We start from the raw sequence: 576,716 nt of genomic DNA, 5'->3' as shown, positions 1-576,716 counted from the left end.
AAAAGGGCTCTGATTTGCTCTTGTTATTGTTATTATTATTGCTGTTATGAGCTCTATTTCCCTTTCCTTACTATTGCTACCATATTGGTTATTTTCGCTGCTATGAATTCTCTCTAGATGCCAAAAGATATTAGAACTATAACCCACAAATGTTTCTCAAGGGGGTATGTGTGAAAATAATTCTAGATCGAATACCAACCTAATAGATTATGCTAGCTTCTCAGCCCCAGAGAAATAAATAATTTGCTACCAAATACCTCCCAATAATTCAACTGTAAATGCTACCCCTTTCACTTATTCCTATCTTCTATTAATTGCAATGGGAAGCCACAAAGAACCAAAATGTGTCTCAGAGATATTAAATCAACCATTCAACTGTAGCCCTTTTGCAACATTGAAGGCCCTATGTTGGAAGCTTAAAAGTGTTATCTTTTGCCCCTTTTCAAACCAAGAGTGACATTTATTATTATTTTTTTTTGGTATTTTTGATGTTTTGCAAAGCTTTTAGACATAAAACCATTTAAGATGGATGTTGTTGATAGGTTCTGCTAATTCAGTACCATCACAATCTAAAAGTTGGTAGGTATCGCTCCCAAAGGATTCTGTGATGAGATAACGACCAATCCAATTAGGTTCCCATTTCCCTTTCTTTTCTCTTGCTGCTTGGCTCTTGGGGTTTTCTCGAAGAACTAGGTCACCAGTCTGAAAAACATGAAGTTTGACCTTTTTGTTATAATGCCTTGATAATTTGTTTTGATACACTTTCAAGTGGTCATGGGCCATCCACTGATGTTCCTCCAATAACTCTAGCTGTTCTAGATGGGCTACTCTATAATCCTCATCTAATAGGATATCTTGAAGAGTAACTCTCAAAGATGGGATCTCAACTTCTAAAGGGAGAATAGCCTCACAACCATAAACCAGAGAGAAGGGTGTTGTGCCAGTAGGCATCCTAACACTTGTCCTGTAGGCCCAAAGGGTGGGGTTTAACTATAAGTGCCAATCCCTTCTAGTATCATTGATTGTTCTCTTGAGGATGTTGATGATAGTTTTGTTGGTAGCTTCTACTTGGCCATTGCCTTGGGGATAATAAATAGATGAAGAATGGTGTATAATGTGAAATTTTTCACATAATTCATCAACTATTTGATTTTTAAAATATAAGGCATTATCTGCGAGAATTGCATGAGGTATGCCAAACTGACAAATGATATGATTGAGAATGAAAGAGGAGATTTGTTTTCTCGTAGAGTCTACAAGTGGCACCACTTCAACCCACTTGGTGAAGTATTTAGTGGTAGTGATAATCCACTTATGCCCATTGGAGGAGGGTGGATGAATGGCTCCAATCAAATTGAAACCCCACTGATAAAAAGGCCATGGCGTGGCTAAATGATTTAGCTCTTGGGCTGGTACATGAACAAGGTTGCCATGGATTTGGCATTTTTTATAGGTTTTGACAAAATCAATAGAATCCTTTTCCATGGTTGGCCAAAAGTAGCCCATTCTCAGAATCTTCTTGGCTAATGTGAACCCACTAGAGTGTGACCCACAAATCCCTACATGGACTTCTTACAGGGAGACTCTAGACTCATCCTTTTCAAGACACCTAAATAAAGTACCGTCAAGACCTTTCCTATATAGCGTATCAACCACCAAGGTGCAACGAGAGGCTTGGCCAATGAAGTTTCATTTTTGGTTGCATGAGAGGTCAGATGGAAGGGTGTTATCATGAAGGTAAGTGATAATGGGATCATATTAAAGGGAATCGGGGGTGTTTAGATGGTAAACGATAAGGGAATCGGGTTGAATAAACGCAGGTTGAACCACCTCTTCCATTAGGAACTCATACTGCTCGTGTTGTTTTGGGAGCTGAAGTAAGGAGGCCAAGGTGGCCAAGGTGGCCATAACATCTGCTACTCTGTTCATGCCTCTGGGAATTTTTTTGAAAGTAATGTGAACAAAATATGCCTTGAGTGCATCGACTATATGTTTATAAGGCAACAATTTTTCATCCTTTGTTTGATAAGTATCATTAACTTGATTGATGATTAACTGGGAGTCTCCATAAACTTCTAAAGCTATCAATTTCCATTTCGAAGCCATCTTCAGACCCAAGACCAAAGCTTCATATTTGGCCATGTTGTTGGTGCAAGGGAAGAGCAGTTTGTATGATTTGGGGATGGTAACACCGAGTGGCCTGATGAACAAAATACTTGCGCCTGACCCATGGTGTGTGTAGGAACCATCAAATAAAATTTCCATGTGACTGGCTCTGCCTGAAGGATGTGCATATCAACGAATTCAACTAAGATAGGATTGGAGCTTTCTATAGGCGCATCTACCAATTGATCAGCAATTACCTATCCTTTTATTGCCTTCCCATCCACATACTCAATGTCAAACTCGCTTAGGATCATTACCCATTTAGCTAGTCTACTTGTTAATGATGTCTTGTTGAGAAGGTATTTGAGAGGATCGATCTTGGATATGACCTTAACTTTGTGTGTCATGAGGTAATGACGTAATTTTTGGGAGGAAAAAACTATAGCCAAGCAAGCCTTTTCAATGAAAGAATAATTAAGCTCATAGTTGACTAAGGTGCGACTAATGTAGTAAATGGCTCGTTCTTTTCCTTGGTCATTTTCTTGCACCATGAGGGCTCCAATTGACTTATCCATTATAGAAATATACAATAGCAATGGCTTGTGCGATACCGGGGGTACCAATACAAGTGGATTCATCAAATAGGTTTTAAGAATTTCAAAGGCCTTCTAACATTGATCATCCCACTTAAAATTTATGTCTTTATGTAATAGGTGTGTGAACGGTATGCACTTTTCTGCCAATTGAGAAATGAACTGGTGCATTGATTGAAGCCTACCTTGAAGGGAGCATAATTGATTTTGGTTCTTTGGAGGTTGCATACTAACTATGGCTTATACCTTCTCGAGGTCAACTTCTATCCCTTTAGCTGAGACAATATATCCAAGGAGCTTGCCTAATTTGATGCCAAAAGCACATTTCTTGGGATTGAGCCTGACCTTAAATGCTTCTAGGCAAGTGAATATCTTGGCCAATATGGGAAGATGTTCTTCCTGACTATGGGATTTGGCAAGAATGTCACCCACATAATCTTCCATGAAGATATGCATCATATCATGGAAAATAATGGTCATGGCTCGTTGATAGGTTGCCCCCACGTTCTTTAACCCAAAGGGCATTACATTCCAACGAAATGTGCCCCATGCACAAGTAAAAGTTTTTTTCTCTTGATCTTCTGGTGCTATTCTGATTTGATTATATCCTGAAAATCCATCCATAAGGGAAAAAAAGGAATGGCTTGCTGTGAGACTGACTATGGTGTCAATATTAGGGAGAGGAAAGTCATCTTTAGGGCATGCTTTGTTTAAATCCTGGAAGTCGATACAGATGCATATGTTGCCATTCTTCTTTAATATTGGGACAATGTTGGAGATCCATGATGCATATGCTAAGGGCCAGATGAAATTGGTACTGATTAATTTTTCCAATTCTGCTTTCACTAATAGAGCTATATGCGGATGCATCTTTTTGAGTTTTTGTTTGACTGGCTTAACCTCTGGAGAGATGTTAATATGGTGGAGGATTAAGGTTGGGTCTAAGTTGGGCATGTCCACATAAGACCATGCGAATTTGATTGTTCTTTATTTGAAGAATTCAATGAATGTTCTCCTTTCTTCTGGACTCAAAGATTGTGCTAAATAAATGACCTTTGGTTCTTGTTTTGTGCCGATGTTGACTGGTTCTGTAGGCTCAATCAAAATAGAAGATTGCTCCTCAGAATGTTCAACTGAGGTATCAATTACCCTATCCGTAGGTGCCACAATTGGGTTTTCACCTTGAGATACGTCACTTTTGTTTGTTTCCAATTTTTTATCAAGATTAGCCACAACTTGGTGGGGGTCAATAAGATTGTGGGATGTGTTGGCCTAGTTTTTCACTACCCTTATTTTGTTATATTTAGCAGTGAAAAACCCTAAATGTGTGTGCTAAAATTTTGGGAATTAGGTCGAAACCCTAGGCAAGAAATTCACCATAGAAACCCTTACGCTTTGTCTTGTTTTTCCCTAGCCTTTGAGAACCTTATAAAGTAATACTTCAATACATTTTGGTGGGACATTCTTATGCTAAGGTTTATCCACACAAAGATACCTTTATTCATATTTTTAATAAACCTTGTAAAGTTTTCCTTAATTGCATTATTTTATTTGAAAAAAGTCCAAGTTGCAATTTCTTTCGAGCATCGTAGATCCTTTTGAAATCGAGGGTTAAGGCTTGCCCGCAATATGGACCTGCAAGGTCTTTAAATATTGCGAGCAAGCACTTTTTCGACACGTAGCCCCTGCTAACATTCAAACCTCAGTGTGCTGCAAAAGTTCTTAAGTTGTCAGAAGCAGTCATACCTTTTGCAAAGTTGTCAGTGTTCCCTGTGCATGTTTTGAATTTCCTACAATGTCATTGGTTGGCCTTTTAATGATATTAATACTTTGTAGTTTAGATTTTGTGATCATTGATTTAGCAAGCATCAAGGGTTGGTGCTTGCCTGCAATATGAAAATGCACGAGTTTTCAGCAATGCGGGCAAGCCCCTTCGTGATGCGTGGCACAGAGTGACATCATGGGGCTGCCTTTCTCAGAGGGTAATAACACCTTGTCATCCATGGTAAATTGTTAGGTGGGTTGGAATACAAAGGAAGCACCTCATTGGTCCGTCCAGCTGACTAAGTATATAGTCACAGAAGATTTTTTATCGTAGTAGATTTGAATAAGATCTAGGGTTAGCGCTTACCCGCAATATGGACTTGCTCGACATTTAAATAATGCGGGCAAGTGGGCACAGTGGGACCAAGACTTAAAAGGAATGCTGAGTCATGCCATGTTGGAAAAGTTAGATGAAGTAAAGCATGCTCATTGGTGGTAGGTGACAAGTATGCCAAGTTGGAAGCAATGATGTCATGGGCGCTAAAACTGCTACAGTTAGATTAGTCAAAGCACGTTGATTAAAAGATAACATTCTATTGGTCAAGCTAGCTGAGTGGGCCGTCAAATAAAAGGTTTTAGACTCGCCGTCGATCTGAGTAAGATCAATGGAGAGTGCTTGCCCACAATAAGAGGATGCAAGGTTTTTAAATAATGTGGGCAAGCACCCTTTTGACGCGTGGCTGGGGCTCTGAATTTTTTTAAGGCATTTTACTTTTTGAAATAAAGCCATCCGATCTTTGAGAGATCGACAGGTCAAATTCAAATTTGAAATATAACATGAAACTAATGTTGAGATAATGGGTGTTGCACACATTGCATAATATTGTTATTTTATTATTTTATTTTTATTATGTAATGTTTTACCTAGATGGACGTGCAACATGTAAAGATTCCCATGGAATATTCTTGATGAGTTGTATTGTAACATTGTGAAAATATTTCATGTAATTATTTAATATTGGGGAAAAGAATTAAATGCCCAATATTAAATGTGGGGTCAGTGGGTTAGGTAGCACATGGTTTTAGCACATGGTTTATGTAATACCACTTGGTGGTTTTGTGGGACTTGCTACTATATAAGCAGCCACAAGGGTAGTTGTTGTAGATAGAGAGAGAGAGAGATAAGAAGAAGAAAAAAGGCAAGAGTCGAGTGGGACAAGGCTTGACAGGTTAGCCAAGGGAGCATTTGTGAAGGTTGAAAGCATGGCATGGGATGTGTGGATTCATGCTTGTTCACATAGTTTGCTTGGTTGTGGCTATGGCCATGAAGGCTTCCATGGTTGTATGGAAATGGTTATTTTGCTGAATAATACATGGTGATGGATGCTTTTGGAGGCTGGGTTTTTCCCTCAATGAGGGTTTCCCAGGGTATATCTTGTGTCACAATTTTGTGGGTATGTTTTCTATTCTCTTGCATGTGGATTTTAATTTCGTGTTTATTTTAGATTTATTATGGGTTATGTGGAAACGGTTATATTCTTTGTTGCCAAGTTTCCTTACAACTAACAGTTACAGGAATTAATATGACTCAAAGTTTCCTTTGTACGACCTTAATGCACTAGTATAACATGAAAAATTGCCATTATTGAAGTACACAATCATAGATTTTCTCAAAGTGAAGAGATTTCTAGAGCTAGGGCATAGAATTTCTCAAGGGTTTTAGCGAATTTGTAGAGAAAATTGCAGAGAAATAAGGGAAAATTTAGCAGGTAAGTAACCTGTAACCATAAGAAATCCAGAATTTGTTGTTGTAAGAGTGTGAAATTTTAAAAATGCCTCCACAGAAGGAATTTTCTAGGCAAACTGATTATTGAAAGAGGGCTATGCATGACGATTTCCTAGAACAATTTCCCTTATCAATAAATGAAATAACTAAAGGTAGGGAGCTCATTCCTAAGAACCCTAGGGTAGTTATCGATGAGGGTTTCTATGATAGGGCAAACTGGGTAAGAGACGCCCAAGTATCTATGGGAGGTTTGCAATTGTTCAAAAAATGGTTTTCAGAAAGGAATTTAGATACCCCCATGAGCAATGTCTGAGAATTTGACATTGGAAGATTAATAGTCCCTACAGTTTTCTTTGATAGTGATCTATTGATTGACCTTGCTAAGAGATATGATCCAATTACAGGGTGGGTAAAGAATCATGCTGGAATAAACCTTTTTAGGGTTTGCCTTGAATTAATTAGAGAAGTTTTCAATCTCAACCCTAACCATGTTGTGCATGAAACCATTGATATGGATGATTTGCAAGCAAGATATGATGCACAAAGAATATACCTGAGGATAGGGCCATTGCAGGAGCATGTTGCTAAAGTTGGAACCTTATCTATGATTACTGCTAGCACACCCGAGCCATTATTGAAAAGACATTTTAACCCTAGGGCTCAGGCATTATATATTTCTCTTTGTAATATTTTTGGAATGGATGAAGCTGAGAAAATCCTAGGCTCAGTTGTCCTCATAATGGCTCAAACTCTTCAATTTGGAATGAGCACTATTCCAAATTTTCCTACTTTTCTTGTAAAAGAGATTCACAACGGTTTGGTGGGGATATCAAGGGGAAAAGTGGATAAACCTTTATGTTGGTATTCATTGCTTATGTATGTATGTTTGTATAAGGGACTTGCCTTCTTTTCTAAGGGTATGGAGCTGAAAACAACTAGGAATGGAGAGAGGAATCTAGTATAGTTGTGGAGCATGGATATGACCTCAGAAGCTACAGATGCCAGTTATGTGAGGTTTGATAGATATTTTGCATCAAAGCTTAGATTGATTTTGAGAGGAGACAACCCTAGAATTCAACAAGCATTGTTAGAATTGGTCAAACCCAAGGACCATGCAAAAGGGCTATTGGTTAGTCATAATTGGGGGGATATAATTCCCTATAATGTTTCAATAGTAATAAGAGTATGTGGATTTTTGGGAAAGCCTCATGTGCTGCCATTTCATGTGCCTTTGAAGATAGGAATAGTTGAGCTATTATGGCAAATAGGCACTATAAATGAGAGGGAGTTGCCTAAGAAAGGCACATTTTTTTCAATTGTTACTGTGGCACATGATTTTGTCTTTGTTCTTAGATAGATATAACATGGAAGAATCTCATGCCAGGTTTATTGATCCTGAAGGATTCTATGACCTCTTAAGAGAGAGAATAAAAGCTTCCCGCATGGTGCAACAAGTTTACTATCCAAAGGATGTGATTCGAAATGTTTTTACTTTGCAAGAACAAGAATTGAGAAAGGAGAAATGGATAGTATTTAGCAAAACCCTAGAATTCATTAATGCTTTTGACCTCCATTATGATCCATTGAAAGAAAAGAAATACTGGGGAGCCAAGATGCAGGCATTGATGAACAATTTTGCTGTGATAATACAAGCCATGAATGAGAAGAAGGATGCATATGCCAAGGCTTATCCAGACAAGGCTGCAGAGGTGCAGAGGAGAATAAACAGTAGAAATGTGGTGTCTCCAGGTCAGTACACTTTGCAAAAAAGGGTAGGATATGTAATGATCCAGAATGTGCAACAGGTTCCTCCTCAGTAGAGACCAAGGCCAGAATGCCCACCTGTAGTCAGTGCTCCGAAAAGACAAAAGTTAAAGCAAGGGTCTTCTTCTCAAATGGAGCAATATTCCCCAAGCCAGTCTCCAATCATAGTTGATGATGAAGCATCTCTAAGAGAATAGCTAAGACAAATTGGTGGAGAGGGAGATGTAATTGTTACCTCCACAAATTTGGAGATTGGCGAGCCACAAGAACCACCTACACCTTCCATGAATTTAACTGTTGCTGATTTCCAAGGTAAGGAAATTGATCCAATAGTTGCCCAAGCCTCTGAGAGGTTTATTAATGATGCAAATTTTGTGAAGTCTAGGGCATTTGCACAATTTTTATGGAGGCTAAATATAGGAAATTTTGAGAAGACTTGTGAAAAGATAAAGGCAAAGCAACCTGATAAATTGGACTCTGTTATTAAAGAAGAGGTAAAATCTAAGTTTCCAAATGATTTTTCTCAATTTACACTTGAGGTTAGAAGGCAAGTAGTTAGACAGTCAGGAGTCCTTATTTTACTTGAATGGGATATAGTGAATGCCATAGTTTTTAATTCAGTAAGGAAACAAAAGGATGTCTAGCTTAAGACTGAGGAAGAGATATTATAGACTCATAAGGGAGTCAAGTTTAGTGATGACCACCAAGCCCTTGTTATTTGGTCAATTGAAAAAAGAGACAAGACCAGAATGCAATAAATCTCTACTGCACAACATATTGGTGCATTGACAATTTTTAGAGCTAGTGAGGTAGGCAGTAAGCAAATAATTGGAATGGCCTCAGAAATGCTAAAATTTGGTAGTGTGGTGTTTGGATAGGAAGACGATAGATTTTCTCAACTAAATGCTAGGTTTGAAGAAGTATTGAAAGCATATGAGGAGAGGGGTATGCAGATACAATGATTAGAAAACAAAGTATCTCAAATGGAGAAACAACTGGGGAAAAGAAAAGTAGAAGAATCTAGCAGACCCAAGATTGTATACCCCCTACGCAACCTATTGAACCTTTCAAGTCCACTCCAATTGTTGAGGTACCAGATACCCCTGAAAGGCCACATTTCTACACTACAGAGGATTTTGAAGAAGAAAAGAATAAGTTGTATGCATTGCATGTAGAACTAAATAATTAGTTTGAGGAGAAAATAAGGCAGGGTAGAATGTATTTAGTAGATAAGATTGAGTGGCCATCATTTTTTGATTTACTGACAAAGATTGCAGCTATTAATGATGAATTAAAGAGAAATGAGGGTAGTTTCATACCCCTTATGCATAAATGGACAGAAAGGAATAAAGATATCACTACTATGTGTATATCTGTCATTCAACTACCATGTCATCAAATAGAACAGATCTTTGATTTGCTAAATAAATTGCAAGGTTTTGATGACAAACAAGATTCTTTTCAAAAAAGATTAATTATTTGTTTTTCCAAGTATATTGCAAAGAAGTTTGATTTATTTCCTTGTTCTTTAAAGACCATTGATAAAGTGAAGGAAAAGGAAGAATGGAAGAGAGAGTTGGATGAGATCTTTTGTGAAAGAATGAATAAAGTCATTAATGAAACTGGTCATTTGTTATGGGCCCAAACAAATGAGGAGCTAGTAAAAGTACAATTATTTTATAAAGATGTCAGGAAAAACCTTGCTGATATAGAGGCAGTTGCAAATTCTTTAATAACTGTACAAAGGGAGGTTCTAAATTTTGATTGGCTAGATGACACTGCTTATAATGAGTGGAAAGATAAATTCATGTCTATAGAGCAGATGTTAGAAGATGACGAGGCAGAAGATGATGCAAGTGTAACTGTTACTTTAACAGTTGATGATGAAGACAGAGAAAATCCCCAAGTTAAAGTAAACTTGCAGGTAACTGAAGAGGACTCATCACTTTCGAGCCTCATGGTCACTTATTCTGAGGAATCAGATTGATAGAAGCATCAAATCATTGTACTTTTCTAAATCCAAGGGATGTAACAGAAAGGGGCCCACAAAAGGAATGTTTGATGTATAAGTCTTTCTGTTACTCACATTTTGTCATTTTGTGATAGGTGTATGTAAATATCTCTTGTAAAGGACACATGTCAATTTATCTTAGCCTGAAGCTTGTTGCATCTCACACTATATAAGTGAGATTCTAGGGCTAGAGAAGGGTCCAATTTTCTAATGCTTAAGTGATATACTTAGTTTATTTTCGATCCAATGTTTGGAGCAAGTTTTATGATGTATTATCTATGTTAGTTCCTCGAAATGCATTAATATAGAATGATCTCTATGTTTCTTCTTGCAAATGTATTCAATTTTCAAATAAAATGAAAACAAATTATGAGCCGTCCCCATATCAGTTCTTTCTAAATTTTGTCTCCTTTTAGTTACTTAGTTATCTTGATATTGTATGAGTAAAGGCTTGTGCAATTGAATGCAATCCATTTAGGTTGTATATCTGTTCACCACTGCTATTAGTTCAATGGATTAAGTAAAAGCTTTGATGAATTTGATAAGGTTGCTACAGTAGTAGGAAAGATTTTTTGAATGATGAATTCTGATAAGAATTGCTGATAATATTTGTTGTAAGGCAACAAATTAGATCTATGGATTTGTAGTAGACTCTGAACCCTAATGGAATAGGCACTTGTCAAATTGATTCAGCTAGAAGAGAAATATGTCATAAATGGTTTTCAAATGCAAAATTATAATCAATTTTACTTTTATTTCCTAAAGATCTTCAAAGTTAGCCAGTACTTATTTGCATGGAATGTTTTAGCTTCAGTTAGCCACTATTGCTGAGAACATGTGCAAATCTATAGAATAATTTTGGCTAGATCTATTATATGGAATGTGTTTATCAAATTGTCAAGAATTATGCAAGTATTTGAGGATTTGAGATGAGAATCAGAATGAAACAAAAATAATTCTCATATAGTGTTTTCTAGTCTTGAATCATCCTTGGGTATACCCACCCTAGTTTTGCAGAGCCTAAAGAGTAGAAAACCACCCTTGGTTTTGTTGAAGTTGGGTCCAAATGGTTTGCACATATAATTGTTAATAGGAATTGGCTAATCCTTATATTGTGTGAGTGTTATCATTTTGGTATTGAGCATTTTTTTGATTCAATAGTTTTAAAACACCAACAAAATGACGATTCTGCTAGGGAGTTGTCCAACGTTTGTATGAAAAGAACTACAATTTTCTTTGGTCCTGTTGTGTATGTGTGTGTCAAACTATTTAGTATTGCTTGTGGGTTTTAAGAGGGTGCATTAGTGACAAACTTTGAGAATTTAAAAAAAAAGGAAGAAAAACCCAAATGCCATGGAGATGCACTAATGTATCCAACCTATCCAAGTGTCTTATCTAACAAGCAAATAGTTGCAGTCTTATGATCTTAGTAATTGGTCTATCTGTGTCAAATATTTCTATTTCTATTTGTGTGTTTTTTCCTTGGAGTCTAGAATACTTGTCATTGTGTATTTTCCCAAGAATAGGGTGGCAACTCAGTCAAGGTTTTGAAGCTAGTGCTTGTTTTAACAAAAGGTGAATATGGTTGACAAGAGAAAGAACACAAGAGCTTACATGAGAGCCAATCCTGATGTACCAATGTATATTGATTTACCCCAAGGTGGTAGGAAGAACCTAAATAAGAAAAGGACAGACCCAAACCCTACCTAGAAATTGAGGAGTAAATGCATCAGTCAATTCCCAATACCAACCAGTAGTAGGGAGAGAATCTTCTTCACTTAGTTCTGAATTAGAAACTACAAGACTCTTAGGAGGAGTTTTTAGTACCCCATTACCAGATGAGAGAGTTTATTAGGACAAAGATATGTCTCCAATAGGAAATGCTTCACCAATGCTAGATCTCATAGCAGATATGAACCATAGGCTAGGATTTAGGAGTTCACTTGATGATCCTTTTAATCCCAGAGCAGCCCCATACATGGACCCCAATCTTATAGATCTGGATGATTCTGCTGATTTAGAGGCTACTTCTGCAGACCCTAAAGAAGTGCAATATGAGATAGGAGTTCTGAAGAAATGGGTTGCTGAGGAAGAAGCTAAGCGTATTCGTTTGGAAAAAGAAGGGGAGAAAGCCACCTTGAATGCTATAGTAGAAAGAGATACTCTGCTCAGAATGATGGCTACTTTAAAAAGAACAAAATAAGAAATTAGAAGAGAGGACTACAGTCCTTCATGCTGATGTGTTTGGAGATGTAGATACTTTGAGATCTAAGGTTCAAGAACAAGAAAAGATCTTAAGCCAAAGACAAGAGCTTGTTATTACCCAAGTCCAAACCTATAAACCTATTCAAGTAGACCCTGTAGAACCCACTATAAAAGCTACAGATAAAGGGAAAGGAAAAGCTATAGGAATCCAAATAAATGAACCTCAAGCTCTACCAAGCAAATCTGTAAACCCTCCCATGTCAAAATTAGATCTAGATCTGGAAAAAGCTAGAAAGGAGAAGGAAGATCTTGCAAAAGAACTTGAGAAGGTGGAGAATGAAGCTCAAGCTGCGAAAACTAGGAGAAAAATCCAATTCATAAAATCTAATTCTGCATTGGCTTCATGGCCAAATTTGTCTATCCCATATGCAAGTCTTGCATCAGCTAGTGGTCCAATAATCTCAACTTAGGGAATATCTCAATCTGCCCCTACCTCATCATCCACCATTAACACCCTAGTCCCTTCTATCTAGCCTCAACAAGTTCCAAATGTTGTTCCTAACCAAGCCAATGTAGCAAGTACCTCAAATGTTGCTGATTTTTAGAAGAAACCTGTATACATGGAAAAGTATAGACAAATCTCATTTGCAAGTACGCCTGGTGCCCCACATCCCATATCTTTTGATTTGAGAGATAAGGTTGTCAAGTTCTCTAGGAATAATGCTATTACTGGTGAAGAACATTTGAGAATTTTCATAGATATGCTAAATGAATATGAAGTTGAACATGAAGATATGGTAATGAAATTGTTTGTGCATTCACTAACTGAGGATGCAAGGGATTGGTTTAGAAGGTTTCCTGATGATAGTATCACCTCATGGAGTGACTTGTAGAAATTATTTAAAGAGTAGTATGGAGATAATACTAATGCAGGGTTCATGTTGAATGAGTTCAATAACATCAAGAAAAACCCTAGTGAATCTACATTTGATTTCAATGTAAGATTCCAGAAAGGTATGTACAAACTATTTCAGGTCATGAGATTGAATGAGGATGTTTGTCTTACAACATATTTCAATGCATTTGATAGAAAAATGGCTTATCAGTTGAGAGATAAAGATCCTAAAACCTTGAGGGATGCCTATAAGGTTGGAGTAAATATTGAGAATAATAGGAAGACATCAGGAAAGCTTGGGAGAAGGGATGATCCAAAACTATTTAATCCAAAAAATAATAATAGAAAAGAGACTGATAAAACTCCTGCAGGAAAGAAACCTGAAGAACCTACAATAGGTCAAGTGTTAGAGTTGTTAAAAAAGATGAACCCAACTAATTTCAATGCGCATAAGCCTAATGTTGGAGAAAAGGCCCCTATGAGTAACAACAGTTTCAATAGGCAACCTAGAATGCAAAATTACCCTTACACTACCCAATGGAAAGATGGTAAGCTAGTTCTTAATCAAACACAAAATGTGAAGGATAAAGGTACCCCAAACCCCCCGCAAAGGAACACTATAAATATGAATGACAATGTACCATGGTGCATTGTATGTCAATCACCTCATTCTTCTGATTATTGTGCTATTGCTCAATCATTTGCCCCGGATCAAGGTGTGCAACTTGAAGAAGAAAATGAAGAGAAAAGCCATGATGATATAAGTTGCAATATGGTAAGCATGTGTGATGATCTTATAGATTCTAATTCTGAAGAACCTAAAAATGATATTACCAATCAGAGAATTGCTTACCATTTACATCATCAGCAAGTGCTTTTAGATGATGAAGGTTATGATGAAGATAAGATATGTGTTACATCTTTTGATGTAGGTCACATAAGCTTAAGAATTCCCTCCAAAGAGGAGATTGACAGAATCATAGCAGAAATGATTTCCCAAGTTCATAGTAACTACAAATTGAGAAATAGAATAGTAAATAATGATGCAGGAAAGCCATCTAGTGTATTCATCAAAGATATTATCCATAAGATGAATGATGAAGATAAGAAGGTCAATATAGATGTGCCTAAGATCAAAGATAACAAGGCTAAGAAGTGGGAACCAAAAAAGAAGGTTCAATTTCAAACAAATGAAACAACAAAAGCAGTTGTGCAAGCAAAGAAATCAAGACCTGATACTATCAAGCAAACAGTGGTGCTTGCTATTCAAAAGACTTCAACTCCAGGTATTCTTGTAAAACCCACTATTGTTGAACTTGTTGATATGATATCCATGTTGTCTTAGATAACTATAAAAGTACCTTTGTCTGAACTTCTTAGAATTGAAGAGCATAAAAGCAAAGCTTTATCATGGTTGCGAGGGATAGGAAACAACAATATTGTTGTAGAACAAAGTGTTATCCAAAAAACCCCATTAGTAGTAGAGGATAGTGATATCATATCTCAGATTCCCCAAATGTTTTTAGATGATTCCTTAGTGGCATATATAGAAGATATTGACCCATTTTTCCTTAGTTTGATCATAAATGGAAAGACCCTAAAAAATTGCATGATAGATTCAGGAGCCTCTAATACCATCATGCCCTTCAAGATAATGGAAGCATTAGGTCTAAAAGTAGACACTAAGCAAGGAAGATGTAGGGGTATGGATGCTAGGGAAGTTCCAGTCATAGGGACTATCATTGCCTTACCATTTAGATTAGCTACATACCTTGAGATTGAATTGACTATGTCAGTCCTTGTAGTTGATATTCCTCCACATTATGGAATGTTGCTCTCTAGAAAATAGAGTGCTACTATGGGAGGAAGCTTGCAGTGTGATAAAAGCCTTTCCCATTTAGGTGGGAGGAGATTTCAATGTTTTGTTGACTAATGTCTTCCACTAAGATGTCAAATAGGGAGATTGAGTACTCACCTACCCCTTTTTAGTGCAACTTACATTTTCTATCAAATTCCTTCATCAATTTATCCATTTCTCCATAGTGTAGTTGTTTGGGATCTGTTGATGATGATGGTAGTCAAGGGATGGAAGGACCTAAACAAACCACTTTCTCTTTACCCTTAGCTGATGTTGATAAGTGGTTGCTTGTTTGGTTAGTTGAGTGTGAAGTGCTTGTAACTATGGGCTAACTGTTGGCATCTGTCGGTGTATCAACTTCTTCTCTGTTATGAGGGACAAGTGAGTTACAATACTATGCAAAATGCTGATCTTTGGGTATGCTTATCTCTTGACCCATATATGGAAATTTGAGGCAATGGTGGTAGGTGGAGGGAATGGCTTGCATGTCATGGATCCATGGTCTTCCCAGTAGAATGTTGTAATTTAATTACAAATCTAAGACCTAACAAATAGTTTCTTTCACGACTGACCCTACTCTGATTGGTAATATGACCATGCCTAAGTTGGAGGACCTTTCTTCATTATCATAGGCATTGATGGTGATCTTTTTCCTTGGGTCAACAACATCCTCGATGTACCTGAGGGCTTTCACTCAATTGAGTGTGCAGATATTCAGACTAGCCCCGCCATCGACCAATGCCCTTTTAACTCGGTTCCTATGGATGAATACTTCTATGTGCAAAGGAGAGTTTTTTGGCTGTATGACAGACATGTCATCTTGCACTGAAAATGATACGCAATGGGGAGCAACTAAATTGCTGACCATGTTTTGGAATCTACTCACGTCTAGGTCGTTTAGCACTAAGGCTTTATGAGTATCTCTTTATGCTCCAAGGAGATTTGCAATAGTTCAAAAATGGAGATGTGGGCTCTAGTCTTGAGCAATTGGTTAACCAGGTTATATTTGGGCACAGAGGAATTTGGGGTTACTTGGTTGGGGTTTGTCATGGGTCTTGGTAGGGTAATTTTAGAGGCTTGACCTTGGGTGATGGCATTTGAGGATTGTTTTTTATTTTTATCTTTGATTATGATGACATTTACGGTGTCATCAAATCCAAAAATCATGCCGATGGTATTGTCGTAGTGGTGCGCATAATTAACCTTAGTTTGCGGAAGCACGTTTTGATTAACCTTGGAGGACTCCCCCTTTTCTTGACTCATGAAGGGGTTCTTAAAGGTTGTATGATCTTCATTATTATTGAGATTATTTACTTCAATGGTTCCATCATTTATTAATTTTTGAATGATTCCCTTAAGGGTGAGGCAATTTTTTGTTAGATGTCCTTGATTGCGATGATAGGGACAAGTGTGTTTCTCATTCCACCATTTTGACTTGACTTGGGGTTCATATGGTTTAGCCTTGGGTAATATGATGAGGTCATCAGCCAAGAGTGTTTGTAAAGCACTCGCATAGGACACCCCTATGGGTGTATACTCCTTAGGTATATCAGAAGATTGATATCTTCACAATGGAGGAGCTTGATTATAAGTGACTTGCTGGTTGGATGTTGAGGGAGTCTTTGTGCTACGTTGGTAAAATAGGCTGGTATTGTTTTTTTGAGGTGTGACATTAGGGCACGGTTGATTTAAAGGGGGTTGAGTGTGCATTTTGACATGATTATCTTCAACTGCACTTTCATTTGTGATATTTTAGTTATTGTTTCTCCACCACAATTTTTGTTTGTCTGTGGACCAATCAGAGTTGTGTGTGTGTGGAGTGGTTGGAGAAGCCTTTACTGTCTTTAGATAATTTGATTATGTCATTGTTTACCAAGGCTTCTTCCACCTTGGCTGCATTTTCTAAAGTGGTCTTAAAATCTTTAGGCCCTTGAAGTTGGAGCCAATAATTCATCGGTTTGGAGAGACTATTGATAAAAATATCTATCTTTTCCTTATCTGGTATGTCTCTATGGTACTTAGTGAACATGTGCCTCCACCGTTGTAAGGTCTTGAACGATCCTCTTGGGAGTTGTTTTCTGTTGCATAGATCGATCATCATAACCTCTCTTTCAATGTTGTAAGAGTATTGGGTGATGAAAATGGAGGCCAATTGGTCGAAAGTTTTAATATTGGAGGGTAATTTGGAAAACCACTCCATGGCTTGCCCCCCAAGGCTCCTAGGAAATAGACGCATCAACTACATTGTGTCATGGACAAACTCCATACTTAGTGTGTAATATTGCCTCAAGTGATCTTGTGGATCTGACGTGCCAAAATATTTGTCATACTTTGGTATCTGCACGTTTGGAGGAAAAGGTGTGAAGGTAATGTTTTTGTCAAATGGTAGGGGACATACTTTTTCAAGTCTAAACTTCGCGAGTTATGCTTTTACTCTCTTCATTTTTTCCATTTCTAATTGTAGGTCTTGCAATTTTTGTGTGACTACATCTAAAGGTGATTCTTCTTGATCTTGTTTCAAATTGGTCACATCAAAATTGGATGGCAATTTTGCACCTTGTTGTGCTAATGCGAGTATGTATCATTCTTTGTGTTTTTCCATAATCCTGTCCATGATGTCGACAAGTTCAGGATTTTGCTGAAAATCCTCAATCTTAGATTCAATGTTTCTATCATCCCATGTGTGGAATGAGCCCATTGTGGTTAGGGATTTTGAATTTTGATCAAATAAGGGTGACTTGGGAGTAACTTCATTCTGCGTGCAATCCGTTGTTGTAGCAAATTTTGAGAGATTTAAAGGTTCTGTGCATTTGGTAGTTTTACTTGCTATTCTGGCACTTACTCATATAGGCAACCATTTTGGTTTTGTTGGTACACTTGTTTTGCACAGTGGCATGAAAAGTGAGTAGGATCCTTTTAGTGTTTAAGCATTTTTCAAGAAGCGAAAGTTTCTGTTGACCGTGATTTGTTCATAGCAACAAGCTAATTTGCATAAGGTGTTTGCCAATGTTGATAGGATGAGGTCCACTTTTGCGAAGTTAGGTATAGATGTGTGTCTTCGAATATTCTTGGCTTGATGTGCAAAGTGAGGTAATGGTGATTGTTGGGTTGATGATGATGTTACCTTGCTGGTTTTCAAAAGATGTTTTTGGTTAGATACAAAAAAATTTAGTCTTTGTAAAATGCTAGCACAAAAAAGGGTATCCAAATTTATAGTTTGTTTGCAAGTATCATGTTTGTAGATAGCCTCTTTTTCATGTTTTTTGTCAGATGCATTACAGGAATGTTCAGATGTACTATTTTAGTAATCAAATGCGTTGTTTTGTTGCTCATATGCATTATTTCAATGCTCATATGCACTATTTCAATGTTTAGATGCACTATTCTATGAATCAAATGCATGGTTTTAAGTCTCAAATGCTCTATTTCATAGGTATATGCATCATAACAGCAATCAAAAGCATTACAAGAATGTTTAGAAGCACTATTTTATTAATCGAATGCACTGTTTCAAGGATTGTTCAGCAATGTCTTTGTTTTACTCTTGGTTTCTTAATACTGCTTTAAGGTTTGTCTTTCTAGAGAGTTGGTGATTTGCACTGGTGTTCATTATTAAGTTTGAAAGTACTCAAGAACAATAGTAGTGAGATCAAAACAAAATGAAAAATCACACGCACCTAGAAAATGAAAAAGATGGCTTCCTAGCAAGGTTATCTAAGATCGGTGACTAGTAGGTCTTAGTGTTCCAACTGTGTTCAGATTTACCTCTCTTGAAACAAAAGCCTTCCCATCAATGCCAGGGAGGTTTGGCACAATCCCTTGTAGCACTACTAGAGGAAGGCTATGCGCCAAACATAGGTGGCTTGCATTCAATTAAGAATGCAAGATTGGGGGCAATCCCTCTCACTAGCCCTACTAAGGCAACTCGAGAGGTAGCCCTTCTATGGCAAGATTATTCTACCTAGTGAAAAGTGAGAAATGGAAGTCAATAGATAGGTCTAGGAATTTGATCACTTGAGAGAGTGAGAGCATATCCCTATTTTTTTGGCTCCCCAAACACGTCAAATACAAAGGATTTATTTCCAACCCTTATACTATGGAAAATAGGGGGGCTCCTAATTAGACTATGTGTGGGTTCTTTTCCTCGTTCAACCATAACCAATCTTTATAGAAGGTCAGGCATTCTGATCAACTCAAAAGAGTTGAGAGCATAGGCCTACTTCTTTATCAGATCGGCAAGCTTGAATGATCTAATTAAACTATGTTTGAAAGCTTAGAAATGCCACACTTTTAATTGACAAGAGCAGTGGTCCACCTACTTGATTCGAAGCTAGCAAGGGCTAGGTGCAATTATGAGGGTCTTCATTCCTATTGTGCGCTGTCTGTAGCTTGAAGGCTTGTTTTTTGATGCAAAAGAGACCTGTAAGCAAAAATATTCAAATCTGGAAGTTAGACACAAAAAACTGCAACTTTTATCAGATGCACTTCAAAAATGCTCATATGCGTTATAGGAAACCTTATATGCACTATTTTATCATGCAAATGAGCTATTTTATAATGCAAATGCTCTATTTTATTGTGCAAATGCTCTATTTTATTGTGCAAATGTGCTATTTTATCATGCAAATGCGCTATTTTATCATGCAAATGCTCTATTTTATCATGCAAATGCACTATAAGAATATCAAATGCACTATAAGATGCTTTAGATGCTCTACAAAAATGAGTAAATGCATCACAAAACCCTTTGGAAGCACTATAAGAATATGCAGATGCGTTACAAAAAGATGTATAAGCGGTATAGTAAGATTAAATGTGCAAAAATAGAGTTCAGAAGCGTTAGAATATTCCTTGGAAGCATTGAAACGAAGCACAGAAGCATTAGAAGACCCAGATCCAGCTCTTCTATGCTCGAGAAATACTTTGGAATGTTGTTCTTGCTAACATGAGGCCTCTCGGACACAGTAGAACCTGTATTTGACCAGATTTGCACAAAACATAGCAAGCAAAACATAGATCTATACTAAAAAAAGAAGGATTAGATTAAAAAACTTGAAAGTAGAGAGGCTTTTAGTTCAGCCCCATGGTGGGCACCATTTTGTACACGATAAAAGAACACGTATTCATGAGACTTTAACATGGAAAGCAAATGGATTGATGACAAACTATGCTAGACCCAAGATATCACCAGCAACAAGTAATCTCTACAAATTTCTCATGTCCCCCTAACTACAACCGCTAAAATTTCTCTTAGACCAGCCTTTTAGTGATAGTTCTAGAATGGGATATTGCTAAAAATGCAGATCTATGATGAAGAATGCAAGATCTATGACTATAATGTGGATTATGTGTGTGATGCAGCTCTAGAAATGCTCTTGAAATGAATGTGCCATGAACTAAATATGCAATAAATGAAGTTAAATGATACAAAATGGTGCTAAATGACATCAAATGATACTAACAATGCTATAAAATTGCTATAATGACAATGCTAAAACAATGAGTCTAAATATACCTATAGTGTAGATGCATAAAAACTTGGGTCCCTTGTCTCTTAGATTTCCCTCCTATTTATAGGATTTCATAAGGGGTTGGGGTAAGAACCAAGATTTTCACTTTTGACTAGGGGTGAAAGTGAAACTCAAAATATCTCATAAAAGGCCAGGAGGAAGAGTCCAACAAACTTGGTTTTGGGGATAATATGAGGATTTTTCAAATTCTTTTAAATGGTAAAAGAGAGATTTTCATCTTGTGAGGATTAAGTGATTTTATTGATTTAATAAATGATTTATTTTCAACACTTTGTTTTTTTATTTCTCCCTTTTTGCATTTTGTTTTATGAATTTGAATTTTTTTCTTCCTCTTTTAAACTTGATTTAGGTCTTGTTGATTTAAAAGGTGATTAATGACCTGATGCGATTTTTGATTTAAAAGTTTGTCGTGTTTCTTCTAATTTTTTCTTTAATTCGGTCCTGATTGATTAGGATTGCATGATTTAAGTCTTTGCCAAATTTTGGGTGTCTACAATGTCAACATAGCAATTTTCTATGGTATCTAATAGAAGAACAACAGAAAGATCAACTTGGTACAGATGATGAGTTGAGTATTATAACTATATGAGATTATGGGAGATACTTTTGACTATTTTCTTTATGAAGTTAACATCGAAAGAAAAAATGATAAGTCTAGAAGAAGTTATGTAAGTTTTGGTGATGTTTGTTCTAAGATAGAGTTTACAGAGGCATTTGTTGGTAAACTTATTATATCTCTTAATAGATTTGATATTTTGAGGATCAAGGTTGAGGACATGAAGAAGACATGTTGATGATGATGTGGTTAAGATTGTTCATCATAATATTGTATGTACAAAAAGATATTCAAGTTGTAAGGCATAAGATTAATGTTATTGGTAAGTGTAACATGTTCTTAATGTGGTCCTACAATAATTAATTGAGAAGGTATAACAACTGACTTAGGGAATTGTTTTGAGGACTTTGTATAAAGGAAGGACATTTTCCTTTATCATGAGGTATGATATATGATATAAATTATATTGATGCAAAGTGATTGTAAGCATAAAGAGAGCTAAATGCAAATTTGAGCAGAGCAGTGCAGAAGTGAAGGAAACTTCATTGCTGAGGTTTTCTCGAGTGATCCAAGGTTTGATATTTGAATTCAAGGTTCGTAACTTGGTCTAAAAGGTCTAGCAATGATTGATTTTATTAACAAAAGAAAGAAAAGAACATAACAATAAATTACATGTTTGAGTAGTGAGCTCTTGTATTTGAAATTGCATGTTTAGGTAGTGGGCTCATCTTGCATACATTGTACTACAACTCCTAACAAGGTTGGCACAACTCCTAACAAGGTTGAAATCACCTAATAGGGATTCAAAGTCTCCTAACAAGGACTCTATGTACTAAATTTTGTAATAGACTCTTAACAGGGTCCATCCTTTAACAAGGAATATTTATATTAGTACATCATCTTGTGGGCATCATTCCCACTGAGGTTTTCCCACTGATCAAGGGTTTCCCTAGTCAACATATCTAGTGTAATTGTCTATGTGCATTTTATTATGGTTGTTGTTTACTTTGATTGAATGGTGAGTTTTTTTTAACGAATATGAATGTTTTAATTATTAGATAACTGATTCCCCCCCCAAGTTATATTGGTGGACTATTGTTTCTTACAATTGGTATCAAAGCATCAAGTCTTTGAGGATAAAGTTTAACAACTTTGGGAGATCCATGATGAACATGTTCAGGAAAGATAGTTTGAAGTTTGATGGAACAAATTATGATAGCTGGAAGGAAAAGATGAAGACAATTTTTTTGTGTATGGGTTTGAGATATTGGATCTTAACAAAATCAGAAAAGATAATCATTACTGAAAAGGATTTGGAAACTTCTACCAAGGAAAAAAGAAATCTTTTTATATGTGACATGAGAGCTAGAGAAGCACTATTGACTGCACTTCCTGAAATTGAATACAATCAGGTAAAATCACTTGCCACTTCACATTTGATTTGGAAAGTTTTGGAAACTAGTTTTGAAGGTGATGCACATTCTAAGAAGTTGAGGCTACAAAGTTGGATTTGTGCATTTCAAGATGCTAAAATGATGGAAGATGAATCTATAAGAACATATATAGGTAGGATATCAGAAATTATTGTAGGTATCAAATCTCAAGGAGGAACCAAAGAAGATGGCGAGATTATATGGAAGATATTGAAGACTCTAACACCACCATTTAAGTGAGTAGTTTAGATGATATAGTTGTTTGTATCTTGTACCAAAGATTTCATAAAGGAGTCATTGCTTGGAAGATTTGAAGCAATTGAGAATAAGCTTAGACAGTTTGGAGAATTGACTAGAATAGAGACAAATTTCATTGCCTTGAATATTTGACCTAGTCTATCAAGGAGCATAAGTGCTAGAGGAGATTTGGTTAGCATCAGTAGATCTGAGGAGGACAGAAATATTGAAGGAGTGGTCCTTCTAGTAAAAGAGAAAAAGGAGGTAAGAAAATCTTTAAATGTTGGACTTGTGATGAATATGGTCATTACGCATCTAAGTGTCTTAAAAGAGATAAAAATTATAAGGAAAATTACAAATCTAGAAAAGACAGACTATTTGTATGCAAATGAAGACAATGATTCTAATGAACAAGTAGTAAGTGCTAGTGATGATGAAATAGGATTTGTAGAAATTAAAGAAGAAAGTCCAGAGAAAGTTGCTTTGGTGTCATAGGTTGAGAAGATATCTGATTGTATAATTGATAGTGGTTGTTCAAATCATATGACTGGTGATATGAACAAGTTTGTTAACTTCAAAAGTCAAGATGGAGGCATTGTTAGAGTTGGGAACAATGCAGCATGCCAAATTAAAGGTATTGGATCTATAACTCTTGAGGGTAAAACTAATACTGAGGATGTATACTTTGTTGATGGTTTAAAGCACAATATTTTGAGTGTTGAACAACTAGTGAACAAAGGTTGTCAGTTGTAGTTCATAGAGAAGACGTGCATGATCAAAGACAAAGATGGAAATGTAATTAGAACAAGAACCAGATCTAGAGGTAATGTATTTCAGTTCAATCCTACAGAAATGACATGTTTGGTTGCAAAGGTAGATGACAATTGGTTATGGCATAAGAGATTTTGTCATATAAACTTTGATAGTATTGTGAAGACTAGTTGAATGTTTGCAGTTAGAGATTTGCCAAAGATTGTAAAGCCTACTAACTCAATTTGCAAGGAGTGTGTTTTGGCAAAGCACAACAAAACTTCTTTTCCCAACAAGAAGTTTACCACTACAAAAAAGTTGGAGATTGTACACATAGATCTCAATAGTTGTACAAAGACTAAAGGATTCTATGGTGAAAGTTATTTTATGATTCTAGTTGATGACTTTTCTAGAATGATGTGGGTTGCATTTCTTAAAGCGAAATCTGAGGCATTTGATAAGTTTAAGATATTAAAGAATAGAGTTGAGAATGAATATGGTATAAAGATTAAATGTTTAATATCAGATACAGGAGGAGAATTTACTTCAAATGAGTTTAACATGTTTTGTGAAGAAAATGGAATTAAAAGATAGTTATTAGCTCCAAGAACCCCTGAATGGAATGGCATTGCATAGAGAAGGAACAAGTTAGTTATAGAAGCTACAAGAGCTATGTTAGTAGAGAATGATGTATTCAAGATGTTTTGGAGAGAAGCTATGAATATAGTAGTTTACACTATGAATAGAGTGTAAGTCAAGAAAGACACAAATAAGACCCCTTATGAATTGTGGTTTGGTCACTCACCTACAATTAAGTATTTCATAATTTTTGGGAGTAAGTGTTATATCAAAAGAGATGATGATATTGGTAAGTTTGATGCTAGAAGTGATGAAGGTGTGTTTCTTGGTTATTCATTGAAAACCAAGGCTTATAGATGTTATAATTAGAGAACTAAGACTATTATGGAAAGCGCAAATGTAAGAATTGATGAGAAATTTAGGATACAAGAGAGGATAGTTTATTACAATTTAGATGGTGATGTTGTTACTAAGCCAAGGAATGATGAGGTATTTCTTGAGACTAACAATAATTTGTAGAATGAAGGAGAGCCAAGGTAGGAACAAAGTTTATAACCTTCAATAGAGCCAAGAGTTGAGATAGCAACTCCTACTTCAGGAAAGAATATGATAAAGAATCACCCATCTGAGCAGATCATCAGAAGCAAAGACAAAGCTGTGATGACAAGAAGCAGTGTCAATGAAGAACTATGCTTGATATCTTAAATTTAGCCTAAGAATTCAGATGAAGCATGTAAAGATGATTATTGGAAACAAGCCATGAAAGAGGAATTAGATCAGATAATAAAGAATGAAACATGGGAATTGGTCCATAGATTAGCAAACAAGAATGTGATAGGAACTAAATGGGTATTCAAAAATAAGATGAATGAACAAGTTGAAGTTGTAAGGAACAAAGCAAAATTTGTATGTAATAGTTAATCACAACAAGAAGGGATAGATTATGAGGAGACTTATGCTTTAGTGGCTAGAATAGAAGCAGTAAGATTATTCTTAGCCTATGTAGCACACAAAAAATTCAAAGTGTATCACATGGATGTCAAGTCAATATTTTTGAATGGAGAACTTGAAGAAGAAGTGTCCATTGAGCAACCTAAAGGATATCCTTTGATAGATGACAAGGACATAGTATGCAGATTGAGGAAAGCATTGTATGGCTTGAAGCAAGCACCTAGAACTTGGTATGTAAGGTTGGACAAACATTTGACAAAGCTTGGATGTAGCAAAGGTATGGCAGATAGTAATTTGCATTGGAAAGAAATTAATGATGGTTTGATGATTTTGGTAATATTTGTTGATGATATCATATTTGGAAGAAATGATGAAGAAAGTGAGAAGTTTGCTAAGGAGATGAAGAAAGAATTTGAAATCAATATGATAGGAGAGATGAGATATTTTCTAGGATTGTAGACTGTAAAAAATAAAGAAGGAATCTTTATTTCTCAGACTAAGTACTTGAAGGATTTACTGAAAAAGGTTTGGTTTGGAAACATGCAAATCTACTAAAACACCTATGGTAACTAGACATAAGTTATCTACAAAGGATGAGACACCTACTGTTGAGAAGAAAAAGTATAGACCTATGATTGGAGGAATGCAATATCTGGCTCACACAAGGCCTGATATAGCAAATGCAATTAGAATTGTTGCAAGATTCCAAGATGATCCTAGAGAAGCACATTATGTAGTAGTCAAAAGGATATTTAGATATCTAAAGGGAACATCTGAGTTTGGATTGTGGTATGACAGATCTAATGATTTCACTCTAAGTGCTAATACTAATGTAGATTGGGAAAATAATATGGATGATAGAAAGAGTACCAATGGTGGAGCCTTCTTTCTTCGAGGAAGATTGGTTTCTTAGTCAAGCAAGAAGTAGGATTGTACATCACAATGTACAAAAAAAGTAGAGTATGTTGCAGTAGCAAACAATTGCAATCAAGTCATTTGGATGAAGCAGATGTTGAAGGATATAAGGGTAGAAATTAGTGAACCTTTTGTTAGACATTGTTACAACACAAGCATGATAAATATGTCTAAGAATATAGTGTTGCATTCTAAGAACAAGCACATTTCTATTAAGTATCATATGTTGAGAGAGAAAGTTGCAAAAAAGAAAATCATATTGGAGTATGTGAGCACTAAAGAGCAGATTGCAGATATATTCACTAAGCCTCTTCCCAAAGAGACTTTTGAGTATTTGCAAGGTATGCTTAGGGTTATTCCCCTTTCTACATCAAAGTAGAAGATGCAAGAATGCACCATTATTGTTTGGACTGAATGTTAATGCTTCTTATTTGGGGGAGTATCTATGATGGACATGTATATGAGAAATAAGCATGCAAGAAATACTAAATTAAAGAATCAAAAGCATTTACAAACTTAAAAAGCATAACATATATGCTAGACAAATACAAACCCTCAATTAAGAATATGAACCATTAAGAGGTTCTTTCAATGAGGCCTTTCTTGTTTTAGGGATGAATCTATTTGATAGATTTAGTATGTATGCTCACTTGCTTGCTCAATTGCTTCAATGGAGATGGATAATGGAAAATTGGTAGCCTTGTGAGCTCTCAATTTGGCATTATGAGGGTATGGTTGATGGCTTTGTTTCTCAAACTAGCATGATAACTTTACTAAATGGATTATGTTGAAATGTCTTGGGAGGGGATTCAATTTATAGGCTAAGGGCTTGAGGGTTTGAGGGCTAAGATGCAAGGATGGGGAAAAGCTCATGGAGGGCTCAGATTGCATGAGAGGAGAGCACATGGATTGTGCTTCCTTACAGCCAATCAGAGAGTGACACATGTCACAGGGTGAGTGGGTGGAGGAAAGGGTAAGGATGAGTCAACAAAGGAGGCTCAAGGCCTTAAAGACCCTCATAATGGCTTGTAAGAGCAATGAATGGGTTTGTAAGAGTTTTTTATGGTTTTGTAAGAGCATTCATGGTTTGGTGGTTGGGATATTTTGAGGGAAGACTTTGGCTTGGCTTAGGAAAGTCTTAAGCTTGTTTAGGATTGTGCAAATGATTAAGGGTAGGATTAGGGTTGGGTTTAGGATTAGATTAGGGATGTTAGAGATGGGCAAGTGGATGGCATTTATGAGGGTGGGTGAGTTAGTAGCTAAGCTTGGTTAGTATGGGTGGATGGGGTGGATTAGGCTAAATGGAGGATTAGGGATAGGCTTAGGATGAGGATGAAGACTTTCAACAAGAGTCTAGAACTTCCTAGGATGAGGATAAATAAAGTTTATTTATCTCAAAGGTTTGGGTCGAGGAGATATTTATCAAAACATTTTTAATAAGTAGCACTTGCACCAGAAAGAGGTGCAAGGGGTACGCCGATAGGTCTTATTAGAAAAGAAAAATTCAAGAGATGTCAAATTCAAGGAAATTTTTTAAATTGTTAGCATTGAATTAATATTTTATATAAAATAGAGGCATATAAATAGGAGTAACCTCTTTAGAGGTTCAGACATTGTACATTTGTTGAAATATTTTTTCAATTGTATATACAAAAGGATTGAAAATCATAAATGAAGCTTCATAATATATAAGGAAGTGTATAAAAGGAAAGAAATTTTTTAAATTGTTAGCATTGAATTAATATTTTATATAAAATAGAGGCATATATACAGGATTAACCTCTTTAGAGGTTCAGACATTGTACATTTGTTGAAATATTTTTTCAATTGTATATACAAAAGGATTGAAAATCATAAATGAAGCTTCATATTACATAAGGAAGTGTATAAAAGGAAAGGTCTTTAGCAAATTTTGTTCCTTAGGAATCATTCATTAGAAAGCTCGTTGATCTCATCAGCTAATAAGTAGGATATTCTTTCAATTGATAAGTAGGATATTTTTTCCATAGCATTTTTTTGAAGTAGCTTCAAAGATGTGATTCAACTATGTAGGTTTTGAGTTGAGTTGATTGACCCATGTTTCATGAGTAGTGGCTCACAAGGACCCATATATCATCAAAATGAATGGAACACTTAAGCAATTATTGCATGTTTAGGTGATTCTAACAAAGCCAAATCTTCCCATGAGGTCACATATTCAATAATACATAAAGTTGAGTATTTAACATGTAACCATGAACATGAGAATGTCGTAGATAAAAGTCAAATAAGATTTACATGCACATTGAAACATGTTAGTTGTATGATATTGAGATAGCATATATTTGACTAAATTATATAATTAAGATTTTGTTGGAAAAAAATGGTATTTAAAAAATAGTTTATTAATCTTCTCACATTAATACAAGACCTATTAAAAGCTAGGAATATTAATTTTTTGTTATTCTTTTTTACTTGAATAGATTATTGACAAGATTCATCTTGGTTGAGAGTTGTGTAATATCCATGCTATGTTCATTACTAATAACTATTCCCATCGAATATAATATACATCCCACAAACATCACTAAAATGAGATGAGCCTTAGTCTTTGTTGTTGTGGCTATCAAGCATACTTTTATCTATAAAAGGAACATAATCTTATCTCTTTTCAGCTTACATTTAAAATTATAGTTGTTAAATTTGGAGAATGATTGAAATTTTTCTTCTATTTCTAATATTTTTTTTTTCACTTTTTTTAATTTGATAATTTATGTAATATTTATATTTATTTTCCTCCAATCAAGTATTTATATGGTAAAAATAGTTATTCAAACTTTTGTTATCAATTTCCAATAGTAAACTTTTTTATAAGAGATATTTTAGAAATGAATCAAATGAATATTTTTTGAATTAAATTAATGTGAGCATTACTTAAATCTGATGTGTAATAAATGAATCATACTCACAAAGAAAAGAAAAGAAAAGAATTTTACAAACCATTTTATCTATGAATATAAATAAATCAACAATAAGGTTTAATTGGTGTTATTTTAAGGTCATTCATATTAATTCAACAAAAATAATTAAAAAATATTTTATTAATACATTATAAATTAATAATTTATTATTCTTTACTCCAAACTAATTAACAAAAGCATGTAAAATTTTATAATGCATACTGAATCATTCTTAATGTGAACACATTATTGATGTAGATTCTTTAAAGTTCATTTCATATTGGTCAAAAAATTCTCTCATTTGAGCTTAGATTCAAAATTTTAGTTGGAAAATTTGGAGTGATTGGAATCTTTATCCATTTATAATAATTTTTGTAAATTTGCAAAATTTGTTTCATAGTAAATTCTTCAATTTAACCATTATTTTTTAAATTTTCCTTCAATCAAATATTTATAATTAATTAATTGAGCAAATGAATGTATTAAAATATATAAATTTAGGAACATGTCACATAAATTTGCATCAAGTTGGCTTCCACCAATAGAATCAAATGGCATAGAGTTAGGAGTTGAGTTTGAAAGTCTAAGCTTTCTTGGAAATCCCAAGCAGTCTAGGAACATACTCAAGCATCTTGGAATGTGCAAACTTGCAAACTCCTGCACCTACCATTTCAAACCCCCCTTGCTGCCTTGGCACAACTGCAAGAAATCAAGAAATGCCAAAAACCAAAGCAATGATCAACTACAGAACAATGTGCAAGCCTAATCTACAACAGGATCATAATTTTTAAATTTCTCACGTTTTGCTCAATTCTAGGAACCTTCAGAACCTTTTTATTCACCTCCCTCTGGCCGCAAAATATTCAAATAATCCACCATAAATTGCAAGGTCCTTCCAAGGGAATCGTGTTATAATTTCAAAAACTATAAAATCAATTGAAAGTTCTAGCCTTGATCTATATACTCCAAAGTAACCAGAATTAAAAGAACCTGTGATCAAATTCAATTTACTGAGGAAGTTGAATAACACTGATCATGTAAACAAATTAAACAATGTCAGATCATCCATTCATAACTAAATCAAATGAATCCGTTTAAGTGCATGGGCTGCTTGGCAAAATCTTCATCTTCAAGCGCCAATAAAAAGAAATCATTCAAATAATTTAGTAAAGTTTTTAATTTTAACACAATGCTCTAATAATATAGGAGAAAAGTCCTTACATGTCTCTATAAGTCTGATCTTTGAGACTTAGAAAATATTCCAATAGTACATATTAAATTTTATTTATTTTCAATTATCTATAAAGAAAAAAGTTTTTGGCAAAAACATACATATTTTAAATAAATATTTTAAGAATTATTATGTTATTTTAGGGTACATATATAATTTGAGGAGTGATGAGTAATGACTTAACAAATAGTCCAACAAAAGCCTACAATAGAATGGTAATTTGTGAGCATCGTATCTATGAGGTCTTGAGGTCTTGGGGTTTGAGTGTACCCACACTTAATAAATAATAATAATAAATTACAAATAGTGATATTGCTATCACGATTTAACTATGTGATTTTGAGTCAAACTCAATGACCCATGTTTCATGAGTAGTGATTCAACATGAATCCATCTCTCATGAGAATAAATGGAACACTTAGCACTCATTGGATCTAGGTGATGCTCATAGGGGTGAAGCATTGGGACTTCCCAAGAGGTCATCCATCATAGTACTACTCCAGCTTGAGCACGCTTAACTACGGAGTTTCCTCCGTGGTTAAACACAAAGCTTGCAACCCCATTTGAATTCTTGTGGAAATTATCTCCTACTTATAAATTACAAATAGTTAGTGCAAACATTCTTAATTACAAAGATATTGTTTAAATCTGATCTACAAATCACAAGCCAAAAAATCATGTTAATATAATTAGAGATCAACCCAAAGTTATAGTCTAGAACAATATCTTATTCAATATTTCCAACAAGTGGAATAGAGAATAGAGCTTTAATTGATCTCATATATAAATGCATAGAATAAATCATTGAAAGGGATTGAAAGAAAGGAACTTGAGTAGAAGTGGAATCAATCCAATGTATTCCAAAATAATTTGAGAGATGGAAGCCATAATTATAGCTCCTTGTAATCCCTTCATGGTGGCTTTGTGATTTCCCTCTAATTATCATCCAAATATATGTAGAACACAAATTAAGTTTGATTATATTATATCTCCCTAGCCAATGTAAAGGTGAAGTTACAATGGACCTTAATATTCAAGTTGTATATTTGTGCTAAATATAGATTCTTAATAGTCAATTTCCACACTTTATAATTGCTCATTACTATCGTCTATTATTATAGTAAATGAAATTATTATTGTCATTTATTTCAACAAATGAAATTCCAACAAAACTATAAATAGTGAGCAAGATTTACGGATGACATGCTCAATGTTCTTTTTATTCATGCATGCATAACAGTTCGTGTGCATTGCCTATGTTTCCACGTTTGATACCTATTGCATGCTAGTTTTCTAGTTTTCAACAAAATTCCCATTTTCTATTTTTCAACAAATTGCCTGCATTTCAAACAAACTAGAGTTAGAGTTGATGCATTTGTGAGAGCTCTGCACAAGCTACTTCTGTGTTCATCATGATGTTAACATGGAGCATGTGTGTTTGTCATAAATCTAAGTTACTATTCAGTTTTTTTTCCTTTGCATTGAATATTTATTGTAAGTGGGTTTGTTTAGATATGTAGGGTTAAATTTTCATGACAGACTAAGTATTGAGTCTTAAATCTCGGGTGAGATTCTTCAGGGTATTGCAATGTCACATATAAAATCTAGTCACGTTCATATTAAACACAATTTATTTATTTAATTTGAACTTCAAATCTTTATATTTTCACTAAGATATATATTGTAGCCCGAGTAGAAGCAATAGAAAGGACAAGTAGGATCCCCTGTATTCGTTGGCAAAGATGAAGAGCTACAATGATATAACTAAGCTCTTATATGAAACTAATATTTGAAAAGAAATCTCATAGTAAGTTGAAACAAATCTTGTTTGAAATTTACACTCACAGAGTGAGAAAAAATAAGTAATGTTGTTGCACAGGAAGTGGTGTAGTTTCTCCAAACAATGGTTGTAGATAACATAGCTGTAGAAGCATCTACAACCACTTCTGACCTAGGAGAAGATGAGCTCATCTTGTATAATGTGCCTGTTGTGTTCATGTCATCTGCTCGCTCCCAACATCCATTATCTTTGTTTCCATCACCCACCTGCTTGTAAGTATACAAAAAGATAGAAATTAATAAAGTATTGTTAGTGAAAATTGGGTTAAAGATTTGTGTTTATAGTAGGCTAAGAAGAAAAAAAACACTCTAATGAGGGATGTGGTTGGCTTTAGATAGGTACTGAGCACAACAATAATCATTAGGGCCAGAATGTTTCTAGTCTCTAGCATCTCATCTTCCAATACATCTGAATGTACTTACAAGGCCAGTGGATTACCAGGTGGAGCAAGATGTTTCATCAATGCGTTAGAGTTTTAACTATTGGGCTTTAGTGTGAACTAATGCCTTTTTCACAAATTCTCTGTCAGACCCTAACTAAAATGAATAGAATGATCTATCTATGATAACCCTAATGGTAGCCAAATGCATGTTTTTTGAAACCAAAAATTTCAATTGAAAAATAGGTAGTAAGAATTATTAATAACAAGGAACTGGTAAAATAATTTCCTAAAGGTAAAAAATCCAAATAGAGCCCATGTATTCTATTTGGAGAATGCCTGAAAAACATGTTGATTCATACAATTAATAACTGCATGATATGCTCAAAATAAAGTTACCACAGTCCAGAATTATAACTTGCTATTGAATGGAGATGAAGTAGAATTGTGTATAACTTGACTAGTAATCTAGAATAATACTCCATAGCAGCTCTGTGTCTTGAGCTGTTATAAAAACCATGTATTAGATCGGTCCCTTTTATTCCATTGAACCCAACGTGATTTGACTTGGAAGTAGATATTCAAACAAACTTATGCAGAATGAGACTTGAAAGAACTTAGATGTGGAATCACCATTCCTCCATCACTTCACAAAAGGTATAGAGAACTTATTCAGATGAAAAACAACTCACCTTATGAACCAACAATATGTCTCCAAGAAAATGATAAGGAACGGGTCGTTAAAGAGCCAAAGAAACCCATATCATCGTTGTTAATGTTCTTTTAAGTTCTTCTACTGTTTCCATCTTGTACCACCAAGATTCATCCTTTTTATCTGCATGACCAACATTTTGAATTTCATCCCACCATGCCTGAAGCTCTGTGTCACCTCTTACAAGTTCATCATTATTGTTGTAATAGATGGACACATATTTCCCAACCCATTTCTATATTGTAGACCATAAATCGAATCCATCAATAACAAAAGGATAGTCTTGGATCACCAGCCTTAGCCCATGGGGCATCGATTCATCCTCCTCTGCCATTCCCCTATTTTATCCCAAATTCTGGGTGTCAGTATCTTCAAAAGGATTAAATTTCGGAGGAACCCAACTAGACAGTGTTAGTAATTTAGTACCTTTTGAGAAGATCAGCAGGTAAGCCTTCCTCGTCAAATCTCCAATTTTTGTAAAAAATAGCAGTCAATTCCATGAATACTTCTGTAGAAACAGGGTTCTTTCAGTTAATCCCCCAGTATTTATGAGAATATGGCGAGCCAGAGCATTGATTCTCATTGTATCATGAAAATGAGGGCTTAACATCTTATAAAGGGGACACAAGCCGCTCAGGTTTTTGTTTGTGGCGATTACAACTAGTTCCACGATTGCATGTCCTCAGCCTGAAATCCCCAAAAAATAAAACCCCATGTCATGATTTTGAATCTCTTCTTCAATCAGTGTGATTGTCAAACAAAATACTGAAAAAGAATAAGATGTTGAATCAATGTCTCTTGCCGAAGGCCAAGAGACTTCCTAATTTATCCTTCTCTAATATTGATATAGAACTTTTAAATCTCCTTGAGATCTCAAAAACTACCAAAAATTTATTGGAAGTACTTACCGGTGGCTGATCAATTCATGGTGGAGAACTCTTGAATCGCAGCATACATGGATGACTTGAGGTTCCTAAAATCTTACCTTGAGCTGTGAGAAACCGAATTTGATTTATTTCATACTTTTTACTGACCCAAAATCATAATGGAAAAGATTTATGTAAGATTTTCTAATTGCAGATCATAATGGACAAGATTATCTCATTATAGAAGTAGATAGATTGACGAATCTCATTATAGAAGTAGATAGACTGACGACCCAGCTTCCTAATTTGTGTCAGATGTAACATCAAGTAATTATAAAGATCATAGATGGTAAATTGCAATGTAGCCGGTGACTGAAGATGGTTTACAGAAAGGTTCTCAGGCATGAGACAACTTCCAGCTGGAGTGAACTCCAATGGGAAAGCCTATCAGCTAAATATGAGAATTAATATTTAATCTTAATTAAATATTTTGAGTTGGGCTTAGGGGTAGGAAATGATGGGATTAGCCTTTAATCGAAATTAAAGAAAGATTAGAAGATTTTGGAAGAGGTTAGCGGTCTTAAGGAAATTGGCCAAGTTTTGGGCAAAAAATAAATAAATTATTTATTTTGGGATTTTTAGTCAATTTATTAATTAAATAATTAATAAATAAGGAAATAATGTTTAAATAAGATTTAAACATTTTTGGGAGGGATTCCTTAATTAAATATTTTTAATTAAGATAAATAGATTTAATGTCATAAAAATAAATTAATTAATTAATAAATGATGATGTCATCAGGGACTTTTTTCAGAAAATAAAAATACTTTATTTTCTAAGGGATTTTTGATGTCTACAGGACAGAGTCATCTAGGACTCTTGTTGAATGTTGTTTTGAATAGTGTCTTTTGACACTCGAGCTAAGTAAGAATTAGTTGTTGCAAAGTTTGATGCAGTAAAGTTGGTTACTGAAACCTTTGACATTGATGTCAATGGGGGAGAAGTTTGGCATGAAAAATAGTATGCATAGCAGTTGGAGAAATTCGGCATGAGTATAGTATGTTTAGAAGAAGTATAGCATGGAATGAAAATTTGACAAAAAATACATTGAGGTATATCAAGGGGGGAGAATGATTGATGAAGAGGATTTGAAAAGATGAACGATCTTTTGTTGGTATTCTTAGAACTAGATGTTTTTCATCTATGTTGTCATCAATGCCAAATGGGGAGATTGTTGCAAGCACGAATGCTAATGACATTCCCATGGGGGAGTATTGTAGATATGTTACTATGATGATATGTTACATTCATGACTGAGTTTGTCATTGATGTCAACATTGCAGTTTTCTGTGGTATCTGATAGAAGAACAATGGAAAGATCAAGTTGGTACAGACACTAGTTGAGTATTTTAACTATCTGAGGTTATGGGAGATACTTCTGAGTATCTGGTTTATGTACTTAACATTGAAAGAATAAATGATAAGTCTAGAAGAAGTTATGTACATTTTGGTGATGTCTACTCTAAGATAGAGTTTACAGAGGCATGTTCTGGTAAACTTGTTATATCTCTTAGTAGATTTGATATTCTGAGGATCAAGGTTTAGGACATGAAGAAGACATGTTGATGATGATGTGGCTAAGTTTTATAATCATAATATTGTGTGTATGGAAAGATATTCAAGTTGCAAGAAGAAAGATTAATGTTATTGCTAAGTGTAACATGTTCTTAATGTGGTCCTATAATAATTAATTGAGAAGGTATAACAACTGACTCAGAGAATTGTTTTGAAGACTCGATATAAAGGAAGGGCATTTTCATCTATGAAGAGGTGTGATATATGACATAAATTTTATTGATGCAAAGTGATTGTAAGCAGAGAGAGTTGAATGCAAAGTTGAGCAAAGTGGTGTGGAAGTGAAGGGAACTTCATTGCCAAGGTTTTGCTGAGTGGTCTGAGGTTTGATATTTGAATTTGAGGTTTGTGACCTAATCTACAAGGTCTGATAGTGATTGGTTTGGTTAACAGAACAAAGGAAAGAAGAACATAATAGTAAATTACAAGTTTGAGCAATGAGCTCTTCTTGTAGTTGAAATTGCATGTTTGGGCAATGGGCTCATCTTGCATACATTGTACTACAACTCCTAATAGGGTTGGTACAACTCCTAACAAGGTTGGAATCTCCTAATAGGGATTCAAAGTCTCCTAATAGGGAATTGATGTACTAAATGTTGTAATAAACTCTTAACAAGGTCCATCCTCTAACAAGGAATATTTATATTAGTACATCATCTTGTGGGCATCATTCCCACTAGGGTTTTCCCTCTGATCAAGGGTTTCCCTAGTCAACATATATGGTGTAATTGTCTATGTCCATTTTATTATGGTTTTTGTTTAATTTTATTGAATGGTTAAGTTTTTTTAAAGAAGATGAATGTTTTAATTATCAAATAACCGATTCACCCCTCTGCCCCTCATTTATCTTGGTGGACTATTGTTTCTAACATGATCATCATGATCTCTAAACACACCCCTAATGATTGGGATTTCCATTAGCTACATCATCATAGTTTATTTTGATCCACTCTTCCTTTGATGAAGCCAAATGAAATTCTTCTCTTTAATACCCCTTGTAATCTCCTTACACCTCCCACTACCTTCCCTCGACCACACAAACCTCAGAAAATTGTCATCCCACTCTTACTCCTCCTCCAAGACCTCCCAAATGCCATTTTGTTGCAACTACCCAAACTCATAATTTTGTCCCAAATTATATATGTCACCCTTTCCTCATCTTGAAAAATCATTTTTTTATGCTCTAGCCAAATGATGGGGCTAAGAACCAAATGAACTTAATCCCAAGGCTCTTGATCTTGAAAACCCAACTTTCTATTAATCCTGTCACATTCTAGGAGGTGAAAACCATCCTCCATTTGGAATTGATCATACTCCATATAGTACTAGCCACCTTACAATGGACAAATAAATGGTCATTATCTTCATTATTTAACCTTTGTATAATGCACTTGGAAGGACCATCTTTATTGGTCAATTAAAGTTTATCCCACATGAAAACCATATTTCTCTACACAATATAAAGGGAGATATTAGCCTTTGGGAGACCATCATTCTTCTAGATAGTCCTCAAAACAACCAAACTTGTTGGGTTGACATGCCCAAACAACTTCTCGTAGTATAAATACCTTCCATTTCCATTTCCCTTCCACAAAAACCTATCTGAATCCTCACATATAGGCCATGGGTTCAAGAGGCTCTCGATATCTTTCTTAGCCTCACTCGTCCAAGCATTGAAAATAATATGATTGACCCACTAATATTTCCCTCTATTATTAACTACATTTTCTTAACTCTTTGTCCCACTCTAGGATTCAAATACTTTTCTAAGGAAAGAAAATTATGAGAGTTCTTGAGGGTAAATCATCTATATAAGAAACACTCCAAAAAAGAGTTTTATCCATGTTGTCAAATCTCCACATTATATCAAATTTAAACAAAGTGCATTAGCTTCTTAAGAATTTATAAACTATATAACTCTTATATAAATTATCATAAAAAATTAGATTGGCATTATTTTGTAGGTACTTTGATTGTAGGATCTTACTCTATAGTCAGTCCTTCTCCTCATAGATCCATTAACCCAACTTAGCAACTAAGGCTTTATTTATGTGCGCAAGGTTCCTAAAGCTAATGCCACCAAGGCTCTTAGGAGAGCATAAATCCCTCCACTTCACAAGATTATACTCATTCAAATATTCAAATCCATGCCAAAGGAAAATCATCCTCCAAAACTATTGCAACATTTCCAAGAGTCTAAAAGATAGGCATACAAGAGGTAGGGACAAAGGCAATAGAGGATTTAATGAGTGTGACTTTTCCAGTGAGTGAAAGTCACTTCCCTTGCCACAAAGAAAAATTATTGTTGACCCTATCCAAAAACATCCTCCACTTGACCTTGAAATTCCTCTTACCAATTAAGGGAATTCCCATATAATAACTAGGAAGAATCCCCACCTTAAAACCCAAAAATTTGGACATCAAGAGCCTCACTACAAAATTATGTCAAGAAGAAAATGTGAGATTTACTGCTATGAATCTTTTAATTTACAGCCAACTCATACTTATAAAGGCTATCTTGGTACTATGAGCTTCCCTAGAACTTGCCTTCCCAAATAGAAAACTATCATCCACAAATTAGAGATGCATTATGTTGGGATTCCATCCAAGACTTGAAACCCCTTAATCTTTTAACGCTTCTCTCTCTCTCTCTCTCTCTCTCTCTCTCTCTCTCTCTCTCTCTCTCTCTCTCTCTCTCTCTCTCAATTAATATACCTACCAAGTACTTTCATAATAATTCAAAATAATAGTGGGGAAAAGGGGTCCCCTTGCCTCAACACCCTCACGCCGTAAAAGAAATTAGATGCATTATTGTTGACAAAAATAACATATGAAGGTGAAGAAATACATTTGGAAACCCAGTAACATTGATCTTGGTTGAATCCAAACCTTTGCATAACCTTCATAAGGAACTCCCAATATATATGATTTTATTCCTTATTCATGTCAAGCTTCAATAGAATACCCTCCTTTTTTGTAACCTTGATGGAGTGAAATGTTTCATGGGCAATGATAGTCCCATCATTGATTTGTCTCCCTTTAAAAAAAGTTAATTTGCACTTCTAAGATTATGCATGGAAGGCATTTCTTTAAAATCAAAGCCATGACCTTTGTAATAAGATTAGATATGATGTTACATAAAACAACATGATAAAATTCATCAAAATAGTTAGTAGTCTTAATTTTGGGGATAAGAACCAAATATATGTGATTCTAGGCATTCACATTGTCCTTATTTTCCCTTATTTATCATCATTCCCAATTACATTAGCACCCACAATTTCCCAAAACTTTGAAACAAACTTGACTAGAACTCATTAGGACTCGTGACCTATTGAAAATAGATTGATACAAGTATGATAAATGTGTTTCAATGATTGTTTTATCACTTATGTCAAACCTACTATTTTGATGGTAAGAAAACTACTTATATGATTTAAGTACTATCACTTTTTTGATTGACAAAGAGGATTTTGATCAAATGATGTAACAATAGCACCTAGAGGAAAGGTTGAGTTATGATATGAAAAGGAGTACAAGAATTAGCTAAGACAGTGATATCATAGTGCATTGATAATCTATTTAAGGTTGCAAAGATTGGTTACTCTAAGAAAGTTTGGAAGAACAAGTTAAACAAAATTTTTCTACCAAGCTTGACTGAATGGATAGAAGGTGCTGAGAAAAGTTAGTGCAAGCTGAGCAGAAAAATTAGTTAGAGCTGAGTAAAAGTCTATTTTAGTGTATGCTAAGTAAAATAGTTGATGCCGAGCACCAGTAAACTTTAGTTCATGTTGAGTGATTTTACAGAGGATTCCAAGCAACACAATTTGTGTTGAGCATCATAAGTAAGTTAATGTTGAGTGTCAACATTATTAGAAAGATCATGAATTTAATTGAGCTAACAAGTTTATTTTATTGGATTATGTGAACTAGGTGGAAGATAATATTTATGAGTTGGTGGCACATAATTCATGGTAAACTATTTTGAGGCGAATTCAAAGAGGACTGCAGGAGAAGTTTCTAGAAATGAAATAGAATGAGGGGTAGATTCATTGAATCCTACCTAATTTGTCCTAATCCTTAATTGGACGATGGAGAATGAATGGAAAAATATCTCAACTCTCTATTTATAGGGATGGCTAGTCAGAAGCAAGGGTTGTCATGTGTGAGAACCTAAGGAAGACAAAGAGTCTAGGGTGTTCTTTCATTTAGTGACCTAAGTGAAGAGTCTACATTAACAAGTTAAGTAAGAAGGCTTAATGGTATGGATGCTTGAAGGATGAACAAGTTAATAGAGTTGAAGTGTGTGAAATACAAGCATAATGGAGGAATGAAATAGAGATATGTAATCTGTAAATGGAGTTGTAAGTTGTTATCAAATCAAGCCTTACTATTACTCTCTAATAATTATATCAGTCTAGGGTAAATCCTTTGGATTAAGGTTGACCTAATAGTCATTTGTAAATCCTTTACATGGGTGACATTCCAAGTGAATGGTCTAAAGTCCTCTAACAAGGTTTACTCCTAATAGGGTGATTGAAATCCTTTAACTAGGTCACATTTAACAGTGTGCATTATAACCTTTAACAGTGTTGGGTTTTCATAGGGCATCACTTCATAAGAGTGAGAAAGAGTAGCATGTTACTGGTAGTTTTTCCCAAATTGGGTTTCCATGTAAATAATTGTGTTAAATGTGTTATTGAATCTATTATGTTTCATGTTTACATTTTTGCAAATTGATTTTACAGTAACCTACAAGTTTTAAGTGATTGCATAATCTTATGGATGCATGCATGATGATAAATGTTTTATGGGTTCACTAAGCTATGAAAAGTTTTATTTGTACATCTGGACCTTGGATAACTATTTCACCTCCAAGATAAAAGGTCATTCTCTTGATCTCTTCTATAGAGAACAAAGCTATTGAAGACTTATTCATATCCTCGGTTATTAAATGTGGGATAATCCTAAGCAAATCCTTCTAAGCCTGGTCACTCAACTCACACTTTGAGCCAAACATATCCTTGAAGAAGTTTATGCCTTCCAACTCCAAACTCTCATATCCTATACAACATTTCCATTAGGCATTCAAATTTGAGGATTTTATTTAATTGTCTCCTAACATTAGTAGAAAATGGAATAATCTAGCATTGTGGTTGCTAGCTTTCAATCAATTGAATTTGGACATTTTTAACTAGAAAATCTTCTCCATCCTAAGACTTCTAGATAACTTCAAAATGTTTTCTACTTCCATGAATTTGTGAGTTTGAGTAAAGTTGTTCTTAGTCATATCCTTATCAATTAAATGTAAATCAACTCCCACCTTATTAGTTCAAAGTTGGAGAGATCCCTAATAATTCTCTTACTCGAGACCTTAGTTGAGTTCTTATTCTCACCAAGTTTCTTGAAAATGTTAAAGCTTTCATTACTCATCACCTCTATACCTGACCACTTTAACAAGGCCTTCTTAAACTTAGAATTATCATACCAAAAGTACTCTATATTATATGAGACTCTAATAGGATTTAAAATTAGGGATATACATAAGGAGACTGACCAATTGTTGAACACCCCAAAATGAACACCTTAGAGATAAAACTCACATGGATCAACATTTTAGAGTTGAAATTTAACAAGAAATGATCCAAACCATAACAAATTTTCTCCCATCCTTTTATTAGTTAGTAAGCCAACCCTTTTTGGGCATAATGAGAGATAGAGCATGATCATCATTGTACTATCTAAAATTGTAAGCACCCAATTTTTTATATAGTCTAAGGATCATTTTCTGTCTTCTTTAGTGCATTTTCTATGGTATGACCTCATATAACACATAAAGAAAACCTAAATTAAAACATGGGTCATACATTTCTTATAATATTTCTTGAAATTGAGGTTGGATATTATGTTTTGGTGTGTTTATCTCTTTTTCATTTAATCTGATATTTCATTTTCTCACCTAGGCCCTATATTCTTAATTTTGGGCTTTGTCATGTCTTGACCTTAGAATGAGTTTTAATAAATAATCTTACACATACCTTATGTTCATGATCCTAGACCAAATCTAGGCTCATTCTCTTTGGGAAATGTCATCAGATGTCCTAGGAGAGTGGTACTCAAATTTGGCCTTGACACACATCTCATGATTTTAGGGAGAAATCTTGTCCTATGGTTGACCCATTTAATTGTTAACCATAAAAATGATGTGGAATGTAAATAAACCCCTTTATATCTCCTCATTTTAAAAACTAAAATAAAGATTTATAATTATATCCATTACTATCAAATTATTCTAGTGATTAAGTACTCAAGATTATTGGAACTACAATTGGAACAATTATTATGTTGTCATTAATGTCAAACCTTATTGGTGAGATAGTTGCTACTTGAGTAGGGTGTCATATCAAGATGATCGATGAAGAGGATTTGAGAAGAAGAGATAAAAAAAGGACCTAGAAGAAAGGTTGAGTTATGTGAAACTACAATGTGCACTTTATTAGTTAGACCTTGACAAGATAATGTAATTGTTGAATCATAACCTTAGTGGAGAAGACAGTTATATTGAAGCCTACAAGAAGCGATAAATAGAAGACCAAATGAATAGGCTTAACTAAAAATAGAGTAGAAGATTAAGGAGCTAGATGAATATGTTGAGTGATGCTAGTATTGACCAAGTAACAATATATGTCAACTAGAATACAATGTAAACCAAGCATCAGTATCAATCGAGTATAAGAAAGCATGCCAAATTGAATAGATATTATTGACCAAGTAATTCAAAGATGACAAAGTGTTAGAAGACAATGTTGGTCAAGTGACAGCATTTGACAATTTGTGAGGAAATATTGATTTTCGCCCAACACAATTGAATTCTTGGAGTATGTAAAATATGTTGAAGATAAGGATGGATGACTTAGAGTATTTAATACATAACAAACCATGTTTATCATTTCTAAGCATGGATTCAAAGAGAAGTTTTTAGAAGTTTCTAAAAGAGAAGGGAGGAAATGAAAAGATGGAAGGAATCAATGAATCTCATCAAACCCTAAGACCAATGGTGGTGTTTAAGTTGCAAAAGATCACAACTACCTATTTAAGGAGGCATAAGGGTAACCTAAAAAAGAAGTGAACAAGTAGATGATTGTTGATGCTATTTACTAGCAAACTTAAGCATGAGGCTAAAAATAATCATGAAGAAGTGAAGTTTTATCGCTTGAAGGATTGCCAAGCAGATGTAGGTGAGTTAGTGGATCATCATATGAACTACATTATGATATGTATTTGCAAAGTGAGTTATATTTATTAGATTAATTTGTTGTTACTTTCTAACCATTATATTAGTATTGAAATCCTTTAATAATGGTCAACCTAATAGTCATTTGTAAATCCTTTAATCAAGGTGACATTCTAATGGAATGTTCTAAAGCCCTCTAACAAGGCTGCTCCTAACAGGGTGATCAAATCCTTTAACAAGTTCACATTTAACAATGTATTTTGTAACCTTTAACAGGGTTGGCTTTTCACAAAGCTCACTTTAGAAGAGTGAAAATTGGTAGCATGTTACTGGTGGTTTTTTCGAAATTGGATTTCCTCATTAAATCCTGGTGTTATACTTGTGTGGATGTTAATTGAAGATGTTTTACTATTAATGTTTTACATTATGCAATGTTTGTTACTACTAGGATAATGGACATCAAGTTTTATGTTGATAATTATTTTCTATAGAGACTGGGATAATTAATGATTAGATATGAAGTATTTGAAGTGATTAAACGTTGAATTGGTATATCTTTTATGGTTCCACAATGCATTCCCCATTTCTTGGATCCCCTCTTCAATAGGAATAAGATAGGTGATAGGCATATTATGAATGCTGAGGTTGATAGGGAGGAAAATTTAGATATCAATCATAAGGCAAGGTACATTATTAAAATGATGTAGGATTGGATCAAGAAACCATTTGAGCTTGATCCAATACTTGAAATAGTAATCTTTCATGCACAAGCCTACCCATTCAAAGTTAGAGGGAAGAAAGTCACCATCCCAACCTTTGCAGCTCAGTCACCAGTGAGGCCAGAAATGATACATCGACACGATAGGTTGGTTGGCTATTATCGAGTTCAGAAGGGTGGAGACCAAGGTAAGAGGAAAAGAAGTTCCCCCCATATAGTTAAACTAGAAGAGGGTAAAATCTCGATACCTACGCAACAAGTTGAAGTTAATGTACAAGGGTCAAAAGATACTAGAGCTTCACAAATCCAGGTGGACCCTCAAGTGCCACCAATTGCACCTAGCCAAATAGAGACAGAGGTTGACATTCAAGAAGTTTCCCCACCTTGATAGATAGAGAAAGCATCCCCTTCTATGCCTAAAAAGGGGAGAAAGATTAAAACTCTAGTCAAAAAGAGGCAAAGGGTGATCAGGAAAGTAGTTCCCGTCCCATCAATCCTGGAACCTATTCCTGAGGATGATGAAGAAGAGGATGATGAGGACAATTTACGTTTGAATAGGAGGACCCAGCTAGCTAGAGCCATGGAACAAGAAAGAAATAGAAGTTCTATGGTCACACCCCTATCAATCCCAAAATAACCTTTGCAAACTACTACATCAGAGGATGAAATGCAACAATGGATTGATGAGCAGGATGTTGAGGGCACTGATATCTTTAAGATGTTAAATTTTGATTTCATGCCCATAGGAACTGAATTTGTTGGGGATAACATTTGGGTTACTCCAACCAATGAACCGCAACAGGAAGATTGGACTCAAATGCCACTAGAATCACAAGGTCTTGAGGTTACTCCTTTATCCCTAGTACAGGTCATAGTTGTTATAGATAAAAGCTCTGCTACTCCTCTGCCACCAAACACAGAGGGAGAACAAGTTCAAAAGGAGTAGGAGGAAGAGCCATAACAAGTATCAATTGATGAAGTGTCTGAAGGAGGAGAAATGATTAAATATTCTTAGCAAGCTTCCCAGGACACCGAGGTAAGAACTGTGGGTTCCACTAATATAGAAACTCCCATTATAGATCCATCATAGAAGGAAAAGACTCTAGAGAGGAGTGATAAGGGAAAAGGCATAGCTAAAATGAATCCTTTATCCACCAAAGGTAGAACTTTAGTGGAACAAGTTCCATGATAGTTGAAGAAAGAAATGATAAGGAATAAGAAGCAACAATTCAATGTGGATGAGGAGGACATGAAAGAATTAATTGAGGTTCTTTAGAAACATGGGTCCCCATCAAAGGAGGCAATAGCATTGGCTTTCATCAATAGTGACCAGAATCAAGATTTTTTTGCACAAGTGGCTATTCCTCCTTCTGATATAGGAGTAGAAGATTTGACTCCACAAGACTATCAAATCAGAGAGGTTATGCTTGGAAAGACTACATTGGATTCAACAAAGCTAATGGTCACTATTGGAATGAAAGAAGTATTCAGAAGTCTAGAATAGGAAGGGGCAAAATTAATAATGCTTCAAAGACAAAATAAAATCCTAAAATGATATCTAACTAAAGTTTTTGGTCACTTAGATCTTGAACACCTCGAGGAGACCCTGAATGAAACTATTGAAAGAAGAGATAAGGGAGAGGTGCAATTAGATCCATTTTTGAAAGCCTGTCAACAACGGTGGGAAAGTTTTGAGGAGAAAGGTGTTCTTATCATCCAAGGAAATCTTAAGCTACTTGATGTTATGTAGGATAATGTGGATAAAATGGTAGCAATTTTGAATTAGGATTTCAGTTTTATGGATGAAGTACATACCTAGTGAAAGGATTTATAGGTGCTTCAAGCAATAAAAGGCCAAAGATATAGAATGCTCATGCATGTATATACTATGGAAGAGTTAGATTTAATTGATGATTGGATAGAAAAGATAGCAAAAAACAATAAAGTAATGGAATCATTACATGCGAAGATCCATCGGCTCAAGGACCAAGCTCGAGAGCAAATTTTGGAAGTAGAGAAACATTATAGCGATGCATGTCTGGACATTTTTGAAGACAATGAATGGGAGAATTTGATACCTAGAGAGATAGTAGACCAAAGATTTAGAAATATTTTTGAAGTTTCTAATGATGAAGATATTCAACAAGCATTAAGAACAAAAGAAGCCTTACTAGAGCTAGATACTAAACTTGGGGATTTGGCTAAGACCTGTATAGAGGTAGATAATTATAGGTAGAAGGTTAAGGATAAATATAATTCCTTAGATTTACAAAATGTGGGAAAGGTCAGTAATATTATTGATAAATTTAAGGGCAAGCACCCAGACATAGCTCTAGTATGAAGTGGGACAAAACCCAGAAGCCAGAATTTCATTTTTTTTACTCAATGAAATTTTGCAATTTTGAACCCTTGAGGTGTGCTACTACATTGATGCATTTTTTTCATAAAGCATTGGAAGAATTTTGAAAAATTCACAGGTGTGTAGGTGCACTAATACACTTTCTTCCGAGGTGTGCTTTTCTAGAGATGCACTGACAGTTAACTATTAGTTCCCAAAATTAGAGCTTTCTATGCATCGAAAATGCATTTTGACTACAGTTTAACTCTGACAGATGCCTAGTAAAGGATGAACTTCTATTTTTGACACTTTCAAACACTTCTACATGGACTAAAGGATTTCTTCTTATTTTCTCATTATTTCTTTGTTTTATGACATGTAAAGGCTCATGCATCTAGTTAATGATATAAAAATGGATGGAGTACTACTAAGTAGCAATTAGATAGTTAGTTTGTATATAAGTAGTTTGTTTTATTAAATTAGAAGCATATGATTGCATGAAGATATCTCTCACTCTCAACACAAATTGAGGAGAGGATTTCTTATAAATACGAGATTGTAATATGTAATCAGGGCCACCATTATTTTGCAATAATATTATGCTTCTAATGCTCACATTTGGATTGTAGTGATTCTTGCCTAAATGTGTCATATTTTTGTGAATGTATGTTCATGGAACTGTGATTGAGCCAAAATTTTATTGTGTTTTTTCTAGTTGTTCAATCTTTTAATTATGATGTTTGCTATGGTTTGACAAATTCCATTGATGTATCTAGCTCAAGAAGAAATCATCGAATTGTTCCTGCATAACTTTTTGTCTCGCATGAGCGCACTTTTTGTGGTCTTGAGATTTGATGAAAAGTGAAACATATTATGGTTGCTAAGAAAACACCATTGATGATTACATTAGTGGAATCAAGGAAGCACTACTCCTAGTTTCATTGGTTACCCACTGATTTCTTTGAAAGCTTAACTCGCAAACGTGTTATTTTTGTAGCTTATGTTCGTTAGGATTTTACGTTTGTATTGTTTGCCTAAATTTTCTTGTTACCTTATCTTCGTTATTTTCTTTATTAACCCCTTGTTAGATTAGGAATTCATACTAGTTGCATTGTTAGATTGCATTCATAAAAAATTAGAAAATACAAAAACATAGTTCTTTTGCATGTCTTATTTTGTCTCCTCATGAACAAAAACATTTATCTTCAATTGAGTGGATTCCAGCAGGTTGCAAGATCACCCAAAACCTTGGAATTGATCCCATATTAACTTTGCAAGAGAGGAGTTAGGAAGGATTCCTACAGTTAAGCATCATGAAAAATGATAGCTCAACAGAAGTGGCGCTAGAAGGAGGCCATCTTGATTTTTGGAATAGAAGAAAAATCTGCCAAATTTTTGAAATTTTGCACTTTTTTACAAGTTCAAAATTTTTTTCGAGTTTTCAAGAAATTTAGGTACATTGCTATGTTGATGTGCCCGTTGCACTAAATTCTAAGTTGCACCTTATTTGTGAGAAAGTGTGCTTCTATAGAGTTGCACTTTTTCTAGAATTGATGCAAACTAGAGGATCTTGATTGAAAATCTCCATTTTAGTGAGCTTTGAGATCTTCCCCAAGTACACACGAGTTTCTCAAGCTTAGCCTATTCTGCAAGCCTCGCAATGACAAAGGAATACCTTGAATCCAACCATTTCCATTCAACATTTCATCATCTTCTTCACAACAACCACCTGGTGGACCACCCAATATTCCAATAGTTCCACCTCTACAACAAGCACCTTTAGGCCTACTAAATCGTCCAATGGCCTTTTTTGAAAATGTTGTAGACTCATTGATCAACTTGAGAGGTGAACTCCATGACCTCTCTAAGAATCTATAGAAGTTTTGCCCAAGGTTCATTTATGGAGAAACACAAACTATCGAACATCACATCAAAGTATTCAAAAAAATTTGTAACCAAAAACATATTGCCAATGAGGATGTGGTTCTTTGTTTATTCCCCTACTCCTTGGGGGAAGTTTCCTTTAATTGGTATGTTAATTTGCCACCTGGATGAATTGAATATTGGGATACCTTCGAAAAATTGTTCCTAGAAAAATTCAAAAATTTTATCAACCCAGCGATGATACATCAACAATTTATATCAATCAAAAGGGACCTAGTTGAGATGGTTTCATGCTTCAATCATTTCTTTCACATGGCATATCACAAATTGGAAACACCATATACTATACTAGTTGAAGTAGCTATTCAGATTTATCTAAATTCTATGAAACCTCTTACTACTATCTTTCTGAGAAGACTTCCTACAAAAAATATTGATACATTGGAAAAGGTCTTCACAGAAGCAATAGTTTTTACTTAGTTGGCCAATCCTAATGGAGGAGGATTGATGCTTCTAGCACAAGTTGTCACAACAATGCCAACATACCCTGTCAAAGTACCCATGATGCCTAGCCAATTCATACTTATGAATCCAATTCCATTACAATAGGCACCTGCTCCGCAAAATCTCGCTCTAACATATCCAAGTTATGAACCACTGAAAGTTGCTTTTTTTGAAAAAAAGGCAGCAGTTTCCAAAGAAGCAGACAATAGCTTTATTTTTGAATTTGGTCAACTGAAAAAAACTATGTCACAAATGAACAACAAGCTGACTCATCTAAGGTTGTCACGGGGACAAAATAATTTTTTTCAAAGGAACAATGTTGGCCCCTACAACAACAATTATGGAAAAAATTATAACAAGAACTTCTGTGGGAACAATAATAGTGGAAACAACAATACAAGAAACAATAATGGAGGGAACAACTTCAATCCTCCTAACCATAATAATGGCTTCCAAACACAAAATTGACAATGGAACACTCATCCAAATAATGGAAGCATTCTTGCAAACAATAACAATAAAATTGTTCAGTATACAGATATCAATCAATATGATGATGGTTAAAATGCATCTAACAACGTTGGTTCATACGATGATGGAAATCAAGAAATGGCTCAAAATTCACATGTAAATGACAATGCTCCTCCTATGCAATTTAATGCCATGCTATTAAAGTCCTATGATTTTGCATAGAATGCACAGGTAGAATAGCTAGTTAATGAAGAATTCTCATTCCCATTTAGCTAGGAACCTAACTTTTAGCATGAAGAGATGTTTTCCTTTTTCAATGACATTCAGAATATGTACAACTTGAGAAGTAGAAAAGAACCTTTAACAAATGAAATTCCCTCAGCACTACAACCAACTACTCTTGATCTGAGGGTGACTAACAATCTTGTACTAGTTAAATGATCATATGGAGTACAACAAAATCAGAACCAAGGAAATGCACCAATGATATTTAAAAAATCCTTCTTGGTCTACTGAAAAGTATAATGTCGTAGAAGACTTGAAGCAAACAAAAGCCAACATGTCCATGTTTGACATGTTGCAAAATTGTCCACAATAATGAGAAGCATCCATGAAGATTCTAGATCTTACAAAGGTATCCCGCAATACAAATACTACTCCTCAAAAGATAGTATCTCAACAAGTTAATTTTGCGGAGGCAATGCCCACTATGTTTAAAGACAAGGTGGAGGTACCCCCATTTTTGCTCAACATCAAGATATATGGGAAGAATCTTCATAATTTCCTAATTGATTCAAGAGCTTCATGTAATTTCATGGCATTGTCCATAGCACAAAAGCTAGGAGTTAACCCTCAACCTACCAATCGAATAGTGATATAGTTGGACAAAACAGAGGTAAAAGTCATTGGTGTGTTAAAAGATGTTCGGATAGAGTTAACAATCAACCCAAAAATTTAAGATGTCATTGATATACATGTGGTTGATATCCCAAAAACATATGGATTACTTCTAAGTAGAGAATGGACAAATTTCCTAAGGGGATGATTTTCCACGGATTTTACTCAACTTTGGTTACCATGGAAAGGTTTGAACAATCAAATCAAAATAGATGTAGAGCCAAAGTTAAAAAAGATGATTATAGAATATAATGCTCTTAATGAGGTAGCCTTCTTACAAACTAATTTGGGCTCCTACAAGGTAGTGGTTTTTTATACAACTTTGATTAAAATATCAAATGATCAAGATATGAACTCCACAATTTCAACCCCGAAAGACGAGGTCATCACACAATTCATAGACCACATGATGAATAATTTACAGTGCCTAGGAGGAGAAGCTCACCTCAATATCCTCCTCCTTCCAAGATTTTTTTGATTGCATAAAATTAGCCATTCAGAGTTCGAATGTTCATCATGTCAAGAAGTAGTTGCTAAGGTATTAACAAAAATGATGGGAGTAGAGAAAGGAAATGCTCCAAAAAATGAACCCATAGAAAACCAAAGTTCTATAAATACATCTAATATTGTTGAAGAGATTGAAGAGCAAACTGAAGATCTAAATGCATCATATAGCGATACTTCTTTAGATGGTGGAGGTTTGTCTTCTCCTCCACCCGAAATGATCAAAGTTCAAAGAAGAAGATGGTACATAAAAGGCCAAGGATGGACTTTGGTAGTCATCCATCCTAAACCTAAAGTGGATGAAATCAAATATTTGATCGACGAAATTTAGGGCAAACAAGAAAAACATACACTCCTAGTTTCAAGGAATGACAATGGAAAATCAGTAAGCCCACCCCACGAAAGACTACAATGGGTACCCAAGAGACTATCCTTCAAAGCTTAGGTAAAGGAAAAGCTGAGGACAAATAAGCATAAGGTTAGAAAACATAAGGAAAACCCAATTTGGACACTTGGCTTCAATGGTTCCAAATGCAAATCAGGAGCCGGTGCAAGTGTTGAGTTGATTAGTCCAAAAGTTAAGTCTTTCTATGCAACATATCGATTGCAATTTAGATATACTAACAACTTTGCAAAATTTGAAGCATTGATTTGAGGACTTCTTTTTACACTCGAGAAAGGAGTTACAACTCTCGTAGTTGAAGGAGATTCTCAATTGGTGATTCAACAAGTGAAATCATTATATTCCTGTAACGATAAGAGGTTGCTTGCTTATAGGAAAAGGGTATGGGATTTACTGGATGATTTTGAGGCTTTGAACGTAAAGTCTATTCCAAGAAAGAAAAACATGGTAGTAGATGCTCTTGTTATTTCAGCAAGTTCATTACAACTAGTTGAAAGAACAAAATTGAAATAATTTTCAGTTGAGTCAGTTGTTACTCCTTCTATTCTAGACAATATCACAAACTTTCAAGTCTTTCTTGATGATCAACATATACTTGAATTTATTATGTGTAGTGGCCACTTTAAAGGGCAAGAAATTGATGACACTCCAGATGACAAACCTGAGGAAAATGAACTTCAAGATGAAGATGGAATCCTAAATTTAAAAACTAATACTATTCGTAAGGGGATGATCAAGTTGGAGCACATTTTTGATCATGATGAATCAACATTTAATAAAAATACCGTTGAAGAGAATGTCATGCCCTAAATTTAATAGAACAAAATACAACCAATAAATTATTATTTTTAAATTATTTTATTTACTAATAATCTATAATTATCAGATGAAGCTATCCTAATTCTTTCACCGCATGTGTGCATCATTATGGGACCATTGATGATTTACTTTTCATTCATATTCAATTATATTAACTAACCTACAAGTTCATTTCAATTCAAATAACCTTCTACTAATTTGTTAATGGAGGATAGCTTAAATTTTACATTAGGGCTATATTCATATATTCTCCATGTATTCATTTGCAGTTAGAATCAAGAATATATAGATTTAATATGTTTATCTATATTAAGACATATAGTAATATTACTATTAAACATATATATGCATTAATTGACACTTGCAAACATACTGAAGATCAAAGTATAAATATATTTATATCTAATTACTAAATTACACATTTGTTTTAACTTTTATATAGTCACTATATAATGACTACCCATACATTTACTATTAAAGAACTAGCTATTTATCAATCAATGAAATTTCATTATCTCATCCATGAAAAAATTTATAATTTACTAACTCCTTGTACCACCTAACTAAATTGTTTAAACACTTGCCCCAAAACAAAACTACAATCCATGCATTAATGCAAATTTCTTAATAATCCCATTTAACACCCTATATTAACAATCTAATTGGCAATGAACAACCGCTTTTACCTACAAAGTTTAATACCTAACTAGCCCTATATATCTCAATGACCCTACTTAATAAAACAAACATATCCCTTACCTACACATAACATAAAATAACAAAACAATTAAATTAAGATAAGTTACTTTTATGTCCTACTACTACCCCTTTATACTTTGCTAACTATCAACCTAGCTCCCTTAACCCAATTACTAACTTTTTCTAACCATTCAATGACATTTGAATACCCATTCATATTTACTAACATTAACCCAACAATTTTACCTACCTAAAGTTTACTTAAATTTTCTATGCTTTTTAATCACCCCATAATCCTACTAGGAATCTTGTCTTAAAACTTACATATATAATATCTTCCTTAGTTATTAGACAACCTCCTTCCCAAATTTGAATTCCTCTTGCCATGAATCACATGCCCCTTTATCCTCTCTCCAATGTTGTGTAGACATCAATCACATCACCTTCCCCAAATGCACCTAAAAGGAAGTGTTTTATCAACTATAATCTCAAGGTGAAATCTACCATGTACCTTTTTCCCCACACAATTCTACTCCTCCCACTTCCCCAAAAATCTATCTCCTTCCCCCTAGGTGTGGAGTATTGGGTGAGGAATGTGTTTGTTATACCATAATTTTTTTCAAGAAGGATTAGGCGCTGACATATGTCAGACATGGGAAGTTAGTGTAATTCCCATCTTCCCAAGCCAAGGTGGTGACATGGCTGCCTAGTGGGGTCCACTGTCTTCTTTTCCCCAAGGTAAGATTTGTATGCCTAGGTAGCATAGATTTGTATATAATTAGGTTGATATAAATATTTTACCCTTTAGTTTGCTTTGATCAAAATATTATGAGTTTATATTTTCTTTAGCATGTTCAATTTTTAAAGGTGGCTCTTCTACCCACGTGACCTCACTTAGAGATGGAGTGTTTTACCTCCTCCCAAGGTGATTAGACATCGTCTTGTTTCCTAGGTAAGTCCTTGGATTATATTATTGCTATTTGGCTTTCTTGCTCTAAATTAGTCATTTAATTATATATTTATATAAATATTTTGGGTATATGCCCTTGAATAAAATATTAATCTATAATAAGTTTTCAACACTTTTTAACTTCCTCCATACAAATTCTAGAGAGGAAATGTATACCTACAACAAGTTGTCTCAATTGTGTTATATGGTTTTTGCTTCCAATTTCTTTTAGAATTCCACAAATATAGGACATCAATATTGTGATTTTACATTTTCTATCACTCCTATTTACAAGTTGATATCAATTCTTGCATTCACTCAACCTATGAATTTATGGTACTCAAGATTTAACTTCTTGTTTACATTACCCAAAATTAAAACTAAGTGGTCTGATGAAATGAGAAGATTCATATGATTTATTTGAAGCCTATCTAATTATTTCACCCTACATACATAGAAACCATTAGAAAAAAAAACTTGATACTATCCATTCCTTCAAGATGCATAATAGAGAGTCTTTAAATTAAACCTTCCAAACTACATTAAATGATCATTATAATATCCTTCTATCATTGATAATTCCATAGGCTTTAGTTATTGATTAGTCATAAAAAAAAACAAGATCAATGAGATAATCTACATGGCTTCAATATATTACCCCACAAAATTGGGTATGCTTCTACATGAATTGATCTTTTCCCTCCTTCACAACTATGGTAGTGCTACAATAAGTCTCTTACTAAACATCTATATGAAAAAGTTTAAAACTTATGTAATTGCAACAATGGACCATGGGAAATAAATTCCCTCTTTACATTACAACCTCACAATAATGGAACCTTAATAACACATCACACATAGAGGTGGTATGGAAGAGATTAATCTCCTCACAACACTTGATTCTTCTACATTGTCCAAGAGTGAAAACCCTAATATCTTCAAGGAGTCCATCTTCACAAAACCTACAACCACACACAAACTAGGAACCATGAAGGCTCACCTCCCAACCTAGGCTTCCATGAAGCCACCCATTGAGTTGGGGAAAAAAGATCCAAACAGGTTCCACACATACATCACTTGCCATTGCATGAGGACAATACATAACACAAAACAAAACCCTCCCATGGCTTGCACAATGATTCACCATTGGAATCATTTCACATTGGGTGAAGGTGGGCTCTCCAAAGAGGAGACTGCCATATCCATGTACACATATACATTTGCAACTGCATAATGCCTCTTCAAGGCCATCAAATACATCCTCTTCATCACATCAATACACTTATACCTCCCATAATACAAATGCCTCTTCAAGGCTATCAACCAAAGCATATGGCTTCCATGGAGCCCATACTCCATGAACAACAAAACCCTCTCCAAGAGGAAATCTCTCAACTTCAATGTTGAGCCCAACTAACCCCTTCACCCAAGGCTTCTCTTCCCTCCCAAGGGTGAGTGAAGCCTTCACACCCATAATCACATTCAAAATTCAAATCCAACAAAGAAATCAAGAAGGAAAAACCAAGAACTCTTCAAGAACACAATACACATTCACATTACCACAACACAATACCAAAGTCCACAATGCAAGGTTCACAATACAATGCATGCCCCATTGAAAAATTCTCCATACTTGCAGATTTATTTTTCCATACTAAAAGAAAGAAGGAAAAGAAATATGTTTTGATACACCAACCTTGGTCCAAGCTAAAGGCAATGATAGTTTTAGTATAGCTCCCTTAATCTTCCTCCAAAAACCCTAACTATCTCTAAACTTAGAGAGTGGGTGAACAACCCACTAGTTTGTCCAAGACTCTCTAATAAGACCTTCTTACTAACTATTTTAGCAAAAATACTAAGCCATTCCCTCTTACAACCTTGTCTCCTCTAATTTTGCTATATTTGACTTAGCGAGAACATGGAAGAGAACACATATGACAAGTCCATTTTCGAATGTGTGGAAGAATGCATGGATAAAGGGGCCCTCTAGGTTGTCGAGTCACTATCATGGTCAAAATTAGGTCCCTAACATGTTATACTATCACATGGGAGGCTCATTTTCACATAAAAGACACTTTGGGACCACCTAATGACCCCTCAAAACCCTAGCCAAGTCCAAATTCGAATTTCCTTTGATTGTGACCTATGTTACCCTTGTTAAGTGGGTTTACTTACTCATTAACAAGGTAATTAGTTTTAGGGTAAAATGCCACCTTGACCAAGAGCCTACATGACATGTCATTGCACACGAAATTCACAAGTGTCAAGTGACACATAAAAACACATTCCACATCAACATGACATGTCCCTAATGCATCTTTATGATTAACATTTCCACATACAAGAAAACTCACATTTACGAAGAAAAATACTTTCACAATGAGGCTTTTGAATCTTCCAAAGATTTGGTTGAACTGTGTTCACAAAGGTTTGGAACTAGTTTCCCCCAAGAATTTCCATGGTTCTACTTCCTGCACATTAAACTTGAGCATCAGTAGTACAAGGAGGTCATATAAAATATATGTCATAAATGCATAAAATTTCAAATTTTACAAAATCCATATCAACATATTTTAAATTAATTTTCCTTTCCTAATAATTTAAAATAATTCATTCAAAATGTTAAAATATCGAAATCTGCCCATCTCATATAATCATAATCATATAATCAATTTTAAATACTTAATTGTCATAATGAACTTTTATTTCTCAATCATTTTCATATAAAGTTTTTGAAGTGTTAAAATGCCAAAATATGAATATCAAAATTAATTTTAAAATCAAATGATCCAACTAGCATTCTGAACCACATTCTAATCCATTTCCTATCAAATGATGAAGTGTTGGATCTATATTGCTAAATCAGCCAATCATGAAAATTAGTTCTGATTACGTACCTTAGGTTAATACCACAAAAATGAAATCATCACAACTAGTATTCTTTGATTCAATTACATATAGTTTTGATTACTAACACTATCTCATTATCATTATGAGATATACATTATAAGAGCACATGCTAATTCATCTTTTCACAAAGGTCTCCTAAAACAACTATCCTAATAGATCATAACATACTATGAACCCATCAGCATAGTTTTCTAAGTCACAACAACTCGAGTCTTTATTCCATAGGGTCCTAGCTTAACAACCTGATGAAGTTTAGAATATGATATTTATGAAAAATGTCTACAATGTATATCAGCCTTAACAAGATCTCAGGTCCAATATTAATAAGGAAGATGCCAATCATTACATATCTAAATCTTGGAACCTACTTATCATCCTTCTATCATATGGTGTATGATGACAGTCTATAATTCACATAGCATGCATGAGAGACACGAACATGAGACCTCACCTCCTCATGCTTCCTAGTTCTTACCATATCTATGCTATTTAGGGATAAGAATATGGTAGTGGGGTAGGGGCCTTATAGAGAAAGGGATCGAGGAATGCAATTCATACAATTTAGGTATGAATGATGATCCTAGAATGGTAAGGATTTGGAAAGTGTGCAATCCACAAGAAAGGGAAGACATGGTCAAATTTCTTACAAAGTATAAGGATGTCATTGCTTGGAGCTATGAAGAACTAAAGACATATGATCCTTAGATTATTACGCATGATATTCCACTCAAACCCGATGCCAAACCTTTTTGACAAAGGTAGAGACCTCTCAATCCTATCCTCGAACCTCTGATAATGAAGGAAGTTAAGAAGTTATTGGATGCTAAGATTATTTTCCTTGTGTTCCACTCTACATGGGTGGCTAATTTAGTTCCTATATGAAAGAAGACTGGGGAAATTTGACTTTGCATAGATTTTTGTGACTTGAACCTGGCATCTCAAAAGGACAACTACCCATTACCCTCACTAGATGAGTTCTTGCAAATTGTGAATGGTTTGAAGATGATGTCTTTCTTGGATGGATATTCAGGATATAATTAGGTAATGGTAGAAGAAGAAGATAGGTTAAAGATGGCCTTTACAACTAAATGGGGAACATTTTCCTACAGAAGAATGCCTTTTGGACTAATTAATGCAAGGGCTATGTTTCAGCGAGCCATGGATGAAGCTTTTAAGGGATTGATAAATAAGTGTATAGTTATCTACTTGGATAGCTTGATGGTCTTTTCAAAGGATTGAAGTACTCACATCGCTGATCTAAGATAGGTATTCAATAGGTGTCGTAAATATGACATATCTCTCAATCCCAAGAAATGTTTGTTTGGGGTCACTAAAGGAAAGCTCCTAGGTCATATTATTTCTGAAGTTGGCATCTCCATTGATCTTGATAGAGTTGAAGCCATTATGAAGTTATCACTTCACCACAGTCAAAAGGAACTCAAGTCTTTCTTTGGAAAGATAAATTTTGTGCAAAAATTCATAAAAAGATTTGCTGAGATAGTGGGTCCCCTTAATGAGTTACTCAAAAAGGGGGCTAAAATAGAATGGTTTCTAGAGGTAAAGAAATCATTTGAGGATATTAAAGTATCCATTTCCATGGTTCAATTATTGGTAAGTCTTGATTACGGGCTTCCCTTTAAGATATATTCCTTTGCTTCAGAACATTCATGTGTTGGGATCCTAACCCAGAAGAAGGAAAAGGAAGATGGAAGACCTATTGCTTTCATGAGTTTCCCTTTGAGAAATGCTGAGTTGAATTATTTCAACCTTGATAAAAAATCTTTTTCTTTGATTAAAGTAGTAAAGAAGTTCCCCCATTACATACTAAGAAGCAAGGTGTATGCTATTGTTCCTGATCTAGTAGTGAAGACATTACTGATGCAAAATGAACTCAATGAAAGATGAGGGAAATGGATGGAAATACTTTAAAAAATTTGATTTAGAGATCCAACCCATGAGGTTAGTCAGAGGTCAAGGATTATCTAGAATGATAGTTGATAATTAGATTGGGGATGAAAAGAAATTTATATTTGATGGTGAAACAAATATGGAAGATCAAAAGCAGATGGTTGTATCTCAAGTCGATATTGGCCAAGGTATAGTGATAGATGTCTAGTACTAGGATATCATTTACTATCTTCTATAGAATCAGTTCCCTAGCTAGATGAATAGTTCACAATGTAGAGGACTTAAAATGAAGTGTGAATCTTATATGTTGCATGATAGAAAGTTGTGCAAAAGGAACTATGAAGGAATCTACCTAAAGTGCTTAGGATGTCAGGAAGAAAAGAAAGTTTTGGAATAGTTTCATGATAAATATGGTACAAGGCATGGTTTATTAGAAGCAACTAGTCATATGATTTTAAGATCGGGTTATTTTTGGCCCACAATATTCAAAGATACTTTTGAGCATGTACGTTCTTGTCATATTTTTCAAACTAGTGCTAATAGAGATAGACACCTAGAAATTCCTTTGCAACCAGTCTATAAGGTATGCCCTTTTGTAAAGTGGGGGCTGGATTTCATTGGTCTAGTCAATCCACCATCGTCAAATGGACACACTTTTATTCTCATAGCCACTGATTATTGTACATGATAGATTGAAGAAGAAACTTTCAAAAATTGCACTACTAAGGTGATAATGGACTTCTTGGAGGAACACATTGTTACTAGATTTATAATTCCATTTGCCTTGGTATGTGATAGCGAATCAGCTTTTGCATCAATATTCTTGACTCAATGGGCATTTGAAAATCAGTTTATTATCAAGTTCTCTTTGAATTATTACCCATAAGGAAATTGGGTAGCTGAATCAACAAATAAGAACTTGATCATAGTAATAAGACACTTTTTAAAGGAGAATCCTAAAGATTGGCACACGCAACTCAAATATGCTCTATGGATAGATCAACTAAGGGTCAAGAATGCTTTGGGGAAATCTCCATATTTGTTTGTCTATGGGAAAGGGCCAATATTCCCCCTTAGCCTAAAGATTCCTATTTTGAAATTCATGAGTGGGTACGTTGAAGATGCTAATAGAGTACAAATCAGATTGATGAATCTTTTAGAGATGGAAGAGAAATGAATAGTTGCATTGGAACACATGACTAAACATCAAGCAGTCGTTAAGAGGTGGTTCGACAAGAGGGTGATGATAAAATCCTTCAAAATTTCTAACCTTGTTCTACTTTGGGATAAGGAAAAAGAAAAGCCAAGAAACCACTCTAAGTTTCAACATTTGTGGATTGGTCCTTATCAGATTGCAAAGATTCTTAGAGAAAATACTCTTAGGCTCAGTTCCTTACAGAGGGAATTAATTCAATTGTCAGTCAATGGAAAATTTCTAAAACATTATTTTGAAGCCTAGAAAACCTATAAAAAATAAATGAATAAATTTAGTTAGATTTCATTTTTGCAAGTGTGTTTATTTTCTGGAAGAGTGTTTTCTTTCAGTTGCATGTTTGCTTTCAAAGTTGTGTCAGTCCAAGGGGGTAGGTGCACTCAAGTTTTTTTATCTTGACATATCCTAATAACTACTCTTTAGGTTCTAATTTCAAGAAGAGGTATTTCTTTGTTAGAACATTTTGACAATCGTGTGTCTTATACCAATTGAGGAACGAATGTTACTTGTAGTAATAGGGGGACTTTCAATCCTGAATTTAGGATTGTAGACCAACAAGTTCTCAACACTTTGCAAATTTAAAGATCAATTGTTTCAGGTGTTGTCAAATTAAGGTTGAAGACATCAAGAGTCAGTCCAAAACCCATTTAGTTCAAATGGAAGGGTCTTCTCGAAGGGACTGCTAAGATCATTGTTTGGCATGAGAGTTTCCAAATTTTCTAAAAGAGGAATGCAAGGGATGTTCAAAAAAGATTGAATCCAAGAATTGGCACTAATGTCTTGGCCACACAATCTAAGCATGGTCAAGATACAGAAAAAATAATTTTTAAAAAAAGAGAGAAAAGAATGGTGCTAAGACTGAAGGATTCTAAAAGATCTAAAAGGGTAATCTGATAAATAGATACAAAATGAGATATCTAGTACCAAAATATTGCTTCATCAAAGAATTAAATGGAGACATTATGAGCTACACAGAGTAATTATTCAAAGGATTGCCAAGAAATCTAAAAGAAAAGTGATAGCTTGCCAAGAGCCCTCAAACTAATTCTCTCATCTAGTCAAGCAAAGGATTGATAAACAACCTTGATGGAGATTCCCAATGGATGAGCTAAATGAGGTGGAAAATTGTTTCCATGTTGTCAGAAGATTTTGATAGACTACACCCAGAGATGTCGAGGGAAATGAATAAACAGAGCACACACTGAGCTTTCAAGTCTTTGATCTTGAAGTTTTGACTACAAAGTGGCCCAAAATATGCTTGGAATGTTCATAATTTAGTTGGTGTTTGACTCATGATGAAAGGATGTTTGCTGATGAAGAAATGCCTTTGTCATTTCTTCTTTTTGTTGGGGCTATTTTTTGTGGTTCCACAATGCATGCCCCATTTCCTAATGGAAATGGAGACACCCTACTTTGAATTTTGGCTTTTTGGACTCCTAGTCTAGGATCTGAGCCATTTTGAGTTCTCCCTAGTCCCTGAGGTCATGTTTAGGCCCTGTCATGGAAACCTAAAGGTCAAAAATTTAAAAGATTCAAAGAATGAGCTAGTATTAAAGAATGTTTGGCACACTAGGCACACCTGTCAAGGTGCACTAGTGCACCAAGGTTAGAGGAAAAAGTTTTTACGCATTATGTAAGCACAGTTGTGTAGTTGTGCTAAGCTTTCCCAAAATCTATTTAAAGGGGGGGATCCTCCCCTCCTCACCTTGTCTTTTTTTTTTCTTCTTTGTACATTTGGGCCTTCATTTTCTCTACCACATCTCTGGGTCTTCCTTTGCACCTGCATACATAGCTAGGTGCTCCTTCCAAATTCATTTTTGCTCCTCACTCCATTCCTTAAACAAACATGAACCCTTGTAGGGTGTGCTACTCTGCACCCTTTTAGGCTTGAAATTTTTTTAAATCATGTTCAATCACCAAACTAGGTGTGCACAAGCGCACCAAACTTGGTGTGCTAGTGCACACCTATTAAAACCTAAGAGGCACATAAAATCTTAAAACATCAAGTTTTTTAGGTGTGCATCAGTGCACCTGACCAAGTGCACTAGTGTGCATCTTATTATTGATTTTTTTTAAAAGAAAAAGGCACACCAGCTGCACCTATTAGGTGCACCAGGTGTGCCATTTTGTTTTTCCTTGCATTTTTAGGTTGAAATAGGTTTTTTGGTGTTTTTGAGTGTCTAGTTTTTTTTTTTGGGTTTCCTATGTATTAGTATTAGGGTTCAATTAATACATATTTCTAAAACTTTGGATTAATGGAAATCTTTTTGTACGGATACAATGGCATCCTCTTCATCTTCACTTGGTAAGAAAATGGCACTAAAACTTGTTGTCTTTAAATTCCAAGGCATTCCAATGAAGTCATTTTTTAGGATGATAACTTAGAAATCAAAGATATAGAGTTGGGACATATAGACTTAGGATAATTCTTAAAGATTTAGAACAAACCCATTGAGAGGTCACAAATGGTCTCAACACTTATTAGATTAGGGCTTGTCAATGTAGCTTCACACTCAATATCAGTACAATCTTTAGAGCTTGTTATAACACTTGCAGAATACTTGGTCCTTGAGGAGAGGGTGGTGAAGAGTGTAATAGGAGAAATTTTCCTTGATCTATGCCCAAAGAATATCAAGAAATTATTTCATCTCCCATGGGCAGACCATTTCATTAGGCTCACCTATGAACAAGTAGAAAGGTGGTACCAGGAACATATTGAGGAGGCCTCTGATATCATTCAGTCATCCTATCTCATAGAGAAGACTCCTTTGAGGAAGAATATTGGTAAAGTGGACATGACTAGAGGGTATATGTTCGAAGACATCAGGTACTCAATCATACTTTTGAGCAGAGTCATGGGTCTATCGATAGCTGGGCACCTGAACATCTTCATGGTATACTTTATTGAAACAATTAGGAAAGGAGAGATGCCATTAGATTGGGCTTCCACTTTGAGTTAGAATTTGTGTGAGCAGTTGGTAGTAGCAAAGAGAAAAAGGAAGTTTTATATGATATCATACCTAGTATACTTGTTAGCCGTAACAACAACAAACTATCCAGGGCTATACAAGAGAGGTAGCATGCAAGATCCTAATGCATGGCCCTATATTTTTTATCCTCTGTTGGTGAAGAAGAGACTCTCAGAGTAGATAAAAGAATATAGAATTGTGAATGATGCATTTATATTCGCTATAATTAGATTTATAGAAAGGGATTATGCAAAGAGGTTATCTAATGATGCAGTGGCACAGATAATAGTACTCAAAGCATACTACATTCAATTTAGAACATTCACATATATGAGGATAGAAAGTACCACCATAAACCTCAAGAAGCTCCCAATGTACCCTTGTGATAGATTGGTTCTCTTGGAGATTTCTCGACAAATCTTGTCTGCCTATGATAGGGTCAAAAGGCAACATAAATTTTTTTGGACTTGGTTGTTGGTTATAAGACCCTTTCAGGTAGATTGGAGGCAAGACATCCCCTCTATTGAGTTTGAATGGGATTAGTATCCCTTGGAAGAGTACAATTCTCCACGGTCATGTTTTTGACAACATAGGGAGAGTACAATATTTAGCAAGAAAAATATTCACCCATGAAGAAGCTATTGAAGACCATTGGATGAATGCGACAAATGACTATGATATCCAAATAAGGGATTATTATAGAATGACTTTGCATCTAGCAGAAAAGTCCCTAAAGATAAAGATTCCTTTGAAGATATTGCAAAAAGATTCTGAGAAGTTATTGGATCCTCTATTCAACAGGGATAAGATAGGCGATAGGCCTATTGTGAATGTTGAGGTTGATAGGGAGGAAAATTTAGATATCAATCATAGGGTGAAGCAAATCATTAAAATGATGTAGGATTGGATCAAGAAACCATTTGAGCTTGATCCAATACCTAAAATAGTAATCTTTCACACACAAGCCTGCCCAGTCAAAGGTAAAGGGAAGAAAGTCACCATGATAACCTTTGCAACTCAGTCACTAGTGAGGCTAGAAATGGTACATCAACTTGATAGGCCGGTGGGTTATTATTGAGCTTAGAATGGTGGAGGCTGAGGTAAGAGGAAAATAATTTCCCCCTAGAGAGTTGAACCAAAAAAGGGTGAAATCTCGGTGCCTACGCATCAAGAAAAAGTTAATGTATAAGGGTCAAAAGATACTAGAGCTTCACAAGTCTAGGCGGACCCTCAAGTGCCACTAGCAATGCCTAGACAAATGGAGATAGAGTTTGACATTTAGGAAGTTTCCCCACCTTGGAAAATAGAGCAAGCATCCCCTTCTATGCCTAAAAGGGGAGAAATATTAAAACTCTAGTCAAAAAGAGGCAAAGGGTGATCAGGAAAGTAGTTCTTGTCCCATCAATCTTGGAACCTTTTCCTAAGGAATATGAAGAAGAGGATGATGAGGATGATGTACCTTTGAATAGGAGGACTTAGCTAGCTAGAGACACAAAATAGGAAAGAAGGAGAAGTTCTATGGTCACACCCTCATCAATCCCAAAAGAACCTCTGCAGACTACTACATCAAAGGATGAAATGTAACAATGGATTGATGAGCAGGATGTTGAGGGCACTGATGTCATTAAGATGTTAGATTTTTATTTCATTCTCATAGGGACTGAATTAGTTAGGGATAAGATTTAGGATACTCCAACCAGTGAACCCCAATAGCAAGATTGGACTTAGATGCCACCAAAATCATAAGGTCCTAAGGTTACTCCTTCATTCCCAATATAGGTCATAGTTGTTATAGATAAAGGCTCTGCTACTCCTCTACCACCAAACACATAGGGAGAACAAGTTCAAAAGGAGTAGGAGGAAGAGCCACAACAGGTATCAATCGATGAAGTTTCTAAAGGAGGACAAATGGTTGAATATCCTCAGCAAGCTTCCCAAGACACTGAGTTGAGAACTATGGGTTCTACTAATACATAAGCTCCCAATATAGATCCATCATAGAAGGAAAATACTCTGGAGAGGAGTGATAAGGGAAAAGGCACAGCTGAAATGACTCCTTCATCCTCTAAAGGTAGAACTTCGGTGGAATGAGTTCCAAGATGGTTGCAAAAAGAAATGATAAGGAATAAGAAGCAACAATTCAATGCCAATGAGGAGAACATGATAGAATTAATTGAGGTTCTTCAGAAACTTGAGTCCCCATCAAAGGAGGCATGAGCATTGGCTTTCATCATTAGTGACTAGAATCAAGATTTATTTGCACAAGGGGCTATTCCTCCTCCTAATATAGGTGTAGAATATTTGACTCCACAAGACTATCAAATTAGAGAGGTTATGCTTGGAAAGCCTACATTGGATTCAACAAAGCTAATGGTCACTACGAAAATGAAAGAAGTATTCAAAAGTCTAAAATAGGAAGGGGTATAATTAATAATGCTTCAAATACAAAATGAAATCCTAAAATGATATCTAACCAAAGTTTTTGGTCCCTTAGATCCTGAACACCTCCAGGAGACCCTGAATGTAGCTATTGAAAGAAGAGATAAGGGAGGGGTGCAATTAGATCCATTTTTGAATGCCTATCAACAGTGGCAAGAAAGTTTTGAGGAGAAAGGTGTTCTTATCATCTAAGGAAATTTGAAGCTACTTCATGTTATGTAGGATAATGTGGATAAAATGGTAGCAATTTTGAATTAGAATTTCAGTCTTATGGATGAAGTACATACCTATCAAAAGGATTTACAGGTGCTTTAGGCAATAAAAGGCTAGAGATATAGAATGCTCATGGATGTCTATATTGTGGAAGAGTTAGATTTAATTGATTATTGGATGGAAAATATAGTGCACAACAATAAATTAATGGAATCATTACACGTGGAGATCCATTGGCTTAAGGACCAAGCTCGAGAGAAAATTTTGGAAGTAGAGAAACATTATAGCGATGCATGTTTGGACATTTTTTAAGACAATGAATGAGAGAAGTTGACACCTATAGAGATACTCAAAAATATTTTTGAAGAAGTTTCTAATGATGAAGATATTCAGAAAGCATTTAGAATAGAAGAAGTCTTGCTAGAGTTGGATACTAAGCTGAGGGATTTTGCTGAGACCCATATAGAGGTAGATAATTATAGTTAGAAGGTTAAGGATAAATATAATGCCTTAGATTAACTAGATGTGGAAAAGGTCACTGAGATTATTGAGAAATTTAAGGGCAAGCACCCATACATAGTATGAAGTGGGACAAAACCCATAAGCCAGAATTTCATTTTTTTCAATCAGTGAACTTTTGCAATTTTGGACCCTTGAGGTGCACTGCTACACTAGGTGCATTGATGCATTTTTGTCACAAAGTATTGGAATAATTTTGAAGAAGTTAGAGGTGCATAGGTGTGCTGATGCACTTTCTTCTAAGGTGCACTTTTCCAGAGATGCATCGATAGTTAACTAGTAGTTCCCAAAATTAGAGCTTTCCATGCATCAGAAACACATTTTGACTGCAGTTTAACTCCGATAGTCACCCTATAAAGGATGAACTTCTATTTTTGACACTTCTAGACACTTCTACATGGACTAATGGCTTTCTTCTTCTTATTTTCTCATTATTTCTTTGTTTTATGAAATGTAAAGGCTCATGCATCTAATTAATGATATAAAAATGGATGGAGTCCTACTAAGCACCAATTAGATAGTTAGTTTGTATATAATTAGTTTGCTTTATTAAATTAGAAGCATATGATTGCATGAAGATATCTCTCACTCTCAACACAAATTGAGGAGAGAATTTCTTATAAATATGAGATTGTAATATGTAATCAGGGCTGTCGTTATTTTGTAATAATATTATGCTTCTAGTGCTCGCATTTGGAGTGTAGTGTTTCTTGCCTAAATGTGTCATATTTTTATGAATATATATTGATGGAATTGTGATTAAGCCAAAAGTTTATTGTGTTATTTTTGGTTGTGCAATCTTTTAATTCTGGTGTTTGCTATGGTTTGATGAATTTCGCTAACATATCTAGCTCAAGAAGAAATCATTGAATTGTTCTTGCATAACTTTTTGTCTCGCATGAGCACACTTTTTGTAGCCTTGAGATCTGATGAAAAGTGAAACATCTTACTGTTGCTAACAAAATCCCATCAATGATTGCATCAATGGAATCAAGGAAGCGCTACTCCTACTTTCATTGGTTACCCACCGATTTCTTTGAAAGCTTAACTCGCAGATGTGTTGTTTTTGTAGCTTATGTCCGTTAGGATTTTACTTTTTTATTGTTTGCTTAAAGTTTCTTGTTACCTTATCTTTGTTATTTTCTTTATTAAAACCTTATTAGATTAGGAATTCATACTAGTTGCATTATTAGATTGCATTCATTAAAAAATAGAAAATACAAAAACATAGTTCTTTTGCGTGTCTTATTTTGAAGTAGTGAATAGATTTTACATCATATCCAAGATCATCTAAACCAACAAAGGCCTCCTAGTGATCAAAATTTTTTATCTTGAATTGAGCGGATTCCAGTAGGTTATGAGATCACCTAGAACCTTGGAGTTGATCCTAGATTAAATTTTCAAGAGAGGAGTTCGAAAGGATTCCTGTTGTTAAGCATCATGCAAAATGACAACTCAACAATATCTAGACCTGAGGATAACTGATTCACCCCCCTCCCCTTGCAGCCCACCCTCTTAGTTTTTCTAAATATTTCTAAAAAAGATATTAATTATCCCTACAATATAACATGCAATTAGCTCCCTTTTTTTCTTCCACCCACTTTTCCTATGTTTTTTTTTCCAATTATCTAAAAAATTGGCACTATTTTTTAGGATGGTGCTATTTTGGGTGCAGTTTGCACCAGAATAAATAAGTGCTAAATTAGATACAATTTGGCACCTAGATTAGCACCAAATTTAGCTCCTAAATTAGCACCTAGTGTCTAAATTAGTGCCCAATTTAGCATCTAAGTTAGTGCTCAATGTAGCACCTAAATTAGAGTCTAATTTAGCACCTAGATTAGCACCCAATTTAGCTCCTAAAATAGTGCCTAGTGTCTAAATTAGTGCTCAATTTAGCACCTAAGTTAGTGCCAAATATAGTACCTATATTAGTGTCTGATTTAGCACCTAAATTAACACCTAATTTAGCTCTTGAGTGGTTAAATTAGTAATGTCTAATTTAACACCTAACTTTGCACCCAATTTAACACCTAAATTAGTGCCTATTTTAATAGTACCTAACCAAGTGCCTAATTTAGAGCCTACTTTAATGCTTGAGTTCGAGTTTGATTTAGCATCTTAATTGCTACCTAATTTAACACCTAAATTAGCATCTAATTTAGTACCAAAATTAGTACTTGAATTAGTAGTGTATAATTTAGAACCTAAATTAGCACCCAATTTGACAACTAAATCGGTGCATATTTTAGTAGCACTTGACTTAACACCTATTTTAGCACCTAGATTAGTGACTAATCTAAAATCTAAATTAGTTCCAAAAGTACTAGTTCCTAACTTAGTGCCTAATGTAGTACCTAAATTAGTGCCTAATTTAGCACCTAAGTTAGCACCTAAATCATTATAAAGGCCCTAAAAATATTGTTATGCATGCATGCATTGCATAGGATCCAAAATAGATGTAGAACTACACCATAACTATCCATAATTCATGTAAAAAAGAACTTCCCTCATAGAGTGTCCAAAGCTATATTATTTGACTATTTCTATAGTCATTGAAATTTTGTTTAGTAACTATTATAACTCCATTATGTGTATGTTCTTACTTCTCATAACTATCTTGTTCTATCACATATGACATTAATATGAATTTGTGAATTCTATAAACCTTTGTTGAATTTGAAGAGATAACCAAATGTCCATTTTTTTTGGATATGTCAATTCCTATTTTTTTCTCTAAATATGATTGCATTACTCTAGTACTTTCCTCATGACGAACACAAATAGTGATGAGGAAAGAAAATTTAATTATCATCCCCTACTTTTTATCCAACTCTTTTTCCAACCATAAAAAATCTAGAGACTTCTCCCCCCTTTACTATTAATGGACAAAACGCTTTCCTTCAAATAAATTTGATGAGGCCTAGATTAAGTTGTATCACTTGCAAATTTTAATGCAAGACATTTTTAACAATTGAAACTATCACATCCTTACTCTGTATGTTATTATTTTCCTTACTACATGAAATGAAGTGAGCTCTACCTCAAAATAGTCTCAAAGAAAAATAAAGCAAAATTGACAATGGGCACCTAAAATAGCATGAAGTTTTAGTGTATTTTATGCCTAAAATAATGTCTTTACATATTGGGGAAAAAGATAGTAAAAAAGACATGCCATCCTTTGGCATTGAGTCTTACAACATGTTTTGCACCAACATCCCTAATACTTTGTTTTGTATCCTCAAAGATTATGAAAGATTAATACTTGACATTTCAAACCCTCAATATTATCAATAATAATCATTAAATGAACTTCAAGATGATGTTTGAGATGTTTGCAATTTTGTATTACTAGTTTTGTGTTCTATGATCTTTATTAATATGTGTCTAATACATTCCTTATTGATGTTCCTATTGACTAAAAATCCCTTAAACCCAGGGACCCAACTATAAGAGATTGGGTGATCATTGAACCAAGAACTCCTTTAAGTCATGTAGAACTATAACACAACTTAAACTACCCGCTATCTATCCCAAAAATCCTCAAAGAATAAATCCAAAGGAAAGGGTAATGTAAGTATTTGTATTATGTCCAATAATGAGTGAGAAGGTAGCAATTCTAACTCTAGCCCAAGGAATTTTGAGAAGGAAAACACAAATGGTTTAAAGGAAGGAGATATTAGTAAGGATAAAGAGGAGGTCCTCTCTCTTTGTTATGTTTAAGGGTCCTTGATCCCCTTCCATTTAGTTTTTCCCTATAGAAGTCCCACCCTTGTACTATTCTAAGGAAAGTTGAATTGCCTAATACAACATATATTGGCAAGGAAAATAGGTCCTAGAAAGGAGAAATGTCTCAAAAAGAAAGATAGTGAGATTTGAAGAAATCAATGAAGGTATGGAATCAAGGATCATGATAAGGATGTTCTTGGCTTGTTCACTATAGGGAATAGGAAAAATAAAGATGGTAAGTCAAAAGGCTTAAATAAGAAGAGTGGGGGATGAAATGCTTTGCATCAACAAGATCAAAAGTTGGGGAAAAACTATTGTAGTTCCACAACACACACACACATACCATTTTTACTAAAAAATGGGGACCCTCATTCTTTTGCTAGTACAAACCATAGCATCCTGACCTTCAGATTAGGGCCTCTCCTAGGAGGGTCTCGATAGGGAGATACTGAGGAATTATTGGTGGCATTTAGTCTTGTTTTTTCTAGTCTTTCCCCACTAAGTTCTCATTTTGTATAGGTGTACACTTGTGCACAAGCGCAAATGTGTGATGTGCACACACCTGCTATCTCTATATTTTCTATGTACTTCACAAAGGTTCACACACGTGCAGGTCCATAGGTCTGCTGATGTTAGCAAACCTTTGAGCACATATAAATAAGAGGAGGCTCTCCATACTTGGTCATTTGCATTCATTGGGTCTACAATTGTGGAGTCATGCACACCTTCAAGTGCATAAGTTTGCATTATACCTTCACCTCTGCAAATGTAGTGCCTACCCCTAGTTTACTTTTCATGTTATATTGTTGAATTCTTTTAGGCTAGCTTTTATAGTTATGTGTTATGATTTAATGTTACTTAGTTTATATATTTGATGAGCTACTTGATACTAGGTTATTTCATGTGTTCATGTTTATTCTTTCGATGATGATGCTTTGTATGTTCATATAGTGATTTCAGTTGTTTTCATAGTGATAGTTAGATGGATGAGTTATATACAATTTTTATGGTTACTTACCCCATACTTGCATGTGTATGGTGTACATGAATGTTTTACTTTATGTTTGACATTTCTAATGTGATTGAGGGAGGGAGTCGTAGTCATCCGCTGGTCAGGATCTACAAAATGTACCACTCCCTGCCATTCCTTGTTTAGTTTAGATTTATATGCATATGTACATGTTCAACTTTTTATGCAGATTGTAGATATTAAGCATCGACTTCACTAAATTGCCAGGATGAGTGTACTTTATCAGAATATCTCAATGGTAAAGAGGGGAGATAGTTCTCAAGTCCAAATCCTAACCTTGAACCAATTGTCCTAGAATATAGGACAAGTCTGTAAGATATGTACCCTTCTAAATTTGTCAAGTGACGTGAATTCAAGATTTTGACCCTTGAGTTTGAATTCGTACTTTATCTTTTAGATGGGTTTTCTTATTAAGTTTGTGGGTATGTTGTTTCAGTTATAATTAAATCAAATAAAGATATTATTAAATGATTTAATTTAACAAAAAAATTATAATTAAATTTATTTTTTAATTATATTTAATTAATTAAGAAATAAATTTAAAGATTTAATTAAAAGTCCTAATTTGGCATAATTGTATTTATTTAATTTAATAATAATTAATTTAGAAGTTTCATTTTAATAATGAACTCTAAATATTATTATTAGCTAAATTAATAAATATACTATCTAAATACATCTTATTACTTAATAAAAGAATGTGGGAATAATTTAAATAAACTTTATTCTAATTAAAAAGCAAAATGTATGCACAAAGAATTAATTCATTAAAATAATATAAGAGAAGGCTTTTGCATGTTTGTAGAATCGAAAACTATGGGTAGAGTTAAACACTTTTTAAGATATTAGAGCTTATTTCTCCAGACAGGTTTTGGAGAGCAAAATTTGGAATTAGAGCAAAAGAATTGTTGAAAGTTTCGGAGGGTTTTGATTTGCTTGCATTTGTAGGTTCTCTTAGATTTTAGCTATTGTTTTGAGGTAGGGTTTGAAAACCCATTGTAGAATTTGATTGAAAGCTCTCTCTACTTCATGTCCTCTCGGGTACTTGCATAATGCTTATTAATTTATTGTATTAATCTTTGGTTAAAGAATTATGTTGTAGGTTTTGAAAAAGAAAACTTATCAATCAAGAAAATGTGACTGAGGAAAATTGTAGAAAAATTCAAAAAATTATTATGATTTTATTCTTTGAAAACCCTTTTCTAATTCGATTATAGAAAATTGGAAGAAAACAACAAATTGAACAACTTGGAACTCTAAATCTGTAACTCATAAAGATAAATTTCTTCTTATATCTAAGATAATTTAATTGCAAAATTTATTGAAAAAATAAAAGATTAATTGAGAGAAAAACATGTTGTACCTAAACTTGAGAAACAAATATACTAAATATAGAAAACTAAATATATTATGGTTGCATGATTTGAGAGATCAAAGGCATGCAACAATAATAATTGCATGTTAATTTAATTTTTATTTTATAAAAACTATAATTTATTTTTCAATTTATTTATTAAAAAAATTCTTTTTATTTTATGATTAATTATTAATTCAATTTTTTAAAATAAATTTATTAAAAATATATTAATTATAAAAATATATATTATTTATTTATTTTCAAAATTAAATAAATAAATACTATTTATTTTCTTTTTAATAAAACTATGAGTGGGTTATAACTTGCTATATATTTATTAATGCAAGTGGAGTTATAAGTTAATAAATATATATTGTGACTTAGCTATATTTAAAGAAGAGTTATAGTTGAGTTACCTTTATAATCATTCTAGTTATGAATATTTAAATATTATGAGAGAAATTGTTAATAGTTTAATTATAATTATTAATTCAAGTTTGAGTTATCTCGAGTTGCATTATGACTTAAAGGAAAAGTAAATATTAATATTAGACTTAAATAGAAGTCAAATGAATATTTTAGAAATGAATTGACATTAAGATTCAATCTAATAATATACATTTATGTAATTAATTAAGTCATTTGTGATTTAAGATTATTTAAATTAATAACATGATAATGTTGTATGATTGATAACCTTTATCCAACTGTAACACAATTATGAAATGAAAACTTGAATTTGACACAAATCAAATTTTAATAGAATTATATTATTAAAAAAAAAGACTAAATAACTTCACTTTCTTTAAATGCATGTTGAGATGTCATGTTTTATTTTGTGGTGGGTTTGGGGGAAACCTCATAGTTTGGCTAGATAGGCATGTTTACTAGAGGCTTGGGAAGTGGTTGTTTTTGTGATGCTTGTGATGTTATTTTGTCGCGATTATTTTATTCCCAACCAATGTGCTATATCCATGTGTTTGTGTGATGAGATCAAGTTATTTTTTGTAAGCTCATGTATTTTGATTTTCTTAGTGTAACCTATGAGGTTTTTGATCAATTATCTATTGGTGCTTTCTAATTGCTTGTATAGGACTGAGGTGAATATTGTGATTTATCTATTGGTGCTTTCTAGTTGCTTATATAGGAATGAGGTGAATATTGTGATTTATCTATTGGTGTTTTCTAGTTGCTTGTATAGGACTAAGGTGAATATTGTGGTTTTATGATATATATTTTTTATGAGCTTAGGGTTGGTTATCTATGTGTATGTTGGAAAGTGGCTTGCAATGGAGGTTGGAGCCCTAAAGAGGTTGCCTAGATAACCCATTGTAAATTGTATTAATAAGTAATAACATTTCATAATGGGGTTACAATGAATTAACAAGAGTTATTTTATTACCTCGCCCATGCCTCGAGTGCTAGTACAGGCTAGGATGGGAGTAGAGAGGATGCTTAGTTGCAACCTTGCCTCATTAGTATGTCTTGTCTACAAGAAAGGATAATAATGCCACATAGAGTCACTAGGGGGCTGAAGTCTAGAGAGGCTTACAGGGTAACCTTAGAGTTGACTCATGTGATGACACTTGCCCACATGCATATTAGGTTTCCTACATGTCTTTTTTGTCTATAGGATTAGATGTTACTTGTGTACTTGGTACCTTTGAGATAGATTGCTATCAGGATTTATTGACCTAGATTCTTGCTTGCTTGGATGATGAGGCATTCTTAGGATAATTTTCAACTTTAAGGACAACTTTAGATTGCCCCATAGTGACAACATTAAGTGTCTCACCATGCGAGGAGGAAGGTTCTGCATTAGACATAGTGTCCCTATGATGTTGTTGAGCACTATGCATTTTTAGGACTACCTTAGGTCTTTCATCATCCATATCATAATTTGGTTCTTTGTCAAATTTAAGACCCATCATGCAAAGATAGTCAGTAGGTTCTAGCATGTTTATGACATAGTCAATGTCAGTGTAGGTGTAGTTGATCTTTGCATCATGATTCAGAGTTCTATCAGGCTCTCAGTGAATCCAGTTTTCCATGATAGATCCAAGCATATTGAAATTCCTTACCATTATGTAAGAGATATGGTAGACAAGAATTCTGTTAAATTGGAATACATTTGTACTACAAATCAGACAATAGATATACTCACCAAACCTCTATCTAGAGTAAAGATAGAACATTTCAGAAAGAGACTTGGTATGATTGAGTTGTAATTTATTATTTGATTACTAATAAAATGATGAATTTTATTTTTGTTAGGCTATTGAATGTTATGGGCTCCACCATGTGTAATCATTATTTAGAGGTGAGGATCTCTGAAATAATGAATACTTATGTAAAAGACATTATGAGAGGTGATGATCTCTTAGATAATGTCCTAACAATAGATTTTCTGTAAGATCCAAGTGGATTTTAGATCATCTTGTGGCATTGACATGTTCATGGGTCACATATTGGATAAAGGAAGAATTCTAGAAATTCTTCGGGTTTATCCTATATTTTGGTAGATCTTAAATTCAGGATCTAGTTGTGATTTAGAAATACCTGTTTCTATGAGTTACAATGTGTGTCTTATCACTAGTAGCAGTGATTTGTCATATTATAGGTTTATTAATATGACTCAGTATCATGTGTTCTATGATACTATGTATTAAGAAGAGATAGACAAATATAGAGTATTAATTCTTGTCTAATATCTGTATTGATGTTGCTTGATATAATATCTCTCTGTAGGAGTATTAGGTTAAGAGGGAGTGTTAAGAAAGTAACCTGAATAACCTACAGGTCTATGGGTACAGAATCGTACCTCACTCTTCTTGCTAATATTCTCTAAAGAATGGCATTGCATATTATTTGTAGTCTCTATAGAGGTGCCAATGATCAGGTTGGGATTTTTTAGTTTGACTTGTAACTAATTATTAGTTAAGTCTTATTACTATTCCAAAGTCGTTGACTTAGAGACTCTTAATAATGGATGCATTTCAAGGGTCATGTCTCTTAAGAACATACCCTTCAATAAGGATATTTAGATGGGTATTGTATGCAGTTTTAGGATACACAAAAAATATACAGTCTGGACTAAAAGCATATATATCCTATCAGGTTCCTTGTATCAACTTCACACTCCAATTTTAAGATAATCTCAGCAATACAATCTTCTCAGAATTCAGCATACTCAGACCTGCAAATTAGTATTTGGATCAAGGTTGATTTTCACCTAGTTTTGATCTTTAATCTCAGAATTCTTGTCATCTGAGTCTACATATATTTACAGTGATGGCCATCCCTATTGGGGAACAAAAAAATCATGTGGTGGAAGCCATTGCTTCTCTTTATGATCTTAATTATGCTAAGAGTATGAATATAGACAAGATTTGGCTAGAGGGAGACTCCCTCAATATTATTAATTGTCTCAATAAAGTTAACAATTCTTCTTAGACAATTCATAATATTATTTGTAAGGCCATTGCTTAATTTATTTATTTTAGACTTGTGTCATCACTCATAACTATAGAGAAACTAATCATGTCATTGATTGGGCTATGCATGTGGCTTGCAAAAGTGATGAGAAGCTGATTTGGAATCAAGATGATAATATCTTGTTCAAAATATAAGAGGAGTAACTAAGAGGGGAGGGGTGAATTAGTTACCACTAAAATAAATGATCTAAGTGTCAAATGCAGAAAATCTCTAATTTTTATTAATCACATACTTTATTTAATTCCTAAATATTGATTGAAATTAGCTAGATTAACCTCCTAATTGAATTAATTTAATTACAAGTCCCAAGTACTTTAATTAAATTAAATCCACCCTCTTTATGTAATACACATTAAAAAGGAAATTTAAATACATTGATTTAATTAAATATACACATCATAAGTGTTGAAACTAATTATTTAATTAACTAGAATATTATATTATGATGTCACATTTGAATTTCCTATTTCATCTCATATGAAAAAGGAATTAAATACATTGATTTAATCAAATATGCTCATCATAATTGTTGAAACTAGTTATTTAATTAATTAGAAAAATAATTATGAGAACATATTTGAATGGATCAACGTTATCTCCTATTTCATCTTATTAAACTCCATAAAAAATGGAGGACTCAATCTCACATTCAATCTGAACTATACACTCAGTTTAATTGTGTCCATTGATTAGATCCAAGATTATATAAAAGAGACCCCAAACCTCTTATTTAAGGAGGATGCACATAAAGAGTATCGAACCATTGTTCGATTGATCACTCAAGTACTTTGTATTAAAATCTCCTTTGCTTTACATGATTATCATTTAGATTAAAATGCACTCATTTATCTTAACTTGCTTTCCTTTTTTCTTAGATTAATTTAAAAATTCATTTAGATTAATTCATAATATATTCATTCAAAAACATCAAAAACATAGATTAAATTACATTTTCATTCATTCAAATCCTCTGTAATAGTTTGATTTGGTTACTGAGCTCTCAATTCTGAGAGCATATAGTAAAACCATGTCTAGTTAGAAGGCAACATATCACCTTGTGCAGACACAAAGAATGAATAATCTCATATTCATTTTGGGATGTTACTAACAAATAATGATCATGTTGACATGTGTGTGGAAATTGAGGCCCATATTTAACACTATCATTTCTGGTACCTACCATGGGGTAGAAAAATTAGTTTTCTGGCCTCATTTTTATTCATTCTCAACATTCTAATTTTTTTCCACACAAAATACAAAACCTTCACGTGACAAGAAATGTTCTCATGCAAAGAATCTAAAACTTTTCACTGCTCTCTATACTTTCTCATGCGGGAAAGCGTATGCTCATACGGTGAAATCAATTTCTTGCATGACACAAAGTGAATCCTTGCATGGTTAATAGTAGAGTCTTATGTGAGACCTGACATCAAAATAAGGAAATATTACATTTTAAAGTTTGATATTCATGATTCTTTGGTTTAAGCCCTATTTCTGAAGCATCTATTTTATGTTTTTTGATTTTTTGAAGTAGCTTGACAGTGGTTTGTAGGATGATTGTCAAAGATACCCTAAAATAAACATAAAAATAGTACTAATGGTTTGATTGTAGGACATTTGGTCAAAGATCTTCTTGTCAAAGAATAAATTCAAACCTACTCAAACAATGTGTCTATTTTAATGCTTTCCAAATACACATAGTTTAATAGGGCTTGTGAACTTTGTAGGGCTCTAGACAAAGGAATACGAGAGTATGCTCTTTTCTATTTGGAAGTGATACCCAAGAGTAAATCTGAAACCTAGATGCCTTTGGAAGACAGTACCCAAGGGAGGCAAGAAAGGTAGTGGTTCTCCCAAGAAAAAAATTATATGAAGAGATGATACTCTTTTCCTCTTAGGAAATTCAAAATCTTAGAAAAAGACAAGTTGGGATTGATAAGGTAGCTTAGTGATGAATATGTTTTGTGTGTTTGGTAAGGTGATGAGGTAGAGGAGTATGCTCTTTTCCCTTTGGGAAAATTAAAAACTTGGACCCTTGAATCCAAGCTACAGTTTGAGTCAACCTTTAGAGGGCTTGCCAGAGCAATCCAACCTCTGAGAATGACCCAAGTGAGCATGCACCTAATTTCAATGATTCCACCTAACTATAATAAAGAAGCTTTGTAGAGTCAAAAAATCTAAAGCCATGTTAATTTCTTCTTCTTGATCTTGATATCACATATCAAGAAGAGGCTGTGTCTATTGCACTAGGTGGTGCGACCCCTAGTCTTGTTAATCAAGTTTGTGCACTTTTAGGTGCTAGTGTGGGCCACTAGCCTTAACCACATTTGTGAGACCACTAGGAATTAATATGAATAGAAGCTTATTAAAAAAAAACTCGTCAGTTGCTACCCAATTCACCTCAGAAAGGGGGTACATAATCTTTGTGCAAGGAGGGGGAAGAATCTCTCCTATAGATCCTCACCATAGGCATGTACCTAGATGCTCAAAGGTAGTATACACCCTTGACCCCTACTATAAGGGTTCTCATTGAGTTTATATGTTACTGAGTCCCTAGAATACACCAAAAACATGGGCACCTTCTTGTGGGGTGACACAGCTATGTGAAGTGAATGCATGCACATAAGTTGTGAGAAAAAAGTTTTGTTGCCTTTACCATTTTTGGTTATAGGGGTAAAAGAGTGTTCTTTTTGAGTCTACAAATTGTCCAAACTATCCAAACATAAAGGTCAAGATTCCCCCATCCCTCTAAGTTTCTCTATCCTTGGTCTGATTGTATACAACTACTATTTGTATTCCTTATCTAAAAATCAACTGTCTACTTGCAATCCAACATGGTGTCCAAATCTAAAAATAATGTCCATGTCTAACTCAAAAATACAAACACTGTTGGTATTCTATCTAGAAACTATCAAAAATTATTAGAATCTCTTCAAATACAGTCAAAACCTGTCAGTCTATCCTTTACTCGCCTGCATTTTTGCACAATTTTGTGTGAGTTAGGACCTATAGGTTTTTCAATCTATGTTTCCTTGCATGGTATCCTGTACTTCTTTGTATGAGAGGCCAAGTTTCCTCACACAAGAATATACCAAAACACTGTAACTGGTATCAAATTGGTTAAATAATTGTTCAAACAATCAACTTGTCATTTCCTCGCATAGTTCAAAGCATAAATTTGCATGAGAAAACACCTAGGTATTGTTGTTTTGTTTCCTCACACAGGTCTTTGTACTTCCTCATGTAGATCTTCCAAAATCTTTGTACAAGATTTGTTCAATAAATTGTCAAAATTTGTTCAAAATTGGTCTATTAGAGGTTTTTTCTCTATTGGTTCACAATATTTACTCACCTTAGAGTCATTTCCTCGTGTGAGTTTGTCAATAATTTTCCAAAAATAATGAGCTATTCTTAGCTCCCTCATCAAAACTTGATCCAAATTTTGTCTTTGTCCTGAAAACATTAAGTCAGTCCTCTGTCTGCAATAGTCTAAAACTCAGACATCTTGCTTAGTTGATCACTCATGATCTGCACATGAACTAGTCTCCTTACTTTGTTGTCCTATTTTTCTCTCTTGTGTTTGTCATACCTTATGTCATGATAGTCAAAACTCTTGGTTGTTATAGAGATTTCTTTGATTACTCATACTTAGGTAACAAAACACAAGCTATTTACTTTAAGACAATGTTCTAGTGTGATCCTTGTTCAAACTTTGTCATAAGTCATTGTTTATTATTGGTTCAACTAGGAGTGGAAACATGTTTCCTCCCCATAGACCAAGATGAGGTAGAAATCACGATAGAGGTCATTCCCAATTATACATAAATTCTAATTATAGTGAAGGGTCCTCATGATCTCTTTCACCTATTGGTCCACCTAGTGCTTGAAGAGTCTTTTCCCTAAACTTGCAACAATTTAGGAAACCATTACTCCAAGAACATCCAAACATTTACAAGACACCTATGTCTTTAAATAGAATAGTTAAATTTTCTTTAAATCACCTATACAACCTAAACATGATGAAAACTTCTACACTCCTAGAATGGAAGATCAAGATCAAGAAACAAATGAACATAGTAGAAGAACAAATAGAGAGGAATTCCAAAGAAATGAAAGAATGAAGGATCCTTACACATACACAAATGATTATGGGGAAACTAAAGAGATACACCTAGAAGACATAGAGAAATGTTGTAAAGATAAAAACTTTTAGAAAATGATGGAAATCTTTCCCCATGCTGAGAAAGAAAAATATTTCCTCAAACTCTCTCAAGAAGCAATAAGACTACCTCAAAAATTCAATGTTGAAACAACTGTCACACAAGAAGAGGATACTAAAACCTCCAAGTTACAAAAAAACTTCAAGCCATGCAAGAGAAATTGACCCAAATGTTGTGAGACAAGGATAAAGTAGCTAAACAATACATGTTAGACACTATTTGTCCATTTCCCTTTGACAAGGACTTGTACATGCCTCCTTTTCCTAGAGGAGTTGAGTTACCCAAATATGAAAAATACTTAGGAACATCTGATCTCCAAGATCACTTGAGGGAGTTTGGTGCTTTTTCTATGGAATTCATGCACAATCAAACACATGTTATGAATTTGTTCCCACAGAGTCTAGGTGGTCAAGCCATGGAATGGTTTTCAAGATTACCTACTAGAATTAAAATATTTGATTAGATTGCTAATATGTTTATTCAATAGTAATCACATAAATACAACATCTAGCCAACATATGAGATTTGTGTAACCTTAAACAAAGAATTAGAGAACCTTTCCTAATGTTTCTCCAAAGATGGAAAAAATTATATACCAAATACTCACCTAAAATTCCCAAAACTAAAAAACTTTACATCTTCATGGATAATCTTTTACCTAATTTTGGGTACAAAATACAACTTCAAGGTCCACATACCTTCAAAACCATGATTACACAAGCTATTCAAATAGAGGAGTTCATGGTAAAGAAAGGTAAATTAACTCTTCAAAAGGACATCAAGTAAGGGTCTACCTCTGGCAAAGATAAATCCAAGTATGTTATTAAAAACTGAGACGTAGTACACAATGGAGTGGTAGACAATATTACTTCCAACCCTTCTAAGACAACTTTTAATCTCACAGATAATATCAATGTGTCTAAAACCACTAATATATCTACTCTAGATAACAAGACATTTGTAAATAAAGAAAGGAACTAATCTTGGGTTACTCAACCCAAATGTGAATACACACCTCTAGGTGAACCTCTAGATGTGGTCTATAAAAATTTACTTCAAAATTAGATTTATACTCCGCTTAATAATTCTTGTCCTTATGATCCACAACCATGACCCACATGGTGGAATGAGAATGCATATTGTGAATACCATTAGAAAAAAAGGTCACAAAACAAACAACTATATCAATCTACATCATAAAGCTCAAGACCTCATTGGTGATGGTAAAATAGTTGTGGGTGGACATAACAAGAATTCACATTAGAAATCTTTTAAGGAACTATTTCCACATTGTTACAAGGGAAAAAGTTCTAAATAGAAAAATAATAACAAGGTAAACTATAAATATACCAATGATGATAATGTGATCAACATGGTTGAACCTTTGGACTTTGAACATTGTGATGTTATCACAATTAAAGGAAAACATGACAATACGAAACCTAAGACTCTATTTGTCTTAAGAGGTGCTACATCTCTTACATATGATCATGAACACTCACAATCTTGTGTCAATGTTGTTACACACTCTTGTGCCAAGATAGTACTCTAAGGCCATATACCTTCTAATCTTGAGGTAGATCAACATAAAGAAAAACATATTGCTAGTCCATCTAGAAAAAATACAAAAATCATAGCATCCTCCATTGCTGAAAACTATAGTATCCTTGATTAATCACAACAAATGAATGATCAAATAAAAATCTTTGGATTACTTGAAATCTCACCTTCTCATAGGAAGATTCTTGACAAATCCCTCAAAGAGGCAAGTGTACCTCAAGATCTTGATCTTGATAGGTTTCAATCTATGGTAGATCACTTGACATCACCTCATTATTTGTCCTTTTCTAAAGAGGACGATTATTCATTGAGTCATCCTCATAATCAACTATTACATATCGAAGGTATGATACATTAGAAATATGTCCATTGTGTGCTTATAGATGATGGATCTGGTCTTAATATTTGTTTTGGTACTTTTTTCAAACAACTAGGTTATGATGAAGAGTCTATTGATCCTCATTACAAAATAACCATCGAAGCATATCATGAAGTAAAACAAAAATACCTAGGTCCTGTTATGTTGCTTCTTCAAGTTGGTCCTATAGAAAGATATGTTACTTGTCAAGTACTTGATATTCCTTTAGCATACAACATATTGTTAGGAATACCATGGATTCATGAAATGCAAGCAATACCTTCAACATACCATCAATGCATCAAGTTTCCATTCCAAGGATCAGAATTTATTATACCTCCTAATACTAGTTACACATGTAATATGTTCAAGTCTGTGGATATTTTTGTCCCTGCTAATAGAGAGTCTATATACAATCATGTCAACAAGCTCAAAGAAATGGAGAAGACTTTGAACTTAATAGAAACGAGAATGGGTGAATATCACATTGAACTAGTTTTTTCTTTGACATGGCTTCTTGAATCTCCCTATCATTATGGGAGACCATTTGAAGCAAAGAGACCTTTTTTAGTATCACCTAAGACTAAATTCAATGGTGCCTTTTTGAAGGGCATTATACCTCTAGAAGACGAAGATGAAAACAAAGCCAAAGCCTTCTTGACCTACGCACTAATACTTCGCATTCCACTTGATCCTCTCTCTTCAAGTCTCTTTTCAAATAAGGAAAACAACTTTATTTTATACCATATCTTCATAATAATTCCTTGAGTTTGCCTTGAGGCTTTCTCAATTAATTAAAATAAGATAATTAGTTCACAATTACAACAATATTGTTGGCTCACAGTCTATACAAAACTTTACACGTGTGAAACCATGTCTTGCACACACATTAGAATCACCACACAACTATCATCTATCACTATTATATGTGCATCATCTTCTTACATCTCAGATGAAAGATAGTGGTAGATCATTGAAACTCTATTTTCTAATGCTCTATTTATGCACTACTTCTAGTAAAATTGGTGTAACATTTGTACAACATTGAATCAGACTTAGTCCTTTGAACCACATCATCTAGACAACCTTAGGAACATGTCCTCTACTATGCATCATCTGAAACTTCCTTAGATCCTATGCATACTAAGATTACTGACTGCAATTCTTCCAATCTTAATAGAAATACTATTGTGTTAACATCAATGACCAATATAGTCATGAATGAAACATATAAATGTTCCTCAATGCTTAGGATATTTAGCTAATGTGGTATCATTAGAATTCATGCTAATAATCTCCCCCTTTGGAATTAATGGCAACATAGATGAAAAACATCTAAGTTCCAAGAATACCAAACTATACTCTGCTTTTTCTTTTTCTCAAATCATCTTGATCAATCTAAGATCTTTCTGGAACACTATACTATTCTTCTTCTTCTTTTAGGATCAACAATAGTTGTTCATAATAAAAAACTTCTAATACTCTCTGGCTACATCTGTGCACTTACATGCATCTTTCTAAATCTAACTAAAGAGATAACTCTCCCCCATTTCCATCCCAACATGTGCTTCTCTTCTTCTATACATTCACTCAATATTTTTTTCATATACATTCTCTCCCCCATTGACATCCATGTCAAAGGTGTCAATCACAATACCACTTGTTACATACCATTTGTTAATCAACTATTCAAAGCATCAACCAACTTAAGTGTCCAAAGACACTGTTCAATACCAAATACCTAAAGTCATTCATGACTTAGTACATATCAAATACTCCCCCATATAGGAAGCATCAACATTCAATCTAGTTGACCATAGTGCTCTATACCACTGGACTGATACACTCCTTGCATCAACTAGTTTGTAGTAGGTAGAGGCATAACCCCTACCATATCTCTTAGGTACTCAAAAGTATCTTTAGGAAAAGGTTTTGTAAATATATCTACAATCTGATCTTTAGTGCTTATATACTCCAACCTTATTTCTTTCTCTACTGCCTTTTCTCTCAAAACATGATACTTTATGGATATGTGCTTAGTCTTAAAATGCAATATTAGATTCTTAGACATATTTACTGTACTTGTGTTGTTACAGTAAATGATAATAGGTTCTATAAACTTAATTCCAATATCCTTCATCATTTTTTTCATCCACATAACTTGATTATAGTTATTTTCTTCTATAACATACTTTGCCTTAGCTATACTCTAAGATATACAATCATGTTTCTTGCTCAACCAAGAAACCAATCTTCCTCCAAGAAAGAATGCTCCACCATTGGTGCTCTTTTTTTCATCTATACTGCCTACCCAATCTACATCAATAAATGTACACAAAGTGAAATCACTTGATCTATCATATCATATTACATAATTATATGTACCTTTCAAATATTTGAATGTCCTCTTTACTATTGCATAATGATACTCTTTTGGATCAGCTTGGAATCTTGCCACAATCTCAACTACATTTTTTTATATTTGGTCCAGTGTGAGTTAGATATTGCAATCCTCCAATATAGATCTATACTTCTACTTAACTATAGGTGTCTAATCCTTACTAGATAACTAGTGATCAATTATCATGGGTGTACCAAAAATTTTACGATTCTCCAAATCAAATATTTTAGATACTTAGTTTGTGAAATAAATATCCCATCTTTATTTTTCACAATCTACAATCCTAGGAAAAACTTCATTTCTTGTATCATGCTCATTTCAAATTCATTTTTCATCTCTTCAGCAAACTTATCACTTTCTTCATCATTTCCTCCAAATAGTATGTCATCCAAAAATATTACAATGATAAATAGACCATCATCATTTTTCCTCAAATAAGAATTACCATCTGTTGTACCTTTTATAAATCCAAGCTTTGATAAATATCTATCCAACCTTGCATACCAGGTTCTAGGTGCTTGCTTCAGACCGTACAATGCTTTTTTGAATTTGCATAAAAAATCTTTATCTTATATTAGAGGAAATCCATTAGGTTGCTCAATGTAGACTTCTTCTTCAAGTTCTCCATTAAGAAAATTTGACTTGACATCCATTTGGTAAACCTTGGAATTCTTGCTTACTGCATAAGCCAAGAATATTCTTATTGCTTCCATTCTTGCCATAGGTGCATAGGTTTCTTCATAATCTATAAATTCTTGCTATGAGTAACCTTTGCAAACAAGTCTGACCTTTTTTCTCATAACTTCTCCCTACTCATTCATCTTATTTTTGAATACCCATTTGGTTCCTATCACATTCCTGTCTTTAAGTCTAGGAACTAATTCCCATACTCCATTCTTCACAAGCTAATCTAGTTCTTGTTTCATAACTTGCATCTAGTGATCATCCTTATATGCTTCATCTATGCTCTTAGGTTCCACTTGAGAAATAATACACAATTCCTCATTTACTTTGTTTCTTGTCATCACACCTTTATTCTTGCTCCTAATTATCTGCTCTAGAGGGTGATTCTTTGTCATGTTTCTATAGGAAGTAGGAGTTGACATTGCAACTCTAATCTCTTCCCTAGGTTCAGATCTTTGTTCTTCTTTAAGATCAATAGATACTTCATTCTAAAAATCATTTCTAGTCTCAAAAATAACTTCAGCATTCTATCTAACAATTCTAGAATTATCCTCTTCTTCATCAGAATTACAATCTATCATTTTCTCTTTAGTAGAAAACTTTTTATCAATCCTTACATTTGTGAACTCAACTATTGTCTTAGTTATATAGTTGAAACATCTATACACTTTTCTTTTCAATGAGTAACCAAGAAACATACTTTCATCACTTCCAGGATCAAACTTATCAATATCATCATCTCTCTTTATGTAACACTTACTTCCAAAAATTCTGAAATACTTAACTAATGGTGAGTGACCAAACCATAAATCATAAGGTGTCTTTCTCATACCTTTTCTTATCTATACTCTATTTAGAGTATATACTGTAGTATTAACTAATTCTCTCCAAAATGTCTTTGAGACATCGTTCTCAAATAACATCATTCTTGTTACTTTTGCTACATATTTGTTCATTCTTTTAGGAATCCCATTTTGTTCAAGTTTTCTAGGTGAAGATAACTATCTTTTGATTCCATTCTCTTCACAGAACATGTTGAACTCTCTAGAAGTGAACTCTACTCCTCTATCTAATCTTAAAAACTTAGTCTTAACTCCAGATTCATTTTTAGCTCTATTCTTGAATATCTTAAATTTTTTAAAAGCTTCGTACTTCTCTTTAAGAAATGCTACCCACATCATCCTAGTGAAACCATCAACAAAAGACATAAAGTACCTTTCACCATAGAATCCTTTGGTTCTCATAGGACCACTCAGATCTATGTGAACAATCTCTAATTTCTTTGTAGTAGAGAACTTACTGCTAGGAAAAGACACTTTCCTCTACTTAGCCAAAATACATTCCTTGTAGAAAACATTAGTAGGCAATAATCTTAGACAGATCTCTCACTACAAATGTACTGCTAAATTTCACAATATTATCAAAGTTTATATGATAGAACCTTCTATGCCATAACCAACTATTATCAACCTTTGCAACCAAAAATGTTATTTTAGTAGAATTTAACTGAAATACATTACCTCTAGATATGGTTCCAGTACCAATTAGCTTACCATCTTTGTCTTTGATAATGCAAGTCTTCTCTATGAACTGTAACATATATCCCTTGTCTACTAACTATCCAACACTTAACAAATTATGTTTCAAACCATACCCTTTTAGGTTTTACACCTTCCTAGTTCAAAATAAATTTCTTATGGGGTTTAAAATAAATAATTTAAGTATAAGTTGACGTACTTCAATTCCTTATACTTAAGATTTATTTTAATATATGCGACAAGTCTTTTCAGATAGGTTCTAGACCTCTACGGGCTAAGATAAAGATTCTAGATTATATATATATGTCTTGCTTGTATTTCATCCTTGTTTCCAAGGATCTCTTGGTGGGGCATTATAGAGCCACTTAGTGTTAACCAAGTGATTCAGTTTATATTGAGTTCATAGTGTTAGCATTGACCAAGCTATGTAGTATGAATCAAGTGATTCAGTTTATATGTCGAGTGTTGCAGTATTCACCAAGTCACCAGTGCAGACTGAGTTTAGACTACTTGGAAGTGATCAATATGGACCAAGCTTCTACATCTACCAAAAGCATGATGATGTTGAGCATTAACAGTGGATATCAAGTATCAGAACCTCAAGAAGCTAGTATTTAGAACCTGAGTTCTTGTAGTTGGGTTGACTTTGTGTATTTTGTGTAAACTTGTTTTGTAGCCGACTTTATTGATTTGTAATTTGGATTGGTATCTATATAATGTATTTTATCACATATGAAATATGTATGAAAAAGGTAATGTAACAAGTAGAGAAAAGAAGAAGTGCAAAGTACAAAGGTTACAATAGTATAAAGAGCAGAAAAGATTTATATATCACAACAAGGTGACCATTACACTCAAACGAATCTCTTTCAGCAAACCAAGTTGCAGATTAGAGATCATCCACTGTTTCATCCTAATAGGTGGGTCAGTTAAATCCTTTCACAAGGTAGACTTAACAGTCTTTTGTAAATCTCTTTACCAAGTGCATACTTCATTCTATGTTTGTAAATCCTTTTGCAAGGTGGACCTTGCAGTCCTTATTGCTCCTAACAGGGAAGATCATCAAAAGTGATCATTTTAAGCCTTAACTGACCAACTTTATATTACAATACTAAAGCTTGTGGGTATCATCCTCACCCTAATTTTACTTTCTATTTGGAAGGTTTTTGGGTCATTATATTGTGTTTCAATGTGTTTTAAATGTTTTATTGCTTGTAGTTATTCATGCATGCAATTAGATTAGAATACACATGAAGGATTAAGTTCTATAAGTTACTAATTCACCCCTCACCTCTCAGTAAATTAGCCTACCATATATATATTTCCAACAAACACCATTTTTCTTCTTCGAGTTGGCCTTGGTGTGCTTGCTAGGTCATTGGTCATATTTCCCTTCATTGGAGCCTTGACCTTTCCCATATTCAAATTTTTTTAGGAAAGTGTTAATGTTGTCAGCCACTATCTTCAGAAAAGAGCAATTCTGATTCGCCAATCTCTTAATCGTCTTCTCCATATTAACCATTCTATTATCCAAACCATCCAACTTTTTCTGGAAATATTTTATCAGCTAATCTAGAGTTGTATTTTTGGCTTCTAGGGGTGGAACAAATTTCATTAAATTCTTAACCTTTTCAGTGTTATCAATCACCTTAGAAAGTTTATCAATATGTTGTCCCAGAGTTCTCTCCCCTCTAGTAGTTTTTCTAAGCTGGTCAAATTCTCTTACAATGTCCTACATCTACTACTAAAAATAACTAATATCCTTATTCATCAACTTTAGATTTCCAAAAATCCCTTTCACAAACCCTTGGTCATCATTTCCCTTATTAAGAGTAAGGTCATCTTCATCCCCACCAACATTGTCTCTTTCATAATCGGTCTCCTCATGCCCTTTTGCATCCATCTTCCCTTGGCGAAGTGCATTTTTTCCTTTTTGTTCCATCCTCTTAATTAAAGGTTCATCATCAAAAGGTATGCTTGGGGCACTATCCATATTCTTCCCCTTGTTTTTAGAGACCTTACAAGCAATATCACTTTTCCCATTCCCCTCATCCAGCTCCTCTTCAAAATATGTATCCACATCAAAATTAGTCTCCTTAATCTTCCTTTTCTTCCTAGATGGGCTACCAGGCTCAAGCTTTTTCCTCTTCTTAACCTCAATCTCCACAATCTCATCCTCTGTGTTTAATCAAAGCCCTCATCCTGTTTACTCCCCTCTATCTCACATTCTATAGTTTTCTTACTAAAATAGGGTATATCCACTTTTTTTGATTTAAGAAGGTTCATAAATAGCACCATTAAACCCTCATGATAAGCATGGTCACCCTCAGGATCATTCTGAATAGCTAAAACTGTAGTACCCAATGATTGCCTAAGGTAGAAGGGAAGATTATGCCTAACCCTATGCCTAACTAGCATAAAGTAGTACCCAAATATCTTAGTAAAGCAGCCATCCAAAGTTAAATATTCTATAACAATAAACATGAAAAACCTCTAGGGGTGAGATATAGAACTAGAGCTAAAATAAGAATTACCAATTTTAACCAACCTATTTTTCTCCTTTTTTGTTTCTACAAATTCCTCCATAGTCTGATTTGAAAGCTTCCTGTCTCTATCCAAGTTGATCCCCTCTATGTCAAGGCCTGTAGCTTTTGCTATTATGTCCTCAGTAACCTCCATTCCCTGATTACCCACCATAATGTTCCCATCCTTCCAGGTTTAATGAATTGATGAGTAATAGAAGGGTTACTTCCTTTAAGCTTCTCCATAAAACCTATAAAATTTCCCTATTCCAGAATATCCCAAATCTCCTTCTTCTTTTTCCAATCCTTACAACTAGTTGGTTTGACCATCTTTCTTTGTCCTCCCATTTTCTTCAATCTATTACAGATTCTCACAATCTCAGGGTACACATTCAGAAATAAAAGCCTAGTGTTGATATTAGAGCATAGGGAATTGATAAATAAATGTACCCCTAATCTATGTGGTAATGAATAAAAAGTCCCTACCACTCTAATCATAATCTATTGCTCCCAAAATCTACCCAATTAATAATTAATACTTATAGTCTCATTCATCATTAATAAACCTTTTTTGCTTACTTCTCACCTTATTATACAAAATCAAGGATAATCCCTTGAAAGGGATATGTTGGATACAATTGATTGATTGTGTATTGTATTTGATGTTACACAAATATCATATCATTATTAGTTAGTGCATGCCAAGCTCACTCAAGCAGTGAAGATAGTTTTTTGTGTCTACCAAGCATTCCTATATTTTCCTAGTTTAGAAGGCAGTGTCTACCGAGTTATTTCAGGCATCAAAGGAAAGTTTACAGAAGATGAGTGTTAACTTGGGCGTTAAAGGAAAGTTTTTAGAAGATGAGTGTTAATCGAGCTCACTTGATTAATGAAGGAAATATTGGATGGAACCAATGTTAATTGAGCTCACTTAGTTAGTAAAGGATCTTTATGAATATGCACTATTAAACAAGTTTACTTGGTTAACAAAGGAAAATCATTTCTGAGTTAGTTTCTACTGAGCTAGGACGGCTAACAAAGGATTTTCTTATTTAGGCATATTGAGTTTGATTAATTTATCTATTGGTTCTAGTTGACTAAGGTGATGAATATTAGTTATTCTAAGTTGTATATGAGCTGAATTGACAATGTGAATGATATAAGGTAAAGTTGAGAATTTGAAAGTGTGTAAGAGTGTGAATGCATGGAAGATTTTGAAGATCTAATGGTGCAACAAGGAAGCGAATTGGAAGGATAAGCAGAATATCCTTGTGAAGCTGAAAAGAAATATATTTGATCAAGAAGGATCAAGTACAAGCTAGAATAGAGATCTATAATCAGAAAGTTAGTTGCATCAAAAATCAGTTCATCTCATTGTTACTCTCTAACCATTGTAGCAGTGATCTAAATCTCTTAATAGAGTTGGCTTAACAGCTATTTGTAAAACCTCTAACAAGGTGGCAGTTCTATTGAATTGTCTAAAGACCTCTAACAAGGCCACTCCTAAAAGGGTGATTAAATCCTTTAATAGGGTCACACCTAATAGTGTGTTTTGTAACCTTTAACAGGGTTGGCTCCTAATAGGGCTCACTTCAAAAAAGTGAAAATAGTAACTAGTTGCAAGTGGTGGTTTTCCCAAATTGGGTTTCCATGTTAAATCCTATGTCAATTGTGTTCATGCTATTTTCTTTTATGTATTTGCATCTAATTTAAAATAATGGTAATTAAATTTTCATGTTAAGTACTTACCAAGCATATTCAGTATTTACTGAGTAGCAAGATTTTATGTGTGTTTGTCGAGCATCAATAGTATTCAGTTTTAGAGTTTATTTTGTTCTGACATCTAAAGGGATCTAAGGTTTATGTTAGTGGTAATTGATTCACCCCTCCCCTCTTAGTTACTCCTCTTATATTTCTAACAATTGGTATCAAAGCTTTTTGTGCTTACAAAGAATGTTTCAAGGACTTAAGCTAAAGACCAAGATGTCTTATGGAAGAGAAATTCCCAAGTTGAATAGAGTCAATTTTGCAGCATGGCAAGGACTTATGAGGTTACATTTGGCTGCCATTAGTTATTCAAGTTGTAAATATCTTAATTTTGAATACAAGACTCTCACTAGAACATTATCAGTTGATGATATTGCTAAAAAAAAGAATCATATCATGATGATTGATATTACATCTACTCTTAGTTATGCTAAATTTGATGAAGTAAAAGATTGTAAAACAACTCATGAAATGTGGACCAAAGTAAAAGATATTTATGGAGGAGATGAAAATGTAATAAGAGCTAAGTCTAAAAGTCTAAGAGGTCATTTTGATTAGATGAAAATGAGAGAAGATGAGAACATTGCAAAATATGTGGAAAGAATCAAAGCAAGTGTGAGCGCAATTAAAGCATTTGGAGGAGACATTCAAGAAAAAATAGTTGTAAGCAAGGTACTTAGAATTAGAGTGTCTACTATTCAAGATATGAGATGTGATCCAAATAATAAAATATCTTTGGATGCTTTAGTTGGAAGATTGACAGCTTTTGTGTTAGATAAGTTTGATAACTATGTTCCCAACTTAAAAGGTATTGAGTCTATATTTGAAGCTAAACTCACTCAAGAAAAAGAGTAAGAAATAAAATTCTAGTCAATTAGGAAGTGAAGAAGAAGAAATAGAAGAATGCTTAGATAGAAATCTTGAAGTTTTTGGAGCCCTACTTGCAAGAAAGTATTCCAAAGGCAGAGGAAAGTACAAAGGTAAAGTTCCTCTGATCTACTTTTCTTGTGAAGAAGTTGGTCACATTTCTACAAGGTGTCCAAATATAGAAAATAAAGATGAAAAGAAAAGAAATAAGCACAAAGGCAAGAAGGATTCCAAGAACTACAAGGACAAAGGTAAGAAATCTTGTTTTATGGCTAAAGATTCTGATAATAGTGAAGATGAAATGGTATATATTGTAGTAAAAGATGAATCTGATGATGAAGGAGATAAAATGGCACTTATCTCTCATGTTAGCAAAAATGATACATGGATTATTGACAGTGGTTGTTCACATCATATGACTAGAGACAAAAAAAAAATTGAGCACATGGAATATAATGGTGGAGGTAGTGTGAGGTTTGAAAACAATGAACCTTGTAACATAAAAGGAAAAGGATGTATTTCTTTAACAAAGGAACTTGTATGTGACAATGCCTGTTGGGTTGAAGGACTAAAGCATAATCTACTGAGTGTGGCACAGTTGAACAACATTGGATTCAAGGTAGAATTCATGGATGGACAAGCCAAACTACTAGATGGAAAAGGAAATTTAATTGGATTTGGCAAGCAAAAAAAAGCTAATCTATTTTATCTTGGTCTCAGTGAAAGTTCAGAGTTTATTTCTCAAGTAGAAGAAAGCTAGTTATGGAACAAAAGATTATGTCATGTAAACTTTGATAATCTAGTTAAGATAAACAAACATAAAAGAGGAGGCATTCCTAGTTTGAAGAAGCCTTATATGGGTCTATGCAAAATTTGCCAAATTGGTGAGATGGGATAGACTAGTTTTAAAAGCAAAGACTATTAGTTGGAAGACGTCTTGAACTTGTGCCTACAGACTTATGTGGACCTATTGGAATAGAGAGTTGCAGTGGAGAAAAGTTTTTCATTATTTTTCTTGATGATTATTCTAGAATGATGACTGAAATGTATCTAAAATTAAATTCCCAAGCTTTTCAAAAATTCAAGTGGTATCTGGCAAGAGTAGAAAAAGAAACTAGAAAGAGATTGAAATTTTTAAGATTAGATAGAGGTGGTGAATTCATATCCAATGAATTCAGTAATTTATGCATTGAAAGAGGGATCAAAAGACAAGTATCGGCCCCTGGTACTCCACAGCAAAATGGTATAGTTGAAAGAAGAAATAGATCAATCATGGATTGTGCAAGAACACTAATGATTGAAAAGAATGTTGTAATAAAATACTAGAAGGAAGATACCAACACTGCAATTCATACCTTGAATAGAGTACATTTGAAGAAATATTCAAATCAAACTCCTTATCAACTATGGTATGGCTACAAAACAAATGTAAGTTACTTGAAAGTATTTGGTAGAAAATGTTATATCTTGAAGGAATCTAGAAAAGGAAAATTTGATGTCAAGGGTGATGAAGGCATATTTTTAGGATACTCCTACAGAAGCAAAGCATACAAATGTTTGAATTTTCCTACTCATAAAATCATAGGAAGTGCACATGTGAGAATTGATGAGTTTGCAGAAAAGAGTGAAGAAGAAAGCAGCAAAGAGTCAGAGGATTACAGAAGATTTGTTTACTATGAACCTAATACCTTGCCAAATCTATCTGAGAGAAAGGAAGCTTCACCCCTCGAGTCCCCAAAATCTCCAACAGTTGTCAAGTTGTAGATATTGCAACCCAAGTCATAGTTTGAAGGACCCAAGTCATAGTCAGAAGCTACTAAGCTAGTTCAAACTAAGTTTGATGGACTCGAATTGTAGATAATGGAACCTAAGCTAGATACTAAAGTTCGTGAAAAAAATAGTGGAACTCATTCCAAATACAAAGAATCTATGTTAGCAAGATATGTCAGAAGGTATCATGCACCTGATTAGATCATTAGAGACAAATCTGATGGGAAAATGACAAGAAGCAAATTAAAAGGTGTATATTTACTTGTAGAATTTGAACCTAGAAATGTTAAAGATTCTCTAGATAATGAAAGTTGGGTTGAAGCAATGAATGAAGAAATAGAACAAATAGAGAAGAACAAAACCTAGACCCTCATTCCTAGACCCAAGGATAAAAATGTAATTGGCACAAAATGGGTGTTTAGAAACAAGGTGAATTAAGATGGAAAAGTTTCCAGAAATAAAGCAAGCTCCCAAAGCTTGGTATGAAAGACTTCATAATTACTTGATATAGATTGGCTTTCAAAGAACAAATGATAACAATAGTCTATATATCAGAGAAGGACTAGACAAGAATATTGTGTTGGGAGAAATATTTATTAATGATACCTTATTCATAGGAAATGATGGCTTATGCAAAGCATTTTTAGAAGAAATGAATAAAGAATTTGAGATATCTATGTTTGGAGAGATAAAATTCTATTGGATTGTAGATTTAGGAGAACAAAAATGGTATATACATTACTCAATCCAAATACATCAAGGAAATACTAAAGAAATTTTAAATGAAGATTCAAGGCTAGTTGGAACCCCTATGTCTACTAGACATAAGCTTTCCAAAAATGATGATTCAAAGGAAGTAGATCAAACCACATACAGATCAATGATTGGAAAATTGCAGTATGTAGTGCATACAAGACCTAACATTGCATTAGCAGTGGGTATGGTGGCAAGATTCTTAGAAAATCCTAGAGAAAATCATATGATGGCAATCAAGAGAATCATGAGATATCTGAACGGTGCTGAAGACTATGGCTTATGGTACAAACTTGGAGGCAATTTGGACTTAAACGTGTTCACTGATGCTGATTGGGTAGGAAGTATTGATGACCGGAAGAGAACTAGTGGTGGAGCATTCTTTCTTGGTAAAAGACTAGTGTCTTAGACAAGCAAGAAACAAAATTGCATCTCTCAATTCATAGCAGAGGTAGAATATGTGGTAGTAGTAGTTAATTATTCTAATATTGTTTGGCTCAAACAATTATTGGAAGGAATGAAGATAGAGATCAAAGATACAATAGTCATATACTATGATAACACCAGTGCAATCAATATATCAAAGAATCTAGTGATGCATACCAAAACAAAGCACATTGCAATAAAATATCACTTCTTAAGAGAATTAGTGCAAGATAAGGAAGTCAGATTGGAATATGTGAACACAAAAGAATAGATTGCAGACATATTCACCAAGTCATTACCTAAGGATGCATTTGTATATCTAAGAGGTAAGCTAGGGGTTATTCCCCTATTTGAAGCCCACTAAATGAAGTTTAGTGATGCATCAACCAGAACTTGTTAAAGATCAATTAGTTGGTGCAGTATTGACAAGAGCATATTGCAAATGAATCAGTACTTAAGGGACATTGATATTAACAGAGTTGTTGTCTTTGGCATGCGTTGTCAAAGAGGGAGAAGTTTACTGTCATAGCTCATAAGAAATTTTAATTAGGAGAAGCTTTTTGTAAGAGGGAGAAGTATGCTATCATAGAGATGTCTATGAGGGAGAATGAACTTGGTAATAGTTGTTGATAGAAGTTTTCTAACAGAGGGAGAAACTAAAGATAGAAAGAGTTCATACTAACAGAGAAATTTCTCATAGATAAAATTTTCATTATGTTATGACATATTGTGTTGCCATGAATGCCAAAGAGGGAGATTTTTGGATACGATTGATTAATTGTATATTGTCTTTGATGTTACACAAATTTCATATCATTATTAGTTAGTGCATGTCAAGCTCACTCAAGTAGTGAAGATAGTTTTCTTTGTCTATCGAGTGTTCTTGTGTTTGCCTAGTTCAGAAAGCAGTGTCTACCGAGTTAGCTTGGGCATCAAAGGAAAGTTTACTCGATTAATGAAGGAAATGTTGGATGGAACCAGTGTTAACTGAGCTCACTTGATTAGGAAAGGATCTTTGTGAATATGCAGTGTTAACCGAGTTCACTTGGTTAACACAAGAAAATCATTTCTGAGTTAGTGTCTACCAAGCCAAGTCAGCTAACAAAGGATTTCCTTATTTTGGCATATTGAATTTAATTAATTTACCTATTGGTTCTAGCCAACTAAGGTGATGAATATTAGTTATTCTATGTTGTACATGAGCCAACTTGACAATAGGAATGATATAAGTATAGGGTCAAGTTGAAAGTGTGTAAGAGTGTTAATGCATGGAAGATTTTAAAGATCTAATGGTGCAACAAGGAAGCTAATCAGAAGGATAAGTAGAATATCCTTGTGAAGTTGAAAAGAAATATATTCAATTAGGAAGGATCAAGTACAAGCTAGAATAGATATTTATAATCACCAATTTAGTTGCATCAAAAATCAAGTCATCTCATTGTTACTCTCTAACCATTGTAGTAGTGATCTAAATCTCTTAATAGAGTTGGCTTAACAGCTATTTGTAAAACTTCTAACAAGGTGGTAGTTCTATTGATTTTTCTAAAGAATTCTAATAAGACCACTCCTAACAGGGTGATTAAATCCTTTAACAGGGTCACTATAGAAGTTGTGAAAATCAACCTCACAGATCACCAAGAACACCTACATGCAAATAACCTGTACTGAAGAGAAACCAAAAAAGGAAAAAGCAAATCTTGAAAAATCTCAATGGTATGAGAGAAAAATTGAATTCCAAGATATGAAAACAAAAAGTACAAAAGTTCAACCTTAAAAGTGAACGAAACCCTAAAGGGAAAGAAAAGTAGGTTTGCACATTATAATTAATATAAAATATTAATTATATGAACCTAAGAGAAAGCTTAAGTAACTAGAGTAATAAAGAACTTGATTAATTAAATCAACATGATCTAATTAATAACTGTAACAATTAATTACTCTAACACTCCCCCTTAAGTGAAACTCAGGAGGAAGCTAACCTAGCAAAGCTATGAAAGTAGGAAAATGGGTCCCGACAACAAGGCTTGATCAGGTATGCAAAACAAGGAAATCTTTGTAAACCGAAGATAAAGGAGAAAACCCAGTGTGAAAAACCCCTCTCCAAAAAGAGATAGAACAAACATGCTAAAAAAAATGAAGGAAGGCCTCAAGAAGACCCCCCAAGGATAACTTCTATAACCCCTAGCATAGACCACAACTAAAGATAGCGAGGCGATACAAATGACTTGGTGAAGATGTCGACAACCTGGGCATCAGTGGGAATATACTCCAAAGAGAGAACACCATCTTAGATTAGATGATGGATGAAATGCATATGAAGCTTAATGTGTTTAGTGCAGTGATGCTCTACTAGGTTACATGAAATGTGAATAGCACTTTGATTATTGCACCACAGAACAATGGGACAATTGGGAGGAAAACCAAACTCAGTCATCAACTGCCAAAGCCATAAAATCTCCTGACTAGAAAGCACTGATGCTTGATACTTAGCCTCTGTAGATGAAAGTGTGTGAGCATGCTACTTCTTGCATGACCATGTGATAAGACTAGAGCCAAGACAAAAAAAAAAGCTAGAAGTAGACTTATGATCATCAACATCACAGCCCAATCTGAGTTAGTGTAGCCAACAATGGGAGGAGTCCCTGATGTGTAAATAAATTGCTATTACAAAGAGATCAATCCTTATAAAAAGAGATCAAAACCCTAATAGGGTAAAAGCTAGGTTGCATGATAATAATTAATAAAAGAATTAATTATTATATGCCTAAAGTTTAGCTTAAGTAAACTAGAGATAATAAGTGAATTAATAATTAAATCAAAATGATTTAATTAATAAGGCAATATCTTATTATTCTAACACCCCCCCTTAAGATAAACTTAGGGAGTAGCTAAAAACCTAGAAAATACTACTAAAAGGAAATTGGATTCGGGTAACAAGGCCTAATGAGGTACCCAAGCACAACCAAATCTCTATAAATAGGAGAAATAAAGAAAATTACATGGGAAAAACCCTACTCCAAAAAGAGATGAAAAGAATGTTCCAGAAGATAGGAACAAAAGATGGTCATGAAGAACACCACTGAAGCATGAAACTGCAGACACTACCAAATTGTTGATCTAAAGATCCTCCACCGTAGAGAATATGATCAGGTAGAGATGACTAATTCTGAAGAGATGATCAATAAAAGATGGAAGGTATCTTCATGGCCTCCAAAAATAGGAATGTAAGAATGTCTATATGGTAAATGATCCATCTCACTGAAATGCATAGGTATCCAACCATTGCAATCACCTAGTACATAGGATCAAATATTGAATACATAGCTCACTCCATCAAACCAATAAAGCAATAGAACCAACATAATCCCCCTCTAATTCTAAGAGGTAAGACATGAACACTAAAATTGAATGCAATATCTCATGCAGAAAGAAGAACTAGGAACATCGAGAGTGCAAAAGAAGTACAAACACCTATACTGGCACATGTCATGGACACATCATAAGGCTAATATCATGGAAGGAAAACTCACTTGACAAAGGAAGATGGAAAATATGGCCAACATAAAACCCCCCAAGGCACTTTATAATGTAGTGCAAGTACAATAAAACAGAAAGATGTCCAAGATCCCAAAAATGAAATAGAGTGGCACTTTATCTCAGTGCGTTTGCAAAAATACTATAAAAGGATATCAACAAAGATCAAAAGAGACATAAGGCTGATATAGAAAATAGTACAACCCATGAAAAATCATCTAAAGCAACAAAATCGATCCTTGGACCTGAAACATCCTAGATATCCACTGGAATGCAAAAATGCAAAAGATAGAATAGAATGTGCATGGTGAAGAATTTGGAAAAACAACTAGAGTCACTACAAAGACTTCAAAAAGACCTTTTCAAAAATATAAAGAATTCCCAAATTGGAGATTAGATGCTCAAGATATGTCTCTTGGAGTACAAAATAGAACTTCTAGCTTTGATTGCATAAATAGGAGACCAAATAGAATCAAAAGTCCAAATAACCTACACCATCATGATGAGCTTAGAAAAAGCTTTCTGACAATATAAGATTTGTCAAAAAATACCTTTGTATGACAAAGATATGGCCAAAAAACCTCAAACGGCTTTTTAAGACAAAACAAATCATAGAAGTGATGGTTTGAAAGCCGTTAAATTTTGGCCCAAAATAGATGATGTTAGCACTTGCAGTAGGCTTATAATGTTAGTACTTTTCTGAAATCCTTGCTATGTTAGTACTTTGCTAATGCAGCCATCCTTTTTTAGAAGATTTAAAAAGGTTTTATAAAAGCAAAACTCTTTGAAGTAAATTTTTTTTTAAAAAGAAAACGCTTTTTTTAAAAAATCATGAGTTTTTTTTCAATAAATCCTTTTGTTTTTGTGATTAAAAAAATAAATCATCTCATCAAAAAGTGTGCCCAAATTTGGTAGCAATTTTTTTGCCTTACATGTCAACTGTGTCCAAATTGGACAAATTTTATATGGAAACAGGGTCTTTTGGGTGCTACGAATCCAACAGCGAGTCTGTTTGGGCTCAAAATGCACCCAAAAAATGACCCTCCCCTAGATCCAATACAAATTAACTCTAAAAATTGAAACCCTCTAGAATAATAAAAAGCATAGATCTAAAAGTCAAGAAAAATCTCTCATAAACTAAATAGGGGCATGAAGATCCAGAGCTCTGATACCATGTAGAAGTTGTGAAAACCAACTTCACAGATCACCAAGAACACCTGCATGCAAATAACCTATACTGAAGAGAAACCAGAAAAGGAAAAAGCAAAGATTGAAAAATCTCAATGGTATGAGAGTGAAATTGATTCCAAGTTATGAAAACAAAAAGTAAAAAAGTTCAACCTTAAAGGCGAAAAAAACCCTAAAGGGAAAGAAAACTAGGTTTGCGCATTATAATTAATATAAAATATTAATTATATGCACCTAAGAGAAAGCTTAAGTAACTAGAGTAATAAAGAACTTCATTAATTAAATCAACATGATCTAATTAATAAGTGTAACAAATAATTACTGTAACAGTCACACCTAACAGTGTGTTTTGTAACCTTTAATAGGGTTGGCTCCTAATAGGGCTCACTTTAGAAGAGTGAAAACAATAACTAGTTGCAACTGGTGGCTTTCTCAAATTGGGTTTCCACGTTAAATCCTGATGTCAATTATGTTCATGCTATTTTCTTTTATGTGTTTGCATCTAAGTTAAAATAATGGTAATCAAATTTTCATGTTAACTACTTACCGAGAAAAATCAATACTTATTGAGTTACAACATTTTATGTGTGTTTTCCGAGCATCAGCAGTATTTAGTTTTCAAAGTTTATTTTGTTCTGACATCTAAAGGGATCTGGGATTTATTTTAGTGGTAACTGATTCACCCCTCCCCTCTTAGTTACTCCTCTTATATTTCGAACAAGATATTATCATCTTGATTCCAAATCAACTTCATTATTTACTGAGTTACAAAATTTTATGTGTGTTTTCCAAGCATCAGCAATATTCAATTTTTAGAGTTTATTTTTTTCTAACATATAAAGGGATCTAGGATTTATTTTAGTGGTAACTAATTCACCCCTCTCCTCTTAGTTACTCCTCTTATATTTTGAACAAGATATTATCATCTTGATTCCAAATCAGCTTCTCATCACTTTTGCAAGCCACATGTGTAGCCCAATCAATGACATGATTAGTTTCTCTATAGTTATGAGTGATGACAAAAGTCTAAAATAAATTAATTAAACAACGACCTAACAAATAATATTATGAATTGTCTAAGAAGAATTGTTAACTTTATTAAGACAATTAATAATATTGAGGGAGTCTCCCTCTAGCCAAATCTTGTCTATATTCATACTCTTAGCATAATTAAGTCCATAGAAAGAAGCAATGGCTTCCACCACATGATTTATTTTTTCCCCAATAGGGATAGCCATCATTGTAAATATCTGTAGAATCAGCTGACAAGAATTCTGAGATTAAAGATCAAAACTAGGTGAAAATCAACCCTGATCCAAATACTAATTTGTAGGTTTGAGTATGCTGAATTCAGAGAAGACTGTATTGCTGAGATTATCTTAAAACTAGAGTGTGAAGTTGATACAAGGAACCCAATAGGATATATATGCTTTTAGTCTAGACTGTATATTTTTTGTGTGTCCTAAAATTGCATACAATACCCATCTAAATATCCTTATTGAAGGGTATGTTCTTAAGAGACATGACCCTTGAAATGCATCCATTATTAAGAGTATCTAAGTTGGCAACTTTGGAATAGTAATAAGACTTAACTAATAATTAGTTACAAGTCAAACTAACAAATCCCAACCTGATCACTGGCACCTCTATAGAGACTACAAATAATATGCAATGTCATTCTTTAGAGAATATTAGCAAGAAGAGTGAGGTACAATTCTGTACCCATAGACCTATAGGTTATTCAGGTTACTTTCTTAACAATCACACCCAAACTTTCCCCATTCATGTTTCTAATGATGAGACCACAACCTGCCATCCCTATGTTGCCCTTCTTGGTTTTAGATTACTTTCCTTTATACAATTATTTATGTATTATTAATTCAATTAAGTAATTATGGCCTTGGTTTATCCTATCTTATACTCCTTAATATGGATATAGGTGTTTTTTAGTCATACATTCATGTCAACTTAGGTTTTGACTTTCACACCTTTATTTTCTAGCCAAATTTCATAAATCATTATCTATGTGGATCAACATATGTAAAGATTAACATCTCCACATACAAATTAGTGTTTTTAATTCACTAGTCTAAGACCTTTTCATCTTATAAATTATAGCATGTATGAATTAGTGTTTACACAAATGACATCTCCACAACTTGAATCTATTAGAAATAGATAATAGTGAGAGGGGGGTGAATCAGTATTCTACAAACTTTTTCATAGAACTTGATATTGTTAATTACTGTATAACTTGCATGTGAAATTAAACCAACAATGTTGAATAGTAAATAAAACTATACAATAGAACTCATAACACCATTATTTGTTAACTAGGGAAACCCTAAACAAGGGAAAACCCCGGTGGAGACGATGCCCACAAGATGATCCGCTAAACAAAAGAATCTTGTTAAGGATATTGACCCTATTGGAATTTTATCAAATACATATAGTGTATTGAGTCCTTTTTAGAGCACTAGACCCTATTAAAAGCCTCAACCCTATTAGGAGTTGCTTTAACCCTGTTAGGAGTTGGTAGATCAAATACAATGTATGCAAGAAGAGCTCACTACCCTAACATGCAATATACAAATAAGTTTCTTCACAAGAATGGATATACATACAATACATAATATTTTGCATCACATAAGACTCTCATATCACTTAGGCTTCCTCACAATAGTTTGCATCACATATTACAATTTCACATTAGCTATGCAAGATATGATCTTTACTTATACCTCACAAATTATCCAAACTCTAATTAGTTGGCCTTGATGCTTTCACACACATGACTATTTATAAAATAAATTTGGGGTTAACATCTAGGATATTAGCCTATCATGATAAAGTAATTATTTTGTTACCAAAATAATTCCTTAAGAAGTATAATTTAATTTACTGACGTCCTCTACTCTACTCTATTAATTGTTTGTACTCATGATTCTTTTGTAACTTATGTCGTACCATTCATACAGATCTACACATTGGCATACATCATCATGACATTTTCAAATATTGATACTCAACTGTGCATGTGCTAACTCATACCCTCTCATCTATACATATTGAATCTTCCTCTGTAATGTTGCAAACTATCCAATACTTGGACAATTTTCTCTCTGATTACATAATGAAATACCAAAAGTATATGTTGCCATAAATGACAACACTCATACATCTACCTAGACATATTGCCAACAATCTCCCCCTTTGGCATTGATGGCAACATTTGAGAAAATTGGCTAAGTCCCAAAATGTTGTCATACAAAAGAATAATAAATACAAAAAGTAACTACTAAAAAATGCCTTCAAAACTTGAAATTTTTATTATTGTCTTGACGAATCATTACATTCCTTATCACTCCTTTACAATGATTTCTTAAATACATAGCTGAGATCCCCCTTACATGTATATTCATCTTCTATAGAATTTTCCTTACATACTTCTCTCCCTTTGGCATCAATGACAAAGGTATCTACATACAAGAAAAAACTATGTTACCTTCCATTGATCAACTTGTAATTCTTGAAATATGGTCTGCAAAACCATGTTTCATCCTATCAAGATCCTTCTTCCATTTTTATTTAAATGTATCTAAAATACTAATCAGTGCACAAAGTGCATAGGATTCCACTTCAACTGTGCTCAAGTCAATATAGGCAAATTTGTCATAGGATGCCTCAATTGCAAGACACTCCTCCAATTGCCTCTACAAAATGATAAATTTAGGAGATAAATATTCTCTAAGTACAAAGAATCTCTTTATAACCTTCTCCTTTTCAAATTCAATTCCTCTGATAGAATTATAAATTGACTCCATCTCTACTTTAGTATTTGCATCAGGTTGTTGTAATTTGATTATGAGTGTTTGAAGCTCAGTCAATCTGCCTTTGATCAAGATATCAAATTCTGATAAATAATTGTATGACAATGCGCATTGTCCATACAATTTCTTCCCTTCATCTAAGTTCATTCTTTCTCTTTTATGCAAACATTCAATGTCTATAGGTCATTCCTGATAGTAGTGTATACTATGTCAAACATTGATGCATCATGCTTAGTTTGTGTCTATACTTAAGCAATGTTAGATAGGGTGGTGAACTCTGCATCAAATGATCTGACCAATTCCTTTGCCTCTTTCTAGATATTTGGTTTTATAACAGTGGTCTACACTATCTTCTACATTCTTTCTAGAACTTCTACTAACATTCTCTCCAAAGTCTTCATAGACTTATTCTTCTCAAGTAGCTTGGTCAAGGAACTCATTAGACCTTTTTTATCATCATCCTCATCAGATACTATAGGCAATATAGTAAGTATTGTTGTTGTTGCTTGGGTAGCTACTGGAATGAGTGAGACTACTTTTAGTTTAGTACTTTTCTTCTCTTCCACTTTTCTCTTCTTCTCCTTTTCTTCTTCTCTCATTCTTTCTTCCTCATCTTTCTTCCTCTCTTCTTCTCTCATTCTTTCTTCCTTTTCTTTCTTTCTTTCTTTCTTTTTCTATTCTTTTCTCTTCCTCTTTTCTTTTCTCATCTTCAATTCTTTTTATTTCTTGCTCTTCCTTTCTCTTGTCTTCTTTATTTCTTTCCTCTTCCTCTATCTTTTTCTTTTATGCACTTCTCTATTCTTCTTCATCATCCTCTTCATCTGAGCTAGAGTAAGTAGTAATATTTCCAACAATGTTGGTCCCATATTTTGTAAAAGGGTTCTCTTTAGCATCTACAATTATATGTGTATTATCCACTTGCATGGATTCAGTATCAATAACTATATGAGGAGTTGAGTTAATTTTTTGAGTTTCTTCAACCTCTTCTTCTTCATCAGTAGGAGTACTAGCCTCAACATATATAGGACTAGTTGTCCCTGATTGTGTACTTTCCTTAGTGGCCTTAGACATGGAAGTCATATACTTAACAATGGCTTCTTCGTTTCCCTTCTTTACCTCTTCATAATTGCCTCCCATAAGAAGAATTTATCTTCTTTTATTACTCAACAAAGGCTCAATGCCTTTCAAAGTCCTTTCTATATCCTCATCAATGTTGACTTCACACAATTTCTTAATCATATTTTGTCTTAGTTTAGTATCTTCCTCTACTACTCTTCTCTTTCTATTTAATAACCTATTATACAAATCTTCTGGTATCTTATTATGAATATTGTCAAACCTCTTATTTCTCAAAATCATATTCCTCACTATAGAATTTTCTAATTGTCTTCTATCCGTGTTAGTGTACAAACTATAATATTTATTTAATTGAACAAAATTGTCATTATTAATAATCTACATGCTCAGATTCTCAACCTTGGGTTTCTAGGATTTCTTACTTGTTGAAGTTCTTCCTTCTCCAACTATCTATTCCACTACTTTTTTTTCAATCTCTTCATCAAACTCATCAGAATCACTTATCTGTAGTGTCTTCCTTCTCTTTCCAAGACAACAGGTATTTTCTTGATCCTTTTCTTAGGGGGTGGAGTTGGTTCTTTCTTAACCTTTACTAGTCTCTCAAATTTCCTCTGCAAAGATGTTACTGTCACCACATCTTCATTAAGTTTCCTCTTCTATTAAGTTTCACCTTGACTGGTTATACTTGTGCAAATACTACATAAGGTGTAGTAGGTATTTATGCAGTAGATCCTGCTACTATCACTTCTTCATAGGATGTTGCAATAGACATAGGTGTGACCTCCAACACCTCATATTGCCCACTGGCCTTCATTTCCAAGGCTATGCCTTTGATTTCATTAAAATCTTTCCTTTTCATGCATGATTCTTTAAGGATGGATTCTATCTTTTACTCCACATTCTTCTTGGTTTCCTTGCTATGAATTTTAGAATGAACTTCCTTCATCTTCTCTTCAAATGTTCCCCATCTCAGACATTTGATGTCCCTTTTTTATTAAAATATAATCTTTTCATATCGTTCAATGAGTTCTTCACTCATTTCATAGCTCGTTGGTTCAATAAACTTTACTCTAGGTTCAACTACCTCCATATAGGTTGTATCAGTTTCAACCATAAAGCACATTTCATCTTTGTACTTCTATACCATAGAAGGGGGGATTATGTATATTTTCTTCATTTTTTATTGGAAATTCTTCATCATTTTGTCAATGTCTATGTCTCTTTCATCTTCAAGTCTAGCCTTGTAGCATTGGATGACCATCTTCATAGAACATCCATTACTGTCCCAATATATCATTCTTTGAAATTACTTGGTTGCATGAAAAAATATATGTGTCAATGGAGATTCGAATCTAAAAATTGCATTCTTGGATTTCTTCAACTTTGCAATACTAGCCAACAATTGCACTATGATAATCTTGCACATTTTTACCTTTTTTTTCAACTACCATTACATAAGCTACATGTTAAAATCCTACCGGTACAAATTTTACTCTAGAGCTATGATTTAGTTTGTATCCTACAAATTTTCTTAGCACTCTGACTCCAATGTCCTCAAGTAGGTCAACTGTCATGTTTCTTCCATCAAACTTTGTCTTTAAGTTTGTTTCAATAGTCTTCTTGATGTTCCTATCATTTATAGGATTACAACATTACTTGCTTAAACCTATGACCTTATGAATTAGGTCATTATCAATTATAGCAGGTACATCACCTACCCAAAACATTTCTTCATGAACTCTACTCAAGATAATTCTTCTCCACACATAATTTTTGAATTCAGGTTCAGTTCATTTAGGTATTGTACTCAAATTTTAGGGTTAGGTTCCCATTTCACATACCTCATAAATCCTTGTGAATGTCTTCATCACCAATACTCTCAAATTTTTAGTGAATGTAGCTTCTAACATCTTCTACGTGAAGTACATTAGATGGGATTCAAGTAAACACTCCCAAAGGATCATCAATTAACCTTGGTCTCTCACTAACATCACATACTAACTAGCTTGCCATAATGCTAACTATTTATACTAAAAATTCCAACTAAAAGCTTCATAAAATACCTTTAATATCATGTATTATGGAAAATGCAACTTTGCACTTCAAACGCTTCACTTCGCACTTTAATTTGTTGTCAAATTGCTCACAATTTTTTCCAAACTCTTTACACGATCAAATGGTACCGAAAATCTTTTTCACAATCCTTAAATCATTTTAAATTTAACTTTGCAATAAATACACATCTACTTCATCTTCAAAATTTGTCACTAATTAATAGTAAACCTGTTATCATTCATTTGCCTTACAGTGATCATAAAAATGCTTGTGCACTTGACCATGGCTTCCTCACTATATCCTCTACCTTCTGCTGACTGTGTAAGTTCTAATTAGCTTTCTAACATCAGTTCTGATTAACTAGCACTCTTCCTTCTCTAGAAATGCTTAATTCAATTAGTATGAGTCATAAACAATCATTGACTTCATTATTCCATCAAGTGCACCAAAATATTTCTCTTCTAAAACTATATGAGAACTTTTTGGATTACTAGCTTTCACAAATGCTTCTTTGAATTCATCAACATGCTCTTTGATTGCTTCCTTCTGACTACTATCACTTCCTTTACCATTTCTTCTATCATTTATGGTATTATTCCTTCTATAATCAGGATTCATGTTGAAGTTCCTTCTATCCATTCTACAAAATATTGTTGTGTATCCAAAGTTATTGTATAACTGACATATAGGTGCATTCCTTCTCTAATTGGTTCAATTATAAATTTTAGGTTCTGTACAATTCCTTGCAATATGTCCAAGATTGTTACATTTATAACATATAATCTAGTCCCTTCCTCTATTAGGCCTTTGTCCATCATTGGATCTACTTTGAGATCTTCCTCTTTCATTACCTTTAGAGTTAGTATTCCTAAACATTCTACTATTCCCATTATTACTTTCAAACTTAGGTTTTTTAAAATATATTGCTTTATGTCTATAACCATGACAATTGTAATAGTAGAAATTAGTAATAGGTTTAAAGGACTTACCTATACAATCTCTATTCATATGACCAACTTCATTGAATATGAAATATCTACCTTTGAATTCATGTCTAACTTATTTAGATGATTCAACTCGATTAGGTTCATTGTGTTGGGACTCAACATTGAAGCCCTAATTTTGAGTACCATTCTAAAAATTGAGTCAAATTAATCCCCTATAAGCGCTTTTCATGCATGTGTACTTGGTCATCATTTTGAGGCCTATAAAGTGTTTCATGGTTCTAACACCTTGAATTCAATATATGCATGTGTCTCATAGTGATAAGTTTTTATTCTGAATCATTTCCTAAAGCATCATTTTGAGCATTATTTAAAACTACATTTATGCATAAGTGTCAGACAATGACAGGAAACCTAGTTTGTAATTGAATATCTTGCACCTAGTTAAGTTTCATGACTCATCACCTTGGAGTGTTTAGTATGAATATCAGAGAACCTATGTTTTAGATTTCAATTTATTTTGATATGTTTTGACTAGGTTTTGAATCCCACAAAGTTGGTTGTTTATTGTTGTCATGCTAATCCATATTTCTCAAAATTCTTGGAAGCCCTGTTTGACCAATTATAACTTTGACCATGTTGATAAAATTGAGAAATTTCCTTTTGCATTGCATTCTAGGGGTCAGATACATGCTATGTTTCAAATTTGATCCTGTGACAAATCTATTTGACTAGTTTTCAAATGCAATTTATGAAGTTTTACTGATGTCTAAAATTGTATATTGATCAATAGCCCTGTTTGGGATGTCCTAACTCTAAATCTATGATAGATGAGACCAAATGGATTTTACCACTATGTTATACTCTAAAAATACTTTTAAGTGTACTAGTTTTCAAGTCTTGACAAATCCATTTGCACACTTTCCCAAGTCCATTCCATTTGTGAAAATCATTATCCTATTAGTATTCCCAGTTCTGCAATTCTGAGTACCCAACTTTGAGTCTTCCAAATTTGTCCAATTATTTGTCATGAGCCCAAATCATAGATTTATACTTTGCACATGATAGTAAACTAATGCCCCAGTTTTCATGCCTCCAAGTGATCATATGACCTATTTTCAATGCTAAGACTAAACACACTATTGTTTACTGACATGTTTGATTGCATGCAGTTTAAAAAATACATCTTTGACAATCAATAACTTTTGACTGGGTGATTTTCATGAAGTGATATTTTACAGATTGAAAGAATTTTCTTGAGAACATGAATGTGAAGTTTCAAGACTTAGTTAGTTTTCTTCATCATCTTTTAAAGCTAGTTCAAAGACCTCCTAACACAAAGTAGACAATTTGCAGAAAAGGCCAAGGTACTCGGTGACCCAACCTGTCTTATCAACATCTTGTTCAATCATGAATACATTATATCTTGTTATTCAAATTATTTTTATTTAAGTAATAAATGTGGTAGTTGGATCAATTTAGAATGACTTGTTGCAAAATGGTATATGAAAAAGCTAGTTAATTATATCATTATTGTATAAGTGGAAGATGTGAGCTTATCTAAATCAGTGTACTATGGAAGTGGGATTATGTTTGTAGTTTTCATATGGGACTAATATGAGGGATGAGTAAAATAGACATTTGTCACTTTATAATACAAAAGTTATAAGAAGAATTAGCACATGTGGAGAGACAAAATTCTTAGATGAATATGGTTAAGTCTTTTTGTAAATCCAACATGTTATTCCTCAATCCTATATCCACATGTGAAAAGAAGAGTATCTTTGTCAAGAAGAAAAAGCTTACACAAATCATTAGTTATTTCAAAGCCATTGGTGGGAGCTCAGGAAACAAAGGCAGTTAGGCTCAATGTCATCAATTTTCATTGAAAGTACAATTGATTTGTGCAAGCACTAGAGAGATTTATCAATGTTTGAATTTTCTATTACAAAGAAAGTGAAATAGGTATACACATCTTCAAGATAGAAGTCACTAAAGATAGAAGGATGAAGCAGTGATAATTTGGGGATTAGGATAGAGGCAAATAATAATTTCCAAGGGTGCAAATGTGGCCATTATTTTACAAAGAGATTCCTTACTTGTCACTCTCTTCCCCACAAAAAATAATCTCATCTATAACTACTATGGATTCAAAAGGTTATATAAGTTTTATTTGCTAGTCATAAATAGATGTCATCTGAGCCTTGGAAATTTGTGGTGAGAGTCTAAAGCTACAACTTCATATACATAGGAAGATCATGCCATTTTGATGCAGGATTGAGGGATGGAAAGAATCGGTTTCTCTTTTTTGAGAGTGTAGCTTACTGGCTAGAAGGTGCTTGCACGTGGAGGTTAAGAAAAATTTTCCAAGGACTATTGAAATTGAGTGAGTAGTATGATGTTTCTATGCTCAAGAATTTGAGGCCCCTATCTTACCATTCATTACTTGCTAATCTATTATGTTGATGTTGTACTAGAAACCACCCACCCAAGGCCTAATTAGTTTGCAAGAAGAGGGGAGGAACACCTCTGATGGACTACTCCCTATTCAAGCCCCTCTATATATAGAAACACCCTTTTAGCAACCCACCATGATCAAGAAAGCATCCAGACATCTACACAACTGGTCAACTAACAAGTAAATTTATGTGGGAGGATAGGCCCTAGCCATCCTTATTCAGATTGTGAAAAGACAACATTTTATGGGAAAAAGACATTAAAGTGAAATGAGGTGAAATGAAGGCACAACAAGGAATGGAGTAGGTTTGCATGGGTGGCTTACTAATCTTCTCTTTTGATTCCTTCCTAGTCTTCAGATCATTAATCTTATCTTTTAGTTTTCCAATGTAGACTTTTGCATCTTCATACCTATCTTTCAGGTTATCTCTTTCTTCTGTAACAAGATCAATTTTCTCAAGAGCTTCTTCAAGATTTCTCTTTAACTATTTCATATCCATAGGGATCTTACTCAAGCTTCTAAGCCTCTTTTGAGTAACTAGGCTCTAATACCAATTATTAGAAATAGATAATACTGAGAGAGGGGGTGAATCAGTATTCTACAAACTTTTTCCCACAACTAGATATTGTTAATTACTTTATAACTTGCATATGAAAGTAAACCAATAATGTTGAATAGTAAATAAAACCATACATATAGAGAAATCATAACACCATTATTTTTTAACTATGGAAACCTTGGCCAAGGGAAAACCCTAGTGGGGATGATACCCACAAGATGATACACTAAACAAAAGAATCATGTTAAGGATATTGATCTTGTTAGGAGTCTATCAAATGCATATAGTGTCTCGAGTCATTGTTAGAGGACTAGGCCCTATTAAAAGCCTCAACCCTATTAGGAGTTTCTTCAACCATGTTAGGAGTTGCTAATCAAATATGATGTATGCAAGAAGAGCCCACTTCCCTAAAATTCAATATACAAATAATTTTCTTCACAAGAATGGATATACATACAATACTTGTCTCAGTGTTATATCTTGCACTTTCTCTGATCATACATCATATTTCGCATCACATAAGGCTTGCATATCACTTAAGCTTCCTCACAATAATTCACATTGTATATTACAACTTCCCATTAGCTGCACAAGATATGATCTTTACTTATAGCTCACAAATTATCAAAATTGTGATTAGTTGACCTTGATGCTTTCACATGCTTAACAAATTATAAAATAACTTTAGGGTTAATATCTAGGATGTCGGCTCATCATGATTAAGTAATTATTTTGTTACCAAAATAATTCCTTAAGCCTTGCAATTCAATTTACTAACATGCTTTGCACTACTCTATTAATTGGTTGTACTGGTAATTCTTCTGTAACTTACGTCGTACCATCTGTATAGATCTGCACACTAACATACATCATCATGACATTGTCAACTATCGATTCTCAATTGTGCATGTGCCAACTCAGACTCTACATCCGTACATATTGAATCTTCCTCTCTACTGCTACAAACTATCCAATACTTAGACAATTTTCTATCTCTGATTACATAATGAAATACCAAAAGTGTATGTTGCCATAAATGATAGCACTCGTACATCTACCTAGCCATATTGCCAACAAAATCAACACTTGCACTTTATTTTTAGCATTTCTATCCAATTTGGTTTTGCAATTAGTTTTGAGAGAAGAGTATTTTATGTATGTTTTTAGGTTCATTTATTGAGGATTATTATATGTCTATCAAGCCTTGAGGTTTATTTCAAGTTAGGGATCATACATAAAATGTAACATTTAAGTTACATGCTCTTCCTTTCTTATACTTTAAGTTATATTTTATGTAATAATTTAAGGATGTTTGAGAGTGGTTTCATCTTCATAAGAATTAAGATAAAGATTCTAGATGTTGAAGGGTTTAGAAAATTTTATACTTAGCCAAATTTCATAAATTAACAAATTATCTTCAACATGCTTGCCATTGGACTATTAATTGTAATCTAGAGTCTTCATTTCATCCATAGTCATTTAAAAATTGGTGCTAGCCTTATTTTTTATACTTTTAGTTAATTGGTTATTAACATGCAAGTTTAACCATGTTAGAAACATTTACTTTGGGCTTAAAATGAACATCAGTTATATGTGATTGAGGATGGAATTAGCCTCCTCCTAGTGTATCCATGAGTTCTTGATATTTGAGCCCCTTGTGATTTATGATTGTTGTCCAAATATTTGTAGGGAAATATTGTGAATGTATGTTCTCCATTCCAAGAATGTGATTTTATTTTTATGTATCCTTTGAAAGTGCATGTTAGTATTCTGATTTCACAAGATCATGTGATGATTGTGATGTATTTTCTCGCATGTTTATATCTTTCTTATGTTTATGGTTATGAGATGCACAACATTAAATAATGTTTAATCTATAATTCGAGAAAAATATTTAGAACATATTTAATGCTTTGTTCAAATGGTTCCTTGGTGAGGCATTGCATTCTTAGTCTCAAATTTATGCTTTAATTTATGCAACTTTATTTTCTTGATCTTATTTTCTCCTTTATATATTCAATCAAAATATTCCCAAGCTTCGTATGTGTTCTTGCATCTCGTGACTTATATTAGCTTAGAATTACATAAACCATTGATCATATCATTCCTAACCTTTTCCTTGTTCTCATGACCCTTAATCTCACCTAGTGTAGAAGTATTACAAAATGTTGGAATTCTGTAACATTTTCTGATACATCCTAGAACTTCAAGTAGTATAAATATCAAATTTGATTCCATCCTTTCCTTCTATAATGTATAATGTATTCCATAAAACCTTAATAATTTTTCACCATTTTCATTTTTCGTCATGTATCTTCCTCATGTAATTTCATTTCTTCAAGATCAAATCAACTTTTAAATCAATTGTCGGATGCTAAGATGGAAGGGGGTGAATAAATTGTTGGAAATATGATTGAAAAAGATCATTGTTAAAGATCAAAGACAGAGATTGATGTAAAGAAGGAAGTTGGTTGATAGAGAATGTTTTCAATCATTGTTTTTTCATTCATGTCAAACATGCTATTTGTAGGAATGACAACTACTTATAAGATCCAAGTATTATCACTTAGTTGATTGATGAAGAGGATTTAATCAACAAGATGTAACAAGAGCATCTAAGGGAAAGGTTGAGTTATGGTTTTGTAATGAAGTACAATAATTAGTTAAGACAATGGTTAAATGATGTATTTATAACATACTCAAAGATATAAATGTTGGCCACACTTAGAAACATTGGAAGAATAAGTTGGAATAAAGTTGACTACAAAGCTTAACTAAGTTCATCAGTGAGTGCTGAGCAAGCTAGTTCAAACTGAACAAATTTTCAGTTGGACTCGAGCAAATGCAAAAGTTAGTGTGCACTGAGTGAACTTTAGGTGCTGAGTGAAGTTCAAGTGTCGAGTGATATAGAAGGAGCTAAGCAAATAGAGAACTTAGTGGATGCCAAGTGAATCCACAATAGGTGCTGAGCATCAGTAAAATGTAGTTGATGTCAAGTAACACAGTATGTGCCCAGCAACAAAATTTCAATAGTGTTGAGCTACTGCATTATTTTAAAAGTTGAAGATTCACCAGATCTGAGCCGACATAGTTGTTACCTAGAATTTTGTGAACTAGTTGGAGGATAAGGATGATATGAGTTGGTGGCACAAAATTCTATGTAAACTATTTTAAAGTGAATTCAAGAGGATTCTTCAAGATGTTTCTAGAAGATACAAGATGTGGGTTAGATTCAATGAATCCTACCTAATCCATTTAAGCCTAAATTGAAGGAGGGAAGAATTGAGCAGGAGAGAGGACTTCAGACTTCTATTTAAGGAGTCACAAACCAAGAAGCAATAGTTTCTAGCATGCCAAAATTACAAAGTGATTGAAGGGTTTCAAGGAGAATGCATTTAGGAGAAGCAAGAATAGAGCACAAAGACTCTACTTTGATAAGTGGTCATGAAGAGATGATTGCACTGGTACATTGAGCATGAAGACTCAAGGAGACAAAGTTTGAGAGGAGGACAAGTTGTCAGTGCTGTAGAGATTGAAAGCCAAGCAATATTATGAGCTGAATGGTGATCTAAAATCTGCAAGATAAGTTGTATGTTGTAATGAGGTCAAAACCCCTTATTGTTACTCTCTAGCAATTATATCAATTAGGGTAGAAGAAAATCCTATGGACTTAGGTTGGCTTAACAGCCATTTGTAAATCCTTTAACAGGGTGTCATTCCAAGTGAATGTACTAAAGTCTTCTAACTAGGCCCACTTCTAATAGGGTGGATAAATCCTCTAACAAGGTCACATTTAATAGTGTGGTGTAGCCTTTAATAAGGCAGGCCTTTCACAAGGCATCACTTTCAAAAGAGTGAGAATTGAGTAGCATGTTACTAGTGGTTTTTCCCAAATTGGGTTTCCATGTAAATCATTGTGTTATGTGTTGATCTTTTCATGTGTTATTCTTGCATGTTGATTAACAATTACGTGCTTAATAGGAAAGTTAAAGCTTGGATGAATGAACAAGTTTGATGGGCACACTTTACTTGATGAAAAGTTTGAATAGGACATTTGGACCTTGAATAACTGATTCACCCCCCCCCCCACCCCCCCTCTCAATTATTCTAAAGTATTTCTAACAATTGGTATCAAATCCATCTATTGTTTTAGTTTCAAGGTACTAGAAGCAAGAAGATCAAGATGTCCAAGATAGAAGTTCCCAAGCTCAACAAAGAAAACTTTGTTGTATGGTAGAGTCTAATGAAATTGCACCTTGGATCAATAGGTGACTATGCAAAAAGCTCAATTGGAGTAGAACATGTAGAACTAGCTGGAACCCTCTCTGTAGATTATTTGAACAAAAGGAAGGAGCATAATTAGGCAATGTTGGAGATTGCCTCTACACTCAACTATGCTAAATTTGATGAGATCAAAGGATGTGACACTACATTCAAGATGTAGAATGCCCTATCAAATATCTATGGAGGAGATCAAAATGTTCAGAGAGAAAAGAGAGAAAGCCTCAAAGGAAATTTTTATGACATGAAAATGGAGGAAGGGGAAAATGCTTCTCAATATGGCTCAAGAATGAAAGAGGTGGTAAGTGCAATAAGAAGTTTGGGTGGTCAGTTGAAAGAAGAGACTATCAATAGCAAATACTTGAGAACTCTTCTCCCTATCTATGCTATTGGAGTTTCATTTATCCAAGAGCTAAGGTGTGTACAAGGAAACACTCTAACCTTTGAAGGAATAGTAGGAAGACTTACTACATTTGAATTGGCCAACTTTGACAACTATAGCCCTAAGAACCTTGAATCTACTTTCAAGGCCAAGCTAACATTGAAAGACACTGAAAAGGAGAAATCAAAGAAGAAGAATAGAAAAGGAAAACATGCATCCAGTGATAGCAGTATAGATGAGGAAGATGTGGAACAATTGCAAGCATTATTGGCCAAAATATTTCATAGAGGAAAAGGTAAGCTCCCTATCATTTGTTTTAATTGCAATGAAGTAGGACATATTGCTGCAAGATGTACATAGAAGAAGAACTAAAAAGAAGGAAACAAGTACAAGAACAAGAGAGAGGATGATAGTAGAGATTACAAGGACAAAGGCAAAAGATGCTACATTGTTGAAGAAGACTCTGATGAGAATGATGATGAAGTAGTTTATGTGGCTATGAAGGATGAATTAGATGAAGATGAAGCAACAACATTGGTAACCTGTGTGAACAAAAGTGACAAGTGGATCATAGATAGTGGATGCTCACATCACATGATAGGAGATAAAATTAAGTTTATTACCTTTACTCAATATGATGGAAATAATGTTAGATTTGGAAATGATGCTCCATGCCAAATCAAAGAAAAAGGTTCAATTAAACTTACAAAGAAAATTTCATGTGATAATGCACACTATGTTGAAGGATTGAACTACAATTTGTTGAGTGTATCACAGTTAGGTAATGTAGGTTGCAAAGTAGAATTTGGAAATAAAACTACCAAAATATATGACACTGATGGAAACTTGATAGGAAAAGGTGAACAAACTAGGAGTAATCTGTTTTACCTAGATATGGAGGATGCAACTTTTCTTTTTGTTACACTTGATGATGTTTGGTTATGGCATAAAAGGTTGTGTCGTGTTAACTTTGACAATCTGATTAGTATCAGCAAAAAGAAGAAAGTCAGGGGATTTCCAAAACTAAGGAAACATGAAAATACAATGTGCAAACAATGTCAACTAGGGAAGATGACTAAATCTAGTTTCAAAAGCAAAAAATACACTTATAACAAAGTATTAGAGCTAGTCCATATAGACTTATGTGGTCCAATAGAAGTACAAAGCTACAAAGGAGATAGATAAATAATGCTATTTGTGGATGACTACTCTAGAATGATGGCTGCCATGTTTTTGAAGCAAAAGTCTGATGCATTTCAAATGTTCAAGTGGTATTTGGCTAGAGTTGAGAAGGAAATAGGAAAGAATCTGAAGTGCCTGAGGTCAGATAGAGGAGGAGAGTTTACATCCAAAGAATTTGAAACATTTTGAAATGAAAAAGGTATCAAAAGACAAACATCAGCACCAAGAACTCCACCTCGGAATTGAATTGCTGAAAGAAGGAATAAATTAGTGATAGATTGTGCCAGAACCTTGATGATGGAGAAAATGTTGCTCTAAAGTACTAGAGAGAAGTTGTAAGTATTGTTGTTTACACCTTGAATAGAGTCCAAGTCAAGAAGGGTACAAATGAAACACCTTTTGAACTATGGTATGGTCACTCATCTAATGTTAAACATTACAAAGTATTTGGTTGTAAATGCTATATTCTTAAAGATACTAGAAATGGTAAGTTTGATGCAAAAAGTGATGAAGGCATATTTCTTGGATACTCCACTAGAAGTAAGGCATATAAGTGTTTGAACACTAGCACTAACAAGATAGTGGAAAGTGCAAATGTAAATTTTGATGAGCATGCAGAAGTCCAAGTTGATGAATCCAAGCAATCAGAAGATTATAGATCTTTTGTATACTTCTATGAAGGAATAACTATTGAAGATAATGCTACAAATCAAGTTAGGAATCAACAACAAATCTCAATATCAGCCAAGTCACAACCAGTGAATGTCGAGCTGCATTTAGAAGCCGAGTTGCAGAATGAAGGAAATGCACATTCTAACTCTGAAAATGGTACACATGAAAGAGACAATGAAGTACCAAATGGAGAAGAGAAAAATGACTTTAAAGCTGAAGGACCAAACATGGAAAGAAGGATAGAACCAAGATTAGCCAAATATGTGAGAAGACATCACCCTATAGATCAAATCATTGGTGACAAAGATGCCAGACTAATGACAAGGAATAGACTAAGGAATGAATCATGTCTAATGAGCAAGATTGAACCCAAAACAATGAAAGATGTACTACAAGATGATGATTGGTATAAAGCTATGAAAGAAGAGATAGATCAAATTGAGAAGAACAAAACATGGACCCTAGTTCCTATACCAGCTAATAAGAATTTAATTGGTACAAAATGGGTGTTTAGGAACAAACTTGATGAGAATGGTGAAATAACTAGAAACAAAGCCAGACTAGTTTGCAAAGGTTATGCACAAGAAGAAGGATTGGATTATGGGGAAACATTTGCCCCTATTGCAAGAATGGAAGGACTAAGAACACTGCTTGCATATGCTACTTACAAAGCTTTCAAAGTCTACCAAATGGATGTAAATTTTACTTTTCTAAATGGATTACTAGAAGAGGAAGTCTACATAGAACAACTAGAGGGATTTGTTGATAACAATAACAAGGATATGGCCTACGAATTGCATAAGGCACTTTATAGTTTAAAGTAAGCACCTAGAGCATGGTATGAGAGACTGCACAAATATCCTATGAAGATAAGATTTGAGAGAACAGATGACAATAATAACCTATACATCAATGTAGAAAAAGATAAATATATCTTGATATATGAAATCTTTGTTGATAATATAATATTTGGAGGGAAAAATGTCTTATGCGAAGATTTTTCTAATCAAATGAAACATGAGTTTGAAATGTCAATGTTTGGAGAAATCAAATTCTTTGTTGGATTACAAGTACATCAATTGAAGCATGGCATATTTGTGACTCAATCTAAATACATCAAGGAGATACTCAAGACATTTGGATTAGAAGATTCAAAACCAATCAGCACACCAATGGTAACAAGACATAAGTTATCCAAGAATGATGAGTTAGCTGAAGTGAACTAGACAATGTATAGATCAATGATTGGAAAGTTGCAGTATGTTGTACATAGTAGACCAGACATTGCATTAGCAATTGGAATAGTAGCAAGATTTTTTGCAAATCCAAGAGAAAATCATCTGATGGCAATAAAGAGAATACTGAGGCACCTAAAAGGAACTGATGACTTTGGTTTGTACTACAAGAGGAGTGAAAAGTTTGAGCTAAGAGCCTACAATGATGTATATTGGGTAGGTAACATTAATGATAGAAAAAGCACTAGTGGAGGAGCACTTTTCTTAGGAAGAAGGTTGATCACTTGGACCAGCAAAAAGAAAAGTTGTACCTCACAGTCCATAGCAGAATCTGAATATATTGCAACTGCTACCAATTGCACCAATATTGTATGGGTCAAACATCTGTTGCAAGGTATGAAGGAAGAGGTAAATGAGTCTATGATACTTTATTGTGATAATACAAGTTCTTTCAACATATCAAAGAACCCTGTAATGCATGCCAAAACCAAACATATTGCAATTAAGTATCACTATGTAAGAGAATTGGTGGAATATAAGCAAGTGAAGATGGAATATGTAAGCTCAAAGGAACAGATTACTGACATCTTCACAAAAGCATTACCTAAAGATGCATTTGAATATCTTAGAGGTAAGTTAGGGGTGATACCCCTATCCAAGGCTACTTAAGTAACAGCAAGGATTGCCCTGCATCAAATGAGTTGATTGTTGAAATATTGTGAATTGATGCAGAGGATACTTACCTTAGGATTCATGCCTAAAGTAATCAAAGTATAGAAGTTCCAAAATAGTCACAAGTAAGGTGACAAAGGGAGAAATTGGAAGTTCCAAAAAATATTATACTTGCATGATAAGATGTTGAAGTAATGTGTCTTTGGCATTATTTTCAAAGAGGGATATTGTCAATAAACCAATCAAATTCAGAGAAAGAGGGAGATTGTCAATCTAGAGAAAGATGAAGAGATATGCAGAAACTAATCAACAGACAAAGAGGGAGAGAAATCAAAAGTATTTAGTTGGATAGAGTATAAAGAAGTAGAGGGAGAAGTAGTATGAAAAAGAGGAAAGGATATAGTAGCTAAGAGAGAGAGAAGCAGAAGTAAAGTAATCAAGATACAGATTACAAAGGGAGAAGTGAAAACTAATGGTAACACATATTTCTTTTTGACATTTAACTTAATGTTTTAACCTAGTTAGCATACTAAGAACTTGGTTGAATAGTTTGGTCTGATGGTGGATCAGTTTGGTTTACCATCAATGCCAAAGAGACAGATTGTTGGAAATCTAATTGAAAAAGATCATTCTTAAAGATCAAAGAGGTAGATTGCTGTAAAGAAGGAAGTTGGTTGATAGATAATGTTTTCAATCATTATTTTGTCATTCATGTCAAACATGCTATTTGTAGGAATAAAAAGTGCTTATAAGATCCAACTACTATCACTTAGTTAATTGATGAAGAGGATTTAATCAACAAGATGTAACAAGAGAACCTAAAGGAAAGGTTGAGTTATGGTTTTGTAATGAAGTACAAGAATTAGTTAAGACAATGGTTAAATGATGTATTGATAACATACTCAAAGTTAGAAATGTTGGCCACTCTTAGAAAAATTGGAGGAATAAGTTGGAATGAAGTTGACTGCAAAGCTTAACTAAGTTCATTTGTGAGTACCGAGCAAGCTAGTTCAAGCTGAGAAAATTTTTAGTTGGAGCCGAGAAAATGAAAAATTTAGTGTGTGCCGAGTGAACTTCAGGTACCAAGTGAAGTTCAAGTGCCGAGTGATATAAAAGGAGTCAAGCAAATAGAAAACTTAGTGGATGTTGAGTGAATCCATAGTAGGTGTCAAGCATTAGTAAAATGTAGTTGATACCAAGTAATACAGTATGTGTTGAAAACTAGAATTTCAATAGTGTCGAGCTGCTGCATTATTTTAAAAGTTGAAGATTTGCCAGATCTAAGCCAACATAGTTGTTACCTAGAATTTTGTGAACTAGTTGGAGGATAAGGATGATGAGCTGGTGGCAGAGAATTCTATCTAAACCGTTTTTAAGTGAATTCAAGAGGATTCTTCAAGATGTTTCTAGAAGAGACAAGATGTGGGTTAGATTAATTGAATCCTACCTAATCCATTTGAACCTAAATTAAAGGAGGGAAGAATCAAGCAGGAGAGAGGACTCTAGATTTCTATTTAAGGAGTCACAAACCAAGAAGCAAGAGTTGTTGGTGTGCCAAAATTGTGAAGTGATTGAAGGGTTTCAAGGAGAAGGCATCTAGGAGAAGGAAGAATAGAGCACAGAGATTCTACTTTGATAAGTGGTCAGGAAGAGATGACTGCAATGGTACATTGAGCATAAAGATTAAAGGAGACAAAGCTTGAGAGGAGGACAAGTTGTCAGTGCTATAGAGATTGAAAGCCAAGCAATGTTATGAGTTGAATGGTGATCTGAAATTTGCAAGATAAGTTTTATGATGTAATCAGGTCAAAAACCCTTATTGTTACTCTCTAGCAATTGTATCAGTTAGGGTAGAAGAAAATCATATGGACTTAGGTTGGCCTAATAGCCATTTGTAAATCCTTTAACAAGGTGTCATTCCAAGTGAATGTACTAAAGTCCTCTAACCAGGCCCACTTCTAACAAGGTGGATAAATCCTCTAACAAGGTCACATTTAATAGTGTGTTGTAGCCTTTAATAGGGCAGGCCTTTCACAAGGCATCACTTTAGAAGAGTGATAATTGAGTAGAATTTTACTGGTGGTTTTACCCAAATTGGGTTTCCACATAAATCACTATGTTATGTGTTGATCTTTTCATGTGTTGTGCTTGCATGTTGCTTTACAGTAACTTTCTTAATAAGAAAGTTAAAGCTTGGATGAATGAACAAGTTTGATGGGCAAACTTTACTTGATGAAAATTTTGAATAGGACATTTGGACCTTGAATAACTAATTCACTCCACCCCCCCCCCCCTCAGTTATTCTAAAGCATTTCTAACATAAATATGCACAAAAACTAAACATATTTTGACATACACCTTCAGTAATTAACTTTAATACATCTCACCATCATTGAAAGATATTTCAATGAACACATACATATGAACACCATATTTACATGGAAAAATAAATATGATAAACTACTTACTATATGAATAACTATTTATACTATTTTTTTCATTCACACTCCCATGGAAATACACTTCTTTGTGATGAAGTATACTAAGTTGTACTTCATTTGTGTAAGATATAGACCTACATAAACTACCAAAATGGAACACAATATTACACTAGGTAAAAATAAATATTTATAAGAAAGGATCTTTTGATTAGACATTACAATTACTCTTTTAAGTATGCATATGTTTGCCTTGGATCTTTCTCATTTGTGTTACTCTACCTTAACATTTGATCCATACATAATTTTCACTCATTTCACAATTAACTTATCCTTTTGCACTTATATTTATATTATCTTGAATATCCATAGAAAAGACAAATAATATACATGTACAAAGTTGACCACAATAAGAAATATTTAAAGTGGTCCACCTAAGAGATAAAGCAACCACGAATTATCATAACACATGTCAATAAATGAATTCATAAAAGCATAATTGTCAAAACCATCCTTAAGATTGGACCCAAATTATATGTGTATAAAAATATTAAATTACAATAGGATATCATCCCATAAACACTCTCCAATTTACTTGAGACTGTGTGCAGCACAAAACACCTAGTAGGACTTATTCTGGACTCATAACTTGTCCTCCAAAGAATACCCAAACCAATAAGTTACAAATTATTTCATCAAAATTAATTGATCCAACCATAGCTGAAGGTAGATAATAATATGAAACTAAAAACAACATATCTTCACTTGTGTAACAAACCAACATGAGATTTCCAAATTGGAACACTATGCAAATGGAAGAAACATGTCCACTAATCACAAAATATAAGATTTCAATTCAAATAAATATAAATAATTCTCTAAACATATCCTAACTATTACTGAAAACTAGCCTTCCTAGTGGAAAACAACAAAAACTTCTTCATCTTAACTTCTATGGACTTGATAATATAATAGTGAAAAAATCACAAGTTGTACATTACAACATCGATACCACAAACCATAAAATTCTCATGTAGAGAAATAAAAATGATTCTCCCATGAAATTTTTTTAATTCTTTTTCCCACACAACAACCATCAAATACAATTCTCATTCTTATCTTGATTTTCTATACCAAGTTGGCATTGATACACACAACATATTAACATCAATAACAATGTTGGATGCACAATGCTAATAGATTCCCTTACAAGTCATTATGAACTAAGACACATTATAACATGTGTCCAACTTGTTCTATGAATACATCAAAACATATCATACAATAATAACATACATAAGTTTCTAAGATACTAACATATAGAGAAATATCCATAGAAAAGTGGGACACCTAGCTGCCCATGTAAGGACAAAATATATTATCTTTATATTCCATGTCACATCAAAATGTAAATTCAAATCAATGTGTCATATCACACTAATGAAAAATATAATAAGAAATAAATTATACTTAAGGAAAAAATATATATATAACTATAGGAATGGCTAAGGTTGAGACACCTTAATTTTGGGCATTCTCCCATTTGTTAAACACCTTACTATGGCTAGTCTTAACTATATTTAGTTATAAATTCCAAAAAGAGAGAGATGCATCATATCCATCAATGAAACCATATGAATCTGTAGCACTTTCTCATGCTCAATGAGATATTTATAATAAAATATAATGTTTCCATCATATCAATCAATAACACATTTCATGATCCAATATAACATTTATGGAAGAAAAAAACTTGAGTCGAGATAAAAGCATGAATTCAAGGGACACAAGTGTCAAATATTATCGATAGAAAGGACTACAAATTGTTGTCACAACACTATTTTTATTATAATATTTACAAAAGAATTAATATATCCAACTGCAACATAGTAGCTAAATACAATTCTAATGTTCAAAACATTAAACTCCTACAACAAGATCAAACAAAAATTTTCTAAAGTAGTGATAACACTAACCACAAGAGCTTGTCGATATTCTTAGCATTAGAAGGAAAAAATATAACAATTACATGCAAACATAACCAATAATGCAAAGGAATAAAGTACACAAAAGTAGAACATAAGACACAAAGATTTAATGTGGCTTACCTAATCTTGTGCTATTTCCACAAACCAAGAGTCGTATGTTATTATTTGATGAAGCGAAAATTATATGCTAATACATTCTACATCACATTGCCACTTATTTATAGCCCCCCAGGCATATTACCAATGTCAATTAACAAGTAAAAATTAAAAAAATTTGACAAGCTAACCTAGGTAAATACTTGATGAGTCAAACCAAAAATACCTGATGAATTTATAGTACTTGCCTAATTAGTCACCACAAACCAACAAATATCTAACTAAAAAACCCACGTGAATGAATTAGCAATTGTATGTGAAAATGTGGGCTAATAATATGAATCAATGTTATGCCACACAAGATCAAATAAACACTTTATTGTTGTAATTAAATATTATTAATTAGACTTTACTTAAATTTACTTAGGAAAATCCATTTTCATATTATTTTTCATTTAGATACATAGGAGTGCACTATATTTTAGCACATGATGTAGAAGAAAATCCACTTGCACTTAGTTATTGTCTCACATCTCATTGTTTGTGAGGGCCAACTTGTATTCTTATCACATTATCATCCTCTCATTATTGCACATATTTTGTTACACAATGAAAAATGAGCCACCTTTAGTGGACATGTGATTACACCTTGTCTAATTGATAAGTTATTAGTTGCATCACTCCTATCATGCATTGCCTATATTGAGGCACATCTTTATTGCGCATATCCTAATATTGGATATCTTGATCCATTATCTATAATAAATTGATCAATATTGAATCATTCATTTGATCATATTAATTTTTCTCTCTTGTGTTATCAATTGAGCTTCTAGATATTGGCATTTTCAGTCACTGCCTTAAACAAATTCTTACATGGTTTCAGAGCTTGAGGCAGATTCTTAAATGTTATCAAATCTATATGAGTTTCATCTTTTAGCCATTGGAGAGAATTATTGTCTCATATTTTAGAGGGCTACAATTCATATCTATAATATCAATCATTTTTGTGAATGTTAGGAGAAAAATAAGACCTTGCCATTACATTTGGGTGGTTATTCTGGTGAATTTTTGCAATAAATTTTCCTATATTAGAAAAGTCAAACTCAAGGCAAAAAAAATTACAAACTACACCTAGAATTCCATTTTTCAAATTCGGTATGATTTAGTATTGGAATTTCAATTGATTCCACTTTCGAATCTATAAAATTTTCAATTTCATTAGTATTATTATTTACATTAGTTTTTTGTAAAATTTGGCACATAGATCATTCTTTATTAGTTTGTATATGTCAACACATGCTTTCTTAAGATCACCACTCGAATGAGTCCCAATTATTATTGGTTGGGTGGGTCATTATTTTTTAAAATAATAATTCTATGAACTCAGCACTCTCATTAAAGTTTTCATTGGTGCTCACACCAATTTGGAGAAAAATTTCAACATAGCTTGTCGACATCAACCAATTTTCCTGATCTGGGGCACCCCAATTATAGAAAATTGAAACGTATATTTCTATTTTGAATCAACAAATGTCACTTTGTGACTTCTTAGAACCCATAATTTAGACCTAGTTAGTGATTCATTGACACAGTCAACTCCCTAGCATGAGCTTGAGCTCAACCATCATGCATCCTTGTGCCACGTCTTGCATTTTTATATATCTAGTTTCCCTACTTATGTGATGACCTTGACTTGGTCAACTATGTTATGAAAATTGATTATGGAGATAACTAAATTTAATTATCTTAATCAAATTTTAATTAAACTATGTGATGAATAAATTAATATGTTTAAGATATTTAATTAAATGCATAGATGCATGTGTTTATGATGATATTATACAAACATGATGCTAATGAATAGTTGAATTGGTTATAATGTTATAAATTTTGATTATGTGGATACTAACTCATTCCATTTTTTGGTTGTTTGAATGGTTATAGGTTCGACAAGATGAGAGTGTGGTAGACATAGAGGAGGTTAGCTCCTTAGAAGGGGATGGTTGGATTGTTTGTTCAACTTGCACACACCACATAACTAGTTTTTCTTATAGAGTTACATGTGTGTGTTCTTAACTAGTAAACCTTGATTTTAAGTCTATTCCTACCTAACACTTAAGTGTCTACTTTATGAAATGGTAGTTATTAATTACATAATGACTCTAATTAAGTTGTATGGATGTTAAGTGGTTTTTTTTTTTTTTTTTTCCAAATGAAGTGAAAATTTCAATCAAATCATTTTATTTCCTAGTAGCATCAAATGAGGTAAAATAATAATAATATTTTGAAAATTACACATATTATCTTAATTAGCCTTCCTCCACAATCTCATCTTTTTCCTTTAAGAATTAATGTTTTAAAATAAAATTGGGCCAATTACGCACCCAAAGTTTTTTTTTTTCGGGGTGGGAGGGAGAAATAAATACAATAACTAATCTTGGAAAAAGGGGAGATCAAGGGCTTAAGGATTCGAGAGAAGATTCAAAAGACAAGTCAAGCTTAGGAACCACCAATTTATAGGTTCCCATTTGTTTTTTACGCAACACTAAATTCCATGATTTCCATTTTTGAGTTAAATAAGGTGAGCAGTAATTGTTCTATGAAGGGAAGAGTTACCTTACAAAAACTTGGAAATTGTACTTTGTAGTTCTTATCACATTTTTTTTGGAAGTATGTTAATGGTCACTAGAATTAAATTTTTGTTTGTAAAACTAGCTTCCTTGCCTTGTCTAGCTTCTAGGGAGACTTGACAGTGTTCCAATAAGCTAGGAATAATAAAAATATACTTGTAAACTAATTTGGCCTGGGAACTTAAATAGGATGTGTGTGTAGGCTTGTTAATGCAAACCCTGAAATGTAATAATCTTCCTTGCTTTCTTAGCATCTAGAGGTAACCAAGATTAAGCTTAAGGTGTTATTATAGAACCTATTGATCTATAGCACTATTATATAGTTTTATTATAACCCTCTTATAAGTAATAAACACCATGGGGATGTTATAACCTCTCTTTAGCATCTCAACATTGGCAGCAATATGAAGAATATAAACATTCATACTTAGGATGGGGAATAGCAATTGTGTGACTATTACCAAGAAATGTAATTGAGATGTTGTTGGCCATATGATATTTATCATTCATAATTGTGATTATGAACTCATTCCTATTTCCTATCACCTCACATTGTTGGTGTTGTCATTTTTAGAATTATTTGTAATGGTCTGCCCAAAGATCCTTGGAACAAGGATTCAATACAAGCCAAGATATGTTTTCTTACAAGTATGAATGCATGTGACAACATCATACAAGGATCACAAAGATCACAATGGAAGACTTCACCAAAAATTCCAACAACCAACAAATTTCCAAATGCCACATCCTAACTAACACAACCAAATTGAAGAACGAAAACCCAAGATGACATCAAAACACAAAAACATTGATCTATCAAACCATGGAACCACTAGCATTCCTAAAGGGTACTCAAACTTTCAAATTGAATTCTTTGAGAAACATCAAAGAGGCCCCCTATTTCTTGCACAAGAGAATAACAACTGACAATCTTGGGTGAGGAAGCACCTCTTCATGCAAGAAAGTACACTAAGCCAAATGAGGAAACACCATCTTGCACAAGGACATGCTTGACTCAACAGCCAAAACATCCAAGCTAGTGTGGGGTTTCATGCAAGGATTCACCACAAGCCATGTGAGGAAACCTAGCACACCATGTGAACATTTGCATTCTCACATGAGAAAGTATAATTTCGTGTGAGGATACAAATCAATAAGCCAAAAAACATAAAGGTAAAAAGTTAGGAAATAAATTTCCTTCCACACCAGGGAGTACTGGATCCACATTTTAAGGAAAAGAAACTCGAAACAATAGCTACCAGACATATCTACATCTAACTATCTAACATAGCAAAGAAGGGAAATAACAGAAAGAAACATCGTAGTGTATAGAAGCAACATCGCAAAGTACTAAAATAAACTCACAATAATCTTAACAACCAAACTAAGTACACAGTTCCTCCCAACCATAAATGGTGTCATAAGACCATTGTGGGTCCTAGCCATCCCCCATGCATAACATCCCAAACTACTAACCAGATTGTCAGTGTTGTCTTATGAGGATGTCACTACTAAAACATGTTGCAATATAAGAATAAGGAAATCTAACATGCTAGGAGTAATGCATAAGATCATCCAATAAATCAACCACATCATATATCATATGCTAAACATAATACAAATAGGAAATCTAACATGCTAAACCAATAAGAAATAGATACACCAATGAAACAATTCACATCATTTAATAATATGTTAAACAACATAATATAGGAATGCCTCAAATAAACTAGCATCATCTAAACATGATGTCCAAGCATTCTAATGAAAGCATAAAACAGAAGAAAGAATACTCTAGAACTCAAAGTATCAAGTGAAAACATCCAAAAATGGTCATACTAGGACAAAAGATCATCTTTGTACACCTGTCCTCAGTAGTGGTATAGGTAGCTATGTCTCCCAACCACTTAGAACCCATAGGCCCACTCTCATCGTGCTGATGGAGATGATGATCCAACCACAAATACACATAAAGCACAACATCCATGGCTAACACACATGCCAAACAATATGATGATTGAAACCAAGAACATAGACAATGCATAAACTACAAGCCTTGGTTAGACACTCAATGGGCTACTAAGTAGGGGCTAACATCATGGAGAGTCGCTTGGCATCAACAAGCCCAAGCTCATATCTGTGTAGGCTCAATTTCCCAACAGAAGGCTCACACACTGAAGCATTGTTTTATTATCTTAAGTTTTATTACCATTCACACATTATATTTAGTTATCACTTACTTAAAACTTCCTCTGCCCACCCTATGGCATCATGACACCAAGTTGCGAGATAGAAGCTCCCTCCATATACTACCCTACCCTACCTATGTTTATCCAACAAAAAGTGCCTATAGGCATGCATATTCCTAGCCCAACCCCAATGATCATAAAACCTAGAAGTACCATGGAAGATCGGGCCTTGAAAGTCACCCAAAAAATGTATGTGCATGTACTAGTGTGTGGTGCATCACCATCACGAAGATTATAACACAAGGACTGGATGAGAACACAAGTAAAATATCACTCAACTAAAACAAGCTTCGAAGGATAGATTCTACACAAATCTCAAAGAACTATAAAACCATACATCATGAACTCACTCAACCGGCCTCAATCTAGGAGTATGGATTCTACATGAATCCTAGTGTCCATGAAATAACAAGGGTCCAAAAGAACCAATAACATCAAGTATAAAATCACTCAACCGAACACAAACTTGAGAGTATGGATGCAACATGCATCCCAAGGTAACATAAAAAGTGCAACAATGGTCTGATTGACATCCTACAGATAATCTAAGTCCACAACCAACATCATGCCAAGAAAACCTAAGAAAACTAGGCAGCACACAAACCAAGGCAAAAAACCTCAAAACTCAAAAACTTTGTAATTAAAACCCATTTGGTCTTAGGACACAATAGCCACAAATATCAAATAAGATTTGGGTTTGGAGTCCATATGCAAAAGCAGCTAGCATAATGGTGCAAAACCTCAAACCCTCATCCTAGAAAATAGGGAAGTGACCATACCTACCCAACTAGGTAGAGCCAACATACAAAAATGGAGGGGAACGCTAGTTCTCAACTGCCTAACAAATGGCTATAAAAAAAAAAGCTTAAATGGAGTAGAAACAATAAAACGGGAGAGCCCTACCTTAGGAATCTGAACCATAAAATAAAAATCCCACAAAAGTAGCTAAAAATCATGGAAATCCAAGGTCTCCCCAAGCTAGATCAACAAGATCAACCTCACAACGATCCCACACTCATAGCTCCCACAATGAAAAAATAGTAAATTATCATGAAGTGGATTTTGGGTTTTGCTCTCAAACTTTCTAATTAAAAAGTGAGAAGTGAGGAATTATATTCCTTTTTCAATACTTATTCACTTTTTGAGTGAATAATTGATTAGGGAAAATAACTAGCCATCCTAGTTAAACCTTGAATCGACCCAAATTAAAATAGGCTATTCCTAGTAATAGGAATTCATCTATGGAAAAGCTGCCAAAAATTAAATTCAATAAAATTAAAAGCCCGAAAACCCAAAAACATAAAAATTTCCTTTAAAACTTTCATGATGATGCAAACCTCTAGATGTACAAACACGTTCACAAGTCTAATCACATAATGCAAATAAGTTTGGATTTAATAATCAACAAAAGGATTAATTAAACAATTAAAATAAGGATACGTCAACCATACAGGGATGACATTGGTAAAATATGAATGGTTGAATCACTAACTCCATATGCCACTACCAGGGATATAAATCTTGCACACTAAACAACATGATCAAGTGCAATTGCATGTAGCAACATAGCTAAAGCAATAAATGCATTAAATCACCTAATTTAACCATTTATTCAATTATACCAAATTAATTCATTTGCATCACTGATATGCGCATATAGCATAATGAAGCAAGAATGAAGTAAATAACCATAGCATTAAATTCATCACATAACATAATCAGGGATATGCCCAAATACCAGATAATCAAATATCATCACAAAACATACTATCATTCAAAATAATATCATCATGTAAATATGATAAACTGAATAGAATAGTAGTCTATGCATCTATGATACTAAAATCAAAGAATAACAAGGTAAATATCCATAGCACATAACTAATAAACACAACATGGACAATCCATTTCTAATTATATAAGCATTTAATAATGGTTGTTTAAACAACATTAAAAGGCACTTAAAACACATAAGTGAACACGGTCATAAACATGACTAACCACTGCTACAGGAACCTAGTCTAGTGTAGCATGGTAATAGAACACAGTTCAATCTCTACACACATCTTAGGGTAATCACAGAACAACATCATGATACCACATTGATCTTGGTAACCACTGGCACAAACCTTAGTGAACCATGAAACACATCATCATCACATAAATCAGCCATAAGCATAATCAAAGCAATTGATACAGAAACCTAAATCCAATCACCTCAATGGTGTAGACCACTCATGGTCCCAAACACTATCCCATCTCAAGGAGAGATCAACAAGGTTGTATCCATTGGGATGACTTATAGAAGTCAAATGGGAGAGGCACTACATTCTTATTTGGGTTGGTAATTTTAGATTTGTCAAGTTATGGAATAATAAAGGAAGGTTTCAAGTAGAGGTGAGGAAAGGTGTAGAATGGAAACCTCTACCAATCCCTTAATTGAATGTCTTTATGATTTCCATTCCTTTAAAATTTGGTCAAACTTCTGCACAATCTATGTCATCCATGGTATCCCTAGCCACAAAGATGGACTAGCCCTACTTCCTTGCGCAAGTTTTATTTTAATATTATTTTGATCAAGGGAGCAATGTCATTTCTTACTCATATTTTTTTGGGAAAAATTATATAGAAATGGATTTTAAAAGGAATGGTTGTTCGATATAACTAGGAAATTTTTCTATATGAAAAAATTGTGTTTTACAAATAGGCTTCATATTTAATGATAACCTTGAATGCATATTTTAAGAAATGAAATAGTTTTGTTTCCTTATCAAAAATTTCATTGCTAAATTTATTGAAATCATATAGCTTGAAAGATATGAAAGAGGTTAAATATTACTTTGTTCCACACTGACCATTTTAGCATCTCAAGAATACTAGAGTATCTAATAAAAATAAAATTATTTGAACATCAAGATAGTACACCTAGAGTGGTGAACAAGATACGATACAAATCAGACCATAGATTTATTAAACACGTTGATTTTCTTGTGTGTGAATGAGAATAGGTATCTTGAATGAGCTATTTATCTCACTTGTTCTTGCAATAAATTTTTATCTTTATAAAAATGACATAGGAAAGTCTTGGTTTGTGATATGGAGAAAATGCATGCTTGAATGTTTGTTTGATACTTTCTACTTGAATATTTTTGAATTTTGGAGCCAAGTTGTGATATTTTCTTCTTAAATAATAGGTCACGTTAAGTGATCTAATTGATGATCATTATGGAAGATTAGTAGCATGTCATAAATCTCTATTCATTAGGGTTAAATAACTCTCAAACTCAACTATCAAGCCTTGCCGATTAATGTATAAACTCTCCATGTAGATGGGATTAATTTATGATAGTTGTTTCTTTCTCTTAATATACATTTCTAGAAATACTATCTACAAGCCTTTACTAATTTAATTCTCTTATTTTCTTATCTGTGAAGTGGAATTCTATTGTTACTCATTACAAAATGAATGTAGTTTGACATATATTGTGCTTTTTTATAGCAAGCAAGTGAATTAGTTGTATAAAACATTGGAAGTGAAATCTATTATCATGCTTGGAAGTGAAATTTGTTATCATGCATTTGAATTGATGATATAAAAGGGAACATCGCTCATTATAAAGTTATTATTGAACATGGATTCTTTTTTTCCTTGTGAATCAGTGCAACTAATCTACCTTATTGTTGGGTGCAATGTGGAAATTTGGGAGGGATAGAAATGGATATACTATGTTTTGTTTCTTTCTATCCACTATTTTGAATTAGAAATGGATACAGTGTGTTTTTTTCTTTCTATCAACTAAATCTAGCTCTTAAAGTGCATTGGCCAAAGTCATTTCTTTAATGGTACATGCTTGTAGATATGTTTTTTTTTTATTTTTCCCTACCACATTATGTGATTAGGCTACTCAGACATATGTGGAAAGTAGTATATTTCATGGTTGCACCAAATCCATATGATCCTCTTGTTTTGAGTTGTTAGGCTTATTGTGCCAAGGTCGGGGCATTCTTTGTATCAGGAAGGACCCTGGGGGATATACACACTTCGTGGTTGGAGTGGTAAAAGTTCCTAGGCCACACTCTCATCTCATATAGCAGATGGATGGTGTCTAATGGCTATGGAAATTAAGAGTTATAGATGGACACATGTTCGAGGTATCTTTTTTTTAAACTCTTCATATGATGTAATGTATAAATCATCTTATGATAATCATTTCGATGTAATTATATTCAATGGATAATTTATCTTTAATGGTTAATGAATGTATTATTAATTTCTACATTGTGATGGATGAGTGACATGCAGGTCAACATCCTTGGATAATGTTATGTATTTTCATTCTTTAATGGAAATTCCTTTGATAATTTGGAATCAAGTTAATGAATTGTATGGTTGACTATTCAAATAGGGTTTAATCCTTTAATTTTTTAAATTTTAGTATAATTGATGATGTGGCATTGATTAGTAGCACAAGGTTCTTACATATGGTATCAGAGCGATGTTTAAACACTAGGACCTTGGGATACTGTACTAATGTGTGCCAATATGTATGGGTGCAAGTGTTTGATCTATCACCATGAGTACTAGATCTATCAAGAAGGATAGGACAAGAAGTGGTCCACAAACTAATGAATCTAATTAGAGGTTAGATCAAATTCTAACACTTCTAACTCTGTAGGGGGCCTTGTTGCAATAGCAAGGTAAGAGGATGGATGCCTTGGAAAATGATGTAAGAGGTAGTCATGTTGAGGAGGAGGCAAGAAAATGTAATGAGGATCAATGCTTAGAGGTTTTGTGTAGGTAGGAGGAAGTACAAAGGAAGAAACATGATGATGATCAATTAGCTAAGGCACTTAGGAGGTTAAAGGAAGAGTAAAGGATAGAAGATGACTATCAAATTGTTGAGAATGTTAATTATAGGATTCAAATAGCGATTGATTTGAGAAAAGACCTCAAGAAGGTCAACCCACTTACATTTAATGGGAAAATGTCTAGCGAAAATGTTGGAGCATGGATTTCCAAGATGGAGAAATACTTTCTTGTCAAAAATTTCACTCAGAAATCCAAGGCAGTATGGGCCACATTTCAGCTAGTGGATGAAGTAGCTACATGGTGGGAAAACATAACAGAAAAGAAGAAGTTTTAGCATGGTGAGGTAACCTGGGAGGATTTCTTAAAACTTTTCTATAAGAGGTGGTTACCTCATCTATTCTATGACAAGAAGTTAGCAAAATTCTATAAGCTAATACAGGGAGTTATGATAGTGATGTAGTACCATGAATGATTCTCCCATTTGGTTAAGCATGTCCTCAGTATCAGAACAATGAACTATTTAGGACCTGTAAATTTGTTATGGGCTTGCATCCTAAAATTTATAGTGAGTTCAAAATGCATGATCCTAAGACCATGGATTTTTCTCTCTGAAAGGCCCTTAAATAAGAACATAGACTGAAGGATGTAGCCCCATCCAATTCATATAATAATCGAAACTATGAAAGGAATACCATGATGACAAGAAATATTAGGATGACAAGAAGAAAGGGGATGGAAAGAAACAACTAATTAAAAACATGAAAGGAAAGGGGCATAAATATCCTTTAAAAAATAGGAATAATGATAATATGAACAACAACAAGAAGTAAAATAACAAAAATAACAAGAATGGTAACTACAAAAATGGAAACAACATGAGTGACAAGAATAGGAATGATGATCAGAGAGGACCACAAGTGGAATTTTTTGTATGTGGTGTTACCCATTTTTCCTCTAAATGCCCTCAGTGTTCAAATAGAAGAGACTTTCCACCTCAACATCACATTCATACTGCAGTCCACCATAGGTAGGTAGACTATCAGGCCACTTCTATAAAAATGTTGGGTAAACTTTTTGGACATGATTGGTTCAATTTTAATTGATATTGGTTATATAAAATTATTTGTAGACCCTAAGATTGTGGCTAGAATGCATATTAGGATTGGTTTTATGACTAAACTTTGGACTATAGAATATAGTAATAGGGTTGAGTGTAGGGTAGAGAAATGATTACTCTAGAGTGAGTTGGAACTCCCTAGCTTCTTAATAGAGGTCAACTTGTATATGGCTCCTTTGGGCTCATATGATGTCATATTAAGCATCAATTGGATAAGTGAACATAAAGCCATAGTTAACAATTAATACAAGCTAATTGCATGCCTTGATGATACAAGACACTTAATAGTACTAGATGTGGTCAAACGTCCACTTGAACTCAGACAAATTGTTGCTATGTTGTTGAAGAAAGCAAGGAGGAATGGGTGTCAGTTATATGTTTTCCATGTTAAGGACATGGAAGAGAATCCACCTCCTTTAGAGGATTACCCCATCCTATAGGAATTTAGGGATGTGTTTCTAGATGACTTACCTATACTACCTCCTAAGAGAGTTTTTTTCCATCAATCTTATGACAGGAGTTGAACCTCAATCAAAGACTCCTTACCACATGACGTACATAGAGATGTAAGATTTAAAATACATAGTTACAAGAAATTTTAGATAAGTGTATCACCCTAGGGAGCTCCTATATTATTTTTCAAGAAGAAGGATGGTACATTAAGATTGTGCATCGATTATCAAAATGTTGAACAAGGTGACCATTAAGAATCAATATCCCCTCCCACAAATTGATGAATTGTTTGATCAAACGAAGGCATCAACTATATACTCAAAAACTGATTTGAGATCTAGATATCATTAACTTTGGATCAAGGATGAAGGCATACCCAAAATAGCATTCAAAACAAGGTATGGGCATTATGAATTTGTTGTTTTCCCTTTTCAGCTAACTAATGCTCCTACCACTTTCATGAAATTTATGGATAGTATCTTTAGAGACTTTCTTGACAAGTTTGTGGAGATATTTATTGATGGCATTGATGTAGTAGCATCTTGGGTGTAAGAGAAATCTTGCATCACCCAAAAAAAAGTTTGTTCTTGGTTTTTGAATAAGGGATGTCTTGCTTTAGATTTTTAGTTCTGGAGGCTTACTACTTAGTAAGTCAGTCATATGAGCTTGTAATGTCCTAATTTCAGAGGTAGATATTCATCTATAATATATCAACCTACCAAGTGAGGCTCAGTACCATATCATGATTTTAATTGAAGTTATTACAATTTTTTTTTGTGTAATTTTGGTATAAATAGTTTAGGCTTAGTGTTGAAGGCCTTAGAAAGCCTCATATGGGCTCTGAAATGAGGTCAAATAGAGCTTGTGTGACTTGGGCCCCATAGATAAGAAGCTGAAGATTTCAAAAAGGGGTTATAATAGCCAATTGAAGCAATGGTTCAAAAATTATGGCCTTTCGATGTTGGACTGACCAAAATTTCCAAAAGAAGTGTCAAAGGTGTTTTGGCTAACTCTATATGTTATTTTAGGGCTATTTTGTCTCAAGGGTTAGGGTTTGATGTCTAGAAACTTCTTGAGTGGTGTAAAAATGCCTATCTAAGGAACACCCGTACATTGTCTAGGACAGCTCTAGTGGTAGTTCACAACTCTGTGTTGCAAATTATTGTAAGGAAGGCACCCATGTGGGTTTGCATATTGTATTTCAAAATTTTGTAATTTCATATTTGCAGTGATAATAGGAAGTCATTTTGTTCTCACAAATTATTGTTATTTCTTTGTTTCTATTATGTGCTTGTGGTATCAAGGGGAGAACCCTTCATCAAGTGGTATCATAGAAGGAGTTCTTGAGTATGTAAACAAATCACCAAATAAGAGGTAGTTGCACCAAGACCATGGTTTGGGCTGAGCATGTAGACAAATTGTTGATTGTGAGGCAGTTTATGTTAGGGTTTTAGCATAAGCACAAAAATACCTCAACAAAGAGTCATGATGGGAGAGTTGTAGGTGTTGCACTTGAGGATTTTAGAGCCCTCCAATGATAGATGAAAGTATCAGAGGAAAAAATGCATAGAGGAATAAATCTTGGTATAAGAGATGAAAGCGGGGATGAAGGCGAAGAAGAAGAATATGTTGAAAAAGAGGTGATTTTGAACCTAGAAGAAGAAATACTTTTTAAGTCCATCTCCAAGATTAGAAAAAGACCTAAGTTTGAGGTTCCCACATTTTTGGGGAATCTTAACCCAAAAGAGTTTATTGATTGGGTTAATGAATTGGAGGAATACTTTGAGTACAAAGATATTGAGGATCCTGATAGGGTCAAGTTTACTAAGGAAAATCAGAAGGTACATGTAAAGATCTAGTGGCAGGAGATTCAATTAGAGAAAAATAGAAGAGGAAAGGACAAAATCATGAGATGGGATTAGATGATAGCTAAATTGAAGTGATAATTAATTCTCATGGATTATGAGCTTGATCTACTAAAGAAAATGCAAGGGTTGAAGCAAGCAGGAATATCTATTCAGAAGTATACTGAGGATTTCTACTGCATTCTCATCATAACAAACCATACAAAAGCTAATAAAGAGAAAGTCACTCATTATCTTAATGGGTTGAGACCATAATTTAGGAGGAGTTAAGTCTAGTCTAAATGAATAGTATTAAAGAGGTGTACTATCTTTCCCTAAGAGTTGAGAAGAAGTTGAACAAGTTTGATAACAAGAATAGTGGAAGAGGTCGCAGTGGAAGATCTCATGGAAAGTCGTATGGAGGCCAAAATGATGATCAAAATAACAAGGATGAGGTGAGTAGTAGAAAGAAAAACTAGAGGAAAAACAATTCCAATCACTTACATGATCAGAACAATATAGATTATAGAGGAAGAGGAAGAGGGAAAGGATCTGGAGGAGGAGATTTCTATGGAAAATATTTTCACTATGGAGAAGAAGCACATAGAGAATTTAAATGTTCCCAGTGCCAAGGAAGGACATAGTGGAGAATAGAAGACCAGCCCAGAGTTGTGCATGTTGATGAAGATGCCAAATCATCACATTTTGAAGATGTTAAAAGAGGAGAAGTTCTAGTTAATAGAAGAGTCTTGTTGAATGGTGAGAATGAACCTAATCAAAAGAGGAGTTTGTTTCACACAAGGTGAAAATGTGAAGATAAGTGTTGTTATGTGATCATTGATGGTGGAAGAACTAAAAATATAGTGTTAGAAAACATGGTCACAAAGTTAAATCTCAAGAGGCAAAAATACCTACATCCTGGATACAATATTACCTGAGTGCAAGGTGGCCACAAGGTCATGGTCAATGAGCAATGGCTAATGAAGCTCAAGATGAGAAGCTACCAGGAAGATGTTCTTTTTGATATCATATATTTTTGGGTAGGTCATGGTAGTTATATGGGCATGGTGTACATGATGGGCATGCAAATACCTATACTATGAAAAAGGATGGAGTGAAACATAAGTTGAAGACATTGAAGGAAAAGGAAGAAAAGGTGTCTAGTGCTACTAGAATATGTTTTGTTGATGGAAAGGAGTTTCTCAAAGGTATGAAGTGTAATAATATGTGTTTTTATATAATCAAAAAATATGGTAAAGAAGAGGAAGAGGTTATACCTACAAAAGTTACAAATTTGTTGGGAGAGTTTCCTAATATTGTATCACATAAGGTACCTAATGGATTACCCACAGTGAGGAAGATTAGTCACTAGATGGACTTGATTCTAGGAGCTAGTTTTCCAAAAAAGGAAGCACATAGAATGACACCAATAGAAAGTGAATAGTTGAACAAACAAGTGCATGAGTTATTGTAGAAGGGGTTGATTTGAGAGAATCTGGGTCCATGTGTTGTACCAACAATACTACCACCAAAGAAGAATGGAAAATGGAGGATGTGTAAAAATTATTAGGCTATCAATAAGATCACAATAAAGTACATATTTCTATTTCCACATACGGTTCATATTATGGATTTTTTGAGTGCAACTATGTATTTCACAAAGACATATCTAAAGAGTGGGTACCATCAAATTCACATCAAAGAAGGAGACGAGTGGAAGACTTCCTTCAAGATAAGGGAAGGATTGTACAAGTGGTTAGTCACACCTTTTGGGCTAACCAATTTTTCAAGTACTTTCATGAGGGTCACGAATGAGGTATTAAAGGAGTTTTTGGGTAAGTTTGTCATTGTTTACCTAGATGATATTTTGATTTTTAGTAAGACATTGGAGGAGCATTTGATGCACATTCGTAAGGTGTTTGATAAATTTGAAGAAGTGTAGTTATGTGAAGGAGTTGGTGTAGTTAGGATTTTTAGCATCATCAAAAAGTTTGAAAATGGGCCCTTAGAAAGTGAAGGCTATCCTCGAATGGCCTACTCTAAGGAGTGCAATAGAGGTAAGATCTTTTCATGGATAGTGTTATTGTAAATAATTATTATTTACCCTTTACTTAAGTTTACCTAGGACAAATGCATTATTTTATTATTTATTAGGTTAGACACCTAGGAGTGTGTGTACTCATATGAGTTGTCATGTTGACAACACAAGAGTTAGCAACTCTATTTTAGCACATGGTGTCTACAACACTAGAGTTTACATAATCAACTAATTTGTCATGTAGACAACACAATTGTTTGCACTTTTATTATACACATGGTGTTTATAATATAATTTTATGTGACACACCAATGTAGGTTTATCCACTCATCATCGCACTAACTCCTATGCTCAATGGAGGATAATCCACTCTTGGTGGACATGTGTTTAATAGTGAGGCTTATCATTTTGCTAACTCCTAGTCATTCTAGAGGCCTTTATATACAGACACCTCTAGTATACTTGAACATCAATCAATACATCAATTGAATATCATATTATTATTCTGATCATACTTTATTGGTCTATTTTGTGCTAGTTGTTAAACTTCTTGGTCTTGGGTGATTTTTTCCTAAGGCAAATTCTTACATGGTATTAGAGCTATACCAAATTCTTACATGGTATTAGAGCCATAGGAGCATCATTTCATAGCCATTGGAGACCTTTTTGCTTCACCTCTCAAAGAACCACAATTTAGATCTAGAGTATCCACAAATGTTGGGAGCATCTAGAGCCAAAGAAAACCTCACCATTGCATCCAGAGTGTCAATTCGGTGAATTTTGACTATAAATTTTCCTACCCTAGGCCATAGTCAAAATTGAAGCAAATTTTTTTTGCAAACTGACACCCAAAGGCCCGATTTGCGAATTTAGTATGATAATTTTAGATCTTTGAATTTAATTTTCAAGATCTGCATATTTTATTATTTTAGTCTCTGTAATTTCTCTATGTTATTTTTTGGATCTGCATATTTTGTTTGAAAAAAATTTGGCCATCAGGCGTGTAGAGGAGAGATTTTTTGCAGGACAAGATTGGAGCTTGCTGGTGCAAATCAAATATTGGCATCGTATTTAGAAGGTCAAAAAAACCCAAAATTGACTTTTCCTTCATCAAAATTGGACATCTAAGGTGAAATCTAGAGTTAATTGATTTTTGGAGGTGCGACATCGGCGATTTAGGAAAAATAATTGCAGAGGTTATTTTCAAACAGTGATATCTCCCTCATACAAATTCCTTTTTTCAAGCAATTTTTTTTTGTTTTGGGGTAGAATTTCGTGATCTACACATTGGTACAAGATGTTTGAGATCTTTGTTCCTAAATTTTTCTACAACTCATAAATTCCAATTTTTCCAACTTTAAAGGCTTAGTACAAGCTTATTTGGACGCATATTCAGGTTCCATTTTTTTTGAAACTGCATATTTTTTGTCTACTTTCTAGATCTGCAATCAGATTATAGTCTTATGTGGACAAAAATACCACTTTCAAAAATAGGTCCTTTCTTTGCATTGTATTACTTCAAAATTGTTGTATTTCTAAGCTACATTGTAAAGTTCCAGATTTGAACTATAAGAGGAGGTTGTAAACTAAAAAATTAGAAGTCCACTACATCCATTTTGGCAAGTGGCCTATTGTAAATGCACTATGTATAAAGTAACAAATCATACATTTTGGGGGTTGATTAATTATTTTTGCATTTTGGGGGGTAAATACATTGATTGATCTCATGGTGTTTTGTTTCACATGTCAGTTTGGTGTTAGACTGAGGTTTACAAAGAGGAACTATCAGAAATGGAGTGACTTGATAATTGATCATCTAAGAAGAGAGCATAAGGAAGTATTTCCTTATCTATGTTCCAAAGAACTGCCCTCTGATGATCCAATACCTGTCAAAATAATTAAGGACCTCATTTATTTTAGTTTTAATGTTGAGTGCTTTAAAGTCATTAACAAGTTCAATGATACTTATGAAATTTGGATGGCTCTTTGGAAAGCATATGGAGATCCCACAATTCCTCAATTTTTAGAAGACATTCTATCTTTAGTCACTCTAGTTATAGTACCTTCAACTCCAGATGAGATCACACATTCTAATACTCCTGTTGATTCTACTAATCTAGTTCTAGCCACAGATGCTCCTGATCCAATGCAACAAGAAATACTATGTCTTCCTACTTCAACTTCATGGGATGACTTTCTTCTAGACATTGTAGGGCTATTCATGGAGTCTCACATTGAATATGTTGGAGGCATCATTGATGACATCAAGCTTCTCTTTATTGAGGAGACTTCTTCACTCATTGCAAGGGTACACTCTGACCCTCAACCACTTGAGCTTTCTTTCAAGACTAACTTGATTGTGGATACTTCTTTATAGTAGATGGAGAATGACTCTTTCACTTTAGAGGAGACATCTCAGTCTTTGGAGATTGTATTCCAATTTCCTCAAACATCCTATCTTCTGAGGATTCTTCCTCTTAGTTGGGGAAAGTTCTCTACTACACCTATGGCACCACTTCTTGCTACAAGGAGGACTATCACTCAGCTTTCATGGTGCAGCTTCTTCAGTCATCAAGGAGCTTCTTTCATGGGTGAGCATACATCATTAAGGGGAGGCAACATTGCTTCTCTTCTTATATCTTCCTATCAAGATGCTTCATCGTCTTTGGAGGTTGATTCAGTTTCAGACATGGACATGTTACCTTGTTTGCCACCATCTTTTGGGCATCCATCAGATTAGTTTGTGGCATCTACATTTATCAAGGACTTGTCAAAATATGAGAAAACTTCAGAAGTAGCATCATACTACATCTGGATCCCTCTTCTCTCTTCGCTCTTCCCATCCACAATGGGAAGCATATTTTCACCTATACTTGGTGTTTCTTTTTCCTAAACAAAGAAATTTTGTTTGTTGGCATTGGATTCTCTTTTTTCTTAAAGCATTCACCATCAAGAGATCCTTCACTAAGGGTGAGATTTCATGGAGGGATTCTCTATTGTATATACATGATGTATGTCATAATAGGGGGGTCTTGATTACTCCATCTATACATGTGTCTTTCTTTATTATACTTATCTCTCTTTTTGGGGGAGGGATTTTCCCATGAGGTTTTCCCTCTTTCTCTATTTTCAGAGAGATTTCATTACATTGCATTGTATGTACATCATTGCATTTGTACATGGGTACCTAACATGGCCTAGTAGTCAGGACCCATTATGCATTTCATCATAGCTTTTGTGAGCTTAAGTGCATTCCCCTATGTTGCACTTAAGGGGGGGTGTTAGTGTAAATAATTATTATTTACACTTTACTTAAGTTTACTTAGGATAAATGCGTTATTTTATTATTTATTAGGTTAGGCACCTAGGATTATGCATACTCATATGAGTTGTCATGTTGATAACACAAGAGTTAGCAACTCTATTTTAGCACATGGTGTCTACAACACTGGAGTTTGCATAATCAACTGAGTTGTCATGTAGACAACATAGTTGTTCACACTCTCATTAAGTACATGGTGTCTACAACATAATTTTATGTGACACACCTATGTAGGCTTATCCTCTCATCATCACACTAACTCTTGTGCTCAATGGAGGATAATCCACTCTCAGTGGACATGTGCTTAGTTGTGAGGCTTATCATTTTGCTAACTCCTAGTCATTCTAGAGACCTTTATATATAGGCACTTCTAGTGTACTTGAACATCAATTAATACATCAATTGAATATCATATTGTCATTCTGATCATACTCTATTGGTCTATTTTATGCTAGTTGTTAAGCTTCTAGGTCTTGGGTGATTTTTCCCTAAGGAGAATTCTTATAGATAAGCTAGTTTTTGTAGAAAGTTAGAGGTTTTAGCAGAGTTTTTGGACCCTTAATTGAAACAATGAGAGGGGATAGGAAAGGATTTAAGTGGGCTATAGAATAAGTTAAGAGTTTTAATCTATTGAGATAGAAAGTTATAGAGCAGCCTATTTTAGCACTTCCATATTTTAATAAGGTGTTTTAGGTAGATTGTGATACTACAGAAGGAGTTGATTTTAGCCAAGAAGGTAGACCTATTGCTTGTTTTAGTGAGAAATTGAATGATACCAAAAGAAAGTATTTTGTTTATGATCGAGAATTTTATGTTATAGTTCATGCATTGAAGTGGAGACAATATCTTTTTCCTAAGGAGTTTGTTTTGTATATTGATCATCAAGCTTTGCATTATTTGAATAGTCAAGGAAAATTGAACCAAAGGCTTTTGAAGTGAGTTAAGTTTTTGTAGAGTTATACATTTTTTTTGAAACATAGGAGTGGGAAGTCTAACAAAGTTGCAGATGCTCTTAGTAGAAGACAACGTTTGCTGATAGAAATGCAGATTAAGGTTGTTGGGTTCAAGGAACTCAAGAATTTGTATTTGAAGGATCCTAATTTTGGTGAGACTTGGAAAGGTTGTATAGAACATATTAAACTTGACAAGACAAAGTGGTTGGATTTTATAATCCAAGATAATATGTTGTTCAAAGGAAGTCAATTGTGCATTCATAGAAGCTCTATGAGAGAAAGTCTCATCAAGGAGAAGCGTAGTGGAGGTGGATGGACACTTTGGTAGAGATAAGACTACTGCTTTGATTTCTAAGAATTATTTTTGGCCACAATTGTAGCCAGATATGAAGAATTTTTTGAAGAGTTTTAGAGTATTTTGGATGGCAAAAGGAGTGAAGCAAAATATTGGGTTGTATCAGCCATTACCTATACCAAAGAAGTTGTGGGAGGATGTCAATATGGATTTTTTCTTGGTTTACCAAGGACACAGTGAGGGCATGATTCCATATTTTTGGTGGTTGACATATTTTCAAATGGAAAATTTTATTCCCTCCAAGAGGACTAGTGATGTTATCCATGTGGTAGAGTTGTTTTTCCAAAAAGTGGTGAGACTATATCATCTGCCAAAGAGTATAGTTTCTAATAAAGATACCAAGTTTTTTGGGTATTTCTGGTATACATTGTGGAAGAAACTAAAGACATGTTTAAAATTTAGTTCATCACAACATCCACAAACTGATAGACAAACTGAAGTTGTGAATCAAAGTTTGGGGAATTTGTTGAGACTTTAGTTGGATATAAACCAAAGGGCTGGGATCTGATTTTACCATGGGCAGAATTTGCATACAATAATTATGTCAATAAGAGTATTGGTAAATCACCATTCCAACTTATATATGGGAGCAGTCCCAAAAATGCTTATGAATTGAGACAAATGGAAAAAGGAGAAATAAGTAGTACTGAAGCAAAAGATTTTGCTAAACATTTGAAGAACATCCATGAGGGGGTGAGGAAGCACATTATTAAGATGAATACAAAGTACAAGGCTAAGGAAAATGTAAAAAAGAGGTATAACAAATTTTAGATAGGAGATGAAGTCATGGTTCATTTGAGAATGGAATCTTTTCCAATGGGTGCACATAATAAGCTAAAAATGAAGAAGTTTGGACTATATAAGATAGTGAAAATGCATGATTCTGGAAATTCTTATGAGGTAGATTTTCCTACTAAACTAAATATTTCATCAATATTTAACATTTTAGATCTGACAAAATACCATGAAGGAGGAAATGAAGATGGTATTGCAGAAGCATAGTGGAGTATTCCAGCAGCTAGTTAGGCTACAAAGGAGAATGAGGAGATATCAGATAGTCATGTTGATAATATTACAAGGAATATAACTTATAAAGAGTACCTAGTCAAATGGAAAGGAATTCTAGTAGAAGATTAATCATGGCTATTAAGGGAGTAGGTTAACTATCTTAGTTTTACTCTGAACATCTAAGACATGACGAGGTCACTTCTCAAAATTACCCTAGGTGTCTAATGCAGGAGCATCCTAGGTGTAAGATAAATCTTGCATCACCTAAAAATATTTCCTTTTTTTTAATAAGGGTGTCTCAATGTAGATTTTTTGTTTTTGGAAGCTTTCTACTTAATTAGTTAGTCATACAAGCTCGTAATGTGATGATTTCAAAGGTGGGTATTCAACTAGGATATATCAGTCTTCTAGTTGAGGCTCAATGACATATAATGAGTATTTATGAAGTTATTATATATTTTTGGTGTGCAATTTTGAAATAAAAATTTTAGGGTTAGTGTTGAAGGCCTTAGAGTCTCTAGACAAGCTCCAAAATGGTGTTGACTAGAGCTTGTGCAAGTTAGGCCCTATAGAACAAAAGTTGAGGATTCCAAAAATAGGTCATAATATCCAATCAAACAATGGTTCAAATTTTATGGCCTTTCAAAGTTGGGATGACCAAAATTTTCAAAATAAGTTTTGTCATTTTAGGGCTGGTCTCAAGGGTTAGGGTTTGATGTCTAGAAACTTCCTAGGAAGTGTAAAAATGCCTATATAAGGAATGCCCATACAATGTCTAGGATAGCTTTGCGTGATAGTTTGTAGCTTTTTGTTGCAAATTATTGTAAGGAAGGTGTCCATGTGGGTTTGCATGTTGTATTTCAAAATTTTGTAATTCGACATTTGTGTCAATAATAAGAAGCCCATATTTTGTTCTCACAAATTGTTGTTTTTGTTATGTGTTTGTGGTATTGAAGGGAGCACCCTTGATCAAACATCTTGATATACTCCAAGAATTTAGAGGATCCTGAAGAACACTTGTGCATAGTTTTGCACTACCTCACAAAGACGAAATTGTATGGAAAACTCTCCAAGTGTTTTTTCAATCAATAGGAGCTACAATAGATGGGCCATATTTTATTAGTGGATGATATAGTAGTGAACCCTGCAAATATCAAATCCATTCTTGAATGGCCAAATCCTCCAAACATGAGTGAAGTTTAGAGTTTTATGGGTCTTGTTTGTTACTACAAGAAATCCATGGAAGGATTTTCCAAGATTGTAGCTCCCATTACTTTCCTTCAACAAAAGGGAAAGAGGATCAAGTTGATAGAAGTGTGTAAAAGGTCTTTTTAGTTTTTAAACAAAAGGTTTACTTCCACTCCTATCTCTATTATACTATATGAAAATAGAGATTTTGTTGTGACAATAGATACTTTTGGGGATGGACTGGGTGGTGTACTAATGAAAATGGAAAAGTGGTAGACTTTGAGTCCACGAAGCTAAAACAACATGAGGTATATTATGCTCAGCATGTTTTGGATTTGGTTGTGATAGTATATGATTTGTATATGTGGTGGCATTACTTGTTAGGAAAGCCATTTGAACTTAAGATGGATCACATGGCTTTGAGATATATTTTCACTCAACCCAACCTCAATGCTAGATAAGGGAGATGGTTAGATTTCCTCATTGAGTATGATTTCAGCATTGAATATATTAAGGGGAAAGTGGATAGGGTAGTAGTTGATCTTAGTTGTAGAAGACACATCATTTATATCTTTACTTCTAGGACTCACATCATGGAGTACATCTTATAGTATGTTACATCTTACAGTATGTTCTAGGTGATGATCATTATGATGTGTGAGATCATTATTACATATTGACCCTTCTAATCCATGTTTTGATGGATACTCTTTGAATAATGATGGTACATTGAAATACAAGAACATGATTTATGTTCCAGACTATGAAGGGTTGCAGAAAGTGGTTTTTAAGGAGATGCATTGCACTCCATTTTAAGGGCACCCAAGGGTGAACAAAATGATGGTTGATGAGAGGTCTTTGTATTAATGGCCAAAACTCAAGAAAAATGTGATAGAGTATGTTGCCCAATTTTTGGAATGCCAACATGTTAAGGTTGAGGATATCCATTAGAAAGGAATTATTTACCCACATGAGATTCCATATTATAAATGGTAGGTTATCAGTATGATTTTGTACAGGGACTACCCATGACTCGATGCAAAAATGATGTTATTTTGGTCCTAGTTGATAAATTAACTAAGCTATCCCATTTTATTCATGGCAACCTAAAGGATGGGTTGCTATCTCTAGCTAAAAAGTTCGTTTAGGAGGAATTTTGATTCCATGGTATACCAAAAAACATCATATCCAATAGAGATACTTGGATGACTTCAAGGTTTTGGAAAACCTTGAACGCATCATTAGGTACATATCTAAACTTTAGCATCGTCTATCATCCTAAGACTGATGGGCAGATTGAGAGGGTAAATTAGGTGCTTGAGGATTTACTATGCATTTATTGCATGGACCAACAAACTAAATGGAAGGAGTACCTTCCATTGGTTGATTTTTCATATAATAACTCCTACCATTATTCATTGGACATGGCTCATTTTGAGGCTCTATATGGTCATAAATGTTGTACACCTATCAATTGGGATAGGGTTGAGGACAAAATCATTATTAGTCCTAAGATGTTGAAGGAAATGGAGGAATAGATTACTTTGATTTGAGCTCAACTGAAGGAAGTAGTAGACCAATGAAAAATTTATGCTGACAAGAAGTGCACCTTCATACAGTTTATGAAAAATTTATGCTGACAAAAAGGGATAAGATTTTATTGTGTCAAGCCCCAAAAGAGCTCAATCTCATTTGGTAAGGGTTCAAATCTTGCCCCAATATACGTAGTTCCCTTTGAGGTGCTAGAGGTTATCAACCCAATTGTATATCATCTTGCTCTACCACCCACACTATCCCACATACATAATGCTTTTCATGTTTTACCACTTAAACCTTATCACCCAAATATGTCTCATACTATTGATATGCATGCATTGTAGGTGTAGGATATGGGGGTGGTGGTAATTCATCCCACCTATCTCATTGAGTAGTGTACCATTAGGGTATGAGATAAGGATGTCCTCTAGTATAAGGTCCAATGGGACCAATTTGATGTGGACAAAACCACCTAGGAGGATGCAAAAGATTTACAGAGATCCTTCCCTCACCTTTTTGTATAGATTATTATCTATTTCAGTTATCATCAATTTTAGATGTGTCATGGTGCTCATTTTTGTTGTCATCAACATTGGGACAATTCCTCTTGCTAGTGGGGAGGGATTTCATGTCACACATTTTTATATACCTAGTTTCCCTACTTATGTGGCCACCTTGTCAACCTTGACTCGGTCAACTATGTTATGAACATTGATTATGGAGATAAATAAATTTAATTATCTTAATTTGATGTTAATGAAACTACATGATGCATAAATTAATATGGTTAAGATGGTTAATAAAATGCATAAATGTATATGTTCATGATGATGTTATACAAGATGATGCTAATGAATAATTTAATTGGTTAAAATGTTATCAATTTTAATTATGTGGATACTAACTCATTCCATGTTTTGAGTGTTTGAGTGCTTGCAGGTTTGACAAGATGAGAGTGTGGTCAAGGTAGAGGAGGTTAGCTCCTTGGAATGGGATGGTCAGCTTGCACACACCACATAACTAATTTTTCTTATACAATTACATTTGTGTGTTCTTGACTAGTGCACCTTGAATTTTAGTGTATTCTTACCTAACACTTATGTGTTTTCTTTATAAATTGATAGTTATTAATTACATAATGACTCCAATTAAGTTGTATGGATGTCAAATAGTTGTTTTATTTGGTTTTAAGAAAATGAAGTGACAAATTCAATCAAATCCTTTTATTTACTAATAGCATCAAATGAGGTAAAATGATAACTATATTGTGAAAATTACACATATTCTATTTATCATCCTTACTCCATAATCTCATCTTTTTCCTTAAGGAATTAATGTTCTAAAAGGGAATTGCAAAGATCCAATTTGGGTCAGTAATGCATCCAGCGTTTTCCTTCTTTCTTTTTTTGGGGGTGGCGGGGGAATAAAATATAATAACTAATCTTGGAAAAAGGGGAGATCGGGAGCTAAAGGATTGGAAGGACTGGAGAGAAGATTTGGAAGATAAGACAAGATTGGCAAACACCAATTTATAGGTTCCCATTCATGTTTTGTACAGTGTTGATTTCCATGATCTCCATTTCTAAGTTAAACAATGCAAATAGTAATTGTTCTATGAATGGTACAGTTACCTTACTGAACTTGGAAACTATACTCTGTAGTTCTTATTGACATGCTTTATAGAAGTATGTTAATGGTTAGTAGAATTAGATATATACTTTTGTAAAACTAGCTTCCTTGCCTTGTCTAGCTTCTAAGGAGACCTGGCAGCATTCCAGATAGTTGGGAATCATAAAAGTATATCTATAAAATACTTTGGCATGGGAACCTAAATAGGATGTGTGTGTAGGCTCGTTATTGCAAACCATGAACATAATAATCTTCCTTGCTTCCCTAGCATCCAAAGGTAAATAGGATTAAGGTTAAGGCATATTATAATTCCTGTGAATCTATAGCAATTTTATATAGTGTCACTATAACCCTCTTATCATTAATAAACACCCTAGGATTATTTTAACCTCTCTTTTAGCATCTTAGTAGTGACAACAATATGAAGATTATAAACGTCCATGCCTATGATGGGGAAAAGAAATTGTGTGACTATTGCCAAGACATGTAATCAAGGTGTTGTTGATCATCTAATATTTCTCATTCATACCTATGATTATGAATTCATCTTTATTTCCTATCACCTCATGGTGTTGATGTTGTCATTTTTAGCATTCTTGTTTAGATTTGCAGTTTCAAATGTATCAAGTTATGGAATAATAAAGGAGGGTTTTAGGTAAAGGTGAAGAAAGTTGTAGACTAGAAACTTCTACCAATTCCTTAATTTAATGTTGTTGTAATTTCCATTCCTTGCAAAGCTAGGGAAACTCATGTACAATTTGTGTCATCCATGGTATCCCTAGCCACAAAGATGGACTAGCCCTTACTTCCTTGAAGAGGTTTTATTTTTTATAGTTTATTTATCACAAGAGCAGTGTCATTTCTTACTCTCTCTTTTTTAGAAACATTATATAGAAATAAACTTTAAAAGGAATGCTTTTTTGATATAGCTAGGACATTCATTTTGTATGAACAAACTATTTTTTATGAGTAGGTATTGTATTTAATGATAACCTTGAACGCCAATTTTAAGGAATGAAATGGTTTTGTTTTCTTATCAAAACTTTCATTTCCAAATTGATTGAGAATCACATACCTTGAAAGATGTGACAAAGATTAAATACTAATTTGTTCCACACTCTCTAGTTCAACATCTCAAGAATACTACAGTCTGTAATAAAAATAAAAATATTTGAATATCAAGATAGTACACCTAGAGTGGTGATCGGGATGCCATATAAACCAAACCCTGGACTTCTTAAACATGTTAGTTTTCTTGTGTGTGAATGAGAATAGGTATGTTGAATGAGCTATCTATCTCTCTTCTTCTTGAATAAAATTTTGTCTTTATAAAAATGAGATAGGAAAGGATTGGTTTGTGATATGGAGAAAATTATTCTTAAATGTTTTATAGCTACTTTCTACTTGAATATTTTTGAATTCTGAAACCAAATTGTGATCTTTGCTTCTTAAATAATAGGTTGAGTCAAGTGATCTAATTGATGTGTATTTTAGCATATTAGTAGCATGTCATAGATCTTTGTTCATTGGGGTTAAATAACTCTCAAACTCAACTATCAAACCTTGTAGATTAATTTACAAACCCTCCATGTAGATGGGACTAATTAATGATAGTTATTTCTTTCTCTTAATATACATTACTAGAAAGACTGCCTGTAAGCCTTTACTAATTTCATTCTCATATTTTCTTGTCTAAGAAGTGAAAATCCATTGTTACTTATTAGAAAATTAACTTAATTTGATAGATTTTGTGCCTTGTTGTAGCAAGAAAGTGAATTATTTATATAAAGCATTGGAACTAAAATTTGTTATCATGCATATGAATTGATGATGGAAAATGGAACATTACTCATTCTAAAGTTATTACTGAACACATATTATCTTTTTCCTTCTAAATGAGTGCAACTCGTCTACCTTATGGTTGAGTGTAATGTCAAAATTCAAGAGGGATAGAGATGGATACGGTATGTTTTGTTTCTTCCTATCTACTAGTTCTAATTAGAAATGGATATACTATGTTTTGTTTCTTTCTATCACCTAAATCTCACTCTTAAAGTGCTTTGTCCAAATTCATTTCTTTTATAGTGCATATGTGTAGATATGTTGTGTTATTTTCCTTACCACATTCTATGATTAGGATACTTAGACATATGTAGAAAAGAGTATGTTTCATGGTTGTACTGGGTCCATCTGATCCTCTTGTTCCAAGTTTCTAGGCTTCTCGTACCAAGGTCAAGGAATTCTTCATGTCAGAATAGACCCTAAGGGAGCCAAACACTATGTGGTTGGCATGGTAAAAGTTCCTGTGCCACACTCCTATCTAATATAGAGGATGGATGATGCTTAATGGCTATGAAGATTGAGAGGTGCAAATGGATGCAAGTTTGAGGAATCTTGTTTGTAAACTCTTCAAGTGATGTAACATGTAGATCATCTTATGATGATCATTTGGATGTAATTATACTCAATGGATAATGTATCTTTAATGATCATTGAATGTCTTATTAATTCATGCATTGTGATGGATGGATGATGTGTACTTCAACATCCTTGGATAATGTTATGTAATTTCATTATTTAATGGATAATACTTTAATGGTCTAGATTACAGTTAATGAATTGTATTGTTGACTATTCAAATAGGATTTCATCTTTTTAATTTTTAAAATTTTTGTATAATTGATGATCTGGCATTGATTAGTATGATAGGATTCTTACACCTTGCATGTGGACAAACTTGTTCCCACAAAACATATAACTAGTAGGGTGTGATGATTATTGGTATCTCTTGTGCCAAAATTTCATCATCATTAAAAAAATCTTCAATTATTGGTGACACAAAGACAAAGATCATCAACATCTCATATGAACCACCCAAGCACTACAACCTCTCACAGACCAACAACACTAGATATTAGAACCCTCATTGATGGTGCATAATGATTGGTCCTTTGTATGAGAACCAATAGTTTTATGCTCAATATCTAAATTTTGTAGTTTCCTAATCTTGACATCCATTCCAATCAAGAAAGTAGTGACATCAACAATTATTCAATTTTATTTTCACCTACTTACTTGCTAGTCCAGTCGATCTAATCACTAAGCATGACATTGATCACTTGATCTCCTGTAGTTGATCAAACTCTTTTTTAATTTTTTTTCATAATTTCCCAACATGAGCAATAACTCATAAGAAATATTTCTACACACAACACCCTCTTTAAATGTGATAAATGGTAACAATACACTAACTCACCCAACAAGAAAGATTGGTAATTCTTTATTAAGAAATATTGTTTTTGGGCATGTTTTTTATGTTAAATTTTTATGCTTGTCCTAGTGTCATCAAAAGTTTTTTTGTTTTTTTTTTATAGCCAAAAGCACCTTAAATTTAACCTCACACCTACTTCATCTTCTTAATGTATTTAATTTAATGACCATTTGTCCGTCAAAGTTGAGATATTTTCTTTTACTATTATAGTCATTCAACCATCAAATTTAGCATACAAGGTTTTCTAATGTCATCAATTGGAATTTTTTTAGATCTCTCACCATATGCATTTTTTATTTGGCTATTTGACTTTAGGAGACCATAACCTGGTCATCTAGGCTCAAAATTGAGTGCAATTTTCATTTTTATTTTGGCCTAAATTTCCTAAAGAAATTATTTTTGTAGTTAGTTTCTAATTTTGGTGGAAAAAAATTATAGAAATGATAGATTTTAAGGACTATACCTATCTAATTGTAATTTTGAAAACTTTGGAGGCTTTGTTCAAGCTCATACAAACACATTTTCAACAATAATTTTTTTTAAAGTGTATGATTTTTTGTGTACTTTTAATATATGGTATCAGTTTGGAGAAATTGTAAGTGGACATAGTACTTTTAGGATTTGGTCAATTTTGGCCAATTTTGGAACTTATAAATGATTAATTCCTTGAGTAATATTGGGTATTCTTTTGTTGATTCTGTTATGGCTTCATATTTGTTCTTGTAATCATCAAAATTAGAAGTCCACTTTGGTCCATTTTGCAAGTGGCAATTGTATATATACTAGTATAAAGTGCCAAAATCATCTCTCTCTCTTTTCTTTTTTGTTTTTTTTTTTTGAAGGGGAGGGGGGTGGTGGGGGTTCTTTACTTCATTGAATTTTGGGGGGTGAATTGATTTTTTAACCTTTGATTTCATGTGTGAAGTATATCATGGATGTAGATATCCATCTTCTTGTCATACAATTGACTAGGGATAACAATTCATTATAAGGAATCATCACACATTGTAGATGGCTTAATATCTTGCCTAATCTTTATGGACTCATCCTTGAACCAAAGATAAAGTGAAAGAGACTAGTTTGGTTAATTAAAAATTGTCATATTAGAGGTGTGATTGGTATGATTCTCTTTCCCATTAAATAGTATCTACTCTACTCTAACATCAAGGATAGATATTCCCCTCAACCATTTGGGAATATTATTTGGGAACATTTTGGAGATCTATATAGTCCTTTATTAGCATTTGATCCTATTACAGATTGTCTCATTCCACTTGATGATGTAGATTATACCCCTCATAATATTGATACATCAGTGACAATCATACACCTTGCATTATGGGAGAGTCATGGAGATATAAAACCTCCTCCTATAGCTCCTAATTCTTAAATTGACATCACATCTATTATTTCTCATGATGTTTCCTGAACTATTCTATCCATAGTTTCTTGTGATTTTGTGCATCATGATATTTCATGTCTTCCAATTATAGCTCCTTGGGATGACTTCTTGACAAATATTGCATGTTTTTTTTGTGGAGCCCTACAATGATGATTTGTGAGACATCATTAATAGTATTAATCTTTTCTTTGTTGAGGATGATCTTTCTTCAGTTGTTGTGAGGAAAGACTTTGATGCTAATCTTCATTCTCCACTTGATCATTCTTTTGAGGTTTACATGATTATGGATCCTTTGATACAAAAGTTGAAGGAGGTCTCTTTCACTTCAAAGAATATGTTTGAGTCTTTAGAGATTGGAATTCACAAGTCTCAAACTTCAATTTAGATGATTTATTACATGGTTTATACTTTTCATACTCATGTATTGGAGATTCCTATTCAATTTTTGGAGACATCATTTTCATTTTAAGGGTTCTTTCTACTTATTGGGGAGGATTATTTGATACACTTATGGCACCATTTATTTCTAAAGGGAGGATCATCATTCAATTTTCTTGGTTACTTCATCCATCCATTCATATTTCTTTCCATTTTCATCTCTCTTTTTGGGGGAGGGTATTTACCATGAGGTTTTCCCTCTTTCTTTGATTTACAAGAGGTTGCATTTCTTTTGCACTTGCATATTGAACATGGGTAGCTAACATGGCCTAGTATCCAAGACTCATCATACATTTTCATATATCTTTTGTTTCCCTAAGTTACATTTAAGGGGGGGTATGGAAGGGGGGTCTTGATTACTCCATCCATCCATGCATCTTGCTTTCTTTTTTCATTTCTCTTTTTGGGAAAGGGTTTTTCTTTTGAGGTTTTCCTTATTTATCTACTTTATGGGAGGTTGCATTTATTTTATACTTTCATATTGTTTGTGGGTACTTAACATGGCCAAGTAGCCAATACCCATCATGCATTTTCATCTAGCTTTTGTAAGCTTAAGTGCATTCCCCTGAGTTAGACTTAAGGGGGAGTGTTGGTTTAATTAAATATTACTAATTACAATTTACTTAAGTTGACTTAGGATAATTAATTTGTATATTATTTGTCATGTAGACACATAGAAGTTTGCATTTTATTTTAACACAGTGTCAGAGAAATTAACTTACACTTAGTTGTTGTCTTGTGCCTCTTTGTTTGTGATATCTAGCTTGTGCTCTTATCACATTATCATCCTCTCATTGTCGCACATACTTTTTTATACAATGGAGAATGATCCACCTTTACTAGACATGTGAGTACACCTTGTCTAGCTAATAGGTTATCACTTGAATCACTCCTAGTTATAATGCATCACCTATTTATTGAGGAACACCTACATCATATATATTTGAATATTAGATATCTTGATCCATTATCCATAATCATTTGATCAAATATTCAATAATTTATTTTATCATGTCATTTTTTATCTCTTGTGATATCAATTGAGATTCTAAATCTTGTCATTTTCATCATTGTTGTGAAGGGGAAGAAGGAAGTGATCCATCCTAACACATTTTGAAGGGGGGAGACCAAGATTCAGCCCTTTTGATTAGATTAGATTGATATAAAAGGAAGTACCAATCAAAACCTAATGAAAAAAAGGATTAATAACTCAGATTTATTTCCCTCTCACCTCCACCTTAAGAGGGTTTAGGCAAGATGATATATAATACCATACTAAAATATAAAGGTATGATGAAATAATAAAGTACATATGAATGAAACTGATGGAGATGATATACCTTGTGAGATACAAACTTAATTAAAAAAACTATAAAATAATGTCAAAAACTATTGTAATCCAAGGTCTAGGCCAAAAACTGCAAGATAAAGAAAACCCATAAATTGTTTAGAGATCTGTTAGGGGCCAATTAGATGATTAGGGGTGGCTTGGTCATTTTTGACACATTAAGGGTGACCCTATCAGTCCTGATAGAATGTGTTCAATGCTGATTCTAATTTCACAATGAGTCAAAAAGGGTATCTAGATTTGTAACCTATTAACCAATTTGAGATCTGAAACTTACAAAATAAAAGGATTTGTTTTTTTGTTGTTGGGGGGTGCCTCAGTCAAACCTAAATTTAGGAATTAATCTTGAATTAAAATAAACATATAATTCTAGCAAGTAGTAGTGATAGATCTAACATGAAGCAATATGAATATTGCTCTTCAATTTGGAATGTAATAAAGTATGTAGATGTAATAGATTTGAATCAACTTCAAAACCCTAGAAAGGATATCAAAGTAAAACCCAAAACTTTCATGAATTTATTTTTGAAATTTCCCTTATAGATGAATATAGATCTTGAAAGTATGAATATATAAGATTCAACAAAGGATCTTGAATGTAAGAATGGAGATCTTGAATGTTGAAAATGCAATAAGAGATCTAGCATAAACTCCTTCAATAACTTGAATGCATAAATCCTTGATCTTCAATGGAGAGATAACTTGAATGCCTTAAATTCTTGAATAATGCTTGAGGAGTTGAAATATTGAGTGTTTTTTTGTGGATGCATGATGTGAAAATGAGGAAATGGAAAGGTTTATATAGAGCTCAGAATTGACTGGTTCTCACAAGATGACCTGCCTAGAAATTAACACCCTAAAGGTATCCAAACACGAGACCTGAATAGAGGATTAGAAATAGGGCCCAATTAGGGGTGCACTATAGTCATGATTGGCCCATTAAGGGTACATTGCACTCATGAAAACCAAGGGCTAGAACATTTAGGATACCAAAATAGGTCTTGGATACCAAAAATTAGGCATAAAATCTAAGATATAGCTACTTTGGTGTGGAGACTAGATTCCAAGTGGATAGATAAAGAGAAGGAAGGACCTAGAAGGATATATCCTACCTCGAGATTCACACCATGAAAATAGGACCTTTAAAGAGGATCTATTAGGTTTTACCCCAATTCCACCAAGGAGAAAGGTTAAAAAAGGGAAGAAAGAAAGAAAGGTGCAAGGAGATTGATGATCTTGCATAAAATAGGCATTAAACCTTCATTAAATTAGAGTGCTTCTAATTTAATATGGTACATTTATCCCCCACTTTGGTGAGAGTGTGGGTCAACCCACACTTGCGATAAAGTAGATAGTAGAAGAAGAGAAGAATCTAGTGAATCACAATTAGATGGACCATCACTTGGTCAAAGGGAATAAACCCCCAAGACCAAGGGTCCTAGCTCCACATCCATGCATGAGGGTGCAAAGAAAGATAAAATAAAACAAAGCCAAAAAATAGACAAAGACAAAATAAAGGGGTTACCAATACTAGAAACAAACCCAAATCAACTAGTGAATGAGACCTCAGCTGAAGGAATGTCGCATCCACCAATATCATATTTGGGAAACTATTACAAGAGAATAAATAATGACATAATAAATGATAGAGAAACATCATTAGTAAACATATATTTTAGATCTATCTCTACTATCATGAAAGAAAAAGAGAGAGAAGAGAGAGGTAAAAGTGATTACTTTTCCTAGTAGAGTGCATGCCCCGCTTTGAACAACCAAGAGAGATGTTGCAAAAGATGGTGTTGAATGGTCTAACGGGGTAGTAACCTACTAGTCAACCCATTAAAGTTCCATCCATGGATCAACATCCTTCGTATCACCACAGCATGGTCCTTTGATAATGTATTACACCTGTATGGGACTTAGCAAGTTATATTTGAATGTGTTACTTATATTAGGACTTAGAAATTTTTTATATGTTAGTCATATATAAGATTTAGCATATATGTGTCTAGATGCATTACCCATATATGAGACTTAGAAAATTGTTATGTGTTACCCACAAACAATATTTAGAATGTGTGTTTGTGTGTGCAAAAGAGAGATGAAATAACTATGCATATATTTGATAATAACTTAAAAATCATACCAACCGACCCAAGCTAAAGTACTCTAATCCATGTTGAGAATCCATATGTGTTACCCCATGAGAGAAGAATTAATGTACAAGGAGGGTGCATATATGCCCCACTCCTTATCATGTCTAGATGATTAGACATGAGAAGGAAGAGAAAGGGGATACCTACTTTACACAACAAGGAGATATCCTTCGAGAAATAATGTAGACTGCATTCATAGTGAAAAGTCATGAATCTTACAATCTAAGAGAATGGACAAATTGTGAAAAGGATATATAGCTTATGGAAAGAGGATCCTCAAAAGGAGAAATATTAATAAAAAGATGTCCCCCTAAGAGGAGTACTTGATTAAAATAACATCTCTAAGAAAAGGAAGAGGGGAAGAAGAACATGAATGCACCTATCCATCCCCTGATATAGGTGGAATATGGATCCTTAGATGAAGAATAACAATCTCCAAGCAAGGGAAAGTGTATATAATGGACATAGCTTTACTTGATAAAAAAGAGGTGATGACCTAGGACATACACCTCTTGCAAAAGAGAGAAGCCATAGCCAAGACACAATTATTCATAGATAAAAGAACAATGCCACATGATAAACAAGTTCCATGTAAGCTTAAAGAAAGTAGATCCATAGAAAAAGATTTTAAAAATATACAACACTTCTTGCCCCCCAAGCATGAGACAAGAAAATTCAGTTAATGGTGGATTATATTAAAAAAAAATTGAAGAATCCACAAATGAGTCATGATGGAGCCTTGAAATTCTTCCAACAAAAATATATTTTTATGTTCATAGATATCAAGCTTTTGGTTTCACAATTTTGGCTAATTTCACGATCTCACAAAGAGAAAATGAATAAGCCTCTAATTTCTCAATTTTGCAAGGAGATGATAAGCAAGGCTCCAATTTCATAATTTAAGGAATGAAGTTTTTTAAGCACCTCTGATTTTGCAGTTTCACTCAATAAGGATTTGATGGGTTCTGATTTTGTGATTTGGCATTCAAGATGGTTCTCTCTGTCTAATGTCGCTAGTTCATAGGGCTAGATTTCTTGGCACTTTGATTTTGTGCTTGTGCATGCTATGTCTATTCATCAAATTTAATTTGAGAAGATTTTCATTATGAATATATCTTTTCAATTACAATGAAAAGACATGAGCATTTAAGGCTAAGTACATTTGCATTATGTCTTAAATTAGCACAAAATTAGATGTGACAATTTCTTTGCATTTGTGCATGTGACCTATTGGTTGAAGTTTAATGCATTGATTTACCATTTTTTAATAAGGATATTATAAGGCAACATTCTCTTGGAATGTCCTTGTATTGTAGGTTTGTTGTTCTAATCTTGTGCAAGTTTCAATGACTCTTCACTATGGGACTACCCATTCAAGCATACAATGAGCATGATGACCCAGAATAGGTTATGTAGCCAAATCTATCATGAGTGAAGGGGGACCAACATGATGTTCTTAATAGTATGTACATAGCAACCTAGGATTTGCAAAAGAATTATGCTACTATGTTAGTGATGTGTAGGATCGCTAGAGCTTGAGAAAGATAGAGTCGAGGTCAGGGCCATCTTGGTCAAGTTTGAGACCTTTGTGTGAATCAAAATTTTGAAGAAATTCTTGATATGATTTGAGAATTGTGATTTTGTTTTAAAAGCTTCTTAAAAATCTTACTATTGTAAATTTTTTTAAATATTTGCAATTAGTTATTTGTTAGCTTTTCTATAAAGGTTGGAAGCTTTTTTGCACCCTTTCATTTTCTATAAGAAAGGGTACCGAGACCTTAGAGACATAGGGATATAGATATATACAAAGATATGAATAAATGAATATGCAGTATAGATATAGACTTTGCACCCAGTCACTACCCAATTGTACTTATTTTTAGAATTAGTAAAAAAACTACCTTTCTCTTCTAAAGTTTGGGAATAGATCATAATTGTTGAAATTTGATCATCTTCTTGGATTTACATTGTTGTTGATGGGTTGAAATTGAAGAAATAAATCCTCGACAAGATAAAACTATGCATAGGTTTTGTGTAATTGGTCCTCACTACTATTGGAGTTAAATTCAATTAACTATGGTTTTATAATCTTAAATTATCTATCCAGCAATTGATAGAAGTGTGTCTATCTCCAAGTTATTGGATGATTGCACCGAACATTGTTATTGACTCTATTCTCCCACCAGGAAAGGACTAGTCTTTTATTTTTTTGAAGGAAAAGTTCAATTCAGTGCAAGGTGAGATTATTTGTCTTATTCTCTTGTTTGTATATCTTACTTCACATTTTAATCTTCACTTTCAAGAATATTATCACCTAATTTCTCCTTGAGAAAGTACTTTCCTACTCATGAGTATTAATTATAAGTCTGCGTTGTCAATTTTTCTCCTCTATAAGAGTTGAGATAAGAAGGTATAACCACCTAGGTTTCGCAGAGCCTGAATGGTGAAGGTTGAGTAAGTGTGTTTTTAGCCTTCTTCATTGACCAAAATTGTGTTGATTTCCCAACATCAAGCATGCAAGGCTTGTAAGTTTTCAACAAAAATTTTTGATAACCAATAGATTGGTGACTTTACTAGAGAGAGTTTCTCATAATTTTCATTGTGAAGTTACCCAAAAAAAATTAGATTCACAGATCAGAGAAGGAATAATTAATTTGTTCAAATTATACTCTTCTTAAGAAAGAAACCAAGAAGATCTTTCATTATTTCATCTTAAGTGAGGTGGTGACTCTAAAATTCACTAATAGATTCAAGTATAAATGATCAACTGTTAGTAATTAAGAAGCATAAGTTTGATAGGCATTTATCCCTTAAACTTATGTGGAGAAGGAGATCTATCCATTCTAGAACTAAATATCTCAAATACACTCCCAAGAAAAAGAGCACAAAGGGAAAGAAGATTGTTGATATGTCATTCACAAGATACGAGAAGTTTGTTGATAGAGAAAGGGAATTTTATACTAATGATCAGAAGGATAATTACCAAGGAGAGGGAAAAAAATTCACAATGTGGGTTCATTTCTTAATCAAGAACAACATGAAACTCATCATGTAGATGATGAGATAGATGAAGAAGAGGATAAGGAAAATGAAGATTCACAAAAACTCACTGAAGTCCTGGAAAAGCACCTAAAGCCCTAAAGAAGGTTCCCAGTGAATTATTGGAAACAATAGGTATCAAGAAGGATGGCATCATTAGTCCAAAGCCAGTAAGAGAAAAAGGTGAGTCATCTAAGTATACTCCTCACAAAATTAAAATTTCTTCATTTACCACTATAAGGAGGAATCCTTTATATATAAAAAGTGGAGAAACTAGTTGTATTCCCAATCAAAATAAGAATAAAAAAGATAAGACTGAAAAAGATTGGAGAAAGAGTAATTCACAATAATCAAAATAATGTGAAAAATAATCAAAGGCATAAAAACTCCCATTATCACAAGGTAAGAGCCCCAATGATAATTGAGAGAAATAAGCAATTAGATTTCACAGGGATGGATACCCAAATCCTATGTCAAATTATTTGAGGATTGTCATACCTAAATTTTCAAGAAAATAAAGCCAATCTACCAAAACACATGTTATCAATCTAAAAAATGTAGTTGAGGAATTTGAGCAACATAATGAAGATATTTTTATGGAATTGTTTATGTAATCCTTGACTAGTAATGCATTTGAATGGTATAGAAGACTTCCTGATGGGTCTATATCAAGTTGGAAGGAATTTTTAAACTTGTTACTTGAACAGTTTGGAGATCATACAAACACTTATTTTTGCTTCACATGAATTGGCTAGTATAAATAAAAATCCTAATGGACCTATTTTTGAATTTAATAGAAGGTTTAATAAAGTGCTAAATAAAATTCCACAAGATATTAGACTAGTTGATTGTTTCCTAATAAATTTCTATTTAAGTGATTTTGAAAGTCAAACTCATTATAAGATAAGGTCACATAGACCTTTCACTTTGCAAGAGGCTTTCAAGGTGGTGATGAAAATTTAAAATAATAGGAAAGTTGCTAGCAAAATTAGCAAAAGGAATGATCCATAATTGTCTATTTCTAAAAATTCAAAGCCAACTGAACATGAGGATGAGATTGATAATATTTTAGGTATGATCAAAGACCTTCATGTTAGATACAATAAGAATGAAGGAACAAGATTTAGTAGGAATGAAAAATGCTATTATAAGGTAGATAACTACATATTACAAGATATGCCCTATAATACATCCTCAAAGGATGGTAAGTTAGTGAAAAATAACAAAACACTTGATCCATTAAAGAAAAATAGTAACTTTGTGGAAAATATTTCCTAGTGAAGTGTGCAAACTTCCTCATACATCAAAGAAATGCTTGGTATCTATGAGTATGTTAAAGGAAGAAATTCTTCACAAGGACAACCACCAGACTATCAATGCATTATCATGTGAACCTTTCTGGGGAGAAGATTATTCTTATGAGGAAGAATAAATATATGGTGTTTATACAAGAAGAATAAGGTATCAGAACACTCAGTAGATTTTCTTTGATGATGATGAGAAGCCTATATTGAGGATATCCTCAATAGAAGAAAGAAGGGCTTGTACAATTGCAGCAATTGAACAAGCGAGAAGCAGTTATAAACTAAGGAACATGATTTTTAATCATGATGTAGAAAGAAGGGTAGAAATGCCCCCTTTACATTAAAATAATAAAGGAAAGGGAACATATGATGATAAAAAATAAGTGGATACATAGGCAACACAGCCTACGGTAGGTAAGCAATTGGTGAGTAGTAATTCATTTATTTATAATGCTTTATCTCAATAAAAAAATTCTTTACCACTTTTAGAAATAAAAAAAATTCCTCAATATCAAAAAGAGGTATTAAATATTTTGTCTGAGACTACCAAAGAGAGATGTGCTAATCCGAGTGAGACTCCTATTTTTTACTTAGGGACAAAAATTTAATGAGAATGCCTAGAAGTGAATCATTTTTACCTAACTTTATTAATAAATAATAAATTGATAAGAAACTGTATGGTAGAGTCAGGAGTAGCTATGAATATAAGACCTATTGAAGAGATGAGAGAGATAGGATTTAAAATAGACATCCGTTATGGGAAGTTCTATGTTATGGACAATAGATATGTCCTTGTGGTAGGAGTTGTTAAGAATGTTGATTTTAACTTTCCTCTCTCCTGATCTCTCTTATAAGATAGATATTACTATAGTCAAATCTCTTGCCTATTATGGTATGCTTCTTGCAAGACAATGGTCAAATTTAGTCGGGGGTCATATACAATTAGACATATCCTATGCAACCATTCTTATTAATGGCCGTAATATTAAGATTCATAAATAGTTGAGATGTGAATATCTTGTGGAAAATTTTTAACCTAATAACATTATACATCTTTTGTCAAATGGACATGGATAATTTTCAGGTAAGTGTGAATAAACCTAATCATATTATAGAGGATAGGAGAAAAGATCTTATGCAAATAGAAGATGATGGATTATGGCAAATGCATTTTGATGGAGCATGTAGTAAAGAGTGAAATGGTGTTGGTGTGGTTGTTACATCACCATCAGGTAAGATATTTAGACATGCTTTTCTTTTAAATTTTGAATGAACTAACTATATTGTTGATATGAAGCATTGATTCTAGGCCTAAATATTGTCAAGTTTCATAATATAGAGTTTCTTTTAGTTTTTGGTGACTCTAGATCAATAATCTATCGAATTTGAGAGAAATTTATGACAAAAAATCAAGGATGAAAAGATATAGAAATTATGTGTGGAATTTGCAAGAATTTTTTGATGTATTTTCAATTAACTGGATTGATAGGATAGAAAATTTTTTGGCTGACATAATGGCCAATCTAACCATTAAAGAAATTGGTATCCATTGCAAGAGGTTGTTCAAGTTAAAATGAAGAATAGACCATCTATTCCAGACAATATTCATAAATTGCAATTTTTTTGAGAATGATAAAGTTTTTTTACAATTCTTGGCCTATGAAAAGGATTATCAAGATTTTTAGTATTGATTAGAATGGACTTATTAACCACAAACAAGGAAATAATACTATTTTGGGAGAAGAAATTGTGTAACTTAACACAAATAAGATACCAAAAGGGTTGGTAACTTTGACCATATTTTTGATGAACATGAAAAGCCTAAGGTGCATTCAACTATTGTTATGCAAGAACAACTTTAAAAAGTTAACCTTGGAAATGAACATTCTCAAAGGGAGGTTTTCATTGGAAAAAATGTCAGTAAAAATAAGATCTAAGTTTATAACTCTTCTAAGGAAGTAAAAGCATGTGTTTACATGGTCCTATAATGAATTAAAGACGTGTCAAGAAGATTTATTTCAACATGAAATACTTTTGAGACCTAATGCTAAACCTTTCATATGAAAGAAAAGACCAATAAATCCTCTTTTGGTTCCTATAATTAAAGAAGAATTAACTAAAATGAGAGATGATGGCATAATCAAGCCTATTATATATTCATCTTGGGTCTCCAACTTGGTCCCTATTAGGAAAAAGAATGGAGATATAAGACTTTTTGTGGATTTTATAAACTTAAACATTTCATTGTTAAAAGATAATTATGCTTTTCCAAATATGGAGACCCTATTGCAAAAGGTAACAAGGAATGAATTGGTTTCCATGATGGATAGTTTTTTTGGTTATAATCAAGTGAAGGCCAAATAATCAGAACAATACAAGACAACATTCACTACTTTTTGGGGAACATGTGTTTATGCAAGGATGCCCTTTGGATTGACAAATGTTGGGGCAACTTTTCAAAGATCTATGGATGCCTCTTTTGAAGGAATAATTAATAATATTGTGGCACTCTATCAAGATGATATCACTACTTATTCTTGAAGGGTTGAGGAGTGTAGTAAACATCTACAAAAGATCTTTAAAAGGGCTCTTGAATAGGAGATATCTCTTAATCCTAAGAAACACCAATTTGGGGTCATGGAAGGGAAATTATTAAGACATATTATTTAAAAGGATGGAGTAAGAATAGATCTTGGAAGAGTTTCAGCCATTGATAGCATAGAAATTCCCAAAACTATTAAAGTTATTCAAGCATTCTTTGGACAGATTAATTTTGTAAGAAGATTTTGTCAAATTTTGCAGAAATAATTAAGCCCATATGCAAGCTATTTAAAAGGGGAGCTAAATTAATTTGGGATTATAAGGCCTTACAAGCATTTGTTAAAATAAAGAAAACAATTAAAGAGGCCCCTGTTCTTTAAGCTCATATTTTGAGAAGTCATTTTAGATATTTTCCTTTGCATCATACCATACTATTGTTGCAGTTATGCTTCAGAAGAATAGGGAAGGATATGAACAACCTATTGCCTTTTTTAGGAAGAGTCTACAAATCTTAGAACTAAATTATGATATCAATGAGAAAGAAGAATATACCTTTGTGAAACCTATCAAAGCTTTTAGACTGTACTTAGTGGTTGTTGATGTCATAGCATATGTCCCCAACGCAGTAGTTAAGGATATCTTTAGACAAAATGAGACTATAGGAAGAAGATGTAGATGGATCAATCAAATATAGGAGTTCAATACAAATATTCAAATAACTAAATTGGTTATAGATCAAGGGTTAGCAAAACTTGTGCTTGATTCAAATTTGGAGGCATCTCAAACAAATCAAGTTGAAGAAGATTACTCTCAAGTCAGTATTAAAAGGTGTCCTTGGTATTCTGACATCATCTATTATCTGAGATGTATGAAATATCATGAGGGCTTAAGTGAAAAATTAGAAAAGGACTATAAATTTACAAGCAGACAAATATGTAATTATTCAGGGTGATCTTTATTGGAAAAATAGATATGGAGTTTTACATTTGTGTTTGGATATGGGTCAAGCTCTCATAATTTTAAAAGAGATATATTAGGGAGTTTATGGGGTACATTTTTCTGCAAAGACTACTACTCACAAGATCTTACAAGTTGGATATTACTGGCCCTATCTTTTTAAAGATAGTACTGCTTGTGTGAGAAAGTATAAATCATGTCATAAGTTTTCAGGGAAGCTTAACTATAATGAAGCTTTTTCTCTAAGAACTCTACAAACCAAGGCACCATTTAAAATGTGGGGGATGAACTTCATAGGTGAAATGAGAAATAAATTAAATAATGGACACAATTAGATCCTTGTGCCTATCGATTATTTTACTAAAAGGGTGGAAGCAATACTAACAAATGATCCACAAGCACCATTGTTACTGATTTTTTAACGAGCAATATTTTGACCAGATTTGAAGTGCCAAAAAAGATTGTTGTTGATAATGTCATGTGTTTTAGGTTAGAGGAATTTTCAAAATTCTACAGTAAATGTGGCATTCATGTTTCATACTCTTCTCCTTATCATCCTCAAGGGAATGACCAAGTTGAATCCAGTAATAAGAGTATACTAAAAATTATTAGGAGGATGTTGGGTAGAAATAAGAAAGCTTGTGATTCCAAGTTACATCTTGCAGTATGGGCAAACAAGATCACAAAAAAGAAAGCCTATCATGAGCCCTAATTGGTGTGAATAATACAAATACATATTTAAATAAATACATACACTTTATTTAAATACCTTATTTTTAGATTAAGGTAAAAATAGGTTTTGAGGGGACCTGAAACCCCTTTACATCATAGACCCAAAAGATATTCAAAGAAAGCCCAAACATCCCAAAGGGATCCCAACAAAGGTTATATAGGGACCAGATGCCCCAAGTAAGATCTAAGAACTAAAAGCATGCTACAACAGAAAAACATTATATGTCTAGCAGCACCAACAAAAAATCCAGAAAAGAAACCAACAAGAACTCTTAACCAACCGACCGACAAGGGGACTAATAATTCCTTTTCACTCTCTTTTTATGGGAGTGTAAATTCACATTAAATTGAGGAAGGGCCTGTTTAGATCCTTTCCTAGTCACAAGTTTCTACCCCTCCTCAACCATCGCAGCCTTAAACTGCCAAATTTGAGAATCCAAAATAGAGGGAAACTCATCTAGCTTTTCACAAGGACCATTTGTCATCACTTCTTCCATAAGACTAGAACTAATACCAACAATTTGATTGCCAATTCCAATAGCAGAAATAGAACCAAAAGAAGAAATATTACCAAAGCTAGCAGATAAACAATGACCAGATCCAATAATTGTAGCACAAGGTATCTTACCTTGTCCAGAATTAGTGGTTTCAACACCAAAACCACTAGATTTATCTCGACCAGAGTTTACACCAAGTACACCAAATTTAACACCTTGACCAGAAACAATGGTCTCAACCTCCTTCTGAAAGGATCCAAGACTACCAATAGACAAAGGACCAACCCCATAATAAAGAGCATCCATCTTGGAGTCAGAAGCATTCACCATCTCAAAAGGACCAGAAGGAATAACTTCCAATATAGAGGATGGAGCCCCCAACTCTGTAGATCCAAAAACCACATCCACTAGAGTAGATCTTTTGACTTCTATAGATCTAGAAACCTCATCCACTAGAGTAGAACTTTTGACTACTAAATAACATTGCTCCAATGCACCCCTCCACCAAGAGGAGGGTCATTTATTTCTAGAATTTCCAATCTCACACTTAGCAGCCATATGAACAGTATTGAAACATTTTTTACACCTAAAAGGGAGGCCCTCATAATCAAGTGACTCAGTCCAAGAACCATTTGAATAACTTAAAGTAATCTCAACTGGGAGACCCTTTAAAACATCAATATCCACTAGAATCCTAGCATAAGTAGAATGGAAATGCTCCCAAGATTGGGAGTCAAACATACAAAATCCCTTAAAGCCTTGCCAATTTCCAAAAAAAATAGAATTCACCCAAAAATGAAGAGGAAGATTAGGAAGCCTCACCCAAGTTGGGATTTTGAAAGACTCGGTATGAGGGTAAAAATCTGGATGCCAAGATTTAACCATTAAAGGAAAGTGATTCTCCCAAGAAAAAACCTGATCATAGAGAATGGCTTTCCTATCCTTAGAATTGATGAAATTAACAATAAAGAAACCTTTGACCAAAGGAAAGATCTCAATAGTAGCCATAATATATGGATCCCAATGCTTTGAAATCCATGCATGGAGCTCTAAGAGAGTAAGCCAAAAACCCTTAAAGAGACAAATAATAGAATCCTTGGAGAGATCCCTAGTATGTTCCTCAATTTCTAAAAGTGAGTCATCCCCTAGATTAAGTGATATTGGCTTACAGGTGGGGATGGGAAGAGAGATAAAGGGAGTGACCTTTTCCAAACCCCCACCCTTGCACAAGGACTGGGCATATGAAAACCCTTTTTTTAACATATACTACACTGGCATCCACCACATCATTACCATAAACCTTAGCACTAACACCAATACCCTTACCAACAATAACTACCACATCAATGCCAGAAATCCTAGCACCAACACAAGTATTTTTGCCAAATTTTGAACTAGAATTGATAATTGCCACACCAGAACTAGTGTTGGAAGCCACCTCACCATTACCAGAAACCCTGGCACCAACACTAGTGCCCTTGCTAGATACAAAAGCCTCAGTACGAATGCTAGCATCCAATGCACCATTTCCAGAAACCCTAGCACCATCACCAACGCCCTTGCCAGATTCAAAAACCATCACACTAGTCTTGATCACACCACCAGAGCTAGTTACCACCACACCATTGCCATAAATCCTAGCACCATTTTTACTGCTTCCATAACTAGCACTCTTACCAGATTCAGAAGCCATCACACCAGTCTTGATCACACCACCAGATCCAGCAACCCCTGCACCATTGCTAGAAGCCCTAGCACCATTTTAACTACTTCCACAACTAGTGCCCTTGTTAGATTCAAAAGCCATTACACCAGCAAAACCAGTTACCACCACACCATTTCCAGAAACCCCAGCACCATGTTTACTGCTTCCATAACCATTGCCCTTGCTAAATTCAGAAACCATCACACCACCAGAACCAATTATCACCACACCATTTCCAGAAGCCCTAGCACCATTTTTACTACTTCCGCAACTAGTGCCCTTATCAAATTCAAAAGCCATCACACCACTAGAACTAGTTACCACTACACCATTGCCAAAAACCCTAGCACCATATTTATTTCTTCTGCAACTAGCACCCTTGCTAGATTCAAAAGCCATCACATCACCAGAACTAGTTACCATTGCACCATTACTAGAAGCCCTAGCATCATTTTTGTTACTTCTGCAACCAATGCCCTTGCTAGATTCAGAAGCCATCACACCACTGAAACCAGTTATGACCACACTATTGCTAGAAGCCCTAGCACCATTTTTACTACTTCCACAACCAGTGCCCTTATTTAAATATCTTATTACTATATTGATAAGTATGATATTAAACATTAAATAATAATCAATATAATATCAATAATCATATAGTATAATTTATTATCATATTATAATAGTGCATGATATATTAATATGAGAATTAAATGTTATATTAGGCAATAAAATATAAAATTTAGATTAATAATACATAAACTAAATATATTATGCATTATATGTAATGGTATTAATATTAATATAAGAAATATAATTGATATATTATCAATACAATATATTTTATAATATAATTATTAATGTAATTATAATATCAATATAATATGATTATATAATAAATTAAAAACATAACTCTTAGAATAAAAAACTATATATATATATATATATATATAATTCTAACATTGAGACATAATGATGGAAAAATATGAAGAAATATAAAGGAAAATAAAAGGGATCAATGGGCAATCAAATTAGAGAATTGTGGAGAAGTGCAAAAAGAAAAAAATGAGATATTTGATCTGTGAAGGGAAATTGCATTAAAATAATTTAATGTCCTAGTTGGAGAATAGTACAAAGCCACTAGATTTTTGCCATTTGAGCTTGTTTATGGGAAAGAAGCAAGGCTTTCTAAAAATAACTTGGTACCATTTTACAAGTTTATCAGGAATGAATAGATTGAAGTTATAGACTTCATGGATGAATAGTTGAATGCACTGGCATAATTAGATGAAAATAGAAAGATGGCATTGGAACACAACATTGAAAGACAAAGGAAGGTCAAACACCTTCATGATAAGACATCATTAGATAAAACTTTTATTATTGGTGATTGGGCAATGAAATGGAATGCAAAGGATCAAGACAAAGGGAAACATGAGAAATTTGATTCTCTTTGGTTGGACCTTTTGTAATATATGAACAAGCAAGACAGAACTCATTCTTTTTACAAGATAGAGATGGGAACATGCAAGAATTTATCGTTCATGCTCAATACATTAAGCCCTTTTTCTTTTAAGTTAGTTTATTATTTTATATTTGTTTTTAGTTTAGGGTTGTTTTACCTTTGTTGTTTCTTTTTTTACAGAGATATTTGGATTCCCTCCATATTTAAGAAAATATGTGTCCCCAAAAAGAGGCATTGATGGAGCCTGGAAATTCATCTAGCAAAAAATTGTTTTTATGTTCATCTGTCAAGCTTCTTATTTCACAATTTTGGGAATGATGCTTTAAGGCACTTCTAATTTCACTATCTCACAAAGAGGAAATGAATATGTCTCTAATTTCATGATTTCACAAGAATATCATAAGGCTTTGATTCTGTGATTTCAAGAAAGAATGTTTTAAGGCACCTCTAATTTTGCGATTTTGCTCGATAAGGATTCATTGGGTTTTGATTTTGCAATCTCACATTCAAGATGGTTCTCTCTGCCTAATGTCACTCATTTGTAGGCCTAGATTTCTTCACACTCTGATTTCATGCTTATGTGTGCTATGTTTATTCATCAAACCCAATTTGTGAAGTTTTTCATTCTAAAGATATCTTTTCAATGCCAATGAAAAGACATGAGTATTTAAGGCTGAGTGCATTCACATTCTATCTTAAATCAACACAAAATTAGATGTAACAATTTCTTTGCATTTGCATGTGTGATCTGTTGGTTGAAGTTTAATGCATTTATTGACTATTATTGAGTAAAGACATTATAAGACATCATTCTCTCAAAATTTCCTTATATTGCAAATTTTTTGTTTTGTTCTTGTGCAAGTTTTAAATACTCTTCACCATGGGACTACCCATTCAAACATACAGTGAGCATGATGACCCAAAACTGGTTATGCAGTCAGATTTGTCACTAGCAGAGGAGGACCAAATTGATGTTCTTAAAAATATGTACATAGTAGCCTAGGATTTGTAAAAGAATTACACCAACTATGTCAGTGATGTGCATGAGCTAGAGATTGAAAAGGGTAGATCTGAGGTCAGAGCCATCTTGGCTGAGTTTGAAGACCATCATGGGAATCAACATTTTGAAGAAAATCTTGATATTATTTGAGAATTGTGATTTTTTTTTTTAAAGCTTCTAAAAAATATTATCATTATAAAATTTTGTGAATGGTTGCAATTAGTTATTAGTTATTTTTTCTTTAAAGGTCTAAAGCTTTTTTGCACCCTTTCATTTTTTATAAGAAAGGGTACCAAGACCTTATAAACATAGGGATATATATTTATACTAAGATACAAATATATGAATATGAAACATAAATATAGACATTGCAACAAATCATTACCCAATTGCACTTATTTTTAGAAATAATAAAAATAATTTATTTCTCTTCTAAAGTTTGGGAGTAGATCATAATTATTGGCATTTGCAAATCTTCTTCTTGGATTTACATTTTTATTCATGGATTGAAATTGAAGAAACAAATCCTTCATAAGAAAAATCTATGCATGGGTTTTGTGTAATTGGTCTTCACTACTACTGGAGTTAAATTCAATTTACTAGGGTTTTATAATCTCAAGTTCTCTATCTAGCAATTGATAGAAGTGCACTTGTCTTCAAGCAATTGGATGATTGCAACGAACATTGTTATTGACTCTATTCTTCCATCAGGAAAGGACTGACCTTTCATTTTTTCTAAGGAAAAGAGCAATTTAGTGGAAGGTGAGATTCTTTGTCTCATTCTCTTGTTCACATATCTTGCTTCACATTTTAATTTTCACTTTCAAGAATATTATCACTTGATTTCTCCTTGAGAAAGTACTTTCCTACTCAAGAGTATTAGTTTTAAGTCTACATTGGTGATTTTTCTCCTCTATAAGAATTGAGATACGAAGGTACAAGAACCTAGGTTTTGTAGATCTTGAAGGGTGAAGGTTGAGTAAGTGTGTTTTCAGCCTTCATTGACCAAAATTGTGTTGATTTCCCAAAATCAAGCAGGCAAGGCTTGTAGGTTTTCAACCAACAATTTTGAGAACCAACAAGTCATAAGAAAAAACTGATAGTCATGCACAAAATGCAAACACCTAATATCTCATAAGAGATATATAATACTACACTATAGTGACGTGTGAGATAATCAATTCCAAGCAATATAAAAATACTAGAAAAGAATATCATACATGAAAGCAAGAGATAGAATATCATTATATGAGAAGCATTAAAATAGAAGATATGAAGGGAACTTTGCTAGGCAAAAACAAATGGTTATGCATGTAACAAAGGAATACATACCTACAGATAAGAATGTTCCATAAAAAAATACCAATCTATAGGAAAAGAAAGAAAACATGCCATTATAATGTCCAAAGATCATCTTATAAGCAATGTGAGGAAGAAGTAAATCCACACCCATGTAAGGAAAAGAGATGTAATAGATAGAGATAATGTGTCATGGAATTTGGAAACACCAGATTGCAAGAAGTGACAAGGAAAAGAAAATACAAGTTCTAAGTGAGAGAATGAAGGAAGAGGTAACAAACTCTTTTTCCCACATGAGATTTCACAAAATTCCTATGTACATGAAGAAGAAGAGATCTCTACAAAAGAGAAGAAGGAATGAAGAAGGAATCCTTTCACCCCAATGAAAAGGAACAAGAAAAGGAGACCTATTGGATGATTCTAAATACACATTGTACAAGATAATGGGGAATCCAATCCAATAGTTGAAAAAGAAGACTAATTGAAGTTATGAAGAAATTGTAACACGTCACGTGTATAAGGAATAATGCATAGAGAAGCCTTTTCCTTAATGTACAAATTAAAATGAATACAAATGGAAATCATATGAGAATCATCATAGTGAAAAGGACATGAAAACATAAAAAGAGTCTTCAAGAGCCATGCTAAAAAAAATTGATTCAACAACATTGACTTGAATATAAACCTTTAAGGCCAAATCTCTACAAGTATCAAGATAGTCAAGATCAAGAGTAAGTAAGAGAAGATGATAAGGAGGACATCTAGAATATTCTTGAGCTATGTCAAAAGAAGAATATCAAATACCATGTTTTTCCACCTTAGGAGATACCTGAATAGGATTTTTAAGTCCCTTCTCATTAGTACTATGTCCTAACCCATTATAACCCTGTTTAATAATCATGTAGTAACCTTTAGGATAATTATTTGTCAAATTTTAAATAGGAGAATATTTTTAATTAGAATCATGTGCAAAGGTAGTGTAAGGAATGATAATAGGAGGAGGAACAAAAGAATCTTTATGTTTCCCCTTATTACAAGTAGAAGGAGGAGAAGGTTCATCAAGAAATGTGGAAACATCTTCATTATGAACTAAAGTTTAAGCTTGAACATACATTTGAGATGTACTTGGAGATGAAGAAAGAGATGAAGGATTGGGAGGGTTAGGAGGATAATTAGGAGTTTTGTTAACTAGATCCCTCATAAAATCCATAGAAGAAATAAACCAACCACATTAAGATCTAATCATAATTTGAAAAGAAGGAAAAGTTGTACTCATTTACTTCATAATAGTATAAGAAAGAAGAGCATGAAGAGTCATGAACATAATGAAATGCATAAAACTCTCATAAATATCATAACTATTTTAAATAGAAGCAAGAAGGAGACTATTAAAAAAGATAACCAGACACCAAATGATCTTCGTAATGCAAGATGTAAGCTAACCAAGAGAAGTATGAAAATAATCTAACTCCAAAAAGGATAGAAATTGAGTTCACAAAAAGAAAGGTGAACAAGAAAACATAAAGATCTAATGCCAAAATAATAGATCGTGTCAGGTTCATCTAACACAAAGAATCCAAGTCCAATGAAAAGAACACAAGACAGGTTCACCAATAATGTGAAGGGGGGAAGGAAGTGATCCACCCTAATACATTATGAAGGGGGAAGACCAAAATCTACCTCTTTTGATTAGATTGGATCAATATAAGAGGAAGTACCAATCTAAACCTAATGAACAAAAGGATGAATAAGATTTATTTTCCTCTCTCATCCACCTTAGGAGGGCTTAGGCCAGATGATATAGAATATAGTATTGAACTTTGTATAATGAAATGATAGTATGTAGAAATGAAAGAGAGGGAGATGATATACCTTGTGAGATAAAAACTTGGAAATAGGTTGTCAAGTGATGTCATGAACTATTGTAATCTAAGAGCTAGGTTGAAAGTTTTGAGATGAAGAAAACCTACAAATCATTTAGAGATGTGTTGGGCCTAGACTGGATGATCAAGGTCAGCTCAATTACCATTGATGCATAAAAGGTAACCATGTCAATCCTAATAGAATGTGTACGATGCTAATTTTAGTTTCATAGTTCCACAAATATCCAAAAAGGGTATCTACATCTATAACCTATTCTCCAATCCAAAATCTAAAACCTATAAAATAAAAGGATTTTTTTTTTGTTGGGGGGTTTGCCTTAGTCAAACCCTAGTTTAGGAATTAACCTTGAATTAAAATAAAGATAGAATTCTAACTAGTAGAAATAGATCTAACATGAATGAATGAAAATCTATGAATATGCTCTTGAATTTAGAATGTAATAGCTTTGACTAAACTTCAAAACCCTAGAAAGGACATCAAATTAAAACCCAAAACCTTCATGAATGTGTGTGTTTGAAATTTGCCTTGTAGATAAACATAGATCTTGAAAGGATGAATATAGAAGATGCAATAAAGAATCTAGAATGTATGAAGGGAGATTTTTAATGTTGAAAATTCAATAGAAGATCGATCATAAACTCCTTTAATAACTTGAATTCATAAATCCTTGATCTTTAATGGAGAGATAGCTTGAATTCCTTGAATGCTTGAATGCTTGAAGAATGCTTGAGGACTTGAAAGCTTGAGTACTTGTGCTTGAACTTGTGGATGCATGATACAAAAATAAGGAAATAGAAGGGTTTATATAGAGCTCGAAATTGACTGACTTGTGCAAGCCAACCTACGTAAGAATTAAACTCCCAAAGGTATTCAAACATGAGACTCAAATAGAGGACCCAAAATAGGGCCCAGCTAGGGGAGCAACCTTTGGGTTCCCAAAATAGGTCCCAAATCCCATAAATTGGGAACAAAGTAAAAGATATAGTCATTTTGATGTGAAGAACATATTCCAAGTGTTTATATGAAGAGAAGGGGGGATATAGGAGGATAGATCCCAAATAAAGCTTAATGCCATGAAAATAGGAGCTTTAAAGAAGATCTATTAGGTTTTACCCCAATTTCACCTAAAAGAAAGGATAGAAAGGGAAGAAAGAAGGAAAGGTGAAAGGAGATTGACAATATTACATTAAATAGGTGCTACACCTTCATTAAATTGGAGTGCTTCCAATTTAAGATGGTACAATTGCCTTAGGAAAATTCTTACACATTCAATATTTGACATTAAAAAAGACTAAACTAATTAACAAATAAAGTAAGAAATACAAACTCCCAACTCTCCTTTGTTGATGATTTTTCCTTTGATTTAGTAGTTTGGTATGTGTGCTAACTAATTTATCAAATTATATTCCATGATGTATGGGGTGGTAATGAAAGTAATCCACCCTATACACAAGGAAGGATTAAAACCAAGATTTGACACTTTAATTAGATTTGATTGACACAAAAGGGGATGTCAATGTGTAACATAATAGAAAGGGAGTCAATAACTTGGATTTATTTCCCTCTTACATCCATCTTAAGAGAGTTTAAGAAATGTGGATATGCAATATAGATTTGAATTATAAAGATATGATAAAAGTGTATAGAAATGGATAAGGGGAAAATGATATACCTTATGAAATAAAAACCTGAAAATGGGTTTTCAAATGACCTCTGAAAGGGTTGAATCCCATAATCTAGGTCAAAAATTGTGAGATTGACAAATCCCAAAAAATGTTTGGTAATGTCCCAGGGTTGATTTCCTCATGATGATAACCTGTACAATCCTAATATGCATGAGGATGACCTCTATGGCCCAAAGTAATGTACCCAACCCTAATTTGAGACCCAAAACCTGCAATAAAAAATATTTGTGTTTGTTATTTGGGGGAGTAATTTGCCACAATCAAACCCCAATTCAGGAATTAACTTTGAATTAAGATAGAGCATAGGATTATAGCAAGTAGTAATGATAGATTTAATATGAAGTTATTAGAAATTTGTTCAGCACTCCCCTCAGGATTCGTGACATGGGCTTAATTGCCTCATGTGTACTATAAGTTGAGTGGTTGTTGTATATGAGAAATGTTAGTATGCTAATAGAAACCAAATTTAAATAAAGCTTCTACAAACTAAACAAAATTCATAAACTTCAAGATAGACTAAGATGAGCTCTCAATTGAAAATATGATCCATTAATGGGCTCTCTCAATGAGAAGCTCTCTTGTTGAGTGGCTTTATCTAAATGGATAGGATGTATGCTCAATATGCTTCCAAAGGCTTCAATGGATGATTGTGGATTTTTGGTGTGGATAGATGGCTTTAGTATGGATTTGGCTCTCAAAATAGCATTATAACTTTACTTCATGGATTGTGTTATTTTGGAAAGGGGAAGGATCCAATTTATAAGCAAGAGGCTTGAGGGATTGAGGGCTAAGATGCAAGGATGGGAAAAAGCTCATGGAGGGCTCAGATTGCATGAGAGGAGAGCACATGGATTGTGCTTCCTTACAGCCAATCAAGGAGTGACACATGTCACATGGTGAGAGGATGGAGGAAAGGGGAAGGATGAGTCAACAAAGGAGGCTCAAGGGATAAAATCTTCATAAAGACCCTCATAATGGCTTGTAAGAGCAATAAAAGGGCTTGGAAGAGTCATTTATGGCCTAGTGGACTTCATAAAGTTTTATGGTTGAGATATTTTGAGGGAGATGAGAGCAATTTCGACTTGGGCTTGATTAGGAAGGTTTTAAGCTTTCTTAGGCTTGTGCAAATGATTAGAGGATGGATTAGGATGGTTTAGGATTAGCTTAGGGATAGGCAAGTGGATGGCATTTAATGAGGGTGGGTGAAGGAGGAGATATTTGTTAACTTTGGCTTGGGTTAGTAAGTCTTAACCAATTTTTAAGGAATGTGACAAGGTTAGGAGGGGATTAGCATTAGGTTTAAAGACATCTTCTAGAAGAGTCTAGACTTTGGATGAGGATAAAGACTTTCTAGAATAGTCTAAAATTTCCTAGGATGAGGATGAAGACTTTCTAGAAGAGTCTAGAACTTCTTAGGATGAGGATAAATTAGATTTTTAGGAAATAAATAAAGTTTTATTTATTTCAAGGGTTTGGGTTGAGGAGATATTTATTAAAACTTTTTTAATAAACATGAGGATTAATATTTAATCTTAATTAAATATTTTGAGTTGGGATTAGGGGTAGGAAATGATGGGATTAGCCTTTAATCAAAATTAAAGAAGGATTAGAAGATTTTGGAAGAGGTCAGTGGTCTTAAGAAAATTGGCCAAGTTTTGGGCAAAAAATAAAATTTTTATTTATTTTGGGTTTTTAGTCAATTTATTAATTAAATAATTAATAAATAAGGAAATAATGTTTAAATAAGATTTAAACATTTTTGGGAGGGATTTCTTAATTAAATATTTTTAATTAAGATAAAGGGATTTAATGGCATAAAAATAAATTAATTATTTAAATAATTAATTAATTAATAAATGATGATGTCATCAGGAATTGTTTTAGAAAATAAAAAATACTTTATTTTTTAAAAGTGTTTTTAGGTGTCTACATTTTGCCCCTCTTTGATGTGATGTCGCAAGTGGCATGACATCAAAGATAAGAAAATAAGATGCCCAAGGCTAGAGCAGAAGAGGAGAGAATGGACTGTGAGATGCCCCCTCAAGAAGGCGGTGGGGAGAGAAAGCGAGGCTCGACGACTTCTTGAAAAGTACAAGAATATGAGATGAGCAAGAAGACTCAGATTTTCTTAAGAGAAGAGGTTTGGTTAGCTCAAACTCTCACTACGAGAGAATGATAAAGGGAGAATCAGAGGCACAAGAGGAAGCAAGCTTAAGATCTCAGAGATTGCAGAGGATGAAGGAGCAGAGCACTATAAAAGGAATCCAGGATGGGGAGATGGATGAGGGGATTAAAAAAGCTGATGCAACAGGATTTCAAAGAGTCAGATTGGCGAAAGATGGGTTTCGGAGATCCCTAGGACTAGGATTGTGGATCTCGAAAGATGAGGCTTGGTGGATTGATTTGGATTGGTGGATCCCTAAAGCTAAAGGTGAGGAGTGATTCAAAGAGATACTGATGCATAAGCTGGGGTAGGAGAGACGGATGCTGGATATGGATGGGGGATAATGGAGATGAAGGAAAACCATTGAAGCTTTTTGAGCGGGGGGATACTTCAAAGAGAAGTACCACCACGTAGTTGAGCACTAGATTTGCTATAGGACTGTTGGTTAATTGCCAAGGTTACCAAGAACATCAAGGCCTTTTCACCAACTGTCCAGAGGACTGATGGACTGACTCAAAACAAACATGCAAGGATTGCCCCAGCATCACACATGAGTCCAAGAGGAAGCAATGTGGAACCGACACTGGGTAACCCACAAGCAAAAAAGAAAAACAAACAAAAGACATGATCAAAACCTTACGCTCTGATTGCCCCATTCGCAGTATACCATGATATGGAAGATCGTGGCAACCTTGAGGAGGGAACAAGGAGATTGCTTGGAAAAGATATTTCAAGACCCAACAGGGAAGAGTCCAAATCAAAAGAAAGCGAAAATCCAAAAGAGAACTGTTTGCCAACGAGATGGGTAAGACGAGGTACTAACGGACCAAGATCAGACATGAGGAAAGCTATATCCTGCAAGGACCTATCGGAGAGCACCTAAGCTAGTGGATTTGGATGAGTGATGCGTCTGGAAAGCTGAACTAAGAAAGATAACACTTTGGTGACAGGAAATATAGCTAAAGGATGCATTGGAATAGCTAACCAAGATGTGTGATGGGTGCAAGATGTTGATCAAGGACGAACTGACATGAACACTGGATAGATACAATGGTACTAAGCTAAAGAGGATGTACAAGCTGACGGACCAAGATATTTACAAGCAGGCTAATCAAGATATGGTACAAGCTAACGGACCAATGATAGGTATGATACAAATGGATAAAAAGCTCAGGATGAGAGGATAGCGGGATGGTTCGATGTTATGCAAGATGCGAAAGCTAAGGGTGGGGTGATAGTGAAAGATATGGATTTGGCAAGATGCATCCAATGATGATGAGAGATTTTGTGACCAAGGATAGCTAGACGAGCAGGATGAGATGGTTGGATAGGATGGTAGATAGCTAGGATTATGATGGATATAAAGAGATGACATTGGGTTTGCATGAGGATAGCCTAGAGCTAGATACCAATGAAAGGGGAGGATGGACAAGACAAGATCTCCAAGGAATATAGTGCCCCCAATCAGAAGATAACATGTGGAAGGAGGTCTTATGATGGATGTGATAAGATTGAAGCTAGGATGGAAAAAGTTGAAGGGGCTAGGGAGATGGATGATAGCTGGGATGGTTGGCTGAAGCTGCAGGAGATAAGTGGGTGGTGTGAGATGGAAGATGGAGGGTGGAGGATAGGTCAAGAGATGACCAAAAGTATGAGGGTGATAGGCTAAGCTGGGGATGGCGGGATTACGCATGACACTTGTTTGCCAAGTTTTCATCATGGTACTTGTCCAAGGTGCTTGAATTGCCAAGTTTTCACCAGTGGACGCTTTATTTTTCTTTATTATTTTTTGACTTTTTGACTTTCGACTTAGCTGGAATGTTTTTGGCTTTCTTCAGCTATTTGTGGCTCATAGATGTTGGTAGGATGGATGAAAAAGGATTGGATTGAACAAGTGGAATGGTGGGTGGGAGTTTGACAGATAATGGATGAGAAGACATAAGGCTTGTGGGTAAATGGATGATGAAAATGGAAAGATCATCATTGGCACACACCTTGAGAGGTGATAAAGTAGTGGGAAAGATGGTTTTGAGTGAGGTTGAGGAGAAAATGGAGGAAGAGAAAGATAAGGACTAAAAGTAGAGTTGGAAGATGGAGGATGGGAAATTTAGGATAAGAAGCATATGGACTAAAAGTGGATTGGGGGGATGAAGGATGCTTATATGGGGATTTGGATGAAGGATGGATGGATGAGGCTTTTTGAGTAGCATGAATGGATGCCAATTGAGATTTTTCTTTGAGATGCATTTCTTTTATAAGCATCTTGGGTATCCACATGATTTTTGACTTTTTTAGCTTGGGCTTTTGTGGCCTCTGGACTTTTTCTTTGATTGGGATTAAATGTTTCTCATTTTGAACATGTATTTTAGAAGGGACATGTTGAAACTTGGATTTTTGTGGATTTTTGGATTTATGCTTTTGTATTTTGGCATCCAATATGCTTCTATTAGCCATGGGATGGGAACAAGAGCATGGAGGAGATGGAGGGATAATTGATGGAGTGATAGGGTTTAAAGGTTGGAAGGGATTCAAGGGTGAGTGCCTTTGATGATCTAGCTGGTGGATTTGAGGGGATGGAAGGATAGATTGGAACATAGGATATGGATGGATATAATTGCCCAAAATGGATGGAGGGAAGGAAGGATATGGGCCCAAAATAGATGGAAACGGGGAAGGTGTAGGTCCCAAAATAGATGGAGGGGATAAAGGATTCTTATTAGGTATGTAAGGACCCAAAATGGATGGAAAGGGTGTGGGATTTAGATAAGGGATATATGGACCCAAAATGTAGGGTTGGAGATAAGGAGTAGGATGAGGGCCCAAAATAGATGCTGAATAAGATGGATGGGAACTTTGGGGTGGAGATGGAAGGACTTGGGACCATGTAGGAATAGCGGGGATACCAACATCTAGAAATACATTTTCATTTCTTTTTTCAATATGATGTTCATTATTTGGAACACAAGATGTGAGTCCATTACTAGCTGAAGGAGTCGGAGCTTCGGATATGATAATTAGTTCTTTTTTGATGGATCTATGAACATGGATTATGGGAGATGTATGATCATGAAGCAGAGGAGATGGGAGGATAGGATCTTGAGTTGGGTGGGCTGAGGGAAAGGGATCTTGAGATGGAGTAAGTAAGATGGTAGGATTTAGATATTGAGGGGATGGTAAAAGTGGATCATGTAGGGGAATAAGTGGGATGGCAGGATCTGATGTTCTGTCGGAGGATATTTCAACATGCTTTTGGACAAGATCTTGATAGGAATGGATGGGAGTGGATGCATGAGGTTCATTATATGGGATTTGGATAATGCTTGGAGGAGGAGATGTGGATGGGATTTGGAGCAATTTGATGGGTGGTGGGAATTTGATGCTTGCAGGAAGTGGAAGGATTTTAAGCAATTCGATGAATGGTATGGGGATGATAGCTATGGGAGATGGGGGTGATATTATAGATGGGGAAGCTTCATCACTGACTACTTCACATGGTTGGATTAGATGACATGGCTTATCAACTGTTGGAGGTGGATTTTCTTGTATTTCCTCTAGGAAATTCCTTCGAGACTTGTGTGTCGGAGGTGGAGGTGGTGGATTGATAGGAATAGCTAGTGTGATGAGGGTGGAAGATTGGAAGCTTGGTTGATTGGGTGATGGAGGAGAAGCTAGGATATCAGATGGCATGACTAGATAGTTTGGAATAACTCTTGGATTTTGGGGGATGGTTGGTGGAAGGCCTCTAAGGCTTTCAATATACCCGTCATAGTCAACAAGATTTTCATCATCATTGGAATAGGAGGTGGCGGGAGCAAGGATAATATGACCGAACACATCATGATAGGTTTGGGATTTCATGGTTTGATGATGAGTTGGATGGGGATGGGTTCTTGCATATGGATGAACATGGAAGCTCATGGTTGGATTTGGATTAAGCGTAGATTTTGGATTGGCTGATGAAGGATTTTCTAGGGAGAATCAAAGCTGTATGACAAACCTAAGGAGGATTGGCTAGAGATTTTTGGCTTTCCTATGGATGGAAGACTTCAAGGGCATGCTGTCAAAAAGTGAGAGTTTTGCCTTCCTATGTGTTGGATTGGTGGAGATTGTGTCAACTTAAGGAGAGACTAATGATCCTATGGGCATGACATGAGATTGACCACTTGTGGATTCCAACCTTTAGCTCAAGGTGATGAGAGATAATAAGTGACAAAGCTAGATTACCCTAGACAAGGCTCTATCAAAGGGATAACCTTGGTGAGGCCGGTGGATTGGTCAGATTGATTGGATAACAAATTCTAGTAGAATGACAACAACTCTCTAAAGGCTTGGGTGTGATTTTGGATTGGGTTGCTAGCTGGCTAGGGGGGATGATTTGGAGAGACTTTGGATTTGGGATTGTTCTAAAGCAAGGAACTAGATAGATTCGGTTGTAGCGGGGGAGCTTGGATGATTTTCTGATGAGGTAGTGACTACGCTAAGTATGCCTTGAGCTGGGAGATTTCTACTTTTTTGGGATTTTGACCAAAGTTGGCAAACATTCATTCAAAAGCTATGAACAAACAAGCAAACAAAATTTTGGAGCAAGCATGTCAAACACACCAACATCCTAGGAAGCTTTCTACAAGGATGAAATTTGTTATAGCTAGCGAGTCCTCGATATATGCAAGGTACATGAGGCTCAAATCCGTAGATGAAACCAAAAAGATGTCACACAATCGAGAGGAGTGGTAACCCACTTCTCCTCTTTCACTTCTCAAGGGTATAAAGTTCCTTGAGGCTTAGCCCGAGTGACAAAATATTGATTCCAAGAGAGGTGTCTTTGGATTCACCTCTCAATTTTTATACTCCGCCGAAATGCTGGAGTTGAGGTCATCCCAAGGGGTGATGAAATCCCCAAGTAGGCCTCCTAAAAAGTGTAAAACATGACCACATACATGATCTTGGGCTTTAAAAGACACGCATTTATTCCAATTGATGATTTAGATTTTGTAAGCTATGATTGAAGACACTTGTGATTATGGCATATAATGTTCATTCCAATTTGACAGCATCGTCAGCATAATGAAAGTCGAGAGATCGTCAACATAAGAAATGCGAGCGTCATTGAAATTGCGTCCAAACCATGCAATGTTCATTGATTGTTAGGCATTCAAGATTGAGTGTGAGTTTGTTTTAAGCCCAAAACAAAGATGTGTGAAACTTGATTGCCAAGCGTGTGCCCGGAGGCCCTCCACATCAAGATTTGTCCAATTTTTATGCCCAAATGAAGTGTGAGCAAGATTAATGTGCATTCAAAGAATTTTCTAACTTAGAAAAACCACTAAAGACCCAAGTGAGTGGAGTTTGATTTTTGTGAAGCACTTAACACCCTCTAAGGTAGACCCATCCCCATACATGGTGTTGAGATTGCAACCAATGGTTAAATTGATGGGTGATTAAAGAGGGTGAGTCCAACTACAACTTACTCAAAGCGTCTTTATTAGTTTTTATAACTTAGAAGATTTCAAAAATGTGGATTCTTTTTATGCCCCAAAAGATGATTATTTGATCTATGGCATTCAAGATTGGATTTGTTGTTTTAATCATGCATTCATAAAAAAAACAAACTTTATTTTAATCCATGGCACTCAAGAGTGATTTTAGCAACATGCATTCAAAGACAAGTGATTAAACATTCAAGTTTTTTCCTTTGAGCATTCAAGATTGAGATTTTGTTTGTTGTTTTAAGAACTTTGAAGTGCTTTGTTTAAACCTTAGATCATTCAAGATTGTTTTGGACTCAAAAGTGAAAATGACTCTTTGGACTTTGGTTTTCATTCAAGATTTTGTGTTCTAGTTTGCATATTTTAAGCCCAAAAATGATATTCCTAGATTGTTTTGATGCATAAAAAACCTAAGAAACATTCAATATTTTGCAACAAGACATTTGTTTGGAACAAATAACAAAGCTTTTGGGACAATTTTTGGCAACCATTTAGGATTCTTAGTTTTCATGAGATTTTTAAAAGAACTTTAAAATATTTGCAAATGAGGTTCATTTTATCCTTGATTGATGCTTTGAGTTTGACTTAGATTTTAGTGTGCACTTAGTGTTGATTTTGAACCTTTTGAAATGGAAACTTGAAGTTCTTTTTAAATTCCCAAAAATGAAGTGTTCCTAACTTTGCATGAATGCATCTAAAACCTTGATGTTGCAAGGATGCAAATGATTGGATTGGTTTAGTTTCACTTGTTAAAATGCTTTTTTTTTTTTTGCAAATTTTTAGTTTTTAATGGATTTAAGTATGATTTAAGGGTTCATTTTAAGCACTAAAAAGAAGTGTGTATGATTTTGCTTCCTTAAAAAAAAATGGCCAAGATCTCCCACAAGAAGAAGAAGAAGAAGTAGATGGAATAAGAAGAATATAGACAAGAAGAGGAAGAAGAATTCCAAGTGCTTTGTCTACCTATAAGCTTGAAAAATCTGCAAACACTATGAGATTGACTATGAGTTCCTTTGTCTTCTTCATGCTCATGTGGACCTACAAAACCAATTTATACAATCCTACCAATCACAAAAATAAGAAAAATTAGCCAAAATTAGCAAATGACATACAAAACTTGAATAAAAAAGCTAATGAAGATGACCCATGCAAGGTCCCACCGGGCGTGCCAAAATGTATATGAGCAATGTTAGTATGCTAATAGAAACCAAATTTAAATAAAGCTTCTACAAACTAAACAAAATTCATAAACTTCAAGATAGACTAAGATGAACTCTCAATTGAGAATATGAGCCATTAATGGGCTCTCTCAATGAGAAGCTCTCTTGTTGAGTGGCTTTATCTAAATGGATAGGATGTATGCTCAATATGCTTCCAAAGGCTTCAATGGATGATTGTGGATTTTTGGTGTGGATAGATGGCTTTAGTATGGATTTGGCTCTCAAAATAGCATTATAACTTTACTTCATGGATTGTGTTATTTTGCAAAGGGGAAGGATCCAATTTATAGGCAAGAGGCTTGAGGGATTGAGGGCTAAGATGCAAGGATGGGAAAAAGCTCATGGAGGGCTCAGATTGCATGAGAGGAGAGCACATGGATTGTGCTTCCTTACAGCCAATCAAGGAGTGACACATGTCACATGGTGAGAGGATGGAGGAAAGGGGAAGGATGAGTCAACAAAGGAGGCTCAAGGGATAAAATCTTCATAAAAACCCTCATAATGGCTTGTAAGAGCAATAAAAGGGCTTGGAAGAGTCATTTATGGCCTAGTGGACTTCATAAAGTTTTATGGTTGAGATATTTTGAGGGAGATGAGAGCAATTTCGACTTGGGCTTGATTAGGAAGGTTTTAAGCTTGCTTAAGCTTGTGCAAATGATTAGAGGATGGATTAGGATGGTTTAGGATTAGCTTAGGGATAGGCAAGTGGATGGCATTTAATGAGGGTGGGTGAAGGAGGAGATATTTGTTAACTTTGGCTTGGGTTAGTAAGTCTTAACCAATTTTTAAGGAATGTGACAAGGTTAGGAGGGGATTAGGATTAGGTTTAAAGACATCTTCTAGAAGAGTCTAGACTTTGGATGAGGATAAAGACTTTCTAGAATAGTCTAGAATTTCCTAGGATGAGGATGAAGACTTTCTAGAAGAGTCTAGAACTTCTTAGGATGAGGATAAATTAGATTTTTAGGAAATAAATAAAGTTTTATTTATTTCAAGGGTTTGGGTTGAGGAGATATTTATTAAAACTTTTTTAATAAACATGAGGATTAATATTTAATCTTAATTAAATATTTTGAGTTGGGATTAGGGGTAGGAAATGATGGGATTAGCCTTTAATCAAAATTAAAGAAGGATTAGAAGATTTTGGAAGAGGTTAGTGGTCTTAAGGAAATTGGCCAAGTTTTGGGCAAAAAATAAATTTTTTATTTATTTTGGGTTTTTTGGTCAATTTATTAATTAAATAATTAAAAAATAAGGAAATAATGTTTAAATAAGATTTAAACATTTTTGGAAGGGATTTCTTAATTAAATATTTTTAATTAAGATTAACGTATTTAATGGCATAAAAATATATTAATTAATTAAATAATTAATTAATTAATAAATGATGATGTCATCAGGAATTTTTTTAGAAAATAAAAATACTTTATTTTCTAAAGGTTTTTTTAGGTGTCTACAGTTGTATCAATCATTAATAGACCTGTCTTTTGGTGCAATGGCAACCCTACTCTAACAAGTGGTATCAAAGCTTGATCACAGGTTTGAATTCTCAGATCCTTGGGTAACACTGAGGGGGAGATTGTTAGAAATGTGTTCAGCACTCCCCTTGAGATTCATGACATGGGCTTAACTACCTCCTGTATACTATAACTTGAGTGGTCGTATCGTTCATCGATAGATCGGTCTTTTGGTGCAACGACAACCCCACTCTAATAGAAGCAATGTAAATCTAAGATAATGCTCTTAAATTTAGAATATAATCAAGTATGTAGATGCAATAGCCTTGACTCAACTTCAAAATCCCTAGAAAGGAAATCAAAGTGAAACCAAAACCTTCATAAATGAATGCACTTGAAATATGCCTTAGGAATGAACGTAGATGAATGTAGACCTTGAGATGATGAAATATAGAAGATGCAAAAAAGGATCTTGAAGTATATGAAGGGAGATCTTGGATAATGAAAAATGATAGATCTTGCATAAACTCCTTCAATAGCTTGAATGTATGAATCCTTGATCTTCAATGGAGAGATTTCTTGAATGCCTTGAATTCTTGAAGAGTGCTTGAGGACTTGATAACTTGAGTGCAAAATGGATGCTTGTGATGATGGATAAGAAATAGAGCAAATGGATGAGTTTATAAAGGGCTTAGAATTAACTTTCTCCCACAGGTTGACTCACGTAAAAGTTAACACCTTGGAACAATTCAAACACGAGACCCGAGAAGCAAGGCCAAAATAGGGCCCAAGTAGGGACACATTGCATCCCTGATGGGCCCAACATGAGTGCATTGATTCCCTGTCAAGGAGGGCCCAAAACTCTCAAGATTTCTTCAAGGTCTAGAAATAGGTCCTGAATCCTAGAATTTAGGTGCAAAACTCAAGATATAGTTGTTATAGTGCAGAAAATAAATTCTGAGTGGTTGAATAAAGGAAAGGGAAGACCTACGTGGTTAGATCCTTCCTCAATCTTTATGTTGTGACATTGTTTTAAAGAGGACATATAAGGTATTACCTTAATTTCACCTAGGAGAAAGGAGAAGAAAGGGGGAAAATGCAAATGAATGATGAAATCACATTAAATGGGTGCTAAACCATCATTAGATTAGGGTGCTTCCAATTTAAGATGATATGCATGATAATACAATAAAATGAATATGGTGATTATTTGAAAATGAAAATGCAATTATGGTGATGCAAAGATGATAGCAACAAAGATAATATGATGTTAAATTATGGAAAATAATTTTTGAAATGATCAATAAGGATGATGAGTTCTAGAAACAATTTGGCATTATGGTCTTGTTATGCATGAAAATGGATGATTTTTTGTGGAAAACAAGGGAATTAAATAGGAATTCAAGTAAATATGGAGGGTCCTCAAAATGAATTACTTGTCATCCAAGATGACAAGTGGCATGACAAAGTGTGACATGTAGAAGGGAGGTCAAGTGTCAATTTTTGAAAGTTTCCACCCAAAATTAATTTTTTTTCGTATTTAATGAAAATAGGAATGTGCAGATATATGGAGGGATTTGGGTAGGCTTGGTTAATGGGGAGGATTGAAAGGATAAGGTTGGTTTGAACCACATTTTAGTTGGAGTGTGGGTTAGTGTGTTGGGGCCTAGAGGGACATTAAATGGGATAAGGTTGGTTGGGATCAATGATTAGTTATTAGATTAGAGGAAGGGTTAAGAGGTGGTTAAGAGGAAACATGTGCCAAATTACAATTAAATAATTGATTTAATTCAAAATTGGAGCAAAGAGAGAAAGGAAAAAAAGGTGAATTAAATACAAATATATTTATTTGGTTTATTCAATAGAGGAAAGTGCTTAAATTAATTAATCAAATGGGTATGGGTTTCCATTAACTAATAAATAGTACTATATTTAATTAATTAAATTATTCTAGCTTGTAAGAAATAAATTTAATTAAAATAGCACAAATTTTTGTTCCTTTTCCCCATTCTAATTAAAATTAGGTAAACATTACAGGGTTTAATTATCACCCTATTTAGATCTAAATGGAAATTATTGGGTTCATTGATCTGACTAATTAAACTAAGTGTAATTTCTAGTCCATTGATCCCTAATTAGGATAGATACAAGTTGTTTCTCTTTTAAACCCCGTTAATCTATTGATTGAAAGAAAATTTAGAAATTATGGATTATTACATGTTTAAATAAGAAACCCTGCATAAATCACTTATTAGACTCTTAATCACTGCATCCAATAAGAAAACAAAGATGAAAACCTACATGCAAACATGGATTACAAATTTATCATATTTGAATAGTTCATATTAGGTTCACAAGAATGTTGACTAGGAAATTAAGAATCATAAAAACATATGATAAAGGGAAACATGAAAGCTTAAAATATTATCTAGATATATTTCTAATCAAACCATTAAAACCATCACGACAAAGTGCATAAAACCATCTTGAAACTAATAAAAATAGCACTCCCTTGATCAAGATTCAATGATCTTTCTTTCTTCTCAAATTTGATGTTGCTCTCATGTGGACAAAATGTACCTTTAAAATGAAAGAAATTATTGAAAAAAATGATAATGAGAGTACTTGAAATGTGAAGTTACAATGTAATGAGAAACTAAAGTCCAATTAATAGATTTTTAAAACTTGAAACAATGGTTAAGATCAAAGGTAATTAATGATCACAATCACACTTGAGACTTCAAAAATGAAAAAGGACAAGCTTATGACTACTTTGTGTTGGGAATTTGAAATTTGACAATTATTTTAGCAAATAGTCTATTGTTCATTGAAAACAACCAAAATTTTGTCATTTTCATATGCCTAGAAAATATTTTACTGGTTGCTAGAAATGTCAAAAAACCCTCATTAATAAATTTATTTTTTGTGTACTTTTCCAGCGTAATTTAATACAAAATCATTCCGCTCTCATAAATTTATCTCAAAATGAAATTGAAAAGACATGGTTAGAGTATGATAGGTGGAGTGATGAGATGTATCAGCCTACTTACTCAAAGCATGTTTATGACATTCCTTCCTCAAGATATGAAAATATACAAGATTGTATTCGGGAAAAAGCACAAACCTGTGTCACCTTTTATAAAGAAACGGGGTATCAGAATGCGACAATTCAACATTAATGACAAAAAAAATGGTATTTGTGTTTAGAATATGAAGATCATGTAAACTGATGAAATGTGTAGAATTGGATGAATTTTATGCCTATAATTTTTTTAATTTTTTTGAGTAAGAATTTATTCATTTTATTTTCTTTTGAAGTCCCTTTTTTAACTGTAAACAATATAGGGTGTAGTTCCCATCAAACAAGTATATGCAAATCATCTTTTTTTGTTTTGATTTGAAAATATCCTATAGATGACATGTATAGCTAGGGAACAAAAAAAGAAATAATTATTTTTTATGTATATTTTCTTTGTTATAAATACTCAAGTTCGACCTTATCAGAATCCAACAATTTTTTACTCCCATCAAAACTTTCCTATCAAATCTATACCTTCTTGAAAAAAAATTACATAATTGTGAAGAGGATTCTCTCCTCTAGAGATAAATATGATTTTTTAATTTTTTTGAGATGATTTACTCTTTTTTTTCCTTTTTTGAGGGAGCATCTTTTGAAATGTTGAAATATTGACTTATAGTATTTTGAGATTATAACATATTATAACTAATCAAAACACTCAAAAAGTTATATAATGATGATATTGAATCTAAGATCTATAAAACGGTATTTTTAGTTTTTGAAAAAAATTGAGTTTTGATAGAGAAATGAGATTTGATCAAAATAGGTTTTGGTATCCTAAATAGTGACACAAATATGTGCTTTTACGCATTCATACTATGAAATATGTTGTTAGTCATTACCCCTAATTATAGCAATGAAGATATGTTTGTTCACTAGACTTTGATTCATTATGGTAGATTTAGATATCTTGCAAAAAGGAAATTGGTTTATGTATCTATTGATTATGAGAAAGGTAGAAGGATTAAGGCTCTCAATGTGATTAGGTTGAATGGAGATATTTTGCAAGGGGGGAGTAGTGATCGAGGAGGAAAAATGTTTTACAGTGGTAGTGGTGGGGGAAGATGAGGTCACAGTGGTGGTGGGGGTTATGGTGGAGAAGCAAGGAACTACGGTGACAATGGATATGGCGGTGAAAGCTATGGTAGAGGTGGTGGCTAAGGTGTTAGTTGTTATAATTGTAGTGATTCTAGTCATTTTCCCTATGACTTCCCTAAAGGTAGTGGTCGTGTTAGGATAAACCATGGACATAAATAATAATTACATGCAAATATAAACAATGTCAAAAAATAATAAATTGCATATAATAGAACACAAGACACCAAGATTTAACGTAGTTCACCCAATCCCTAGGCTATGTCCACTAAATAGCAAGACCAATATTATTATAATCCAATGATTACAACTAGATTACAATCTATAATCCCTTACAGCTCAATATCACCACAAGAAGTAATTATTGCAACACACATTATGAAATACCTAACCCTAAGCCTTTTTATATAAGATTTTTTCCACTTTAGGTTTATAATTAATTACAACATGTCGACCCAAAATTCTTGATAAAATAGGGCCCAAATTTATTTATTTTAGAATTATGAAGTATGTATAGTACTTATGTAATCTGTCACCACAAACTAACAATCTCCCACTTGGGGATTAATCAAGCTCCACACTAAACAACAATCTCCCACTTGGAGACTGATCCTGTAGCAATATCGCTACCACATGGGGCACCCATTAGATCAAACCACCCTGGACTCTATTGTTCTTTTATTATGTTCAGTATAGAAGACCAAACAAAGTTGAAGAGAAGTTCAACTTCTCCCTTGTCACTACCTTGGAAAACATATATGTTGGATTGTTATTTGTATATATCTTGTCCAGCTTTAACTATCCATCATCGAAAACTAACTGAATGGAATGGTACCACAACTAAATGTATTTGTCTTTGAATGCAGAGTAGAATTTTTTGCAAGATGAATGACACTTTAACTATCTATAAATAAATAATTATCCCTCTAAGGGTGTCACAATTCTTCCAAGAAGAACTGAATCCATATCATCTCCTTGGTTGCTTCTGTAGTAGTAACATACTTTTCCTTTGTAGTGGATAAAGCATTAGCCTTCTGTAATCAAGAAACCCAATTCACTGTTGCCCCACCAACAATAAATACATAACCTGTAGTACTCTACCTAGTATCAATATTTCGTGCCAAAATTGAGTCAATGTATCCCTATAAATCAGAAGTAGAGCCCCCAAAGTGTAAACACTTACTAGATGTTCCTCTCAAATATCTTAGAATCCATTTTACTGCATTCCAATGCTCAATTAATGGATATCTCATATACCTACTAACAACTCCCATTACATGTGCAATATCTAGCCTTGTACATACCATAGCATACATCAAGCTTCCTACATCTGAAGCATAAGGTACCTTGGACATTTTATCCTCCTCTTCTTGTTTCTTTGGACACATCTCCTTAGTTAACTTTAAATGACTAGGTAAAGGAGTACTGATAGTTGTAGCATTCTCCATAGAGAAATGTTGCAACACCTTCTCAATATAATCAACCTGGGATGATGTCAATTTTCTATTTTTCTTATCTCTGGAAATCTTCATACCAAGGATTTGTTTTTTCTCCCCCAAATCCTTCATAGAAAATGAATTTGCTAACTGTTCTTTTAACCCCTTAATGTGATCCTTTTTAGACCCAGCTACAAGCATATCATCAACATATAAGCATAAAATAATGTAGTTGTCATCATCCAACCTCTTAAAATAAACATAATGATCTGAATGACAACTACTATATCCATGCTCATGCATAAAACTATTAAATTTTTAGATACCATTACCAAGGTGCCTGCTTCAAGCCATATAAACTTTTCTTCAATCTACACACTAAGTTATCCTTACCTTTGACCTCAAATCCCTATGGATGTGCCATATATATATATATATATATATATATATATATCTTCAACCAAATCACCATGAAAGAAGGTTATTTTAACATCAAGATGCTCCAAATGCAAATCTTCAATAGCCACAATACTTAAAATAGTATGAATAGAAGTCATTTTAACAACATGAGAGAATATCTCATCAAAATCAATGCCCTTTTTCTGTGCAAATCCTTTTACAACTAACCTAGCTTTAAATATTTTCTTACCTCCATTCTCTTCTTTCAACCTATGTTGCCCAATTTTCAGTTTGTCTCATTTTTCTTTAGGTTGAAGTCAAGTCAATGTGTCAATATTTTGAGTCTATGTCTAGAATGCCCCTAGGATGACCTCTCTTCTCATCACCCCCTTTCAAGATAACCTATGTGGAAAATCATGTGAACTTTACACTGCTCAAGGGCTAGGTTATTTAGGGTTTGGTGGGTTAGTTATAAGCATTTCCTTAATGAGAAGAAGATCTACAAATTCCAATGATTTGTCATCTAAATATTTAGAAGGATTTTGAGTACCAAGATCTACAACACTTTTCAATGGAACATATCATAGGTGATTGAGCTTAGAATATAGGAAAACTAGATATTTCAAGAGAAAACCAAGTTAAAATCCTCAGATATACTAAAATATAAGGGTGAGAAAACATGCCTCATTGATTTGTCACATGAATGGTCTAGATGTGATCTTAATAGATACGTAGGTGGTTGGAAAAGTCAATCAATAAAAGGAACACATGCCATTGGCCAATAGAAAAGTCATACCTTTAAGTATTTTAAGTTGTGATGATGTGGGGAATAACCACTATAGTTAGATCAAAATTTTTTGCACCAACGCAAGCAATTAAGGTTAACCATGAGTTAAGGCAATGAGAAAGTAAAAAGTTGAAGATTGCATCATCCCAAGTGGTTTAAGTTGACCTGAGGTTAGTGTTGTGACAAAGAAAAAGCATGAATTTGAGGTTTCATAGGGTTGAATGATGAGTTAGAGTTTTAAGTTATGAGCTTTTGAATGAGGTAACAGTTAAACTCAAAATGGTCATTGCAGTGTCTCAAATGTTAAGGATGACTTTCATATTTAATTTGTAATGGAGCGAAGAGCATAAAATGGTAGTCAAAGGTGGCGAAGCAATATTCCATGCGGTCATGACAATGTCACAAGGTTTTAATGTTAACTCTCAAAGAAGGTTGTAAGGGTGCAAAAAGGGTGCTACATGTTGAGAACCATAAGGTAGACCCACAAACATCGATATGAAGGATAAATCTCAGCCATTGATCAAGCATAAGATCAATGGCACTTCTTCATTTCAAGAAGTTTTCTTACAAGTACAAACTCATTTCAAAAAATCTCCCCAAAAGGCACCACGTGTTGTTGAATGTTAGGGAATGAAGGTGGGTCCCTTTTTAGTTTCCAAGCTATGTCAAACAATGCATCCTCATAGTTGTCAGATCTTAAAAGATCTATGCCTCTCGCTTTCTCACTTTATAAAGTTACACGATAAATAACCAAAGTGAGAATGCAAGCATTGGACATGTGTGCACAGATGGAACCACAAAGGAAGTAATAAAGGGAAAAATTAGGAAGATTACTAGGTTTTAATCATGATCGTTAATTCAAGATCAATGGCCAAAATTAAAACTTGTTGTGACCGTTGAGATACGAATTACATGGATTTGGTGCCAACAATAGAATATGAAGGAAATGAAGATTTTTACAGGGTTTTTGAAGCTGTATGAAGATAAATGGTCTCCAGGTATTCTCAAAGGTGTTGTGGGATTAGGATCATCACTTGAAAAGATGCCACGCATCCATATCATGTTGCAGATTAGATATTTTCATGTTTTGTTCATATTTTCTTTTGTATGACTATTGTACTACCAAAACTAAGGAATGACAAAAAACTATAAATATAATTTCTGATAATAATGAAAAGGTCAACAAACTTGATAGTGGAGAGTTGGTAATTCCATTTACCTTGATTTGATTTTCATGTTTGTTGTTCCAATTATAGGTTAGATTAAATTTGTATTGAGGGATAAAGACAATTACATCTGGTACTATGATTTTCTCTTTGATTCCATTACATTATGGTAGTTGCAGCATAGATAATTCCATTTATCTTCCATGTGTAGTTCTTTTTTTGCACCTCCCTATTATATCTACATCATTAGAATCAATAGTCATGATCATAGAAGTTAAAATAGTTGCTAATTAGAAGTTAGATACTAGACCTTTAAGATAACTTATAACAAACATTCCATTGGGGGTTGTGAGTTATGTTTGTGTCTACAAGAAATTTGGTTAGTAGCCTTTTCTACTCTTAGGTCAAGAGCTTATCTTTCAAAATCATGATCAAATAAAGACATCAATTCATTGTGTATCATTTCAAACCAAAGGGAGTTGTACCTTGTAATTCAAAGGGCAGTGATATAACACATACCCTAACCCATTTATTTGTGGCATCCTTCTATTTCTTCAAAAAATTAGGTATTAAAAAGAGTCAGGTTATAAACCCTAATAGGAGAAAAAAAATTTAACCAACAACCTATAAACCCATTTATTCTATAAAGCTCATTTACCTGCATGCAACTTACATAAATCTCAAGCCTTATTTTCTAGCAAGGAGTCCATTTCATCTGCCATTGTAGACTCCCACTAAATCTTAGTATCCACCTATACAACTTCATAATAACATTCAGGTTCACTAACATCTGCTAGTAAAATAGAGTACAAAGAAGGAGAAAATCTTTCTAGAGGTCTCGTTAGCCTTGTTGACCATCTAGCATTCATTAGGGTGTGTGGTATTTATTGTTGTGGTTGTTGCAGATCATGAGAAATTGATGGAACATCATCTTTTGGAGTATCATCCAGCACTACATAATCATCTTATATCTTCTCATGTTGTTGTAATAGATCTTTGTACAACACTTGCTCATTGAATATGACATCCTTGCTTCTTACAATTTTATGATTTTCAAAATGCCAAAGCCTATAACCAAATTAATCAATTCTATATCCAACAAATATACATTTCTTTGACTTAGCTTCTAGCTTGGTTCTATTTTCATAATCTATATGTGTAAATGCTTCACAACCAATTTTTTTGAGAACAAAATAACTCACCTTCTTACCAGTCCATGCTTCCTCTAGAATATCATAGCCCAAAGGAGTAGAGGGATGTCTATTAATCAAATTTACAACAGTTTTGATGGGCAAAAGCACAAATTTGTGTCACCCTTTTGTAAAGGAAAAGGCTAACAAAAGTATAATTGTTCACCTTCATTGACATAAAATTTGTATTATTATTTTGAATTTAAAAATGAAGTAAACTAATTAAATGAGTAGAAATGGATGAAGTTTAGGATTATAATTTTTAATAATCATTTGGAATAAGAATTGATATATTTTCTTAATTTTTATAAATAATATTTTAGCTGTTGAAAAATGCTGAAAATTAGGGGTCTAGTTCCCACCACAAAACTATATGAAAATAAATTTATTTCCCTTTGATCTCAAACTATGTTATAGATAACATATATCTAGAACAATCAAAAATAAAAATTGGCTTTAGACCTATATTTTCTCTTTTATAATGATTCATATGTCAACTCACCTAAAATCGATAGTTTTCATCTCCCACCACATTTTTCAAAAAAATCTCTTCTAACTAGGAGAAAAATTATACATTCTAGAAGAGGACTCTCTCCTCTAGAATGTCATATAATTTTTAAATTTTTTTGATATGATTTAATATTTTTTCTTTCTCAAAACTAATAGCTTTTTGAGTGTTAAAATACATGCTTATAGATTTTTTTATTACGATATACTATATCTAATTAAAATAGTATAAAATCTATATGAGAATATTCTTGACTTCTAGCTCTACAAAATGGTGTTTATATGTTATCAAAAAAATATCATAAAAAATAGTAAGAGTTATTGAAATGTCACTTTTCTGAAATAATTTTATTTCTTTAGTAATTGGATACAAACTAGTATAAAACATGCATTTAATAGATATTCTCAATTGGAAAAGTGTGAGACTATATATAACTTAGATTCAATAAATTTATCTAGATCATATGTTTGAAAAAAAATGATTTTTAGATAGAAATACTCAAATTCAGTCATTCTAATAAATCAACTTGAAAGGTGACACAACTTTGTACTTTTACCCTGATAGCCTCCTCCCACATGGTTAAGAACAACCTTGCATGTAACCTCATGCTCCTTGCATGCTCCATTATAGTCCTATTCATGCGTTCAACCACTCCATTTTTCTGTGTCTGTTTACAAATACCATTAGTGGAGCAATAATGTTCAAATTGATGATTGTAATACTCACCACCATTATCATATATGAGACATTTTAATTTCTTATCGGTCTCATTTTCAACCAAGCATTTCCATTTCATAAAAGTTTGAAATACATCAGATTTTTGTCTAAGAAAATAAACCCATACTTTTCTAGTTGCATCATCAATAAATGTAACATAATAATGAGAGCCACCAAGGGAAGATACCTGAGTTGGTCCCCATACATTTGTATGCACAAGCTCTAATTTCTCACTTTTGTTTTCCTTCCCAGTCTTCACAGAATTCACTCTCTTTTGTTTTCCATACACATAACTTTCATAGAAATCCATATTAACACATTTTAGACCTCGTAAGTCTTTCTTTGAATGAAGTATTTTTATACCTTTTTTATTCATGTGCCTAAGTCTATTGTGCCATAGCGTTGTATTAGAATATACAACAACTATTTGTTCACCTTGCTCAACTGCAGCAATTATTCCTGAACATTCATTTTTCTCTGAAACAATTAAAGTAGAAGGAATAGTATGACCTGTACAAAGATATAAGGTGCCTACTTTCACACATTTTTCTACTACAAGGGAACCTTTTGAAACCTTCTAATTTTTATGATTAAAATTAACTACACAACCCTCATCACCGAGTTGTCCTACTAAAATGAAATTCCTACTTGACCTTGTAACATGTCTTACCTCATGTAGTAGTCAATGGTTCTCATTTTGCAACTTAATCTTAACTTTTCCCTTTCCAAAAATTTGACAGGGTTCATTATCCCCAAAATAAAGAAGCCAAAAATCCCCTTGGACATATTCAATAATCTAACCTCTATGTGGTGTAGCATGAAATGAAGCCCCGAAATCTAAAACCCAAGAATCATCAACACTTTCTAAAGAAAGAAGAAAAGCATCCTCTTAAAATTTATTACTTACCACATTTGCCTCCTTGTTACCATATTGTTTGTCCCTTCATTATTCTTCGAGCCCAACAATATTTCTTCTTATGCCTCAGTTTACTATAGTACCAACAATCTCTTGGTCCTCTGGATTTAGACCTCTTTCCCTTTGACTTTCCTCTTGATTTCCCATGATTTCCAAAATTACTTCCTCTCTCAGTCGTTCTATCCCCGCTTTGTGCATTCAAAGCACTTCCTGATGCATATCCACAAGAGGTTTTCTTATGAGTTTCCTCACTCAAACTAATACCAATCACATCATCATATTTAGGGTATTAGATCTAGAAATAGAATTACTCATAGTCATTACCAAGTCATTCCAACTTTTAAGCAAACAACCCAAAATCAAGAGAGCCCTAATTTCTTCATCAAAACTAATACCCACAAAAGATAACTGACTAGTAATAGTATTAAACCTATTTAAATGATCCACAATAGATCCACCTTCTATCATCTTCATATTAAATAAATGCTTCATGAGAAATACCTTGTTTGAAGCAGAGGGTTTTTCATATAGTGTCACTAGGGTTTGCATCAACTCTTCTGTCATCTTTGATTTTGTAATGGTAAATGTCACTAATGGTGCCAAGCATTATCAAATTCTTCCAAGTTCCTTCCTATCTAAAATCTCCCAGTCCTCATCTGTCATAGTTCCCTATTTCTTTGTTTTCTCTTTCAATGGCTTCCATAAGTCCTTCTGATAAAGATAGTTCTCTATTTGCATTTTCCATAACTAAAAGTTCTTCCCATTAAACTTCTCCACCTTGTACTTACCCTCATCTTTCGTTACTCCCATTTAGTCGTGAGACTCCCACTCAACCGTGAGACTTTCCTATAGAGGATAACTAAAAAAACAACCTCACTCTGATACCACTTGTTAGGATAAACCACAGATAGAAATAACAATTACATGCAAATATAAATAATATTATAAAATAATAAATTGCACAGAAGAGAACACGAGACACCAAGATTTAACATGGTTCACCCAGTCCCTGGGCTATGTCCACCAAACAGCAAGTCCAATATTATTACGATCCAGTTATTACAACCTTATTGCAATCTGTAATCCCTTATAGCTCAATGCCACCGCAAGTAGCAATTATTGCATCACACATTATGAAATCCCTAACCCTAAGCCTTTTTTATACAAGATTGTTGCCGCTTAAGGATTATAATTAATTACATGTCAGCCCAAAATTCCCAATAAAATAGGGCCCAAAATTATTACTTTTAGAATTATGAAGCATGTGCAATACTTTCCTGATCAATCACCCCAAACTAATAGGTCAAACATAGTTACATCTGGAAAGGGGTTTAGCTATTATATGGAATAAGGGTTTTATTTTTGTATTTAGCGAAGGACTTTGGTTAGCTTTTCTTGAGTTGAGGGTTTTCCTTGATTAGCTTTGGTTGGTTATATTATGGTTTCTATTTTAAAATTATGTAATGTATTTTGGTTTTTTTCCAATGGAAGGAAAGTTTAAGGGATTAAAAGTTTTCATTGATGATTTTTTTGGTAGTCATTAGTAACGATAGTAACCTATTTTTTGAATTGGAAACATTTTTTTTGCCACTTTGTATGATTTGGCCTTCCCTTTGTTAAATAATTTTAAAATTGCTCTTGTGATGTTTCAATGTTTTTTGTACTTTGTTTATGTTTTTGTCTTTGAGATGGTTAGAAATTATGATAGTATATCAATGTTAAAAGAGGTTGTTAATTCTTGATTTGTATTGATGAGATGGTACACAAAATGTGCTTTGCCTTCATATTAATTTGGCAATCAAACTATTTTTCTCCCTTGTGTATTCGGACTCTAAACTGATTTCAATGTATAAGAATTGATCAAACTTATGCATCGAGATGGTTCATTAATGCACTCCTAATAGTGTCAACATATAGGGCTTTGGATTGGTTAAGGTTTTGAATGATCGTGTTTATTTTTAAGAAAAAGCATTATCAATATAACTTAGAAATAATGAATGGATAAGATTTTTTTTTTACTTCAAGAATTAAATTCAACTTAAATAGCTTTTGATTGTAGAATTTTTAAGTGGTAGTGGATTATATTGTGTTATATCAATACGTGTGACTGGTTTTAGTTGAAGATGAGAGGATTTAAAAAGTGTCACTTGTAGTGCCTATGAGTGAATCAATTACTTCTAGTTAATGTAGTTAATATTTTTAAAGTTGAATGGTGTCGTAGTTGTCTCTTACCAAAAGAAAATTTCTTGTGGCTCGTAGTATTGCTAAATAATAAAGTCATTGTAATTAGCATGTTTTTTTTTTCCAAAAAGTTGCTTATCATTTTCTTGGTTCTCAAAGTCATTTTCTTTATTTTTCAATTTATTCTAAATTTTAAAAAAAAAGACTTTTATCTAGAAAGTTATCCATAGCTTTGGACTATTTAATTTTGAATTTAATAAGGTGTGTATTAAAGGTTGAGTTGAATAGTGCAACTAATTTTTCCATATAATGTATTGTAATTTAGAGAGTTTTTTAGTGTAGTTGGTTATGGGATTGGTAGTGATTTATTTTTGAAATATTTTTAATGTGACATTACATATAATATTAGTTTTTCTTGATTTCACAAATGAAGAATTAGGGTAGAGATAAAATCTAATTGCTCATTGATCATTTTATTTATGTAATAGTTTTATGGTCAATTTATTTATGTAAAATTTTATTTTTTTGATTGGTAAACAGTCAAAGCCTTATATACTATAAAAATAAAGATAAAATTACAAATGTCTCCATTCAAATGGGCACTAGTAGGAAAGAACGGAGAAGAAAACCTCCAGTCTTGCTTGATACCTTAGTCCTTTACAAAGTACATAAATAAAAGGGGCATTCCCTAGTTTTAGAGTTTGATTATCATGTTAGAACCCTTTTATGCTAAATTACTCCTTTATCTATGATTCACTAACTAATTCTCTGATACAATTATATTTTGGAGGAGCATTCTTCCTTTTCATCTTTTGTGGAATTATTTTTTAAAAATCCGCTAGTGTATCTGATCAAGCTCATTATCATCCTCTTAAATCTCTATTATACTTTATGCTCTTTTGATGAAGTATTTCTTACTGATTCTCTACACGCACAAACCACTCAACACTTTTTTTTATATGTTAATACTTTCTGTCAATTAATAATTTGTTTCTTAAAAAAAAAATTGAAAATTGAAATCTAGATCTAATGCAGGACTACTTTTCAACTTGATGTTTAAGAGCCTAGCTCATATTAAGTTAATTTAAGATTCCACTACTTAAAGGTTGATCTTTATAAACTAAGCTCTGACTTGTCTTCTACATTTTCTAAAATCAAAGGGTCTAATTGACTTGAATTAATTATTTTATCCTTAAATTAGTTCTATACTTCTTACTAAATTATATTATATGATCTTAGATATTATTCCTCACCACTTATAATCTAAAGACCTTCTACTGAATTCAAGAAGAAAGTATACTTAAATTTCCACTTTAAAATTAATCACTAAATGTTTTAAAGGTCTACTTATTGATTTTTAAAGTTTATATTATGATTCATTATCATTATACTTTCAAGTTCTTAACTATTTTAAAACACAGTCGTTGATGAAGATGACCTTTATTCCCAGTGGACAGCTGAGATGTTGCAAGGAGACTCCTCCCAATGAAGGAATCAGATAGCATGAAAGGTGGGGACCACTATCACATGGTGCAATTTTGGGTCTCAGACCCTCACAAAAGAACTGTGGAGTGAGTAAATGTCAGAAAGGCAACATGTGGTAGCATGATGCAATTCCAAGCTTTGGAGCTGTTGGCGTCTAATTTAATAGTTTTGAAAATAACCAAGAAACCAAACCAATACATCTAAGGTTAGAAAATTCTTATCATGGATGCACTTGACTACATTCTTGGGCCAACTAAAAGGATAATTCCTTCTTCTTCTTTAGGCTCTATAAGACCTAGGTGGGTGGACCTCAAATTCTTTATATGGTACCAGTATAAAGGCATACAACTGAATCTAAATAATAGATAAAATCCCTTAATCTTCTATGCTTATGCAAGCATTCATGGATGAAATAACTAATAACAAAGCACATGAACCTGATAAACCAAGTGAAGGAAACTCTTTTAATTCTTTAAACATAAAGGGAAAGATATTCAATTAAAGTTTTGATCTTAGCATAACCCAGGTATGCAACAATAGAGAACATGTAACCTCTAAGTTGACCAGTCCCTTATCCATTGGGCATCAACTAAACCTTCACATATAGATGGATATCCTAATATACTCATATATTTGGATATATGGTCTATCTATTTGACTTGCAAATAGACATCAATCTTCATAAAAACTCTCATACTTATTGTAATATCCTCCTAGTATAACCCACAATCTTGTCAGTATAAACAAGCACTTACTTGGATCTTTGTTCCAATAGCAAATTTATCCAGACATACAACCTTAAGGGATTGCAATTGAGTTCAAGCTCTTAGTTCTTAAACACAAAAGATTACAAATAACAAAGGAAGGAGATGAGAATCAGAATGAAACTAAAAGAAATGAAGCTCTTGCATTAATTTCCTTGAAATCAATACATCATCTGTATATCAAAACTTAGAAAGTACACAAAGAATGATTGTGTAATAAAATGCTTCAAAAGAAATACAATATTGTTGTTCACAATAGAAGAACACTGAGAAAATTGGTATCACAGTAATGGGAAAGGATTTCAACCAAACTGGAACCACAAAGTAATTAACCTGTAATGAAAAATATCCAAAAATTGGAACAAGGAAGAATATATAGAAGAGAAGATATTTCAAGAATTGCCCTCCAAAACTGACATGTGTCCCACTGAAATGTCTTTAATTGAAGTTGTTGAAACTGATCTTCTTCATATGCCTGTAACCAAAACCATAAATGATACAACAAAAATATTTGATATATCTCCCTAAAGCAATTAACAAAATATCTCATCGAGAAAATATCAGGTACAAATCAAATCTAAGCTTTTGTCATGAAATCAATTTGTACTGTTGACAAAAACACATCATTTGTAAACAACTATATTTAAAACCATTAGATCATCCTTTAATTTGCTGAGAGATCAAAATTGATGAAAATCTAATTATATCTAATTATAATTTCATCTACAGCAATAAATATGCACTTTTCACTAAGAAGCACCCAGAAACACAAATCCACTTGTAGTTGCTTCTGGTTAACACCTACACAAAATTTGATCCTGGAAATGAAAATTTTGTTTCTTCCTAATTCCAACGGTATATTACACTACATATTTTGGATTGGAAACATGCCCCTAAGACCATTTCAAAAATTTGGCTCCCTGACTATGAACAGAGCTAAAATAAAAATTTAAATGATTATATAGTCAAAACTATATAGAAGCATTAAAACCATTTAAATTTTTTAATCATTTGAAATTTTGAGTGTTGAAAAATTCTCTAAACTTTATTTTTATATCATTTTAAAATCTCCATTCCACACCCCCTACCAAGTGTCGAGTTTCTATTGGCCATAGTACCCAACAGGCAAGTCCCACATACTCATCATCATCTAAAACATTTTAAATTCCCCTTAATTATATTATGATTACCACCAAATTTTTAGCATCGTGCACCTTCAAATGAAGTCTCTCGATCTCCCAACTAAGGGTCTCATCGTAGCATCGGAGGCCATCAAAATTTATGCCCCAATCCCACGACAATCATAGTATCGGGACCCAATATTTTTCCATCTACGACCACATGACAAGGGGCCCATCATAGCATCATATCACTTCCTAATGCATCTCCCGACCACATGACAAGAGGCTTGTCGTGATATCATAGCTCATGATTTTGACTTTCCCAATGTCCCGACCATCTCGATCTTACAATGAAATCATAACAAAACCTTAAAAATTTTGCCACAATCCCACAACAATCATAGCATCACATCCCTTTGAACTCCACCTTGTGATCTCATGACAATGGGTTGGTTGTAGCATCTCCCTGTTGTAGGATCGTAGCATCATTTTTTATCTCTCTCAATCTCATGATGTGATCGTAAGATCGGGCCTCTTCACAATGAGCCTTCTGATCTCTTGACCTCGACGTAATATCACAACTCTCCAAATTTTGCTTGGCAATCCTAAAACTAGTCGTAAGATCACAAATCTTGCTCATTGGTTTTACGACCTCACAACGAGGAGCCTAGAGATGCCACGTGGCATATACTTTGACCTACATCTTCCTTCAAAATATGTTGACTTCTATGCTCGTTGGCCACACACACGGACCCCTCCATGTACTTGTTGTACCTACCACAAAGAAATGTGTCTTTTGAAGACAACTTACTATTGTGTGTTTGGGCATTTAAAAAGGTGACAACTCTCTCTCATCCCCAATGTGGGATATAAGACCTACATCCCCTGCACATCGTCTTTGCCATGGAACTCTGCACCTATGAATTCTTCCAATCATGCCCCTTCTCTGGTATACCTGAAAACTTGATGGAGCACTCTCCTCTTGTTGCATGGATGTGGCATGAAGTTTGAAGTGGATGTGTTGTTCTACTAGCATGAAATGCCTTCTCTCATAATGCCTCCCTCCATCACTTTTTGACACATAGGCATAATTGTAAAAAATGACACCAACTCAAAATGGGACATTTGCAAAATAGCTCAAAATGTCAATTTATCAATATAGAACACATATGCAAGCTAAAAGTAAGGTGTTAAAACATGAGACACCACTTAGACCTTAATTCAACAATCAGGTATATAAGCAAGAAAAGCATTCATAAGGGTTCAAAGCTAGAATGGACACTCAAAATGGGAATGTAATTTTGAGCACCATCAGGAGCATTAAAGAAACAATACATCATGAGGCATCAAAATGGAGATGCGTGGTAGTATCTTGCACAATTTTGGGCCTTGGAGTCTTGTAGAGACACTAGCATATGAAGAATTATTAGAATGGCAATGCATGGAAACATCTCATACAATTGGGAAGATGAGTAGATAACTCACAAAAAAAACAAGAGTTGTTGATCACCACATTATAAATCAACATGACCAAGAAATACTATAGAGTGAGGAATTGTTTAAAAGAAAATGCATGGTATCATGATGTGATTCTAGGTTTTGGAGCATTGAAGAAACAATGCATCATGAGGAGGCATTGTAATGGAGACATGTGGTAGCATCTCATGCAATTATAGGCTTCAGAGTCTTGTAGAGACATAGACGTATGAAGAAACATCAGAATGGAAATGTGTGGCACCATCTTGCACAATTGGGAAGATGAACAGATAGCTCACGAAAACACAAGTGTCGTTGATCATTGCAACATGAGTCAACCTGACTAAGAACAAACTAAGCCAACTTGGTCAATGAATAAACTAGGCCAACAAAAAATGTTAGCCGCCAATTTTACCAATGTTTACCCTCTGTAAAGAACCTAGCCCATTAAAGGTCTCTCATATCAAATATCAATACTGGTCTGAAAGGAGGGCAAAAATGACCAACACAAACCTCCATTGCATGATACAAGCATATGGTAGAATCCATTCTCCCCCTTAGACACAAAACACTTAACAAGATCTAACAAAAATGATAGAAATAAACCCAAAGTTGTATATAAAATCTTTAACTTGAAGACCCTAGAAAGGTTTAGAAGAACATAATACCATACATCACCTGGTGATCATAATTGAAAGTTGTGACTTTTGCTAAGTGTCTAGTTCATAAGTCCAAATCTATATTGTGATCTTACTTATCAATGTGATTTGTTATTTTATATTACTATGTTTTGTTAGAGTTTAAAATGATCCTGAAATGCTTATACTTATGAAAGGGGAAACAAAATCACATTAATCTTATAGGCTATGAATAAATCGGATGATGCATTATATATATAACCCAAATAGTTTTATAAAATGACGATCATTGTCTAACATTTTAAATATAATTAAAATGTAGATTCAGGGAATTGTCAAAGATGATTATCCAAATCTTCAGTGATGAAGTCCTCTCCTTCTACACCTTTTTTTCTAGAAGATCTGCTTCTGTGTTTCCTTCCCTATAAATATGTTGTATTCTAGTTTCTTCAAATTTATCGATGATACTAAGAACATTCTCTAGCATTCAATTCATAATCCAATTAGGAGGTTTTTATTTCTTAGAGCATTTAGAATAATCTATGAATCCCCTTCTATGATTAGTCTCCTTATTCCAGATTGAAGGCTCAGCTTTAGTCTTTCCTGTAAAGCTTCTCGTTCTACCATATTATTGGTTGCAATTCCTAATGGTTTGGCTCTCTTAATGATCCAATTTCCTAAACCAAAATGTATGATACATCCTATGCCTACCATACCTAAGTTACCTCTAGATGCTCCATCAAAGTTTAATTTCATCCACCCAATTGGTGGTGGTTCCCATCTACATACTTCTCTTTCTTTCTAGTTTTTTTATGATAGACTAATAGGGGATTGCTAAGGCTGACCCAATTCTTTCTAATTAAGGAATCTCATTCATAAAAGGTTCCTTATTCTTTTGATGATCTTCTTAGATGATTATTCATGACTTCTATTATGCTTGCTTCTACTTTATTAAGGAGTGAGGTAGTACTAAGCTCAGTGTCACTAAATATATGTCTATTATGTTCTTTCTAAATCTATCACACCAAAATAGATGGAGATATGCTCCATAATTTATTCAAAATCTTGGAGTTATTACTATCTGGCCATCCATTTAGATTATTGTCCGAGTCCCCAACTATAGGAGAGGTCCAACTTAGCTTTTGATGAAGCCAATACTAGCATTCTTTCACATAAGGGCATTGAAAAAGAAGGTGAACAGTTGTTTCCTCATTTTATTTGCATAAGTTGCATCTCAAAGGGTCTTCAAAACCTATCTTTCAAAATCTATCAGCTAATAGGATACTTTTTTGTGAAGCTTCCCATAAAATGATACCTGCCTTTGGCAAGCAAGCTTGATCCTAACATAGTTTAATAGGCATATAGATGTTTTCCTATCTGTAAGAGTTTATTATAATGTTATATCCTTTCTTTACCATGTACTGCCCATCTTTTGAAGCTCCTTGTATGAGTCTATCTTCTCTATCTTTATGATTGACCTTTCTATGTTTAAGAATTTGATCTAAGGCCTCTTTTTCTTCACAAGTCAGGCTTGTGCATTCTAGATATTTCCATGAGCATATATCCTCCCCATTCACACTTGTTAGTTGTTTATAATTAGCTACCTATTTACCCCATAAATTTACTAAAGTGTTTTTTATATTAGGAAAAATCTTGAAACTGTCTATAGTTGGAAACCCATCCCAGGAGTCTTCCCAAAATAGGGCTTCTTCCCCTTTCCCTATGTCCCAAGATACATATTTACTGATCAAGGCTTGACACTTTATCATAAAGCTTCATGCCTCTAATTCTTTGAGTGGATTCATGGTTCTTAATAATGAGGATGAATCTTTAGTATTCAAGTATTTATTATATAATATCTTTGCCCATTCACTATCTCTCTTCATACATTTTCTAGACTAGTTTTTCTCCAAAGGTTACATTCTTCTAATTAAAATTCTTAATTCTTAAGCCACCTAATTCTTTTGGTCTATAAATATTTTCCCATTTAATTAAAGTAGATTTCTTTTTATCCTCAATTCTTCTCCAAAAGAAATTTTTGAGTTTACCTCCTAATTTTTTATTGATGTTTTTGGGTAATTGGAGACATGACAATTGATATGTTGGAATAGCTGAAAGGATAGCTTTGATTTTTGTTGCTTATCCAGCCTTAGTTAATAATTTTCCTTTCCAACTTTATGTTTTTTTGTCGACTCTATCCAAAATTTTGCTCCAGGTTTTAGTTTTCCTTGTCCCTTTTTCCAAGTATATTCCTAAGTATTTGTATGGAAAGGATCCCTTCCTATATCCCATGCAATTACAAATGCAATCTTCCATTTCAGGTGCTGTGTTGGGGGAAAAATTTTGGATTTCTTAGCATTTGCATTTTGCCCTAATGCTTTTGTGTAATTTTATAGAATTTGTTTAAAGTTTAGATCTTCTTCTATTGTACTCTCTCCTGGTAAGATTGTGTCATTGGAAAATTGTTGATGAGTAACATTTGTGGTGTTTTCTACTACAATGATACCTTTAATCTTACCTTCATATTGTTCTTTCTTTATTTCTCTACTAAGGCTTTAGCCATGATGATGAATAAAAAAGGGGAGATCATATCACCCTGGTGAATTCCTCTTGAAATGTTGAAAAAGCCTTCTGGAGTACCATTTATCAAAAGTAATTTTTTTGGAGTTGATATACGTTTGAATATCATATTAACCCATTTATGAGAGAATCCAAAAGCTTCTAAGATTTTACATAAAAATCTCCAATCTACCATGCCATAAACTTTTTGTATATCTAGTTTCATGAGCATACATGCTTCCTTGTTCCTTATTGTTGAGTGAATAGTTTTACGAATGATCAAAATTTTGTCTAGGATAGATCTACCTGGGACAAAACCAATTTGTACTTCTCAAATGAGGGTAGGAAGAATGTTTTTAAGATGGTATGCTAGCACTTTGCATATGATTTTATAAATGGTATTACATAGCACAATAGGTGTAAAGTCTCCAGCTTCTTGAGAGATCTTTTTCTTGGGCATCAAAGTTAAAAAGGTATGATCAATCTCTGATAATAATGATCTTGTGTTTCTTGAAGATTCAATTTCCTTCCAAAGGTCCATTCCTATGATTTCCCAATATTTTTGAAAAAAGAAGGCTTGGAAGCTATGTTTTCCTAGTGATTTTTCTGGGTTAAGTTTGAAAAGAGCATTTCTAATTTCTTCTAGAGTGAAGAGTTTATTCAAAAAAAGATTATCTTGTAGCATTGCCAGTTTAGGCATTACTTTCAACATCTTTTCTTGTCTTGTTCAGTTAGAATAGTCAAAATTATTCAAAATATTTTTATAATAATCCATTAAAACTTATGTTGTTTTGGAGGGGTCTTCTTCTATATTCCCTTGTTTTTTATTTTTAGTATTATGTTTATTGATATATGATTAAGAGTTTTGTTATGAAAGAATTGGGTGTTTTGATCCCCTTCTGCTAACCATTTCTCCCTTGACTTTTGTCTCCAGAACACCTATTCTTTCACTAATATATCTTCTTTTTTAGCTAGTAATTCTTTTTCTTTTATATATTTTTTGTTATCCATACCTTTCTGGATGACTTTTCGTTTAATTTCTTAAGATCTTCTTTTTTGTTTAGTTTTTCTTTAAATATGTTGTTAAAGTGTGTTTTATTCCATTTTTAAAAAACTTTAAGCATTTTTAGTTCGAAGACAAAGCAATACATTTTAGAACCTTTAAAGTTCCTTCCTGCCACCATTGTTTTATATTATTCATGAATATGCAGGCTAAAAACCTCTTTTTTTATATTTGAATGGATTCCTAGACGGTTTCATGGGTTCAAATAAATTTATTCTAACTAGATAATGATTAGATCTGCTTGTGGCATGATCCATGACTAAAACACCAAATCTATATTTTAAAAAACTCCGTTGAAGAAGAACCTATCTAATTTTTCTACTATTTAACTAAATCCTTTTCTTTTTTTGTTCTATGTGTGGATATCATTTTTGTTTGATCTATCCATAAACTATTTTTTCCACCCAATATCTAAAATCTATAACTGCTTGCAATACCACTTGTGAACCCCTATACTTTTCCTCCAAATTTAGGATTGCATTAAAATCACCTCCAATAATAAAGTTGTACATTGGGTTTTCTTCCATGAAAGTGTTAATCTCATCCCATACTCTATTCTTGTCTGATATTTGAGTACGGTCACAAACATTAATCAGAGTAATTTGATTATTATATCTAAAGCTTTTTATTATGCTTCTCATCCAATTATTGTTCATGACCATTATATTGAGTACTAGTTTCCTAGGATTCCAAATGAAACCTATACCTCCTGATGCCCCATTAGATTCTACAAATGTTGTTTTCCAATTACCCAATTTCCCTTATAATATATCACCTTCTTCTTTATTCAACTTAGTTTCTTGAATTGATATACTATCTAATTTGAATAAATTAAGATTGCATTTTAATAATCGTGTTTTGCTAGGGTGATTGAGTCCCCTAGCATTCCAAGTTATAATCCTCATTCTTCTATGGGAAGGCTCATTCCCTTCCCTACTTTTAAATTTTCATTAATCTTTTTCTATTCCTTTTCTTTCCCATCCATAGTTCTTAATTCCTTAAGTGATTTCCTTCCACACTTTTTTCTTTGTTTACCACACTTCAGGGTTTGGAAGCCTTCATGGTTGATAGATATACCTAGATTCCCCATATAGTGTTGTGCATTATTGATACTATATGAGCTTAAATCTTCTTTCACCTCTTCCTCCTCTTCTACTACTTCCTTAAATATTTGTTCTTCTATTTCCATTGCCTAAATGTCTTGCTCATTTTTTTATTTAAACTGTTGTGTTGTCTCTTTTTCTTTATTATTTTTTTTTTGTTTCATTTAGAACCCCAAATTCTTCCCATATCTGACAGTTTCTGTAATGTCTATCCTCTTTATTCCTTGTTTCTCAACAGTTGTTTCGATCTTCTAGATTTAATGTCTTAATATTGGTGCTAACCTCCATCAGTATTGAATATTCCTTCAATCCATTCCTTTCTTAGATATATGTTGTTTCTCTTTGTCACTATTTTCAAAGAGGTTTTTCCCATTGTTAGGAGTCTGTCAAAATCTATATGTTCTTTTCTTAGTCTTTTTTTGGATAGTAACATTACTCCAATGTTCTAATTCTATTGGAGGTATACTATCTTCCTTATCATGTTCTTTAGATTGTATATCTGTTGCTCTATCTTTTTGAAATTTCTTATTTTCTTCTATCTCCTCATGTTCTCTAATCTCATCTTTCATTATCCTTAATGTAATTTCTTTATCCTCCTTTTCTTGGATCTATCTCTCCTTAAATATACTTTCCAAATTCTATCTTTTTATGCACTAATTTTCTATCCCTGAGTTTTCTATTTGAATTGAGACTTCAAAATGTCCTAGCCTTTCATTTTCCTATCTTAGTTGATTATTTGTTCCTGCTTTCATTTTGCTATTTGGAGATCTTTTATCTTCTCTTTTATTTGTTGAGTTGTTGAATTTCTTTTCTTTCTTTTCAAGATAATCTATCTTCTCATGTTCTCTATGTTGTCGATCTCCTAATATTATTTGATCTTCAATATCATTCTTCATGATTTGATCATGATGCAATGCAATGAACGAGTATCCCTAAAGGAGATGTCCTAGCCCCCAACTATATAACCACACAATGGAAACACAACAACAAGAAATAATAATGCAAGATCTGATACCAAATCACTATCTTTTATTCATAAAATATAAATAATTACATGCAATATGCCCTATTGTAAGGCCTTCTAGGTTAGGGCCAAATACAAAAAGCAATTACAAAATACAATCAGTTCTGCAAGATCCAATAAGATCTAACTTACAAAACCCAATCTTAGGTAGTCTAGATACATAATTGGATAAAACACTAGGAAGAATCTGCACTTATACCCTCAAATCCACCAAGCAATCCTCTAGTTCCCAAGTTGCAGCCCTAGCTTTCCAAAATTCACATCTCTCTTCCTTCCCCAAAATTGAACTGCCAAAGACTCAACAAGACCCTTATTTATACTTGCCAAAACGGCTTACAGAACATTCTTGAACATACAAAATAGGAAGGCTGACCCAAAACTGGTCAAGACACATCCCAAGGCAAGATCTCATCATAAACATCATGATCAAAATAAATCTCACAAGTTGGCTCACACTAAAAATGCAAAAATCACATCCAAAATGCTGACACTTAGCATAAACAGGAAAACTTGGCACCCACTAGAGCTACGGTAACTCAGCACCCACTAAGTGCTACAGTAACATGGCACCAAGTGCTACAATAACTTGACACCAACTAGAGCTACAATAACTCAGCACCCACTAGATGTTATAGTAACTCGACACCAACTAGAGCTATAGTAACTTGACACCACTAGACAGCTTGGCAACAACATAAGATCCAAAACCACTGGCACTCGGCTCCAACATGTAGGATTGCAAGAAATCCTAGGATACTCCTACATCAGACACCCTAGGTTCAAAAAGGTGTTCTAATAACTGGAAGAACATCTTTTGGGATTCAACATATAAATCCCAAACTGGTTCTTTACATAGATATTCTCCAAATCTTCAACTTGTACGATCTTCCTCGTGTTCTTCCTCTGCTTCTTCACATCCATCTGAGGTGTGCTATGGGTCTTCTTTCCATATTGATCTCCAACCTTCTTAAGATCTGCCAACTCAACTTGGCTACCAATACTGAAGTCCCTCCTACTAAGCTCTTCATTCTACAAAGGAATCAAGGAAAACTTCTTGCCACCTTTCTCAACAATAAACACATTCTTGACACAATCATGCATAACCCTACAATCATACTACCAAGGTCTACCAAGCAACACATGACAACTATTCATGTCCACAATATCACACAATACTTGATCCTTATACTACCCAATCTAGAAATCAACAAGGCATTGTGCCCTCACTTTCAAAGCATGCTCACCTTGCAACCAGCCAATCCTACAAGGATAAGGATCTCTCATTCTCTTCAAACCAAGTTTCTAAACCATCTCCTCAGCGATAAGGTTATCAATGGTGCCACCATCCACAATCACCTTGCAGATTTTACCTCCAAACTTACAAAAAACCCTGAACAAACTAGTCCACTGACAAGAATCCAATGTCCTCTCATCAACTAGTACTCACTAAGCTAGCAAACTCTCTCCTTGCTTAGGCTAACTCTCATGGACTGCAACTTCATTCACAATAGTAGTTGTCCAATCAATCAGACATTCAAAATATATATACCATTCTTTCCCACATCTAAAATAATTACCTCTGAATCCACCTCCACCTATCCTTCATTTATGTTCAACGGGTTTTGGTTCATCTTCTACTTTTGATTTAGTTTGTGCCAAACTACCCTGCTTCTCCTTCCCTAGGGAGCTACCTTGATTCTTCCTCTTTAGCTTCTCCTCTACTCTCAAAGTATACTAATAAGTATCCTCAACTAAAGAAATGTTTCGCATACCAACCTCATCCTAAATATTGAATCTCAAACCATTAATATATCAAGCTACCTTCTCTTTTGACAATTCTCTATCCCTAAACTGAATAGTCAACTTGTAGAACTCCTCTGTATAATCTTTCATAGTCATATCCTTTTGTTTCAGATTTTGCAACCTCTTAAACAACTTAAGTTCATAATCAGCAAGAATGAACTTAGCCTTCAACTTAGTCACCATCAATCTCCATCTAGTGATCTTAATTTCACCTTCCTCTTCTCTGTCTCTTTGCAGTTCCTTCCACCAAAGAGCAACATGTCCCTTCAACTTTGTTTATGCCAACCTCACTCTAAGTGGGTCCTCAGTATCCTCAAGCTCAAAGTAGTCTTCCAATTCACCAATCCAATCAATCAAGTCTTCAGGATTCAAAGTACTCGAGAAATTAGAAACCTCCATCTTATGCTTCAACTTCAACTGAGATCTAGGTCTAGAAAATTGACTAGCCCTAGTTCCCATAAGTCTCTCCACATGATCAGTTATGTCCTCACCACTAGATCTAGTAGCTTCAAAGTCTTCAGCAACTTCCTCATAACTTCCTTTAGTACCCACATGCCTAGGTACACCACCTAAAACACTTACAATTTTAGCAATCATGTCATTCTTCATCAATGCAATCTGAAATCTGAACTCTGCTCTCATCTTCTTTGAGATCCTTTCTTCCATAGAATCACTAAGATCATTAATTTCCTTAGGGTCCAATCTTCTTAGAGGCATCTTCCAAAATTTTAGCAAACCCTAAGCAACAAATCCACCAATCTAGAAGATCAATTAACCACAAGATCAATGTTCTTTGCAAATCCTGGTGTAAACTGCCTCAGCTTCAGTGATCTATCAACACACTCAGGAACAACCTTCACTCTGATATGACCTAAGGTAGTGCAAGATAGGAGTATCCCCAAAGGAGATGTCCTAGCCCCTAGCTATATAACCACATAGTGGCAACACAACAACAAGAAATAATAATGCAAGATCTGATACCAAATCACTATCCTTTATTCATAAAATATAACTGATTACATACAATATGCCCAACTATAAGGCCTTCCAAGTTACGACTAAATACAAACAACAATTACAAAATACAATCAGTTCTATAAGATCAAACAAGATCTGACTTACAAAACCCAATCTCAGTTACTCTAGATACACAACTGGATAAGAACACCAAGAAGAACCAGCACTTATACCCTTAGGTCCACCAAGCAATCCTCTGGTTCCCAAGTCGTAGCCCTAGCTTTCTAAAATTTGCATCTTTCTTCCTTCCCCAAAACTGAACTGCCAAAGACTCAATAAGACCCTTATTTATACTTGCCAAAACAACTTATAGAACATTCTTGAACATACAAAATAGGAAGGCTAACCCAACAATGTTCAAGACACATCCCAAGGAAAGATCTCATCATAAACATCGCAATCAAAATAAATCCTGCAAGTTAGCTTGCACCAACAATGCAAAAATCACGTCCAAAATGCTGACACTCAGCATAAACAAGAAAACTTGGCACCCACTAGAGTTGCAGTAACTTAGCACCCACTAAGTGCTATAGTAACTCGACACCAAGTGCTACAATAACTCAACACCAACTAGAGCTATAGTAACTTGGCACCCACTAGATGCTACAGTAACTTGGTATCAACTAGAGCTACAATAACTTGGCACCACTAGATAGCTCGGCAGCAACATAAGATTCAAAACCTCTGGCACTCAGCTCCAACATGTAGGATTACAAGAAAGCCTAAGATGCTCCTACATCATTTCAATATCCTGGAAAATTTTGGTAAGATTCTTTGGATTATCTACAAGCTCTTCTACAAATCCACTTTTTCCTTAACATAATTCACACTATTTAAATGATGAAATTTTATTTTGAATGGCCTTATTTTCCATTTCTTCTGATTTCTTCATTCCTATCCATATTGCCTCTTGTTGTTCAAAAATATCTCTTCCTATTGCTGTCATTTCTTCTTCTTTTGATACCTCTTTCTGAATTCCTTTTTGTATTTTCTATGTGAATATTTTAGTTTCTCTCTCTTTTTTTGTCCCATATTTTGTTTTTTCTTTCCTGATGTTGATGCTACTTAGTTCATCCTTAATATTTGTGATTTTATGTTCTAGCTTGAGATTGGGTTTAATGTATCCGTGATTACTCCTTCAACTTTTGTGAAAACTAATTCATATACAGATCTATTTGTTATGGTCTTTTTTTTTGTTAAATACCTTTTGACCTAATTCTATTTCCACTAAAAACTTGATGTTGATGGATTTGTGAAAATCTGCTTCAATGCCAATCAAATTTCCTAGAGATTTACCTATTTTTATAAGGGTTTGTATATGTTTTAGTTTATGTAGATTTTTTTTACATTCAATCCAATTAGGAGCAAAATATTTCTTAATATTGTTTTCACTCCAATTTGGTTCCCAAGCTAAGATTTTAACTAAATAAAATTTATACAAGCAGTATGCATTTGGGATCAATTTATTCCTAATATCTTTGCTTACACAATGTAAATACAATAAATTGTTAGAATAAGTTATGATACATGATATTGACAAATCCTTTCTAATCTTTTTACTTGATTTGATATTAGTTTTTTTGGTCCACTCCAGTATGCATATATACCTAGATCTAAACACTCCAACCACTTATCCTCTATATGTCTATCACTAATGATCTGGATATCTAGGTAGTGCTCCTATTTTTCTATGTTAGGTTGTCTAAATATGTCTAATTATTTTTCTTTATCCTTGTTTTCTAGAGGTCTTTTATGGGGAGGGATATAATCTTGCAGGTCTTTGTTGAGGATTTTGAGAAACCTAAGTAATGGTGCAAATGAACTATAATGCCTTTAAATACCTAAGGGGATACTATTAGCTATTGAAACAATTTTTGATCAAGGAAGGTTGGGCTCTTCATTCTTCTGCTTAGGCACTATTAGATCCCTCTTTAATATTAGATTCCTTGCATATTTAGTTTTGTTGAAGAAAACCCTCTACCTTTTAAGATGCTCATCTTCCTCTGTATTTGCAAATCGGAGCACAACTTCTTCTGATCCACTGTCCTTCTATTCTTTCTTTTTATCACTTGTTGCCAATCGTCCCCCTCTTTTTTTGAATTAGGAGGAATTTTAATCGGATTATTCTGCTATTTACGCATTTCCTTAGCCTTAGCATTGTGCAGTTTTACTAAGGATTTGAATGAAGTATTTCTTTGTCCATGGCTATCTTCCCGAATTGAAGATAAAATTGCAAATCTATTGTTGATATTTATAGGGTGAGATTCTGGGCATCGGTAGTTCCAAACTATGGAATTATTTGTAGAATTAAATATATTTGCCTTAGTAGGGCAAATGCTTCAGTTTTTTGCATTTGATTGATAATTTCCAACCTTTTTTCGTTAAGCCTATCATTTTTTATAATGAACTCTAAATATTATTATTAGTTAAATTACAATTAAAGACTATTTATGTAATATTTTTACTATGTTATGATTTTCTTAATTCTTTTGCATTGTCATATTACATAAAAATTAAGACAAAATCACTTGATAAGTAGGAGATAATTTCCACAGCAAGTCAAATTGTGATATGAATATCAGGATTTAATTGTGTGATTTTGAGTCAAACTCGATGACCCATGTTTCATGAGTAGTGATTCAACATGAATCCATCTCTCATGAGAATAAATGGAACACTTAGCACTCATTGGATCTAGGTGATGCTCACAGGGGTGAAGCACCAGGACTTCTCGGGAGGTCACCCATCCCAATACTACTCCAGCCTGAGCGCACTTAACTACAGAGTTTCCTCCATAGTTAAACCCAAAGCTTGCAAATGGGGGTTGCAAGCTTTGGGTTTAACTATGGAGGAAACTCTGTAGTTAAGCGCGCTCAAGCTGGAGTAGTACTGGGATGGGTGACCTCCCGGGAAGTCCCGATCCTTCACCCCTGTGAGCATCACCTAGATCCAATGAGTGCTAAGTGTTCCATTTATTCTCATGAGAGATGGATTCATGTTGAATCACTACTCATGAAACATGGGTCATCGAGTTTGACTCAAAATCACACAGTTAAATCCTGATATTCATATCACAACAAAATCACTTGCCAAATTTTAGTGAATTTTATTTTTATCATAATTTTTAAAATGATTAATCAAATATAAATATAAACTCATAAAATTTTATTTTAATTCTTATTAAATTTATTGTAATCATTTAACTTTGTTCTATTAAATTTTTTACTACAATTGATTTTAAAAATTAATGCCTTAAAAAAATTTAAATCATTATCTAAAATTTATAATCCAATAGTCCAACTTAATAGATCATACTAAATCTTACATTTGTAACACAGGATATTTAATAATTTCTTTGAATTATTTATTTTATAACTTTTGTTTAGATTTTTTATTTTATAACTTCATTTATTTTTTTTTGTATTATATTCTATTAATATATTATCTATATATCAAATTCTTTTTATTATTTTGTATGGCGTGTATTAATCTTTATTTTATAACTTTATTTAAATTTTTTCACATTACATTCTTTTAATATATTATATGAATCAAAGTCTTGTTTTCATTATTTTGTATCGTGTGTGTTAATCTTTATTTTATAATAATAATAAAACCTATTCCTGAGCATATCCTAATTGAAACCTCACTTAAAAAATGAAAACTTAATTTAATTGAATAAAGTAATCACCAAACATATGCAAAGAGGAGTTAAATTGAAAGTTTTGATGTGAGAGTTGGTAAATTATTTTTAGATAGAAAGGAGATAACTTTGCTCCATTTGATATGTTGGATTTGAAATTAAAAGTGTAGAGGCAAAGAGACCTCCTCCAATCTATTTTAAATTTTGAAATTTGAACTTCCAAATTATTTATGTTTGTGAAAATGAATTGTTCGAATTCTACAACAATATTCCTTTTCCTCTTTTATGTCATCATTTTCAAGGTTATATCTTTCTTTCGACTCAACCATTGCTCCTTGTTGAGGTGCAATTGCTAGTAGCCATTAAATTATATATAGAAATGATAAATCAATGCACAAATCAAGGAAAGAAATTCAGGGAAACACATAAAGTAAGGTGTAAGGAGTGAAATGAGAGATAAAGCCTAAATTAGTGGGTAGAAGCCTAGATTAAGGGATGGAAGCAAATTACTAGAAATCGAAAATGGACGGATTTCAACAATTCCAAATAATTTATTCCCTGCATTTGGAAAATAAATTAGATAATAAACCAAAAATTATGGGAAAATGGGAAAAGAAATAAATAAATATAGTTCACTTAATGTGACATAGGATTTTTAAATTGAGCGAAAATTTTAATTATATGATTAAGGGTGAAATTGATAGTATTAAAGGATGAATACTAATGATTAATTAATTATTTTTTGTTTTGTAATTAATGAAGAATGATGTAATGCCACTAAATAATCAAAATCAAATGTATGGCGTAGAGGAATAGTTAGGGCAATGGTGAAACGATTATTTGAAAGTAATGCTAGTTTGTTAAAATAATTGCATTGCATGTGTTAACTAATTATAGTGTCTATGTTATCTAGTTTAGAACAGTGTACTCCTCTATTTTCCCATTTATTTTAATGATTATCATCATCATTTATTTGGTCTATTCAACTACTATGGAGGTGAAAATACTAATAGAGGGTTCTATTAGGGTAGGTCTCCAAACAATCACCTAACATTTTCTATCATAAATATGTGCATAGGTTTGTTGAAAGAAGAAAGGGTGTCTCGTCCTTGGGATGCTTCTTTGACTTTCTTCATTCATAAGTTCTCTTATATCTTTGACTTTGTGTTCCATTATATAAATATATCATTTTTTTTAAAGGGATAAATATTCATTCAATAAAGGAAGCATTAATATGTTCAATTTTGATGAAAAAACTTGGATTGCATCTGAGGGTCTTCATTTCACATGCTAGGGTTGTTGTGTCCTAGTTCAGTTCTCTCTATTTCTCTATCATTCTTTTCCTACATAGTTGGTTTGTGATCTCATTTTAAGGAGGGGCATTTTATGTTTTCTGGAGAGGCATCCTTTATTGTGTCTACAAAAGATTAATGAGGGTGGTTTTATCTTCATTGGGAATTCATTTTCTCATGTTTGGTGTTGCCTTCTTGGCTGGTGGCCTAAGGAGCATGAGTTTGTAGTACATGGGGGTTTGTGGCTACTATTAGGAGCGGCAAGTGTTTCCCTTGGACACTGTGTTCGGATTTAGGGGTATAGTGTTTCTATCTTTCCCTTTCCTTGGTTTTTTTTATGCTTGGGATTCTCATTGAATAGGGACCCAAGGAATGGCATCATCCCAAATTAGCTTAGGGGATTTGGACATAGAAGATACAAATGTGTTGATGCATGAGAAAGGGAAGGAGGTTTTGGTCCAATCCTAGTTAGGGGCAAATGGTTATAAATCTATAGATAAGTTTTGAATGAAAAAGGTGAATGGATGTCTAGAGAGAGCCAGTGTGCACCTTGTCTTAGTTATTCAACAGGAGCAGATTTCCAAAGATGTCAAATATTGGAATTAACATGCCTTAATTTGCAAACTCATGGGTCTTTCTCCCTCGTCAAGTCTTGGAATCATGGGCATATCAGGTTTGGAACCCTAAAGGGGATATGGAGTTACTTTTGGCTACAAAATAACTATTTTTTGGTTATTTTCTTCAACATGTCCAACAGGAATAGGGCCTTTGAAGGAGGACTTGCTTCTTCAATCTCGTGAAACTTTTCATCAAACCTTAGCACAATGGATTCAACTCTATTGAAGAACTTCCTTCTCAAGTGTCAATGTGGATTTGACTATCGTACCTCCCACTAGAGTCCTAGAGAGAGGATATTATTCATTTGATTTCACTACTTCTAAGGAAACTAGTTAACTCTACCATGCAAACTCAAGATTTTAAGGTAATTACTTATGCTCAAATTTGTGTTGAATTTGATCTAAATAATCCTCTACTAGATTCTATAAAAAATTGCTTGGGTACTACCTCTTAGATCCAACAACTAGACTATGAGAGTGTACCTTTTAGATGCAAACATTGTCATGAATATAGCCATTTATAGAGGAGGTGTCCCAAGAATAAGCCCCCATCCCCACTCTTTGTGACTCCTTCACAAATATATATTCGAGAAGACAAGGGGAAATGCCCCATGATTGAGAACCCCAAAAATAAAGAGGGGGTCACTCTAGTCAAGTCTTGAAACAGAAATAAAGGAAAGAAGAAGATGTGGCTGGAGAGGTAGAACGATGTTACCTTAAATAGGTTTGAAATTTTGGATGATCTAATCTAGGAGGAGATTTTAGTGGACCTCCCCACTTGTATCCCAAGTCCACCAGTGATCCAAGGAGAGGCCCTAGAGAATGGGGACTTACCTCATCAGTTGGGGGTTCAATAGGAGATACAAACATCCACGAACATACTTGTGTAGGGTCTGTCAAATGCAGTAATTAGTGAGCCACCCTCTCTAGAGGATATTACTATGGGAGGTTCATCTTCTGCACCTAGTAAAGGAATATCTAACCATGGGGAGTACATTAAAGCCCCTTTCGTTCTTAGTCTACAATAGAAGTTCCTTGAGAAGAGAAACCCTTAAGAAGAGAAACTTAGATAAACCTCTATAAAGTGGACGAAAGACAAATCAGGAAAAAGTGAAGGTGATGGGGGATGCCTTAGTTGAGTTGGGATCAATCAAGCCCATTGATTCTTACATATCCCTAAATCTTAAATGATTTTTCTATCATGGAATATAAAGGGTTTGAACAACATCCATAGACAAAATTTATTTGCAAATTAATTGAATCTCAATTTTTGAATTTGGTCTTTCTTCAAGAAAATATTCTCTCTTTGGAGGGTTTGGTTAATTTCATGAATTGAATTTTGGCCTTGGGGACTTTGGTAAGGGTGGGTGCTAATGGTAGTTCTTAGGGAATGGCCTTCCTATGGAACCTGCAGAAAATCTCCCCTTTATGGTGGAGCTCAAGTATATTTTCTCTTTTTATGTCTACCTCTAGCTATAGATCTGAGGAGACTCGTCTTTTTACAAGTATTTATGCTCCTATGATCTTTTGTAGAATATGCGTCTTTGGACACATATTCATTATGTTCACTCCCTAGGATCCTTCTTTCCTTGGATTTTAGCTAGAGACTTTAATGTTACTGTTTGTTTAGAGGAAAAATGGGGACACACTCATTGGTTGGACCCATCCTCACACTTTCTTAGATGTAATATTGATTCTTTGAATCTCATTGATGTGAATCTCAACAATGATGTCTTTGCATGGAATAATATAAGTGGGGATGAAGCTATCTTTGAGATGCTCAACAAATTTTTAATCTCTTTCATTTGGGTTTGTGATGGGTGGTCCATTAACTCTTATATTCTTGACTAGAGGGGTTTAGATCATTAGCCTATCAATTTTTCTATATCCTCTTTAAAAACTTGAAAGAACCCTTATTTTAAGTTTCAATTGATGTGGTTGCATGATTAATCTTTGAAGGATCTTATGGCAGGTTAGTGGTCTGAGGTTAAGCTATCACATGGATGAGCCATGGTCAACTTACCAAAAAAACTCTAGCATGTGAAATACATGCCAAAGAAGTGGAATAAAGAATTTTTTGGGAATATTCAAGTCTAGAGGTTGGTTGCTCAATCTAATTTGGATGAGGTTACTCATCAAATTAGGGATCAAGGGATGTCTTTCAACATTTGAAAGACAAAAACATTCTCTCTCAAGCATTTGAAAGAATGGGAGCTTCGAGAGGAGATTTTTTGGAAACAAAAATCATGGATCAATTGGCTTCTAGAAGGGGATTGGAATACTTCTTTCTTCCATAATTTTGTTAAGCCCCAAAGATACATGAACTTTATCTCTTCTCTTATTGCATCATATGGTTATATTATCTCTTCTCATGAAGGAATTTCCAAAGCAACAATCAAATAATTTTCTGATATGTTTGCTAAAGAAGACATAAGGGCTTGTGAGGAGGAGAAAATTATTTTGAATTTCATCCCACCCTTGCTTTCTATGGAGATGAATGAGGCTTTACTTCATTCCATTTTGATGTCTAAATTGGAGGTTTTTTTTCACATGAATAAAGGTAAAGCAACTAGTCCAGATGGTTTCCCTATGGATTTCTATCAAGAGTTCTAATAAATTGATAAACATGATCTTTTGGAGGTGGTTTAGGAGTTATACCAGAATAAGCAAATACTTAGGTTCATGGGCTCTACCTTTTTGGCACTTATTCCTAAGAAGGAGTGGGCCAATATGCTAGACTAATTCAAACCTATTGCTCTATGTAATATGGCCAATATTATCACCAAAGTGATTGTTCAATGATTGAAACCTTTTCTAAGCACTCTAGTATCCAAGGAACAAGGCAGTTTTGTCAATGGTTGTTAGATCCTTGATGGTATTTTTATAGCTATAGAAGCAATAAATTCAATGGAAAACTCTAAAGAGAAGGCTATGTTCATCAAAAATGACATGGAAAAAGTATATGATGGGGTGAGTTAGGATTCCTTACAAAAAATCCTTTTGACCTTGGTCTTTGCTGAAGAGTTGGTGAATTGGGTTTTTAGTTGTGTGACCTCTTCTTCCTTATATGTGCTCATTAATGGTTAGCCCTCATATTTAATTGGTGCTTCTTATGGCCTGAGGCAAGAGGATCCTTATCCCCCTACTTGTTTATTATCATGGATGAGGGGTGAGGTAGATTTCTCACCTCTCAACTGAATTAAGGGATAATTCAAGGATAGACTTGGGTAGATGACTTGCCCTCTTCGGATCTTCATTTTGTAGATGACACTAGTTTAATGGGAAGGGCTAGGATCAACACAACTAAAATTTTTAGGAAGGATTTGGATATCTACTTGAGGGCTTTAGGCTAGTAGATTAATGAGGATAAGTCTTCTATATATTTCTTTAATACTCATCATCTTATACATAATTAGATTTCCAAATTTCTTTGGTTCTAGGTTGGTTCTCTTCCCTTGAAATACCTTGAAGTACCATTGTACTTGGGCTCCCAACATAAAGACTTTTGGCAAGATATTTTGGATAAGCTAAGGAGTAGGATAATCATTAGTCCAATAGATAGTTATCTACTACTAGTAGGGTGATGCTCTTAAAGATTGTGGTACAATCCTTAGCTATTTACATATGTAATGTGGAGGTTCCTCCCTCAAGTTTTGGTTATAAATTTGATGTTGTTTCTTGATAGTTTCTTTGGTCTAGTAGCATTCACACATCCTAGTAGAATTTAGTCAAATGGGATTTTGTTTATAGACTACATAGTGCGAGAGGGCTTAGGCTTCATGCCTTCTCCCTGATTTATTAGACCTTGGCTACTAAGTTGTACTGGAGATGATGTATTTTCCAAAAGCATGGTTAGGCCAAGGTTATTTCTCTTGAGTACCTTCTTGTTATTACTCGCTCTAAGGTTTCCCTCTATGGTTTGGTTGGTAAAGGCTCTTGTATTTGGGATACATTGAAAAAAGGTTCTTACCTCATTAAAGATGACCTATTTTGGATCTATAATAGGGGGTCTAAAGCATTGTTTTAAGTTGACTATTGGGATGGTCATCATCCTATTATCTCTAGTTATCCACAACTCCAATATCTTTGCAACACCTTCATAGAGGTTGGTTGGAGAAGAGTGGAAGATTTTAACACTGCTAGGCATATAGGCCAGTTCAAGGTATCATGTTGGAAGGACCCTCTATAGTGTCCCATCAGTGGATCAATGGAGGATCGACACATGCTAAAATTTATCTTAAGGAATAGGTTGTGTAGCTCCATTAATAGGCAGGATTAAGGTCATAACCCAAAAGGAAAATTCATTTTTGTTGATGGTTATGCTAATTTGGATAGACAAGTGAATGTGAGATTATTTTCCCCTAGTGGAAGAAGGTATGGAATAGTTTCTCATATCCCAAGTGTAGTTTATTCTTGTGGTTGGTGGTTTTGAGAAAGTGTCTCACTTGGGATAATCTTTATAAAAGGGCATTTCATGGCCCTTCTATTCTCTATTTGTGTTGGAAGAGTGAGGAATGTGTCTCCCACTTGTTCTCTTTATACCCCTTTTATAGGGAGATCTAGCATAGATAGTGGGAAGCATGGAAGTACTCATGCCTCCTCCCTTGCTAAGTTTTGAGAGAGTTAGGGGTGACCCCTAGTGAGGACTTATTTTCTTTAGGTGGCTTGGTCTATTAGACCTTTCCTTATTATTTGGAACCCTTGGCTAGAGAGGAACAAGCATAGTTATGAGTTTCCCATCTTGGCAACCTTCAAATATGGTAGAGGGTCATTCACAATATTCAAGAAACTATCACTATGAAATGTGATTTGTCCAAAAGCATGTCTCTCAGTGAAATAATCTTTGTCTGGAACCTACAACTTTCTTATTTGGATATGGGGATGACTAGGAATTATAGATTTTGACAAGAAAAGTAGTGCATTAATAGAATGGGAAGATGGATGCCTCCCCATACAAGGGTTTTGAAAGTTAATACCGATGGTTCTTCTCAGGGCAATCCTAGTCATGCTAGCATTGGTGGGATAGGGAGAGATGAGAGTGGTCATTCTATTCTCTTATTCTCTACTTATAATGGGCACCATTCCAATTGCTGGAAATAATTGATTAATTGTGTATTTTCTTTGATGTTACCAAAATGTCATATCATTGTTAGTCAATGTATGCCGAGCACACTCGGGCATGAAGACAGTTTCTTGTGTCTATCGAGCATTCCAAAATTTGCCAAGTTCAGAAGACAATATCTACCAAGTCCACTTAGTTGTCAAAGGAAAGTTTGTAGAAGTTGAATGTTAACTAAGCTTACTTGGTTAATAAAGGAAATGTTGGATGGAACTAGTGTTAACTGAGCTCACTTGGTTACCAAAGAAACTTTGTGAATATGCAGTGTTAACCGAGTTCACTCAATTAACATAGAAAAAATTTTTATGAGTTAGTGTCTACCAAGCAGGGTCGGCTAACGAAGAATTTTCTTATTTTGGCATATTATGTTCAATTGATTCAGTTGTTGGTTCTAGTCAACCTAGGAGAGGAATATTAAGTATTCTGAGTTGTATTCAAGATGACTTGACAATGTGTAAGATATAAATATAAGGTCAAGTTGAGGGTTGAATGTGTGGAACATAATAGAAGATTTGATGATGCTTAGAGGAAGCAAATTAGAAGGATAAGTATAATATCCTTGTTGAGATGCAAATATACATTCAATCAAGAAGGATCAAGTACACAAGCTAGAATTAAGATCTCTAATTAGCAATTCAATTGCATCAGAGATTAGGTCATCTCATTGTTACTTTCTAATCATTGTAGCGGTGATCTAAATCTCTTAGCAGAGTTGACTTAACAACTATTTGTAAATCCTCTAACAAGGTGGCATTTCCAGATTAAAGTGCCTAAAGACCTCTAATAAGGCCACTCCTAACATGGTGATTAAATCCTCTAACAAGGTCACACCTAATAGTTTTCTTTGTAACCTCTAATAGCGTTGGCTCCTAACAGGGCTCACTTCAGAAGAGTGAAAATTAGTAACTAGTTGCAATTGGTGGTGTTTCCCAAATTGAGTTTCCATGTTAAATCTTAGTGTCACATGTATTCATGTTATTTATTTTATGTGTTTGCAACTAAGTTAAATAAGGATGATCACAGATAATATGTTAAGATTTTTATGTTAAGCAGTTGCTGAGTTATTTCAATATATACAGTTACTGCCGAGTTATAGCATTTGCTAGAGTAAACTCAGTGCATGTGTGTTTGTTGAGTTATAGCAAAATATAGTTTAATTAGAGTTTTGATTTGTATTGACATCTAAGGGATTTGGGATTTATTTTTGTGGTAACTGATTCAACCCTCCCCTCTTAGTTACTCCTCTCATATTTCCAACAATTGGTATTATAACTTTTGGTGCTTATAGAAAAGGTTTCAAGGACCTAAGCTAAAGACCAAGATGTCTTACAAAAGAGAGATTCCCCAGTTGAATAGATACAACTTTGTAGCATGGAAGGAACTTATGAAGTTGCATTGGGAAACCATAAATGATTTAGGTTTGAAATACTTAAACACTACTTATAAAGCTCCTAAAGGTACAATGTTTGTAGAAGAAATTGTTGAAAAGAAAAATCATAATATCACGATGATTGACATAGCATCAGCTCTTAACTATGTTGAATTTGATGAAGTCAAAAAATGTGCTACTACTCATGAAATGTGGACCAAACTAAAGGATATCTATGGAGGTGATTATAATGTTAAAAGAGCCAAGGCAGAAAGCTTGAGAGGCCAGTTTGATCAAATGAAAATAAGAGAGGATGAAAACATTGCAAAATGTGTTGAAACAATAAAAGCCAGTGTTAGTGCTATAAAAGCCTCTGGAGGAACAATTGAAGATGTAACAGTGATAAGAAAGTTACTCATAACCCTTCTTCTTATCTATGCAATTAGAGTGTCTACTATTCAAGAGATGAGATGTGATCCAAATAACAAGATAACTTTGGATGCTCTAGTTGTAAGATTGACTGCATTTGAACTAGATAACTATGATAATTACACTCCTAGTTCTAGCAATCTTGAGTTTTCATTTGAAGCCAATGTATCACCAGAAAGCTAAAAATTCTAAAAGAAAACAATCTGAAAGTGAAGAGGAAGATAGTTCTGATAGTGATCTTGAAGCCATTGAAGCATTATTTGCAAGAAGGTATCCCAAAGGCAAAGGAAAATACAAAGGTAAAATTCCTTTAATCTATTTCTCTTGTGAAGAAGTTGGACACATAGTTGCAAGATGTCCAAACAAAGAAGACAAAGATGAAAAGAAGCACATCAAGTACAAAGGCAACAAGGATTTCAAGAAACAAAGCAAGGTTAGTTTCTTGAAATCCTTGTTCACAAGGTAAATCCTATATCTTAGTTTACACTAATTATGTAACTTGTTGTAAATATAATAGGAGTAACTAAGAGGGGAGGGGTGAATCAATTACTACAAAAAAATAACCTAGATCCCTTAGATTTCAATACAAATCAAAACTCTATTGTAACTCAACAAATACACAGGCACTCAGTTAAAACTAACAGATGTTGTAACTCGATAAACACTGAAATAACTTGGCAAATGCTTATAATGAAAATCTTAAGATATTAACTGTAATTGATCTTACTTTAATTTATTTGCATACACATAAAAGAAATAAATTAACACAATTAACATTGGGATTTAATGCGAAAACCCAATTTGGGAAAACCCACCAATTGCAACTAGTTACTGATTTTCACTCTTCTAAAGTGAGCCATGTAGAAGCTAACCCTATTAAAGGTTACAAAACACACTGTTAGCTGTGACCTTATTAAAGGATTTAATCACCCTGCTAGGAGTGGCCTTGTTAGAGGTCATTAGACAATTCAATAGAAATGTCACCTTGTTACAGAATTTACAAATAGTTGTAAGCCAACTTTGTTAAGAGATTTAGATCATTGCTACTGTGGTTAGAGAGTAACAATGAGATGACCTGATTTCTAATGCAACTGAATTGCTGATTACAAGTCTCAATTTTGTCTTGTATACTTGATCCTTCCTGATTGAATGTATCTTTTCATCTCAACAAGGATATTTTTCTTATCCTTCTAATTTGCTTCCTCTAAGCATCATCAAATCTTCAATTATGCGCCTCTTCTTTAGTCCTCAACTTGACCTTATATAAATATCTTACACATTATCAAGTTAGCTTGAATATAACTTAGAATAATTTATATTCATCTCCTTAGTCGGCTTGAACCAACAAACAATTCAATTGAACTCTCTATGCCAAAACAAGAAAATCTTTCGTTAGCTGACCCTGCTCAGTAGATACTAACTCAAAGTGATTTTCCTCTGTTAACCAAGTGAACTCAATTAACACTACATATTCACAAATTTCCTTTGGTAACTAAGTGAGATGGGTTAACACTTGTTCCATCCAACATTTCCTTCATTAACCGAGTGAGCTCAGTTAACACTCAACTTCTACAAACTTTCCTTTGTCACTTGAGTGAACTCGGTAGATACTATCTTCTAAACTAGGCAAACTTTGGAATGCTCGATAGACACTGGAAACTGTCTTCAATGCCCAAGTGAGCTTGGCATATACTGACTAGTAATGATATGATATTTTTTGTAACATCAAAGATAATACACAATTAATCAATTATTTCCAACAATCTCGCTCTTTGGCATTGATGGCAACACAACATGTCATAATACAATGAAACTTTAGAATAAGACTAAAATAAGGAACATATCCTTAGTTTCATTCTAATTCTCATCCAAGAGAATTCCCTCTGTCAGTGTGAACTCTTTCTGCCTTCAATTTCTGCCTCTATTTTCAACATCTTCTTTTGATAGAAAACTTTATCTTTGATATCAGACCAAGTTCATTCTCCCTTTTTGACATTTCTTCCTCTTTATCTTTACAAAATTTCTATGAGATATGACAGTAAACTTCTCCCTCTTTGACATCTCATGCCAAAGACAATATTTAGTGAATATCAATGTACCTTGTGTACTAATTCATTTGCAATATGCCCTTGTCAATACTGCATCAATTGATTGATCTTCAACATGCTTTGGTTGATGCATCACTAAACTTCATTTAGTGAGCTTTAGATAGGGGAATGACCCCTAACTTACCTCTTAGATACAAGAATGCATCCCTAAGTAATGTCTTCGTAAATATATCTACAATTTGTTGTTTAGTATTCACATATTCCAATCTTACTTCTTTATCTTGTACCAATTCTCTCAAAAAATGATATTTTATAGCAATGTGTTTTGTTTTGGTATGCATCACAAGATTCTTTGATATATTAATTGCACTAGTGTTATCATAGTATATAACCACTAGATCTTTGATCTCCATCTTCCTACTTGTCAATAGTTTCTTGAACCAAACAATATTAGAATAATTAACTGTTGTTGCCACATATTCTGCCTCTTTTGTGGACTGAGAAATACAATTTTGTTTCTTGCTTGTCCAAGACACTAGTCTTTTACCAAGAAAGAATGATCCACCACATGTGCTCTTTCTATCATCAACATTTCCTACCCAATCAACATCTATGAATACTTTCAAATCCAAATTGCCTCCTTTTTTATACCATAAACCATAGTCTTCAGTATCTTTTAAATATCTCATGATTCTTTTGATTTCCATCATGTGATTTTCTTTGGGATTTGTTGAGAATCTTTCCACCATACAAACTGCTAATGCAATATCAAGCCCTGTATGCACTACATACTACAATTTTCCAATCATTGATTTGTATGTGGTTTGATCTACCTCCTTGGAATCATCATTTTTGGAAAGCTTATGTCTAGTAGACATAGGAGTTCCAACTAGTCTTGAATCTTCCATTCCAAACTTCTTTAGTATCTCCTTGATATATTTAGATTGATTCATGTAGATACCATCTTTCTTCTACTAGATCTGCAGTCCAACAAATAATTTTATCTCTCCAAACATAAAAATCTCAAATTCTGTACTCATTTCTTCTAAAAATGCCTTGCACAAGTCAGAATTTATTGTAAATAAAGTGTCATCCACAAATATTTATGCCAACACAATCTCCTTCTCTAGTCCTTCTTTAATATATAGACTATTGTTATCATTTATTTTTTGAAAACCAATCTTTATCAAGTAGTTATGAAGTCTTTCATACCAAGCTCTAGGAGCTTGCTTGAGACCATACAATGCTTTGTGTAATTTGTAGACCATATCTCTTTTGTTGGGATCTACAAAACCTTCAGGTTGTTCTATGTAGACTTCCTCATCAAGAATTCCATTCAAGAATGTAGATTTTACATCCATTTGATAAGTTTTAAATCCTCTGTGAGCTACATATGCTAGTAAAATTCTAACACCTTCTAATCTTGCAACAGGAGAAAAAGTTTCACCATAATCAATACCTTCTTCTTGAGAATAACCTTTACATACTAACCTTGCTTTATTTTTGGAAACTTCTCCATCTTCATCTAGCTTGTTTATAAATACCAACTTTGTGCTAATTACATTTTTATCATTGATTCTAGGAACAAGAGTCCAAGTCTTATTCTTCTCTATTTGCTCTATTTCTTTATTCATAGCTTCGATCCAACTTTCATTATCCAAAGCATCTTTAACATTTATAGGTTCAAATTCAGCAAGCAAACATGTACCTTTCAATTTGTTTCTTGTTAATATTCCATCTGACTTGTCTCCAATGATCTCATCAGGTGCATGATGCCTTTTGACATATCTTTCTAATGAAGGTACTTTGGATTTGGAGTTTCTTCCACTGACCTCTTCATGATCTTCTATATAAAGCTCAGGTCCCACTATCTATGACTCAGGTCCATCAGACTCGGTTTGCTCTAGTAATAACTTGGTAGCTTTTGACTATGACTCAGGTCCTTCAAACTATGACTCGGGTTGCACTAGTTGCAACTTGGTAGCTTTTGGAGATTTTGGGGACTTGTGAGGCGAGATCTCCTGACTTCCAAATAGATTTGGCATTGTATCAGGTTCAAAGTAAACAAATCTTCTGTAATCCTCAAGTTCTTTGTTGCTTTCTTCTTCACTCTTTTTTGCAAACTCATCACTTCTTACATGTGCATTTTCTATGATTTTATGAGGAGACAAATTCAAACATTTGTATGCTTTACTTCTACAAGAGTATCCTAGGAATATGCCTTCATCACCTTTGACATCAAATTTACCTTTACTGGATTCTTTCAAGATATAACATTTGCTATCAAATACTTTTAAGTAACTTACATTAGGTTTGTAGCCATACCATAGTTCATAAGGAGTTTGATTTGAGACTTTCTTCAGTTGTACTCTCTCCAAGGTATGCACTACAGTATTGATTGCTTCCTTCCAGTATTTGATTGCAATATTCTTTTCTATGATCAATGTTCTTGCATAATCCATGATGGATCTATTCCTTCTTTCAGCTATACCATTCTATTGAGGTGTACCAGGGGTTGATACCTATCTCTTAATTCTTTTTTCAATGTAGAATTCATTGAACTCGTTGAAATGAATTCACCACCTCTGTCTAATCTCAAACATTTTAGCTTCTTTCCAAAAAAAATTTCTCTACCCTTGCCAGATACCACTTAAATTTTTGAAAAGCTTTAGATTTTTCTTTTAGATACATTATAGTCATTATTCTAGAATAATCAACAACAAAAAGAATGAAAAACTTATCTCCACTATAGCTCTATACTCCAATAGGTCCACATAAGTTTGTATGTACAAGCTCTAAGACTTCTTCAGAATGATAGTTCTTGCTTTTGAAACTAGTTTTTTCCATCTTACTAATTTGACAATTTTTTCATAGACCCATATCAGGTTTCCTTAGACTAGGAATACCTCTTACTCTTATGTTTTTGTTTATCTTGACTAGATTATCAAAGTTCACATGACATAATCTTTTGTGCCATAACCATCTTTCATCTACTTGAGCAATAAAACATGAAGTTTCATTGAGATCTAGATAGAATATATTACCTTTTGTTTGTTTTCTAGACCCAACCATATTTCCTTTTCCATCCAAGAGTTTGGCCTTCCCATTCATAAATTCTACCTTGATTCTAATGTTACTCAACTGTGCCACACTTAGTTGATTATGCTTTAGTCCTTCAACCCAATAAGCATTGTCACATTTAAGTTCATTAGTTAATAAGATACAACATTTTCCCTTTGTGCAACAAGGTTCGTTGTTTCCAAATCTCACACTACCACAATCATAATGTTCCACATGTTCAAATTTTGTTTTGTCACCAGTCATATGATGCGAGTAGCCACTATCAATAATCCATGTATCATTTTTGCTAACATGAGAGATAAGTGCCATTTTGTCTCCTTCATCATCAGATTCATCTTTTACAACAATAAATACCATTTCATCTTCACTGTTATCAGAATCTTCAGCCATAAAATAAAATTTCTTACTTTTTTCCTTGTGGTCCTTGTAGTTCTTGAATTCCTTCTTGCTTTTGAACTTATTGCTTTCATTTTCATCTTTGTCTTCTTTGTTTAGACACCTTGCAGTAATGTGACCAACTTCTTCACAAGAAAAACAAATTAGAGGAATCTTACCTTTGTACTTTCCTCTTCCTTTGGAATATTTCCTTTCAAGTAGGGCTTCAACAACTTCAAAATCATTGTTTGAACTTTCTTCCTCTTCTTCACTTTCTGATTGATTGGCTTTTGATTTCTTACCCTTTTTCTTGAGTGAAAGCTTGGCTTCAATTATAGACTCAATACCTTTGGAACTAGGGACATAGTTATCATAGTTACCCAACTCAAAAGTTGTAAATCTTCCAACTAGAGCATCCAAAGTTATATTGTTATTTGGATCACATCTAATTTCTTGAATAGTAAACACTCTAATTGCATAGATAGGAAGAAGGGTTCTGAGTACCTTGCTTACAACTATTTCATCATCAATGTCTCCTCCAAATGCTTTGATTGCGCTCACACTTGCTTTAGTTCACTCAACATATTTTGCAATGTTTTCTACTTCTCTCTTCTTCATCTAATCAAATTGTCCTCTGAGACTTTTGTCTTTAGCTCTTCTTGCATTATCATATCCTCCATAGATGGCTTTCAATTTGATCCATGTATCATAAGCTGTAGTGCAACTTTTGACTTCATCAAATTCAACATAATTAAGAGCAGACACAATGTCAATCATCATGATGTTATGATTTTTCTTTTCAACAATTTCTTCAATTGATAATGTTCCAGTGGGAGTCTTGTATTCACTATCAAGATATTTACAACCCGAATCACTAATAGTTTTCAAATGTAACCTTGTAAGTCCTTTCCATGCTATAAAGTTTTCTTAGTTCAACTTGGGAATCTCTCTTCTTAAAGACATCCTGGTCTTTAGCTTAGGTCCTTGAAACCTTCTCAGCAAGCACCAAAAGCTCTAATACCAATTTTTGGAAATATAATAGGACTAACTAAGAGGGGAGGGGTGAATCAATTACTATAAAAATATAACCTAGATCCCTTAGATGTCAATACAAATCAAAACTCTATATAAATAGAGCTCTATTGTAACTTGACAAATACACAGGCACTCGATTAACACTATCAAATGTTTTAAATCAGTAAACATTGAAATAACTCAACAAATGCTTATAATGAAAATCTTAAGATATTAACTATGATTGATCTTACTCTAACTTACTTGCATACACATAAAATAAATAGCATGAACACAATTGACACCTAGATTTAACGTGGAAACCCAATTTGGGAAAAACCACCAATTGCAACTAGTTACTAATTTTCACTCTTCTGAAGTGAGCCCTGCTAGGAGCCAACCTTGTTAAAGGTTACAAAACACGTTGTTAGGTGTGACCCTATTAGAGGATTTATTCATCCAGTCAGGAGTGGCCTTATTAGAGGTCTTTAGACAATTCAATAGAAATGTCACCTTGTTAAAGGATTTACAAATAGTTGTTAAGCCAACTCTATTAAGAGATTTAGATCACTACTACAGTGGTTAGAGAGTAACAATGAGATGACCCAATTTTTGGTGCAATTGAATTGCTGATTACATATCTCAATTCTGGCTTGTATACTTGATCCTTCCTGATCAAATGTATCTTTTCATCTCAACAAGGATATTCTACTTATCCTTCTAATTTGCTTCCTTTAAGCATCATCAAATCTTCAATTATGTTCCTCTTCTTCAATCCTCAACTTGGCCTTATATAAATATCTTACAAATTGTCAAGTTAGCTTGAATACAACTTAGAATAATTAATATTCATCTCCTCATTCGACTAGAACCAACAAACAATTCAATTGAACTCAATATGCCAAAACAAGAAAATCCTTTGTTAGCCGACTCTGCTCAGTAGATAGTAACTCAAAGCAATTTTGGTATGTTAACCAAGTGAACTTGGTTAACACTGCATATTCAAAAAGTTCATTTGGTAATCGAGTGAGCTCAGTTAACATTGGTTCCATCCAACATTTCCTTCATTAACTAAGTGAGCTCGGTTAACACTCAACTTTTGCAAACTTTCCTTTGTCGCCCGAGTGAACTTGGTAGACACTATCTTCTAAACTAGGCAAACTCTGGAATGCTCGGTAGACACAGGAAACTATCTTCAATGCCCGAGTGAGCTCAGCATACACTAACTAACAATGATATGACATTTTGTGTAACATCAAAGACAATACACAATCAATCAATTATTTCCAATAGTAACTAAGTGGGCAAAGACCAAACCCATCACTACTACATGTGACCTCATTTTTCTACCAAAATTTTTGACTATCAACTAAAAATTTTAGGTTGGTCAGAATGTAGAAGGCAAAAAAAATAATTCACATTTTAGCCTCGTGTTGGTAAAAATTTCAACCAACACATGTAGGTCGGAATGTGTTGGTCAAAATTTTGACCAACACGAAGCTAAAATGTGAAAAACAAAAATATTTCCTATTTGTTGTTTTTTGCACGCGCAAGATCATTTGCATTTTGTTGGAGTTGGAAACTTGATGTGCTTGCCCTGGTTCTGCCCTAGCTTGCTCACAGTTGGAGTTGGAAACTTGATATTCTAAAGAGGATGTTGCTTGGTGCAAAAAGGTTTGAACCATGGAGGGTCACCATGTCAAAGTAGGGGCATTAGCTTGGAGTTCCAACATATTATCTTCAGGAAGCAGGGATTGAAACATCCTTCAACATGATATTCGTGCTCAAGATGACTTTGTCAGCAAGCTTGTAGGCCACAAGTCAGAGGTAAACCTATAATATTGACAAAGTGACTGGAGATTTGCTTGTATATATAAATCTCCATTTATTATGGCATTTAAGTCCCAATCACATTTTTTACAAATGAAAATTTAGTCATGGCCTACTTTTATATTGGTTCATAGGTATGTGGGTTGAAATGGTCGTATGATAATCAAGAGCTTGCATCAGGTGGAAACGATGATCAAGTTATATGTTTTTTCCTTGCAACAAAATATTACTGATGTGGTTGACACATTGTTTAGGTTATTAATGATAACCATTGCAAAGACAGCTTGTTTCTAAAATCTAAACTTTTAACTCATACCATATCAGCAAAATAGATTCAGGGCTACCATCTTCAAAAGCACATGTTTACAAAAAGGAATCATAGGCTTTTGTGTTTATAGTTATACCACCTAAATGTGAATCCTCATGGGTTAAATCTACCACTATGGGAAGCCCATTAACCCCACCCTCCACATACACCCATCCTCTGATGTAAGTTATTTGGATGTTTGTGCACTCTATGATCTAGAATCAAGATTATTCGAAGAGATGGTTGTGCTAAGTGTATACCTTTTGTATCAAAGCTAAACCATATTTTTCTTGTGTTGATTGAGAGTTGAATTGTCATTACCAGAAACTATTACCCATAAAATGAAATATGCCAAAGACATTGTCAAATATTATGGAAGTTAAAAGTCATTTTCTAGCTATGTAGTTCAAAACAGCACAATAAAATTAGTTTAAGAAATGAAAACTCAAATTCTTATACAAGAAAATTTTGAAAAATATGGAGGATTGTATTTTTCTTGGGCTTGTGAGTGACTATATCAAAAAATAGAATATAAAATTGCAAGTTAGTATCTAAATTCTGCAAAAATAGCATGAACATTATGGCTGATAAAAGAGGGCAAAGTTTGCTAGAAAATATTAAGTTTGTAGATGTTATTTTCATAGTCAAAGAGAATTCTAGATCTTGGGATAGTAATTAAAAATTTGGATGTTTTTATCTACCCTCTGTATTGAAAAAGTACCTTTATGATGATCCGATGGGATGATTCTATGTTTTAGCAGTATACCAAGAGTTGAGCAACATTCTCTCTACTTTTGAGGATAGTCTACTTGTAATGTATATCCTCTATTTCATTAAAAGAATAAAAAAAATGGGTTATAAGGTTTTTTTTCTTTGCCATTCCTTATTCTTATCTGTGATGTTAAGTACTGGGCCATTGAGGTACTATCAAAACAACTTGATATGGGAGCTCCTATTTGTTTTGAGACTGAACTTAAAATCTTTTTAAGTAATGAAAGTTAACCATATTTTATTTCTTACCATTTTCTTTACCAATGTTCTAAGGCCTAATGCTTACATGAATCGATTGTGGTTGAATAATTGGTATGGTAATAGTTTTTGTTATTGTGGGTGTAAGATGACAATTATTACTATAATTGTACATTTAATTCTATCTAGAGACTAAAAATCATCTATGGTGGAAGGCTACTGTTCTTAAGAGTATGTTGGTGGAAGGCTACATAATTAGAAAAGACTTCACTAAACCATTATGTAGATAATAGTCATATTATATTCCATGTATTAAAATACACTATTCATTAAAGACTTTACTTCAGTTTTTTTTTTCATCTTGATTGGTCACTTCATCACACTCAAGTTGATCTTCGCGGAGGTGTTCTACCAAATGGTTAGCATGATTGGCTCATATCTTGTCTGATATCTTACATTATAAAAATTTCATTCCATTCCAAACAAAAAGGCATGGATGAGTACTGGTCAACAATAACCGTGAGTTTGTTATCTTTCAATTTGGGTAGACGCTCAAGAGTAATGGACAGTAACATTGGGTTTGAGAAGTATGCAATATTAAAATCTTAAGGATTTCCACATATTCTCATTTTGAAACATAATATCTGGGATCAATTGTGTGTTCTTTTTTGTTTACATAACAAGTATTATGAATTTGAGTTATAATTGAGGAAGTCCAGCTCGGGGTGATGGGTTTTTTCAGTGCTATTTTGAGTCTTATTAGTTTTGGATTTGGCATTCCAATTGGGTTGTTCATTGGATATTTCATGTTCATATATTTTCAAGCAAATGATGTGAAGGTGAGTGTCTGATTGATTTTTTTTCGAATGTATTCATTTTAGATATTTATACAAATTTCCATGGATGTTGTGTTAATTTGGGTATTCACAAGCATTGCTTATTATCCATTTATAGCTGAAGATGGATGTAGTGTTGATTTGGGTATATGTAATGATTGTTTCTTATTCACTGATATCTAGAATTTTGGCACAGTTAATTGCCCTCTTTATTTTGGCTGTTGGATCTTCAGTTTGTGTGTACAAGCATATATGTCAATTGCTCTATTCATTTCCCGTGTTTGAATTTTTAGTTAAGTGTGGCAAGATTATTGTGTATATGCATGGGTACATGTATATGTGCATCAATTTTGGTTTTTAAAAGGATTACTCCTTGTATATACAAGTCATCTGCAATATTAATTTGAGTGTTTGAATTTTTAGCATGTATGTCTATGTTTTGATTTTTGGTTTTTATGTGTGTGCAAATGGGTCCAATTATTGTGTGTATATGTATATGGATGTATCCATAGACTTGGGGTTTTTGTAAGGATTTTTCCTTGTATCGTTTGATGTTCTGGCAGTCGGTTGGCTTGTTTCTTTAGGTATTTAAATTCTTAGACTTCATGAAATTATCTTCACTCTATTGATTTGATTAATTGATTGGTTTTTGATATATACATGTGTGTGGGAAATATAGGTATTTGAAATTCTAGTTTCAATGTATATATATTCATGTTGCATTTATTTTATTGGAAATCGTAACATACTGGTTGCTAATATATGTATCAATGGAATGATTATTATCTCAATAGGTTGCTAATATATGTATCAATGGAATGATTATTATCTCAATAGGTTGCTAATAGGTTGATTGTGTTGATTTGGATTCCTTTAGGATTGTCTTTATCCCTTGATATTTGACATTGTGGTAGACCATGCAATCTATTGTTTGATAAGTATGATATATTTTCCACAATAAGTCAAATTTGTGATTTTGCTAGTTTTTGAGTCAAACTCGTTGACCCATGTTTCATGAGTAGTGATTCACATGATTCCATCTCTCATGAGAATAAATGGAACACTTAACACTCATTGGATCTAGGTGATGCTCATAGTGGTGAAGCACTAGGACTTATGGGAGGTCACCCATTGTAGTACTACTCTAGCTCGAGCGTGCTTAACTACAGAGGTTCCTCAATGAGTTTGACTCAAAAACTATACAGTTAAGTCTTGATAGCAATATCACAATCTATTATTTGTTAACTTTGGTCTTTAAATTCTTAATGTGCACATAAATCCATATAAAGATGTGTGCATTATGCATGCATCAATGAGGATTGTGTCTCTTCTCTTGATATCAAAATTATAGCCAAGTGAATGTATAATTTGGTACTTGTATTCTAGTCTTGGTGTACTTATCTTATTGGACATTTTAGTTTTTCTGTTGTTGATATATAGATGTGTGGTGGTTATTTTATTTGAAGGTTGATGACTGGGAGCATGTTTTGATTTTGGGTTTCCTTTGGGATTTGTCCTCATCCCTTGATTTTTGATGTTCTACCAAAACTGATAGGCTTGTCAATTTGGGAAATGTTATCCTTAATGTGCTTATATATGTAGAGAAATATGTGTGCATGCATCAATACATAGATAGATCATGAATTTAGGTTTTTGTATGAATTCTTCCTCCTTCCCAAATATTTTAATTCCTGGCAATATCAAGTGGCTCTTAGTTTGGCTATTAGCTTTCTTAGTTGTGGTTTGTTTATTATAGCTATGTTGGTCATTATCAGTATGTGTACATACATAATGATTTTTTTTTTTATTCAATACATGTACATGCACATAACTTTGGGTTCCTTTAAGGATTGTACCTCATCCCCCGATATTTGTTCTAGCAAAGACAACTGGCTTGTTGATTTGACAATTTTCTCTCTTAGTCCCAATAAACCTTGTTGCTGTAAAAATTTGATTGAGTTGACTATTAGATTGACATGTTTTTTTATTAATCTCTATATATATACAATAATGAGTTATATGTGGTGTGGCTATTTCACACATATATGAATTATTTGACATGTATTGATTTCCCATCCATAAAGATAGTTTCTCATACAGTGAGAAGTAGAACCAAAATTCTGCCATAATCAATTGAATTTATAATTTGTGATTAGAAAATACTCTTTGCAATTAGACCTTGGTCTTAGATATTGTGACAAATGGGCATCCCTTCCATCCAATCACCATGGACTTCCACCCAACCTTGCCTATTGAGGTATACCACACACAACAAATTGGATGTGACTTTTTACCCCATTTGAACACTTTATCATGTTTCTTCCATTGGGATATGCCACATGCAACAAGTTGGATGTGGTTTCTTACCTAGTTTCAACATTTAGTCAATTATTTTGGAAGTTTTAACCTGGGGCTCTTCCTTGAATATCCGATATTTCTGCATACAATTTGACACTATTTATGTTCTTCTTTTTGTTCTATTGATTTGATGGTAATTAATTGGCATCCTTGTATATTCACAAGTTTTGAGTTTATGACTGACTTTTTAAATTAGTTTGTTTATCATTGAGAAAGACACTCTTAGTATTGATTCTTGATTAGTTTGTTGGAAAGTGTTATTGAATGCAATGGTCTAAGCTGAAATTCACTGTGAATGCCTCATGGATATGGCTTCCAAGATTTAGGGTTTTTCCTGCAGCATCTCATGGTTGCCATGTTGTTATAATTAAATTTCTTTATGGTCATTGGGTAATCAGTTTAGATGCTACACACTCATTTTATCTTGTCAAAATATCATCCACCTTGCATGTTCTTTTAAATATGAGGTGTATCAGTTCCTTGTGTTATGCTCATGATCCGTGATGACCTAATTATTGTTAGGTTTTCTTGATAAATCATAGAAGTCTAACAAACGGTATTAAAAAATGTTGTAAAACTTTTAAATTATAATATGAAAATCCAAACATCAAGCCCAATGATGTCTAGATATTAGTCTAAGGGGTGGAATAAAGCAGAGTTCAACTTATAAGTTTGACTGTATTCACAAGAAAATAATGAACTAAATTGTGTCAATGTAGTTTATGGATTTGATTGTGTAAGTTTTTTTTTACATCAATATTTCAGATCACCCACTGTGATCCATTAGCAGGATGAAAGAGTGAAAGTGGAGGAGAAAGTGATGATGGATCATAGTGTGTGCTCCATAAGGTTGATGTAAAAAATTTACACAATCAAATCCAAAAACTAAATTGATAGATCTTATGGATTGTGGAAATCCACTAGCTCTCATGAACTAAATTATTAAGGCTTAATTAAGCCAGATCTCAATGTGGCAGAAGCCTATGGTGTGTGTTGATCTTTTACTCAACAATAAATGTAACCATTCCTGAACTATTGATTGGTTCGCTTACGAAGTATTTGCACTTTTGGTTAATGTGATTTTTGTTCTCCATTTAGTGGCCTAATTTAAATTTAGTTGCCCTCTTTGCTCATAAGAGTATGGGGGAGTTAGTGTATGGAAGAGCTCTAGAGCTTGTCGTTTCCTTGCAGGTCTTTTTATTGGAAAAATGTGGCACTATGCTGCAAATGTCAGCACTTTGTCTCCTATTTTCTAGATACCTAGATGAAGGTTACTTGGGAAAGACTATCTCACCAATGTCAAAGTTGTAAGTACTTGGGCCTTGGTGCATGTTCAGTGCAAAATCCTATGTTTTGAAGAAAAAGGCAAACTATTTGGACAGGAAAGTCTATTAAACACCACAAGGGAAGTGAGACTCATTACCTTCAAAACAATAAGCTGAATAAAATATAAAAGCTAGATGTCATAGATCATAAGTCATGTATAATGTTTTAGACATTGATCACCTCCAAAGCCCTGATTTGTAAATAGTAAAGAGTGAATGAAATGAAATGACATTTGCAAAACTGTATCCCAAATTAGCGAGGTTGCTTGTATATTTGCAGTGATGTTTTCCCAATGGGATTCATAATGGGCACACATTATTGGGTATTACCTATTGAAATAACATTGTGGATGGTATTTCTAAATAAAATTTGGGTAACAAAGGTCGTAGTAGGGGAGTAGTGCCTTGCATAGTATGGTATGGCTGGTGTGATGAAATGTCTATCTGCATTTCAAAACTCTTTTTATTTTCCTCAGAGATTATGAGTAGAGGAGAATTTAATTCCTATGTATCGTGAACAATATTCATGTCATCAACAATTGTTGGAGACTTCTATTTATTCTAGAATATTGCAATGACCCAATGTTGTGTATGAACCTCACACAAAAAGGAGTAACCATCGAGCTGTGAGGAATGAGCTAGCAAGTGATTTTGTTTGGTGAAAGAGGTGTGTTCTTTATATCATGAAGAAAAAGTAGGAAAGGTAGGCTACATATTGTTGGTGTGAGTTTTATTCCAAATAATCATCTCTTAAATAAGGTCACTTCTTATACTATTCTTGCAAAGTAAGATCAATAAATGTCTCCAAGGTTCCTTCAATTGTGGATTTTCACTCAGTTTAATTATCTCATATGTTGGTTATTTGGTGTCCTTTATATTTCTCCTCATAATGTTGACAATTTAATGTGGAGTGACATTAGTTCCCGAGGTTGCTATTTTGTCAGGGCTGGCACTCTTTCCCTGCAGGTTGGAGAATCTTTTGATTGCTACTTATATAGCATATGGAATTTGAGTATTAATCCCAATTTTAAAATATTTTAATGGTTTGTTTGATGGACTAAGATATATGGGTGGTTCTGTAAAAGCTGGAATGAAATGCAAACCATATATGGGTGGTTCTGTAAAAGCTTTACCAATTCTTTGTTCTTCCATGTGATGTCCCCTTTCTGAAACTGTCCTACTTCATGCCTTTTAGTCTGCTAGTGTGATATAGATAGATCTGATTTGATATTATTGTATTCTTTAATGCTATTGCCACCCCTTTGAATGAATACTTATTGTTGTATGGTTCAATCTATCAATTGGTTTGTTCAATATCGTCTACTTTTTTATGATGTTCAATGCCCCTCTGAGAATAATTTCATAATAATATTTCTAGAGATGACTTCTTCAAGTCTGATCCTTTGTGTTGTATTTTCTATTCACATTGATCTTTTCTTGATTTGGATGAGTGCCGAGATGTTCAAACCTATGGATGTTCTTCTCCCCAATGTTGTCTTGATATAACAAATGTGGATCTACATCTTTTAATTGATTGCTATATGTATAAATCTCTAGTTATGATCTTCCATGCCCTTTTTCTCTCCTATCTCGTCCTAGATTTATATCTTCTAATTCTCCTCAAGATGTGCGACCTTTGGGATGGTTGCCCTTTTGTGAGGGGTTGGGTCTCCTCCTTGATGCACCTTTATTAATTATCATAATGTATTAACACATCTTTATGGATTGTTGTTTTAAAAGAATTTAGTTCCTTTTAAGTTTTCTTTGATTAAGATTGCTTCATTATTTAATATTCTAATTGATGTTTATCATTAAGCCCATCACTGTTTGTTGTTCATTCATAATGCTTTCTGATCACTCTAGTTGGGAAAATTGTGAAGTCTTGAATTTTTCTAAGGCATTGATATCCTTCATGGCAGGGCATGATATTCCATGAGCTAAATTATTATGTCTTAGGAATGACCATTTTTATTATCTATGTTTTAGTTTAGAAATGATAATGTGGGAGTTAAGATTAAGCATGTTGATAGCTTCCGCTATCTCATCGCTCTTCCTTCTATTAGTATGCTCACATAAATATAGTATCAAATGTCAATCTTATCAGTTTATTTGGCAGGAAAGTATGTGCAGGAAAACATGGACTCAATAATCTATTTTTTATTTTTCAACCCAGGCTTCTTCCATGGAGAATATAGTTAAAACTATGCGACATTCTTTGGAAGCGTCAAGGTACGTGTTTTGACAACAAAGGCATCTCATAATGGTGAACATCTTTGCAAAATCATAAAATGTATTCTTACTAACTAATTTTATGCTTGCTTTGTTTTTATATATATTTGTGTAGCTTGTGAAATTGAAGCTAAGCAATATGTTTCACACTTGAACTATTTTCTTTATTGGAGTAAGGCATCTTACACATTCTTGAAGTTATATATCATTCTTTAGTTGCTAAACATTTCACTTCAATTTCATTTTACTGTCATATTTCAAAGAAGAAGTTGACCATTTAAGAGAACTTTCAGCAAGCCAAGCTCAAGATCTGGCAAAAAATAAGTTACGTGTTAAAGAACTTGAAGAGAGGGAAATTGCACTAACAAGAAATGTAATAAAACTTTTGGATATTCTGTGTATTCATATGCTAGTTTTAATAGAAATGAAAAAATATCAATGTTTTCATTTTAATCTTCAATTTATATGGTGGTAATTGGTAGATGTTTATTTATGAAGTTTGTAGGGATAGGTTTCATTAGGAACAAATGATTAATTGATTCACTCTGTCATCTTGAAAGGTTGAAGGTCTCATGAAGGATATTACAATGGCAGAACAAGACATAACTAGATGGAGGAAGGCTTGTGAGCTAGAAGCAGAAGCTAGAAAAGCTGTCATGGAGGAGTGCCAAGAAGAGGTGTTCAATTTTTCTTATATTTTTGTGCTTGTTAGAGTTCATAGTGGACATATGTTGTCTTTCCTTACATTTCACCTTGTAGATCCCTAGGTAATTGTTTGGATTGTCAATATGGGCAAACATATATATGGGCAAACATGCATTCATGAAAATGGGATGAACACCGAATGTTTTAAAATGACACTTGTAGACCACCTCGCACTCTATGAGTTCTATGAGTGATAAAGTTTATTGTTAATTAGTATTGTATCAATGTTTCGAACTAATTACGTATTGAATTAAGCTTGATAAACAATAGGCTGATGTGAAAACAAAAAATTGAAACAAAATCAAAAATCTTAATCAAGGTCCTTAGATATGATACTCTCCTATGAGTACTTGGTACTTGGGGTACTTGTACCTAGTACTTGTGTATGGATACTTGGGTACTTGCACTCTACAAGTTCTACGAGTGGTAGACTTTTTTGTTAATCAGTATTGTATCAAAGTTTCAAACTAATTATGTATTGAATTAAGCTTGATAAACAATAGGTTGATGCGAAAACAAGAAACTAAAACAAAATTAGAAATCTTAATTAAGGTCTTTAGATACGATGCTCTCCAATGAGTACTTGGTACTTGGGGTACATGTACCCAGTACTTGGGTATGCGTACCCATGCAACCGAGTTAGATTTATATTGGAGAAAATGAGTTGGGAGGTCTAAATATTTCACAACATTTGGCAACATCCTCGCTATTTGTGCCAAAAATGTGAGCTTTAGTTTGAGTATGGATGTCCCTCAAAGCATAAATAATAAAGATTTTGTTGCATGTTGCAGCTGCCACTAGCCTAGTGGACATGTATGCAAGTTGTGGAAGAATACACGTGGCATGTATGTGTGCATGTCTGTATGCATGTTTTTTTATGTATGTACATATATAATATCTATATGTATGTATATAGTTGTGTGTGTACATGGATGTATACCATTTTTAAAGGAATGCCTCAAAGAAATGTGGTTTTATAGCCTTCCATAATTGTACGATATGCACAAATTGGGATATATATATGTGGATACATGCATGCACTACAATCACATGTATGTATGTAGATTTATATGGGCATGTGTGTTGCATCTATGTATACATATGTGCATACATACACACATAAATATATACGTATATGTATGCACACATATATATAGAATTTTTGTGTTTATAATTATATTCAAGCAAATGCAATTGGTAGATGTGAAGCTTAATTCCACAATCTTTGCTAGCATTCTTCCAGTTTATGCGAAGCTAAATTCCACAATCTCTGCCAGCAATATCAACACTGCAAGCCCACATATGATCTACACTACCTAGGTAAGGATGTGTACTGCTTCAAGTTTATATGATTTGAAAATGTAATTGCTTGAAACCTGGTTTATGTGATTTGAAAATTAAATTGTTTGAAACTTGATTCTATTTGAAAATGAAATTGCTTGAAACTGTAAAAAATATGTGCAAAAACACCATCAATTACACCCTAAGAACATTGTAATCCTTGTCGCATTTGAGCAACACAATTTGTGGCACCAATCTTTTTGGTATTGACTTCCTGTCAACACTAAGTTGCAGCACAATTGCAACCCCTTGCCCCAACTGTACAACATTCCCATGGCATTCATATATTCATTTAGTATATCTACTGACATTGATTATGGTTTTTTTTTTTCTTGGTTTGTGAGGTTTTGATGTATAAAGCTAGGTGGGATTTGATGAGAAATAGCTAGGATTTTTCCAAGTTGGGTAAGAATATAAAGTCATGAATGACCAGACACTAAACAGTACAATTCATTATTGTACATGGATTTGATGTGTCGTTCTAACCGTTGGCTCTTCTATCTCTCCTTTTTGCATACACACAAATCAATGATAAAGAGAAACCGGGGGGCTACACAATGGAAGCTTTTGTTGAGTTGGGGGAATGGAACATAAATGAAAAGTCATAAAAATTTTATTGATTGTGTTATAACTTATGCCACCACCTAGTTTTTCCCTTCATTCATTCATTTATGATTCAAGAGTGGATATATATTTTGTCTTTTGTTGTGCCCTTGTGATCTATGTTTTTGCAGTGATCTTTTTTAGTGGAGAAGGAAGAAAGGGAAAATGAAAAGGAAGGGTCTTGTATATACTATGTAGTAGAAGTGCCTTACATACAATAATTTAGTTGCCAGCAGGAGCAACAAGAGGCTAGGTTAGTCAGTAGTAGTGGTAGTAGTAGTAACAGTACTAACTATACCATGCTATAATGTGTAGAGGCAGACTATGATTCCACATTTTGCATGCATGTCTACCAAGCTAATGGCAACAACATCCAACAATAGTTCTCTATCATTTATGCTTTGAGAGATTTCTATAACCCATTTCAAAGGTTCCATTTTGGCACAGATGAGAGATGTTGGCAAAGCACATATATTTAACTCATTTTCTATAATATATATGTGGATACATGTGTGTGTGTGTGTGTGTGTGTAGATATATTCAACAAATCAATATGCATATCCTACAATATTGGCTTGCCTTTAGACAACATTTCATGGAGGCAATCAATAAAATAGTTAAAACGCCTTAACCATGATTCCACATTTTGCATGCATGTCTACTAGCAGTTGTAACTTTAACAAATATATTCTCTCAATATATCTATTTTGTGCATATCCAACAACCATGGCTTTTCATGACCACATTACGTTCAGGCATCCTGTCAAACAGTTCACATGACTTATCTATGCTTCCATTTTGCAAGCATATACACTCACATATACACTAAATAGAGACACACAATTAGACTGAGGCCAAAATGGAGATGCAAAAGTATTTAATTTTCATCCTTACAATTACACACACACACACACACATTCATTTCGACATGTATGTGAATTTCTTTGTAAGGGAAAATAAAACACTTGCATAAAATAGAATATCTAGGCTAATGAAATACATAAAGCATACAAGAAAAATATCTATGGTAATAAAAACAAATGAAGCATTTAATAAACAACTAACTTACATATATTAGAAGTTTTTTAATGTGATAATTTTTTTGTTGTAGCTTATGTCATTTGGATTAGATTTGAAGTGCATATTAGCTTTTAATTACATCATGCTATGTGGTATTAGTTAGGCATGGCACTACTAGCTTATTGAGATCTGTTGAGACTCATGTTCTTGTATCATTGTTTTCTCAATTTTGTTGAAATGTCAAAACAAAATAGACGTCTATTGTTCTATTATCTATAAGACTACAACATATATATCTCTTCTTCTCTTGAGTTAGTTTCTCTACAAGAAGGGACTGCCTCATTTGAATTTTGCATTCAATGGTTTCTCTAGGAAGAAGATTTGTTTGGACATGGTTTTAGCAATAATAGATTAATGAATGGTGGTCTGGCATATGATCTTGGTGTTTATCTTGCTCCTGAAGATTGCTCCTACTTGAGGTATGAAAGATTATGTTCAAAGATGATGTCTTTGGTGGGGATTTCTTTTAAATGTATAAATTCCAGAATATTCTTTCCTTTAATACACATATTCTTCATTTAAGAAGGAATGTTTGACTGACTATTATTGCTTATTCTTTACAGTGTTCCATTTTTAGACTTGGACATTAATGGGGAACAGTATGCTATGTTGTGCCAAGTTATTTTGGGGAATGTTGAGGAAGTTTCTCTTGGGTCTCTTCAGTTTCATCCGAGTTGTGAAAAGTTTGATTCTGGCATTAACGATATCGCCAATCCAAAACATTACATTATTTGGAGCACTCACATGAATACACACATTCTGTAATAATATGTTGTTAGTTTTAAGCCTCCTCACCAATCTCCCAGTATTGTTGAATTGTGCTTTTTAATACCATCTCAATTATGCTAAGTGATCTACAATTTGGACAGTTGTATGTTTTGTTTACCCAAAGTAATAATGTGTTTTTAATGTTACAGCTTGTTCAGATGGATTGGGAGCAAGTGAATCTGCTTCTAATGTTTGTAGAAATGTGAGGAGTGATGCTCATGTAGCTAATGGATTTTTTTTTTATGAGATGGTAATCTAAAATAGTCTAATTTCATAATTATGTTGATTAATATGTGTCACATACTTTTTTTTTGTAAGAGTTTTCCCATAGGTGGCTTATTGAGCACGTACTTTCTTAATTGGTTTCCAAGAGCCATGCACAAACACAAACAAAGAAAACCAATATAAGGTAGAGGCACCGAGAAGAGAACCTGTGTGAGATCCCAACATGGGGAACATGCCATTTATGGAGTTATTGTCTATCATCATAAAGTTTCTTCCCACAACTAAAATAAAATTATTGGAACATCAATACAATGTGTACAAGGTAGATCATTGTTTATCAGAGTTTTTGTTGTCATTGAGGTAGTGTTATAGTTTCAAGAGCAAATGTGCATAAGACTAGATCTATACACTGCCTATAATTGTCAAGCAAGAAGAATTAGCAAAGATACATTCATAAGAAGGGTGAGGATAGTTGCCACTGATAAGTTGCTGGTTGAATTTATTTGAAACTTAAAAGAGCAGGTATTTTAGTTTTAAGCATAATTTGATATGGGTTTATTGGTTGCATTGAGTTATTATCCTTGAAATATTATGGAAGTTGTTTTATTTGACAATTTATTGCTGCTTTCCGACAATACTTCAGAAGTGATGTGCATGAGATTGAAACATAAGAAAGCTTTTCATCATTTGACAAATTTCACTATTTTCCAACATGCTTTTCTCAAGTGTTAAAATCAGATGTAGAATCCACTCTCAAAGTCCTCAATTTTGCAATATACCATATAGAACTAATAGATATGGAGCAAAGGGAGCAAGGAAGACAACGAGAAATCGATAGGAAACATCATGCTGATGGTGATTCTACCAGTGGTAGACATGATGATAATAATGATGATGATAATGATGAAGGTGATCATCCAAATGGGTTAGGAAATAAAGGAAGTTAGAATTTTTTGTCACTTTTGCTATCTTTCATTGTAAAATCTAATGAAGTAGAGAAGCAACAGAAGATGTGGATATTGACTCAACAATTGTGCCAACTACGATGGACATTTCATCTGAAAGGTCTCTTGCTTTCACCTATTCTACCAACATTTTTCAATTTTTTTTCGATGTCTGCAATTGCAAACTAAGATTGTTGGATTGCATAAAAAAGCATGCTGATTTAATATGCTCTTAGACACAACTTGACAATTCCTATTTCTAAAATAGTTTTCCTTTTATATAAGGATTTTTTAGTTTTGTACAGCTGAAAGTAAAATAGAACTAGTATGCATTATGGATTTTCTTGGATTTTTGAATGTGATATTGTTGTTGGTTCTTACTGGGACAATATGCACATCCTACAATATTGGCTTGCCATTAAACGACATTTCATGGAGGTAGTCAATAAAACAGTTAAAATGCCTTACTTATGATTCCACATTTTGCATGCATGTTTATCGAGGCAGTAGCAACTTAAACAAATATATCCTCTCAATATATCAATTTTGTGCATATCTAGCAGCCATGGCTTTTGATGACCACATTACGTTCAGGCATCTTGTCAAACAATTCACATGACTTATCTATGCTTCCATTTTGCAAGCATGTCTCCCAAGGAAAATGCTACTACTTCATCTACACTATCTAACAAAATCCTTTATGCTTTGATGGATGCCTATAGCTTATCTCAAAGCTCTCATTTAGCAGTTATGAGATGATCAATCAAGAGGAAACAATTGAGAGCTTAGAGTAACACAATTTTTAGATGATCATATGAAATGAAATGGGTATGCGAGTAGAAAGAAACTAGAAAGACATTTTGTATAGATGAAGGCATGAAATGGATGGTTTTGGAGCACTCAACACAGACACTCAGCATTCAATACATATCATCATTCAAGATCAGATAGTGAATAATAAAGGAGGGAATTGAACCCTCCATGAGACTCACACTTGTTGAGGTCCACTTCAAAAATGGCCCTTCCTATGGAATTGTTTTCTAAAACCTTTCTAATGAGATAATGTGTTATGAGATCTTCATCAGTGGGATGGAATGTGAATCCAGGAGGCAGTTGTGCATCACCCATATCATGACTGTAACTAAAGTTAAGAGCCTCTATTATTGAATTCTCTACAACAGGTTTTACTCCTTTTGAGCTTGTCTATGGTAGGTCAGTTGTAATGCTTGTAGATTTTGAATATAAAACATTGAGGACCACTTTGGAACTTGGTATGGAACTCACTATTGCACAACAAGACCAAAATTTGAGTTTAAATGGTCTTTATGAATGGTGCAAATCTGCATTAAACAACACTAAACTCATCCAACATCAATGGAAACAATGGCATGATAAATTTATCAAAGATAAAATGTTTGTTGTAGGAGATTTGGCCCTTCTTTATGATTCCAAGTATTAGCATAATCTAGGAAAGTTTCAAACTTGTTGGTTAGGAACGTATGAAATTGTTGTTGTCTTTCCAAATGGAGTGGTCTAGCTATCTACTATTGATCTTGTTCAATTCAAGTTACTTGTCAATGGGCATTGCCTCAAGCTCTACAATAAAACAGTAAGTCACAAGGAGTTCCTGCAGTAGTTTTAGCACAACAAAGATATACTTGTTCCTGTAGCTGAGTAGTCTGGGCCTTTTACCTTGACTATTGTCAACTCTTGATTCCATTTAGGATTTTCATAATAAACACTTTCTTCTTGAAATTACTTTCTCTGCCTTACATTTCATCTCACCCTCTCTCTTTTCCATCCTTCCACCCCATCCCATCACTCCATCATTTCTGATGATCTTTTTCAGTACACTTTCCTATAGCGCCTACCAGGTACGTGCCACATACTCTTGCCTATATTTTATTTTATTTGCTCTTATTAGAAATTTGTTTTGTTTAACTTTATTACTCTTGCATATATCTTAGCCTAGTGGGACCCATGCCTATACTTAGTTGGGGGGGAGAGAATATTCTTTTTTCAAAATTTCAAATCGCATGTAAATTTTAAAAGCTATTGTCTTATGAGATGACTGTCATCACATATTGATGACCTATCCTTCTGTGATTGTGTCATTAATAGAGTTAAGGACATTAAAGTTAAGCTTAACTTTTAATAATAATTGCCAATGTATTCGGGGTGATAGACCTCTACATGAGTGAAAAATTATGAGACTAGATGTAAGGAAGGATATCAAGAGATTGTGTGCATTAAAAATCTTTATGAAGCACAAAGTGACAATACGTCATTTTCTTTGTCTGGTACCATAATATTGCAAATTCTATTAACTTGTCATTGTTGAACTCTAGAAAATGCCATGATTTTATCAAAATTCTATTGAGAGTAACACTGGGTGGAGGTCTCCAGAGGTATGAACCAATTGATCATAGATTTTGTTGGGTGAGGCAGCTAGTTGTGAGATGTTCTAGAGAAGAGGATGGTTAGATTACTACCTCAGTCTTAAGGGATTTGATGAGGAGGTTGCTCTTCAATTTCTGAGCACCTTGAAGGATGGCTTCGCAAAGGTGGGCCTCAAAATTGAATTCATAGAAGATGTGGTAGCTGAAGTCACTATGTTACCCTAGGAAGGAGAAAATTGGGCAAAAGGTTTTGACCTACAAATGAACAGGGCACAGTTCAATGTGTATCTTGACTCTCCGTTGGACATTGACAAGAAGCAGGGTACCTCTAGATTATCATTGCCTTTAGATTTTATCCAACCAACAACATTTATCATTCAATACTTCATGTGTGAAGGTCGTTACAAATACTTGCATGCCCTACATTTCAATATTTTGGCTCATCTGTGACATGATTATCGATAGGTAAATATTCACAATTTCTTGTTTACCATTATTAAGAAGCAAGCTTCTTTAGTACAATCAAGAAAGGATCAATCCCTCTCCCATCATTGCTTGATAAAATTAGTTGCAGAAAGAGAATTAAACAAACAATCAATTGGGACATGGGAAGAGTCTTTGTAGTTAAAAGAGCTAGAGTCTTGCTTGGTCAGCCCTAGAGGCCAAGGGGTTGGACGAAGGGAAAGAATGTCTACTAGTTTTTGTTAGGTTATCTCGAGGACTGAAAATGTTCCTAAAGCCTCTCCCTCCAACTCTACACCAACTAAGAAGATAATCTATAAAGCTGATGCCTCCATCTCTAGCAAAAAGAAAAGCAAAAATAGAGAAGCTACTAGTGCCCCCAAGACCCAATCGTCTGTTAAGACTAGGTCTACTATTAGGGAAGGCAAAGGTAAAGTTGTGGGACCTGAAGAAGAGAAATTAGAAAAACAACCTGATTTTGATAGTAATGCTAATGAAAACTTGCACTCGCAAGAAGAGGAAGCTTCAAAAAAACCTCCTAAAGCACCTTCTAAAGAAATGTCTACAAGTAAGAGGAAATGAAAGAATCCTCCATGCCTATCTACACCTCCTATGAGGTGAAGTGTGAGGTTTTCAATTGCTGAAGCCTTTGTTCCAATGGTTAACCTAGAACAATCTGAGGTTGAGGAGTCCTCTTTGGAGGAAAAATTGCAAAAAAACATAGCCACTAATAATGAGTGCAGTAACTAGAGTTCATGATCTGAAGTTGACCTTAGTGTTAACTATGTGCTTTTTGATAGTGACAAGGAGTCTAATGAGCTTGAAGCATCTAAGGAATTTGAAGAAAGCCCTGTTATCTAGGATATTGGTGAGAACCCAGAAGACCTTCCTTCTAAGGACTATCCAAAATTCAAGCAAGAAATTGTTGAGGAAGTAATGGAAAAGCTCAATCAGGATGGATTAGATACATTGGCCACAACAACAGTTGAATCCAGTAAGAATGTGGTGACAAAAATTGTCATAAGTGAAGGAGAATGGTCCACACTAAAAAGTGTCAAAAAAATTCCTCATTTGACCTCTGAATGGATAAACATTTTTAACCAAGAACCATTGCCACCACCCAATCTATCTACACCTTTGTCCACATGAATCAATTTGTTTCAACAGTTGTTATGCGAAAGAGCTTAATGGAAGTTGGAAAAAGAAAAATTGAAATATGTTATTAATGAACAGAGTTATCAATTGAAATAGAGTTCAGACCAGAATGAATTTTTAAAAAGGAGGATTGAACCAGTTATAGGATTAATTCTCGAATTGATGGAATGCAGATCACCATCACCGGTGTATGCATTGTTCCTTAAAGAGCAACTTGTGAATTTTAAATTGACTAGAATTGTTGAAGGGCTTAATCCCTCCATTTCAACTCCACATGAGTTTTATGATGCATTCCAATATGTTCCAATACCTTTGAAGAATTTATTGTTTGAATTATATCTCCATAATTTGGTAGTGCCTAATGACACAGAGTGGAACTCACTTAGGGGATGTGCAGCTGAGAGCAGTGATGTCTTAGATGCAGGATAAGATAAGTAGGGAACATCAAACTGGGCCTTATAGGAATAATGAAATGACATTTTCTCTGCTCATGAGACCAAAAGTTCAACACTCTAGATGAAAATTTCTGGATTAGATTTCTATTTTAGGCAACCCTGCTAGAGCTAGGAAAGTATGCTCATTCAGAGAACAAGCCTTTGCGAATTGGGAACAACACTCCTCTCGAGATGTTGAGACAACTATTATTGCTTCAAGAGAAAGATGGACATAGATGCCATGTGACTTAAAGATAAGAGAACCCCACTCTCCTCAAAATTAACTCTTGCTACTATTAGAATTCCATTGTATATTGATTTGGGAAGGAACTGGTGCAAATATTGGCTTCCATTAAAGTATCAATCCTCTATTCTAATGTAACCACTACTAGCAGTAAATGACAATGCAGAGGATCATGATATGACATCAGAAGTCTAGTGATGGAGAAGGCTCAAGGAAAATTATAGGTACTTTGACTATGTTAAGAATGAGCCAAGGGAGAGGACAACCAGTGATTGGAGAGTTCGAGCCAGAATAAAAAAAAACTTCATGGTTGTTGGGGACTGGCAATAGCTCAGTTGAGGGGAATGATGGGTTTCTAAAAGGCCATTGTTTTAAGATCTTTTTATCTTGTTTTTAAGCAGTTATCTTGTAGAAACAATCATGACTTTATGGTTTTTAAGCAAATGAACTTATGTTTTTATGTATATGTTATATATATGTTGACATTAAGTAGAAGTATGGATAGTTCAAATATGCTATAATTGCTTGAATCTATGGACAAAAATGGTATAATGAAGTAATATCACATGTTGATAAATATTTCCCATTTATGCTATGTCTTGGGTAGTTTTCCTTCTTGTAGCCATAGGATTTGCAAGAATGGTAATTTGAACTTTACACCTTTTCTAATATTGATGGTGAAATAAATATATTTATGTGGGAGTTGTGTGTGCATTAAATGTTTTTCAAGTACTTGTCGTAGATATTCAAGGGTCAACACGTCAGCGTTAAAGTCAGAGCCAACTAGATTGCTAAACCATCATGAGTGGAGCAAGTCATTATATGCTTTCTGTTGGAACAACACACAAATGTAGCTTCCACAACTTGCTACATTCATGGAGGATTTAATCTTGATTAATGTTGATTCTATGTCAAACTTAATGAGTCTAGAATTGATCCTCGTTAATGGAGTGATCATAGAGTTAGGAAGTAGTTGTAGTTTCCTTTAAATAACACATGTTGTAGCTTTAAGCAAGGAGAGTTTTTGAGAGGAATAGGACAAGTTGATTTTCATAATAGCAAAGTGTGATACAATTTTTAGTCAAGTGTAATTCTTTCACCATGAATGAATAGAATGAGTAATTCAAGTTTATTTCCTTTATCTTGATTGTCTTTTCTATTCACTCATCCAAGGGGGCCCACTTGGTGAGCGAACTATTCTGCTATAATAGATTTCGTTTCCTTGTTTATTTCCTTGCAAGGTAGAATTATGTTTCTACTGTAGCCATTGATAAAAGAATCAATGAATTGTTCGTGCAGCATAGGAGAATATATAGGTTTATCATTACAACATTATTTTAAAGCTTTGAGTTAAGTAGTTGTTTCAGTTGCTAGCATAGAGTTCCTTTAGCATTTCCTTCACTTTAGTTGTAATGACTTGAAAGAGAATTAGAGCATACACTTTGTAGTCATCCTCTCAAGTTTACGCTCCTAGGTTGACAAATTAAATGGAGTTAGTGTATTATTTTAAGTAAACTACATGTTGTTGTCTGACCATGGAATCATTGTGAGTGATTTCCTATCCTTTGTTATTAAGGTATTAAGCTAACCGATTACATCCAATAGTAAGAAACCAAAAACCTATCTAGCCATTCCAAAATGGCCTCAACTCCACTCCTATTATTCCATGTATAGGTCCCATTAATTGGCCTCACATCAATTAAATTTAAGAGATCAATATAATCTCTAAGTAAATTTGAGGAAAGATCCAACCTAGCTATCCCATCCTGTTTCTCATCAAGACTAGTAACCACATTGAAGTCACCAACTATAATCCAAGGAAGAAAAGATTCCAAGGATGTCACATGATTAATATGATCCCAAAGATATAATTACAAAAATGATTAGTAGGAGCGTAAATATTTAAAAAGAGGCACCTCTCTTTCATTTGAAAGTAAAACCATACCATAAAAATAGAAGATTTGTTGGAGATCTAATATATTGATGAGAGTTTCCTTGGGTCCTAGAAACAAGACACACTACCTGAATTACCCTAAGCTCTCACCCCTTTCCAATGACTAAGGGACTAGACACAAGAAGCACGATTATCCAAACCCTCATTTCAGAGCTTAGTTTCTCTAATTAAAGCTATAGCTAAAGACTAAGAATAAATTAATATTTGAACAATCTTTTGTTTGTGGATGTTGTTTGATTCCATTACATTCCATGAAACAAAAAATCATTTGTGTGGTTGAGACAAGTGGGTATTAATGGGCTTGACGTACCCCAACTCAACCAAAGTTTCTCTAATGAGCTTGACCTTCTCTTGATCTTTCTACCATCCACTCTGGGAAGGTTTCTTTTTGAGAGATTTCTACTACATTCTTAGAAGAAAATAAGTCTTGGAGTTCTTCACTGAATCTAAGGTATTAAGAGAAGAAGAGGGATTAGGATCTGCCACTAGAGTATCCACCAAAGTCTAAATCTTTTTAAGATCCCCACTATCTCAAGTCTAAGAGGCCAACCACATATCCATTTGCCCGATCTGAAGGGCCCCAAAAGATACATCCTGACTCTCTAGCTTTGGGTTCTCTATCTTTATATCACCACGAGCCTGAGCTCCAATGACTAGAGCCATTGGAGTTTCCTCCTCTTGGACTAGCTCATCTAGAGCATCAACCTATTTAAAGTACCATCATTCTATCTATACATCCAAGTTCTCTTCTTTCCTTTCCTCTTATTCCAAAACTGGACAAAGATGAAACCTTCCTTGTCTACATGACCCTCCACTAAAGGGACTTTCCACTTGTCCTCCTTACCAGTAAATTGAGGAGGACTATAACCCCCCATTTGAGAAGATTTATTTTAGGGAGAGTTGCACTAGAAATGACCATATTCATGTTAAATTCTACACCTAAATGTTAGGGTTTCATAATCCAATTACTGAAATCAAGAAGATGTTTGTAATGTCCCCATCTTTCTAGCAACTCAATGGAGTTCTTAACTTTTTCGTTCTCCAAAGGCTAAGTGGAGAAATAAGGAGAAATTGATTAAATTAATTTCTTATAAAGTCATTAAATAAATTAAAATTAAAAGATGAATTCATATTTAATTAATTTAATTTTATAGAAGCATAATTGATTGTTGTATTGCAAGGGAGAAACCTCTGGAGAATGCATTAATTATTGGAAAGGGGGAAGCTTCTAGAGAATGAAATTAATTAATATTTTATTTCCTCCTAGAAGGGTGAAGGAAAATAATAAATAGGGGTGAGAGCCTCATTTTTTAGCATCGAATTATTGTGGATGACATTTGATAAGAACTTGGATGTGTGGGTTATAGGTTTGTTCTTGGCATTAGAGGACGTCTATTCTCTCTTGTGATGTTCTATATGTCATTCCCTTGGGGTTTGGCCTTTGGAATTCATTGCTATAAACTCCATTAATAGGCAACTTGAGCACATTTCCAACTACAGGTAGATTGGGTGTAATTAGCGAGTTGAAGAGTTTGTTATGTATTTGATGCTAGAGTAATTAGTGAGTTTGCTATGTATTTAATTTTATTAGTTTGAAAACTAATATTATTTCAGCAGTAGTTCAATCTTCAATTTGCATAAATTCCTTCTTGCTCATGTTATGTGGTTTCAAAATCTATACAAAAACATTAAAATCTTTATCAGTAGTTGGTTCAGTTCTTGGGCATTTCTAGGGTGCCCAATACAGTGGTATCAGAGAACTTTCTTGCCATCCTGTGGGGTAGGAAAATATTAATTATTGTTAGATTTTCTATTGCATTTGGAGTGGCTAGTACTCTACTATTTTCTAGCCATGGATAGACATAGGAGGATTGACAGTTCTAGAAGTCGATGGAGTAATGAGGAAGTTAGCGTGAAGATGAATGCTTTGTAGAAGAGTATGGAGAAACTTGAGCTTCATCAATAGAAATTGAGGGAGTGCTTTTTGGATCCAAAGACAATTGAAAGTGCAGTGAGGTACATGGTTTCTGCTTTTAGAAGGCAAAGATTGAGGTTGTAGGGAAGAAAGTTTGAGTTTTCTACAACAGGAGTCCCTGATGCAAATGTATCTATATTTAGTGTGACACCTGCTAGTCCTATCTACAATGTTGATGATGGACTTACTTCATAGGGACATGTGGTTGTGTTAGTCACATTAGAGGATAACAACACCAAGATTCAACAGGTTGAGGTTCCTAGAGCTCTTGTAGAGATAGTTGATGCAGTTGTTACCACTAATACTTTTGGCTCTCTTGAGGACAAGATTATTATTGAAGATTTGTATGTGAGATCTCATGGTGTTGCTACAGTGAAAGAGGCAGTTGCTTCCTCAAGTGGGATCGAGACAAGTATAGAGCCACCCAACTATGATGTTGGTGATGTGGGCATTTCAGTAGAGTCAGTAGATGCAAGTTTACACTCTAGTATTAATGATTCACAACCTGGCGTTGAGTCATGTGTGCAGAGTCCAGAGTCCACATATGAGGCTTTGTTAGGGGATGGCGATGCAGTAATAGTGGGATTAGGAGATGCAAGGATATTGTGTTAGTTGAACCATCCAATGAGGAGTTTAGTAGCATGCATGTAGTTGTTGATCTGTGTTCTAATGATGGTGCACATGTTGATGATTACGAGTTTTCATCAACCACAGATTCAATTTAGTTTTCTATTGCAACAGTTAGTGTTGTTCCTATGTCCATATATTTTGATGCGGTTACACCTATTGTTGATGCAGTTAGCATGAGTGCATATGTAGCTACATCTTTTTTAACGCATGTTGGTGATGATTAGGATTCTAGCCCAATATATAATGTGGGTGGATACAGGGAAGAAGAGGTTTCATAGATCTTCTACGAAGTTTCCTTCTGGTGATATTTTCACTTCTACATCATTAGCACAAGTTTTGGATGCTAGGCTGTAGGACATGTGGTTTGTCCTGATGATGCTAGTTTGCAGCTGGTTTAATGTCCACAGGGATATCACATACTACTTCATTTGGGATCATGTGGAGATTGGAGTTCATTGTGTTGCTGGATTGCTTGAGGACAAGCAATTTCAAGGAGGGTGGACTGTAATGTCCCCATCTTTTTAGCAACTCAGTGGAGTTCTTAACTTTTACGTTCTCCAAAGGCTAAGTGGAGAAATAAGGAGAAATTGATTAAATTAATTTCTTATAAAGTCATTAAATAAATTAAAATTAAAAGGTGACTTTATATTTAATTAATTTAATTTTCTAGAAGCACAATTAAGTATTGTATTGCAAGGGAGAAGCCTCTAGAGAATGCATTAATTATTGGAAAGGGAAAAACTTCTAGGGAATGGAATTAATTAATATTTTATTTCCTTCTAGAAGGGTGAAGGAAAAGAATAAATAGGGTTGAGAGCCTCATTGTTTAGCATTGGATTATTGTGGATGGCATTTGATAAGAACTTGGATGTGTGAGTTATAGGTCTATTCTTGGCATTAGAGGATGTCTATCCTCTCTTGTGACATTCTAGACGTCATTCCCTTGGGGTTTGGCCTTTGGAATTCATTGCTATCAACTCCATTAACATGCAACTTGAGCGCATTTCCAGTTACAGATAGATTGGGTGTAATTAGTGAGTTGAAGAGTTTGTTATGCATTTGATTTCATGATGCTGGAGTAATTAGTGAGTTTTCTATGTATTTAATTTTATTAGTTTGAAAACTAATATTATTTCAGCAGTAGTTCAATCTTCAATTTGCATAAATTCCTTCTTGTTTATGTTATGTGGTTTCACAATCTATGCAAAAACATTAAAAGCTTTATCAGTGGTTGGTTTAGTTCTTGGGCATTTCCAGGGTGCCCATTACAATGTTCCCAAACAAATTTCCATATAATTTAGCAAAGAATTAGTCAAATTAAATTTAATACAAATATGTGCATAAGAGATTACCTTTTGATCTTGAGTTTGCATGTTTGAACCTACAAGTTTACCCAGGAGAAAATGTATTGAGTGGAGAATATCCTCTCACCAAAATTCCAATGGAAGCCACGATAAATGAACCCATACAAGAACTTGAGAAGGGATCTCCTCAATAGAATTGAAACCAACATGTTAGGGGTTAATAAAAAACCCCACTTGGTTGTAGAAATAAGGGTCATCCTTAAAAGCCCTATTCTTGTATGCCATGTCAGAGCAAATAACCACAAAGTAATAATTGGCCTCCAAAAAGAATATCCATGTCTCCATCAAGATTCTAAACTTGACAGGCCCAAGATTTTGACAAAGGAAAGGAAAGCATAAGCCTTGAGAATTTACATATAAGAGCATGATTGCTCCACTATTCAACATCATTCAAGACCTACTTAGGTTGAATACCTAAAGCTCGGTATTCTTGGGATATCTCTAAGCAAGCCCTATTGTTTTTTTTTTTTCATTTTAGTAGAATCTTTTGTAGAAGAAGCCATAGAACCAAATTGGGGTTCACCTATTGTCTCCATACTACTTGCATGCACTAAGAAAGACTGATCCACCATCTCAAAGTCTACAAAAATTAATTTTAAGGATGATCTCAATCCACTCTTGATAAATCCAACATACCAAAATCAAAATCAAGAAAAATAGGGTAGGACGACAGTCCTACACCCCCCAAGCTCCACCGCTTCCACACTAACTTTGCAGATGAGTTACCAACTCCACCAATGCCCCTAATTGAAACCTTCTATAGGTTTGTAAGCACCCAACATCACCCATGCCCTTGAACAATCCTACCAAACTTTGATTGATGCACACACCACTCCCCAATCACTACACACACAACTTGCACAAATCAAGAAATGAGAAAACAACTGCTAGAGATATAGAAGAAACTTGTGAGCTTGGGCATGCATATCGTAGCTCGTTGTTGACTACCATTGTAGATCTATCTTCTTACCTCATTCCTTTGAAACACACACACACACACACACACACACACACATCGTAGTTATATTCTATTAGTCCCTCTCTCTCTCCCTCTCTCTCTCTCTACACACACACACACACACACATTTTGTTATTCCACTTGCTTTATGTTAGCTTCTTAGATTTTTGCATCAAATTCCATACTTCATCTATACTAGACACTACATGTAGTGTTGGTGTCCTATTCATGTTGTTGTCCTTGATCTACAATTATCTTGGGCAATGAGCTCACAAACTTACACAATTGTTTGTGATTATTAGCTCTTTTATTTCTGATAGTTAAAATGCTTTTATTTGTTTAGTTATACTATATTTATTCCAATTTCTTTCATTTCATATTTCAGTTTTCTTTAAGCCTTTTATCATTTAGTTGTCCTGGCTCATTAGAGTGGTAGTTAAGTGAGGTGACACGTGAGAAAATTTATCCTTTAAGACTTTAATTGGTTTTCAAGTTAGTGAACATTTCCTTCTCTACTATTATGTGAATTTAGAATTGACTAATTAATATTGGATCTGAATGGTCCTTGTGATTGGATATAATGGATTGTCTCTTGTGACACTAACTCAATTTTTGTGTTGTACATAATAAAAACTAAGTGACTAAGGCTCATGTATGAGGACACTTTAAGTGATTTTTTTTTCTTACGTGGGTTCAATCTTCAATGTTGTAGTCATTTCATACCACCATAGATGCAATATGGGTTGTGACATTTATCTATTGAATTTACTATGATTTGTAAAATTGTCCTTGCTCAATTTTATTTCGGACATGTATATGACTATTGTAAAACAACTTTGATGTGTAATGTGCGGTCCATCTAATCACCACAATTGGTCATATTTACGACATGTGTTGATGACTTGATTGGTAGACCTTCTCCTTTATTCACTCATCCAAAAATGGGTATCTTCTTTACATAAAAGACCACCCCAATCAAAAGAAGAACAAATCTTAACATCCACGAGTCTCAACATTAAACAACTTATGAGACACTTAGCCCTACAATATTTATTTAAATTTGTTCATCTACACAAGACAAGCTCCCCCATTTCTAAACAACCTTATTGTTAAAAAGACTCTACTAGATATTGTATGCCTAAAATGTGGGCACACTTCTATGAGTCATTATATTCAAGATTTCTCAAAAATGAGGTCTTGAATGGTGACTCATAGCTCCCTATTCATGGGGTGCAGGGATTTGTAATGGAGGCCCTCAGTCTGACCTAGTTTGTGCCCATGCAAGTACACCACGAAACAAGAGATTCAATGATCTAATATGTATTCAAATGGAAATGAAAAGCTAATCTAAATGATAACAATGCAAAAAAATGCAAGAAATGAAATCTAATCTATGAAAAGAAATAACAATGCAGATCTAATCTATGAAAGCAAGATCTAAGCTAACATGAAAATCAAAGTATGGATCATGATGATGGAAGCCATGCATGCAAGAGAGAATGAGACAAGAACATAGAAGTTCTCCACAAAAGCTTTAATATTAAAAACTCCTTCTTCAAAAATCATTCTCCAAACCTGCAACATAACAATAGCATAATAATGGGTGTCTCCAAAATGAGGAGAGGACTCTCCCTTATAAAGAAGATTGGACGATCTAGATTGAGAGGAAAAAGATTTAATCAAGGGTGGAGAAATAATGATCCATGTGAACTAAAGATCCACCAATGAGAAAAGTGGAGCGGTTGAGAAGAAAGTGGAGAAAGGATGAAGATAAGTCCCATATTAAGTGTAGATAAAAGATTTATTTAATTTTTTATTTGTTTTAACTCTTTTTTCATCAAAAAGAGATTTAAGTGGGATATTTTATTTAATTAAAAGGGAGCAAATTCTTTTAATTAAATAGGAAATATTTAATCAAATTAAAAGAGGGGTTTTTCTCTTAATTAATTAAATGTAGATGAATTATTTAATTAAAAGAGAGGTTTTCTTTTAATTAAATGGAGACTTATTTTATTTAATTAAAAGAAAGCAAGTTCTTTTAATTAAATAGGAATTATTTAATTAAATTAAAAGAGAGGTTTTTCTCTTAATTAATTAAATGTGGATGAATTATTTAATTAAAAGAGAGGTTTTTCTTTTAATTAAATGGGGACTTATTTTATTTAATTAAAAGAGAGCAAGTTCTTTTAATTAAATAGGAAATATTTAATTAAATTAAAAGAGAGGGTTTTCTCTTAATTAATTAAATGTGAATGAACTATTTAATTAAAAGAGAGGTTTTCTTTTGATTAAACGGGGACTTATTTTATTTAATTAAAAGAGAGCAAGTTCTTCTAATTAAATAAAACTTAGGATAAAATGATCAACCTTAGAAATAAAACAAATTGAATTTGATCAAGGAAATTGATTTGAATTGATTTAATAAAATATTACACACCATTGATTTAGGAAATTTGATAAATTGATAAATTGAATAATGGGGGCCCATAGTCTAGGCGACCATTTTAGGGTGCATACATTTGCCCCTCTTTGACTAATGTGTGATCGATTTGGGAACACATGTAGTCAAAGAAAGAAATTGAAGTGTGAGGTCGATTTGGGATCACAAAACAACCCAGATGTGTGGTCGAATTGGGAACACAACAGGACAAAGAATACAAATAAATTTTGACTTGAAAAAGTCAAGGATAAAATTGATAAAACTGAATCAAAGATTGAATTTGATAATTACTGCCCCCTCGTGATCGAAATCGAAATGAGATAAAGGAGAAACGACAAATTGCTAAATTTGATCAAATCAAACAAAAGATAAGGTTCTTGATGTAAGATTAAATATATAAGAATCATAGAACCAAGGTAGATCATCAAGCATGAAATATAATGCCCCAAAGGTGATTTAGAAAAAAAGAAGTGGGGAAAAAGAAAATGGAAGATAGAAGTTTGGAAGATATGGAAAGAAACAGAAAGAAGAAAAGAAAATGCCTCAAAATCAATCAACTATTTAAGATAGAAATTTTGATTGAGATCACAAAAGAAGATAAGGAAATGAAGATCAAAGCATAACCATAGTTAATTAAAAGTCCACAATAAAGATGAAGGGAGAACCCTCTCAAACTCATAATGCAGCCTCAAAATGCAAATTAACATGAAGTCTAATAATGCAAGCTACATGAAAATGCAAAGGTGTACTTGCAAAAGAGCAACTGTAACATAGGATTTTTGTGTTCATCATTCATTAAAGAATGTAAAAGAACTTATTTTCATCATTGGGCCATTATTAACAGACATCAAAAATCACACAATCATCACTAGTCACAAGTGCAACTATGAAGATATGAATGTAATTTATATCGGATTGGAATGTGGAAAGATTCTAACATAAGCATCAAAGACATAAAGGTCAAGATGACTTCGATGTTAGCTTACCCAATTTAATGTAGCAAAACCATGCTCGCATCAAGGCATAGATGCCAAGATGACCATAAGAATGGTTGTGCAAAAACAATCAAGGATGATGCCTCAAATCTCCTAAGTGTTTCAAGGGGACAACAAGAGACACTCTAGAGTTTCAAGACCACACCCGCAAGCAAAAAACAAATAAAAACATGTCTCATGCCCCAAGTCCTTTAGCGATGCATCATGGAGAGACTTATCAGACAAGGACACTCAACAAAAATCAATAATAGTCAGCACACAAAGAAAATATCATGACATAAGTCAAGCATTGAGTTTTGCGTTTAAAATTTTAAGTGTGTTAACTGATACTGAGTTCTGAGGATAAGGATCAAATGCTTGCAGGAAGGGAAGATCACATGATGATACTGGGTAAGACCAAACCAATAAGTGTTGAAAAACACTCGATGTCAAAGGTTGTATTGAAAAATACAATTGGGGTGGTGTTGAAAAACATCGTTTGCGAGGTGTCCTAAAGACTAACACATCCAAGAGACCAAAGCTAACATAGTTATGCCCCCTAGACAAAGACCAATTCCAAACTGAGGTAACAAGGACAAGGCGTGATGAAGAAAGGCTAAGTGTCGAGGACATGCGCTAAGAAATAGGGGTGCAAAGGCCTCAAGTAGCGCCCATTTCCAAGTTTTCACCACTTGGGTTCTTTTTTTTTTTTCTTTTTTTTTCAGGACTTTTTATAATTTTTTTGTATTTTTGCTACCAAGGTGCCTGTTTCCAGGTTTTCACCAAGGCACTTTTTCTTTTTTTCTTTTTTTGTTTGTGAATTTTTTGATTTTTTTTTTTGTATTTTTGGAATATATGATTTTTTTTTGGTGATACATCAAAGTGCCTATTGCTAGGTTGTCACTAAGAAGATAATTTTTTTCAGGACATTTTTCAATTTTTAGACTTTTTTACAATATATCATTTTTTTGGATTTTTGAAATATATCAATTTTTTTATTTTTTTTAAAATTTTTTTTAAAATTTTTTTTAGGATCAATAAATATACACAAAGATGCCCCTGGACAGAATGGGCATTATGGATAGAACTTCTTCAAGTGCAAGACATTTATAGGATCAGGGAGCTGCTCTCCCTCTGCTGTAGATAGTAAATAAGCACCAGAACCAAAAGCTATTGTGATAATGTAAGGTCCAAGCCAATTAGGTTTAAACTTACCCTTTTGATCTCTATTCTGTTGATTCTTATGATTCACACATAGGACAAGATCTCCCACTTGGAACTCTCTAGGGTGAACCTTTTTATTAAATGTTTTTGACATACGCTTTTGATAGACCCTCATATGGTCAAATGATGCTTGTCGTTTCTCATCTAGAAGTTCTAACTCTTGAAGTCTCATGGCACAGTAGTCTTCATCTGAAACTAGACCTTTGAGAGAAACTCTAAGTGAAGGAATCTCAACCTCTAAAGGTAACACTGCTTCAGCACCATATAGTAGGAGTGTGAATACTCGTTCTATAGGCCCACAAAGCTGGATTTATTTGTAAATGCCAATCTCTACCATTCTTATGAACTGTTCTATGCAAGATTTTAAGAATGGTTTTGTTTGATGCTTCTGCTTGACCATTTCCTTGCGGGAAATAAATAGAGGACCAGTGTTGTTTTATCTTGAACTTCTTACAGAGTTGCTTAAGGTCCTTATTTTTAAACTGACCTCCATTATCAGTGATAATCTCAGAAGGCACTCCATATCTACAGATAATATGATTCAAAATAAATAGAGAAACTGTCTTACCCGAGGCAATAGAAAGTGGGACAGCTTCTACCCATTTAGTGAAATAATCAGTGGCAGTGATAATAAACTTGTGTCCAGATGATGACTTGGGATGAATTTGCCCAACAAGATCAAAGGCCCAACGCTGAAACGACCAATGAGAAATAGAAGGAATGACCTCCCTACTTGGAGTATGTATCAGGTTACCATATTTTTGACATTTTTCACATGACTTTGCAAAAGCTACTGCATCAATCTGCATTGTGGGCCAATAGTATCCCACCCTAAGCAATCTTTGAGCCATGGAAAGACCATTAGAATGTCCCCCACAAATACCCTCATGGATGTCAACTAACGCTTGATTAGATTCATCCTTTTCTAAGCATCTAAGAAGTGTTCCATCTAGACCTTTCCTATACAAATCACTAGAGATAAGGGAATGACGAGAGGCATTTCGAATAAGGTTTCTACGTTTAGATCAATTAAAGGTTTTAGGTATAATTCCATCACAAATGTATGAGTAAATGGCACCATAACGAGATGACTCATGACCAACAAGGGTACAAATACACATGACTTTCTTGGGAATCATAGATAGGGTGATGTAGCTCTTCCACCAGGAATTCAAATCTTGATTCATGTTGCTCTAATTGAAGAAGTGAAGCAAGTGTAGCCATAGCATCAGCTGCCTTATTTTTTGTTCGAGGGATTTGTTGAAATGAGATGAATGTGAAGTAGAGTCTCAAGGAATCAACCATTTTCTTGTAAGGTACCAATTTATCATTTTTTGTTAGACAATCGTCATTGACTTGGTTGATTATCAGTTGTGAATCTCCATAGATGTGTAACTCTGTAATTCTCCATTCTATGGCCATTTTAAGTCCATTTGTTAAAGCTTCATATTCAACAATATTGTTTGTACATGGAAATAATAGCTTGTAAGATTTAGGAATTGTGTACCCATGAGGAGAAACAAACAACACACCAGCTCCTGAACCACTTTGCATAAAGGACCCATCAAAGAACATCTTCCATGTTCTTTCAGTCATATACATGAGGTGCTCATCTGGGAAATCAACTTGAATAGGTGCATCATCTTGTAGTGGGAAATCAACCAATTGATCTGCTATGGCTTGTCCTTTGATTGATTTACGCTCAATGTACTCTGTGTCAAACTCTAAAAGGATCATCATCCATTTAGCAAGTCTACCTATGAGGGCAACCTTACATAGTAAGTACTTGAGTGGATCTATTTTTGCTATGAGGTGTATAGTGTGTGCAAGCATATAATGTTGCAACTTTTGGGAAGCAAACACAACTACGAGGCAAGCTTTCTCAATACTGGTGTAATTAACCTCATATGAAACAAGAGTACGGCTAATGTAATATATTGCTCTTTCTTTCCCATGTTCATCAAGTTGACCTAATAATGCCCCCAAGGAAGATTCTGTTACTGAAACATATAGGATAAGTGGTTTTCCTGGGATAGGAGGCATTAAAATAGGAGGATTTTCCAAGTATTTCTTGATCTAGTCCATGCTTTGTTGACATTCATCATTCCATACACATTTGACTCCTTTATGTAAGTTCTTTTTGAAATGTTGAGCTTTATCTGTCAATTGTGAAATAAACCTCCTTCTAGATTGAAGACGTCCTTGAAGACTTCTCATTTGACTAATGTTTTTAGGAGGTGGCATATCCACAATTGCCTAAACTTTTTCAGGGTCCACCTCTATCCCTTTTGCTGAAATAATGAATCCTAGTAATTTGCCCTGGAGGTGACTCCAAATGCACACTTTTTAGGATTTAACCTTAGTTGAAATTGTTTCATACGATCTAGAATGACTTCTAAATCATCTAAGTGTGTATCTCTTTTCTTAGACTTGGCCAAGGTGTCATCCACATAATCTTCCATGTTTTTATGCATCATATCATGAAAAATAGTTGTCATAGCTCGTTGATAGGTAGCTCCTGCATTTTTTTATCCAAAAGGCATAACGTTACAACAATAGGTACCCCATGCACAAGTAAATGCAATCTTTTCTTAGTCTTCAGGAGCTATCTTAATCTGATTATATCCAGAAAAACCATCCATTGAATAAATCTCATAACCTACAGTCATATCCATTATCATGTCTATATTAGGAAGTGGAAAATCATCGTTTGGGCATGCTTTATTAACGTCTCTAAAATTTGTGCAAACTCGAATGGTTTTGTCATGTTTTGAAACTAGTACAATGTTTGATATCCATTCGACATAGTCAATAGCTCTTATGAATTTTGCACCAAGGAGTTTCTCTAATTCTGCCTTGACTAAGAGAGCTATATGAGGATGCATTTTTCTCAATTTTTGCTTAACTAGTTTAGCACCTGGAGCTATGGATAAGTGATGCATAATAAGATTAGTGTCCAACCTTGGCATATCTGAATAAGTCCATGCAAAATTAATCTTCTTTTCTTGTAAGAACTTAGTATAGGCTTCCTTTTCTTGTGATGACAAAGACTCAGCCAAATGTACCCTTTGCGGAGATTCATCTGTACCCAAATTGACTGCTTGTGTTGGTTCAATAAGTACTGAAGATCTATCTTGAAAATAACTAGGAAGAGAATCAAGTACCTCATCCTTAAGTGCCTTAGAGAGGTTTTCACCCTTGGATACATCATTTCTTTTTACTTTTTTTGGTTCTGACACCGTCACATAGTGGTTTTCGCCATCAGAACTCCTTTTCTTTTTCTTTTCTTTTCTCTTTATTTTGTGACTAAGGTACTTGATATCTGGCTCTGTCATACTAGTAGCTGGTTCACTGGTGGAAGAGACTACAGGTTCAATGGCATTCAAATAACAGGCTATTTCATAGTCATTTTGAAATGTTAAGATTCTAGGTTCTTGGTTGCATTGGGACCAATCAATTAGATCAAGATGGACAAGGGATAAATCAATGACAAGTTCAAGATTGTGAATATGGATGATATCTCTAGTGATTGAAGATTCAAGGTCTGTCAAGTAACTTCCTAAACTACCCAAATCAAGATTCATCCTCAAAAGTGAAGAATCGTCCACTAAGACAACATGTGAGTTCAAATCCTCTAGTCCTACACGTGACTCATTAAATAACTCAGGTTGAGAACTATATGTATGAACAACATCAACATCCATATCAACTATGGAAGATTCTGAGAAAGAATCCCATTCATACTCGTTGGAATCTGTTTCAAAATCTCGACTAGGATGCTTACACCATGAATGCTTGGGATGTCTGGATGTGGAAGCTTCAATACTATCAAGAGTCACACTTTCTTGTTCTAAATTGGCAACTGTCTCATGAGATACTAGATTATCTAAATCTCCCCAAAGAAGATTAGTACAAGGGACCCAATCTTCACACATATCTTGTTGGTTTTATGAATTAGGTATGTATTCTTGTTCTTCTTCACTATCTGACTTATCAAGGATAGAAGCAACATTCTTACTGTGATCCACATACCCTAGGCCGATTGACTTCTTAGACTTGTATCCAAAAAGTTGATGATCAAGGGGTTCAACTCTAGCATCCAATCTATTACTAAGAGGACCATGTCCAGGATAACCCATTTTCTTAACAAAAGAATACCCTCTTCCATAAGCATTAGGTGAAGGAGTGAAATCTTCATTGTGCATATACTTCTCTTCTCTATAAATCCAATCTTTAACAACCACATCTTCTTTCCCATCTTGAATAGGCACTGATGACTGTACAAATGTGTCAAATAATGTCATAGCTGAAGAGGAAGGTTTCATCTCTTGTGAAGGTTTACCATAAGACCTAGGTGAAATTGGTAATGCAGTGAGGGAGTTAAGTTGATATCCCCCCATGCCAAGGTCTATGGACTTAAACTTTTTCTTGCAATCAGCTAAAACTCCATTAAAATCATCTGCTTGTCTATTAAGGGGAACACGAGCACTTGCTGAAATTGAGTTGATAGACAAAATGTTATCCCCAGGAATACATATCTCTGTTCCATTGTAAGGAAACTTAACACATTGATGATAAGTAGATGGTACTACTTGCATATCATGAATCCATGGTCTACCAAGAAAAATGTTGTATGCAAGGGGTCCAACATCAACTATTTGGAATAAAACATCTTTTTCAATAGGGCCAATCCTAACAGGAAGGACAACCAACCCCTTTGAACTTCTCTCTGCCTCATCATAAGCTTTGATAGTAATCTTTCTTTTGCTATCAATAACCTGTTCAGAATAACCCAATGTCTTTAAAAGACTAAAAGAACAAATATTAAGCCCAACACCCCCATCTATCAACACACGCCTAACACGGGTCCTATGTATCATAACCTCAATATGAAGGGCAAGATTGTGTGGATGGCTCAAAGATTTATCATCTTCCTCTGAAAAGGAAAGATAATGAGGGCTTGCAATATGATTAACCATGTTCTGGAATTGATCAATGTCTAAATTATTGGGGACGTTCGACATGCACAAAGCATCCTCAAGGACCTGCTTGTGTCTCGGAGACAACTCTAAAGGCTCAAAGATTGAAATCTGAGCAGAAGTTCTTTGCAATTGATCAACAAGATTAAAATTTGACTTGGGATTAACCACTGGTTTTGAAGGAACATTCTTGTATTGCACTCGTTTTGGCTTACTTGGTTGGTTTGAACTAGGTCCTTTGATAACAAGGGGACCTTGACTTTGCGTAACAACATTGAGACTTTGGGAAGACACTTGCTTAGGTTTACTTGATTAGTTTGAATTGGGTCCTCTAATGACAAGGGGACCTTGAGATGACTCTCTAGAGTGAGCACCCCTTAGTACCAAAATAGGTTTTTCGCCAAAGGTAGGAGAGTTAAAATTTTAATTATAACCATTGGGATCTTTATCTTCCATCATGTTGACACTTTCTTCTACAACCTCAAGCATATTGACAACATTTTTTGCATTTGTATAAGTATAATTAATTGCAGCCCTGCCATTCTTAGGTTGGGAAGCTTCCCCTTTCTTATACTTGGGCAAAGGCTCTTTGAATGTTGTGTGATCAAAATTGGTATTTAGTCCATCTATTTTAAGCTTTCCATTCTCAATAATATCTTGAACAATATGCTTGAATCTCCCAGATTTTTCAATATTGTGTCCAATGCCATTGTGAAGCTTGCAATAAGCCTTCTCATCCCACCACCATGGCTTAACTTCAGGTATGTAGAACTTTGCAGCATCATAAGGGTGCACAAGATCACGTGCAAGGAGCTTTGTGAATATCTCTTCATATGTCTCACCTAATTGCTTAAAGTTACGTTTCTCTCCTTTAGACCTTTCTTGATATCTTGGTTTGTTACTCTGTTACTTAGCACTAGCCAAATGGAGAACAGCTTGGTCTTTAGGGTTTGAGGAATCCACAACTCCATCATTGACCACTTGTTTATTCTTATTCCAATTTATGTTCTTTCCTTTATCCTTGTTGTTGTTGTTATTATGACCATTATTGCTATTGTTCCCATTTTTTGTCAAAATACCTTGCTCTCTCAAAACATCCTCAATTCTAAATGCAGCTTCAATCATGGTATCAAAGGATTCAAAAACCATCTTCTTAATTTCATACTTCATCTTAGGAACCATATTACTAATGAGGATTTCAATCTTTTCTTTCTCAGGAATAGTCCTAGAATAATGAGAGCATTGTCGTCTCCATCTTTGCAAGAAAGTAACAAAGGGTTCTCCTTGATTTTGCTTTGTGTGACATAAGTCCAATAGTGAGACAGATCATGAAAGATTGTATGAAAGTGTTGAACAAATCTTTGAATTAACTCAGGGAATGTCTTAATAGGAGTAGTTATATTGGTAAACCATTCCATGGCTTGAGCCTTAAGACTCCTTGGAAATAATCTCATAAGATATGAGTCCTCATGATGAAACTCAAAACTCATAGTATAGAACTGACACACATGATCATTTGGATCCCCATTTCCATCATATTTATCATATTGGGGGATCTCAACTTTTCTAGGAAAATCTTTCATGTCAACACTCTTATCAAAAGGATTTGGACAAATTGAATCAACTGAAAAAGAACTCTTGGGTGCTAATATTTGCTTCATTTGTTTCTTCAATTCATAAATTTCTTCTTTCATGGAAGGATCATGCTTTTGAATCTTTTTATCCACATCAAAGTTGTAAGGGACCTTAGCACCCTTGTTGATCGAACGTTGAAAGCATGCATCTCTATTTTGGTCCATATATGCTTCCATACATTGCTGAAAATGTGGATCTTGTGGTATAGCCATGAAATCATAAGAATTATATTCAAATTTGGAGCTACCACCTCCATATTGTGAACCATGATGAGCTTGTTGTGAAGGTTTTCTTGAAACTCTAGGAGATGTTGGTCTCCTATAATAATCATGTCTTGAAGCTTGCCTTCCTCTAGGAGCAGGAGATTGTGAAGATGTTCTTGAATATCTCCCACTTTGTGGAGTCTTGGGAGGGGTAGATGGGGGAGAGTTGTTTCCACCACCAATGTGCACATTTTTGAATTGATTGTCAAGTTGTGAAGTCTTGAAAAAGTCTTGTTCTTCTTGACGAGATTTTCTTTCCATCTCAATAATAACTTTGCTTTCTTCCTCTAGGTGTTGAAATTGTTCTTCTTTCTTATCTTTTTCTTCTAGAAGGGCTTTTCTTTCACGATCAATTGCTTTGAGCCTTCCACTTGCATAACCTAGAGGTGTCATGAGCAGTGTACATGGTCTTGATTGTTTAAACCGATTACCAGTAAATGTTGCATTCACGTGAGCACTAGAAGGCTCACCAATTTGATCATCATATTGGGCTTCCTCTTCTTGATAGGCATAATGTCTTCCTTTCTCATCCCTTTGATGTGCATCCAAATACCTATCCTCAATAAGAGGTGAAGTTGGTCTACTTCCACGAGTGAGATCACCACTTAAAAGGTCAACATTATATTCACTACTTTGATTCTTCTTGTATGGCGCTCTTGTAAAACTCATATCCATAGCTGAATGAGGTGATGCTAAGGGTGTACTCAACTCAATAAGATCACCACTAGGGTCACACAAAACTTCTGGAATACTCTCAGGTGATTGAATAAACACAGGTTCCTTTCCCTTACGTCTTCTACGAGTTTGAACTAAGGGTAATTGTTTAAAGACAACTTGAGGTTGCTTTCCTTGATCTACTTGATATCTTGTTGTAACCAGCATGAAAGAAAAGGTACTAATTGATAGGATAACCCTAAGAAACATTGGTACCAAACTAGGATAGTAAAAGCACTAACTTGTCCAAAAGAGATGTGATAAGATAGAATGTTGCAATAGGCATAAACCAACACTGCCACAGAGGTGCTCACAACTTTGGGTGAATACCCTAGTACATATGGATTAGGAGGATGATTTACCCAAATTATAAATAATTAAAATTGATTTTTTTTTTTTAATGAAACTGAATGGACAAGAGATTACTAAGACTCTCCAAGTGTAATATCAAAGGATCCAAGTGTATATCTTTCTCAACAAGGACGGTTTCTAACTCACCAACTCCAAACAAGGTCTCTTGTGAAATCAATGACTACTAATTCAAGAGGTCAAAGCATAATAACCTAAGGTGCAAAAAGGCTTCTAACAATGGGGTAAGTAGCCTAATCCAAATAGGATCAACCTAGGGAGACTATAAATAATGGGATAACAAAGTTATTCGATCGTAAAGTCTCAGCTCAAGAACTCAGATTTTGTTCATTTTAAATATCCAACTAGATGTATCAATAAATTCTCTATCATGAACAAAGCACGCAAGATAGAAATTAGGGATTTCAAGCAAACAGTCTTCAAACAATGAGCAAGGGGCAAAGCAACCTTGCGCATGAACAAGTATAGTGACTTAGTATTTCTACTCCTTAAAGGTTCTACTTGTGTATGTTCTTGACAATGTTTTAGCAGGCACTTAGAACACAACAACACCTTATCAAGTTGTCTACAAGGATATACGTGGCTTTCTAAAAGGAGTCCTCGATATACACAAGGTATGTGAGGCCCAAATCTGTAGATGAGAAGAATCCAAAATCACACAGCCGAGGGGAGACGGTAACCCAAATCTCCTCCTTCACTTCTCAAAGGTATAAAGTTCTTTGAGGCTTAACCAAGAGTGATATCAAACTCAATTCCCAAGAGAGGTGTCTTTGGATTCACCTCTCGATATTTATACTTCACCGGAACACAGAGTTGAGGTCGTCCCAAGGGGTGATGAAATCCCCAAGCAGGCCTCCTAGAAATAAAAACTAAGTAATTCACTATCAAAAGTATTCAGAGCACTAATGATGGAACACTTAACTCTTCAAGTAAATGTGAAGTGAGTCCAAAAGTGGAACATTTAACCCTTTAAGATAATGTGAAGCGATTCCAAAAGTGGAACATTTAACCCTTCAAGAGAATGTGAAGTGAGTCCAAAAGTGGAACATTTAACCCTTTAAGATAATGTGAAGCGAGTCCAAAAGTGAAACATTTAAGCCTTCAAGAGAATGTGAAGCGAGTCCAAAAGTGGAACATTTAACCCTTCACACCAACTCAAAGTGAGTCCACACCTTAGAAAACAAGTGAGTTCCAAAAAGCACAAAAGGGTTGCCTAATGGAGCAATTAACGCTTCTTTCCTGTAGACCCCTCCCCCTTAATGTGGCACTGATCTTGCAACCACGGGTTGGAAATGAGGGGCCAACAGATTAGCGAGTCCAATAATCCAAGATAGCAATCTAGATCAATCACAAGTAATCTAAGACTGCTAGTCAATACTACTCACAAATGAAAAGGGGTTGAACAATGGAATATTTAACTTTCCAAGTAAACATAGAGTGAGTCCACAAAGTGGTGCATTCAACTCCCTATGTAAACAAGGAATGAATCCATGCCCTCAATCACTTAATGAGATATTTGATATTCGAACCAAGAATTACTTAAGGTTTAAACACAAGCATTCACTTACACAAACTTGTATGAAAGCAAATCTATGTTCATTCATTTCTCATTAAGAGCATCAATTGAAATGTTTTTTATGAATGTATGTAAAACACTCAAGCCAAAAACATGAGAGGTTTAATTTTAATTCCAAATCTAAAGATTTTAGAGATCAAACAAAATACCTGGTAATCCTTGCAATGCATCTTTTCTTTGTTGTACCTTTTGTTTATGCTTGAACGCTCGCTCGCAACGAACAAAGCAACAAACAAAACAAGCAAAACTAGAGTTAGATCTAAAAATCTAGAGTTAGATCTAAAAATTTGATTTTTAAGAGTGATAATAATCAACAAGTAACCCAAATGAAAGCTCACATCATGCATTGATTCATTGTAAAAATTAAATGCAAGCTATTCATTAAATGCCATTTTTTTCAATTGATTTTTGACCTAGTCATAAAGATCGGATCTATATGATATGAACTCGGATCCAAAACTCAAAATATAGAAAAGTGACCCCTATCAAAAATCAGAGAGCTTTCAAAAAATGTTAGAATTTTGAAAAGATCTTTTAATTTGTGCCATAGGGAGTCATTTTGTTAAAATAGACCAGTTTTTGCAAATTGAATTATTGACCCCTAATATGACCTCTAAAATCAAAGCACAAAGAACCAACTTTGTATAAAATTCTAAGATCTTTTCAAAATTGTAAATTTTTTTGAAAAATATGTTAATTTACTCTCGAAAATAAATTTTCATGAAAAATCAATGAAAAATCATAAAATATCGAAAATATTTTAGAAAAATCTAAAAATTGGATCTAAGCTTCTCTGATGCATCAAAACCTTACAAATTTTTTTTTAGATCAAAATACGTGGCCGGTTGAAAGATATGATCAAATCTTTCAAATCTAGGGTTTCTTTGAGTCTCGAATTATTGACCCCTGATATGACCCCTAAAATTGAAACACAAAGAACCAACTTTGTTTAAAATTTAGAGAGCTTTCCAAAACTGTAAATTTTTTCAAAAAATATGCTAATTTACTCTCGAAAATGATTTTTTATGAAAAATTAAGAAAAAATCATAAAAAATCAAAAATATTTCAGAAAAATCTAAAAATTAGACCGAAGCTTCCCTGATATATTAAAACCCTGGAAAAAATTTTAGATTAAAATACCCAGCCGTTTGAAAGATATGATCAAATCTTTCAAATCTAGAGTTTTTTTTCCTTTTTTCTTGAGTTTGCAAATAGATCTACATAAAATCCAGTAAGCAAAGGTGGGTTGCCCCACGGTGGGCACCAAAAATGTATGCCTAAAATGTGGGCACACTTCTATGAGTCATTATATTCAAGATTTCTCAAAAATGAGGTCTCAAATGACGACTCATAGCTCCCTATTCATGGCGTGTAGGGGTTTGCAATAGAGGTCCTCAGTTTGACTTAGTTTGTGCCCATGCAAGTACACCACAAAACAAGAGATTCAATGATCTAATATGTATGCAAATGGAAATGAAAAACTAATCTAAATGATAACAATGCAAAACAATGCAAGAAATGAAATCTAATCTATGAAAAGAAATAACAATGCAGATCTAATCTGTGAAAGCAAGATCTAATCTATCAATGCAAGATCTAAGCTAACATGAAAATCAAAGTATGGATCATGATGATGGAAGCCATGCATGCAAGAGAGAATGAGACAAAAACATAGAAGTTCTCCACAAAAGCTTTAATATTCAAAACTCCTTCTTCAAAAATCATTCTCCAAACCTGCAACATAACAATAGCATAATAATGGGTGTCTCCAAAATGAGGAGAGAACTCTCCCTTATAAAGAATATTGGATGATCTAGATTGAGAGGAAAAAAAATTTAATCAAGGGTGAAGAAATAATGATCCATGTGAACTAAAGATCCACTAAGGAGAAAAGTGGAGTGGTTGAGAAGAAAGTGGAGAAATGATGAAGATAAGTCCCATATTAAGTGTAGATAAAAGATTTATTTAATTTTTTATTTGTTTTAACTCCTTTTTCATCAAAAAGAGATTTAAGTGGGATATTTTATTTAATTAAAAGAGAGCAAGTTCTTTTAATTAAATAGGAAATATTTAATCAAATTAAAAGAGGAGTTTTTCTCTTAATTAATTAAATGTAGATGAATTATTTAATTAAAAGAGAGGTTTTCTTTTAATTAAATGGAGACTTATTTTATTTAATTAAAAGAGAGCAAGTTCTTTTTAATTAAATAGAAATTATTTAATTAAATTAAAAGAGAGGTTTTTCTCTTAATTAATTAAATGTGGATGAACTATTTAATTAAAAGAGAGGTTTTTCTTTTAATTAAATGGGGACTTATTTAATTTAATTAAAATAGAGCAAGTTCTTTTAATTAAATAGGAAATATTTAATTAAATTAAAAGAGAGATTTTTCTCTTAATTAATTAAATGTGGATGAACTATTTAATTAAAAGAGAGGTTTTCTTTTGATTAAACGGGGACTTATTTTATTTAATTAAAAGAGAGCAAGTTCTTTTAATTAAATAAGACTTAGGATAAAATGATCAACCTTAGAAATAAAACAAATTGAATTTGATCAAAGAAATTGATTTGAATTGATTTAATAAAATATTACACACCATTGATTTAGAAAATTTGGGGCCCATAGTCTAGGCGACCATTTTATGGTGCATACAGATACTATTATTATAAACATCACATTCTAAAATGAAGTGTTCACACACCACTAATTCTTAATAAAAAAGATAGATTTTTGACGCTCTGATAAGCTTTATATGTATAATTTTCTTTCAAGAGCTAATTCTTAATATTTTTTTTTTTGAATTTTGACTCTAAAAGATAGATTAGCTTTGTATGTATAATTTTCTTTAGATTCTTAAGTATATTTGTTTCTTGTAGATTTAATTTTCTTCCTCTAATTAAAAAATTTAAAAAGGGAAGGCGAGGCGTGTTTTTTTTTTGAAAGACAAAGTGGGGTTACCAAGATACAACGTGTTATTTTCACTATTGTTTAAAGAAGGATAGTTAAACGAAGTTTTCGTTGTAATTAGTTTTACCCCTAGTAAACCTACATATGGGGGATTTATTAAGAAATCGCGAGCAAAAATGGCAGCTGTTACAGGGTGAAGGGTTTTAGTTCGCAATTGCTGAAATTTTGAAGGTTTAGAAATGGCTGGCGTACCTCCTCCTCAGCAGCCGATTGGTCATGTTTCTTGGATCAGAGGTCTCTTGCCGATGAAAAGTCTATTTTTTTTCAGTTTTAGTCCATGATTTTTTCTACAGTAGAAAGAACACTAGCTTTACCTTTAGCACAGAAAACCGTTCAAAGATAGTTTTTATCTTTGCGAAAACGTCTACAATTGCGAGTCACCAATCGCGGCCTCGAATATCAAAGTTACGTCTTTCAAAACCCTGAATTATGGGGGTTGTAGGTCTTATGACCATTAGATTGTAGAACGTGTACATTTCGCATCAATGGTCCTAACGGCATGTTAATATTTTTTTAAGAAAGGATATTCTCTGCCCTAAACGTGAGCGTAAAAAAATGCAGAATATATCTGAACGTTTATGACTGAATTTGAAATCTGAACAAGTAAAGGGAGGGTCTGCCTTCTCGATTGAAGCTCAACGATCAGTCAACTTTTTTGGGTGCCTTGGATTTAATTTTTTTGAAGGGGGTTTAAGAGTTTTGGCTTGGTGCAGAAATAAGCACTATTAAATGTAGATTCCGTTGAAGCGATTAAATTTAACTATAATTTTGTTCCGGTATATGAAACTATCGGATTTTTCTTATAGGACAGATATGAATCAAATCGTGGCGCAAACTTAGCATATAGCTGATTTGTATACCGTGGGTGCAGGGGTTTTCTTAATCAAAGAAGTTAATAATTTTTACTCTTTTGAAATTTTGGGGTGACCTTTGATGTAATTCGAGGTACATTCTTGAAACTTGTCACCACGAGTTGACTAAAGTATGGATCGTACTTGTTACTCCACAAATTTATAACACTATAAATTCAGCACATGTTAAATATGATTCAGTATATGTTGAGTAGAATCATTATCTTTCTACTGCCTCATTACCATTACAACCTGATCCTGGGTTGAAAGAGCTTTAATCATGTAGTTTTAAAGGCAGTTCAATCCATGCTTGCCAGGTTTTGGACCCGAGTCCTCTCTGCCATAAGTGTTTGTTGTATACTTTAAAAGGGAAGGGCGTGCTGCAAGCGCACACATTGCAATAAGTTTGACACCTTAGTCCACTTTAGTCGCCTTGTCATGTTTCATCCTTAATTATGGTTGCCGCTGCTATAAGTTTGTTAAATTTCCCCAAGTTCAATAAGTTCTACCTCTAACTCTCGTTGGCCCAGGTACTTTGAAGTCTGGGAAACAATGGTTCACTAGAGTTTTATTTTGCAAGCTGAATTAATGTTGCTTTCAATAGGTCTGCGCACATATGCCTTGCCCTTGGCAGTTTGACCGTCAACACATTTTCTGTTCTTGTCATTTTTAATGTTTCTCAAAAAAAGACTATGATAACAACATTTATAATTGTTCGGAATTGCAACCTGAACAATTTGTATTTATGCAGTTCTTCTGCGGTGTAGCTGCCACTAATATAAGATACATGCATGAGATGAAGGATTCAAGATGTTCGGAGTTTCATCCAATTCTAGGATTCTTGAACTGCTAAATGTTAGGTGCATTTATAACAGTTGCATGCTCTAGGTGAAAATTCTTACTGGGAATTATTGAAAAACCCTTTTGTTTTCCAAACCAATCTCTACATATCCTTTTCGTATAGTGTGGCAAATCATAAATCAGCCAGGTCCACAGTTTTCACTTAACAAGGAGATTTTATTCTCCCGTCTGTTGATTATTCTTTTAATTTTATCCAAAAATTATGTTTTCCACCACCTTGCACTGCCAGTTTTGTGAGGAGGGTTTCAAATTAGTTGAGTTTTCAGCCATTTTTGGGTCACTCAGCTGGTTGGTAGGGTCTATTTCAAATTTCAATCTGTTCTTTTATTAGCCTTCATAACGACTTAAGCAAGATAATGTTAGCTAGTGATTGATGTCATTGAACTGGATGACAACACCAGACTTATGATCAACAGTTATTTTAACTTGAATAAACATTATTTATATTATCTATCTTGCAATAGTCATAAGGGAAGGTGATCAGAATAATAGGTCAAATGTCTTTTTTGTCTGTCTCTGTGTATCTGGTCCTAGCCTATGTTTGCTAAACCTGATCAGGTTGGCTGCCTTTATTAAAATTATAAAGAAAACATGGAATTATTCAGTACCATTGTATCCTTACCCTTACTCTTTGCTTGATTTTGTCTGTGGTGGTAAGTAGTTAATTTAATTATTCTAATGGAAATTTATTGGAATACTTGAGATGGGCTTATTTGTGTCAAGATGGCCCATGCCTCGTCTTCAATTATATTTAATTTTAGCTACTATTTAAACAAATTTTAAGCTTTGTTTACTTGACAAGTTTTGATGATAAAAGCAAAATAGAAATGTTAAATAGGAGTGAAGAAAAATATCATGTGACAAGTTTGAGATTAGCCAGTGACTGCAAAACATTTAGCCCTCTCTCCTTGTCGACAGCTGAAGTTTTAAGTCCCTAAGTACAGACGCTCCATTTTAGGACAAGATTACAAATTATTCAATGTTCTAATTGAATGTATGATCACCTGCACCTGAGGAAAACAACAGTCAGCTGTTCCATGGGACCATGCTAAGCTGATTTCTCCAGCTTTTTCTGAAATGAATCTACAGGAGATGTAAATCGGTACTGTTGTTCACAGTAACTACCATGGAACTGGATTAATCATGGTTTGCATCAGCATGTAGGGAATTAAGGAATTGCAGTTGATTACATGTCAATGCAATAGAGGGAGTGTTTGACTGAGGGAGTCAATGGGATTGCATTGTATAACAACTTATAGGAAACACCCAATAAAAGTGGGTAGCTACAGAGAGGAGCATATCAAATTTGTCAAAAAATTGATTATCATTCTCATTATTAGAAGCAAGAACTGTGAGTTTGAAACCAAGTGTGTGTTGGAAGGTAAATCTTGGAGAATTGCCTGACCAACTAGTCCTTGGAGAATAAGTCATAGTTGCAGAAGAACAATTATACAAAGATGCTGACGAGGCACTCATAGCATCCAAGGCTGAAGAATCCAGTGAAACACGGGGATGTGTTTACTCATCTGAAGCCCGTGTTTCTGAGACAGAGGCATCCTGGGGAAGGGCTGTCCCATGGCCACCACTGCTACTGCTACCAGGATGAAGGGGAATGGCTGAGACTCCCTTGAGCTCAGGACGAACAGGGATGGCCAAGAGTCCCTTGAGCATCTTTAGTTCTTCTGGAAGTCTTCTGTCCCTAGATGTCTCAAAAGTGTTTTTTTTAAGAACATTTTCAAGCAAATCAGATATAGACATATTTTCGGCTGATTGAAGGATATTTACAGATCATTCGCAAAACTACTATGAGCAATTGATGAGGGTTTGTAGCTGGTATTGCATCCAGTATTGCTGATTATACTGGCTATACTAAATGAATATCAGAACAGGGGTTTCTGTGGTGGTGTTTCCATGTTTGTAATTCACGTCGTGCAACTGTCATATGTATCTAACAATTCATTATCCAATTCCATTTTCAAATATGGTATATTTCAATGTGTAAGGGTTTCATATAATCAGTGGCGAATGACAGTATCACTGTCCATAAAATCAGTCATAATCATCTGTCATATTTGACCTATTTGACTTACACATCTTAGTATTTACTATTTGCAATTTCGCCATTTTAGTACTTTCCAATCTTCTCTTGTAGATTCCCATGTCCCCAATGCATGGTTTCTAAACTACATGCAACCATTTAGAATTTTTATGCATGTATGCCTTCTTCTAAATGCTAAAGGATTAATATAAACACATGACTAATTCCATCAGCACAAAATATAGGGCATATGATATACCATAACATATAAATGCAACATGTTAATATTTTCCTATAATATCATGGTTATTGGTAGCATTTATTCATGAGCTCTTCACCTTGCTACACAATGCTTGTGTCTTCTATGAGCATTATGGTTGCCTGATGATGCACGTTATAGTGTGCATTTGGATTGTGTTTGTCTATCCCAATATTGCTTTGACATTGCTCTTTGATGTGCTTGATTGTGTTGTTGGCAAGGACCTTGGTGGGGACATTGTGATTACCAACTTCTTTGGTGTAACCTTTGTCAATGTTATGATTAATTAGATGTCTCTTGCACAACCATGGAATTATGCTACAAGCCAGGCATTCACGGGTTTTTTTTTTGGTTTTCTTTCTTGTTGAGCATCTTTTTTTCCATTATTTGCCAAGGTCTTTGCTTCCTTTTTATTCTTGATCAGTGCATCTTCTCTGTGAGTACCTTATCTTTGTTGGGTCTCTGAGGTGGAGTCGTTGGCTTTACTAGCCAGCACCACCAAAAAATTTCAAGAATATCATCTATCATCTGTCTCATTTAGATAGTCACTCGTTCCAAATTATTAACTTGCAACCAATATGTTGACCTTTCCTTTTTCATGTTCATGCTTGAACTCTTTGCCATCCTAATCTTATGCCGTATACTTCATTCGCTACAATGTTACATTTGATTTTATCTGTATGTTCCCTTGTGATCACCATGCCAAATAGCTATCTTGTGTCACTGCCTTGTTTGAAACTTCAAACACTCAACTTTAAGCCAATATTGCTCATGGTTTGTTGTTATTGCTACTTGTTGTCTCTCCATAATATCTACAATCTACTAATTGTTGTTTACTTTGAGATCCCTAAACAAATTTTTTCAATTTCATGATTCGTGCTTGTTGCCAATTACTGCCCTTCAACAATAAAGGATTGTTGTTACCAAGCTCTGTTTCACACAAAGAGATCCTTAAACAAATTTTAATGCATCTGTTGGCTTTCTATTTTGCACATTTCTAGTGTCAACTGCAAGTGTGCATCAATTGGGGGTGAATATGTATTGAATTCAGGTTCTGTTTGGACATAAATTGCCACTGTGACTTCTTTCCTAATTTTTTTTTTGTCCAGATGGCATATGTTTTCTCTTTTTGGCCTTTTTAGTGGTCTATTTTGGGGTTGGAGGATTGGATTGACTAAGATAGACCCAAAAAAACTTGAACAAAGTTAATAAAGAACTTATTTTGGCAAATATTCAGCCTGGGTACTGCAGCAGATTTGGAAATTTGCCATAAAAACAGCAAAATTTGTCTTGGGTTCGTCTGACAGAATTTAGGCAGAGTTTTGCAAGAATATGATAAGGACCAGACTTTGGGCTTTCCAGGGAAGAATTTGATGACTTAGTTTCTAACTGAAGGGCCCATGCAAATACAACTGAGGACACATCCACATTCACTCTATATGTATGATCAGTTGGCATAAACTGTTTACCCAACAATATATGCAGAATCTGTATAAATTTAGGTTCCTTGTAGAGGAAAATCCCTTTCAGCCTTCAACAAGAGATCTTACCACAAAAAGGCCTCTGCTGGTGTAAGCTTTTCAAAGTGAAATTCGCCTCCATTATCTCCATTGATTGCCAAGATCACCCTGTTCTCCTCTACTCAGAAATGGGAAGGCAAATGCTACGTGATTCTAGAACAATCTACATTTATCACAACTCACCTATTCCAGAGGCTTCTAATCCCTAATCATTCCCTTTTCTTCCTTCTCCAGTCTCGATGTAGTTGCACACGTGACCTTAATGCCACATTTATCCTTCATTATCACATCATTACTTCTACCATCATTTATGAATGTGAAGTAAGTACCACCAATCAATTGATTATAAGTTGAAATATAAATGTCAAGCCTTGAGTTAAATTTCAATTTGAAATTGTGCAACTGTCCATTACCAAACGTTCGCCTTCATGCCTTTTTCAATAATAAAATGAGAGTATTTATTAAAATAATCCCTTCTTCTCAGTCCAATCATGCCCCCTCCAATTCTCTAAAATCTTCCGTAATCTCTTCCTTCCCTAAATCTGATAATCTGATTCCCATTTTCGACATCACATCCACCTCACAGTAGCCCTCTTCCTGCTTTACATGAGAGACTATAGTTTTCAAACTCATCTAGCATTGCTTTAATGATCTCTACATACTTATTCAGAAACCAAACCAGGGAGGTGCCATTTAAAATTGTCATTACCGTGACTAAAATATCCCCCTTTAGTTGTAGCTTACCTATTGTTTGGCCTTTTGAAATGCTAAGAAAGCAACCTGGACTTCAGCCTCATTATTAGTTCCTTCTAGCAATATCTTGGCCACATTTGCCAAGGTATTTAAAGCGCAATCCTTGATTATATAGCCCTTAGAGGCCCCATCAAAATTTATTTTCAACCAGCCTTGCTCCAGTTGAAATCATTTCATAGAATTGAGAAAGATCCTTCTCAGATGAGGGATTAATCCCCAACATTTGAATAGGTCATGCAATATTTTAATTAATTTAATACTAAAGTAATTATGTAAGTTCACTTTAAAATAATTTTATTGAATCCAACTTAGAAAATATTTTAATATTTCCCATTTTATTCATAAAGTGCTCATCCAGACTCGGAGCTGAATTTTGACTGAAGCCGCTTATCCATGGATTAGGCTTGAATGCTGCAGGCCAACTACTAGTCTCCCCTAAAAGATAGAGATCCTCCCTAAAAATAGGAACTACAACGGAAATCTCCAAAATGATCCTTGAGGCTCCCCAATGCATCCCATCAACTCCCAGACAATCCTTAAAGAGTATGAATCCTTAGGAGATTGTTCCAAACTACTCAAGACAGCTCGCAAAGCCCTTATGTGACTCCATAAGCCTCAGTTTGGGTTCACTTTCCACCACTGGCCTTTGGGAACCCGGCGATAGCCCAATCCCTGCTCAATTTACCTATCACCTAAGAAGGGAACATTATAGTCCTCCCTTTCTAGGATTGCTTTCCCTCAAACAAACACCAACAGCTTGCTGCTCCACTCTAATAAGAGTGCTCCAATCCACGTGAAATAATGTACCAAGCAAATCAACACCCATATCTGAAATCAAAATATAGACCCTGTTGTAATAGATGTATAAGAATTATATGGACCCAACACTATAAAGTAACCAACCCTGTATGCTTAGTTACTGATCTGGGCACAAATACAGATGTGGTTATGAGAATTTGGTATACGGATGTGTGAATTTTGTTGGATTTCCGGTGCATTTATATATATACAAAAAATGCAAGAAATATATAGAATTAAATCATTTGATAGTATGATACTTCATCATTGATCAAGATAAATATTAAATGCCATTAATTGTACATGTTGCATGCTGGGAGTAAGAAATCATATGTTAAATCTTGAGGAAATCACACCTTCGAACCTTAGTTTCTTAAGTTACTGTGAAGGTTGAGGGATTGCTAGCTTAGTTATCTTCAAAGGCTTTTGATACACTAAAAGAATTATATGTAAAATTAAAACAAGTTGCACATCACAATCTAGGTCAGTATATTCTGGCACTTTTAAATGTTATTTGCTACATATCTCTACGACCATGTGTTCAATGAAATCAATTTTCATTCTGGATTTTTATCAAATACCAGGCTATCATTCCTACATCACCCTAATTTCTTTTATCTTTGTAGCTACCACATTGTCAAATAACTCGTGTGCTTGAATAAGACATACTAAGTATGGTTGTTCATTTAAAGGTCAAGATGAAATTTCTCAAAATATCTTCCTACACTTCTTGAAAGTCCTGCAGTTTGGACATAACAGTATGTAACGTAAGTCTGATACTCTTAAACCAATATTGATTTAAGGTACATTTAATATGAAATGATACTTTTAGTCTAAGTTATGTCACAGGGACCATTACAACTCCCTGTGGATGCGCTGGATGCGCATCGACGTACATCCACAGGGAACTGTAACACTTCCTAAGAGCTTCCCTATGCAGCAGACTCTGCTTCTGCCTCTGCATGCTTCCGGTTCTGAATCCAGGCAGTCAACAAGAGCATCCAGTAATTAAGCCTGTATGCCTAACATCAAATCAATGTGGAAATGAACTTTGACATGCCCAAAAGCCAACACAAATAGCCACTACGCCTCACTGTCATAGCTCTGATTAGAAACAAAATTGATATCAAACATGTCATCAAATCAATGCCAATCAAAGAAAATCACCCCACAGTCCATTTCTATTCAAAAGATACCTTTCTCAACATTCCCATACTGCTGAAATGCTGATGTAGTCAATGCAAAGTTAGGGAATGCTATGTGTCAACAAGGATATCACTGCCATATCAATTGAAATAGTTGATGTACTCCAAGTTGAAGTATGTATGCCATCACTGCTCAACAGAGGCATCTCTAGAGTCACTGATGTTAGAGTAAATAATTATTATTTATGCTTTTACTTAAGTTTACTTAGGTTAATGCATTTAGTTATTAGTTGTAGCTTAGGAGTTGTTGACAACACGGAAGTTTGTTCCTATTTAAAGTCATACTTATCCTCACCTTGATCGAGGACATTCCACCTTTTGTGGATGTATGCTTAGTGGTCAACCTTATGTTCTAGCACTTTCCAGCTTGTTCTACAAGCTTCCTTGAGGCCTTTATATTCGGGCTCTCATTGTAACTCATAACTCATATTCAAGGCATATTGTATAGCAATACCTAAAGGGACGGATTTTGGTTCGGGGTTTGGGTTCGTGGGTTCAGGCAATTTTTTTTTCCCCATTTGGGTTCGTGGGTGGGTTCGTGAGTATATATATATGCCAAAAAAAAAAACTCACATAGTTGTAAAAATAAAACTAAGTCATTCCATAGTATGAATATATCAATGTTACTTGATTATTGATCAATGCCAAATGTCAAAGATAAACATTAAATACTCACTCATTAATCTATGCTAATGTTGTAAATAAAATCATACATTGAATTACTAAAATGCAAAATGGAATTTCAAAACATAGACTACTTCATTAGATTGATAGATAATAAATTATGACTTTATAAAATTTGAAACTGTGAAACATGGTGATAAATCATAAATGACTCAATGAGTCAATGACCAATGTTTAAACATAGTTTATCAAAGATGCAAATGCCTTTCAAGGGTCAAATGGGTCATCAAAATATGAGGGATCAATGGCTTCATCCTCATCAATATCATTGACATTTTCCTCATCATTGGAATCCAAACCGGTTCCACTAGCCCCAGATGCAACCACGTCCTCCTCAACATTTAGCAAGGCAATCCTAGATATATCTTGGACAGTCATATTCAAGTCAGAAGTCTCAGGTAGTAAATCCCACAACTTCTCTGGTCCCTTCTTATATCTTGGATCCTTGCGTGATAGGAGGTGCTAGTTGTTGTGAATAAATACCAAGTCCTCTGCTTTCTTCGAACCCAACCGGTTACGCTTCACTGAGTGGATAAAGGAGTATGTACTCCAATTCCGCTTAGTAGCAGAAGAGCTCGCAACCTAGAGAGACAACCAACAAATTTAAAAAAATTAGCTAAGTAATTTTACAATACAATAGGAATTTAAGAGTGCTAATTCGACAAGCTAAGTGGCCATAAGAAAAGGAAAAAAACTTAAATACATACTTGTGACAAGATCTTAATGGCAAGAGGTTGGAGGTACATGTAACTTTCCCCATGTAAGTACTACCATCCAATGGCATCCAATCTACTTTGGTCATTGATTGCATCAGGTTTTGCATTTTTGCCTGAGACAAAATCAACAAACTCTCTCCTAACATTTGATGCCACATGAAGATCACTAAAGAGCCTGTTAAGTGTCCTCTTATACCCAACAGCAACTTCAGGATCTATATGGTGCCACTCTACCAGGAATAGCAAGTATCTCATTGCTATAAAATCTAGGAGAAAGTGCATATGCCAAGAGGTGTAAAGGTGTAGTCATCTTGTTCCAACGATGTAGAACAATTTTCTCCACCTTAGTGTACAAGGTATTAGGTTCCTGCTCTCTCTGCTGAATGACCTGGGATGTCAAATGATGTACATGTAAGTTATCTTGATGTAGTGTTAATAACTTAATTAAAATAAAAAATCAAAATCTCTCAATAAACAAGGATAAAGTATTGTATAAAAATTTAAACTTACTGATTTCATTCTTTCTAGTATGGAGTCCATGGCATCATATATGTTCCTCAAACAAGGCTCATCCGTGTCGGCATACCGAAGCATAGACATGATGGGCTCGATGAGTTCTAATGCATATTCCACCCTATTCCAAAAATCATCACTCAAGATCAAATCCTTTACAGTTTTGGCCTTTTCTGTATCAGCTTGCTTCCATCCACCCCATTTGTTGCTAATAACCATTTGACCCAATGCCTCTTTCACCCTCACAAGTCGTCTAAGGACGATTGTGTGTGAAACAAACCTTGTTTCAGCAACCTATTACCATGTTAATTCAAATTGTAAGTTAATATGATAAGTTGATAACACAAAAATTTAAGAATATGTATTAAATTTTGTAAAGTATGACACAAAAATTAAAATGATAAATGAAGCTAAATAAAGTTTAAAATTTACCTTCAATAATTCCAAGCGGGAGAAAGTTCTGAAAATTGCTTGTGACATATGGTGGTTTGTCACAAACATTTGGATCTGCTCATACACATTTTTCATCCATTCAATTTGGATGCCCATTGTTTTCATCACCAAGATCAAGGTGTGGACAGTGCATGGTGTCCAAAAGATATGCTCATATTGTGCTTCTACCAAAGCACTTGCAGCCTTACAAACTTTAGCATTGTCCGTTATTACTTGGACAACATTGTCAGCTCCCACAGACTCTATGGATTTAATGAGAAGTTGGGCAATAAAATTTGCATCCTTTACTTGCCCTTTACAATCAACCGCCTTAAAAAACATTGCCCCCTTGGGGCAAACAGCTATCACATTTATTAAAGGACGGTTTTTGCAATCTTTCCATCCATCAGAGACAATGCTCACCCCCATTTGGATCCAAGAATCTCTTATTGGTTTGAGGAGGTTTTCTACATTCTTTCTCTCCTTACGCAATATGGTGGTTCTCATTTTTTCATATCCAGGGGATCGGTAACCATGAGGTGCATCATTTATTGCTTCACCATCTCTCTCCAATAAGGGGATCTCATTAGATTGAATGAAACACCATTTGTAATGAGGCAACGCCCAATCTTTATGTCAGCAATTTCTCTCTTGTCATTTTCAAATGCCGTATCTAATGGGCCTCTCTTGCGGGATGCGGGTGTTTCTATTTCATCTTCATCCACATATGGGGTAGGTAGGAAGGGATGTGGTCTACTGATTGTTTGAGAGGGTGGTGTTGGTGGTTTTTGCTTTGACTTATCTTTTTTTGCCTTTGACACTAACCTATCAGCCTCTTCTTGTTCTTTTAACATGCTTGCTATTTGAGGAGCCGGCAACCCTTTTTTACCTCCCTTTGGGGGCCCCTCACACATGGAAATCTCTTGACCTGGTGGACCTATCAAATAATGTTTAACCCGGTAATAGGAGCTTCTATATTGGTTTTGGCAAAAATTGCATTTCCATATATACCCTCCCCCACCAGCACATTGCTCAATTCTTGTTGTATACTTCCACAAAGGAGAGCCTTTATCAATTTAAAATCTTTGGGATCCCACCCCTCCCACTGAACCCCGACTACTCATTCTTGGATTCTTGCAATCTATAAAAACAAATTAAAAAAAAATTTCAAAACTTATACAAAACTTGATAAAAATTTAGAACAAAAAAAAAAAAAAAAAAACTAAAAACAAACTATGAAAGAAGCAAAAGGAAGGATCAAATGCATACCTGGAACACTCAACACTGATTATTTGAAGGATCTGAGACTCCACAAACAATCTCTACAACCTTTTCTTCAAACTTGCAAAATGGCCACACCAAAATGAGAGAGCAAAATGACAAAGCAAATGAGAGATTAGATGAATGAAATGCATCTAATAGGCCTTACTTTAGGGTTTGGGAAAAAAAACAATAAAAAAAAACATATTTTTAATGCTTTTTTGGGCCACTTTTTGGCCCCACCTGCCGTGGGTCCACCCGGATTCACCCGGGTCTGCGACGGGTCCGAGCAGGGTTCATGTTTTGGCTTGCGGGTCCGCCACGGACCCTACCCGGATGCGTCATGGCCCTGAGCTCGAATCTGGACCCGGACCCGAACTCCAGGGTCCAAATCCGGCAACTTAGAGCAATACATTTTTCTTTGTTTGCAGTATCTTCTCTCTCAGTCTGTTTAGTTTTTTCCAAGCTCCACCTTTTCCTTCTTTGGTGTCTCTTCAACAGGTTATTTGCATGCAAGTGATCTTGGCAAGCGGTGAAGTTGGTTTTCATCAACTTCTACATGGTATCAGAGCCTCCCTACTGCTTCTTGATTGAAGGTTTTTTGAAGCTATGATTTAGAGACACAAAACCTAGTTTGTTTGTGATTTTTTTTCAGTTCGGGGGAAGAGCGTTTTTTTGGAGTACTTTGGGCCTAAATGGACGCTGCCATTGAGTTCAGAAGGCCCATTACAATTAGAATCCATATAAAATTTGCTAATTTTGGAGAAAGTCACTTCGGGAGGCAAATTCTTTTTTGTTCGGGTAGCCATATGGACAAAAAAAATAATAAAATAATTTTTTGCAGGAATGCCTGGCGGCCATCGCTGCACCATCGCGACCCTGTTCGCGCACCGCCTAGGCACCACCTCCATCAGCGGCAGCACTGCGGAGCCGCCACAGCGCCACCCGCCTGCAGTTGCCACTCTGCGTTGTCGACCCTCCACCCTCTAGGCGGCGCCACCAGCGACAGCCGCCGCTAGTGCCGCCGCTGCGGCCACCGTCGCTAGCGGCGACCACCCCGCCATTGCTCACTTGTGGCTCACCAACTCAGCCCACACGGATTTGCATAGTCAACAATAGTTGGACCAACTTGCGGGTGCCACGTGGCGCGGGTGCCATGTTGGCACTTGCCACGTGGCCCTTGCCACGTTACCTGTGACACGTCAGCTTCTTGCTGCTATGTGTCATGCCACGAGGCCTCTTTTTTTGCTGCGACAACTGACAGGCTGTCAATTTTAAGCACATGATTTGCTGATGTCAGTATGATGTCAACATTGCATCAGCCCCTTCCAGCGACTCTCCAAGGTCCTTTTTGACCTACTTGTGGTTTTTTGGCCATAACTTGAGCATACAGAGGTATTTTCCCGATTTGAAAGAAGCGCTAGAAATTTGGTTTCGAGACGGAGACATTGGTGCAGGTATTTTTAGATTTTGATGTAGTTTTGTGGTTTGTTTTTGCAGTCAAAGTTTGAAGTTCTGTTTTTCACTTCGACAAGCTTATCTTTTGCGTCCTATATCCGTTTTTTGAAAACGTTATATTTTTGGAAAGCTGGTTCTGTCTACTTTTTAGAAATGTTGTCATTTCCTTTAGATTTTGCCCCATGCTCTTTCTATCATGTTTTTGGCGTTTTTTTCTCTATAGTGGATATCTTGGGTGTTCCAGGTCCGAGTATCTTTTTCATGGCATTAGATCTTTTGTTTTAGACTGTACTATCTTTTCTATCAACTTTTTTCGCTTTCTGGTCATTGTTGATATCATTTGTAAGCATCTTTATGCAAACGAACTGAGATAAAGTGCCACTCTTGCATTTTGGGTTTATGAACATTGTTTTGAGACAGTTGTACGCACACTATTTTATAAAGCACCATGGGGGGATAGTTGTTGCCGATTTTGTGCCCTCTTCCTTTGTTAAGTGAGTGTCCCTTCCACGACATTAGCCTTATGCAGAGTTGGTGACCGTGTCTTTATAAGTGTTTGTACCTCTTCAACTCTCTTGTCGTTCTTGGTTCTTTCTACAGGAGGATTTTGACCCACTTTCTCAGTTGCCTATCATTTCACCCCATCTGCATTAAGGGGGGGTTATTCTGTTGTTCTAATGCTTCCTTGGTTCAATGGTTCAATAGTGTGAGTTATGTATTCAGTATTTGATCCTATATACTAGGCGATTGTAGTGGCTGGCTACCTATGCATTTCGGTGAGATGAATCATCTACGATATAGACACTCTTGGTTTGTGCCTTCTATTTTTCGTGGAGGTTCTTCAGATCAGCAATTTCTTTCTGATAGAGTTTGCGGCTTCTTCATGCTTCAGTGATGCTCTTCATGATCTTCTCTGTTCCTATTTCTAGGACATTCTTACCTCTTTTTGGGGGAGGGTTTTTCCCATGTGGTTTTCTCTCTTTCCCTGTTTTTAGAGGTTGCATCTCTTTGCATTGTACATGGGTACCTAACATGGCCTAGTTGCCGAGACCCATTCTGCATTTCATCTTAGCTATTGCGAGCTTAAGTGCATTCCCCTAAGTTGCACTTAAGGGGGGGTGTTAGAGTAAATAATTATTATTTACGCTTTTACTTAAGTTTACTTAGGTTAATGCATTTAGTTATTAGTTGTAGTTTAGGAGTTGTTCACAACACGGGAGTTTGTTCCTATTTAAAATCATACTTATCCTCTCACCTTGATCGAGGACATTCTACCTTTTGTGGACGTATGCTTAGTTGTCAACCTTATCTTCTAGCACTTTCTAGCTTGTTCTACAAGCTTCCTTAAGGCTTTTATATTCGGGCTCTCTCATTGTAACTCATAACTCATTTTCAAGGCATGTTGTATAGCAATACATTTTTTCTTTGTTTGCAATATCTTCTCTCTCAGTCCGTTTAGTTTTTTCCAAGCTCCACCTCTTTCTTCTTTGGTTTCTCTTTAGCAGGTTATTTGCATGCAGGTGATCTTGGCAAGCTGTGAAGTTGGCTTTCATCAACTTCTACAACTGACCTAACACGAGAGACATCCATCAAATCACTACCATCGTCATGAGTATGATCAACTAATCTAGGTGGAAACTCTGCATTAGGCAAATTATGTCCACCACCAACAGCTGTATCAAAATGCATCAACTCAGCCCTCATACAAGAGACGTCATCAAAATTATCATGCACCATACTTGCCTCACGAAGACCATCCATACTAGGAATAGTTCTGTTACTTTCCTTATAACTATTAGTGATGAACTTATGAAAAAAATGGAGTATATCACTGCTGTTCTCATACTGAAAATTACGACTAATTTCAGCCTTTGCCTCATTGCCTACAATATCTGTTGAAGATTGTAGCTGTGATAGAGATCTTTACCTCTGATTTTGCTATATGTTGAAAATGAGATAATACCTATATATTGTGTTTACAGCTGGAGAAGATATTTAAGATAGTTATTTGAGATAATATTATAGTCATGCATCATGCAAAGAGGCATGCGTTTGGAAATATGAGAATATATATTTTTAGAAATTGAAGAGACCTCCAGTTGTGAGATGAAGAGTCTCAATCTCTCAATCCTTGCTATATAATTGAATCAAGAAAAAGCATTGTACTTGAACATTTTATTATAAATAAAAGAATATTTTTCTGATTTGGCTGGGTTTTTTCCTCTAGTTGGAGGGTTTTCCCAAGATAAATGTCTTGTGCCTTTTGTGCATTGTTTATTCTCTTTCTTATTTGCTTCTTATCCAATATTTTCTAGGCAAAACATTAACATCGTATCAAAGCCTAGTTGGATAACAACAATAAGGTTGTTTCTCTTGAACACTAGTTTGTTGAAGTTTGTAATGAGTATTTTATAGGCAATCTGTATGTGTTGATTGTTTGTAGCAACAAGAGCTATCATTCATACCTGTTCTGGTAGCTGCTTGACGTGCTTAAGCTGGTTGTGTGTCTTCTTCAGCTACTGAGATAGATTTTGGTTGCTGTATCAGATTACTATGCCATGTCTCTGGTGCCATGTGTCTTGTGAAACCCTGTTCTCATTTGGATTGATTCTTTAATAGTCAGCAATTTTGTTATCAAAGGGATGGATTATAATTGCCACATAGTCTAGGGTATTATACATGGATAGAGAGAAAGATATGAGCTGAGGCTTTGTTCATAGAATCATCTTTAATGATTGTCTATGCACTTTTTATTTTTTATTTGAGCTACTATAAGTCACATGAAGAGATTTCTTATAATAGCTGATTGGTATCATATTTCATTGAGTCGAGCATAATATAGTAAACGATATTTTTCTTTTGACGTGAGAATGAATGTAGTTGATTTTTGGACTTCAATAAACTATAGCAAAGACTAAAGTTGTGCCGTTATTAATGCTGTGATTGGAGCAATTGTTGTGAGCGAACTAGGACATCTTGGACAGCAAAATGGAAGTCGACTAGGCGATTTTAGAAGTATTCTTGATGATTGTAGATTTGAGGAAATTGCAAAAGGACATAGGAGACATCATAGGTTGTTATTTGCAGCATCTGGGCTTGGAGAACAACTTCAAGCCAGATCATTTGGGACGTAGCCCCCAAAACTAGTGAAGAATTATCAAATAGATTTAGGAAGAAGACTGAGCACCCACACACTTCCTTTGGAGGATTGACGGTTGGGAAATAGAAGGAAAAGGTTGAATGAAAAACTTATTTTGTTTCCAGCTTACAATCATTTTCTACTTGATTACACCTAGAATTAGTATCCAACACTGAAATAGGGACGAGTAGTTCATTTCAGACTGAGATTTCAACAACATTTTTGAATAGAGGGAGAATAATAGTGAGCTTTTTTAAAAGTCACGCCCTTTGAGATCACATAGCAGCGAGTTTGTGTTTTAATGCCTCTGGAGAAATATAGATCAGATTTTAATAAATTTGCTTAACGCCATATATTATTTTCTATTTACTGTGCATCTAATTTCTGACAGATAGAATGGGTCTTAATTCTGTGACATCGATGCCTTTTTGCATCACATGTTGAAGGATTGATGTCTTTTGCTGTATTTGTGTGTTGAGAAAAATACATAGAAATATATCGTGTGAGCATATTTTCTGAGGAAGTGAATAGAAGATTCGAAGATTTCACACACAAAAGTTTGAAGAATATGTAGAAGTTCGATCTCTCACAACTGCAGTGTCACTAGTTGCAAGGATTCTTCTTCCCTTCTTCATTGGTGAGATTATCTGTCAAATTTAGTGGTGTGTGCAAGTTTCAGTTAAATTGCATCAAGTCATTGTTGTTCAGGGTGTAGTAGCATCTTTCTTCATATTGTTGGTTGTAGTTGGAAGGCGTTCTGAGGCAAGAAGATGTTACATCTCAATCGATGTTCTGTGGCAAGAAGGTATTGCATTTCAGACCTTTGTCAGACCACCCAAGGACAGTGAATCTGTGTATGTGAATGTATCTCTAGTGCCTTATGTTAGCCTACAAAACCTGGGCTTTTCAACCCATCTCTATTTTTCACCTTCTCTTCTTTTGCTATCTATGGAAGAGTGACTTTGTAGGCACATAAATTTTAACTAGCTCATTGAGGAAATTTGTGCAAATTGTAATCATTTAAGGGTGGATCAAATTGGTCTGTAGCATCTTAGATTTATGCCAACTCCTTTCAAGTGTACCTTTCCATCAATAGCTTGTGCTTAGTCACTAGTGCTGGTTTTTGTTCTTCCTTCTTGAGATGGTCATTTAGGCTCTTGCTCAAGCAGTGTTTGTCTATCTTCATGCAAATGTTAAATTTACGTGGATAGTTTTCTGGCTTTCGAAAATTCATGTGTATTCTGTATCTATTTGAAAGATAAGAATTCTATGATTATTTGTTTTTTTTAAATATAAAGATAAATTTTTGGAAATAGTATGCTTTTAGCATTAATATCAATGATAGGTTGACCTCACTCTTGGTTGCAAGATGCAAGTAATGAGATGATGAAAAATTATATGATCATGGGAATAATTGTGTTTAGTCATGGGACTCATTTGACGATATAGAAAATGATATTCAGAGGAAGTATTTTTAGCCTCAGAGGGAGATCATGTGTCAAAGGGAGATGTATAACTCTTTGTAAGCTTATGTGGCAATGCAACTGCTAAATCCACTATTTGGTCAAATTGAAATCAGCCATCTTTTTGTGGCAATCTACCGAGAAGGAATCACTATTGAGAGAGAATCTCAACGATTCTTATTCATGTTAATGCATTTTTCTTCAGGAGAAGTTTGAGGTGAAAGCCCTTGTTCCACCCTTCATGAGTAGGTATGTGGACTATCCTTTGTGAGTAGGCATGGTGGAAATGCATTCTTCTCTGGGAGAAGTTTGAGGTGAAAATCCTTGGACGACCCTTTGGGAGTAGGCATGGTGGAAATGCATTCTTCCTTGGGAGAAGTCTGGGTGAAAGCCCTCGTTCCACCCTTTGCGAGTAGGCATGGTGGAAGTCATGTGTGTGACTCCATGAATTTATTTTTATGGTGGAAGTCATGTGTTTGACTTCAACCTCTTCGTCATCCTTCATATCCTCTTCCTCTTCGTCCATCTCACTCAAATGATGTCTCTTGTCGGTCGCTATCTGTATTCCCATGTTCCGAGCCTACTTCCAACTCCTGCCTAGGTCGCTTCTGCCTAATTGTGGCCATTTGCCCACCTAGTGTGTCTAAATGTTTCCACTACATGATGGGTGGCTCACTTGGGGTGAGTGGGCTAGGCTTGACCTCCAACCTGTCAAGGAGAATCATCCGTGTTGTTGCATCAAGGAATAATCCAATAGTGTAATGAGCCATGTAAACTGTCTTGTGCTATAGCGTCATGAACTCATACATGCGTTTCGCCAGTAATGTGGCCCAGTCATACACCCTCCCGGTCATGATCCCATTCATCATTGCTACCTGCGGGAAGAAGATACCAGACACGTGACTCAATCTCGTAACCCTATTCTTAACCAGGTCCATGAGGCAACACCATTGTCCTTCTTGAATATTAGATTTTTTCAATCCTTTGTCTTTATAAGTGTCCACCAATGCTTCCTTTTCTGGTTGAGATAGTTCACCGCACACAAGCTTTATCAAGCATGCTTTTGTCTCTCGACTAAATTTCTTTGATTTGTTATCAATTTTCTTGCCTCTTTGCGCATGGTCGGGTATGCCAAATACCCTAGTGAAGTTTGGTGCCTTGAAGGAGATGACCAAGTCTTGCCCTAGGTAGGAAAACAAGCTGGTATTGGAGAACCAATCATAGGTGTCTAACATCGTGCCCAAAAAGCCCTCGTAATCACAAATGAAAAAAATTGGCATTTGGAATTGCCCACTCTACCTATGCCTTTTTGATGCTATTCTTCACCGGATGGTCCTTAGGAGTATCTTGCCACCATTTTCAACACTTGAATCCATTTAGGCCTTCGAAAGAATGTTTTATGGTGTGAGCTGCACTATTGCAACCGTTGCCTGTGTTGGCTGTTTGCCCTTCTTTTTGCTCATGCTTGTGCCTCCTGCAACTCGGACACTTGAAGGCAGTGTCTTCACATTTTGATTCATTCTCTTACTGGTAGTTGAATCTTCTTCTAACTTTTTCTTCCAAGCTCTCCTCCTAGCCGACTGCATAACAGTCTTCTCTTTTGTGCCTTTGTTTGCAGGAAAGGGGTTAGGTTTTTGCTTCAACTTGGGGCTAACTCCTCACAATTCCTCCATACAACTCATTTGGAAAGCTCTTGGCTACCATTTGTACAATGTTAGTACGGCTCCTGAAAAGCTAACCCCACTAGGTTTTTCACTACTGCACAGTGCCTACTGCTCCTTTAAGTCTGCGCTTTTTCCCTTCAATGCACTTGTACGACTACGACTAGGCGTGTACCTGCTTTATTTATTTGTATGGTGTTTTGGTGTCTTGCCTCTGGAATGGGTTGGCTCTGTACAAGGTTCTTTAGCTCCTTCCTCTCAATTAGATGGCTTGGCTAATCCCTCACAATATATCTAGTCTAATTTTTGAGGGCAAGTCATAGACTCGTATGTCCCTCCAGGTTAACCAGCTACCATATGGTTAATGAATGCAACCATCCCTACTTTGCTCGTCATGTACGATGATCATATGTTGAAATTAAATTGCTAGCGGTTATTCTTGATAGGCTGTATGGTCGTACAGTACTTTGTTGCTTGTGTGCTTTACAACCTAGTCTTGGCTATACGATTTTGTTACTCCTACTTGGCTGTATGGTATTCGTGAGTATCTTAGCTCTCATGTACCCGTACAATCCATATGGTGTCTATTTCACTGGTCTTGCATCTGTGTTTCTTTCCTCCTTTGAAGGCCATACAGTTGCTATATATCTTTTCTCCTGTCAAGGTCAAGGTCGTATGGTTGCTGTATTTCTTTCTTTCTGTCAAGGTCGTATGGTTGTATGACTTTCCTTTGCCTAGATTGTACGGTGCCTTGTTTTCCTTGCTTGCTTATAAAAATTGGAAATTCGAAGACTATTCCTGTTTTTATCAAGGGAGATGTCTTAACACTTCATTTGAACCCTTATTGCTTCAATACGTCTATACCTTCCTCTTTCTTATGATGACTTTCATATTTTTTTTTGGTTAGTAATAATTTTTTTTTATATATTATTGAAATAACAACATTATAGGATTACATATAGGCTTCAAAAAAGCCAGCCTTTTCACATACATGCCACTTTACTAGAAACCTTTAAAATTTACAAGTCACCTATCCTCTTTCCCTCAACCCCTTGTCATGATAAACCCATCCCAAAAACATTTTAGCCATTAGTAATTTGGCTTTATTAGATACATCAAAAAGAAACTACATGTTCATCATCTGAAATTTCCAACCTTTCGCTTTTTCCCTGCTGCCGCTTGGCCCTTGCCTCGTTACGACCATTTTCCTACATTGCACTTCTCTGCTTCATTTCCTCGGTCGTCCACATCTTGCCTTCAAAACTATCATTTTAATCTTTTAGTTGATCTGCTTCACTGCTTGGTTCCTTTGCCATCCTCAAAAACTCTCTTCCATAGTCAATTAAAACTCGTCTGTCAATTTTACCCGCAAGAATGTTAAACAAAATTGCTAATCTTCCACTTCTACTTCATCATTCTTCCACCCGCACCAAGAATTTTACCCTGTCCATCCTCCTTTTCCTTCTTGCACCAGCACTTCTCCTCTTCCTTGGGTGGTTTATGAAACATCCTCTAACCCTCTGCCCACTCTCCTCCAGGAAGCATTCAATTTCCGACACCAATTTTGCCCATGCCTGCTTTGTTTTTTCTTTATAAACTTCCTTATCAACTCTTGTCGGCTACCACAAGAAACCCACTCTACCTCTTTTCATTCCTTCATAATTTTCATAGCACTCGTGGTAGTCAAAGCCTTTCCGTGACCATGCCCATTCTGAAAGGGATTCCATTCCTACAATTAGATCAGCAGGGACCAAGTTTTTCATCACCCACTCCACCTCATCCACCGGGTTTTCAATTTCCAATCCCCACGCCATTATGATTGCTGCAATATCCGCATTGATCTTCCAATGATGTGTGGAATTTTGAAAAAGCTCACCATCTCTTTCACAGCTTCCACCACTCTCGGTGTTGGGCATTTTTACAACATTTTCAGCCTTTTGTCCTACACCCGTCCAAAAAGTGCTTTCTGCTGTCGACTAGTTCGAAATGTAAAGGTCGCCTCCATCTGCTATCAAATCTGTCACTTTCACTTCTTTCAGATTACTATGTTAGGTGATTAGATTTACTTTCCTATCATTAATTTATAATGCTTTCCGATTGCCTTCCCCTTGAAGCAAATGTCCCATCATTCCTCCGCGCATATCAAACAGGCCGGTTGCCATCTTTTGTCATAACGAAAATTATAATTGCCGATTTCCCAAATCTCTCCCTCCCTTTTACTGGCAGTCCTTTATGATGTCAGTCATCATTCCTTGCTATCTCTAAAGCCTTTGCCTTGCCTTCAAAAGGTCATCACTTAATCAATGCTAAATTCTACTACCTCCAAAATTTCCCAACGACTACAATATTCAAAGATTGGCATTCCTTCATCTGCTAAACCTACTGCCCACTTTGACAGAGCATTCGCTTCTCTGTTTGCTTCTCTAAAAACATGACATATTTTAAACTCCTCAAAACCATTTAACTCCTCCATAATAGATTCTAAAAAATTTCCTAGGTGCCATGCATGGATTGAATTTTTACTCACCGCCTACACCACGACCATTGAGTCTCCTAAAATATTTTTTTTCCCTCCACATCTTTTTATACATTTTAAAGCTAACAATGCCACTTGGAACTCCGCTTCACTATTTGTCGGCTTTAATGCTTCATAAGCCACTATACCATCCTATTTCAGGAGGTTCCCACTTCGCCTCCTCCCTTTTCTTGGCTTTAGAATTTGCTATTCCTATATCTCCAGCCTTTCCAATTTTGATCCCTAGCCACCTATTCTGAATTGCCCTATCAGAATTCATGAACACATAGTTTGATAAATTTTTCCTAAAGACTGCTGCATTCACCACTTCTTTAATAGAATGATCTATTCTTTTTAAGAGTTGATCAATTGTCTCTAATCTATCCTGAAATATCCTCCTATTTCGTTCCTTCCAAACCTCCCATATCACAATTGAGGGACAAATTCTTCAAATGATTCTAAACAATTTCTTCTTCCTCCCCTCGGCCATGAAATGAAAAAGGCCTTGAGAGAGGTGTACCATGGTCCTACCCAACCCAGTTTCCTTGGAGGTGACTCCAACATTTTGCTGTTATGTTACAGTTTAACAATAAGTGATCCACATTCTCCTCATCCTTTCCACACATAACACATTTTGTAGGGCCATGGAAACCAAATTTTCGTCTTCTCTCCCTTGTTAAGATTCTTCTTTGAATTGCTAGCCATGCAAATGTGCCAGCCTTTGGGAGAATTTCTTTACTCCAACATAAATCCCCTGCATCAAAACATTCATCCATACTAGAATCTAAAATTTCATATCCCAACTTAATTGAATATTTACCTGAGGCTGCTGCACACCAACTAATTTTGTCTTCCTTATTTAAAATGCAAACCTTTCTACTCTTGAAGATCTCCCTGAGGGAGTGTTGCTGTCCATCCGAAAGACCCTCCACTCGCCAATCTTTCCATTTCCATATTTTCCCAAAAACCCCATCACTCTCCTCCATATAATTTCTGACATAACTACCCCACATATCACATGAAATCTGTTTCAAGTCTTCATCACCACATTCCTGATCTAAAGATTTGTTTCCGTTCCAAGAATCCTCCCAAAACTTTGCCGTATTGCCATCTCTAATGACCCAAGAGATATGGTTAGTAATGACATGTCTGCAGAACCTCTTATCGGATTTTGAATAGTTAAAATCCATAAATTCTCATTAGAATCCAAATATTTTGCCTTCAGAATCCTCATCCACAAATGCTCAACATCATTTGCCAACTGCCACACCAACCTAACCCCTAAAGCTATATTCATTGTATTCCAGTCTCCAATACCTGCCCCTCCAAACTTCTTAGGCTTGCAAATTTTCTTCCATTTTAGTAAAGGCCACTTTTTTTCCTCTCCTATCCCACTACAAAAGAATTTCTTCATCTGCCTTTCCACTAAATTTATCACCTTCTTTGAAATTTTTAAACACATCATTGAGAAAATCGGAACTGCTGAAACCACAGATTTTAACATCAAAATCCTACCTGCTGAAGTTAGCCATTTACCTTTCCAGTCTTCCATTTTACTCAAACATTTCTCAGCTAACCCTCTCCAAACTTCACCTTTATTATGTCCTTGGAATAAAAGGATTCCCAAATATTTACTCGGAAGAGATCCCTGCCTTATTTTCAGAATTTTTCCTATAGCTCTTCTTCTAGAAAGAGGGGTGTTAAAAAAGAAAATTTCGGACTTTGCCCAATTTATTTTTTGTCCTAAAACTTTCCCATAAATTTCCAAAGTTTTCTTCATAACTCTAGCTTCCTACTCCGAGGCTTCTCCCGTAAGGAAGTGTCATCCACAAACTGTAAATGTGAAATTGGATCCACTCCTCTTGCAACCTTAACCCCTTTCCACTGGCCCTTAACCCTTCTTTCTGTAATTAGCCTCCCCAAAACTTCAGCCAAAATTATAAATAGGAAAGGAGATAGAGGATCTCCCTGTCTTATCCCTTTTTCTAATTCGAAAATACCTTAGGGACTGCCATTAACCAGCATTGAGAACCTTACTGAATTTAGACAGCCTTTTACCCAACTAATCCATTCCTCATTAAAACCAAATTTTTTCAAAACTTTAAATAAAAACAACTCTATTTACCTCACCATAAGCTCTTTTTATATCTAGCTTAACCATCATTTTGCAAAGTTTGTTTGTTCTGACTGAGTGGATCATTTCATGAGCTATAAATCACCCCTTCAAAAATTGATCTTGCTGGAGCAAATCCACTTTGTTCCTTTGAAATTACATCATTTAGCACCTTTTTTAGCCTATTAGCCACAACCTTTGATATGATTTTATACACAATGTTACATAAAGAGATAGGTCTAAAATCCTCAAAAGAGTTACATTCCTCCTTTTTAGGAACAAGGGCAATAAAAGTGTTATTTAAATCTTTTAGAACAAACCCTCCTCTTCTTGATTCCTCCACCATCTCCCAAATTTCATCTTCTATACATTCTTAGATGAGTCTAAAGAAACTTCTTGTGAATCCATCAGGCCCTGGACTCTTATCTTTCCCCAAACCCCATAGTGCTTTTTTCACTTCCGCTTTAGAGACTACAACATTTAACCTTGCATTTTGCTCATCAATAATGAATTTTTGAATACATTCTAGAACCTCCTCATCAAAATCCTTCCCCCAATCTCTGTTCTACCTCTATCCATGAAGAACTTAACTGCAACCTTTTTTTTGTCAAGATTGGGTCATTTATTACCTCACTTTCTCCATTCTCAATTGAGAAGATTTTATTTTGAGCTCTTCTGATTTTTACTGAATTGTGGAAAAACTTTGTGTTCCTATCTACTTCTTTCAGCCAAGTTTCCCTTAACTTTTGCCTCCAAAACATTTCTTCTCTTATTAGGGTCTCATCATACTCTTTTTTTAGCCTCTTCTCATTCTTAAAATCATCCTCATTCATTCCTCGAATTATTTTATCATTCAAGATTTTAAATTCTGCTTCCAAGTCATCTTTTCTTTTAAAGATGTTTTGGAAAGATTCTCTGTTCCACACCTTCAATTTTCTTTTTATATACTGAAGCTTCTTAAATATCTTAAAAGCCATGTTACCTTCCCTCTTCGGAGCTTCTCGCCACCAACTTTCTACCATTTCTTTGAAACCATCTGCCCTCAATCACATAGCTTCAAATTTGAAAGGGCATCGATCAGGGGTAAGTTCCTTCTGTAATCTTTAGAGTAATGGGGAAGTGGTCAGACCCATGAATAGGCAGAATCTCAGCTTCCACAGACCAATCAACTTTAGTCCAATCCCCCTAAAAGGAACCTATCCAATTTTCAGCAATATTTACAAATCCTTGCCTCCTATTGTTCCATGTAAAGTCCCCCTGTTTGAAGGGAATATTGATAAGTCTATTATCCATAACAAAAGATGGGGAGTCCTCCTGTGAGGTTGACCTCCAACCCTTACCTCCCCTTTTTTCTTCTGGGTATAAGATAGCATTGAAATCCCCTCCTATTTTGGTAATTTCATCTTGTAAGATTTTCAGCACATCTGTTATTGTTTTCCAAAGTTCTCTCTTCTCTCTACTTTGAGTTGGGCCATATACATTAATGACATTGAAGTCATATCCCAATTGTTTTGAGGAGACCTTTAACCACTGCTAATTCCTTTCAGACTGCATTATAATTCCCTTTATTGTGTCCTTGTTCCAAAAGACACATAAACTCCCAGAGGCTCCCTCAGTAGCTACCCAAACGCTTTCCCATCTACACAACTTTCTTCTCATTCCTTCCACATCACCTGTCTTTACCTTAGTTTCTTGCATGAACATTATATCTGGTTTTGCTTGATCCCGACCTTTCTTGACAAAGTGGATTGTGTCAAGGGCATTGCATCCCCTGACATTCCACAAGAGGATCTTCATCCCTTTTGGGAGGGGTTCTTACCCCTACCCGATTTCAGTTTACTTTGACCTCTGGCACTTCCTGCTATCTGAATCAATGCATTGATTATTCTTCCCCTTTTTTGACTCTCCCCAACCGTTACTTTATGTTTTTTGCTTTCAGATTTCTCAATGGTTCTATTTCTTTAAGGATCATATTTTCCTCCATCCCAAAAAAATCGTCATCCTCTTTTGCATCTCCATCTACTTCCTCCCCATTTAGACTCTCCTCCGAGCTTGATTCCCCTGTTCTTCCTTTCAGGTTTCTGATTGGGGAAATTTCAATATCCTTAAAAACATCCTCAGCCCCCCCCCCCCTCCATATCACCTTCTTGCCCAGTTGTATAACCTTCATTTTCCTCCCATTCTCTATGTGCTTCTGCTGGTTTTTCAGACACCAATTCTAACTAGCAATCACACTTTTGAGGTTCTTGAGTTCCTTCAACTTCCCTGTTAACCCTTCTTTCAGTTTCTTCTACATTTCTGTCTGTCAACCTTTCCTCTCCCATTACCCTAGTCCTCGCATCCTTCCCTATTTCACCAGTCTCCGCTCCTTTCCTCCATTGCTTATTTGCATCTCCCTTTTGTTTTTCCTACTGTAAGTTTTTGAATCCTACACCATTTTCCATATCCTCACCTAAAGCTTGACCCTTATTTGAAAACTCACATTCCCTCCAACCTTTTTCCTAATAGTCGTTTGCTCTCGTTTTTACCATCATAACGTTTTCTATTTCTGCATTATCCCTCTTCCACCGGTTTTCATCACATCCTTATGCACTTCTAAAATCCTTGCTATCTCTGTCGCCCTTCGGAGTAGCCTTTCCTCTTCCTTTTCTTTATAATGTCCATCTTGTTTGCACTCTTCAGAGTCATGTTCCTCACAAAGATAGAACTCACAAACCTTTAACCCTTCCTCCATAGACACCGGTTGTCTCCACACAACCCCATCAATAAAGATCTCAATCATTTCCTGGACTGGATGGTAGTCCTTCCACATTATGCATATTCTTGGGAACATTTGCAAAGTTTCTCTGTCCACCATTTCTATTGCTTTTATAAATGTTCCTAGTTTGTTTCCTATCACTCTGTAACAGTGCTCTTGAGAATATTCCTAAGGCAAATTTCTCAACCCTATCCATATAGGGAGTTCCTTTATTACCTCCTTTGTTGGATCAAAATTTATGGTCCATTTCTTTAAATAGAACCCATATCCATCCATAAAATAAGGGCCACTGTTCAAAATCCAATCCCTATCTTGTGCTATATCAACGGTCACCATGCAAAAACTGTTTTCAAGAGGTTTAAAATCTTTCACTTCTCCCCATTTCTCATCACACCACTTTTTGACCTTCTCTATTGCAAACTTTGGCCCTCCCCACTTTAGAAATAAAGCGTTTTTCTCCAGAAAGTCACTTCTCTCCTTTATCAAACACCTATCTAGCACTATTTTCTCCACTGTGCAACGCGTCCACTGCTGATCCTCAACCATTCATTTCTCTTGATTTTCTACTGCTTGTGGTTTTCTCAGTTTTTTTTGCTATATTTTCAAAAACTACCTTCCCGCCCAAATTCACGGATGTAAATCTTTGCACCGGGTGTGTTCTCTTTCCATTTTCATTGTCTTGCTCTCCCATTTTGCCATTTGTTTTCAATGCTCTGGCCCACTTTCTTCGATTGAAAGCTTTCCCTAAAAGTTATATTCCCATTCTGTCATCTCTCATTCCTATTCCCCCAATAAAACCTTCCTTCATGTTTCCTAAACGGTTCCCAGCCATCTCCTGACCTTCCAAACCACCTAGAATTCTTGCTGTTTGCTAGAAACCCTCTTTGGGTTCCTCTCCTCTAGTGGTTTGCCATGAAATTTTAATTCGAATGTTTTTAATGTTGATGAATTTCATATTCAACCCGCTTTCCTTATGTATATATCTCATGAATAATCAATCTAAATATAAAATGTTTTCTACTCCCCATTTCCTTCTATGTACATTTTTTTTCTTCACATTCAACTCGAATTGTTCGTTCGGGTCTCCTTATTTCCGCGGGCTTCATGCCTCTCATGGTAGATTTTTAGCTTCGAACTATTTACTAGATTGGTCACTTCCATTCCGTCCAACGTCCATAGTTTGATTGCTTTGTAATTGCACCCACTTCACGAATCTTGTATGGTCCAACCCACTTTACTTTGAATTTGCCAGGTTTGATCTCATTCTGCCTGTTATATTTCAATATTAATTGGCCTGGTTGGAATTTGTTTAGTTTCAAGTGCTTGTCGTGCCAAACCTTGCACCTAAGCTGTGAAACTTCCGTGGCCCATTGTGCTCGTAGTCTTCGTTCATCGAGCTTATTCAAGTTATATAACCCCTCCTTGAGACTCTCCATGTCTCCCAACTTGTTTTCAATTGCTATTCGTAAGCTCGGTACCATAAACTCTGTTCGTACAAAGGCCTCTTGACCATACATCAACTAAAATGGTGTGTTCCGTGGTGACATTCTAGGAGGTACGGTAAGCCCATAATGCTGATGACAACTTCTATTCCCAATCCTCACCTTCAATGCTGCACGATTTATAGATCATTGAAATCAAGATTTTGTTCATTGATTCTACTTGTCTATTTGCTCTCAGGTAGTATGGGCTTTAGAGTAAATGGTAGATTTTAAATTTTGTCGTAAGTAATATAATGACATGGTTGACAAAATGTCCTTCTTGGTCGCTTGTTAACTGAAGTGGAATACCGTACCTTGTAATGATTTGCTGGTAGATAAATCTCGTTGTGCTCAGTGCAGAGTTGTTTGGTAGGGCCCGTGCCTCTACCCACTTTGTGAGGTACTCCATTGCTATGACAATGTATCGACATATGTGGGCTTTGCTTACCTTTAGGGGTCCAACAAAGTCTAGTACCCATTGTTCGAATAGTTGTGCATGTGAGGGGTTTAAGGGCATGAAATCTCTTTTCAATGGTTTTTCGACTCTTTGACATGTGTTACATCCAACGACCCACTCCTTGGCATCATCGTGCACGATAGGCCATCATAATCCTGCAAGAAGTATCTTGCGTGCAATTGTGTCCGGCCCCATATGTCCGTGTGCAGGCCCTTAATGTGCTTCTTTTAATACTCTCGGTATTGCCTCCTCAATAACACATCGCCGACGGATTTGGTTAGGTCCCACCTTGTATAGTAGCTCGTTGATCAATTGGATTTTTTGGCTTCTTAGTATGAGTTGCTGTCTTTCGTTTGGTTGCATTTCCCTAGGGAACTAACCCATTGAAAGATACTCTCCAATACTTGCGTACCATGATTTGAAACAATTGTGCATCTAGAAAGTCATCATTAATCCCCTCAGGTGGTTCTCTTGACTTGATTTTGGAGAGGTGGTTTGCGCTCACATGGCTTTTCCTGGGCTGTAGTACAATTTTAAATGTGAATTCCTATAGAAGAAGTAACCATCTACTTATCTGTCCTTGAATGATTGGTTTATTCACCAAATATAGCAAAGCTTGATGGTCTACAAAAAACATGAACAAGGTTGCTAATGCCTAAACTTTTGCACAACATAAACCATTCTGAGAGCTTCCCTCTCAGTTGTGCTGTAGTCTTTTTTTGCTTTCGACAAGAGTCTAATTGCAAAGTACATCGAGTGGTCTAATCCATGATCACCTATCTGTGCTAGTGTTGCTCCAATTGCAAAATTTGACGCATCAACATGCATGTGGAACTCCTTATCCCAGTTGGGGTAAGATAAAATAAGTGCTATGGCTAGTCATGTTTTCAAGAACCCTTGAAAAACTTCATCCTGTTCTGTTTCCCATTTGTAGGGTTCTCCTTTGTAAGTTAGTTTGTCGAGAGGGTAAAATATTTTGGCGAAGTCTTTAATATCTCCTTTGTAAGTTAGTTTGTCGAGAGGGTAAGATATTTTGGTAAAGTTTTTAATAAACCTCCAGTAGTACCCTATGTGTCCTAGGAATGATTTTACTTCGGTCACATTTGTCAATAGTGACATTTCTAGAATCACTAGGACCTTATCCGGGTCTATCTTCAAGCCGGCCTTGCACACGATGTGTCCCAATAGTTTTCCCCAAGGCACTATGAATCTGCACTTCTTAGGGTTTAGTGCTAGTCGTGCCCGTCTGCATCTTTCCATACACTCCTTGAGTGCAGTTAGGTGCTTGTCCTTTGCGCTGAAAAATGACCAATCGTCTAAGAAAGCTTTGAAGTTCCCTACTGACATCTTGTCGAAGATGTGTAGGATGATTCCTTGAAACATTGTCGAGGTGTTATAGACCGAATGACATCCAGTTGTAGGTGTAGACTTCATCTTCCACCACAAAGGTTGTTTTCAGCTTATCTTCCTTAGCGATGGATATCTGGTTGTAGCCAGAAAATCCATCCATGACTGAATATATTTTGTGCCTGGCAACTTCCTCCAAAATTCTCTCAGTAAATGATATTGGGAATGGATCCTTAATTATTATTGCATTTAGACAGCGAAAATCCATGCATATTCTTATTTGAGTGGTATCCTTTTTTAGTGATATCACAATTGGAGACACCCACTCACTTGTCTGTACTTGAAAAATAATGCTTGCATCAAGCATTCGGTTAATCTTGCTTGTGATCTATGCGGCATAGTTTTAAAACTTTTTATTCATGTGGTACGGTCGCTTCTGTACGGGTACTACTTGTATTAGTGCAATGCGGTGGACACACAATTCTGGCGGTACCTCCTTTAGGTCTTTGTATGTCCACAGGAAAATATCCTTATACTCCATGAAATCTTGAATGCTGCTGCTTTTAGTACTGGATTGCAATCATCTCTCTCAAAAATGTTCTTGGGGTTGGCCTAATCTCCTAAGTTCACAGTCTTCACCGTGGGTTCTTCATATTTAATAGGTTTTTTATTGTTGAATGTATGTGTAGGTGTTTCATCTATTGGTGCCTACCCTTCTTTGACTTCTTTGTATTCTGTTGGAAATTTGTTCTTTCCATCTCCCTTACTTCCTTCTTCCACCCCTAACATGTGACAACTCGGAAAGAGTTCATAGTCCTCCATTTGCCAATGGAGTAGGCCATTCACTGAGTCCAAGTCGTCATCATTGAATCATCCTTCTAGTTTCAGGATTCCTTCTTCATTGGGTTCCATCCTTTTCTTTCCTTCGTAGTCTCCTCCTTCAGCTTTGGAGTTTGAAGACGCCACATCTCCCACCATCTGGGTGTGTAGGTCAATTACGAACCTATGACCTCTTTCCATGGAAAGAGTGTTCCTTTTCCAGACATGTTTCACCTTTGCCTATAACAACTAGCCCCTTTCGAGGATGGCATCATAACCTTTCCTTTTCAATGGAATGATCACAAAGTCGATTGAGAAGGGTTGTGCCCTGATCGTTACAGCTTGCATCATTAGAGTTCCCAAGGGTTTGATTTCGTGTTGATCGGTGCTAAGCAATCGGAATGTAGGTGACCATAGAATTGGTTGTCCCAACTTCTTCCATGTTTCCTCAAGCAGTACATTTACACTTGATCCTCCATCTATGAAGGCGTTTGTTAGGATGGTTCCAAGAATACCCATCTCAACTATTGCAAGGTGCCTTCCTGTCTTCAGCGTGAGTAGCATTGGGTCTACCGTAGTAGTTCTACTTCCATTGCAGGTGTTCTTCCCTAGCTCGTTCACCACCTTTGGGGATGGTGTCATGTTTAAGATTGCTGTCTGTAACTGAGGCATTGCAATGTTGTTTAGTTTCATAGGTCAGCTTGCATTACCTGTCGTATTATGTTATGTTCTGACTGGTTCCTCCTTGAGGTACTGGTAGTGTCCTTTATTTGCATTCTTTCGGCCTCAACCCCTTATCTATTTTTGTTTTTGCCTATTGCATCCTTTTCTTTTCCTCTACCTAATCTGGTTATGCTACCTTTTTCGCTTGTGCGCGAGTTATTGCTTATGTTTCTTCTTCACATCTTTCTATAATCAACAGGTTCACCTTGGGCTTAGGGCATTTCGAGTCATTGTGGTCTCCAGGACCACACCATCTACATAATAGTTGTGGTGTTCCCTTCGCAGTACAATCCCTGACAAAGTGGCCCCATAGGTTGCACATGCGGCATTGTATCATTGGCTGTCCGGTTGGATTGTATTGTACCCGACTACAACCCCCGTTATTGTTGTTATTGCTGTTGCCTCCTCTTCCGTGTCAGTTGTTGTTTCAATACCCTCCTGAAGTTATCGCGCCATTGTTTGTATTTGTTCCCATAGCTCTTGAGGTGGACACTTATTTCGTCAATAGCACTTGTTGGTGACCTTTTGTTTTCACATTGAACGGGCATTCTTTGGTAGAATGTCTCGCAATCTGGCAGATATCACAAAACTGGTTCATGGGGCATGAGCCCCTTGTGTGGCTCTCCTCCTTGCAGTCCGTACACTATAGTTCTTCTTCTCTGTTTTGGCCAGGGTTCTTTTTCATATTTTTAAATTCTTTCATCATACAGAGCATATATTTTTGTAATGCCCAAATCTTTTTATTCGATTCCTTATCGCTACTTTCAGAGGACGTGTCTTTAGAATCCGAAGATCTTTCTTCTTTTTCCTGATTTTGTGTTCACTCTGTAAGTCCATTGCGCGGTTATATGCATCAATGTATGATGTTGGAGGTACTATTTTCATCTTTTTTCGCAATGTTGTTTGAAGCCCTTTGACAAGCCATCTTTTCTTCAACCCATCTGCTGGTGGGTATTCCATCTTTCCTGCCAGCTCCTTCAATCTCCTCTCATATACGCAAACTGTTTTCATTCTTCCCATGCTTTGTACTATAAATTTCCGCTACAATCTCATTGTCATCTCTGAGTATTCAAAATTCTGCTATAAATTCTTTCTTGACACCCACCCATGTAGCTAGCTTCTTCTTGTCAATGTCTAAAAACCAATTGATTGCTACACCTTATAGGGTAGTTGGAAATTGCCGGATCCAGTCATCTTCATCTGTTATGCCATTCATAGTCCATATTGTTTCACACGTTTAACAATGTCGAACTGGATCAACCATCCTGTTACCATTAAATTTAGGTAGTTTCTCCTTTAGCCCTGCCATTGTTAATTTCTGCATTGTTTGTTGCATTGATATAAAAATCGCCTGAGGAGATTAATCGCCTAGGCCTGAAAAAGTTTGATCGGGAAAAATCGAGAGAAATCGGGAAAAAATCGGGGAAAAAATCGGGAACTTAAAAACCACTAAATTTTAATAAAAAAATGCGATTTTTTTACAGAATTCAATGTTTTTTTGCATCTAATGACTTAATTACTAACAATACATAAGAAACAATCATGTTTAGATATATATCAATGCAAAAAGAGTTATTAATTGGTAAATTACTAACAAGTAAGTAGTGACAAGTTGTAAATTACTAACAACTAACAAGTTCACAACACATGAGAAGTATTCTCATAAATAAAGTGTCAAATGTAAAGAGTTCGAATAAGCACATCAACATGACTACAAATAAGTACAAATGTCAAATACAGGACTACATCTTCCTCTTCCCAGTCACTTTACTAGCGAGTGCGGGAGAGGGTAAAGCTCTAGAACTAGAACCCCGCAGGGTTTGTGCCCGTGTCTGTGTCTGTGCCAATGCAGGAGATGGTGTAGCTATAGAACTAGATGTCGGTATCTCCACATTCGCTGCGCGCAAGATGTCAAGGTCCTTTGCAGTAAGCTCAATGTCATCATCCTCATCATCGCCCTCCTCGATGTCATCCAAATCGATGTCATATCCAGTTCCACCCCCTTCCTCCTCCGCAGCCTCCTCCGCGGCCTCCCTCTCCAAATTGGAGATGTCCTCCTGTGTAAATAAGGGAGCCTGCTCCTGTGCCGTCCAATCATAATAAGGATCTATCTCATCCAAATCGATTGGCCCAGGAGGATCTTGTTGCGCCTTTTTCATGCGCAATTTAAGATTATATTGCACATAGACCATGTCATTCATCCTCTTTTGGGACAACCTGTTTCTCTTTTTTGTGTGGATGGCCTCAAACAAACTCCAGTTGCGCTCACAATGTGATGCGCTACAAGGCTGTGATAGGATTCTGAGAGCAAATTTTGCAAGATTTGGAGTGCTTGCACCCCAAGTGGTCCACCAAGACACTGCATCACAAAAATTGTACAAGTTAGAAAATACTAATAGACAACAAAAAATGAAACATAAATATTAATTTAGCATTTGAGATTTAGAAGTTTGCAAATGTATTACCTGGGGTTTGTGTAAGCCTTGCTCTCTTGTAGAGAGAAGTGGAGAACACCTTGCCTCTTGCTGAAGTGAAGATCTCCTGCTCAACGATGATTTTATCTCTTGTTTCCTCGCTGGTTACCATCTTTTCGACGCACTCACTTAGGCCTCTGATGACCTCTCCATCAGGATCTGCATATGTACCATCAGCCCTAAAACCAAAAACCAAAAACAAATAAGTCTTCCAATTTTAGTACACACCCAACACCCTACGAAAGCAAAATGAACTCAAGTCTTCGTTAACTTAAATTTGAGTAAGAATGAGCTTACAGTATACCTAAAACGTGGGTTGAGGAAATATCCTGCTGCACGAATGGGTTGGTGAAGCTGATTATTCCACCTTCTATCAATGATCTGCCAAATGGGTTCATATTTGATGCTTTCCCCCTTGTAGTAATTTTTGACAGATTCTTTGGCCTTGTCCATGGCCTCATATAGTTCATCCATTGGCGTTTGGTCTCCATCAACCAAACGCAAAACTCCGACTAAAGGCTCAGACACCTGCAATATAAATTTGAAATTAGTTGACAAGTTACAAAATTATTATTTACTTGAGTTACAAACTTAGTATGTTATAAAGTTGTAAAGTGTAAACTAAAACTTAAAGTTTTGTAGTTACCTTTACTATTTCATCAGCCTTATCTTCAAAATATTTATCAAACACAATCCGCACAACATTCTCTCCTTCACTCTTCTTTGAAAATGTGGAAGCAAGCCATTTTTTGGAAACAAACATTTGCTTCAAAGAAGCCAAATTATCGAGAATGCTTTGCAATGTCAAAAAAATCGTTGCAAACCTTGTGACGGCAGGCCTGACAATTTCTTTGCCATCAGTGTGCTCTCTCATCAGGCTAAGGACCCATGGGTGATTGTATATGTATTTTGTCACTCGCCTTGCATCCTCCACAATTGGAGTGACCCACTCAAGTTTGCCCATGTCCTCCAAAAGAAGGTCAAGGACATGTGCTGCACACGGGGTCCAAGAGAGAGTGGGGTGCCTCTGCTGTAGGAGTTTTCTTGCCAATTGTAAAAGCAAATACTAATTAGTTTCCAACTTTTCAAATATATCAAACTATTAAAAATTCTTGTTGTGAAATTCACAATGCACATGCAACATAAAATTACGGTTTACCTGCTGATACATATGCAGCAGCATTGTCTGTGATGATTTGCACCACATTTTCAATGCCAATCTCTAAGACCATGTTCTCCAACATCAATGCTAATGTCTGAGCATTTTTTACCTTGTTGGAGGCATCGATTGATTTCAGGAACACCACATTATCATTACAGCAGGCCAAAAAATTAATTATGGTCCTGCTCTTCCCATCCGTCCACTCGTCAGAAATAATGGTGCAACCAAATTTTGTCCATTCTTGTTTCTGTTCCTCAACAAATGCTTTGGCCCTCTCAACAGCATTTCCAATAAGCCTACAAAAACAAAATTTAGTTATGTCTTAGATTCTTAGTAATTTAAAATTGATTTAGACTTTACTAATCAACATTCTAATTTCTAGATAAATTAATTAAAATTTAGAACTAAGTAAAAAGTTAAAAATTAAAAGGAAATCGAGTGTAATAAAATTATTCGCTTACCTGCCACCCAACACAAAACGAGAAGGGGACTTGTACCCCTTTCCTGCAACTGTCAACCCTGTGGCCAAAGCCTCCCAATAGGGACTGTCAACAACACTAATAGGAAGGTTGTTGAAAACCCAGAAATCTGTTAGTGCATTGTCCAACTGGTCATGGACCTCCTTATTCCATCTAGTGGCCTCTAATGAAGGTTGTGCACCAGGTGTGTGCCTCGGCACAAAATAGCTCCCTATCCCAGAAGCACCTGCTGATCCTGATGGTGCGGAAGTGCTAGGAGGTGTAGGAGTGGGAGTGGGAGTGGAACTCGTGAAAGAAAAAAACACCCTGTTTGCGGACACGCGGCCCACGATAAGAGCCAGCCATGCTCTCAATGGCTGCCTCCTCCTCCTGAACATCAATGAAACTGCCCTGGGTCTCTGCTATGGCTGCCCTGACATGCAATTTATTCCGCTCTCTTTGCAATTTCTTTTGCTCTCCAACTGTGAGCAAGGCATTTGCAAACCTTTTTATTTCTTCTGTTGTATTCTCACAAGGATTCGTATCATGTTTTGAGATCCCTGCGATGTGATATTTGAGCCGGTAAATGCCCCCGGATATTACTTTTTCACATCGAATGCAAATCACTTTGGTTGGTTCATCGGGTGCTTCATAGGCATATTTCCATGCTTGATCTCTCGCATTCTTTGGCCTGGTGCCAATGTAGCCTGAGGGGCATGGAGTCAATGGCCATTTGTTTGCCATTTAAAACTGCTGCGGGCTGCCTACACATACAAATTTAAAAAAAAAACTATAAATAAATTATAACAAGATCAAAGTTAACAGTTAAACAAAGAATTCAAGCAACATTCCAATAACAACACCAATAAATTGAAATCCAAATAACATTCAAACAAACTAGCTGCTAGGGTTTCAAATTTTTTTTAAAAGGGCAAATTTTTATCATAAATTCGATCTAGAATGGAAAAAAATGCAAATGAATGCATTTAATCTTGCTTACATTCATCAAATGCATTCCTAACTAATTAGGAATGTATTTTTATCCATTTACATGCAAGAAAAAAAAATACAATCTCTTGCAAAAGCAAAAAACAAAGATTCAAATCACTTACCTAGTAACGAAGAAATCGAATCAAAAGGCCTCCAAATGCACTTGATTCTGCCTATTTCTTGCCAAGAACTCCTTCTCTATCCTCTCCTCTCCAAAACACCCTAAGCAATGTAAAAACATAATGAAAAAAACGTGTTTTTTCCTCACTTTATGTGACTGCCGGGCGCGGGCGATTTTTTTGCAAAAAATTGCGATTTTTAGGCGATTAATTTGCGATTTTTTGGAAAAAATCTGCAAAAAAAAATCGCGATTTTTGGGGTGACTAAATCGCCGGCCCCAAAAAATCGCGATTTTATCTCATATCGTTGATTAATCGGCGATACTCACATCTATGGTTTGTTGTGTCTGTGCTTGTTGTGCATCCGTGTTGTTTTGCACACCCGCGTTGTACTATGTACCTGCACTATTCAGTGTACTCGCATTGTTCTACACAACTGCGCTACTCTGGACAACTGCGTTAGTTTGTGGTGTGAAGAGGTCTTCTAGAAGCAAGGTTGTTCAATTCTCAGCTTGTATCCTTTTGTCTGGTGTATCGGGGATGAAGAGTTCACCCCACGCTCGTGCTCCTTCGGCACCTCGAGCCATGCAGATTCTCTACCCTTGGCATATACAAGTTTAGGTACTCCTCCCTCGTCTCTTCAACCAAATTTAACCTTTGCCCTGTCTCTTCGAGAAAGTCCTTGGTACTTCTCGGTCGGTTAGGTGAATGCACTCCATCGGTCAATGCTCCTTCACTAATACCACCTAGGTGCCCATTGGCGAGTTGTTGAAATTTCTGCCTTCGTTCTGCATGTTGCATGAGGATTAATGCTTCCCGTGCTGTGCACACATCATTATTTTATTTTATTTTATTTTGATCTTTATTGAGCAAGTTTGTAGAGTGGAAATATCACATAATTCTAGAGGTACACCGAATAGTCGAATTGATACATATGAAGTAAAACCTAAAACATACCATTCATACTACAAAACTAGTAGGCGAGGAAATGATTTCTTTGTTAATACCAAAAACCAACATGAGTACAATGACAATCATCCAAGTACTTATAGAAGGGTCGGTCGGTTGGAAACCAACTGACGCATTCCCTCGCCTCCTAACTACCCAGCCCAACTAGCTTAAACAAGTACTAAACATGATAGTTATTTTATTCCGACTACATCTATCCCCCCCTCAAAAAAACTTGTCTTCTAGACGGCCGCTAAACAAGAAAACAACAAAAAGAACTTTGACTTCAAGAAGGATGGGAGGACATCCTTGTGCTCAGAGCTCTCCGTAGTCGTTGTAGGTCTGGATCAGCTGTCTTGTATGGCAATGTGGTATGGCCTAGGTGTATATATGAACTACCACCGTACAGCCCTAAGCTGCTTTCTGCCTTGAGTATGGCTGTCTTTCTTCTTATTACCTCCTGCTGTACGGGCGCCCTCTACCAGATGGACACTTCCTATCATACAAACTCTTCCTGCCGTATGAACACTTCCCGCCTTACCTCTCGTATGGATGGCCTTCCTCGTATGGATGTCTTTGCCGCCTCCTTCCGTACGGATGCCTCCTCCCATACAGATGCTTCTTCGTTTCGTACGGATGATGGCTCAGGCATTTCTTCCCTTGCCTTATGGTACGGATGCCTCTCGTACTCCCTCTATTACCTACTGTATGGATGCCTCATGTACTGATAATGCCTGTCTAAAAATGTCCTACTGTACTTCTTTTGCCTTTGGTATGGATGCCTGGTGTACTTCCTCTATTGCCTACCATACAAAAATGCCATGTACTAGCCTCTACCGTACGGATGCCTGATGTACTATTGTTTGCTGTACGGATGCCTGTTGTACGAGTGTCTTTCGTATGGTGCCCTTCTGAAAAGTTCCCACGCTTTCCCCTTGTTGTACGATTGTTCCGTCTTCTTCAAGATTTACAGCTGGTGCCTCCTCTGGTATGACCACTTGTACGACTGTCTCCTTCCACACGACCTCTACTTCCTTGTCTCGTACAACCTTTAGTATCCTCCTCTTGCTGGCTCCATCCATACTTATTCCCCTCGTACGATTGTTGGTCTCCCTTCGTATGATTGTGATTCCAGTGTGTGTTGATATGGCTTTATAAGACTTAGGGTGGAGATTTATTTCTTCTCCGTTACTTTTTGCTTCTGTACTTATGAAATAACTAGGGACCCGTTCTTTCCTTTCTTCGTATGTCTTTAATTTAGGCCTACTGTTGAGGTCTTTTACTAGTTTATTATCTAGAGTAGATAACTTTATTGCCCCATTCTCTTTATACTTCGTGTACTCCTCCAAGTACCTTCCTTCCGACTGAGATTCTTGTATTTGCAACATATTACATTCTGCGTGGAAAACTTCATAGTCTCCCATTTGCCGGTGGAATAATCCATTAAGGGAACTTGTGTTGTCATTTGCATTCCCCTAGTCTGAGCACCCCTTCCTTGTTTGGTTCCATCCCTTCATTGTTTTCTCCTTCGGAGTCTGATGTCAAGTCCTGACTTACTGACTGGTTCTTGAGATCTATAATGTACTTTCTTCCTTCAGTCTCAATAGATAGCGTGTTCCATTTCTAGTTACGGGTAGCTTTTGCTGCGGCCAACCATCTCCTGCCTAATAAAGCATCGTACCCTTTGTTCTCTAAAGTGATAACCACAAAATCAATAAAAAGTTGTTGCGTACCAACTATGACTTTTTGTCCCATTAGCGTTCCTATCCTCTTGATTCCATGTTGGTCCTCTCCCACTAGTTGAAGTATTGGGGGCCAGAGTGTAGGTTTCCCTATTTCCTTCCATGTTTCTTTTGATAAGACATTTACATTGGAACCTCCATCCACAATAGTATTTGAGAGTTTGCACCCTAGTATCTCCATCTCTACTACCGCTGGTGTTCTCCCCATCCCTATGGTGAACAGTGTATTGTCTTCTGTCCGTACTTCTCCCTCCTCTTTCTTTGAGGTTATCCCTCTCGGGTTTGCCCCCTGTGTTAGTGCTACCTACAGTTGGGGTACTGTTTCTAATAAATCACCTATTTTCACTGGGATAGCAGTTTCCAGCACTTACCGCACAATATTCGTGACACCCCTATTTGAAGTAGGCTTTTTTGGTTTTGTCTTTCCTGCCTCTCTCATTCTATCTTGAATGTGTTTCTTTGTTTCCTGAAATCTTTCGGTTTCTATAGTAGCATCCAGATATGTTAATTTTCTAGCTTGCATCTTGGTGATTACAAGAATTTCATCTTCTTGATCTTCAATGTCTAGCATATTTACCCCCTTCTGTCTTGGGCAATTTGCATCCTCATGATTGCATGGCCCACACCATTTATAGAGCATTTCTCCAGTTGTCGCTTTGACAGTCTCGTGCAAAATGTCCCCATTCATTGCATCTCCTACATTGGTTCACTGGGCTCCCCTTGGAATTATACTGGAGTGGACGTTGGGGTGTGTTGTTATTGCTATTATTATTACTTCCTCTCCTGTTATTTCTGTACCCTCCTAGTGATGCTTCTATATTTGTGTTCTTTGGCAGAGTGGAGGGGGTGTGGATTGCCCCCCTTGGGTCAAGAATACTTTAGCGCTCCTTGTTTTTAAATTGTTGCGGCAATCTTTAATTGCATGCGCCAGTACTTGACAAATCTCACAAAATGCTTCCTTTGGGCATGCTCCTTTTGTATGATCTTTTTCACACTCAGTACACCAAAGTTCTCTCCTTTCTTTCTTTTTTTCTTTACCCCCTGCCACTTCCTTCATCATTCACCTTAGGTCTTTTCTCAGGGCTTGAATGGTTTTGGATTCTTCTTTGCTCTCCTCGGAACTTTCACTCGCGCTTCCATGCCTTCTTGCCTTGGAAGTTTTACTCTCGCTTTCTATGTCCATGACACGGGTACATGCATCCCCAAAGGTCAATGGTGGGACTATCTTCATCTTTTTACTGAGGGATAGTGTTAATCCTTCGATGAACCATTGTTTCTTTAGTCCATCTATCGGCTTGTTGTCTAATTTCCCTATCAACTCTTTCATTCTTCTATTGTAGGCTTCGACGAGTTCACTCTTCCCTTGCCGTGTGTTATAAATCTTTGTTACTATTTCATCATCATCCTTAAGGAGTTTGAATTCTTCCTCGAAGGCTGTGCGGATATTATCCCATGTGTTTTTCTTTGTTGCCTCTAAACCGGTATACCAATCAATGGCAATACCCCTTAGTGTGGCCAAGAAAGCTTTCAGCCATTCTACATTGTCATTTTCTCCATTCGCTTGCCATATTGTTATACATGTTTTACAGTGGCGAGCGGGGTCCTCTGAACCATCCCTTGTGAATCTTGGTAATTTTTGTTTGTCTATTGCCATTATGTGAGGTTTTTTCCCTCTTGTGGGAACACTTGTTCCAACACCTCCTCCCGATGGGACACCTCCTCCAGATGGAACACTTACTCCTAATGGAACTCTTCCTCCTGATGGAACACTTTCTCTCGATGGAACTCTTCCTCCCGACATAACACTTCCTCTTGACGGAACACTTCCTCCTGACAGAACACTTCCTCTTGATGGAACACCTCTTCTAAACTGGAAGTTCTCTCTTGAGGAGGAACTACTGAAAGTATCCTCTTCTTGACTTTGCTCCTGTCGGAGATCTCTCCCTATAGGTGTCTCTGGATTTTTATATCCCAACTTCCTTGCTGGTGTCTTTGAGATGACCAAATTTGCTATACCTTCGATTGTATGCTTGATCAACTCTTCTTGGATTCTCGTGGAATCTCCTTATCCTCCCCTCAAGTTATGACATCTCTCCTACTGCTATTGGAGACATAGTGTCCTCAAGGCAACTTCTTCCTTAGTTTCTTCTCCTTGTACCTGCCTGGGATATATGTTTGGAATCGGGGACATGAATCAATTTTATTGTCTTTCTCTTTTACTCGTAACAAATTGCTTGCTAACAGGCAAGGAATCTCTCCCAGGAGATCGTACACCGCTAGTGGCACTAGAAGTTCGTTGCCTACTGTACCTTCAGGGACCGTTCTCTCACTGGCTTCCCTTCGTACTTATTGATTGACGACAACTTCCCACTTTGTCACTAAATCATGAGTCAACTGATCTTCCTTGGTTATTTTCTCCTCTTCTTGTCACTATTTATTACTTGGATGAGCGGTACAAAGGCCCTTCCCATTACTCCATCCTGCCGACCTCCAGGTTTGGATTTAGGCAGCGACGCCAAAAATGTAGTGGAAATATCGCACAATTCCAGAGGTACACAGAATAGTCCAATTGATACATATGAAGTAAAACCTAAAACATACCATTCATACCACAATACCAGTAGGCGAGGAAATGATTTTTTTGTTAATACCAAAAACCAACATGAGTACAATGACAAACATCCAAGTACTTATTCCCTCACCTCCTAACTACCTAGTCCGACTAACTTAAAGAAGTACTAAACATAATAGTTACTTTATTCCGACTACAAAGCTCGACATTAATCTTCGGAACACATCTTTGATACCAGTTTTGACAAGCAACGGCACCAAATGTTTATTGCACAGGGTAAACAAATAGTTATTGCCTTAAGAGACTAGAATGTGACATGAAACAAGATAGTACTTTATTCATATAAGCAGAACATACAATCACGAGTACAATGATGATTCATAGTTCAATTCGGATGATGTACATATATCTCCCAAAGGGGTGACTCAACCGTCACGTAACCTTTCGGACACTAATTAATCCCATTGGCTGTGTTTAGACTTTTGCTGACAACAAAGCTTATGAAGTAACTATAGTGAATTATGTTATGCTGAGCTGATATGTTTTTTATGTGATATGAATTTAGTATTGACATCTTTGGTTGGAGCTATGTATACTTGCCATACTAAAGATCTCTCTCTTACTAAGAGGGAGTGTTGAAGATTATAGCTGCAATAGAGATCTTTACCTCCGATTTTGCTATATGTTGAAAATGAGTTAATACTTATATATTGTGTTTACAGCTGGAGAAGATATTTATGATAGTTATTTGAGATAATATTAAATGAAGCGACATGTGTCATGTGTCATGTGAAGAGGAAAAGACTTGTTTTTAGAAATTGAAGAGACCTTCAGTTGTGAGATGAAGAGTCTCTCAATTCTTTATATTTAATTTTATCAAGTGAAAGCATTATATTGGAACATTTTATTATAAATAAAAGATTATTTTTCTGGTGTGACTGGGATTTTCCCTTTAGTTGGAGGGTTTTCCCAAGATAAATGTCTTGCGTCTTTTGTGCATTGTTTATTCTCTTTCTTATTTGCTGCTTATCCAATATTTTGTATGCAAAACATTAACAATATCTTCCTTTGCTGGCTCAATCTGTATACACTCTTTCCTAGGAAGAAACAATGATCTAAGGTAAATTTTCCTCTGTTTTTTGTTTATTTCGTATAATTTCAGTGATCTTTGCTTGGGTAGGTCTACACAATCAATCTTCATTCAGCCATTGAAAAAACTCTATATTTGCTGCCCTGAAGTACACAAAATCTGATTTTTGATGCAGAGTATCACTAACAACATGATGACCCATGCTTGTCCCATGTGTGCTCACAATGGTAGAATGCAACTACATTCCCTCCTTTTGATTAAATACTACCATATCTTCTGCTGCCCCAAAGTACACGAAATCTGTTTTTGATGAAGCGTATCACGAACAACAACATGACCCATGCTTGCCCCATGTTTAACCTCAATGGTAGAATGCAACTCACCACCCTCCTTTTAATAAAATGCTACTCTATCAATTGGAAGACAAGTTATGTCACCACAGTTAGGAACTTCAGAATTACCTTATTTTCCTTGATGATAAATTTTCAGTTGATACAAGCACCCTTTTCTTGTATGCTACATGCTCAACCTTTATATTGTGAATGCCAAAGAGTGAGGTCTCAAACAAGCTGTCAGCATGATGAGTGAAGGAAGATTCCAATCTATGTGCCAAAATGACTCTAGACCCGCCATCAGAAAGGGCTTCAAGTACAAACTTCTTACCATTAACCATAAATTCTAACTCCATCCTCTTGAAATCTTGCACATACCTGCCAATAGACTGTAACCACTAGATAGCCAAAACTACATCAATCTCACCAAGACCTACAACATAGAAATCATTTGTCAAGGTGTAATATTCCATTTGTATGCTAAGCTGTGCTGTCTTCTTGGTGCATCTCATCCAAAACCCATCTCAACTATCTTGCTGAACTCAGGAAAATTCTGTGTCTACAATCTATGCCTAGCAACCAGTCCCCCATTAATAAATTTATGAGTGACACGATTGTTAACAAGGGAAGTCATATGTTGTTCCTCCAATTACCCAACGGGTGAAAAGGACGAATCCAAGGTACTTCCAAGAGTGAGACAAGGATTACATTTGACTTGGTCCATGTATCTCTCTCCTAGCCCAACTTGCCAAGTTTCCCACTCACCCTGATTCATGCTGTCCTCTAAACCGATATCCAGTTATGTTAATCTTCCACCTATGAATGCACCTTAACGAGATGTGCCTTGCCTTTCCCAAGACATTAATGTCTGGTTAGCAAGGATCCTTTCACATAAAGCAAAGTTTCCTCCTCAACTTGTTATCTGCCTCTTGATCTCTTTTGGTAGTAGGTAGTGCACTCTTGGCTGATGCAGGGGGCCTCTAAGATGACTTTGCGCTCTTGGAAGGCTTCTTATTTCGCTGATAAGTAGTAGGTGGTGATGTGTCAAGCTCAAGAGTGATTTGAATAACCTCCTTTAGGGTTTGTTGGACTAACCGCCAATGTTTCCCTTCGAGATTCATGACATGGCTTAACTGCCTCTTGTGTTCTATAAGTCTAGTGGTTGAATCGGGCATTTCTAGGTCAATCTTTTGGTGCAACGATAAGCCTAGCTTGTAACAAGTGGTATTAGAGCTCGGTCACATGTTTGAATCTCCTTAGGTTCATTAAAGCAACTTATATCAAGGATGCACAGATAAGTATCCATTAGCTTTGAGTATTCCATTTATCTACTCACCGTATTTTCTCTCTTAATTGTATACGTATTATAAGAGTTATTTGCCTTGATCTTTTCCTTATGTGTAAGGATGTTCTTGCAAGAAAAGAAGGTTGATACTTTACTCATTCTACCAAATATTGTGCAGACTAAATATTATGACAGAAGCTTCAAATAAGCTTTGATCTAGAATTCATTAGTCATCTAATGATCAGTCTGGATAAAGTAAGGCTCTTGAAGTGAATATCTTTGATGATTGAGATTATGAGTATCCTTCCATATGAAGAGGGAGTCTGATACTTCATCAGAGGCAACCTTGTATGAGGTGGTCAGAAGGTTGATATCAGTTTTAGAGGGAGTTTGACATGTATTAAATATCATAAAGATGAACGTTCTAAGGAATAGTTCTTGTGGTGCAACAACCACCCTAGCTTGTAAAGGGTCTTGGGCTTAAAAGCCTTAACCAAACTTCTTAATCTCTCCTATAACCCCTCAATAAAAAGCATCATTACACGCCTAGAAGACATCTCTGAAACCATGACAACCATGCATTGAAACTCATTACTGTATGTCTCAATGTGACCAGTCTATCTCATCAACACTTGGTCCCTGTAATATAACTCCACATCCTTACAATCAAATCTAACAATAAGCTATTTTGTGAATTCATTGTAAGAATGTATAGGTCAATGGTTTTGGGTGACCAAACCATGGTGCCACCAAAGATATGCCATACCCTCTAAGTGTAATACAACAAGTTGGATTGCCTTGCGCTCAAGCATGGGCTTAAGTGACAGTAATATATCAAGTTTGTGCACCCAGGACTGTGCACTAATCTTCCCGTTACCATCAAAAGGAGATAAGGCAAGCTTGCCGATCTCTGGCTTAAGATCTCCATTTTGCTGCTATTTGAGCAATCTATCTCCTCAAGTCCCCAAGCAGTCCTTGCGCTGTTCACAATACGGGGGTAGTGGGAAAACATCTTTGACATGCTGTGGAACAACTCGCCACTCATCAGTAGCTACCATTACTGTGTCGTGAAAATTAACACCCTCCAATGGGTCTTATTCATATCTGCTCCTCTCTAGGAGAGAAATGTAGGAACTATCTGCTATATGCATACATGTCATATCCCGTTTGTGAGAGCCAAATGCACCTTCATGTGAAGGAGGAGACCAGCAAACCTAATTCCATTGTTTTGTCTACCACACCTATCTCTATGCTGACCCAAATCCAACTGATCAAGGTATGCAGTAACCTATGTAATACCTGTACAATCCATGGCTGTGTATTCACGAGTCCTAAACATCTTTTGGTCAAAACCCTCCAGTTGTTTCTGCCTTCCCCTTTGCTAGGGACTCCTACAACCATCATGTAAGTCACCCATATCTGCTGAATCATCTGTATTATGATCTATTTATTCCTGTGTGCTCTTCCGCGGAGGAAAACCTGTATGCCTTATTTTCATTGCTTAGAAGTGAACTCAAATCCCTTAGGCTGGTAGGATTATGCTCTGATATCACTGAAAGATCCCCAATAGGAATTTTAAGGCAAATAGTTGATTTTGTTTGACTCTTTTTTGACTTTGACCAGCATATGATGAGGTCTAATTTTTTGGTTTTTGCCAAATAAGTTTTAAATTTTTTTTTTCGTTGAAGTTTTTTAGGATTTTTTGACAATATGAAATATGCATAGTGTGAACATCAAGATAACTATTTTTAACAACTCACATCAAAAAATGAATAAATTCTGATTTTGACTTCTCTAGCCAAGGTTTACGTACTCATACTACACCTGTACGGATCTGGGGAATTTCTGAATTTGTTTATTTGCTGCCAAATTGCTGATGATGTCTAGAGTCTTCCTGATTTTAATGCTACTTGATGAATATTAAGTTATAAACTGTGGCCTCCAAGCTGAAAGGCCTGATCCAAAAAGTGATTCTGATTTGCTTGAAAATGGTTTCTTTCAGCATTATGTACAGCCCGGGAGATTATTGGATGAATAAATGTGCTATTAGCTTCCCTGATCTGCAATTATTCAACTGATCCTACCCCAATCAAACTGTTGCAATGGCCTGTGCTTCCAAGGATGGCATTAATTCTTGCCTGGGAGATGGTATGGTTAGGATAGGAGGATGAATAATGACATACATCTGCAGCAACAATTCTGATTGGCAAATGTGGTTAACAATAATTATCTTCTTCGGTCTGTTTTGTAAATACACCTTGGAAAATGCTTCAGTAATTCCCAATTGAATACTTTGTATAGATCTCCCTCAACTGTAAACTGGGGTTTTGTCCGCTTTGCTCCTTCAAGGGTTTTCGTCTTCAAAGAGTCTGATTTGCTGCTGCAATTGGTTCCCGCTCTCAAATCAAAATTGCTGACAAAAATATTAACCCAAATGAATGAGAAATGACTCCCAAATCTCTTTTTATTTTCTTTCCCCTCTCTCCAGTAGGTTCTAACTGCATTAGGGTTTCTATGAATTATTCAAATTTCAAAAGACATTTTTAAATATATTTTTATTCCTCTAGGTTTAAATTTCAAGGCCTTTATAGCATCAATTTCTGGAGAAGATTGTGTAAGAGTTTTTGAGTCAACGTTTCGGATCACACTCTGTGATCCATCATCAGGAGATAAGAGAGCAAAAGGATCTTTGAAACTCTGTGATCCGAAACGTTGACTCAAAAACTCTTACACAATCTTCTCCAGAAATTGATGCTATAGATGATGGATTGTGGAAAACTGATCTGTTTAATTTCAAGGCCTTATTATACATTAATAAAACTGCCTTGAAAAGCACCAAGGCATTTTTATCTTTATTATAATAAAAAAGTGACTACAAATCCCCTTTAAAATTGTTCTATTTAATCCAACTTAGGAAATATTTTAATATTTCCCAATTTATTCATAAAATGCTCTTCCGACTTAGGACTGAACTATGACTGAAGCCATATGTGTTGTTGGATGAGACTCGAATGCTACAAGCCAACTAACAGTTTCCCCTAAAAAATAGGAGCTGTAACTGAAGTCTCGAGAATGATTGTGGAGGTAAGCATCTACTCGATTCATGTTCTTAGTCCTATATGTAAGCATCTATCTAGATTCATGTGACAAGTTGTGAGATTATTTTGGAATCTGAACTTCTGATTGGGGCTGGTTCAATTTTAATTCAGACATTTGCTGTTCCTGTGATGCTGTGTACTGCTCTTTTTTAATGACAACCATCATGAGTGATTATTATGTATCAAAGTAATTTTTTTATTGATTGTTTGATTGAGCTCTTACATTCTTAAGTATATATATATTTTTAGTGTCACACAGATGTTAAATAGTCAATTATTGTAATTCCATTTTTTGACTGGTCCCATTTGATATCGGCGTGGTGTGGTACAATTTGTTACATTTTGCGCATGAGTTCAATGTTCATGCTCTCTTGTTACAGTTGCTTGCGGCTGGCTTTCTTCCAGATCTTGAAAGTTAATTGCTTTATGTCATAATTCTTTCCAGGTCCAAATATGCCAGCAGGTCCAGTAGTGTCTGGTCAGCCTCTTACTCTGCAGGCTCACTTGGGAGACAACTCTTCATCTTCAGGGCCACTGGTAGTCAGGGTTTTGAACTTTTACCCATCTAATCAACTTCTTGATACTTTATTAGTATGTGACATTCATCATTTAGTACCTATGTATGCTATCAGTTAACACTTATTTAATAAATGTGCAGCTACCTCATCCTCCTGGCTTGGCTTCTTCTGATGGAGCTCAAACTTTTGGGGCTCCACAAACAATGCAGGTTTGATCTGGATACTTCGTTCATCATATTTTGCTTTCTTGCAGCTGCCTTCACATGCAATTTATGAAAGGTCTCAAATTAATATCTCATGATCTAACCTGGACCTTTTACAGTTTCAACCTGCCATTCCACTGCAGCCAGGGCAGATATTTGTGTCTTCAACAAGTATGCAGTTTCGCCCACCAACATTTTCCATGGGACAAGGCACGCCACAGGCAAGCATGGGGGGTCATTCACAAGTTCCTCAACATTCCGTGCAGTACTCTTCACAAATTCAGCAATTTCCTGTTCGTCAAGGGCAGCAACCACAACCTCCACCGTCTTCACAAGTGGGATCTGCACAGTTTCCACAGCTCCCTTCACTTGCACCTTTCTCACAAGCATTTTCTACTGCATCCTATCTTCAGCAGACTCCACCGTCATCTTCATCACTGGTGCTTCCTTTATCATATTCCCAGCAGCCTCAACCAACACAGCCGTCACAAGCTAAATCATATATATCGCAACCAAGGCCCATGATCAATGGAAAGATCCCTCCTCCCCAACCTCTCAACACGCCTGCTCCACCAGGTTTATGGGGTTTGAGAATGCCACCCTCCTCATCCTTTACGGTATGGTTGAGCATTAGCTTGTTCAAATATTGTAGTTGACATGTGAATTTCTGGGAAGATTTTGTCAGCCTTTTGTTAAAAGATGGTAAATAGGATATAATTCTTTCTAAAAATAATTAACCAACTCATAATTTTCCTTTTAATTTTCCAGTTTGCAACCTCTTTGCCTCGTACCCAGTCACAGAACATGCCCAGTGTAACTCCACCTTCAAATAAAGTTTCTATCGAACCTCAACAGGTACCAGCACTATCTGTGTCTCAACCGTCTACACTTGCGAGTCAAAATAATGCTTCTACTCTAACTCAGCAAGTTAGTAAGGATCAACGAACTGAGGTTGGTGCTTTTGTTACTGCTGTGGTTGTAAGTTTCTTTAACTTATATGTCACTGTACTTGTTTCATGGTACAATTCAGTGAATTTAAATCATATGAATAACAAAAATACATCAATAAGATGCTGTTTAGATAGATTATTTTCCATGAGCATAATCTCTAGCTGCACTGAATTTGTTTGAGAAGATTCTAGTGTGCCCAATATTAATCTTTAATGGTACAGGGAGTAGAATAAGCTTCTGGGCATTGTAAAAAATTCAATCACTCTTTGATGTGGAACGGAATATATATTTATTTTTAGGAAAGGTGCAATTTTCAGAGCATATATGGGGATTCCTTGTCCTTGGTTCTACTGACAAAGTTGTTGCCATATTAATACCAGAAGTAGGATAATACCTCCTATATCTTGAGTGCCAATAGCAAGCCTAGAGTGCTACAGACACATGTTTACAAGCATGAGTTGACTTTTAGATTGACTAGCTGACTTGGCATGGAAAATACATGCTATTAATTTATCTTGTCTTCACCTATGAGAGTTATATTTTCCTTTTAGGCATTGCCCACCAGAAATTATCTTCCTTGAGTATTTGATTTTTCTTCCCAGACAACATAGCTTTAACAAGGAGATGCTATTGGGACTCGGTTCAAAAGCACTGCCATTTACTATTGTTTGCAGACTGAAAATTTAAAATCAATGTATATATGCTTATTTCCCTCCTATCTTTGAATTTGATTCAACTTTATACAGATGAATGAATTTGATACACCTTAGAGAGCAGTTAGGTATATATTCATTTCTCATGCATGAATGCTTGATAGCCTTTTTCTATTTATGTGCAGTTCAATCCCTCTTTCCCTAAATTCAGAGGGATTTCTGAGGTAGTCAGGCTCATTTCAATCTTGAGTGACAGTAAATGGCTGGAGGCAAACATTATAAAAAAGAGGTTATTACATTTTGCATTTCTAGAGATGAGTATTTAGGCTTCTTGTTTCTAATATATGTTTCTGTTGGAATTGTCTTTTTGTGCTTGTATCTGATGGTGTAACTACTGAGCCGTCTTCTCCAAGGCCTTGAAAGTGAGCCATAGATGTTCTAGTACACAGATTTTTGTTTCATTTTATATCATACTTGTAAGAAGTCCTATTCAATATCACAGTTCAATATTGGATTATCAATTTTTTAGATGGAGCACATTGTTACATAAATTGGAAGGATTCAGAATTAGAAGGTAATATATTTTCTTTTTGCTAATATGCTACAAATAGGCAATGGTCTGAGTATTCCTTTGACCTGAGTTGATGCCTATTTAAATTGAAGATTGCTTTTTTGGGTGGAATCCTAATACATGGTCCAAGCTGTGCTCAACTGTCCAATGCAGGCTTAGTTCAGTCTGCTACTATTCCTAATAACAGACTTCTGCTTTGCTTAGGTTTCAGGCAAGTATATGTTGTGCCTGTATGTTGATATCTCATTATTGTGTTTGGTTCTCTATCTAATATTCACCGTCTCAAAAAGTGGGAGAGTTTATGAAGCCGACATTCATCAATTCCATTTTTTGTTCTGCTCAGAATCTGCAGGGCTTTATTTGCTGTTTTGTCCTTTATTTTACCATTCACACTACTTTGACCACTTCTCTTTGTCAGTCTGGTTACATTAATGGTCTTCTCAAGGTATTGCTTTCACATCTGATGTAGTTCTAGCATGCCTGAGCTTTGCATTATTAAATCTAAGTGTGCACACTGTGCATGTTGGGTCTGTGGAAGGACACTTTTAACATTTTTTCTGTCAAGTCTATATGAGATCAGGCTTATCTTTGCTTGTCTATATTTTATGGAAGCAGTTTATGCATTTGTTTATTGTGATGATTTTGTGCGAGTATCTTTCCTTCTAGGAAAATCTTATCCATTCAAGTGTTGTATAAAGGATTGATAAAATCTAGTGTAGCATGCTTTACTCAAAAGTTGATCTGGCATTGTAAACTGATGCATTACTTGTATTGCTTTTCTTTAAAAGGAACCCTTAGAAAGTAACCATTTTCATTAAAACAAGACTAAGAGCTTTTGCCTGTTGCTCATAATTTTAACGATTTTTCTTTGTTTCTAGAGATGATGTGTTTAGTTTGGATTGCATATGGATTAATATGACAGAATCAGATCATGGTTAAATGAAGAAGGATCAGACAAGAGATTAAATATTATAGTAAATATATTTATAATCCTTGAAGATATACATATGTGCATGAATGCTTAAAAACATATTATTCGTGATGCTGTTCCCTGCCCCACGAATGGGTGATTGGGTCTTTCTTCTTATAGAAGTGTTACAAGTGATACGTTACTAGGTAAGGGGCATGTCCTATGTCTCTTACTAGACTTTTTTTTGTCGTTTTTCTTTATTAGTTTATTATTAATGATAACTATTGCTGACTTTATTGCCATTGTGCCTCTACATAATGTTAACATGTTGGTGCATTACCAATGAAAATTAATTTGTTTGAAAATTCTTTTTTCTCTTCAATACTCTCTAGTTGTAGTTGCTGTTAACCGTATACAAATCCTCTGCACATCAAGGGTTGTATGATTAGTCAAATGTTGTTATTGCTGACTTAGTCTTATTTAGTCAATGCCTTTAAAATCATATATTTATTAGGGGATGTTGATGTGAGCTATTTTCTTCTTGCATTATCCACGTGCTTATTCTCTTGACCAATTCATGACATCCCGGGTTCACTGTCCCTTAATTAGTAATGGATAATGATCAAGACTATCTGTTTATCTCTTAACCACTATCACAACTATCACTGATAATTTGATTTATATAGTCAGTCGCTTGTATACTTAGACTATTTTGTCTTCTATATAGCATTGCTTCCCTTACGAATTGTAGTTGCTATTTAGATAATCTCCTTGATGATATAGAGTATGTTCTCTACTCTTAATTGATACCAGCTCTGTATCCTTCATTGTATTGACTGAAGGAACTAGTTTCTAGTATTGCTCATTGTTTGACGTTCTCTAGTATTGTCCTACCTATCAACGAAGATTGAGCCTCATTAACTTTTTGATATAAGGACAAATATTCTTCAATTGATATATATCCTAGTGTCTTTATTTCCTCCACTGTATTGGGAGACATCCCTATTAATTTATTTCTTTATTTTAATACTTTTATTTATGTTATTATTCTTTTCTATCAATTACTATCTTACAATCCACCCTTCTTCAAAATTGCTTGCACTCAAGCACTGCCAATTTCTATAAAAGTCTTTCAATGTTGGTTACCTCTTTGAAGATAACCAATGTATTCATAATTCACAAGATGTGCAAACTTTAAGATGAGTTTTCTCTCTTCACTTTGAGAGAAGTACTATGTCATAGTCTCAAATTGATCAACATCTACATTATATCTTGTTTAGGATCTCTAATATAAATTTATGCCTTTTGATTCATTCCGAGTTACTCTCTTACTTTAGATCAACTAAAGTAGAACCACATCTAGAGCATACACTTGAAAATATGAATTAAATACATGAATATGTAAAGACATGAAGCACACATAGAGTATACACATTAATGCACGTGGACACAAAGAATACACAGAGTATACACAATAATGCATGAAGACATGGAGCATACACAAAGAATACACAAAGTTTGGTGGGAAATCCTCAAGTGAGCGCTTGTAAACTACTCAACCCAACTAAGGCCAACGACGTGCAACATCTTGCAATGATAACTCTCCTCTTGGCCCATAAGAGGTAGGAATGTCTCAGTATGACAATTCCATCCATTGAGGGGGCCTACTTAGGTTGGGGGTGCTAGTAGACTGCAATTCCCTTACTTCCTCTATTCTTTCCGATTGATTACAAGGTAAGAAATAAATGCATTTAAACAATGTAATTATGGTGACTTATAATCTATCCCTAATTTTTATAATTTGTGTCTTATATAATCTTATTGCTATTATCTCAAGTATATGTGTATTTATGTTTAGATTCCTTTTCATCGACCAAAATAATTCCTTGCTTGATCGTTTACTCTACAAGATGGCAGGACCACATTTTGATTGTTGTTGGTAAAATGTATAGTGTAGGTGATGGGTAGAGTAGTATCCGAACGGGCGCGTGACGCTTGAGTCACCCCTTTGGAAAGGTATATGTACATGTCCGAGATGGACTTTGGAATCATTAGTTATAATTGATTGATCATTGTAGTAATTATAATCGGATTGTAATCTGCAAGTGCATACATGAATAAAGTACCTGTTCTGAATTGAATCGCGTTATACATGTGTTGAACTTCTTACCCTATTCGATAAACATTTGGCACCATTGCCAGACGTACCTGGAATGAACGAATGATATGAAGATTAATGCCAAATTTGCCAAACAAAGATTGGAATAAGGTGAAAGATAAGAATGAACTAACTACAACAAAAGAAATTTTAATTTTAACACAGCAAGCAGAGCGCCGACAGAGACTTCAACAGATTGCCGAGGGGCACCGAAGGGGTGAAGAGGCACAGACGGAGGGAGTGCACTCACCTAGTACGCTGAGGAGAGCCGAGGAATTGCTAGAAGAAACTCGACAACGCTTGAATTTGGTGGAGGAAACAAGGGAAGAATTCTTTAACCTGTATACGCTGAGGGGAGAGTGTCCGAATGGAAGGGAATCAACTCCCACGGCTCGGAGTGCCGAGGGAGCATGAGCGTGGAGTGATCTCTTCGTTCTTGATACACTGAACGAACGGATACAGGCGGAGAATAGAACGTCACTTGAAGACTTTTCACCAAACAATGCAGTTGTTAGAAACAAGACTATTATCTAGAACAACGCGGAGGACCAGAATAGCGCGGGAGCACAGAACAGCGCGAGAGTCCAGAACAGTGCGGGAACACAAAACAGCATGGGAGTTCAGAACAGCGCAGGAACACAGAATAGCGCGGGAGTTCAGAACAGCGCGGGAACACAGAACAGCGCGAGAGCACAGAACAACGCGGGAGTTCAGAACAGCGTGGGTACACAAGTACCTCAGAATCAAAGGCAAGTAATGATGGCTAGCCCTAAAGAAAAGTTACCCAAGTTTCACGGTGATGGTTCAGCAGACCCTATCAGACATTGTAAAACGTGTGAAACCATATGGACGGCAAATGGTGTGACGGATGAGGATGATTGGGTAAGACAATTTGCAGTGACCCTACGGGGTGTGGCGATAGATTGGTTTTCTGACACTAGTCCTCAGAAACTTAATACATGGGAGAATGTTAAAAAAGAATTTATAGTAGAATTCAGATTACTCCGAGATGATAATGAAATCGTGGCAGAAACCTACAGCACCAAACAAGGAAAAAATGAGAAGTCCGAACCTATGCCAGGTGACTGAAAGAATTGATCGGAAAGATGGAGAGTCAACCGGCGGATGGGTTGAAAAAACGGTGGTTTGTGGAGGGGCTACGACCGACTCTTAAAAAGAAAATGAAGATTGTACCACCGACATTGTACATCGATGCGTATACTTTTGCCATGGATTTAGAAAGCGAACAAAAGACGAGTAAGAAGAAGAAACATAAGTCCTTTGATTCGGATGATTCATCCTCGGAGAGTAGTAGTAGTGATGAGGAATTGAACAAGAAGGTGAAAGCGCTACAGAAAGACATGCTGCGGATGATGAAAGAATTCAAAATTTTGAAAAAGAATCCGGATACAGTAAAAGGAGAACTGTGGTGCACAGATTGCAAGGAGGATGGACATACAAAGGGTTCATGCCCGAAGAAGCAGTTTTGCGACATCTGCCAAGTGGCGAGGCATTCCTTGAAAGAGTGCCCGTTTAACTTAAAAACAAAAGGACACCAGTAGGTGTTACTAACGCAGGAAGCGTCGAACAATAGCAACAACGCGGGAAATGATGCAACTTCAGGTGGCTATCGAAATAATAATAGATGCGGAAGGGGTGGAAACAATAACAATAACAATGGAGGCTGGAGTAGAATACAATATGATGCGAGTGGACGACTGATGATACAGTGCCGATCATGGAATCTTTGGGGTCACTTCGCGAGGGACTGTACTACAAAGGAGACGCCACAACTACTGTGCAGATGGTGTGGTCCAGGGGACCATGAAGATTCAAAATGTCCAAAGTGTTGGTTCCCAAAACCACAGATTGGAAATCCAAGAGCCTGCCACTTCTCCGATAGGACTTCTCAATCAGTTCTGGCCAACGAACGGGAATACTTCTTGATTCCCTTGCACTTCGGACTCCGCTACACCCAGGCGGGTAAACCTTCACCTTGAACACTGACTACTCAATTCAAGGGTTTTCTATAGCAAATTTCAACTTTGCGAGTTCCTCGGCTGGCAAGGTCCTTGAACTCGATCAAAATGAAACTGAAATCCTAAATAATGGTTAAATGTTTTGAACAATTGAATAATAATAAATTTGATGCTTGCAGGAGGAATGTATAAATTTTTTGACTTCAATAAAAAGACCAGTGCCTTTGCTCATTCGGGTGATAGAGTCAACTTCAGAGAATTTTTACATACAACTTCATAATGTTCAATGTATTTATACTGCCAATAATTTTGATAATCCAGATGCGACAGACCAATTATAATGCAATCTTAAATTAGTCCAGATTGAATTTTAACTCCACTGAGACAAACTAGACACACCTGTGGAAACAGTTAAGTATTTCACAACACCTATGATGATCAAATTTAAAATGCTAATTGACCTTGTCCACTTATCTGATAACAAAATCATATACAAAACTCTAAAATATAATTATGAAAGACGATTCTCCTCAGTTTAAATCTCTATGCCATTAATAATAAACAAAGAACATTTTTATTTTATTATTAAAATAAAATAATTTTATAATAATAAAATAATGGAATTTTATTATAAAATCATATTGAACCCTTATTCCTTCTTACAATAAAATATAAATATAAAATGCCTCTTCTCAATATGAATGTTCGGATCTATTGAATCTTGCCCTCTTGTTTTACATTTCTCCTATATTTATATTTGAAAATGCAAAAATAAGTGACTTTAAATATTCAAGTCATGCCTCTTCACATATAATTGACATTAATCATATATTTCTAAACTAACCAACCGTCCTCCTTTGTATTGCGCTTGTCTAATTGTGTCGCTGTCAACAAATACTTTTCCTCAACATTGTTAACCGAACCATAAAAATAAATTAATAATATTTGTAATCTTTAAATTTAAAAGGTTTCAATTCTTAGCATTAAACTAAATTCCCGATGACTTCTAATTTCCTTTTGTCTTTTGAATAACACGGGGGCCTTATTTCATTGTTATTGCCGCAGATGAATCCCTACGCAATCATAACTCATTAGTGATTTTTTCTATTCCCGTGTGAATGAGATGTCAGGAGGTGTTCAATGTTTCCTTCTTGCTGTTTGGGTCTGCGAATATTTGGGGATGTCGCTGCTACAGTTCTTCTGCATCGACCTCAAGAAATAAATTCATCTATTCTTCCAGTCGCCCCATTTGCTTGTTTTCTAAGAGCCACGTAAATTTTGTATTATTCCTGCTCGTGGCCAACTGATGGCATTGACGTTCGGGAACTATTGTATAGAGAAAATTTGTATGAATTATCTCTCACCATTTGCTTATATCAGTATGGAATTAAATTGGACTTTTAGAGAGTATCGCATCTATTCAAACTCTTTCCTCAACATCATCGCAGATAGTAAGACAACTGATAACACCATCCGTCTATCTCCCATTCGATGGGTGTAGTCAAATATATGTTTGATTAAGTTGTATAATAATCTGCAGATAGACCATTACCGTCTTCAGTGGCTCCTTTGCCATTTTCATCGTTTTTCAAATGCCTCAATTCTACATTTAGAAATATTAAGATTTTGCAAAAAGCTCGCCAATAAGATGTCATGATTTCTACATGCAACCCTGAACTCCTCTAACTGGCCTTTAGAATTGCTCAAATCTTCCTCCAGACATGAAATGCGTACATTCTGGTTTCCAACAGGTTTTTTTAAAGCAGCTTCATAATCCTGTGTGATGTTGTCACTGTGTTAAGGTTTGATTGGGATTTTTCATTTCCTTCATTATAAATGGGGCTTAATTTTTGCAAAAAATTAAGGTTCCATCAGTGGCTCTCATTGGGGACATATGCCCCTTGTGGGCATAGTGAGATTCCAGCTATCTCTGGGGAAGCAGACCAAGCATCCATGCTTAACATGATGCGTAGATGAAATTTTGGTGGCCCTTGGACCCCCAAAATGAACATAAATTCTTTCCTCTATCAAACACAAAGTTCTGATCACGTAACACTCTGAAGCTGCTGATCATGATGCCATCATTTGTATAAACAAGACATATTGCTTTTACTTCACCAATGCATTCTTTGATATCCATCTCATATTTAGCCTTCACAAAATCATTAGGTGCCCTATGATTTTTGCTGAATGGATGATCCTTATAGTCCGAGTGTGCTTTGTTTCCATACTCCAGAGATCGCCTATCCTCACAACAAGACATTGAAAATGGTTTATATTCAGAAAATGCTGCCTCTCCCTCATCAGGAACTCCACTAGATATGATACTTGGAAAATTTTTAGAACTATTCTCCAACATATCTTCCCTATTATGCATGGCTGATTCCACTTCACCTTCACATGTTTGCTGCAACTCCCACTCATAGGATGGATTGAAAAAAGTCTCATCTTCTGAATATATTTCATGAGTTTCATCAATTTCAAAATCAGACCTGTTACCTTCATCATGATGCTGATGTGCTTGATCGCCCAAGAGATCTTCAAACAATGGATTTGAGAATGTGGTGAACTTAGGCATATCTCCTTCTGCTTGCTCCTCAAACAAAGGGTTTACGAATATAGAGAATTCAGGCATGGCTTCAGAAGAGCTTTCACCCAGTTCATCAAGTGTTTCATCAAATAATGTACTAACTTCATCACTTTGAGAATCATAATTTGCTTGACCAGCAAGGGGGATATCTTCATCATCAATACACTCTAAAACTTCTTCTTGTTCATAAATTGTGTACAATTCTATTTCATCTCCATAATATGATTCTTTAGAATGATCACATCTTTCATCCAACACCTCCTTGGAATGCACTGATTCATCAATTTGCTCACCATGGTGATTTGAAAAAAAATTTGAGCCATTTTTCTCAACATGCTTTTGATATTCCTGATCTAACAAGGCTGAAATCTCTTCCACACTTAGGGAGTCCTCTTCCTCATTTTCACATTCATCATCATCTATAGGCATATACGCATCATCACGAGGTGATACTCCTTCAATTCAAAAATTTCATCTCTACTTGAATCTGAAACTTCACTTGACCCATTTGTTATTTCAGTCCTGCATTCATTATCATCTACAACCAGCTCTTTATCCATAAGTTCAAGAAAGTTAAGAAACTGACGATCATATAAGAGGCCTAATTCCCCCATCTTGTAGAGAAGATTAGATGATGGAGGTTTGTATTCTGAAGGTATTTCTTGATAAGCATAAAACATTCTCAAGAAGAATTCTGTTGCAGATTCATCTTCTTGCATTTCTACATTCAAATATGCATCCAAAAGAGATATGTAACTTGAACTTTCATCAATTATTTGGAAGAGAAGCATCAAATCAGGATCTTTTGGTGAAATTCCCAATTCACAAAACTTTCTTATCAAATCCTTGTGTGAAGGCATGATGTCTGAAGGTACTTCCCGAAAAATATCCACCATCCTTACGAACAAATGTGCTGATGTCTCACCTTCATATCTTTTCAGATTGAAAAATGCATCTAAAGGGTGTATGTATTCTTCCTCCATAGTGTAACATATATTTGCCTCCTGATCATAGTACATATTCTCCATGTTGGGTGATCAAATCATCTCCTTTTAAGTCCTTTCCCTCAACAAAGTTACTAACTGAAATTTTATTGAATAGAGTCGCCACCTCTTTCAAGGAATGTATTTATCTTCCGGGTTCTTACTTCCAGCAGAGTACACTTCTAAACAAACTAATACAACTTCTAGTACTGACCTACGAACTTAGAAATCCTGGGTAACTTCGCAATATGTATTGCGAGCAACTCTCCCCAGCAGAGTTGCCAATCTGTTGGTTCCCAAAACCGCAGATTGGAAATCCAAGAGCCTGCCACTTCTCCAATAGGACTTCTCAATTAGTTCTGGCCAACGAATGGGAATACTTCTTTATTCCCCTGCACTTCGGACTCTGCTACACCCAGACGGGTAAACCTTCACCTTGAACACTGACTACTCAATTCAAGGGTTTTCTATAGCGAATTTAAACTTTGCGAGTTCCTCAGCTAGCAAGGTCCTTGAACTCGATCAAAATGAAATTGAAATGCTAATAATGGTAAATGTTTTGAACAACTGAATAATAATAAATTTGATGCTTGCAAGAGGAATGTATAAATTTTCTGACTTCAATAAAAAGACCAGTGCCTTTGCTCATCCGGGCGATAGATTCAACTTCAGAGAATTTTTACATACAACTTCATAATGTTCAATGCATTTATACTGCCAATAATTTTGATAATCCAGATGCGACAGACCAATTATAATGCAATCTTAAATTAGTCCAGATTGAATTTTAACTCCACTGAGACAAACTGGACACAGCTGTGGAAACAGTTAAATATTTCACAACACCTATGATGATCAAATTCAAAATGCTAATTGACCTTGTCCACTTATCTGATAATAAAATCATATACAAAACTCTAAAATATAATTATGAAAGACGATTCTCCTTAGTTTAAATCTCTATGCCATTAATAATAAACAAAGAACATTTTTATTTTATTATTAAAATAAAATAATTTTATAATAATAAAATAATGGAATTTTATTATAAAATCATATTGAACCCTTATTCCTTCTTACAATAAAATATAAATATAAAATGCCTCTTCTCAATATGAATGTTCGGATCTATTGAATCTTACCCTCTTGTTTTACATTTCTCCTATATTTATATTTGAAAATGCAAAAATAAGTGACTTTAAATATTCAAGTCACGCCACTTCACATATAATTGACATTAATCATATATTTCTAAACTGACCAACCATCCTCCTTTGTATTGCGCTTGTCTAATTGTGTCGCCGTTAACAAATACTTTTCCTCAACATTGTTAACCGAACCATAAAAATAAATTAATAATATTTGTAATCTTTAAATTTAAAAGGTTTCAATTCTAAGCATTAAACTAAACTCCCAATGACTTCTAATTTCCTTGTCTTTTGAATAACACGGGGGCCTTATTTCATTGTTATTGCCGCAGATGAATCCCTACGCAATCATAACTCAGTAGTGATTTTTTCTATTCCCGCGTGAATGAGATGTCAGGAGGTGTTCAACGTTTCCTTCTTGCCGTTTGGTTCTGTGAATATTTGGGGATGTCGCTGCTACAGTTCTTCTGCATCGACCTCAAGAAATAAATTCATCTATTCTTCCAGTCGCCCCATTTGATTGTTTTCTAAGAGCCACGTAAATTTTGTATTATTCCTGCTCGTGGCCAACTGATGGCATTGACGTTCGGGAACTATTGTATAGAGAAAATTTGTGTGAATGATCTCTCACCATTTGCCTATATCAGTATGGAATTAAACTGGACTTTTAGAGAGTATCGCATCTATTCAAACTCTTTCCTGAACATCATCGCAGATAGTAAGACAACCTATAACACCATTCGTCTATCTCTCCATTCGATGGGTGTAGTCAAATATATGTTTGATTAAGTTGTATAATAATCTGCAAATAGACCATTACCGTCTTCAGTGGCTCCTTTGCCATTTTCATTGTTTTTCAAATGCCTCAATTCTACATTTAGAAATATTAGGATTTTGCAAAAAGCTTGCCAATAAGATGTCATGATTTCCACATGCAACCCTGAACTCCTCTAACTGGCCCTTAGAATTCCTCAAATCTTCCTCCAGACATGAAATGCGTACATTCTGGTTTCCAACAGGTTTTTTTAAAGCAGCTTCATAATCCTGTGTGATGTTGTCATTGTGTTAAGGTTTGATTGGGATTTTTCATTTCCTTCATTATAAATGGGGCTTAATTTTTTCAAAAAATTAAGGTTCCATCACAAAGCAAGGTGTAAATTTATTAAGTGTTGAAACATGTGATGAGAACGTGTTGGCAATCATGCGGGAGCAGGCGAGGAAAGCAAAATATCCGAATGCGGAAGAGGAAAAGAAGAGGATACAAAAAGCCTGAACAAAGATAGAAAAGCAGATGAGAGCGGAGAAGTCACAAGTAAAAGACACTGCTGAAATTCCGAAAAGAAATTTGGCAGAACAAAACATGGTGAAATAGATAATGCAAATGGAAGTGCCAATTAAATTAAATGATCTTCTTCTCACCATGCCACAGTTGCGTATGGCTATCATAAATATGACACCGTCCTCGAGAGTGACAGAGGAAGCAAAGGATAGTAACGAAACAATCACAGCAGCAGCAACAGACTCGATGTTATTAGCACTTACGACAGGTAGACACCCAGCAGTGGTGGAGATGGGCATTTTGGGTACGGTGCTAATGGATACAATAGTAGATGGAGGATCGAGAGTGAATGTGATGTCGGAAGATATCTGGAAAAAACTTGGACAACCAACACTGTGGCCACCCACCTTTCAGTTACTTACAGCAGATCAATATGGGATAAAACCCTTGGGCACTCCGATGGCGCAGTCGGTAACAATTGGGACACAACCATTTTTACCGGATTTTGTAGTCATTCGATTAAAGAGAAGAGGGTACGACGCCATCTTGGGACGGGGGTGGCTGGTGCAAGCTAAGGTAAAGCATGATTGGAAAAGGAATACCCTGTCAATGGAGAAGGGAGGTAGGAGATTTATAATCGATTTGCATACACAGATGGTAGGAGAAGAAGCCGCGTCATCGGACTTAGAAGGCAATGGCAAGAGTGATGACGAAGGGAAAAAGAGGATGGAACCAGAGGATGAAGGGGTGCTGAGAATAGGAGGAGGGTCAACTGATGACGACCTAGATTTAGTAAACGGATTGCTACATTGGCAAATGGAAGATTATGAGGTCTTTCCGAGTTGCAATATTTTGAGTATCGAGGAAGGAAAAGAAGGCCATGAGTTTCCGAATGAGTACAGTGAACTGAAGGAGGGAGAAGCATAGGTGGATGAAATACCTGCCCATACGTTTAGTAAAGATAAACCAATAAAGTATGAAGCGCCGATAGTGAAAGCAATGAACTTGGGTGATGAGGAAAATCTAAAGAACATTTTTGTAGGAGACGATTGGAACCCAATATTAAAGGCAGCAGCATTCAGAATATTTATGGAGTACAAGGATGTTTTTGCTTGGACGTATAAGGACTTAAAAGGAGTACCACCAGAGCTATGTGTCCATTGGATACCATTAATTGAGGGTGCGGTACCCGTACGGAAGCGGCCGTACCGAAGGAATAAGAACTATGCAGCATGGGCCGTGGAAGTTGCACAAAACAGGTGGAAGGTATGGCGTCAGAAACGTTTAAAATTAAACAGATTTCAACCTGGTTAGTTAGTACTAAAGTGTAATGGACGAAATGAAATAAGGCTTGGAAAATTTAAAGTTAAATGGGTGGGAAGTTGGGTGTAACGAAGCAATTAAATTGTGGACACTGGACGGAAAAGAAATACCAGATGCCGTAAATGGATCAAGGTTGAAAATATATAGAGAAAGAAAGGATCCTCTGCCGACAAACAGCTGAATGAAGAAAAGATGTTTGTAAATAATGTATATTTGTAGGAAGTGTATATTTTGAAACGAAGTTAGGATAGTTTAATTTATTAAAAAATAATAATAATAATAATAAACATGATAAAAAGCTAAGCAAGCAAAGTGAGGAAATAAGAACAAAGTAAGAGTTTTGATGATTGTACGACCCCCCTAGATGATCGTATGACCTTATTGAACGACCGTACGGCCTCAAACAGAGTTATGTTGGAGATAATAATAAAGCAAGCGTAAAATTTAATAGGACCGTACAGACCCAAGACTTATGTGATGGGAAAAAATGATAATGAAGTAGAAGAAAGGACCGGTAAGGTCATATCCTGTACGGACTGATAACGAAGTAGAAGAAAGGACCATACGGCCCTATCCCGTATGGACGTGGAGAGCAGTGGAAACAAGTCGTACGACCTTAAGAAGAGTCGAGAAGAAGTTTACATGACCGTACGGTCTCAAACAAGTAGAAGTAGATTTCGCCATACGGATTGTGGCTAGGAAGTAGGAGGAGCAAGCCGTACATAAGAGCTAAACAGGAAGTCGTACCAAGCAGGGAAAGTTGCAGCGAAAGCCATACCATCACTTGGGAGGCTGAATCCAATAAAGCCGTACCATAGAAATTGCTCATAGGAGTTGTAGAAGCCGTACAGTACGGAAGCCGGCAAAATTTGTGAACAGTAATTGCCATAACGGTGTGACATTTATTCACAAAACGACAAAAGGGTAACAGCTATGCAGTTTGCAGGAAAGAGGAAGTGGAAGAGCAAAAAAACAAAAAAAAAAAAAAAACGAAGACAAATTGAAACAGTTCGGAATGAGTAATGCATGATGCCAAAGGGAAGGGTAGACATAAGCAGTTGCCAGAAAGAGTGTGGAATCGGAAGAAAATGATAGAAATAGTGTGTTCGATGCAATTTTGTGTGGGTTTTGGAGTGCCAATTTGGTCTTGGCGGTGTTGCCCCAGGACCCTGGGGGGGTGCTGCCCCTCGACCCTGCTGGGGGCGTTGCCCCCTAGACCCCCAATCATTGTGGATATTATTCATGGGAAGTGTGACCAGTTGATGAGACCTAGAGCTGCTGCTGTAGGCATGAGTGTTTGTGTGTCAGAGGAGGCACTTGGAGTAGGTGTTGGGCATGAGGCTATCTTGGTAGATGTGTAGAGAGCTCGGGAGGAGCTGATCATCCAGTTGAAGGCAGTATGGCGACACTTGGCTCAGTGTAACCAGGAGTTGGAAACAGAGAAAGCAGCACGGGTGGCTATCAAGGTTAGCTAAGGAGATAGTATTGTGTTAGTAGAGGCTACAGATGCAACGTGGTTTGGAGACCAGTTTGGTGCAGGCATGGGATGAATGTGAAAGTGATGCGATAGAAATATATCTATCTTGTTGTAGTTAGTCAATTAATGTATTTTGTTGTTAATTTGTCTCAGATATTTTGTAATTGTCGTCCGGAGACGACCTTTCTTTTGGGGGGGGAATGATGATGTCGGTAAAATGTATAGTGTAGCCGACAAGTAGAGTAGTATCCGAACGGGCGCATGACGCTTGAGTCACCCCTTTGGAAAGGTATATGTACACGTCCGAGATGGACTTTGGAATCATTAGTTATAATCGATTGATCATTGTAGTAATTATAATCAGATTGTAATCTGCAAGTGCATACATGAATAAAGTACCTGTTCTGAATTGAATCGCGTTATACATGTGTTGAACTTCTTACCCTATGTGGTAAACATTGATACCACTTGTGATGTCCTTTGTTGGGACCTTACTTGTTTGACCTTACCTACTATCTAAATTGCAATTGAGAATGACAACTTGTAATTTTCCTTGCCAGGAGAATGCCGATTCCCAATGATTCATATTATACTACGAAAAATCACTATTGTCCAATACATACTTAAGCCCATATTCCTTAGCCTCCCAATCACTAACCCTAAGACAAGGGTGTATAAACAATCTACAAGTAGCTTCCCTCAAGGTTTTTACTAATTTTGAGACCCTCTCAACATGTGATTGAATTACCCAGCCACTCCCTTTACAAAATCCCTATCCTCATAGTTGCATTAGCTAGTGATTAAGGAATTGACGTAGTATATATTAATATCTTTTATATCACAAACATAAGTAGATGTAATGTCCTCAACTAGGAGGCTGTAAATTTCCAATGTTGAATGTGTTTAGCCCAAAAATGAAGATAAACGACAATCAGAAGAACAAAATAGATGCAAGATAGATAAAAGAGACACAAATTATCTTGGGAAAACCCTCAAGTTGAAGGGGAAAACCCAACCACACAACCAAAATATCACTTTATTGATAATAAAATGTTCTAGTGTACAATGCCTTTTGTTTGATGTGATATGTATAATACATAGAGAGACTCTTCACATTACAACGGAAGGTCTCCTGAGTTACTCAAAATATGACTCTTTATTTTTAGATACAACTCTTCGTATTTCCATGCTTCAACACATGTTGTATGACACACGTCCTAATATTTTATATTACAATTTATCATAAATGTCCTTTTCAGCAGAAGGTGAAAATAAAGGTATTAACGCCCAGAGATAAAGATCTCTATTGCAGCTATAATCTCCAACACTCCCTCTTAGCGAGAGAGATCTTTAGTTGAACAATCACACAAGATTGCAACCAAAATGTTAATGAAAAAATCTGATCTCATAGATCCAATAAAATTCATGGAATCACTTAACATGAAAACCCTGTAGGAAACACAATCAGTTTTCATCATAGACTCTCTCAACCAGCTTTAATCATAGAATCACTCAACATGATAGACTTGTAACAATTACTGATAATCATGGAATCATTTAACATGATAGATGGAAATATTTATTCATAATAATAATCATGGAATCACTCAACATGAAAAAAAAAAATCACAATCAATTTTCATCATAGACTCGCCCAACGTGATGTTGTCATGGATCTCTCAACATGACAAACCGGCAAACATCACAATCATTATTCATCATGGACTCACTCAACGTGATGCTGTCATGATATCTCTCAACATGACAAGTTAGTAAGGTTCACAACCAACATTTTATCACGGATTCTCTCAACGTGATACAATCATGGACTCTCTTAACATGGCTTCCAACTCCCATTACGAAATCTCCCAACGTGATGAAATCACAGACTCTCTACATCATGCTCACTATGAACCTCTCATAAGTTAAAGAGTTATCAAGTTTTCCTTACAACTCATTAATTTCACATGAATAATAACTCATAAAATCATAGTTGAAACTCTTTTTCAACAAGTCTCAAAATTTGACAAGAAAGGAAATCACAGTTAATACTCTTTTCCTATAGGAGTCTCAAATTCTACAACACCAAAATATTATCAATATCAATAAAAATGATAGGGATTCCATAAACACTCCCTCCCAACACGAACAACCAAAATGACCACAATAAGATAGCAGATTCTAATAAGTTTGCAAAGGCTTAAACAACTTTCTCTGAAGTTGACTAGTCTCCCTTTGAATATCAACATTCACATGTCCATTCTCATAGTTTGCATGACTTTTGCATCTAACTATCCATTACTTCCAATCATACAGAGAAATATAGAGATCAAAGCTATAACCGTACATTATTACCAGTAATATAAAAAAACATGACCTATACTCATAGAATAATGTATAGAAAGGACAAAAAAACTGATCAGATGTTTGCTTTAGCGCTGTCAACATAAATAATTTTGATCCTTCGCTAAATAAGAGTAAAACCTGATAATCTTTTTCTCAAGCAAATAAAGAATATTAATAATAACAGTAAAAGAATGATGACATGTATCTCCTAAGGACTTGCTTGTTGGTGACCATTGCTCCAATAGTAAGGCCACCAAAAGTCACGAGACAAACATGAATTGAAAGTTGCTACTGTTGCCAAAAGTATTGCCGCGCTCATCATGCAGAGACGCCTTGTCCTCTCTTGTTCCCATCTTTTGAAGCATCTATCTAACTCTTCCAAAATGATGACTCCAATAGCCAACGTTGCCAGGTCATTAAATATAGATGATCAATCATCGTCTTTCAACAATGTATAAAAGTAACCGATGCACTTTCCTCTTCACAAGATGACAACAAAAATGCAGTATCAAGGGGTATCAGAAGGCCGAGAACTTCTGAGAGGGTTCTACGATCTCTATGTGAGCACATATCTTTTCTTTTTCCGTGAGACGAATATGAAACTTTCAAGAAAGCCGTCTAACGGCAGCCAATCTTGATTATGCCCATAAATAGGTTGTGAATGTCATTGCATTGATATCATTTATCATATCAAATAACATAATTAACTAGGCTGAAAATTGTGAGTTACGATTGCTTTAACTTCCTCCCTCAGTGACAATTAACTGTACACACACATTCCAATGTAAGACCATTTCTTGTGATGCCGTTTTCTTTGAATAAGCTCATAATGTTCCATTATAGAAAGGAAAAAAATGAGACAAAAGGAATTGGATTCAGTTTTCTAAAGCCATAAACCACTAAAATATAACTATTGACAGAATCCTGCCCTCTTTCTAGTATCATTTCATCTGTTGTATTAATGACCAACAAAGACACTTAACTGCCAAATGCTTGGATGTCCACGGTGGACATAAAATGAAACATCCACCGCATTTATTTACTTTATTCGCCAAGTCACGTTGGGAAGGAGGTAAATAACAACAGAGTTATAATCATTCTTCATTTACCAAAAATGAACAATAGGAAGACACAAACACCCAATGCTCACCTTTTCATTAAAAATATAATAAACCAACACTCGAAGAATTCAAGCCTTAATGAGGAGCTTAATTACTTTTAAATTTTAAAACATTAAAAAAGGCAATGTATATAATTTCATATGAAGTTATAATTTTAACGCAAATCCAAATTCCATCGACTATTTAAGAAAAAAGATTTCCTTCATTGCCGTAATCAAACCTGGCTCTGATACCATGTTGAGTTTAGTCCAGAAATGAAGACTAACAATAATCAGGAAGAGCAAAATAGATGCAAGATAGATACAAGAGACACACAAATTATCCTTGGCAAACCCTTCAAGTTGAAGGGAAAAACCCAGCCACACAACCAAGAAATATCACTTTATTGACAATAAATGTTCCAGTGTACAATGCCTTTTGTTTGATGCGATATATCTAACACATAGAGAGACTTTTCACATTACAACCAAAGGTCTATTGAGTATCCCAAAATATGACTTTATTTTCAAATACAACTCTTCGTATTTCCATGCCTCAATGCATGTTGTATGATGCATGTCTTAATATATAATATTACAATTCATCATAAATGTACTTTTCAGCTGAATGTGACTATAATGGTATTAACGCCCGAAGATAAAGATCTCTATCACAGTAATAATCTCCAACAAAACAAACACTACTATGCACCCAAATAAATTCCATTTGAGAAGACAATGAATTATTCATAATATATTTGGTAGTTACGATATTTAAGCCTTGATTCCTTACTGCATCCCGAAACTCAACCCTAAGAAGATTTGGCGTACTACCTGCCATATGGTGCTTGACATCAATCTATAATAGGTTCTTTCAAGGATTTGAATCCTGTCCCTATACCGTTTTGGGATTCACCGACTTTCTGTGGATATGCTCCACCTTTCCTTGAAAACACCAAATTATCCAAATGTTAAGGAATAGGCTGTCTATATATTAACATCTCATGTATTACTACCATATATAAAACATAATATACATCTATATAATTTGGAAATCGGCTACAATCTTGCAACTGATCAAAGTACTGTAAGTTACTGCAAAGTGCAAACTCTATGCCATGTCATTGATTACATATACGCTTCCAGCTCAAAGTTACGGCAAAATTACTATTCCCTGGGTAGATCACTGAGAAAATATACAAAAAATTATACATTAGAAACAGAGGCACTACAAGCAAGATCTCAAAATATTAGATCATTATATTTGTTTATTAGACTTCCTGTCAACCCAGGTAGTCCATTTTAGTAAGCTTTCCATTCAATAGAAAATCTTGTCATCACGAATGCCCTGACTGTAGGGGTGGCTCACGGCTTCAGCAATTGGTACAGCAAGCATGACAGCTAGTGGGACAGTAGCTGTAGGGCCTCTCAGTCATATGCTTCCATGCTTCATCCTTCATTGATTTTTGACATGAAATTTTATAATGCAATTTCAAATGTTGCATGCTTGGAAGAGAACTGGGTACACGTATAGCCAAGAGAAATCTCCTCTCTAAGCACTCTCATCGCCCCATCATGTAGTAGGTCCAATTTTTTTCTCATTCAGCCTCATCACCACGGAGACCTGCACAACAATGTTATAAAAAATGAGTCTCCGCAGACACTTAATAAATGGTAATAGAAATAATATTGGTGATCTCAAAGCTTTTTTTCATAACAAGGCCAAAAAGTCTCCAGACTTCACTAGCAAGCAGACACCCAAAAAACACATGAAAAATAGATTCTGGAAGTGTACAGGAGTACATATTTGGTTTCTCATTAAGCATTTTGACTGGTACTCTGTTTAAGAGGGGCCTCCATTTAAAGCATTTCCTTTTGGGTTCAACCAGGCTGGCCCAAAGGTTAAAAGTTATTTTGCCTCCCCATGAGGTCTAGGTCTGTAGTTCAGCAAGAGTTAACATGGAGAAGAATGCCATGGTTACCGGTGTGGATGCTATAAGCATACTTTGCTTTCGAATTGGGAAGCAAGGTTCCATCCAGCCACTTATAGCAGGCCATTCTATTATCAACACAACTATAGCCTCTGGAAAGGGACAGAGGAGCACATGCTTTTCTTACTACTATGTCCTTCACCGAGTATGGGGAATGTTGAACTTCTGCCCCAACTTGTTCCAGTTGAATAGTTTGCCATCCTTAATGATAATTTAGAATAGTTTATACCTTTGGCTGCCCAACATTTGGCAGAGCACCGTTGAAGCAGTGCCAAGGGTTTTTATCCACGTTTGAGATTCCATCATATTGATCTCTTCCTGCAAATCAGTCTGTCTGGCAGCTACACTAGTGTTCAACTGAAGCGTACAACAGCAATGGACCAGCATGGTTTGAACCTTGGTGGCACAACAGCACCACCACTTAATCAACACACTAAGTGGTGAACCCACACCCTTATTAGAAACAAATGGTAGTATTGTTTGATAAATGAAGTCTTTCCATTGTCTCAGGAGCTATAACAAATTGTTTGAAACATTGAACCTATTGTTGATTTGGTTACATTGGACAGACACTTATTCTTATAGTTTTCCCAATTTTATTGTTTATGATACAGGACTTTTACTTACATTTAAAAGTCAATCTAATTTGTTTTTGATTTTCCAGGGTGTAGCTGTGCAAGTTCAATTGTCCAATTTGCAAGTTCCCAGTGACTGGCAAGAACATACAACCTCTGAGGGTAAAAGGTATAAAGAATATATCTTTTGGAGTTTTCAGTGAAATGTTTGCTTTTGCAGGAATTTTGGTTTTTGACATTGTTTATTTTTTCTTTTAGTGAGCATACAATGAATTTAAGCATTTCAACTAAAAGGAAAACTTTGACTTCTTTGTAGATACTACTATAACAAAAGGACAAGACAATCAAGCTGGGAGAAGCCTTATGAGTTGTTGACTCCAACTGAGGTTAGATATTATCAGCATTTTCTCATCTTATGATTTATATATGTTATGTACTGATATTTTTTAGTAGAGACCAAGATCTGGAGAAACAGAAAAGCTAAACATCCCCTCAGTGTTTTGCCGATGTTGTATGCCACTGTCAATGCCATAGCAGCAAAAATCTTTTGGGGAAAATACTGGCAATTTAATATTGGAAAGATCAGGATTTCACCCAGTAAAAAATGGATTAAAAAAATGTTTTGATAAAGAGACAAAAAATACTCGTGTTTGAAATTTAAAGGCTTTTCCATGGCATAGAGATATAGAGAGCAAATAAGATGGAGAGTTTATCTTATTAATTGTTTAATTGGAAAGTTTGACTAAAGTAGAAGAATGCAGTATAGCATGTTAGCTTTGCTGCTAAATGATTATTTGGCTAGTTCTGTATGAAGTTGATTATTTTATTGCTGGGTTAACAATAATGTAGTTGAATGATATTCGAGTAGACCTTTAGTCTTGTTGTATGATGTGAGTGGATGGTAAAATCTTACTAACAGCATTACATTCAAAACTGATATTAAATTTAAAAGAATGTTTAATGAAAAGAGACTGCTGTATCATAAAAATAAACATGTTTGCATTCCAATAGGATAACAGTAAAAAAAACATTTTCACTTTGTAATTTTGAAGTGTGAAGTTTCAAAGAATATATCATTAAAATAGAAATTTGATCAATCCATAGATGATAAACCATTTCTTGTAAAAGTGATTCAAATGGGAAATAATTATGCATTTGTGAAGATCCAAGGTGTGAAATCAAGTCACATTTAAAATCTTTTCTACCAAATCAGGCGTTCAATTCTAGTCAAAGGTACTGACTCATATAAAGTAGACATAAAAGATAAGCACAAAACACATTTTAGGATAGATATTCATGATATCAAAATAAGCAAACAAAATCCTAATAACCAAGATATTGATGTCATAAGAAATTTTCTTTGTGCACTTCTGAGTTACATATAAATATCAGGTTTATGTTTTTATGTTGCCAAGGGTTTTTTGAACTATTACTTGAGAGAAAAATAAAATGCCATGAAGACAAGAGATGATAGTCACAGAACATTACCACTTCGCTATTAGTAACAAGACTGTAAAAAAGTGAAACAATCGCAATGTTAATCAAGTGAAGCAATAATGTGATAGAGAGCACAAATAAGCATTAAGTTAGAGCTATTTAGCCAAGAAGATGAATAATTTAGTTTTGAAGAAATAATTTACAAGGCTATCATGGATAATGAAAGAATTTATTTAATAAGATGTTTTGCTTATAAAAGAAGTGAGAGAAACAGTGGCATGGCTTCGCTTGGACAGATCGATTAATCCATATTGTTATCTATTATTGCAAATCAATAACTACTTATTTTCTTGGATGATTGAGTAATTTTTATTTTTATATCTTCTATTTCCTAATATATGTAGCAAGAACAACCACGCTATGGATTTACTCAGACAATTATTTATCTACATTGTTATCTATTATTGCTACAGCGGGCAGATGCATCTACAGACTGGAAAGAATTTTCAACGCCAGATGGACGAAAGTGAGTAGTTTCTTAGTTTTCATCATTAAGTTTGGAGCGGTGAAGTTTTGCTACCATATTCTTTGCACAAAGTCCATGATGATTTGTGCATTCAATGAAGTACAATATTTCTTGTTTAGGTTGAATTTTAATTCTATTGTTCATTTTTATTGGAATTTACAGGTATTATTTCAACAAGGTTACAAAACTGTCAAAGTGGACCATGCCAGAGGAAATGGAGGTTTGTCTTATTTGTTTGTCCTAAGCTATTTTAGTTTGTGGTTAGAATTTTATTAGTTTTTGTGGAGAATGATTTATATGCACAACACTGTATGCAGTAATTATGAACACACTTCATTTTGTCTTTATCAGGCAGCTCGGAGGCAGGCAGTTCAAGCAGCAATGTCTATCTCTGGAGTTACTTCTCCAACATCTAGAGATGTTACAGGTTCCTCTTTGAGAAAGTGTTCAAATATATCTAATGGAAACTCCAATATCACAAATGCAATCCCAGGGTCTGCAATGGTGGCAGCTATGCCACCGACATGCTCAAGTTTACCTTCTTCTTTTGGAGTCTTGTCAGCAGGAATGCTTGCACCAGTTGCCAATTTTTACACAGCTGCTCCATCTGTAGCTGTAAGTGCTAATTTACCTGGTCTTGTGTCTGCCCCTCTGTTGGTTGCATCAACATCTGCAGAAACCACATCTGCTGTGACATCAACTAATATCTCAGCATCTATATCTACTGGCACATTTACATCTGTAGTAGCATCCAAAACAGACGTGGAAGCTGTAGTTGCTAATGAACCTTCCAATTCCAAAGCAGAATCACCTGCAGCAGTTACGTAAGTATTTATTTTTTGAGCTTTTTATGTGTTCTCTTATGAAAATGTTGATCATTTATTGGAACACATTTTCTATCACGATACCAGATTTCTGAATCAGCATGAATCTTTTTACCATTCGAAAGAAATGCCTCCATTAAGTACATATTCTGGAGATATTTTCCTGCTTTGTAGCTTCTAAAATCTAAATTAAAACTTTCTGCAATAGAATGGTTTCTGATCAGATATATTTCACAGCATTTCCCAGTCTCCATGTGAGTGCGACCTTAAAATATCATTGATTGAGAGGATCACCAGGACCAACTTTTTTCATCCAATCCATCTTGGTGGGGCGGGGCAGGGGTGGGTGCAGGGACGGGAGAGGTAAGAGGGGTGCTAAGAGCAGTGTTCTAAATTTTTAAGATAGGTTCAGATGTTTTTTAGCCCTCTATAGGGTGACATCTTCTCCATCGCACAGAGATTTCAGCTCTGAAAGTGGGTCTCTATCACCATGCGTTTGATTGCTTTGAGTAGACTAGACCTGATAAATAGAAGAACCTAAAGAACTCTCATAGATCTAAGAATGGCCACTCAGTCACTCTGTCTAGGTTAGTCCTGAGAGGATGTCCTCTGAAATGTACAGATTTGAATTGCTCACAACAGAGATGTGAATTGCAAAACCAAAACCTAACTGATGAGCTCTGATATCCACTGAAATGAATCTGATTGGGGTCTGACATCCCAGAAACAGGAGTTTTATGGAAATAAGGTTTTTTTGAGACAGAAATCTCAATCTCCAAACTACAATCTAATTGAGCAGCTCTGGTTCATTGAAATTCCTGGAAACAGAAGTCTATTTGATAAATGAACTTACCACCATAAAAACAATAAAAGGTCACTGTAATACAAACAGCCAAAGATCTCAGTTTGGTGCCATTATCATTAAATGAATGAAATTGCTGAACCAGCTCACTCACACAATTTTGCACAAATATTAAATTGGTAGAATATATAATCTACCTTCAGTAATAGCTGCATAAACCCAAACATCCCCTTAGATGGGCTAGGGTTCTTGGTTTTGTCCAGTCTCTGATCTAATATCTCTTCTGACCCAAATTCACATTTTGAGGCTTTAGTGTATACTAATTCTTGTTCAAGAATTCCTAAGACATCATTAATATGCTTGCAGTGCTCTTCCCATGTTTTTTCTGTAAATCAAAACGTCATCCAAGAACACTAATAGGAACTTCCTTGGACGTTTCGTAAATAGGTTATTCATGCTTGATTTAAAGATGTGGCAGTGTTGGTTAATCTGATTCAGGGTAGCACTAAAAATGCAAGTGCCCATAATGACATTGAAAGGTGATCTTATGGATGTCTTCTTCTCTCATTCTAATTATGTGGTAAACGGATCATAAGTCAATCTTAGAAAAGTTTTCTGCTTCACGAAGTTCATCAATTGGTTCATACTCTAGGAATAGGATAACAGTTTTTAATATTCTTTTTATTCGAGGCCTATAATCTATGCACATCCTCCTAATACAATCTTTGTTCTTTACTAATAGCATTGAGGAGGCAAGAGGACTTGAACTAGGTTGTATGTGGCCCATTTCAGGAAGCTCCTTTATGGTTTTTTCTCTTTCTTCTTTAAATTTTTGAGGGTACCCATGAGTTGTACACATTATGGGATCAGCCCCTTCTTCAAGTTCTATGGTATGTTCAAAACCTCTCTTGGGAGGAAGATGCAATGTGGACAAATTTCCTTTTGTGTTTCTTTAAGATGGTTTGACTTCAATGTGTATGGCTTTGTAAGGAATCATGTATTGAGTAGTACATTCCACCTATCTGTGCTTAAAGGTTCTTTCAATCCTTTTTAGTGTAACACAGGAACGCGTCCCCCCCCCCCAAAACTAGGCTGTCTTGGAGACGGGGACGTCCTTGGGACGGGGTGACGACGTCTCGGCGTTTCGGGCGGCGCCACTTAGAGCGCCACCGCCGTCAGAGACGGTGAGACATCTCCGAGAGAGCTAGAGGTCTTCGAGATGGGGGAGACGTCTCCGAGTGTGGGGGGACGCCAAGGAGTCTCCATTGATTTGACATTTTGATTTGGACTCTTGGAGACTTGTAGTTTTTGTTTGCATTATATAGTTATTTTGATATCATGATTCATGGCACATGATACTTATTGTAATCATCTTTATGTCACGACTCATATGATCATTGATTACTACTAGATAGTAGAATCTAGATACTCATACTATTGATCTGAAGGCTGATATATAGAGTCTAGACTAATATTTATTATTTGCTGATGTTCAATGTTCAATGTTCATTTTTTGTTTGTCATTTGATCATGAATCATGATGTTCCAATTGAAAACTTCAATGCAATGTTCAATGTTTAAGTTTTTTACATCTTTGTATCTTATATTGTATAATTGTAGTACATCTTTTCATAACTAGCATTTTAAGTATCATATGTATAGTATATATACCCCTGCTTCTTCCGCCACCACCCCCCTACCCCGCCATCCCCAAATCAAAGCCCCTCTGTCCCCTTGTCTCGAAAACTTGTCCCCCCATCTCCTCGTCTCCCAGGGCAGTGTAACCATTCCTTTTGGACACAACCACCCTCAGGATCCATTGGATAGTCCCTTTAGGGCCTCTTGTTTGTTATGTTGAAAGCCAATAAACATTTTTGTTGGGAAGTCTAGGTAGAAACGTCCTAGGGACAACACCCCCAAGATCACATTGACATCCCCCATATTTACAATTTAGATGCCTTCTTGGACTGGATGCTTTCCCAAGGTGATGCTTATTAGTGGACCCATTAATATAAGCAGGTCATCCATACAAGCAAAATACAAGCAAGTCATCCGTAAATACTAGTTTGTCTGATTATTGACATTATACCTATAAAAATGGTTGATGAGTCCATGAACTAGAAACGTTTGATAAAGCCAACGTCCAATATGTGGAATCATACAGCACTTGAATTTCTTTACAAAATGTCAAACAGTTTAGAGATCATGTTTGCAAATGTTATTGGTGGTTATAATCCTAAATATGCAAGTATGAACAAGGCATTCAAATTATTAGAGAAGAATGCCTTGAAGAAACTTATAGGAATCCCTTGTTACTGAGTTCTTCTCCATGAGAGAGAAGTTCGAGGTGCAATCCCTTGTTAATGCATTCTTCTTTGCAAAAAAAGTTTGATGTGAAAGCTCTCGTTCCACTATCTGAGAGTAACTATGGTGGATCCACCCTTTGGGGGTAGCCATGATGGATGTCATGTGAGAGAATCCATTACTTAGTTTTCTGTTCTTTTATGCTCTGGGTTTGGCCATGGTGAATGTCATGTTGAGATGACAATATTATGTTATATCTGTGATGAGATGTTTGTTATTGACACTTTTTGGTTGCCGCTCCAATGTGCTTGTCAGGTTAAGAGTCTCCATGACATATGAATGATCTTTCTCTTGCAAAGAGGTTGAGTTAATGATTTTAGTAGCTGCAAGTGAAATCATTAGTACTTGTTATTGTTGTTCTCCTTATCATTGTCGTTACTACATGCTAATTTCGTAACTTTTAATCATGTTGTTCTGATAACAGATCGGTCTGATCTGATCTTGCTATATACATATATTGATCTAAAGTCTTTGTATTATTCTCTTAAGGTTATTGACGCCTATCTTTGAGTATAAGTTTAGTTCTAATACTAATCACCTTTTGTTAGTTTAGTATTAAACTTGCTTTGCATAGAAAGTCGCCTTCTTTAAGGGACTAGACAAAGTAGACTTTGGAAGGGACATGTCCTCTGTAAGGACATGCCCCTTGATCTCTATATTTAATAAGTGTATGATTGAAGTCTAAGGACACAAGAAACATAAGTGTATGAATGAAGTCTAAGGACACACAAGAAACATAAGTCTGCTCCTTAAATCAATATTGCCTTAAGACGACTTGTAGAAGTGAAAAACATTTTCAGAACTATATCTCTCAATTCATTCAAGACTGAACATTGAAGGTTATTTATAGCAAGTATAAAGAAGGTATTATCTAAGTTTGATCAAATACCAAAATTTGTAGAAACTTTACATGGTATCAGAGCTCTGGTAGTCGAACCTAGGCTCTGCAAATTAAGTAATCAAACCTTATATATATCTAGCATCATTCTCCTATCTTCAATAGCATACACAATTAGATCTGAGGACAAGTTTGATGGGAAAGAACACTTTGATGCCTAGAAATTCAGAATCATGATGATTCTTGAAGAAAATGATGTAAAACAATTTGTTGAATCAGCATCTAGACAACCTACAATTGAACTTCATAAATCCTTCTAGATTAAAAGAAATAGGAAAGCCATTCAAATCATATTAGATGGAGTGAAAAATGATATCGTACCTATGCTAACAAAACATCAAACAACATTTGCTATGATAAATGCACTACTATATGAGGTTAACAATGCAACTAGAGTTCTCGCACTAAATCACATACAAATAAAGGAGAATCGATGAATTCTTTATTTCTAAGGGTTGCCAATCTAAGAGATGAACTTGCAAGTATAGGAACCATCATTAGTGACAAAGAACTGACACTGATGGCTATAGATGGATTGCCAGATTCATGGGAAACTTTCGTACAAGGAGTAAGTGCCAGAGATAAACTTCCTGACTTCAATAGACTCAAGGGAAATTCTCTTCAGTAAGAATCCAAAAAACTAAAGAAAGGAGGGAATTTGAAAATGGAAGATGAAGAACTTCATGTTATTAATACAAACTCCTATAAAGGCAAGAAGAAACATTTCAAGAAGAAAAGGGGTAATCAAAAGAATGACAAATCTAAGAAAGATCTATCCAAAATAAAGATCTATCCAAAATAAAGTGCTTTAGATGTGAAAAGCTTGGACACTACAGATCTAATTGCCTTGAGAATTCTAAACAACAAGTGAATTGTACAAATGTTACTAGGGAAGAAGATAACTATGATCTTGAGAATCGTGTATTGTATTCGTCACTATCAAATGAAGTCTCAAATAAAGCATGGGTGATTGATAGTGGATCATCTAGACATATTACATGATACAAAGAAGCACTAGACTCATATATCAGAAAAAGTTAGTGGCAAAGTCACCATCGGTGATAATTCAACACATTCGGTCAAAGGAATTGGAAATTGCACCTTGAAACTAAAATAAGGAAATTCTCTTCTTCTCAAAGGAGTACTCTATGTACCAGGAATAAACAAAAAATCTAATCTCAGTTACAGCACTTGAAGATGATGGACATAATGCTGCATTCATGGACGGTAAATTAGTAACTTGGGCTAAGAACTCCTCAATTAAGAAAGCAAAATTGATTGATTAGAGAAAAGGGTATTTGTATGAATTAAATTCAGGGCCTAGTCGACCTATTCAAGCCTTAATTCTTGAAGCTGCGGACATAAATGAAATATGGCATAGAAGGTTAGGACATATAAATTTCAAAACCTTATCAACTATGGAGAAGATGGTTACTGGTTTACCTAAACTAAATAAAGACCACTCCAATATATGCAAACGGTGCGCTCTGGGTAAGAACGCCAAAAGTCCATTTCATGATAGCACTAGGAAAACTAATTTTTTGGAATTAATCCACTTGGATTTATGTGTACCTATGTTTGTTCCTTCTCTCGGAGGATTCTGGTACTATATTCTGTTCATAGATGACTTCTCTAGGAAAACTTGGATTTACTTCCCAAAATGCAAAGAATCGGTAGAAATCGTAGAGAGATTCAAAGAATTTAAAACCTTAACTGAAAACTTATTAGGACATAAAATTAAAACTCTTAGAATTGATAATGGAGGGGAATACTCCTCAGATTTGTTTAAAAGATTTTGTAAAAAAACAGGAATTAAGAGGGAGCATACTGTTCCTTATAACCCACAACAAAACGGGGTAGCAAAAAGGAAGAATAGAACAATTATGGAAACTACTAGAGCTATGATATTTGATCAAAATCTAGAATATTATCTTTGGGCAGAAGCATCTTGTACTGCTGTCTATATTCAAAACAGAAGCCCTCACTCCTACCTTAGATATAGAACTCTCGAAGAAGTCTTTACTAAGGTTAAACCCAATATAAGTCATCTTAGGATTTTTAGGTGCCCTGTATATATCCATGTTCCAAAAGAAAAGATAACTAAGTTAGGACCCTCTGGGAGGAAAGGTATTTTTGTAGGGAATAGTGAAACGTCTAAATCATATAGAATTTTTCATAACTGGACAGAAAAATATTGAACTTAGTAGCGATGTAATTTTTGAAGAAGACTTAGCATTAAAAAATGCCCTGAGTTCTGAAGAACCCTCTCGTTTACCTAGTTCTGAAAGAAATATTGAATCTAAGTCTTAGAAGGAGAACAATGAAGAAATTGAAGATGAAACTCAAAATCTTAATCTTGAAGAAACTCAAAATTCTAAGAAAAAACCACTTTGGGCCTTTAAGATAGTAGAGGACGCACAAGACTTTGCTGCACCTCTGGAACTATCAGAGAAAGCAAAAGACCCAAAAGATTTTCTAGTTATACAACAAACATGAATGATTTGTCTAAATCAGAACCAACCAATGTTTCAAATGCTATTAAACATACAACTTGGAAAGATGCTATGATAGAAGAATACCAATCTATTATGAAAAATGATGTTTGGAAAATTGTTCCAAGACCTGAAAGAAAATTTGTTGTTTCTTCCAAGTGGATTTTTAAGCTAAAGCATGCTGCAGACGATAGCATTTAAAAATATAAAGCCATATTTGTAGCTAGACAATTCTCTCAAAAAGAGGGGATTAATTATGAAGAAACTTTTGATCCTGTTGCCAGATACACCTCTGTAAGAGTAGTCCTAGCCATTGCAACATTGAATGGATGGAAAGTACATCAGATGGATGTAAAAACAACATTCTCAAATGGAATGGTTACAGAAGAGGTATATTTGGTGCAACTTGAAGGATTTGAAACTCATGATCCTAACGTTTTTGTTTGCAGGCTCAAGAAAGCTCTCTATGGGCTTAAGCAGGCTCCAAGGGCTTAGTATGAAAGAATTGATAAGTATCTCACCAGCTTAGGATTCTCCAAAAATGAAGCCGATCCAAATCTATATTATAAAAAGGATGAAAATGATATGGTAATTCTGATAATGTATGTTGATGATTTACTAATAACAGGTGATGATCATCTCATAGATCAATGCAAGAAAGATCTAATTAGAGAATTTGAGATGAAAGACTTGGGACTCCTTCATTACTTCCTAGGACTGGAAGTAAGGCAGAATTCTAACAGCATTATACTTAATCAAGGGAAGTATACATTGGATATTTTGAAGAGATTTGGAACGTGGAATTGCAAGTCTATATCTTCTCCAATGGAGACTAATCTACATAAACTTAAAGAAACAACAAAAGAATCACCTTCCATAGATTCTACATTTTACAGACAGATGATTGGATCCCTTATGTACTTGGTAAATACAAGACCTAATATTTGCTATGCTGTTAATGCCTTAAGTCAGTTTATGTGTGAGCCAAAGGAGGTTCATCTTGTTGCAGTCAGACACATTATGAGATACTTACAAGGCACTCTTAATCTTGGGCTCAAATATGAGAAAGTTGACTTAGATTTACATGGATTTATAGACTCAGATTGGGGTGGAAGTATTAAGGATAGAAAAGTACTTTAGGATGCTGTTTCAGTTTAGGATCAGTAATGATATCTTGGATATTCAAAAAACAGTCTTCAGAAGCATAAAGTTCTACAGAAGCCAAATACATTGGAGTAGTGATGGCCTTTCGGGGAGCAGTTTGGCTTAGAAATTTACTTGTGGGATTATTTGATCAAGCCTTGAATCCTACGATTATTCATTGTGATAATCAGAGTTCGATCAAGCTTTTGGTGAATCCAGTTTTCCATGATAGGTCCAAGCATATCGAAATTCCTTACTATTTTGTAAGAGATATGGTAGACTGGAATACTGTATATTAGAATACATTTGCACTGTAGATCAAACAACAAGTATTCTCACCAAAACTCTCTCTGTAGTGAAGATAGATTACTTCAAGAAAAGATTTGGTATGGTTGAATTGTAATTTATTTGCATTCTTTAAATCATTAATAAAATAATTTTATTGTCAGGCTATTGACTGTTATGGGCTCCACCATTTGTATTCATTACTCTAGAGGTGACGATCTCTGAGATAATGAACACTTGTATGAACGACATTATGAGAGATGACGATCTTTTAGATAATGTGCTAAACAATTGAGTTCTACTGTAAGCTCTAGATGAGTTCACGATCACATTGTGATGTAGACATTGCTATGCCTATGAGTCACAATTTGGATAAAGGAAGAATTTTATTCTCTAGAGTTTATCTTGTGTTCCGGTAGATCTTAGTTCAGGATCATGTTGTGATATAAGTATACTAGTACCTATGAGTCACAACTTGGATAAATGAAGAATTTAATTATTCTCCGGATTTAGTTATCACTAGTAGCAGTGATTTGTCATATCATAGGTTTAGTAATATGACATTGTATCATGTGTTCAATGATACAACATGCTAAGAAGATTTTGATAGATATAGAGTATCAATCCTTGCTTGTTCATCTTTATTGATGTTGCTAGATATGATATCTTTCAGTATGATTATAAAGTTAAGAGGGAGTGTTAATTCCGTAACTTTTAAACGTGCTGTTTTGATAACAGATCGGTCTGATCTGATCTTGCTATATACATATATTGATCTAAAGTCTTTTTATTATCCTCTTAAGGATATTGGCGCCTATCTTTGAGTATTACTTTAGTTCTAATACTAATCACCTTTTGTTAGTTTAGTATTAAACTTGCTTTCAATAGAAAGTCGTCGACTTCAAGGGAGTAGACAAAGTAGACTTTGGAACTTGATCTCTATATTTAATAGGGGTATGATTGAAGTCTAAGGACACACAAGAAACATAAGTATGCTCCTTAAATCAATACTGCCTTAAGACGACTTGCAGAAGTGAAAAACATTTTCAGAACTATATCTCTCAATTCATCAAGACTGAACATTGAAGGTTAGTTATAGCAAGCATAAAGAAGGTATTATCCAAGTCTGATTAAATACCAAAATTTGCAGAAACTTTACACTACATAGCACCATAGGTAATATGACTTGGCAAAGTCAATTTATCATGTGCTGGGCTTTGACAATTCATGATTATGAAGGATGTTGGTTTATGTTATAACCATCCTAAATGCTATGGGAGTGTAGTCGGTTCTCATATTGAGATTATCAGTTCACTTAATGGAGCTGTCAATTCATTTATTAAGTTGTCGCATATTCTTCTTCCTGTTGTCAATTGTTATTCAACAAGTCTCTTCGTTTTTGTAGCAAAGATTCTGTTGTACGCAAATAATATCATATGCTCGGGTTGTTCTGGTTTTGGGGTTGCAGTGTTAGTGTGACTGGTTTTGTGTCTTCCGAGAATACATGAGCCTTGTGTTATCTTTTGTTATCATATCATTACAATGATTTGGAGTTATGCAGTTCATTGCATTATTAGTTTAAGTATTGAGTTATTTATATACTGTATGGTCTTATTGCATATGATATTTGTGTGATTGTTAAGTTGTTTCTGTGATCAATTGTGGTTTATTAGAAGTCTGTGAGACATTTTTGATAAGAGAAAAGTTAGGCTTATTGGTTGACTGGTTGGAGACTTCAATAATAAGTGAGAATACTTCTATTTGTTTTGAGATCTAAACAAAGGATCTATCTTTTAGGTGTGGTTGGGTTTTTCCCTCAAGTAGGAGGGTTTTCCCTGGGTAAATCTGTCTGTTTTTCTTGTTTTTTCTTGTTAAAGGTTCAGATTATTGCATTGATTATATTCTGGTTCAAAAACTTTGTTAATGTCTAGTAGCTTTAGTTGGATATACTATAGTGCAAATATATATCCTATATATATAACTATGAGATTTGATATATATTTTTATTTATTAAATATATGAGATAAATATTTGTCATTATATTAATTAAATACTAATGAATAGATATGTCCCGTGAAGGGACATGTCTATCCATACTTCATCCTATATTAGAGAGATGGTTGTCATTTGAAAAGTATATACCAATATCAGAGCAGGACTGCAAATAGAACAAAATCTACAAGAGAACACAAACATTTTGGAAGATCAATAATAGTACATTATCACCAAAACCTAGATAAAATGGAATGGCCATAGCCAGTCATTGAAATGATTCAACAGTAATCTAAATCAATGCAGTGCACTCATCAGAAGTTCACCTTTTGTCAAAGGATCTTTAATGAAAGTATGTTGCCAAGGACAGAATGTGTATACACGATCTCTGTCAAGGATCAAATATGCATACATGATCAAATATGCAATCAAAAAGTAACATTGTGAGTAATATTGCAGAGTGTCTTTAATAATATGTGCGACCAAGTGATGTCATTTTCTTCAAGTTGGTGTGGTGAAGCCTTTGATAGACATGGGAAGTGCAAGAAGTGATGTAAAGTTCATTCTCAAAATTCCCAATGGCACTGGAGGACATGAAAATGATTAGAGACTATCATTTTTATCCACAAGCACAGTGGCAATTTGGTTCCAAAATTATTTGGAGTCCCTGAGAATACTTTGTTCTTTACGTGACATTGGAATTCGAGGCTTGCTCCAAAACTCGACGTCGAAATCTGAAATTTAATTCAGAATTGTCCCCTGAAAAAACCAAAAATGATAGAATTACAAAACTTATTGGGGATAGGAAGCTGCAGAACATTGGCGTTGTGTGTAAAATTGTAGATCTGGAGAGTGATTGATGAGCCTGCCTAATGTTTGAGTTTGAAACATTGGCTACTTAGGCATAAATCTGTCTGGTAAGATAAGGGTAGTGCCTTGCAAGAAATAGATCGTAGGATTGTGTTTTCCCAGTGGCATCACCATTTAGAGGGGTCGATAGGCTTGTCGACACCATTTGAGCCGATAGGTATGACCTGCGATGAAAAGGAAGGAATGAACCAACCATCATCTTTGGACGAGCATTTAGGAATCTTCAGGAAAGTTGGTCCAGGCACGGTAATTGATGTAACAAAGAAAATTGATTAATATCAGATTTAGAGGGAGATTGAGATTCAGAGGGAGTTTGACATTTCATTAGATGCAACTTTGAAAGAGAGCGAGCAGATAGAGGATATAGTTTCATCGAACATCATTGATCTCAAATGTATTGACTCAGAGGAAGTAGATCATGTTGAGAAAGATTCTCAAATGAACAATAACATTATAAACAGTTAAGAGGGCTACGATTTATGAATATTGTTCATAACAATATGGGCCTATCCCCTATGTACATCATGAGGAAGTGATGACTTCCAAATGATTATCATTTGTACTGGCAGAAGTTATTGTAAAGTGACGATCTTAGAATAACTTCTTTCAAATGTCAAATGAGTTAACATTCAAATATCAAATGAGTTGATATTCGAGAAACTAGAAAGTCAAATGAGTTGACTTTCAAATGTCAAATGAGCTGGCATTCAATAAACCGAGAAGTCAAATGAGTTGACATTCTGAAACCATATTTTATGTTGAGGTAATATGTTGTTCATATTATGTATGAATCTTGTTTATCCTTCCTAACTAAGAGGGAGAGTAAATGTTTGGTAACTTTAGTTGGATAAACTATAGGGCAAATATATATCCTATATATATAATTATGAGATTTGATATATATATTTATATATTAAATATATGAGATATTTATTTGTCATTATATTAATTAAATATTTATGAATAGACATGTCGCATGAAGGGACATGTCTATCCATACTTTGTCCTATATTAGAGAGATGGTTGTCATTTGAAAAATATATACCAATATGGAAATGCAACTACATTTGCAGACCATTGTTTTGTATTTTGAGAATATATGTTTTTTTTCGTAATATTCAGATTGCAATGACAATGCACATGGAATTGAAAAAACGAACACAAACTTGCACACCAACTTTATTTGCCACAATGGACTTGCAAAGATTTACGAATACTAAAGCAATATGCAATAACTTTATTAATTGAAAGAACCTGGCATTGAAAAGGTTCAACGTTGGATCTTTATTGCTGATGAAGGAATAGGAAATTGTCTTTTAGTACTGATCGCAGCCTTTTTAATGTGAAACATTGCTCCAATTTAGTGATCACAGCTTGTAATAACTCAATGCTGCCCCTGTTATTTTGATGCCACCGCCATTTTTCATTTAATAACATGAAACACTACTTCTGATAGCATAATTATAACCTCATGTGATAGCTGTTTAATTCCCAAACACCCAGCAGCTATATTGCATCAATTCTTTGCAAAGAAACATCCAAACAGCCCTTGTAAAAATGCAGATTAATACCCAGCAATCATGGCACGATTCATTGGCATGAATTGTTTAACTCAAAGTGCATCAGACTGAAAAGAATTTACAATTCTTTCAGTACACTGATCAAACCCTCGTACACTCTTCAGCTCACAACTCACAAATTTCAGAAAACATAAAAGCATAATGAGATAAAATGATCCTTTGCAAGGCATTGTATGTATAATTTTTTAAATGCAAAAACTTTTTTCATTACTGTCAATGCCAGGAGTCTTCTTGTGTACACTTTTCTCACTAAAGAGGCTTCTTGGTCACACCATTCAATTAAAACATTAAACTCATTAAGTTATTTAATTAAAGTAAAACTTAATCAATAACCTCCATTATGCTCTTATTATCAAAGTTCCATGAAGAATACTGACATTTTCCTAACCCAAGGTGTCACCATTGTGCACTGCTAAAAATAGAAACCAACTCTCCTAACTTACTAAATTGGGGACATCACAGTCCTCCCTCCCCAAGATTGCTTGTCGTCTTGGGTGCTAAAGAATATCCTTCAACTCCCAAGTGGCATCCTCACTTGGTAAACCTCGCCATTTCACCAAAAACTCTTTAAAAACTCGCATGCGCAGATGCCTCTCTTTGGTGTTCAATATCAGCATAGGAATCAAATCTAACTTCCCCTCATCATATAGTGGAGGTAAAGTCGAAGATGGGACTACATGTCTAGCTAATGCCTTCTCGAGGCGGGATACATGAAATTCTTTATGCATTGTTCTGTCCTTTCGAATACCAAGCTCATAAGCTACCTCACCCACATGCCTAACAACACAAAAGGAACCATAGTAGTAAGGCTTGAGCTTCTTAGCTCTACTCACCATATCACGCACTTAAAAAGAGTGAGCAATCCTCCCCTAATTAGCATACTGTTTTTGCTGATTTTGGGACTTCTTAATGTTGTCTTTCAAAGTTCTAATAACATCCTTACTATCTTGCAGTAAATCTCTTGCACTGGGCACCCTATTGTGATTGAATAACAAATCCATGAAACTCGGAGGATCATACCCATATAAGGCTTTGAAAGGGGACATCTAAATAGACATATGGCGAGTGGAATTATAACAATACTCACACAAATATATCCACTTCACCCAAGCTCGCTGTTGTATTGACACAATTGTGTAGATAGCCCTCCACTCACTTTTGGTCATTATTCTGAGTGCGGTAATTAGTACTCGGAGTCAACTCTGTCCCACACAACCTGAATAACTCCTGCCAGAAGTGACTCATGAATCGGTGGTCTCAATCACTAGCAATGCTCTGGGCTAAACCATGCAACCTAAAAATCTCTTTGAAAAACAACTTAGCTACTTGTGTTGCTGAAAATCTAGCGGTGATAGGAAAGAAGTTCCTATATTTGGTGAGATGATCTACCCCTACAAATATACAATTTTTGCCTTGGGCTTTTTGCAAACCCACTATGAAATCCATAGATAAGCATTCCCACTTCCTCTTAGGAATGGGAAGTAGTTGTAATAGACCAACTGTATAAGTATGCTCTTATTTGTTCCGCTGAGAAACATAGCATTGTTAAACATGCTACTTCACATCTGGCTTAAGACCCTTTCCCGTAAATCTCTCTTGTATCAATCTGTATGTCTTAAAGAACCTGGGATGTCCAACTAATGGGGAATCATGAATGGTCCACAACACAATCTGCTTGACACTCCATCTTGGTACCAATATTATCCTTGTAAATGATCATTTCATTTACAAGGGTATACCTATTGTCCTGTATAGGACCATCAACAACACCAGATGCTCTTGGCAATTTTTAAAAAGTAAATTTCATCATGGCAAAGTTAATTTCGTGCTAAGCATTTAATTGGGAGCCAATTTTGGTGTTCTAATTAATATTTTCTTGCTCCTAGGGTCAGAGTAGGAGAGTTGGGTATAAGAGAAAACTCTTTCCTCTTTTCTCCTCACCTCTTATCTTCCTCCTCTTTGGTGTTTGGTGATTTTGACTTGGAGCAGCTCTTCCTTGGGCAATTTTTTCTTGCAAGTGCAGATTTCTCCTTCCTTTGGTGATTTTCTTCTTTGGGCAGAATTTCCATGCTTGGACGATTTTGAAAAGGGCAGATTTCTTCTTCATGTTGGGTAATTTTTGCTTGGGTAGTCTGATTTTTCTCATATGTGGCAATTTTTATTGAGAAAGAACATCTTCCATACGTGGGCAAATTTGTTTGAGGGCAGAATTTTCCATCCTTGGCATGCTTTTGAGAGGGCAGATCTGATTTTTTTATGCCCTGAGCAATTTATGGTTAGGGTCTGATTTCTTCTAGAGGGACTGCATTTTTTTTACTTCAGACCTGGGCAATTTTATTTGGAGAAGAAATACATAATGAAGGTCTGATTTGTTTTGTGCAAAAGGTGGACAATTCCAAAAGATTAAAATTTTGATTTGCAAGGGATTTGAAATTCTCAAGTCTGATCCTAAATTCCAAAAGAAAGATTTGGCTATTGGTCGAGGTAACTTTAAATCATTTAGAGTTGAAAGGGGTCCTTAAGCTGATTTCTTTCTTTCGTTCTTGTCTAGATATTGTCTCCCTTGGTTCTTCTTGCATTCATTGTCCACCACTTTACCATCCCGTAATAGGGCAACGAGATGGAGGATGGTAGTGCAAGCAAGAATCCTAAGGGAACAAACACTAAGAGAGACAAAGAGGATATGATGCCCAAAACAACTTTCTTTTCGAAAATGAGGCGAATAACTGATACCAATGTTGGTACAGTAAACATGATACAGGTAAAAATCCAAAAAGAGACCCGGCTATTGGTAAAGGGTAGCTTCAAATCATTTACAGTTGAAAGGGGTCCTTAAGCGGATTTCTCTCTTTCGTTCTTATCTAGATATTGTCTCCCTTGGTTCTTCTTGCATTCATTATCCACCACTGAACCATCTTATCATAGGTTGACGAGATGGTAGATGTTAGTGCAAGCAAGAATCCTAAGGGAACAAACACTAAGAAAGACAAAGAGGATATGATGCCCAAAACAACTTTCTTCTCGAAAATGAGGCGAATAATCGATACCAATGTCGGTACAGTAAATATGCTATAGATAAAGGATAGACTAAAGGAAGGACAATCCCCCTTGGCAATGAAGAGATACAGAAGGCAGTTGCACATCACAACCCAAGCGTCGAGACTTACATTTCAACAATGATGAGCGACATTGGGGTGACACTCGATTTTGGAGACATTAGAGAAGAGGATATCAATGAGACAAGACTTGGATCAAGATTGGATGAGTTAGGAAATGTTGCTATCAAGAAGAAACATTTGAACACCCTTTCCTCTCTCAATGCCTTTATCAGATTTGGAAAAGAATATGAGAAGGATCATGAGAAGACACTAAAGGTAGCAAGCAGCATGATGAAATCAGCTGAGCTCAAGATAAAGCATACACCTTGTCTTCCCATGGCAGAAGTCAACGAAAGGCTAGCTAGGTTCATTGCCTTAGCTAGAAGAATGAAATAAAAAGGGAGAGTTATATTAGAAGATCATTTGATGTAAGCCCAAGTGGCAATTTCTCTTTCTTTTAGAATACGACAAGTGTCAAATTCTGATTGGCCACCATTTTGGTGCCTTCTCATTAGATGCCAATTTTCCACTTTTTTCATTGGTCCATCGACGAGGTGGTGTCTTCTCATTGGTTGATGGGGTGGCAACCCTAATTAGGGTTTCTAGGATCCAATATGAATCGCTGATTTTGCTTTTGATCTCCACTGTCGGTTGTAATTTTGGCCTATATATAAGGCCATTTTGATCTCATTTGAGAGGGATTTATGTTGGAGAATTGTTGCCAAAATACTATCAAAATTGTTCTCTATTCATTATTGTGGCTTGCATGGTGGATATACATGATCATTTTGGTGTATTGCATGGTTCTTCTCATTTCTCAAATTAAAGTAGGATTTCATTTCATGTTGTTAGAGTAGAAGTAGATGGCTAATTGTATGGTGATGTTAGTGAATGTTTGATAGAGATCTATAACTAGGCCACTAGCATCTTAGCCGCTGGTTAGGGAGCCTTGTGTGGTAAACTAGTTCTCTTTTCCTTTGAATCATTGCATCTATGGAGGTGGAGCCGTTGGTAAGCTTTCATTAGATTCAATCCCCGCCCATTTGCTAATCTTTCCATTCATAGGAGTAGGAGTAGAATAGCGAGTAGTTGAGTAGTCGAATTTCACTTTAAGAAAGTTAGGAAGGTAGAAGTCATTAGAAGCATCATTGCCTCCTCCTCGCTCAGTCAACATTATCTGGCGCTACATCCTCACCATCACTATCACCATAAACATCACTTGGCACTCATACAAAAACATCACCATCTCACCAAAAACCTAGGTCATCCTAAAATGAATAGCATAAGGCCGCCTACGTGATTACCAACAAATCACATCAATAAAACTGAGCGAGTATTCGCAAGTGTAATGAACATTGGAGTTATTCTCATATCACATGAGCGTTAATTTTTCAAGAGAGGAATTGTGTGTTTGATACTCCAGTTATTCTCATATCACATGAGCATTAACTTTTCAAGAGAGGAATTGTGTGTTTGATACTCCGTATCAGATATTCAATTGCTAATATGTTATGCAGTGGTACAAAAACTGACATCAACATTATCTGGCGCTAGAAGGAGGGTTGAATGATTTTCATTCTTGGATCAATTTGGAAATTCAGAGCAGAGATTGACGAGGAATGAGCTTTCAAAGCTAGATTTGAGATGAGAGATCTCTATTAAAAGTGAAAATCAAAAAATTAAAAAACAGAAAATTCAAAAAAAAAAATTTCAAAAAAGGGAAAGGTTTCTCAATGGACAGACAGGTGGACATTCTTCCTATTTGGTTTGATTTGAACAAAAGGTTGCTTCGATTGGATTTGTCTCAACTTGCTGTATCAGGTAAGTGTAGGATACATAGTACTACAGATCATGAGGAGCTGGATTGTTTGGTGTTTCTCTTAAGAGTGGACTTGGCATTAAGAGGAAAATTTTCTTTTACGCAAATACATGAGTCTGCGGTCCTTCTCAATTCAGAGAAAGATTTTCTTGTTTTCAAAGAAGATATCAATAGGGAACCAAAAAACATATGTGGAAGAAGTTCTTGGTGCCGTGTACGTGGTCTCTCACATTTAGAGTCTACTTACCCATCTTGCCAAGACACCATTGACTTGGTCAAGTTTCAATTGGGTTGGTATGAGGAAATATTAGTGGGGGGTGGTAAACATTTCTTTCAGCTTTTAAGTTGGACACCAAAGAATGAAGAAGGTAAGATTTATCAAGATGATATGGTTGATTCTAACGTTCAAGATAAACTTGCGGATGAACCTTCACACAATATATCACGAGGTGGAGGGGTTGACAAGAAAATCAAGGAAACAATTGAATTTATGCAATAGAAGAAAAGATGGTAGGCAAAGATCAACAGGTGAAGACACAAGAAGAATTACAAATGGAACATCAAAAGGTGGATGAAATGGACATTTTTGGTGAGCCTTCATGCATAATTCAAGGGTTGACTCTTGAGGATGGGTTGCAAGAAGTTTCAAATATCCTTAAAGAGGAAGATAATCAAGTGGGTGAGTTGAACAAGGAATTACAAGATATCACAAGAGAGTTCAAATATGAGAAAAATATTGATAAACCAATACAAGGCGCTATTTCCACTACATTTTTTGGGGGGATGCTTGAAGATCCTATAGAAGAAATACAAAAGGAGTCATTGCCCAAAGCCTTTCAAGGTGATCAAGTTGTTGCAAGTGGCATGATTCACCATCAACTTCAACCTCCAGAAGTTTTGCCACTTGAAATGAAAGTTGATGGGCAATTCACAAAGACGTACTATGGTTCTCCTGCCAGTCTTGAAGGTGCTATGTTTGGTGAGAGCCTATATAAAGAATTGCAAGACGTTCCTAAAGAGAATTCGAATGGAAATTACATGCTAGATGATGAAGCTTCTATTGACAAGGATATGCAAGGATTGTTGAGTGGTGATCAAGTTGCTCCCATGGAAAAGGAAAATAAAGAACAGATTGGGTTGATGCTACAGTTGGATATTGTGTTTGAGCAACTTGGAGAGATGTTTGATGGGGAGAATATCAAACAATCCTTGATTTTTGAGGATACACTTGAAGAGATTCACAAGGATTCATCGTTCACTGTTCACAGGGACAAGCCCCCAAAGATGATATTTCATGAGCTTGATTCCAAGATTGATCCTGCCTGGACTACCAATGAATTCGATGTAGATGTTAGGGGGATGGTTCACCACCAACTTCAACCTCCTGAAGCTATGGATGATCAATTGAGGTTTAAACAAGAGTTACCACCTGAAGCACACTAGGTTGTTTCTTTCCCTGCTCTTAAAGATGAAAGGTTTGAAAGTTTTTATTTTGATAATGGAAATTTTGGAGAAGCAACTTGAATTTGGATTAATCATGGACCCTATGAGTTGCCTCAATTGTTGGTTTTGCATGATAATTTTCTAGAGTTTGAGTTTGAGGTGACCAAATTTTTTTCGGAGTACAAGGATGAGTTTGCAAAATTGAGAACTATCATCCAAACCTTGTTACTTTTAAACATCTTGAGAAACTATGTTAGATCCAGTGTATATATTAGATCAATTAGTGTTGTCCCTTTAGAGTCTTGTACATGGTTAGGGTAGGTTTGTTTTGGACCATTTGGTTCAGGAGAGTAGTTTAGTTTCCTTTCAGTTGGGTAGATTAAGTTTCCTTTCAATTGGGTAGATTAAAGTTTCCTTTTCAGTTGGTTAGAGTAGATTTCTTTTAGTTGTTTAGTTTAGGTGTTGTGAGGGATCTTGAGCTTGATTTGCATCAAGTCATTTGACTTGAATTTTTTTTTTCCCTTAGTCAGAAAGCAATTTTGGTTTTGGGCCTTTGCAAGAGCAAAGGGGGGTCCATGTTATCACTCATGGGCGAGGTGTGTAGATTTTACATTTTGGGTGACAAAACGGAGTCCGTATTGTTCATTTCTTGAATATATTTAACGAGGTTCAGAGGTTAAAGGATGTGTTTAATTGTTGGTCTATGGTAGGACTTATACTAAATTTGGGTCAAACTCGATGGAGGTTCTTAAGTTATCTTTGACATGGTTACGACATTCCACTCACACTTAATTGCTCTGAGTTCTTGATATCTTGAAGAGAAGTTGGACTTAGTGAAAATCTTACACCTACTTTAGCACGACTGTGGTCTTCCAAACCCTCCGCAAGCTTCATTGCCTGCAAACCAAACAGAAGGTTGAAAACAAAAGAAAAAGGAGAAAATATCATGAGAAAAGAGAAAAAGCAGTATCAAAGTGAAAATAAAGATGAAATTTGGTTCAAGGGTGTGCAATCATATCTACCGTTTGCTATCATCTCTACCGGTGCTATAAAAATAATCACTAAAGGTAGAACCATGATTGTGGTGCCATAGCGATAACTCCATTGGGGCTATGGACGCCTGACTGGCAGCGGGGCTCTATCTAGGTTGCTTTTGAAGTAAGGATATTATAATAAGCTAAGTTTAATGGATCTGAGAAATTATCAAGTTCTTGTCGAGCAGGGAAAAAATCATTTGCACACACGTGAGTAACTTATGGTCAGGGTGCTTAGGATCTACTTGAGAGTTCTTTCCTTTGTTGAGTGCTCGTCCTTAAGTAGATTTGCGGATAGGCCATCCTAAGATTTTTGTTCTAAGTTACTTATTTCTTGAAATGTTCAGGAACATTTCTTTGGGTTGATGCTAGATGTTGTGAGGTTCTCACAGCATCACCCCAAAACTTTGGGGACCCCCTTCTTTTTCCTTAATTGCCTTGGCAAATTTTTGAAATTGTCCACAAAATTTTAATTTGATTTTTTGATAAAATTTTAAGTCTTGGACACCTTTAGGGCCAGAGGGGAGAGGGCTAGGTTTATTTTCACCCTCTTTCAACTTGATTTTCCAGAACAACCAATTTCATCCTTAGGCCGGACAAATTTTTAAAAAAAGCAACACTTGGTAGGATAAAATTGTAAATTTGGTTATAATTGTATAAATTTGGATAATTTTCAAAAAGTGAAAATTTGTTAGATTTGAGTTTTGGAAAATCTTGAATTTTTTCGATGAGAAAATTAATTTTTGTGATGATGAGATCAAATTGCAAAATTGATTCTAGACTCTAGAAATGATTTTATTTTTGCCAAAAACTAAAATTGCTTAGCAAAATCGATTTGAATTGAATTGCAAAAAAATAAGCTTTTAGTGAATTAAAATTGCCTTGAAATTTTTTAAGCGTTTAATGAAATTGGTAATTTAATATTGAGAAATGGCTTTTGGCTAGCCAAAATCTGATTTTAATGACATATTAATTGCTAAATCATCATTAAATGGAAACATTTAGCATCGCCAAGGCATTATTTATTTTATTTTTGCAATCTTGGTCTAATTGGCAATTTTTAAAAAGTAAAATTCATCATGGCAAAGTTAATTTCATGCTAAGCATTTAATTGGGGGCCAATTTTGGTGTTCTAATTAATATTTTCTTGCTCCCAGGGTCAGAGTAGGAGAGCTGGGTATAAGAGGAAACTCTTTCCTCTTTTCTCTTAACCTCTCATCTTCCTCCTCTTTGGTGTTTGGCGATTATGACTTGGAGCAGCTCTTCCTTGGGCGATTTTTTCTTGCAAGTGCAGATTTCTCCTTCCTTTGGCGATTTTCTTCTTTGGTTAGAATTTCCATGCTTGGACGATTTTGAAAAGGGCAGATTTCTTCTTCATGTTGGGCGATTTTTGCTAGGGCAGTCTGATTTTTCTCATGTGTGGCAATTTTTATTGAGAAAGAACATCTTCCATACTTGGGCGAATTTGTTTGTGGGCAGAATTTTCCATCCTTGGCATGCTTTTGAGAGGGCAGATCTGATTTTTTTATGCACCAAGCAATTTATGGTTAGCATCTGATTTCTTCGAGAGGGACTGCATTTTTTTTACTTCAGACTTGGGCGATTTTATTGGGAGAAGAAATACATAATGAAGGTTTGATTTTTTTGGGCAAAAGGTGGACAATTCCAAAAGATTAAAATTCTGATTTGCAAAGAATTTGAAATTCTCAAGTCTGATCCTAAATTCCAAAAGAAAGATTCTGCTATTGGTAGAGGTAACTTTAAATCATTTGGAGTTGAAAGGGGTCCTTAAGTTGATTTCCTTCTTTCATTCTTGTCTAGATATTGTCTCTCTTGGTTTTTCTTGCATTCATTGTCCACCACTTTACCATCCTGTAATAGGGCGACAAGATGGAGGATGGTAGTGCAAGCAAGAATCCTAAGGGAACAAACACTAAGAGAGATAAAGAGGATATGATGCCCAAAACAACTTTCTTCTCGAAAATGAGGCGAATAACTGATACCAATGTCGGTACAGTAAACATGATATAGGTAAAAATCCAAAAAGAGACCCGGCTATTGGTAAATGGTAACTTCAAATCATTTAAAGTTGAAAGGGGTCCTTAAGTGGATTTCTCTCTTTCGTTCTTGTCTATATATTGTCTCCCTTGGTTCTTCTTGCATTCATTATCCACCACTCAACCATCCTATCATAGGTTGACTAGATGGTAGATGTTAGTGCAAGCAAGAATCCTAAGGGAACAAACACTAAGAAAGACAAAATGGATATGATGCCCAAAACAACTTTCTTCTCGAAAATGAGGCAAATAACTGATACCAATGTCGGTACAGTAAATATGCTATAGATAAAGGATAGACTAAAGGAAGGATAGTCCCCCTTGGCAATGAAGAGATACAGAAAGCAGTTGCACATCACATCCCAGGCGTCGACACTTCCATTTTAATAATGATGAGCGACGTTGGGGTGACACTCGATTTTGGGGACATCAAAGAAGAGGATATCAATGAGACAAGACTTGGATCAAGATTGGATGAGTTAGGAAAGGTTGCTATCAAGAAAACACATTTGAACACCCTTTTTTCCCTCAATGCCTTTATCGGATTTGCAAAAGAATATGAGAAGGATCATGAGAAGACACTACAGGTAGCAAGCAGCATGATGAAATTGGCTGAGCTTAAGATAAAGCATACACCTTGTCCTCCCATGGAAGAAGTCAACAAAAGGCTAGCTAGGTTCATTGCCTTAGCTAAAAGAATGAAAGAAAAATGGAGAGTTATATTAGAAGATCATTTGATGTAAGCCCAAGTGGCAATTTCTCTTTCTTCTAGAATAGGACAAGTGTCTAATTTTGATTGGCCACCATTTAGGTGCCTTCTCATTGGTTGCCACTTTTCCACTTTTTTCATTGGTCCATCGATGAGGTGGCGTCTTCTCATTGGCCTATGGGGTGGCAACCCTAATTAGGGTTTCTAGGATCCAATCTGGATCGTTGATTTTGTTTTTGATCTCCACCGTTGGTTGTTATTTTGGCCTCTATATAAGGCCATTTTGCTCTCATTTGAGAGGGAGTTATGTTTGAGAATTATTGCCAAAATACTATCAAAATTGTTCTCTATTCATTGTTGTGGCTTGTATGGTGGATATACATGATCATTTTGATGTATTGCATGATTCTTCTCATCTCTCAAATTAAAGCAGGATTCATTTCATGTTGTTGGAGTAGAAGTAGATGGCTAATTGTATGGTGATGTTAGTGAATGTTTGATAGGGATCTATAACTAGGCCACTAGCATCTTAGCTGCTGGTTAGGAAGCCTTGTGTGGTAAACTAGTTCTCTTTTCCTTTGAATCATTGCATCTATGGAGGTGGAGCCGCTGGTAAGCTTTCACTAGATTCGATCCCCGTCTATTTGCTAATCTTTCCATTCATAGGAATAGGAGTAGATTAACGAGTAGTTGAGTAGTCGAATTTCACTCTAAGAAAGTTAGGAAGGTAGAAGTCATTAGAAGCATTATTGCCTCCTCCTCGCACAATCAACATTCTCTGGCGCTACATCCTCCACCATCATTGTCACCATCAACATCACCTGGCACTCATACAAAAACATCAATATCTCACCAAAAATCCAAGTCATCCTCGAATGAATAGTGTAAGGCCGCTTACGTGATTACCAACAAATCACATTGTTAAAACTGAGCGAGTATCCACAAGTGTAACGAACGTTGGAGTTATTCTCATATCACATGAGCATTAACTTTTGAAGAGAGGAATTTTGTGTTTGATACTTTGTATTAGATATTCATTTGCTAATATGTTATGTTGTGGTACAAAAACTGACATCAACAATAATCTGTTTGGACTTCTCAAAGCGCTCCTGTGCTTAAGAGAGGTCCACTCAAAAATATCCTTACGGGTCAAATCAGTAAGTTGTGTCAAGTTCTCTAGAGTAGGCCAATCAAATATAGCTTGCATCTTATCAAGATCCATGTGAACCACCTTTGCAGTGATTGTAAGATAAGTGGCTTTGTCATACCCAAGGTGCACTTGGACTCCTTGGCATACAAGGAAGCCCTAACCAAGATATCCAGCATTGTATCTCAATGAGGTAAATGATCATCCCATGCCTTGTGTTATACAAGACTATCATAAAAAAGACCAGAACAAATCTCCTCAACTAATTGTGGAAGACTTTGTTCATAGTAGACTGAAATGTAGAAAGGGCATTAGTCATGCGAAAGGGCATGACTAAAAACTCAAGGTGTCCACAGTGATCTAAATTTCTTCTTCTTCACATCCTGATCTAGTGATAATTGAACCTCAAATCAATCTTGGAGAAGTAGCATGACCCATGGAACTCATTGATTAGCTCCTCAATGCATGGGATAGGATACCGGTTTTTAATAATTCCCTTCTTCAACATCTGGTAGTCAATGCATATCCAGAGTGTACTATGATGTTCTTCACCAAAACAACTAATGAAACATAAGAGGATTTAATTAGTCTAATGTGACCCATAGCAAGTAGCTCCTAAATAGTCTTCTCTATGTCATCTTTCTAGTGCTTAGGGTGCTGGTAAGGAGTAATCATAATTAGCAGCCTCCTCTAACTTAATGATGTGCTCTATGCCTCTATTAGGTGGCCTGCTAGGTGGAAGATCACTAAACACTTTATATTGTTTAGGTCTGAGCTGCTGAATATCAAGATGATAAGATGGTTCATTTGTCTCATCAAGCATAGGTAACATCCTACACACTGCTGCCCGCTCAATTGCATCATGATCAATGAGACGCTGCATATGTCTAAATGAAATCACCTTCAAGTTACTGCCCTTGATAGCCTTAGAGATATGAGTTTTACCATCAATTACAACCTCCTTTCCATCTTCTTAAGTCTGTGACAAATATCCTCGGTAGTGTGCAACCAACTCATCCCAAGAACTACATCAGTACCTCCCATGTCAACAACATAAAAATCCACTTTAAACTCTTAATTATTCAGCTTCATAGGAAGCTCAAATATCATCTTGTTACACATAAGAATGTAACCATCGGCCACCTTAACTCTAATGCTGTCAAATTCCTCAGTCTGAATCCCCCTCCTTGATATCAACCAAGATTCAATGAAATTATGAGTGGCACCTGTGTTTAGTAAAGCAATAACTCGCTGCCCTGCCCAGAGACCTCGTAACCTCAAAGATCTTTCCTTTCTCATGCTAGATAGGTACACAACCTTAAGGTTGGAATCATCAACAATCTCTTCACTATTAATAGCTCCTTCATGAACCTCTAGTTCATTTTGAGCTGTCTGTTTAGAAAAATCAAAACTCTGTTCATCATCGTAAAATCACTCCATAATCCTATTTTTACCCCGTGGCTTTGAAGGGCAATCATGTTTTTCATCATAAGGTCACCTGTAATAAAAACAAAGCTTTTTACTCCTTAGATCATTAAGTGTTTCTTGATGTAAAGGGGTTGTCATAGGTCTTTTAGAGTAAGAGTTTTCAACCTTTGTTGGTGCTGTCTTGCTGTCATAAGAAGTAGATGGTTTAGAAGCAAACTTGCTTCGTGGAGTAGACATTTCCAAATTTTTTGCCTTCTTCATGGCTTCCTGTAAGGTAGGTGGATCAAGAGATTTAACCCAACTAATCCTTCTATAAAAAGCATCGGTCTCCTCTTTGAAATGTCATAAGCCATCACTGAAAAGCGCTGAAACTCATGGATAGAATCATAGATGTCTCAAGACCTATTGTCTACCTCAATCGTGCTAACTCATGGAAATAGGTCCAAGGGTCCTTCCTGTGAAATCTTTCTACTAGTCTATCCACAAACTCCTGGTAGGATGTAATCTGATCATGATGTAATGAAACTAACCCTTGGTACCACTAGTCATGGGCTATACCATCCAGATGCAACACAACAAACCATATAGCGTTCTCCTCAGTCATAAGTCATAACAAAAGATATGTATTGAGCTTGTCAACCCAACCTTTAGCTGTAACCTTCCCACTTCCGTTAAAGTGGGTCAAAGTTATCTTGCTGGTTGCCTGCTTTAGATCATTCAAGTCTAGGACTACCTCTACAGTGCTCTCTCTTTTGAGTAAAAAGTCTGTCAAAGTTTTGATTTTGTTCAACTGCCTGCGGTAATGCATCCCGCTTTGCAGAATGAGCTACCACATCATCAACAAATGTTGTTGCATCAGTCTCAGTACTAACCATATTTGACTCAGGCCTCGGGAAAGTAGGACATAAGACTTGTCATGTGTACCTTTATGAACCTCTTTGTTATTCACTCTAGAATTGTGGGAGCTGACTAATACACACCTCGTATCCCTGTCTCTGTTGGGATCTCTAGGTAAGGAGATGAGCTGTAATGTGTCAGTAAGCTGCTGTAGAACATCAACCACTAGCTGCTAGCCTGCTGCCAACTTATGCTGTTCCTTTGAACTCTCCCTAACCTCTCTATCTATGTCACTAACTGAACTACCAACATCTCTGTCACCCATAGTGCCAAACTTTATCTCTTGTTCGCCTTCACCTGGTGACGAAGTTCTACTCTACGAGTATAATGTACTCCTGTTATAAATTTCTGTACCATAAATGAACCCAGTTCCCTGTAGGTTGGCAAGAAACCACTCAGATACCACTGTAATGAGCCATGTTGGCTCACACTCTATCTATGTTGAAGAACTGATTGTTTTTGTATTTTGGAATTTTTGTATATTTTTCTTTTGTATTTTGAGAATATATGCTTTTTTTGTGATTTTCAGTTTGCAAGATAACAATTGCACATCAAATTAAAAAAACTAGCACAAATTTGTATACCAACTTTATTTGCTATAATGGACTTGCAAATATTTACAAATGCCAAAGCAATATGCAATAAATTTATTAATTGAAAGAACCTAGCAATGAGAAGGTTCAATGTTGGATCTTTATTGCTGATGAAGGAATAAGAAATTGTCCTAGAGCATAAACTACATTCCCTGTAAGCTAGATGGTGCCTTCCAAGCTTGGCAGCCTTTTTAATGTGAAAAGCGGCTCCAATTTATTGATCGCAGCTTGTAACAACTCATTGCTACCCCTGTTATTTTGATGCCATGGCCTTAATTTGCATTTAATAACATGAAACACTGCTTGTGATAACATAATTATAACCTCATGTGATAGCCGTTAAATTCCCAAATGCCCAGCAGCTAATTGCATCAATTATTTGCAAAGAAACGTCCAAACAGCCCTTGTCAAAATGCAGATTAATACCCAGCAATCATGGCACAATTCATTCGCATGAATTCTCCAACTCATCGTGCATCAGACTGAAAAGAATTTACAATTCTTTCAGTATACAACCGATCAAAGCCTCGTATACTCTTCAGTTCACAACTCACAAATTCCACAAAACATAAAAGCACAATGAGATAAATTGATCCTTTGCAAGGCATTGTATGTGTAATTTCTTTAAATGCAAAAACTTTTTTTATTACGGTCAACGCCAAGAGTCTTCTTGTGCACAGCATTCTCCAAAGAGGCTTCTTGATCACACCATTCAATTAGCACAACAAACTTATTAAGTTATTTGATTAAGTCAAACATAATTAATAACCTCCACTGTTCTCTTATTATCAAAGCTCTGAAAATACCGAGATATCCTGACCCAAGTTGTCACCATTGTGCATTGCTAAAAATAGAAATAAACTCTGCTGACTTACTATAAAAGTAAGCCGTCCAAACAAAGATCCTCAAATCCAAGTCTTAGCTCATGAGGGTCGCGATGATGAGCTAAAATACCCATACTCCTGAAACTTGCTGATTTGGGGACATCACATATTGTAACTTTGAAATATCCCTAACTGGATATTTACTAAATTTCTCTTTCAAAATATATTCAGAACTAAAACTTTGCAGATGTATTCCAGCACAATCGAATCCAGTACAAAAACTCACAAATGTTTGACCAACTTCTTCTTAATTATAATATTCAAACTTAGATATAGGTAAATGGAAGAAAATACGACGATTAAACCAAAAGATTCTCCACAAGTTGATAATTAGTTCCTTTCAGAATAATATTCAGGATTTCAGGCATATAGAAATGCATTACAGACCCACAATGATAAAACCAAAAAACTTTCATAGAACTCCGTAAACACGTTATTGCATTATACAATAGCAACACAATAACCAATACAAAAACCCAATCTTAAATACAGATTAACAATCAGATTGGAATACTAGACTAAGAATCTGTAAGCACGAATGAAACGCCTGAACTGATGTCTCCTAGGACAATGGGTTTGCATCCACTGTCTGCCAGCACGAAGGGCTACCTCCTCAAACTAACTGAAAGCTGAAGCTTTTTGAAAACTCTCACAAGAGAGAAAACTGAACTGAATCATAAATCAAGCATGCCCAAGAATGAGCCTCTTTCCCTTTTTAATATACAAACTAAGACTCTTTCACTCCTGGTGCCAGAGCACCTCACACAACAAAGGAGACTATGTAGACCCTCAAAGCAAATAAGAGGGATGGCATACATAAACGGAGTCAACAGGTCAATTGGAGGATCTTGGCACCTTTAATGTTAACACAATAATGCAATATTTCAATGAATTGGTAAAGTCCTCCAAGGACTAAAACTTTGTGTTTGTAATGTCTTAATTATAATGGACTGAGAATTGTCCAGGCTTTAAGTCTAAGTTTAGTAATAGACTAGGCTATGGGAAGTTTAAGTCTGTTTATTCAAATAAAGCCTTTTATTATTTTAAAATCTAAATAGTAACGGCTACCTAGATTTGGAGGGAATTAGTTTAGGATTTTGTTAAACTCAAACTAAGCTCCAACGATGACAGTTGGATGGAATTGGTTATTGGAGGAGTTATATATTGTTATGTAAAGTCTCTTTTGAGAGAGTGGAATCGGGATTATAGACTGGTGAAAACAGTGAGTAATAAAACATCAAATTTTCTGCAATCATTTATCTTAGAGTTTTAAATTCGATTATTTTGGTGTCTTAAGGAAATTGCTAGGGTCTCTTTATCAGTTTAAACCATTTCCTAATGTGTTTCACATTGCATTGAATTAGTTATTATACCAATTTGTAGACTAGCAGATTTCTCTTTACTGTTCCTGTCGCTTTAGTAGGGTTTCGGGAATTATGGAAGTTATTCCATGAACATAATGGCCAAATATTCATGGAATGAAAAATTTATAACATGTATTATAAACTTCTAACATTGCATGTGCAAAATCGGGTGGAATAGTTGCAGTCACAGTAGTAGAACGGTGTGATCACAGAGCAGATTTGTGGGTGAGAGTTGGGTTTTTATGTTTCACTTATTATGAAAGAACATAATAATCATACATGTATCGGGTTTATTGGAGGAAGTTCATAATATTTATTGGAACCGAGTTTAGATGTTGACTGTTCCGGAATATATATATGTCTATTTTGCTGAGTATTGGTTTTCATGGTGATGCATGGGATCGGGTTTTTATTGAATTTGTAATATTTGCTCTTAACAAGTAAATTTGAAGATCTGCAACAGTACTGAACAGGGGGTGTTTGTCCAAAACAATAAGATAAAAGCTTTTGATATATTATTGAACACTATAAAAGGTGTCTGGAAAAGTTATCAACTGGTCATTGGCTTTGAGAGGGTTATGTATTTGTAGTTACAAGTTTGCTGGGGGAATGGTAGACTGGTTTTTAGACCTTTGTAACAATTTGAGATAACTTTGTGAGTTTGGGAAGTTGGATTGAAATCTTAAGACCTCTGAATCTAAGCCATTGAAAGCCCACATAGCCTAGTACATCATTGTGTAGTGTTCTGGAATCTTTAACGAGTCAAGCCCTTTAAACATTTGAGGTTGGTAGGTCGGCTACAGTGCCTAAACCTCTCAAGTTTCTAAATCCTCTTGTGCATTTGAAGTCCACCACCCTGCTCTTTGCATCAACTCCCCTTTGGCTTTCGTCCTATTCCCTTGAGACTCTTCAACTTCCCTTTGGGATTTCGTCTTATTCCTTGCCCTCTTTATAACATTTAATTGACCTTTAAATAATTTGAGTCTACGTCTCAGAGTCAATTTTAACATTATATAAAATAAGGCTTCAATATTTCTAATGTCCCAAAAAGGGGACATTACAAATCCCCCCTCCTTAAAATTGCTTGTCCTTAAGCAATCAGTACTAGGATCCCATACGAGTCGGCAGGTAGCCCTGTAGTCCAACTGAAAACAATTCTGATCACACTGCAAAACACAATGTCACTCTGCAATCTAACTCTCAACCGGATCCTTGGATCCCATATAAGTCTTTGAACAAACTTTGCACCTGTAAACTGAATAACTCTAATGATCATTGATACCATTGAATCCAACCTCAAATTGAATAGAATCGCAAGGTCCTCAACAAGCCAAAAATACATATGATCAACACTTGGGTCCCACACCCTATTGTCATAACCAGCCATTATGACAAGATAAAAATGTATTAGTAAACTATGCATAACCTAGTAGATGGTGACAACCCGACCAAAATAGATGATGAAATACACAAGCCGCTCAAAAACTGAAAGTAACACTCTGGGCACATCAAATACCATACTGTCATCATCAATCTAGATAACCTTTGGGTACATAGGTACTATGAATAACAATGAAGCTGAAAGAGCATTCCCTATGATCAACACATAACTCTCTTCAATACTAAACAAAAAACTATCCAAAGGCTGATGTATATAATTCAACCAACTCTTGTATGGTGTGAAATCGGGAACCCTATGTGGACTGATCCAATGATGCACAACCATGGTCAAAACATCACTTCTATCTTGTGACCCATATTCATTGCTAGGAATCATACCAAGATTCCACATCCTGAAATCAGAATCATCTTCCTCATGATAATCAAAACAAGAGTCCTCATTAATCTCAAGAAGGGGATTGTTGGAAATCCAATCAGCATCTACTTCAAACACGGGGTTATCGATAAGCTCAATGTGATCCGAAACTTTGGTACTTGATCTTTTAGGACAACCATCCAAGTCATAAGTTTGCTGGATGTTATCAAGTTCAACAATGACTTCTTTGAAAAACTCTTGCTTCATCTTGCCTTCATGTTCCCGAGAGTGATTCGTGATCCTAATCTGATTTTTTGCTTCCTCACAGAAAATCCGAGCATCATTTAGTGCCTCCTGTTTTTCCTTAATCTCTCTATTGAGCTCCTTAATCTCATTCCTTTCTTTATTCAGCTGATGAACATGTGTTTCAGCAATCCTAAGAATGTTATCCCTATTGGAAAGTAAATACAAATATTCTGATTTCATAGTTTCAAGAGCTGTTTTGATCACTTGCAAATCAGAAACAAGCCATATGATACAGCTCAACGTCTTGTAGTGTCATTTTGGATTGATCTTCTGAATTCCTGTCATGGGCGTAGGAAATATATGGTTCATCACAGAAAAATTCTAATCTGCTATTACCTCGTGTGCAACCATGCTCATTAGCTTGTTTGTCAATACTAACCTCCAATTCACCAACATAAAAGTTTGCACCCTGTGTAACATTTTCTACATGGTCGCTGGAAGGCTGTAAAACAATGGTAGTTGACTGCTCTTCTTTTTCATGAAGCTCTATTCGCTGATCATGATTTTCTAGAAATTCCTCGTACATATTTTTGCCCTGGACCCTTGCAAGAAGATCCTGAACCAATTCTGAATACTTCCTCTTTTCCATCTCAGTCTTACTTCGCTGCTCTAGTTGAAAATCCAAGTAATCATTGAATGATAAATCATTTTGAATTCGGGTAAGAAGTTCTTTATACTCTCCATAAATGTCGAGTATTTCTGCTCTTATAATGGAGTTTGAATTCTGGGTTAAGTGTTCTTGTAGTTTCATATTACCTTTCAAGATTTTGTTCAAATCTTCTCCCATTGCTGATTGTTGTTATCCTGTTACTGTGAGTTTGACAAACAAGTATATTTTGTCCCAGAATTGCCTTGATGTTCTTGAACCTCTAAGTTTTGTAGATTGGCATTGGCTATTTGTTTTTGCAACGATTTTTGAATAATGATGAACTTATCAATACACAGTTGCCAATAGATTGTTGGTCTCCAAACTTAGAGTATTTGCACACAACTGCTTTGTCACTGCTGGTGTATTTGTACTCTCCTATTACCTTGTACTAGCATTCCTTTGTTGGTTAGTTGTATCCTTCTTCCCAATGTTATCTGTTGCAGAACATCATCAAGTGTAATGGTGTAAGAATTTGGCTTAGGCCAGAATTCACCCAAGAACTAAAGAACTCAACACAAGCACACAGTAGACCAAAATAGACAGAGTATGATCAGAATGACGATATTAATTCAATAACTGGTTGAGAGTATACTAGGAGTGCCTGAATATAAAGGCCTCAGGAGAGCTTCTAGAATGCATAGAAGTTAGCATCATGATATGTCATACAACCAGGCACATGTCCTCTAGATATGGGTTATCCTCCATTAAGCATGGGATTAAGTGCGATGATGTGAGGATAAGCCTACAATGGTGTAGCACGCAAATCAATGGTGTAGACAACATGTGCTAAATGAGGAGTGCGGATAACTGTGTTGTCAACATGACAACTCAGTGAATGATGCATACTCCTGTGTTGTAGACACCATGTGCATAGTTAGAGTTGCGTAACTCAATGAGAGTTCACAAACTCCTAAGTGTCTCACGTAAAATAATAATAAAATAATGCATTAACCTAAGTAAAACTTAAGTAAGTGTAATAATTAAATACTTATTTACACCAACACCCCCCCTTAAGTGCAACTTAGGGGAATGCCCTTAAGCTTACGAAATCTAGGATGAAATGCAATATGGGTCTCGGCTACTAGGCCATATAAGGTACCCATGTACATAATGATATGCAATCTCCCATAAAGCGGGGAAAGAGGGAAAACCTCATGGGAAAAACCCTCCCCCAAAAAGAGAGATAGATAAGGATGCATGGAGTAATTAGGACCCCCCCATTATGACATACATCCAATATATACATAAGAGAATGATGAGAAGAGGAAGAGAGACAGGATGGCCCTCCCCCCCCCCCCCCCCAAAAAGAAGAATGCCGAACAGTGAATGCTCCGATGAAGACGCTGATCCAAGACTGCAGAATGGTGTTCCTCCCCTTAGGAAGAAACAATGCCAAGGGTACAAATGAGACGCTTCCGCTGTGTGTGGAAAGAATCCCATGGATAAGTGATGTCCTTGAAACCTGCTCAACTGGTTGAAGAATCTGTCTCAAAGAATTGTTTGTCTCTGCAACTGATGAAGAACCTTGCTGCAACTGCTGATCATAAGTATCCACAATCACTTCAACCTAGGAGGATTGATCATGTAGAGAATGAACAAGAGAATCTGAAACCCTCGTGACAATTGAAGAAAGTATTTCTGCATCAAGAAGAAGAGGCAGATCATCAATACTGTTCCCCAAAGCTGTCATTGAACTTGTATCTGGAAGACTAGATGTACCCTGCTGTTCTGGACCTATCACTGTGGTGATGTATGCATGTGGACTGAACTGATGAAGTGACCTCTCACTGTAACTGTCGATAGAACTCCACATGTCTGAATCTGTTGAAGCACTATCGCTGGAATCACTATCAATATCCACACTGTATGATGTGCGATGAGGAGTAGAGGACAAGCTAGGAGAACTTTCCTCAAAATGTACATCCTTCTCCACAAATATCTGATGTGTCTCAGGATCTAGAAGTCTATATGCCTTCACCCTGTCTTCATAACCAATGAAAGTACAAGGCCGAGATGACTGTGCCTTGCATCCCCTAGAAGATCTCTTTGCCCATGCAGGACAACCGAAGACTCTGAAGTGTGTTACAATAGGTTTTCTACCGCACCATGCCTCAAAAGGAGTTTTTCCATCTAAGGCTGTATGAGGAGAATGATTAAGAATGTGAGTGGCACTGGAGATTGCTTTGACTTCTAATGATGGATCTAGAGACTTGGCATGAATCATGCAACTTGCCATAGATTTGAGAGTTCGGATCCTCAAAGCTGCAACATCTGTCTTATGCGGACTGAATGCTGGCGGAGTCTGAAGATCAATGCCCTCATGTCTGCAAAAGTCTTTAAGTCTTATGTTAATATCCATGTTTCCATTATCCATTCAGAGTACTTTGATGGCTTTCCTGGATTTCCGTTCTACATGAGTCTTGAAGTCTAGAAATGTGTCCAACACTTCATTCTTACTATGCAGAAAGTAGACCCAAGTGAACCTTGAAAAGTCATCAACGAAGGTGAGTATGTAGCGACCTTGGCTGAATGCAAAAGGACCTACTAATACCATGTGAACCATCTGTAGAACACTAGTTGCTCTAGAAGACTTCCCTCTTTGTAACTTCCCCTCTGGATGCATATCCACTGAATCTGTTGAACATTCACCCTTAGAAAAGTTGATTTGAGGTAGACCTTTCACCATTCGGTATGTGCAAAGTTGCTGAAGATAGCGGTAGTGAAGATGACCATACCGCTCATGCCATAATTGCATGTTTGAATGTGATTGTGATAACAAGGCCTTTGAAGAAGACTTGGGTACAAAATGCGAGAAAGAGTACAACCTCTTGTGATCATTCACTTTCCCCACTGCAACCAAGGAGTCATTTTTAAGACTGTGCACTTGAACTGAGTTTGGAAGGAACTCAAGTCTATGCCCATCTCCAAGGTGAGTGATTTGGTAGATTAAAAGGAGATTTGAACTTAGGTTTGGAACATAGAGAACCTCTTGAAACTCTCCATTTTCCATCTCCACGTTTCCTTTTCCTTCAACTTCCATTTTGCTATCATTCCCCATGAAGATGTTGGGTACCTTTGAGTGATTCAATGAAGAAAAATCCTCCTTTGAAGAACCCATGTGATATGAGGCACTTGAGTCAAATATCCATTCCTTTGAAGAGTTTGCATTTGCCATGAATGCTTGCCCTTTGCCCTTTGAATCTGAAGAAGATCCTTTGTCCTTGTAAGCATTAGGCAATGGAACATTATGTTTCTTCATGATGTTGGTCAATTCATCAATCTTTTTAAGATAACACTCATGCTCTTCATGACCCGATTTCTTGCAATAAGCACACTTCTTCTTCTCCTTATTATTGTCCCCTTTCTTGTTGGAATTCGAGGACTTGCCTTGTTGATTAGATTGTGGTGTTGTCTTTTCTGCATCCTCTGATTTGTCTTTCTTCCATTTTTTCTTACCCTTAACTTTATTTGAAGATTGACCGGCTGAATGTTGAGAACCCTCATTGGCCACCAATGCTTTGGACTGAGGTGTTTTGAGAATCCCCATTGATTTCAACTTCTTTTCTTCATCATCCAACAGTTTTGCATATTCATCAAAAGTGACTTTCTTGTAGGCAGACCCTAAGGTAGTCTTTGAGGTGTTAAAAGAAGATACAAATGTGGAATATTCTGATGGCAACTTGTTATGTATGAGATAGATCAGTCTGTCATCTTTTATAGAACTCCCACAATTAGTAAGCTTTGTCCTTAATTCATTCACCTTGATGATGAAATCCTGGATTGAGTCATACGACTTAGGATCTAAGGAAACAAGCTCATCTTCAATTTTGAACACATCCTCTTCAGACACTTTACCATAAAGGCTTTCGAGGGTATCCCAAGCTTCCTTGGATGTAATACATTTCTTGATTTGATACATGATTTTATCATCTACCCCCAAACATATATCACCTAGGGCTTTCCTATCCATTGCTACCCAATTTGAAATATCACTTGTTGATACATTATCACCTGTTGGTTTAGGAAGAGTACCATCTACATATTGTGAAACTCCATTATGCATTAAGTGATACAACATTTTGATTGACCACGAAGCATAGTTATGAGGAGTTAATTTAGGAAACTTAAAGTTGCCCATAATGCAAAAAATGAAATAAATGTGCAGAAAAGAGAGAACACAACACCAAGAACACCTCCCCTTTTCACCAAATTAAGAACCCCCCCCAAAATAGATGCTTTGGGCACTTTATCAGTAGTGCGATTACAATGGGCCACTTGCCAATTTTGGCCTTCGTGGACTTCTGATTTTGCTTGTTACAACTTCTTAATAGAGTACAAATCTGAAACTTTACAATGTGCTACAATACTGAAGCATTACAAAGCAAGGAAAGGCCCTATTGCTGAAAGTGACAATTTTGTCCACAAAACACTATAATCTGATGCCAAATCTGGAAAGTAGACGAAAAATACGCACTTTCAAAAAAAACAGAACCTTTTTTCAACTCCAGATGTGCCTGTATGGAGCATTTGAAGTTGCAAAATGCAGGATTATCCAGGTAGAGTTGCCAAAAAATGCAATTTCTGAACAATCCGTGCACCAAAACCAGAAAATAGCTGCACCACTGAAAAATTTAGAAAATTTTACCCAATTTCAAAAAAAATTGCACTTGATTTGGAGTCCGGATGTGCGAGTTATGGCCTCTTGAAGTCGGACTACAAAAACCAAAATGAATTTGGAGAGGGGTTGCATCAACGAAATATGGGGTTAAATTTGACGGTCATACGGCCGTCTCAGCAGTGCAAATTTGGCCTGTTTTGACGTCCAAACAGGCATCAATTTTAAGGTCACAAAATTGACGACATTAGCAAAATGCAGGCCTGAGATGACGGTAGCGCCTGTGGCAGTACGGAATCGTACGGAATTTGCGACATGGCTGTCGATGTGGGTGTACGGATTGCTGACTGTGTGTATGGTTAGGACACGTATTGATGATTGTATGTCCACCGTGGCAGTGATATGGCTTCCATCGTGTAGGGACCACGGCGAGTTAAATCTCGCCGCGTGGCGCGATGTGGACAGACTCGTGTCCCTTATGCAAAGATTCACGGGCGCATTAAACTGCGCCGCGTGTCATAGGCGGAACTGCGGGTTGGTCTGTATCAGTGTTGCCGGATTTCTGCTTTCGTAGCCGAAAAAACTTCTGGGTTTACCTTTCTCGATGCCGGGATCTCTGTGAGTGGCACAGACTGTACTCACGCTGGAGCTATTGCGGATTAATCCCACATTCGTGGGTTTGGGGTGCCTGCGGTGTTTAAAGTATACATGTCGTGATTCTCATGTAAACAAAGCCTGCCGTAATGTGAGGCTCGCGCCGGTTGTGTATTGTGGGCACTGATTATGAATTAAACCCTGCAAATAAATAATATTCCGCCACACTAAAAAATATATAGAGCCGAGCCGGGGTGTCATTGCCCGGTTCGGCCAAAAATTTTTCTCTACTGTACAATCCGAAAATTACAGAGATAAAAATAAATGTAGATCTGAAAAAAAAATTAATCAGATCAATTAATTGACCATACCCGAATTGCAAATCAGGGCCTCCGGGTTTCGATTTGCAAATTTTTTTTGCCTCATGATCAACTTTCACCTAATATAGGTAAATTTATAGTCGATCTTCACTGAATCGACGCTCCGAACGCAATGGTGAGGTCAGATCTGGCTCTAGACGCTCCCAATTTCTGCGGATCCTCCGGATTCGTGTCGAGGTGCTGAAGCATGAACGGTCTTGAACGGCTACATGATGAGAATCTTCCTTGGCTCTGATACCATGTAAGAATTTGGCTTAGGCCAGAATTCACCCAAGAACTAAAGAACTCAACACAAGCACACAGTAGACCAAAATAGACAGAGTATGATCCGAATGACAATATTCATTCAATAACTGGTTGAGAGTACACTAGGAGCGCCTGAATATAAAGGCCTCAGGAGAGCTTCTAGAATGCATAGAAGTTAGCATCATGATATGTCATACAACCAGGCACATGTCCACTAGATATGGGTTATCCTCCATTAAGCACGGGATTAAGTGCGATGATGTGAGGATAAGCCTACAATGGTGTAGCATGCAAATCAATGGTGTAGACAACATGTGCTAAATGAGGAGTGCGGATAACTGTGTTGTCAACATGACAACTCAGTGAATGATGCATACTCCTGTGTTGTAGACACCATGTGCATAATTAGAGTTGCGTAACTCAATGAGAGTTCACAAACTCCTAAGTGTCTCACCTAAAATAATAATAAAATAATGCATTAACCTAAGTAAAACTTAAGTAAGTGTAATAAGTAAATACTTATTTACACCAACAAATGGTGTTTATCTCTTACTCAAAATCCAGACCCACATTGTGGTAATACCCAATCACAACGTCTTTTGATTACATAGTATGTCGCCCAAGATAATAGCCAAATCTTCCTTGTATGGAGGGAGCTTAATAAGCTTTGAGATATTTGTCACACATAGATGCTATGCCTAAGATGATTGTGATGATCTTTTACCAATCTTAAGTTTGTGCAAGATTACAACACCTCTGACCTATGGGCTGTGCGAGAATTGTGTTTAGTTTGGTGGAAGAGCATATGTTTCTAGCTGCCTGTGATTTTACATTGATGACAATTAATAATGTTCAATATTTCTCCTTAGTCGATTACACGTTGTTGGTATCCCAACCGTAAGATTTTCACTGCTCACTGTCTCCTTAAGAGACTCCTGCCCTTTGTGGAAAGATGACTTCAAACTCCAACTTCTGTCAGTGCAGCTTGAACTCGCAACTGTTTGGAAAGATATCACAAAGCACAGATACAATTTGTTATAAATGACTACTGAGAAGTGTACAGACTTGATTTTCACCAACTGTAGGGTCTTTGTTGAGGATCGAATGTTCTTACTGTGGCCGTAGGAAGACCTCTGTCGCACCACCTTCGAATGCTCTCAGCCTCTGTCCTTGACGTTGTACAAAGATAACACCTGAACCACTACCTGTATAGACTTTGGCCCTTGGATGTTCTTGTGATTGAAGATTGTGAGTTTCATGTTCTGCAAGGACACCCGCTGTGATTTTCAAATTGCACGATAATGTTGCAATGTACTCTGACTCGAGTCAGTCTTGCCTTACGATTTCTTGGAGTGTGATGACAGGGAACATCATTCACCAAAATATCCTATCCACATTGCGCTCATCTAATCAATCCTGACACTCAGCCGTTACCTCTAGATTTGTAAAAGCTGTGGATGGGTATCGATGATGCCATGTTGCCCAAGTTCTTTTAAATTACCCCCGATAGTTATTAATCTGTTGTTATTACTCCACCTATTAACTATTCCACTCCGACATTGTAGGTGCGGAGTAGCCTGACTTCATTTCTTCGACAACTTCATAGTGATGCAAACTAACTGGAACTCCACAAATAATAAACTGTTTCTTGACCACCACCAAATATATACCGTGAATATTGGAATTTAGAGAATCATCCATCAATTGTTTGGCCAAGTTGCAATTTATATTGGGGTATGTAACGGCTTCTTTTTCGCACTACTGACGATCAATTATACACCCAATAATAACCCACATGAAGCACACAAAAATGAGACTGTTACAATTTTGCGGCTACCCGTCTTAGTTACTCGACCACCGTTCGATGTGGCTACTTGTGTTTTGGATATTAGCAATAACGAATCTCTTTTTTCCTGGTTTTTTGACATATACTTTCACTCACGTTTTACTCTCCTTTACGAAAACCAAAAAGAGTTTTGATTTCACCTAACAGTAGGAGCCAACTTCCTCCAGTCATTTTAAATGCTGATAACCACTGTTATTGATGTTGTCGTCTCAATATTGTTCTGTAGAAACTCCCGAAATCATTGATCACTCATTCAATTCTAGTTTTGGTGTCCGTTTGCTTGCTTGGGCATGGAAACTTGCAGACTTGTTCGCAAATGTAATGGCATCCAACAGGCTCTCTGCGATAAAGGAAGAAAGAATGCTTGCTTTAGACTATTTTACGTTTATATAAAGCGGACCAAATTTCTTGTCTCGGAACCACCTCCATTTGCTAGGCAAAATATCCTTTTGTCATCTATTAACTTTTCATGAGATATCAATTTTCGCAGAACATTGAATGGTATGGCTTAACTTGTACCAACATTCCTATAACCAATGCCCGATCATGATGCGTGGCTGATTGAACTACTAGTGTTTGCTCTTTCTGTAAGTGCCTTGTACGTGTTTCACTTCCTATGAGTTTGGAGAGTTGCGGGTAGTTTCCCACAAAATTATTCATCTATAGTATTCAGACTTCCCCAAACAGTAAACAGTTTGTCCATCCACGGGAATGAAGGAAGGTCACCGAGGTAAAGTTTACTCTAGGAAAATGTCGAATTCAAGTATGAAGCCCGTTTAACAATATTAAAAAGAAAGCCCAAAACTCAGATGGAGTTTTATAAAACAAAATTTGATATGGTCCGCCAAGCTTTCCTCAATGAATCAAGGCTCTTAAAGTTCAGAGAGCAATATTCAATTTAAAATCTCAGACAAGGAATATATTAATACTTAACTTAGTAAGATTCTGTATTTGTTTAAGAACCTTGTATTTGTTTAAGAACTTTTAAGAACCTTCGAGGATTTGTTTTGATAAACTTTTTTGAAGATTTACCTCTGCTAAAACTTTGGTATGCAAATTTGACCTTTCATAAATTTGTCTCTGTTATAACTTCACAGGTTGGTAGGAAAACCAGCTGTGATACCACTGAAATATCCCTAACCGGATACTTACTAAATTTCTCTTTCAACAATATATTTAGAACTAAAACTTTGCAGATGTATTCCAACACAATCGAATCTAGTACAAAATCCCACAGATGTTTAACCAACTTCTTCTTAATTATAATATTCAAACTTAGATATAGGCAAATGGAATACAATACGATGATTAAACCAGAAGATTCTCCACAAGTTAATAATCAATTCCTTTCAGAATAATATCCAGGATTTCAGGCATATAGAAATGCATTACAGACCCACAATGATAAAACCAGAAGACTTCCATACAACTCTGTAAACACATTATTGCATTATACAATAGCAACACAATAACCAATACAAAAACCCAATCTTAAATACAAATTAATAGTCAGATTGGAATACTAGACTAAGAACCTATAAGCGTGAATGAAACACCTGAACTGATGTCTCCCGAGACAATGGGTTTGCATCCACTGTTTGCCAGCACGAGGGGCTACGTCCTCAAACTAGCTAAAAGCTGAAGCTTTTTGAAAACTCTCACAAGAGAGAAAAATAAACTGAATCATAAATCAAGCATGCCCAAGAATGAGCCTCTTTCCCTTTTTAATATATAAGCTAAGACTCTTTGACTCCCCTCTAGCTTTGGTCCTATTCCCTCGAGACTCTTCAACTTCCCTTTGGCATTTCGTCTTATTCTTCCTTGACCTTTTGCCCTCTTTATAACATTAAATTGACCTTTTAATAATTTGAGTCTACGTCTTAGAGTCAATTTTAACATTATATAAAATAAGGCTTCAATATTTCTAAAGTCTCAAAAAGGGGACATTACAAACTTGTGGTTCTTTTGAGTCCCTTTCGCCTACATAATGCATTTGTATGTTAATAGACTTTCTTCTTGTAACAAGAAAAAAGTGTGCTCCCTTGGCCTTTCTAGCTACTTAATTGTTCTGCTGCTTGTGAAGTGGGAAGCAAAATGTTCATTGTTTTTCTAAACTATATGCTTACATTTATACAATATTTGCTTTACAGGGTAGACAAAGCTGATTTGGGCGATACAAAGGGAGGAGGAGGAGATGGTGCTTCTGCACAAGATCTTGAGGTAGATTTAGCATTTATCCTTACTTATGAACCCAAATCAATAGAATGTCCTTGGTGTTGCCATAATTATAGTTTTAATTGCAATGTCTTCGAAAACTTCTTCTTTATTGATGTTGGGACAGTTTCGTGAAAGCAGATATCAGATAGATGGATTTAGATTTAGCTGTCCATTTCAGTCAGCATAAATCACAATTCCATGTGCTTTTGTATGTACTTGTATAGAATACTAAATTTTTCAACAAGAGACGCTTAAATCTACAACCACTCAGATATAGCTCAAACTCTTGTTTTGCAATTTACTTTTTAAGTGTGTTTCAACTTTCAAATTTAAAATTAGATTGTGGCCCTTATATTGTAGTAATTGCAGCTATCGTTTCTTTCTAGTGATAATGGGGTGCTTGTGTTTGGGGGCTGGTGATAGTGTATGTGCTCGTGGTGGCTTTCTGTAACAGTTGATACTGTGAGTTGTTCTGAATGACTACAACTCGGACTGATTTACGTGACCCAAATTCATTTCCATGTTATGGAATGAAGATGAGGGAAATGCTGGCAGTTGGGCAGCGGTGAAATGCTATTCGAGACTGGGAAGAGTAATTATGTTAGAGGTGGACAATTTCATTCTGTCTGAAACCATTGGTACTGCTTTATAATGTTAATTTTCTTGACTACAAACATAGGAGGGACCCTAGCTTGGGCACAGCTTTTTTTGGGTATCAATTTTCAATTTGTCGCTTTGTTTTAATTATGGTAAAAAACCTGTTGGGGACAGCCTGATGTTCTTGGAATCATCAAGGGAGCTGTAGAATGGTAGGCTCTCCTTGATACTTCAATAAAAAGGAGGACTTTTTCAATTTTTACTTTTGGCAATTTGTGGGATGGGCTGGAATCACCTTTGTTTGCAAGGACTGGAATTCTTGCTAAATTGGTGTATAGTGATCACAAAGATGTCTTTTTTTGGCCCAAGATGGTGCTGTCATATAAGAATACTGAACTAAGCTTGGTAATTTCATAGCTTGAACAAGTCACAACCTATACTCTAAATGGCTATAGATCCATTTAACTTCAACCTTTTGCCATCAAAGTTTTATGGTAAATAAAAAAAACGTTGTTTAACTTTTATTTTGTAGATCTATCATCTAACCATCTGTAACTTTATAATTATAATTTCATTTCCATAAATTAATTAAGGTTCCTTTTTTCTTCAATAGATAGCAACTGAAAGGTACTTGAGTAGTGTTGATTTTTCAACTTTGTAAGTACAACCTGCTGACTTTCATAAAGGAAAAGGGGTTGGTCTATGTGCAATCTGATTTGTGCCTCATATCACTCAAGTATGTTAAATACAAGGGGTGATGAGGCATTAGGATGTTGCTTCATAGCATTTTTAATTCATTTAGATGCTATCATTGCACAACATTTTGTGGTCAAGATTGAAGAAGAGGACATGGGGTTGTTATGTAGGGCCACCATAAATTAGCTAGTTGATGTGTTGCTCTTGTGGTTTTGACGAAACGACTGATTATGTGGATGCATTGATGAATATAATGAGGCTCTGGCATATTGCACCTGAGCACCTGACTTGGATGCTTTTATTGCACAGCTTTCTTTGGTTAGGATTGGAGAGGGGCAAATGGTGCACATATTTTCCTAATGAACCAACTTGTGATATTGGTGTTTTCAATGAATGCAAAATGATGATCCACGTTTAGTTTCCATGTTCACCATGTACATTGACCACTGGTGATCAAATGATTTTGAATATATCTTTTTGTCACAAACTTATGCATGCATTGGAGAAAAACCTTAGATACTGGTTCTGATATAGGCCTGGGTATGGGTGTGACAATTTTTTCCTTGGATATCGTAGGTTTGGGTACACCTGCATGTGATATATACATATACACATACAAAAAAATAAAAAATAAACGAAATTGTAACTACACTTGATAGTGTGATACTTATACTATCATCTGAATTTAGTGGGAGGACACAATCACAAGTGCAATAGGTTGAAAAGATGGAACTAGTGGTTGTTTGTTATCTTGGGAATTGATACAACATGCTTGTCATTTACAAGTTCAACATAAGTTGGAGTTGAGATGCATTTTTTTTATTGTTGGTTGTGGATTGCTTGGGTGAGCTACTAGACCAAATTAGTGTTCTGGGGAAGCTGAAAAGACTTGTCAATTCATCTGTCACAAAGGAGAGATCAGATCTACAAAAAATGAACAACATAAATTTGACTGCATATTACGGAAGAGAAATTTTATGACAAATAAATTGACAGCATAATGACGACTAAAATATGCACTCTGAGTTTCGACAGTAGAACTGAGAGTCAGAAATCTGAATGGCAAGAGATCCAGGACACCAAATACACAATTTGTGTATTAAAAGTTGAATGGCATGCAGGATGATTTCACATTCTGTCACAATTACAACCCATTAAGTATTCATGATATTCAAATAAAAATATATAAAGGCTACATGCCAGTCCATAACATTTACAATAGTGATCCAAATATAATGTACAATCACCATGGAACAATTCTAGGAAACTCTTACATTGTCCAAATATGAACACTTCCTCCAAGCTCTTGTTGCATATGGGAAAGTATATGGAATTCACATCCTGAACGAAGCCTTTTCCTCCCAACGATTGGTTTGGCTTGAAGCAAACAAATGGATAATCTAAGTACTATGAAGTAATAATTTTAAGTATAATGCTTATTTTATTAAGTTATTTGTATTGTATTACACGTAAACATACATCTATAATCATTTACAAAACAAGCTAACCACTCTATCAAATTCACATCTTCTTTTTATTCTAACAAGTGTCCAAATTTAGTTTTACCTTAATCATGAACCCAAGGCGTTACAATTCTTTGTAATGCACAGACATTCTTTTCACTTTCACAAGGAACAAGCATGTAATGTTACCATCTTTTTATCACCCAAATCTCAATGTGGGCAAGGTGAGAGCATACGGTGAAAGGGTTAGAATGGTATTATATTCTGGTGCATGTTGGTGGCAAGTCTTGCAACCAAATCTGTTAATATTCTATAATTTTGTAATGTCTTTTTCCTAACCAGTCGGCAGGGTGAACCATTTTCCATGTCATCTGAGTTCCCGTAGGCTAATGGATATGTGAATAAGGAGCTCTGGATGTGTTCCATTTGGATTTGGGCATTATCGTATATCTCATGTGGTCCAGGACTTTATTGTTAAATAAGTTCTTAAGTAAAAATTAATATATTTCATTTATGTTAATTAGGTAGTATAAAGCTGAGTGACTTGAGGGTCCCATCATATAAGCTGTTTTTAAAAAGGGGAGACCTAGGGATGAGTTCCCAATCTAGGGAGTCACAAGGTGATTTAATTAATAATCTAAAAGGAGAAAGCATAAGGTGGCGTCTAACCTGGGAGACATAGGGGTGCCAAATTTTTTTTACAATAAAATGACGTACGCTCCATTTGGGGTGTGAGAATTAGGGAGGCATAACAAGTCTTAATAAATAAAAAATAAAATAATTTCCTTCATTATTGGGCTTGGGAAATTAGTAGGGTTCGAAGGTGGTCCCCTAATTGAAGCATATTTTGGAAGCTTTATGGATTTGATAGAGGTCATTTTAGAGTTTGGAGTTTTTCCCTGCAACTTTTCTGGAGGCTTTCTTCTGGGTTACTGAGGATTAAACTCTTTACTGACGACATTTTCTATTCTGTTAAAAGATACAAGCTGGATGATGTAAGGTGTTTATAATACTACCTAACACATGCATTTTTCAGATCCTTTGCATCTATGATTAACAGAGATTTTGCAAAGTTGTTGAAGCTGTTTGGAAAGATCAAAAAGGATTTGATCAGACCTATTTGTGGCAGTCAGGTTGAAGACATCCTTCCATAATTCCATCAGCATTTGACACTCATAGTTATAGATGTGTAGCCCAGATCTGGGAAATTTGCATGTCTAATCTCATTACAGAAGTGGGTAAAGATCATCGAACTTTTCTGGGTATGTTGTATTGGAGAAAATGCTATTTTTTTGATAAGCATCTAAATCTGGAATTTTTAGTTGTAATATTGCATGATATGTACGTTGTTTCAGAAAATGTATCTGCTATTGATCATTGTTCCACCTGAAAAAAAACAAACAAAAAACAAACAACTTCTGCATCTTCTGTCTATTTGGAAAGAGCACAAATATATTTTATTTAAGAACAACAGGGTAGCACATTACAAATTTTTGGAAGTACTGAATATGATTAATTTGGTGTCAAGCGTTAATGTTTTTGTACGCTGCAAGAAATATCATTCAGCAGCCTATGCATATTGTGTGATGTTGTATTGTTTGATCACGCTTGGTGCTAAGTGTTTGCTGATTTGGCACTATGTGCGTGTCCTCATTTATTGTGGCAGTTTATTTGGTGGTGTCTGCTCATTTACGGAAGGCAACATTCTTACTTGATATTGCCGATTCAACTTACTAGGGACGTCCATTTTCTTTCCATCTGTTGTTGCGTATGCCTCATAATTGTTAAAAGACAGTTGTTTCAGTCGAAGTGAGTCATTCTGACATCTTCTCTGTATATGCACTTAGCATATATATATATGTATGTATGTATATATATATGTATGTATATATTGCACTATAATAACATTTCTTTATAGTGCAATATTTTTCATATATATATATATAGTATAAATCATACACAAAAATATAATCTGATTGGGCTTCCTTGTTATACCCGATAAAGTCAAAACAGTATTATTGAAATTGTTAACAATATGCACCCTTTTCAAATGGTTGTTAGATCTTGTTTAGTTTAGTTAAGGTAAGTCATGCCACGTAGGGACATGGCCCTACGTGGCAGTAGCCATGTAGAGTCATGTCTCTACATGACATGACTATTGCCCACTATATATATTGGTTGCTGCCGATGGGAAACGAATCAATCACCATGGCAATTCATATTACCTTCAGCAGTGATCAGTATTTATCAAGCAGTCATAATTTATATTCAGAATTCACCGTTATATAGGAACTATTGCATATCACAGATTTGGTTGATAATTAAGTTGTTCACTGCAACAACTTATTCATATATATATATATATATACACACATATTATTCAGTTCAGTCCTATTCTATATCAGACCTACTGTGCATTATTATCAGAAATCTGAGAATTTACTCTATCAGAGATCTTGTGAACATTTACATGGTATCGGAGCCTAACTGATAGAGCATTACAATCAGCCTTATTCAGATTTAATCCATTAAATTATCCCCATTCTGAAACTATGGTGAATCATGTAAGATCAGAAGACAGACTTGAAGGGCCTCCAATTTTGCATCATGGAAAATTCGAGTAATGATCATTCTTTGAGAAATGCAATTAGAAGGATACATAGAAGAAAATAAGTCTATACCTGAAAATGATCCAGACAAGACAACATGGAAAAGACATAATAATAAAGCCATGAAAATTATCATAGACTCTGTCAAAGATCATATACTTCTGTTGATATCATGTCTTCAAACTGCATATGAGATGTTCTTCACTATTAAGAATAGATTCAAAATTAATAATACCAACAGACTGCTAACCTTGAAGCAACAACTACTATACATCAAAATGATCAATGGACAGTCAATCACATCATATTTATTAAGATTTGCAGAATTAAAAGATCAACCTGCTATCATCAGAAATCAAGTAGACAACAAAGAGCTATGTTTAATTGCCCTAAAAGGTTTACCTTTATCTTGGGAAACCTTTATCCGTGGATTAAACTCTCGACTTGAACTGCCAAATTTTGAGCAACTCAAAAATGAATGCACTTAAGAGGAGTCGAGACTAATCTCAAGAGGAATCAATCCACATCAAGAGGGAGAAATTCTAGCATTACGAACTAATACAAACAATAAAGGAAAGAAGGATCAATTCAAATGAAAAAGAGGAAGAGGAATTCAACAAAACAACAAAGAATTCAATAAAACATACAAGAAAAGAGATTGGTTCAAAGTGCAATGCTTCAAATGTGACAAATTTGGTTACAATCATAAAATTTGTCCAGAGCAGAAGAAAATTCAAGCAACCCTAGCAGAAATTAAGGATGAAAAAGGATGAAAATTTAGCATTCTATTTAGCCCTCTCAAGTGAAATCAACTCCAGCAAAAATACATGGTATGTAGACAGTGGAGCATCTCATCATATAATAGGTTTTAAAGACAAAATTCAAAACTTTTTGATGAATACTCCTCTAAAGAAGTAACTATTGGGGATAATTCTACATATCCGATAAAAGGCATTGGGTCATGTTCAATTCAACTAAAAACAAGAATCACTCTCCAACTAAAGAATGTATTGTTTGTACTTGGCATAAAAAAGAAACTAGGTCTCAATCTCTAGCCTTGCAGATCAAGGGTATTGAATCACATTCCAAGAGGATAAAGTACTTTCCTAGCCCAAGAACTCCAACATTAAGAATGCAATAACCATTGGCTTCAGAGACAAAAGTTCGTACAAACTCTGTAACCTTCAAAATCTAGCCCTAAATCATGAAATATTAAAAACTAATGAAATCTAGCATAGAAGACTTGGACATCTTCATTTTTCGTGCCTTACCATCCATAGAAATATAGTAACCGGGTTACATTAAAACTTGATCATTCTGGAACTTGCAAAGGATGTGCATTAGGTAAAAATACAAAAGGGTCCTTTCCCAAACTATACTTGAACTTATTCACACAGACTTGTATGGTCCAATGTCAATACCTTCTCTAAATGGATGTCTATACTATGTATTTTTAATAGATGACTTCTCTAGGAAAACTTGGATTTGCTTCCTTAAATTTAAGGAATGAAATGAAGTTCTATCCAAATTCAAAGAGTTTAATGCTCTAGTTGAAAACCAAATTGGAAAGCAAATAAAAACTCTAAGTTCCGACAATGGGGGTGAATTCATTTCGGAAAACTTTAAAGAGTTCTGCATCTCTGTTGGGATCAAGAGGGAGTTTTCTGTACCATATAATCCTCAACAGAATGGAGTTGTAGAAAGGAAAAATAGATCTATCATAGAATCTACCAAAACCATGATGCATGACCAAAATCTCCACATCTCATTTTGGGCTGAAGCTTCTAACGCTGCAATTTATGTTCAAAATAGATGCCCTCATTCAATATTGGAGAACATAACCCTTGAAGAAGTATTCATAGGAAACAATCCAGACTGAAGTCATCTAAGAATCTTTGGATGTCTTGTATACATTCATATACCCAAGGAGAAGAGAACTAAACTCGAACCATCAAGGAAGAAAGACATATTTATAGGATACAGTAAATCATCTAAAGGTTACACGATTTACATCACTGGACAAAGAACCATTGAATTCAACAGAGATGTAAAATTTGAAGAAGGCATTGCTTTTAATCTCTCAAAGAACATTAATGAATCATACACAAAAGTCACTACCGAGTTAGATGAGAATCCCACTATAGAGAATCAAAGGGAGAGTGATTCTGGAAGTCTTGCACCTCCAAGTTCTGATACAGAAAATACTGAAAACCCTAACAATAAAAAGAGGCCACTTTGGGCAAGAAAAATGATTGAAGAAAATCAAGTAGAACTTGATGAAGTATTTGTAAAGTTTCTACAAATTTTGTACTAAATTGAAACTTCTATAATATCCTTCAATTGCTTTGAGGTGATCTTCTTAATGTTCTGAAGTTAGGAGGAGTTATTACCTTTAACTCTTATCTGAATTTTATTTAACTCTGCAATATATTCGTTTAGGTATTATTTCTTGAGGGAGCAAACTTGTGTTTATTGTGTGTCCTCAAACTACAATAAAACCTACCCTTTATATCAAAGATCGAAGGGCATGTCCCTTAAAGGGATGTGACCCTCTCTAGGTCGGCCCAAGCACTACTTGAAGAAATCGGCGCATAAAGGAAATTATCAAATGTTCAACTAACATAACAAATTGTTATAGTTAGTACAAAATATAATTATGTGAAGGATTGCCGCCCATCTTATTGCCAAGTCTAGTGTATATATAGGCTATCATATGATATAATGGGAGAAGACTAAGGTGCGGTCTACACTTCTTAGACCAGTATGATTATCAGGTTAATATTTAACACTTCCTCTTAACTTGATAATCATATTGAGAGAACATATCTAGCATCATCAATTGCGATGAATAAGCATAGATTGATACTTTATATCAATTTGAATCTTTTGAGAAAAATGGTATTATGTAACATATGATACTAAGTCATATAACCATCTTGTGATATGACTTATCACTTTATACTAGTGATGTCAGTATTACATGTAATGCAATACATAGGATAAAATCTGAAGAATGATTAAGTTGTTCATTTATCTAGGTTGTGATTCATAGGAACTGGCAATTCTATATCACAACTTGATCTTGAGTTAAGATCTACTAGAACACAGGATAAAATCTGAAGAATAAATTCTTCCTTTATCCAGGTTGTGATTTATAGACATGGAAATGCTTATGTCATAAATGATCTTGAACTCAGCTAGATCTAACAGTAGTTTTATATTGTTCAATACATTATCTGAGGGATCGTCATTTCTCATAATGTCTTTAATACAAGTATTCATTACCTTAGAGATCGCCACCTCTTAAATAATGAATACAGATGGTGGAGCTCATAATAGTCAATAGCCTGACAAAAAATTATTTTATTACTAATTTAACGAATACAAATGAATTACAATTCCACCATACCAAGTCTTTTCCTGAAGTGATCTTATCTTCACTCTAGAGAGAGGTTTGGTGATAATGTTTGCTGTCTGATTTGCAGTGCAAATGTATTCTAATTTTTACAGTACTCTTGTCTACCATATCTCTTACATAATGGTAAGGAATTTTGATATGCTTGGACTTGTCATGGAAAACTGGATTCACCGAAAGCTTGATTCAACTCTAATTATCACAATGAATAATCATAGGATTCATGGCTTGCCCAAATAATCCCACAAGTAACTTCCTCAGCTAAGCTACTTCTCAAGAGGCCATCGTTGCTGTTCGACTTCTGTAGAGCTTTGTGCTACTGAAGACTGTTTTCTACATATCCAAGATATCATTGCTGATCCTAAACTGAAACAACATTCAGAAGTACTTTTTCTGTCTTTAACACTTCCACCCTAATCCAAGTTAGTGAATCAATGTAAATCTAAGTCGACTTTCTCATATTTTAGCCCAAGATTAAGAGTGCCTTGTAAGTATCTCATAATGTGTTTTACTGCAGGTAGGTGAATCTCCTTTGGCTCACACATAAACTGACTTAAAGAATTAACAAATAGCAAATATCAAGTCTTGTATTTACCAAGTACATCAGGGACCCAATCATCTATCTGTATGGACTAGAATCTATGGAAGGTGATTCTGTTGTTGCTTCTTTAAGTTTATGTAGATTAGTCTCCATTGGAGAAGACATAGACTTGCAATTCCACATCCAAATCTCTTCAAAATATCTGATGTATACTTCCCTTGATTAAGTATAATGCTATCATAATTCTGCTATACTTCCAGTCCTAGGAAGTAATGAAGGAGTCCCAAGTCTTTCATCTCGAATTTTCTAATTAGACCTTTCTTGCATTGATCTATGAGATGATCATCACCTGTTATTAGTAATTCAACAACATACAGTATCAGAATTACCATATCATCTTTATCCTTTTTATAATATAAATTTGGATCGGCTTCATTTTTGGAGAATCCTAAGCCAGTGAGATATTTATCAATTCTTTCATACCAAGCCCTTGGAGCTTGCTTAAGCCCATAGAGAGCTTTCTTGAGCCTGCAAACAAAAATGATAGGATCATGAGTTTCAAATCCTTCAAGTTGCTCCAGATATACTTCTTCTATAATCTTTCCATTTAGGAATGCTGTTTTTACATCCATCGGATGTACTTTCCATCTCTTTGATGCTACAATGGCTAGGACTGCTCTTATAGAGGTGTATCTGGCAATAGGAGCAAAAGTTTCTTCATAAGCAATCCCTTCTTTCTGAAAGAATCCTTTGGCTACAAATCTGGCTTTATATTTTTCAATGCTACCATTAGCAACATGCTTTATTTTAAATATCCATTTGGAAGAAACAACAGATTTTCCTTTAGGTCTAGGAACAATTTCTCAAACATCATTCTTCATAATAGATTGATATTCTTTTGTCATAGCTTCTTTCCAAGATGTGTGTTTAATAGCATTTGAAATATTGGTTGGTTCTGATTTAGACACATCATTCATGTTTACTGTGTAACTAGAAAATCTTTTGTGTCTTTTGCTTTCTTTGATTGTTCTAGAAGGTGCAACAAAGTCTTGTGCTTCCTCGACTGTTTTAATGGCCCAAAGTGGTCTTTTCTTTGAATTTTGATTTTCTCCAAGATTAAGGTTTTGAATTTCATCTTCAATTTATTCCATGTTCTTCCTCGCAGACTCAGTTTTTTTTTCAAAACTAGGTAAAGGAGAGGGTTCTTCAGAACTTAGGGCTCTTTTGAATGCTAGAGCTTCAAAAATTACATCCCTACTAAGTTCAATATTTTTTTGTTCAGGTATGAAAATCCTATATGCTTTAGATGTTTCACTATATGCTACAAAAATGCATTTCCTCCCAGAGGGTTCTAACTTAGTTCTCTTTTCTTTTGGAACGTGGATATATACAGGGCACCCAAAAATCCTAAGATGACTTATATTGGGTTTAACCTTAGTAAAGACTTCTTTGAGAGTTATATCTCTAAGGTAGGAGTGAGGGCTTCTGTTTTGAATATAGACAACAGTGCAAGATGCTTTTGCCCAAAGATAATATTCTAGATTTTGATCAAATATCATAGCGCTAGTAGTTTCCATAATTGTTCTATTCTTCCTTTCTACTACTCCGTTTTGTTGTTGGTTATAAGGAACGATATACTCCCTCTTAATTCCTGTTTCTTTACAAAATCTTTTAAACAAATCTGAGGTGTATTCCCCTCCATTATTAGTTCTAAGAGTTTTAATTTTATGTCTTGATAAGTTCTCAATTAATGTTTTAAATTCTTTAAATCTCTTTAGTATTTGTTTTGATTCTTTGCATTTTAGGAAGTAAATCCAAGTTTTCCTAGAGAAGTCATCTATGAACGGAATATAGTACCAGAATTCTCTAAGAGAAGGAATAGACATAGGCCCATATAAATCTGAGTGGATTAATTCCAAAACATTGTTAGTTTTCCTAGTGCTATCATGAAATGGACTTTTGGAGTTGTTACCTAGAGCGCACCTTTTGCATATGCTTGAGTGGTCTTTATTTAGTTTAGATAAATCAGTAACCGTCTTCTCCATTGTTGATAAGGTTTTGAAATTTAGATGTCCTAACCTTCTGTGCTATATTTTATTTATGTATACAGCTTCATGAATTAAGACTCGAATAGGTCGACTAGGTTCTGAGTTTAATTCATACAAATACCCTTCTTTGACCAATCAATTTTGCTTTCTTAATTGAGGAGTTCTTTGCCTAGGTTAATACTTTACTGTCCATGAATGCAACATTATGTCCATCATCTTCAAGTGCTATAACTGAGATTAGATTTCTTTTTATTCTTGGTACATAGAGTACTCCTTTGAGAAGAAGAGAATTTTCTGAGTTTAGTTTCAAGGTGCAATTTCCAATTCCTTTAATGGAATGTGTTAAATTATCACGGATGGTGACTTTGTCATTTACTTTTTCTGATATAGAGTCTACTGCTTCTTTGTATCCTGTAATATGTCTAGATTATCTAGTATCAATCACCCATGCTTTATTTGAGACTTCATTTGATAGTGACAAATACAATACACGATTCTCAGGATCATAGTTATCTTCTTCCCTAGTAACATTTGTATAGTTCACTACTTGTTTAGAATTATCAGGACAATTAGATCTGATAGTGTCCAAACTTTTCACATTTGAAGCACTTTATTTTGGATAGATCTTTCTTAAATTTGCTGTTCTTTTGATTACCTATTTTCTTGTTGAAATGCTTCTTCTTGCCTTTATAGGAGTTTGTATTAAGAACATTAAGTTCTTTATCTTCCGTTTTCAATTTCCCTGCTTTTTTTAGTTTTCTCGATTCTTCCTGAAGACAATCTCCCTTAAGTCTATTGAAGTCAAGAAGTTTATCTCTGGCACTTACTCCTTGTGTGAAAGTTTCCCATGAATTTGTTAATCCATCTATAGATATTAATTTTATTTCTGTGTCACTAATGATGGTACCTATACATGAAAATTCATCTATTAGGTTGGCAACCCTTAGGAAGTAAGAATTCATTGATTCTCCCTTCTTTATTTGAATGTGATTTAGTTGCCTTTTTAGTGTGAAAACTCTAGTTGCATTGTTAACCTCATATGCAATTAGTAGTGCATGCATCATAGCAAATGTTGTTTGATGTTTTGTTAGCATAGTTACGATATCATTTTTCACTCTATCTAATGTGATCTAAATAGTTTTCCTATTTCCTTTAATCCAAAAGGATTTATGATGTTCAACTGTAGGTTGTCTGGATGCTTATTCAACAAATTGTTTTACATCATTTTTTTCAAGAATCATCATGATTATGAATTTCTAGGCATCAAAGTGTTCTTTCCCATCAAACCTGTCCTCAGGTTTGATTGTGTATGCCATTGAAGATAGGACAATGATGCTATATATATATATATATATATGTATATATATATATATATGTATATATATAAAGGGTTTGATTTCTTAATTTGTAGAGCCTAGGTTTGACTACCAGAGCTCTGATACCATGTAAAGTTTCTGCAAATTCTGTACTAAATTCAGACTTCTATAATATCCTTAAATTGCTTGAGGTGATCTTCCTAATGTTCTGAAGTTAGGAGTTATTACTTTTAACTCTCTGATCTGAATTTTATTTAACTTTGCTATATATTCATTTAGGTATTATTGCTTGAGGGAGCAGACTTGTGTTTATTGTGTGTCCTCAAACTGCAATAAAACCTACCCTTTGTATCAAGACCAAAGGGCATGTCCCTTAAAGGGACATGACCCTCTCTAGGTCGGCCCAAGCACTACTTGAAGAAATCGGCACCTAAAGGAAATTCTCAAATGTTTAACTAACATAACAAATTGTTATAGTTAGTACAAGATATAATTTATGTTAAGGATCGCCGCCCATCTTACTACCAAGTCTAGTGTATATATAGGCTATCATATGATATAATGGGAGAAGACTAAGGTGCGGTCTGCACTTCTTAGACCAGTATGATTATCAGGTTAATATTTAATAGTATTCAAAGAAAGCAAGAGAACAATGAGTCATTCATGCTATGTTGCACAAATATCTGAACTTGTCAAAACATAATTTCCCAGTGTTAAAGAAGCATTATCATGCCAACCTTGGAAAGATGAGATGGTTGAAGAATATTAATCCATACTATAAAATGATGTATGGGATGTTGTATCTAGACTTAAAGATAAATTAGTTGTCTCCTCCAAATGGCTATTCAAAATCAATCATGCACCAGATGGTAGTATTGACAAATGCAAATCCAGATTTGTAGCTCTAAGACTTTTAGAGAAGGAAGGAATAGATTATGAAGAAACCGTTGCTCCAGTCGCTCGTTACACTTCTGTCAAAACCATCATAGCCTTTGCAGCTTCCAAAGGGTGGAAGATACGTCAAATGGATGTTAAAACTGAATTTCTAAACAATGTAATGAAGAAGTATACATCGAACAACTAGAAGGATTTGTCACCCATGACAAAAATTCCTATGTAAACTAAAGAAAGCACTATATGGTCTTAAACAAGCCCCCAAGCCATGGTACAAAAGAATAGACAGTCATCTTTCAAAATTACGATACTCCAAAAATGAAGCTGATCCTAACATATATTTCAAAATAGTTAATGGTGATAGGATTATTCTTGTATCATATGTTGACGACTTACTAATAATAGGTGAAGGACATCTTATAACAAAATGCAAACAGGATCTGGCGGCTGAATTCGACATGAAATATCTAGGACTTCTTCACTACTCCCTAGGCCTAGAAGTATGGCAAAAGAACTACATATTTTCTAAATCAAGGAAAATACATTGTTGACATTCTGAGACATTTTGGGATGATGAATTGCAAACACTTAACCACTCCTATGGAAACAAATCTACACAAACTAAAGAATGATGGATTTGAATCAGAACCCAATGATCCCACTTACTACCGGCAAATTATCAGATTATTGATATACTTGGTAAACACTCCTCCTGATATCTGATATGCAACCAATGCCTTAAGCTAATTCATGTGTGAGCCAAAGAAGATCCATCTCATGGCAGCCAAGCACATCCTACGATACTTACGTGATACAATAGAATTGGGTCTCAAGTATGATCAAGTCGAGATTAATCTTAATGGATATTCTGATTTTGATTGGGGCGGTAGCTCTACTGATTTTAAGAGCACTACAGGGTGTTGTTTCAGTCTTGGTTCAACAATGATATCTTGGTTCAGCAGAAAACAATCGTTAGTTGCTTTATGTTCCATTGAGGTAGAATACATAGCTTCTTCCAGGGGAGCCAAAGAAGCGGCGTGGTTAAGAAAATTGGTAGTTGAATTGTTCGGGAAACCTTTGAAGCCAACAATCCTCCACTGCGACAATCAAAGCTGCATCAAACTCTTGTGAATCCAGTTTTCCACAACCGATCTAAACATATTGAAACCCCTTATCATTATGTTAGGGATATGGTAGATCGAGATATTCTCAAGCCCAAATTCATCAACACAAATGAATAGACAGCTGATCTACTCACCAAATCTCTATCCAAGCCCAAATTGGAGTATTTTAGAGGTAAACTTAAAATGGTTCAACTATGATTTTAACTACTGAAATCAAATCTCAGTTTTGAAATGTATATGTATATTCATATAAATTCTTGAATAAAATGTTACTATTATATAGTTGCATGTGATATGTCATGAAAGGCGACGATCTCTCATTGACATGTATAAACTGAAGGTAACCATTGAAGGGTGACGATCTTATAAATGGTAGACCTGTTATCATGAGGAACTTCATTAAAATATTGTCTTGGAGTGCCAGAAGTCATGATAACGAACGTATTTTGATCAGACTTCATTAAGTTGTTGTTCTAGAGTGTCGGAGATCATAATACTTGTCATGATAGAGTTCATAACATTGTGATTTTTTTTTATCTGATAGACTATTTTAAATTGGTGTCCTGGAGTGCCGGAAATCAGATAACCTATTTTGCTGGTAGGTATCAATGAATTTGATACCAATGCACATATTAAGAGAATACTAGAAAGTTGGATGTCTCTCTTCTCCCTCACTAAGAGGGAGTGTTAAAAGACAATAGTTTCAATCAAAGTGAGTCATTCTGAGTTCCTCTCTGTATATGCACTTTGCATATATTTAATTCATAAGGATAGACACACGTGCACACACACGTGCACACACACATACACATAATATAAATCATACACAAAATATAATCTGATCCGGCTTCCTTGTTATACCCGATAAAGTCAAAACAGTATGATTGAAATTGTTAACAATATGCACCCTTTCGAATGGTTGTTAGATCTTGTTTAATTAAGGTAAGTCATGCCACATAGGGACATGACTATTGCCCACTATATATATTGGTTACTGCTGATGGGAAATGAATCAACTACCACGGCAATTCATATTACCTTCAGCAGCAATCAGTATTTGTCAAGTAGTCTTAATTTATATTCAGAATTCACTGTTGCATAGGGACTATTGCATATCACAGATTTGGATGATAATTAAGTTGTTCACTGCAACAACTTATTCATATATATATATATATATATATATATATATATATATATATATATAAAATTCAGTTCAGTCCTATTCTATATCAGACCTACTGTGAATTATTATCAGAAATCTGAGAATTTACTCTATCAGAGATCTTGTGAACATTTACAAGGATGGCGATTGTTTGGAATTCTGTAGACGTTAGCTGTGTGGCATTTTTCATTATTATCGACATCAGTGATAAAGTATGGTGCGGTTTTTTTGGGGCAGTGTTGTTGTGCTTAGCATTCACACGCGAGCTATCCTCAGTGTGTGCAACTTCTCTTTTCTCTGCGATTTGGAGATTACTCAGCAGGGATACAGCATTATTTTTGTGATTCTGTGCATACAGCAGTGACTTGACATTGTTTTGTGTGATTCTGTATGTGAGCAGTGATTGAAGTATTCACTCTTCCTGCTCTGTGTATAGTATATCTCGATCCGTAAATGATCAGTTATTTTGTATGAGATTTTGCAGTCTGATTAGTTAGTATATCTGAGATTTTGCAGCAAGTCTTATCAATGGATTGGGAGTAGATGTCAAACATAAAGAGCGAAATCTTATGTATTTGATTTATATCTGAATAAAGGCATCATCTTTTGGCAGTCAGGGTTGTTTTCCTCAAGTGGGAAGGTTTTTCATAGGATAAATATTTGTGTTATCTGTTATTTGTATTTTATATTTTCAGTTATCTCCAGTTATATATATTCTTTGGTTGAAAAGACGACAAAAAAACCATAATATTTTTATATAAGAAGAACAACAGGGCTCAAATATTTGGAAGTAAATGTATTATTCCTCCTTGGAACTATTGGAAGAAGATGAATTTCTAACCAAAGAATTTTATCAAACAGTTGGCATACGTAATACTGCTGTTATTTAATGACTCACTGTAGCTCGGGTTAATGATCATAATCCAATCTAACCATCAACTGTCTAGCATATTTGACTTAACATTTGCAAGGGCTCACAGTATTGATATGTTAGTTACATAAAAATTCAATGCAGAGTTACAGCAATGCAATAATTCAACAAATTCTATAATGACTGATATCCAGTCAGTTTCCTATATGCTATGGAAACATTATATAGAATCATCTCAGATGTCAAGATATAACATCAGGCTGAGTTTACGATGAGTAAGCCGCATGAATAATTTGGAAAGGAAAATACCCATTTGGTTGGGAGAAGTAAACCTGTGCAATGCTGGTGAAGTATCTATGCCGCTGGCCTGTGAATGACCCTGTGAACTAACTGGTAGCATCCACTAATGATCTCAGGTTCCCGCCCTGTGTTAGCTGTCAACCCCAACTCTACTACCTTGCTCAGTATGCATTGCGGCTACGTGATCCTGCAATGAACCTTAACTGGGTGCCGTCCTTCAGATATACAACCCAACTGATTGCCCGATGCCTGATATCTCCTGCCTTAGATGTGAGTTATCTGCTGGTCCCTAAACTCACGTGAAGTTCTGTTATTTCCTCCTTGGCTGTGGCCACTGCTATTACTGTGTGCTGTCCATACATGGCCGACCCCTGATGTAATGCTCGATAACCGACTCACTTCTACTATTCTCTTTTGTGAATCCTCTTTGCTGACGTTTTGATACCAGACTGGGTGCTGAACTTGGTGAGCCACTCAACACTTGAAGATGGATTTCCGCCAGGTATTTTGGCTACTTTCTTAGCTGTAGATTTTTTTTATCTGCTATCTCTACCATCCAGACACCAAAATACACATACTGGACTGTACGTACCAGTTCCTTGAAAAGACTTCAAATGCCTGTGCTTACTGTATCACAGAACTTTTAACTTCTTGAAAAATCTTCAATGCACCAATCTGGACTTACAATTCTGAAAGCAATTGTGAGATACTAGGTTGGCGTCTAGTCTCACTGTTCTTTTCCTTAAGGGGTTTCGTCCTTAGAAAATATCTAGTCACATTTAAGCAATCATTCATAATTCTTATAATATCATATATTCGTTGTTTCTTTCCCAAGACTGAGCCTCTTATTTATAACCTTGAAGTGAGGGAAGAGTGTTGGAATAAGAGATGTGGGATAAAACACCAATTTCGTCTTCTAGTCACTTAAGTCACTTTATAAAGTGAATGTCTTAATAAAACATAAAGTAACTTTATTAAAGTACTTTAAGACATTAAATGACAAACTTAAGACAAATCTTCCCTTGTGATTGATAGGCATCCTTATTGTTAATTGTCATGTCCCCACTCTAGCTCAGTGTAGCAGAGACATGTGAGTCAGCTTATTATGGGGTCTTGTAGGCTGATAGGGTGGATAGAGACCCGGTATGGTTATTCGGTGTTGGAGACTTGGTGTTCTGGTGGTTATTGATCAGTTGGAAGATGTTCCTTGTTTTTATGAGGTAGTGCCTACTTTTTAGGAGGTATGATCTTGCCCACGGTTGGGTCTCCATGAGATTACTCTTTGGGTTCAGTTTCTGAGAGATAGGGCTTGTTTCCTAAATTTTAGGAGCATCCCTAGAGTTTAGGGATGAGACTGCCAGTGGATCATTGATTTCTGACTTCAGTCATAGACAGGTGACAGGATGATTTTATGGTTTGTGATGTCAGTTGGGCATTTTGTGGCTATTTGGGTTATATTTTTAATATTTTCTAAGTTAGCATTTAATAATTAAATAAGGCTAAGTTATTAGCCATTTTGGAGTAATAAGGAGTTTTTGCCCTCATTTGGATGCGCATCCTATGGTGTGATAGCTCGTTGGAAAGGTCTCAAAATTCTCTAAATCTTTCTCTTTGGTCTCAGAGCAATTCTATGAACAGATTTCTGTCTATGAGGAAAAAGGTCATTTTCTAGTAACATGAACACTTTAAAATAAGAAATTATAACACTTTCACTACCCAACGCCACTTGGAGACACTTAGGGTTTGATTTGCAATTGAGAGGGGTTATAAGGAGATAAAAGCTTCATTCTATGATCACCTTTTGCATATTTAACAACTTGTTTATGAATTTTCTCTGAATGGGCGATTTCTAGTCTAGGACGCAAACCCTAGGTTAGTGATTGGCTGGGACGTAACCCTCAACAATCTTTGGCACCGAATCTCTTAGGCATTGTGCGTGGTGATTAAGGACAGAGGCATCAATTCTCATTGGGGTTTCAGCGTGGTATATCAGCTTTCCAGTTGGGATGTGGTTCATTGCAGCCTGTGGGATGCCATTTGCAGCAGATACACCACGTGGTGTATAGAGTATTGCTTGTATTTCCCTCCAAATGTATGCTGGATTCGAGAACAATCTTCACCTTCCAGTTTGATATCAAATTTGTATGTGAGCTTTGGGAAATGCATTGGATTTATTGCTTGGCTCTATAATTCAGACAAATCTACCTGGTACGGTTTGCAATAATTCTGATTTTTGCTGTATACCTTATTTATTCCAGTCTTGTTTCATGTTTGCTGTTGCCTATTCCTTTCTATGTTATAAAACCATCAAAACACAAAAACAAACAAGCCTTTCTGCACTTCTGTCTAGCTCTGCAAGAAAACATAAATAAACAGGAAAACAAAAAAAAAAAATAAAAAATTACAGCTGTTTATCAGAAGAGATCCATCAAGGATTTTTCATTAATGCCGTTAATCTATTCGAATGTGGAGATAGATTAACTAGGTGCCAAAAGTACCAGCGCGAAAGAGGGGACATGACAGTAAAGATTATGATTATTTTGGAGTTAAGCCTTCTAGGTTAATTACTTATTGTGATTGAAAATGAATGAACTAGTATATTGCAAACTTAATATTGAATATGGCAATAAATGGCATGGATAAACATAGTATAAATCTGCAGCTATTGCTGTTGTCGGTAAAATGTATAGTGTAGCCGACGGGTAGAGTAGTATCCAAACGGGCGTGTGACGCTTGAGTCACCCCTTCGGAAAGGTATATGTACACGTTCGAGATGGACTTTGGAAGCATCATTGTGATCATTGTATTCGGATTGTAATCATTGAGTGCATATATGAATAAAGTATTTGTTCTGCGTTGAATCGTGCTATACTACATGTGTTAAGCTTCTTTACCCTATACGGTAAACATTTGGCGCCGTTGCCAGATGTACCTGGAATGAAGGAATGATATGAAGATTAATGACGAATTTTCTTAACAAGGATAGAAACAAGCTGAAAGATAAGGATGAACTACGTACAACACAAGAAATTTTAATTTTAGCACAGTAGGCAAAGCGCAGGCAGAGACTTCAGTAGATTGCTGAGGGGCACCGAAGGGGTGAAGAGGTACAGATGGAGGAAGTGCACTCACCTAGTAGGTTGAGGAGTGTTGAGGAATTGCTGGAGGAGACTCGACAACGGTTAAATTTGGTGGGGGAAACAAGGGAAGAGTTCCTTAACCTGTATACGTCGAGGGGAGAGTGTTCGAATGGAAGGGAAGCAACTCGCACGGCTCAGAGTGCTGAGGGAGCACGAGCATGGAGTGATCTCTTTGTTCCTGATACCCTAGACGAATGGATACCGGCAGAGAATAGAACAACATCACTTGAAGACCTTTCACTAGACAATGTGGTTGTTGGAAACAAGACTGTTATACAGAACAACATGGGAGTTCAGAACAGTGCGGGAGTTCAGAACAACGTAGGAGCTAGGTAATCATCGTTCGGTCAAGTTTCATGCTCTGTGGACGCTGTATGGCTTGATTTTCAGGAGAATTAGGAAAATATCCGAGGCCTTCCATACGCTCAAGAAGAATGGAAGTTTGATTGTTCAGAATTGCAGAAGATCACCGTGCGGCTACAACCCTTTGTGTAATAAAGATTGTTTTCTTTCATTTTGCGAACTTTTAGAAGACATTATTTGATTTTGGCTGAGGGTTTTGCAGGCATCTTTTGTTTGGTCAAAGAAGAGAAGGCAGAAGGAAGTAGTCAGAAGAGGAGGAAAAAAAAAAAAAAAAGAGAAAAAAAATGACGACAGATCGACACAGTTTAGAATGAGTAACATATGATGCCGAAGGGAAGGGAAAGACATAAATAGGTGGAAAATGCAAGTTGTTGGTTGAAAGAGTGTGGAATCAGAAGAAAATCACAAAAATGGTGTGTTCCATGGAGTTTTGTGTGAGTTTGAGTGTGCTGATTTGGTCTTGGCGGCGGGGGCGCTGCCCCTCAACTCTGCCCTATATTGCAGCGCCACCAGGACCCTGCGGGGGGTGATGCCCCTCGATCTCGCTGGGGGTGATGCCCCCTATACTCCCAGTCGGTTCGGTTATCAGTCATGGGAAGTGTGATCGGTTGATGAGACCTGGAGCTGTTGTAGGCATGAGTATCTGTGTGTCAGAGGTGGCACTCAGAGTAGGTGTTTGGACGTGAGGCTGTCTTGGTGGATGCGTAGAGAGCTCGAGAGAAGCTGATCATCCAGTTGAAGGCAATACGGCAACACTTGGCTCAGTGTACCTAGGAGTTGGAAGCAGAGACACGGGTGGCTATCAAGGTTAGCTAAGGAAACAATATTGTGTTAGCAGAGGCTACAGAGGCAACGTATTTTGGAGACCAGTTGGTGGAGGCATGAGACGAATGTGAAAGTGGTGTGACAGAAACAAATTTATCTTGTTGCAGTTAGTCAGTTAATGTATTCTGTTTTGTTAATCTCTCTTGGATATTTTGTAATTGTCCTCCAGAGACGACTCTTTCTTTTGGGGGGGATGATGTAGTTGGAAAAATGTATAGTGTAGCCAACGGGTAGAGTAGTATCCGAACGGGCACGTGATGCTTGAGTCACCCCTTCGGAAAGGTATATGTACACGTCCAAGATGGATTTTGAAATCATCATTGTGATCATTGTAGTCATTGTATTCGGATTGTAATCATTAAGTGCAGATATGAATAAAGTATCTGTTCTGTGTTGAATCGTGTTATACTAAATGTGTTAAGTTTCTTTACCCTGTATGGTAAACAATTGCAATATTAGTTTTAGTGGCAAGACTTCTATAACAATACAAGATTATACTATTCGGAGAATTGCATAGATTCTAGTTAAGAACCTTTACATCAATGAGTACAGCTACAAACTCTTCAATAATCAGATGAAACAATATAAATTTTGGCTATAATCAAAGATTACAAATCAAATTCTGACTTCGAGTAATACTTTTGATGCATGGGTACTCGTACCCATACCCTTGGGATGTGTATTGGTGTAATGTACTTGCTATTAGGGCCAGCTTGGGACAAGTAATACCTGCAAAATAAATGTCAGAATTTAAGCAATATCAAGTTTAACTATAAAACTCTACCCTCTATCCTATCCCCAAACCTTAAAAATGTCTCCAAATTGGGATCACTAAACCTTCTGAGGATTTCCAAGGTTTTGAACAATATAATATCGATTTGAGAACCATCCTTGGATATTTGGAGTGTACCCCTTAAGGTTCTTCTTGGAAGGGACATTCCCTATCCAAGGCCTTATCACATATGCATATGTTGACTCATTAGAATATTTTGGAACATCAATTTTGGTCATGTCCTTCATACGGAGATCAATCTTACATACTGACATTGTTATATCAATCTCAAGCATGTCGGTTAGATGGAGATTATATCAATCTCACATGTCGGCATTATAGAGATGATATCAATCTTAGGCATGCTAGTCAGATGGAGATTATTAATTTCACATACCAGCATTATAGAGATTCAATAGTCTCACGCATTTCAGTTAGATGAAGACTATATCAATCTCACATATCGGCATTATAGAGATTCATTAGTCTTAGGCATGTCGTCAGATGAAGATTATATCAATCTCACATACCGACATTATAGAGATTATAACAATCATAGTTGTGTCAATCAGATGGAGGTTATCAATCTCTCATACTGATAGTATTAGAGTTTAGATAAAAATGTTATGAAATACAAAATATCTCTCTATATGTATATAATCACATTCATAATCTTGATTGTCTAGAATGATTTCATTTTTGATAAACATGACATCAAATTATTTATACTCATAAATAATTGTTTTATCTCATTTATTATTGATTCCATAAACAAGTATATGTACCTTGTAAATGGCAATATATTTAATTTACTTCATATTTCATTATATAATAGAAGTTTATTGTTAACTAAAATAAAATATTACATAAATTATTGTGACCAAATTTATATATATATTATTTTTTTCTAATCTTCAACATATAAATTAATGGCATCTTAAACATATATTGTTTCTATAAAGTAAAAGGAAATATGCTTTCACATACCTTTAATGAGGATGTCAATTCTTTGTTCTAGTTTCTACGTGAAATTTCCCTTAGCTTATCTTATTCAAAAACAATGTATTTTTTTTCTGCTTTATTACTGCTTACTTTCTTGTTTTCCTCTCTCTTATGGGTACTCTGTGTCTTATGACAAAGATGATCTTTTTTCCGTTTATAATTTACGGTTCCCTTAATAATCTGCTGTTCTCTTTATGTAGACGGTGATGTTGTTTTTTCCCTTTTTTTAATCTTTTTGTTTGTTTTTCTTATATACTCCTCTCCTCTTATTTGATGCCCCCTTTTAATATAAGTCAAGGGTTGTGGCTTTTCCAAAGGCCGATTACTTGGCTTATGCCTCTTCATATTTGGTTACTTATTAGTAATCATGATTTACTATTATGATTTACTTGGTGATCCCCTTGTCTAATATGACTTACTTGATTAAATTAAATGTGTATTGGTCCAGGGTAATATTATATATATATTGATAAATTAACGAAAATGGTTGATAGCTAGTTTTGTCAAATGCTTTATTATCATTGGTTAGTTAGTGTTTGTATTAGTCATGAATGTTTTAGATCCCAATTGTTTTGATACTTGATGCTGATAATTGATATTCTTGAATATATGAAATATCCATTTTTATTCATTGATATCTAAATGAAATATTCGTCTTTATATTTTAATATCATTATATTATTTATTATCCAATTTTATTATATTGATTAATAATATTATTTAATATATTTAAATAAGGAATTAAATTTATATTTGTATTTAGAACAATTTATATTTGAATACATTTATATAAATCACATGTCACCACAGGGTTATGACAATTGGGTACTGGTACAAGTACCCAGGTACTGGATACTCAGTGGGTAATCAATGGAGAGCGTCATAGACTCATAGCTAAGGTCCTTGATTAAGATTTCTGTTTTCTTCATTTGCATTTTAGTTTTGTGTTGATCAGGCTTAATTCAATACATAATCAGTTTCAAACTAGATAGAAGCCTGATTAACAGTAAACTTTATCAATGTTTGAGTCAGAGGTTTATAATTTGCAGAATGTCATTGTTATATGATATACGATCTTCTTGTTCATGTTTAAAATTTGCCTTCTTTGTTATGCATATAAACATTAGCATATATTGTTATTACAAACATATTGCATATATGAAACTGAAAACGATACATTACATCTGTAAACTTTATCAGTGCTCTTGCTTTGAAAACTCATTGTCAGTACTCATATTTTCAGATTTTCAATAAAAATATTACACTATACTAAAAGAAAATTGATGTACCCAAGTACCCTTGTCCCCTATTTTGAAAAATAACCATATGCATATCCAAAGTACCCAAGTGTTAATATTGTGATCAGAAATGAGACAAAATAGAGATAACAGATACAATAATGAACACACAAAATTATCCAGGGAAAACCCTCCTACTTGAGGGAGAAAAACCAAGAAAATATATCTCTTTTGTATATATAATCAGATGAATGAATCCAGATTACAATTAAGGAGTTACTACTTCTTAACAAATGATAGTGGCACCTAGGTTGCATGGGGACAGGGGTACATGGTTACTTGGGCATTATTTAAGATAATTTTATATTTGTAGGAAATCTGAAAATATGATCCATGGCAATGATTTTTCTGAACAAGAACAGTGATAAAGTTTGCAGATGTAATGTATTGTTTTCATTTTCAGATTTGCAATATGTTTGTCACAATAATATATGATAAATGTTTAGATACATAACAGAGAAGGAAGACTTTAAACATGAGAAGATTATAAATGTTATAACAATGACATACTGCAAATGATAAACCTCTGACTGGAATAGTGATAAAGTTTACTATTAATCAATATTGTGTCAAAGTTTCAAACTGATTGCATATGGATTTAAGCTTGACAAACAACAAGCTGATATACAAACAGAAAACTGAAACAAAAATGAATTTTTTTCATCAAAGTCCTTAGCTATGATGCTCTCCACTGATTACCTGGTACTTGGGTACATGTACCCATGCAACATAGGGTAATGCTAATACAGAAAGACCAACTACTGCTTATGATTAAACAGTAAACTACTTCTCTGCTTTTGTACAATATATTTTATTGAATTGTATGAGTTTCTGAATGAGCGAATTGCATCCTATATATATACGCTGGCAGAGACTTCTGAACAAGGTTGGCCAACATGGTGCAGGTGGCTGACAGTAGAAATATCTCTAGGAGCTACCAAAAATAACACTTCCTCTTAGCTAAGGAGATATTTCTCAGATTCCATAGTCATGGAGTCTCCCAACATAATTTCCATAATGACTTCTCCCATGTATGGAGAACACATCTTAGTCCCAGAGATGTAAAAGAGTTCATTATGGAGTTACTTGATGTGATGTACACAATGGTTGCACCCATTTGCGCAAGGGAACATGTTGTCATAGAGTCTCTCAATTTGACACCCATAATGATAAACTCCCATGTATGGAGAAAACATCTTAGTCTTGAGATGTCAAAGAGTTCATCATGAAGTCACTCACCATGATGTCCACAATGGCTGCATTCATTTGTGGAAGGAAACACATTTTCACGAAGTCTCTCAACATGACATACAAAAGTATACAAGTCCACATCTCTGTCTCATAGATGTACAGGCATATTTCTCTTTCTCAGAGAAATGCCAAGTCTCAGTGATGCTGAATTTCCCAAGCTTGTCTTGGAAATATGCAAATGTTCTAGAGAGAGGCTTGGTGAGAATATTGGCTGTTTCTCATCAGTGCATATGTACTCAAGTTGAATTTCTTTCCTTCGCATCGTGTCTCAGATGTAATGATAATTGATCTCCACATGTTTTGATCTATCATGAAAGATATGATTTTTTGAGAGCTTTATACAACTTTGATTGTTATAATGAATTATAGTCGGCTCTAGTGTATGACTAAACACTCTTGCAAGGAGCTTATGTAACCACATATCTTCTTGGGCTGTGACACATGCTGCAATTTACTCTTCTTTTGTGGTGCTTTCAGCTACAAAAGACTGTTTCATGCCACACCAAGAAACCATGGCTGACCCCAGACTGAAACAACAACCAGAGGTATTCTTCTTGCCAATTGCACTTCTGGCCCAATCAGAATCAGTATAGCCCTGTAATATCAGATCTTCACAAGACTTGTCTAAACCATATCCCATTGTACCAGGCAAATATCTTAGAATATGTTTTCCAGCAACTAGATGTACTTGGTTTGGTCCACACATGAACTGATGAAGGTTATTTACTGTATAACAAATATCTGTAGTGTTGACTAGATACATCAATGATGCAATTAACTAATTATACATGATGGAGTCTACTAAATTTGAAAGAGTTGCAGAGTTGCTCAACTCCTTCAAATTTGTTTTCATTAGTGTAGAAATAGACTTGCAGTCCATTATACCAAATATCTTCAAGATGTCTATGGTGTATTTTCTTTGACTTAGAATAATCTTATTTCATCTTTGCCATACTTCCAGCCCTAGGAAGTAATGCATAAAACCAAGATCTTTCATTTCAAATTCAAAAGCTAATTCTTTCTTGCATTGGACAATGAAAAATTCTTCTCTAGTGAGGAATAAATCATTAACATAAAGTACTCATATAAGTTGGAATCTAAATCTTTCTTTGAGAATCTTAAGCTCATAAAATATCTATCAATTGTTTCATACCATGCACGAGGTGCTTGTTTAAATCCATACAGAGCCTTCTTTAATCTCCATACACAAGACTCCTTTCCATGAATCACAAATCCATCTGGCTGTTTGATGTAGACTTCTTCTTCAACGACAGCGTTAAAAAATGCAGTCTTTATGTCCATTTGATGCAACTTCCAGCTTTTTGCAGATGCAATAACATTGATTGATCTAATAGAAGTGTACCATGCAACGGGAGCAAATGTTTCCTCATAGTCTATGCTTGAATAAAGAGATAAAGATGACGTTGTGCCTCTTTGCTAGTATATTGCCTGTAGGAAAATAACTTATTGCATTGTTAGTCATTTATTGTACCACATTTCCTTCACCAATTTGCAGAAAAAACTATGTGCAAAATTTCACAATTTTTGTGGTAGTTTTAATTTGTTGCATTGTTGCTAATTGTTAAAGTTTTGCCTAGAAAATAAAGATAAACAACAATAAAAGGAATAACAAAATAGGTACAAATGACACTAGAGATTATCCTAGGAAAACCCTTCCAATTGAAACGAAAAAAAAACCCAACCACACCATGAAAATATCACTTTTATTGATAATAAAATGTTGAAGTATAATGCTTTCCACTGAATATATATATATATATATATATATATATATATATATATATATATATATATATATATATATATATAAAATAAGAGACTCTTCATCTCACATTTGAAGGTATCTTCAATTTCTTAAAACAATTCTTTTCATAATTCCAAACGCATGCCTCTTCACATGACACATGACACAAATTTCTTCATATGATATTATTATTATGATAATAAATAGTTTCTATTATCTTTGTTCAGAATTTAATGGTTATCTATTGTAATCTTCTATAAATATTAGAATGTTTTAATATTTAGTTTTATGTTTCCAAGATAGAATGTTTCTATTATTTACGATTGTTTCTTAAAGAAACATTGTTCAACCTATTGTATAAATTAACCTCTCGGTCTTTGTTAATAACAAGCAAATATTTTCCAATTACTTCTTAATATGGTACCAGAGTCAATACTCTAATTTTTTTCGAAAATAATTATAATTTCTTGGTTGAAATTATCTACATTTTATTTTTGAAATTATTTACATGCATATTTGCTTCCAACTCTCTTTATAATCCGACTAGGGTTTCCGTTCTGAGAGATTTGAATCCGCCGACTTCTAGTTCGGTTCTGCAACCCATTTTTGTCCAGATCCATCTATTTTTTTTGCACATTTCTGTTATTTTTTGTGATTTTTTTACAACAGGGCCATTTTTGTTCAAAACCCTAATTTTTGGAACCGGATCAAAAAAAAGTTCAAATTCTTGGTGGGTTGTTTTTTGAGATCTCAACTAGGTTGTCGTCTATTTTTTTGGGTGCCTCAGTTTTTGTGCCTCGATTTTTGAGCCAGCCAATCCAAAAATTGACAACATATTCTTTCTGGGTTTTTCAAGCTCTCTTTTGGTCACCCTTCAAATTTTTTGGGTCTCTACTTTTTGAGGGTTGCATGTATTTGCATATTTGTTGCATGTTGTTTGCATGTGTTGCTTTATCATGCAAAGTCTCGTGTTTTGCCTCCATTTAAAATTCTGGTGGGTTTTCATAATTTTTTTCCTCAAAAAAACATTTTTGATGGGTTTTCATTTTTTTTTCCCTAAAAAAAATTTCTCATGGGTTTTTATAAATTTTCCATCAGAAATTTCTGATTTTGTAGTTCGCAAAGTTGTGTGAGATTCCTTTGTGGGTTTGTAATTTTTTCTAAAAATTATTTGTTGGGTTTTACCGTTTTTCGTAAAAAAATAAAACTTTGTAATGTCAGGTTTTGATTGATTTTTCACTTGATTGATTTTTCATCTCAAAAATCATGTTGGGTTTTGATTGTAATAACCTCAACCAGTTATAACTTCAGCAAACACCAAATTCTTTTATAATTCAATTGTTTGACATTTTGTCAAACACTTTGCAAGCAAGCTCTGATACCACTGGAAAAACCTCTTCTGGCATAATACTGATTTGCTGTTTGAAAATGAGAAATGTTCCGATTTTGTGTTTCTTTTTCTAATTTTGAAAATTATATTTTTAAAACTCTTTTCAGAAATATATGAATTGACAAGGAATGATATTGCAAAATGACACACTCATAATTCTCCAGAATTTATTTGCTAAAGGGAAATAACAAAAATGACAATTATTACACAAACTAAATCAGATTTCCGACAATGTAGGAACTTGGTTGTAATTTTGGATGCCTCTAGTATAGCCAAGATGTAAACGTAGGCTCCAGGCTGGAAGTTGCAAGCTAGAGATAAATCGTAGTCTTTTCCAAATTGCAGATTGCTGCCCAGCCAACATTTAATCACCACCTGTGTTCAATCTGTTTGTCTATCATGGACGTGGCCCCACATGTAAAGGCAATTGTAGACCTGGGATCAAATCATGAGCTTTGGGTGAAATTGCAGACCAAGGATGGAGTGATGCTTAGCTCCTAGTCCAAACATAGCTGTGATAGTGGATTGTAGATGCCTCAAATGCAGACTTCAGAATAGAATTCCCTCACGCAGGCCCTTGATATCATATTGTAGACCCATCCTATATGAAATATTGTCCTCCAATAACCAGCCGTTGGCCCTAGTTGAAATGCTAGACTTTGGCAATTCGGTTTGCACTCCCAATTAAAATCGCAAGAGCTAGAAAATGTGACATCCAACCTCTTCGACACTGAATTCACTCCTGAGACCCCCACACAAATTACCAAGAATCCTTTGAACATTAATTGGCAGAAAATTGTACCTCCCAGAGTTGTTTTCAGAATTTGCAAAAATGATCACAATTAATTGCTTTCACCAATTTCGGGTGTTCTAACCAATCACCACTTTTTCGTAGACATAGAATTTACAGAATGAAAGAAATGCAAATTATATACCTCAGCATAATTTGCAGATTAGAACCAAATCTCAGATTTGAATCTACAATACTTCAGCTGTAGATCCAATGCACATCTCAGAATTCAGACCCTTATAGTTCAGGAAGGGCACACTACTCAGATAACTCAGAAAAAACCACAAAGACATCAAAAGCAAATAAAATATCCAAGCATGCTTTTCCCAATGAAGTGAGCTCTTATTTATAATCTTTTATTGGCCGAAGTTTCCTAAAAAACTCCACTTCAGAAATTGTAGAAGTTCCCAAAAGAACTCAACACTTAAAACTTTCCAACACACTTTTTAGAAATATCTCTTAATGTCATTATTATAATAACATAAATATCATTATAATAATGCAACTTAATAATTAATGAATAAATAAGAGCTCATGCAATTATTAACCTTATTTACTGCAGGTCACGACCAACTGCCAAAGCCACTCACTGCACTGCCAAAAATAACAATTGCCAAAAATAGACTTACTAAAAATAGTAAGTCCACAACTGGGACCCCCAAAACACCCTGTTAGATCACGAGGGTCGCTATGATGAGCTAACTCCATCAACTGCATAGACTTACATTACATTGATTGATTTTTCACCTCAAAAATCATGTTGGGTTTTGATTGATTTTTCACCCCAAAAATCGTGTTTGGTTTTTTCGATTTTCCCTTAAAAATCATGGCTTTTTATAGTTTGTTTTGGAGCATTATGCTCATCTGCAAAGTTTTGGAGCATTATCCAAAGTACCATCAACAGTCTTCTCAACAAACATCCTCTACTTCGGATTTAGAAGGCTCTTGGAAGAAAAACATTCAATGCAACTATTGCCACAAGTTTGGGCACTTGAAGGTTGAATGTTAGAAGCGCTTAGCTGCCCTATCTAAGCAATCTGGTTTGCAACCCACAACAAATAGTTCGCAGCCCCTTGAGCAGACAGAATTTGCCTTTTACGCATTTTGACAACTTCGTGCTCTGGATAGATTAACCATGAAGGGAGGGAATTACGATGATAGATAGTTTCTATTATCTTTGTTTAGTATCTAATGGTTATCTATTGTAATCCTCTGTAAATATTAGAATGTTCTAATATTTCGTTTTTTGTTTCTAGAATGGAATGTTTCTATTCGTTACGATTGTTTCTTAAGGAAACATCATTCAACCTCTTGTATAAATTAACCTCTCGGTCTCTGTTAATAACAAACAAATATTTTCCAATTACTTCGTAATAATTATCTCAAGTAAACATGTTAAATATCTTCGTCAGCTGTAAACACAATCTATAGGTATTATCTCATTTTCAGCATGAAACAAAATAAGATATAAAGATGTCTATTGCGGCTACAATCTTCAACTCTCCTTTCTAACAAGAGAAATATCTTTAGTATGGTAGGCACACATAGCTGCTACTAAAGAAGTCAATGATAAATTCACAACACGGAAAACATGTTATCTTAGTATAACATAATTTACCATAGGTAATCATAAGCACATAGAATTAAAGTGGTCCATCATACCTTCTCGCAAAGGGGTGGAACAAGGGTGTTTACCTCAAACTTCTCCTAGAGAAGAGTGCATTTCCACCATGCCTACTTGCAAAGGGTAGTCCACCATACTTACTTGCAAAGTGTGGGACGAGAGCTTTCACTTCAAGCTTCTCTCAAAGAATAATGCATTTCCACCATGCCTAATTGTAGAGGGTGGTCCACCATACTTACAGAGGGTAGAGCGAGGGCTTTTACCTCAAACTTCTCCGAGAGAAGAATGCATTAACAAGGGAATTCACCTCGAACTTCTCTCACAGAGAAGAACTAATTAACAACATGTAAGCATTGCCAAGGTTCTTTCTCAATAGAGACTCCCTTTCAATAGGGACAGATTTGATTGATCACCACAATAGGATAGCTGATTCTAGAGAGCTTTAGCAACTACATTGCCACAAAGAATTATATGTAACCTCCCTCTGAATTCAAGTAGCATTCTGCATTATATATATATATATATATATATATATATATTTGTGTGTAGTTAAAAAATTAATTATATATATGAGATATTATATATATAATTATGTTATCATTTTAATGAATAGACATGTCCCATGAAGGGAAATGTTTCCTCTTGATTTATTATCAATGTAAAAAATAAGAGATTGCTGCAAATTGGAAAACACATACCATACATTATGGCAATACAAATACATTTGCAGAGATCATTAGAAAACCAACATGGTATCAAAGCCTATTGTAGATGTATGAAAGCCAAAAATGAATAATGAGATTATTCGTAGAGGGATTCTAGAATAAAAATTAGAAGTAGTAGATCTATTTTCTTGTGATAGTAACTTCTCATGTGTTCTCTGTTACCATCATTGCTAGACTGGAAAGCTCAAAAAAAAAACCCCCCTCCAATCACCACATATGCAATCTGCGTCATTCCAAGAGCATTTAATAAAAGATGAATTCAATTTTATACTGGTTTGCAAGCTATAGGGCACAAAGACTTAGCTTTATAAGTAAATGTTTGAACACTTAATCAAATGTATCTATGTAATGCAATATTGCGTTTGCTTAACTTAATCAAATGTATCTTTGTAATGCAATATTGTGTTTGCTTAAACAATGTCAATGATTTCTTAATTTGTGATCGGTTGATCAACTCTCGGCTCAGGTGCATGTTACCTTTTTCATTTTTTGAACTATAGTGCAGAGATAAGGACCATGGAGAGTCACGGTGTTCAATCTCTGTGACAATAAACATAGACCCAAGTCGATCGACCTTGCTCATTTGTGATGCATCATAATATATTTGGCATGCAACGTGGGTAACAAGGTAGAATTAGAGAAGGATGATAGGTACTTGGTGAGGGGCAAGGAGCGTAGACGGAATTGGAAACAATGGAACCACAAGTAATGGAGTCAAAATGAAAAAATTAAAAATAGACTATGAATTATTCTACCCTTTTGGGCATTTGAATAGAACTATTCAGAATGAAGGAAAGCGGTAAAAAGGATAGATTCGACCTTAATATCTTTCTTGACAATCCAAATCTTACTTAGTGATAGCAATATAGGAGAAGAAGATATACCAACGGAAGAATGTACAAAACTAGGGATAGAGGAGATACTCTCAATGGATATAAGAATCAAATAACAAAGCAACAATTTTAAGGCATGGGTATTGATGAAGGTAATTGGCTGTCAGTTTATATAACCAGTTTTCCTAAAGATCAAACAACATAAAGGGATTGTTTTGGATATAGAAGAATCTACTAAGAGTTATCGTGGCAGCAATAAATACTCATGAAGAGCAGAGGTAACATGCTTCCAATAGAAGGAAGAGGCGAACAAGAATGTGGCAACAATAAACACTCATGAAGAGCAGAGGTAACATACTTCCAACAAAAGGAAGAGGCAAACAAGAACAATTAAGAAAAATATTGGACCGGAAATGGCAAGAGAAAATGCAGATACTGGAAAGGCAGCCTGGTTATACCTTTATGGAATATTGAGTAACATTCCTCAATCAAACAATCAATTATTGCAAAAGGAACAATCAAATAGGTCACAAGATATCGATAAGCATAGGTAGTGGAGGCAAGACAAGAAAGGACATAAACGACGTCGCAAATCAAAAGACATCAAAGTCAGCATCCATAACTATATCGTTGTGGAAGTGTCGAGCAAGCTCTCACTAGATATCCTGGTACATTTCATATGCAGAGACAATACAACATGTGGCTTTGAACTTAGAAATGTCACTGGCTCCTACAAAATATGCTATTGATCCATGGTCCATAAATTATAGTTCAGAGTTGTATATCGTTGGAACTAGCATCCATGAGGGCAATAAGTCGAAATGAATAAGTATTGAGAATAGCCAACAACCCGCAACTATAGCGCATCAATATCAGGGATTGAAATGGAAATATATCTAAGAGAGATTATTAGAGTTGTATGGCTATGGGAATTTCTAAGGCAGATTTTATGAGGAAAGTATTAGTAAATAAGTACAAGAGGGGGTGAGTGAAATACTAAACAAAGAGAATTTAAAGAGAGGAAAATAATAAGGAAGCCATGTGAAGGGCATTTTCTTTTGACTACATAAGATAAATTCTCTTTTGAGTAAAATTTCTAACTATTGAATTATATAGTAAACCTATCTTTATTTAGTTCAATAATTACTATACGAGTTATGTGCCGCGATCTTTTCCTCCAAGAAAGTTATTGCAGGAAGAGGGAGATTGAGATTCAGGGGGAGCCCCACATTTAATTAAAAGCAACCTTGAAAGAGAGGGAACATATAGAGGATATGATCGAGTCAAGCTTCGGTGATCTCGGTCATATTGATTTAGAGGGAGTAAACCATGTTGAGTTGGATTCTCAAGTAATCAATAAATTGTAGTAGTCAAGAGGACTGTGATTCATGAATATACCTTGTGAGCATGTGATTTTAATGGGCCTATCCCCAATGTACATCATGAGGAAGTAATGACTTCCAAATGATGTCGCTTGTATCTGCAGAAGTTATTGAAAGGTGACGATCTTACAATAACTTAATTCTCTATTATGATGGATATCTTACGATGTCTGTGCAGATCATGATAGATTATACTTTGCATGGTGGATGTTTATAAGGTAACCATTATGAGAATGCATGTGCACATACCTTATAAACATTTTTCGAGTACATGGTGAATCCTATGCAAATTGATGTTCTAGAGGGCCATTACACAGAGTACTTGGTGAATATCACACAACTTGATGTTTTGGAAGGCCATTACTCACAGGACTTGGTGAATATCTTGCATCTCAACATTCTGGAAGGCCATTACTCAAAGAGTACTTGATGAATATCAAATGTCGATATTTTGGGAGACCAATACTCATGATATTAGATCTGATATCAAAACTTTTTGAGTACTTGGTGAATATCGAATGTCGATATTCTGGGAGACCAATACTCATGATATCAGATGTGATATCAAAACCTTATTTGAGTACTTGGTGAATATCATACGCTGATATTCTGGAAGATCAATACTCATGATATCAAAATGTTACTTAGAGTATTTGGTGAATATCATGTGTTGATATTTTGGAAGACCAATAATCTTGATATCAAAATGGTGGATACCTTTTGATAAAAGATATCCTTAAAACTTGTCATTCCTAATATTACCAATGGTGTAATATATGCCATGTGTTTATCCTCCCTAGCTAAGAGGGAGTTTTGATGTTTGGTAGCTTTAGTTGGATAAACTGAAGTTACATATATATATGTATGTATGTATGTATGTATGTATGTATGTATATATATGTGATATATATGTATATATATGTGATATATATGTATATATATGTCTATATATATTGGTGTGTAGTTAATTAAATAATAAATTATATGTATGAGATATTATATATATAGTTATGTTATCATTTTAATGAATAAACATGTCCCATGAAGGGACATTTCTCCTCTTGATTTATTATCAATATAAATAAGAGATTGCTGCAAATTAGAAAACACATATCAAACATCATGGCAGTGCAAATACTTTTGCAGCGATCCTCAGAAAACCAACAATATACCCTTGCTTGCTAGTCGTTTTTCTTTGGTCGTGGTGGTTTAGGAGTCCTGCTTATTTGTTCAATGGTAGGTGGTGCCCCCGTGCCCGATTCCTTTCTGACAATGTTTCCCTCCCTTCAACGTGCTCTTGCAAGGAAATAAATACTGCATGATAATATCATTCTCCTCAGTATAAAGAAGTTATTTTCCATAAATCATTGTAATGGCTAATCACCATTTCACTTCCCATGAATTTATGATGAATAATCAACTTTCCAAGGTAACAATTTAATAACATCATATCGATTAACTAACATGTGACCTTCATATGAGATTATAATGATCAACCATCTTACCATTTCACATGATCATAGCTAATTTTACCTGTCAACTGACTTCACAAGAAACCTCAATGTTATATGAACATTTTAAAATTGAGCCAAAAATTGGGATGTAATAATAACAATGACTAAGACTTAAAAACAACTGCCGATGGAGAGACAACCTGCCAGCATCGACAAACTACAAAAACTTTCATACAAGGGCGTCAAGTAGAATGCACCAAGACACCAAAAGAATAAGAACTGCGATACATAACATGACGATGGTGGAAGCAAATAAAATCACAGGAATAAACACATACAACAAAAGTATATGACAATTCTAGGATATATGAACACCATAGGTAATAAGAATACCAAAGAAAAATGATGACACAACCAGAATAATCTCGACCGCAGACAGACAGGTTTTGATTACATTTGTGAATATTCATCATGAGGATAATACTGCCAAGTCAAACCCATGCAACAAAAGGGAGGCATGCGAAGAGAATGAACAGATGAATAATTAGAACTCATGCAAGCAGCATAGATGCAAAACTACTCCAGACATAATCAAAACGCTTGAACGTTTTTATATAGTTTTTGATTACTCTATGGCAATTACAAAACATTGAGATGGAAAGTGCAGCCTGGAGCATTGAAGCAAGATAAAGGACTTAATCAAAAATGCTGCCTTACGAAAAGGAAAGACCATTGGAACAAAAAAACAAAACTGAAGTTTTATCGAAATAAGGCATAACACATTGAAGCCAAAACATAACAAGAAAAAGTATAAAAAGAAACTCTCTTATTGCGGTTATCTAACTTGGCTTTAATACAATGTTAATATTTTGCCCATAAAATAAAGATAACAACAATAAAAGGGATGACAAAATTGATACAAATGACACAAGAGATTATCCTGGGAAAACCCTTCCACTTGAAAGGAAAAAACCTAGCCACACCATGAAAATATCACTTTTATTGATAATAAAATGTTCAAATATTTTCCATTGAATACAATCAATATAAAGACTTAAGAGACTTCATCTCACAACTGAAGGTCTCTTCAATTTCTAAAAACAAATCTTTTCATATTTCCAAATGCATGCCTCGTTGCATGATGCATGACACATGACACATGTCTCCTCATATAATATTATCTCAAGTAAATGTCTTAAATATCTTCTCCAGCTGTAAACACAATAGATAGGTATTATCTTATTTCCAACACATAGCAAAATCAGAGATAAAGATCTCTATCCAGCTACAATCTTCAACACTAATTAATTACACCATATTTCCTTTGCCCACAGTCAACAAAAATTCTCTGAAAATTCCACACAAATGTTTGACATTTTTTGATTTGTTGGTCTGCCAATGATCAACTACACCACCTCTCCTTTGCCCATTACTTACAGTTCCCTTAATGCACACAAGTATTTGGGATTTTTAATTTTCCTTGATTCATCAAGTGAATTAAATAAATTATAACAGCTAAAGAAGAAAACCCAACAAATTTAGCAGTGTGTATCCTATTAGTCTCTTCATTAGGCATGATAGTGCCATCGTCCTTAATCTAAGTACCATGCTGCTTATCAATGATTCAACGTACTTTCTGCCACATTTTGTCAAAATTGCCTGACATTGGGTTGTCAATAGAAGAATATAAAACTTTGGAGTATTCACGACAATTCAATCCACTAATGTTTACCATTAAGGGGATCTAAAATACCAAACATAAATTCTTATATTTAGACATTATTACAATAACAATGAGGTTTCTTGTTGAAAGTAAAATTTTAATTGGAAATAGAACTTTAATAAAATCCTTTTAGAAAATAGAATTTAGAGTATGAATGAGACTAAAATGAGTCAAATGTTACCTCATTCAATTGACAGGAATGCCTCAAAAGTACCAAAAATCACTTATCATTTTCCTCAACATCATGTGTTTGTCTTTGTCCAACACATGTTTCCCAACAATAGTTTGATACATGGAGCACAATGCAACTTAAACCAACTCACTGGATTACAAGCTCTAGGTCCTACTAGACTTCATTATGTGCATTGGAGTGGAAGAGGCAGGTATCTGTTGGTTTTGGCTTATTTTTTGCTTCTTATTTACTGTTACATCCCTCTGTCCAATATTTTATAATGACACATAATGTCTGGTTTTTGACAAGGTGAAATTTTAGTCAATTAATGCCCACTCAGAGAAATTCTATGCTACAATACTTGCATAAAATTCACCCATTCTTAGATCGCTCAAATTAGAGGGCTAAAGTACGGTTAATAATTTAGATCCTTAGAGGGCTAAGAGAAGGATTCAGCTAAAGGAATTAGAGGTCAAAAGGAAGATATACTTTTGGGTTTTTATCCTCTTTTTCTTATATTTTGGATTTAGAATGTACAAGTATAAATAGATAGAAAGAAGAAGAATGAAGGAGCACGAGAATGAGAGAATGGAAGCACAGATTTTTCCATTTAGCCTTTAACTTAATTTGATACTAGAAGTTGAAAGCTGAAAATATGTTCAACACAAACTGACCTCTTAATATAAGTTTATCCTTTGCACAAAACAATCATGAATATACCTATGTCCAGATCCTGCACAACAAATATCGTCTCCTTTGAAGAGAGTGGATAAACAAAGAGTATTCCTTCAAGTTTGAAGGATGGTGGGGATAGGGGAATGAAGGGATGAGCATTCTCTGACATCAAGATTTTTCCCAAATTTGGGGTTGACAAAGAATGGTGGCTATTAAAATAACTTCTAAAAAGTTTAAAACTAAAAGCAGTGAAATTTTTCATTGTTTTGCATTAGCTCTTCTAAGATCCTTATGCAGTACCAAAATGAAATCAATGAGGATTTCCAAGCTAAACTTGGGTGAATTGCTGAATTGGCACAAGTTCAATATGCTCAATTGTTTGTTGAAACTCTTGAGCAACTGTCTTCAGAGTGAACTGAGAGTTTCAACACAGAGGCTGCTTTTGATGCTGTTATTGATTCAGTGATTGGTGACAAGATCATTTGTTTAGATTTTACCAGCGGGTGGAACATTTAGAAAGGTCATGTTTCTGGTATGATCTCCAAGGTTCAGACAGATCTCTCCGTGCAACTTACTATTGAGAGAGGCTAATCAAACACAACAATTATATTTCATGGTTGGTAACATATTATTTTTCTTGTGGCATTTTCAATATTATCTGTTAAATGGTTAATGAAATGATTCTCGGTTACCCATATTTGTAAATGTAAGGCACTGATTTCTTATTCTGTACCAAAACTTTAGATGTAAGTAGATCCACATTTCTATTGAAAATGCTATATGCTTAGAGAAAAATGTAAAATTATCTATCTATCGATGCATTCATCCACATCTATGTATGTAAGGGTTGTTTACATTTTTCTATTAATAAGGATTTTCTAAAAACTATGAACTTGCATTGCTTAGTATGCCCTTCCATAAGGTTTTGGTAAAACTTGATGTTTGGGAATCTGTAATTTGAGTACTGATGTTGGGTTCTCTTTATTACAGGAAGCCAAGAAAGCAATGCCTGTAACTGGAAAGATTAATGTAACTCCTGTGCTCGATAACAAACCTTTGCCTGTGGTAGAGGAGCCAGTGACATATGCGAACAAGATGGTATAAATTAAATTGGGATCACATAGACTTCATTGGATGTTAGACTGGTTTGTATATTTGTTAGTTTTAATCTGAGCGTTTGTGGTTGTTTTCAGGAGGCAAAACTTGCTTTTAAACAATTGTTAGAATCTGCACATGTAGAATCTGATTGGACATGGGAACAGGTAGTATTTTTATTTTTGTTTGCATCTTTATGTGGTATGGACATGTACTCATGTTTACTTCTTCACTTTTTTGAAAAATTTATTAGTATTGTTTCCAACAAGTAATAGCTTGATCCTTTCCCAGGCAATGCGAGTAATCATCAATGATAAGCGATATGGTGCCCTTAAAAGCCTCACAGAGAGAAGGCAGACATTTTTTGAAGTATCAACCTACTTCTTTCATCACTTTTTAAGTGATTTACCTATTTCATGGATATTTCATACCTTTTTTATGTACACTACTGATAATTGGTTTTTGACCAATGTTTTCAAACAGTATACAGTGCAGCGAAAGAAACATGAAGCTGAAGAGAAGCGCCTTAATTTAAAGAGAGCACGTGTGGAGTTTATGAAGATGTTGGAGGTAATCTGAGGCCTATGCAAGGGATGACATAAATGGGAGCCAACTGAGTTCTAACAATATCATTGTTGGCATTTTTATTAAGACAATAAAACATAAATGTTAAAAGAGGCATAAGTTTATCCATGAAATATGTAGTAATACGTTTAAGTTTTTTGTTTGATTCAGGAGTGTAAGGAGCTTACATCAACAACACGTTGGAGGTTTGTTTATTCCATCTAAGTAGCATGTCTAGCAGTGCATATGAAAAATGGGCACATAGCAAATGATAATCTATTGATTTTGTAGCCCTGGTATCTTAGATTATTTGCTACCTAAATGGTTGCTGTCACTTTTTATTAATAGCTAAACTAATTGATGAAAAACTGTCTACAGCAAAGTTATCTCTTTATTTGAGAATGATCCAAGATTTCATGCCATTGAGCGTGGAAGAGAGAGAGAAGATCTCTTTGAGAATTATTTGCTTGACCTACAGCACAAGGTTTGGGTCTTTTTTTCAAGATATTTTCCTTTTGTTTAAAGTTTATATATTTTTGAAGTTCAAATCCAACTACATATGTTTGGTCCTCTTATGTGTGAAACCAAAAATGTTGACATCATTGAGTTTGATGCATCATAAGTAAGTGCAGATACAGATCTTTTACAATGAGAACCTCATATTGCTTCATCTTCATGTGCTTGAGCTTTGCAAATTACCCTTTGTTTAGAGTTATTTCTTTGCCGACACTGGCCATCTTGAATGTATATATGTATATGTATGTTTGCATCTATTATATATTTTAATGAGCTTGAGTTCATAGGTTGCAATCTCAATGAATGTGAGATTAGAACTTCATCAGTGAAGTACTTTGTTTAGATTTACATCTACATCTTTTCTATTCAACCGATGCATGGATGCATAGGTTGCCTGACCTATTGTTTGGTTGGAATTTGTACAAAACAGACATTTTGTTCCAACTCTTGCCATTGTGATAGTCTCTGACTCTCTAGTATCTTAAAGTTTCTTAGACACAGGATAAATTTGGTATACTTGTTATCATTTCACAAGAGAATCTTGTACCCAAATTTACCCAGTTTTATTTGGATTCAATTCAGTTTCTATGTTATTTTAAGGATACATTATATATATATATCTGTGTGTGTGTGTGTGCGCGCACGCACGCGCGCGTGTTTTTCTGACAATATTTTAGTTCAAATGATCAATTAGGACTTAAGTGTTTCACTATTTCTGTAATCGAGAAAGGAAAGACATGTCTTTTGTGTATATTAATAATTTAGACACATGTAACTAATAAAATAGATTGGCAAGGATCCAAATTACTGAAAGAAAGTGAAATATTTCTTAAATTCTTGGCAAATTTGACAAAAAAACATTTTTAGGAGCTTTTTGACAAATGTTTGATAAAATTCCACTGACTAATCACTGAAGTATTTCAATTATTTTGTGTTTTTCCCTATTTTTGAAGCAAAAGGACAATAGAGATAACAATGCACTGACTGATATTGCACTTAACAGCTCAGTACGGAAAGTCCGTATCTATTCTATATAAATAAATCAGATGTTATAAGATAAATTTATTAATGTCTAACGAATGACTACAAAATGGGTCAAAGGGATTGACAAACAAAACACAAGGGCCCGGCCTTCTTCAAGGTCACCAAATGTTAGCTAAAGAAAGACAAAGCCGAAAAAACAAGAAACAAAAAGAACCACAAAGATGGAACAGAGGAGGAAGAAGGGGTTTGCGGATGCTCCAAGAGGGAAAACCCCCAACCCCTAAAAAACCTGGGCCGTCAAGAAGAATCTCCAAACAAAAGAATAAGCTGTGTAACCAGCTGAGACACCTGGCTGCCTTTGAGAGGTCCTGCAAGAAGGCTGAAGCTGAGAAGAGTCTCTCTGAGGCCTCACAGATCGAGTGACCAGAAGTGGGGATGGGGGGCAAACTGCCTCTTGGTACCACATGTCAAAGAGAGCCCAGTGAAGGAGGAGGTGATAAGCTGAGATGTTTGTAGGTGTGCATGAGGCTGATGCTGGGAAATACTGTCACAAAACCTTGTGGCTTCCTAGAGATAGAGACCAAGGCACTTCAGATGCGTGAATTTGAAGAAGGTGAAAAGGTCCCGAGTGTCCCTGAAAAGGCAGTCAAATCTTCCATGGATCTCTTTAATAAATAGGGCAATGGAAAATGAAGTGCTCCTCCGACTTGGATACAGTCTACTAAATTCGGAATTTATAATAATCTGAAATTCTGATATTGTCTAGGAAAATTAGCATTTGGAAATGATTATTCAACAAAAACTTAAAACCATAAATGTGTATATTCTGGCATTTAAATTGGGGTTGAAGAGTATCATACAAATCTGAAATTATAATGTCTACTCGCTTACAGATCTATACAATCTGTTGCAACTGCAGAAAGGGCCATGATTCATCTAATGGAGGCTACAATTCATTTTCAAACTTTCCAAAGTTTCCTTGGATGCAGCTAGGATCTAAGCTTGTAGAAATTACCCTTAAAAGCATGTGGTCACCCTCAGAAATTTCTTTCTTAAATACCATGTCTTTTCCAATAGACTTCAAAGTTCAATCATGCTAATTTTGTATGGCTTGTCTTGGCAATGAATATATACAGAACACAAAAAATGCCTCACAACCTTTTCAACATTATACAATATTTGCGCTCACAGACAGAACACTGCATAATCAGCAATAATAATTCTCAGTTAATCTTGTAATTTCAGATATCTGTAAAAAAAAATATTATTTCTGAATATGTAGAAATAGTATGTAATTCTCCTCACCAACTTCTTGCTATAAGCACAAATTTGATCTTATGTGAAGTTAATAGTGAGAACCAGAGTGTTTTCATCTTCCAGTTCTTGAATAAATGAAGAGGGTTTCTGCCTTCAAAGTACAAGTTAAACAGTATGCTCAAGCTCCACAAATAGGGTTTAATAATATCAAGTCCCTTTTCCCAACTAATTAAATGTAATTTCTTATAATTTTGCACCTTTCAACAACTTAAGTATTTAGTTAATTTAATAATTTAATTATTTTCCATGCAACCACCAAAGTAAAAAGCCTACACTTGAATGCTGATCACACCACCACCAACTGAATTCCATAAGAAAACAGTGAATATGAAAATTGACACCCACCCGTGATGATGGACTTCTCCAAGAAGTGTTGAGCGTTCCTACAATGTTGGATTTGCACATGGACAATAGCATTGCACTCATCTTAGCTCAAAGAACTCTACCACTATCATAATACGATTATGATAAAGTTGGCACTCTGAAGTTGGAGTTTACAAAATTGTTGAAGTTGGTGTTAAAAGGGACATAACAGAACTTTAAATATAGAATGTCATTTCAGATGTTATGATCTTCAGGCCCAATTTTCAAAGGTCAACTTTTGCAACTATACTGACTAATGAAAGTGTTAATATCAAATTGTTGCAACAGAAGTGACAATTTTTAGGGTATACAGAAACTTGACAAGTCCTTGGCAGAATAGGGTTTGTAAACAGATCCCAAGTACCACTGAAACCAAGACTTTTGGTGAAGATCATGCCTGTCCTTTCACAAAAGAATTCATCAAGAGTGGGTGTACTATGTAACACTGTCAGTTTTCTGATCTCCAACGGGATTGGAAAACTGCTTACCTGTAACAAACTTATTACCAAGCTAGAAATGTTGCACAGAAGATGCCATTGTGTTTATTTATTTCAATTGCATCATGATTTTTTGGGCAGATAAGTGAATCGCATCAAAGCAGCCATTAAAGTATACATCTTGTTCTCTTAGACCTATTCTACGCGGTTCAAACTTTAAATATTCCATTTGTGTTCTGGCACATAAACACCTGTGCTCTAATGAAGAGGTAGTTGATACATGAAATGCATTGTGTCTTGAGTTTGTGGTTGGAATGCATTTTAACGAATCAATTTTATTTTTTGGAAGTCTTTAGTAAGCTTTGTAGACAAAGTTCCTTTCTGATCTATAAATGTTAAGTTTTTGCCTAGAAATAATGATAAACAGCAATAAGGAAGAACAAAATAAATACAAGAAACACACTAGATTATCTTGGGAAAACCACTCCACTTGAAGGGAAAAACCCAGCCACACAACAAAAATATTACTTTTATTGGTCAAGAAAATGTTTGAGTACAATGTTTTCACTTAATGCAATACTCCATACACGAAGTAATCATACAATTATATAGAGTTTGAGAGATTCTTCACATCACAATCGAAGGTCTCTTCAATTTCCTAAAACAAGTCTTCATATTTCCATCTGCATGCCTCTACGCATGACGTATGACACGTCTCTATATTTAATATTATCCCAAATATTATCACAAATGTCTTCTTCAGTAGAAGATGACCATAACGGTTATAATGATAAAAAAATAGAGATAAAGATCTTTATTGCAGCTACCATCTTCAACACTCCCTCTTAGCAAGAGAGAGATCTTTAGTATATCAGTCACACTTAGCTGCAATGAAAAAAAATATCTATGACAAATTGTCGTTACATGATAAAAAAAATATGTTATCTCAGCATAACATAATTTTACCATGCCTCAACGTAGAGGGTGGGTCCAAGGGCTTTCACCTCAGACTTCTCCCAGAGAAGAATGTATTAATAACTGAGATTCTCCTTAAAAGAGACTTTCATTAATAAATTTATCAGTCATTGACTCTCCTAACACGATAGTAAAGGAACAAGTAACTTCGTAATATTCAAGGAATCACTCAACATGAAAGGCTTGCAAGGATCACAATCAGCTTTCATTATGGCCTCTTTGAATGTGTTGTTATCATGGAATCTCTCAACATGATAGGCTTGGAAGGATCACAGCCATTTTACATCACACTCTCTCAATGTGATGCCATCATGGAATCTCTCAACATGACATCCAGCTCCCATCGTAGAATCTCTCAACATGATGACATCATGGACTCTCTCTACATGATGTTCACTATGGTTTCCCTCATAGGTGAAGGAGTTTTCATAGCTATCGTTACAAATTTATTGTTTTCAAATGAATAAGAACTCATAATCAACAAGAAGAAAAATCACAGCCGAGACAACTTTGTTCACTACAATAGGATATCCGATCTAACCTCTCTTTGAAGCTGAAACATCTCCCTCTAAATATGTTTCATTGAAGCAATATCCTCATCTCAATGCTTCTTGTTGCATCTTGCAACCAAGAGAAATTAATAAAATCAATATATCATAAAATATATATAGAGATGAAAACTGAAAAGAAATCACGATTACCAATTACATAGAATACTTATCTCTTGTAGTTTGATAACCAGTTGTTCTTTCCTGATCTTTGAACAATTCGACTTCAATTTGCTTCCTATATATGGATGGCCTATGACATTCTTGATGACACCTTGCTTTCCCATTGAGATGGAAGACTTGTTGTATTGCAGCTCAGACCCAAAACACCATCTGTAGTTTGTGGCTGTTTTAAAGGCCTGACTTGGTCATATCCACACCCAGATATAAAAGTAGGCTTTACAACACTGGTATTGGTGAGCTTTACAAAGAAACTGTCAGCAATAAGAAATTTTATCAAAGACCCCCCATTGGCATATTTAATCTCATAATCACATTGCTGATTAGAACTTCGACAGTCATGTCTTTGTAATGGCCCCAACTCTGATGTTGTCAGTACCCAAATTCTAACATCCATTAAATTTAACTAAATATTATTTATCTTATAATGTATTTAGTAATTAACGTGTTTACACCTTGATTCCTTACTACCCTCCTATAGTTTTCCTTAGGAGAACATGGATTTAGTTGTTGTAGGGTGTGTGACACTAGTATAATCTTTGGTTTCCGCCTCTCCCTACACAACACCATATATCAACTCCCAGGAATATAGTGAGAGAATAAAGAACTTGGCTAAACCATTCTAATTCCTTGACATCACAAGTTATATGTACTTATAAAAGAAATATAATTCTATTCAATTACATTGATATATATATTTGTCCATATTCCTATTTATATCATACATACAACCCCAATGTATATGTATCCGTAAAATATTCTATAACTTATATCATATATTTAAATTCTTCAATATGGACTCCTATAACTTTATTTATTACCATAGGATATACCTATTAATATGATATAAGTTAACAAAATTATTATAATAACATATACTACCCTGTGATCGAAATTCCTGACATACACAAAAGGGCATTTCTTATGTTTGTTTGACCAAGAAGAGTGGGGTTCACATTCCACATGGCACCCTTATTTCCTCTCAACTTTTCCAAGCTGACATCTTCTGCCGATCGTGTATTGAACTCCCCAGGTGGCAATTCTTTTCTCCAATCCATCCAACTCTGCACTTAGCTTTATAATCACTTCCACATTAACGATTTTGTTAGAACTTATCTCATGTGTTGCGTGTCCTCTAGATTACTTGAACTTATAAATGGGAATAGAGGGCGTCCCCACCAATCATCACGGTATTTATAAGTAGGCATCCGACGTGCCCTTTGCCATGTGCAATGGTACTTGGCATTAATGATATGTTTGTTTTAATTAACCTTCATTTTTCGTCTTATATTAAAGTCAATACATTTTCTAATATTTAATCATTTCCGATTTGATTAAAATTTATTAATCAATGATTATTATTCTTTCTTGATTTATATATTTTGAATATTATTTGATTTAATTATTTAATAATGGGCCTATATTTCAATTGATTATTAGATATATGTATTTTTAATCTTTGACAATCTTCCACAGTTTGCTGCCTGCACAGCAGCATGGTACCAATGAGCCTTGATTTGGTTTGTATAATTGATGGAATGTCTTGGCACAACTTGTTTTCATAATAGAAAATCTAATGGCTGCGTATCCATTTCTATTTTTTTTGTCAATATCTAGAACAAAAGGTCTATCGTGAATGCTACAACTTTGTACATCCTGTTGGGTGGATATTTTGCAATTGACAGTTTTGGGTAAAATCTAGTCGCAAAATAGGATGACCAGCCACAATGTGTGAGACAGAGTCTTTCCTACGTTAAAGGGAAGGCTCCCTCTTCTCACCGTTCCTTGGATCAAGTCAAGGTAAGCAAGAAGTTGATATATTTTGTAAGGGGTGTTACCAATATTCTTTCTTCTTTGTAAAAAATGGATTTTCATAACAAAATAAAGACGATCTATAAAGAGTTTTTCTGAACAAATTATTGAACAAATAATTGAATTCCTTTTCATAGGACACTAACTGTTTTAAATACCAACGATTTACTGAAATAACCATGTTCATCTGGAAATAACTATATCAATGATCAACTGAAATAGCTAGAACAATGATCAACTGAAATAACTGCAACAATGATCAACTATAATAACGATTAATTATAATTCCTACATACTAGTAAAGAAAATGCTTAACATGAAAAGAAGAAAAGAAAACATAAAAGTAATATTCGGTGAATCTTTAGTTGGTTTTGCAAGCCTCGGCTTTCGGTAAGAGGAGAAGCATTGACATAGGCTTAACCTCCCAACCTTGGACCATACTTATTCTTACTCAATCTATTGAATTAGAAAGGCCCTCCCTACCCCGGGATCGGGCTTGGGATACTTTTAGTCTAGCCATTTGAGCATTCTAGTGTTTAGAATGTCCACACAGTTATGGACGGACATATCTAAATAACTGGCACCATTGACCTCAAGTGATCTTAGATGGCAAACATGCCTTTAAACGACCTTGGCCAAGGTTTTTCTAATGGGTTCAATGACCCGATCACCACCGCTTGACTTGATAACAAGGGAACAACAATATGGACAAGCATGAGCTATTAAGTAAAATTATTTAGATTTATTGTATCATATCTGATTTCACTTCCATGTCATTGGAGATTCCATCTCACCTCTTCACCATTTCCATGGCTATACAATCGGTGAGTCCTAGGTGCTCAGAATCTCAGAGGAATTGGCTCTGTTTGTTGATTCATGAAAATTATATAGTTCCAACTCCTCACAGTCTGTGATTTGAGAGTTTATATTCTTTAAGACTTGCAAAAATAAATATCATTCGATTCTGATTTCCAGTGGGAAATATAATTCATGATTCCATGTCATGGATACTTTAGTATGATTTATGGTAAACAACTCCCTAATGTTATTTAAGTGTGATGAATATAATCTGCAACTTACTTTTATGGAAATCGAAATGCAATAACATTTGTTAATGGAATTATAGCAATATTTGGAATTGATTAACCACATGACCTGGTATAATCTGGGAATGTCTGGAGTCTTGCTAGACGCTTATGTATCAAATCTTTTTCGAATTGCTTTCTAGGTGTAAATACAATCACGACTTCAGCAAGGAAGAAATATATTAAGGCAGATTGTAACAAGAATGACACTGTTATAAAAATGCAGAAGTATCGATTGATAGAAGAAGGAAGTGGGGAATGAGAGGAAGTCGAAAATGAGAGGAAAGTCGGGTGCTTGAAACAAAATAATGAAGTCGGGTGCTTGGGAAAATATAATTCGGATGCTTGGAAAAATATAAGTTGGATGCTTGGAAAAATCTTTGTCTTCCGCCTCTCTCTTGACTTCTTAAATAAAAGGGAAAATGTGTCTCCTTGGCTTCCAAGAAGCTATAACATAAAAGGAATATCTTGGCTCTTGAACTCCAAATCAAAATGCCCAGTGTTACAATCAATTTCAAATAAGGAAAAGGAATAGAAGATGGAAAAAGATGTGAGGGTTATAAATTGAAAAATAATTATGGTTTATATCTATCTACATGCACATAGATATAATTATGGGGTGACATCATACTATTATAAAAGAAATAATAATATTATGGTGTCATTTTATTCTTATATGTATGTGTATGTAGATAGCTATAATTATAATTATGTGATGGAAAACATCAATTGAAATCCTTTGAGGTACGTATCATATTTTAATTAAAGTATTTTTATGTTTTAAAATGTTTTCTTAATAGCTCATGTGGGTCCTTCAATTGTATCTTGAAGTTCAAGTCGCTAGGTCCTTACCATGGCAATTTAAGGTCATACTTGTCATCCCAATGATTGGATTAAGCTACTATCCCATTCCGTTGATCCCGTTTAGCAATGCTTCCCCCTTTCATTTTCTCTTGCAATCACCCATGCAACATTTTCATGATAATAACAAGTTTCATAATAATTTTCATATTAACATTTAAAAGAATTTAACCATAATTCCAAATTCAAGCAATTGCTAAACATCACATGACAATTAATGGATAACGACCATCTTCATTAAACAATTAATACAACAGGTATAACTAACTACTTGACATGATTATGAAAGAAAAATCCATTCAGTCTAATGACTATGAGCAATTTTAAAATTAGGTCAAAATTTTGGATGTAACATGCCCTCCCCCTTAAATTTTTTTCATCGTCCTCGATGAATATCACAATAAAACTTAAACAATATCTATTCAAATTATTTCAAGAAAGCAAAAGTTCAGGCTCTAGCCCTAGAGAAAAGATGAGGATATTTTTGAAAGATTTTGTGATAATCTTCCCAGGTGGCATTATCTTCTGCATATTGGTCCCACAGGACCTTGCATTGAGTCACCTCTCGATTTCGTAAGCATAGCTTATGCACCTCAAGTATTTTGAGTGGTTCTATTTCCACCACCTCTGGTTTTCGCACCTGTAATAGGTTCCAATCAATTATATGATCATGATGAGTAATGTATTTCTTAAGGTATGACACATGGAAGACATCATGCATCCTTGTAAGGGCTGGTGGTAAAGCAATTCTATAGGCTACTGGGTTCATAACTTCCAATATTTCAAAGGGTCCCACATACCTTGGGGCTAACTTGGCATTCTTACCAAACTTGATAGTACTTTTATGAGGTTTTACTCTTAATAGTACCTTTTCTCCCACTGAAAATTCCCTAGGTGTTCTTTTTGCATCTGCATAACTTTTCTGTCTGTCATTGGCTTCCTTCAATCTCTAACGAACTTGTGTTATTTGAACTTCCATTTCCTTAAGCATTTTAGGTCCAACAATAATTCTATCTTCCAATCGATTCCAGCTCCCAGGAGTTCTACATTTGCAGCCATATAGAGCTTTAAAGGGGGCCATTTTAATGGTGGATTGGTAAGAATTGTTATAAGCAAATTCTACCAAAGGTAAATATGTTTCCCACTGGTATTGCCAATCGATACAGTAAACTCTCAAAAGATCTTCTAATACCTGGTTTACTCTTTTTGTTTGACCATCTGTCTTAGGATGATAAGCTGCACTGATGTTTAATTTAGTCCCTAATGCTGAAAATAATGTTTGCCAAAATCTGGAAGTTATTCTAGCATCCCTATTTGAGATAATTTTCTCTGGAACTCCATGCAATCTGAAAATTTCTTTTATGAATTTATGGGTGATTTCTGGTGCTCCATCGTTTAGATTTCCTAGTATAAAGTTAGCAACTTTTGTCAATTTATTTACTACTACCAAAATGGTATTATGTCTATTCCGTGTCATAGGTAATCCTTGTACAAAATCCATGACGATTATCTGCCATTTCCATTCTGGTACCTTATTTGGGTGCAAAAGACCGGCTGGGTATCGATGTTCCACTTTTACTCTTTGGCATTCCAGGCATCCTACCACAAATTTTGTTATCTCCCTTTTCATTCCTTTCCAAAAATATAAAGGTTTTATATCTAACAACATTTTAGTTACTCCAAGGTGTCCTGAATATGGAACTGATTGAGATTCTTCCAGAACCATTCTCCCAAGTTCAGGTTTGTTGGGTACATAAAATCCTGACATGATATCTTAACAGTCCCTCCTCTTCTATCCTAAATTCTGAATACTTGGGATCTTGTGGGTCTCTGATTAGAGCTAAGTTGATTTCTGCATAAAATTCATCATGCTCTAGATGCTGTAAAATCTGGTCTTTTAATCTGAAATTTATAGTAGCCATTGTAGAAATGTGCCTCCTCCTACTTAAGGCATCTGCCACTTTGTTTTCCTTGCCCTTGATGTAACTTATGTCAAACTCATAGTCTGCTAAAAATTCCAGCCATCTCCTTTGTCTAGCATTAAGATTTGGTTGAGTAAAAATATATTTTAGGCCGTGGTGGTTGGATCGTAGATCAAAAGGTTTTCCAAACAAGTAATGTCTTCACATTTGAAGAGGATGAACTGTAGCTACTAATTTCAGATCATGAGGGGCATAATTTTGCTTATAATTCTTCAATTTCCTAGATTCATATGCAATTACCTGCTCATCCTGCATTAGCACACCTCCTACTCCTCTTGATGCATCAATTATAACAATGAATTTCTTTTGTGGGTCAGGTACTCTTGATATGGGTGTTGTAGTTAACTTTTCTTTCAAGCATTCAAAAGCTGATTGACATTTTTCCATCCATACAAACTTCCTTCCCTTTCTCTGAAGTGATGTAATCGGGTAGGCTATCTTTGAGAAATTTATGACAAACTTCCTATAGAACTCTGCCAAAACCATGGAACTTCTGACTTCTGTCACATTTTTAGGCATAGGCCATTCCTTAATTGCTTTGATTTTCAACGGATGTACAACTATTCCCTGAGCTGATATAATGTGTCCTAAATACTGAATTTCCTTTTGATAGAAAGCACACTTATACAATTTTCCATATAATTTATGTTTTATTAAACTTTGTAAGACTTTTTCCAGATGTTCTTGATGTTCTTCCTCGTTGTTTGAATATATTAGAATATCATCTATAAAGACTAGTAAAAACTTATCTAGGCAATTTTGGAATATGCTATTCATTAAGTTCATAAAAGCAGCTAGAGCATTGGTTAACCCGAAAGGTAACATTGTGAATTTATAATGCCCATACCTGGTATTGAATACAATTTTGTGAATATCTTCATCTTTAATATGAAGTTGGTGATATCCTGACCTCAAATCAATCTTTGAAAATATTGTTGCGCCTTTCATTTGATCAAAGAGATTATCAATTCTAGGAAGTGGGTATTGGTTCTTGATAGTAACCTTATTGAGCATTTTGTAATCTATGCATAATCTCATAGTGTTGTCCTTCTTCCTAACAAACAATACTGGGGCTCCCCATGGTGATACACTGGGCCGAATCAGTTTCTTGTTTAACATATCTTGTAATTGTATTTGTAACTCCATTAATTTTGTGGTGGTTATTCGATATGGTGCCCGTGAAATGAGTTCTGCTCCTAGTAGCAAATCTATGATAAAATCAAAGACTTGGGATGGAGGTAGACTAGGGAGTTCTTCGGGAAACACATCCTAATCTTTAGGTAGGGATATTTTTCTTCAAAAGATTCTTTTAATTTTTCTCTGATTTCCCCATCTTCAAGAATGTAATCATCTCCATATGTGGTGTTTACAGGATTTCTCATATCTTCAACTCTTATTGCAAAAATCTTGTAGCCTTTTCTTCCACATTTATTAAGTTGCATGGCAGATATCTGTTTTGATTTAATTTCATGTTTAATCCCTATAATGCTTGCAGGTTTGCCTTGGTCAACCAAACACTCTATAGTTTTAGCAAGACAATCCACTTTGGCCTTATGCTCATTGAGCTAATTAATGCCTATAATAATATTGTAAGATTCAATAGGTGCTACTTACAGATTCAATACAGTGGAGAAATTTTGAAAATCAACTCGAGCCTCAAACAGACACTGCTCTACTTTAGCCCTTGACTGGTTTGCATACTTGACTTTCCATGGTTTTGCCATAAAACTAGATCTTTTGGGAGTCTACTTAATAGTTTAGGTGATATAAAACATTTAGAAACTCCAGTATCAATTAAAATAGAGACAGGGTTCCTGTAGATCTTACCTGGAGTTTCAATCGGGCCTATCTGTTGTTCTGCTTGTCTATTGTCAAGGGCTACATGGGTCCTTTTTTGATAAACATGCTGCTGTTGTTGAAGAGGTGGTCGGTGTGGCTAATTGGTGTTGGGCTTGACGAAACATTTGTTAGCATAGTGATCTCCCCCATAATTGTAACATCCTAAAAGTGGCCTTTTCTTTTCATTGTTCTTATTATTCTTACCTTTATTAAAATTACTTTTAAAATTCTTGACTCCATTCCCTTTTGATTCTGGCTTGCTAAACTTATAATCCTTAAACTGTTTCTTTTGAAATCCAGTATCTGTACTTTCTATATTCTAATTTGTTTTTCTCTTATTATCCCGAATAGAGTCATCTCTCTTGATTTTATATTCCTGACGGATAGCTTTCTCTGAAGCTTCTTCCATGGTTCGAGGAGTGAGAACATCAACTACTCCTATTCTATTATTTAGACCCATAATGAATTTCCTCGCTTTTAGATTTCTATCTTCTTGGTATGGTGGTACATACTTTAGTAATCGGGTAAATTTCTCCTAGTACTTGTGTATAGTCATATCTCCTTGCTTTAGGTTTTGGAAATCCAACAATTTTTGGTCATAAAAGGTTTGGGGTAACCAACGATTCCTAAAAATGGTTACAAATTTTTCCTAGGCAATTTCAGTAGTTTTAATGTTTTGCTCAACCTTGGTGTTTCCCCACCATGTAGTAGCTTCTCCAATAAAGTGGTATATTCCCCATACCGCCTTTGAGGTTTTTGAAAAGTTCCTAATTTCGAAACATTGTTTCATTTTTATTAACCAAGCCTCTGCATCCTCTCCAGATTCAGAACCAACAAATTTGGTGGTTTGATCTTCTTAATATTTGCAGACAGATCACTCACTATTATTATTATTATTATTATTTTTTCAGTTTGAGTGGGTGAAGCTTGTGAGGTTTTCTTCTTGTGTTCGGAGACTTCTATCTCTTTTCTGGGAGGAGGCGATGATTGCATTTCATGTTTTCTCTCTTTTCATGTTTTCTTTTTTTCCATATTATTTAACTTCAGTTGCGTTTCTTGCAAAATCTGAAGTAATAAATCAGTGTTCTCATGGGCCATGTCATGACCTGCAATGTTTTCATCGTTGCTCATTTTGTTTGTTTATTGGTTTAACCTAGAAATTTACAAAATTTGTGTCAATTTATTGTATACATATTTTTAAATGTGCCTACAACAAATTAAGAGTTTGGGAGTGAATATAACACACGAATAAACCAATTTATTTAATTAACTTTAATACATTTGTTGCTGCATTCATGGCAGCCTTATTTACAAAAAATTCCTCCACTGAAGATGTTTACATTATGGAATCTAAATTTTGCTTCTCAATATTTAGTTTTTATTCAGAATTGTACATATCCCGCACCATCCAGGATCTGTGAAAATGCAGAAGAGAGTTGCCTTGACGAGCGTACTAGTTTTGAATTAGTTTGTTCCTATATGTTGCTTTACTAGCAGGAGTCCACCCGACTCTTTCCTTCTTCATTCATTGCAAGGCCTAGTTCAGAGTTTCATTGTCTTGGGGCATAGAGCAGCAAGTTTAATCGAACTTTGGCATGTTTTTAATTAAGTACAAGTAGATGGGATGTCGTGCCTTCTTGCGGGGTGTTTTACGTACTTGCATCCTCTAGAATTGTATTAAGAATTTTCAGGTTTACATGGAAGGTAGTGTGCCCTAGGTTCAATGTTGAACCCAGCGCTCTGATACCATATGTAACAAACGGATTTTCATAACAAAACAAAGTGGATCTATAAAGAGTTTTTCCCAACAAATTATTGAACAAATAATTGAATTCCTTTTCATAAGACATTAACTATTTTAATACCAACAATTTACTGAAATAACCATGTTCAGCTAGAAATAACTGTATCAATGATCAATTGAAATAACTAGAATAACGATCAATTGAAATAACTGCGACAATGATCAACTATAATAACGATTAATTATAACTATCTTTTCCTACATACGAGTAAAGTAAATGCTTAACATGAAAAGAAGAAAAGAAAACATACAAGTAATATCTGATGAGTCTTTATTTGGTGGTGCAAGCTTCGGCTTTTGGTAAGAGGAGAAGCATTGACTTAGGCTTAACCTCCCAACCTCGGACCATACTTATCCCCACACAATCTATTGAATTAGAAAGGCCCTCCCTACCGCTGGATCGGGCTTGGGATACTTTTAGTTCAGCCACTTGAGCATTCCAGTGTTTAGAATGTCTGTACAGTTATGGACGGACGTGTTTGAATAACTGACACCACTGACGTCAAGTGATCTTAGATGGAAAACATGCCTTTAAACGACCTTGGCCAAGGTTTTTCTAACAGAAGTAGAGAATTCTAACTATTTTTTCGTAAATTTGAGACGGTAATACAAGCTACAGTCAAAGCTCCTAGTCTATGTATTGCCACAACTGCTCCCAGTCAAAGCTTCGGCTTTGATTGCTTCTTAAATCATTATGCTCTATTATTGAACACAAAATAATAACATGAATCAAAGACAATAGGCACAAATTATAGCGAAAGCTTCTAATTTGCTCTATCACAATTGCTTCTTTTATTCACTTTTCTCCCAAATTCTTACTACACAATCAAAGTTATGCTTGCACAAATGTGGCAGCGCTTTCTTGCATACAAAAAAAGATGATTTTTACAATGAGGGGGCACTCCTTTATATAGGCACATGAGCTGAGAAAAAGATGGAGGGAAAAGTCGGAGCAACTCAACCAACTTTGACCCGGTTTAACTAAGAGAGAAATTATTGGGTTACATGCAATTGCACATGTAACTCGCATTACATGTAATTACATCCTTTCATGCAATGCATTCTCTCTGAAGAAAGAAGATGGAGGATTGTTTTGAAGGGCCTTGTAATTGGCGATGCAATCTTAGATGATCACAAGATCGAGAGTTCCTGTCTTTCGTGCCACTGCATTCACCTTGATAACCATGGTGTTATGTCTTTTGATAGCCTTTGACTCTCTTTGATGAATTGTCCGTTGTCATTTGAAATCTTGATGTGATCAAGCTTTTTCTTGTTCAAGTTATTGTGAATTGTCCTTTGTAGATTGACACATTTTGGAATCTCTAACACTTTGAAAACCTTCTTGATGGTGTCCAAATGTAAACTTAGAATAACTTTCCACCAACACCTTTAACTTTTTTTTTTGGAAGCAAAGTGCTTGGCACATTCCATCACGAACTCGGGTTCTCAAACAACTATTGGAAAAAATAAAGACTAGAAGAATTCTCACTTCTTTGATTTGAAGCATGCCTTTTTTACTGGATGTCTTAATTCTTTACAGAAATTTTGGCATATTTTGACTTGCTGCAACATGAAAGTTTCAATGGGATTGAATCCATGAAAGTTTTGAGATTTGAGTTGCAATGACGAATCCATAAGGAGTGGGTATTCAAAGTATGGATTAGATACTTATGAAACACATGTGATGGCTGTAAATGAACCGGAAAGCATATGTAGAGGATGGAAAATGGTAGGTGGAAAGAGAGAAAACATGAAGTGGGTGATGAATATGCTTTGGGACATGAAAGTGGAATGCATGAGAATGCGTGTAAATGAAAACTCTTGATTTTTAAAAAGTGATTTTTAGTCAAAATGGGGTTTTAGAGATGCAATTACATGTAAAAGACTTTTCATGTAATCGTTGTCGTGCGATTGGATGCAGAAAGAGAGATGAGTGGAAATGGAAATGGAAAATGAGATTACATGTACGTGCGAATGATTGATGGGATGAAATACATGTAATCACATTTGATGAATGAAATGTGAAGTGTAGTAGCATGGAAAGATGGAAATGGAATGTGATGATGCTCTCCCATGAAATAGAAGATGGAGTGAAGTAAAACATGAGCAAGTTCTTGGTAAAAAACTTGCAACTTCTTCAAAATGAAGAAAAAACGAAAAGTGAAAGACTCAAACATGTCAACAAGCAAGCCACTTCAACATGCAAGTTTGAATTTGGAGTTTGAGGAAAATTAAAAAGTATGAAAATGAGAATTTTCATCATATTTAAAGGAAAAATGCACTATTCATGACATATATTTGGACAAATGTGCAATAACAAGCCATAATATGCAATAGAATAACAAGATAAGCACAAATTAATTAACAAGGTTGAAGATGTCCACTTACTTGAAGATCAATGAGCCAAAATAACAAGAATTATAGACTTGAAGACTAATTCTCCTCCAAATCTGGATTTACAAACAAATATTTGACTTCTTCTGTACTTGCATGTAATGGACATTCAGTGGTCGAATTTGACATGAGAATGCCAAAATCATAGTCTTCAAAGACGATAGCATGCATTTAAAACTCAAAAACGACCCCTCTTGATCAAAAGTGTTTTTTTGAGTTTTTGAACAAAAATGTGACTTTTTAATGCAAAAATCTAGACCGTTTTTGCAAAAATGTGGCAAAAAAATGCATATTTTTGAGTCATTTTTGACTTGTGAATGCAATAACAAGTTCCCCAAATGCTAATACATGGATCCAAATTCAAAAAAGTGACTTCAAAATGCATAAAAGTGGATAAAAACCCCAAATTTCCGGGCGTTTTTAGCAAAAACGTGATTCATAAAAGGCATAATATGAGTTGTTTTTGGCCATAGAATGCAAAAACATACCTTCCAATATCATCTAGAATGATTAAAACTTCAAAATGACTCCCTGTTGGACAAAAACATGCATTTTGGAGGCCCAAATTTGGGCATTCTTCCTCAAAAAGTAATTTCTAATGGAGCTGAAAACACACATTTTTGACCAAAAGAACCAACGTTTTTTGTATGGAGAGGATTAGATTTGCAAAAACGTCCCTAAAGGAGAAGATTTGAAGAAATTTTATGGAAGAATCCAAGCAAAATCACAAAAAACGTGTTCTTGAGGGCCAAATGCATGAAATTTTTTTCAAAAATGGGTTTTAGAAGATCAAAAGCATGTGTTTCAATGCAAAATGCATCTTTTGGAGGTGTATGCATGTTTTAAAAATGCAATATGAAGCAAAGTGCACCTTTCAGAAGCCATAACATGTTCTAAAAACATGTAATTGGCTCTTCCAAGGCAAAAGTGCACCTTTTTGATGCATACACATGTTTTAAAAATATGTTTTTTGCCCAAAAACGGGTTTTAAAAGTGCAAATGCATGTCTTTGGTGCAAAAGCTCACCTTTTTGGTGTAAAGACATGTTTAAGTTACATGCATATGCAACTCAAGGCAAAAGCTCACCTTTTTGGTTCATATGCATATAACACATGTAGTTCAACTTTTTGATGTCATTGCACATATTAAGTGAGTTTACATGCAATGGCATAAAAAGGTGCACTTTAAATGATTTTACACTTGAAGTTGAGTTTTACATGCAATGGCATGAAAATTGTCCACTTTAAGTGATTTTACATGTAATGACATGAAAAAGGTCCACTTTAAGTGATTTTTACATGTTTAACTTTTAAGTGATTTTAATAAGCACATGTCAATTTATTTTTAATAAAATATTACTTAAGTGGGACATAAATATTTACATCATCATATTAACAATATAACATATAAATATCATTTCATAAGTAATATTTACTAGAGCTTTTGATTTAAACATCAAAAATAAAATTGAACAATATAGTCAATATAGTCACTTAAGTGAAAAATAAAAAACTAAACTCAACTTAAAAGTATAACATAAAGTGCACTATAGTTACTTTAAGTGAAAATTTAAATGATAAAGTAACTTAAAAACATTACATAAATTAAATACATAACATAAAGTGAATTTAAGTTATATTTTTCAAAAAGTGAATTTCAAAATAAAAAATATAATATGATATTTTTAATTTGTGCAATTGCATCAAAAAGGTCCAATTTTTGGGCACTAAAATGGTCATGTCTTTTGACTGACAACTCCGATTAAGCCAAGTTAGATCAAATCGAAGGGAAAATTGAAAGTAGTGACTTGAGCAAAACCAAAGGACTAAAAACCAACAAACACACATTCGAAAATGAAGAAAAGGACGTTGAATGTGTAAAAAATCAAGCATAGGCTTGACAATCAGAAAAACAAAAAAGACTTGATGAAAGCCTTCAGTAAAATGATTCATTATATCAATTGGTGTCGTTTGATTGATCAATACAAACCAATTAAATAATGAAATAAGCTTAGAGAAATACAAAACTAGCTTGAAAAAGTTTCGTACTATTACCTACATTTTGTGGCGACAAAATGCAGGACAATACACCCTAGGAAAACACCCATTGTGACATTGCATGAATTAACTAAGGGAATATAACTGTGTCTCTTGTTCAATAGTGATGACCCTGTAGCAAGTTAGCTCTGTGATCAACAATGACCTAGTGCCATTCAATCGGTGCTCCACTTGCCGTCTGAGAAAAATAGCATACAACAATATGCTCCAAAACTATCTCACGTCAACCATTACATATCACATATAATCTCCGATCATTAGATAGAAAAATATGATGTGCATTATAAAAAGTGACGAATGGATATGGAAAGAATGATGTTACAAAATAAGGTGATCGCCCAACCCATAAAACAAGATATAGATGCCAAAAAATATATGAGACAATATGCCAAAAAGAATGCACATGATAGATGCTGAAAAATATGCTCGAAAGAAGAAAACAAATCTTGCTCAGGAAAATTCTGTTATATTTCACCATCGCACGATAAAACTTTCACTGCTATCTCAAAAACAAAGATCCTATTTTAACCATTGCTAATTGACCAATGAGATAATACTAAAAGATTGCTTAATAACTTGTCCTGACTCCTACCATTATCAAAGTGGTAGCCACGACATCTTGAATCGAAGATGGAAATAATATATGCAAACATTCTGCCACGATATCATGATGTTAAGCTGAAAGAAACATCACCAACAAAATGGGTATAATATGAACCATAAAATGCAAACATACATGTCATGATACCATGTAGTTGGGCTGGGAGAGCCATCACCATCAGTATAGGATAAAGACATAGAAGGGCTGCCACATAGGCTCAAACACAGAGCAAACTCAGCAGAAAAGCATTTGAGCAAAACAAAGACCTTGGGGATAAGTTCGAACAGCAGAAGAAGTAATAAGAATGTTAAGAAACTTATACCCATATGAACATGAGAGCATACATTTGATAACTAACAAATGGGACTAAAGAATGACCAGATCTTTCGTACAACTATATGCCAAAGTTCAGTATTCCTACATGGCTGTTATCTAACCTGGCTCTAATGAGGTTTTGGCCAGAAATATTGATAAATGGCAATAAGGAAGAACAAAATAATTACAAGAGACACTAGATTATCCTGGGACAACGCTTCCATTTAAAGGGAAAAACCCAACCACACAACAAAAATATCAGTTTTATTGATCAAGAAAATGTGAGAGTGCAATGTTTTTGCTTTATGTGATACCCAATACACAAAGTAATCATACAAATATATAGAGTTTGAGAGACTTCACATCACAATCGATGGTCTCTTCAATTTCCCAAAACAAGTGTCTTTATATTTCCATATGCATGCCTCTATGCATGACGTATGACACATGTCTCTATTTTTAATACTATCTCAAATATTATCATAAATGTCTTCTTTAGCTGAAGATGAGCATAATGGTTATAACAATAACAAAGTGGAGATAAAAATCTCTATCGCAGCTACCATCTTCAACAATAAACTTTTGTGCAAGTCAGTGGTATTTTTGATTGTCTATTGTTTACCTAGCATGAATCTTTTGGTTTGACTTATAATAGTTGGAAACTCCTTGTCCCTCCTCGGGCACTTGTATCCCTATATCTGATACAACTCAGATACATATCGAATACTTTTCCTATATAGGCTCAAAAAACCTTGATTTTCTAATCATGCCAAATACTATGTGATTTTCCAATAGTGCCAAATTTAATTTTATAAACTTAATTAATGCAAATCTGCTATTTTTTAATATTGTTAAGTGTTAAATCAACCTATAATTGTTTATGTATCATTTATGTGTCTATATTGCTTTTGAAGTGATGAAAATCTAGTCTAATAACTTAGAAAGTTGACTTAAAAATATGCGTGTGTGAATTTTGTTAATGTCGTCTCCAGCCGCATCCATATTGGTGGTCTTAAAAAGGCCTGTATCCATATCTGACGCCATATTTGTATCAATGTCCATGCAACTTTGGTTTGACATAATTCTAAGTTTCTGAATTAGAATTGTGTATGGATATTTGGGTATGTTTGTTGGTTTGACAATTTTTTGGAGGGGGCTTGGGTACATTCATACGAAAAAACATAATATATATAAATATATATATACAGGAAAAAAATTAAATTGAAAATCTCGCATATCTTACATATGCTAAACAACATGACCATGAATATAACAAATTTAAAATACAAAATACTTTTTCGATATCAATTTGTCAAAATTTGAATGACATAATAAATAATATTAATGTGATCAGATTTCCACAATCCATGATAGTCATAATAGTAAGTTTTTGGATTAGATTGTGTAAAGATTTTTTCGTCAACGTTTCGAATCACACTACGTGATCCATCATTAGGATGAGAGAGCAAGAGGTGTAAAACACTGTGTTTTACACCTCTTGACTGTGTTTAACACCTTTTGCTCTCTCATCTTGATGATGGATCACGTAGTGTGATTCGAAACGTTGATGAAAAAATCTTTACACAATCTAATCCAAAAACTTAGTATTATGATAATAAATAATATCTAATTATTTACTTAAAAATAGGTATCTTTTATTTATTTATTTAAAGAAATCAATTATTTGAAATCCTAAAAGTAAAAAGACCAAACAAATAATACATCAAACAAAGTGAAATAAAAGAGACAATGAAAAAAAGAAAAGCAAGGAATTTAAAAAACTAAGCATAGAAGGCAGTGAAACATGGGGACTTGCACCCCTCGCTCCAAAAAACCTCGAAGTACCTGTCCCCGAGACGTCCCTGCACTGGGTACTTGGGATACTAGAGTACCCCCATCTCCACCATTTTGCAACCATGCCGTAGTCGAGATGGGTACTTGAATTTCTATTTGAATTTTGATTTTTTAATGTTACTATTAGGTATGTACTATGTTAAATGTCCAATGGTTTTGGTTAGTGTTGCAATTTTGCTATGTTCAAGTATTTCAATTTGCTATGCCATTCTGAAACATCATTTCATAATTGGCATTTCAAGTTCTACATGTATTGTTTACAACATAGTTTGCAAACTTAGATTCAGAGAGTACTCGACAAGCCCAAAATTTTCAACTTAGAAAGAACTCGACATATTCTTAACAAAAATTTGGGGAAAACTCGACAACTCAGAAAGTACTAAAATTTAAAATCTCGTAAAGAAACATTTTTTTTGTAGAATACAATTATAAAATGTATTAAATTATATTTTTATAGCACTAAAATGATGTGAAAAATGCATCTAATCCAATGTTTTCCCTGCATCAAGATGTTTACCTACGTTTTTTAACATCTATAAATACGCAAGAGTTAAACTTGAGAGTACTCGCCCAGCAAAAAAACTTGAGAGTACTCGACAACTCTGAGAGTACTCGGAGAGTTTGTAAACTATGGTTTACAACACCCCTCTACCCTGTGCCGCCGTCCCTTCACCGTCCCCCGTTGTTCCAAAATCGAGGCCCCGTGTCCCCCCGTCTTAGAAACTCATCTTGGCATCCCGATGTACCCTAGTACTGATTACATTGATGGAAGGTAAAAGAAATAAACAATTGGCTGATTAAACTGAAATAAAATACTTGTATAGCTGGACTAAGACAAAGACACACAAAAAGTGGGATTAAGGCAAAGGTTTAAATGAGTCTCTTTTTAGTGAAGGGAGCAGCTGTTAACCGGTCCATGATGAAACCAACCAAAGGAATGCGCCCAATCCTCAAATCATGTCCTCATTTGTTGCTGTTTCTTCCTTTTGGTGGATAAAAGTTGTAACATATACAAAATGATAAGGTTCAAAGCTTTTATTGGTAAAAAATTTGAATAAAAACCCTTAGAAGACATGTCTGCAGTTTTAAATACTACAAATATGCTTTGCTATCACCATGTCATTGCTAGAGTCAGCCAGTTTTCGTAGACAAAAGTCATGAACATTGTGGGTGGGAAAAATTCGAACCTTCTAGACCCATAGGTGATTCAGACCAGGATCCTATTCCAGGATGTTTTGTACCCATAACAGGCTTGTATATGTGCTGATTCAGCAAATTAGATTTAATGTTCATAGGAGCTGGATAATGTATGAGATCTTCTTGAAGGAAATATTTGACACAAGTTAACCTCTGGTAATACTACAAGACCAAACATTGAAATGATTTTTTCATCTGGTGCCAAATGCAGTAATCCTTGTAGCAATGATGAACAATATGATAGATTTGTGATTTTTATTCAAATGAGTTGGATAATGTAGTAAGTCTACTTTGGGAATTTTGCAATGAGCTAACAGCTGACAATTTTAGAAAATCAAACATTGCTGACAATTTTTCTTTCTATGCCAAGTGTTGTAGTTCATCTCACAATAAGAGAAACAATAGATTATATTGCTTCAGCCTTCAATTATCACCTCAGCAGCATAGTAAATCTTAACTTTCTGTTTGACCATAGGAAAGAGACAAGGCACGTGAGCAATGGAAGCGAAATCTCAGTGAATATAGAGAATTTTTGGCATCTTGTGATTTTATCAAGGTGCGTAATAAATAGCTTGATTTTGCAGCACAATTTCTTGTTCTAAGATTGTTTCTTTTACAGCAGAAGGATTATTAATGTCCTCAATTCATGATTACATCACAGGCCCATTGCCAATGGAGGAAAGTGCACGACAGGCTTGAAAAGGATCAGAGGTGTTATCAGATAGACCCAATAGATCGGATAGAAGTTTTTGAGGTGATGTTACTGGTCATATTTCATTGTATATCTTCTAGTCCAATAGGTCTTCATATATGGAATCCGAATGCTTTCAGGACTATGTGCGTGAGCTAGAAACCAAAGAGAAAGAAGAGAAGAGGATTAAGAGGGTAGGTACAGAGCTTGACATTTGTTTTTAGCATTATATGATAGTTACAAGACAATGATTAATTTAGTCTATGAAACATTATGCTTATTATGCAGGAGCAATTGCGCCTCCAGGAACGTAAGAACCGTGATGAATTCATAAAGCTGATGGAAGAGCATAAATCTTCTGGCTTATTAACTGCCAAAACAATTTGGCCAAACTATTTTTCAATGGTATAAAAATGATAAATAAATTGGTATTCATTTATTTTTCCCTTTAAGCTTCCAATTAACATTCATTTATGAGGGCTGTCTTTGGTATTTCAAGCTATTTATTTGGTTGTGTGGGTGTAGGTTAAAGACTATTCTGCATACCAGGATGTGGCATCAAATGAATCTGGGTTGACTCCAAAAGACTTGTTTGAAGATGCCATGGCAGAACTGGGAAAGCAGGTATGAAACAACTTACATTTGAAGATACTAGTTTGGATCTGGTTGCTGATGTGTTCTTTACCTGGAGATATTTGTTTTGGGCATACAATCTCAAAATTTTATCTCTTATTCGAGCACAGGCTTTGTCATTTGCTTTTGGTTGGTGATTTGTTTCATTTATTGCAGTATGAAGTAGATAGGACAAGGATAAAGGACAATTTGAAGATGATGAAGGTACCTTTTCTGTCAGTTGCAGTCTTCTTTTCATGCATACAATTTCCTTAGCATGTTTACAAAATTTGTAGGATTGTTTGCAGATTGTAATAACATCAGCTATAACATTTGACCACTTCAAGGCTGACATGGCTGAAGCAGGTGACTTGGCCATGATATCTGAATCAAATCTCAAGGTTGGTGACATATCCATATTTCTGTAGTCTTGTAGGATATATTGACTACTTACTAGAAGATGATATTACTTTTAAGGTTATGTTTCTTCTAAACCAAACAATTACAGTATTACCGATCACTTGGGGATATACATGGTGGTTTTGTCAGCAATATTTAGTATTTCAAATGTTGTTGCAGGTATGCAGGGTGTGGTAGTTAGTTTCATTCTTTCACTTTTGGTATCTTTTTTTTCTCTCAACACTTTAAACAAAGGCTTTCTCATGGAAACATATAATATAATATCATTTCTCATGAATTTATGCATAATTTATTAATTTCTTTGGTAATATTTTATCGTTGTTTGCAATGATTGAGAGGTCTAGGATATTGTTTGCTTGTATTTAAAAGCTATGTTACCGGGTTCATGGGCTCTGCGGGCAGATACAGGTCTGGTTTGTACTGGATATATGGGTATGGTTTTGGTAAGAGTTGCGGTATGCTGGTTTAGGCATTCTTTAATCAGGGTACAGGAATTTATTAAATATAATTTATTTGGTAAATGTGTTTAATGTTTTGCTTTACGAGTACAATTACTGGATACAAGTACCATTTGGTGCTGTTTTACCACAGGAACGATAACCACTGTTTTGGTAGTCTTTGAGAAATAAGTAATATTGTTTCATTTCTAATAATTTTTGTTTAATTGGTTGAAAATAAATATATTAATTATAATATATTACTGAATAAATTAAATATTATATTATTTAATTTTATATCCCCGGTAACTAGTAATAACTGGATGGGGGGAAATCAGAAGTTTCAAAATTGAAATTTAGGTAATACCTATAAATGTCTATGGACCAATATCAATAGCAGAAAAGAAAACATGGAATGAAATTAGTATCTTTATGGAGGCTAATTCAACAGAAAATATCTTCATAGGAGGAGATTTCAAAGCCTTTTTAAACTTTAGACAAAAAGCATGGTGGTGTTCAATCAGTAACACAGGTTATGAATTTTTCTAGAGAATGGTTTTCAAAAGGTAATTTTATTGACATCCCTGCCTCCAATGGGATATATAGATGGAACAATAGAAGAATAGGTCTCTTCCATATAGCAGAAAGACTGGAGAGGTAAATTTATAAAGGAGATTTAAGCACATTCAACTTCTCTTTCAACACAACTATACTCCCTAACACAGGATTTGACCATTTCCCGGTTAGGTTAGAACTAATAGAACAACATAAATCGGCTAGGAATCCCTTTAAATGCGAGAAAATGTGGTTCTTAGATGATAGTTTCCTAAAAAATATAGAACAATGGTTGTTGGAGGATAAGTTTGAAGGTTCTTTTGCAAAATTGAAGTTAATAAAAGAAAAAATAATAAAATAGAATAAAGAACATTTTAACAATATTTTCAAAGAAAAGTTAGATAACAACGAAGAACTAAAAAAGCTTAATGAAGAAGTAATAAAAGATGGAATGGATAACAGTAAATATATAAAAGAAAAAGAACTATTAGCAAAACGGGAAAGCATTTTAGCTAAAGAAGAAATATAGTGAAAATAGAATCCACGTGAAACATTGTTAATAGAAGGGGACATAAACACAATTTTTTTTCCTAATAGGACTCTTAATAGAAGGAATATTAATAGAATAGTGAAAATTAAGGACTATGCTAGAAATGAAATAGATAACCCAAGTCAAATAGTAGATTTTTTTTGTTGAATATTATACTAACATTTTAAATAATTATGATTCCTCTAATCTAATAGCTTAGAATAAGATGAAAAGTACTATTCCCAAAGTACTAACCATAGAAGATAACAAATATTTAAATAAAAATTTCTCCTTAGGGGCCTGTGGTTGATGGAATATGATTAAGGAATTGGAATTTAGAATTTTGGAACTTGAAATCCAAATTACAACTTTTTGAATTTAGTTTGGGACCGTTTGTTGATGTTGTAGCTTTACTCGGATAAATTACATCAAGATATATATATACATACACACATAATATTTCTATTATAAGAGATATTTCATATTTATATTGTAACATCCACTTTTTCCGGGTCTTAACTAACAACTAGCATATTTTAGAAATATAGTCACTAATTCATATTTATGAGAAGGCAGTTATAACAATTATGTTCGGGTGAAAAAGATTTATGGTTATTACCAATTTAAATGTATATCGTAACTAACTATTGAAGAAATTATCAATGAATTTAACAAGGAATTTAAAATCTACATATCGTAGATTCAAAAACCGAAATTTGTCTAGGGCTGCTTCTACAAAACCTAGGTTAGTCCATACATACCGCTTAGGGAACAAATAGCTATACCACTTTATTGTAATGACAAATACCATCAAATGCCACTATATCATTTAGGGCATCAAATAGCACTGTATCATTTAGGGCATCAAATACCACTATATCATCCCTTTTTCTACTATTGCTAACTATGGCAATAACAAATAGTTAAAAGATACGCTCATATTCATTATTTTACATAAATCAAAGACATAAATAACAATCCATCAAATAAACCTATCTCTTGCATATAGATATATTTCATGTTTGTTTGGAAGATCAACCGATCTAACTGGTTATCAATTAGATTGACGAGAAAGGTTGCTTCCATTAAAGGAAATAACTGGTTCAACGATATAAATCAATCCATCATATCCTCTACTTGTAAAAACATCATAAAAGTAAAATACTTGTTACCAACAAATGTTTGAATGCATAACTTATCTTTGTCTGGTGCATGTCTTGGCATCTTGTGGAGAGGAGAAATATTGTTAGGGGCTTAACCTCCCAACCACAGACCTTAACTTATCCCCACACAATCTCTAATGTGAAGGGCCCTCCCTACTTGGAAATAGACGGTGAACACCATGTTCTACAACTGAGCATCTTGGTATTTAGAATATTAATTCACCACTTGACAACTGAGTATAACATTGGACATTCAAGAGCTGACTCCTTAAGTAATTTGTGATTTAAATATACTTATCATTTATGGAATGTCTAATCATATAGTTTTCTTTCTTCCAGGAAGCCACTCCTCATCCATTATCTAAGGCTTTTCTGCATTGAGGAGTCCTTGGCGTTTTACCAGATTTCTTGAGACCCTCACACACAATCTCATTAAATGTATTCACATATTAGAAGTATAGCGTACACCCGCTTGTACTTTAATTTACCGCTCTTAGAAAATCAAAGTTTTCTTTAAGGATAAAGCTCACTGAATATAATAACAAGAGATGGATCGAACACAAATAGAGATCCTTTTCTAGCCTAGAGTTTGGCCCTTTGATATATATATATATATATATATATAAAACCCGACCTGGCATTGACACACCTTGTAAGCCGCTCATGCAGAGGTATAACAAACATGAACTATTGTATCAAAGGTAACATCACCTGAGCAAGGAGTTGTATATTTGAGTTCTTCCCAACTCCTTTCGTGTGAGCCAAGGACTAGGCCGCGGGATTGTAAGATGTAGGAGAAAGTAAGATAGAAAGAAGTGAAAATGTGTTGTTGGCTCTACGGAAATATCAAGAGTTGCTCTGTGGACTTAGCAAAAGAAAAAGGAGATCCCTTCAAATTGCATCCATGGTGATATTTAATAGGAACTCTTGATCAGTTTTAGACAAGAACATCAGTTGGCACAAATTCTTGATTTACGTATCTTGAAAAGGCTCTGCGATTATGAGTACATGAGCGTCAACTTGCTTGGGTTGCCATGTTGATGTGAAGGGGAAATATAATGAAGTAATTTGATAAAATGTAAAACATAACTATATATATATATATATATATATATATATATATATATATATATATATATATATATATATATATATATATATATATATATATTCACATATATATAAATACATCTTTATAAAATATATAGAATCATCATGGTACACGATTATCCTTATAATTGTACCTATATATATGATTATAGGCATCATCCATGTATCAAGGTGATCACAAATATATGTGTGTGTGTGTGTGTGTGTGTGTGTGTGTGTGTGTGTGTGTGTGTATCTGTATATATATATAATAACTGATAATGATAACACCGCTAGGGTCTTAGATCAATAGAGAGGTAATTGCTCCTAACAGTATATTTAGATGTTTACTGATTCTAAATGTTTGACCAAGTAGCTCGTGGTACTGTCCAACATACACTCTTGTTTGCCTAGTTGCTTACCTTTAGCCATAGTGGTTATTACAACTCACACCTATTTGCCCAGTGATGGTGATGCTCCCTATGCCTAATCATTTATGGCAATGCTTTCCCCCCTTTAGCATGCTTTTGTAGAGAGAAATTCACACGAAAATATCAGATTTCTTAGTATAATCACAATAACTATAACACGTTCTATTCACAAGCCATCATAATGGCTAACCACTATTTCAATGCCCATGATGAATAACCAACTTCCTAATATTTCAAGATAACAATATAATAGTATCATAACAACTAACAAACATGTCATCTTTGTATGAAACTATAACGATTAACCATCTTACCATTTCGCATGATCATAGCTTGTTTTACCTGTCAACCAACTTCACATGAAACCTCAATGGCTATATGAAAATTTTAAATTGAGCCAAAAATTGGGATGTAATATATTTATAATATATAATATATAACTAATAGATTTTAATTATGTTAATAAATAGACATGCCCCATGAAGGGACATGTCCATTCTCTTACTCTCATATAAATATAAGAGGTGGCTGCAATTGGAGAACATGTTCCTATCCCAACAGTGCTTAGTACATTTGCAGCGATCCTCCATGAAAACTAACATTTTATCAGAGCTAGATTGCAAATATATGTGTTTGAAGTCAGTAGAGGAGTAGAGCAATTACAGAGAGTCGAAAGGCATCAAATGTGATATATTTAAGTGACAACTACATTTAATCTTTTATTTTGAACGTTTCATAACCTTAATGCAAATTCATGCAATGGAAAAAAAGGAGTAGTGCAAAAATATGAAAGAGTTTGAAATGGGCACATGAGATGTGGATGGAAAATGTTTTTGTAGGTTGCACTACCAATTTGATACTACAAATTCTCTGTCTACGTGACTGTTCACTAGATCAACATTAGATTAGCGTGGGACTACGGATTGTGGCTTGATGAGGGGATCAATATCCAATTTCAAGTTAATGGAGTGAGTTGGGAGGCAATGGGCCTTTAATGCCTAATACATGGTCACTGTGATCTTGGCGGGATCTTTCCGATTGGATCTCAGACCACTATTTGATATGAATCTACGTTAGAAAAGTCGATAATCTTGCATATCAACGTGCCATGGTTAACTCTTTCATTCCATGCAACAAGAGTTTTTTACTATTACAAAGACATAGTTAACAACTCTATATGTGATGTTTCCAGAGTTGAATGCCAGATGAGATTTATGCAATCCTTTGTAAAGGGTCAATCATATTTTTGCTAAGCTAGTTAGTTTGCTGAATGGTCATTACACTTCATACGATTGAGAAAGGAGGTATAAAGCACATTACTGTTGATAGAAAATAGTGACAAAGATGCCACCTAAGTAGGGAATTAATGATATTCTCTATACAAACAAGTGCCACCATTTACGTGGGATGAGGGCAGTACCGCACAATGAAGACCAAGGTTTATTTGGGTGACGAGACCCCTTGTAGAGTATTATCAATTGGATGCAGATTTCGATGTTCAGATTAACCTTTGAGGCCTTTGACATGCATTCCTTTAGACTCTAATGTTTTCTTGTGTTCCTTATATCTGTAACTATTTCTTGAACAGATTGGATATGTCATTTCTAATAATTCTCAGCATCATATCTATTTTAATGGAAAAGCCAAGCCTTTTACTCCATGATTCAAATAGACTTATGGAATGTCCACGTATGTTGAGATTTTGTCTTGAACATAAAAGGATAGTGTCTAAACAGGACATTAATATGGGTCTCGAACAAGAAATGTGACTATGACAAGACTATCATTTTGCATAGGAAACACAACTACGAAGGATGATGTCATTTGCTTCCATGACCCGGGTCAAATTGGAAATGGGAAGAAGACATCGATCAATACATAGCCAAGGTAATGTATAAGTGGTAGACACAAAAGTACATGGAGACAAGCAGTCCCAATGAATGTATAAATGGAAATAGGCCTCAAAAGGGTGTTATGAGAAAATATGGTATTGAGAAGGAAACGATACCCTATTCTTAAATGTCAGCATACAAAACACCTGACATGTGGAGGTAGGATCCACTCACCCGCATTATTTTGTGATATCAACAAGACAAGTATGTAAGGAAACTTACACATGAATATAATTAAGCTTTCAAAAGCCCAATATTGAATTCAAAATGATATATATATATATATATATATATATATATATATATATATATATATATATATATATATATATATATATATATATATATATATATATATATATACATATACATACATACATATATATATGTATGTATAGTTATATTTGAATTATATACATTTATTCAAAATGATATTTGATATAATGTTTGTCAATCATAAAGAGATCTATTATTCTCTTTTCAATACAATTTCTAAGTATTGTATTTCTTTTGTAGTAAAGGTTTTATTTATTTCTGTATGTGCTATAAGAATTATTTTCCTTGATCATTTCTGAGGATGTATCTTGGAGGAAAAGGAAGATTGATAGGGGATATGTTTTAGTTGATTCTTGAATATCTTGATCATATCAAGAACCAGAGGGAGTTTCGACTTTATGTAAACATTTGGTATCATGTGTATGATTGCATGAATATATGGGCCAATCCCTTGTGTACATCATGAGGAAGTGACGACTTCCAAATGATCATCACTGTATTTGTAGAAGTTATTGAAAGATGACAATCTCACAATTACATAATTTTCTATTATGATGGATATCTCACAATGTCTATGCAGATCATGATAGATTATAGTTTGCATGCATAGTGGATGTCTATATGGTAAGCATGATGAAAATGTGTGTGCATATACCTTATAAACAATTTTTTGAGTACATGGTGAATGTTATGCATATTGATATTCTGGAAGGCCATTATACAGAGTACTTGGTGAATATCTCACATCTTGATGTTCTGGAAGGCCATTACTCGTAGATTACTACTCACAGATTATTGGTGAATATCACGCGACTTGATGTTATGGAAGACCATTACTCACAGTATTTGGTGAATATCTTGCATCTCAACATTCGAGAAGGCCATTAGTCAAAGAGTATTTGGTGAATCTCATTGATATTCTAGGAGGTCAATACTCATGATATCATATGTGATATCAAACATTTTTGGGTAATTGATGAATATCATGTATTTTGAAAGACCAATACTCATAATATCAAATGTGATATCAAAACTTTTTGAGTACTTGGTGGATATCGAATGTTGATATTCTGGGAGACCAAGACTCATGATATCAAATGTCATATCAAACCTTATTTGAGTATTTGGAGAATATCATGTGTTGATATTCTAGAAGACTAATACACTTGATATCAAATGTGATATCAAAATGTTGAATATCTTTTGATCAAAGATACTTGTATATTACATTGAGTTAATATATGGTCATGTGTTTACCTTCCCTAGCTAAGAGGGAGTGTTGATGTTTTGTAGCTTTACTCGGATAAATTACATCAAGATATGTATATATATATATATAAACTTATATATATAAATATATAATATTTAAATTAAGAGAGATTATATATATATTTATAATATATTATATATAACTAAGAGATTTTAATTATGTTAATGAACAAACATGTCCCATTAAGGGACATGTTCATTATCTCTCTCTCTTATAAATATAAGAGGTGGCTGCAATTGAAAAACACATACCAATCCGATAGTGCTTAGTACATTTGCAGCTATCCTCCATGAAAACTAACACCATTTGGTTCGAACCCAAAAGTATTTGATATTTTGAGTTTGCTATTCTGGAACAGTTTGGTTCAAACCCAAAAGTCTGACATTACCATCAGATTGGTATCTCTACCAGCAATATCATCAAATTGGATTAGGCATTCAGCATGTGGAGTCTGCTTCCAGAAGAAGTGATAGAGATTCCTGAAGCAAGATTGTTACCACAACAAGTCAATAAAGCTCTGTATGATGTGGGCTTTAACCTTTAATAATGGCACAAACAACATTTTTCCAACAATCAGTTTGGGGAAAGTGCTGATAACACTTTTCTCTTCCATACGTAGAATAATACCATCCTGACACTCTCGTATCGGATTCATTTTGCTACTATCGAATCTGTTTGGTATAACTAGCAAACTTCTCCCATCTATGTTGCTGTTCAACTTACCTAATGCATTGTCAACAACTGCAGCAAATTTCTAGGGTTGGGTTGCATTGTCCAACCACATGTAGGCATTTCCTGCATTGCCACACATTTGTAGGATTTTGTCCGAAATGGTCAAGATATAGGAAAAGCAAGTAGATCCAAACAAACCATGTCATTGAATAAACCCATAAATTCTGTTGCTTTTTCCTTGCTTGCTGATAGTGGAGCTGAAGTTGATCTCAGCTGTAATATTTACGGAGTTGGGTGAAGCAAAGGAGAAAATGCGTTCTCTGACAATCGATCGAACAAGTCTAGGGAACCTCAATTTTTTAATATTTCAATTCATATGTAATCCTCATTTTTAGCAAATTGGAATTAAAATGGGAATTGGAGCAATTCCACCTATTTAGATGGAAGACCAAATCCTAGATCTGAGGGTAAATGGGGATACCAAATTCTAATTTTCTCCAACTCCAATTCCGATTTTGCTCACCCAAACTACGGACTAGAAATTTTCAGGAATTACAAATGTCTATTCCTGTTAAAATCCAAGAAACAAATGGGCCCTAGAAGAAATTAAAGAAGCATTCTTTAGTCTCAATTCAGACAAGTCTCCAGGATTGGATGGCTTCGAAGCCTTTTTCTTTAAGGAATGCTGGAATATTCTAGGATACGACTTATAGGAGGCCATTTGAGGCAACCAAAAATTCGGGAACTCTCTTATTTGAAACCAATAGCACGCTTCTAGCATTAATACCTAAAAATGTAGAACATGAGGAACAAGGGGATTTGAGGCATGTAGCATTAAGCAAAAAAATTTATAATTTTTTTTCTAAAGCATTAGCTAATAGGATCAAAAGAGTCCTATAAAAATTGATCTCAGAAGAACACACTGGCTTCGTTCCAAATAGGTCAATCTTTTATGGTATCATAATAATCCATGAACTAATACATTCGGCTCAAACTAATAAGGAACCTTGTATGTTAATGAAGTTAAACATTCAAAAAGCTTATGATAAGTTTGTCTTGCATTTTTTATGCAGATTATGGAAGCCTTCTATTTTTCTCATCAATGGATCAACTTGATATATAGTTGTATTTCAACTCCCAAAATATCCCCTCTTATTAATGGTACTCTGAAGGTTTCTTCAGCATATCTAGAGGTATTAGGCGGGGAGACCCAATCTCCCCTTTCCTATTTATCATAATGGCAGAAGCATTTGGCTTAATAAAAAAGGCTCAGCCGGATGGGAAAATTAAAGGTATCATAGCAATAGAGGAAGTTCTGAAAATGACTCACCAACAATTTGCAAATGATACAATCCTTTTGGGAGAAAGCACAATGGAGGAGGCTCGAAACTTTAAACAAATTATTTATACCTACATAGAGCGTTAGGTCAAAAAGTAAATCAAAATAAGTCAAAGATCTTTTTTCTTAACACCTCTCTTGAATTAGAAAGAAATATCTGTAATACAATAGGGTATAGGAAAGGAAATTTCCCTTGTAAATATCTTGGTATCTAGTTGGAAAACGGTGTAAGAGAAAGTGAAACATGGAAACTCATAAAAAAAGATAGATAAAAAATTGGAAAGTTAGAAAGGTAAATGGCTAACTAAAGCTGGAAGAACAACTGTGATTAAATAAGTCTTATCAGCCATCCCTACTTATCAGATATCGTGTCTACCACTCCCAAAAGGAGTAAAAAGACACCTAGATAGTAGATTAAGGAGTTTGTTTTGGCAAGGAACAAAAGGAAAAAGGAAACAAGCCTTAATAAAATGGAATAGAATATGCTGACATAAAGAATATGGAGGTCTTGGAGTTGGCAAGAACATCCAACAACTGTCAATCCGAAGGGGGCCCAAATGGTAAGAAGTCACTACCTCCTGACTGCGTGGTCACTTAGTTAGGCTTCCACTCCCACCGTGTAGGGAAGATAATGAATGATCCGTATACAACCAATCAGTCATAAAACAATCCTAGGCAAGGATTCTAATAGCAAAAACTACCTCAAGGGTACACAACTATTGAAAAAGAAAAGATAATCAAAATTGAAAAGACACTCATTCTAATACCAACACCACGTACCAAATTCAACATATAGATACCATGTACAAATCAAATATCATAAATCAAGAGATAAAGTCAATGAAAAATATTTGCGTCAAGTCAAAAGCCACTTGTCAAAGTATAATAACTATCAATGCGCCAACTATCATCAATCAAAGTAAATAATCAACGATAAATACATTCGACAATAAATACACCACTAATAATTACACCACTAGAGGCAAATACAAAATATATAGAGGAGACTCAAGCTACATATTAGGGAGTGTCATCACATGGTCCAACTACTTGTGTTACCCTGGACTAGTCTCTTATTAAACCTCAAACCCTCAACTGTTGAGTTACCTTGGACTGGTCACTCTAGATCCCAGACCCTCAACATGATACATGGAGAACCAAAATATCTCATGAAGACGAGGAAAACCAGTCATACCTCTCACTAGGTATCATTTCATTCCCATCCTTAGCTTGTACGAGCGCTCAAGGCATGGGGTGAGGCAAACGTCTCTAACTTATCTTTTTAATATGTGTCAAATCATTTTAAATTACCATGTTATCACTTATTACATAACTTACAAAAGGTTGTTTTGAAGTTTTCACATCATCGGCCCAAAATTTTTGGGGACCCCCATTTTCTTGATCGCCTTGGTAAATTTTTTTGAAGTTATCCAAAAAAATTTATTTTGAAAATTCTACGCCTTGGACGCCTTTGGGCTAAGGAAGAAATGGTTAGTTTTGTTTTTTACCCGATTTTAACTTGATTTTTTGGAACTTGTAATTTTATCCTTAGGCCAAACAAATTTCAAGGACAACATTTTCTCAATAGTTAGAACAATATTTGGCGTGGTAAAGTTACAAATTTTTGGGACTTAGACAATTTATTTTGAAAAATTGGATGTAATTGTATAATCTCGACCATTTTCAAAATAAAGTTTTTTTTAGGTTTAATTGTTTCAGATTTTTTTTTGGTGAAAAATTAATTTTGTGATGGTGAAATTTGAAAATTGATTTTGGATGCTAGAGAAAATGATTTATTTTGGGAAAAATTTAAAAAATTTGCATTGTAAAATTGAAAATGGATTAAATTGCAAAATTTTGCATTAAATTAGAAAAATTGCCTTTGAAGATTTTAAAGATACCAAAAATGATTGGTAAATTAAAGTTGAAAATCGATTTTAGCTTGCTAATACCAGTTTTAAATGATATTTTAATTACCAAAATGTTATTAAATGACAATGTTTAACATCTCCAAGGCTTTCTTAATTTTATTTTGCAATTTTGGTTCTAACCGGCAATTAAAAGTGCAAATTTCACTATTGGCAAAATTAATTTTGGCTTGACATTTAATCTGGGACCATTAATGGTGGTCTAATTTAATTTTTTGTCTTCTCCAGGGCTAGTCGGCTAGCTTGGAGGAGGTATGGGAGTGTGATAAGAGGGCTTTCCCCCTCTTTCATTTCTCATTCCACCACAAGCTTTCTTCTCTACTTGGCGATTTTTGGAGCTGATTTGTGTACTTTGCAATTTTCTTAGCAAGGGGGCAGATTTCACATATGATTGTTGATTTTTTCCCTTGGAAGAGCTCTCTCACTTGGTGATTTCTTTTCCTTGGAGCAGATTTGTCATTATTTTGGCATCGATTTTCTTGCATAGGAAGCTACGATTTCTGCCCTAGGCAATTCAAGGCAGATCTGAAACTGCTGCTTACTTGGCGATTTTTTTAAGGGTCTGATTTTCTTGAAACGGACTGCGATTTTATACCAGATCTGGGCATTATTCTTTGGTAGAGGATGCATTATTGAAGATCTGATTCTTGGCAACGTGTGGACAATTTCAAAGGGATTAAAATTCTGATTTCACAAAGAAGCTTGAATTTTTTTAAAGAATTTCATCTGAACTTCAAAGAAGACCCAACTATTGGTAAAGGTACATTCAATTCATTTTTAGAGTTGAAGGTGGTTCTTAAGCAGATTTCACACCTTGTTCTTGTTTGGTTTTTGTTTCCCTTATGTTCTTCTTGCATTCATCATCCACCACTTCATCATCCCATCTATATGTTGAAGTTTGGAGAGATAAGTGTAGATTTCATGATAGGACACTTGGTGAGGCAGGAATAAGCTAGAACACCCTAGGTTGAAGTTGGGAAATATAAGTGTAGTCCATCCTAAGATAACTGCGAGGCAGAACCCCTAGGTTGAAGATTAGAGATTGATAAGTGTAGTGATAGGAATTGGCGAGGCAGAAATAAGTTAGAATTCATCGATAGAAAGGAAGTTGGAGATCGATAAGGGTAGTCCATATCACTTAGAACGAAGGGGCAGAAATAAGTGTTTAGGATGGTAGATGTTAGTGCAAGAAATAACCCTAAGGGAACAAATACTAAGATATGATGCCCAAGACCACCTTCTTCTCAAAAGTGAGGCGAATAACCTATATCAATATCGGTACAACGAACATGATACAGCTAAAGGACAGACTAAAAGAAGGAGAATCCCCCATGGCAAAGAAGATTTACAAAAGTGGAATCGTACAAGTAGTGGCCTTCTCTCCTACCTTGCCTTGTCCAGAATTGGTCATGGAATGTGCATCCAGGTTTGATTTGGTTAGTAAATCCATCATTTTTGATGAAGGGAAGAGAGTGTTGGCCAACATTGGCAGACAAGTGATCGAAGAAGCATTTAACATCCCTCAGTACAAAAGCATGACAGTAGTAATGATGGATCAGGCGGCTAAGTTATTCTAGGATAACTAGGAGGCTTATTTCATTCATCTAAAGTAGGATTGGCTACCGGAAGGCAAGAAAGGAGTTACCAGATCATCAAGGCTCACTGTGTCAGACTTAAATCAGAGTATGATGATCTCATTGTGCTTCTCAGCCGAATCATGGGCCTAGCTCAAGGTACACAATTCAAAAACTGGATGTACTTGTTTATTGATGAAATTGAAAAAGGAAAAAGAAAATTTGATTGGGCTAGAATCATAAGCGAGAATCTAGAATTGCAACTTAGGACCGTGCAAAATCAAAAGCAATTCTATATGGTGTCCTATTTGTTCTATTTGATTGCGAGGTTGTATGAAAATCCGGGACTTAAGGCTTTAGGAGTAATTGTTAATGCGCTGGGGCAATGTTTGGTGCATGAGTGCTATCCACAGCTTCATTTGCACAACAACAAAGACTATAAGATATTTTGTGATGCCTTTGCCATGAACACAGTAAGTTCATTACTTTGGCTAGCTAGCTGAGTTCATTACTTTGGCTAAAAAGATGAAAGGTAAGGGTAGAACCATAGTTTAAAAACTCGGTATCGGCAATATCTCGGCCAGCCCAAAATTTTTGAAAAATTTGGAATTGGCAAAAACTCGGCAAAAAAAACGGCAATAAATTGGCTCTTTTATTGAACATTTGAAAATATAAAATTTCTTAAAATATTCTAAAATCTGTTATAAATCTACTACTATATTTTCTGGCCCCGAAATGGAAGAATCCTTTGTGAATCACAAATAATTTTATAATTTGACCCCCGACTGAAATCACAAACCGTTCAAATTTTTTGGCCCCCAACTGAAATCACAAATAATTTGTGAATCTGAAGATTGCGGAATGGAAGAGTGTTGTTTTAACGCATTGAAATGGCGGAATCTGACTCGTAATAAGGAAGTCGTCGGCGACAGGTAGAAAGAAGGTGGTTTTAATAAAGTTAAAAAAAACCCTAAACGATGGACAACTTTTCAACGATTTTTTGGGCGACTTTTTCATTTCAACGCGTTTTTTTTCTGTTTTTATTGCCACGGTTTTTTGCATTATTTGGTGCCAAAATTTATTGCGTTTTATTTGGTTGCAGGAGGGTTTTGCGTGATATCGTGATATTTACATTTTTTGGCGATATTTTGAACAATGGGTAGAACTATATTAGAAGATCATTTGATGTAAGCCCAAGTGGCAATTTCTCTTTCTTCTAGGATGGGGTAGGTGTCTGATTTTGATTGGCCACCATTAAGGTGCCTTCTCATTGGTTGCCACTTTTTCCTTTTTTCATTGGTCCATTGATGAGGTGGCATCTTCTCATTGGCCAATGGGGTGGCAACCCTAATTAGGGTTTTTAGGATCCATTCTGGATTGTTGATTTTGCCTCTTTATTTCTACTGTTAGTTGTAAATTTTGGCCTCTATATAAGGCCATTTGCTCTTATTTGTAAAGGGTTGGAGAAAATTGTTGCTAAGATAATACCAAAATTGTCTCTCTTTATCATTGTTGTGACTTGCATGGTGATTAAGAACATTTGGTGTTATTGCATGATTTCTAATTCCAATAGTTAGAATTAGATTTCCTTTGAAATTGTTAAAGTAGATTTCATTTTAAGAAAGTTGCTAAGTAAGAGTAAGAGTAGATGGATAGTTGCATGGTAATATTAGTGGATGTTTGATAGGGATCTATAAACTAGGCCACTAGCATCCTAGCGTCTGGTTAGGAAGCATTGCCTGGTAATCTAGTCATTTTCCCTTGAATCATTGCATCTATGGAGGTAGAGCCTCTGGTTAGCTTTCATCAAATTCGATCCTTGTCCATTTGCTAATCTTTCTATTCATAGGAGTAGGAGTAGAATAGCAAGTAGTATAGTATTTGGAGTTTTGAAGAAGGTTAGGAAGGCGTAAGTCATTAAAACTTTTACCCTCCATTGCCATCACCATTTTCATCAGCATCATTTGGATCTCATACAAAACCATTGTCACCATCATCCCACCAAAAGTCCAAGTTGTCCTCAAACAAATAGTGTACAGTTGCCTACGTGATTACCAAAAAATCACATCGATATACTGAATTAGTATCCACAGGTTTAAGGAACATTGGAGTTTTTCTTATGTCTTCATGAGTATTAACTTTTCAAGAGAGGAATTGAAGATTTGATATTCTATATCAAGTGTTCAATTGCTATATGTTTTGTAGTGGTACAAAACTAACATCAACAAAGGCTACCCCGATACTGACCACTTTGGGTCCTGGAGCCCTATTGCAAGCCACTCCCAAAGACATGTACCTAGTCAACCTCTCCTAAGCATACAAATCACAGTTGTGTCCTATACCACAACACCCATAATGATTAGACTCGATTTCTTAACAGGCAACCCGAAAATAAGTTGGCTCCCAAACCCCAAATAAACATAAATGCTCCACAAAGTAAATCTCATAAATGCAACTTTCCATTTCATTATAGAAGAAAACACAGAAGCCTTTGGGGTACATCCAAGTTGGCCAGTTAAACATCTCATAGGAAAACCAACCCGAAAAGAACAACATATAACTCCAAGTAAAAACACAGGGAAAAAAACATAGATACCTAAATCACATGGTTAAAATCACTTATTTTAAGAAGTTTGGTTTGGCCAATAGAACATATTTTTAATCATAAATTTATACATGATTTCAAAATTATGATATCCCTATGACTAAATATTTAAATCCATACAAATGCTTATCCATAGACAAAATCAATTGTTATAAGCCAATAAGGTCATTATGTTTAAATCAATGTATAATAATATCAAGCTTCATTAGAATAATAATATTTAAATATAATAATCCTAAGTATAGAGTTTAAAATTTAACAACCATGATTAAATTTAGTATAAACTTATTTTAGTATTTAACAATCCAAATTTTAAATAAATAAAATACAATTTAAACATATTTTAAATAAAATGTAATTTATTTTAAAATGACAAAGTAAGTAACAATTAATAATTTAATAAAATTTGGTTAATTAAAATAAGTATATTGTATGCTTTATACTGAGTTTTACTATTGATCTGAAAAATACCCGACCAATTCTGATATCTCTACGGTCTTATATGAATCCAGGGAAGTATAGTTATTGTAGCAATGTGCAATACAAATATCAATGTTTTGATCTACTTGTGCATGCGATGGTTTTTCTGCTTCAGGTGTTGACTTTACAGAATAGCTAGTCTGAAGTTCTATATCTTTGTCATTGCTATGATGCTTATTGCTTGTGCTGTGTTTTGTTGTTCCACCAAATGATCCAGATGTATATGGAAAGAAGAAAAGAATGTCCAATGCTGGGATTTGGTGATGAATAACTAATTATGTTATTTTATTCGATGATCCCCATTGGAAATGAGTACTGACACGTCTTTTAAGTACGAGGATGTAAGAAGGGAAGAGCTTGTCTCTTCACCACAACCCTAATACTAGGGTTTCCATCACAGTTTTACAGATTGAACCTTTGTTAGTTTCGTAATTAGTTTGATATTCTTAAAAACCTGCATTGTGTAAACATGCAGATGGATTGTTTGTTAATATGTGCCCAGAAGTCTGTTTGTTGTCTGAACTATACATTATATCTCCTATCATGTTATCTCTATCTCAGCCATTAATTTTAGACTTGATATCCACCTTCCTACTGATTATGAATTTGCTTCTATGCAGATTTAATACCTTTTCAAAGGATATCTATTAGATGCTAGTTTGGAATGGTGAATGTTATTGCTGTGATTGCTGCTAGGAGAGGTTGCTACAAATGTTTCCCTGACAAATATCTGATCCATCATGATCCAATTACCTCTCTGCATATGATCATCCAATGCATGTTTGCTGACTGGCTCTTCAATTATTACTTTGCTCCCACTTTTGTTTTGTCTGCTCATGACTATAGGAATTTAGAATGATTGTTGTGCAGTTGTAAATATGATGGAGAACATCTGCAATACTATTGGTAGCTATTAAATTGGTGGAATCTTCCATAGAATTCATCTTTTTCCTTATTCTTTTCTGCTCTAGACTGCAGTGATATTATGCTTTATCTGTCCATGTCCGAGCGGAAGAGAAGTAATTGCTATTAGTAATGGTAACCATTTGTTCTTGCGCAGTCACTCCTGTTCGATGATATTGTAGTTTCCCGTCCATGTTTTCTTGTGTTTTAAACCATATTCCATAATTAGGATTTAGGTTATCCCTTGTTAGCAACATTGTTTTTACTTTCCTTATGATCATCTGTTTATTCTCCTCTCTTGTTCCTATACATTTGCAGCCTTGCCTCTGATACCTTGTTAAGGGATCACTGCAAACGTACTAAGCACTGCCAATATTTCTGTGTGTTCCAATTGCAGATCCAAATGCATATATGTTGGAGTAGAAGATACATGTCTGAAGAAGAGACATGCCTCTATGATAATCATTATTGGTTATGGCTAGTTAATAATCATTAGACTTAATTAACAGCAATATACACACACGCGCGCACACACACACACACACATATGTATGTATGTATATCTATAGATACATATATGTATGTATACATATACATACATATATGTATGTATGTATATATATATATATATATAAAATTAATGATTAGTTAAATGCAATAATGTTTAACCGATAACCATTAAAGATTAGATCAATTCAATCTGACTGAACTTACAACTTTAACAATAGTCATGGTTAGCTGTAGGGGAATGTAAGGACAAAACTGTACAAATTAATTGGTGGAATGGTAATGAGACATTTTGGTCTATGGCACATTTACTTCATGGTGCTTTGGTCTCCACGTTACAAAGACTTATGAGAGCCCTTCTTGCCATCTTTTGGGTGTCACTGGCTGTAATAACCCTTACTAGAACTGAGCCAATATTAAACCACAAATTTCAAGTTCATAGCATAGGCATTCTGTAAAACATTTGTATGAGTATAGCATTCTGAAATATTCACTTATCTTTGAAATTTATTTTACCAAACAATTTGCATCCCATCTTCAGGCAACAAGAAAATCTCTGTTCTAAACTTGAAATTGAACATTTGTTTGTTACAGAACAGCAGAAGAAACAATAGCAACAAGTGCTACAAGTCTACAAAATACCTCCTCACTCAGCAAACTTCTGTTTCTGAATTCTTATGGTTTATATGTTTAGATTTTCTTTCATAACACATCACAGTATATAGTGCACAATTGTAGTATCCCATCCCTTATATTTGCAAAAGAATTCAGAATTTGTCTATGGCATTTTTACGAATAGTTGGTGTGCATTCCCAAAGATAAAAGTACTGATATTACTGTGATATTCTTGCTGTGACTGTTATTAGCATTTATGGTGTGTGTTCAAAACAAATGATATATGGATGTCCAAAAGTAGTTTGTACCAGTGGCAGCTCAAGAAGAACAGTACTATTGCATTAATACATATAACCTCTATTACAACTGCTGATAGAAATTACTAACTGGAATGCAAGATTAAATGAAGTAACTCCTAGCTCACGTAGGATGACATCTTAATATGCAGAAGAAAACATGATGGAAGAAACCTGGGAAAGTGCAGATCACGATTTCTATATTGGGCATGTGCTGTGGTTGGAGAACAACCCACGCTACCTGTTATTTGCCCACACCTGTCGTCTATCAAGTTGATATCTTCAAGCTGCTATCCAACCTATTGCCTCATGAGCTCTGTACCAGTGATCTGATATTTAAAGCCTTCCCTTCAACTGACTGTACATTTCTCTCTACTTGCTGCAGTCTCAGGAAGAATGCATATAATCTTCAGCGTACTGCCTCTAATTCTGACCTGAACCAATAATGGTGAGATTCCGGGTTTGCGTCCAGCCTCGGTATTTTCCTTAAGGGGTTTCGTCCTTAGGAAATATCTGGTCACATTAAGCAACCTTTAGGATTTGAGAAATTAATATATTTCATATTTTTCATGGTAACAATCCCAATGCAAATGCTTTCCTTTATAACTTCGAAATGAGGAGAGGTACGAATAACTTAGCAATATGGGATAAAAGACTATTTCGTCTTTTAGTCACTTAAGTTACTTTTGTCAGAAAGTGACTTTAAATCATAAAATAACTTTATATTTGCACTTTATAATATTAGAGTGACTTTATTATTATAAGTTACTTTATAACTTTATTATAACATTAAAATATTTAAATAAATCACTTAAGTCACTGGAACTTTAATATCTCTTGAAATACTTGTTTGATTGCCATGCCGTCTGATATAGGAATCTCTTCTCATAATTCTCCAAGTGACCAAATGCACTTTCTAAAAATAGAAAGAGTCCATCTCTATTACTCCTAACTTACTATACATAGTAAGTATGGCAAATGAAATCTAAATGATATCGAACAAAGGCCAAATCCATAAATCCCTGAATGTTGGAGATGAATCAATCCTTAGAAGACCCTCTAACCATCCTCATTAGCCTACAAGGATCCAATATTAGGCTAATCCTTGAAATTCTGATGATCGCAACAAATGGGTACATTACAGTCCTCCCTTCTCGAGATTGCTTGCCGTCAAGCAATCTAGCAATCACAGTGAACTCCAACCTCCGCCTGGATCCCAAATGGAGTAGTATGTGACACCCCCTATTAATATTGAATCAACTGCATACCACTAGCATCATCAGGACCAACAACATAACCTGCAATATAGCACCCAAAACTTGTGCTAATGATGTAGGAGTTAGAATATCACCAGAAGAATTCCTCACAAGAAATATCTTCATCCTAGTCCCCACCCATATAATATAAATTGGATTGGAATCCTGATCATCAATCCCTTGAAGAGACACAGTTGCAGGAGAATCATATGCACTCATGCCAACTGTATCAACTATAGGTGTAGCCACATCAAAATCTGTGGATATAGGAACATTACTAACTGCCGCAACACAAAATTGAATCTTTATAGATGGTGAAAATTGAGTCCGACTCCACTCAGGTGAGTGATCAACATCAACCTCAAACAACGGATTGTCATAAGACAATGTTGCATCCATGTGAAACGTAGGGCTATCCATGAAGTGAACATCAACAGTTTGTTGATCGATAGTATAACATGACTCTATCACTACATTGCTTACCTTATCAACAATAACAAGTGTACTATCATCAGAGCACACAAATACAACCGCTTGCATACTACTAAGCTCCTCATTGGATGGCTCAACCGACACAGAAGTGGCTGCTGATATGATAGTATCCTTGCATGCTCCTACTCCCACTATCGCTACATTGCCATCAAATACATGATTTGGAGAACTCATGCCAACAACTGCATCATCTGACTTAACTTGACATAAATCCTCATCACATTCCACCTCAATTGTGCCCACCACTAGCTTTCACTAGCTGTCATCTTATAGTGATGTGGTCAGAGGCTCAGGTGGGGTTGCTTGCCTTGTCTACAATCCTCTTTGGGATCAAACTTCTACTATTTTCTTTTCTAAAATTTCGCTAGATTAATGTGGGTCCATGTTTGCTCTTTTGCCTAGTGCCTTAGAGACCCTTTCATTGTAGTATGTTACTTTCTTTTGGCATCTTCTTTGTATAAATTTGACAATGGCCTTGACGGGGATCCCTACATTGATTTATTCAACAACATTAGTGATTTTTTATGGTTGAGGATATTACCATTCTTGGGGATTTCAGTGCACGAACCAGGGTTGTTTAGATCCCTATCCACAAATGGGATGTGAACACTACGTGCATTGAGTATACAAAACTTGTTGCTATGGGGCTTTAGAGATATTCTGACAATGCCTTGCAACCCCTTATAAAGTTTGGCCACCTTCTTTTCCAGCTTTGCGAGTGGTTAGATTTGGTGATTCTAAATTGTCTTTCCAACTTCTTTGGTTCTCGTTTACTCATTTGCAGGCCTTACGGTCTCATTTGCAGGTGCAGGCCTCATGGTGGTGATGCAAGTTTGGTGGACTATGTTCTTTCCTACTGATTCTTCATTTCCTCCATCACTCACTTCTTTGTCATCCCTATTCCCCTTGCCCACCATGCTCTCCTTAGTTGTACTATCCTGTTTTCCCCTCACCAACCCACTTCCCTTCCTACCTTCCCGGTTCTTCCCTCGATACCTCATTTTTCTCTAATGACGATGGCCGAGACCTTTTTAGCCACCATCTCAAACAATTCTTCATCCAAACTCCCTCCCCCCTTAGAGTTTTTGGCACCGTATTTGCCTTCCTTTCCTCTTCTATCTAGGAGGCTTCCCTTCTTTCTTTCCCTTAGCACACCACCCCCTTTCCTCTCAAAATTGAGAATACCTATCTATGAGCAAGTGGTACGATAGTGACTAAAAGTCCTTCCATCACATCTTGCACTCGTCTTTCATGCATTACCTCCCCTCCTATGCCTCGCTAAAAAACTTGTACCACCATGTTCTCCCTCATAGTATGCATCTCTTCACTTCCCAATCTAGTAGAGCCCTTCGTGTCTCACTCATCCAGTCCCCCAACTCCTGGCACATCATTTTTCCTTGCCGCACCCCTTCCCCTTGAGTTGAACTACAACCTCCTTGTCTCTCATATTTCTACTTTCTATGATATCCTTTTCTAGTCTCCTATGCAGTTCACCCCCTCTCAATGTTATCTTTTCACCTATACAAACACCAAGGAAGTTGTTAGATCTGTAAATAGTATTGGGGTGACAAATGAGGAAGGATTCCAAGTAAAACTCTTCAAACATGTGATCATAGTGTGGGGTTCCTTCCTCATCGATCTCTTCAATCGTGTGGGTTTAACAAGGTTCGCCCCCCCCCCCCCCCCCCCACATAGTTGATCTGATTCATAAGGTAGGCCTTGCTTCATATCTAACAACTACAAAACCATCATGGTTGGCCATACTTTTTCCAAACTTTGGCACAATTCAGCACACTCTTCCCTCTTGGGTGTTGGATTAGCATCACATTTGGACTAGCTAACAAGCTGGTTTAAGCAAGGATTATCAAATCATGGACCACATTTTGACTCTTTGAGCAATTATTGAGGGGGCTTGTCATTTCTTGACAAAAGTTTAGTTCTGCTTTGTGGATTTTCACAAAGCATTTGGTTTTGTTCCTAGGTTGGCTTGTTTCTATAGAGTTTGTAACATTGGCATCTTTTAGTCTTTTGTTTGATATCATGAGACAATATGATAAGATAATTAGTCACATCAAGACATCTTGTGGGGTTTTTAACTTCATTAAGAGCACTGTTGGTATTGGTGCTAAGCAAGGTTGCCCTCTATTCCTCACTTTTTTTGGGATTTACATTGGCGAGTTGGAGGCATTTCTTCGAGATAACTCTTTGCCAAGGAACAACCATGTTCTACACCAATTTTTGATTCCTATCTTTCTTTTTGCTCCTCCTAGCCTTCTCCTTGGAAGGCTTACAAAGACTTCTTAATGGTCTAGCTCCTTTTTGCAATTTGCAGTTGTTGACCTTTGATTTGAGGAAGACTGAGGCGATGGTCTTCAATAGTCTCAAGATCTCTCACCTCTACCTCTTCAAATGGGTGGAGATTGAGATTTCTTCTTCTTGTGCATACCTCAAGGTTAAGTTCTTCGGTCCCTGTTTTAGCATGAGATGTGCCCTCTAATTATGCATCAACAAAGGGTATGACTCATTGGCCCCTCTTAATAGACGATGTCTACGACATCACTTATAGGACACCACATCCAAGTTCACTCTTATGGACACTTTGATTAGATCAACTATTCTCTATGGCTCTGTTGTGCGGGGGACCTTGTTGGAGTCAGATTGGACCTCGATTGAGTGGGTCCAAAATCTTCTTCTTCGATGCATCATCAAGTGCAAGTAGTCCAGTTCACATAATATTATTCTTGCTGGGTTTGGGGCTCGCCCCTTCAGGCTTGTGGTCGTCTTCGATCTAGTTTTGTTTTTGCAATGTATGTGAGGTTTCATTGATTCTTTTTAAAGAGCTACTCCTACCTTTCCTATTGCTCTTCTAAGTCTATTCTCGCTTCCATTTCTAAGGGCCGAGTTCGTGGTTGGTTATGGTATGCTCAAGCTCTGGCCCTTCTTGGCTCCACTGCAGTTGAGATAAATAGTTTGCCCACTTCCGATAATTAATTGATGGTCCTCCTTATCTCTTGCCTCCTACACAAGAGCTGAATTTGTGCATCAAAACAACATAGATGAGCATTTTATTCACACCACTTGGGTTAATCCTCACGTGAGGCTTAGCCCTAAGATTGTGTTCAATGCTGAGTACTTTCTTGAGATGAAGGATGAGCTCATTGTTTGTCCTTCTTACTTATCTAATTGCTGGTTGGATTCATTCCAGATCCGTCTCGTCTCTTTCAAAGTAGGTTTGTTGGCTTCGCATTGAGACCAATCATCGCCTTGATAGAGAGAACAAGATTTTCCAACTTTGTAGCATTGGGAAGGTTGAGTCACAGGCACATTTCATCTTTTGCGGCCCTATGTACTATGAAATTTGTGGGAAATTCTATTGCCTTTCTAGTGAGGCATAGTTTATCTCTACTCTCTTCAAGTTCACAGATCAAAGGTGGCTACCACTTTATCTTTGAGAGGTTGTAAGGCTTCGAGACCACTCTCTCTAGCAGTAGTACTGGGCCATTTGTTATCTTATTACCTCCTTCCTTGGGCTCCTTTCAGCGTGTAGTACTAAGTGCTAGCTTGGTCCTTCTTCAAGCCATACCAAATCTATGAAGCCTCGAAATAATTTTTTTGCAACAACCATCTTCCTCTTCTAGGAGTCCACAGAAGAAACCTAGGGCCCTTTTTAATTTTGTGGCTCACCTTTTTGTTTTGGGCTTCTTCAGTTCTGCTCCAAGCTAGTAGGGGAGTTAGGGGTTTCTCTATTGGTTCCCCCACACTATCTTTCTTTGTTGTTGTTTTCTTTTATTATTGGTGTTGACTTTTCTTGAGCACCATTTGGGGTCCTCACTATGGGCTTGCCCTCTTGTTTGTTATTCGACAGTCCCTTGGACCCTCTTTGTGGCCATTTGTTGGACATTTATTAATTTATCTTATCCTATGCACAAAGAGAAAAATAAAGAGATCTATTTTGGTTAATTGGAAAATGCTCGGCAAGATTGACTACATATCAAAACATTATTTCTATTTGTTTATTACTACTTAAGAACCATTTTGTTCGCTAAAGTTTTTGTAAGTCATTAAGACTACAACCTACAAAATGGAAACTTTAGGAAACACTGTAGTAAGATGCATCTCTCCTCCTAGCAATAGGGTAGGCCCCCTTCTTACCGTAAACAACAACTACTTTGCGAATTAACAAAAGGAATCTATTGATATGGTAATACCAATGGCTTGGTCATTGACATAAGAACAACTCTTAAGACAACAAGTGTAACTTAATTTGTTTGTTTGATAATAAGAACCCAAAGTCTCTTATGATTGATACTTTTTGAAGAATAAAGTGAATAGCTAACAAGGCACAAAGGCTCTTACGAACAATCCAAATTGAAATAATATACTAGAAATTAAAGAACAAAGTATTTAATCCCTAGTATTTGCAGCCACTATTATCTATCTCAATTTGTCCTATGGCAACACAGAGTCTTCAAAAGTTCAAATTGGATCTAAATGCAATAGGCAACTCAAATTTTGCACAATTGAACTCAAATTCCTCTTGAACAAAGCATTACAATTTATAATCAATGTTTAGAAAATGTCATTACATAACACTTTGAATCAACACAAAGTTTGAAAGAAAGTTGCCCTTTTTATCGAAAGCAATCTGATTTACATCCAAGCACAAAGTCTTAGAGTGCACATACAAACTTGTAGAAGTTCCTTGCCTCACCAAAGGATGATTATTTATAATGAGCTCCCTCCTTTATATTGGAAAAGAAGAGAGAGAAAGGTGGAGAGAAAAGGGGAAGCCCTTAACCACCTTGACTTATTCAAAAACAAACTCCTAACTAATTTTGAATTATTCTAAATTGCATGCAATTGCAACTTGATTACATGTTACAACTTTGCATGTGATACTATCACGTGCAATTATATTTTGTTTTTCATTACATGTAATATGTCACTTACAAATTACAAATACATGATGAAAAAATTCTATGTGCCTAACAAAACACGTCGTCTATTACATCATGCTTCATTGATCTTCATGGTGCTATGAGACGCCCGATATTTTATGATAATTTTGCTCAAGTTTGGTGGAAGCATCTCAAACCAGAATATGAATATGTATCGTTGATTGTTTTGTTGAGTGGTCATTAATCATTTGTCTTGAAATCACTCTATGCTTCGAGTCACTCTTTCACCGCCCTTTATGCTCCATTACGTGATCGTGCTCGCTTCATGTTCTCCTTTCTTTCCATGTATAAAACCATCTCTTTAAATGGTGGAAAAACTTAAAAACGGGTTTTTTTCGGAGCATTGCATCTGGAATATAGTTGGAAACTTTTGGGATATATGCATTTAAGCTTAAAATATGTGCTTATATGGTTGAAAAAAAACCCAAAAAAGGTTTTTGAAGTTCAGAAGCGTGTGCGGACACCAAGCGTTATACGAGGAAAATGCATGGAAATGGATGGAAAGATGTAAGGTTATAATGAGATTTTGTGTCTTCATCACAAGTAAACGTGCACACACATGCAAGCAACCACCATTACGAGTATTTAAGTCATGTGTAGTAGTATGCAAGGTATGAATGGAGTGTATGAAACCATAAAAGTGGGGTTTTTTGAAGCAAAATCACGTGATAAATGGGCTCTCTTTCTTTGGTAGTTTCTTTTAAGAATGGGACTTTTAATCCTTGATTGCAAGTAAAAGCAAGATGAAGTACTTACACATGCAACTTAAAGAATTTAGATGGAAAATAAGAGCACATAATTTACAGAACAAATGCAAATCTGAAATGAAATGAAGAGATCTGCAAACAAAAAAAAAAGAACATATATACAACTTCGCCCGATGAAATTGACAAGAAATTTAACCTCTTTCCACAAAAAACAAGAGAAGTCTCTTCACATCTTTGTGCAAAATTTGATGCAAATCCATGAGATTTTCAGATTTAGAAAAGATTACAACAAAGAAACATATATAGAGTTCAAATCTTGACTTGATCCTCGCCAAATGAATGCATCCTTGAGTCAAAATCCATTCCTTGGAAAGTGTAGGAAGTTAGAGGTTAAAATTGCACCATTTTAGCAATTGTTTTGACCAAGCAATGTGCACAAAGAAAAGAATTTGGGAAAAGGCATCCAAAGCATAATAAGTGATTTGAAAGAGTAGAATTCCCACTAAGGAGAGGAAATGCTTTGGAACTTACCTTGAATCAAACATTTGCTGATTTGATGGTGCAAAATGTCGTCGGTAGATATTGTGTAGCCGATGGGATGATGTCGTCGGTAGATATTGTGTAGCCAACGGGTAGATTAGCATGTAGTCGTTAATTGTTATGTAGCCGACGGACCCCTTTGGGAAGGTTCTTCGGGAAGTATATGTCCACCATCCGAGATCATTGTAATCATCATTGTAAGCATTATGTAATCTCTTCGGCATATATGCGAATAATAAAAGGAGTACTGCTGTTACATGTTCTTGTCTATTGTCTGTATGCATTAATCTATTTACCCCATACAGTAAACACAAAATACTCAAAACTAAGGCATTTTTGGGGAAAAATGTGCCCTAGGTTGTGAAATGTGCAAAAAGCTTAGTAAACCCTATTTTTGTGTAGCTAGATGTGATCCTTGGATGATTTGTCGTAAAAATGACTTAAAGATCTTCAAAATCCATCAAGTATTGACCAAGAAATGAGTGATTCTTTGCTGCAAAATCCCGTTTTTGAAGAAAAATGCCCAAAAAAGTAGAGTTTTCAAAGCCAAAAAACATGTGTTTTTGGGCTATAAGTCACCACTTTTGGGTATTTAACCAAAACACTATATATATTTAAGTGAAGACACTTTTTGGTTGCAAAAACATGTGCTTTTGGACCAAATTGCCACCTTACTCAAACTCATGTATTTGTGAGTGAAGACACACTTTTGAATTACAAAAGCATGTGCTTTTGGGCCAAAACTCGCCACGCATATGCCTTGTAGTAATAAAATCATTAAAGACACTTTTAGGTTATGAAAGCACATGCTTTTGGGTTGAAAATCCCCACCTTAAGTGATTTTAGCTTAAAATACATGTTATAAATGTAAAGACGTTCTAAATGTAAAGACGTTCTTTTGAATGGCAAAAGCATGTGCTTTTGACATATAAATCGCCACCCCTATGCATATTAACACTAGATGAGCAATGATGTGCCTCTAGATTATAAAAGCACGTGTTTTGGAGTCAAAAGAGCCCACTATATGCATAAACATGTTCAAAACCCCCTTATAAAAACGTAATATCATGTTTTTTAGGAACAAAAACACTTGATTTGGCAATTGCATGTGCTTTTGGGTTAAAATTCCCACCTATACGCATTTTATTACTAACTCAAGTTAATAAGGACATTAATAAACTTAAAAAACACAATAACACATGCTTTTGGGTTCAAATTCCCCACTTTTAATCACTTAACTGGTTAAATAAGATGTTATTGCATTCAAATAGTCCACTTATATGCTTTTAAGACTTAAATTTTTTGGTAGTGGGGTTTTAGTAGGTGTTTAGCATGTTGATATATGCTTTGAGTAATAAAAACCCCACCTTTATGTGCTTGTAGTGTCTCATGTAATTAAATTTAATAAAATAACTATAGTTTTCAATAAAGTTACATGAAAATAGACTTAAAAGGCTAATTTTTGTAAAACATTAAAAAGTATGGTCAAACCAAGTCAGAATTAGCTAAAATTTGAAATGGATGCCAAAATCCACTTTAAATATTAAATATAATTTTATTTTGTGCTTTTGCGTATAGAAAGCCCAATTTTAATCACGCCGTGCTTTCAACCTGAAAACCCCCACCTTTTCCTTCTTAACTTGAGCTAGGCAACTCCATTTGAGGCCTAAGCAGGATTGCAAGGGCTATTATCAGAAGGCAAAAACAAGACTCAAAACTATTTACAGCAAGAAGAGAACAAACAAAAGATGCAACCAACAATCAAGCGTCTACAATCATAGAAGAAAAACTCTTTTTTGTAAACATTGGGGGTTAAACTTGATGGTAACTTCCAAAAGAAATGCACTAACAAAGTCGCATAGAGTGCAATTCAGTGATAATGAATTGCCTTAATGACGCTTTATCAATAAGAGGCTATATCAACAGATTCATGAGAAAATTGTGTAGGTTTGGCTCAATTTTATGATGTCAAAACTGAGGACAACACACTTTCATTCTTTCATTGATAATATTATGCAGAATTCTGTAGCTAGCTTGGTACATGATTTTTAAATGCTCAAAGGCATTTCCATGATGTTAAAAATGTTGAGTTCGATGTACTTTCTATTTTCTTTTCTGATATTAAATCTTCCTTTTGCAGCTTGTCTTTGAAGAGCTGATTGAAAAGGCAAGAGAGAAAGAAGAGAGAGAAGAAAGAAAGAGGCGAAGGCTTACAGAGGATTTCAAAACTCTGCTGCTTAGTACAAAGGTCTTTCACCACCTCTTATAAATTGTTGCTTCTAATGATGCTCTATCATTAATAGTAGGTATAAATATTGGATAGCATTGTTTAATATTGTTTTTTCTTTGCCAAATAGGCAATATCTTCTTCCTCGAGATGGGAGGACTGCAAATTATTGCTAGAAGATACCCAAGAGTACAGGTATGCTGGAGCTGCAATAAAACCTTTGCCAGTTTTATTGAATATACTTGTGGTTTAATACCGAATTAAATATGCTGGCTATCATTTTCAGGGCAATTAAAGAGGTCACCTTTCGTAGGAGTCTTTTTGATGAGTACATTGCTAGTCTTCGATTTAAAGAAATGGAAAGGGAAAAAGAACTTGAAGAAGAAAAGGTTTGTTACATTGTTACTTAAGTTACTAAATCTGCCCTGCCACAAAAACCTAATCTACTTACGGATGCATCATTTCTAGCTTACAGTCTGTTCATAGCTTAAGTGACTAATTGTCAAAATTTTGTATCAGATCTTGCTTCGACTATTTTTCTGTTTTAAATACCTTCTAACGTGTACTAAATGATTACTTGCTAGTAGCTTATTTATATTCTTCTTTTATTTTTCTTGAGTACAAGGCTTTGGGAACAACTCCGTGGATTTTCTTTTACATTTTAGATAGCATTAGGCGGTCTGTAGTTAAATTTTATCATGTTAAAAGAAAAAGAGATGATTGCAGTACTCTCTCAATACATGATAGTATGATACTAACAATGCAATAAGGAAGCCCAAGAAAGGAAGAAAACCAAAATACTAAATGACCTAACTAAAGGCGTCACTGAATTCAAAATTTCTTCCATTAGCTATGTTAAGACCACAGTTACCTTTTCCAATTCAATAAAAATGTCAGTAATTATTGCTATAATTACTAATTTTGTGCATGCATGTATGTATACAGTTTCAATATTTGGTTTGTTTCTTTTTAATTTTGGATTATTTTTAATATAAAGAGCCTAAATTATACCAATTATCAGAGATCTTAGTTTATATTATATAAAGGAAATGCCAAGAGGAAAACCTTGGGGAAGTGTTTAAAAAATATATTTTTCCCAACCAAATATGACAATGTTTGGAATAGTTATGGATTTTTTTTTGTCATGTCAACAATTGGATGCTATGAGTTGATAATTTCAGAGGGCTTACATAATTTCAATCAGTGAAGAAAATATCTGCAATAACTGGCAAGTAATCGGCCTTGGATGGTTGGGCATATTGATAATCTGATCTGAATCAGATTTCTGATAATTTTTTGTATACTAGGGTAGAATTTCAAATCAGGAAACTGTTAGGAATAATTGGTATTTAGTTCTCACATACAAATTTACCTTCTTGGCAATGGAAACAGCTTAGCAGGAGATTTTATGATGCTTAGGAAAATCATATAATCTCAAGATGACTTCTTTATTGGGGATGAGATGCTTCTTCACACTGTAATTAAGAGACTACTAGGAAATATGTATTTCATCAAGGCTAACCCGAGTTTCCTGGATGGGTAGTGCATTTCTGTGTCAGCGATTTTCCGAGCCAATTTTGGGAATGACTATATAACTTATGGGGAGAATCTAAAATATATAGGGAAGTTTCAAATGTTAATATGAAAACATGGACAAAGCATGCATATACATTATAAAACCTTAGCATATAACATATCTGTTCAGAATTCATTTTCAAAACTCAATATTCATTCAGAATTTTGTGATTCAAAATTCACATGTGATATTAAAATACTAACATACAAAATGCCCAAAGACTAAATTGCTGCCATATTTACAATTACGATACGAAAATACCAAAAACAAAGAACACAACTGCCCCTAATCTGCATCTCCCAATGTGTACCAACATTAGAGTCCTTTGAGTCATTGTCATTGTCACAGTCCACCTCATCCAATAGTATCCCAACCAATCCCCCGAATGTCAACTTCTCATCAACCTTGGGGATGTCTTCAAGATGAATATTCTATCATAAATCTAGAGTCTTCTGATACTTTGGAGTTTGACAATCCTAAAGTTGAAGAGCACTATACACGAGTACTAGCTTCCTTTCTCGTCTAGATATAAGTCTATTCCTTTTGATATTGTGGTTAAGCCATATATAGACCAATTCCTCTTTGCAATAGAGGAATCAAGAACCTGTACAAGGAGACGATCGACATTTACCTTCAATTGTGGTGTATCCTTCCCATGCTATGCTTGCCATCCAATAGTGTTAGGTTGTGTATATAGCTCAATCCGACCTTGCTTGTGGCTTACTCAACCTTAACATATAAACATGTTTTCAGAATTCATTTTCAATACTCAATATGCATTCACAATTTTGTAATTCAGAATTTGTTGTCAATGTGCACGTGATATTAAAAAACTAACAGGCAAAATTCCCAAAGGCTTAATTGCTGTCGTAGTTTCATTTTCAATTACAATATGAAAATACAAAAAAACAAAGAACACAATTGTCCCTAGTCCAAATCTCCAAACATTGCACCAACATTAGAGTCCTTTCTGTCATTGCCATTGTCATGGTCAACCTCATCCAATAGAATCCCAACCAATCCCTCTAGTGTCAAATTCTCATCAACATGGGGGATGTCTTTGCGATGAGCATTCTATCCTAAAGATGGAGTCTCTCGATACTTTTGGCAATCCCAAAGTTGAAGAGCACTATGCACAAGTACCATTTTCCTTGCTTGTCTAGATATAAGTCTATTCCTTTTGATGGTGTGGATAAAGCCATATATGGACTGATTCCTCTTTGCAATAGAGGAACTAACCTCCACAAAGAGATGAGAACCAAGCACCTTTAACTATGGTTTATCCTTCCATGTCACACCCACCATCCACTAGGGTTAGCTTGAGCTAATATAGCTCCATCCAACCTCTCTTGTGGTTTACTCAATGTTGGAAAATAGATTTGCAATGTTAAGGAGTTTTATGCATGAAGTTTCTAAGTCTTCTCCTGTAGATACATTATATCAATGACTTGTGTGAACCTATCTAAAACTTTGCATTCATCACTTAGACGTGCCCTTCCATACCTTGGCACATATAATTAGGGATTTACAAAAAGACTGCAATATAAAGTGGGGTGTTCATTGTGTTTTACCTTCACTTTTGTGTACAACCCTCAACACCTTTCCCAAATTGATGAAGAAAATGAGCCCTCACCTTTGTGTAAGTACCTTGCCATAGCAAGAGTGAGCTTACATTTGATGATGGTTGTTCCACGTAAACCCTTCGGCCTTTGGACACAATCTTCATACTTCAATAGTGGATGCAATCCTTTCTTTCTCACCCAACATTCTACATGGAAAAAAAAATATTAGCTTTGAGTTTGCAACTTCATATAGTTTATTGACTATTACTGTCATAGTCAAACTCAATATAGGGCATAATTTATTTTAATTATGCAACAAATCACAATAGCTTTGTATTGTATAAAGTAGATGTACAAAAAATGACATTGCTCTGCAACCCTTACTTTCCTCGCCTGATATTCTATGTGGAATAATTAAGAAATTAACTTTGAGTTTGTAACTTTGCATAATTAATTTTCTATTAGTGTCACAATCAAACTCAATCCAATTCATATATTATATTTTTTAATTATGCAAAAACTTAAAATAGATTTGTATTATACTTAGTAGATGTATAAAAAATGACACTACTTTGCAACCCTTGCTTTCTGAAAATAGAAAATTATTAGCTTTTAGTTTGCAACTTTGTATAGAGACTACTAGTGTCACAATCAAACTCAATAGAGAGCATATTTTATTTTTTAATTATGCAAAAAAAGTAAAATAGCTTTATAATATTATATGTATAAAAAATGACATTGCTATTTATAACAGTGTTTGAATTTTATATGTTTATATGCAATTTATATCTAAATTAAACAAATGTTTTGTAAACATTGTTAGTGGTATTTGAATTTTAAATTTCTATTTGCTCTTTCAAGGTGGTGGTAGGCTCTGATTTTGTTGGCAGAGCTTGTTGCTGGTTCTCTCAAGCTAATGCTCTTCTTGGTTCGATTGGGATTGTGATGGACTATGTTCCTCCCTTCTAGTTCTCTCAGGATGCACCTGCTCACCTCCCTCTGTCTCACCAAGAGTTGAATAAACACATCAGACTCGAAATCTACAAGCAGTATATTATCACGACATGTAGTAACTCTTTGAGGGGGCTCTGCTCAAGGATGCCTTCCTATGCTGAGCGCTCCTTGGATATCCAGTATGGGGTTATTGTATGTCCTTGGTACCTCAGTCTTCTTTGGATTCATGCCCTCCACATCTCCTTGGGATCCTTTAGAGTGGGTTCCTATTGGTTGCATATTCAAACTACCCACTAGATATTTAGAGAGGACAGGATTTGCTACCTTTGTCCTCTTGGGGTGGCAGAGATAGAGATTTATTATGTGTTCCATTGCCCCATTTACTATGAGATTAGGGGAAGGTTCTACTACTTGTTTAGAGAGTGCAGGTTATTTTCTTCATTTCTTTAGGTACACCGGTTAGTGGTTTCTTGCCCTCTATCTCCAAGAGATCATGCAGCTCCGTGATCACACTCTACAACTTTTGTTCCCATCGACACAACATTCTAACCAGCTCATCACCTCCTCCTTCACCCTTGAGTCTCCTTCCTAGGGGAAGAAGCGTCACTTGGTCATTCTTCAGACCTTGTAGTGAACACACTTGTCCGTATTATCATCCTCTCTCCAACAGCTCCTTGAGACGGTCCAGGGCACAACCTCACCCTAAACCACATCCTTTGATTCTGGGCTGCTACATTCCTATGAGGAGTATTTAGTCTTTTATGGTTTAGTTCTTTTGCTTTCTTGCTCTTTCTTTCCGCGAACATTGTTTGGTTCTCCCATTGCTTGTGTTTTCCTTGTACGTTTTCAGCCCCTTAGACCCTTGTTGGTCTATCGTTGGAAATAATAAATTTATCTTATCTTTATCTTATGCTTTTAGTAGCTAAATTACACAAAAGTTTTGTAATTTTATTTATTTATATTATTTTTTATATTGTGTTTCAATGCTATGTATCAAGATTGTAGAGGTACAATGTATCTCTAGTATCTGGATATATACTATTTGATAAGGGCATCGAAACACGAAAGTCTGAAACACAGTTTAATTTTATAAGGGCATCAAAACACTTCATTAAGCATCAATACTTTAACAACAAACATTAAAACCTACCTTCCTGCTTTCTGTACTGTCCCTAAGTTATTCTTGATCCTTTGTGCTATTCTTTTATTCTTTTATCGTGTGCTATCTCCCTGTTGTTTTTCTTCTTTTATCGTTCTGTTGTTATCTTTTCCACTATTTTTCCTAACTTTTTGTTGTGTGTTTTGTCTTTATATATCCCGTACAGGTGTTTAATATTATTTTGGTTTGTCTTTTGCGAAGATGTGCTGAGATGCCCAAAGACCACAGTAGGCTGTCTTGTGGACGTCAACCTTGTCCCCCGTGCAGTAGCAATGTCCTATTGTCCAAGACACCTCCTAGTGCGTAGGAGACGCGCCTCCCTATAACCTTCATATATGTATTTATGTATATGTACACACATACAACCATTTATGTGCGCGCACACACACACACAAACCTACACCTACTCAAACACATATATAAAAGGAAAAATAATGAAAGAGAGCTTTATCAACAATCCTCATATTTTGGTTTACACCCTAAAGATGTATTACAGAGGATGATCTGAGATGTTGGTGAACAGTATACATATGTTTTTGCCAAAACCTTTCTACTTGATTTCTTTATGATTTTACCTTTTACTCACACACATACATATAAATGCACATACACACACACACACACACACATACACATACATGTCTCTCTCTCTCTCTCACACACACACACACACACACACACACACAATGGGAAAAATTAAGAAAGAGAGCTTTATCAGCAATCTTTATATATAGTTTTACACCCTAAAGATGTATCACAGAGGATGATCTGAGATGTTGGTGAACAATGTACATATGTTTTTGCCAAAACCATTTTACTCAATTTCTTCAAATATGAAAACTTAACGGTTTGAAATTTTACTCAAGTTTTCATTTAAGAGTTTACCTATTCTATTGAGAAATTTCACCAAACATCTTTTAGGATTTATTTGGCATTCATGCTGATATATAATTAATGAGATATGGGATACGGAATCCCCTGACAAGTAGGTTTAGAAAAGAATTTCCTTTGAGATTGCATGATATAAGGCATATAATGTTTTCTGGGAATTTTTAACCACTTATTATCTGTAAGTCAATTTTTTTTAGTCATACTCAGGTAAGAATGAAATGAAATTTTTGAGTGCCATGTTTTAAACCTTCAACGATGCTTTATGGGCATGGCAGTCCAATTGAATATAGTCAATTTTCAGCTTGTCATTTGAAATATTACATGTCCGGTGAAATTCAATAGTGGATAAATATAGTTATGATGCAATTGTTTAGCAGTGGTATATGGCATATTTTAATGTAGATATAGAAATAATGTGCAGTTGGAAGATTCATTTTGATGAAAATGCCTATATCGTTAGAACAATTATTCGTTCACTGTATTTTGAATTTTCTATGCACAATGTCAATGTTCCAAATATTGAAGTCATCAACCATAATTGTGCTTATTATTTAGAGGATTTTCTCACCCTCTCTTTGCACTATTCCTCCTCGTCCATCCTTCTCTCTGTTTCTGCCTCTATTTTTTCTCAGATATGATCAATATGTGTCATTCATGGTCCACCCAGAAATGGAAAATAAAGCATAAGATACTTGAGGCCCAAAATTGTTTCTCACACCATATACATGGTAAATTTGATTAAACCAACCTTCAACCATCAATGGCACCTACATCCTATCCTACTTATATTGGCAGGACAATCACTTTATTGCCTTAAGTATAATGTTGAAGAAAGCATCAAAATCCTGGGCTACAAACATCTGAAGCCATAGTCTGAGTACTGCTGTGACTAGGCAGTTAAATTGAAAACAGATGCTCCTCAACAACTCTTCTTTTCATATTGTTCAAATTTTAAATGTTAGTAATAATTTAATCATGTTTCTTAAATTAAATCTCAACATTATACGTAGGCCATGGGGAAATGTGAAAATTCTGAGCTAAGGCTTTCCTGAAAAACATTTTATAGGTTGCCCAGAAAATCATAAGCAATAAGCTTTCTAGAGGCAGTTGATAATTTCATAGCCTGATAACTGAGTTGTGGGTTTTCTTAACATTTTTACTTTATTGCTATCAGTGTCGTATGTGGCATATTTCTTGAACTTCAAATCCTCTTCTTGTCCCAGAGAAAAAAGGATAAAGAAAGAAAGAAAAGGAAGAGCAAGAAAGATAGAGATAAAGAACGTGGTCGAGAGAAGAAAGAATGTTCCAGAAGGGGTCAAGATTCTCTTTATGATAATGCTGCTGGTAGGGACAGCTTTGAACAGTATGGTGATCAATTGAAGGCCCTGGAAAATGAAAAAGACAAAAAACATAAAAAGCATCACGATAGGAATAATGATGTTTCAAATTCTGATAAAGATGACAGGGAGAATTCAAAAAAATCACACAAGCATCGGAAAAGAAATTCTCGGAAGGTAGTCACTTACTTTCATGGACACAGGATCATTGAATTGGTGAAAGCCACCCTTTAGCGTGGTATGATCTACTCATTCCATTTCTCTCTTGTTTATATGTTAAACAGCATGAATATGAATCTGGATCTCATGGTGGGCACAAGCATAAACGACACAGGCATGATCGAGAAGAATCACGAGGGAATGGAACAATGGAACAGGAGGATGGAGAAGTCAAAGATGACGGTGAATTTCATTAGGTTTCTATCTTGAACTCATTATTTGTCATTAATCATCCCTGGTTCGGCCTTCTGCATCGTCTTTGGCATGTTCAGTAATGAAAATAGAAGTGTTATTTTACACTTCAGTAGATAAAATTCAAATATTGAGGGTCAATTTTTAAATTTGTACATTTTAGTGGATGTGCATATTTTTGCACACATTGTATCTTGAGTATCAACCTTTCTTTGTCATATCATAAAAAATCGGTATTACTGTAGGTTTTATCATTTGTTTAGACAGAGTTCTACATGGTCACACATTTCATCGGTCTTTTTTCATCTGATAAAATTTTGAGCTAATGTTTTCAGTCTTTCTGCATTTTAATATTATTGCCTGCTTTTAGTGCTCAAATATACCAAACACCAATTGTTCGTAATCATGTCATATATTTGTATTGTGGGCTGCTAGTAATTCATTTGCCTATTAACCTGCACGGATACATGTCAACGAGTATGTTTCAACCCTAAGACTTTGTAAATGGATTCTTGTTTCTCATACGATTTTTTTCACATTGACATCTGTTTTTAGATTTTCTAGATAAATTATAATCATTCATGTATAAGCTTTTAATCCTGCAGTGTTCCTGTTGACCTACCTTATCTGTAGTTTATAAGATTTGTAAATGAACTGTGAATCCTTACAACTTGTTGGGAAAAGGGCATTGGTTTTATTAAAAAATGATAAATATTTTTTTAAAACAGTATGAAGGAGGTGGTGTCTAAAAACTTGTTCATAGCTAGCCTGTCCTGATTTGTGGATGGACAAGTATACCTCATTTCCAACCAGGCACAAATGATGAAAGTGAAACACAAATTATCATTATGCATAAGCGTTGGAATCAATGCCACTGGACATAGATGTATACTGATGATAAAAAACATAATATGGTCAGTGCCACTGTACATATAAAAAACTTATCTTTGTCAGTGTGACTGTACATATGAACAATTGTGATTTCTTCTTACAGGGGAATCGATATTTTCTTGGGGGAACACTTGTTAACTTTATATGATCACTGTAGACAATATTATGGTTTAGTTGATTATTTCAGCTGTATGAGACACATGGTGATGGTCATTGCTGAACTTGGTTTGAATTCCAGTAGCCATGATAGCCTTGATCCCTCAGCCAGTTTCTCAGGTTATATGGAGAGAGAAGCAACTCCTGAGCATATTCATGGACTTTAAACAAAAAGGAAACAAAATGAAAATTGTGATAAGAAGTTACTATTGTTCAAAAGTTATTTTCATAAAGAATTAATTTACTTTGAGAATGATTGAGACCTTAGTTCGGAACTACAAATTATAAATGAATAGAAAATCTTTTAGTTCCATTGAATAACCCTGTAGTTATATCCTCGGCACTTAAATGTAGCAAAATTTTACTTTCTGGAAATCAGTGAAAACCTTGATTCGAAACAAGAAAAATTGGAAAAACTATATTACACAAAGAAATTTTCACTTATATGGAGTTCTTTTAGAATTCAGAGTCTAGAACTAATGCTAATTTTCTAAGTAGCTGATCTTGGTTCTGGTTCATATTTGTGTTTGGATTCTGGGATTTGGCAAAACTTTTTTTGGCTGGGTTCCAGTAGCGTAGGTATAAATACATACATACATATATTCAACATATATATATTATATATGTATTTAGGTATGCATGTATGTATATTCATATATGTAACATATCAATGTTCATTCATCTTTGTTTCAAAACTAGTTTGCACGGGGACAGGGGTACTTGGGCACGCCTTTTTTTCAAAGACTATTATTTATAGAAAATCTGAAATTTGAGTCATGACAATGGTTTTTCGAAACAAGAAAAGTGATAAAGTTTGCAGATGCAATGTATTGTTTTCAGTTTCAGATTTGCAATATGTTTGTAACAATAATATATGCTAAATGTTTAGATGCATAACAGAGCAGGCAGACTTTAAACATGACCAAGAAGATCATAAATCGTATAACAATGACATTGCAAATGATAAACTTCTAACTTGAACAGTGAAAGTTTACTGTTAATCAGTATTATATCAAAATTTCAAACTGATTATGTATTGATTTAAGCTTGATAAACAAGTTGATATGCAAACAAAAAACCAAAACCAAAATGAAAAGTCTTAATCAAGGTCCTTAGCCTATGATGCTCTCCACAGAGTACCCAGTACTTGGGTATGCGTCCCAGGGGTGTAGGTACCCGTGCAATTTTCTCTGATGCTGAATCCATATTAGCGTATATTAGCGTAAACACAATCGGGAATCTTCAGTTTTCGAAGGTTGTGAATCAAGTTTAACAAATCAAATGAAAGAATGTCATTACATGACAACAATAAGCATTTGGCATCCTTTACAAAGCTTCGATGGTGAGTATTTAGCATAAATTCACATCATCACGTACTAGAGTATGATTTTTATCAAGGTAGAAGAGGGCTATGGTGGTATTAGAAGTGTTGAAGACAGATTGCTGCAAACAGAGAGCTTGCAACCATATGTATCCTTAGCCATCTGCCATGTCATCCAAGACCTTGATAAGTGACTCACACAACTCAAAATCATGTCCTCCATTAGTGGGAAAAACTTTGTCGATGTGCGCACTTGGAGGTTAAAGGAACCTACACGATGATTATGATTCAAGGATCGGGGGTAGATATAATATGAATTGTGTTATTGTCTAATATAAATAGAAAGCATGACATTTATAAAAACCATTGACCATATTGAATACATATTATATTAGTGACGTATATTAAGGTGGCCACTTGTTAGTCCCTGCCTTATCTATAAGGCAGGGAACTAATGTTTTTGTTTGAACCCCCTCTATTTATTTATTCTGAATAAAAAGTATCATATTTCTAAAGTTTTGAAACTGTTTATTTTTTAATTCATTTATCAGAATGGAAAACAAATTTTCTGATTGGTCAAAGACCATTTTCCTGGGTATAAAGTCTATTTTTCAGAATTGAAATATGTCAATAATAAAAATCTAAAAGATAACACTGTAATAAATGCTCCTAATTAATGTTCCTGTCAGAAAAGTGTGACGGATACATACAAATTGCTGTAGCATATATCTCGCCACCACATACAACGAACAACAACTAATAAATTTGTCGTATGATATATACCATTGAGCTCTCTTTTCACTGTACAATTGTTTGAATCAATAATTTTTTTGTGGCTTCAAATCTGCCATTGTTGACAAGACTGAGGGAGAAGAATATAGACTGTTATGGTGACGGGAATTCTGGAAGTTTCAATATGCCCTTCAATTTTGCTAATAAATAAAAGAAAAAATAAAGATTACTTGATATTCTATAAATTATGAACCATAAGTTAACAATGGGGAGGTAGATAGTATAGATATATAGTGTTTAAAATTATTACCATCTTTTATCTATATTATTATAATAATAAAATTGAAGTTTTTGAATGTGTATAAAACCTGGTTTCTTAATAGAGATCTTTTTATTTTTTAATGCTGAAATTTGTAAACATGTGTATAATATAATTAATATATTGAAGATTTATAGGTCACATATTAACACTATTATGACTTAAATGTATCTAATTCCTTTTACAATTATATATAAATTAGAAATACAAATAGTTTTAGATGTTTATCTACAACTTTTTTATTTAGTGAAAACATAATGCATATCAGGTGAGAGTTAAGAGACATTTCAAGAATATAAGCAACTAGAATATAGACACAAGATGAACATAAATGGATTTTTCTATATTTAGCTTAATCATATAGAATAATTAAATTATTTTATTTTAAGAGGAAAAAATTGAATTAAAAACTTTTCAAATATTTATAAGCTCTTTAATTATAAAGTAAAATCTAAGAGTTTCAAAAAGCTAATAGTTCTCATAATTTGTTATATTATTTACAAATATTGAAATTATATATTTAGTTTACATAGCTATATTTAATAGTATATTTTATTATATTGTTTTTTACACTTACAAATTATTCAATATAAATATTATATATTATTATTTAAACTAGTTCTCCACCTAAAAATACAAAACACTACATACGTGTGTCCAAAACTAATCCATTCACAGTTTTATCTCACACATAAACATTGCAAGACAATTTCCTTTCTAAACACACAATAATAACTATAACCTCCACTATGATCCAAAAAGGTAGGGACTCCAGCTCTCAAAGAGCTCTTGTTAATTCTGAAGAGGTGCGATTATAGTTGAAGGGGATTAAATAAATTTAAAGGGTGTGATTATTAAAAGATAAGATATGTCTTTGGAAAGACAAAAACTATATATATACTGGAGTATATTTGAAAAGAAGTCACATTCCAAAAAGAAACGTATTCAACATTCATATAACATTTTGTACGGAGGGAGAACGTGCTTATAATATTGCTTTGTAATATAAATTCAAATATTTTGTTTTAATAATAAAATAAAATGTCCTTTATTTATTTTTATTGAAGGCATAGAGATTTAAAGTGTAGTTGATTCATCCTTTATAATCATCTTAAAATTTTTGTAAACAATTTATGCCATTAAAGTGGATGAGGTCCTCTATGTCATTTTGAACTCGATCATCACAGATATTGTGAAATATTTAATTGTTTATGAATTTGTGTCCAATCTATCTCCTCGACCTAAGGAGTTAAAGCTCAATTTGGACTAGTTTAGAATTGTGTATATATATTTGATCTGTCACATCTAGATTATTAAATTGTTGATAGTTTTTGTGCATAGAACATTATAAAGTTGTATGTTATAATCTTCATTGTAGTTGACTTTGTTGTCCAAATAAGCTAAAACTTTGGTCTTTTTATCATTGAAGTATTGGATTTATATTTAAAGTTAGAAAATTTGTAACTTCCTTCTTACAAACCTCAAATCCATTGTTAAAAACATTATACAAAACATTCAACTGAAACAGTCAACATTTAGTTTCATTTTGATCGAGTTTGAGGACCTTGCCAACTGAAGAACTCGCAAAGCTTAAATTCACTATAGAAAAGCCTTGAACCGGGCAGTCAATGTTCAAGGGGAAGGTCTACCCGCCTAGGTGTAGCAAAGCCTAAAGTGCAAGGGAATCAAGGTGATTCTCGTTCATTAGCTAGAATTGATTGCAAAATCCTGTGGGAGAGTTGGCAAGCTCTTGGATTTCTAATCTACAGTTTTAGGAACCAACAACTTCCAAGAACAACCACCCCCCCCCCCCCCCCCCTCTCTTGGAGGACACTAGTCATATAACAATGATCAAACGCCTATTCTGCAATCTCTCCATCCATCAGAAATGATGGATAGATCTGTTTCGACCCATGTATCCTTGATCACTCTGAATTGATTTTCTATCGAGGCTTTCTCCTTTGAGGATAAGGTCATTTGCACCTTTTCATACCCAAGATTGATGTAATTAGGTGTCTTGCGAAAGATAGTCACTATCTCCCACCAATAAGGTGATCTAACAAGGTTGAATGGAATCCCATCGCATGTAAGCAACAAGAAATACTTTGATCAGCAACATCCCTCATTTGAATGCCACATCCAATAGGCATCTATTTTGTGGTTCTGAGGGTGGTGGTGTTGGAAAGAAGGAATGTGGGCCAACAAATTGTACGAAACCACTAGGAGGTCTCCTCAAGCCTATTTGGGCAGGGGATGGTGTAGGCACTTTCTTTCCTTTGGTGGTTCTCCTATTAGGTTTGTCTTGTTCTCTAGCATGTTGCAGGATTAAATGAGTTGGCAGCTCATTCCCATATTTCCCCTTACAAGGTTTGATTCCTTTCTAGTGTTAGGAAAGTGAGGGGTCACTCAATAATATGAGCTCAAATACTCTATTTTGCAATGGTTACACTGCCAAATATAATTCCCAACATTAGGCACTACCCTAATCATTGTTGTGTTATGCCTAAGTGATGAATCTACATCAATGTTAACTAGGTTCTCCTCGACAACTAAACTAAAGCTTCCGCTTACACTTCTAGCCATTTTATTTGAATCTGAATAATGAACCTAAAATGGTAAAGAAAACTCGACACATTATTGCAAAATGATAATTGAAAAGAAAATCGGCATAATAATCCTTTACTATGCATACAAGTATTTTAAACTTCTAATAAAATTGTAAAAACAAAATTGATTTTTTTATAAGATCTTGAAAAAATCATTAAAATTGTTAATAAAAATGAGGATTCACTTACCTTCGACTATTATATCTACCTTCCCTAATGATTCCTAAGTCTCTCATGTGGGGTCTAGTCCTTCGTAGTATTCGCCTTAGAAGAAAAATGCTACAACTATAGAATAAAGCAAAAATGTTGAGAAATGCTTGAGAGATGAATTAACAATCATCCAATGATCAAATGTATGCTTTATTGGATGAAATTAGGGCTTTGATGCTTGTTAGGTTTAAAAAATTAAAAAATAGGCATGTGGGGCTTGTTTTTGAGCACCCACAACCTTGGATTAGTGATGAGGGCACAACTTGAGAAAAAATGAACACAACAGGAAAGGAGACTTATATTATCTGAAATAAGAAGCTATTACATCCATTACAGAAAAAGAAGACCCAACTACATGCCCAATGGGCTACAATATTATCAGATTCTAGAGAAAAGCTCTTCTCACAGTACCTTCTCCCAAAATCCACTAGAAAACTGCCTTTACACCTCAAGAATGGGCCTTGAGTAGGCCGACTTTGGTTTAGGGTTAGGAAAATAATTTACATTTTCCATTTGGCGGCCGACGCCAAAATAGTAGGTTCTAGAATTCAATTAGAAGATAGTGCAAAAATAGAAGCTTCCAAAAAAAAGTAGTCTATAGCATGGGTTGTGTACGATTGTCCTCCATTTTTCGGGGTTGTACGAGGCCGTTTAGTTCCTCAAACTAGACTCCAAAGCATTTCTAGGAGGTCTCTGAGCAACTTAAAACTGCAATAACTTTCAAACCGTGAAATCTTATGACCTGATTCTTTTTTTGGAGCGCTTGAAATTTTAATTACATAGTTGCCTCCAACTCACACCCTCTAACTCTTCCTAATTATGATTCTATAACAAAGTAACCCATTTTCTAGATTTGCATGTATCCTGAGGTGCACAAAACCACTAACCCAAAAAAGTAATAGTGGAAATCTTGACAGTTGGGGTCTCTATTTGGCCCAAATGGGTATCCAAAAATGTAAACACATTAAACTAGAAACTATTTTAAAACATTTTTTTGGGTGATACAGGATTGCCCTTACACGGCTTGATGCTCCATCAATTCCCATGAATTCTTCTAGATTCCACTCAGATTCCTATAGGATTCTAGACAAGAATCTGGATTCTTGTCCCAAATCCTGTTGTATTCCAAATAGAATCAGAATCAAACTTGCAAGAGAACCATGATCCAAGGTTAAATAGGGGGATACAGTAACTTAGTTATTTTTAGCAATATAAGGTAGGTAGAAAAGGAAGAAATTTTTATTATTAGGCTTATATTTTTTTTTCTTCCTTATATTCTATTATAGACAAGCTAGGCAATGACATTTTCCATTTTATTATTTGTATATTGATTCAAGTGAATCAGTCTAACCTAGCAAGGTTTAGTAGTCAAAGTTCGATGGTGGATGTTGCCAGAATGTGTAATGTCCCCTGCCAAGTCATTAATTGGAAATAGAAGCTTTGTATTAAATGCAAACCCCACTAGCATTTAACAACTATATTAAATATATTTCTTGGTGTTCATATTTATAAAAATAAAGACAAAAAAGAAATATATTTTGAAAGAAGAAAACATGAAATATTGTCTTACGTGGGGGAATCAAGGAAGACAAGAAGACAAGGGAGTTACGTGTGGGATAGAGGATTCAGAGGCTGGTGTCTTTGGAGAAGGTAAACTGGGGAGAAGACAAAGTAATAGGAATAATCTATAGGTATGTAGTAACAACTTCTGAAGAAATGCAAGATTCCTAAAAGAACATTATCTTTGATATAGTTAGATATGCCTAAGATATTTGATGTCGAATTTTTGACGGAAAAAATGTTGTGATTTTTGTATGTGGAAATAGGAAAGAAAGATTCACAAGTTCTTGAGGAAGCTGACTAGGAACCTAATATAGTTGGATAATGTAGTTACTGAGAATTTTCTAAAGGGAGTGATTTAATAAGTATAACAGATCATTATTTAGATGAAAAGGACTCAGGAAGGAAATTGTCATTCACATTTGAAGTGGTCTCGACTGGGAAAATGGTATACAATCTTGAATATGGTGTGGACCACTATTAAGCAGAGCAAATATCTAAATAATGCCAAAAAGGTATTGCATGTGATGTCAAAAATTGAGTCACCTTGACAAAACATAGTTGTGGGTGGAAGAAAACTTGGAAATAGAGTTATCCTTAAAAAACCTATCTTAGATCAATGATTTATATTTAGTAGTCCATATAATGCCATTTTATGTGGAAAATAGGAGAGAATATGACAATAACTGAAGAGTAGGTGTGAGCGTTTTGGAGTGTAACACGGGAGGAGGAAGACAGGATTTGGTGACAGTAGTGAGTTGTTAGCAAACAAGTGGACAAACATATTTATCAGGACCAGTATTCATCGCAGCCAGCTTGCAACTTGGAAATGGTGGATATAGAATGGTAGAATGAAGGGAACTGGAGAAGGTCAAAGGAGATTACGGAGCCATCTTTTCCATACTGGTCATAGCAGTGCTGAATTACCAGATAATTCATTAATCAGCACTTATGTTAAAAAGGTTAGAGTAGATTATGATATATTTTCTCTTAAAAGAAATATTCTTAAAACATTGTGAATACAATACAGTCTGCCTTGATACTTAATGCTTATATCTAGGTCGAATTGAAAATGTTTTGTTTGTCTACAATGAACAAACTTAATTTGTTTCTGTTCAAATAACTTGGCTACTGTAATCTTTCAGTGCAACTCCCTATTAGCATGCTTTCTTAAATAAAGGAACAATCTTTTGATAATTCTGAGAATAAAGTATAAATGACTAATAACAGCAAACTGTCCAAAAACGGAGTTGACTGAACCATGGAAAGGAATTTTTTGTCCAAATTGGGGTTAGCTTCTTTCAATTGTATCAGAGCTCAGATTGGTTTCTTGCAGCCTGTTGGCTTGAGGATGTGTCTATCTACTCATCACTACTACCTTTCAAAGGAATAGATCAAAATCCTGATTTAGACTGGCAATTGAAGGTTGGACCAACTAAAAATCCTAAATGAAAAATGCGAGACAAAGATGCACATAACACTAGTGGCATTGAGAATACATTAGGGGAGTTGGTCAGGGCACAAAGAGAAATGTTACACATGATGACACTGTCCCACCAGAAAATGGCTCAAATGATTACTTATTTGGTGCAACAAAATGACAGTCAGATTAATGCTGGACATAATGTTTAAAATGGAAATCATGGACAAGGATCAACCATTAATGGGAATGAGCTGCCTAGAGCTTTGGGTTTTGGGTTTTATAGTGAATTCTAGACTCTTAATCCCACATTTACTCAAGCAAACAATTTACTAACTGAAGATGAACCAACTGAAACAAGAGTTTCGTAGACAAGTTTAGACTGATTGGCAAGGTTTAGGTGATGAATTTTAGCAGGAAATGCCTTTTGTAGATTCTTTAGCATTTAGAGATAAGATTCCATGTAGAGGAGGTGGTGGGAGAATTCAGAACCAAGAATTGCAAAGGAAAGTTGGCAAAGTCACTATACTATATTTTGATGGTTCAGGGAAGGTTGCAACAATGTCTTGGCTTTAAAAACTAGATAACTCTTTTTTGTTCAAGCCTATGTCTGAAGATGAAGCTATAAAATACACAACCTTGCATTTGGAAGGTAGCGCTCATGAGTGGTGGTGTCATGGGCTGATTACTTTGAGCAATGATCAAATGTTTTCCTATGCAGAGTTTACCAAGAAGCTATAGACTGTTTTTATAAGGACTCAAAGTTGGATTTCAAGGAGTTGGTTCAGTGGAATCTTTCATTGCAGATTTTGAGAAACTTTGAGTGTCTGCAACTGACATATCAAAGAGAGATGAGTAGTTCTCTTTGTGGATGGCTTGATGGAACCTTTAAGGTGGTGGGTTAAAGTTTTCAGCCCATCAAATTTGTAGGAGGCAATAGAAAGGGAAATGGAAGCTTCTACTTCAAGGAGCAAATTTCAGTCAAGGATCTTTCACCACAAATTAGAAAAGGACAAAAAAATCCACATATAGATTCAGATTAGAATAAGAATTTGTAGCCCAAGCTTGATGATAATCAACTTAATTATCTCGGAAAGAAGAAATAATGCTTCCAGTTTATAGAACCTTGGGACCCAACTCATAAGTGTGCTATCAAGGCTAAAGCTAAACAAGTCGAGTACTTTATGACCTGTGAATAAAGTTCTGAAAATTCTGGATAGAAAACTATATCAAGCACTAGTGAGGAGGATACTCCATCAGAAGAGTCGGAAAGGGAACAAGGAAAATGTGTCATGACACAATTAACCAGCTTGTAGAAACAAGATCGTTCAAAGTTAGAGGTGTCTTATGTGGGTAGCGCATAGTCATTCTTATTAAGATAGGTGCAACATATGATTTTATTGATGAAGGTGTTGTGGCAAAAAGGGGATTGAGGATGAAAGAATGTGACGGTTTTAGAGTTATGGTTGCTGATGGTTTTACTCTTACTTGTACCAGGAAGATACCAGATTTATGCATTCAGTTGGATGAGAGATGACTTCTATGTGGTTAGCATTGGTGACATAGATGCAATACTTGGGGATTCATTGGTTATGCTCACTAGGCGAGTTCAAGACGAACTCACAAATTATGGAAATGAAATATGAGGTTGATGGGAGAAAATTCTCCTTAGAGGCATGACCAATGGTGGTCCAAAGATGGTATCCAAGTTCCCAGACTCGAACCCGACTTTGACTCAGCAAGGGTAACTCAACTCACGAACCGGCTTGAACTTGGTCATGATTCGGCAAATTAACAAAACCCTTGAAATTTTTATGAAGATTTACCCTTGGCTTTACCCTTTTGCTATCATATATTGAAACTAGCAGGGCTGACCCGTCTCGCCGACCTTGGATACCTGTTTGACTCGCAGAGAGTCATGAAACTATCGATGGGATGCTTTAAAAGAATGGAAAGCTTGATATGGCATGATGAAGTGGAGTGGACAGCTGAATGCATTATCATTCCTACTAATTTAGGACAAAAAAGGAGAAGTTATCATCTTGACATTGAGGTGTTATTGAACAAGTAGACAAAGGTGTTTAATGATATTCCACATGGAGCTCCACCCGGTAGAAGTATTGAGAACATAATAGAATTTAAGGAGGCTGCTAAACCAATCATAATTGCTCCTTATAGGTACTCCAAAAAAGAAAAAGATGAAATTGAAAAGACAATTGAAGTGTTGTTATAAATGGGACATATAATGCCAAGTAAGATTCCTTTTGCCTTTTCAGTAGTCTTGGTAATTAAAAAAGATGGGAAAATGTGGATGTGCATTGATATCAGTGCATTAAATAGGAAAACAATTAAAAACAAGTATCCAATACCTTGCATTGATGAATTGATCGATGAGCTGCATAGTGTTTGCTACTTAGTGAAGATTGATTTGATATTGGGCTACCATCGTATTAGAGTTTGAGAGAAGGATGTTGAGAAGACTGCTTTTAGATGCCATTTTGGTCATTATGTGTTTTTCTAATGCCATTTGGGTTGACTAATGCTTCAGCTACTTTCCAGTCATGTATGAAGAGGGTATTTGATAAGTGACTACATAAGTTTGTTCTAATATGTTTTGGTGACATTTTGATATATAGTAGGGATGAGTATTTGAAACATTTGGAGGAAATGCTTAGTATTCTTGAGAGGGAGTCTTTGTATGCTAAAGAATCAAAATGTGAATTTGTGCTGACAGAATTGTTATATCTCGGCCATATAATCAGTTCTAAAGGAGTAAGTGTTGACCCCGAAGAAATTAAGGCAATCATTGATTGGCCTCCTACAAACTTGTCACAACTTAAGGTTGTGTTCTGGACTATGTGGATTCTATAGGAGGTTTGAAAAAGATTCTCAGAGGTTTCTGCCCCATTGACTGATTTGACCAAAAAGGAGGCCTTTGCATGGCTTGAAATAGCACAATGTTTTGATCGGTTTAAGTAGTTAATGAGCACATGTCCTATATTGGCAATTCCTGATTTTTGTAAATCTTTCGAGCCTGAGTGTAATGCATCTGGCAAAGGAATGGGTGCTGTCCTAATGTTGAATAAACATCCTTTTGCCTATGAAAGTAGGAAGTTGAGAGGAGCAGAAAGGAGTTACTTAGTTTATGATAAAGAAATGTTGGCAATAATGCATGCATTAGTTAAGTTCAGACCTTATCTTGTGGGAGGAAAATACACAATAAAAACTAATCATAATAGGCTCCAATATTTTCAAAATCAGAAGGATTTGAGTGAAAGACAACAAAAATGGGTGAGCAAGTTGCAAGCTTATGATTTTGACAATCTATGTCAAGGGGAAATGGAATTTAGTCAATGATTTACGGTCAGTAGTCTATATAACGTCATCACAGGTGGAAAACAGGAGAGAATATGACAACTGAAGAATGGATGCTAGTATATTTGAAGTGTAACACAGGAGGAAGACATGATTTGGTGATGCTAGTAAGCAGTAAACAAGTAAATAGACATATTCATCAGGATCAGTAAACATTGCACCTGGGTTGCAACTTGGAGTTGGAAGCAGTGTAGAATAGTAGAATGAAGAAAACTGGAGAAGATTGAAGGAGATTATGGAGCCATCTTTTCCGTACTGGTCATAGCAGTGCTAAAGACACATCACTGTGACAGTGGTCTTTACCAGAGGATTCGTTTATCAGCACTCATGTTAATAAATGTTAGAGCGGATTATGGCATAGTTTCTCTGAACAAATTATTCTTTAACATTGTGAAAACAATACAGTTTGCCTTGATAATTAATGCGCATATCTGGGTTGAATTGAAATTGTTTAGTTGTTGTCTACAGTGAACAGACTTTATTTTGTTTCTGTTTGAATAGCTTGGCTGCTTCAATCTTTCAATCCATCTCCCTGTTAACATGCTTCCTTAAACAAAGAAACAATCTATTGATAATTCTGAGTATAAACTAAAAGGACTAAAGGCAATTCTTTGTCCAAATCAGCGTAGCTTTTTTCAGAATGGCAAAAGGGAAGTGACAATATTGCTAATCCATAAACAGGGAGGATATTCCCCACGTTTGTTTGCTAACATTATATTAAAGTCATAGTGTAGGATTGCAAAAAAAAGAATTCCGGTGGGCCTTGAATGAACAAGGAAATGCAACATATAAGAGAGGAAACACCATAAAAGAAGACAAGTTACCCTGGAGAACCCTCTTTTATGTAAACTGTAGAAACTCCAGCTGAAACTGTGGGCTCTTCCACTCGGTACTTCCAAATGGCATTAAATTGAGGTCCTAGCTCTTAAGCTTTCTGAACGGTAAATGAAGACCTCTGTAAGCCCTAAAAAGCCTCTAACAACTCTCAGATCACTTCCTTAGCCTCTGCTGTAAAGACAGTTACAAAAGCTCAAGATTTTACTTAAAATCTTCCAAGTAGACCTCCATACAATGCATATAAGCCACTAAGAATTGACGACACATCCATACGAAAAGGAAGCTGAGGGGATAATTAAAACTTGTCAAAGGAGATAAAAATTGAGAAGTGGAACATCAGTTGTTGCGGACAACTTGTCATTTTTTCACTGCTTCCACCAGAAAGACAATTTACATTCACCACAGTTATGGAAAGATTGCCATTGTAGATTACAAGTTTTCTGTGGCATTTGTGCTTTCCTTGCTTGCTGCAATATTTCCAAAATAGGCAAAACATGAGTTTTTTGGTTTTCTCAGATACATAATCTTGTACATGGAAGTCCCGTACCACCCAGTAGATTCTTCAGAGTCCAAGAAGTTGTGCACTGTCTGGAAACATGCAAAGAGTACATAAACTGGTTAGTTTACTGATAATTGCCAAATGATTTAGTCAAGTCAGTTTTCGTATGAAACATTGAGTTGTTCATTTGCACCTGCAATACTGAACTAGAATTCAGGACTAAATGTTTTGAGTCCTTTATACCAAACAGAATATTGATATCTATTTATTTTATATCTAGATAAGTTACCCATATAGCAGACTTCCATCTATACTTAAAACATGAAGTTTCAGTATATGACTATATTTTTGTTGAAGTAATCAAGTAGAAACTTGAGAATAACCTCCCAATAGTTATTAAGATGTTTGTACAAAATTATAGAGTGCTTACCTGTGATTAAATTGATGAAAAAGTGCACCGCATGGATTATATCACTTTAGGCCATAACATTTACATTTTGAGGTAAAAGGACTGGTATCTGAGTCTAAGCAGAAAATGGAAGTTTTGTAGTAATTTGTATACTCTCTATGCAAATGTAGCTTTAATCAGCCTGTAATGAGATATCAGAGTTATCTTGTGTGCATAGTTCTAGCCCTAAATTACATAGTTCGAGCCCTAAATTGTCTTTCCCATTACCCTGTACCTGGCAAATGAGAATTGAGGAGGAAACTGGAACATTTGAAAATAATTCTCAGAAAACAGCATTGAGTAGCCTCATTAGCCGTAGAGGTAGAAGAAGCAACATCATACCTCAGAAGGTACTTTGGTTGAGTCTCTGTTAAATTGGTTGCCTTCCATTGCTTTTCTTGCACAGTGTGAATATAAGCTGCAAAATATTTCACAGTACCTCTGTGAATGAATTGATCCTACAGAAAATAAAATCATTGGTATAGTCCTTTGTGCTTTCTACCAGTAATTATTTTGAATCTTCTAATCTAGATAACTCTAAGTTGCCGATTCGGGTTCGGGGACGGGTTCGGGTTCGGGGTTCGGTTCGTGGGTTCGGGCAATTTTTTTTTCCCCATTTGGGTTCGTGGGTGGGTTCGTTAGTGTATATATATATATATATATATATGCAAAAAAAATATAAACTCATATAGTTGTAAAAGTAAAACTAAGTCATTCCATAGTATGAATATATCAATGTTACTTGATTATTGATCAATGCCAAATGTCAAAGATAAACATTAAATACTCACTCATTAATCTATGCTAATGTTGTAAATAAAATCATACATTGAATTACTAAAATGCAAAATGGAATTTCAAAACATAGACTACTTCATCAGATTGATAGATAATAAATTATGACTTAATAAAGTTTGAAACTGTGAAACATAGTGATAAATCATAAATGACTCAATGAGTCAATGACAAATGTTTAAACATAGTTTATCAAAGATGCAAATGCCCTTCAAGGGTCAAATGGGTCATCAAAATATGAGGGATCAATGGCTTCATCCTCATCTATATCATTGACATTTTCCACATCATTGGAACCCAAACCGGTTCCACTAGCCCCAGATGCAGCCACATCCTCCTCCTCGTCCTCCTCAACATCTAGCAAGGCAATTCTAGATATATCTTGGACAGTCATATCCAAGTTAGAAGTCTCAGGTAGTACATCCCACAACTTCTCTGGTCCCTTCTTATATCCTGGATCCTTGCGTGATAAGAGGCGCCAGTTGTTGTGAATAAATACCAAGTCCTCTGCTTTCTTTGAACCCAACCGGTTACGCTTCACTGAGTGGATAAAGGAGTATGTACTCCAATTCCGCTCAGCAGCAGAAGAGCTTGCAACCTAGAGAGACAACCAACAAATTTTAAAAAATTAGCTAAGTAATTTTACAATACAATAGGAATTTAAGAGTGCTAATTCGACAAGCTAAGTAGCCATAAGAAAAGGAAAAAAAACTTAAATACATACTTGTGACAAGATCTTAATGGCAAGAGGTTGGAGGTACAGGTAACTTTCCCCATGTAAGTACCACCATCCAATGGCATCCAATTTACTTTGGTCATTGATTGCATCAGGCTCTGCATTTTTGCTTGAGACAAAATCAACAAACTCTCTCCTAACATTTGATGCCACATCAGGATCACTAAAGAGCCTGTTAAGTGCCCTCTTATACCCAGCAGCAACTTCAGGATCTCTATATGGTGCCACTCTACCAGGAATCGCAAGTATCTCACTGCTATAATATCTAGGAGAAAGTGCATATGCCAAGAGGTGCAAAGGTGTAGTCATCTTGTTCCAACGATGTAGAACAATTTTCTCCACCTTAGTGTACAAGGTATCAGGATCCTGCTCTCTCCTCTGAATGACCTGGGATGTCAAATGATGTACATGTAAGTTATCTTGATGTAGTGTTAATAACTTAATTAAAATCAAAAATCAAAATCTCTCAATAAACAAGGATAAAGTATTGTATAAAAATTTAAACTTACTAATTTCATTCTTTCTAGCATAGAGTCCATGGCATCATATATGTTTCCCAAACAAGGCTCATCCGTGTCGGCATACCGAAGCATAGACATGATGGGCTCGGTGAGTTCTAATGCATATTCCACCCTATTCCAAAAATTATCACTCAAGATCAAATCCTTTACAGTTTTGGCCTTTTCTGTATCAGCTTGCTTCCATCCACCCCATTTGTTGCTAATAACCATTTGACCCAATGCCTCTTTCACCCTCACAAGTCGTCTAAGGACGATTGTGTGTGAAGCAAACCTTGTTTCAGCAACCTATTACCATGTTAATTCAAATTGTAAGTTAATATGATAAGTTGATAACACAAAAATTTAAGAATATGTATTAAATTTTGTAAAGTATGACACAAAAATTAAAATGATAAATGAAGCTAAATAAAGTTTAAAATTTACCTTCAATAATTCCAAGCGGGAGAAAGTTCTGAAAATTGCTTGTGACATATGGTGGTTTGTCACAAACATTTGGATCTGCTCACCCTCCTCATACACATTTTTCATCCATTCAATTTGGCTGCCCATTGTTTTCATCACCAAGTTCAAGGTGTGGACAGTGCATGGTGTCCAAAAGATATGCTCATATCGTGCTTCTACCAAAGCACCTGCAGCCTTACAAACTTTAGCATTGTCCGTTATTACTTGGACAACATTGTCAACTCCCACGGACTCTATGGATTCAATGAGAAGTTGGGCAATAAAATTTGCATCCTTTACTTGCCCTTCACAATCAACCGCCTTCAAAAACATTGCCCCCTTGGGGCAAACAGCAATCACATTTATTAAAGGACGGTTTTTGCAATCTTTCCATCCATCAGAGACAATGCTCACCCCCGTTTGGATCCAAGAATCTCTTATTGGTTTGAGGAGGTTTTCTACATTCTTTCTCTCCTTATGCAATATGGTGGTTCTCAACTTTTCATATCCAGGGGATTGGTAACCATGAGGTGCATCATTTATTGCTTTCACCATCTCTCTCCAATAAGGGGATCTCACTAGATTGAATGAAACACCATTTGTAATGAGGCAACGCCCAACCTTTATGTCAGCAATTTCTCTCTTGTCATTTTCAAATGCCGTATCTAATGGGCCTCTCTTGCGGGATGCGGGTGTTTCTATTTCATCTTCATCCATAGATGGGGTAGGTAGGAAGGGATGTGGTTTACTAATTGTTTGAGAGGGTGGTGTTGGTGGTATTTGCTTTGACTTATCTTTTTTTTACCTTTGACACTAACCTATCAGCCTCTTCTTGTTATTTTAACATGCCTGCTATTTGAGGAGCTGACAACCCTTTTTTACCTCCCTCTGGGGGCACCTCACACATGGAAATCCCTTGACCTGGTGGACCTATCAAATGATGTTTAACCCGGAAATAGGAGCTTCTATATTGGTTTTGGCAAAAATTGCATTTCCATATATACCCTCCCCCACCAGCACATTGCTCAATTCTTGTTGTATACTTCCACAAAGGAGAGCCTTTATCAATTTTAAATCTTTGGGATCCCACCCCACCCACTGAACCCTGACTACTCATTCTTGGATTCTTGCAATCTATAAAAACAAATTTAAAAAAATATTTCAAAACTTATACAAAACTTGATAAAAATTTAGAACAATAAATATAAAAAATTTAAAAAACTAAAAACAAACTATGAAAGAAGCAAAAGGAAGGATCAAATGCATACCTAGAACACTCAACACTGATTATTTGAAGGATTTGAAACTCCACAAATAATCTCTACAACCTTCTCTTCAAACTTGCAAAATGGCCACACCAAAATGAGAGAGCAAAATGACAAAGCAAATGAGAGATTAGATGAATGAAATGCATCTAATAGGCCTTACTTTAGGGTTTGGCAAAAAAAATAATGAAAAAAACATTATTTTATTGCTTTTTTGGGCCACTTTTTGGCCCCACCTGCCGCGGGTCCGCCCGGATTCGCCCGGGTCCGCAACCGGTCCGGGCAGGGTCCGCATTTTGGCCTGCGGGTCCTCCCGGGTCCGTGCAAGCACGGACCCGGGAGGACCCGCAGGCCAAAATGCGAACCCTGCCCGGACCGGTCGCGGACCCGGGCTCGGATCCGGACCCGAATGAATCCGGACCCGGACCCGAGCTCCAGGGTGCGAATCCGGTAACTTAGAGATAACTTGATGGTAGTAGCAAGATTCTGTTGAATATGGAAAGATGATTGAAAAGGAGTCAGCCAGCTTGTCCCTCCACTAGGCTTCGATGGACCGGGGTTGTTTGCTTTGTTGAGATATTCCTGCACATAAATTTTCAGTTGCAATCAGGTAAGTTTATTTTCCACTAGATCTGTATTGAATATGCATCTGAATGTGACCATTGGATTAATTTCATTTGCAATGTTCTTTGTTTCGATATTAGTAAAACAATTTCAATGATGGGAGGGTACATAACCCATTACAACACACTGCGCTTCATTCTGTATCTGCAAGGAGAAATGAAACTGGGTCAGACATGAATGCAAGGTGACTAAGCTGCTAGACTATATCCCTTGTGCTTGTTGATTTATCCCCTTATCTTATATTATTTTATGAGGCTTTTAACACTTTTATATCGATCCTTTTTACATCAAATGAAATGAATCTTTAGTATTTGCCATGGGCAATTTAATCATCTTTTATAGTTGAATGCAATAATTGAATCATATTTTTACCATGGATTCTTTATGATCTTCATGAAATGTTTAACAGATGATATCTGTAGCATTTGAGAACCTGGTAGTAGTTAAAAACATTTTATATAGTACTATAAAGAAGCACAAATTTAAAGTTTGTGACAAAGGCTCATTAGAGGCAAGAGTAATGTAAGTTCATTCCCAGGTTATAGCTATGTACTCAGATTGTACATTTTCATTACGGGATACAATCTGTAGTCTGAAACATCCCTCATCGAAAATGCTGTTGTTGGTGCTATCCAGAAATTATCTTGTTAACAATCAATAGTTTTTCCATGATCAGCAATCTTAAATCGTTAAGCATTATGTAAGCAACCGTTCAACATTTTGTTGAAGCTTTTTATTAATTACAAACAACACCCAAGTCTTTAAGAGCATGGGGCGGTTGTTTTCCAATAAAATTTATAAGGGTGTTTTCATGCTTGTTTCTTATTGTACCCAGAGTGTCTATGGTTTTGGTGGAAGCTAACGTCAATGATTTGTGAGCACAATTCCAAACATAGATTTAACTGTTTATTTTTCTTCTACTTCGACACTATCACTGTTTCAAGGACTAAGTAATAAAGTTTACCTTTCAAACCTTTCATCATGACCTAATCTTAGCCTTCCTAGAAAACAGTTTGTGATATTGACTATGATTATATGTGAAAAGTACGGGTTGGTCTGGTATGGTTATATTAAATCAAGAAAAATTATATTCATTTTCATGCTCGTTTTTATAAAGAACTTTTGCTTTAGTGATATAAAACTTTATGATCCGATTGTCTCTTATTTTGTAAATTACACTTCCACTCAAACATTGATGTTTTCTATGTGAGTTGGAGATATTTCATGTTTCTACCAAAGGATCCGCATCCTCTGAAATTGCATTTCTTTCTTGGCCTTCTAACTAGGTGCTTTATTTCTCCTTTATACCTTGGTAATGTGGTATTCTCCCATTTGCTACAATCCTGTATATTTGCATGAGAGAATCAAGTTATCACATTACACATGTAGACATGATCTGTAATCCATCCAGTATATGGCTTTTGAAAAGAATAAAAGTAGATGTTTTTCAGGTCTTCAACAGAAAAAAGCGTTTTGGATAATAATTGCACTTATTGGATATCTAATGAAATAAAAGATCAGTGAACTATTTCTTGCTTGCCATATATTTTTCTTTGTGATAATAACATTATTATATATGTTTTGTCTAGTCTGGCGATATAAATTGAAGATATAAATCTTTTTGTTTGCTGAAGTTGCAAGTCAAACTCAAGATGGGGGACAATTCACAACAGAGGAGTTTTCGGATGCACTGAAAATGAGAAACTACATGGAAAAAGAAAGCATGCTCTTTCAGAGGCAGGTAAATTGTCTAGCGAATAGCCAGGTTAGAGTGGAGAATGTCCTATACCTTGTATGTTTTACTGTTTTACATGATTAATTGCCATGGAGAAGATTTCAAATGATTGTGTATCACATGCTTTTTGGGAACTACAATTCTGAATTATTTATCTCATCAATTTGTCTACTGTAGTGAACAGTTACCAGACAGAATTTAACATATGCATTGTTTGATCTAAACCTTAGATGGTTTATTGTTTCTGCACCATGTATTTCCTTAAGAGGTTAGAACTTGTGATATGGTCGACTCCAAAATATAACATTTCCATCGGCAACTCTAGAATATCACTTCCCTATAACTCGTGTGCTTCAAAATTTGACTAGACTAATCCAACAGTTCAGCTACCCAACTAGGAGCAAGTGGTACTAGCAATAGGTTGACTCGGTTCTAATTATCCTGTAAGCATTAGTTTTCACTATCTTCAATATTAATATATTTGAAGTAACAAGAATGATTATCTTGAACCACAAATATTTTTATGTATATCAGAAAGCAGACTACAATGCATATGAAATAAACCTAAAACCTAAAACGTACAAGACAGCTGCAGAAACAAACACTTACCCCTTGTAGATCCTGTCTAATGTATTTTACGCCTTCATGAAAATATACGTTGGCCTTTTAGATTTTTTATGCCAATGCTGGAAATATCAGAAGAGGTTCAGGCTGACTTCAAATTTTGTTTTAATTGCTGGACTTGATTTGTTTGTCTTTCCAACCTACACAAACTGTGCAAAGAAATTTGTCTCTTTGTTTTTGCGTTTGAGGTAAAGATGAGACTTAGGCTGTTAATTTCGGAGCACCCTGTACTTGACTTTTTTGTCCTTTTTGAACTACAATAATCCAACTGCGGCAAGAAGGCAATCTATATCCATCAGATTAAAGGATTTATTGAGAATGACATCCTATTGAGACCGCTTAACATGGTGATTGACTACATAATTTTTGCAAGAGTATCCCAACTTAATTGAGATCACAGTTCAACATATATAAAAGAAAAATTGTATGCTACATTAAATTTATTTAATATTCAAGGTGTAGGGGGGAGAACCCTTCATTTCTCTCTGTTGTATATGCATTTATGCCTGTTCAGTGTAGATTAGATGCGATGGGATCGATCACAACTCAGCATATATTATAAGTGAACTGACTCTACATATGAAACCATTTTATAAATAATGGATCGGAGGGAAGACGGTTCAATTCCCTCTACTCTACATTTGTATATGTGTTTATGTTTGTTGCATGTGGGGAATATATTTGTCTTAATGCTAGAAGAGTAAATATTGTCTCAATGACCCAATAATTCATGAACACATGTTTCACTTGAAAATGCTTCTTTGCTATACGTTTCGGGTACTTTTTAAATGTACACAATTGCTTAATCTTTGGTAGAGGCGTAAGGAAATTTTCAGGACATTCCACAATCAGTTTTATAATCCATTGATTAAGCCAATAAAACCAACAATTAATATTATAATCCATTTAATAAGTGTTTCGCTTAGAAAATGAATCTTGGCTATATTGATGTGGCATAATGTAGAGGTATTGATAACTATTGCACAATTTCAAATAATCTTTTGTAGAGGTGTAAGGGATTTACTAGTAAATCTCATAAGGAGTAGATACAACTACACATTAATAGGAGGAAAACTATAAGTACATTCCTAAGAATTTAATGTGGTTGTATTAAAACCTCCTCCTTGAGCTACTTCTTAAATCAAAGAGAAGATATGGGCTTGAATTTAATTCAATGTTAAACTTGCATAATGGAGCTTGTGTTATACTTCAAACATCGATAGAAGATGGAAAAATAATAAAGCTATTAAAAACCCACCTAGCCTATTTGTATGAAGGCATATTTACTTTTGGAAAGTTCTTCCATGTAGCTTGGCAATGATTTGTAAGGTTTGTGTTATGAACTTCCTTGTTGGATCTAGAATGGAATATTCAAGCTAATAAGCAACATCAAATTCACTACTTATGACAAAAGCGAGGCAATAAATGACTTGACTCTATACAATAAATGTAGACTATGCAAAGCCAAGTCATCACATATGTTTTATTTGTTACCTTGTACTTGCCTTTATTAAATGATAAAGTTTTGACTTTGCCTATGATAATATTTCCAACCCAAAATCTAAGTCATCCAAATATAGGTTTCTCTTCAATCAACGTGCATTGTGCATGTGAATTTGTTTAAGTATATACTAAACATATCATATTGTTCATCTTCACAGAGTTCAAATTACCTTTTCTCATCTAAGCACCCTCTCTTACTTACTTTGTAATAAGTCGACATTGTTGAGTTGGTATTTTATAAGTTCATTCCAAAGAATTAATCCAGTATAGCTATATAATAAGAGAGAGATTTGATCAAGAGGAGCTTTATATGCGATCACTCATAATCTATTAAAAATAAAAATAAAAATAAATTAGTAGGAAAATAAGGGTGTTGTCTCTTATGCAACCATAGGCCAAAGGTGTTAAAAGAGATCAATAGCATACTAATAGTAAAAGGTTGTTAAACTTACAAAAACAATACACTAGCAGAGAGGCAATAGCCCACCTTAGGAGTGGGTATACAACTCACCCACAACATAGGGAGAAGAATGATTAAAATCAACAAAAAAACAAAGGTGTTGACCCTTATACAACCATAGGCCAAAGACATCAAAAGAGATTAATAACACACTAATTGTAAAGTTGGTGGCAAGTACAAAGATAAACAACACACTAACAAAAAATGCAATTAGCCCACGTCAAGAGTTGGTCATCAGGGGGAACAACTTGTGAAACTCTATTTGAAACATTTTCAATACGAAGGGTAGTGTTGGAAAAGATGGACACCATTAGTTGAAGATTGGAGCGAGTATAGGCCAAATACATCAAAAGAGAGTAATATCACACTAATAGTAAAGGTGGTAGCATGTACAAATATAAACAACACACTAGTAGAAAGGCTAGTAGCCCACCTCAAGAATGGGCCAGCAAGGGAAACGAGTTGCGAAATTCTATTTGAAACATTGTCAACATAAGGGGCCAAGTGTTAAGAAACATGGACAATGTTAGTCGAAGATTGGAGTAGGGTTGTCTTAGTAGGTGGTGAAGGGTCTATATGGACAAAGGGGGTCACATGAGTAGGAACTGGAGATGCACAATTTGTAGCAGGGACATCACACAAATTTGTTGTCGGAGATTCATCCAAAAGGAAGACATTGCTAGCCTATAATTCATCATCAAAGGATGATTCAAAATCTAAGGCAATCATGTATTTGTCATTGTCATCCTTTTACCAATTGGCAACACCTTTACACCATAGGACAGAACAATCTATTGTTGGATGACCACTAGAGAAGAACCAATTACATCAAAATGGGAGGGTCTCAAAATCCATTTCTTGAGTCCAAGGGCTATCTCTCACCATGAGAACCAAACCTCTATGGAGAGGTATGGAGGTTTTAAACTTGGCCAATATGCATGCCAAGGTAGAGGGAGCCATAACAAGCATAGTTCTGTCCACCTTTAAGAAATGACCTATAGAGTTTCCAATGACCTCAAAGCAAGAGAGATCCAAAAAATGAAGGGGAAGAATTGGGAGATGAACCCACATTAGATGCACATTGAGTGGTTTCATAAGAGGGTTGAATGAGATTCAAGGTTTGGCCTAGAGAGTCCCCCAAACCCTCAATGTAGTACCAAATCACATCCTTCAAAAGAAGTAAACAAAACAATAAAAACATATTGCACAAGGGAAAAGCTCAATGCTACTAGAGATGGTTTCCAAGAACATGTGACCAAGTGATGAAGATATAGAGAAGGCCAAAAACCCATGAATCTATAGACTGGCCACCATCTCTGGTATAAATCCACATTTTCCACCACATCCTAGCCACACACCACCTTAGAAATTGGCTTGGCATAAACAAGAGATCAACATTTCTCCTTTGAAGGATTAACAATTGCAGATTTGACAACATGGGCAAAGCTTGGTCAACTAACAACAGAGAGAGGATTTGGATGGTGGTTCCCCCCGTAACAACTTTAACATATTCAACATTTGGTCTTTGAAAAGAGTGCCTAATGAGCACTAGTGCCATATGAACTTGTCTAATGGCTATGTCAGGAACAATAAGACCCCCCCACATCACCCTCAACTAGATGTGGAACACATAACACACCTGAGAGGGAGTAGATCAAGAGTAGGCCTCCAACCCAAACAAGGTTGAAGAAATAACCACCTACTTATAAGTAGGCATAGAACCAAGCAAAGTAGAGGTGACAAGGGTGGCAAAGGAGACATGGGCAGCAAATGAAATGATATAGGCAACAAAGGTGGCGTCTAGACCCATGACAATATGAGAGGGAGCTAGAGCCATTATAAGGAGAGCACACTTAATAATCTTTTTTGTTCACATGGTTTTAGGTATGATATTAACTTGTCATTTGCACAAAATCACAATGTGTAGATTCCATTTGTTTTATGTAAACACATTCTAATATTCTAATTGATCATTATAACCAAAATCATGTAATTGATGAAGGTGTAATGAAGCTCAAATCTAGTCCATAGGGGAAGATAACTTAACACATTAGTTGTATAGTTCTCCATTAATCACTTTGATTTGTTATTCCTTTTTCTCCATCAAAGAATACATATTTCATTTTGATCTCGTGTGTTCATCATTCGAATTGTGTTGATTACAAGAAATAATGACTAGGATCTTTGTAGTTGATATAAATATCTTTATGTATCCATTTTCTATTGCTTGTGCTATGCATTTATTTATCATATGTTTAACATTATACTTCATGTGAAAAATTTGCATGATGCCTCCTTATTGTTTCCCATGTTTTTTCTTTAAGAGCTTCATCTTCATTACATGACCATTATGTCTTTTGTTGTGTCCTTCGAATGAATTCAAGACTAGAAGAACTTGACAACATGAATAAAGACCTTGTCACATCAGGTCTTCTCTTTAAATGTTAAACAACACTTATCAATGGAGTCATTTGATTTAGGGTCTTTAAGATAACATATAATGCACTCAATCTTCTTTAATGTTACTACTTTTTATGATAAATTTATGCATTTTCCTTTTTGGTGACAATACTCATTACATAATGGTTGATTGTAATTTTCTAATTTGTGAGTTATTATAATCTAATGCCTTTGAAATTCATGCTTTCAAAGTAAATATTTAATTTTTTGTTTAATCATTGAGCCTATAATAATACTTTTTTAAATGTACTTTGATTGAATTTTTTAATAGAAATCTCTAATACATGTGCCTTAACAATACCTTATCAATCACCTTTCTTATTGTTGTTATCACTAATTTGTTAATGGATACACAATAGTGCTACACGACATACCTAATGTTCCATATAGAGCATTATAATATACTATGCACACCAACACAATGTATTGGCTTTGTTGTTGTTTTTGGTAGCATCATTTTATTTCTTCTTGATTTCTTAGTATTCTATTTAAAAAAGTATTTGGACCCTTTTCCCCTTTGCTCTTGGACTATCACCTTAGACTGCTTGAAGCTAAAAAAAATTAACTTGTATTGTTCATAAGCACTTAAAATGAAAAAACATCTTGAGCATCCTACCAATTCATGCTGAATTGTTCCATATGTTCACGTGCATGACTTCTATCACCAATTCTGCATGCCTTGGTTTTTGGAAACATTTCATGATTTTTTTTTCAATTCACACATGTTTAATTTCCTTAATTTTCTTGTGTTGTTACTATAATTACATCATCTATATTATGTTCAACAATTTATTCTATTTAATGATGTGGTCAATTAGATTTTGTTTACTTACACTCTTATTTTTATAATCAACAACATAATTGTCAAAATTAGGATGGCATTATCTTTTAGTTAAGTTGGGTGAGATTTTTTGTCAATCTTCTGAGGTTAAATAATTTTATCGGCATATATCAATTTGGCTTTAGTTGTTATTATTTTTGACATGAAATATATACAATGGGTGATGTTTTATTTTGCCTTCTCATATAACTCTATTGCACTCATTGTGAGCTATTAGTAGCTCTACAAAGAAGAATCCTAAGTAGCATTGGTAGTTTGTTTAAAAAAAATCAAAGCATCCTAACAAGGGGGCTAGCCCTAAAACAATCACAACTCAAAGGCATCAAAGAACAACAATTATAGGCTTTGAAGGACTCTTAAACAACAAAATAGATGATGGCTAAGAAAGAAAGACAAAACACTTTGCACAAAGGCTAGAAGTCCTCTAGTGGAAAGGCCACTCACCACTTCTAAAGAAAAAGAGCAAGAACAAAACACATTTGATGATTATTTAGTGAACAATGAAGAGATGCAATACATAATGATAAGGGTTACTAATGAGGCTGAGAAGAGATGAATTTGAATAGGATAAGGAGAAGGAAAAGGAGAAAGATGAGGTAATCACAAAGGTAGAAGTTAGATCCATGATCAATAAAGGTAAAACCTTCATTTATCATGATTGATTCTAGTGCACAAGGTGACATTCAATTAGTCACACCTTTTGAACGATTCATATTGACACAATAAAGCATTGCAAGGACATTAGAGGTAAAGGAAAAGGTAATTGAGCCTACATCGGTCACTCCTATTTCATCTATACAATCATTGTTGGCAAGCAATATGAGTCATGATAGTTCAAGTGTGGATAAGATTTGGATGAAGATGCATTAGAGAAGATATCATCGATGACATTCATTAAAGCTTAGGAAATATTAGAGAAACATGCAAGAGTATTGGGTGAAATATAAGATTGATTGCAAAAGGCCTTTTCCACTTAGAAAACTTTTGAAGGTCATGATATAGTTGAGAATCTAACGAGTGTAAGTGAAGGTTTTGATGCACATTACACTTCGCTTGTGGACTTTGCTAAGGCTAAAGTAGAACATGATTATATTGCAGAACAATATCACAAGGTATCTGTCGATATTGAGAATGATGTAAAATTTATTAATGAATGTATTAAAGACATTAGAGAATGTGTTAAAGAAGGAAAAGAGTTGTATATTGTTTGTACAAATTTTGTGAAGTGTGTTGAAGACGTTAGCCATAACATTAAGGATGAAGACAAAGATAAGATTAAGATAAAGAGAAATCTATTAATGCCCAATAAAAGACCAACACGGGTCTATGGGACTGAAAACTTACAACCAAGAAAGAAACCAACAGAAGGACAGTAAACAACGTCTGTGTAAGAACACAAACAAAAACAAAAGAAGAAGAAGAAGAGAGCGAGAAATACCCCGACAAGGAGTAGGGATCCTTACTCAAAGAAAAGAGAGAGAAGGAAAGAGAAAGAAAGAACATGTCCAACAACGAAACAGACATGGGGCAACCAAGGGCACTGTGATGTCTACAAGTGCTACAAGAGGAGTGTCGCTGGCCAAGAGGTACATTGTGGGGCTGCTAACCTCGATTCCTAACCTGCATAATTGTTTCCACCTAGGATATGTCCTAGAATGTAGCCTTTAGGACTTGCTTCAACCTCGATTCCCAACTAGTAGGAGAAGTGTCTTGAATCACAGCCTTGAGGTTTTTTGATCATTGCCCATTTACCCTCCTGTCGGGAAGCCACATCAAGAACCTGAGCCTACTTAAGTTTTGTCACCTGTGATCTAGTAAGATCCTCATCAAGATGAATATTGAAGGGGAGAGAGAAGAGCTTCCTCTTTGCCTTAAGAGCCTGAAGGCTCTCAACGAGTGAGAGGAACCAGATAAAGAGGGTATTGTCATTGTCTAATCCAGGCACAATCAAGTGAGATGTCAGTGATATCTAGTTGGTCTTTAAGGAAGGAGTAGCCTGCTGCAAGAGGCTCAGGATAAGGAAGAGGGAGACCATAGACCCTCAAGTTTAACTCACGAGCACACCTGATCCTTTCCTCTGCCATCTTTGTCTAGACCAATTTCTCCACTCTGAAGAGAGAAGTATAAATGGGGTTGTTGCAAATAGATGCTCATGAATTCAATAGTTGTTCTATTTCGGTCTTTAGGGAGTAATTTTTGTTATCGAGTTCAAATTGTTTCTCCTTCAACTCATGGAAATCCATAGAAAAACTTGCGCACAATGTTACACACATGGACAAATCAGTGAGTAAAGTTCTTGATACAATAAGTGTTCTTTAGAAAGAAACTGATAGGGTTTTGAGCAAATTTTCCTTACTATGAATTTTGTTATCACCTAAGTTGGATTTAATGCAAAAGTTGTTGGAATTATTGAAGTCTTCAAGTTTTCAAACCCATTGACCTTAATGGAGCAGAGATTAAAGTCTATACAATCTGTGGTATGGGATACTGAATTTTATGCTTTGAAAGGATTGTTTGTAGATATCTTGGGGTTTTTGTAAATGTTTTTGGGAGAGCACAATTTTCCTTTTATATAGTAATGACACATTTGTCATTGTTATTTGTCATATATCACTAAAATTAGAAGTACAATAGGAGTATGTAAATAGAAGAAAGGGGGAGTACAAAATGTCATAGTACATAGAGGATTTTTTGATAAAGCATTGATAAGGAAGTTTTGATGAGACATTTTGGCACTTAATCAAATTTTCACTAAGTGTTGACATCAATGCCTAAGGGGGAGATTGTTGGAAAGTAATTAGTTATGAAGACATGAATGTTGTCATTTATGACAATGCAATCAAATGTTAAGGTTGCTTGGAATTATGTTCAATTTTGGTTCAATGAGAAGATTGCATAACTACAATTCAGGAAAATGTTAGTAGACGCATTATTTTGATCAAGGAGCTTCACAGGTTAATTATTATTGGCCATGATTTTGTATATTGATATATCATAGTCTATATAGGATATCAATATGTTTGCTAGAGTTAACATGTTAGTTATCGCATGTTTTGATTGATAAATGTGAAGGCAAGCTCGTATTGCAGGGTATAGGACAAGAGGCAAAGATTGTGCATTTTGGCCTAAGGAATTGAATTGCCTTATCATTCAATTACTTGGAAATGTAGGGACAACAACCTAGATGTTAACCCATGGTTATCAAGTTTTTGCAATTTTTTTTGTGCAACTGCTACATGTTTCTTCATCAAGGATAACTCAAAAAGTTAATTGAAAGGGCATCAAAAAAGTTAATTGAAAGGGCATATAATGAGGACAACTCAATTATGTGCAAAGTACGCTATTGTGATGTACATGATATGCAAATTTTATGTATGATCACATGATGTTGTTTTGATGGTTAGATGTGAATTGCAATTGTATGGACATAATCAAATGTTAGATATACAAAAGACTAACCAGATATTGCAAATATTAGTATAGTTATTTTGGTATTATATCCATAACTTGTTGTATAGATATAATATCTTTGTAGACCAATGAGCTCATTTGTAATATAACTCCTACTAGGTTTGAGACCTCTAAAAAGTTATAGTCCTCTCACAAGATAAGATAATTTATTAATGTCCAAAAGGAGACCACAAGCGGGTCTAAGGGAATGAAAATACAAACAGTGGCCATAAAGCAGCCAGACCACCAAACGATGTCCAAGTACAACAAAACAAAACGAAAACAAGCAGAACAAGAAGAAAAGAAAGAGGGGGGTTATAAGACCACAAAACTAGTGGTTCGTAACTGTGGAAGAGTAGCTCAAAATAGAAGGATAGCTAGCTGTGTATAGAGAAATCTAAGACCTACATTGGGTAGAGGAGGTATGTTGCTACTAGTGGTGCAAGTGGTCTGTGTGTGGTCTCCTCAATTTGGTGTGAGTATCCGTGGACGGGCATCGAGGTTGCTAGGTTCCCTTAGGAGAGGTAACTGGGGTGAAGAAGGAAGTGATAAGCGGGTTAAGAACTAATGTACTAAATGTATGTGGGTAAGTGTACAAGGTTGTACCAAAAAGGTGCCACTTTCTTTTTCTTTCCCATCTAAAGCAAGTGCAATCATGCTATCGTACTATCACACTATGCTTTGGATGCGATGAGCCTTAGCCTCGTCAAATTCAAAACACAGTGTGATCATGCTAGTGCAATCACGTTGTGGAAAGAATGTTAGATTGTATAACCCTCGGCCATTTTCTCATTTTCACTTTGTCAAAGTTGCTTTCTCCCCTATTTCTTGCTTCCTATAGTGAAAACGCACAACATGGTGCCATTTTCTTGGTCAAATCACTCCAGAAATGCCTCCACATCAGCGCTTATCGAAATTTGGTGGAAGAAATAAGTTTTTTAACAATCATTTATTTTACGTGTTTGGTCAATTTTACTTTGTTCAATTAGTTTTTTAAAATAATATTGTTTAATTGACAGGAATTGTGCAAAACCCTTCGCCTAATCCTTGAGAAAATCTTCCACCCAATCCACCACAAAATCCTCCACCAATTCAATCAAATCCACTGCAAGACCCTCAACCAATATAACCAAATCAACCACAAAGCCCTCCAAATGAAGAAAACAATTCTCAATGACCACCAATTGAAAGACTTCCTTTTGGGACCCAAGAAAATCTATTACATGAAATTGAAAGAGGGGTGACCAAATTAGAAACTTTGGATTGGAGGCTTAAAAATTTGATTGAAACAAATCCTAGAAGGATACAATTTGCACAACTCGTTGAGTCGATTTTGACCTATGTAGCCTTAGTTAGTGGGTGGCTGAATATATAGCATAATAAGAGAGGAGGAAAAATAATAATGCACTTATAAATGACCTGTGATGATGTAAAGAAGATGACATATGTTCCTTGTTTAAAAGGCTAGAATAAGAGAACACCCTCAAAACTACAATGAAGAGGTTCCCTATTCATTGGCACATTAATGATGATATAAAAAATAACTTTTGGGGTAGATGGTGGATGGTATTTGATGCTTCTCCTTGTAATAATCATGAGGTTCCTATTTATTTCTTAAGGAAATTGTATTGTGAGTTAATCCCTCGAGAGATCCCCAATTATTTGATATGTTAGATTCTCATAGTAGAGGTGACAGGTCATCATTTGAGAGACATGGGACACATTGTGACCCTAATGCACCTAGGGCACCTGTAGGCCAACACCATGTTAATCATGTTATCATTCCTTTTGTTGTGAAGGAATGTGCAGAGCTCAACATGCTAGGCACCATTAGTCCTTTGACTCAAAGCCCGATTCATTGTGCCACTCCTTTACTTGACGATCAACCTCACTAATCTAGACGAGGTCGTATTTTCCAGTCATGTTTATCTCTGTGCTCATTTGGCATCATCGATAGAGACAAGGAGGAGGAGAATGGATTGATGATAGATGACTACCTCAATGTGACATTTTGCATTGATACATATGTAAATATTCACAATTATAGTAAACTAATTTGATCACATCTCATGTGTACATGATGACTAATAAATTAATATATATTGATTGTATTCAAAATTTAGGCCGAGACTATTGGTGGCATTGGTAATGATCCCCCAACCTAATCTAACTATACTTTGATGACCACATGTATGTATCAATTTAATCATTTGAATTAATACATTTGGTTATTATGTAATCATATGAATGGTTGGCTCAATTTTTATCTATGTGCGTTAGTTCTTTGTTGGACCATCAAAATTCACATTGGATAGTGAGTGTGGTTGTTATACCCACTTATGTAGAGGTATATTTCTTTGCATATTAATTTGACTTAACTGATTTTTTTTAATTTTAAGAAATGAATGAATTGTTAAATGAGTTGGCATATTATGATCAATATGCAGAGTCAAAGTAGTCATGACGATGTTGAGTTTGGGTCACCCAACTTTTTGATCACATCATTTTCCCCACAAGTATAGACATGTAGTAATGAACTATAGTTATGTCTATAGTACATTTTAATACAAGAATGGTTGGCTAATAGATTTGCATACATTTGCAATAGGTAAATGTTGCAACTTCAACATCAACACCACACAATGAAGGACGTGATGGTACATTCACATAGGTACCCAAATTTATTAATTGACGATGTTACATAATAAATACATGCATTCTTCATAACTACACATACTACTTATGTTGTATCATTTTCAGCTATTGACATCAAAGACTTCCGAATATTTTGTGAGTCTATTGATCATGGAGTTGCTATTAGTAGTGGCTAGTTCTGAAGCATGGATTGAGGTATGTAACGGTTTGCAAAATTTTATTTGTTATTTATAATAGTTAGTATTGAAATTTGAAATGATATTCATAAGTAGGATCAAGTGATTTTTGATCGTTGTTGTAGGGCCTTCGTACTCCCAATTGTCTGCGTGCCATGAGGTTGATGTACAAATTGACTATTTTTCTAGCGGTAAGCAAATATTTTATTTAATGTATATTTATATTTCATTTTTTCATTTGTAATAGTTTTTGATTCACATATATTTTTGATTTTATTAACTCGGGTTGCAAAAGATTCTAGATTGGTGGACTAGTGAGTGTATTCTAAAGGCCCTCTCATCTACAACATCTCCCTCTATGCGATGATCAAATATAGCTAGGGATTTTTTTTCTTCTGCTTGCAAGGAGTAAATTAAGGATGCACATTGCATGCCTATACGACGTCAGTGGACACATCTTTTGTATATTGTATTCAATGTATGACATATTCAACTTATATTCGACATACAATTGATGTATATTTCATCTATTTTTTTAATATTGTATTTGATGTATGATATTATTAGACATATAGTTGGCACAGATTCTTGACGTATGACATTGTTGAATATCAAAGTATATATCTTGTTTATGTTAAAAAAAGTGTTAGCACTTTACTGCAATTTATGACGAGAATATACCTCTTTATGATTTAAGTATTTGATGTATGTCATTTGAATGCAATTTGTGTCTAAAATATGTTAGCATGTTAAAAAATGCCAATACAAGCAATATGTTCACAGTTTGATAATGTTCGTTGATCAACATTTATTGCTCTCTATGATTGCTTGCAACTTCATTTTTGGTGCAAGAGCACACCCTATCGTCATGGTTGATCAAAGATCAACCCATTTTGTCTTTCTTGCATTGTAATAAGGTTTTTTCCATCACTATGTAACATGGTTTTGGTCACAAGCATTGTCATGGCCTCATTAGGCATAATTGGGAATTCCTAAGTCAACTATGGTCAAATCATGCCTAGGAGTGTTCTAGGGTCTTAGAATAATGTTTCATTTCATATCTTGATGTTTTGAGTGATTTTAAAGGCAAAGTTGCATGGTTGGGTCCAAAAATGTAAATGTTGTGAAAATGTTGCACTTTGACAACTTTTGCACAATTAGTCAGTTGTTAAGGTCCAACGATCGGTTCAAAAGACTATTGAAATAGTTGGTATAAAGCATATTTGAAGCCTTCTTGTCAATTGGAGATGTAACTTGGAGTTTGGCAATGAAATCTAAAGTTTTGGGTGTTGATCAATACTAGTCACATTTAGTGAGGGTTTTATAAACAAATGAATGGTTCCTGACATTCCACTATTGAAGTCATTTGATATTTGGGGAATTTTAGGTAATTCAATTTACTTTAAAATGGTTTGTGTTTGGGATTAGTACCTTGAAATCTTGATTTTTGCCACGATGCTTAAGGCTTGGCATTCATATGTGAGAAGCCAGATTTTAGGGAAAAATGAACATACAGAGTTGGAGAGGGTACATGAGTGATAAGTAAAAGTTATTTTGGTGTTCTTGGGAAAGGTAGGGACTGGATCAATTACCATTTTGTTGGGATCAATTTAGTTTCTTGGTGTTCCTTGAAACCCTCACTTACTAAGGGCTTGTAAGCCAATTAGGCCAATTTGGGGTTGCCTTGTAGATGGTGGAACCCATATGAAAAATTGTGAAGTCTTTAAGCCTTTCCAAATGACTATCTTAAAACTCAAATTTGTTTGAGGGGTTGTTCAATTGGATTTTGAACAAGATTCAATTTACCCGACTTGGAGGCCTAATTGTATTAGGATTGTTTAGGCCTATTTACAAGGATCCATCATATGCAACCTTGTGCATATTGCCAAGTGAGACAGAATGGGTAGAATAGCTCATTAAGGGCATGAGGGACACCTACACACACTATATGCCTATTGAAATAATCTTGGATTGCAAGTGGGGTACTTTGCTTAAGGTCTTGAGGGTTGAAAGAGTTTGTGTGTGGTTTGAAGTTCAAGTAAGAATTCAGATTGCTCTAGTGGAGAGAGGACTCTAGAGGGTTTCCTAGGAGCAAGGCTAAGGGAGAAACCAACTCTATAGGAGTTGGATTGGATAGGACCTAGTTTGGTGCCTAAGAATTGGAAAAAGAACAAATAACCTCATGGTTTCTATAAGGATACCCTCACACTTTGCATCAATTTCACTTACATTGATCAATTGACCCAATCACAACTACATAAAAACTCGACTATCACAACTTCATGAAACTATGATACCTATCTTGAGGTTTGAGATATCGCTATAAAAAATTTGATGCATCATTCCACTTAGTGCACCTTGCGAACACTTAGGTCTGGCATGCGTTGAGGTGTTCTCAAGTCTAAATGAATGAAATTAGGGCTCCACTAGAGTTTACCCAACCAACTAAAACTAATGAAGCTAATAGATTGGTCCTTCAACAAAGGGTTTGGAAGATGCATCGTTTAGAAACTTTTAATTGATCAAGAATGACACTTTTAGACTAATTAAAACATGCTCACCAAGACAAGACCAGGTGTAGTCTCCCAAAATTGAGCTGCATGAACTTAGGCCTTCTCAACATTATCCTTGTGCATTTCATGAACCTCCAATAATTGTTATGAGGTTCGAGATACTGCCATCCACACTACTACATTTGGGCCTGAATTATGATAGTAGGTCATCACAATTACGATGGTAACCCATTTCCCAACCAACATTAGTCGGAATTGTCTCCCATTTGATGAGCTTCAAAATTTTGTTGTTGCAAGTTGCGACAACAAGGGTTACTGTCGCAATTGTGACGGCCATAGGTGTCGTAAATTAGGCTATGGTTTTGGCAAACTGTTCATTTTCACTGCAACAATTGTGATGAAAATCTGTCATGTCGCAATTACGACGTTTGTGCGACAAAAATGCTATGGGCCCCATGGCAAGCCACCAGAAACATTTGTCGCAATTGCGGGATTGATGGCCAGTTGTCGCAATTGCGACACCGTGCTGTATTAATAAAACTAAAATTGGTAGCAAACATTGAATAGTTATGATGCAATCATAGGTTAATATTGAGCTTCACTTGGTTTTGAGAACAATTTAATATTCTCTACTAATCAAGGCCAACCATGTGAAGGTGGAAGCTCATTTAAATTCCTTGTTAACATCTAAAATCTTTAAGAAAGGATCAATCTTTAAAGTACCTGGAATGTCCTCATTATGATGTCTGTGCGACAGAAATGCTATAGGCCACATGACAAGCCACCAGAAATATCTGTTGCAATTGCAGGATCGACAGCCAGCTGTCGCAATTGCGACGCCATGCTGTATTAATAAAAATAAAATTGGCAACAAACGTTGAATAGTTATGATGCAATCATAGGTTAATATTGAGCTTCACTTGGTTTTGAGAATAGTTTAATATTCTATACTAATCAAGGCCAACCATGTGAAGGTGGAAGCTCATTTAAATTCCTTGTTAACATCTAATTTTTTTAAGAAAGGATCAATCTTCAAAAGTACCTGGAATGTCCTCATCGCCTCTTGCTACTCTCAGGGGAAGTCCATCTTCATTGCTGATGAGAAATTCATCACACGGGTACATCCAGGAATGTTCTCATTGCCTCCTACATAAAATGAATCCAATATTAGAAAATGCCCCCTAAGAAACAATAGTTCAAGTGAAATAAACACATGAAAAATGATAGAGAAAAAGAGGAATCTACTTACCAGTAGGTGTTGCCATCACATCTTTGGCCATGCTACATGTTGAGTGAGTTTTATTATTTTTTTGTTGTGCCAAGATCTCTCTGTTTATATACATACATATATACATACATACATATACAAGGATCACAAGGTCACGTCAACAAGATGCAAAAATCACAAGGGCACGACAACAAAATGCAATGATCACAAGGGCACATACATACATAAATACATACATACATATATAGAGATCATTTTTAAGGTACTAAGTGACTTACCTCAAGATCCTCCACAAAATAATGCAGATTAGGAAAAATGGGTAGAGTTCACAAGAAATTTTACAAAAACATATCATAGCAAATATTTTTAGAAAGAATCAAGCCATAACCCAGTTAAATGGGTCTAGTTGCTGATTAGTTGGGTTGATATATACATATATTTATTTGGGTTATGGCTTCTGCAAGGGAATGAGCCTCATGATTATGACATTTATATAGAAGAAGAACTCGCTTCTTCAACTCCTTACACTCAACTCTTCATTGAAGTTATTCTTCCAGTAGTGAGAATAGCTGCTACAAATTTTTGGGAGCCAAGGGACCCTGAACCTATGCTACGTTTTTTGGAGACATGGGAGAACTTACTATAGGCTTCAGTACTTCATAACATTCTAGATTATATAGTGATGCCCAAATTAACAACAGTAAATACTTGGGATGTAGAGATCACAAGGGCACAACAACAAAATTCTAGATATCCACATGATACATATACATATACATATACATATGCATATGCATATGCATATACATGTATGTATGTATGTATGTATATAGAGAAATCTTGTTTAGGGTGTTTATTACATATTAGCACAACAGAAAAATTGATCCAATTGCATATATATTCCAAAATCCAAATAATTAAACAATAAAACTAACTCAACCCGTGCTAAGTGACTTAGCTCAAGATCTCACACAAAAATAATGTTGATTGTTCCTTTTATTGTACCTAATCTGCTGACAATTCTACAAGAATTTCTAATCAACCTAGGTAATCATAAACTAGACCCATTTAACTAGGTTATGGCTTGTATATATACTTATATTTAACTGGGTTATGGCTTCTGTAAGGGAATGAGCCTCGTGATTATGACATTTACACATAGGCAGAACTTGCTTCTTCAACTCCTTACGCTCAACTCTTAACTGAAGTTATTCTTCTAGCAGTGAGAATAGTTGCTGCAAATTCTTGGGAGTTAAGGGACCCTAAACTTATGCTACGTTTTCTAGAGATATGGGAGAAGCTACTATTAGCCTTAGTACTTCATTACATTTTGGATCATATAGTGATGCCCAAATTTACAACGATAGTAGATACTTGGGATCCTTGCAGGGAGAGCATGCCAATACATGCATGGTTACATCCTTGGCTTCTATTGTTGGGCCAGCGTATGGAGCCTTTGTATCCAACCATTCGTTATAAATTGGGGAATGCTCTTCATGCCTAGCATTCAAGTGATGCATCTGCATATGCAGTTTATCACCTTGGAACATTGTATTTGATCATGCTAGTTGGGAACAACTGATTGTTTGTTTTATTGTACCTAATTTGATGACAGTTCTACAGAAATTTGTAATCAACCCAGCTAATCAACAACCAGACTAGATACTTATGATCCTGGTAGGGAGAGCGTGCCAATACATGCATGGTTACATCCTTGGCTTCCATTGTTGAGCCAACTTATGGAGCAATTAGGGAATGGGCTTCATGCCTGGCATTCAAGTGATGCATCTGGATATGCAATTTGATCACCTTGAAAACTGTATTCGATCATACTAGCTAGCAACAATTGATTGTTCATTTTATTGTACCTAATTTGATGACAGTTCTACAGAAATTTGTAATCAACTCAGCTAATCAATGACTAGACCAAATTAACAACAATAGTAGATACTTGGGATCCTCGCAGGGAGAGCATGCCAATACATGCATGGTTACATCCTTGGCTTCCATTGTTGGGCCAGTGTATGGAGCCTTTATATCCAAGCATTCACTATAAATTGGGGAATGCGCTTCATGCATGACATTCAAGTGATGCATCTGCATATGCAATTTATCACTTTGGAAAACTGTATTTGATCTTGCTAGCTGGGAACAACAGATTATTTGTTGTATTGTACCTAATCCGATGATAGTTCTACAAGAATTTGTATTCAACCCAGCTAATTAGCAGCTATACCAATTTAACTAGGTCATGGCTCGAGCATGTGCTATTCCCATTTATCATATGGTTGCAATGCTGGAGGCATCATTTTTTATTTGTGTGCAGGATATGGAGGAAGAGTAGTGGTGTTGGAAAACATGAAAAATTAATAATGTAAAGCCACCTCGAGGAACTTGTGTACGCTCTTGGCAAACATGTCATCGAAAATGTTCATCATGACCTTTTTTACTTGTATGTGTATGTGTTTTTGCATGGAGCCTTCACACACCTAATGCTCACAAATGTCTACTTAAGAATGTATGTGAATCTACAATGCACTGCAATGTGGTGAAATATGTAGAAAATCATATAATCCTTCATCACAGAAGGTCTTTCACTTGGTGTGCTCATTCATTAATTTTAGCACACAAGTTTGCATTTCAAATCACGATTTATCTATTTTGGGCTTAAGAACTAGTAGAACAACCTAGACAGATTACCTAAGAAGAGATGGATCTCACATTCATTCATTATCACATGAAGTAAAAGACAATTATGAGCATCCATAAAATAATCTCATAATGTCTAAAGCTAACATCTAACATTAATTCATCCTTTAACATTCATTAACAATAGCACATAAACACATAACCTTCAATAACATGTGAAATAAGGTATTTATACATGCCTCAACCAATTATGATTTAATTTTGGATCACCTACCTTATTAGTTTGGAATTTTGTTCTCACCAAACGTCATAGAATGTAAGAACAACTATGCCAAAAAGAGTGTAAAAAGATGATTATCGTGCACAAATCATATTTTTTAGTTCTTTTGGCACAATCGTTCTTACAATTTTTTGGCTCAATCTCCAACTAGTTAGTATGTGTTTTGAAAAATTATCGTTGGACTGTGAGTCAGGGAAAAGAGATATATCAAACTTGAAAAAGATGTACATAAATGCAATTAATTTTTAAACTTCAATTCTATAAACTTACAAAGAGAACCATAGAACCATAGAAACTATTGTGGTTTGTACTATTTGAAAGTTATAGTTACAACTAGTGATAACGTTATATACCTTTGATTCAAAGAGTGTAAATAATTGAAATGAAGCATTGTAGAAGGTGCAAGCTTGCCCCCCTCCCATGTGGATGACACTGTTAAGTAGAGAATAGTTACATCCATTCATCCATCCATACATACATACATAAAGTGCTACCTAACTATGTCCAAGGTGTCTGCACACTGGAGGCATACCCCTCCTACCAGGCTGCCTACATACCCGTATCCACGAGATCAAAACCCTTGAACTACTCATTCTAACGAATATGTAGTTCTCATTTCTAATTGTTTTGATGTAGCTATATTTCTATAACCATTCGCTAGCTTAACTCACCTAATACAAATCTTTGCCATCATAAAACCACTCGGGTGAATTAGGTAGTTTTTGATAATTACAATATGTAATACCCTAGTGCAACCTTTGTGTTGTAGTTTACAGTTAATGTAAGGTTAACCTATATACGTCCTAACTTACTCCTTATATAGCTATGTTTAAAAGATTGTGACAATACCTGTGGCCATGCTACTTGTCAAGTGAGTTTTATTATTTTTTTGTTGTGCCAAAATCTCTCTATTTATATGCATACATACATACATACACACATACATATGCACGTAGATATAGACATATATAGAGACCATAAGGGCACATAAATGAGATGTAGAGATCACAAGGGCACAACAACAAAATGTAGTGATCACAAGGGCACGACAAAAAAATCCTAGATCTCTACTGATTTCCCCAATCCACAAGCTCTCTCTCTCTCTCTCTCTCTCTCTCCACACACACACACACACACATATACATATACATACATCCATAAATACATACTTACTTATACATACATACATACATACATATACACATACATACATACATCTTCATATGCAATTTTATTATTTTGGAAAATTGTATTTGATCCTACTAGCTAGGAACAACTAAATGTTTGTTTTATTGTACCTAATCTAATAACAATTATACAGGAATTTGTAATCAACCCAACTAATCAACAACTAGACCAATTTAACTAGGTTATGGCTTGTTTCTTTCTAAAATATCTACTATGATATTTTTTTCTAAAATTTCTTGCCCATTTTTCCTAGTCTCCATTATTTTTGTGTAGGATCTTGAGCTAAGTCAAGTAGCACGGGTTGAGTGAGTTTTATGGTTTTATTATTTGGATTCTGGAATATGGGCTTTGTTTTATCATTGACTTTTTTCAAACTTTGATTTTAATGAAGTAACAAAGTGGTTTTTAGGGTGGAAAGGACTATATAATGAAGAGGAAACTTGAAAACTTGAATGTTGGAATGTTGAAATGAAAGCTATCAAGGAGAAAACACCTATGGCAGAGTTACAACACAATGTGAAGTTGATTTTAGATATTAAGAAAAATGAAGAAAACACAACATAAATCATTCTCCATTTGTTTTGATTGTGGAGAGTTGCATGTGAAAGAGGGTGGAGAGCTCTGAACATTGGTGGAGATTTCATTACCATTCCCTTTTGATTGTTGCATTTCGTTGTTATGCCCTTATGATCTCCGCATTTCATTGTCATGCCCTTGGTGGAGATTAGTGGAGATCTAGAATTTCGTTGTCGTGCCCTTGTGATCTCTGTGTCCTTGCTTCGCGATTTTGTTTCTGTGTTGTGCCCTTTGTAGTACTACAAAATTTGGGTTCAAATTGCGACAACAATTTGTGACAGCGATGTAATTTGTGGTGTTTGGGCTCAAATGTAGTAGTGCTTTCTCTACAATTTTCTTCAAAGGGAGAAGAGGCACCTATGTAAACGTTCTCTTCTTTTCCTTCTAAACATGTATCTCTTTATATTTCCTAGTAGGTGATTAGAGAAGCTTCTCTTTATGTATATATATGTGTTTACACACACACATACACACACACATATATATATACACACACACACACATACATACATACATACATACATACATACATACATACATACATACATACATACATACATACATACATACATATATATATATATATATATATATATATATATATATATATATGCATGCATACATACATTCATACATATGTACATTTGCATATGCAATTTTATCACCTTGGAAAACTGTATTTGATCTTTACTCAATCACCAAGAGATAATATAATTTGTAAGTACAAATTTCTATATACTTAGTTTGGTATGAATAGTTTTGATTGAATTCGTCTAAGGAGAGTGAGTTTACTCACGATGATAATGACTCCATGTATTGGGTCTTTAGAGGAGAGAGACTTACAAAAGATCAGATGTTGTTTATGGATATGTGATAATTTTTTTGTGTGAATGCTTAATCAGGCAAGTTGTAGAAAATTGGGGTGTCAGATGCAAGTAGTTTTATTAATTTGATAAGGGAATCAACTTTGAAAGTGGGATGATCAAAATTGGCATGTCCATCCTTATGATAGATGTCTCTATCTCATAATAGAAAATTACCTCAAACGACAAGTGACAAATTATTAAATAAATAGAAAATCAGAGAACATTCACCTATAATATTTTTCGAGGACAAAAATATTTTAAAAATGTAATTTGGTGGAAAAAGCCATGAGCTATGTGGTTCCACATTGTGGCTGTTCCACTATCCAATAGTGGAAACTCTTTACATTAAATATGAAGATCTTGAAATTAAAAAAGATAACTATTAGAGATCTATATTTTTGTTTTAGTGATAACAAATATATAGTCTAATTTTAAGAAAAATAATAGTCTTAAATGTATATGATTAAATAAAATAAACAAGAGTACTAGCCATAGCTGTATAATTCTAGTATTGTTGATTATGTTAAACAAAATGTTCAATAAAACAAGTATGAAGTAACATAAATAGATCATTTGCTCAATCCTATTATGACTTAATGTGAATGCATCTGATAATTACCTAGACAATATTATGCACAAGATCTTTACTTAGTGACCAAGAGATAATATAATATGTAAGTACAAATTTTTTCATACTTAATTTGGTATGAATAAATTTGATTGAAGCAAGGATAATTTCTTGTGTGAATTCAAGACATGAATGATTAATTTGATTTAGCACAAGTACTATGCAAGTGTTTATGTATGCATGTAAAGCAGTTCAGATAGTGAACTGATTTACATACATACATGCACATATGCATACAATCATCATAATTAGTTATCCTTGAATCTGACCAAAACTATTATATCTGAACAAGAGATACATGTTTAGAAGGAAAAGAATAGAACATTCACATAGGTACCTCTTCTCCTCTTGAAGAAAATCGTAGAGCAAGGGCATGGAGATCACAAGGGAACAACAAAAAAATCTTAGATCTTCACTGATCTCCACCAACATTCAAAGCTCTACACCCTCGTTCGGAGCTTTCAACCCTCTTTTGCACAACCAAAACAAATGAAAAATGATTAATATCATATTTTTTTTTTGGTTTATGATCTATAATCCACAATCCACAAGATCTCTCAGTACACACACACACACACACACACACACACACACACACACACACACACACACACACACACACACACACGCACGTGTGTGTGTGTGTGTGTGTGTGTGTGTGTGTGTGTATATATACACACACACATATATACATACATATCTATATATATATATATATATATATATATATATATATATATATATATATGTATGTATGTATGTATATATATATATATATACATACATATGTATGTATATATATACACATACATATATACATATATATGTGTATATATATATGTATATATGTATGTATATATATACATACATATATACATATACACACACACACATATACGTGAAAACAACAGTGCACTTTCTAAGAGTTCACAATTTTTCAACAAAATTAATGTTTTACAAGAAAATGCATTTGAAGAACTGTTCTCTCAGAAGCAAGAACATGGTGTTGAAATAGTACAAAAAGTGCTTGACATGAGAGGTCCACAAGTGAGGGTGTTGACCAAACTTGAAAACTTGAATGCTGAAATGAAAGCTATCAATGATCAAACACCTATGCTAGAGTTACAACACACTATGAAGTTGATTTTAGATAAGGTAGAGGCAGATATTCAGAAGTTTAATAATCAAAATTTAAGGCACAAGAGTGAAGGAGAAGGACCGGCTTTAAAAAGAGAACAAGAAGGAGCGGCTTTAGAAAGAGACTGCACAACAGAAATAACTAGACAACATAGAGGATATTATGAGAGCCACTGGATATAATCCAGGAAAGTGTTGTGGTAGGTACTATGACATTGGAATCACTTGCAAATGCCTTTGAGAATTTATAGTCCAAATATCAAATGCTTATAAGAGTGTTTTAAGTATTGGCACAGTCTCCCTGCGATGATCCCAAGTATCAAATGTTTATAAGAGTGTTTCAAGGTTGGGAACCACTTCAACATCCTTTGCATGGTTTAGAGGTAATGTCATTATTGCAAAGGCCTCTATAAGGGAATGAGCCTTGCGATTATGGCATTTACATAGAAGCAAAACTTGCTTCTTCAACTCCTTACACTTAACTCTTCACTAAAGTTATTCTTCAATCCCTTGCATATGTCGTTTTATCACCTTGGAAATTGTATTTGATCCTACTAGCTAGGAACAACTGATTGTTCATTTTATTGTACCTAATCTGATGACAGTTCTTCAAGAATTTGTAATCAACCTAGCTAATCAGCGGCTAGATCCATTTAACTAGTTATGACTAGTTTCTTTCTAAAAATATCTTCAATGATATGTTTTTGTAAAATTTATTGTGAACTCTGCCCATTTTTCTTGGTCTGCATTATTTTTGTGGAGGATCTTGAGGTAAGTCATTTAGCACGAGTTGTGTGAGTTTTATTTTATTATTATTTGGATTCTAGAATATGTATCCAACTAGATCAATTTTTCTGTTGTGTAGCTAAGATGTAATAAGCACCTTTAAAAAGATCTCTAAATATACATGTTCAAAAGGAGATATAAAGAGATACTTGTTTAGAAGGAAAAGAAACCAACATTTACATACCCTTAAAGAAAATTGCAAAGCTAGGGCATAGCAATGAAATCACAGAGCAAGGGTACAATATGACAATAGAATCATAGAGTAAGGGCACGGCAATGAAATCACAACACAAGGGCATGATAATGAAACACATAGATCACAAGGGCATGGAAACCAAATTGCAGAGAAAAATCACAAGCAAGGGAACGACGACAAAATGCAGAGATATATCACAGGAACAAAATGCACCAAGCACATATGCATAATCACAAGGCTCATTCCCTTGCAGAAGCCATAACCCAGTTAAATATATGTATATATCAACCCAACTAATTGACAACTAGACCCATTTAATTGGTTATGGCTTGTTTCTTTCTAAAAATAACTTCTATGATATGTTTTTGTAAAATTTCTTGCAAACTCAGCCCATTTTTTGTGGTCTACATTATTTTTGAGCAGGATCTTGAGGTATGTCACTTAGCACAGGTTGAGTGAGTTTTATTGTTTTATTATTTGGATTCTAGAATATGTATGTAGTTGGATTATATATGTAATAAGCACCTTGATAAAGATCTCTTTGAATATATAAAGAGATACATGTTTAGAAGGAAATATAAAGACATACATGTCTACAAGGAAAAGAAAACATAAATTTGCATATGTACCTCTTCTTGCCCTTGAAGAAAATCACAGAGCTAGGGCATGGCAATGAAATTGCAGAGCGAGGGCACAACACGACAACAAAATCGTAGAGCAAAGACATGAAAATGAAACACAAAGATGACAAGGGTATGACAACAAAATCGTAGAGCAAGGACATGACAATGAAACACAGAGATCATAAGGGCACGATAACCAAATCGCAGAGCAAAGGCATGACAATGAAATACATAGATCACAAGAACAAAATCACAGAGCAAGGGCACGAAAACAAAATGCAAAGATACATCTCAAGAACAAAATGCACCAAGCACAAGGGCACAATGACATTCAGAGCTCTCCACCCTCGTTTGGAGCTCTCCACCTTCTTTCACCCACAACTCTCCACAATCAAAACAAATGGGGAATGCTTTATGTCATGTTTTCTTTTTTTTGTTTATACTTACACAGGCATCGCAATTATGATGCTTACATCGATATTGCGATGATGTTGGGGAAAATTGTAAAAAAAAAAAAATCACCACAAATTAGAATGTCGTCGTGAATTGTCGTCACAATTTGACCCCAAATATTGTAGTGCCAAAAAGTGTTTCTTGGTTCCACTTAGTGCACCTTGGGAACATTTAGATTTGATGTGCACTGAAGCATTCTTGACACTAAATAAATGAAACAAGGTCTCCACTAGTGTTTACCCAACCAATTGGAGCTAATATAACTTACACATTGGTCCATGATGAACGATTCGTAAGATACACCACTTAGGAACTTTCAATTGAGACCAAATGTAGTATTCCAAAACTGAGCTACATGGGCTTGGGGTTTCCCAACACCGTCCTCATGCACTTCACAGATCTCCGATACCTATCAAAAGGTGTGAAATATTGTCGTTCAAAAATTGTTGCTCAATTCCACTTAGTGCAACTTAGGAACACTTAGGTCCGACATGCATTGGAGTGTTCTCATTGCTAACTGAATGAAACAAGGTCTCCACCAGTGTTTATCTTACCAATTGGAGCTAACAGATTTGTCCCATGATAAACATGGTGAAAAGGGTTCATGAATGATGATTTGGTGAATGGATGGAAAATTAACTTTCTTTTAAACCTAGAAGTATATTTAGAATCTATTAAATTTGAATCAACTTTGAATCTATAAGTATACAGTTAATCTTGAATTTAATTTAAGATAAATCAACAAATCACTAAATTCGATAGTAATATTCGTCTTTGTATATTAATGTCTATTTACAACTTAGCTTTGAAAGACATTGGTAGGAAAGAGCTAAGAAGAGAAAACCCTTGGTCTTGCCCCCCAAAAAATAAAAGAATATAAACATTACATCAAATCCTTTTGTAAATTTATTCAATCCAATGAACCATTTGGATCTTCTCTACCCTTTATTGTCTCAAGTATTGCCTCGTGGTTCAACTTGTAAACCTTACAAAGAGTCTTAGTACGTGGGTTTCCTCCATATTTCATCAAATGGATATTTGCTAAACAACCTTCAAGTTTTTTTTTCCAATCCTTGAATAAACACAAATTAGGATTCATCATACCATATCAGCTAAGCCATATACTGATTACAACCATTGCACCTATAGGTTATTGTAAACCTTCACCATCTGTAACCAAGTGACCCAATTTCTTTTTTCCCTTGGCATAATGTCATAAATAATGATTTATCCCTTCTTCATTATCTTTAGGTGCACAATAACTATGAAAACATGGCTTATAGTGATAGAAACATAATGTGCCCATTAATTTATCAAGTAGTTAGCTCAAAGTGAAAAATTACATATTAATTTGACTTTGACACATTACTTAGTTGCACCAGATCATACAAGTAGTCAAAATCAATGGATGATTCCATCTCTACCATTTCTAGTGCTTATGGGAGATGATAGGTTTCAATTGGTATCAAAACCCATAAATTCCATTTGTCCACCCATTTAGTCAACTCACACTTGTCCCAATATTCTTCTGCACATGATGGCCAAAATTATGCCATTTGTCGTGTGTAGATACTCCATGAACCTACATCAGAGCTTGTAAAAGAGTGTAGCTCACTTGATACCAATGTACACAAATGTGCATATTGTGCAATGTTAGTATTATCTATCAACCAAAAAAATCTACCAACCATAGACTCACATTCCTTACTTGCACACAATGTAGTGTTACACCACTAGAAGATATTTTTTACATCTCGCAATGTTTCTCCATCATTGTACTTTAATTCGTTATGAGCTAAGACTCTTTTGAACCATATACAAATGCTATAGAATGTGAGCAATCATTACTAATGTAAAAATGATACTCCCTCAAAATCTTCTTATCTTCCTCTATACTAGCAAGTGAATGCATGAATCTTATTTTTTAAAAATATGGAAACCTGTTGAGAAGTACAATACTTTACTAGCACCTCATTGTAGCTCTCTATAAAGTCCACAACTGAGACAATGATATCTAGTGGAAACATGTCCTTGTGAAACTTGAATTGCAAATCCAATCATCGAGCCTTATGTGTATGCCTTGCACACTCATAAATACTTTTTCACGAAAAGAATCATCATGAAGTTATACACTAGAATCTTTTCAATCACTAAATCACATCTTTTATCCTCTTTTTCAAATTTTAGAGCATATGTCACAATCTTATATTTTTTAAAATATATTATTTCCTTTCCAATTACACACACACTGTCCATATGTTGACAAGTTGATAAACGTTGTAAACCACCACAAATTATGCATGTAACAAAAATTAAAAATTCATAAACAATTAATTAAAGAAACTATATGCTAAACAAATAAGATAACCTATAATCAAGTTCAATAAATAAATAAACCATAAAATAAATATCACTAGATCCCATACCCGGTGATGTATCCAATGGGCACAACCTATTTCTAATTATAAATCAAATTAGATCACCACAAACAAATTGATCAAAAAGGAGAAAACATATTAAGGGAACTCATATAAAGGAGGTAAGGTGGAGTATGAAAGAAGGGACAACATAAGTAAATGACATCACATACATTGAATGTTGATGGAAGTAAATATAGACCAACCATGGATGGGTAAAAAGATCAGAAACCCCTAAAAGACATGTAAAAGATGGACTTTTATTAGCTCCACCCGTTTGAGAATCTCATGTATATTATACACCATATAAAGGTGAACAGATTCAATTTACCCACTTTACATTGATACTGCTGATTCAGGATAGATGGTCAAACCTAAACCTACATAAGTTGAAAATTCTCAAAATAATAGACACTTAATATATGTATTCTAAGTGTCATCGGCCCAATGGTATGAAGGAAATTCATGTAAGTGAGAATATAATAGGTCATAATGAATTCCTTATAAATCACTACTCATGTGGATAAATAATAACAAGTATTTTCTAATATCATTCCTAATAATTGCCTCTTAAGAGATTATTTTATAACATACATATAATGAAATTAATATTGGAATTTGAAATACTTTTGACACTAACTATATATTTGATAGTTTCCTAATACTATTATCATTGAGTACTGAAATAACCAATATAAACATTTTGATTGATCAAATAATCATCTTTAATAATGGACTCTAAAAGGGGACATTACAGAACATGTTTTGTTATTCTTTCAAAAATCTTCAATCAACAATTTTAAAGGTTCACTAATTCCTTTGTTCTTTTGTGATACTCTACTAGGAAATGTTCATACTCATTTTCGGTTGGGGCTTCCACTCTCACACCTTTACATGACTCTCATTAGAGTACCTCTACCTATTTTCAATGTTTTTCTATTGAGTCAAGATCTCTTCATTTGGGTGCTTACTATTATTGATGTAAGTACGTGCCTTGTGACATTACTATCTTTGGTGCGTGACATAGAGCCCACTTTCTCATATGGAATCATTAAATTCTTCACATTTTTATTTTCATTTCACTCATCCATGATTCTTAACCCAAGAATCTTCATAATGGGCCTAAATCTCAATTTTCTCATCATTTTAAGAAATAGTTGATATCTTCCTGTCATATTTAATTGTTCTAAAAAAACTCCATATATGGTTAACTTTTCTTTGACAAGTATGCTTTGGAATCTTGTTAGGAATTGGTTGCAAAATATTAGTATCAATCTCAATAAAATATTTGTCTTTCTAAAAGGAATTGTAGGAGTTCTAATCTCTTGAGTAAGCTCAACATTAGGAACATCAACAACCTTTTGGGTGAATTGCACACTTAAAACCAAAGATGACGTGCCTTGACAATAAGATTTGAAAGATGGATTATCACCAACTTGATATGTTGGTGGTGTTCCTTTAACATGACATGAGGGAGTGTGTATATTGTTGGGAATAGAACATGATGCACCTTCAATATGATATGACAATGTGACTAATATTGGATGATGGTGTACCTTGAACATGATATGATGGTGTGACTTCAACTTGAAAAATTATAGACCACTACAACATTTGGGGTCAAATTGCAATGACAGGGTAATTTTTGGTGATTTTCATGTTTTTATTTTGCAATTTTCCCCAACGTCGTTACAATACTAATGTTGGCATCACAATTGCAATGCTCGTGTGATTGCAAATGAAAAGAAAGAAAACACAACATAAATCATTATGCATTTGATCAATTGTGATATTGGAGAGCTGTGAATCATAAACGCCAGTGGAGAGCTATGAAGAGTGGAGATAAGTTGGATTGATGCCCGTTTTCCATGCTCATGTCGTTGAAGTTCTTGTCGTGCCCTTGCTCTGCCATTACCTTGTTGTGTCCATGCCCTTGCCTACTGCATTAGGTATTTTTTGTGTTTATTAGGTATTCAACTCATTTTGGTTTTGGTTTTGGTATTAGATAGGTTTTGGTTTATTTAGGGTATTCAGTTCATTTTGCAAGGGATGTTGTGTTTATGTTTGGAATCTCAACAAAGCAATGTGATAAACACACTATTTACAACATTATCATTTCTTCTATTTGCTGACCTTGTTTGTATATTCTTATGGATCAATATGCATACATTTTAGATTCAACTGTAACATTCATTGACATGATTGTTCTTGTTTTAACAAATCTACATTGTTTTAACAAATCTACAAAATATGTTTAAGCATATTGATCTCTGAGTTAAGAATTTGTACTGTGTGGAGAATGGAGAGCTTGGATACTAATAGTGATATGGTCAAATAAAAAAATTTAAATGACAAACATTGATATTAAAAGTGAGGATTACATTTATAAAATATATTTATATTGGTCTTATTTAGTTTGTGGAGAATTTGATCATTAGGTTTAATCTCATTGGAGAGATCATAGATACTTGAATTTTTTTTTTTTTTTGAAAATCTAAAATTGATGCAATTAATAAGTAGAGCTTGAATTTATGAGGATGACACCTATTATATATTTGCAATGGCTGCTAGTGTAGAATCTTGCCACCAAACATCCAACTCATGTCTACTTTTTTAGAATCTTGCCGCCAAACATCAAACAAAGCTTTCATACATAGAAGCTCCCATCAAATATATATAAAGAACAACAACAATTCCTTTGCATGATTCATTTAAATTATATGATTATAAAAGATCAAAGATCCAAGGTAAAATGTCAAATCCAAGGTAAAATGTCAAAGTCTAGGTTAACTAAAATGATGTGTTGATATTAATTGTTATTTTATATGTCAAGATTGAGTAGACTCAAACCTAAGACCTCTTGAAAGGCTCAGAAGTTACCATTGTGCTATAGGTTCTTTCCTAATAATATTGTTTTTAGTTAATGTGATTTTATTTTATTTGTATTTTTAACTACTTTGATTTTATCTTATTGATTTGATCCCTTTCAAGTTAACTTGTTTTCCTCAATACAACTATTGAAGTTATATTGTAAATTTAGGAGGATTTAGTATTCTTATTCATTTTTAAAAGCCTCTTCACTACATACTTTGTGTTCCTAAACTCAAGTTCCTTTCATATTCCTATAAACATAGTTTAAGACTATCAAGGTATAGGAGGAAGTAACCATGAGTGCCCTAAAATTTTTATAAAACTTGAGCAATTGGCCATTTAGGGAAACCTTATCTTGTTTATCTTGTATATTAGTAATGGAGGTATAAATTATTAGCTCTGACCTGAAAACACCCAAGGATGCTTTGAATATTCTAGGAAAAATGTTGGGGTCAAAGCCAATTGTATATACAACTCTGGATTAGTTGTGGGAGAAACCTCATCTCCAATCATTGAGACAAGGAGAAGAGATACAACTTCCATTGTGCCCACTGTTATATCCTTGGATGTTCCCAACATTACATATACTAGAGGAGGAACAAAACTAGAATCTGTACAAACATTAAATTCCGTAACTAAAAAATTGGACAATAAAACTAAAATTGAAAATTTGGAAAATTGGACAATAAAACTAAAAAAAAGGTGATACAACTAAACAAATATAAACGTCTATAATAAAGCTAATTGTTAGAGCCACTTTTCAAGTATGACTATTTATCTATCTAGCTTTATATTGAGAGATGATATAGGAAGCAACTTCACAATTTGAACTAGAGTAATATAGAGTCTTAGATCATGAGACAACAATATTAATGTCGATACTTGAGATATAAAATTGCACCTTCCTTTAATAGGGAAAAGTAGACTTCCAAAAGTCAAACGAAAAAGTTACTCAATTATTGGATCATGGTAGTTTATTAACTAAATTTTAAAATGGTCTCCTTTGATAGTAGCTCAGGATCCTCATTAATTAGAACCAATTGCATGTGACCATGTCTATTTCTTTTTACTTACAGATTGCATCTCAGATAGGAGTGAATTCCTCTAACAACTAGGGTAGTCACTGTTGGTCAAAAGAATAGTCTTGACAATTGAGTGTCAACACACTTAACCATTTTCACTATATCAGCCAAGTACAAAATGTATGCTGAGCTAGAATTTCAATAGGTGTCGAGCCAGAGTTGGTGCCGAGCTAGTCAGAACGTAGTATGTGCCGAGTGATCCAGGAAATGTTCATGTGCCTAGTAATCCAGAAATGTTTAGATGCCAAGCAATACAGTGTTTAACAGGTGCCAAGCATACCAAGAAAGTAATAGATGTCGAGCAATCCAGGAATCAGTTCATGCCGAGCATCAGTAATGTAATGAGTGTCGAGTAACTTAGGATCAAACTAAGAGTTTGTGCCATCACAGACTAAGATGTAAAACAATTTTTGCATGAATCACGAAAGGATAAGAAGATAAGATCGAATCCTTTCAATTACCTATGAAATTAGCATGCAACCAATCAGAAAATTGGAGATAGCATGCAACCAATAAGTGAAAACAAAGGATTTGAGAAGGAATTTGAGATTTAATATGGATCGTAGATCCATACCTAACCCTATGTCTTTACAATCTTTAAAAGGAGGTCGAAAACCCATTGCATGTTTGGATGAGAGCAGTGAATGGGGAGATTATAGAAAAATTTCAGTGTGAAGAAGGAAAGACTTAGAGGAACAGAGCAACAATTTCATGCCAAGTTGATCAGAACAGTATAAGGGACAAGGAGCACATACAAAGATCAGATCAAGCAAGGATTAGAACGAGAAGAGTAGATCTAGTACTTGAACACAACAATTTTAGGTTGCATTCAACCAGGTCAAATGTTCTAATACTTTCTCACAATTGTATTAGATGCTGAAATCCTATATTGATAGGTTAGCTTAACAGCTAGGTAGGAGAACCTTTGGAGAAGGTGATTGAAAATCCTATGTATTAGGTGAGTTTAACAACCTATTGTAAATCCTTTAACAGGGTGACACTTCATGCAAGTGTTTGTAAATCCTCTAACTAGATCACTATTGACATAGTGTAAAGCCTTTAATAGGGTAGGCCTTTCACAGGGCAGACCATCAGAAGTGGTTGAACATTGATTGTTGTAGTAATTTTTGTGGGTGTCATCCCCACCCCAGTTTTACCTTCTTATTCATGGAGGGTTTCTGGGTTATCAATTCTGGTGTTATATGTTGATGCATGCTTTCATTTTATGTTTTCTTATAAGTTTACATGCTTTTTCATTGCTTTCACTTATGTGTTAATAAGGGTTTAAAAGGATAAAAACTGGTTACTTCTTATTCAACACACCCCCCCTCTCTCAGAAGTACTCTTCCCATTTGAACATTACAACAATTGGTATCAGAGCATTGGCTCTCACAAGGAGAAGCCTAATAGCTTGGAGAAAAAGGTTAGAAGATGGAAGTGTTCAAACTTGGGAAGAGCATTAACAATCAGGTGATTGATGTGCAACTAGCTCTACACAAAGTAGAGGAAGCTAGGGAGGAATTGAGAAAATCTTTGAAAAGAAGGAAGGAGATAGTCATAGCTGAAAATGACATACACCTCAAGGAGATTGACACCACACAAGTGTTTTCCAATGGAGATTCCAAGGAATTTGATGCAACAATAGCAAAATTAATTGAGAAAAATAGAGCACAAGCTGAAGAAATTAGATTACTCAAGCTTGAACAAGAATCACAAGCCATAATGCTTTGTGAAGTGACTGAACAAAAGAAAAGAGCTATTGAAGACAAGGCCACGATAGAAGATGACAAGAGAAATCTCACTAGTAGGCTGGAAGAGAAGACAATTGAATTTGAAAAGATTTCAAACATGCAGTTGGACACCTTAAGCCAGATGATGAATGCTCATCATGAGCTAAACATGAAGGACATTGAGATCTCCACCTTGAAGATGCAGAATGAACAATCACAGAATGAATTGAAGAGAGAAAAGGAAATAGTAGAAAGTTACAACAAATCCAATGAGGCCATTAAGTACTTTAAGCAATTGCTGAAATCACCAAGGGCTAGTAATGCTACTTCAGGACTTGGCTACATCAGTACTGAACAAGGAGAATCATCCAAGATTGCAGCAGAAAGAATCAACAAAGGTAAGAACACTAAACCAACTTGTCATTTTTGTGGTAAAAAGGGACATACCTCTAATGTGTGCAGAAGCAAGAATAGTCATCAGCATGATAAGCCTACAAATGCAAATTTTTGTCACAAGTGCAAAAAGCAAGGACATTCAACACAAGATTGCAGAACCAAGACCATGAAGACACCAAGATTTGAGGGTCACTGCTACAACTGCAAAAAGTATGGACATAGAGAATTTCAATGTAGATCAAAGCCTATGTGGACACCTAATCAGCCTGTAAGAGGAATCAATTATGCGCATCACTACAATTGAGATTACAATACCAGGTATAGCTGTCACTATTGTCAAGAGTATGGACACATTCTTGAGAATTGCATAAGGACACATTTCAAGGGAAGTTATCGCAGTTGGCTAAACCCAAACTACATGTTTTAGTTGCTTGAAGACTGGTCATATCAACAAAAACTGTCTTACAAAGTCAAAAGCACCAAAGACTGAAGTCAACAAAGGAAAAGAGAAGATTGATGTTGAAAAAATAAGAGGACAAATGAACAAGACATGGAAAAAGAAAGGTGAATGCAACACATCAAATGGAGAGATCACTTCACCCAAGAGGTCAAGTGATCACACCTCATCCAATTAAGCACAAGACAGATAGATGGGGCTGATACATATAAAGATGTATCATACATCAGCCCAAGAAAACATAGAAGTACTACAAAAAGAAATATGCATGAGAAAAGATGTCAAGTTAAAAGTTAGAAGATGATGTTGAGTTACCTTTGGTTGCCAAGTGAAACTCCAGTATATGTCGAGTTGAACAGTCTAGTGGCTGTCAAGTAGATGAACTTCAATGGAAGTCAAGTTGATAAAATCTTTGGAAGCCGAGTGTATAGCTGTAATTACAAATGCAATAAATGCTAGGTTTTTGAACCTAATAAAGTTGAAAATCATTCATTTTTTAATCATTCGAACACAAAGCAAAGTTGAGCAGAGCAAAGAGGTGATTCTACAGCTATCAAACAACGATTTGTAGCAATTCCAACAGTGATTCAACTCGATTTCATCGATTCATAGGTATTTCATTCAAGTGTCGAGCTATGCAGAACTTGAAAGTTTATTTAATTTTAAACCCTAGTTTGGTAAACAATGGCATCTGGGTCAAAAATCACTAAGGAGAAGGAAATTCATGAAATTCAACTTGTCAGTAATGAAATCAAATAGCCTGACTTTAGGCCCATTCCTGAAGTCACCTATAAGAATGATCCCGCTGGTGCCCTATCCGTAATACCTAATAAAGTTGTTATGGTCCAAGACGTTCGAAAGTTTTATAATTGCAAATTTGGAGCCATAGGAGATTTGGATATTTTTAATGCATTTGATAAACTGTGTGATAATGGGAAACTTAAAGGTGAATTCTCCATAGTTGAGAAGAAGGGTCTAACCAATACCCTAGTTTTCCCTACTATTTTCAAAATGGAATGGATACACATAGTGTTGAGCATAATCGATGATGGAGCTTTTTGGTTAGAGATAGGGCCAGTGAAGTTTACAAAGAAAATTCTCCATAGGGTTACTGGTATTCCAACCCTAGATAGGCCAAAGACCTTGAGAAGTGACAAAAGGGAAGCCATAGAGAAGAATACAAGTGCAAAATGGAATAATAGGGGAATGACAATAGATACCATTACAAAACCCCTACTAGATTTTGCTATGATAGTCATATCTACCAGTCAAGCAGACCAAACAGTGTACCATGTATAGCAGTGGATGTTGCCTATAAATTGGTAAAGAAAGATCATACATATGATCTTGCAGAGGTCATGTTACAATAGATAAATGAGAATTTGGGAGCTATAAGGAAGTCTAAGGGAGCTCAATGCAAATTTGGCTCAGTTTTGGTTTGTATGTTTTTCTATATTATGAAATAATTCCTTTCAGTAGGCAAGGTGAAATGGGATCAAAATAAGACCATTTTTGAGAAAATAAATGGATTCATTGAGCAGATTGGTGAGAATTTTGATGCCCAAATGACTAGCTATTTTTAGAACTTTAAGAAGTCCATGAAACAGAGGATGAGGATACCAGTCTCACTAGTTGAGTAGCATGTAAAGGATATTTGCTATCTAGTGGATATTGATTACACTTATATACAACCAGTCATACCTAGAGTGAGATGGCTTAGGCCATTGGGCTATGAACTTGATGTTGATCAAGCCTCAGTAGCAATAACAACTCTACTTGTAGAGGAAATTGACAAGGATAAAAAACATTTTGGAACTTATGACATTGTCAAATGTAGGGTGGTGGCAGATCTTAAGACAACCACAACAGTGAAAAAGAAGGACAAATTGATCAAGAAGATCAAGAAAAGATTTGGAGTTGAAGAAGCAGGCACAACAGAGGAAGAGGAAGTAGATGAAGAAGAGGATGACAATGAAAATGAAGAAGATGAGCCTCTACAACTGACACAAGTTCTAGGTGAGGATAAAGAGGAAGGTACTGAGGAAAAAGAAGTCGAGGAAGCACCTATCAGAACTAAAGTCACCAAGAGGAAGGCTAAAACTTGACCTACTCCTCAACCCAAAGAAAAGAAAGTGGAAAAACCTACACCAAAGAAGCCTACCACTAGAGCCACCACCAGAGCTACAACACAAAAGGCCAAAGAAGAGGTAGAGAAGAGGAAGAAAAATATCAAGAAGACTGATGGGGAGCCAAGGTAGAGAAGAAAATATGTAGCTCAAATTGACTCAAATGAAGAAAAGACAGAGTCAGAAGATAATAGTCAGTTCAAAGTGGTAAGTCGTCCACCCAAGTCTTCAATTGATAAATTGTGTACAAAAATTAGAAATGATAACTTGAAAGATTTAAAGAATTTAGATTTTAATAAGCTCACTAAGGAAGAGAAAAATAAAATAGAGGAATCTATGTATGCTATGATGGCTGAGTACAAGCACACACCTCTAGAGCTAGATGGCTCAATGCCCAAAGAATTGTATAAAATGGTAGAAGACAAATGACATTTTTGCTTGCAAATGGAAAAGGAAATAAGGGAATCAATTTTAGCTAGATTGTTGCCTGATTTGACTAAGGGTCAAATAACTAATGTAGTAAAGAGGCACAATAGTAGATTTACTCCAAAGCATAGGGCATTTAGTATTTTGCAGAATAAAATTGAAAATGTTGTGAACAAATCCACATAGTTGTGGAAAATAATTTATAAGAAAATTGATGATGTTTTTGATGAGGAATACAAGGCAGAAGCAAGTGCCAAGAAAAAGAAAATCAAAGAAACAGGGAAGAAGGTTGAGGAAGAGAATAAAGTGGAAGAGGAAAATAAAAATAAAGAGGAGAATAAAGAGGAGAAAGATGAAGAAAAGGATACAGATGAGTGGCAAGAACAAAGTGTACCAGACACACAACTATCACCTCCTAGCCTTCCTCATGCCACCATCACACCTGCAAAGATTATCAAAATAAAGGATGTTATTGACACCTCTTGTCAAAACATCAATCCATTGACTATAGAGGATCTCACAAAGATCCTTAACCAATCAACACAAGCAGCTAGATTATGTTCAAGCATAATACTGGTTAGTGTTGATGAGTTGCAAAAAGTAGTAAAATCAAAGGAAGTCAAGGTGAAAACACAAGAACCACCTTTGACCACTCAAACTACTGGACTCTTATTGCTTCCATCTCCATCTCCACCAAGAACAATAATAGATGCACTTCAAGTGTCGAGTACAACAACAGGGGTAGACACAAGAAAAATAGAACAACTAACAAGGACACCCCCAGCCATTGATAGTGAAAAGGAGAAACAAGCTAAAGAGAAGGAAGAGACAAGGGATGAGGTGCAGACTGTCATACAAACTTTGGTTCAACTACCTAAAACAGGTACTCCCACTCAAACTCTTTAGAAGTCGAGCACTAAAATGCTAGCATTACAAGTTAGAACACCAGGCTCAAGGTCAACAAAATAGCCAGGAAACTTCAGTATGGAATTCCTAAGCTTGATGAAGAAATCACAATACCTTACTATGAATCCAACACTCTCACTGAGGAGAAGATTAATGAAATACAGAGTGCACTGGATAGAAGAAGAAGACAAGAGGTATTTAGAAAATAATATAAATATAGGCAAGCACTGAATGAGATAAAAGACATCTTTATGGATGCCTTTAGCTTGTAGACACCTGATGAGTCAAGGCCAATAGTAGAGCAACTATCTGACATAGTTGACCAAGTGACAAATGAAGACCAAGATACAAATGCAAAATTAATGGAATGGTCCGAAAGGAAGTTCCAAGGAAAGGTAAATGAGAAAATATCTGGTGATATAGCACTATCTCAAGTTAAGATGGCTAAGAAATTGAATAGAGTGAAGATTGTACTTGGGAATATATTCTCCCTGTACAACAAGTTGTGTGATTTTTCCAACTTTACACAGGAGACTAGCCAGAGGATACTAAACTTGGAGAGAAATCTAAAGATTTCTAGCATGCAAGTCTCAACTAATCCAGCTCAGAGTGAGAAGCATTTTGCTCAAATGCTTCACACACAAAGAGAATTAGCTGTATTAACAACAGAGGAGGCAAATACAAAAGCTAAGTTGATGCAAATCCAATACTCTATACCCCTCACTTGGAGGTACTCCATAAGGAGAAAATGTACGTAGAAATAGTCCTCAAGAAAGATTCAAATCTTTCTACCTCCGATGGACTTGTACATCTAGCAACAAAGCTTGCCATCCAACATAAGTCATTGGACATTGCACTAGCAAATTGGGATGCAGCTCTGAAAATACTTTTGGAGGTAAATAACACATTTTTGGCTAAGCATGGTATTACTCCATAGAACCCTTTGACATTAGTGTCAAAAAATGGGGAGATAAAGTAAGGGGAGATATGTATATATGCAGATACTATGGGAGAATACCAAATTTTGAACCATTTTTTATTACATTCTTTCATTCATTTTGAGAATAAAGTGGAAAGTTTGTAAATAGCCAAAAAGGGGGAGACTAGTAATAAAGGAGCAAGGGGGAGATGCAAAATTTTGAACTTCACACAGATCAGATACAACACATAGGCTCAAAATGTTGAAACATGACAAAGGATAAGAGAGAATCAGGCACATTAGCACATAATTTTAGTCTTAAGAATGGACAAGGCATAATTAACTCAAGGGGAGTCATAAGGTATATTGTTACTCACAATATTTTTAAATTTTTGCATGTACGCTGAGCAAATAAAGAATGTGCTCAATAAGGTTAAGTTCATAAATGCTTAGTTAAGTGTTTTTGACACTCATGTCAAAGGGGGAGATTGTTGGTCAAAAGAATAGTCTTGACAATTGAGTGTCAACACACTTAACCATTTTCACTATATAAGCCAAGTACACAATGTATGCCAAGCCAAAATTTTGATAGGTGTCGAGCCATAGTTGGTGTCGAGCTTGTTAGAATGTAGTATGTGCCGAGTGATCCAAAAAGTGTTCATGTGCCAAGTAATCCAAAAATGTTTAGATGCCGAGCAATATAGTGTTTAACAGGTGCTGAGCAAACCAGGAAAGTAATAGATGCCAAGCAATCTAGGAATTGGTTCATGCTGAGCATCAGTAATGTAATGAGTGCTGAGTAACTCAGGATCAACATAAGAGTTTGTGCCATCACAAACTAAGATGTAAAATAGTTTTTGCATGACTCACAAAAGAATAAGAAGATAAGATTGAATTCTTTCAATTACCTATGAAATCGACATGCAGCCAATCAAAAAATTGGAGACAATAAGCAATCAATAAGTGAAAACAAAGGATTTGAGCAGGAATTTGAGATTTAATATGGATCATAGATCCATACCTAACCCTAAGTCTTTAAAATCTTTAAAAGGAGGTTGAAAACCCATTGCATGTGTGGATGAGAATAGTGAATGGGGAGATTATAGTGAAATTTTAGTGTGAAGAAGGAAAGACTTAGAGGAACAGAGCAACAATTTCATACCAAGTTGATCAGAATAGTATAAGGGACAAGGAGCACATATAGAGATCAGATCAAGCAAGGATCAGAATGAGAAGAGTAGATCTAGTACCTGAACATAGCAATTTTAGGTTGCATTCAACCAGGTCAAATGTTCTAATACTTTCTCACTATTGTATTAGATGTTGAAATCCTATATTGATAAGTTAGCTTGATAGCTAGGTAGGAGAACCTTTAGAGAAGGTGATTGAAAATCCTATGTATTAGTTGGGTTTAACAAACTTTTGTAAATCCTTTAACAGGGTGACATTTCATGTAGGTGTTTGTAAATCCTTTAACTAGGTCACTATTAACATAGTGTAAAGCCTTTAACAGGGCAGGCCTTTCACAGGGCAGACCATCAGAAGTGGTTGAACATTGATCGTTGTAGTAATTTTTTGTGGGTGTCATCCCCACCCCAGTTTTACCTTCTTATTCATGGAGGGTTTTTGGGTTATCAATTATGGTGTTATATGTTGATGCATGCTTTCATTTCATGTTTGCTTATAAGTTTACATGCATGTACATTACTTTTAGTTATGTGTTAATAAGGGTTTAAAAGGATAAAAAATGGTTGCTTCTGATTCATCCCCCCTCTCAGAAGTACTCTTCCCATTTGAACATTCCAACAGTCACTGGGAGTGATGTAATAACGTGGGTTTGTAGATTGCAGTTAGGAAAGAATAAGCATCTCTAGTAGTTAGTTTAATTTAAGGACTAGTGTTTAATTTAGTTTAAGGACCACTATGAGAATGTCAGTTGAGCTGGTGTTAATGATGGGCCAATGCACCCCAAGACCCACGTGGTGGTGGGGTCCCCGACCTATTCTCGATTGGGCTCGCAAACATGCTAATCAAATAAGCTGTAGGTCCATCACCAACTCTAGCCTCTAGATTTTTGGTGTTTGGATACATACTTGCTAACTTGAGGTATTATGTTCAAGCACTTTAGTTGAGTTCATTTAGAATATATATCTACCCTCTAAGAGAAATCTAGAGTAATATAATGTCTAATAATTTGTTTGAGGCCCTAGCCACAGTCTTCCTACAACCTATTTTAATTGCAAATCTTTCTAGTCTTGAAACTGAAAGCCAAAATATTCCATAGAATTTAAATTGAGTTCACAATGATCCAAAGTTAGACAAGAGTATACCTACTTGCATAACTTGATTTGGTAAGAGGGAAATGTGGATATTAATGTGGGGTTAGTGATTAAATTATAGAGAAAAAGAACTAAATAGAATAGTACTCATATTCCCATCAAGGGAGGCAAATTCACAAGCTTTGCATAGCTTATGCTCAGCATCAATCATGGCAGATAAATACATTTAGCATATAGAAATTGAGAAATACAAGCATACTAAGACACCCACACAAAGAACTTTGAAAACAAAAATCTTTGATGATTCTATGAATGATCTGTACATTGAAAATCCCCACACAGAGTTCATCCAACAATAAAATTGAATAAATATGAAAACTTTGATGGATCAAGCTATTGACCTGATAAATACTTCTTACTTGGTCAGTTGATGTTCCTTTGATGTACTTTTGCTATTTTTTCTAGCTCTATCTTTTGTGACCTCCTGGATGTTTTTGTTGGAGGTCTATTTCATGTTACTGTTGGATACTTTTCACTATTGCTCTATTATTATGTTTATCTCTAGACTTTTGTTGTTGTAAATGTTTCAGGTCCTTTAAAACCTATTTTTACTTAATCAAAACAATAAAATCGAATAAGACCTTCCTTAGGAATATAAGAAGGAATCAAATAGTTCATTTTTTCAAATGATCAAATGTGTGAGGGGATATGAATGGGAGAAAGAAAGTCCAAATAAGTAATCAATATGAAATGGGAGTTGTGTTGATGCGATAGATAGAGATATAAATTGAACATATTTATAGGGGTGAGATGAGATCATAGTGATAAAATACATAATGCTATGTGTTTGATCACACTCTGTGATTAGGAAGAAAGAGTGCTTAGGAAGAAGAAAAATGAAAAATGATAGTTTTTTTAGTTATCATTTGTTTATTGCAAACAATGGATATAGTGTTTACACAAATTATATTTCATCATTATATCAAGTTTTCCAACTTATTTATTGGGATTCAAAAAAAAAAATGTATATTTACAAGAATTACTCAAATGACACCGTATGGTCAAATTGTATTTATATGTCAAGTGTCCTGTAGCCTGTAGGCACATTTTAACATAGTTCACTGAAGAAATACATGGTGATTTTAATGCAGTTCACTGAAGAAATACGTGATGATTTTAATGCAGTTCAATGAAGAAATATGCTGTTCAATAATTCTACCATCTTCAAAACCATATGTGCAGATATAAACATTAAGTACAACAAGTCCAATATTTTTGTAGATATACACATTAATTACACCATTTTTTTCTTTCAAAACCATATGTGCAAATATAAACATTAAGTACAACATATCCAATATTTTTGCAGATATACACATTAATTACACCAATTTTATTTTTTTGAAAACCATATGTGCAAATATAAATATTAGGTACAACATGTCCAATATTTTTGCAGATATACTTCATTGCACTAGTTTTTTCTTTCAAAACCATATGTGCATATATAAGTGTTAAGTACAATATGTCCAATTTTTTTTTAGATATATGCAATAAGTACACCAATTTTTTTCTTTCAAAACCAACTCAATAAGGGTACAAGAATAAGTTTTTCTTGTGAAGAAGGATCATGTCAGCTAATACAAGGAAATTTTATCAAAATAGGGAGACAATCGCTAGATTGTTTTCTAACTTTCAAAGAGAAAGTGATAATAAATGTTATTATCCTTGCAAGAGTTATAATGACTTAAAGACAAGAAGAATCAAAATCAAAATAACTAAGAGACATTGTAGGGAGAATGGTCACATTGAAGGGGGGTTTGATTATCATCCATTGGTAAGATGTTTTTAATATTTTTTTCATAATTAATATACATATGAACCATAAAATGGGGGTTTGTTTATCACATTGAAGGGGGGTTTGATTATCATCATTTTTATATACATCGATCTCCCCAAGGTAGTACATGATATGGACCACTACATATCGGAGGAACATAGAGGTGTCAATATGGAGGAACATGAAAGTGTCAATATGGAGGAACATGGAGGTGTAAGTATTGAAGGAGAAGATCATGATCCCATGGAAGATGACAATCGCGCGCTAGAAAACACATTTGAAGATGATGGTACAAATGCATTGATCCATTACACATCTGGTACTAGTGATGGTGGTGGTGCTAATGATGATGATGATTATAATGAGGATGACATTGAGGTCATCCATGATATACCTCTACTTGAGAAGAAAAACACAACCCTTTACAAAGGATCCCAATCAACTCTTCTCTTTGTTGTATTGTTGGAGAATTTGAAGGTTATCAATGGTTTATCCAACATAAAAATGTTATGTATGCTAAGGTTTTTCATATACATCATTATAATTATAAAAGGTGTAACATGTACCATTAAGATTGTTTATACTAAAGACTTATATTTTTTGTTGTAGATTGATAGGTGACTATTTGTTACCACCATCAAATGTTCTCCCTTACTCGTACCGAGAATTATGTACCACTATGAAACATATTGGAATGAAGTATCAAGCAATAAATGCTTTTCCTAAAGATCATGTTATTTATCATAAAGAACACGAAAATGCAACAGAATGCCCTGAATTCCATACGAGAAGATATCAAGATGATCAAGTGAAAAAAAAGGTGCCTCACAAGGTTCTTCGTTACAACCCCATCATTCCACTTCTTAAATGATTATTCAATTGTAGTAGGTTGACACAATTTATGGATTACCATGTACATAACAGAAGTTGAGGTGACATTATTTGAATGCTTGCAGATGGTTCAACATTTATGGACATAAAGGAAAAATGACCACACTTTAAAGAACCTCGATATCTCAAGCTTTCTTTGGCAACTGATAGTGTCCATCCATTTGGATAGATGATATCTGTTTACTTGGTGTGGTCTGCTTTTGTTATCAAGAATAACCTTCCTCCATGGATGTCAATAAAAAGGGAAAACATTCTGTTGGCAATGATTGCTCCAGGTATTTTATTATTTTATTGTTATCTACATGTAATTATAAGTCTTGGAGTGGGGCCAAATGAGCTTCCACCTTCATGTGGTTGGCCCTGATTAGTAGAGAGTATTAAACTATTCTTGAAGCAAAATGAAGCTCAATATTAATCTATGATTGCATGACAACTAACTGTGTGAATCTCTTGGTTTCAGGCAATGCAGAAGGAGGCCATAGTTCAATATGCAATCTCAATTCATATGCATATGACATTAGGTGGAGCTGAAAAGCACAATAGGTTTGTATTTTTGTTAGAGGTCTTTAATTAGGTATTTAAAGTTATAGACCATCATGAACATTGTAACTTTGACTCTTATAGGCAAGGTTAATGTCATTAACATGCAAGAAAATCAAGACTTTCTATGTCAGCTAGCTTGCTGAGGACATTCTCTCATCCATAGAAGCTAGAGTTCTAAAATTCATGATGGCCTATAATATAAAAAAAATTAATAGACCTATTAAATAAATGTAAACATGGTGCATTTTTTTAGCTCCACCAATTGTCCATGCATATAGAATGTAGTTGCACATGCATTCTTGATTCAAAGTGGCATTCACAAATTTATCAAATCAATGGTATGATGTCATTCACATCTACAATTTTGCATTAGGAAGTTTAGTTAATTGCTATACTATTGTTGGAAACTATACATATGCTTAAACTTACTTTTGGGTTTTGATTTTTTTTGAAAGTGAATGAATGCTTTTTCATGTTATCAAAGACTAAAGGCTACCAAATTGATTCAAGGTGATTGCATAGACTGCATTCCCTACATGCTTTTAAATATATATAATGTAATGTACAGGGGCATATGTTTTGGCAGTTACTTCTCATGAATGTGCTGGATCTTATAGGGGCCATCCCATTTTTAGGATTCAAGATATGTTATTATTGCCTTGCAATTTTGCTTTGCAAAAGTCAACAACACAAGAGGTAAACATTAATTCTATGCAATTTTTAAATTTTGATATGTCAATGTAGGTTCTCAACTATATGTGTTATGAACTAACGGTTAAATAATAGAAAAAAATATGAAGAAGATTTTACCAAGCTATTGACAACTGAAGAGAAAACACATGGCTTGTACTTTTCATATGATGCAGATTTAACTCTAAACTAAGGTCACAGTTTGCTCACATTAATTGTTGGATAATATTTTGGGTGTATGCAAATTACTTGAGTACTATGTCAATATTTTTTTGTTACTAAAAAGTATCACTACTTATTTTCTTGTATGTGCAATGCTAGTTCTGAAGTGCACAAAGATTTGACAATTTGAAAATTGAGTCCAAGTTGTTGCCACTTTGACAAAGAGCTAGTTAATGCAAACTATTCAATTTAACATTGAAGAGGATAAGCTATGGAATGTGAATTTATTTTTAGCCAACTCCAACATTCACATTGTGGTAAACCATCTGTGGAAAGAAAACTTCAATATCCAATATAACTATTGCTTTTTCTTTCTTTTTTCTTATTTGAAGATTAGTGAGTAAGTTCAAGTATAGAAGAGTTAACTCTAAATTATAAGAGCACTCAGAAATTGTATCACAATCTTTGAACTTGAAGACCATGAATGAAATGTCTTTTCTAATTATTAAGATCAGTTACATGCCAAACCTTCCAATAGCTACCACAAAATGCATTTGAAAGTTCTTCTTCTTTTAAAGGATAGAGACCTCACCAGCTTTGGCAACTACTCGGTCTGCTCCAAAATTGGCTATGTAGACATTAGTTGAAGAATGACAGTTTTTAGTCATTTTATGCATCTGACTTGGTTGCAAATTCAACTAGGATGGAGAACTTAGATATTTAATTTTACTTTCCATATCTTTTTCAAGAATGCATTGTCAATGTAGTCATCAATGCCAGGTACAACTTTAGTCTTGCAATCATCCATAGCTTTCTCTTTGTCTAACAAAAATGATAAATGTTTGTTTTCATATAATAACCAAGACATTTCTAAACCATGTAGGCATCATTTATGGAGACCTATTATGCATATTTTTATTTTTATAAAAAAAAGGGAAAATATTGGTATTATTTTTATTAGAAAAAACTTTGTTGAACTTAAAAATCTACCCACACATGTTCAATTATTTTATTTTTCTATTCATTTTAAAACTTTGCTTTTCAATTTATGTGGCACTAGGCTGCAAAATTTATTATTGCATAGAAAGTAAGATCATGGCAACAATACATTATTATAACAACTAGTATGGATAATCAAAATGAAAACCTAATATTTGAAAATCAGTGAGAATTAGTAGAAGTGACATTTAATAAACTTGCAGATCAAAATGCTTTGAATATTTATATAACGAATAAGTAAACGGCTCAATGTTGAATTTATTGAGACTTGATTACAAGGAGTAAAGGTATTGTAAACTAGAGCAAATTAGGAAAAAAATGAGATCTCATCTTCCTAGGTTTCATCCATTGAAGATAGTGAAGTTCTATTCACATTGAAAGAGACAAAAGTTTGTATGTTCTTTACAATTTCACAAGGAGTATATGCAACATTTTATAAGAGCTTGGTGTAAGATTTCAAATCTTATTAAGAAAATTACACAATCCCTAATTTTCTCTCACATAAATTGCTAGAGGGATCTTCTTAAAAATATAGGAAATGGAAAAGGAAGAAGATGAAAAGAGAAATCTAATTTGAATAAGTGAAGAATCATCTACACTGAAGAGTCTTTTAAAGATACAAAGCAAAATGAAAATAGTCTCAAGAATAATAATATGTGTGATTCTTAGATAATTCTTTTTTTGATTAAGTAAAAACAAATTTTAAAGGACCTGAAACCTTTATATCAACAGAGTTCTAGAGATAAACATGAGAGAAGAACAACAGAGAAAAGTATCCGAAAACAACATGAAACAGACCTCAAAAAATAAACAAGAGGTCATACAAGATAGAGCTGGAAAAGATAGCAAAAGAACAACAACCAACCAACTAAGAAGTATTTATCAAGTTGACAGCCTGATCCACCAGAGTGTGCATGGTTTCAGCAATAGCCTTCACCTCATCTTTCTTATTGATTTCCTCAATCTTCTTCCAGTGGGCTCAGGTACATTTACTTGGTCCTTGAGTATCAACCCCTAGAGGGGAATGCGAGCCCTTATTAGCCTCATTCTTCTTCAATAAATTACTCACATTGTCCACCAATTTTTTAACCTGTTTATCCATATTACCCATCCTAGTTTCAAGTTTGGACACCTTCCCCTGAATGTTGTTGATATCCTTATCCATGACCCTTTGTTTAGCTTCCATCACTGGAATCTTATGCATAAGATTTTTCACTTCTTCAGCATTCCCTATGACTTCCAAAAGCTTATCAATGTGTTGTCTTAAAGTTCTTTCCCCTCTAGACATTTTACTAAGTTGTTCCATTTCCTTACTCAGCAGCAACATTTTATTCTTGAGGATACCCATCTCCTTCTGAATAGAACCAGGGTTGCTGAATATGCCCTTAGAAGACCCTTTCCCACCTTCGACTTTATCACCCAAATCTGACATGGACCCCTATTCTTTGTCATCTCCATAGTCAAATTCCCCACTCTTCTTAGTATCATACTTATCCTTTTGTCACTGCAATGAATTTGTTTTCATCTCCAACCATTGAGCTAAAGCCTCATCATTAGAAGGAGGAGAGATCTGCTCATCTTGACATCCTATACCATTTCCTTTGCTTCCACTCCTCTTTTTGTAATGATCTCTGACAATTTCCTCCATAAAGTCACTTTCCCAATTCTGATCAGAATCTTCCTCCTCAACATTCTTTTTCTTCTTTTTAGAGCTGCCACCCAAATCTTTTTCGAGCTAACCAGACCCCCTTCAACTTCATCTTGCATCTCAAAGTCATAGCCCTTATCTTGAATACTCCCTTCTGTATCCTGATCAACCCCTTTCAAGGTTTTGGGTTTCAGAACTTTTTTGGATTTCAGCAAGTTCATAATCAAAACCATGAGACCCTCATGGCAGACATGCTCGCCAGTCAGGTCTTTCTGGATAGCCTGGGTAGATATGGTAAGAGATTGCAAAAGATAAAAATGAAAATTTACCTTAACATCATGTTGGAAATGGTTTGCCAACATAAAGTGGTATCCATACAATTTTGTAAATCTTCCATCCAAAGTCAAGTATTCCATAATCACAAAGAGCAGAAAACACCAAGGATGAGAAACAAAGGTCGGGTTATAATACGAGTTACCTATTTTAACTAGATGATTTCTCTCCTGTTCTATCTCCACAAAGTCATCAATTGCCTTATCTAAGAGCTTCCTCTCCCTATAAAAATGTATCCTGTCCATATCCAGCCCTGTAGCCTCCGCAATAACCTCTTCCGTGACATCCATTTGCTAGTTCCTGACCAACACCAAGCCATCCTTCCATGATTTAACAAACTAGTGTGTAATTGCAAGGTTATTTCCTTTGAGTCTCTCCATATAACTAGTGAAATTTCCATGCCTAAGAATGTCCCACACCTCCAACTTATTCTTCCACTCCACACAGTTAGGCGATTCCACCCATTTCCTCTTTCCCCCCCTAATCTCTGTGTCTAATTCACTAGTTTGCTTACTTTGAAAACCCCAGAGCACTCTGCAAACACCACTACTGAAACAAGGAGAGGAAGAAACAACCCAGTATCTGTGCGAACTGCCCACATTCCTAAAAATTATAACCCACCTCACTCCAAAGGATTTAATCTCATAATTCACTGATAGCATCATAATTAAAGGATTTTTGTTGAGATCTCTATTTATCATGCTTAACATGATCACGACTATCTAGAGGTAATGTATCATAAGACTCCCATATGAATTTATGATCATTACAACATGCCACCTTCGAAGCCCAATCGATTAAACCATTGGCTTCCTTATAGTTATGGGATAGTATGCAATTTTGGAATGAATTAATAATGCTAAAAGCCTTAGATATAATATTGCTAATAGTCCATGAAGGTGGATTGATTTTATTTAAATAATTAATGATGTTAAGGGAATCACCTTCAATCCATATATTCTTCAAATTCAAACCTTTGGCATAAATAAGACAATGAAGAGCAGCAGAGGCTTCATCAACGTGATTAGTTTGGCTCCCTAATGGTATGGCCAGACCACCAACAAAGTCAACATTAGAATTTCTAATCACAACTCCACATCCAGTAGTACCTGGGTTCCCTTTCAAGGCCCCATCAAAGGTAATCTTAAACCAATTTACTGAAGGACAATCCCATATTGCATTATCCCTTGGGTTAGGATCCTTTGTATTCATATTCAAACTCCTTATATTCCAATTATTAAGCACCCCAACTTCCCACTCATTACAAGGATATTGTCCAGTACCACAAATTTTAATGTTTTCAATCAAAAGGACCTTGATTTTATGGAAAATTTGAGTACGATTGGAATCTACCCCTCTAAAAATCCTATCATTACGTTCCTTCCATATGCCCCAGCATAGATAAGGAAGAATAAAATCTCACAATTTCATGATCAAAGAATTCTTGAAAGGAACCTTCCAACTAGAAAAGAATAGCTGGATGGTAGCATGGGAAACCTAATCCACATTCATTAAACCCAAAATTTTATCGCAAACCTTCTTTGTAACAACGATGAAACCTCTCTTCTTAAGATTATCAAGAGTTAATATTTTATTTTGCAAAAGAATCCAAAAGAAGATATTAACTTTGGGAGTCATACCTTTGACCCAAGCCTTAGCCCAACAAGGTTCATCATGATCCTTAAAAGAATTAGCAAAGGTTGAAGCAATAGAGTACATACCACTGGGATCAACTTTCCAAATTAGAGCATCCTCTTCATGGTTCAGATAGCAAGCATTCAAGTATTTAACAAGCTCCACCAAATTTAGATCCACCCTAAGAAGATTCACCCACAAATCATCCTTCCAATAATCTTTGACCAAAGTACCAAACTAATTCTTGCACTGCTCCATATACCCATTCCACCTTGGGTCATCACAAAGGGGGTAATCCAAGATCCATATATCTTCCCAAAAAAGGACTCTCATTCCATTTCCCACCTTCCATTTTACCCCTCTCCTTAAGATATGTTTAAATTTCTGAGCATTCTTCCAGATCAGAGAATCCCCTTGATCAACATCAAAAAAAAGAAAATGTTGAAAATCAAAGCGATCCCTATTATATTTATTAGCCTAAATATTCCTCCATACCCCCTCTTCCTTGTGCCATCTCCAAAGTAGTTTAGCTAGTAAGAGTTCATTCATAGTAGAAATCCTTCACAGACCAAGCCCACCCTTCCCCCTTGGAATACATGCATTCTCCCAAGCAATAAGAGGAAGTCTCTTTTTAGTCTCCATACCAGTCCACAAGAAAGTCTTTTGTATTTTCTCAATAGCAAGTGTAAAATTTCTCAAAATTTTAAAAATACTCAAATCATAAAGTGTGACACTTTGAAGGATAGATTTTAAAACAATAACCTTCCCAGCCTAACTGAGGAGAGATCCCTTCCAACTAGCAAGTTTCAAGTGTATTTTATCAATCAAAGAATTGCAAAAGTTGTAAGGATGGGTTAATCCCAATGGTAACCCCAAACAGGTTCCTAGCAAAGAGCCACTCTCACAACCAATAATCCTTTTAATCTTTAAGTGTCTTGCCTCACTAACATTGATAAAGTAAATCACACTTTTACTCCAATTATTGGATTGACCAGTGCCTTCACCATAATCAATCAACGCCTTCTTAATGTTCCTAGAATTTCTAACTGAAGCCTCCCCAATGACAATCAAGTCATCCAAAAATTGTTGGTGTGAGCACACGAGCATAGGAAGAAGGGTTGAGACCCACAAAATCTCCTTTCATCACCATATTATTCACAAATCTTCCCAAGTATTCAGCCAAGATAATAAAAAGAATAGGAGAAATCGGGTCTCCCTATCTTAGGCCCCTTGAAGCCTTAAAGAAGGAGGTTGGGGAACCAAACAAGCACCGAGAAAGAAGCTGAAGAAAGTAACATAAATATAAGATCCCTAAATCTTTTATTAAAGCCAAATGCTTCCAATCCCCTAAGAAGGAAGTTCCAATCTACTCTATCATAGGCTTTAGAAAGATCAAGCTTGAGAAGAAATGCTTCTTTCTTAGACACCACAAGAGAATGAATATTTTCATGAATAGATATGATGAAGGCCAAGATCTGTCTACCTGGAAAAAAATTATTTTTCTGCCTAGAAATGATAGTCAAAAGAAGGGAAAGAATTCTAAGAGTAAGAACTTTAGAAATGATCTTATAAAAAGAATTACACAAACTGATAGGCCTAAACTAATCCATGATATCAGTGCCCAGCTTCTTAGGAATAAGGGCAATAAAGGTCCCATTTAATTCTTTGAGAAGGTTTCTAGTACCAAAAAATTCTTTCACACCGTTACAAACATTGGCCCCAATGGTATTCCAATATTTATGAAAGAATAGAAGAGGAAACCCATTAGGGCCAGGGGCTTTATCACCCTCAAAAGAGAAAACAGCCTTAGAAATCTCATCCATAGAAGGAATGGAGGCAAGGGATAAATTTTGGGCCTCAGAGATGCAAGAAGGGATGCTCTCTAGGAATATTTTTTGCTTGTCTAAATTCAAATCTGGGTCACATTGTAGCAAGCTACCAAAGAACTCCACAGCCTCCCTTTTAAAAATCTCTTCATTATTAGTCAAACCTTCCTTCGTGTTGAGTTTGGAAATTCTGTTAGCCACCCTATGTTTCATGGTAGTTAGATGAAAGAACTTGGTGTTCTTGTCTCCTTCCTTTAGAAAGACCTTCTGGGAGAGCTGTCTCCAAAAAATTTCCTCCTTAGTGATAAGATCGTGAAGTTCAACCAGTTTGTTACTCTCCTCTTCCCTAGAGACCATCTCATAACCATCAACTTGAATCTTGTCTTGAATGTCTTTAAGCTCCTCCATAATCTTTTTTTTGTTCTAAAAAATGTTGCCAAAGGTATTTTTATTCCAAATTTTTATATTCTTCTTGACATTTTTTAGTTTAGTAGCCACTCTGAACATAGCTGTACCCTCAACTCTAATGTTCCACCACTCCTTTATGAGGCTTTTCAAATTTGGATGAAGAGTCCACATTTTTTCAAATCTAAAAGGAAAATTCTTATAAAAGTTAATTTTGTCAGCAGCAAAGAAAATAGGGTAGTGATCAGATCCTACCTGGACTTGAGCATTGAGTGAGCATTTATAATTCAAAATCCACTCATTACTAGTAAGAGTATGGTCCAACCTAACTTGAATAAGATCCTTACCAGCTCTTCTGTTTGTCCAAGTATACTCAATCCGATGTAAATCAAGATCATGGAGAAGATGAAGATCAATAAAGTTCATAAGATCTAATCTATCATCCAGGTTGGTCTGATTGCCTCCCCATTTTTTAGATTCCTTCAAAAGGGTATTGAAGTCCCTTATAACCAACCAATTATCCTCAGCAAAAAGTTTCCTCTAATTTGAAATTTCCTCCCACAAAGCCTTCCTCCCCCATTTGGTATTGGGGGCATAAACATTAGTAATGACCAAACTAAAATTGTCTTTTGTATTAACAAAATCAACATTCATCATATTTCTACTCTGATACAAAAGTTTCTCCTAAATCCATTTGTTAGTCCAAAAAATTGCCATACCACTTGAAGTTCCTTCAAGATCAATACCAATAATCTTTCCTCCCTTAAAAATAGAAAGACATTCCACCTTATCCTTTAGCATCTTAGTTTCTTGAATAACAAAAATGTCTGGCCTATTATCCCTAATCATATTTTTAAAAATATTATGTTTATGAGGGTTATTTAACCCTCGAATATTCCATGAAGTAATGTTCATAATTTAATGAAATGTTTAGATTTAAGGATGGTTCTCTGACTACCATCAACAATGCTCCTGTTAGCCTCAACTATTCTTTTGTGCATATTAGAGGGTCTTCCAGCTAAAGATGGAGGAGATCCTACATCACCATTCTTAAAAGAAGCTCCACCATTCTTAGACGAAGAACCATGATTACCCTTAATAGGTTTAGAAACCCCATTTTTGGAATCAGCTTTGGATCCTTTCTTGTTATTTTTCACAGGAACATAGTCCTCATCTTTTTTATTACCTTTCCTCCTACCTTTAGAGATTTTCCCAACTACATTCTAGTTAGCCTTAGAACTTTCCTCTACCCAAATTGTTTCCTCAACATGAGATACAGTGAGAATGTCCTCAACCACACCACTCACAAAGTTACCTTCCTTTAACATGGGATCCATGGATTTTGGAACCAAAGGCAAAGGCAAATCCATCACCTTTTGAGGTTCAACTTCACCAGAAGCCCTTCGCTCCTTTGATATGGTTACTGAATCTTCTTGATTTCTCTACACACTGTCAATGATAGGATTCTCTAAAAGGACCTGGGTAGGGGTGGGTTCACCAGACTCCCTCACCAAAGGTGAAACTACAGAGGTGGGAACACCAGTTTCCTTCTCCAAAGGTGAAACTACACCAAGATCAAGAGCACTAGAATCTGCCACCAAGATGCTATTGACCATATTACCTTCAGAGCACTTATAATGGTCCTTTGGGGGAGCACACTCAATTGCATCTGCCCCCACCCCCTTAGAGGGATCTTTCTTCACCCACACTTTCTTAGTCTTCTTAGCCTTTCCTTTCAAAGAAGGACATTTCTTAGCACAATGACTAGCTTTCTTACAATGAAAGCATGTGAAAGGGATAGATTCAAACTCAATCCTTTGGTCCCAAACACCAAGTTTAGATTTCAAAGAGATAGATTTAGGAAGATTCACACCATGGGAAAACCCAACACATAATTTGGCATAGTTCAGTCTCCTCCTAGAAATAGTCACAAGATCTAAAGAGAGAAGTTCCCCAAAAGTATTAGCAATGCCTTTGAACACATCTTCTGCCCAAAACTCAAGAAGGAGGCCATGTAGTTTCACCCAAACAGGGGCTTGAATAGCAGTGTCATCTAGAGAGTAAAGGTTGGGTGTCCATTTCTATAGCAACAGGGTATGCCTCCCCATAACCCAAGGGTTGCTATAGAGGATATCTCGCTTATCTTCCACACAAGAGAAATAGAAGGAAAGACAACCCTTTGCCATAGCTGAAATGTCAACTTGTCCCTTCAAACACCATTTTTTCGAACAAAAGCTCGCACATCTTCAATATTGGGTTTGGCTCCAATAAAAATGCCCAACCAAAGTAGAGTCAATACATGAAATATTTCTATCAATGATTTGATCAGGGATTTTTATTGAGAACTTACCTTTATCATTCATCGAGATATCTTTAACTAGTGGGAAAGCAAACTTTCCACTTGTTCGTACCCCAAATAGATTGGACCATTTTTTAATCTTCTTGGGCCCCCCTCCCAAGTCCTCCAAAAACCTACCATCATCAGCATCCCTAGATTTGACATGGGAATCCCTAGAGCTCTCGCTAGGTACATAGGAATTCAAATTCTAAATCTTGCTCAAACTCTCCCCACTCCTGCTCTCGCTTGCCATTCCCTACATATCTAGAAGGAGATTATGACTTTTCATTTTTCTTATAAGTACATTTAAAAGAGTTGTTTACTTAACTAGTAGATGATAAAATGAAGTGTTAAAATTAATAGTGACAATGTTCTTATCACACTCATGAGTCATGGAATATTGTGAGAAGAAGTGAAGAAGGATAGCCAAATAATGAGAAAAATAATGATTTTCCTAGTTTCAAAATGACGTGACAATGTAAACAAAACTAAAAACAGTGATAAGTCCATTTTGTAGGACAATAGTATCAAATGAAGATCAAAGCTAAATGAGAAAATGATTTCAAATAAGGGCATGTAAGTGATTCAAAGGAATCCTTGTTACACTGAGAGAAGTCAAAAAAAAAGTGGAAAAGATGCTTTGTTCAATACATTAAAAATAGTGAATGCATATGATAAAACAAAAACTATTTTCTCAGAATCTGAGAAGAATTTACCTATCATAACTGATGTCGCTGCCTATTTTTGCTAAACTAATGGAATAAATGATTTCACATTACATAATATGTTGCTTTGTTTTTGACTTATCCTTGGTGAAATCTGGCTTGCAAAGCTTCTACCAATTCTTACATTGAGTGTTTTTGAATCCTTATTTCTAATTGATGAACCATATTTGTTTTGCAACTCACTTAGATTTTCCTTTAAAAAAGCCTACCCTCCAAGATTTGTAGAATTGAATTTGGGGCTCACCAATTTTTTTTTTAATAGTTCTGGTCTTTTTTTTGTGGAGTTAGTGATGATCATTTTATAGAAACTTCCAGTTGGAGGAATAGCTATGGGTGAATTATGTTTTGTCGAGTTTGTCAGGATATTCTTGGTACTGAGAACATTTTTCTTAGTCAATGAGCTAAATCCTTTTCAATTTGTATTCATTGCACTATGATAATCCATATTCTCCTCCTCAATAGGAAGACATCCAGTATGCTCTTGAACTTGCTTTGCAAACAAGTTTGTGTCTAGGGAATTTGTGGGAGTTTTGTCAAATAATATTCCACCTCTAGGGTTCAATGAATCTAAATAATCAATCTCTAATGAATATCTCTTCCCCCAACATTTGATGGAGTTTTTTGAGTGATCACTAGAGTCTAAGGAAAGATAAGCCCATCACACATATGATGGTGTGTAGTTTCTACACTTCAACATTTGATTTACTTGAGTGAATGAGTGAAGAGCATTGTGAAAATTTGTAGCTTCCTTATCAATATTCACAAAGTTATCCATTTCTCAACACTCTATAGGCTTTCCTTCTATTGTGTAAGTCTTCTAAATTTTGAATCCCTGTGATATTTTTATTTCATGTAGGGACCTTATTCTTGTGCTTGGAAAATGATTGTCATGACTAGTTGAATCAACAATATTTCTTGTTGAGGAAAATCTATGGTAATAATCGATCATGCCTTGCATACTTGGAATGTCTCCCAAATCTTGTGCAAGTCTATCACTTGCAACTTCACATGGAGAATCTGCTCCCAAACTAGATCGTAGTCCAAATTGATTGGAACGCTACTTATTAACTGCAACTGACTCACTTAAACCACATTGACCCAGTTTTGTAACCACATTTATTTTCATCTTATTTACTTCTATTTACATATGACAACTAGAGTTTGAGACCTCTTTGACAGGAGAAGTAGCCTAAGCATTAAAACCAACATTTAAAAAAAAAAAATTTACTTGCCATTGCAATTGTGATTTCCTGTCTCGACGGCTAGTCATCACTTGCAAAGCATAGTTGTCACAACATTGTCGCAATTATAATAGACAATCTTGATGAATGAACATTGCTTCCAAAACATAGTTGTCACACAAAGGTCAGAATTGTGACAACAGAGTGGAATTTTAAGATATCGTACTTATTATGATAGACTGTCACAATTGCAACATTGTGAGCATGAACTCTTATCCCTTTCTTCTACCAAGTTGTGATAGTGTCATCTATCACTATTAAGACGGATACCCTGACCATCACAATTTGCGACAACAAAAGTCTGAGGGTCATCCGAGAGGAGCCAATTCATGGTTCTGTCACAATTGCAATAGTCTATCATCGCAATTCAGGTCCAAATGCAGTAGTGGATGAATCTCCACAGTTCAATTATCTTGTTGACTGTAAGAGTCTCATTCATTCTCTTTGTCTTTCTAATTATAATTCTCTCTTAATTTCAACTAATGGTTCATATTGTGTACCAAAAATGTTGGACACTTCTATAAACCCTTATGTTTTAGAAATTCAATCAATTCGAATCTCCAAATGATAGCTTATAGATTTCTAACCATGAAGTACAAGAATCCAATAGATAATGAGGATGCCACTCAAATGAAGCAAGAAAGACCCCTCCAATTTTAACTATGAAATGGAAGATTCAAAGAGATGCCAAGAAATGATTTTGCAAGCATCCAAAGACTTCAATTGATGCATGCATGCTAAGAAAATAGTAAGCTAAGACAAAATGCAAGTAAAACATAGGCTAACATGGATGCAAGATTACTAATCCATACTTATTAAGCTAGATTACGTAAGCTAGATGCAAGAAATAAAAAAAAATTCAATGCTAAATGATAGTGAATGAAAAATCAAGATGGCATGAAATGGGGAGAAGACCTTCCTTAAAGAGTTGAAATGAGTGAACAATCCAAATTAAGAGGAAAAAGAATGAGAAAAGGTGAAGATCAAGTCTTCATTAATCCATGTGCTCATGTCTTAAGAGGAAAAATAAAATCCTAAGATTAAGGGGAAAACCAATGAATGGTTGAGATAAAGAGGCCATTTTCTTTTGAAAAACTCAAAGATTCCATTCACATGGGAAATTGCACTCAAGTGTTGGGATTTTTCTTTTATTGAAATTTAAAAAAAGTGTTTTTCATTTGTACTTAGGAAAAATGTTTCTTCTTTATTTACTTAAAAGGGACATGTTCTTTTAATTAAATACACTTAGGATGGAGTGGTCCAACTTTAGGTTATAATCAAGTAAACGATTATGTGATGATTTGATTAAGGATTATTGATTATGAACTATGAAAAACTGATTTAATGCGTAATAATGGTCTATTATTTGATTTAAATTACTCATAAAGGGGGTTCATAGTTCACTAGACCAAAAATGGGTGATTATATTTTCCCCTCTCTAAGTCATGCTATGGGAAACACGTTGAGTCAAAGAATTTGATGATGTCTAACAGTTATTTAGAAGTGATGAACTATCTTGAACTAACTTTGAACCTGATCAAATGAAGAGTAGTGAGCTTGACACAACTCTAGACTTGATTGAACAAGAGTTAAAAAAACTAATTCTAAACTTGATTGAACATGAATTAGGAAGTTTTGATAACACTATTTTTGAATTTGATTGAACCAAATAATTTTTACACCAAATTTGAATTTGATTAAAGAAGAATCAATGGGAAAATCTTGAATGCATAGTTTGATGTGAAGTGATAAAATTGAACATTAGGACTAATTTGATTAATTTTAGGAACTATCTGACTAATGTAGTGCAATGAGAATTGATATGTCGCTATTTGGTTTGAGTGTCTTGCCCAAGAAATTTGATGTGAAGTGATAAAATCACTAATGTAGAAGATTGAAGAATCTCAACTTCACGTGAAATGATGAAGCTAAGATGTCCCTAGTGGTGATACCATAATCATTTTACATATTTGCGGGATATTCTTTCCCCCTTGGGACCGATACCAAAATGATATTGAGGAGATGGAAGAAACAAGATAGATTTGATCAAATCAAAATTAGATAAGGTTCATGATTATTTATATCAATCCAATGAGATTTGAAGAGCATTTGGACAAATTTTTACCACTGAGCAATACAAATTTTCCCTAGTTTGATTAGTTTGACCAGAACCATCTAGTATTTATATTAGGTCAAATTAGGTGATTTAAAATAAATTCCAATGATTTTGCCTCATCTTGATGAAAAGATGTGCCTCAAAAGAGAAATCAATTGCATTCGACCAGAAGAACTTAAAATCACAATTTTGACAAGTAGATGAATTCAAATTTCAATTCTAATCCTGAAAATGGATCCAAGACATTTAAATTAAGTAAGAGTGCATTTTTTTTAATATTAATTGGAGATAGTTGAAAATTAGATCAAAATCTATATAAAGGTCATTTTCAAATCATTAATTCATTTGTCCTTTAGTGAGTGCAAAACCTTTAAGAGAATAGATGTAGCTTTCCATGTGAGATCATAGATTTGAGTAGAGTAGGAGGCATAATTGGCCTTAGGACTACAATAGACAAGTATGTGATTGAAAAAAAACTTGAATTTCATTACTTTTCATTAGAGTTTTCATGTTTTCGGGTAGAAAAGCCCATTTTTTCATGTGATGGAGAGTTTTATCCAACATAGTCCAAAGTTTAATTAAACAATAAAATACCTAACCTTCTTTTATTGCACATTAAGTTTCTATAGTATCACATGATAGGTACCCATGTATTGCACTATTTTATGTAATTTATCACATGAAAATCTTCTATCATATAAATTAAAGTGAAATGTTGTACAATAATCTTCACTCAATATGTTATGTCATATGAATTTTATAGTTAATTAGTTATATTCATGATTAGTCCAATATATTTCTTTACCTTCCTTTTGCTATTTTTTGATACACTTAGATGCATTTGATAGATTACTTGATGGATTCTGGCATATTTCCACTCTGTTTAATGTAGAAGTAGTTTCTAAATCTTCACATTTGGTGTCCCTATCCTGTGAGACTACACTTTGTGAGTAATCTCGATGATCAGGAATGAGACACATTTGATAGATTGGGGCTGAAGTTCCCACTACATTTTCCCTACATCTATGAAAATCACATATTATTAACAACCACAGCTATGGGACTTCATTCTAAGCATAACACATTCCACCTATTGATTAGAGAGGTCATTATCACGCCGAAGGATGTGTATTAGATTATTTGTGTGCCATATGTCGATGAGCCCATAAGTGTTCATTTGATATTGTGTTCATACTTATTTACTTGATGTGATATACTAAACTTGTTCTGATGTAAACCTTGTATGCGTGTAGGTATATTTTTATTAGAGCCTCAGAGAGGGAATTACAACCATGAGATAGGTGTTCAAAAATGACAACATTTTGGAATGCCACATTACTTGGGAGTACATGATGGTGACATATGGATATGAGTTTCTAGTGGTTTGAACTATGTGCTCTTTGATAGGTTTCATGCTCAAAGAAGATTAGAGTGAGAAGCCAAGGCTTCTAATGTGGATGGGGTCACTTTTTTGTGGACATGTTAGCTTGTCCCTAACACCTTACATGGTATCAAAGCATTTTATGTTCTATACCAGGAAGGTAAAAGCTAGTATGCTAGAGTTTTGATTGCACAAATATAGGCTTGGGAGAACATCCTAGTGATGTGACGATTAGTGAGTTCTAGACTGATAGGTCAACCATATATTTATCAATATATAGGATATATCCACTAGCCCCACTTGGGGAAGACATTCTACTAGAGGAGGAGATTGGATGACTAGAGATCCATTGTGTGGTGACTTTATCTATAGTATGAACATTAGGGTTGATGGTTCTACAAGTATTCTTTCTTTTATTGTAGCAAACCTTTATTGGGGATACATTCAGGGTTGTTTAAGAGGTTTTCTATCAAATGGGTATGGTAATAGATTATATAGGAAAAAATATAAGTATGGAGTTTACATACTACATTTGCTACATTATAGAGGAGGACCTTGGCTAGGATCCAATGCTTAGTTATGAGGAGTTCCTATAAGATATGCATGAACTTTAGGGTGTTGAGTGGCCTCCCAATGGTTATATATATAGAGGTACAATTGAGTATAGATAGTGGTTTTAGGAGAACCCATTCCTGAGGCGGACTAACTCTACAGAGAACATCCCACATATTTAGGATGTGGTTGAGGATAAGGTGGGAAGAGATAATGGGGGTGATGATAGTGGAGTTGGAGGTGATAGAGGTGGGATGAGAGACAACTATCAAGGTAGCAATGAGAGATTTTGAGGATGCCAGAGAGGATAGACAGAGCCCCAAGTAGCAATAGATCAGGGCCTTAGACTAGGTGTAAGGTCCCTCCTTGCATGTACTTATTAAATATGTATCTCTCTATTAAAACTGTTGTAGGAGATTAGAATGGATATGAAATAATATTTTTATGGTTTAGATGTCCTAATACGAACTAAAATTTGAAATACATTCATGTTTTGACTCATGTAACTATCCAGATAAGTTTTGAATATATGTATGTGATTTTCTTGAGCTACTGATGTGTGCAATGAGTGTGTAGGATATTTTAGTCAAGAAATCTAATGGAGAAAAGAAACTGAACCCTAAGTACCATTTATGGAAACCTCATTGTATGTATTTTATTTGTATTGTGAGATGTATGAATGTATCTTTTCCTGATCAATAAATGTTAATATTTTGTAACTGTGTTCTTATAGTGTCACTTGACACTTGTGAATTGTATGTGCATTCCAGCATGCTAGTTAGGGTTAACTGTGTAACCTATGGACCTAAGTCAGACTAAGTTAGTGACCTTTTTCACTAATTTATTTTTAATCAAGTTTAGTTACCCCTAAACCGGATTAGTGCTTAATCTTCTTTTTGGAGTTGTTAAATGGTCATAAATATTCATAGCATTTGTTTGGTCCCAAATCAACTCCTAAGGCCTAAAAATCATGAAATCTTAATACCCAAGGGGTATGGGTATGGGTTGGGGGAATTTTCCACCCCCCTAGCCCCTTTTGTTGACTTTTGAGGTCACTCAAAAAGTCTATTTTTGCCTTAGTGCGAAAATTGAAATTTGTTACCATGGGTTGAATAACCTCAACTCCACTTACAGGTTAACCTTAGGTTTGGTTGAGTTAGAAACCTCTAGATTTTTAGGCAAGTGGGGGAAGTTATTTCCCTTTTTGGTGGTTGAGTTTTGATCTAATTTAGAGGCCCTTTTTGAGTAGTTTTGGGTTGTTACCCAATCTCTACTTTTAGAGAGGAGTCTTGGAAGATTGAAGGAAAATAAGGAAAAGCTCTTCTCAATTTGATCATTTTACCATAACCTCTTTGTGAAGGTAGGAGTTCTTCATCTCCTTTTTCATGTTGTTCATGTTTCTCATGATGTTTCATGCTTGGTTCATGCTTATGCTATTGTGTTGTTTATTGGTATGCTTGTATGGATGTTGGGTATGCTTGGGAAGGATTGAAACCATGTTTTCTTGAATTCTTTTCTTTCATGTTTTTGTTTGAATTTTGAAGTTTTCTTGAATGTGTGTTTTGGCATTACTCACCTTTGGATAGGGAAAAAGTGGCCAATTTTGGGAAAGATTTTTTTAGTTGGATTCCAACAGTGTAGAGTCTCTTCTCAGGACGAGAAGAGGGATAGAGGGTAGGGTGTTATGGGCCCCTACCTATCAGCACAAACCACGTATGAGTTTTGGCATATAAGAATGAAAGAATAGAAGTTCTTGAGTTATAGCCCTGATTGGGCATCTATTTTGGTGTTGTGTCTGACATCTCCTATTGGAAAAATCCACCTTTCCCTAGTTTTGATTCAATGTTGAATCCTATTGTGAAAACCTAGTATGGATATGAATGTTTGATTTTGTCTCCTTGTTATGTTTGTTTGTCACCTGGTCAGTTTACGTTCCCTCCATGACCTCAATGATGTATTACAGAAAATGAAATAGGTCTCTTGTTAAGGGCCATGAAGGAAATTTAATTTGATTGATTGAAATTTCGGGATTGAAATCCTATGTAAATTGTATTTAAAAACTTTGTTGTAATGGCAACGATGCTAGGTTTTCTTCTTGGTTCTTTCCCGGTGAAGCCTTTGAATCAGGTTGATTAATAGAAAAGAAAAGATTGATTAATGTCTCTCGCATATGAGATTTTCATATTTTCAATTTTTGCATTGTGTACTTGACACTAGGTGTGATACCATTTTTAACTTACTGCTGCATTCCCACATTTGGTAATCATACTTATTTAATTTAGATTAATTTGATAGAATGATGATATCTCGTATACAATTTAAGATTCAAGGAATGTTAAAGAAAATTCGATTCTTAATTAGGGCTTCATTGCATTTCTATAATACTTAGGAAGCCAAGTTATCCTATGTTTTTGATTAAAACATAACTTTTGAACTCAATGAATAAAATCAACATTAGAAAGAAAATCAATAATATTGCCTTGGGTTTATTAGACATAGTGGCTTAAATCTATGAGAAAAGAAAAAGTATATATATGTTGACTTGTCAAAGATGAAATTACTTTAGAAATTTAACACTTAGAGAAAATATGGACAAAAAATAATAAGACACTCCAAGAGCTAAAATAGTTATGGATTTTGTATGGGAAAGTATTTAAATCTTCTCTTGGAATAGATAATATTAAAAGATTCTTTAAAATATCTCAAATACATTATATATGTTTCTATTTAAATTAAAGAAGAATAATGAACAAAATATAAAAATAAAACAATATCTATTTTCAAAAAAAAAATCCTATCGTATTCTATTCTATTTATCTCAACTACAAAACTTTATAGCACTAAATCTTCACTCACTTATTGCTCCATCCTAGGCGAATTTCTTTGGGCTAACATGTTTGACATATATTCTTGCAAGTCAAATTGGAAGTGGGACAAAGTATTTATTGGTGGCAGGATTTCAATCTCCTTTCCACTTACCTTTTTGCTTTCCCATGTGATTTCCTTCCTACACCTTTGGAACACGTGAGATGCCAAACCAAGGAAGGAGCAAATTTTTATGTGTGCAGATTTAATTGTTTTAAAAAAAAGTTCCAAACTCTTTCCTTAGCCTGCAAATTTCATCCCCTTTTGGGACCACGTGCTGAGCTAAGGGGAGGATGTTATCGTCATTGGTCAAGCCCGTGGCTAAATAGCAGAATATATGCACCTGATGTGACTGTTTCTATAATTTATTAATTAATTTATAAATCACAGAACTACTGGTATGTGATTTATAAATTAATTAATAAAATGCAAAAACAATCACATCAGGTGCATATTTTTTGCTAGATAGACATCTCCATTGGTCAACGTATGAAAAGGGAACCTTGGGCTGCGAGTTGTCAGTTGTTGGTAGCATGAGGAGGTGGAAAGTTATTGTGTGAGGGAGATAGTTGGATGGTAGGATGTGTAGGGTTGGGGTTAGTGGGGATTTGTTAAATGTTTATTTAGTTAGTATTGTAGTTTTAGATTAGTAGTGTTAGGAAATTTTGTTAGTATAGTTTCATATTGTAAAATTTTTTATGTGTTAGTAGATGTAATTCGAAATTACTAGTTTAGTTATTTATTTTTAATTATTTTATATTGTAAAAAGTTAGTATAGTAAAGTTAGATACATTGTTAAATATTTTATTTATAGAAATTAGTTAGTTATTTAATTATGTAGTAAATATTATATTAAGTTATTAATATTTGTTAGTTTAGGAATTGATCACATGGATATAATTAGAGATGGTTAGTTTTATTTTTAATATAGCTTAATTAATATGTTTTTTTAAAGATTAGTTAATTAGTAAATGTAGTAATGTAATAATTAGATTTATTCAGTGTCAGCTAAAAATTCATTTAGCACATTTTTAGATTTAGCTTAAGTATGTTTTAGTTAGATTAAACTTTTAAATATGTATTAAGATTTAGTTTAGTTTAGTTTTATTTTTAAATATTCTAATAGTCAAAGTTTGTGGGACATAGTTCCGTCTTGATGTTCTAAACTTGATTGGGTATAATTTAGATAATTTTAAAGTATTAGTTAATTTTTTTATCTAAATTATCATTTTGCCTTAGAGTAATGATATCAGTATTATGTTTGTTAAAATTGAGTTGTGGATGTGATGCTTTATTAATTTGTGAGTTCGTTCATTTCAAATGTCTCAAATAATTGGATCTATCTTTTTTTTATTGTGTTATTTGAATAATCTTAAATCTATTGTTTTAAAATATATGTAAAATGAAATAAATGTCGAAATTGACTTGGCAACAAAATTCTAAACTTAACAATCTTGTCCTACACATTTAATTGTAAACCTTCTTGGAATGTCAAGGTATT

At 34.9% G+C, this 576,716-nt stretch overlaps 4 protein-coding genes across 17 annotated transcripts; 1 reads left to right on the top strand and 3 right to left on the bottom strand.

The window, feature by feature from the left end:
* The first annotated feature begins 275,183 nt into the window (after positions 1-275,183).
* LOC149539149 (pre-mRNA-processing protein 40A-like) lies at positions 275,184-524,863 on the top strand. Of its 13 annotated transcripts, none has more exons than XM_089800486.1 (34): positions 275,199-275,367; positions 323,673-323,764; positions 323,886-323,954; positions 324,068-324,565; positions 324,717-324,926; positions 346,071-346,150; positions 346,298-346,367; positions 347,892-347,944; positions 348,107-348,164; positions 348,296-348,768; positions 390,210-390,279; positions 429,490-429,597; positions 429,693-429,761; positions 429,886-429,963; positions 430,078-430,164; positions 430,330-430,364; positions 430,537-430,642; positions 453,755-453,835; positions 453,941-454,033; positions 454,111-454,164; positions 454,259-454,375; positions 454,496-454,594; positions 454,760-454,807; positions 454,891-454,983; positions 483,657-483,764; positions 483,874-483,938; positions 484,030-484,132; positions 491,109-491,399; positions 491,507-491,638; positions 512,024-512,130; positions 524,071-524,133; positions 524,223-524,312; positions 524,419-524,484; positions 524,596-524,863. In XM_089800486.1, exons 1-29 carry the CDS (start codon positions 275,313-275,315, stop codon positions 491,636-491,638), a joined length of 3,495 nt encoding a protein of 1,164 aa, XP_089656612.1. In that variant the 5' UTR covers positions 275,199-275,312; the 3' UTR covers positions 512,024-512,130; positions 524,071-524,133; positions 524,223-524,312; positions 524,419-524,484; positions 524,596-524,863. The 13 variants fall into 13 exon arrangements, with proteins under 13 accessions (XP_089656605.1, XP_089656612.1, XP_089656603.1 ...); XM_089800477.1 differs by having other exon boundaries at positions 323,673-323,773; positions 491,507-491,624; XM_089800476.1 differs by having other exon boundaries at positions 323,673-323,773; positions 491,507-491,624; positions 524,589-524,863.
* LOC149539152 (uncharacterized) lies at positions 309,487-311,947 on the bottom strand. 2 transcript variants are annotated; one of them, XR_016356167.1, is made up of 3 exons: positions 311,055-311,947; positions 310,078-310,889; positions 309,487-309,959 (listed from the first exon to the last, which is right to left on the bottom strand). XR_016356167.1 is itself a non-coding variant. In XM_089800473.1 (2 exons), exons 1-2 carry the CDS (start codon positions 311,447-311,449, stop codon positions 310,580-310,582), a joined length of 705 nt encoding a protein of 234 aa, XP_089656599.1. In that variant the 5' UTR covers positions 311,450-311,947; the 3' UTR covers positions 309,966-310,579. The 2 variants fall into 2 exon arrangements, 1 of the variants encoding a protein (XP_089656599.1); XM_089800473.1 differs by lacking the exon at positions 309,487-309,959 and having other exon boundaries at positions 309,966-310,889.
* Positions 506,890-507,859, bottom strand: LOC149539151 (uncharacterized). Its single transcript, XM_089800472.1, has 2 exons — positions 507,527-507,859; positions 506,890-507,400 (listed from the first exon to the last, which is right to left on the bottom strand). Exons 1-2 carry the CDS (start codon positions 507,845-507,847, stop codon positions 507,014-507,016), a joined length of 708 nt encoding a protein of 235 aa, XP_089656598.1. The 5' UTR covers positions 507,848-507,859; the 3' UTR covers positions 506,890-507,013.
* Positions 507,976-510,025, bottom strand: LOC149539150 (uncharacterized). Its single transcript, XM_089800471.1, has 2 exons — positions 508,483-510,025; positions 507,976-508,344 (listed from the first exon to the last, which is right to left on the bottom strand). Exons 1-2 carry the CDS (start codon positions 509,215-509,217, stop codon positions 507,988-507,990), a joined length of 1,092 nt encoding a protein of 363 aa, XP_089656597.1. The 5' UTR covers positions 509,218-510,025; the 3' UTR covers positions 507,976-507,987.
* Positions 524,864-576,716: the final 51,853 nt, after the last annotated feature.

This window comes from Cupressus sempervirens, chromosome 9 (genome assembly GCF_028749045.1).
Source record: "Cupressus sempervirens isolate cs-2001-9-10 chromosome 9, ASM2874904v1, whole genome shotgun sequence".
Taxonomy (NCBI): domain Eukaryota; kingdom Viridiplantae; phylum Streptophyta; class Pinopsida; order Cupressales; family Cupressaceae; genus Cupressus; species Cupressus sempervirens.
The sequence above is the reverse complement of the archived record's forward strand: the minus strand, read 5'-3'. Positions and strand labels throughout refer to the sequence as shown.

Excerpts from the sequence above, each read along its gene's own strand:
- LOC149539149 (XM_089800474.1), top strand. The coding sequence starts at position 275,313 with ATGGCTGGCGTACCTCCTCCTCAGCAGCCGATTGGTCATGTTTCTTGG. Across the intron at positions 323,955-324,067 it reads GGGCTCCACAAACAATGCAG|TTTCAACCTGCCATTCCACT; the intron begins GTTTGATCTGGA and ends GACCTTTTACAG. Across the intron at positions 429,598-429,692 it reads TGACATATGCGAACAAGATG|GAGGCAAAACTTGCTTTTAA; the intron begins GTATAAATTAAA and ends GGTTGTTTTCAG.
- LOC149539152 (XM_089800473.1), bottom strand. The coding sequence starts at position 311,449 with ATGTTCAGGAGGAGGAGGCAGCCATTGAGAGCATGGCTGGCTCTTATC. Across the intron at positions 310,890-311,054 it reads CGTTTTGTGTTGGGTGGCAG|GCTTATTGGAAATGCTGTTG; the intron begins GTAAGCGAATAA and ends TTGTTTTTGTAG.
- LOC149539151 (XM_089800472.1), bottom strand. The coding sequence starts at position 507,847 with ATGACTACACCTTTGCACCTCTTGGCATATGCACTTTCTCCTAGATAT. Across the intron at positions 507,401-507,526 it reads CCATTAAGATCTTGTCACAA|GTTGCAAGCTCTTCTGCTGC; the intron begins GTATGTATTTAA and ends TTGTCTCTCTAG.
- LOC149539150 (XM_089800471.1), bottom strand. The coding sequence starts at position 509,217 with ATGGATGAAGATGAAATAGAAACACCCGCATCCCGCAAGAGAGGCCCA. Across the intron at positions 508,345-508,482 it reads CCCGCTTGGAATTATTGAAG|GTTGCTGAAACAAGGTTTGC; the intron begins GTAAATTTTAAA and ends ACATGGTAATAG.